Below are 503,207 nucleotides of genomic sequence, written 5' to 3'. Positions count from 1 at the left end.
GAGGTCCTCTCCCACGACCCACCCCGCCTGCTCCTCGTCCACCTCGTCCTCCTCCTCGTCCACCTGGTCCTCCTCCTCGTCCGGCTCCGACCACCTGGGGTAATACCTGGAATAGTACTGAATATTTTTAGTATGGGAACATATCAAAAATATTGTGTAAGGATTAATGTAATTAATCAATTGATTAATAATGTAATAAATTGTATAAGATTATTCATAGCTACTGAATATGTGCTTGCACGAAAAATGAATTGAAATAATTTATTGTAAACGTGACAAGTTTGTAATATTTCAGATGAAATATAATTACAATTGCCATCAAATATTATAAGAATATTAATTAATTAATTAATAATATAATAAATTGTATAAGATTATTCATAGCTACTGATTATGTGCTTGCACGAAAAATGAATTGAAATAATTTATTGTAAACGTGACAAGTTTGTAATATTTCAGATGAAATATAATTACAATTGCCATCAAATATTATAAGAATATTAATTAATTAATTAATAATATAATAAATTGTATAAGATTATTCATAGCTACTGAATATGTGCTTGCACGAAAAATGAATTGAAATAATTTATTGTAAACGTGACAAGTTTGTAATATTTCAGATGAAATATAATTACAATTGCCATCAAATATTATAAGAATATTAATTAATTAATTAATAATATAATAAATTGTATAAGATTATTCATAGCTACTGAATATGTGCTTGCACGAAAAATGAATTGAAATAATTTATTGTAAACGTGACAAGTTTGTAATATTTCAGATGAAATATAATTACAATTGCCATCAAATATTATAAGAATATTAATTAATAATTAATAATATAATAAATTGTATAAGATTATTCATAGCTACTGAATATGTGCTTGCACGAAAAATGAATTGAAATAATTTATTGTAAACGTGACAAGTTTGTAATATTTCAGATGAAATATAATTACAATTGCCATCAAATATTATAAGAATATGAATTAATTAATTAATAATATAATAAATTGTATAAGATTATTCATAGCTACTGATTATGTGCTTGCACGAAAAATGAATTGAAATAATTTATTGTAAACGTGACAAGTTTGTAATATTTCAGATGAAATATAATTACAATTGCCATCAAATATTATAAGAATATTAATTAATTAATTAATAATATAATAAATTGTATAAGATTATTCATAGCTACTGAATATGTGCTTGCACGAAAAATGAATTGAAATAATTTATTGTAAACGTGACAAGTTTGTAATATTTCAGATGAAATATAATTACAATTGCCATCAAATATTATAAGAATAATAATTAATTAATTAATAATATAATAAATTGTATAAGATTATTCATAGCTACTGAATATGTGCTTGCACGAAAAATGAATTGAAATAATTTATTGTAAACGTGACAAGTTTGTAATATTTCAGATGAAATATAATTACAATTGCCATCAAATATTATAAGAATAATAATTAATTAATTAATAATATAATAAATTGTATAAGATTATTCATAGCTACTGAATATGTGCTTGCACGAAAAATGAATTGAAATAATTTATTGTAAACGTGACAAGTTTGTAATATTTCAGATGAAATATAATTACAGTTGCCATCAAATATTATAAAAGTGTTTTACTCACCCAGCACAAATCCTCGCCCTCCTCGTCCTCCTCCTCGTCCACCTCCGACCACCTTCAACCACCTCAGGTTATACCTTGAATAGTAATAAATATTTTCAGTATAAGAACACATCGAAAATTTTGTGTAAGGATTAATATAATTGAGTTAATGATTAAATAATTAATTGATAATATAATAAATTGTATAAGATTATTCATAGCTACTAGATATGTGCTAGCACGAAAAATGAATTGAAATAATTTATTGTGAACGTGACAAGTTTGTAATATTCCAGATGAAATATAATTACAATTGCCATTAAATATTATAGGAATATTAATCAATTAATTAATAATATAATAAATTGTATAAGCTTATTCATAGCTACTGAAATTGTGCTTGCGCAAAAAATGAATTGAAATAATTCAATGTAAACATGAGAAGTTTGAAAAATTTCAGATAAAATATAATTACAATTGCCATGAAATATTATAAAAGTGTTTTACTCACCGAGCACAAATCCTCGTCCCCCTCCTCCTGAATCACCGAGATTACCCGCAACCACCCCTAACTACCTCCAACGAAAACCGCCAACCGCCTCGAGTTATACCTCGAATACTAATAAATATTTTCAGCGTGAGAACAAATCAAAAATAATGTGTAAGGTTTGATATAATTTTTTTAACGACATATTTTACCAAAAAGATTATGAGAAGATTGTAAAGTTATAGAAATATTATTAGCGCACCGACAGCTACTGAATTTGGGCGCGCGCGAAAAACGAATTGAAATAATTCATTGTAAACATGAACCAGGAACCACGGAGCGGTTATCCTGGAAGTCGAGAAATTTTATTAGCGCACCGACAGCTACTGAATTTGGGCGTGCGCGAAAAACGAATTGAAATAATTTATTGTAAACATGAACCAGGAACCACGGAGCGGTTATCCTGGAAGTCGAGAAATTTTATTAGCGGACCGACAGCTACTGAATTTCAGCTTGCGCGAAAAACGAATTGAAATAATTTATTGTAAACATGAACCAGGAACCACGGAGCGCTCATCCTGGAAGTCGAGAAATTTTATTAGCGCACCGACAGCTACTGAATTCGGGCGTGCGCGAAAAACGAATTGAAATAATTTATTGTAAACATGAACCAGGAACCACGGAGCGCTTATCCTGGAAGTCGAGAAATTTTATTAGCGCACCGACAGCTACTGAATTTCAGCTTGCGCGAAAAACGAATTGAAATAATTTATTGTAAACGTGAACCAGGAACCACGGAGCGCTCATCCTGGAAGTCGAGAAATTTTATTAGCGCACCGACAGCTACTGAATTTGGGCGTGCGCGAAAAACGAATTGAAATAATTTATTGTAAACATGAACCAGGAACCACGGAGCGGTTATCCTGGAAGTCGAGAAATTTTATTAGCGGACCGACAGCTACTGAATTTCAGCTTGCGCGAAAAACGAATTGAAATAATTTATTGTAAACATGAACCAGGAACCACGGAGCGCTCATCCTGGAAGTCGAGAAATTTTATTAGCGCACCGACAGCTACTGAATTTGGGCGTGCGCGAAAAACGAATTGAAATAATTTATTGTAAACATGAACCAGGAACCACGGAGCGGTTATCCTGGAAGTCGAGAAATTTTATTAGCGGACCGACAGCTACTGAATTTCAGCTTGCGCGAAAAACGAATTGAAATAATTTATTGTAAACATGAACCAGGAACCACGGAGCGCTTATCCTGGAAGTCGAGAAATTTTATTAGCGCACCGACAGCTACTGAATTTCAGCTTGCGCGAAAAACGAATTGAAATAATTTATTGTAAACGTGAACCAGGAACCACGGAGCGCTTATCCTGGAAGTCGAGAAATTTTATTAGCGGACTGACAGCTACTGAATTTCAGCTTGCGCGAAAAACGAATTGAAATAATTTATTGTAAACGTGAACCAGGAACCACGGAGCGCTCATCCTGGAAGTCGAGAAATTTTATTAGCGCACCGACAGCTACTGAATTTCAGCTTGCGCGAAAAACGAATTGAAATAATTTATTGTAAACGTGAACCAGGAACCACGGAGCGCTCATCCTGGAAGTCGAGAAATTTTATTAGCGCACCGACAGCTACTGAATTTGGGCGTGCGCGAAAAACGAATTGAAATAATTTATTGTAAACATGAACCAGGAACCACGGAGCGGTTATCCTGGAAGTCGAGAAATTTTATTAGCGGACCGACAGCTACTGAATTTCAGCTTGCGCGAAAAACGAATTGAAATAATTTATTGTAAACATGAACCAGGAACCACGGAGCGCTTATCCTGGAAGTCGAGAAATTTTATTAGCGCACCGACAGCTACTGAATTTCAGCTTGCGCGAAAAACGAATTGAAATAATTTATTGTAAACGTGAACCAGGAACCACGGAGCGCTTATCCTGGAAGTCGAGAAATTTTATTAGCGGACTGACAGCTACTGAATTTCAGCTTGCGCGAAAAACGAATTGAAATAATTTATTGTAAACGTGAACCAGGAACCACGGAGCGCTCATCCTGGAAGTCGAGAAATTTTATTAGCGCACCGACAGCTACTGAATTTGGGCGTGCGCGAAAAACGAATTGAAATAATTTATTGTAAACATGAACCAGGAACCACGGAGCGGTTATCCTGGAAGTCGAGAAATTTTATTAGCGGACCGACAGCTACTGAATTTCAGCTTGCGCGAAAAACGAATTGAAATAATTTATTGTAAACATGAACCAGGAACCACGGAGCGCTTATCCTGGAAGTCGAGAAATTTTATTAGCGCACCGACAGCTACTGAATTTGGGCGTGCGCGAAAAACGAATTGAAATAATTTATTGTAAACATGAACCAGGAACCACGGAGCGGTTATCCTGGAAGTCGAGAAATTTTATTAGCGGACCGACAGCTACTGAATTTCAGCTTGCGCGAAAAACGAATTGAAATAATTTATTGTAAACATGAACCAGGAACCACGGAGCGCTTATCCTGGAAGTCGAGAAATTTTATTAGCGCACCGACAGCTACTGAATTTGGGCGTGCGCGAAAAACGAATTGAAATAATTTATTGTAAACATGAACCAGGAACCACGGAGCGCTTATCCTGGAAGTCGAGAAATTTTATTAGCGCACCGACAGCTACTGAATTTCAGCTTGCGCGAAAAACGAATTGAAATAATTTATTGTAAACGTGAACCAGGAACCACGGAGCGCTTATCCTGGAAGTCGAGAAATTTTATTAGCGGACTGACAGCTACTGAATTTCAGCTTGCGCGAAAAACGAATTGAAATAATTTATTGTAAACGTGAACCAGGAACCACGGAGCGCTCATCCTGGAAGTCGAGAAATTTTATTAGCGCACCGACAGCTACTGAATTTCAGCTTGCGCGAAAAACGAATTGAAATAATTTATTGTAAACGTGAACCAGGAACCACGGAGCGGTTATCCTGGAAGTCGAGAAATTTTATTAGCGGACCGACAGCTACTGAATTTCAGCTTGCGCGAAAAACGAATTGAAATAATTTATTGTAAACATGAACCAGGAACCACGGAGCGCTTATCCTGGAAGTCGAGAAATTTTATTAGCGGACCGACAGCTACTGAATTTCAGCTTGCGCGAAAAACGAATTGAAATAATTTATTGTAAACATGAACCAGGAACCACGGAGCGGTTATCCTGGAAGTCGAGAAATTTTATTAGCGGACCGACAGCTACTGAATTTCAGCTTGCGCGAAAAACGAATTGAAATAATTTATTGTAAACATGAACCAGGAACCACGGAGCGCTTATCCTGGAAGTCGAGAAATTTTATTAGCGCACCGACAGCTACTGAATTTGGGCGTGCGCGAAAAACGAATTGAAATAATTTATTGTAAACGTGAACCAGGAACCACGGAGCGCTCATCCTGGAAGTCGAGAAATTTTATTAGCGCACCGACAGCTACTGAATTTGGGCGTGCGCGAAAAACGAATTGAAATAATTTATTGTAAACATGAACCAGGAACCACGGAGCGGTTATCCTGGAAGTCGAGAAATTTTATTAGCGCACCGACAGCTACTGAATTTCAGCTTGCGCGAAAAACGAATTGAAATAATTTATTGTAAACGTGAACCAGGAACCACGGAGCGCTTATCCTGGAAGTCGAGAAATTTTATTAGCGGACCGACAGCTACTGAATTTCAGCTTGCGTGAAAAACGAATTGAAATAATTTATTGTAAACATGAACCAGGAACCACGGAGCGCTTATCCTGGAAGTCGAGAAATTTTATTAGCGCACCGACAGCTACTGAATTTGGGCGTGCGCGAAAAACGAATTGAAATAATTTATTGTAAACATGAACCAGGAACCACGGAGCGGTTATCCTGGAAGTCGAGAAATTTTATTAGCGGACCGACAGCTACTGAATTTCAGCTTGCGCGAAAAACGAATTGAAATAATTTATTGTAAACATGAACCAGGAACCACGGAGCGCTTATCCTGGAAGTCGAGAAATTTTATTAGCGCACCGACAGCTACTGAATTTGGGCGTGCGCGAAAAACGAATTGAAATAATTTATTGTAAACGTGAACCAGGAACCACGGAGCGCTTATCCTGGAAGTCGAGAAATTTTATTAGCGCACCGACAGCTACTGAATTTCAGCTTGCGCGAAAAACGAATTGAAATAATTTATTGTAAACGTGAACCAGGAACCACGGAGCGCTTATCCTGGAAGTCGAGAAATTTTATTAGCGGACTGACAGCTACTGAATTTCAGCTTGCGCGAAAAACGAATTGAAATAATTTATTGTAAACGTGAACCAGGAACCACGGAGCGCTCATCCTGGAAGTCGAGAAATTTTATTAGCGCACCGACAGCTACTGAATTTCAGCTTGCGCGAAAAACGAATCGAAATAATTTATTGTAAACGTGAACCAGGAACCACGGAGCGCTTATCCTGGAAGTCGAGTTTCACCGCGTAGCGGACCCGAAGCGCGGGATCCGGGAGGTTGAGAACCCGGTACTCGAAGTTTGCGGAGCGCGACTCTCAACCGTCCGCTCTACTGCGCGGTTGTTACCAGACTGAGGAACTCGGCTAGCCGATTTTAGATTGGTGACGTCACTTTCCGAACATCCGAAAATTCAAACTTTGGTTTCGAACTGTAATACTAGGTATGATGATGTATGATGTATGATGTATGATGTATGATGTACGATGTATGATGTATGATGTATGATGATATGATATGATGTATAATGATTCTAGTGTTCACATTTCATACAAGAAATACACACCTTATCTGTCCTGCCGATTCCAGACTCAAGCGGCCAGGCCCTTCGATGGTCAGCCGTTGACTGAAGATATATCCTTTACTTAACGGGTCAGCCGATAACGCTGCCGTTCTGCGACAGTTGGATGATGAAAAATTTTGCTCGTATCTTTCAAATGTGTGTTAAAATACACTCGAAGTGTTAAGAAGCTTCGTTCTTTCTCTTCCTATCACCTTTTCAGGTCTTTAAATCACTACGCAGCGTTAAATACTATCTCATATACGAAGCATCCATTTCATCTCGTTCAAAATTAGCGCATCCGTGATGTATTACAGTTACTCTGAATTTTTTTCCATCCGAATACTTTTCGAAAAACAATTTTGCTTCTCTACCCAACGTAGATACTTCACTCTCGACTAGCTAGAACAGCGTTTTGGTTATATGCCTACGAAAATTCAAGATCGAGAGAGCAAATGAAAAGTTGTTGAAATAATTAGGAATACTAATGTTATGGAATACATCGAGCGCGCGTCGAATAGAATCCCATTTCGAAGTGAATAATTCTTCTCTTTTCATATAATAGCTAATCTAGTAATATAGGTAAATAGGATGGTTGGAGGTGTTCGGAAATGGTAGGACATTTCAAAAGTTAAGGCTGACACCCACTGCACCGCGGCGGACCGCGGCGGACCGCGGCGGACCGCGGCGCAGTTACCGTGAGATGCGCCCACTATAGTCGCGTGACCACCCGCCGATACTGTTTCTACGAAATAGAGATATTTATCAATTATCTGATGACCACGATTTGTCTCAGTCGTCATGGGCACACAATAAATAATCATGCATATTTGCCACTACTTTTTGATTACTCATTATGGATAGCTCGGATGAAGAAGTGTTTAACACGAAAAAAAATTACTAACAATTGTCCATCATAAATTCGATAAAAAGGAAAAAAGGATTAAAAATCAACCGACAATGCTCATCTTTCGCCAGAATTTTTGTTTCTACCTAAACTATTTCGGGTGTGGCTCGTTGGAAAATCGTAAATTTTTTTATTTTGAAACACCCTATTATACATATAATATATGTATAGTAAAAATGAAATAAATTTTAGCTCAAAATATACTCTCTCATTTCTTATGCATAAAAATTAATACGCAAAATAAAAAACAGTCTTCATGAAATCAGCATCATACCCGAACAATGAGAAAAAAATAAATTTTTTACATAAAATAATCCGTTGATCATAACTTGTTGTTCTAAAACTCACATTTACTTAAATTTCTTTAAAAATGAAGTAATTACTTGCGTAACATTTATTTAATATCCGTAGGATTTATTTAAGATGTAAAAATGAATACATTTATTTTTCGCAAGAATAGCGGAGAGAATGAAAAGAATCCTTGTAAACCATAACCATTTACATCAAAGTAACGCAGGTTTCCCTATTTTTATACTTGGGATGAATTTCGGCATCGGTCGGGTGTTCACACTAGACGACGGCGATGCGCGGCGATGCGCGGCGCACCGCCGAAATATTCCCAACCTGGAACTCGCGAAAAATTGCCGCGGTCCGCCGCGGTCCGCCGCCGTCTAGTGTGCACACCTATATGGATAACTGTATGAGCGAAAATTTCGCCGCCGTCCGCCGCCGTCCGCCGCGGTCTAGTCGGCGTCAGCCTTTAGTTGCACATTCGTCACGTGAGGTCCATATGTGATAGTTACAAATTTACCATTCGCGGTAAGAGCTCCTTAAGATCATTCCAAGGTATTCAGTAATAATCTCATGGCCCATATGGCATAACGGCATAAACGACACATACTGTTGTATCCTAGAGTATCCCGGTTGGTAGAATGAATTGTAGGAAAGATAAAAAGACTAAGGTTACAGCATGAGAATAGAAGTTAACGAGCGTCAATTACTGGGCTTCAGAGTTTATTATCAACTTCTTACTGCTAGTCTACAAAATGAGTACAAAACCTAATATATAATATGTTTCTACGCACAGCTGGGATCCATCGAGAATTCAGCTCGACGTAATCAGTCATCGCTTGTTCTATATCTGCTTTTACGTATACTTTTACCAGGCGTAGTTGACGTGATCGTTGGCGTTGCTGTAGCTCAAATGAGCGACTGCATTCGCCGGAGAATAAGCCACCCCAACTTGATGCCCGGCTACCTGGCCCCCATGGGCATAGTGAGCAGGGGCAGCATGGGCATAGTGAGCTGGGGCAGCATGGGCATAATGAGCTGGAGCAGCATGGGCATAGTGAGCAGGTTCAGCGTGGGCATAATGAGCTGGTTCAGCGTGAGCGTACACGGATTGAGCAACGGGGGTAGGTTGAGCATAGTGGATGGCTGGTGCTGGGACATGGTATGCCGCCTTGGCAATGACTGGACCAGGTGCCGAGGTGTAAACGGGACTGTTGTGAGCAGCTGGTGCATGAGCGTAGTGCTCAACTACTGGAGCTGGAGAATAGTGCTGGACCGCTGGAGCGGAATAATGCTGGATGGCTGGGCCGGAAGAATAATGGTGAACACTCGGTGCTGCGGACGCATAGTGGCCAAAGTGCGCTGGGCTGGCATAGACGGCTGGGTTAGACACGCGGATGTCGCTCTTGCTGGAGCTGGAGTACGGAGTCTCGATGGACTTGGACTGCGTGGAGATCTGGGCAAGATTTCCGTGGCTTCGGTACGTGTTGTCGGATGTGGATGTTATAGCCAGTCCAGCATTCACGGCTGCGATGCACGCGGCAAAGAAGAAGTACTACGGCGGGAAAATCACAAGTAGTCAGAAGTCAGCCGGTATCGACGTACGCAGGATGAAAGCGGTAGGCGTATTCACAACGAGTGCAAAGAAATATAGGTATGAGTGAAATCAGTCAGAGTTTTGCAAAGTCATCGCGAAAATATAACGAATCGTCACTCCCGATACATGTGCGAAATCCATTTTTAAATTATTCAGTCCACTTACGCTGCATTTTAAAATCGAAGCATATTCGTAAAAATGTCGAAGGTAGCAAAGAAATTGCACAAATTTTTTTTTGTGTAAAAAATCTAAAGTAAAACGCAAAAGCAGGTTTAGAGAATGAGAGTTTTACGAGGAATGTTCATGGTGTCCTCGTAACAATGGTTATGCGTTCTGAAGAATCAAAAGACTAGATAAGAACGGATGACAAATTCTCACTGTAAAGCCGTTTTCCCGGATAAATGGATTATGTATGATCTTTTTCTTTACCTTTAGTGCCATTGCTGAACGATGGAAGGTAACACTATACACGGAGCGAAGGTAGATATAGAAGAGAAAGAATTAGAGTAGATAGATCAACTGGTGGCTGGTTCCATTGAGTGTGCTTTTATATCCGGCCAAGCTTTCTTCTCTTCCCTCTCCCGCGCCCTCGTCCTATCTTCCTTCGAGTTCCCCTCTTTTTCTTACATGTAGCAGCACGACGGCAAATATCAAAACAAGGTCTGGACCGTATAAATTGGCCAATATATCGTGCCTGTATGCGTAAGTGAGATTGAAAACAAAATGAATGATAACTTTCTAAATTCTAATTACTGTCAACGCGTAATTATAATGTGAGCTATTTTATCGTTGCCGGCACAAGAAGTTCGCAATTCGAGTAACGAAATTGCTTCAATCATAAATGTAATCGGCATCATTAATATCTCTGCGCTAATTGTACAGACCGTTCGGAAATCTGCTGCGATCAGCCTGCTACATATCTTTGGATGCAAAGAATATATAAGATAGGCACGTACATACACGTCGTAACATTGTTATATCATGGTAATACAGAGATTGTACACGTTGTCGTGCGAGTTGCAAAGCGTTGTTGAGACAATGACGAGGGAAGTTAATTAATTTGTTAATCGTCACTTTCATCGAACAATCTATCACACGTGGGCTAACCAAGCCTTAGCACAGAACCCTGCGGCGAGGCAGATGATAAGAAAGTGTTGTTTTCAACTTTTTACCCCAGTATTACATCTCAAATGCGTGTATAAAAGTCCCTGGCTGCGCATAAAAAAATTAATGACAAAAAGTCGAATGAACTTCAGAGGATCATCGGTGCTTTAAGCAGTTTGTCGCATGTAACCACGTAAGCAACATTACGCGGCAGTTGTTACTTAACTTTCTGCCGTTCATTGCGATTAGGTTTAAGAAAAAATCAAGTCAAAATTTCCACACCAAGACTACGCATGGTTATTGCGCAACGTCAACTGGAATGGCCCCAGCCTCAGGCTATTGTCCACTCTTTGGCGGTTCCCGAGGTCTTATAACAGCTTACAATTAGTAAATTCAGAGTCAAAGTGCAGGTGGTGGCGGCAGGTATAGATTATAGGTAGGCAGGTAGGTTGGTAGGTTCTGCCTGGTGAAATTGGTTCTGCTTGTACATTTTTACCGGATACCAATCACATGTGTTTTCTAATTAAGGATCATCTGGAGTCATGTCAATATGATTAATTGAAACTGGCCAATATCTTCGGGACGTAATATCAATTTCTACTTGTGACAAGTCAAGATCAAAGAAATTGTAACATTATCCTCAGGACCACGAGAAAGTACACGCCCTATACAGTGGCTGTTCGTTATAAGCAATGCGTAGAAATTAGGCCACGAACGATCAGTTGCAGTTTGTCAGACTTGAGATAAGATATTACGAGATGCATGTTACGAAATTGCGTTGCAGCAGACACCGCGGGGTGACAATAAACGTCGGGGACGGCATGTATTGTATCTTTCATCGGACGGTAAAAATTTAAAGACAACAGATACCCAATTAAAGATACGAATCTTACTCTACCCTGTAATGTACAATGACAAATACATTGTAAATACAATGAGCTGCAAGTGATACGCGCAGCTGTGTCGTAACTGGAAATGTAACTTTCAAATTAAAAACCTCCAGATCCTTCTTCGCGTTGACTCCGATTTATCAACAGAATCAACTTTGATCGTTGAAGCTTGTTTTGGATATTTTGTTCCCCACGTCAATTTTATGAATATCGCGTAAATGCACCGCAATCTCTTATTCGTTATTCGGAAGAGCGACCACGGAAGGAAAATTCATCATGCATACGATCAAATGCCGGATATCCGATCGTTTATCAAAAAACGAAGCGATCAAGAAATCTGATGTCTATTTGTCTACACTCGGCATTTCGATTTGCTGAAAGGTGTTCAAACACACGACGCGGTTTGTCTGATCTCCTCAAAAGTACCATAGGTGTAAAAATTTGCCCCAAGTAAGGTAAAGTGGTACCAACCCAGTAAAAATTCTTTCTTCGTTTCAAACAGTGTCACTATGACTACTTACATGAAGATCACATTGATCGATCAAAAACATCCATATCTAAACTCATTGCTAACCCCAATATTATTCTTCCTCAATAAACAGATTTATAATCCAGTACGATTCAATTTATATGTATGTACTTTCTGATTTTCAAGATATTATCGGTAGAAAAAAATGAATCATACATTTAACAAAGACTTTTCGATGGTTTCGCGCTTTTTCTTATGCATCTGTATTATTTTTTTACCATAGGTATTTGGTGGGCAACTGTACAGAGTCTATTGATAAGTTTTATTTTTGACAACTTACCCAAGATAAAACGATATAGGTACGCCGTGCACTCGGAATTAGTCAATCAATCATTTAATTGTATGCTAAAAATATTAATCAATCATCCCCGAAGATCAATAAAATTTTTGTATTCGCTTCCTTAGTGTTCGCGAACCAACACCAGCTGGTTTGTTAATAGTCGGTTGTATTATAGAAACGTAACTACGATCAAAAAGACATTTATTCTATATTATATGTGTACATACATACATTGATAAGTTACATTTACGTAACACCCGTCGAGTCCGCCGCCCGTAACTTTTGGACTCGTTCGTTTACATACGTAATATCACATGTGTGTAAGTAAAATAGGGCAGTGACTTGTAACTGACATTTCATCCTGACGGGCGCACAGGGTAGGGAATAATACCGACGTTCTCACGGGTGACGTAATATGTCAAACGGTACGACGAATAAATGGTCACCCATTATGTGCAGTTTTATTTACACGGTTCATATCCTGTCCAAAAACGAACGAAATGGGGAGGGGAAAAGAAAAGCAACATCTAGGGAAACTAAAAAATGATAACAGAATTCGAATATTGGCTTTGATCAAGAATCTAATGAAATATAGTTGCATGTAATCATTTACCAGAAAACCGCTCGTAGGTGCGTAAGCCTCAAGCGGAGGGCGAAGCTTTTATGAATGAAAGTGAAGAGGATACATTCAATGGTAGATGTCTGTGCTTGTGAATGAATCAAACCTGTCGAAAGTAAAGCCACTCCACACTCTTGGTGAGAGAATGTTAAAACTTCACGGAATGTCCTTTGGCAGATCAGTGGCATAATGTATTGGTGCAATTTACCGATCACCGTTGAGTATTATTCTATCCTCTTGCAAGAGAAACACTATTTTCATAAAACCTTATGGACAAGTACTATGGTCGAATTATCCTGTGTTCCAAGAGCGAATGTCGGGTGAATCAAGATTGATGAGAACAGAACTCCGCTCTTAACGAGATCGGTTAGGTAAAGTTGCGAAATGGAGGACCGACCGATCTGTATTATATGTCATTTGAATGCCGTCACTCTGCAGCGAAATCTGACAGTAGGTATCTCGATACGTTACGTTCCGAAATTGACGTCATTTTGAACGTATAACATGCAATTATATGTTTAGTCTTACGCCTGGAATTTTTTTTCGCTTATTGTGCCTTACAAAATAGAATGAACAATAGTAGTGGGAATGGTCAATGCGAATGGACATTAATTTTAAATCAAGGATTCGAGATGATTTATTTATTCCGCATCATTTCAAAAGTGATGCATGATCAGCTGGTGTGAACCGAAATTGATCGGGTTTCATGAATATTTATGGCTGTGTACTATATTTGTTAGGCTTACCGAGGCCCATTCGCTGTGCCTGCCGGTTGGCTTATCGGTGAGAGTGAAAGTAAAATTTTAGACATCTCTTCTCCCTACGTTTGTATAAATTACCACGTAGAACCGCGCCCATCTCCTCGGGGTGTATTGCAAAACGCTTTGAGAAATGAGAATCAAACTAATTTCAGGAACTGTCTAAACCGAACTACGAACAATTAAGGACCTCTACATCGGGGCAGTGATGTGAAATTGTTCTTTTTATCGATTTAAACGTCGTTACTATTACAGGTATATACTTCAAATAAAATAAGTACATAATAAAAATAAAAAATTTGCACCGATTGAATGTCATACTTTGTTGATCTAACTGGGGCCTAGTTTTGTCATACTTATTTTGAACATAGTACTAGTTGCACCCTCGCTTCGATGGTATATAAAATTCAGAGCCAATGAATTTCAGTAGGGTGTGTAATCTATTCGAATATGGAATATCCCACGCAGGAAATGACATCACTCGTAATAATGGCCGTTAGGTCCATCTAGATACCTTCCTATATTCTTTCATTGTATACATTTCTTACATAAAAATCACAGTTTCTGGCACTTGACCTCATGAGATGTAGCCAAAAAGAGAAAGAAGAAGAATTGTAGTCTACTTTTCATATAGTATGAACATAAAAAAGGGTGCTGCAATATTTCCTTTTACTCGTTATTACTTTTCCAATCTTCAGTAGACTTTCTGATTTGGATAGTGCTGTTTAAAAGAATGATTTCAATACAGAGATCACACGATCGGTAAAGGTGCAACCACGATATTTGATCGAGAGTCAATAAATCGACCATTCGAAGGTTTACGGAACTTTAAATATTAGGTAGCCTGTCTTGCCGACGGACAACACGCCTGCAGGTTAAATACAAAATAGATTACCAAAGATCCTATTTGCAGATTACTTATAGCAGACGGAGATCAGAGCGGAGATCCAGCACACCACGTCTTATCCGTCGCGATCGAAATCCGTAGACTATATTTTACTCTGGGACAGCACATAATCATTCAATCGGAACAGGAATACATCTTTTGGCAATATTTGTCGCATAAAACACAATTTTTTTTTTTTTTTTTGTTGGTATTTGCATTCGGTATTGTTGCACTACTATGGAATTTTCACATCAGTGATCGTATAGGCTTTGGCAATAGTCCGAATAAGTGACAATCGGCGCGGTCGGTAAGGACTGACTAACAGCATCCTCTTACGGGTTCCCTGCTCTCTGTCGCTCCAAGGGCCTTTCCGCTATCCGTCTTTGTTTGGCTACTCGGGCCCAAGCGCCATAATTTTACAGGATAGGTAGTGCGGCGTGCGCTGCCAGGAATATGTGGTCCAAGTACGAAACAAACACCCCAACATGGCGCCGCGTAAGAAAGTTGTAAACGCTTCGCGTAAGCCGATTATAAGCGCTTACGACAAGGAGAATAACTATCTCCGAGGGCTGAGTGATTACCAGTGCAAAGTGCGAAGGCGTGACACACTGAGGAGTGCAAAAAGTCAGGCGGTAAGTCAACGTTCGAGTTAAATTTGTCTACAATTGTCCGCGTCTACCCCGATCGTCGGTGACGGAAGAGCAACGAACTATCGGTGCGACGGACGGCTTTGGGGTATTTTTTCGTGAAGTTCATAGGATTACTTGATGCATTACCGTGATTCGTGTGATATTTGTCTGATCACTTGTTTCTCTTTTGCATTTTTACGTCCAATTAATTATATTTGAATTGTTACAAAGCTACATAGCTTTTCAATTCGTTTTACGATTAGTTGGTGCATCCGTAAATCTGCTGCAGTTACGCCGCATCTAGGTACCATCATATTCCTTTTATGCAACAAAGTCTGTTCACTTCGATAATAGATATGTATTTGTTCTACGGAAATATGTAGAGGGGCATCCGTGATACTTGGCTCGTTACGATATGCGGGGGGTGTAACGGAGGTTTGATTAGCTGCGGAACGGCTACTGCAACTTGTTGCTCGACAGCCGGTTGGTTGGGATTTGAAGATTCAAATTCTACGTGCAACGGGCACTGTTTTGTAAACACTGCGACAAGTAGAGCCATCTGTGGTCGCTGCAATGCGCAGAATAAAGAGAACGTCGACTATCGACTTGCGGACAGCCGTGCCCATGGACTGATGGTAAAAAGAACACATTCATATGCATCGTGTTAGCCCCGCCGGTATCTTGGTTGTTATAGAATTAAGGGGATCTATCCTCGTTTTTAACCGGCTTCATTGCATGAAACAAGTTTTTGGATTACGTTCGAACGGAGTGATAAAATAGATATTTACTGTGATATTCAACAATTCAAAACCATTGGAATAGAGCTTGCTATAGAAATCGATCCAAATTTAAAAAGAACTCGCTTGCCCTAACGGTCAAGTGATGAAAAAGGGCAACCATTTGCAGATTCTCATCAATATGCATAACAAGCGTCATTCTACTACGATGAGTAAATTGTTGGATCGTGAAGGAAACTTGCATTTTCTGGTCTCTTTAAGAATAATGCAAAAACCTGCGAATTAATCCACTCGATTATAGCATCAGATTAACAAAATCACTGCCTCGAGCTCATCCCACTGTATGGTGTTAGAAAAATATCTTCGAGCAATTAGAATTCAAAGCTCGATTATCAATACTGTTGCAATTTTTCGAAATGAGTTTAATTTTTTTTTATATTATACAAACACAATACCTCCCTCTTCGATTCGGAATGCTCACAACTTTCTCAAGTTCAATACTCTGGTAAAAAGTAAGTCGTACGTCGACGCACGACACACTCTGAAATGGATAAACCTTGAAAATCCTGTAGTATTAGGTATACTTACTTTTTCTTGCACTTCATTTCAAGATTTTTAAACAATCTTGACTTTTACCGAGTAAGTTTAAACATCTGGTAAGGAGAACTATTTTTAGAAATTAACTTTCTGAAACCTTACAAATTTTCGTAGCTGATCGATATTTTTTATATTTTTCTAATGCTTATTACCATTTCTCTATTTCTGTTTTTATATTGGTTTTTTTTTATGTATACTTGAACTTTTAAATTTTCTAGATACTTTTTTACTTAGCTGGTTCACGTGAAACAATTTGATATTCGTCGTACGTCACCGATGATTTGTCTAATGTTCATTATAAGCGTTTTCTTGTTGATAATTTGTGTAATAGTGTAATCTAAACTTTATTAACTGATTAGAGTAACTGTCATAACTTGTGATCAAATAGGTATACCGTTCACTTGAATCTGGCTGTTACCGTCGTTATACAAAATGAATCCCTGTAACAGTTGACAGAATATGTTATTATTTTGTCATTCGTTCGTGTTCAATAATTTAATTAATCACAATTTCTGCCAACGCACATGATTCTTTAACTTTAGCTTAAAGTTAAAAAGGAAGCATATTCGCGACACATTTGCCATAAATGAATTTCTAATACTGAAACCAAGTACTGAAAGATAAAGAAAACGCAGCGAAATCAATGGTGACCAGAGTCAATTGCACGTCGAGTTGACATGTAAAGTGATTGAAAATCTAGGTTGTTGAATTCAAATTCTACAGTTCGTTTCGCATAATGCCCTTGTTATCAGTACTGTTCGCGAAAGATGTGCGCTTTTCATTTCACGTAAAAAAATCAGACGGAAAAGGCATACCAATAACAAACCTGTAACTTGTATTTCGATGTTTATACTACCTCGTGAATGAAAATTAAGAAAATCGTGCGAATTTTCTTAAATGCGGATTCTGAAAACATTTGAGGTTACTTTATCTTATCCGATGTAGACCGTCGTATAAATCAGTACAGTGTATAAAAATGACACTGGAAATTACATCCGTTTCCGACACTTATCAACGAGTGACGAGGAAGGGAAAAATCGGAGATTCCGAATCATCCAAAATGTCGATATCCATGAAATTTTTAATTCCAAACGAAAATTTAAAACAGTTCATAGAATTCTATTTACAAGTAGATCAAACCAGCTAACTTACCGAACTGTCACTGTCATTTAATTCCATTAATTCTCAAAATAATTAATCAATAGAATATCCACCCGACGATAAAGACCAAAGAACATAGAGGCCTTCGCGAGGATGTTAAAAAGTGTCATGCCGAACCGTTTCCACAGATATCCTACTCAATGCTATTCGAGGATAGAGCGAGCCTGCCTCGAAGACTATGAATTCAAAATACGTTACGTTAATTCAAAATACTCGAAGTGACTTTGAGTAAATCCACGTGACTTTGCTCCCCTCCAATGAACTAAAAACGACAAATTCACCTGATCGCGAGTTCCAAGACTTCACGAATCGAAATAAATTTATTTTCTCCTGCTCGCTCGACATAATTCCGCAAGCACGGCCAACCGATCGCCGTCGGCAGTGTTCGACCGCTCTTTCACAGGATCACAAAGATTCGACGAAACTTGGTTAGCGCACCGACCTCACGGTCCGCGGTCCATTCCTCGCAAGGTCGACCCTTCCTTCCCACCTCGCCGTTGAATCGTCCGAGTTTCTTGTTTACCTCCGGCAGGTCCGAATCGCAACAAGTACACGCCGCTTTTATTTACGCTTTTCCCCCACGGCGAGTGCAGCCTCCCAGCTCTTGCCCCGTGTACCTACCAAGTGCATGTCCTACCTACGCTCACCTGCTAATCGTTCGGCTATTCTCACACCCCGCGATCTCACCTTTTCTCACCCGCTGTACTGGAGTAAATCGAATGGAACGCGTGCGTTCGCATTCGACTCGCCGCTCCAATCAGTCTCGTTCCATCGGTTGTTCCGGATCGACCCGACGTTACGAGAACCACGTGGGCTTCGAGTACCGTCCTGCGTGTGTTTGTTCTGTGGTTTATACCTGTACCTACACCTATACCTATACCTACCTGCCTGCTTGTTCCGTTCTCATCCGCAACCCGCGATCGATGATTGTTGTCAGTCGCGGTGTTTCTCGCTCTCTGTAAACTTCGCTCGTGTTTACAGTAAAGTCGCGTTGAAAGTCTGCATGTGCGGTGTATGCAGCACGTCCGCAAGTGGGATGGCAATTGTTTGTGTTGTGATCGTTTTATCCAACGTCGTTCATCCATAAACAAGTAAGTACATCAGTTTTTTTTTTTTTTTGCTAGTTTTCTTAAGAGGTTGAAATTGGTGAAAATTTGGTAGTTAAATTACTGATTTTGCAATGCCGGATTGACTTGTATGATCTACCATTTTGGTACAACATAGGAATACATGTGCTGCTGATTAACGGTTTACCGATCGATTTCCGAGCAATCCTGAAATCGTTAAATAACGATTTCCCCTTAAAGATGCTCTTTTACATTCATGTCACAATTTTTATTCTCATGATTTTATTGTATCACGTGGAGTACTTTAATCTCGTGGTTAGGACGAGTGAAGGGCCATCCGATAGGAAGAATCGAGCATTTATTGGCGTTTGCTACTAGTTTCGTTGTAAGTTCAAGTTTGAATTACCTAGTGCGATGTTATATATTTCACAAAACCTTTCGTCGAATATTCGAGACTGTTCGTGGAGGTGTTCAAAGAGCAGTCGTGTAAATCAATTTAAATCGCATTAGCTCGTAGAATTGAACCGGCGTGAAAATTCGGAGAGAGAGTGCACGAGACCTGTGGAAATAAATTAAATAGTCTTCCTTATTTTCAAGACTACTTGAAAAAGATTCGGAGTTAGCCACGATGCCGTACATTTTTGTGAGAACAATAGCATCTCCTTAATACAGAGCCGTGATAAAACCCCCAAATTTCAATCACAAGGAACTTCAATTACCAATCTAAACAACTCACAGCGATAAATACACTATCGTAATATTTTCTTCACTCCGCAAGCATGTCGATTCTGCAATGTCGGTAGATTGTTATAACTCTCTACGTTCGTAAATTCAATATCTACAGATTGCATGACGTAGATTGTCGACGATTTAACAAAAGTTTAGCTTTTCATTAGGTATGCGGTAATTTACTTATTTTTAACCTATAATGATTTCATGTTCTGTTTTTCTCTGTATAAATCAAAAAACAGAAGCTAAATCTGTTGTAGATAATTCATGTAGAACGAACTACAGCCTAAAAATTACCAAAAATAATCGATTTTCGATAAGTATCAATTATTATCATTGTCGTAATTACTGAGTACCTATTTGATTTAATAACTGAAAGTTAAATGAATATTTTCACCTGAAATTGAAAAATATTTTGAATGAAATTAGAAATTATCTCTCAAATTACTAATGAGTGGGTTCAATTAGTTGATATTACGAGGTATAGAAATTTTTTTTTTTATTTTGCAGTTAGAAGATGCTTTAATTTAATTCAGTTGCACCTCACAAGCCTGTGTTTCTCCGTTACTTATTCCAAGACATTTCTATCCAGACGATCCCGGAAGTAAATTTTTTGATATCCTCTCGATTAAGTTACAATATCTTTTCGTACATCGCTTCGTAAGTTTTTCACTTCTTCTTTGTACACGTTTTCGACATGATTTTTGCTTGACTCGAATTGTCCAATTATTAGAATAATCGTTTTTTTCGCACCACGAAAGGCCTATTAAATTTGTAGGTACTATTACACATTTCACTATTTCAGTTTGGGGTGATTATTTCTGGAATAATCAGGAAACTAATCCAAGTTTTGACGACTACTTCTGATAGTATATTATTCGTAAATGCTCTGACGACTCTGATCTCTAGGATTTATTTATTTATTTCAGTCAAACTATCAAAGTATCAATAATATTCTCAAATATTCATCATGTTTGCCTTATTATTTGTCTAAAAAAAAGAAGAACCCATTCAGTTTGAAACAAATTTATTTGCGGTTGTAAATGCGGATAACAGGTATGTACGTATGTATGCGTATATTGAGGGATACTTATTTAGCAAACATCCGTATGTACAGTAGAACAATGCAAGTTGTATCCGTTGTTACGGTTTACCGATGGTTATTTCGAGCTCGCAATGCGGTTGTGTCCGACCTCGTGACATTACTGAATAGCTTCATGAGCAAGCTAGTCCGTTTATTTCAATCGTACATAGCTGGTTAGCCCCGCGTGATACGCATCAACTCACTCAGCAGCTGCTTGTGGCACTTTTTACACTCGCCGTTTATTTACCGTCAGAATAATAACATCGTGCGCTGATTTATCGCAGGTATAATAAGAACGAACGCCGTCTCACCATTTGCAATACAAAGAGTGCAATAAGCTTGTAGAGATCTTGTAACTCGGAGCAAATTTACTCGAAGTCGATAAAATCCATGGATAATGTCACCATGAGATTTTGTATTGTTTTCTATCCCGTGAAACGCGCGGTCCTTTTTGAAATGAAAAAACCCATTTTGAAAGGTCTGCGGAGTTCGATGTGTAAGGCTTGTTCTTGCAAAACACACAGCTCAGATCATCACTCTCGGTGTTTACATGAGCAGGGACGTAGACTCGTCTTTCTATTGTACACCAGTATTATCGGTCGCGAGTCGAGTCACGGTTTTCAGCCGAAGAGGTACTTCTACGAGAATAATCATAGGTCAGTTTCAAACACTCGTCTCACACGCCGTATATATCTAAACACGGTTGATAACCATTTCTAGACTTTCGAACCACATCGTTTCATGCTTCTTATTCTTGATTTGAGAGTTAATTTGAGAAAAGATGTTGTTTCGCTTAGCCGTCGAGATGGTGCAATCACTCCTATTTCAACAGTAAATTATCGAGGGGATATTCACTTGTTGAAATCGTAAATCATTTTAAAAAACAATGACTTTGAAATCGATTGACATCGATTGAAACGACTCGAAATCAGGTCTATAGGCGAGTAATCGCGTGAAATCGCACTTGCATTAACGTATTAAAATCACACGCCATTTTAAAATCGCGTGAAATTATTTGAAATCATTTAAAATCACTTGTAATCATTTCAAATTGCTCGTCACCCGATCTATGAGTGAATCACCTCTTGCAAATTATTTAATCTCAGGTCGTATCGTCAGTCCTGCAAAAAAATACTTCTTTTAACGCAAAATTTACGAAAACCATGGCAATATTAGCGAGTAGGCTGCAAACAGATGGTGCAAATTTTCAAGGTTGGCTCAAAAATGGCGGCTGGTGTGGTATAACAACGACGGGGGGGGGGCTACACCGTAATCTTGATAAACGAGTTTCGAAATATGAATAGTGCAAAAAAATGGTCGAGTTCTCATCAGCAATAAAAATACACCCTCTTGAAAACTCGTCTTTAAGGATGAATGGAACCTACAGGCTGACGCAAAAGTTAATAAAAGAGAAAAAAACCGTTTACAAATGCTATTGTTTTACTGTATTTACACCAACCTTTTGTCATCCTCTGTGGACACAACTATTCATGTATTTTTTGGACGATCTTTGTAGATCCCTATGTTGAACAGAATGTGACCAAAACATTACAATCGTATTAGAAACGCGAAAGTTTAATAATTTCAAACATGTTGATCAAACTTTTTATCCAGACTGTCAATCCCATCCATTTTTATTTCGCATAATAGCACGCGTACAATGATCCTGGAGTGTTTGTATATACCCATTCACCGGGTTGTAATTCGAGAACTATGGCGATGCGGTACGGCATGTTGGACAAAGGGCTCGACCCGATCCGCAGAAATAAAATCCGATAAAAGACAAAAAAAAAAAAATAATAATAAAAACAGCGAAAGAGAGGCCGCATCAGTGCGCCCCTATAGATAGGGCCGCACCACTCGAGTGACATCCCCGTAATCGGATGGCAGCCAATATACAATTAGCTCAGAACAGGTTTCCTGAAATCCTATATCCCGCTTAGTCGTGTGTGGCACGTCTCCAGTGTGCCAAACTCGTCGAATATCCAGAAAAAAACGTGTAAAATAGAACTGATTCGGTGATGTTTCAACGATGAACTCAACTTTCGAATAAAGATTTTATTTTTCGAAGCTTCTTTATGGCATGAATTTCTTTGCCGACGTATCGGGTCTTGTAGTTAACATGCTGACTGAAAATACGATCGGAAAAGAGCGTGCCAAATCAGTTGTGGAGAAAATAATTCAATCTTGTGATACCTTCGTTACCGTTTATGTTTTGAGGTGGCGTCTTTTTCAATCACGTTTTGAGACAGCGTTTTACGCTCCTGTCACGTAGATTTGTTATGTGATTCGTGATACTTGGAGTAAAACTACTAACGTTGCGCGTTTGAAACTTTAGATACTTTCGCAAGAGTCAAAAATTCATTTCTGTTCTAGTATAACAATATACAAACACTCGCTACGACAATTTTACAGTCAGTACTCCTGAAAAACTTATTATTTCATCTCTTCTGTTCGTATTCCGTTAGTATGGATTTATCATGAAAAAGCTTACACCAGTCCGTCACTCCAGAGTTCTTAGGATGTAAAATCTGTGCGAGACTATAAAGGTTGTTCCTCCACGTAGAACATTGAAAAACCTGGAAGAGTTGAGGATATTTGTATCACCAAAAAAAATCATTGACAACACAACGATACTTGACGAATATCTGTAAAAATGATATATTTCTTAACTCAAACGTCTGTACATCATTTCAAATGTTACAGTTTCGTCGAAATTTTTTATTTCAAATCGAATGAAAAATTGACGTATCTAAGCGAAGTACAAAGAGGTTGAAACAAATGATATGCAATTTCTAACACTCTATCAAATCTTTCAATCGTCGTTTGAATTTTAAAACATACACAAAGCCAACTGCAACATTGACGCAAGTAATCCTCTCGGATAGTTCAACCAGTTTGCAATTATCATACCGAACGCGGAGTATCTGTGCATTGGTTGGCATATATGCATATCATTTATAGGCACGTATTGGTAAACCCGTATTCGTGAATAATTATGCACGCGTGCAGTACAGAGAGTGCTTGCGGCGTGTCGTGCCTCTTGCGCAACGCGTTCGAAGAGTTACAGCGATCTGCTTGAGGAATGCGTTGGCTAGTCATGCGTAAGACAGTTGGGATGAGGGGTTGAACGACGGTAGCTGCGATTCGTGCGCGTGCTCGGTGTCAGAATTTTTTATTAACTTCAGGGATATTTACACAACTTGTTATACCTTGTACATTTTATCAAGAGTTATAACCGTCACTATCCACGACGTGTTAACCGCGAATTCCATATGTATAATATGTAAAACAATTTGATTTGATCCGAGATAAACGATGAAATATTTTTCGTTTTCCAAAAATTCGACTTCACTTAAATAAATGATAATTTTTTTCATCGCGCGGTATCTTCAAATTTTTTTTTTTCTTTTTAGTATATTTGTCCCGAGAGCTACTCATGTCAGTCAATTTCCAGCTCGAAATATTGAAAATTCAGTAAGTTATGATTTTTCGAGTGGAATGATCTATTTTCCCGTATTTTGTCGTTTTGTGAATTTTTTCTTTCTCGTTGAAAATTTCAATTTGTTGAAGATAACTAATTTGCATTGAAATATCATGGTTATAGAGTGTTCCAGAATTTTTTCACGTTATTTGAATCGATATCTCCGTTTCTACGCAATGATTTTTGAGCGACACCAGTTTTATACACATAAGGAGGCTGATGACCGAAAAATCGTGCCTTTTTATCAATTTTATTGCGAGATAGTCGCAGATTGAATACTTGTCGAAATAGCAACAGAGCTATTATACAAAGATCTCTTCAGAAATAGAAAAATCAAAAATACTGGAATTAAGAAAGAAAAATTTGCATATCCGATCGATCCTTTATTTTTTAATATAGCTTTGAAACGGTTAAAAATCTAGTACACTCGAATGGTTTGCTTTCAAAAACAGTTAATTCTACGATAGGTGTTTATGGGAAATTTTGATCATAGAATTAGATACGTTATCCGTTGTTAACTGTTAAGGTTTGGTGCGTTTTTGTATACCCTACTGCGTACACATGTTTTATTCGTATATCTGCAAAGGGAAAAAAAGTAGGAAAATAAAGGAAAAAGAAGGCGCAACAATTGACAGGAAGCAGCGAGAGTTTTCACTTGTACGGATACGGAGCGTGGAAACGCAGTCTGTATGCCGCAGCTGAAAGTGCGATGTGTGGTGTAACGTTATAACTATTATGGGTAGGTTAGGTATACCGTTTGTTACAGAATCAGGATGCGAGTGAAGTCGCGTAACGCGTGGAGGTAATATTTAAACGTAATTGTGCCCGAGGAATTATTCATAATACGGTTGATAAAAATTAATTTCTTTACAATAAATAACGGGAAATCGGATCGGAACTTTTATGGTAAATGCGGGAATGATACTCTAAAAATATAGGCGTTTTTATTCTCAAACGACAATCTCTGAAATGGATAAAAAAAAAGAGATCTGGAATTTCCAGGGTATATGGGATTACCATTCGTGACGAAAACCTTCCATTTTCAATTTGTTCCGACTTACGATTACTTGCATGCACACTTCTGGCGTAACGGGAAGTCGGATCGGACCAAGAATGAGAGGTTCCTGTCTTGTCTAGAAACCGAGAATATCCAGAAAAATACGTAACTCTGTTCTATACTCGTTTCCGAGGCAATCGAATTCTCCTGACGGACAGTTCCGACAACTTGATAGAGCGGCACCATACAAAAATGCTGTACATAAGTTTATAGAAGTTTCAAAAATGAAGATAGGTCGGAATTAGCAAAATTCTATCCCGCGTTTACCAGGCATTACAAACATTCCCTCACTCACTTCATTGATATCAAAGGTAGGCTCCGTCGATGGTTGTCTGTAATAGAACAAATCGTTTTACAACCTGAATTCCTTATCTTCCACATAAAATTACATAGGTTATACATTTTTGCGCATTTATTGCATAGATATATAGCCATTATATTGGTGTAGGATGCAGGCTGTAATTTTGAAAAACCCCTTACGTTTTTTACATTTTTCTCACGCGGTTTATGTACACGTGTATTTTACGTATCTACCTACATATTTCGTTATTCCATACTACATACAGTAGATTTCGATTGGAAAATAAATTACTAGAATGTAACGAATGATTCAAGTATACGCAATAAAGATTATTCATTTGCTTTCAGGGCCCATCAAGAGGAATAAAATCCATACCAGACTCTGCAAAATAACAAGCATGAATAAATATATACGTTAACCAATCTATTGTCACGATGTTTGAGTATTTCTAAAAAAAAAAAAATATTCTAAAAAATGTGTCTTTGCTTAAAACTCGGGATGAAGCTGGTCTTCGTTCAAGAGCGATAAATCAATTAAATACCGTACGAACTTTCAATAATTTTTAATACACGAACGAAGAGGGGCATAGAATTAATAATGGGATGATTATTTTTGTACAAGTTGTCAAGAATAGGAAGAAAAAATCGATGAATTAACGAAAGTGAGTGAAATTTCGTTCTCGTATCATATTTTGGACAGCAAAAAAATCAACTACCAAACTTAAATCAAATAAAATGCATAAAATACGACTTTACGTAGTTCCGGAGGTAGCGGAGGAGGAACCGGAAGATGTGGCTATCGATGACTTCGACTCACCAACCGAATTGCCCCCAGTTATGCAGCGGAGAAATTCCCGTCGTCCTACGGAACGTGCAGTCCGATTAAACGTTATCCAAAAAGATCGGAGAGCCGACTCCCTGGCCCCAAAGCTCAAGCATATACGTCAGCAAATTGGTAAAACCGATTGTCAAACCGATACCCTTACCCCGATCGTTTCCAAGCAGAATATGAATTTAAACAGCAACAACAACAACAATAAAAATAAAATCAACAACAACATTATCAATAATATAAGCAACATCAACAACGGTGATAAGAGTAATAACAACGGTTTGGAAAATCGTGAAAATGTAACGAAAATTGGCAAGATCACACCCCACATGGCCGCTTTGCCGAAGAAAAGCGTCTTCGCTTCGCCGAGGATCAAGGAACTGGCCATAAATCTTCAGGAGAAGATGGTGGAACGACAGCAAGCCAAATCGTTCAGAAACCGTTTGGGACACGCGGCGGATGGTGACGATGTGATTATCCATGACGGTGCACGTAATCAGGGAGTGAACGTCATCCCGTTGTCTGATTCGAACGTCAGGAACGGGGACGTCACTCCGCGAAAGATGATTAGAAACGATGCTCGTGCCTCAGAGACGTTGAGTTCCATCATCGAGGTTTCGTCCTCACCTAAAGCTACTCTCAAAAGCTATCCTCAAAATCCAACGGCACCGCCGAAAGTAGAGGTGATCTGTAACAACAGACGAATCATGGTGACGTCCAGGGGAGGAAACGCCGATATGCGTCGAGCTGTAATAGCGATTCCGAGTGGAAACACGGGACGCGTTACGAGTCCGAATAACGATTGTGAGGTTAATGATGCAGCGACGAAGAGAAACGATACTGGTATCATCGAAAATGGAAACAACTCGGTTATTTTGAGGAGAAATAATAAACTCAACAGATACAGGGTGAGTCTTGCGTGTCAGTTAGATCGAATTAACGAAATTCTTGTTTGTAATCGAATTTTATGTTACTTCACGCATGCGCGTGTACTGGAATAAAAAAAAAAAAAAGAAGTACAGATGGAGAGAGACAGCGAAAGACTGGAAGTTACGAGGTCGGAAAGTAACTCGAGCCTTTCCAACAATACGATTAAAAAGTGCACGTTTGCTGACGAAATATGCAACCATGCGCCAAAAATTTCCAATCCTTTTTACAGTCGTCACGCGAAACTCTTTTTTTTTTTTTTAAGAATTTTTCCTGTATTATTTTCAGTCATATATACCCTTTTCAAGAAAGCTCATGTATAAAACCATGCTTCAAAAGCTCAACCAACCCATATAATTCACTCAATCGAATAATTGACTTGTGGAAAAAATCAAGCAATCAATAAGGATAATAAAATTCTTACCTTCACAAAGGAACGTCATCACGCCACCACCAAAATTTGATAGATTCGTTGACATGTAGCAGTCATAACTTTTTTCACATCCTTTTGATTTGAAATCAATATGAAGCATTGTTATCATTAAATCAGACCATTTTTATCTACTTTCGAGTATCGTTAAAATGTATAGATATTTGACTTGGTATTCAAAATCAGCGTGAAAAATTCATGTCTAACAAGCAATCCCTATTGAACTAGTCACGCGAACATTTTACAAATCGAGCAAATTACATTACTTATTTGAATAAACATCCTTAACTTTCTTACCAAAGTCTCCAATTATTACTTAAAACACGATGCGTGCAGAGCAAAACGATCTTCGTTTCACCCGCGCGTTTACAAATTTTATCGAGTTCAACGAGTTTTGTTTTCTGCCTAAAATGCTCTCTCCATTGATAGATTTTTACATCGATAATGCGGAATTTGAAACCTGCCGTGAACTCAAACATACTAATCTCGGAATTTCTTTGGTATGCAAATACGTTACCCGTTTGAAATAATTCCTCTTCGTTTCGTATTTGCCATTCTCATATTTATAACCTCGACCTCACGATCATATGTAAATTTGAAATTAGTAATCTTGAATACTTTCACGATTAAACATGATCACACGATGCTGGAGCTATATCAACCAGACCTAGCAGCTGGAGAGCGGTTTCGTAACGTTCGTTTAAACTAGGAAGTGAAATCTAGCAATTAGAATTTTGTCCAATCTTATCGAAAGTCAACACTTTTATATACTACAGGCGTGTAAAATTTTATTACCACGTTATCCCATTACATTTTTTGAACTTGAGGAGAAATAAAAAACCTTACGACCATCCGATGCGAGGTGCAAAATGTACGGTGGTAAAATTCGTTTTATATATAATATATGTATCGATTAGACTGTTTCAAATTTGGGAAATATTTTTTGTTTTTGCTGGAACGAGGCCTAAACATTAATTTTTTCCAAATCATCCATATATACATATATCACTCTGGTAAATTTCGCGTTAGAAAAAAATATCAGCAGATCGCAGAGCGGTCGTGATCGAACATGCGGACATTATATTTAACCTTTATAGTACAGGTATAGATTGTAAAGAACGCGAAATGGCTTTCGTGACTGGAAGCGTCCGTGTGTTGGTTGTTCCAGGGGATACAATGCGCCGACAATCGACCACTGAGATCGCGAATAATGTATGGGTACGAAGAATAATTGTGTAGAAAGGTTGCGTCATTGAATGGGGTCCCGATCTACACGTACAACCACACGTCTGCAACAAGAATAACCATTGGCCTGTGCAAAGTCGTAGCACTTTGCTCCGTAAGACGCCGCGATCTGTAGCTCGGTCTATGGACCGATCCCAAGGACACGCGAGTCAGCCAATGAGACAGCCTCTCTTTTGCTTCGATCGACATCAACTCTTTTAATATCATATCTTTATTCGACCGACAACGAAAGTGGGAAGTCATTGCAATTCGATTTCTCACCCTTTCAGCGTTTCTCGAATTATTATTGGATCTTACTCGCACCTTCTTCTTCTTCTTCTTCTTCTTCTTCTTATCTCGGCAATATGTACTGCCGGGCTTTTTCTATTCTCCTTACCTTGATTCAGACGGTGAAATGAAAACAAAACTTTTTTCGTATCGGACTTTGAGTTTTTATAGGCTTCGATGACAATCGAAACAAGTGGCGTTTCACTCGGTCGGTAAAGAATCGTTACAGCATCCTCTTATAGATGGTCTCAGCCACCGCAAGGAAGAAGTCTTCTCCGCGATGCTTCGTCTCTTATTCACGCTGATGCATTACGTTATTTATTATCATATATGTCGGCTGACTACGTTGATCGGCGATGCTCACTTTCATTTGCGGTGGGATTCGCTTTCAGGCTGTAACAGGCGCATGTCACAACCTTATACCTGTGCTTCTCTACTGCACACGAATCACGACGACGCCTGTGAAGTGAAATTGTTGTATTAGTAAAATTTATGGCATCGTTGATGGGTCGGGTATAAGAGGTATTGGCTTCGTGGAGCCTGGAGGTTCGTTGGTAAAAAAAAATTGATCAAAATACAGATAAGGTGTTACTTTTGTATCGATAGACGGTTACCGGTTCGTATAAATCGCTGGCATAACTCCCAATTAAAAATGATCCATCCGGTATTGATCAAAACTCGAATCGGTTCAAGTTTTTTATATTCGATCTTCATTTTAAAACATTTAACGAATTTCTAGTCATACTTTTAGTACACGACGGTCATCCGAAGTGTTGTAAAGATTTCAAGCGGACTTGTGCATTGTTTTTGTTATTGCTTATTGCTTTTATCGTCGAAGCGTTGCGCTGTTATTTAATATTTTGCATTCACTCCGCGCGTTTCGCATGCCTAATGCGGCGGTGTCTGTGTGCACAATAAATCCGTGCCATGGACATGTCGAATAGTTGCGATAATACGGCAGTAATAAGTTATATACGTATAATATCGTATGCTGCGGTGTGTAAAGATCGTAAATCAATAATCTTCGTACACGCGTGTAATAATAATAAAATAAATACCTAACTATTCAGGTTAGTTGACCCTGTCATAAAACAACGTGCCGCACGCTTCGGCTCGCGTACACAAGTATAAAAGATTACGGAATGGGATTCGGGAACGAAAGGACACATCTTGATATCACGCGTTATTGCGTATGTACGCGTGTCGTGTGCTTGTAGGTACGGGCATGTAAGCATTGTACGTACATTAGTATGTATTTGTAGAAAGTTGGCCTCCACGATGGAGAGTCCCATAAGTTGACCTGCACAAGCATTCTGCGCACGTTGGTTGTACGAGGTTCGACACTCAGGGTTGTTTCAAGGAACGGAAGAAAAGTTAAAACGAAACTTGGTTAAATATCGATTAGACGCACAGTGTGAATCTAAAGTAGGGAAAGAGGAAAAACGCAACTTTGAAAGAATCTTCAGCAATGTGATTTGCGCCAATTACAGTAAATATGAATTAAACAACATCTCTACTATGTATGATGTGAAAATGAATGAATCTGCAAATAACAAAAGCTAGCATATATTTATAATTGATAAGTACAAAAAAGTTACGACAAGTCATTATTTCTACATCTTTTTCAGACGATCTTTGAAAATCTCTTGAGAAAATAATCCTAAAAACATAAAAATTTGCTTAAAAACAGCAATTTTCAATCATTTTAAACATTTTAATTACACATATTTTTCCAAAAACGCTGACACTTTAGCTTGCGCTATTCGAATTTGTTGAGATTGATTTTTATTACTTGGTAGAGATTTTATTTTCATCCATTTTTAATGTCATTGGTGCAAATCGTGTTGTGTTGGAAATTTTTGAATGGATTTTTCTCTTTTTTTTTTATAATTTTTTATTCAGTCCGCGTGTCCTATTCATCCTCAATGACACCAAAGAAACAAGTTGGATTTTGAAAATATAGATATTTCGGGCAAAAGTCCGTGCCAATTGCATCAACCTCCGACCTTGACCTCCTTGGATTCTATTTGTATACTTATTGTAATTTTTTTCTGAATCTCAAACACCGCAGTAATTTCGATCAGATTGTATTATTTTCTAAAAATTCCGATCCGCTCGGAGTATAAGAACAAAGTCAAAACGGTTTTATCGTGACAAGAATAACCGGTTCGTATCTTTCAGACCCGTTCCACATGGAATTAAAGCTGCGCAAATTCATTTACTACACCGAGGTATCAGTCCTTAATCCATATCAACAACCTTTCCTCGCATTTAATTTCTCAGAATGATATTCAACCATCGTCTAATCGGCTCAACATGTTCTATACATCCACTCAGGTTACGTGTAAATGTTTACTTTCATAGAGTCACTTTAATTCCGATAAAATGGAAGAAACAATCTTCATCTTCATGAAAGTTCGTATAAATTATTTGGAAAATTCTACTGCGTGCCGATGAAAGGCAAGCTCGTAGGAATTTTCTTACCAGTCTTTCAAGATCGTCGCTCTTTTGCAGAACTACGCGGAATCCGAGGAAATAAAAACCGGATTAGAACTTTCGATTTAAACTTTCGTTTACTATCGTGTATCTACGTGTCTGTTACAACCACACCGGCAAACATGGCTAAACCGAAGTGAACTGTCGACCAGACAAGTTTTTCTGTAGCACTAGCATATACATCTGTGTATGTATATATATAGTTAATCTCTTGTGTATATATATATTAAATCTCTTGTGTAAATAATACGTACCGTATAAGATACGAAAATTCTCCGCAGAGCACGACGGGCAACTTTTATAACCGGTTACCCTCCTCGCGCTCTATAATCGTTTGTGAACCGTACATTACGATTTCCTTGTATCTACTACAGAAGCCTCTTTTTTCCTACACTTTTCACTTTTCATTAGTGCGGTGAATTTTTCGGATTCATTATTGAGGATGATTATAGTGATGAGAAATTTCCATGTTTTACCAATTTCTTTGATTTTTCATCTTCGCATCGTGGATACGAGTGTTTCTCACCTGCGTAACGAAATATTAAGACAGAGGTTACTTCTAAGGTTTTTAATATACTTCTTAATTAATATTCGACGCGCGCTATCACCGACTGATCGTTAACGGTGGCCAAATTATCACATTCAGTAGGTAATTAAAACCTACACACCTTTTTTCTAATTGAGGATAATATAAAAGCAGACATATATCTCTTTTCACTGTTGAGATTTGTCGGTGTAATATATACTCGAAGCTACCTGGCGACGTCTCGCTAAGTTTAGAAAATAATATCGAAAATAAATTTGTATAAAATGCAACGGACATTTTTTTTTTTCAAGACTGTGAAACTTTTTCGCAATTGGCGCTGGTGGTCATATTCGCAAAACCAAGGCAGGTAAAAAAACTAAATCCAGATAAAAGCACATTTTAGAGAAGATTCAAAATTTAATAGCATGATCAGTTGCAACGCAAGCGTCGTTGAAGAAATTCTAATGGTAGCAATTTAGTTTGTACTGGAAAGATATTTTGCCGAATAAAACCTTTTATATTGCTATATACAGATAGGTCAGTAGGTAAAGGTATCCATATGTTGAAAAAAAAAAAAAAATCTTCACCAGACCGTTCACGAATTGACAATTCCAACGTTTCCGAATTCTCACTCACGTATTACAGAATCGAAGCAAAAAATGTCACCGTTATTCCGAGCGAGTGATTTCGTGCCTGGAATATAAATCGGCTGTCGAATCCGAAAGCAATTAAGAAAGTTAACGCTGCAGCTCGTATAACAAACTAATCGCTGTGTGCCGTCTAATGGTGTTTGAAAATCGAGATGCTGAAGATGTACCTCGCTATTAAAATCGAGTTATGAATCTAACGGGTTTCCAACGACGCAACAGAAAATAGAAAGTGAAAATAAAAATTCATGCAACGCGTATGCATGGGCACAAAATTTGTCTCGCAGGAGAAAAGGTTTGATAGAAATGGTTTGAAAAAAAAAATAGAAAAAACTGGATGCTTACAGTAAAATGCTAAACCTCTGGAGCACTTGATGTTTTTTTCGAAATTCGTTCTTTTCGTCTCCAGATATCGGGACCAGAGATACACGTACATGTGGGCGTCGTTTGGTCAATGCCCGTCGCATCTTGTTCAACTACGTCACAAATTGCGTTACCCAGATGTCGATTCGAATTAACAATGTCAACTTCGTAAAGTGCATCTATCTTCCGGTAGATGTAAACAAATATTGACTCTGTCCAAGCATTTTACACGGGTATATTTTAAAGTATCGTCAAAAATATGGGTACGAGTCAAGGTTCAGATAAGCCATTGGGAAGTTTCAGCATTCAGAGTTTTGATCATTCGATTTTTTGACCACTCAGTGTTTTCCGATCATTCGAATTCTGACCGTTCGCAGTTTTCACCATTCGGGATCTTTGAACATTCAGTGTAATATTTGTATTTTCATATTTTCCTAGTCGATCTTTCTTTTCACTTGAAGTACGCGCAACTCAGAATTGAAAGTATAACTATATCAGAAAAGATGATTCGTACGTATTTGACTTTATTTAGATTTGACCGTGACCGCTTTGATTTCTGTATTTTCGTAGAATATTTTTTACCGTTGACCAGAAAAAGTCACATTGATTTTCCGGCTTCTATCGAAATCTTGTTACTTAGATTCGAAACTTTAGAGAAACCTACCGACTACAGTTCTTCTCGTGTAAACAGAGGGAAAAATTGTGTACGAATCAACGTCACTACATAAATGTTCGGAACTCCATTAAATCTAAACGTATCCAAAAATTCGCAACAGAAAAAAACGGCACAGAATTAGTTATTGAAATGGAACCTTTATCTTTTTCACAGTTTCCACGCTTTATCTAGTCAAATATCTGGTATATTTGCAAGTATACCTGTACATAGGCACGTATACAGGTATGAGAACTGAAATTGTGTCAATGGAGCAAAATATGTGCCATTGTCCTCGGCTACGCGGAGACTGGAGATGATCTACATATTCCCGTTCGTCAGCTCTCTCGGTTTCCTCTTTTTGCCATAAACACGGAGATACGCGGCGGTAGAAGTTGTAGTATAATAATATAACCGGTGCCCGAGGCTTGACTGCTACGTGATTTTTACCAACTTCGCGGGAGGCATCGGTTCGTTGTGTATTCTACTGATATATATTGTCATTTAGTTCGTACTTCTTCTTCGCGATTCAATGGCGGAACGTGAAATTGTCTGTCCCCGATTCAAGGTCAGTTTAAAATGCACAATGGATCATGAAGCGACACGGTTTCAGAAATTAATCTTGATTCAACACCACGACGTAAGAAAATGGTAGGAAATGAATGAAGTATTGACGAAAGATGGACAAGACTACGTATAATATTGTGCTGACGTAAAAGAGATATAACTAAATGAGTGAAGAGATAACAAAAGTTGTTACAGTATTTTTTATCTTAGCAGTTGTTGGGTTCGCAATAATTAACGAGCCCTTGATTTACGATTACAAGCTTTTTGTTTCGATTTCCATTATTATAGCCGATTGTTGCTGTATAATTCGTTATCACTAGCCGAGAGATGAATTATTTAGCTACATTTAGAAATTGTTTTTACGATGTAGAGCGACGTCGAGTTATAGCTAAGATCCTATTTCCGGTTTTCTTGACAGTATTTTGCCGGATATTACGCAGCAAGCTGTTGGAATTAAGCCGTCGAGTTTCATTTAACAATGAACAAATGAAAGTATACAAAATTGTTCAGAATTGATGGATAAGGTTACAGCTGCATAATGAACGAAATAAAAATCGTTATTAAGTAGAAGTTATTTGTGAATTTGATAAGATATTCATGTACGAGATTTTTGTTTTCACGAATGACCGGAGCAACGGGAAATTTTGCAAGCCTGCTCATTTTTTATGCGTGTCCGAATTTCTGTAACCCCAACTTGTAAATCGTCGGCTTATTTCATCATTTACAAAATTCGAAAATTCTATCTCACGAACTCTTCGACTCAAATATGAAATTTTAAACATGTTGACAAACGTTTGGGATTTTCGTCGCAAATGAATTTCTCAAATTTGGTAGTATTACGGTTGACTAAATATTAAGTTGTATTACAATAGAGAATAACGAGTTTGTGAATTATCGAAGTATCATATCTTCTAAAATGATCACGTCCAATCCTTTTAATAATATTACTTCACTCTATGATGGTTCGTTTTACTTGAAAGACTATTATCTACAGATTTGTCGAAACACTTCGTTTTATCGTGCTGGCATGGTTAAATATGCAACTTGACAACATCGCATCGATATTAATCATGATCGACAATTGGCAATATTACATTGACTACGAAAAAAAAAAAATGTAGAGTGAAATCAAACGAATCTATCGGATGTTCAACAATTTTCGATCGATTTTAAACAAAGCATCGATATCTAAGCCTTTCGTACAATTGCAGTATTTTCTATTCCTGTATTTCAAAGATATCTTCGCTGTTCAGGATTATAACAATTTTTGTAAATAATCATCTTAAAACTATCTCGTAATAAAATCCATAAAAAGTATCGGATTTCGTACAACCAACAGCCTCTAAATGCCAACCATCTATAAACTGTCTCCTATTGATATTCGGGACTCGTTCGTTTCGTCTCAACTTTCCTCTTCAACTTCCGTATCCCGGTCACACGCATCAGCCCGCAAGGCGAAGATACGTAGATAAATTGTACAATTGCCACTTCCACATGTACCTACACAATGCCTCGCGGTCTTTGCTCTTTGCGCTTTGCTGTTTGCTCTCTGCTCCGGTCCCTAGTTTCGGATCTTCGGGTCTGGTCGCGCAGTGGTTTCTACGGTTTCTAGATCGCGCGGCCCCCCGATCCTCGAGCCAATTTCTTAGCGAGATTAAAATGCCCGGTTGCAACTGGCCTAGTTGAAACCAAGGTACTGTAGAGAAGCCGGTAAGTACCTGCGCACACAGGCATTCGCGTTAAACCTCGTAAAGTCGAGAATGCTTACGCGAGTTTTCTCTCGTTTGTATTATTATCCCCGAGTCTCGTCCCCTGTGCGTTTTACAGCACAATTTTGAAAATAATTACGGAATATTGTTCTACCGTTTAAAACTTTCAAATTTTTTTCTTTTCACCTTGCAACTGAGCGCCTAGCGCACCTACTCAATGACTTTAATGTCCCGCAGTGGCGATTCGTTGGTGGAAACTTGCTCTTAATACACGTGTGTGAGGCGGAGTCGTTGTTTGATTTGTGATTAGTCGAACGGAAAGTAGAGCTGCGCGGTGCAAATCGGTTACCTTCAATTAATGTTCCCGCATATTCGAATAGAAAGGCTTATACTTGCTGCTGTGCAGGCGGTGACATGGGTGTAAAGATAATACGGGGATGTGATTTGCCTTTGAAATTGCAACACTCGACGTCGAAAGACTCGCGCCTCTCCTGCGATTGTACAGCTGTATGTATGTGCATAACTGTAAGGACAGAATCTCCGCGCATCTCGTAACTCGCCTTATTTATTACACGCACGTCTTGGTATGGGTTGGAATTTCATCGTTTCGCTTGGCGTCAAAAGTTCACGTCGACTTGCTAAGGTCGGTAATTTTTATAATTGATAATTTTTTGTTGCATGACTAGTAGTAGGAGTTTATATGTCTTTCACTTCCATCCTGGACAGGAATTTTCTTCTTCGTTTGTCTGAAAAACTTAAACGGTTGAGTGGAACGGCAATAATTTCAAATGTCAAGCACATTTGGAGTATGCAGTTTCTACCGCGGGAAACGAAATACAACCGTGTAACAATTTTCATGAATTTTTCACAATTTATGATATCGAAGAGATTCGAGGGCAAAAAAGGGCATAAATCACGCTATACTTGATTTTTCAATCACCTTAACGTCATGAGGGTGTATCAGCATTTTGCAGACGTAAATTTCGTCAAACAGAAATTAGGAAGTCTTTAGCCTGCAAAACGGCGTAAAAATGTGATAATTATCATCTTAACGTGGTTAGACGGGCGTGTAATTTTTTTTATCGAATTTTTCTTACGGTTCGCCCTTCTGGCAATAAAGAGATGATCGTAATTGAATGAAAATCAACGTTCCTCATACCGCCAGATAAGAGCCATATTTTATTTTCAAATTCTTGTTTAACACGCTTTTCTGACGGTAAAACAGCAGTGGAATCTTGAAAAATTAAAGCCACTTTGATACTGCGAATAAAGCGTATCACACGAAAACTTCAAGTGATAGGGTGGAAAAAGAACTACAATTTTTTTCAAATGCTTGTGCCCGTGGGTAAGTAAGAAAGTTCAATTTTGATAGCCGGCAACTATTGGAATGTGACCAAAAATACCGTGGTTCAATCATTTTAAACATTGTAATTAAAAAACCGTTCGAATTTACTCCGATTGATTTCTCTCACGTGTAAATATTACTTCATTCGCGTTCATTATCGTTGGTTTAAATGACATTGCTCGACATTTTTCAAAAGACTTTGTCTTTCCTAACTTTTCACTCCGACTGTGGTTCCCTTTCGTCCTTAAAGCAGTATCCACTGTTTCTTGGGTGCTGCGTCTTTCTGGTCCTCGACTATCGGAGCATAGATTCTAAAACCAAATTTTCCTGGCTAACCGAATAGCGAGATAATAAATTCTAAGATCGTAACGTTATCGTGACGAAACGTTGGGCAAAAAGTCATGTTCTTCTAACTTTTACAACGACTTTGAAGAAACTAAGATTTCAAAATATGAGTAAATTTTCTTCTTTTTATCACGGTTTACCGTACGTCAGGATCAATTATTGAAATTACAGGAAAATATGATATTATTCCATAATCTCGAACGATTCCTCGAAATTCTTACCGGCGATCATTGCGAATATACCGCCCCGCTTAAAATAAGAGCTTGATACTTATCTGATACGGTTTACCGTTTCTCGGCAGATATATAGTAAGACTTGAATCGCGTCGCGTCGATCGGGGACAAGAATTGCCGGAAGAATTTGCTCGCACTCTCCGAGTGCATACGTAGCGTACAGGTACTCGTATATACACTTGGGCATGAATACCTGCTGCAAATTTGCGAGTAACAAGTAACCGGCAGGTGTCCTAATGCCTCGAGCAGACTGCTACTTGAACTGGCCTTACGGATGAAATAACCACCTATGGTATTTTTATATTCGCCATGTATTTATATGCCGCATGCCCGTGTGTACAAATGAAAAGAAAGCCAGCGACGATTCTATGCATCATTCAGGAGTTTGGAACTCGCGGTCGCTTTTATTATTACGATTTATTTACATATTTCAGATAATTAAATTTTAGCTAACGTGTACGCAAGATAAGAGGATATGTATTTTAGTTTTTTGTATCAAAGAATCGTAGCGGCTGTTTTCGAAATACAATTTTCAGCCGACTGACACGTACGCATATAAATATTCGCAACTGTTTCGTGCACAAGTTAACAGCTCACTTAGTATTCTGACTGAATTTGAGATACAAGGAATACTTTCGATCGAACTACAGTGTTATTTGTGAAAATTTCAGTTTGATTTTTCTGTCATTTGTTTGTTAATTTTTATCCTTTAAATTAAACTCGCATCGTCGAGTCATTTTTACATACATATCAGTATCCGAAAAGTGTGCAACATATGATGTGAAAACTCTAAAACGTTGAAACATCGGATTTTCTGTGGATAGAAAAAAAAAAAAAAAACTCGAGGTAGTAATAATAATAATAATAATAATAGTAATAATCGGAAATGTTAAAATAGTCAAAATGGAACGAATAATCATCACGAAGTACCAGAAGTATCAAAAATTAATTTTCATTTCACAATATCGCAGCAACCACTGAGTGCCAACTGTTAAAAATAATGACAAAGTGGTAAAAAGAATTCTGTTTTTTTTTTTTTTGGAATTTTTGAGCAAATCTTCGAACTTGTTAGATCCGTGAGTTAGTTTAAAATCTCTACCGCTCTCACAACCTACAAATGCCTGTGAAACTTACCAATGTCTCGATTACGGATTCTCGATGCATTCGCGGCGAACCGGAAATAGCGGTAAAGAAAAAACGAGAGCGCAAATCGTTGCTGCTGAATGGCTTTCCCGCGGTGCAGTTTTGTTTCGCACTAACTATTTACACGCACACTGAACCTACGCCAAAGAGTTGCGTCCATCTTTTTACGCGCAGTAGTAGACCAGTCATACCGCATACCGTTATTTAACGCTGCTGCCTCAGCTTCACCGCAAATCGGCATCCGACATGCAGTCGATAGAAGATACAGCTATGTGTCTTTATCTGCACGCGTGTATGTTGCGTTGCACGTAACCCGTAAGACCTTCGAAAGGGTTTACTGGAACAGGTGCCTCCGTGAATTAAAACGGAACATGATCGATTTGCAATAACAACGCTTACAAACTAATTTTCATTGAGGAAAATAGGAATTTTTCACAATGTTTCGTTTAATTTACGAATGTTAATTTTACCGCGGTTAGAGTTTCCTCGAAGAGATCGAAATATTACGAGGATGAAGTTAGTGACGTTACACCGACGATGAAGGTTTGGGAATAATCGTTACCTCGCACCTTTAGAAATGTCTGAAATGTAGTAAACCGCGATTAATAAAATATATTAATATTGTCATTCTAAAATTGCCAAGTGATGATTTTTTCCCTGATGTTTCGTTACGTTATCGGTATTAATTTCAGCCTCATGAAATATTGCACAATGAACCTTCTCTGCCGGAATCTTCAGCAGATGATAACTGTGTCGTCGTTGTATAAAACTGAACGATACAAATTAAAAAGATGAAAATTGAAGTTCGTCACAGATGTAAAGGTCAAATCTTTCTGATATACGATGACAAAAGAAAATGAATCGTTGCTCAAATTTAAAAATGCGTTATCGGCAGTTTCATGTTGTACAGTATAATCTCGCGCCATTCGTATGTTTTAAGTTTTAGTCAATCTCAAATAGTTCATCAAGACTTGAAAGGTCATGCTGATTTACCGAAGAAGTCTTGCTTAAAATACAACGACATAGTGACTGCAGTGAAAATGGAGAGTTTACATATTTTCTTGGAATGACTCATAAGAATATTAGACTATCGCATCAGAATAATTACAGTATTTGCAAATGATTATATTGAATTTTCTAACGGACTCGATTAACGAAAATTCGTACAGTGCTTTAGAAAGAGCGAAACAAAATCCTGCACGTTCGGTGTAAATGCATTGCAATTTTTCTTAACCAATATACGTCATATACTACACATCCATAAATCCAATCCACCAACTTTGCAACCTACATTTCGTTGAAACTGAAATAATCCGTAACGATGCTTGCCCGGAACTCTGGTTCTACGTCCATCTCCACCAAGTCATCGTCCAGCACAAGGAGACCGGTGTGACTTTTCCAAATCTCCATTCCACTTCTTTTTTTCACCCCTTACGACTTCGAACTTCCAGAATAAACGTACAACGCCTCGCGTCGTTAATCCATCACTCACTCGTCATTTCTACGTATAATCTTATATTGTTCACTCGACGAGACCCATCATGCCTACTCGTTCTATGCGTATGCAGGCGTCAAGATTGACAGATTGTGCAAGACTCGCGACTCACAATAGACCGTGATGCGCCGCGTGTGGGTGCATCTGCCGGGTAAATCTAACTTTTACAATTTACTATTTTTCTTCAACGCCCGTGCATCATTGCCAATCGTAAGTAGGCAGTTGGATAGATAGGTAGGTATCTAATAGGCGAGTTTACGATTCATTGCATTCACCCCTCGATCGAAGCTCTGTACGAGCCTGATCATTGCGCAAAGCATTCCTACCAGCATCAGTGCGACGACGATCCTTTCAACGATCCTCACGCACGCGTGTAAAATATCCGTGTAATTTATGCGGGTAGGCGTGTTCAATTATTTACCATTTATACGGCGATTTATCTGTTTTCTTCACCCAATTTATCACTTCTCTTTGTTCTCTCAAGTTGTGAACGGTGTCAAGGAGAAGCGATAACCCTCAAATGCAACCCTTAGATGATCCATAGTTGTCTAGGCTCAATTTTGTCACTGTCATTTTAATAGAAGCACGTTATTCAATTTGCAGATCCCTGCGCTAAGCGCTAAAGTAGTTCTACGGTATTAATTGTGGCCAGAAATTTATTGAATACGGAAAATATCAGGGGATGCGTGATAATGAATTTTCGGATTACGATAGAATATTTACAATTATTCAAAGATTTAATATAATCGTATACTGCGTGAACAATGTACCCATATTTATATTCTTATATTTTTATTTATGCATCGTGTAAAATTGTCGAATAATATGCATAAACGTGTTTGAAGAATTCAGTTGAAATCTTCGCCTCCATTTTCTCTGAACTGGCAGAACTCCGATGGTCGGTTTTTACAAGGGGCACTCGCCGTTGGTCCGGAGAGTGATTTCTACGTAAGAAAGTGTAAATATAATTAGAATAAATAATGGAAAGCTGAACGCGTTCCTCGAACATTTGAAGAGAATGAATTTTCTCATTTGTCTAAGCTGTATGCTACGCATACATAGGTATATATATATATGTATACCATGTCGCAGATTTCGTATTGAAAAAAAAAGTTTTTAATTTTTAAACTTGACTACGCGAAGCATCGACTAAAAGACAGATGAACCAAATCCACTGTACGCTGTACGTGAAACGTTTTTAAACCGAGCCAAGTGATCGTTTGAATTATATTAAAAATGTTACACATGTTTTTTTTTTTTTGAACAGTCATTGAGACCTGAACGGTTTCACGAACACTTTGACATACCGATTCGATAAATTTGGAATCTTTGAAATCAAGTAAAGTAATTGAAATAAAATGTATGTGTTCTAGATTTTCATGAAAATTTTCATAAACTTCTCGCTTCTTGATGATTCCTGAAAATTCTTTGGATACTGATTCTAAGCATTTCAACTATCTTATGGAAAGACATTTTTAAACTACAAGGGAATCATTTTTCGTTAAATTTCTTGGTAATTTTGGAATCTGTTTGGCAATCAGTCAGTCGGCGAATAATATCGATCGCTGACGAATTACTCACCCGCCCGATTCAGTTCGATCGCCTCGTCTCTGGCACACTCGAAATCGCATACATTGGCATAGGTGATTCCGTTGCTCGCGCAAACCGGGGTGTAGTCCAATGTGCATGCACAGACGGTTCGGCCGTCATTTACTTTCACACGTACGGCATTTGCAGTGACGCATAGGACCGCAAGGAGGAAAAGGGCGCTCTTAGCAAGGGTCATTTTGCTGTGATTTTACTGGAGAAGAGAAAAAAAAGATAGCTGTTACGCATGCGTTTGGGTTGTCGTTGAAATTACAGACATGGTTGAATTTAGATAGGTCAACTTCTGAATCACTTAGAGATGACTAAATAAAAACCTCTTTTAACCCTTTGAGTTGTCGATGTTATTGTGCTGAATCAACTTTCAGAACAAGATGCGTAGTATTATATCGTTTTCGGAATCGCTGATTACGAATCTGATATTAGATTTCAAACATTCAAGACGACGGATGCAATGTGGTGGATGAAAATTTCAAATTTCATCGATTACAGTCGAAAAACTCTATGCAGAGATTTTCGGGTCCGCTGATTGGATTTGCCATACTAAATTTTCAAAATACGATTTCAGATTCGTAATCAGCAACACCAAAAACGTACAAATTATGCAAAGCATGTTTATGCGTAGTGGGGTAAATTTATCGAAAATGAATTATTCTCTCAATTTTTAAAATTTTTTTTGAAATCATTTTGCTTCCAAAAATAATTTGCATTGAATCGCAATAATTACTCCCGAGTATTGAAAGCCTTGTAAAATATATATATTTCTTTTACCTTCTAATCTACATTTACAAGACACATACCGAAATAATTAAAATGAAAATCCCTAAAGCAAATTCTTTTTCTCCAAATTTTCACTAATATATCGTCCCCTTGAAGGAAATGAGATTCAAATTAAGTACAGTAGGCACAAACTACATCGTAGATAATACCGATCCTCTTGCCAAATTGTAATAAAGACACTGTTAGAAAATTTTAACTAAATATAATGTTTCAGCAGGTCCACTTTATATTTGTCACATTTCTGTTAATGAATATCAAACACATTTTTGTGATATCAACACTTGAATCGTCATATCAACATTTAATTTGTCATTTTTACATTTTTTTTCTTACTTTGCAATACATTAAAAATGGTTAATTCAACCCAAAAATTTTTGGTGGACCTCCTAGGGCATTTTATCTCTAATCGTGTATCCAGTAATTTCTCACAGTTACAATTTCTTCTATAAATAATCGTCAGGCGGAAGTTTGGAACGTAATTGTAACGACGCACACTTTACGAAAATCATTGCTTGGTGACTTTAAAATTATTCAAAACTCAGCAAACCATCTAAATAAAATTGATCTCAAGCTGCAAAATTTTGAATTTTTCTCCACTGTTTCATTATGGTAATATTGATCCGGCGATAAAATATTTACACTAGAAATTTATCTATTTTAAACGGCATTAGTCGATCCCCTTTGTGTTACGATATAAAATCGTGCATCGGTAAAGATTTTTATGCATTTCGGAACAGATTTGGGGACGATCCGGTAAAAATTCACCCAAACCTATTTGAAGGACCACCTTGACGTAAATGTACTCTTCTACATACGAATTCTGTTAACCGATTAAACGCAACGTGTAAACTTTAAAATCGTGGAATATTGTACTTACGAATTAATCAAACTGGGCTAGCGATTGGTAGGAATTTTCTTCGTACTAAGATTCTTGTCAAATGCTCTGGCAGGAGACGAGACGCTGAATTACAACCTCAGGGACAGACAGACTTAATCGCAGAAAAGAACCACGATCAAAGTATATCATTGTTTATCGATCATTGATAAGATTAAGCCGCGTGTTAATTTCTGATTTGCTCGTGTTTGCGTGCTCATCGTTGTTCCACCGTTGCCACACAAGATTCGAAAACAATTTGTTAAGCTTAGTCTGTTTTATCCCTGCAAGCTCATTTATCTTGATCGATACGATCCGCTCGGCGGTATTTTCATTGCGAATAAAACATGACTGCCTCATTGAAAGCTGACGTTCTTTTTCTCACCAGTATTTCGCAATCATAGCGATAGCCGGCCTCCTTTTCATTCCTCCGTGATTTCATTGGCATGTTTTTATAATGTACCGTGATGCGGAAATTTATTACTTCAATTGCAAGATCACGAACTCAGCGAGCCAATTTTTTCCTCACTGACGTTTATTTCCGACCGACGTTTTCGTTTGAATATTATTATTTTTGTTTTCATTCTTTCCGATACGAACCCCTACCTGTTGAAAAATCACAAAAGCATTTCCGATCGACACGTAAAAGTAGCACCAATAATATCGATAAACAGATTACGTATATTCTTTTATTTCAAGTTTACGTTTTCGCTTCATGAGTATCATATTCAATAATTTTCCGAGCGATTTTCGTCGAGTGTGATCGATTTCTGCGAGTATCCTCGAGATCCTGACAGACTCGGAAAATTCTGAAAAGATCGTAACTTACCTGCGATTGCTGGAGAAAGTTGCAGAACAAAGAATACTCACCTACCGGCGGTCGACAAAATACCGCAAAAACTTCTTACCGTCGTACAGCTTACGGTGTGTCGCCTGTTTTACCGACAGATCAAGGATCCATGTGAGAAATGAACATACGCATGATATTTTCATACATGCGAGTTGTACATACATACCTATGCAATTCTCACTTATATTCAATTTTTTATCACAACTGTAAAATATGGTTCTGGCTTTTGAAATAAACGTGAAGATTGTAGGTGGAACTCGAAAAATGAAATTGTATAATCTAATTTTCGTTAATTTGACATCGGTGAAACGATAAAAGTGTTACTCGGGACTTATTTCACTAAAAAAAAGATTTACTAAATTAAACAGAGCCATGTTTCAATTATCAAAAATCTTTAACGCACATCTCACACTTAGCTTGTCGACCAGACTATCGATTTTTCATCTCATTTCTGTTGCAAGAAAACTTGGTGCATCAAATCATCTGCGTTCTTGGCCGGAGCACCAGTTCGCTGATCGCCATTTCGCAATGATGCTCAGAGACCGTAGCTCGCTGGTTCTTGAGGCAGTGAGAATTTCTTCCACCGCGAATTCCCTCGTTGCAAAGTACCTCTTGAATTCACTCGACAGGCTCAAATTTATATTCCGAAATCCTTCACCACGCTGCCGTTATTCCGTGCGAAACTTTGCCTCGTTTCTCTCCTTGAAATGCCGTCTGGTGACGGCGGCTCGTGGCATTTGGTACTCCTACACTCGAGAGATTTGTGAAAAGGAAAACAAGATAAGATTACTGAAAAGCCTTAATTTCAAAAACTCGCTTTAGACACTCGTCGGCGTATCCTATTCGCGAAACTTTGATTGATCCCTAGCCAGCTAGTCCCTGGATTTTGGCTATTCGCTGAAAAATGCCCTAATTTATGCCGTATAAGATTCGGTAATCTTCCAACATCAAAACGACACGCTACAACATGTTTAATAATCAATGTCTCCAATCTTTCATGTCGTCGTGCACTGCTTGTTACTTTTCTGTCGTTATAAGTTTCAAACGTTTTCCGAGACACTCTTTTCCGTGGTCCAGACTTTTGTAGTTGCCGTGAAGAGAGCTGGACGTTCAATGTCGCGAGACAAGCTTCACAAGTACCCATCCATAAAGAGTCTTTCTTCCTTGTTAGAGACTTCAGGCTTGAGGCTTTCAGCGTCAAGTGCTCCAGACGTCCCTGACACCAACTTCCGTACTCAAGGCGATGAAACGAGACCGTCGATTTCATACATTTCCACGCATCTGTTTCGGTGTTTCGTCTCGCTTCTTCAACATTATTTTAACCGAGAAGTTTGATTTTCTTTTTAACAGCATCGCGTTTCGCTTCTCGTTTATTTCTCCTTACCGCAATTCTTGATTTACCTACATTTATTTAAAGTCCTCACTTCCTGTTTTATCTTGTTTTTCCGTTGTATGCTAATTACTACATGCTTGATTCTTAATTTCTAAAATTAACATTTGTATACAATTATCTTTCCATTTTTCACCCTCCCAAGTATCGAATTTCCTTTTGTTATTTTCACATTCCTTCGCAAAGTAACACGGTTTCCGATTTGAAAATAAATTTTTGTGCGTTGATATTCTTTAATTCGCCCAAGTAGAGCATATTTTCTGCTACTTTTCATCCATATCCGGGATTTTTATGCGATAATTTATTGAACTAACTGTTACTGCTTTCGACATGCAACAGTGATATCTTAATTCTTAGTAAATCTCTGCAGAAATCTCTTTTTTTTTTTAAAAATGTTTATCTTTTACTTTTCCACCTGTTTCAGGTAAGTTTCCAAAAATTCCGTACTGCATGGCAAAGGTCTAAAACAATCCCTGGTAAGTAGACTTACAGATTTTCCTCGCATGTATCTGTCTCTCGATGTACTGCTCCTCCACCGGAAGCGTACAGTTTTAGATACGTTATATGTTACGTATCGCGTCATCCGGCAGTTTCATTTATCGCTCACGTCGAGAGTTTATTTGAAAAATTTTACGTCTGTAATCGTTTTCAGAAACGACATTATACGAATGGTACGTGCGGCTCTCGGTGATGAAGTTGATTAGGAAAATTCGACATTGATGATCACGCGATACGTATAATTAACAAATATAAATGGCTTCCTTCTGTACGCACTAAATCGTCTAAATCCTAATACATCGACTGAAATTACCTTTTTTAAATTCACATTCTGTTCACAATTCGTTGTTAGAATCAGTCTTTATACGAGACCGAAGTTAGTCAAGTCAACGCAACGAAGCATTGGAAAAAAAGGTGTTTATACTACATAGTGACGTTACAGTTGTTGCATCTAAACGCATAAATACCTAGTAAAATATACCATTTTTGCCAGAGTTGTTGCGTATTAATATAAGTATGCATATGTCTGTTCTTTATTATAATATAGAATGTGTGAAACGAAAAGTAGCTATTGGCAGTTGGCATCAAGGTTGTGGCGAAAAACATTTCCATTCTTCTCGCGGTTCACCGTGAACCGCGATAAACGATAAGATTAACCGTAAACATAACATGCAAACCGCGTCTACTACATATAAACATATTTTTTATCAGCTCGCGATTAGTTTTGCACGGTTTGTTATAAAAAATTTTCTCGGTAAGTTATAAGAACGCTTCCGTTGTTGACAGCACCTTTCAAACTTCTTGTAATTTTTCCTTATATAAATATTACGGAAAACAAAAACCGTACTTGAAACTTGTTTTAAATCGGATCCAGAGTTTCGAACAAACTTGTGGAATTAAGATTCGGCGATTTCCGGCACAGGTAAAGAAATCTCCAATATTTGATGAAATTTAAAACATAAAACAATCCATTATATCTACCGTCATTTCCGTATCAATTTATTCATGATTATTTTTCACGTTTGTTGTTATAACACCTATGGAGGCCCATAGGTACAGATGAATGTATGATATACAATCCCTGTGTATAAATAACATTGCATGGACTGTAGCCTGGCATTCCGCGGCAAGTGATCTAAATATCAGTATACAGGCAAAAAAGGTACTAAGAATAGGTGATTGGTTGGAGCTTTAAATAGAGCCGTGCTTTAGCCGAGATCTCTGTGAGCCACTCGCTGCACTTCACACTGCGCCTCACTTTATTTATTTCACGATTCAAAAGTATTCGTTATAAGCAATTTCATATCAACAACTCATGCAGCCACTTTCGACCGATCGCTCTGTTCATTCGCTTCGCAATTGTACAGCTTGAATAAGCAGGTCCTTTGATATCAAGAATTCTTCTTACTTTGACTAAATTGTTACCAAGTCGGATTTTGTGCCACATGAAAAAGAATTTTTTAAATGAAATATTAACTTTTTCAGTGTTATTGGACTTGAAAATCTTTTTATTGGTAATGTTACGTTTGAGTTAAAGTTTAAAATAAACCAAAAATGGCTGTACAATTGTCAAGGTAAATTGTTACAAGGATTAATGTTGTTTTTATTTTTTGTTTTATTTTCAGAAAATTTATCGTTTTCACTAACTATATTTAGACTCTGTAATTTATGCAGTGATTTGGTATGAATTGGTATTTCTAAAAATTGAAATAAAAGTTTATGCTCTTGGCCAGGGTAATCGAGGCAGAAAATTTTACAATACGACAGCTGCGTATATTGTCTTTAACGTTTGAAAACACTAGAAAAACAATTAAATTATTATGTAAAAATTTGTCCGGACGAGTCTAATTCGAAAAAGATATAGAAAGATCGGGAATGTTACGCATAAAATAAATAGTGCAAAATGTGGAAAACCGAAAAAAGTCAGGCAACAAATTAATCCAGTCTTAGTATTATTTTTTTACATTTTATGGAACCGTTTATAGGCACGTTTTAAAATCTTCACCTGAGTAATTTTGTAAGCTGCTAAGATTTGCATTTTTACCAAGTATGAAAATGTGTGCATCAAAATTAAGAATCAATAGACGATTGTTTACAAAATTGAATAGCTCTGGTCTAAAAATAATCAGATTTAGTAATCTGAGATAAGCGAAAGGTTTTTTCCCCGGTTGTTGTTTACAAAGTTGTTTTCAAAATTGTTTTCTCATCAAACAACGCGCCGTTCAACTCCTCATAGCAATGGTTAAACTCTATCCAATGACTTACGATAAGCTATACCAAGAAATTTGTAAACGCACTTTTGGACTTGATGAATCTTATTTGCAATTCGTGTGACGAGCTCAGTTTCTCACGTAGCCCGTAAGGGTGGCAGGAAATTTTCCACGGTATGACCGAATGTGATCGCATGTCAACTTATTTTTCGCATTCAGCCACCACCCCGCAATGCTTTCCAAATTCCACGCGCCTTGTCGCGCGTTCTTCGTTATCATGCGCTCAGCAATGGTTTCGACTTTCATTAAAAAACTTGTTTCCCAACATCAACGCTTACAGTGATCACTCACGTTTTCCGGCAACGATTATACGCGTCTGTGAGTCTTTTTTAAACTTGGTGATTTCGGTTTTTCACCATCACCGCCACATGTACAGTGAACAAAATGTATCGGTACATCTTCGGAGGACTGTTTTACGTCGTATCAAAGGTAATTAAACTGTAACGATCATTGCTCGTCAGACGAGAAAAATTAACAATAGCAGGCCGATAATCGTTGAAGTTTTATCAACTGGAATGGTCTTCGAATCACCTTTTTCTTCTACCGAAGCACCGAAAGTTTCTACTTTTCTACGTGATAAATATTACTTCTTAGAATCGTTTACCGTTATTATCTAAACCTGTACAAATGCAAGGCCCGTGTGTTAATTTTTTACAAGTTGATTTTAAGAACGATCGCTTAGAAAAAAAGAAAATAAAAAAACAGTAGCGCTTATTTCATTGCACCGGTGTAAATGAGTGATTTATACTTGAAATTGCATCAGGGTGTAACATGCACTTTAATAAATTGTATAATTAAATTCGTTGATACACGTATATCACGCTGTATACTTCAGTTGCTATGCAGGAGCCATCAGAGGTCATCCCGAGTAATGAAATTATCTCCGTTTATCATATAGACAGCTACACTCCCATTCGTAGAAGGACAGAGTAATAATGCATGCGGCATCAGCGCTGCTAAAGCTTATTATATATATTAGAAATGAGGACTCTTGAAAGATGAGAAGAAGTATTTTTGGTATTGGGCTTTAATTTCCGACATTCGCGAAAGAAATATTGGAAAAGATTGGTAATTTTTCATATTTTCCAAAATGATGTTATCATTTTCTTTGGATAAGGTACGCGAGGAGAGTACGACACGTTGAAATCTCTTTACGTCGTTCGTGTACGTCAAAATTAACAAAATTAATTTTTTCTACAATACGAATACCAAATAATCTTCTTTCAACTATGAAGCGATGGGGAGTAAGAATAACATTTCACAATCACCGTTCGTGTCCCGATACTCAGCACACGCCGCAATCGGCGGATCTGACGCGAATCGCATGCATAAAACGTCGTTTGATTAGTTTCGTTTCATTCGAAATCCGGATGATGTCATCGCGACCCGACAATGAAACCTGTACCGATAGACAACAGGCAGAAAGTCATTCACAATCTGTAACAAATGATTACACACTCGCCCACACCCTTGACATTTTCAACAATGTTCGTGCAGGTTCTACAATGCACTTATTTTTCCTCACCGTGGAACTTATTTTCATGAATTCACTGCACCGAAAAATCACTTCTCTATACGCTGATTGAAGTTGTTTAAAATTTTGGGTAATGATAGCTTTTGCTATTGCGCTTGTAGGGTGGCTCGCGGATATTCGACAAACATTTATGTGTGAATACGGGAACATGGCCTCAAAGTTTGGAGTGAGAATCTGTTTTTCTACATTTTTTAAAACCCTTTTGGGCCAACACACAATTACGAATTCCAACGGTATCATTTCCTAAAGTTTTACAGCGATTTCGCTACCCTGAAAAAATTAAAATATGCTCACTTCCTCGGCACTTCGAGTCCCTCAACTCGGCTTGGAATTGGATATCGGGATCTCTTTAAACGAAGAAGAAGCTCTACGACATCGAATACTTGACTAATCTTTACGCTATCGCTGATAAGACATTCGACGTAGATAATGAATTAGTCGTCCTGCAATCGTCAACCGTACACCAATATCTGCGTGTCTACAGAGACTATCCGATGTTATACTCCTCGTACTCTTGTGAATGAGAGTCAGAGTGTGCAGCGAATCATTCTGATTCATTGCGCTGCGTAACTCGATGGAGATTTTTTAATTGCTCACACGCTGTCCTCGGGTAACACGAGTGATGTTGGGATAGGCAAGGGCGGAACAACCAATTATCACGTGCCCTTTTCAGACCACGTTTGATGCGGGGGGATTCTTCCCATGCGCGATGATGTGTCGACGGTGCTGCAGTTTTCCAAAATTTCCAGTGTTAGAAATGCGGTGTTGAATGTAACACTGAAAATATCCCATAGAAGTTTACACTGTTTTAGGGTTGATCCAAAGACCACTTGGTGTCAACAATCGAACGATTTACACCGATGATGTTTAATGTTACACTAATCGATGTGGACGTTTATTGACACCGTGAATTTTCTAACAGTCTCGGTTTGTTGTCCAGACAATTCGTGGAAATCTGATCAGAGTAAAGTAAGCTCAAAAATATTAAAATCGAATCAGAATTGCCAAAGTTTACGTTTTATAAAGTGTTAAAACCTTTTCTCAAAATGTCGATATCTCAGCTTGTGCTATTCGAATTTGCTCATATTGATTTCCGTCACGCGTAGTCTAGGAATGTTGTTTCATTCTTGTTAAATGATTATGCAATACGAGTATAAATGAATATGAGGAAAATAAATGAAAGAAGTGGCGACTGGTCGAGGTCCAGATCAGCTATTCGCTGTGTACTTACGACTGGTGGAACTGTAATGCTCCGTAAAGACACAAACACACGTATAATTAACTTCGCAATCCAGGTCGGTGAATACCGAGTGCTGTATAATAGGATATAAAAAACCACGATGAGCCAAAAAGAGGAGTACGTATCGAGGATAAAGAAGGAATTAAAAGGTAGAAAAAGGAACCGACGATCAGCTTATTCAGCCGATGCCTGGGTTGGCTGGCTATTCGTAATTAGAATCTTTCACCGCAACGACTCGCGCTGCAATTCCTTTTTTATAGATGAACGTTGGACGCGTGCGTTTGTGTACGTGACAATGCGCCTCACAGAGTAGGCATGCAGGCTGATCGTTAATTCTTTCGGTAAGCATTTAAGCAAGTCTTAACGGTAACCACAGAACCACTCTTCCTCCGTATTCGCCACCTAGGCTTCTACTTATATATACACAATATACACATGCTGTAAATCTCCACCTCCTTTCAACGAAGGTCCTGCAAGTTTATTTCGGAAACAGACCTGCAGACGAACGCATCTATTTATTTGGCTTACAGTCACCTTTAATTTAACAATACATCGACCTGAATTAATCACAATCATGTCAAAAAATATATTGACGTGTGTAACATTGCAGGTGGGAAATTAAAAAAAGACGTAATATATTTGTTCCCTTTCGTTTCAAGTGAAAATATAAACTTCACCTTGACAAAGTATAACTTAAACGTGCGCAAATTCGTTGAAAGGAAAGTCCATTTTTACATATATTTGAATCTATAATTTGACGTACTCCTCAAGATGTTTTTCTAAAAAAAAAAAAAAAAAAAAACCCGCCAAATATCACTCGCTAATTTTATTATTTTTTTTTTTCTGGATTTTCAATTCCATTACGTAGCAGTTGCCAACCCTTCGCTAGCAATCACGCAGTGACAGCAAACTTGTAGTTGGGCGTCGAAAGCTGCATAGACAATTACGCACTGCTTATATCTCGCTTGGGAAGATACATTAAGTTTCAATCATGCTTTTATTTTAAATTAACGGACATGTGCTTGGAAATAATACGTGAGTTGAATCATTTTTGATAAAGGATTGCATAAAGCGATTGAATGCATACATTTTTGATAAAGGAAGTTATTTTTGTGCCCAATGACCGAATTTAATATACTTGGCGAAAGGTTTTGCACCAGGGATGCTGTTTGAGGGGATGCATCGTGATACCATTGGTTCAGTTTTCTCCCCTCTGGCAGTAGCGCATATGGCTTGACGTATTTTAGAAGTCTGGTATGGGGTCGATACGATTCATTCGCCCTGCTCTCGCTCCTATCCCACAGCAGTTGCAAGCTGGCTGGTCGGGGGTTGAATCTCGTGAGGTCACATCCCGTTGCTCGTAGTTCCCCGCGGCACGAACATCCTGTTTCACTACGCTTCCTGCATGCGGATGTGCTACAAGGGACGCCGTCTAAGGGGTGTCAGCGTCCACTTTCGGACGCTTAGACCACAGCAAAGGGATGTTGTGAATCTGATACTCTCCGATGCGCCGAACACTTCGCAACTTCCAATAGAGCTGTTGAGTTTGGAAATAATACTTCAATTTTACCCCCACTTGAAAGATTTGCTGCGAAAATCAAGCGAATTATCATCCCGGAAGGATATTTATTAAGTCCAATTTTGATGGTTTGCTTTTGAAATTCGAAATTTTTTCAATCATAGTGGGACCGTCACAAAGAATTTTAAAGACTTCCTCCAAGTAATAATCGTCGTAACAACCTTGCTGTTGCGACGTGATTGCAAAATGTGTTTGGTTATACCCCGTACAAAGGTTTCAAGTACAAGATTCTGGACGTGCGCGTAAGCAAAGTATAAATTCGATGTTATATCACTCTGAACGCTTTGGCACGATATGTAACTATATACGTTTACATTGTTCCTCAGCTACCTATCGTATGCACGGACGAAGGCACTTGGGTTCGATTTTAAGAACCGGACGTTGTTACGAACGCCACGTGCTCCGTGCACGAACTCGACGCACGTATCAAATTCCATCCTTCGAACGATCCGAGGTCTTGACGATTTTTAATTGTGAGGTAGGTGCGTTTATTCGCATGTATGCGACATGCCCAACATACGTACCTAAAATAATCTTCCAATTTCGCAAGTTCGCTACGTTCTACACAGTTTTTATAATGGACGTGAGCCATGTTTTCTGCATTACCCAAATTCCATCATTTGATCAATATTTATTACGTAATTGATCACTGATCGTAAATATGACTCAGTGGAAATATTCTCATGTCTTTGAATGGTCATTGATTTTCTGCGGTTATGAATGCACCACTGATTTTTTCGTGATATTTACTGATATCAGCCAGTTTCCTCTGATTCGTATTTAAAAAGTGAAGCTTCCGTAGTCTGTGTCCTGTTATTTTAAAACTTGCCGTATGCTTGGTAAAATACGATAGCGCTGAAACGTTTCTCTGACTCAAACATCACTGCAGATATAATTTCAAGTCTGATAGTAATTATGTGGACTTTAATGAGTAAAAAAAAAAATACGCCTTCATAAGTACATCGTAAAATAATGAACTGTACATGATATTGTCTGATGGTTATATCTAATCACTTCCCCCGGTATTGTCAATTCTATTATTAATTCAGTCTCGCTTCCTGTCAGTAGAATATATTGTTTTCTCCAATCGGAATTTCTATTCCAGTTGCAATGAAACTTCAAAAGAATTCATTACTTCCGAAGTCTCGATGAAGATAATTTCATCGGCTAATACGAAAATTAGTCTTTCATTTAGATTCTATGGGGGCCATAGCGGAGCCCGGATATTATTCTAATCAATACATTTTTTAAATATCAAAAAGATGTAAATAATGCGTGTTGATCTAATTACTTATTTTGGAAAATTCAATGAAAGCCTATGCTTGAGAAAAACAACATTTAGTCTAATTGAAAAGAACTGTTTTTTGCATTTTGCCGAAACAAACACAACGGTTTTCACTTAGAACACATTTTCCCTTCATATTGAACGAAGGGGTTTGAAAATGTATTTCATTACATTAAATCATTGCTTTTTACGAGTATGACCAACTTTGTATTATCGGATTCCATCTCGAAATATTAAAACTTGTAAGTGATTGAGGTTATATTGAAGCATAAGATTAGAGCCTTATTAGTAAACCGAATAAGAACAGGTAAGAACACCAAATAGATTAACGCGACGTGAAATTAACAGTTGAACCGTAATGTTGTTAATGATCCAAGAAGATGAACTGATACCGACAAGGAGAGTATCGGACCTCCGGATTACAGATTCTAATGAAACTTCTAGAAATGTTCGGTATACAATATAGTATTCTCAGTCCATCACGTACACATTTTTATTATCATCACACTAAAAATCTATTTGTACAGATACTCTGCACAGTCGTGACTCTCGCTGTTTAGCAAACCGCTTGTTTGAAAAACTTTTGCCTGTTAGTTACGGTATAATTAGTTTCTGCGATAAATTTATTTACGTAATCACTACATTATCGTAAGCTGAATTCAGACAAACGTTTACTCATAAGTAGCGTAGCCATTGTATTTTTTCTAAACGAACCCGCAAAGCATAATCTATACAAGTTGTCAAAAAGGTGTAACCTCATTCGATTCGAAATGCCTGTTACTACGTTATTATCCGTCATTCACGCAGCCGCGTTGTCACTACTTCGAAGCATATCAACCAAAGTTCTACCTATTCGTCCGTTGTTCACGTCGACCTGCGTCACGCGCATATATGCTATACATAAAACATGAACCATTGACTACACCAAGAACAAATCGTACGATTCATCGTACACCTTCAATGTCTTTTCCACGGATCATATACCTACAGCTACACCCTGTCTTATAGTTATGCAACAAGCACTGGGTTCGCTTCGCGAAGGAAACCATTATGGGAAGATCCCCGGCTCTGCGGCAGGTTTCGAGATTCATCCGTTCGTCATTGTGCCGTTCAACAACAGAAAATCTAGCAGTGACTGGCAGCCGGTTTATACCTGAGATCCTCTCTGCCTGCCCCTACGAACTTCCTCCGTCGTTCTTCCTCTTCAACGTGCCTTCGAACCCCGCGAAACAAACGAGGTGTGAACGTTTGAATCCAAAACGTCGAAAGTTTGTTTGGAACTGCGGAAAGGATCAACGAGATGAAAATAATTGATACGATCTATTACGTGTACCGTGTACAATTGTACACTTGGGGACAACGAATCTGAGACGGCTAACTTTTTGCACTAGACAGTTATGTTGGCAACACTGAGAAACCAACAGCGCCACAGTCGGCCTAGCGCGAAACAAACTCAATCTCAATAAACACGACATAACCCATCACCGTCCAATCTAACCTCCTAACTGGATTGACAGGTCAACAAGTCATTATCCCCGCGGTATATTAAGATTAGATTCCATGCATAACCACCGGTCATTGGCTATGTTACGTTTATTCAGATTGAGTTTGTTCCGCGTTCAACCGACTATGGCTCGGTAGGTTTCCCTGTGTTCCCAACGTAACTGTCTAATGTAAAAAGTTAACCCTCTCAGATTCATTGTCCCCAAAGTGTACAATAAACACATATCCGAATGCCCAACCCGAGAAAACCTACGAGAATATTCTGCAGGGTAGATACAAATCGGTTGACAACCACTGCCGTGCTCATCGGCCGGCCGGCTGGTCCCTTTGTGGACGCACGTGCGTGTCCCCTTCCTCTTTCCTTATTTTTTTCCTTCACTCTCTCCCCTGTTCTCCCCGTTCCCTCCCCCCCCCCCCTCCCTCATTCTCGTCTCCTCTCGTTGATTTGCCTTCCTCCCCACCCGTGGATCTCTCTCTCTCTCTCTCTCTCTCGCTCTCTCGCTCTCTCGCCGGACTCCCTGACGGCAGCCAGGCGTCATTGAGACACAGAACTGGCAGTGTACAAGAACGGCGTGAACAGTGCTGTGTACCAGTGATGCTGCCGAGGCAAAACAAATTCGGGGTTTCGTCGAGGACTAATTAATCGGCTATGCAAGAGTAAAGAAAATTCGGCGCTAAATTTAAGTGCGATACGTGTAAAATTTTCTACAAACAATTCGTCGTTTAGTTTATTTTGTTTGTTTGTTTGTTTTTTTTTTGTTTTTTATTCGAAACGTCGGTTCGATCGGTTGCTTCGCTTCTCTACTGCGAAAAGGAAATTCTTGTAACGAATTAACAACCCCGAGGCAAGAAGCGGGGATACGAGAGTCGTTACCGCATCTAATTGGGCGTCGCGGAGGTAACTGAGGATTTAAATATCGAAGAACAACAATATCGGCAGCCAGGCTGGCGCGACTAGGGATTTCCTGAACGCGAGCCAACCTGCGTTTCGTCCCCCCTTTCAGCCAATCTCCCGTAGTAGTGGTGAACCACGCGATGTTGAATATCCCTCCCCGTAGTAAGGATGGTTTATAAATAAATCTACGTCTTGTTGTGGAGGCTGAACGCGTTCGCTGGCTCCCCTGCCTTTGTTGCCACTCGGTGACTCGCCTTCTTCTCATCCTCCACCCCCCCTCTTGCCACCCTTCGCACTTGCAATCGGCTCGGATCGCCCCTGAGGAGAAAAAAAATCTCCCTTTCGAACGGTGCAAAACTTGGACAATTGCGATTCCGATGTCACTGATGTTGGTGTAAAGTGTGAATTGGATTTAAAAAAAAAAAAAAAAAATTAACTTCAAGCAGTCCGATAAACTGTAATATTAATAGTAGTGATTGTTGAAAAGCTAAACGTTTGCGATTTGTCGAAGAGAGTAAGAGATCGAGACGTTGCCCACCTCGTACACCTGTGCTGATGTGAGTGTGTAGATTATATGTATTGACGGAATCTTGTTTGTCGGTTTAAATGGAAATAAGGTTACGTCATCGCTTTGATGTAGCCTCGCGCTTATCGCATTGTCACTTCATCTAGTTAACTGTGTTTTAAGAACAAGGAAAAAAGAGAACGTTCCGAACAGTGTCTTGTTATCGCATCAGTGTCGTGAACGAATTCAAATTGCACAGTTCACTTATACCTGACCGTCGTTTTTTTTTTTTTATTTTTTTTTTCTGTGCGAAACTTGGATCAAGTTTATTGTGATCGTGTCGATTGTTTCGATTCGGTGTTTTTGTGATTCTTGATCGAATATCGGTAAGTGATATGGACTCGTGCTTTCCACCTTTGGCCGCGCTGAGCCTGCGGGATCCAAAGAAAACTGGAGGGCAAACCTTGGCCAAGAATCGTCACAGCAGTGGCGATAATACTGCGAAGACGCCGGTTCCCGGAAGTCCGGGAAAGATCGAAATCCTTCAAGATCTGGACCTCTACTATATACGGCAAATTGCTCACAACCTCAAGGTAGACCCATACGTACAAGCATGCTGTAGTAGACGCGGAAATTCATTAACCGCAGTGATCCTCGGTAGCGAAGTCACGCCTTTGTTGTTTAACCTCCACAGGATGCTTCGTAATAACCATTTCAACTATCCCAGAAGGTTTCGTTGTTTGATAATTTCTTTTTTTTTTTAACGAAGATAACGAGTCCTAATTTTCCTCGATATATCACTTTTTCTATCCTCTGCCACCCCCGACTCCTTTTAGGGTCGACAACGTCACGGATACTCACAAACCACTCTGGAGTTGCTTAAAGAACACTCAACAAGATTTTCAATGTTTACGCTTTGTGTGACTGCGTTTAATAACGATTGTGCGAACTGAATTTCAGCCAGGACATGAGAACCACTGTTCCTGATCTGGGGTTCTGAATTTTCTGCTACCTATTTTGTTTATTTCTCTGCTAACTACCAATTTATTTAAATTGTTGCTATTTTTCGGGTAGGTTAGCAAATCACCAACGATTATACCGGTGAAGTATAATATGTATAGTTTAATTGTTATATTAATCTTTTGAATTCGAAAAATTGTCTGTAATTGTTTTTAAGGAGATATAGGACCTCCGTCTGATATGCCAATCGCATTTTATTAAAAAAAAAAATTTCCGGGTCATAAACTATCGTCAAACTTTGCGAAATGATAGCGATTATGGTTGCGTCTGTGGGTTGACTGACAAAAGTTCGAAAAATTGATGATAAGATATAGAAAGTTTGTGATTCAGTTACACTAGCGTACCCTAAATCGAGTGGAAACTGTAGCAGCAAATACTTCGGTGTTTCCATCAATTTTCCGAATTTTTCATTTAAATATTGCTGTTTTGAGTCATATATGAAAATGTCGATAAAATAAAGACCTGGAGCCAATTTCGAAAAACCGCAAGGGTCGTTGACATCAAATCTTACCAAGCTCACTCAAATATCAAAGGCAACAAAACCGTATTGTTAATACTGTATGAGAGCCGACAGGTGACACGGGGGGGGATTTCTACCCCACTTCCTCGCTTTTCGCCCCTTTTTCGGACTGATGGGATTAGGTTCATTGCTTCGCGTATTCTACATCTCGACGTTTCGAGCACTAAAACCTGCCGCACCGATCTTCAGAAGTTGTCGGTCCATTGATCCTTTCCGTATCAATAGCAGCTATTCAAAGTCAACTAGATATTGAAGTGCGGAAGAATCATGACCTGCCCCACGGCATACTTCGACAAAAAAAATTACTTTCAATTTCTTTGCAACTCGTGCGCAGTGTGTATCGAAAAGATTTCTCACTGGCACAATTTTATTGGGTACTTATTCCAACAACAGACAGTTGCAAATTCATTCTTCAACGATTATTGTAATCAACTAAATTACGAAGAGAGTAAAGATAAAAAAAAGCGAACGACCTACCAATTTAATTTAAAGTATAATTATCAATTCCAATAAACAATTCGAAAAGGTCAATAACCTTACTTTGCTAATCGCCGTATTAAAATACAAACCAACGATGATCATTGTTCATGTACATATTTTTATACCTTGATCTTCATTTTAGGTTATAAACATTTCGAACGTTTGGAAATTATATCCAAGATGTACGTGATTTTTTGTGCGGTATCTTTCAAACTTTGAACTCAATCTACGCGTCTCGACCAAAAAATCGTCAATTAAAACATAAATTATGCGCTTTCGCTGATTTGGAGAATTATTATGTTTGAATATTAGAACTAAGAATAGTATTGCTATAAATATATCCGATCCAGTTTAGTAACCCTGACCGTGCGCTTTACGTCATGAGCCATAGAAAAAGTCGGAGAGAAATAAATTATTGGTTTATTTATTTATTTATTAATTTATTCTTGTTATTTTGCGAACTTTTACCTGAAGTTCCGCTCTGCGCCGTAGTTCTTATTTTAAGCGTCCCGTAAGCTATAGTCGTAACTCGTAACTTGTGGCCTCTCTTAATGCCTACCAACAAGGACACAACAGAATTCTCAGCTTCCAGTTTACAATCGGCTCGAGGTTACTGGCTCTTGGTCATTCAGATACGATATGTTCGATGTAAATCGCGTACACCGTAGAATTGTTTATTTATCTCGAGGTCTTTCTCGTTTCTCAACTGCAAGATGTAGTAGTATAGGTTATCGAACGGTAACTTGGCGTATTGTTCTTACAATAAAGCAACCTGATGCCATTACCCTATGTAAAGGGCAACGCGTTATGTGTAGCAGTGATACTAAAAGTATCCCCAACGCTGCTCGGATGGAAAAAATAATCTTAGTTACTTATACCTAACGGCATATCGATTCCACTGGTGCCTACGACCATTAGCCCGCATCTATTAATCTACTCTCAACGGTTTCAATTTTCTCTGCAGGATGGCGATGATGCGCTGGCCATTACGGCTTTACACCAATAAACATCACATTTTAAGCTTTTTACATTATTTCCGATGTGTTTAAGTCCGAGTACGTGAATTTCGGATTCGTATTGTACTAATGGCATCGTAGAATATCCAAAAATTTATCGAATTTTACGAGTTCAACAATTATCGCAGTCTGTGTGTGTTAAATACAGCGAAGAATTATATCTGGAACACATCTGATAAATTGAAGCCTGTTGCTTTATTGTTAAATCACAAAGTCGTAAATCCTAAAAGAACTTTTTAGGGCGCTGCGTGTAGATTCGTAAATCAGAAAAGGCGTAAAAATCAAATGAATGTTTGAGGAGGTAAACAAAGTTTGTGATAGTAATTCTTATCCGCGCTATCTTAACGCACTTTACATTTTGCGTTATATCCTAAAGTGTCGATTGATCAAGCGTGTTTGATTTAAAATTTTCACCGATCTAAGAATAAACGCATATGGGTCAGTGCAATATTTCGCCTTGAGGTCGTCACGTCGTGTTTCCGGACCGCTTACCAAACTTCGTACATCCTAGAAGGATTTATTATCGGATCTTGGAAGTACGAACAACTCGCGATTTCGGTACAAGGCATGGTGGAATTTTTCTGTACGCTCAATGGATCGGCACTTTAGGTAAATCAACTTCCAGCCATGTGTGAAATCGATTTCCGAATTCGATTCGTTTCAAAATACCTGCGACTTACGCATATCTGTAAAAACGATTTTTCAATCAAATAACAGCGAAAACACTATTGTACATTCATTCCTGTATTATAGTTTGATTAATGTGTATTTATGTAGTGCCCCCATTTGGCGTGCGCAGGCAAGGCCTTGAAACGTTTGAACGAAGTCAATATTTAGTGTTAGAAACGGTCGACAGACGCGCGTTGCCGTCGATGTAAGACGATTCTGAATACGATATTGCGGTACGAGATGTCGAATCACGTTAATGAAGTTTAATGTGATACCGATTGTGCGTTATAAATTTTTACTCGTTGTACGGTGATCGAACCTACATGCATAGTCCAAGATGGGAAAGTGACATTGTCTCAAATTAAGTCCATGATTTACAATATCGAATGTAAATATCGATAAAAACTATCCAGTATTCCGGATCTTTGAATACTAGATCTCGGTTACGAAAAAACAGCGAAGTTCTCAGCATCAAAAAGTATATTAAATGAGGCTCAAAAAAGAAATGCTGACCCAATCGATTCATCATACATTTTCTGTGTTCAAAAGCTCCGCGTTCAACAGACTCTCAGGCAGGTGGAGTTTTCTTCTTGTAATATCTGCACTTGACTTGCAGGAGAAGCTAATGGATTTCCTGTATGCATAAGGATACTTACATACATCTTTCCCTTGCACAAGAGACAGAATGATCGAAATCTCATCTCAATCAATACATTCGCTAACTTGTTCCGTAGGTTCATTAGCCATCGATCGAAAAATCGCGTAACGTACTCAATCAAGAAATTGAAAATAATATTTATGCCAAGTTGGCAGAAATCATTTGAATTCTCTTGCATTAGTTTTGCATATTCACTTGACGTTTTTCCTGCCACCTTGTGTTCACTTCAAAAAACGGTAGGTAAGGAAAAGGAGTTCTTTACGATTGTTGATTTGGATTGGAACGAGTCCTCGATGATTGTTATCCTCAGGTTTTGCGATCGAATGGAAACTTGCTATAGTTTGCCGTATCAACATGGATCGGTCTCTAAACTTGATCTTCCTCCATAGTCTGGTGAACCGTAGCACCTTTCTCGTTAACATCTTAACTCCATCATTCAAGTGTAGAGTAAAACTAAGAATAATAATAATAATAAATAGAAATAAACTATAAAAAGAACTTTGAAAATTGAATCTAAGAACACGATTGTTGCTGAAAATATCCCACATCTTGACAATTGTTGTGGGAATAGCAATACGTAGCTCGGGATTAGTTCGATGAGAATCCGCGACTTCTAAAAATGAAAAAAAATCGGGCGCAGCGATGACCGATGGCTATTCAGCCTGCCCTGGATGTGCGAACCGGTGTTTGTGTCAGGTAGAATCCAGACTGACATCATCGTCGTTTATTGTTACGAACACACCCAATTATGAGTCAACGTTTTAGTTGTCCGTCGACGCCGGTGTATAATTCTTAAAACTCATTTCGAGTGCAGGATTACCGCTACTGCCGATCTTCACATGCCGATGTTACTTCTCTATTGGTCTCCGTTTTGTACTTTGGGTCTCCAAATGTCGATGACGTAAATGGCTCTTAATTCTATTGACGCATTAGCAAAGGATCATAGTTTTAGTGAATATACGCATCGAGACAACAAGTGCGTTTGATTGTTAATGTAAGTGTTTACTTTTCACCACTTTAGTGACGAAAAAAAGGATTTTCCTTGAGCGTAGAGTTTTTAAGTATATTAACTTGAAATTAAAATACGGAGTCGTATCGAAATATCGATTCGCTTGGCTGGAATCGAACTAACGAACTGTCCGTTAGATTAACTGAATTATCTCGAAAACGGCTGCAGATCATTTATAATTTTCAGGGTGTGTACTCTGTCACTTAAATGCAAGATTAAAACTTTGCACTTTAGACTTGATCCGACTTCTTGTTATTTATACAGCGGTAAATAATTTTTAACAAACAAATAATGAAAAGTTGCGGGCAATCATGTTTGCTACCTAAATTGACTCCAAAATCGTGAGACCTTTATTCTTTAATATCGTTGCATAATGATCAGCTGCTGGAGTGGATAACTTACAATTAGACGGGTAAACAATCGTACTTACCTGCGCTAAAAAAGTTTAGTGCAATTTGAAAAATTTCAATTTGGTGTAAAAATTTATTTTGTTTGGGTCAGTCTGCCCGCCCTCAAATCCGACACTGTTAGTGACAAAGTAAAAATATACGAGTTACGGGAAATCTTGTTTTGTTATTGAGAGTGGTGACGAATCTGACGTTCTGCATTGCAAATTCGAAGCGCGGAAAATGACATATAAGTTTTGCAATTGTTGCCAGACTTTCGATAGCACGCAGTCTATTAATCTGTCCAAACGACGATCGGAAATAGATTACTAAATTAAGAAAGAAAAGTGCAATATTTAATGTATTCGATCTCAGACTCGAACCCAAAACGTAAAACAATCTCAGGCCTTACCAACTTGCATGTGTATGAGAAATAAATTTAATCCTTCAGATTCTATCAAAATTTGGTAATAAAAAAACGTAGACTATTTAGTATTTCGATTTCGCCCTTCACGACAAGTTTTGCAAAATTCCAAAGAAACTTTGAAAGTTTACACAGACTTAATAAAAGTTCTCAACATCGAGTAAAAATTTGTGAAGTTGAAAGAAGTCACAAATATCGGAAACATTGCTCGGATCGAACTGTGCATTAATTTGTTTCGGTTGAAATTGAATTGCTTGTTGAGCTTATTATGGGAAGATAAGTGTGATAATTTTAATGCCTTGATGTACCGTCGTCCATTTCAGGCAAATGTTCTTTCTCGGTGTTTAATAAAAGTCGAGGAGCGAACGTCTGACGTCATATGTGTAGGGTTAGGTTGAGCATACAAACGTTAGCTGTTGAACCGTATCCCGTCATTTAACGTTTAATTAAACTTTGCCGGTCCTAAGCGTACATGCAAACAAGTGTGCGGAATATACGTCAACTAGTTATACACTGTGAGATATAACCCCGTAGGATGAAATAGTGAAAAAATATTTGCCTATGCGATATGCGACTCACGCTTTAAATTACAGGACCTAAGATTTGAACTATATTTTGAGCCTCGTTTGAAATATCTCAAATATTCTGTTCTCGAATTGTACATGCCGTCGAAAGATACCTAAAGCGACGTTTTTCTACCTCCAAACTCGATGTAGAAACGTAGCAACTTTTTTCAGCGAAAAACATTGAATAACGAACGATTCAATGTTCGTCAGAACGTTTACTACTACCGTACAAGTAAAAAGTCATGTTCCCGTTCGGAAACGTTCGGAAAGGATCACCTTGAAATCTTCGAGGTACCCACTGAAATTCACCCACGCGTCGCCCCGTTCCAGTAAGCCGTAGAGTTGTTGAAAGTTGTGCGTAAAGGATGAATGGGAAGAGAGAAAAAATTGTTTTCAGAATATCCAGCAATTTTATTTGCGGCTAATGATAAAGAACACGAATACTCGAAAACGAGTCAATAATTTGAGGGTACGTAGCCAGCGAGCAAATTGCTCAAATTCTTCAAATCTTAATTTATGTTAATTAAATTTTCTCAGATTCATATTGTGCGGAATATATGTCATAAAAAATGCTGTTTCATTCGTCTTCAATATCATCAGCGCAAATAATGTTACTGGAGATTTTTGAACCATTTTTTTTTCCCCCACTTTTCCTAACTTCTGATTCAGACTCCGTAAACTCCAAATTAGCTCCGCGAAGTTGGGCGGCTTATTTTTTTAATTGAAACATTTTCTCACGCAGCTTAATTGTTTGTACATTTTTTAGTTCACTTGTACTTTTCGAGTTACTCTTCGAAAAGAACTAAAGAACAAAAAAACACTACGGTATCATATTTCAGTTAACCGTGGCATTATTTCATTTGCCATAAAGTACACTGCCTACTAGCTACCAACTGCCGAAAATTATCGTTTAACCAAAATGTAAATACGAGTTTCAACAGCCGGCACCGTTGATGCGATCTCTGTTCTTATTCCCCTATCAAATATATCTTGAAAACACATTTTTTTTCCCTCAAATTCAGCCGCGTTTCGAAATTTTCCGTAGCTTTGTTTTTCACGTAAAATACGTTTATCTGACAACGAGTAATAATTTCTCACAAATAGAATTGTCAAACGTACGCAGACTTGACATAATTTTCAACTTTTATTCGCACGTATACGTATACTTTTCGTATCACTTTCTTTAACGTCATATGGGTGTGATCTTGCATAAATTCTTTTTTTTTTTCGGCAGTACGATCGCGTCGCTGGGTTTCGTTGCCGAGGTTTTTAGCGTGAATGATCCAGGTTAGGCAACTGTATATCTATACGTTGCAACATCGCACTATACGTATAATAGTTGTATTCACGCACACTCAACGCGAATAAACAGCGTAACTTGATCAATTCTGCACATGTTCTTTCATGACTCGTCGTAAGTATTGCTCGTTAGCAACTAACGTCACCGAATATAATTACATAATTATCTACCTTCTGTGTCTCGTCAACTCGCAAGCCAGACTATATACTTCACTTTATTAATACCTGTATATCATTATACGCATAACATACCTGAAGTTTGCTCTTACCGTCACTCACTTACTTATCGCGTGTCTACTCAACCTTATTTATTTACCGACAAATCGATACAAGCTACTTTTTCGTCAATGTATAATTATGAATGGGATATAAGTAATGAGAATAAAAAGAAACGTTGAAACGTTCGTGATACATCGGGAGAGAAGTAGGTAATATTTTATAAGAGTCTTGTACGCGTGTTGTATACCTATACATATGTGTGATTGCTGGGGCAACAATTTTTCTATGCATATGCATGTATGTAATATGTATATGAAACTGTTACAAAGAGACGGTGCTACAGGCGGTTTCTATGACAAAATTTAAGGCGCTGCGTCCGGCATTTTTCAATCGAACAATCGTCGCGCGTTTTATCGTCAGCAGATGAACCTCGATCACTTCCTCGGCACTTCTTTAGCGGTATAAAATCAAAGTTGTCTCACGATCAGCTGAAATAACTAATAGCATGATAACAATAGGTACGTAACTATATCCGTTATCTATCCATCTACGTACCACGCAAGAATTATCAATCAATCCGAAACTTTTTCGCGGATTATACGTATGTAAAGATACATCCATGACCGTCGATACATCAATTTCTTGATTAACGACGACCAATTCTACACGAATCGGTTGTACAAAAAGAAATATTGTATATGTGGTGGTTCTACATACTTTTTCATATGGGAGAAAAACGATTTTGCATGAATTCGACGCACAAATGAAAAGTTCTACAAGTTCAATTTGACATGTGGCGTGGGCGGTTCAACATGAGCAGGTTATGTGCTTGCCTCTGCTGGCTCGTTTCTATGCAACGATGACTGCTTGTAGGATACGGTCTACAAAGATTTTTAACCTTTTTTGTGACCTTTGTAAGCTGTGTCCTATAGGACAATCATTATTCTGTAGAAACGAATCCGTAAAATAGAAACGAACTTGTAGAACCGATTTATGTATAAACTATATCAATGAAATAAGCAATTCTCATACAGTAAAACTTTTCTTTATTTTCATGGTACCTCTTTGTGTTTATAAACTTCTCTTCGTTTTATTATTAATATCTATCTTATCACGCCCAACCTTGAAAATAAGAAAAAACTTAAAACGTCCAGATTTTGTAGTTCTACTTATAAAAATAGTTAGGGAAAATGTTGGATACGTGAAAACGTGCAATCTTCAAATTACAGTTAAATTGGAAGTAAATTGTGTTGTACTTGCAATACTTGCAACCGAATTACTTTTAACAAGTAATAATAATGAATACATCTGTCGGTAAAGATTTTATAGTGCAGCGAATTTCGAAAATCTAAACGGCCTTATACCACGTTATAAATTGATTTGCAAAATTTTTTCACCGTCCAAGACATTGACATCAATAATTAATTTTCTTTAAATTGCCAACAAGTTGCTATTGAATTTGTGTAAAAGTTTGAGGGAAAAACTTGTGTAGTATATATGAATACGTTTTCTTTTCCTCCTTGCAAGTTGTAGCAGAGTGAAAACTTGACACAATTATCGCACAGTAGGCTAAATAAATAGATATATAAAAATGTAGAAAAAAGAAAACCCGCTGTGAAAACACTGCTGAGATTATTCTACCTACGTATCGCGGTCTGCGGGTGCGGTTTCTTCGGTAAAGCGGTAGAAATTATTGTCAAATTTCACATGAAGTTTAGAAGAAAGCTGAAACGTTTATCTCGGCCCTTATACAACCGTCTCCTGTGTGTTTCGAATATTTATACCCACAGACCTCAACTTTCGCTGTTGAGATATTCGGATATTATAGTTCTGTCTTGAAATACACCAACGACGTTAAACCTACGCCCGGATTTTTAAGACTACATTTATATTATACAGGGCACACTGCATCTCGTGTATTAAAGTATAAAAGAGTGACATGGAAACTTATATCACATTCAATATATACAATATACAGAGAGATATTTGATATATGCTCCCTACTGCCTCAAATTGCGTCCGATTAGAAAGGCGCGAGTCCTGCTAAAAGAACTTTTTGACACGTGCGAAATGTAACGGAGGAGTGGGCGACAAATGGTGGGGCAATTCGCCGGTATAATAATAATAACACACTGTAAAAAAATTCCTTTTTTTTTACAAGTTGTAGATGTGTTTATTTGTCTTCCCTGTTGTATTTTTTTTCATCCGATCATTAATTTGTTTGATACCAAATCAATATGTTTCTCTCACAAGTAGGTAAATGTTGCCAAAAGACTGTTCAAATAATTAAACCGTTTTGAATCTCCAAAATATTTACTCGATTCAAATAAAAAAACTTTAAATCTGGTAAATTTTATTCGAATCAAAGCGTTCGTTTTCCGGATTCAAAGTATCTTAATTACTTTTAACATTCCGTAGCGAATATTTACTTATTTTTAAGAATAACAAAAATTGAATCGAAAGATGAGTAAATTTTTTTAGATTCTAGTACGTCGCGTTTGAATCACACAAACTATTAATCGATAACAACAAATTACGGATGAGTTGAAATATATTTACTTGTATGAAAGGAATTTTTTCCCGTATAATAAATAATAGCACGACGCTGAGACGAATTGTCAGGCGTAAAATATTATATGTTCGTGTACGTCAACGGGAAGTAAAAAATGTAGAGGGTGTCGATGATACCATGATTTTGAGGAATGTGAGGACGAGTTTGTGAAGGTTCATTTATTGTTAGTGGCGAATTGAGAGCGAGTGCATCGTATTGCAGGCAACTCGACGACCAGAGAGGTGCAGGATTCTATTCTGGATCTCCGATTGTCTATTTCTGGAGAATCGAGACTCTTCCGTTGAGTGTAACATGTCTTTCATGTACGATTCGACAAAATATACACAGGAATTTAAAATAATATAAAATTTTCAGTAATTATAATTTATTGAAAAATGTACGGTTGAAAATTGCTCAGACAACAATGGTACCAGTCATCGCAAAAGGGTTGTCCATATTCAATTCAATCAAATTTTTACCGAGTGAGGAATCTTTGAAAATCACTAAAAGTCGTGGAAAATTATTCGATGTCACACGAAGTTCGTCACAAATCACGTAACATTGAGTCACTTGGATTCACCTACTTTACGTCACGTAGATACAGTAAGCATTGATAGATGATGTCGTATGGATCGAATGTCTCGTAACCGAATTCCTGCAAGTCTGTAATTTTCAAGTAACAGTATTCATTGAGAAAAAGGTTGAAGTTCGTAACTTTGAGTAACAATTGAACTCATTGAAAAAAAATCAAAGGTTCGCGACTTTAGAAAGATTGCAGCTATAAAATGAGCATTCTTCGCTTCAGATGCACCACGATTTATGGTTTACTCAAACTTGCAAAATTAATTGCGACAGTCATGGAAATCATTTCAGTATGTTACGGTTATGAAGTTTAATCATGTTATTAAGGCCAAGTATACATAATCATTTTAAATCGCATATGGAAATAAAGTTATTTGAACCAACACACAGTTCGTGAAGTCGTGTAAAGTTTCTAAAATTCATAAGATGTTATACCTCTGTATAATAGTAACACATTTATTTGAAGAAATTTCTTATAAAACTAATACGATGCTGCTAACAGTAACAGCAATAACAATGATTTCAAGAATTATTATCGCAGCAAAATACCAGGAAGATGTGAAACAAGAAAGCAATGAAGAAGGTGAGAACGACTACTATAAGGAAAACGACAATGTTGACCAGTAACGACAGCAACATGGGTAGTGATAATTTTAGTATCCAACCGCAGACAGATCCGTGGCGTAACACGAGGAGAAAAATATACTGTGCAATTTTGTTGTTGTACTAATTTGTATAATTGCAGTACAGTGTTCTATGGTTAAGGATCTGGATCGAAATTAACGCGGGAAAAATGCTACGCGCTTTATGTAGATACGTATCTATAAGTGTAATATTTTTAGCAATGAATTGTTGGGTCACAATGACGAGGGAGGCCGCACTGCCACTTTCTCAGCATCAAGCACGAGCGATGAACATCCGCGCTGGTAGAGTTGATCTCTGACCTTAGAATAAGAGAGCTTAACAAGCGACTCATTGCAAGTTCCACGACGCTTTGTGAGAAGACTGTACCGCTGGCTTTGGTGTTGATCGTAATTAATGTTTGATGACTGGGAGATACCGTCTCGATTCATCAATATCATGGGACACTTGTTTGTCCACGCGGATTATTAACTGATAATAATTATTCCATTTCGAATTTTAAATGTACCGGGCATTCGCTGGGTATGAGCAATATTCGAGAGTTGATTCAATCAAACTCGGTGTCACAATTGACCGAAAGTCACGTGCGTATGTTGGGTATCGTTACCATGCATGCGATGTAAGTTGGACCGGTTGGCAGAATTGCCAAATTTTATTCAAGACGTTCCGCGGTCAATTTCGAATAAATTTTTACCGAACCTGGTGCAAATTTTTATTTGTTCTTGCGACAGTGGATGTAGCAAATCGATAGGTGTCATGTGTGCATGTATTCCACAGCACGGATGTGCCGTTATTGTAGCCTGGCATTTGGACAGAAAGTCTATCTTCCATGCCAATGTGAAACATGTATGATGTGGGTTGTAACAGGAGCTCAGCGACGATCAGTCTTGCGTAACAGAGACTCTCAAGGCAGAGTCTCCCATCAGCCTTCGACACGCTTGGCATTATGCTCAGTTTACTCAGGCTTTCGGCATTTTCAAACTGTCGATAGGTCTCCACGTACTGCCCACGCGACTTAGCGTAGCTTGAATTTCGTTACACTCAACTGAAATGACATTAAGATTCTCAGTTTGGGTAACACTCCGACAGTTTTGCACAAAGTTGACCAGCGAATGATAAAAAATCAATGAGTTAGAAATTGAATGTAACAAAGCCTTAATAATTTACTCGAAAATAATTTGCATCATCTCGAAGCACCAAGTTACGGTGTAAACACGTATAATAATCTTTTTTTAAAACTCAGTGTACGATTAACGTTACGTTTTTAGTTTTCGTCAGAGATTTTTTCTATGATGGTACAACCTGTGACATCCTCCTCCGCCAAAAAAATTCCATATTTGAGAACACCTCGTTTTCAGTCTAATCAAATTTAAATCCTTCTGGAAAACGTAGCTGCAACTGATTTTCAAAAATCACAAACAGAATTATTTGACTTTTGATTCGGAAAAATGTCACAGAAGCTTCCGAGATAATGTTACATTTTCCGGTATTTCTTTCATCAGATTTTTTATTTTCGCAATGATTTGGATTTTCAAAAACGGACATTGTACGATAGTAATTTTGCTATTTAAAATTAGAAAAACGTTAAAAAGTTTGTACAGAAATGATTTCACACACGAGAAATTAAATTCTTTTTACTGTTTCAACGTCAGGTAAAAATTATGGTAACAAATTTTCAACCATACGACGCAATGCATCGGTATAAAAATAGAAAACGATTCACTTTTATAACTGCATAATAATTAGCTGTTTTTGTGAAAATTTACCGGATGGACAATCAAATAATTCCATTTACGCGTTTTTCGAGAATCAATAGGGACGTTGTTGATAATGGATCAATATCCATCGGCTGAAAACGAGGAATTTTAAAAATTGTAATTTTTTCAGGAGTTTGCTTGTAATATCGTAAATAAAATTCCCAGCAAAAATGAAAAATCCGACCGCCATAAAAACCGTACAAAAAATTGCCGACAGTGTCAAATTGTATTTGTTTCGACCGACGGGCATTTTCCCCTGTGTATGCCAATTCCTCACTCGCCAATCACAAACTTCCATAGCTACGCCACTGCACGAAATCAGCCAATCGTTTTGAATCCTGCGCCTGTGGCACAGGGACAGTAAATAACTGCTTACTCGGTATTTCCGACACTATTACAACAACTGATAGCGGAACAATTAACCTTCACTTTTCTTCCACCAGGCGGAGGGATTTTTTTGATAAAAATATCTGTCTTTCCAGAATAAAACTGACCAATAATCGCGAGTCGACTCGTCAACGTTAGGGACAATTTTGGCCACTCGCGGCGCCACTCTCGCTTCCGCTCGGTCCGCGTTCCCAATGCGTTTATATGCATTTCGTACACCCGAGGCTCGGACGCCATGGCGCATAGACCCACGGATGCATCGCCATCGCGACGTGCGAAAGGATCGATATTTTACGGCGCCGCTGAGCCTCCCTCTCTTCCTCTCCCGACGGTCCTCCTTTTCGTTTCACTCTCCTCGTTCCCTTCTGACCCGCGGGCATGGGCACTCCGATAGCTCAGACATGTACCAACCCCACAGCCTACTTGCGCTAAAACCACCCCTGCCTAGCTGCACACCGCCTGTGGCGTCCCTGTCAGTCCAAGTCCGATAACCGCAGCTTTCGGGGTTCGATCCGGTCGCCCTGAGCTCTGAAAAGCTTTCTTTTCACTCCTGCTCTCTTACGCTCCTGCGATTTTTCCGTCGGTATTTTTCAAAGCCCTGCAGCGTTTCTCTCTCTGGAGTATAAATGTGAAAGAAAGGAAGAAAGGGGAAACCCCGTGGCATTCGTCACACTTTGTAGATAATCAAGTGTTCTGTAAAAATCGCGATTGAATGTATTGAATATGAATTTACTTTCATTTTGCGGTAAAATTTTTGTTGTAAAAGTCTTTTGTATACAGCAGAATTTAACGTAGGGATAAATGTTTGAAGGAATATCTTAAGTATTGATAAACAAATCGGGAACGCAAAGAAGTTTTACTTGTACTACTGTTTATTTGCTTTGAAAAATATGGAACGCCTTTCTTGCCTTCGATCGGGAAACACTTTAGGATATTACCTATCCTACTATATGTATATTCTTAGAATATTTATTCTGTCCGATGTATAAAATTGGAAGAGGTTCACGATCAGTCGATTCTGTAGTAAATCATACAAACCTACGATTATTATCCCTCCAAAATTAAAATTTTTACATCTGGTTCACACCTTTTTTCCAAAAATTTTGCCAAATTATTCATTCGTCGTTGTTAATTGTTATATCTAGTATTATTAAATTTCTGATTTCCTATCGTTCTCGAGATAATGTCTACTGATCTGCTCATCTCTAAGCCTGTTAACAAGGTAAAGATTAAACCACAGCTCGTTTCTGACAGTTGCACAATCCAAAAGCACCGACTCGTCAAAATTACACAGGCACGCTCCAGTTTTATCTTTATTTTCTTTTTTTTTTCTGTATTTTGCCTGCACTTGTATGTGGTACGTTGAAAAGACACGTTGCGAAATATTACTGTAATGTATAGGTAATATAGATATTTATAAAAATTATTTCAACAGATGGTTTGAGAGCCAGTATAATTGCTAGAGTAGCCTAACTTACCTAAAAATTAATGAATCAAGCACGAGAAATAGATGTAAGATGAAGCATTCGAGTAATAAATGTTTCCGCGATTGAAAATAACTTTACGTTCAACAATGAGTGAATTTTTTAATAATATTTTTTACTCCATTTTGTTTGAGTCGAATAAAAATCATACCGCTTTTCTAATTTCGATATTTACAAACAATATATCATACAGTGTATCCTATGGATGATCACTTTGTGTCAAGTGTTGGAAGAGAAAAAAATTATTCGCGATCTCAGGTACAACTGCATTGATTTGAACTAACGAATCATTTCTTTAACGAATTAAGTAGCAAAAAAAAAAAAATCAAAAAAATTTATTTCATGCAGGATGTTAAAAATTGTGCGTCACCACTTTATAGGGTGATGATCGTAAATTTTGCGCTTGAGAATGATCCGTTGAAGTGGAGACGCATGATTTTCGTATACACCCTACACTTATATACTACAGCTCTGTGTTTATTTATGCACTCGCTGTATGCCTGGGAAGTTATTCGCAATAAATTATTAGAACATTAATTTGACGTGGTAATTTGTTGTTACAATTCCCGGTCGAAGTACGTGTATGAGGGGTGAGTAATACCCGGTATTTCATTTGGCAAATCATTGTAATCAGCGATTCGCGTATTAATCATCGATGGGTTGTTTCTCGAATACGATCAGGCAAATAGGTACATATTCTTACCCGAATACCTCCAATTAGTATAATCACTGTAATAACGAGCCAATCACGCTCACTCTGCAATTCTCTATCCCATACTTATATCTGTTTGTATCTATAAATAGTAATCTAAATATCTAATTGATTATATTTCTTCGTCAAGTATATAATGAGGAACACTCTTTGATCTCGAGGTTTTCTTTTTTTTTTATTTCTTTTATTTTGTACTTGTACTTCGACAACGAGTTATTTATCTCGGTTTTGGTTTGTTTTATTCAAAATTATGTAGGTGAAGCTTCATTAACATTTTTTGTCTGGATTCAATTAACGGAAAACACTGTTATTGACAATAACGTCAATCATATCGTTTGGCGACATGTTTTTCGGTGTCCACGATATCTCAGAAACGGCTAAACCGATTCATGTACTTCAAAATTTTGTGGAAGTAGTCTTAGGTAATTTATCCTCTTTACCACGACGTCACTTATGTACAACTATTTTTTTACTTTTGATTTTCCTCTGAATCAAATGAACATAAGTCGTAAATGGGCGAAAAACCTAATTTCAATTCTAATCGGACGCCATTTCGTTAAGAAATTAAAAAAAAAAAAAAAAAAACGAATCTTGGTAAAGAAGATAAAGTATCCGAGAATGCTAACTCTAAATTTAAAGTACGGTTAAGCCGTTTTTGGGATATCGTAATAGTTGACGTTATTGTCAATGACATTTACTCAAATAAAAAAAAATACTAGACTCAACTTAGATCTACGTATTATACTTATGAATAAAATAAACCCCAACCGAATTGAATAATTTACATTCGAGTTGTGAAGTCCGGAAATTCACCCCTTTTTTCAGCCATCGCTATGACATTGTACTTGTATTATAAATTTAAATCGCGAAAAACTATAGTTAACGAATAAGAAATAATAGTCGATAAATCAAGTAAAATAAATAATAAACAGTTAGTCTAAAACTATGCATGTATCGGCGTAAGACATTTTTAGCACGGCTAAACTTATTGTACGTACTTTACCGTGCGACGTTTCGCATAATTTCACGAAATTTTTAAACTACTTTTGTTGCCAGATGCTGGATACGTCCCGTCAAATGTACCGAATAATTTCCGATACTGGCACCCAGCCAGCCATGGACAGTTGTGGCCGTGCTTCAGGTCTAATCTCGTATTTTACGTATATTTTATAGTCTTGTCGATTACTCCATTCATCTGTATCATCCGTCGATGCGATTTCTCGGCAAAAGAAATACAGATGCGTTCTCATGAATTGCCAAACAAGAGTGGTAAGATTTAAAAGACGGAAATATGATTCCTTACGAAAAATTATGAACACATTGTATCTATTATTTTAATTTTGAAAGTGAAAAATTCTATCCGGGTGCAAAAAAAAAAAAGCAAAAGATGAAAATCTTATTCGACGACAATTGCGTGGGTCAAGAATCGTATCGTTTATAATCAGATAAATCGTTATTTATTTAAGGATTTATTTTATTCATCTATTATCCATAAGCGATATTCCGTTCAGTGGCGATCTAGCCGCAGCTTATCGTTCTTTTTTCATCGCATGCATACACGCGTAACCATCATCGTAATATTAGTATTCCTCACACAGTTGCAGCACTTGCCGCTGTGCAGGATGTCGACGAATAGGAGAATTATTACCTGATCGGAATTTACATTACACGATGGGGTTAGAACCGCTCATCGAATTTAGCCGCCTTTCCCTGCAGCCAACCATGGCATAGGAATTATATCGCGCGTTATATTCGCTGCAGGGCTATGCAGAGAATGGTTTTAAAGAATATATTTTCAAAAACGTGGTTTTGATTTTCACCTTAACCGCTTAAATAAAACTTGTTTGATAAACTAATTTTTATATACGGGTAACTTAATTCAATTCTCATTCCTTCATTCGTCAACTCAACAAAACGATAAATTCCTTTTTTATCCCGAAATTCGGTCGGTTTATTTATATCCTAAAAACGATCGAATCACGTGTAATTTTCTATCACGGGTTTATAATCGCTCACCTAATTTCGAAATTAATAAGTTCTTTTTACGTTACGAGAGGTACACCGAAAATTAGAAAAAAAAAATAACCCGACTTCGATCACTCGCAAAATCGATCCCATTATTCAGACGTAACAAGGAGCAAAGAAATGTACAAATAATTCGAATATTATTGACGGAAAAAATTAACGAGGTACAAAAGTGTTCCAAGAATTTGGAGAGCGATTATAACGTTTATTAATTAGACTGCGTCACTGACGGAAAAATAAGAAAATAATTAATGATAGTAAAGAAGGCATGAAAACGAGGACATATAAAAGAGCGTCACGGGCCACATGCAAGAAATGCCACGACCGAGTGACATTGTATAAAACATGTCGCATAGCATGCATGCTATTTAGATACGGTTTAGTTCTTTATTGCCGAATACATGCGTAGATGCTTTCACAGCTGGGATTGATGCAGCCGATCCGAAAAGACTCGGCCGCGTTATCATTCCCGTTTTTACAGCTTGGACTAATCGTTAAAATTAAAGTGTGTCGCTTGAAAGAAAACGTGCATTCGGCGAAGCTCATTAAGGCCTGCCTCTGCACCATCAGCTTGCGTTTTAACGACTGTTTGCGCACTGCTTTAGAGTGGCTCTAACATTCATTGATTCGACACAGGGTGGTTGAGTTATGATGGAACAGATTTACGTGATAGATTCTTCGCCGAAACTTGGAACTATGAGGGGCTTGGTGTTTTTTAAGGATTTCGGGGAAGTGGTATACTTTTCAAGTAACGAAATTAATTTCTCTTACGGTGATAAAGCACGGCGGTGAACAAGCGTGTCAAGAAATTCGAATTAGCCGAAGATCCGTACGTCTAAAGCGTAAGATTCACCTTGAACATTTTTCTTTCGCTGTTCGATAAATTGAAACAATCATTGGACACAAGCGTATTCGAGAAGTTGGATTTTTTGGTACAATAATAATGAAACTTCATCCGACTGATGAAAGGATGCGCAAAATTGATTGTGACAATGAAAAAAAAATATACCGCTGTTCGTATACCACGGTATGGAGAAAGGAATTTATAGGTAATGGTTTTGCGCTTGACCTCCTTTTTTCGGGTCAATTGAAAAGTGGAATAATATTCATTTGCTGTTATTAGATCAGACAAATTTAATACATTTATTCCGGCAGACGTAGAAATGAATTATCCACCAATTTCGTAAGCTTGAAATTTCCATTAGGTCGTCAGTTAACAGACAGGAAGAACTTCGGTAAAATTATTATTGGTTACGGATAACGAAGTAATTTTTTCTTGAAATGTAATACATCGTTAAAATCGATTATAGGTAATTAGTATCAACTATTTATTCACGAAGAAAACGATCCGTATACAATTCATTAAAATCGTACAGACAATATGGTTTTAACATTTTTTTTAAATGTACAATGTATATCATAATCGATTGGTTCTGATACTTTGGTGAGTGCTAATGACAGACTTGATATATTTCCAATTGGAATTTCAGTTGGAAATCAACCTTGACGTTCCCGATTCATCGAAGTAAATTAAATACTTGATTATGAGAGTATTAACGAGTAATCTCTCATTGCTGATCGAAACCTGTTTTTTTTTTTTTTAAGGAAAAATAAGTAAGTTTGCTTATCGGTCAACGGCATAGCCATTTTCACGGTTGTAAATTTTTCCCCCACTTTCGTATCACACTCACAGTTTTATTAATAAATTAAAATAATTCGCGCCTCCGCAAGCGGCTTCGTATTCCAGGGGAGTGAAATTTGAATCGTCGCGTGCGTGGCATCACGCCACTTTGACTACGGTCAAATTGCTGATTCTTGATTAATTGCATAGGAATATATAAGTATAACCCCAAGCTCCCTGTCTTGCGAAATTCGAGCATTCTGCCTGCATGCAGCTAACGAATGGAACAGCCGCGAATGCTGCTGCAAAGAAATATTCTGCGAGCCTCCGGCATTGAATTTCCCCTTCGCAGTGTAGTTATAACACGCTGTAACCTGTACTGTACACCAGAAGCCAATAATATTCAAGGAAATATGGCATAATTATTCCGACCTTACGCCGGTGATAACACGACGAACGTGATAAACCTTGCAAGTATGATTTTATAAAACGAGACTAGAGAGGAAAGAAGAAAATGTGAATTTTCGATTACGTTTGTACGATCGGCACGCGATGTCCGGTGTCAAATAGTTTCTCTCTTCGGCAATAAATTTTGCCGTCACGATAAATATTTAAACAGATATAAAGCGTGGAAAGTCGCGCGGGCGTTGATCACGGTTATAAATAATTATTATAACGCGGGCCAAGAGGCCAATTGAAGATGAAATATAGATGCTCTTTTAGGAGTAGGGTATTCGTTGTAGGTATCATGTGCGCACGTATTATTATGGCAGATGTAGTTTTCTAATCGAACGTGAGAAGGAGCCGGCTCGCCGTAAGCTCTTTCTGTACAAGTTATTATTATAGGTACGAGAAGGGAAAGATCTCGTTTTGCACTCTATCAGCCAGGGATAAACTATAAAAATGTAGAGACGGTGTGTCAAAAAAAAAAAAAAAAGATCTTAATAACTGACAATATATTTAGAATATAACTGATTATGAATCCTGCAGGTGTTGTGTTGTATTTGATTGAACGCGTGAAATTCTTTTAAGCTTGACAATTTTTCTCTGATTTTTTCGTCAAACGAAAAATGTTTAGAGAAATGTTTTTGAAATTGAATTGAAAATCCTCCAACGGATAGCTTATCTATTTCCTACGAGTAGCACCATTTTGTTGAATGATTTGTGAGAAGCTTATACAAATGTGTGGAGAATTTTATTTCCACAGTTATTTTTCATGTTTTCGTTGCGGTTAAGAAAAAGCTGCAGTCAATCGATACCGACCGAGTAAAATATCATTCAGGTATTTCAACTATTGTCAAAGCCTGCGCAACACTGATGCGAAAAGTGTTTCATGCCAAAATAACGCCACGTAATATTGTATTCCTGTAATAAGTGCGGTAATTCAATTCGTAAAACAAAGCCCTTTTTTCTATCACTGAGTCGCGGGCTTTTGGATAATAGTAAAAATAAGTGACGATCAACACGGTTGGTAAACTCTTGAATAAAAGATCATTAATCCGTTGACAAGTTTCTCGATAAAGATATTATATCTAGTCGAGTACGTATCGGATATTAAGATAAAAATCTACATTCAATCGATAAAATCAAATTTCATATCCTTTCTATTCGAAAAACTTGACAGCTAATCCCATGGCGAAAAGATACCGCAGACATGTGCCAATTCGATGTCACCGGCCTTCTTTATTCGTGCCTTGATTGACCGTTGAATATAGATATACTGTTACATGTAACAAGTGAAGTTGCACAATTTCGATGCGCGACGGAAAAGAGAATCAGATTTTATTAAATCTTATCACGCGACGATTTTAGCAAAGTTATAAATAATTTGCCACACGGTTTATTTTAATTTTCGATTTTTCTCATTACACACATCGCGCATCGTACGACAGTGTGCAGCAATACCTACATTACCGAGACTTTGCATGCCCGGCGAAAAGTGCGTGCTGGACATTTTTATATAATTCAATTCTGAATAGTGTCGGATACTTCCCTCTTCCTCTTTCCTCTCTTTCATTCGTCTATAATTTCAAGCTATATACACTCCCGGCTCGTACGGCGGCGAGGCAAGAACCAGAGCAAACAGTTTGCCGCAGGAAGTCGATCGGATTAGTCAGAGTGCAACATCAGAGTGAATCCTCGACTTCGACGACGCCGCCGTTTCCGGACGATTACAAGAAGTCGAAAAGAATTTCCTTCTCTCCTCTTCTCTTTTATTACCACCAACATCGCTACTGTTATATTTTTCGGTCCGTTATCGCCACCGTCTCTCGTTTGCCTCGCAAGCTTAGGAAAATCACGCTCTGTACGTCCAGATATTTTTGGAATATCGAAGATGCGTCTTTTGGCTGCTGCTTTGAACCAGACGGTGAGCGTAATAATATTCTTGCACACACCGGCACATACGATATATCTTTCTCAGTTCTCTTCACACTCGGTTTAACTTGACTTTTCAACCGATTGAACGTTCGATCATCCGTTATAATTTATACGGTGCGATATAAATGATCTTAGGTTTATCGCCGAATTGTATAAGGGATTTTTCGTTGCCTGCAAATATTTTTCATTTAATTTAACAGATGCGAAAGTTTACAATAAATGACTTCTTTAAATTGAGATGTTATTCTTTTTCAACACAATTCGATTCCTGGAACACTAACGTGTCTGTAAAAAACCTGATTGCAACAAACAAAGTGTCACTAACACACTGTTTTCAGATTTTCTATCATTTTGACCAAACTGTGGCACAGATTCAAAGCTGAGAAATTTAGAGATTCATTCGTTACACTTTAATAGATATTACATAGGTTTTTTTCTCGAAATCTTTCGAGCCTTAGAATAATTACAGTAAATTTTCGCTTCAATCCAAAAATGTTGCAATATGTTAAATGATCTATTTGTTTGAATTTCAAAAAAAAATCCGGTACCCAATTTTATTTTCGATTTCGTGAAATTTGATTTCACGATTTGTTTTTTATTCCAGTATTATAGTCCAATGTCAAATTGAAACTAATTGAAGTCAGAATATCGGAATCGGTGAGGCAATTGAAAAAAAAAAAAAAATGTTTGTACGCCCACAAATTGAGATGAAGATTTTAATTAGACTGATGATAGGAAAAAAAAACATAGAGTCAGGCAGCAAGAGAAATCATTGTATAATAAAGTTTTTATCGAAGTAACCGTAAATGTTTACATCACGTTGGCATTTGTGCCTATTTAAATGTTTAGTTGTAAATCAAGTGTTAAATTGTTATAGATCACAGAATGGGTATAATAGTCATTGGCAAATATTTGAAACGCTTAATACAAATTGTTTGCATAGTTTTCTTGTTACTGACATTCGGACAATTCTACATATACTACAGAATACCTGACCATTAGTTTTACTTTAATGTTGCAAATTCCAAATTTTTTTTGTTTTTTCTATTCTAAAGATCTCAATATATTCTATTCCTGATATATCTTTAAATGCGAGAACGCAATCTGTTTAGAATCTTCCGTTCTATCCATTGGCAAAACTGTATTTTAATTGAAATATTCTTGTTCATAATTGTCATTAATATTATTTCTTTATTAATATTTTTTTTTTTCTCACATCTCCGTGTAGGAGACCTAGGTTTTTTAGTCTTGCAACGTTCTTTAAGCAAAAAAATCGTCAACTCAGTCCGCATGATTAATTAGAAGAAAAAATACATTCAATCGGGTTTTTCTGGCGGATTGTACAACGTAATTTTTAACTTTCCCGAGAATCGGAGATAATTCTCTTTATTCAACCTTTCGACGGATTTAGATAAATTTCATTCACTGCAGACGTATCCGACGACAAATTTTTGGTGAACATGCGCGGTAATGGAAGGCGATTGCGGTCGCGGTGCATCAGTCAAAGGGAAAACCCAGCAGATGCGCGAATGTGAGGAATTCGCGGTACATCTATATCTATACGTGTTTGGGCATGTAGGCATTGGCACGTGTTTAGCCGCGTGTCGACGGAGATTGCGACGCAGATCTAAATGTTTTCATCCTACCATCCGTGACGAAGTGTCTGGAAGACGATCCAAAAAAGCAATCGATGATTGCACGTGGATAAAAAAAAAAAACACAGTTCCCACTAATTTGTGGTGTGAAAATTGAAAGAAAGAAAAAAAAAAAAAAACGAACAATTAGTCTGGAACTCAGATTTTAACTTTTATACACCAATATCGATCTGTACTTAATGCAATGTATATAATTTGAAAAAACAGCATCATCTACAGTCTTCTTAAAAATTCTACACATAGTACCTAAAACATTCGGAATAAGAAATATTCTGCAATTCGCAAAAACCTTTCAATGTTTCTAATCGTGACCGATTTCAACTTGGACCAACTTGTATGAACTTTTCTTTATCTAATCCATGAACGTGGATAACTTTTTAAATTTTGAAGGTAACGTTGAGTATGCCCCAGCAATATGTAGAGATCGGTAGATGTGGTTTTTGGCTCACCTCTTTTAAAAGCTCTACTGTTTTTTGCCTAGAGCCTATATTCTTTCACCTTTAAGGAAGAGCCTAATAAACTTATGTATATGCATGCCGTATCCAGCTTACTATTTTTTCAAACATTCTTCTTTTTTCGTAGTTTCACTTAGTCGTTTTGGTAAGAAATTATTTGCCAATCAATGTTTGAACCGGATTAGTTTTACGAGACGAGTTATCTTTGTTTTTTGTGCCATTCAGAAATTCTGATACGTCATCTTGGACGAGGGATCTCTGATTTTTGCTTAACTCCTTACAGATATTTGCGTTATCGAGTTTAAAGAGGAAACAACGGATTATTTACATCGGTAAAGACGTGCAAGTTATTCTTTCCGGCTAACTCTTAACAGACCTTGTTAAAAAATGTTGACCACGGTAGTATTAAGATGTAGTATCAAGTTGAAAAATCCAGAAAAAAGTATAACCTACTCTCGAAATATTAATATTGGTGAAGTTAGTTGAACGTATACTATTGTAAAAATCAGTGTTTCAAAGCATATACTGTATTGGAAGACTTCATTTTCAGAAAAAAAAAACTTATATCAAAAAAGGTATGGAATCAAAATTGTGAAACTGTGGAATCTGGCGAATCTTAAAAAAATTTTCAACATGTATTCGATAAAATTGGCCCAATTTGCATTAAGAGTCCCGTATTACCGATACATCCAGAGTTAACCGGACAAAATGGGTCAGGGATCATTCGACACGGTTTTCCTAATCGGCTCGACCCAAATATCTTAATATTGTAATTTCGCACACGCGTTTTTGTCCTTATGTAATTGCGTACACTTTCACTATACTTCGAGTTACGCAATTATTGTAACATATCTTGAATACTCGATGCTTGAGTAATTCGGGCAATTTATTATTACTTTCGGTAAATATAACTTTATTCTTTTAACCATTGTTGCAGGAATATGATCTCGAGCAGAAGATCGAAGTCGAGATCAAAATGCGAGAAGGATCCGCAAGGCTTTTGGCAGCTGCTCGACATCGGGCTCAAAGTCTGGAAGCAGCCAGAGCCCTGCTCACCTCTAACGAACGCATGTCAGCCTACATGGCGGAGCTTCAGCGACGTAAAAAAGAATCGTCCAACAAACCGAGGTAAACATTTCGTTATAGACGATAATCTCACACTTCGTGTTATTATTTTCTTTTTCGATTATATTTTTCCAACGTTCGTGATTTCTGTGCTAAAAATCTGAAAATATTATTTGTCGGCCGACCCGAGTTGGTTCGTTTTCTTTTTAACTTTTTTTTTTTTATGCATCTATTTTGACGAAACTTAAATGAAATATACGTTAAAAATGATACTTTGCTAGACTTCACTACGAGTTTTGGTCCGAAGCATGAAAAGCTTTTAGTTCGAATGCTTGTACTCGAATCTTATATGAAGCGAAAAAAATTGTTTTAACATTTATAAACCGTTCATTGTTGTATATTTAATTACAATTGCCATAACGTAGAATACAATTAATGAAGGATGTTGCAGTATTATTATGCTATCTTTCTTCTAAAATTGTTTAATTGCTTCCAACAATTATTTTTTCTTCGTGTGCGAAATGCGAACGAGATCTCCGACGTAAGAAAAATTATGGTTAGAAAACTTGAATTAGGGTCTAAGAAAATCTTGAAACACATAACTACAACAACCTGCAAAGTGGAACACGTGGTTCACATGACCGTATACATATATGCTAAAAATAACCATGTTTCTTTTCCTTGTGAACACTTCGAATGATAGTATTCATTTTAATAATCTTCTCAAATGACCAAACCGTGAACTAAAATACGTTTGGCGGAAACTTTAATAATAAAAACCAGTGCTGTGCAATTAATCGATTAATAGTAAAAATAAATAATCGAAAGAGCCAATTAGTCGACTATTCCAAGAAACAATTAAACCGAAAGGCTAATTAACCTGGCTCACTAAAAATAAGCGCACAGGCTTCAGCCCTAATACGAACCTTGGAGTTTTATTACACCTATCGTTTCGCAATTTCATTTATGTAGCAATAAATGTATAGAATGATGACTCGACGCTGAACCCATTTGTGACATTGCCATTTACAGTTTACCCGTAAGTGCGGCAAGAGTCTCATTGTCGGACCTACGAATACCGTTAATGTGGAGGGATTCAGATCACTTCAAGAACCGGGGTGATTATCGACGATTCGCCGTGTTTTGCCTGGCCCGCGTCGGGACCGAAATCCACGACACGGCCTTGCTTTGTCCGGTGGACAGGGCGCTTACCGATGTGACCTTCCCCGATGTGCTTATCTTGTGAGTATATTTGCTTTTTTCTTCAATTCTATTGCGCGTGATATTTCCATAATTTTTAAGAGCGAAACCAATTTTTTGTAGCGACGTTCGTACAATATGTCGTTGACTGGATTTAATTCCTGTTTTACATTTCATTAGTAACAACGTGCCAGCGGAATTCGAAGTCACGCTGGAGATATACAGCCACATCTTGCAGGAGGATTTGAGCATCGCAAGCACGCCCCGTAGAATCAAACGATCCATTCACTCTTCCATTTCCCGAACAGTTGGAAAGAGACTCGCTGCCTCCCTTAGGGATGAATTAAACTCCGGTGAAATGTAAGTTTGATTGATGATCATTACATGAAACGCATTTAAAATAGTGCTACAGTCACTCTTTTTTACTATTATCAAAGCCTACGCATCACTGATGTGAAAATGCCGCAGTTTGTGCAATTATGCATGTTGCAATGGCAAACAGAAATATTCAAATACTTTTTTGGTTCATGCTAAAAGAAGGCCAGGAAATGAATTCGTAGAATAAGGTAATAGTCAAAATAAGTTACGTTCAACACGGTCGGCAAGAGCTGACATCCTCTTGATCTGATTTTTAGTACCCACGGCATAAACGATCGAAAAAATGCTGTCGAACTTTAAAAAAAATTTCGTTTTTTTTTGTGAACTTCTTAGGGCAGTGACGAGGTTTACATAATTCTGTGAATGTCCGAGACGTTAGCAGAACGAGAAAAATAAGAAGCTTTATTAAAAATCATAAAGTATAATTATTCACGAGTTTATCTGCACGTAATCAGCACGGATTGATAGTTTCGTGAAATACTACTAAAGAAAAATGTTTCCCTATTTCAGTGGACCACATTTTGAATTAATGGCATCTGCGAGATTGACTCTAGACGACACAGATGACAATATACACACACACGACCTAATCCTAAACAACTTAGGTAAGAAAATAGTAATCATTTTCGCCAATATACTATTACGGATTGTTATAATATGATGTGGTTTATGACGTTTCAACGAGTGTCAATGATTACAAAACTTGGAACACCTGTAATTAGGTTACTTCCCATTTAGTTGTCATCCCGCGATATGTATATTTTAGAAAATAAAAATCACTCACTGCCGCTCTTCGGGCACTTCTGCTGCCGGCTGGCTGCGCAACCAGAATGTGTTACCAAAGAAGCATGCAGTGGCAGCATCATCCTTGACGGACAAACCTGCTGGGCAAGAATCCAAAGATTTACACTTCAGGCTTGGGACTCGCGAAAACTCGCTGATGAGGAGCAGAGTCCATTCAGCATCTTGCCGATCAACAGGGTAGCTGAAATTAATTGAAAGATATCTTTAAAATGTGAAAACACCCAGAAGAAATCCTTATATGTCATTTTTCCCGCTCATTTAATCGTAATCCTCCAATGTTCCTCCAGGAAACATTAATTCAGCGATCAAAGTCTTCGTCGAGAGAGCTACGGATCAGCAACACGATTGAGGGGTCTGAAAAAATGACTACTATAAGATTGGAAACTGCTGACGAGGCACAGAAATGGTTGAGGCAACTCGTAGCTCATGCAAAGGATCATTTGAGGTGGAGGCACGCCGCTGAGACTATCCAAGATGTTCCGTCTATAGAAAGTGCTAGGAATTCATTCATCAGCAACAAGCGTCAAGGGTCTCTTTACGACGAAACGCCATTGATCGGTACGTTTGGTTTCGCCTGCTCACTGAAGACTTGAGCAAATGCTATATTAGTTTCCCATGATCCTCCGAAATTGAACTGAATATAGTAAGAAAATATATCTTCCTTGTGACATTTAACAATTTACAATTAATAATAAATCGCGCTTGCCATAACTTGCAATAACTTGCCTGCTAAGCCAGTTACACGGCGATCAAAATAATTAAACTTTTTACAGATTTTGATATTTATGTGGGCTATTTTGTGGAAATGTTCCATGGAGAATTTAACGTAAGGTAAATCTGCCTGCATTTATGCTATTCGGGGTACATTTTACCGATCAACGTTTGTTCATTTTTCACGATTGATCAAATTTCTCACACTCTCCAATCATTTACAGGTGTGTACCCTGAATTGCAGGAATGCAAGCTGATTTACGTATAGTAGGTATGTTAAATTGCTCATGCCACATCTCCGTGAAATAAAATAGTATTTTTTTACATTTGGGAAGTTGTGTGTTTGTGACAAAGAGTCGTGGATCCCATAAACAACTATTATTTTATCACTGCATTCAAAAATTATCCGAAAGCCTGCAATAATATTGGTTATTGGCTGGAGTATAGCATCGCCGTGAATTCCAAGTATGAACTTGTCTTTACATTTAAGAATGTACGGGTTTGTTTCTCCTCTTCCATAGAATCTGTTGAAACAGATTACGCAGCGACACGGCCAACTGTCCACGAGATTTTCGGGCTAACTCCTAGCACCAGTTTGAGTAGTTGCAGCTCAACAAGCAGCCCGCCAAGCCTTCGTTCTCGATCATTAAGTACCAGTGGGGCCAGGAAATCAGGCAGTGCAACCCTGCGATCGCATTGGCCGTTCTCAAACAAAAATCACGATTAATCACGTGATAACTGTGTCAACGCGTCAACTTTTTTACATTCGATTAACCGTGTAAAATAATCCTTCGCACTTTTTGCAATGAGGAATACTTAAAGCACGGAAGTCACGATGAGTTTAAAAAAATCGTTTGATTTCGGTCAAAGATATTTTTGCCCTGGTCTAGTTCACTGAAATTGACTTTTCCACAGAGACGCGAACCTTGTTCGTTTGTTCGTTCTGTATATCTTTCCCATTTGACTACGCGTAATGCGGATAAAAATCGAAAGAAATAATAAAAAGTTTTGTAGCATATCACGGCAATATAAGTCATTCATTTCGCAGCATTCAGAGTATTTGCTGTTGTGTTCAACACGTGGAAGACTGTAGTCAATTTTTGATTATCATAGACATTACACCTCCGAGATATATTGAAAGATATGATAACATTTCAAAACGTGAAAATAAATAATTAAAATGCACGTATTATTCGTCTGATCTTTAAAGATTTCGCAATCAATACTCAGTAACATTTCTTTAAAAAGAAGTACACAAAAATATCGAGATTATTAATATAAAAAATGTCTGAAAAGTACAGTATGATATTGTTTTCTACGTAGGTGTGTATAATGTGTGTGTGCATAATGTAGGTATATACATCTTTTTTACTTTTTCACTCCTCGTCTTCAGTTTCGCACAAATAAACTGCGCGTTTATTTGCATTGGGCGAGCATCGCGAAGAAGATATCAGCATTTGATCTAATAAACAATTAAGTTGTCATACAAGTAATTAATGTTTCAGTATGAATTGTAACTAAGTGGTCCAATTACGAAGTGCCCTTCAGAAAAAAAAATTTTCATCAATTTATAGCATGAATTTGACAAAAGATGAATGATGATGGTAAACTTTTTTCTGTTTCTTTTTTTTGGTTTCTCTTTGCTTTTTTTTTTTTTTCTTTCTTTTTGACAAATGAAATTGTTAGACATACAGGACAAAGTTTTGTACGCGCATCACCAAGTTGTGATGATTATGCAATAAGTTTCGTTAATTTTGTTGCCAAAGGAAGTACAGAGAAATATAGTTGAACATACTCATCGGTCATCTCTCACACAGAGCTGAAAGTCAGATTTACTTGGAAAAAAGTCTGGAATGGCATAGTCATCTCTTTTTTTAAAGATTTTTTCCACTACTTCACGACAATGTTTCTTGCTTACTGTTGCAAAATTATTTTTTAGAGCATTTCAATTTCAATCGTTCAATTACCGCGTAAAGTACTGTTTAGTAATGTATACGAAAAATGCAAGATCGGTTATTATATTCGTCCGTACAATTCACAATTCACTAGATTATAGTATATTATCTAATCGTATCAAGCTGCCATATTACACATCATACATGGAAAAGAACTCCGTTTTATTTTTGTCCCTTTTCTTAATCTTTTCTACAGTAAAATCATATACATAGATGTTTATTTTCACGATGTGTGCAAAAGATTGCAATAAATGGCATACCTATAACAGAAAAATAACGATTCATAAGTATGATTTTATGATACACTTGGAGGGGATTCGTTTTGCAATTTTTGAGATATAATAAAACAATATGGTTTTCGTTGAAATTTCTTTAAAAACTAGTAAGTAGATATTATAAAAGTTTTCTCAGATATTGCTACTAGGACCTTTTTGTACGTAATTTTTCATCACCATTACGGTAGTGTGTCTATAACGTAGAAAAGATTGCTATTAATTCAGAAAAACGCTGTATCACTATAATTATGATCTAAATAAAATTACATCTATGATTTAATAATATGTGTATAATGCAATTGTAATAAATCAGAGTATTTATAAATATTAGTTTTTATTAATTATCAATGAAATAATGCCAATAATTTTATTCAGCTGCCTCCTTGATATTAAAGACTTAAAAAATACATGTAATTACATATACAATATTCAAGGTGGATACTGAAATGCGAATCGAGTCTTCGACGGTGACAGTCAACCAACAAAAAATGTCCCTACAAATTTAAAGTCTGTTATAAACCTATGCACATGATATATACATACATAATACCTATACAAGTTTGAATATTGATTTACGCAAAGTAAAATCTATTTTATTTGTACAATATACGTAGCTTAAATAATAATTTGCAATTAGTAATTCCTCTCACGCTTGCAAAATATCATTACGAGTGTGTAAGTAATAAGACTCCTAAAAATGAATGGAGATTACAATTTTGACATCGCACAACTAACTCTGCACAGTATACAAGTCAGCAAGTCTATTTCCTGCTGGCGGCTGCACCCATCCCAAGCACAAATGCGACAACGGTTAAACCTTGGGCAACGACACGGGCTCTCATCATGTACTGTGACATCTCACGATTCCCTGTTTTAAAGGAGTAAAGCCCGTAGGATAGAGCTGCAGTTGTCAAGAAACAGCCTGAAAATGTCATTACCATTGAGAAATAACCCTGAAACTTACAAGGTACCTGTGAAATGATTACTAAAGTATGACAGTCAAATACCGATTGGTACCAAAGGATTCTCTCTGAATTTACGATTCAGCTTCTGCGTAAATGTCTCAGGCCCGCGAGCGACGTTGTCCATGTCTTCGCGAAGCTTCACCCAATCCAGATCGGCTAAACTATCATTTGGAACCGACATGATTATTCTTTCTGAAAATAGTCACACCTAATTCACACGTTCGGATAATTCTGACAACTCTTTTTCCTTAAATCAAAATACCAACATTGACTTTCACGTCCTCTGGTTTAGTGGTTTTAGGTTAGATTAGTTCCATCGCCACGGTATAAGATATAGGCAGAGATCGTCCTCCTCGATGCAATTTTAAATACCCTCAAGTATACGGTTCAAGCACGAAGAGATATACACGGAGCGCCACATTCGACTAGATTTTCACGGGCAGCAAAATGCCGTAGCAGCGGGCACCGCGAACCACTCATTTCTATATAATACTATAGTAGCGATCTGTATATGTATAATAATATAATGGAGATCAGTGGTGCGAACACTGCGACAGCTTGTGACAGTGAAGAACTGCCTGTGAAAAATATCACCGATGGACGCGTTGTGACGTCCCAACTGACACTTCTGGACGACTTAGAAGCTAGACTCTAAATTGAATCGCGGAAATGTATGTACTAATCAATGTGTATAGATTAACGATGGGATTATAAATTTGATTACCAATTGGAATGTAACACAATATGAAATTATATACGAAATTGTACTTCAAGGAGTGTGCCTCGAACGGAATGAATCTACTTTTGGGCTGAGAGACCCTTTACTAATTGAATTGATTGCTTTATATTTAATATTTTATATTTAAACCAAAATGATATTGTTTAATAAGAATTTTATCCTTCAACCAAATATTTCCCTTACGGCTTAGTAACTGCCAGTTGCAACGCACCATTTCTGAGGATATCAGCCGTTGCCACATAGCGTTACATACACGGAGTTTGTATAGATTTACATCGATACACTTTGCTCTCAAGGGGACAATACACCAATGACATTTTGGTAATTTCTCATACTTATAGTACGGAAAGGTGAGAACTCGAATAACAATTCCCCAAAGCCGTTCAACTCTACGGCTTATCTATAGTTTACGAGAAAATCGATTTTGAAATACTACTAGCGTGTTGTGTTAAACGGTAAGCACCCGACAACGAGGTCCGTGGCGCACCAATAACAATATTTGTGGTAAATTAAATGTTCATACATAGCATAACAATATTTGTGATAGATTAAATTTTCATACAAAATCTGCCAGCCGTCGTGAAATTCTGTAGAAATCGTCCGTGCAATTGTAACAGTGTCCCGCAGGTAAGTAATACTAGAAAATGGCCGGTCGGCTATTACTTATTTTTATTACCTACCTACGGACCTATTTTCATTACTTATCGGATATCTCATTTTTTTTAATTATTCGCGGAACTGTGGGCCCATAATGGGCCGACGGGCTATTTCCTAATATCACCTACCTGCGGTACACATCTACCAAACATGCGCCATAATCTAACCAACCCCCCACCCGTGGGCCCACTGCGATCCCTGGCAGAGGCGTGGCTTAAGAATTACACCTAGCGGTGAAAATATGCACTGTAAGTTACGCAGTATAAATTCTGACTCTTTGGCACGATGGCTCAGTACTACACTACACCTCAAGTTGTGCGGAAGTGAAACTACGAGCTCTTCAAATGGGACGTAGTCGAACCCCATCTCCAGGTAGACGGAGAGATCGGTCTCGCGAGAGAGACAGGGATCGTGACCGACGAAGAAGACGATCCAGGGACAGAAGGCGAAGGTAAATATTTCGATACCTATATTCAAAGAGATTTACCATTGTAACGTTAGTGCGAGTATTGAAAGCTTGCGGGTGGAAAAATAATGCAAACTAGTGTCCAAATAACGAATTGTTTACTCTTTTTTTCGCCATTTCAAAAAGAAGTCCATAGTGTAGGGGCTAAATTTTCTGCCTACATATCCCACTCCATTTTAACACATTGCAGATTGTTCTATAAAAAGTTCTCAGTTGTGTATAAAATAATGTGTTCTTTTTTTCATCATAGATCTGGCGATCGGGATAGAGTTAAGTCACGAGAACGTGATAGAGAGCGCGACAGGGAGCGCGACAGACATAGAAGATCTTACAGCAGATCCAGATCCAGGGACCGAGAAAGACCTAAACCAAAATTTAAGCCTCCTACTGCCGAACGTCCCATTATTACAGGTTGGTTGTTAGTTCAAGCAATTGTAGAGGCAATTTCAGTTAGTAGTTACCCTGAAAGATCCAGTTTGATCTACTTGTCAAATCTGTTAATGTTTGACTACTATCGCACCTCACAATCTAAATGTTCAAGAATTAATGGTTTCCTCAATAATATGTGTTTGCTTTAAGAAATCGATGGATAGGTTTAATAACTGAGGGGGAGACTGGAAAGATTTAAGGCTTTTACTTTGAAGTATTATGCTTAAACTCAGAAAAATAATTGATTTTTTTTTTTTATATTATATGTATAAAGTTTACTGCAAAACGTAACTGCATTTGCTAGAAATGTAAATTCAATTTTTAAGAATATTTTGACTATTATACAATTGGTGGAACTATATCAAGTTTGAATTGTTCGTAACTTAAAGATGGTAATGAAGAAATAAAAAAGTGGAGGGCCTCAGCGATGCTATAACCTCAAAAAGTGTCTACCAATTTGAAAATGCTGCAGTCAAAACCCCTTTAAACTTCGTCCATCTCATACTGTCAGAATCAGTGAGATGAATGTAGGAATTAAAAATGCTCATGCAATAAAAGTGTGCTCCAACGACGCAAAAAACAATTCATTATCATTTGCTAATTACAGAGGCTGATCTCCAAGGAAAAACTCCTGAGGAACAGGATATGATGCGTTTAATGGGATTCTGTGGATTTGACACAACGAAAGGTAAAAAAGTCGAAGGCAATGACATTGGAGCTGTCCACGTTATCCTTAAACGAAAATATAGACAATACATGAATCGCAAAGGTGGTTTTAATAGGCCACTCGATTTTGTTGCGTAAACAGCAATTTATTTATCACTTTTAAAAGTGTTTGTATTCCTGAGAGTGAAGAATACATTATTTTTTTTTACTTACCAAGTATAATGTATAGTTAATACATTAATGTATAATAGATATAATATTAATAATAATAATTAACGGACAAAGAAATTAAATGTCTATTTCTGTAACACATCGTTTATTGTAATTTCATCAAGAACTTGTTATTTAAATACAAAAATATAAAAATTTGTATTGATAAAAGCCTGACGCGCAGCATCTGTTTAACAATATAATATTGTATCAAACCTTATGTAAAATTTTTTCTGTGACCTCTTACAACTTCTGCGATTGACGTGTTGTCTTGGATTTTTTTAATGGCGGTTCAGGTGTGTTACCTTCTGCATCTGAATTTTCAGGGGATTGACCTGATTTTGAAGTACTGGTACTTGTGCCTTGAGTGGTTAGCTAATGACAATAGTAAACAAAAAAATAGCGGTTCAAACATATCATTAGTGGTGGATAAATAGAATTATGCAACTAGTTGAATTTTTGATCAAGTGTTTCAATTTATATTAATGATATTAGTTTACGCCCAATGTCTAAGCAAAGCTGCCTAGATGCTAAAGATTTAAAAGTTAAAAGAAATTCGATATGATATGAATCAAATAACTATATTGCGAATGTTTTAAGTAATTTGCGTTTTAGTTCAATTTTACTGGTCTCTTTAACCCACAATGAGGTCGTAACTAACCTACTAGTGTTATTGCCTTGTTTCGAGTGAAATATATAACGCTCGATGATTTCCAAGGGCTGTTGATAAATTGTCAAATGGAATAATTGCAATCATTCTTACTATTTCAGCCATTCAAACCGTTGAAAAAAATTCTAAAAATTCGGATTCATAAAAAATTATGAATTAATGGAATATTCGAATATTTGAGTGGACTTTTGACTTGAGTTTCGTTATTCAATTTGTTTCGATTCAACCATTTTTTGCATACCCCTGATTTAAACAGTACCTATGGCGCATGTAGCGAAATGAACTATTTCGTTTCCAATAGATCCAACTTTTTCGTCTACCTGATTTTAATACCAAATTTTAAATTTTCCCTCAAACCACTTTATAGAAAATTTGTTGCATAGAATAAAATGCACAAAAAGAATTAAATATGTCAAGAAATGTATCAATTATAAATGTAGATTAATGGATATAAAAAATTTGAAATGTAAGAGGATCTTATGAAACCATCATATTTCCATCGATAGTTTCGTATTGAATAACGAAAATGAAAGTACCGAATCTTTGCACAAAAGCTGGAACTCACCATACTAACATCCAATTCCTCCAGACCTTTCATGAGAACTGGATTTTTTATTCTAAAATCTCGTGTAATACTGTAATTAACGTATTCTTCCAAACCTGCCTGCAAGAATGGAAGTGAAAATTTATTTTTAATAGGCTGTAGTAGCATATTTTATCGAATCACTTTTTAGTTGAACTTTTCATGCTGCATCATTACCAGTTGTAATCTTACCTTAGTTTTTTTACTTAGCAGCAATACATTCTTTCCAAATTGCTCGATCTCGTATACTACTTTAGGTATGAGTTTGGTTTCCTTCAATACTTTGCTCCTTTGTGCGTATGAGTCTACTATTTTTGACTTGGATTTGATTCTTTGATTTTCCTTTTAGTAAGATAAGATGAAGGTTAAAAATATGATTCACTTGAAGTTCAACAATTACAATTTCCCTTACCTCAATGTGTGTTATAAGGCTGTATAATGTCTTAGCAAGTGGCTTTCCGGCTAGTTTTACCAGTGGGACAAACCTGGAAATTTTATGCATGTTCCATTTGATATAGTCAAAGATTAGATGTCCATAGCGTTTTTACTAGTTGGTATAACCATACAGTGAGTACAATTTTAGTACATCATTAGGCGTTGATTCTTGTGAAATTGCATATATTTTTCATAGTCGATCAGGACGATTCAAGGTGCAAACAGTAATGTGATTTTTCAAGCTTACTTGAGAAAGTAGAGCGAATAGTTTGGATATTCGAATACACAGGAGGTGCAGAAAGGCATGCACATAGAAAAAACTGGCTTAAAACTTGACTTGTTAGCAGGAAATCTTTCTTCTCCGAAGTCTATTTTTACTGTTTGAGTCGTATACTTTACTTTTTAGTTCAATAAATATGGAGTGATGTTCAAGAGTAGCGTCTGAATTTATAAAAAACAAGCCAGAACTAGTGATTGGTACTTCTTTGTAAAGATTCCTGCTCTTGCATAATTTAATTACGAGAGCTAAGGAGTCGAGTAGCCAAGAGGCTGAGAAAGATTTTTAACATCTTCATGCTTATCATCGTTATTCTCAATTTTATGACTGGTTTTTATTCTCGTTCGTGTTGTTTTCGATTTTTTCATACAATTCATTTCCAAATTTACCGACGCACTGACAGGAGATTTATATTTTGTTGTTTTCAATGTAAGATAGCAGTTCGAGAGCAAGCACTCTGTCACTTTTCTCATCACAACTCAGTTACTTGCGTAATGCCATATTTGTTTCTTCTGGACTCTATCCATATTTCCCACGGAAAATGCTTTGGAAATGCACTTTATTGCTTGCATATTGAAAAAATCAATCGCCTGAATGTTTGGTTCTTTCATTTTGTCCGAAATCAGTCGAAAATACCATTATATTTTACACGTAATAACGAGCCTCACCTAACGGCTTGGAAGACGGGATTTTGGGCTGTTGATTTGTTGTAAAAGTATCTCGTGTACATGCTAAGTGTACTGAATAGATTTTGCAAGTTCTTGAATACTGCATCCGCGTTGACTCCAGGTGATATTGAAATATTAGACAATGTCTTTAATGTCTGGACGATCAAGCACAACTGAGAGCTTAGTTTATGTTCTTTATCTCTGAGTGCATTTCGACCTATTATATCATGAAAATAAAAGTAAAAAATATTAATGATTAGTTTTAGGTCATTGTACTATGTCTCGAAAACATTTAACTACAAGTTTGGATACATACGTTCCTCTACACCTATTTCAGGCATTGTCGTGAGTACTTGCTCAGCTCTTAATCTACTTAAAAACCACGTCGTGTTATCCAGCTTTTGCTTTAGTACATTACAAATAAGGGAATGTACTTGAAGTGCAGACTGGTCATTCAGAATTTTAAACTGATCTTCTTCCTGCATTTGACTTTCTTCCTGTTGAATAATACGTAATCATTGATTATGCATTAAACTGTGCTTGAAGATGCGTAATTTAGTCGAAATAGCAGCTTCAAAAAAAATCAATATTGCAATTACCCAATCATTAAGATCACCTTACCTCGTCTACAGTCCCCAGTATTTGGCAGAGTTGATAGACTATCTTGTCAATACTATTTCCATAGTCTGTTATGTAATCTTCAATCTTTAGTATGAATTCAATTACTGCGACAGCCATACTTTGCTCCATTTCTCTTTCCATAGCAAGTTCATGTAGCCATTTGAGCATATTTGCAATTTTTTCCCCATGGCAGGGTAACTTCAATGTCAAGAGTGAAAGAATTTTCATTAGAATTGAAGGAATTCTTTTAGCGATTAATTCATTTTCATCGTCTTCCTCAAGAACATTTGTCAAAAGGTTTTTCACCGGTGATATGACGCTCATCAATTGCAATTCCAAGTCAGCGTTTGTGTCAACTTTTCCTGACAGATAATGTACAGTATACATTGAAAATTTAATGCATTACCTATTTATATGTATTTATTCACATGTGAATAGTAATAATGAGTTTAAAAAATATTTTTATAATGAAGTTTTTACCACATATCCTTAAAAAGTTCAGCAAATCTGATTGTGAGGATAGACTTGTGCATGCTAGGTTACACAGTTCTTTAAAACAGTCCAATCCAAGTACTGCAGTTTGCTGGTCGAAGTTACGTACATCATCCAATTGTAACACAATTTTCGTGTATATGATTCTGAAAGAAATGAATTATCACACCATGTATCCGTTCTGTACGACTTTAAATTTTTCTGATATACAGGATATAATGATCCTTACTCGCCAATTTCAAAACATTTCAATACATCCTGCCTCTTATGCTTTCGCAGGTCGTTGTTTTTTAACTGCTTCGTACGCTGCATAAGCTGAATGCAGGTCTGCAGTATATAGCGGTGAAACAATTCCTTTTCTTGCAATCTGCGTGATTCGATTTGAGATGACCAGGGCACAGCATCGCTACAATACGTCAAATGGATTGCATACTCAAGAGATTTCATGAAAAAGTATGTGAAATAATTGTTTGCGTCAAAATCCGACATTTTACTAAAATTAATAGATATGGTATTATTTTCGAGCAAGAAAATTACAGCATTAACCTAAACTGAATTTATTAAGGTGAAAAATGACCCAGGGTGTTTGATACCCACTATCCTCTCGCTTCATATCGCGTCGAGAATTTGTAGATCGTTTTAAACCTATTTACATATAATCTAAGTTATATTCGATGCTCCCAAATTTGCAAGAGATATACAGGTAACTCATATGCTTCCATTGCCTTATGAGATCGATGTAAATTTATATACAAGTGTGTTACATAAACATACTTACGAATATAGAAGAGTAACTATTTTGAGTACGGTTTCTAGATCTAGAATAGTTTGTGGTAGTTTAATGGCTACATTGCGCCCAGGTTTCTTGAAGGAGGCATCTGTAACATCCTTGTCTTTTTTCTTCTTACCCTCACCTTTCTTTACCTTCGGTGCAGGCTGAAATTGTTGGCATTATGATATCAAGATATTCAGCACATCGTTTTAGGCTACTACATTGACAGTAATTGTTACCTTTGTGCGGGTGATAAGTCGATTGTAGCCATCAAATAACGTGTAAATCTTGTGGGCAGGATTCGTAGAATCATTTGACCAAGTAACAATTCTGTATGCAATGAGAGCTTCATAAACTGTTATCATCTCTTTCAAGTTATGAAGTTTCTCTTGACATTCTGGTATATTGTCTAATAGATCAATATCATGATCCTGAAAATTACGGAATTGAAGCTAATACTGTGAATGTCAAAAATTTTTTCCTTTTTAAATCACTATTTTTTAACTTTATAATAACTTTGGCATAGTTGAGTTAATGAAACCTCAGTATGTAGTAGCGTATTACAGTTCAATGATCCTCAGGAAATTCCAAAAATAATGAATAAAAAAGATATGCAGCATAATATTAACGTTCCAAACTTTAACCTCGTTAAAAATTAACAAACCGATCTGTAAATGTGACTTTTTTACTTACCACTTGAAAATGCTCAAGTTCAGACTTGGACATTCTGTTGCAGAGGGATTCTAGTATGAATCCCAGCTTTTCAATTTCATTAGTCTCTTCAGAAGCTGCCTCGACATATATTCGTTGCATTACTAAAACCAAGTTCCCAATTGGTTCTTGTAAAACTGATTCTGCACCACGAATTGACGTGCATTTATCAAGTTTGAATGGTGGTAGAATGTTAGTGTTAGACTCGTAGTATTGTTCAAAATGTTCAAGTAACATTTCCACCAAGTATTTTGACAACTCAGGATTCATCACAATTGCATCAGATAATCCTGTAAAAATATATATTTCACAATTTAGTAAGTTGATACCAAAATAGTTAACAATATAAGAAACTGTTATGAATTTCCTTAAGTGAGCAGTACCTTTTCTATTCTGCAACTGAGCATTTTTCTATCTGAACATTGAAGGTTCTAATGCTATGATGGAAATCATTCAGAATTCTCTTATAATATATCATGTATAATTATCTTAGTATATACTATACAATGTACAATTTTCAACCAAATCGTAACTTTGACTTATAAAAAGCTGGCCGAAGGTTCGTAGAACAGCAAAAATTCGGTAATAAAATCACGTAATGACAAAAACCCCTTAATATTGAGCACAGGTAATTTAATGGTCTTGAAGTGCTGCTATTTCTGCTTTACAAATTGTAGTGATCATACCTTCATATAAGCATGATTTGACCTCTGCTTGTTGGGTAAAACACCTTTTGAGAATGCCCAGCACCTCGTAGCATAACAGCGTATTGAGTCGAGGGTTCTCTTCTACTTTTTTGGTGTGAACTTCCAGACTTGCCTGGAGAATTGGTAAAAACGATTATCCAGTGTTGTGATGTAGCGTAAATGAGCAATGCATGCATTTCATAGACCTCAGGCACCTAGGCAGTATGTCGGTACACTCAAGGCTTTTACTTCAGCCAGTTGGTAGAATAAAATCTAACTACCCAGATCTAGCAGAGATCATTTTATGTGCTTAGTGAAACAGATCAACTTGGTCTGTCTTCTACAGTACAAGGCAGCAGCACCGTTTTTAGCCACCCCACTATCTTTAGTGTTCAAATCTTTTATATGCTTGTAGTACTAACAATTCTAACATAGTAGTTATGAACATACACTATACTAAGGTGACCAAAAACGATACATCTATACTAGTTTCTGGAAAAATACAAGTTTTTTCCAACAATATATGAATTCGCCAATGACAATTATATTTGGTATGTATGGAAATTTGTCTAATGTAAGTATTTTTAAATTCAGATTGAAAATATGGTTCATTGCTCAGAGAACAATCATCGTGAATGAGAGCCGTAATTGCCCAAGTAGGTAATTTTAACCTGAATTAGTGGCTACTAGAACTAGGAACATGGGGTTGCGTTACTTCTGTAACACTATTGGCTTTTTTTTATAGGAGTATTATATATTCTGAAACAACAGAAGATTGACTTCGCAAATGATACTCAACATTATTATACCAATTTTTTGAGAAGTCTAAAATTAATATTTGGCACAAAGGGTAGCCCTTAACCCAGTTGATAGGCTCGACATTTGTCCCACAAATACAATTATTCACTGTAATGGAGCAGTGAGAAACTAATGATTTCTAATATTAAAGTACTTGTGTGTAAGTTGATGTGCTAGAAGCACTTGACGTGCCGCGGCTTGTTGACTGGCTGAGTGCACCTAGGGTGTGTAGTTTCAAGTTCTTCAGTAGTTGTAGAAATCCAGTCACAGCCATTTTACGAATTTGGGTTTCCCTGGAGTACAATGCTTTGCGCAATACCATGCTTAATGTGTCTCGTATTTCAGATTGTAATCGCACAATGGGAAGCACTGCGAAAATCACCTGCGTCGCAGCAGCTGCGTTTATTATTAGCAAATTCTCAAGCAACGTGATAATCCATACACGACACTCAAGCACAACTATAGGTACTTTTTGGCATATGTTTGCAAGGCAATCTAAAATAAAATTAATTTTCAAGATTTATCAATTAATTTTATCGTACTACAGGAACATTCTCCATCAGCTCAGCCACTCTTTTTCAGACCATCTGAGATATCATTTTAATACTATGTAAAAGTAGTCGCTGGGAATTCGAATTCGAAAACAGTAGTATGTTGTGTAACAAGGGATGAAAGTTGACGATTGCAGCGTGTCTGAAGTTTGCGTCTGAGCAAAGCGAGTGTGCTAAAAAATAATTTTACCCCTTAAAAGGGTTGAATTAAAATTCTAAGGAGAGCAACTTACAGGTGTATTGGGTAACACTAGCACCTCCACAGATTATTTTATCATTTAGTGTTTGCAGCACAGTTGGACCAATTTCTTGTCGTTTTTTTATTAGCTTTTGGATTATTTTGTTACCGATCTCCCATAACACTACAGCATGGGCTTCTTCACCCAGCTTTACTCCCATTGCCATCAGCACAAACGCTAAGTCAACTAACCCTTTAACTACCATGTGTCTATCTTTGATGCTGTAACAACAAGGAAACAGTTGTAAATGCTCTTGAAACTAATGTATGACATAAAATCTCTGCACTCTGTGAAGCATTGTACCTGTTTCCTATCACAGTATTTAATGTTGATGAAATGCTACAATCCTTGTCCAGAACTTCCCTGAGCCAAGAACTGTGTTTTTGTCGCTCGTTATCACGGATTATACGGCTTAGTGCACTTCTCAGAATGTCCAAAGTCTGTGAAAAGTTATGCGAAGTAGCAAAGAGTTAGCCAATTTATACCTAAATTTATTATTTGTATTCTGAGTATATTTTTAGAAATCCAAAATAAGCATGCATTTTGAGTAAAGCACGAATTGCAAAAAAAAATACGAAAAATCATGTGAACTTCCTAGATATTTCAAGGTTTGTTTGCTGGTTTTAGTTAATTCATGGAAAACTTTATGATTTAACAATGGTTACGACTGAATAGCGTAATGTTTGTAATATTTACGTCGTTTTCATATATGTCCGATACGTTCAACAGCAGTGTCATGATGAATGGATCAAGTACATATGCAGGAATATTTGTTGCATTGCGGACGGATTTTATGAAATCTTTCAAACTATTCTGGTTCACCTCTGTAGCATGGAATATGTGATAAAGAATTGTACTTTCCGCTTCTTGAATTTCTTTGACAGTCAAGACACCTGCAATTATTTGAAACTGAAAGAGTAAGGAACTTTTTCTGTCATAGCTAGATTACTGAATAGCTGATTAATGTTTACCAATGTTTTCAGAACACTCTTGCGAATCTTCTTCTAATGCATTTGCGTACTGCGTTTGAAAGTATTTGCAGAGAGCCATAATGACACACTCCGCGTCTTGCTGACGGCAAAAAGTTAGTAATTGATGCACCAAAGGAGGTAGCTCGTTGGGTTGCATGCTTGACAGCCTGTTGCACAGAATCCCAACCACCTTTCGGTGCTCTTCTTTGGACATTGATATTTCTCTAAAAAGATCAAAAACAATCGTTCATGTTGCATGGTCGAACAAACTATTAATAATAGTGGTATTTTGTTCTTCGAATCAGCCACCTAAACATCGTTGTGACAGATGGCAAAACTGCTGTGTCCCATTGGCCAGAGTACAAAGATTTGATGATAGTTTCTCTGTACTCTTTTCCCGACATCTCAGAACCATTATTGACTACGATTTTCCTGTCTTCCAGGACTTCTAATACTTGTGGGAGAATGTCTTTCCAACTGCAAGAATCAGAGACGTTTATATCATGACACATTACATTCATGTCTATGCTGTAACAGTTCTTTGGACAGATAACTTGTCTAATTGGAGTAAATGGAACTTTCAAATTACTAACTAAAAGTTGCAAAAGCCTATTGTTTATAAACTTATGATCTTATTAACATAGAAAAAATATTTCTAGAATTTATTAATTATGAAAGAAATAATTGAGAGCATCATCAATCTGCTATAAATTTTTAAAATTAACATAGACATAGTAGTTGGTCTATCAGTTTATCAGTTTGAAATAGTCTGTCTTACATATTTGTAAAATCTATTTTGAATTATTATGATATTGTATTCGTTTACTGCAGCGAAAGGATTCCCAATAATAACAGTCTGATGAGATATTTAATTTCTTAAGGCATTTTTAATGCAGTTGATCTAGCTGCAGTGCTATGCCATGCACACGCAGAAAATTATTCCACTTGATCGGTCTCTTTCAACGGTTATGGGGATTTTACTACTAATATTTGGAATGTTATCTATTAAGCATGTTAAAGTATACTTTTCATTTTAAATTGCCAATAAAAGTAATTCAGCCCTTATTGTTTTTGCACAAGGTTCTCGGGATTATTCTGACCTCATAAATTCATCATCATTTTTTCTGATCCGTTCCTGACAAAACTCGACTAGTTTGGTAAGATACGTAGATGAGTATTGAGGAAAGTCCATAATGATCCTACAGACTATCGTATTAGCTTGGCTGTTGGTGATATTTGCTGTTTGAAGTGCTGACAAAGTCGCTTCAACAACCTTGAGTCTTTTTGACTGGGAAGAAGCAGTGTCGTTGAAGCTCTCCAAAATGTTGCTCTGTAGTTTTGGGAAATCCATATGACAAATTTTGTTCTGGATCATCTCACATAGCTATAATAACAAAAGTAGAGACAGTTCACACTTTTGTTCTTTTTATACGGTTTATGTCTAAAACTGGGTACGTACTGAAAATGAAAAACAAAAAAATACTCACATCTTTCAAATCAACATTTTGGATGAACTTGGTAAGCTGACTTGGATTTTTTTTTCTAGCTAGGTCTTTGATCTTATCGTCCATTTTTACAAATATTTCTCCACTTCAGTTTTCGGCTCATTAGAAATCATGAAATCAAACGTGAGACGGCTATTTAACAAATTGTTTTCGTTTACAACCTGTTGCAATCATATACAAATCACACAAATCAATGCATTCGGTGTTCGAAACACGCTCAACTGTCAGCGCTTTCGGCGGCCAGCGTATGAACGACAAAACCAGGCAACAGAGGGAATATAGAGATCAGTGGGGAAACTTAATAGGTTCCATTCTACTGATGCGTTCATTCTGTGGTTCATTCTTCAGCCAACGTTAGCTAGTCCGTAGATATCGCCGGTCTCTGGGTGTCCGCAGATTGAATTTCATCTTTATTATGTATTGAAATGGAGAAGTTAAACAGATTGTGCAAGTTTGGAAATGCGCACATGAGTGCGTACCGCATGCTTTAATCTATATACTTATATGTATACGACCAGTGATTTGAAATAAATTTTCTAGTCAGCTTATATTGTACATTATTCCAAAAATTATCTATCCTGATATACACTGAATATAAATGTAAAGTGTGTAAAAATAAATGTAAATCCGAACTGGCAAATTTGCGTGAGTTAGAATCTGAGCTGCAAATGACCTATTAGTATAAATATTACTAAATATAATGACATGAGTTTGAAAAAATAAAGTGAAAAGATAGCTCGTTATACTTTGTGACGTCCCTAGAATAACCAAAATTGTACAACTTATAAAAAGAAGGCGTGCAATAGGATGGGTCTATTTCAACAAAAGAAAGAAATTGAGACTCTCATAAGCTAAAATAAAGAGACACATTCCTCGGGAAGATTCTTCCATCCCTCTGATGACTAATGATCGAGAGGTTTCAAGGCGAGGTAAGACGTTGGAAAGCTTGCAACCACCCTGAGCGATTTCTCGGAATTTAGGCTGACAAGTTTTTTGACTTCGCGTCGAGAAATCTGCGTCCAAATGGACCTGAAGGTCTACAAAAATTATCAGATGACAAGCATCCGGAGGATGGAGACGCGATTCGGACAACCAGTGGCTGTAGATGAGAATGGTACGTGCAGCGTTGTCTTGTCAGCTTGGGTAGTGAAAATGCTGTATGATGATGACATCCTATTCCGGAATGTGGTACAGGCTACTTGCGAGGATCGGCTGCTGAAGTATTGAGGTAGCCAAATGGACCAATTGGAAGTTCAAAATGCATCGACGCTTGAATAAGTTTCATCAAAAAACGAGAAAACTTAATCGTCTTCTTTTTTCTCATTATATATATTATATATAAGAATCAATTATGATAATTAACCTTTAGAAATATTATGAGAATGATGTAAATTTTCAAAATCGTATTTATTTGTCTTTACATCCTAAATGATTATTTATTGATGTTACACATGCATTTTTAAGTCCCCTAACAACGTATAGAAAGTAAGTTTCACCCATAAATGACGTTACAAGGAGCTTAGGCAACGCCAGAGCCATGGAATATAGGTTGTACGTACGTACCACTGTGCAACAAAGGATTAGAGTGATCTGAAACAAAAAAAAAAATCTAATTTTAGAAATTATTACTATTATTCAATGTCTACTGCGATAGAATTAATATTGATGATCTCTAATTTCTAAAAACAAGGTAAACATCGTGTGCAGTGCTTCCATTCTGGCATCTGGGTAGACTGGAATATCGACGAGGGTACAAGCAATGTCGACGAGACGGGGCAAGTCACAATCTAGCTGTGACAATTCAACCGAAGTATTTTCCAATCGTTCGTCTACGTCTGCAGACCATTGTTGCATGAGCGTATCAATGTCAACTGTTGGTTTTGAGAGATGTACTGTAAGCGGGTGCCTATTTGTGTGCAACTGGTTCATATCGTTAATCCACTTTTCAATAGACTTGGAATTTTTTTCCGGATCGTCAATGCGCTTGATCACTGCCTGTTTCACAGGTCCTGAACTTGTACTATGACTTCGCAATTGCAAATGCAGAACGGCAGGCTCCGATTGATTGGCGCAGGGCTCATCCAGAACGACTAGCCCTACTTTATCAGCGGTACCATCGGGTTTCGGAACTTTAATGAAAGCATCAATATCGCCGACTGCTGGAATGTAGTCGGGCACGAACGGAATGAGCTTGTAGTCAAGGTCAATTTTCTGCGGTGAGAATCTGTACATAAAATACAAGTAGTTGTTAATAGATGTTCGACACAATGGCTCGTCAAAAGACGAAAAGTTAAAAATTATACATTCAAGAGGTTCCGCAAATAGATCTCGTTCATGCTACCTCTTGGAAACGAATAATAATGTTATCCTAAGTACGTTATTTCAGTACAAGGAAATATTTGGCATTTCTTTTTTTACAGATGCCCACTGAAAAACATAGAAAGGCAAAAACCTGACCAACTCACCTTGTGATATTCTCGAAAAGTTCTTTGATTTCAGCTGATACGTGAAGATCTTCAAATTCCTTTGGATCATAAGTTTCAAAACCTTTGGTTGTTCCACCTTGTATATCATCGTCATCCGTCTCTTCACTATCAGAAGCATCATTCATGAGTGCGCTTGACTTGCCAAACGATGTGGGTTCAACGTGGTCCGTAAGCTTGTTCGAATATCTAGTGGAACAATTTTTGAATATTCCATATATGCTTATAGGATTTTAATGTACTTAACCGTCTACCGACACAAAAATTAAATAAGATGCCAAAGGAATGTATAAATATTATTCTTACTTTAATCTTTCAAACATTTACGGTGTTTCAAATCTATCTTTGAAAACAAAAGAAGACTGGATTCAACTTTAATAAACTAAAGCACGAAAGTTTTCCACCCTTGGGACAGTTGATAAGTGGTGATTACAGATGTCGCGTTGATTACAAAAACCCACAGAGCATGGATAAGATTAAAATACCTTGAAGGCTGTGGGGGACTGAGATTGCCTCGTAGACTTCCAACCCCAATCTTCAATGAGCTGTGGCTACCGGTATTTTTTGGACTTCGTTTCAATGTCGACATAGCTGTGTTCACAGGGCTCTTGATTTCTTCGGCGTTGCGTACCTCTATACTTTCATCAAATTGGCTAAATGCAGATATATTTTGTGCTTCTTCGTCCTCACTGCTATCCTTAATGTCCATTGTTTGTTCGGTTAGTGGGCTGGAAAATAAATGATACGCGATACTCCTGTGGATGTGCTTATTCTAAACGGCTGACAGCGGAGGGTAAGGATCAGCCACGGAGCAACCAACTGCCACTGGTAGATATTGTGGTATGTTGTTTACAAACGTTGCCATGGTGTTCTAGTTCTCTGCTATCCTCCAGACATTTGATCGAAAAAAAAAAAAATGTATTCGGGCTGGGAATGGTTAATTATTTTGGTTCAGCGTCCGCTAATTGAATCCAAAATTTATCAAATCTGGAGATACTTTTATTCGCTGACATTCATAATTGAAACAAAAACAATCCCAATTCTTGCACTCCTGGAAACATCGGTGCCAGCGGGGACAAGGATGCGATTGGCAACCACTTGCTCGATCGACCGAGTATATCTATATATACTCTGCGAGCGCGCCTAATTTCATGCCTGGCACACGATTGTGGGCCGCCTTCGGTGCATGGCCGCCTAGATGTCGCGTCGACGCTCCAACCTAGCTGGTATCACGAAAAGCCGAGCGTTAGAGATCTCCCTACTCATCTCTGGTGAGCGTGTCAGAAGTCTACTAGCGCCACGTAGAGGAACTGAAAAACGGGTACAAAACAAGAAGCTACGTCGGAAAGTGTCATTCAATTCTGATCTGGCGGTAAATATTTCGCCCCAAGAATCGACCATAAAAGCACGATGAACGGTTTGGCAGCGGAAAAAAGTTCGCAATCTCAACAGTCCAACAGCAAATATTCATTCTCATCGTTCGATAATCTCAACCTCGTACAGACGGTTTTATTTATCATCAGTTATCATTCCACATTATTGTCAGGCTTCTAGGTTCCGAACTGGGTCCGCGATTTTTTGCGACGCAAGATTCGCGGCCCGCCGTTCCGGCATCGCTGAGTTTGCAGAACATTTCTCAGAACGCGAACAGGTCTGGATGAGAATCAGGATGGTACGTCCTGACACAGACAGGTACGTCATTTCGCCTTCAGGTGACCTCCAAAATTTCGTTTGTTTTGCCGTATCTATCACCGTTCTCGAGATATTCGCGATTCAACTCAATCAACCCCCACTCCATGGGAAGAGTAACAAAGAGGGAGGGAGAATTATTATCTTCCGTCACTCAGAGAATTGATACAAGACTCTTCTGAGCGCCATGCGGCATCAGTCGTTTCCGAGCAATCGGGACGAAATCACGGGCTACCGGTATCAGCTCAACATTAAAACCGTGTTGATCAAGTTGTGTCGCGTTGTTCGATCAGTGTGTTTCGTGTCTCGTGTTTTCATTGTTTTGTATAACTTTAGATTTCAGTGAAGTCTACTTTTTTTTCGATGAGTCGTGTGTCAATTTTATTATTTCTTTGGCCGATTTTCGGCAAATGCGCAGTTGCATTGTTAGCAAGTTTATTCAGTCGGTCGAAACAGACAGCAACAGTACAAAAAGTGAGTGTAGAATCAAGTATTATTGCAGTGCGGATTTTTGGATTACAAGTGATGAGTGAAGATCTAAATGACGTGACAAGTGCGTCGCTTCACCAATAAACCTGAGATGCTACAACAACTACTACATGTAGTGTCGAGCAGCCCAGAGTCGAGGTAACAATACTTATTTTAATTATTGATTGATAATTCAAGGTGGTGAATTTAGTGCCGAACTTTTGTTCTTGTATAACATGCAATGCATAAATATGAAACTAGACAACAGTAATAATTAATTTGAAGTCTGAAAAGCCAATTTCCTCAATTAATTCAAGTGTTATATTTTGTTTTTCACAGATTTAGCCTGAGACTTCCGAGTAACTTTTCCCTTTCTCGGCAACGTTGGTGAGTTTGCATGTGTTAGGTTATGGGTATTTCCCTGGGATTCCTCTGTCACGTGGCGTGGCGGTAACAATTGTTACACAAATCTTCGATTTCTTAGCTGCATGGATAGGCTCATTCACGATCACAACGTGCTTCACTTGCAGTCCAATAATTTTTTTTCGCAATTTAATGTACCGTAGCTTACTCGAAGTTAGAAATTTTGCACGTTGCGAAAAGTGGAATGAGCATCGCGACAGGTAACCATCGCTTACTCGGCACTCGCGAGATCGAATTGTGTTTCGCAAATGATGTAATAATTTACGTTTGAATTTACCGATGATGTCGTTTAAGTGATGGGTTCACCTGAGGTTTGAACGTATTCAATTATTCACAATATTGATAAATCGATAAAATTCCAAAGTCTGGCATAACGTAACGTAGTGAAATTGCATCTTATATTATTATATATCATTTTCAACCCTTTAAAAGTCAACAAATATTGATCAACTGCAGGCTTAGCTCGCTTAGAAAAATGCTAATTGGCATACAGGATGTTTTTAATCTATTTTACAAAATGTTAATGTACCGATAGTCTGCCAACATTTACTAAAATAATACATACAACACTATAGTTGACGGGACATAACCGCGATACTGTATTCTGAGTAGGCAGACTATGATATAAAAACATTTTGCTCCCAACAGGTAACCAACGAAAATGTAAGTCAGCGACCACGGCGCGAATGATGAAGAATGATGTGTGTTGGAAAAAATGGCGAATCGTTTAGATCGAATATAGGTAACCGGGTAGGTAGGTGGACGTTTTGGGATCCGTCGCGGGGTTTATGCATGTGTGTGTGAGTCTCTCTTTTCCGTTGGGTGGTTCCGTTGGGGAACGGGTAAGGTTAGGAAGGTCGCGATATACCGTGATGTTACTGACTTTTGTAATCCACAGCGTCAAACGATCACATAAATCTTGCTCTCAAAAGACTCCGTATTCGAGTCTCTTGACCATTTCTAAGCATTTGAATAAGAACGAGATTGAATTTCTTATTTCCTGTAACTCTGCGACCATTTTTCAATTCCAACAACTGAAAAAGAATAGAAACGGAACTATTAGCAGAATTATGGATCCCGTTTCTTTAGGTTACCGAATTAAGCATGTTTTATTCCAATGAGAAACTGTGCGTTTTAATTTGTATCTTCGTTTATATTCGATTTTATCTGTTCTTTCCTATCCCGTCCGATCCGCGACAATGCCACCTCTTATAGCCTATTCATTTCAATTATTCATTTAGAATATGGGATTGCAATTTCCCGATTCTGTTCTTTCCATCCGAAGCCATTCGTTTCAAAAAATACACTTCATCCGAATCCGATTCGTATGCTTCCATATTCTTTGAAACGAATTGATTCGCATGGAAAGAACAGAATCGGATTAGAATTTGCAATCCCCCTATTCTAAATGAATAATTGAAACGAATAGGTTGTGAGAGGTGGCATTGTCGCGGATAGGACGGGATAGGAAAGAACAGATAAAATCGAATGTAAACGAATAAACAGATTAAAACGAACAGTTTCTCATTGGAATAAAACATGCTTAATTCGGTAACCTATAAAAACGGGATCCATAATTCTGCTAATAATTCCGTTTCTATTCTTTTTCAGTTGTTGGGCTCGTTATTCAATTCAATTATTAAGTCATTACCGATGATTATTCCATACAATTGATCTTTGTGATCGTCTGAATGGGCAAAACGCATCTCTGGACCATCTATCGCGTTCCGTGGTACGCTAGATGGGGAGAGATGCTGAGCTCGAAGACTTCGCGTCGAAGAGGACCGCCGACCGTCACGCCACACAATAATGCATGCCCTCCAACCTCCTTCCTCATTTCAAATTGATTTGTAATCTGAGAACAACAATCCGCATAGCAATGTATCTCATTCAAAAAGATACAGATGCGGATTGGGCTTCTACAGAATTTTTGGGACAAGTTCCACATAATACAAATTTTTTGACAGTTTAATCTGTCGCGCCTTTTTGCGCGTAGATTAATCACGAGAATTGGACGCAGCCTTTTGCGCGTAAATTAACCACGGGACTCGGACACGTTTTTACGCGCCGATTTTGCAAACGGTATATAGAAGAGTTACACACTCTCGATGTGTTAATCTTCCAACTCTTCGGTCAATTATTTACGAATAATAAAGTTTTCAAGTTCCACGGCGCCTTTGGCGCGTGGACTTGATACCTTTCAGTCATGAGAGAAAGCGCGTTATTTTACAACCGGAGCTCAACGCGCAGGTGTAGAAATCTCGGTAGTGTTCAGTGATAGTGGAGAATCTTGACGTAAGTATTTATAAAATATATATGAAACGTACAGAAACACTCGTTTAACTGATCGTATTATTTTCTGTTTCAGGGCAACAAAACCAATTTTTTAACAAATGCACTGAGAACTATAAAATTTTCAGTCGGAAAAGATATTCACTTCAATAACTCAATGCGGAAAAAGATATCGATTCAACACAAATTTTAAATGATTTTTATTCATCAATACAATTAATAATCGAAGCAACGAATATTAACGTGAATATCATGTTAGACTCGATCCATTTTTGGTCAATGTATGGACTTGTGTGATTGTGCTAACCATACCTTCGTTTGTTTCAGGTAATAAAACTTTTGCTTGTTTAAGATAATCACCCCTTTGTCCGATCGTACTAATCGAACCTTTATCTATTTCAGCTGATAAAACCTGTGTCTGTTTCAGCTAACCAAACTTTTTATCTGTTTCTGCTAATTAAACCTTTTGACTGTTTTAGGAAATCAAATTTTTCGTCTGTTTCAGCTAACCGAAACCTCTGTCTATTTCAGATAATAAAACTTTTTGACCGTTTCGCTAATCAAACCTTTTGTCTGTTTCAGCCAATCAAACTTTTTGTCTGTTTTAGCTAATCAAATCTTCTATCTGTTTCGAGTGAATAATTTGTCTCTTTTTTCGTTAATTTTATTTTTTATTTATCTAACTGTAAGTTAAGAATATTTTTGACTGTATCGACATATGTCACTAATTATATATTTCATCTGTTTCAGGTAACTGCATTTTATTGACTGTACAGAAAACTTATGATTCCTTTTCCTAGGCTTAGGTCTGGTTTAGGTCTAGTTCAGGGTCAGTGATCTTGTTTTCACCGATAGATAGATTTAGCGATGTAGGTCAGAATAATCATGATCACAAAGTGTGGTAAAAGTTATTCAGATGTTGTTTTTCTTAATGGTTTGACAGTATTTTGTTGCGATTGTTTTAGTGATTGAGTTGTTTGAGTGATTGAGTAGTGATTCCGGCAGGAATTTAAATGTTTTTCAGTGCTTTCCATAGGAATATAAAATTCGTTCCGTGATTCCAGCAGGAATTTAAATATTTTTCAGTGCTTTCCACAGGATTATGAAATTCGTTCAGTGATTCCAGCAGGAATTTAAATATTTTTCAGTGCTTTCCACAGGAATATAAAATTCATTCCGTGATTCCAGCAGGAATTTAAATATTTTTCAGTGCTTTCCACAGGAATATAAAATTCATTCCGTGATTCCAGTAGGAATTTAAATTCATTCTGTGATTCCAGTAGGAATTTAAATATTTTCCAGTGCCTTCCACAGGAATATAAAATTCATTCCGTGCTCCAGTAGGAATTTAAATATTTTTCAGTGCCTTCCACAGAAATATAAAATTCGTTCAGTGATTCCAGCAGGAATTCAAATGTTTTTCAGTGCTTTCCATAGGAATATAAAATTCGTTCAGTGATTCCGTGATTCCAGTAGGAATTTAAATATTTTTCAGTGCCTTCCACAGAAATATAAAATTCGTTCAGTGATTCCGTGATTCCAGTAGGAATTTAAATATTTTTCAGTGCCTTCCACAGGAATATAAAATTCGTTCAGTGATTCCAGTAGGAATTTAAATATTTTTCAGTGCCTTCCACAGGAATATAAAATTCATTCCGTGTTCCAGCAGGAATTTAAATATTTTTCAGTGCCTTCCACACGAATATAAAATTGATTCCGTGTTCCAGTAGGAATTTAAATATTTTCCAGTGCCTTCCACAGGAATATAAAATTCATTCCGTGTTCCAGTAGGAATTTAAATATTTTTCAGTGCCTTTCACAGGAATATAAAATTCATTCCGTGTTCCAGTAGGAATTTAAATATTTTTCAGTGCCTTCCACAGGAATATAAAATTCATTCCGTGTTCCAGTAGGAATTTAAATATTTTTCAGTGCCTTCCACAGGAATATAAAATTCATTCCGTGCTCCAGTAGGAATTTAAAAATTTTTCAGTGCCTTCCACAGAAATATAAAATTCGTTCAGTGATTCCAGCAGGAATTCAAATGTTTTTCAGTGCTTTCCATAGGAATATAAAATTCATTCCGTGATTCCAGTAGGAATTTAAATTCATTCTGTGATTCCAGTAGGAATTTAAATATTTTCCAGTGCCTTCCACAGGAATATAAAATTCATTCCGTGCTCCAGTAGGAATTTAAATATTTTTCAGTGCCTTCCACAGAAATATAAAATTCGTTCAGTGATTCCAGCAGGAATTCAAATGTTTTTCAGTGCTTTCCATAGGAATATAAAATTCGTTCAGTGATTCCGTGATTCCAGTAGGAATTTAAATATTTTTCAGTGCCTTCCACAGAAATATAAAATTCGTTCAGTGATTCCGTGATTCCAGTAGGAATTTAAATATTTTTCAGTGCCTTCCACAGGAATATAAAATTCGTTCAGTGATTCCAGTAGGAATTTAAATATTTTTCAGTGCCTTCCACAGGAATATAAAATTCATTCCGTGTTCCAGCAGGAATTTAAATATTTTTCAGTGCCTTCCACACGAATATAAAATTGATTCCGTGTTCCAGTAGGAATTTAAATATTTTTCAGTGCCTTCCACAGAAATATAAAATTCATTCCGTGATTCCGGTAGGAATTTAAATGTTTTTCAGTGCCTTCCACAGGAATATAAAATTCGTTCAGTGATTCCAGCAGGAATTTAAATGTTTTTCAGTGCCTTCCACAGGAATATAAAATTCATTCCGTGATTCCGGTAGGAATTTAAATGTTTTTCAGTGCCTTCCACAGGAATATAAAATTCGTTCAGTGATTCCAGCAGGAATTTAAATATTTTTCAGTGCCTTCCACAGGAATATAAAATTCATTCCGTGCTCCAGTAGGAATTTAAATATTTTTCAGTGCCTTCCACAGAAATATAAAATTCGTTCAGTGATTCCAGTAGGAATTTAAATTCATTCTGTGATTCCAGTAGGAATTTAAATATTTTCCAGTGCCTTCCACAGGAATATAAAATTCATTCCGTGTTCCAGTAGGAATTTAAATATTTTTCAGTGCCTTCCACAGAAATATAAAATTCGTTCAGTGATTCCAGCAGGAATTCAAATGTTTTTCAGTGCTTTCCATAGGAATATAAAATTCATTCCGTGATTCCAGTAGGAATTTAAATTCATTCAGTGATTCCAGCAGGAATTTAAATGTTTTTCAGTGCCTTCCACAGGAATATAAAATTCATTCCGTGATTCCGGTAGGAATTTAAATGTTTTTCAGTGCCTTCCACAGGAATATAAAATTCGTTCAGTGATTCCAGCAGGAATTTAAATATTTTTCAGTGCCTTCCACAGGAATATAATATTCATTCCGTGTTCCAGTAGGAATTTAAATATTTTTCAGTGCCTTCCACAGGAATATAAAATTCATTCCGTGTTCCAGTAGGAATTTAAATATTTTTCAGTGCCTTCCACAGGAATATAAAATTCATTCCGTGCTCCAGTAGGAATTTAAATATTTTTCAGTGCCTTCCACGGAAATATAAAATTCGTTCAGTGATTCCGTGATTCCAGTAGGAATTTGAATATTTTTCAGTGCCTTCCACAGGAATATAAAATTCGTTCAGTGATTCCAGTAGGAATTTAAATATTTTTCAGCGCCTTCCACAGGAATATAAAATTCATTCCGTGTTCCAGTAGGAATTTAAATATTTTTCAGTGCCTTCCACAGGAATATAAAATTCATGCCGTGTTCCAGTAGGAATTTAAATATTTTTCAGTGCCTTCCACGGAAATATAAAATTCGTTCAGTGATTCCAGCAGGAATTTAAATATTTTTCAGTGCCTTCCACAGGAATATAAAATTCATTCCGTGATTCCAGTAGGAATTTAAATTCATTCTGTGATTCCAGTAGGAATTTAAATATTTTTCAGTGCCTTCCACAGAAATATAAAATTCGTTCAGTGATTCCAGCAGGAATTTAAATATTTTTCGGTGCCTTCCACAGGAATATAAAATTCGTTCAGTGATTCGAGCAGGAATTTAAATATTTTTCAGTGCCTTCCACAGGAATATAAAATTCGTTCCGTGATTCCAGTAGGAATTTAAATTCATTCTGTGATTCCAGTTGGAATTTAAATATTTTTCAGTGCCTTCCGCAGGAATGTAAAATTCATTCCGCGTTCCAGTAGGAATTTAAATATTTTTCAGTGCCTTCCCCAGGAATATAAAATTCGTTCAGTGATTCCAGTAGGAATTTAAATTCATTCCGTGATTCCAGCAGGAATTTAAATATTCTTCAGTGCCTTCCACACGAATATAAAATTGATTCCGTGTTCCAGTAGGAATTTAAATATTTTTCAGTGCCTTCCACAGGAATATAAAATTCATTCCGTGTTCCAGTAGGAATTTAAATATTTTTCAGTGCCTTCCACAGAAATATAAAATTCGTTCAGTGATTCCAGCAGGAATTCAAATGTTTTTCAGTGCTTTCCATAGGAATATAAAATTCATTCCGTGATTCCAGTAGGAATTTAAATTCATTCTGTGATTCCAGTAGGAATTTAAATATTTTCCAGTGCCTTCCACAGGAATATAAAATTCATTCCGTGTTCCAGTAGGAATTTAAATATTTTTCAGTGCCTTCCACAGGAATATAAAATTCATTCCGTGTTCCAGTAGGAATTTAAATATTTTTCAGTGCCTTCCACAGGAATATAAAATTCATTCCGTGTTCCAGTAGGAATTTAAATATTTTTCAGTGCCTTCCACAGGAATATAAAATTGATTCCGTGTTCCAGTAGGAATTTAAATATTTTTCAGTGCCTTCCACAGGAATATAAAATTCATTCCGTGTTCCAGTAGGAATTTAAATATTTTTCAGTGCCTTCCACAGGAATATAAAATTGATTCCGTGTTCCAGTAGGAATTTAAATATTTTTCAGTGCCTTCCACAGGAATATAAAATTGATTCCGTGATTCCAGTAGGAATTTAAATTCATTCTGTGATTCCAGTAGGAATTTAAATATTTTTCAGTGCCTTCCACAGGAATATAAAATTCATTCCGTGATTCCAGTAGGAATTTAAATATTTTTCAGTGCCTTTCACAGGAATACAAAATTCGTTCAGTGATTCCAGCAGGAATTTAAATGTTTTTTGGTGCCTTCCGCAGGAATATAAAATTCGTTAAGTGATTCCAGCAGGAATTTAAATATTTTTTAGTGCCTTCCATAGGAATATAAAATTCATTCCGTGTTCCAGTAGGAATTTCAATATTTTTCAGTGCCTTCCACAGAAATATAAAATTCGTTCAGTGATTCCAGCAGGAATTTAAGTGTTTTTCAGTGCTTTCCACAGGAATATAAAATTCATTCCGTGATTCCAGTAGGAATTTAAATTCATTCTGTGATTCCAGTAGGAATTTAAATATTTTCCAGTGCCTTCCACAGGAATATAAAATTCATTCCGTGATTCCAGTAGGAATTTAAATATTTTTCAGTGCCTTCCACAGGAATATAAAATTCATTCAGTGATTCCAGCAGGAATTTAAATATTTTTCAGTGCCTTCCACGGGAATATAAAATTCATTCTGTGATTCCAGTAGGAATTTAAATATTATCCAGTGCCTTCCACAGGAATATAAAATTCATTCCGTGATTCCAGTAGGAATTTAAATTCATTCTGTGATTCCAGTAGGAATTTAAATATTTTTCAGTGCCTTCCCCAGGAATATAAAATTCGTTCAGTGATTCCAGCAGGAATTCAAATATTTTTCGGTGCCTTCCACAGGAATATAAAATTCATTCCGTGATTCCAGTAGGAATTTAAATTCATTCTGTGATTCCAGTAGGAATTTAAATTCATTCTGTGATTCCAGTAGGAATTTAAATATTTTTCAGTGCCTTCCCCAGGAATATAAAATTCGTTCAGTGATTCCAGCAGGAATTTAAATATTTTTCGGTGCCTTCCACAGGAATATAAAATTCGTTCAGTGATTCGAGCAGGGATTTAAATATTTTCCAGTGCCTTCCACAGGAATATAAAATTCATTCCGTGATTCCAGTAGGAATTTAAATATTTTTCAGTGCCTTCCACAGGAATATAAAATTCATTCAGTGATTCCAGCAGGAATTTAAATATTTTTCAGTGCCTTCCACGGGAATATAAAATTCATTCTGTGATTCCAGTAGGAATTTAAATATTTTCCAGTGCCTTCCACAGGAATATAAAATTCATTCCGTGTTCCAGTAGGAATTTAAATATTTTTCAGTGCCTTCCACGGAAATATAAAATTCGTTCAGTGATTCCAGCAGGAATTTAAATATTTTTCAGTGCCTTCCACAGGAATATAAAATTCATTCCGTGATTCCAGTAGGAATTTAAATTCATTCTGTGATTCCAGTAGGAATTTAAATATTTTTCAGTGCCTTCCACAGGAATATAAAATTCATTCCGTGATTCCAGTAGGAATTTAAATATTTTTCAGTGCCTTTCACAGGAATACAAAATTCGTTCAGTGATTCCAGCAGGAATTTAAATGTTTTTCGGTGCCTTCCGCAGGAATATAAAATTCGTTCAGTGATTCCAGCAGGAATTTAAATATTTTTTAGTGCCTTCCATAGGAATATAAAATTCATTCCGTGTTCCAGTAGGAATTTCAATATTTTTCAGTGCCTTCCACAGAAATATAAAATTCGTTCAGTGATTCCAGCAGGAATTTAAGTGTTTTTCAGTGCTTTCCACAGGAATATAAAATTCATTCCGTGATTCCAGTAGGAATTTAAATTCATTCTGTGATTCCAGTAGGAATTTAAATATTTTCCAGTGCCTTCCACAGGAATATAAAATTCATTCCGTGATTCCAGTAGGAATTTAAATATTTTTCAGTGCCTTCCACAGGAATATAAAATTCATTCAGTGATTCCAGCAGGAATTTAAATATTTTTCAGTGCCTTCCACGGGAATATAAAATTCATTCTGTGATTCCAGTAGGAATTCAAATATTTTCCAGTGCCTTTCACAGGAATATAAAATTCATTCTGTGATTCCAGTTGGAATTTAAATATTTTTCATGTACCTGGCATACAAATAAAAATCCAGTTTACATTCACAGTTATAACTTTTTTATTAAATTCGTCAAAAAGTATATTTTTCTATTCGTGGCGGGTGTAAGTTATTCAAAAAGTAGAGTCTGAGGTGATTGTGACAATGCAGCGTCAGGAAATCCAAACATGTTGAAGATGTGGAACAGCTGAACCGATCATTTTTTTTTACACAAGGTACACAAACAAAATGATTTTATAATTGTCATATATTCTTCAAATCATCAATCATTTCATTATTCTATTTTACTTATTGCATAAACAATGTGACTAAGTAATTTGTGTTGTTCATTTTTCAGTGTGGTCTTTGGTGGATTCATCTGGACAGGCAGTGCAAGGACCGCTTTCATGCCGTGGAGCTACGAAGCTACAAGGTAAAATTTCCCATACATGATAATCTACATTTTTCTAACATTTTTTATACATCTGTAAATTGAAAAACGACGGTACTCAGTTTTCTGTACAATGAATTTAAAAAACATCGCGCTATTGCATGTATGATACAACAGTTTTCTAAGCTTAACCGTTACTTCTATATTCATTTTAGCATTCAGCGGAGACATCCGAGTAACTTCTCCATTACTTGGCAACGTTGGTGAGTTTGCATGTGTTGGGTTATGGGTATTTCCCTGGGATTCCTCTGTCACGTGGCGTGGCGGTAACAATTGTTACACAAATCTTCGATTTCTTAGCTGCATGGATAGGCTCATTCACGATCACAACGTGCTTCACTTGCAGTCCAATAATTTTTTTTCGCAATTTAATGTACCGTAGCTTACTCGAAGTTAGAAATTTTGCACGTTGCGAAAAGTGGAATGAGCATCGCGACAGGTAACCATCGCTTACTCGGCACTCGCGAGATCGAATTGTGTTTCGCAAATGATGTAATAATTTACGTTTGAATTTACCGATGATGTCGTTTAAGTGATGGGTTCACCTGAGGTTTGAACGTATTCAATTATTCACAATATTGATAAATCGATAAAATTCCAAAGTCTGGCATAACGTAACGTAGTGAAATTGCATCTTATATTATTATATATCATTTTCAACCCTTTAAAAGTCAACAAATATTGATCAACTGCAGGCTTAGCTCGCTTAGAAAAATGCTAATTGGCATACAGGATGTTTTTAATCTATTTTACAAAATGTTAATGTACCGATAGTCTGCCAACATTTACTAAAATAATACATACAACACTATAGTTGACGGGACATAACCGCGATACTGTATTCTGAGTAGGCAGACTATGATATAAAAACATTTTGCTCCCAACAGGTAACCAACGAAAATGTAAGTCAGCGACCACGGCGCGAATGATGAAGAATGATGTGTGTTGGAAAAAATGGCGAATCGTTTAGATCGAATATAGGTAACCGGGTAGGTAGGTGGACGTTTTGGGATCCGTCGCGGGGTTTATGCATGTGTGTGTGAGTCTCTCTTTTCCGTTGGGTGGTTCCGTTGGGGAACGGGTAAGGTTAGGAAGGTCGCGATATACCGTGATGTTACTGACTTTTGTAATCCACAGCGTCAAACGATCACATAAATCTTGCTCTCAAAAGACTCCGTATTCGAGTCTCTTGACCATTTCTAAGCATTTGAATAAGAACGAGATTGAACTTCTTATTTCCTGTAACTCTGCGACCATTTTTCAATTCCAACAACTGAAAAAGAATAGAAACGGAACTATTAGCAGAATTATGGATCCCGTTTCTTTAGGTTACCGAATTAAGCATGTTTTATTCCAATGAGAAACTGTGCGTTTTAATTTGTATCTTCGTTTATATTCGATTTTATCTGTTCTTTCCTGTCCCGTCCGATCCGCGACAATGCCACCTCTTATAGCCTATTCATTTCAATTATTCATTTAGAATATGGGATTGCAATTTCCCGATTCTGTTCTTTCCATCCGAAGCCATTCGTTTCAAAAAATACACTTCATCCGAATCCGATTCGTATGCTTTCATATTCTTTGAAACGAATTGATTCGCATGGAAAGAACAGAATCGGATTAGAATTTGCAATCCCCCTATTCTAAATGAATAATTGAAACGAATAGGTTGTGAGAGGTGGCATTGTCGCGGATAGGACTGGATAGGAGAGAACAGATAAAATCGAATATAAACGAATAAACAGATTAAAACGAACAGTTTCTCATTGGAATAAAACATGCTTAATTCGGTAACCTATAAAAACGGGATCCATAATTCTGCTAATAATTCCGTTTCTATTCTTTTTCAGTTGTTGGGCTCGTTATTCAATTCAATTATTAAGTCATTACCGATGATTATTCCATACAATTGATCTTTGTGATCGTCTGAATGGGCAAAACGCATCTCTGGACCATCTATCGCGTTCCGTGGTACGCTAGATGGGGAGAGATGCTGAGCTCGAAGACTTCGCGTCGAAGAGGACCGCCGACCGTCACGCTACACAATAATGCATGCCCTCCAACCTCCTTCCTCATTTCAAATTGATTTGTAATCTGAGAACAACAATCCGCATAGCAATGTATCTCATTCAAAAAGATACAGATGCGGATTGGGCTTCTACAGAATTTTTGGGACAAGTTCCACATAATACAAATTTTTTGACAGTTTAATCTGTCGCGCCTTTTTGCGCGTAGATTAATCACGAGAATTGGACGCAGCCTTTTGCGCGTAAATTAACCACGGGACTCGGACACGTTTTTACGCGCCGATTTTGCAAACGGTATATCGAAGAGTTACACACTCTCGATGTGTTAATCTTCCAACTCTTCGGTCAATTATTTACGAATAATAAAGTTTTCAAGTTCCACGGCGCCTTTGGCGCGTGGACTTGATACCTTTCAGTCATGAGAGAAAGCGCGTTATTTTACAACCGGAGCTCAACGCGCAGGTGTAGAAATCTCGGTAGTGTTCAGTGATAGTGGAGAATCTTGACGTAAGTATTTATAAAATATATATGAAACGTACAGAAACACTCGTTTAACTGATCGTATTATTTTCTGTTTCAGGGCAACAAAACCAATTTTTTAACAAATGCACTGAGAACTATAGAATTTTCAGTCGAAAAAGATATTCACTTCAATAACTCAATGCAGAAAAAGATATCGATTCAACACAAATTTTGAATGATTTTTATTCATCAATACAATTAATAATCGAAGCAACGAATATTAACGTGAATATCATGTTAGACTCGACCCATTTTTGGTCAATGTATGGACTTGTGTGATTGTGCTAACCATACCTTCGTTTGTTTCAGGTAATAAAACTTTTGCTTGTTTAAGATAATCACCCCTTTGTCCGATCGTGCTAATCGAACCTTTATCTATTTCAGCTGATAAAACCTGTGTCTGTTTCAGCTAACCAAACTTTTTATCTGTTTCTGCTAATTAAACCTTTTGTCTGTTTTAGGAAATCAAATTTTTTGTCTGTTTCAGCTAACCGAAACCTCTGTCTATTTCAGATAATGAAACTTTTTGACCGTTTCGCTAATCAAACGTTTTGTCTGTTTCAGCCAATCAAACTTTTTGTCTGTTTTAGCTAATCAAATCTTCTATCTGTTTCGAGTGAATAATTTGTCTCTTTTTTCGTTAATTAAATTTTTTATTTATCTAACTGTAAGTTAAGAATATTTTTAACTGTATCGACATATGTCACTAATTATATATTTCATCTGTTTCAGGTAACTGCATTTTATTGACTGTACAGAAAACTTATCGTTCCTTTTCTTAGGCTTAGGTCTGGTTTAGGTCTAGTTCAGGGTCAGTGATCTTGTTTTCACCGGTAGATAGATTTAGCGATGAAGGTCAGAATCATCATGATCACAAAGTGTGGTAAAAGTTATTCAGATGTTGTTTTTCTTAATGGTTTTACAGTCTTTTATTGCGATTGTTTTAGTGATTGAGTTTTTTTTCTCGAGTGGCTCACAGGTCATGTTCGGTTTGTATTTTACTGTAGAATTATACAGCTCTGTCTTATTTTGGTGGTTACGCTGATTCTACTCTGATTTGTTTTCATTCCTTCAAAGATTTCTGCATCGTCTTCCGATAGGTAAATGCCAACGTCTTACAGCCATTCGTAATTTCGATCTTGGTTTAGGTATTGATTGTTTTACATATTCACCAGGTTCTCCATTTTATTGATTATCTCATACCTCATAAGAAAAATAACCCGTACGCGAACATCCAAAATCAATCGCTGTTCGCCTGTAGAATGAAAATAATCACCCTTCATGCATAATAAAACAACCATCTTTCATCCATAATTGAAACAGTCATCTTTCATCGATCATAAATAGTCAGCGAGTTATATGAACTGATAAGTTGCGAACCAACCGCGAATATACGCAAATACAAATCGATTGGGAAAAACAATTTACCATAATTAACATGTGAAAAAAAGTCACTTGCAATTTTTCGAAGAACGTAAGATCGATCTTGCTACTATTCTCTGTGGAGTAGGACCACTGGGGATACCACGTAAAAAAAAAACGCGCCGGGTGCTTACCGCTTGCGGTGGTGTGGAAAAAAGCATAAGAGAACTTATTTTCACTGGCCAAATACTAACATATTGTAATTTTTCAAATGACAATTTTATTCTGGCGTAAATATAACTCATTGTCAATAAAATTTATGCTTCGATAATGTATAACGCATGTGGAATCGTAATACCTTCGGATTTCTCTAGTTTAATCAGAGTGAATTCCACGTAAATACATTTTCAGGGTCCGTACGCACAGGGAAAACTCAGGAAAACGCAGGGAAAAGTCAGGGAAAAGTTAGGGAATTCCGAAATTAAGACTGGAATTTTAAGTTTCTTGAAGAAGTAAACTCGTTCTTATACGTACATTACTTGATATTAAACCTTCTTTCGTGTTTTTTTACCGAAAATCGCTGGCTGTTGTTTGTAAATTAGTAGTCGGACAGTAAATTAATTACTAGGTAATATCGGAGGTATTGGTATTAATATGCAAAAAAATTGTCATTAATGAGCAGCATATTTCTTGGAAGGTTACTGAAAAAAAATCCTATTTTCAAGCTGGAACACTTGGAAAAGTCAGGGAAATTCGGGTTCCAAAAAGCGTACAAACTCTGGTTTTACTTTTTGATAAATTTCTTAATTAAAATCAACAAGGTGCACATCTCTTTGGCAAGTTACAGTATGTATACTATAGTTGTCAACGGCAAAAAGGAAAACAGGAAAGTTAGAAAAATTTTAAAATCACTTTTGTAACAGAGTAGCAACCGCAGTATAATTTTTGTAATTTTGTGATGATTTCGGAAACTGAATAACGCGAATATCAGTAAGTAGAATGACGTTAAAAACCCTTGTATCCACAAAAATACTTCTTTATCGTGAAACCTATTAGAATAGCTACCCTCGAAAATTATTTCGTTGTTTAAAAAAAAAACTATCCGAATAGATATTGGCAAAAATTATTTTTACATGTACAAAAAATATTGAAATTAATTCTCAATACTGTCAAGTACATCATTCAAAGGTAACTTCATGTAGAGAGACATCCCTCTTCGGAAAAATGTGGAAATAAACGTAACAAATAAAAAGTTAGTTAGGTATAAATAAACACAATCTACTATTGTTTTTACTAACTCTGTATCGATCAATGCAGCTTTGTTCAGCTTAGACTGGTTTTGGTTTTTATTGGTTCTGTAGTTTTTTAACAGTTTAAATAAAGTCTAAAAAAATAAATAGCTAAATTACATTTTATTTAAATGATTTATGGAGGTAGTTCTTAGACTGGCCCCATCAAGGTCTGCCAAATTAACCATATGTTTAATTCTGTAATATTTCATAAAGCCGTAAAGGTTCATAGTTTGTAATTGCTTCGGTTGAGCGGGATAATGTGCGTTAACTAACGAATTACAAAGATTTTCAATGGAATCGGCATTCAGTGCTTCAATTCTTTTGCGAGTTCTGACTGTTTTTTTGATCGTGTTCACATCTATCCATTTAATTGCCGTTTCTGGATCTGTGGCATACAAGTATCAGCGGCTTCAAGAGCTTTACCTTCACGGTGATTCAACATTTGTAATAAACAATTCCAGAAACAACTATGTAGAGATTTTATGGAATTCTTAGATAACAACACGCGTGCAAATTTTATAGCAAAAAGACAGCAATGCTTACAAAGCATTGCTAGCAATATTAGGAACAGATGTATGCCCCAATTGCTATCAAAATCGAAGCTGATCATTCTAAGCAAAACTTGTCAGCAGATATCTGCTAAATGAAAACAAAACGCAACAATAATCGCCGCAAGCGAAGCAAACTTTTCGCATAAACGTAGACAAAGCTGACACCCACATCTATGAAGTTAGAATAAAATAAGGTAGTGAATTTGAAACATCAAAACGTACAAATATCATTAAAGAGCTATTCTACGTATGTCATACATTATTTCACTTCGAGAATTACAGGTTAAACACTGTTCAGCAAGGTCCTTATGTACGTTGCAAAAGTTTCGCGTGTCCAGCTATCAGCTCCAACGGCTAGTTTTTCATTCACATTATTTAGAACGTATACCTACCCCATGTACATTCAAAGAGAATAGTCTCCGCCCCACGGTCTTACATCACTCTCTTAATCGTACGTCAGAGAGAGAACCACCGCGGGACTAGCTCTGTCCTTTGGTCTCTGCTGCAGCTGATTCGTCACGTGACTGATCAGCGTTCTCCATTCGAATGTCATATTTTTTCAGTGGCAAACGTGCCTTGCCTGGTTGAGTCAGGCGTGATGCGAGGAAATGAAACCATAGGATCACTGATATACTACACGAAGGTTATCTTCTTTTTACCGCGTATGAATGTTGAATCACGCGGTGAAGTCCCTGCAATGACGCAATATGCTTTTGTCGGGGTTAGAGACTCGCACATTGCGTAGTTTCTTCTGTTTCCCTGTCAATCGCAAGCTGTATAACAGAACAGGTGTATAGATCGTGTGCTGTCAAATGAAGTGTCACCCACGTGATTTTTGAACAAATGTTGAACGTCGCTGTCAATAATGTGCCGCTTTACTGTTGTCGTAATTTCTTAATTTTTAAACTGGCAGAAAACGATCTCTAAAGAAAACCATGGAGCAAGACGAACCAACGGTCTCGAACGTAACCATAAACGATAGTGTTGACTTTTCGTCCGACGACTTTGATAAACTTTTAAAACCGCCTAGGAATAATTTTCATTCTTATTTAAACGAAGACGTCAGCGTCAGATTTCCGGTAAGAATCATGCAATTCTAATCCCTGCTGGCACGATTTTCATTCGCTTTTGTTTTCCACAGAGAACGAGGACCAACCATAATGCTACTTTATCCAGTGCCTCCGAATGCACAAATCACATGTCGTTTACAAGGCTTTCATCAGAGGCAATACTCCCTGGGGCTATGAACTACCTTTCGGCCAATTATGAGGTTACATAAAATTTTAATGTTTTCGTCTTATTCCTCACATTTCCATTAAACTATATTTTGTATTATTGTCAGTTAATCGTCATACCTAGCAACACGATCATGACTCAGCTAGAGTTGCGATAGTCATGCACTCTCACAGCGGAGGTTCGAATAAATTCAACCTGTATTATATTATCGCTAAGATTTTTAAGAATACTGCTACTCGCACGGATTCAAGAACAATGCTGCCTATGTTTTTCACCATTAGGAGTTTGCAATCATGAAACATCGCTATGTTCAAGTATTTTTTGAGTCACTAGCATGACAGGCAGCATGATTTCAGTACAGTGACTTTACCCTGTCGATAGATACAGCACATTTTAATTTGTTATATATCTGTACCATATGCATTATTCATCATTTCCTTGAAATGCCAGTAGAACGACCCATTTGTGATTTCCTTGAGGCCCTAAACTGTCGTCGTCTTTACTTAAATTATCATAGATTATACCTAAAGAAAGAGAGCAGTACATAGTCTGTAATGATTTTTAATTATTTTATAGGTATAAGTATGATATTAAAACTTTTCATTGTTCTTTCAGAGTCTTGATTATGACACCTGTGAAAATCAATTACTGTTGGATGAAGAAAGAAAAAAGGGATACAAATTTGTGGTCAAGAAAAATGTTGCACGATGGTTTATTTTCTTACTCATAGGAATTTTCACTGCTCTTATTGCATGCTTTGTCGACATATCTATTAGTGAGGCGTCAAAACTGAAGTATAACTCATTAAAAAAATGTATCCTTTATTGCAATATAGTAATAATCTACAAAATGTCCTGTAAGTGAGTCCTTCACACGATATCTTACTCTTGATCTTTCGTGTGTTCAAAAAATCAAATTACAAATCGTCCAGAACAGAATAAATCTTCTCAAATCATCAAGGCATTGACGCCAGGCTGCTTGTGTAATCATGGGATCATGGAGAGAATATCAGTGTTGTTGATGGGACGAGAATGCATGGGTTCTACTAATTAATATGTAACTTACACAGCAAGAGTAAAACCATTGAAATCAGCGGAAACATAGCTGGTCTCGAACATCATTGCGTAACCTGAGCGATGAGTAACACTTAACTACTAAGATCAGAGAGACATTTAACGAGAAATCCACTTGAGCTATATTATTCCTTGTTAACACATTTTTTTTATATCTAAGAAATAGAAATCTTTCTATTTAATTTTTTCCTTTTGGACATGTGGCTGTTTTTCAGCAAACGTATCCTATATTCTAATTTCCATTCACTGCGTGATCTGGAAATCTATACCATTATATTTTTGGCAGTTCCATTTGCATTGAAAAATGAATAGAACACTCGTAAGTGCTACAAATTTATATTATCATTTTTCAAACTTATATATTGACCTTGACTGCATTACAAAGGTATTGATCAATGCATTTCTCAAAACTGTTTATGGTTGCCATATCTCCTCTGGCTAGTCATGAACTTAGTACCAGTTTTAATAGGCTCTATCTTAGTGGCATATGTCGAACCTGTAGCAGCCGGCAGTGGGATTCCACAAATTAAATGCTACTTGAACGGAGTTAAAGTGCCAAGGGTTGTCCGAATCAAAACGTTAGTTGTAAAAATGATCGGGGTCATTTGCACTGTGGTTGGTGGCCTAGCTGGAGGAAAGGTAAAGTATTTCAATCATATAAGTGAAGTAAATACAATTTTGAAATATAAAAAGAAGCCCAGAAAATTTCATAGGACACTAGAAAATTTTGAAAATTCTCAATCCTGCAATTTATCGCACTTTTTTTCAACTTACCTTTGGATTCACTGATATTATAATTTTTGCGAAATGTGATGTTTTCTTTGAATGCAAATAATTTTCTTGAATTTCACAGCATTTTCCAAATTACATCCTAGGCAATACCCTAAATCTATTAGAGTTTATATAAAATCAATTATCTTTAATACATCAGGATAATAATGCTTACATTTTATAGGAGGGACCAATGATACATTCTGGAGCGGTTGTGGCGGCAGGCATTTCGCAAGGCAAAAGTACAACTTTCAAAAAAGATTTTGGAATTTTTAAGTATTTCCGAGAGGATCATGAGAAACGAGATTTTGTATCAGGAGGTGCAGCATCAGGTGTATCTGCAGCGTTTGGAGCACCAATCGGTTTGTTTTTATCTATCAACCACTTAGAACTTCATTTTAGTATAACATAAAAAAATTGTTGTGATTAGACTCAGCTGTATTGTAAATTAAGCTTTCTCACTGTTACATGTACAAAACTTTAGATGTTGCATTCTTAACAAAAGTATCAGACCGTCTCATACATGTAGATTTATTTGATCAATCTTTTGACAAATCAATTTGCCAACCAAACATCTTATCATAAGCATGATCATTTACTAACACACTGCCTCACATGATAAAAGTCTATTTCCAATGAAGCTATGAAGCATGTTCTCCAATAATTGTACTACATTTCTGCTTTCTACAGTTGAAGTAACATACTTATTGTGTTCTCAGAATTAATTAATTAATTCTATTGTGTGTTACTGTAGGTGGGGTGTTGTTTAGTATCGAAGAAGGTACCAGTTTTTTTAAGCAAAGTTTGACCTGGAGAACTTTTTTCGCTAGCATGATAACAACTTTTACGATGAACATAATTCTTAGTGCATATCATGGACATCCAGGTGAACTATCCTATCCAGGATTGATAAACTTGGGAAAATTTGATGAAATACCGTATCAATTCTATGAAATACCATTGTTCATGATAATTGGAACATTGGGGGGAGTTCTTGGAGCACTTTGGAATCACGTCAATTACAAAATTTCATGCTTTCGGCTGCGGTTTATAAAAACGAATTGGATAAAAGTGCTCGAAGCCTTGTTTATAGCAGTTCTGAGTGCCACCCTTGGATTCCTGATGATTTATTTTATTGATGATTGCAAGAGTACAGAAGAGTTCTCTATGGATTTTCCTATTCAAATGTATTGTGAGGATGGAAAATACAGTGCAGTTGCTGCTCTCTGGTTTCAAACTCCTGAAAGTAGCGTTAACTCACTGTTTCATGATTCCAAAGGTAAGCAAGACACAGTCAATACTTCTTAAACCCGCTTTTAACAGTTTGTATTGCATTGCGTGTTATTCGGGAATATTAAATAATGTGGCTTCTCAGCTCTGAATCTCAAGTAAAGTATCAGGACTACAGAACGAAATATTGCTTTTGGGATATCCCAGATTTCAAAATTCAGACCTAAAACCTAAGCCAGACAAGAAATTGAAAATTTGAAATGCATACCAAGCCTATTACAAAGCCTGCATGCAGCTTGAAAATTGAACTTGAATAACCATATACAACGATATTCTTAAAAAGTCTTACAAAAATAAGTAATAATATTACGCTCCAACTGTTCTGATTTTTATATTTTTACTTATACATTGATTTCAGGACATGTTTTAAAAATACTTACGCTGTTTGTGACAAAAAAAAATATTGAACTTACCTGCCATACTATTATTCATCCCCCATACAAAATTGCTTTTGTACTTTATAATACTCCATTGAGTATTAGAGTACGACTACAATGTTGTTTTGGTTGTTATTAGATATCTGTTCACCATAATAATGATGGGGTAGCGGTCGACAAGTGAGATTGCGTCCAGGGGTCTCAAAAATCCTAGAGTTCTATTTGTGTCCTGTAAATTCTCATAATTTAAAAAATAATAGTGTAACACGTATCGGGGAAAAAGAGGGATGATACCATTCAAGGCAACAATGGAAATTACAGAAACATAACACTGATCTAAACGCAAAACCTTGTGATATTGTTAGAAATTATTCCAAATATCTGGAGAAAATAAAAATTTTCCGGTACTCCACACTATTGGATATTAGGAATTTTTTTATGCAAAACGAAAAAATGTCAGCACTAATAAGGATTCAATATCAATATTGTCAATTTATCAAGTGGTTTTTTACTTTATTAATCGAAAGTATAACATCAAGTCCTATGCGAAGTTCAATTTTTCAGCCATACGATTTATAGTTTAAAATTGATCCATCACAGGTTCCCAAAATGATGAAACACTGGTTATCTTCGTAATCTTGTACTTTCTCTTGGCTGCTTGCACTTTCGGTCTTTCTATGTCGAGTGGTCTCTTCATCCCTTCACTTTTGATTGGCGCTGCCTGGGGTAGATTAGTTGGATCCGGCCTTTCCAAGTTGTGGCCCAACTGTGTAAGAAATTTCACATGATTATACTATACTCCGTATTTCAAACTGTCAAACTTCAACCACACCACTCTTTTTTTTTTTAGGAAATCTTTGATCCAAGAAAATATGCATTATTAGGTGCAGCTGCTCAGCTTGGCGGTGTAGTTAGAATGACAATCAGCTTGACCGTAATTCTTATAGAGGCAACTGATGGAATATTCTTTGGTCTTCCACTTATTATTGTACTCTTAATGGCCAAATGGGTTGGTGATTTCTTCAATGAGGTATGTACTTGTTAAATTGTGAGGGTTGAATACTATGGCAATTGAGTCAATTTCTACTATCAATACTAGTAATTGTATAGTCAAACTGTTGATAACTGAGGTAATTGAAATTAGTGTGTGCAATATTGTTACTGATATGAAATAACTTTTCATGAATCATATTAAACATTGTCACCAACAATAGGAACAATTTAAATATTTATCTAACTTTCTCATTTGAAATAAGATCAACACAGTTTTGAATATTGTAATGAAACAGCTTATGAACACAGGGTATCTACGATATTCACATACAAATGACCGGAGTACCCATATTACCATGGGAACCACCACCGTTATCAAACAATATTTATGCAAGTGAAATAATGAGTCATCCTGTGGTTACACTGAAAACTGTTGAAAACGTCGGCCATATAGTCGAGCTTCTGAAATGTGTTTCATTTAACGGATTTCCTGTTGTTGACCCACCAACGAGTGATCAGGTATGAAAAAAATCTTTTAACTAAATTTTTAGATCTCAATAGTGAACTGAAAATAAGTAATTCTCTAAAATTCTGTTTACAAAATTGTACATTTGAAGAATCAATCAGTTCTCAGATTTTTTTATTCTTCCATATCGATACGTCTTAGGCAGTTTATGGTTTTAAGCTAAAAATGAAAGAAACTTTGCTTTTACATTAAACTGTAGAAAATTAATTTTTAGCTGTTTACTCATTTTTCACATCAAATAGGATAAACTATGCTTAGAGCATCAATATTAACAGAATAAGAATCTTTTGAAAAACATGGGTGCACTACATTTGTATTGCGGATAACCCAATGAAATCTTAAAAAACTGAAGAATCATTTGGTAAAAAAATGTAAATCCCCAAGGCCTAATGAGATAAAAAAGTAAAAAATAACCCATTTTAGATTAGCCCATAACACGATTTTTAATTCTCTTAACCATTCTTGACGAAATCCTTGGATACAAATAATTCGAGCGTGCCAACAACCAATAACTTCGTAGTGAAAGGTAAACATGTTCAGATACTTGAGAAATCTGTTCGGCAGTGGTTGTTACGATGATATGTCTGATTTCTATGAAACAAAATCATAGAATCTCAAGCACATAATTGACACTATTTATAAACAAGTCTGAAGCTACTTCATTTTATTATATGTATGATATTTAAATGTGTATTTCAGGAAGAAATAAATTCCTACGGGCGGTTCAGAGGCTTGATTTTGCGATCTCAGCTAATTGTTTTACTACAGAATAAAATATACAATGAATACAGTGAATATTGGGATGAATTTCTGAACATCGAAATGTTCAGAAGCGAGTATCCTCGATATTCTACTATTGACCATGTCAACGTTACTGCAGACGAAAAAACCTACAATATGGATTTACGACCCTTTATGAATCCATCGCCGTATACAGTTCAACATGTAAGAATATTTTACGATTCGCTGATCCTAATCGTTTTGCATGCATCAAGGTGTATGCTGCAAGTACATACACATGCACACAGTGATTCTGAACGGCTTTGTTTTGGACAAGTTGGTTCCGTTAACAATGGAAAATCGGCCTACAGCGTTTTTTTTTTTAACCATTTAGGTAAACTTTTCCAAACTCTAGAAAATAATAGCCGAACACTACATCTATATCCTGCATGACTTCAACCGATATCTCATCACTTCAGTTTTTAGTAGCCAACCTTCTTAAAAAAAACCTGATATCAACTTGTTTTCCAAATTAACGGACGATATACATGACAAGTTGTGTTTTCCATTATTTATTTACTTTTGCTACTAATTCTAAAATTGAGATTGATCATAAATTGATTGCATTTAATCATTTGCTGTTGTTTTTATTATAATTGTTTTTGTCACTTTGAACATTAGTTGATGCTTCTATTCTTATTTTTATAAATAATAGTTACTGCTTATGATAACTACACCACTGCGTATAATTTGGACTAAGAACTGTATCAAGTAAAATAGATAATAACAACAATGTCAGTCAACAAAACATTCCAAATAAATGTTATCATTTCAGTCTGCCACTTTACCACGGGTATTCAGGCTCTTCAGGGCCTTGGGACTGCGCCACCTACCAATAGTCAATGATACAAATGAGGTAAGCCTACATATTATGTATATTCTGTAATCGAACACTCAAAGTTCTTGAAATGCTTTGCGAAAAATTGTCCATATGTTGGTAATGCCACATGTAACTAAAAAACTATACTTGGCCAATCAAGAACCACTACATAACGGGTGTGTGCATGAAAACAATTCGATGACTGGCATTTAAAAGTAAATGCGGAAAACAGGTAACTTGGTTGAAAACATCATTGTTATTTATATAATTTATTATGTTAAATTGGACTAAATAAAATATCGAACAAATGAAAAATTATCGTGAGTGGTAATTTTGGATTAATCAAGAGTACTCATGTAATGTGGTAATTGAATATCGAAATCATACGTTGGCGTGACTATGTATTTCAGGTGATTGGAATGGTGACCAGAAAGGACATCGCCCGATTTCGAATTTGGAGGCATCAGGGGCGAATGGGTTTAGATGAACTTTTAATATCAGATAAACTCTAATATTCTGACGAATATTATTGTGATACTGTTGTTCCACTATTCTGTTAAACTTTTAGATATGAGTTCGCACAAATTGAGTAGAAGGACCACATGTTTGTCAAAGGTTGCAGCCCACGAAACTCCATCATCTCAAACAATAGCTTATTAATAAAGGACTATATATACCAGGTCCAAAAAATATTACATCGAAGCTAGCGGGCAGAGTTAGCTGAATGCACTACCATCGTTCACAATGCGGCAGTGAGGATTAACAATCAAAATTTCAGCAAATGTCTGGGAAAAATAAGACAATCATAAAATGATGTGTGTTAAACTCTATCACATTATCCTATGTACCAAAAGTTCTGCATTTTTGGCTATTAACTCTACTCTGACTACTGGTTTCAGGTTTATCGAAGAAAACATGACAATTTTGTAGATTGCAGATTGGCAGGTAGATTTTCTGTAGCAAACACTATACTTTCATGTATGAGACCTTTCATCGTCAAGTTTAAGATACCTGAGAAATGTTTACCTGAATACACATGTGTTGAATTCTTCAGTTTAGTCAGATTCAGTGATCACTGATCACGAATTCAAATGGTTCCCTAGATTTTTTAGATTTTTTCACAGATGTGTACTGCGATAAATAGACATTAATGTTTTCCAATTTTCGCATACTAGTCTCGCATGTACGCGCCACGCGTGTCTTCTGCACATCGTCAAGAAAGAGCGCTTTTCTTGTTTGAAATTTAACCAATTTTGATACAGGCATACTTAATTGAAACATGAAACAGATTTTTTGACCGCAACAGGTAACATATCATCAATGCAAATCATACATACAAACTAAAACATAGACACAATTAGGAAATACTTTTTACAATAAGTCAAAAAAAATATACAACCATCATTATTGGTGATAGGGCTCTGGATACGAAGGTCAGAACTTAAGGGTAATATTAGAATAATATATAGAAAAGAGCAATCATTATAGCTTTATTATTTATTTGGATCTTCTACAACATTAATTATTGATAAATAATTCCCAGCCTAGCCAAGACCAAAGCTTAAAGAATAAGTGTACAGGTACAAGTACCAACAAGAGAAGAAAGTAGTATTCAAATGTTGTAACATACATTTTATCCACTTGTTTCACATTGATAGTTTATTATCATATAACTTGTATATGTTATATTTTTTACAACTGCATCATACTGAAGTTTAGATACGGCATGCAATTATTATAGAAAGAATTGGTCGTAAGATGCGTAGTTGATATTATCTGTAAAAAAGAAAGGCACAACTTCCATGAAATGTTGCTTAGCCATTTAACTTTAAGTACTAAACGTAAATAAAGTTATATTTTCAATTATTAACCTCTAAGCTGGTCCTGTTTAACTTTAGATAACGAGGTTATCTGCAATTATGTTGATCTTTGAACAAACGCGCGGATCTTTTCCTTCCATCTCATTCTTCCCAATAGGTTTTAGAATATGTACCTCACAATAATACTGAGTTCCGATGTGATAAATTTCTAAAAAATGACAAAATCTAGTTATCTGAGAGTTCATAATGATGAAATTATGGCATAGTATTGCATTATTACATCTTTTTATACACTATGTGTTATTTGAAATCTCTTAGATCAACATTGATTAATCGAAAATTCACGTGAATATATATGTTTGAATTGAATATTTCTCGGTAAAATCAAGTATCAGACAAATAAGATTCTCACATCAATCTTTTGTAGCAAGTGAAATCGTTGAGAGTATTTTGATTTTTTAGGTAAGAATGAATACTGAAACAAAATTCAATACAAAATGTTGGTTTAATTTTGGAGTTTCATGATAGTTTGACGTATTGCCCACCCTGTTCAATACTTATAGAACTGGATTTAGACAGTGGTGCTTGAAAATTTTTTTATGTAAATGAAATTAATTTTGTGTAGAATCATATTTTTTGCCATTAATTTGGGTGAATAGAAATGTGAATCTTTCACGGCAAATCTGAAATCTCAATAAAAATGAACTGTTTGATAGTTAAATTCATTTTACAGACATTATTTAACAATGAGCTGTAATATCTACAGTCAACAATGCGGACAATTCGAGTCCGAGAATTTCCGCGGAAAATCAACACATTCCCTCTGTCATCAAGTATTTGAAAACGCGATTGACCATTCACATTTTATGCGCGTACGGCCGAGCACGCTGACAATGACTTCGTAGATATTTTCATGTAAATTTACCCATCAAACCGATTTCTTGAACCTTCAGTACGTAGATAGCAAGTTATCAGAAATAAATTACAATACTCGTGAACACCGTTAAATCATATTAAAAATCGTACGAAATGAACCTGAACTGGCATTACTTTATTCTGAAATTGTCAATTTCTACGCCAGAGATTCGGAAATCGATTGCCCTAAGGTAAATATCACGGGGTGCCGGTAACAAAACGGCGACTATCTCCTTCTAATCTTCAATAAACGCAGCCTATCGAGACCTTATAATTTTTTGCGAAACTGTACTAGTATAAAAAGTGTCGAGTCAAATCTTTACGGCCAGTGGAATGTCTTACGCATTCATCTGCAAATTAGGTTGGGAAATAATTACCAAATTCCGATGAAACTATTCGGGAAATGGGTGACAAGATTCCCACTTGCTGTAATTCTAATACGAGAAGATAATAGAATCACCTCTTGCGGTAATCGTACGTGACTTGATTTCGACTACATGGCCTATAGCTGTCGGCCATTGTTACGATAAACGATTAGCAGATCAGTTGCTATCGCTACCGTACGCACAGTCCCGAGAGGGCTACGCATGCGCTACGCATCACATAGAAGAACCGGTAGGGTTCAAAATTTTAAATAAAACCTAGAATTAATGAATACGAAGTTACGACTGCAATGAACAGATACTTGAAACGCAAAAAAGTACTTAAGACAATGCCAAAGAAGAAAAACCAAAGTTTGAAAGTGAAAAGTGTTAGGTCAACTATACAAAGTAGCGGCAGACCAACACCACGACCTTATGAAACTGAAGAAGAAGCAATAATTCGACGTTTTCACGATGCTCAGCGAATGGCAAGATTTCGAGCTAAACGAAAAAAAGCCCTGGAACAGAGGGAGATTCTAAAATCATCGGGACTTGCAAGGATGACTGTTGTATCGGAGACGAAGAAGAGAAACTTAATATTGCAACTAACTGAACCTTTTATCATGGTTTCTAATTCGAAAACAATTCAATCTATGTCTGCAAAAAGGCTTGAACAAAGTCCGACAATACATTTACCTTTAGTTCCTGACGAAAGCAAGTACTCCCAACTTCTGAGTGTTATCGAAGAACTTGGAAAGGACATTCGACTGACTTATGCTGGAAGCCGCACTTCTGTTGAACGACTCAAGGTGGGCATCGTACGTGCCAAATTACTAGTCAGAGATTGCCTATTAGAGACTGAAGTGAATTCTAAATTATAATAGGTCAAGACTATCAATTTAGAAAAGTATATACCATAGTCTCTGTTCCTAATTTGATACAAAACCTCTGAGCGTGGATTGAATTTATAATCATTAAACCATTAAGAAGCACTGTGATGTTACGCAAATTTCCAATTATGCAGCATTTGAAATGTATTGAAGTTTAAGTCTGACTTTTCGATATCCTATTTTTAGAAATGAAAATGGTAGAACTACTAAATATTAATTAATTTCTAAGTTTGCAGTGAATAAAATCTTATAACTCATGTATGTTTTTAGTAATGTGACATTCCTTTTTAACACTTTGGGTCAGTGACCAAAACGACAGAAGATTATTATAGCCTTTTTGGCCATCAGAGAGGGACTCAATATAGCAGCTGTTGAAAAGATTTTTATTTACAAACTTCTTGAATTTTGTTTCGGTTGTTGGCGTATATACATATATTGTAATGAAAGTTCACGTTCGTCAAAACAAAAATCTTTTCTGTTTCGCCGTGTCCGCGAATACGCCCGGGAATAGTTGATTTCGTAATGGGCAGATAGTTGTGTCAACCAAAGTGTAAGAATTTAAATCGTTACATGGGACGCCTTAGTAAAACCGAAATAACAGCCGCCGTGTAAAAGTACTGTGATTCGAAGCCTCGCGGCTTCGTTGGAAACCGTGGAAACATCATAGAGAAACATGCCAAATGAAAATAATCTGGGATATTCCTCATGAACCGGTCTGTGCAATTGGTTGATCTAACGTATGGCTAGTAGCTAATTTTGGAACGCCCCCAAGGGCTCTAGTGGGTATAATCGATGCTTAAAATGAACGCAGCCACATCGCACGTAGCCATAGCTGTAGGAAGCCATTCATGCACGCATGCTATCAGTGAACTTAGTTGTCCTCTCTAAAAGTGTGGAGGCTGTATCAGGATATTACATGTTGTTCGCGAAGTCGCGATACTGAGCGTGTGTTATTCAGTGATCAGTTCATATTACGAAGATATTTTCCGTACCTAAGATCCGATCCGGTTCACCGATAGTACCTGACTTCAGCAAGGCACCCGATGTTGCGGTGAGGCTAAATTTTCAAAGTTCAAGAAATCGGCCGAATTTTGTCAGCCATTGTTGTGATTGAGGTGAAAACTTGATACACGTAAAGACATCATACCAGTACTAAATTGTTGTCGAGTTCGTGCGCATGCGCACATTACATTACGCAAAGAAATGTTGTTATTTGAAATGAAAAAATGAAACACTCTTCGGCGAATCGTTGCGGCATGATGTACCCTGTGTTGTACTCACTGGTAAGCAAAAATTTTACCTCGCGAAGGTAAAAGGATATTGCGTGCTTATCGAAGAAAGAAATTAATGTCAGAAGCAATCGAGGATCGAGCACTAAGGTTATACTCAACAGCTGATAGGATGAAGAATGCCAGGGCCAAAGAGACAGAAGAGCAGGCCGCTCTTAGAAGGATGCAAGAAGCACAGAGAATGGCCAGGCACCGTGCGAAGAAGAAGAGATGTCTTGACGAAAACTTAGCCAGAGAAATATCGAAAATTGCAGAGCTTTCAAAAATCCCAGACGCAGCGACCATTGCTCAGATGTCAGAGATGAATATGAATAAAATTTCGGCAGAATTGAAGCAGATGATGGAAAGGGGTAAAGTGCCGGAGCATATAGTTCAAATGGCTCAGCTTGCTGAATTTAGCAAAATGACAGAATTACATAAGATCTCAGCCGACATGGGAAAGCGGTACGAGATGGAGAAGATGGCAGAGTACGCCAAGACAGCGGAATACATGAAAATGCAGGAAATAGCTAAAATGAGCGAAATGGTGAAGCTGTCAGAGATGGCAAAGTATAACGATATGTCGAAAATGAATGAGATTGCTAAGATGAATGAATTGATGAAAATATCTCAGATGGCTAAAATCAACGAGGTTCAACGGATGAATGAGATAGCAAAGCTGAACGAAATGGTCAAAATGACTGAGATGGCGAAGTACAACAATGACATCGCCAAACTAACAGAAATAGCTCAGATTAATGAAGTTGCCAAGGAAATTGCCAAAATGAATGAGAAGACAAAAATGAATGAGATGATGAAGTTAGCTAATGTTCAGAATGACATTACAAAAATGCCCGAGTACTCTAAAATGGCAGAAATGGCCAAGCTCACTGAACTTGCCAAGCTCAACGAAATAACAATTACAAAATTGAATGACCCTATTCCACCTAAGATCCACGATATTCCTCGTATTCCGGAGCCTGTAATTAATGTACCTAACCCACGCAACCTGCAGAGTGTTCAAACTGTTCAAACCGCTCAAGCCAGCCCTTCGAGCACTATAAACTTTCCGTCGGTGCCTGGGCAAGGGAAGTATGCCCAGCTCTTGGTGATAATAGAAGAACTTGGACGAGACATCCGCCTATCGTATGCTGGGAGCCGCAGTGCCGCAGAACGGCTTAAAATGGGTATTCAACATGCACGGATTCTTGTTCGTGAATGCCTCCTTGAAACTGAGCACAATGCTAGACAATGATAAATTAAAATTCATAACCGATACCCGGTTCGTATTACTGTGCGATACCCGTGCTGTAATGCTTACAACAAATCAATTAAAATTCAATTTTACATTCTTTACTGTTTAGGTAAATATTATTTTTATCAGGGCCACAGGGGCGTTCCTTAATCCAGTTGAGTTGGCTTATCTAAATCTGCTATACTTGTGTTTGATTTTAATTCTGTGGGAACGTACCTTTATGTGAGCTATGGAACCAATTGTATACAATTTCACATCTACCCTTAAAATTTTCATTTATTATTCAGGGTGCCTTAGAATTGCGTACTATAAAGTATCATTCTCGAGTCAAAGATTAGCAAAAGAGGTTCTTACAAACTCAATCTTTAATTGTTCCAGGGTATATTCAGCATATTTAATTATCAAAAGCAACAAATGTTTGCATTCGGTGCACATGCGTAACTCCTCATCACAATTTCCTGTCGATAAACAATGTGTAGTAACAATCCCAAAAACATGAGCATTTGTGATAAATCGTAATACCTTTAACATCCAAATTTTTACAGTTTCGCGTATAACATTCAGTACTTGTCAATCTACAAAGATTTTCATTAGTAGAAAGTCTGCAAAAAATCGTGCACATGGACTGCAACCTTATAATATATATATATACGTATTACCCTTGGTAATTTATCCTGTAAATAAAAGGGGGTATTTATTTAGATCTGAGATGTCCAAAAGAAATATGTTGATCAATACCCTTCCAATAATACAGTTTAGTGGTGTGTTGAGGTATAATATTGAATGTTGCTGCCTAAGCTAGTGACAAAACAGCTTGGATCAACCACTCTTTAAATTTAAGTAATTTTCATCTTCAGTTGATTAGATGAAACGCCATTGCGAGTTGTACACAGATCCTTCTGATAAGCCAAGTTTCACTTGAAAAAACAATACTAGGTCAATAAATAAGTGAGCTTCACAAGTTTATAAAATCAGACACTGGTTATCTGAGTGATTATTTGGCGCATCAAAAGTTCTGTTGTCATCTGATCAAAGAGTGTTTTGTAAGCAATATTAGAAATTAATTCTTACATGATTACAGTTTAAGGGACTAACTGATTACGATAATAAAACATTGTTATTGCAGACTTGACTCAACGCACCTTAATTATTACAGATATATACCTTTTTCATAGGCGATGGATAATTTTTGTCAAATCTTGAAATAAAATATGGCTTAGTTGTTGCAGATATATTCCCCTTGAGTCATTTATGTAGTTTATAAAATATACAACTTAGGCATAGTTTAGGGAGATTTCGGGTCGTACAGCGGTGTTCAATTCCGTTGAAATAGGTTTTTGAAAGGTGAGCAAACCGTGAAATGTCATGGTTCTCATTATTCTCATGAAAATGACCTTAATTAGGTAACAATTATTTGTTTAAAGAATCGAGATCGGGTTCTTTACTGTCAGGCGCCAATCTTCTGTTGGGCCTTAATTCGACTGTAACTTTTTCTGAACGTCACCTGTAAAGTACGAAAAGTCTGAAAAGCGCGGGCTTATTTTCTTCTGCTAACTTCTGCTTCATTTATTCTTCACCATACTTCAACGTACCTTCCATACTTTACCTTCCGACAACTAAGCCATACCCAATTGCGAGGTTGGCCATGCTCATTTTCTCTACCTTCAACATGGCATTAGAGAATAAAATTATTCAATTACTAAGCCGGGAAAGTTTGTATCTGAAACAAAGCATGTAGAAGTATCTTGCCTTTTCTGAAATAGGGGGAGAGGATACAAAGAATGTTTATATAAGATATTAAAATATACCAATTGCTACTTCACTTGATAATAAATTTAATTTTACAATGTTTCTCATCCCGATTATTATCATGGTTTGTAGATGCAGTAACAGATAGTATAGTACTATTCGGTATTTTTCAAACTACCAAAGTTTATCCGCGATTGTTTAAGTTTGCGAGCAATCTTTTATTAATACAGTCTGTCTGATCTCAGGTTTTCGTATATTTTTGTAATCTGTGAAAATGTTAATTCTCATTATTTTTATCTCACGTAAGTATTGCACTAGAGAAGGGCAAGATCGCTTTATGACACAAATACATGCAATTACACGTAAATGAGCCAATCCATGAATCTTCAACCAGCTTTCTAGGGTAAAGATTTCGATTTAGCCGACATTTGGTTACGTTGTATGTGGTCATCCATAGTCATCGGTAACCGGGAAATGTGAGGGAATTTCAATCTTGGCCAGAGAAAAAGAGATGACCAAACATCTGATAAATGGCTGGAAAGAAAATTAAAAAATTCTCATGGTATTATTGAAAAAAAAAAAAAAAAAAAATTTGGGGCAACCAGACACGACAGAAGTGAAGCATACTATTTCCTAATCAACTTACATTGAAATGAAGAATTGAAGGTATTTCAATTGGTGATTCGAAGCACTAATGAAGACAATAACAACTTTGGTCAGGGAAAAGTGTGAGAATTTTTTTTTCCTAAAAAAGTGACCACCATGAGTGTACACTGAGATATGAAAATTTTCGGATCTTAGGTCTCCAAGCCTCAGCGTTTACGAAAGACACGCTGGTCAATTTTATCTATTTTTTCGAACTAGACCGTTGTCTTCGAATTTTTAGCCCTTCCTGTCGTCTGAAATATAATGAACTCATTTTTGGGTGAAAAAAGCAGATTTTTTCGTATCCAAGATTTATTTTAAGGTGGATCCTCCGAAAGGGCCAAAAATTTAGATTTATTTGAGATGTTGGTAATTGTATACCGATATACTCCAAAGTGTTTACTTTCTCACACGAAAAAATTAAAACAAAAATTGTTGATGAAAAACAATGTGAATTCCGTAAATTCAAGATCTCTTCCTATTTTCATCCTAAAAGTTCAAGTTATTCAAAAGTTTTAGGATGTTCTTAAATATGTCTACTTTCTGGAACAAACAAATTAGAATAATTTATTTTTCTGACCTTTGCATATGCATGACACAATATGTGAAAAAACGCTTATTTCGTATTTCTTGTGAATTATCTAAAAATAGATTTCAGATTCGTAAAGACCAAACTTTTCGATACACAAAATACATTACGTCATATCTTTTGCAATGAAAGGAAGTGCTAAAACTCGGGAACAAAGCTTCAATTTAAAACTGGTAAATTTGATGAACGTATTTCCCATCAATGGTAGGCCAATATACCAAAAAATTGAAGGATTTTTATACAATATACTAGAAGATATTCAAATTACAGAAAAATTCAAATTTTGAGCTCAGAAAGCTAGCCGGAGGTTCATGGATCGGTCTAAATATAATTACTCAAGATCCGGTCTCCCTATTCTGGACTTGAAAATATATATTTATACATGTATAAATGATTCAAAACAACTAAGAATATGTTTATGTAATATGCGACTGAACCTCACGTTAATCAAGTCCCTATAACAATAATTACTTTATTAATATGTAGTTGTAAAGGAGGTTTTCGAACTTGTCACACTCAATGTTCATTATCACAATTAACGCCTGATAAATTCCACTCGAATTTTATTCTCTCTAAAATTCCCACTGGCGTTTGGAAACCTGTAGAAGCATAACTTGTCTCCTACCATTACTCTCTGTAACACTTGAGACTATTGGAACTATTTTCCACTTATCTTCCACAAGTCCGAAGAATTTGTAGGGAGTTTATTGTAACCTTAACCCGTAGTAACCACACCTCCATTGAGGATACACACCAACCACTAGTATGATTTAGGATTTTGCATTTTCAGAGTACTACAACTCGTACAGATAATCCAAAAGTATTCAATAATCAATATTTCTTGGAATAAAAATTCCCCAAAAATCCAATACGAAATCTCAAATACAAAAAAATAATATTGTTATAGTGAAAATGCGTCGAAATCTAATCGAACTGGTTCAAAAATCATTTTTTGGCTGAAATGTACTTGACGAAAATAATATTTTATAAACATTACAGACCATCGAAGATTTTTAAGTGTGTTTGAACATAGCTACCCTATATTTTTTAAAAGGTAAAGAAATCAGTACATGGTTTATTTGTGATGACAAAACATGTTTCTTTATTTTTTTCTTTTTGTAGAAAATATTACAAAAATTGAAATGTTTCTGTTCGCTTGTAGGTATACCTTAATTTACATCATCAGCGCACTCGATGCAAAGTCCGCATCTGTGGCCGTCGGAAATGCGACCTGATTTCGACTAACAAAGTAGAAATTATAAAAATTTGCATATTTTCGTACTAGAAACTAAAAATTATGTTCAAATACTTACATTCAACATTTTTTCCGTAAAAATATACAATATTTTTGTTTTCATCGCGCGCCTACTTTTCAAACGCTGCTCCCACATTAGTGCTGATTTGTACTTCGTCGCACTTTTCACGCTGTTTGAGTCCGATTTTAAAACGAATGACACCAAGACATTGCGCAGGTGTCTGTCCAGCCCAGGGTGATAACATATTTGTCGTGATGGGGAAAGATCTTTATGGAAAGCCGTTAAAAAGAGCCACGAACAAGAAATTTTACGTAATGCGAATTTGCACTGGTGTAGTTACTACGGATTAAAACTTCTCAGTCGGTGAAAAAAGTTTAGTTTACAAAATGAAATTGGAACCATAAGTCGAACACAACACTGTCAGAATCTTCAAAAAATCGCCATCAACTGCTTACCGTAATGGAAAGTTTATACAAATAAAAATTTGTGATATTTAGAAAAGTGTTCTGCAAGTAAGCACACTTTGAAATTATCGTGCCGCAATTGAAGCAAGACCTCTTATACACATAGAATACTATATTTAAAACTACATCATTTCTAAACGAGCTTCCTAAATTCGTTGAAACGGTTGAAATGATTCTATAATACTGATATTTTGTACACATTTTCCGTTCAATTTTCTTTGCGAAATATTAAAACAATCACAGAAAACAGATATTAATTTCACACCATTTTACTTTTGAGCTCAATTACTTGAATTATACAGCCAGATTTATTCCTAAAATGATCTGCAAGGAGTGAACTGTTTTAATATGCTAACGTTACATGATAAAATAATCATGCCTACAATTTCTTATGTACTTTACCAAGTTTTTCACTCACACGCAGTTCCGGAACACCCTATTTGGGCTGATCAATAAATAGACATTGTCTTAGGTCTGTCTAATTGATCGATATTATGTATCCGTATGAAGTAGAAAGTTAAGCTATTCGTAAATAAACTTACCGATTTTCTACTATCCTCTTATCATTTCACACCTGTCAACGTGATTTTCATAAAACTAAAAGTTGGCATGTCTAATTTCTTTCAGAATTTTTTTCACGTCCGATCGATACACTTAAACGGAGAGTATCAGATCTCGGATCACAGATTCTGCGGAAACTTATGGAAATTTCTTAGGCCCGAATTATAGAGCCGTTGATGCGTAGTTACGTCCGTTTGGTCTTCCTTCGCATCGATTTACAATTCATCAGGTTGTTCAAAATTTTGTAGTAATGTATCAATAGAATTAGGCCACTCTTCTACCCCCGAACAATTCTAATACATCAGGTTCTCAAGAATTCGCAGCTTATAATTTACTATGGCTCTGAAATAATAATGTATCCGTTTACACTTGAAACTATGAGAACCTGTCGTCAAAACTTCAAGAGAGGACAATGAAAATTAATATTTCAGACATAAAATACACAACAGATTTCGATTATTTGGGCATTCCACTCGTTAAACTGCTAATACACTGAATTTTATTACAACGAATGAAACTGCACGTTAGAAGCTCTATATTTTAGGGCAAGGAAACACCTCTAGAAGTTTCGACAGGATCCGTGATCCAAAGGTCAGATAATCTCCTTACTAGGAGAGAATTCTAAACTGAGAACTTTTTTCCATGCAATTTATTCGATTTTAGTCGGTTGTTTCTTTGTTCGGCTGCCACGAAAGAACGAAGACTCATGCATAGGACATGAATACAGAAATATTCAAACGCCCTATAATATGTTCGGGATTTAATCGAGTTTCGTCCAACTTTTCGGCGCTAAATAAATTATTCAAGACGAAGGTATCATGTACTCGTTCGAGCAGTTCATCAGTTAAAAACAAAATATTTTATACCATCAAGTTTTTGTGCAGGTCCGAAAGAGTTGATTAAAATGAGACACCCTGTATATTGCGATCGTTTTTGGTAATTCATTAGGTGTAAATCTTTCCTCTCTACCTAGATGTAATGTAGGCATTTTAGTTCTTGAACAAAGAAATACGTAAGAAAAATAAATGTACGTTAATTATTAATACGTATATAAATTTAGCAGTTCAGCAGCACACTTCAATTTTGTACTAACCAAAATAGCCTGTACATGTGATTCGATTAAAAAAGGACACGGGTCTAGGTAAAATTATTAATACTAACTCAGGTAGATTTGTAGACCGTCTTTGTAACGTCTATTCATATTTTAATTATTACAAGTTGCTTATTTTTATAATTTTTTAACATTGCTGGTGTACAGTTCTATTACTTTACAAGGTGAGTCACATGAATTTTCTACAGATTAGGGAGTCTTTTGCTACTCGTAGAATAGACCACTTCTGCTAAGAGGAAGAGCTACTGGTTGTAGATATTGCGCATATACACAATGTATGGAATACCGCCAGTAGTGACTAAAACGTAAATACATTACTTAAGCCTTAATCGGCTGTTGACTTCTTCATGTACAATAAAATAGACCATTAGCATATTTAAACCACGAATTTGTTATTGATGATAAACAGAATGAAAACAATTTATTAACTCACTTGAAATTATTCTAATTCCTTTCAGACATTCACAATCAAAAATTGATTCATTATAACATTTTTTCAACTGAAAATGTTTCCATTCAGTTCAAACTTATCAATATACACCCATATACGATAACAAAATAACCGTACAAGAACAGGTTTAGAAGGGATCAAAACGATTTACACTTCTTATTGATTTATTTCCATTTACTGGAATATAGGATATTGGATTCAAGAGAATCGGGTGTCATTAAATTTATGACTCCATTTTTCCAACAATCTTCCATGTTTCTTCATTCTATATAATCTGAATGTAAAAAGAAAATATCCAGTAACATTACAGAGAAATATGATATTGCTTTCAAGTGACTAATGATGTAGGAATAAGGCTTTTCGAAGGGAATTTTGTATATTCAGATACACAGAAATACAATCGATCAGACAATCACCACAAGCTAAACAATTTGAAGTTTGAAATTATTATGAAACATTTTAGAAATTTCCAAGACTTTTTCGAATCCTGTGACCGCCGGACACTATAGTCTCATTAGTATAAAAGTTATTCTATGTAAGCTGGTACAATGTGAAACTTTTACAGAATTTCTACAATCTTTTAAAAATTTCCCAACTCTTCTAGATTTTTCAGGTGTATGACCAACCTGTGGTGTTTTTTTTCTCTTACTTGTCAATAATTATCTGCTTAGTATAAAATACTGAAATACAGTTTTGAAGTGAACATTTTGAAAGTATCAGCATTATATTGTTCCTTCAATTGTGTAAAAAACAGTTGACAATGGAAGCATAGTTACGGACTAGACACACTACTGCGAGTATTGGTAGATAGTTACTCCTTCATCATTTTCACTTTGCACATGAATTTAACAGCATAGACGGAAAATTGCGTTTCTTTGTTCAACAAATATCTAGATGTAACACTTGCCGTAGCTTCACCATGTAGTTGTGCAATTTTCAGCACTATTCTCAAGAAATGAGGCAAGGAAAACTTGATAATAGATATTTTCTACACCTTTTTGTTTATATTCATTTGTGCCCAGTTATCCGTGGTAACAACACAGAACACAAAGCAAAAATATATTTTATGCCTTATTTACCTGATGACTCGGTAGTGAGCCAGTAAGTCTTCATCAACTCTGTCTAATAACTTCATTGAAGTCAGGAATAAGGGGCCTTTTCCCAATGCTGTGTGGTCGTGGCTTACCATTAGTTTAAAGCCAGACGCTCAGATCTGTAGAGTCACGTGACTGCCCCCTCAATGCGCTTGGGATAATTTTTTTACAAAGTTAATTTATTTTAACACTTTTAATACATTGCAATATACTTGCAACACAGTGCAGTTCGTTACATGTTCTAAGTAAACCTCCCCCGTGGATCGTCCACGGCATTAAAAGTTTACATGTGATAACATTAACATAATTTATAAATATCAATTATTATGTATGCATCTGGGCAGATGATTTATACGAGTTCATCGCCACATATTTATATACGTTTTCTTATTTTGAAAATACAATAATCAGTACAGGTTGTCGACGTTATACTTAATAATATAATATGTATGTATATGTGTGTGCGCGCGCGTGTGTGTATGTGTGTGTGTGTGTGTGTGTATAAATTTAGAATTGTGCATAAAGTTAGAGCCATTAATTGCAGCTATAGCCATGGATGCAACGGGATGAATCATAGATTCTTATCGTTAATTCCTAAATGATTTATGTAAATGCTATATTATCAATAGATCGAATATTATAAGACTATCACTCACCTCTAAGGTTTTTATCGCCCGCTTGCTTAACATTAATTGGTGTAGCCGTTTGAGACTTAAGTTGAATTGATTCAATTTTACAAACGCCCACAATCATTGCATTGTTCGATTTTATTTCAGTTGAGTGATATTGAATTTTATTTTCAACGATGGAACTTGATGAAACCAGCAAATAATACGAGGTGGATCATCGTCCTCGTCCTCGTCCTCGGTTGAATAAAATTTCTATCATGTTAATAATTAGTTATTATTTTTATCATTTAAACAGACTTGGAAAGACTATTCTTACATTACTTCAGCCGTTCACCACCCGCCACTTCACTCGCTCTTTATAAGCCTATTTATTTTGAAAGTGTTTCATTACTTTATTATACCCAAGAGTCCCCGGCTGTTGCCACCGTTGTACTAGGAGGAATGCTCGCCGTTGTAGGTACCACTTGTTCTTGAATACCGACACCATCCCTCACCCACTGCGGATTTCCGGTTCCCCCCGCAACCGTCCCACCCTGAACCCCTTGACCACCCTGAACCTGACCCGCCCCCATCTCATACTGCCGTTTCTTTTTCTTCTCCAAGTTAACTTGCGCATAGAGCGGCTCACCGGGTTTTGGCTGCTGCAACACACACACAAGCCTACATTAGTACCGTGCAATTGCCACCCGAGTTTATATTTTCTCGTCTTTTCTTTCGCTAACATGTTTTTATCAACCATACTAGACTTTTTGCTGGTTTCAACAACGTTCCTAATGCGGTCGAAAAAGTATTTTACTGTCGATCGTCTTCAAATCGGATCAAAGGGATTGTCTTTTCCAATTCCGAAATTCATAAAATCAGAATCGGTCACAGCTCTACCACTCTGCGTTATGCTTTTCTTTATACGAAATAAATACACATCAAAGTCACAAAGTAAGCTAAAAGGTTGAAACACTGCACTTCACAAAAGCAAATCATTTGGTTTAGAATGCTCATGCCTCAATTGAATCTCAATTGGTCAAATGCATTCCACTGTACACACTGTCGATTTCGGAACGCTTTTTAGATATTTTGAACGAAGCTTTGTACCGTTTATACTTTTTCAATAAATATTTTATAAAATGGCAAATTTAAAACCGTCAAGAGTTCGAGATTTTTTTGGGTAGTTCGTACTTTCAGTTCCAAAATCAATAGACAACTTTCAATTCTACGCATTTATCAGTGTATTACATTTGTACTCCTTAAACATCTAAAATAGTGAGAACTCAAAGCACATATAACTATAAAATCGGGCTGGAAGAAATATTACTATAGTATTTTCTTCACAATTTTCGCTTCAGTTATTGTTTTAAAATATATGTAACATGGTTTTGAATCCAGCAGATTGGAACAGCGTGGTGAAAACTGCGACATATTAATATGTGTATGCAATTTCCATTTACATAATAAATTTCAGATAAATTGGTGGTATGGCAAAAGATGTCAATTCAAAAATAGAGTTTATTTCACAGGTATGTGTTGCCGTAATTAAAGCTCGAGTTCTTGAATAAGTGCACTATTGAAACAATTCTAATAATACAGCCAATTCTAAAATGTAAATCAACACAATTGTTCTTCTACGAATTTTCTCCCTTTAAAAGATGTTGGTTTCGTCATGCAAGATTAAAGATTTTAGTTTCATATTATAGACGATCATTGGCTGAGATGTATCTTACAGTATGTACGAAAAATTAGGATTGCTCATTAAGTAAGATTGGAGATATTGATTGATAATGTTGGAATATTTTGATATAGTATAATGGAAGACTTGAGTGATACAGTATGAAATTTGTTTATAGTAATGAAATGAACAATGACAAACATTCTCCACATATTGTTTGTTAAAGCAATTTGTCAATTTATATCGTTGATAAACAAGACAAGGAACTGACAAAATATCTTGCCATAATATTTCAACGACGAAATTAAATGGATGTTTGATAATCTCCATTTGATCGCATTTTACTTTCTCAGTGGTGTTATATTTGAAAATACATGAAGTGTTCAAGTATTTTTGAAACAAGGTATTACAGAATATTCTGTATACACAATTTTTTTTACGTATTATTGAAGACTGCTTTTTAAAATTCAATTGTCTAGAGAATTGCAAACTGATCTCTAAGCATTGTATAATTGTGCGCATACTTCTTCAAATCAACTCTAATATAGCCTTCCGAAATTTTAATGACAAAATGATTCGCGTTTCACGCACTATTAAAACAACTTTTGTTCTTCCACCGAATATTTTTCATATAATTATTTCCTATGATCCGAATTTGGAAAACATCGACTGTTATACTTTATAACCGCATATATAATTTCTTGTAGAAATGACTTCTTGACATCAATATGATGCAGGATAGGTTTCTTGAATATGAAGGTTATTAAACGTAAGCAAAACCTTTGATACGTTTAATGACCTTCATATCCAAGAAACCTGTCCTGTATATAATTTCTGTTTGGTGTATGATATTCATATGTGTAATTATTACCCAAATATTGTGGGAAAATGTGATGGTAAATAAAAAACAAGTGTTTGTTTAAGCAAACGTAGGCAGTAAAATATTGTAAAGATTGTTGGCATGTGTCTTAAGGGCATTAGAAATTCTTATGTTCAGCTTGGAGTTCGGCAACAAATCAATTATGCATTACTGCCATTACTCTGAAAAGAAGAAAATTATTGAAACAGAAAATAACTTAAAAAGATATACCTTGGTATCACACCTCCCACAGCTCCTAAAAATACTCCAAAGTCATTATTTTAAGTTGTCACAACTCTGAACTCCAAGAGATAAAAATTTACTTTCACAAGTACTTATTTTTATTAGGTCAATATATATATAAATATTCGATATACATATATTTGTAACTATATTCAATTATATGTACGAACATCCTTCACTATAGTTAGTGTATTAAAAAACCTTTTCCAAAATATAGTGAGAAATGAGAAGTATATTTTCAAAAGTGAGAATAAAATTTGTTAAATAGTAAAATAAAATATATTAATGAGAGGAAATACCTCTAAACGAACAAAATATTTCAATTTAAATATAAAAGAACAAACGGATCTTGTTATTAGCTTAGTTCTTTTTTTCCAATGTTATATTTATAAATATTACCTTCATAAATATCTTTAAACATACGTATGTAATTTATGATTAACTACTTGCTTCTGATATTGTGAACTATGCCTGCGCTACTAACTATTTCTTTTACTAATAAGCTTTCATTCAAAAACCTTTTCAGATGATCACCTCAATCATAATTCGAATAACTGATTCATAAAAATATACAGAACAATACTTTTACAAGGGATATCGCGCGATTTTGTTAAACAGCAATATCGCCTTTGGAAAAATATAAACAATTATACATGAATATTGATTGACCGGACTGCATGTTCAAATAAGCAAAGACATCGACAAATCATAGTAGACCTGATTCTGTTACACGTGATGATTGTTATTGCTGATAGAATTTTTGTCCATCATACGTTGCTCCGTGATATTATGCACCTATCGGTATAGGTGCAGTTAGGGTGAAATGGCTAATTGTAAATTCTATTGGTTGATTCGATTACTAACTATCAGTAGGATGAATCAAATGAGAGAGAGAAATACCTTATCAGCAATTTAGGAATGTAATAGCAACATCAGACTGCTTGGAATAGCAATCAAAAATGAAAAATAGTTGAGTATGATGTTTACTAGATGTTGTGAAAATGTTAGAGTATAAATCACATCGCATCAGTAAATGAGCCGTAATCTAGCAACCATTTGCCTTAGAATAAATAGTTGGATACGATGATTAAAATTTTTTTTAATCCTGTACTTATAATAGTAGGCCTAGTTGAAGAACAGGCAGTATAAACAAAACATTATGGGTACTTTATTTATATACGATTTATAGTATCACAGGCCTGGGCAGACACTATGAGAGGGGGTACCTTTAGAAAATTTCAACGTCTTAGGGAAATTTCTGAAATACATAGTCTTGTGAATAGTAGAAATTTCATATCTTATAAAATGTAGTCATGAAAATGTTACTCTGTAATTTTCTCTACTGAAAGTTGGTCCGTTAAGAAGATTCGTCGTCAACCGATGGAAAAGTTTCTGAATAATTAGAAAATAAGATAAGAAATCTGAGCAACGATTAATCTGAATTTTCATAACAATCGCTTTTTCTTTATTACTATCTTTCGTTCAGTAATAAGAGGCGATGTTTCATAGATTCAATAAATAGTGTCGGATCACATACAAGGCGTATTCTTAGGAACCATCGAGCTAAGCAGGCCCCTGTGTTTCCCTTCAGATTCAAATCTTGCTATATTGTTAAAAAAGCAATTGCTGACCTCTCAGATCAGAGGGGTAAAATTGTAAGAACACCGGTATTGTTTCAAGTGTTATTATTAATCGAATTAAGGGTTTCGCGAATATTAAAATCTATTCACACTAGTATGAACGAGCAGAAAAGATCCCCATAATGTTTGTACTTTAGGCCACAGGAGTTTTGAATCTGATATTACCAGATAGACATCACTTTTATACAAAAAAGTAATGAACAATGTAACTACAAAGTTTCGACCAAGCACTAGAGATATTATGTATCGTTGTGCACTTTTACTTCTCAGTTTGATTGCTTTCTCATCATATGTATTATGCGTGGATTTGTTTTACACTCTTAAAGCGAAATGGTGGGGATGAACGCAATGTTACGAGCATTTATTTGAGTGCTTCGCGATTTCTAAGGAAGCTTACGCTCAGCACTTCAGCGTACTGTACCTTGATCCGTTAAAAACACTCTATTTTGAGACACATGTACCTGTGAATGTATTGACTTTAGGTGATTCTGATAATTGTTATCCAAACACAAAAAAAAAGTTTGAAGTGACACATGTATGATTTATTTATCATTTACACTATGAACTAAATTCATAGAGAAAACAAAGTATTTCAATCATACAACTTCCCTATTGTGTCTGTTGAAAATTAATGATTGTTACCGAATCGTATTTATCATCGCTACCTGTTGATATGTGAAAAATTGGAGTTTTCTAAGTATAATTGGTGTTTTCTATTCCTTAGTTTTGAGTTTCTTTGCAAGCATTCAAAGTACATAGTGCCAAATTTATGCAATAAATTATGACGCTCCGTCAAATTAAGTTCTAACACGTTTTTGACTTTTGTGCCTCAAAAAGAATGTTGCCATGCACAAATTGAATTTACAGTTCAGAGGATTCAAGAATTTAGATCATTACTATCTTCAAACAAATTTTAATTTGTTAGCTCCTATTCGAAGTTTAGAAATCTCCAAACCGACCCAGAACTGATGAATTGAATCTAAACAGTAGCTGATGAAGTTTTACGTTTCATGACAAAATTGAAAATAAAAAACTGAAATTATCGTAACAAATAAATCAAATAATTGATCTTCTCTGCCTTTTTGTACAACTTTTGCTGGAGTGTTCTATAGTTTCATTTATCATCTTTAAACACGACCTTTAATACTGTTTAAAATTACTTGTAAGCATATTTAGTCGTTAAGTTGGCACAATATTTAGTTTGTTTTGAATGTTTAAAAAATAGATGTAGAAACGATGTGTGTGTATGTGTGCGTGTATAACTCAGTAATGTGGTCGAAAAATAATAGCCATTAATTAAATTGAACCCACCATCTGGTGATAATGATATTAACACACGTATAAAATTCTACGTTTATTTTGAGTGAGCTAACGTACGAGAGTGATGGAGAATTTTGTAAAATGCTAATTACTATTTGGTCCAGCAATAGCCGTCGTTTGTTCTTCAACAATGGCATGTATACTAATTAGACCCTGCGTTTGTTTTAGTGATTCATCTTTGAGATTATTATTGATTATTATATTACCCCTATCTATAATTTAAAAATGAGCTAAAAACACAATTGTTTCTTCGTTAGTTTATATTAGCGCTTTCAACTGCAGACAAAGAAAGAAATACAATAAAAGTATTTCAATAACATAAATTATATAGGCTGTTGGTTGAAAGTGAACTGTTATGAGTAAATATACATTTACTTATTGAACAGCTACAATTCGATTTGATACAGGAGAAATTGTGCCACTTATGAGTTATAGCAGCGATTCTCGGCAAAACAGAAAAAAAAAGTCGAAGGTCACAGGCAGCAGCGTATTATTATAACTAAACTCTATCCTGGTGAAAGTAGTTGAAATAAAATCTTCAGAAGCTATTTAAAAATGCATCTGACTATTAAATGTGTTCTTCGTGTAATAATGCGTCTGCCTTTGAAGAGCTAAAGTGCTAATTGGTATTACGTTTAATGTATTATTAATTGACTTAGTTTTCTTTTATATAATTCAAATTCATTCCAACGTTCTATAACCTACAACGTGCTACCAGACTTGGTTATTTTCCAAGTGATTAATAAATTCACGCTAGCATACAAATCTGATAATAATGATTTATAATGTTTTACTTGATACATTCCATCGTCAATTAATGGAAATTGTAATCACGAATTAGCCAGGGGGCCATTTAACAAATACGTTTGCTTTGGAGAGGGATGGGGGTTCCAGAAGAGTGTGATAATCAGTTTTTTTGCTCGTAAATTTTAGATCGTCCGCGGTCTGGGACAATTTTTTATTTATTTTTTTCAAATTTAGATTGGAGAATAAGAAAATGAATATTGTGTCAATGATTTTCAGAATTTTATCATAAATTCTCGATTGAAGTAAAATTTTGTATTTTCAGTACACAAATAATATCAATCACAGGATTTGTCAAAAATAGCATTATGGAAAAATAATAACTTTTGGTAGCCCCCCCCCGGATTTGTAGCGTATTATTTTAGAGTTTGAAAGAAACGAGCCAACCGTTAAAGGGACAGCGGTCTAAAATCTTCCAAAGCAAATGTACATGTTCAATGGCCCCTAGTATCATTATATATGTGTGTGTATATATATATATATTTAGTATTATAATTAATATTCATTTCTTTTTATTGCTAATCGAAAAGCTTTGATAAATTAACAAATTAATAAATTACTCTGTTTATAATTGGTCTAAGATCCAAATATATTGTGACTTGTAAATTGGGAAGAATTGATTAATTATTTGTAAAGTAGAAGAGACAGAGTAAAACAACACAAGTAATTCTTCAAGAATGCAAAAAATTCGAATAGACATTCAATTTCTATGTACTCACTTTTCCAATATAATCTTCCATAAAGTAGCCTATTTAAAGAAGTATTAAAATATAAAATGAAGTTTTACTTTTATAATACATAATATTGAAAAAGAAACAAAAAATAAAAACTAGGGCAAGAATAATTTTGATCATTTTCTTGGAAAAAAAGAGAAAAAAAGCTCCACACAGCTTTGAGATTACATTGGGCAACCAAAATTTAGAACCAATATCAAGCAGAGAAGGTAAAAGTGCAGAGTTTTTGTAAACGAAATTTTTATAATATTGTAAGAAAAAATAGGTGCATAACATAAATTTGATATCACTTACGCAGCAACTGTTTATACTGTATTCGACATATCTTAGAATGTAAATCATGTGTGCGTGTACAAAGGTGTGTTCAATTATTATTTTTTTTTGTGGAGGGTCATTTGTTTCAATCATCTAATGACTTACTGGTATCGAGGGAAATACGCAAACTCCTCCAGCTGGTGGGGCATGTCCAACACTCTGCTTAGGATACTGCATATCTGACATGGTCAGCTCTTCATTCTGCTAAATAAAACAAAAAAGATTCAGCCATGGCTATGACATTCGTCATACATACACAAACAACAAATAGAAAAATATTGTTTACAGATTAATGAGAAATACCACGGTGTAAAAAGTTTATCACGAATATGAAATGAGTAATTATTATATTGAATATCTGATAACACTGTAAAACAGTAATTTGTTCGGCAGAAATACAAATAATTAGTTATGTTAACTAGTAATAAAAGTCACGTCAATGTGGTAACATCGAAATTTATGAAATATAAGAGGTGTCATCTTTCATAAAATCACTTGATCTTAATTTAGTAGGTTTTGTACTGAATGTCTTTCTTGTACTACTCACGCAGGTGCTCAACTGAGCTCATACAATCTCAAATATCTGTGAGAAACTGAAAGTAGTCCACTTTTTTTTGTAACACGCACAATGAAAGTTCTCTTTTATGCATCGTCCACATAAAAGAATTTTTTAAACCTTAGTGCGACAAAAACTTTCTGCACCGCTAGCGATGAATAGCGTTGCAGAAAAGTTTTCAAGTTCCGGTGCACGGTGCATAATAAAACAGGACTTGACATTACAGATGTAATGAAAAATAGTGTTCAATACACGACCGAACAGTGCCAATTGCCACCTTTACGTTCTATCATCAAAAATACTATTGCATTATTCACAATATTTCCAGAGAAAACTCTACAGTCCGTTGAAATGTGTTGTAAGTAATCATGTCGAATATAGAAAAAACTCCGCTTACAAACAAATCCGTGGGCACAAGGTTCAAAAGTGCGTCACACGATAGGAAAACCACCCATGCATTTACAGTCATTTATTAAATACCGGCCACCCAATCTCGAGTAAGAAAAGAGCCGCTCAAGTGGGCTTCAGGTAAAATCTACTGCGCCGGTTGCACTTGTGACCATTATTTAATAAATGACCCTGTACACATAGCCAGTAAAACCGATTCTACCTAATGTTGGCTCACTCATCGCTTCACATTTTGAGTTGTCCACTTTTTGTTTACTAAATAGTAATTGATTGGATTGCATGTATCCATAAGGGTTAGTGGTGTGGAATGAAAAATAAATTAAGTTTAAATGACAATTACAAAACAAAGTTTTCATAAATAATACATGAACCACAGGTCAGAAACATAAAGCATTGTGAAATTGTTTTTGAAACTTTGCTTACCTGTTGATACATTGTAGGCCGTCCTACGTTGTTGGAATTTTGACTAGGCCTTTGCATGGTACGATCTTCGTATCGTGTGCTTCCTTGACTCGCCATTGGTCGATTCAGAGTACTGCAATCAAAGCTAAAATTTTATATAGAATCAGAAGGCTTTAAACTGGGATGGGACTCTGCAGTTTTTTTTTTTTTTTTTGTAATAAATACCAATACAATATCGTAAGTTGTTATAGAATAAAATTAAGCAGAGTCCCTAAACATAAAATAAGAACAACATAAAATGTTATCAGTAGCAAATAAAATCATGACTTATTTTATAATTATAATAAAGTATGTTCAAGACATGAAATGACGAGTATACGCGAGTAGTAAAATGTTTTTAGAACGGAATTACGGGGTACTTTGTTAACCGTCATGCTCTCAATGTAAATTGAACTGATTCTAATACCTGTTGGCATTATTAGGAGAATTCGGTCCAGAGTTTCTAGCTGCCACAGTTTTTGTGACAAAGTCTTGTTCCTTCCAGCCATGTTTCTTGTAAACATCTCTCAGTTCTTGATGCTGCCACATGGTAAACAAAACTTGTCCTGGTAAAAAACATAAAATTACCAAATTTTTTCCAGTGGCTGTTAATTTAATATTATTACAATTCAATCTTGTCGAATGCAAGAAATATAATAACAAATCATTTTTAGAGTTATAGGAATCATGAGGCTCAGTAATCACTATTATCACATCACTAGTTGACATGTAATGTGATAATTCAGTAACTGTTATGCTTCTGATAATCTTTTAGATGTAGAGGGAAGAAAAGAAATTCTATTTCAATAGAATATGATTGTAGTCTGTCGTAGTTATAATAATATAGATATGAATATTTCAGTACTAATTAAACATTCACTATACATGTCAAACTAGTATAATATCTCATGATTTCCTGTCTTTTTTTATTCAAGTTTGGATTCCAAAACGTAAAGTTCCTACATTTATTCATTTTCGTCAGAAAGAGAAAACTAGTGGAAGATGAATCAAAATATTCGAATTTGCAATGTCAATCTTTTTTAACAACACTTTTTCAGATACTATAGAATTCCATGGTATTTGATGATAAGATGTCATACACGTTGAATTTATCTTTAGACACAAGTACTAACCTGAGAACTTGAGAACACGAGGAGTGTATTTTTGTCTCTGTCTAGTGATATTCATAAGCCTCTCCACACCACCAGCATCAAGTAGTGATCTTGAAAACTCGGCATTTTTCTTTATAACTTCATTCAGTGTTGCCAAGACAGCAGCTATCGTATCGTCACTGGTACCTTGATCGTGTTGATTATTTCCTGATGGCAATTTTTGGATGAGATCTCTCATCGCATATTTTCCTATAAGCTCTTTATTTCGCTGGTCTATTGCCAGATTTCTTAGAGCCGTCGCGACCGCGCATACTACTCTGTCAACTTCCATTCGAAGGAGCTCTACCAAAATTGGAAGACCCTTTTCTTTTCTAACAGCTGCGCGCATCTCGATACTCGGTTGCCAATAGCAGGCTGCAAGATTTTGCAGAGCTCCTGCTGCTGCTTCAAGAGTTTCAGGGTTCGAACACGTTTGTAAGAGACTCAAATATGACTGAACTACTTCAGGTTGCCAAAGTAGTTCCATCCCCTTAACCGGTTCATTTCTAGGATTAGTTGTGCGGGAGGTCATTGCTTCTTTTTGAACCGGTTGACCATCTTTTTTCTTTTTACTACCACCAAAGCATCCCAGATTTTCTCCTATGGAATAAACCAAAAAAATAAGAACTCTTTTAACATTTTAATTCTGAAGGAGATTAAAAAGAGGAACTTATTTATTTCAATTGAGCAAAATGAAAATAAAATAAAAAATTATATATGCGGCGTATTATTTTTCTCTTTCTCTGTTGATCATATTCAATGCCTTAAGAGAAAAGAAAAACAAATATCAATTATTCTCCAAAATAATAAATGGCGTTTCATTTTGTTCACACCATTTGCAGTTGTAAAAATCCAGTTTTATATTAGAAAGCATATTAAAAATTCTTTAAAATTTGGCATGTATCAGCTCAGAAATGAAACAGTAATCACTAATGTTCACGCTGATTGGCTGTGGAAAGCTAGCGATGCATATATTCTGGGCAATATTCAACCCTAAGGGTTACAAATGTCTGGTCATTCATGGAAAGCAAAGAATCAACTTGAACACGTTGTACAAAATAAGCATTCGGCAATAACATTACAATGATATCTTACCTTGGCATAAACCGTATGCTAAAAAGATTGAAATTTTCTTTTTATCTGGTTCTAGTTACAAGGAAATTACCATATTATACTTCTATAACTCTACCACGTGAACATTTCTAATCATGTTTTGTTTTTCTGTGTGGCTTAAATTATTCTCAACACTTTTTAAAAATCAAATATCTCCAGTAGATTATTGTATTGATATAAAGTCAGATGAATAATAATATTGCTAACTATAAAATAGGCTTTTAGCAATCCCAGATAACAAATGTCTTAAAAATTATAGGTAACAGCAAAGATAAGATGACTCTGGACATGTATGATTTCAAAAACTGTGCATGGATTAAGTTTCCTGCAAGATAATATCTGAAGGTAAACTTTCCATGTCCTGACCTACTAACACTGTAGTACCTACTAGAAGTTATACTCTATGGACGTTCAACACAGTATTTACTTTGATTGAAGTATCAGATACTTGACGAGTCTATGCATTTTTTCACTTCTGTAAAATCGTGGTATCATTCCAAATAAAAAATGATGGTAACGTTTGCTAATGACTACTGATGTTTCTAACCCTATTTATGAATAGTGGAAAATGTGCTTCCCACCAAATCCAACATCATATGTTTTCTACTATTATTAAATTCATGTCAGCTTTTGTCATAGGAATATTTGATAAATTGATATTTGCCCACGAAAGTGTTAACAAATAAAAAGATCGACAACTAATGAACAGATAATACAAGACTTCTGATTGGACCTAACGTGAACATTTGTGATCTATGATTGACTTCTATGCAACAATTGATTGCTCATTCCATGACAGATTGATCAGAGACTGGAGGCCACCATCTCCAATTTCGATCACATTAGAGATGTTTGTGTCACCACCAATAGAGATGTGCAAAGGGGTCAATGGAAAAATTTATTCTCGCAGTGGAGTAAAGTTTCCGATCACACAAATTTATGTAGATGTTGATAGCGTACTTGTTTTAGTACGTGCATAGCAAATACTTCAATACTTCATTTATATATTGGTGGAACATTTTTAATAAGGGTTTAAATATTTGATTTTTGTATAATGCACTGTGTTTTAATTAAGGGATGAGAGTCGCATCATGAACGTTTCTTTATTTTCAAATCCATAACTCATCTCGATACTCAAAAATGATTAGTATATTTACCTTTGGCAGGTGCTGAGACTCTGTTTTGTACAGTGGACTGTATGGGATGTTTGTCATAGTTTGGATCTTCGACCTCTTGACATCTGTAGCTTAGATTCCTGAGAATGCAGACGCAATTTTCTACAATTTTATTTCCTATGTTTGATTTCTCAATAGCAGATCTAACGACGTATAGCAAGGCATCTACCAGACCCTCGCACTCTCTCAGTTTCTTTCTGGCATATTCACCAGCGCTAGACACATTCCTTAGTACACCTGATGCGTTTCTGAAGACAGTTGACCAGCACGTTTCTCCACTTGTAGAATTTGGATCCCAACCGCTATGCGGGATAATAATATTATTAACTACCATTGTTACTCCGTCATCGATTATTGATCGTTTCAAGTCCTAGAAAAATATACAAAGAATTAAGATTATTAATAAGTGGTTTCTAACCAACGATTAAATGAAACGTGTTGATGTAATTTCGAAAGTTTAACTTCCACTAAAGTGCTTACGTTTCTCAGTTCGATTACAATAAATCATGAGGACTTTGCTGAGTGGGTAAATAATATAAAAAATCAATTGGCAAATTAGATTTGGCAGCAGTTACATTTCATTCAAGTTGAGGTGGGTCAGTCAATAAGTGGATAATTTTGTAGAAAAAAGTAATTTTACAATAATAGTAAACAAATCATACTCAAAATTTTGATGACACCGATACATTGACTCATCGGTATAAGCTCTCTTTCAGAGTTTAAATTTCGACACGACTTGATTATAAATTTAACTTCAATATAGTTTAGGGAGTTATTACTAAAATATTTCTTATTAATATACAGACGGAGGTGGTAGAATGATGAACATCTTACTTCACAAGAAGATAAGTTCCATAAAACTCCAGTAACAAGTTCTTTAACATCAGCATCAGACGTTCTTCTGAGTAAATTAATAAGAGCAGGAACGCCACCAGCGTTCTTTATGGCTCGTTTATTTTCATCATTTTGTCTTCCATAAGAAAGATTTCTGAGAGCTCCGCAAGCATTTCTGTATACATCAGGACTATCGTGATTCAACAATTGAACCAATGGCGGTATTCCACCAAGGCTACGAGTCTTCTGTTTATTGGGATCGTCCATATAACATAAATGTTGCAAATAAGCTGCAGCATTTGCCTTAATCACATTGTTTGGATTACTTAGGAAGCCGATCACTTCCGATAAGTTCGGATCCCTCCATCGCGTTGATTTCTGATCATCGTCCAACGGACTTGCCATTCCTGGAACAGCGGGATGACGTGCTTGCAATCGTTGGATATGAACGTCATCCTCGAATATTCCAGGGGGCACACCACTCGACAAAGGTGCAGGATGACCTTCCTCGTAACCAACAGGCACCTCTCCCGGCACACCTACGGATCCCATGCCTACAACCCCGGGCCCATATCCTACTGGACCATATGGCGAAGGAGAGACATAACCATATGCAACTTTGGCTTCATCTAATGAAACAGGTCAATGTAAAATGATTCTTGTAAATAAGTGAAGACAAAAATACTTGGCAAATTTCGGGATGGCAGATCAACATCAATTTATTTTTCAACTTATTACTGTCAGAGAATTTCCATAAGACAGACTCACTTGTAATAACAGAGATAAAACATTGTATAAATATCTAAGGAATGTACGCAGTCATGAATTTTTTTCGTACAGAAAAAAGAGATGCGCAAGGAAAGTTTCTACTCAAATATATTCTCCTCAAATTTGAAAGGTATTTTACAATCAATCAACTTTCTCTGAAATTACTGATAAGAATAACGACTCGATTATCAAATTTAAATCCTGAATTGATGTATCCAAAAATTCATAATTCTATGTAAGAATTATGCCCGAAATTATTTCATGCAGTCTGGTTTCAATGTAAATTCACTTGCCGATAGTGACAATACCATAATTATTTATTACGGTGGCTATAGATTAGCTGATCCCAAATTCCTTAGATTTTCGAGTTCAAACGTTCAATCTTACTTGGTTTTACTTAGGTACACCATAAGGAACACAGGCTGACGTTTGCACATAGAAATTCAGAACCTACATTGTTTTTATTCTTATTGTATTTCTAAATGATATTCCAGTCATTCTGTCTGATGAACACTATCTTTTAATTTGAACGAATACATACTCATTGTTAAATCTTGATATTGCCTGACTGAGGGAATATGTGTTTTTTTATTTTGTGGATGAGCAAAATTGCTGCCATTTTTCAAACGGTAAAATTTTCCAACAAGTTCCAATTTTTGTGCTGAATAGATTGCATTGCAGTCTTATTCAATGTAGTTACTTGGATACGTTCAAGTTGAACATACCTATGTAAGCTGTCAGTCAAAGATTCAGTTTGTTTACAATAGTATAATGTAATATTTATAAACATGTAGTTACCATGTGGATGTTGAGAAGGTTCTCCAGAATCATCCATGTTCCATGAGTTACTGATTTGATCTAAAGGAAAATTATTTCTATGAATACAAGCACTGCTTATGATAATAGCAGAACAAACATGTGTAACAAGTTAAAGACAATATCTGTGCCCATGCCCATTAGTACTAATAGTTCTTAAAACGCGATTAAATAACATCGTCTGAAACGACGCGAAAATGAGCAAATTATTCACCATATTGGTCTCCAGGGCCTCCGGGACTAGGCGTGATACGATAATGATCTTGCAATCCCGAGTTCAAGCCTGGGTCCACATCATTATAGCCTGCTTCTAAGTAAGGAGCTGATTTTCGTAAATACTCTGTGACAGGAAATATATTCAACAGTGAAGTGGTTGTAAGAATTAATAAAAAGTGATTCATCGAGAATTGAAAATATATCCACTGCAGCAGAATTCGGTCTTCAAATAAAAAAGGAAAAACTCTTTTCCACTTATATTTATTATTATTATTATTATTTTATTAATCTTTATATTATTGATAAAATCAAGTAAACGGTGTTACCATGAGTCGGAGAAGCATGACTATGTTCGGACGGGCTGTGCGGACTATGAGGAGAATGAGGTCGTGGCATGTAAAGCCCATGAGGTCCAGGATATCCAGGTTGTGCGGGATAGCCCAAATATCCGTCGTAATGCTCAAATCCAACCATATAAGGGTCTGCTTGATATCGTGGATCAGCATGCTGGTAATCCTGTGGCAACAGTGGCACTGACATGTAGCTTACAGCACCCGTGTCTGGTTCCATGTGGGAGACTTCGCGCACAACCTTGGTAACTGTTGTGACCTGAAGTAGAATTATACCATTAACTATACAATACTGATAAGTGGTGTGAAACAGGCTGTGACTTTTTCACTTCCATAGGTGATGTTTGGTGAGTTTCCACCATAACTGAGTAAGTCTGAGGTTGCAGAATGTGAGAATATACCTGCTGAGATGTTTGCTGTTTGTGGGATCGCATGACCAATGGATCTTCTTGTACAGATAAATGTGAAGAGTGCAAGGAGTGTGTATCAGTCTGTCCATTGCTACCATGGTAATCGGTGTCATTTTGTCCTCTGTGGCACAAAATTGAGTCATAATTAAATTCTGCATATTAATGAAAAAGTCAATGAGGAACTAATTAATATCTCAAAGTACTTACGTATATTGAGGCATGTCTGGACCTTTTTCTTGAAGTACTCGTCTGAAAAAATGTGAAATATATTTTAGCCCTCTGCAGCTATAAAATTCAAAGGTAAAAACAAGCAAGAAAACAATTTTACTGCATGAAGTTTCTTCACTATTAGTTAACCTTTATCAATGTACAGAAGAATAATCTCGCGAAAAGAAATGAATAAAATAAGACTAGAAACATTAACTCTTGCATTCTTGTAATCGATCATGCAATCAGCAATAAAAAAATATTGTTGCTGCAGGTACAACAATAAAATCGACTTAGCGATGGTAGATTTGAGACACAAATATTGCTATTGCGTTTTTTAACCACTTTCCTTATTTGCAGTACAGCAGTGGTTGTTTATAAAAAGTTCAACTTAAAGGCTGCAAGAGCTCTGTCAGGAAAACTAAGTATGATTGGCATAGAACTGCAAACTTTTCTATCTCGACAAAACCATGTGTGACTTAGTTGAGCATCTGCAAAAGCCACTGACGAGGGAGTCAATGTGCACATGCTCATTCTTGTGCAGTTGCCTTGCCATGGGACCTTATTGGTGGTCAATCCTGACGCTAAGAGCTTCCTAAACGATTTTTGGGCACAAGCTTATAAGTGAAGTGCTCACAATATTGAAAATTGGAAGCAAAAATTCAAACAGAGTCTACTGTACATAATTAAATATGTTCAACGATGACTTGGACTGGTTATCTTACTTATTACAGTACAACCTCTCAATAGTGCCACTTCTCCTAATCCGTGCTCGGGTGCTTCCCGCACTACCGTAATACACTCTAGCGTTTTCTGCATTTTCTTTCGACAATACCGCCAGTGAAATGCATAAACACTTATTCCAGAGATTCAGTAGTATATATGTAAACGGAACACAAAGGTACGAAAGTTACACTTTTTAGCGCGGAGATTGCTCTGTAATTTTGTTTACATTTTACTATTTTTCAGTCGTTGACGAGCAAAAAATTTAATTGCAACTTAAAATTTAAGTGCAGCTTGGGTACAACATTAAGAATCAACGAATCCCACCTATTGAATTAAAAATTAAGAATAGAGGTGAAAAAAAAAATCAATTAATTATATTTGCACCAATGATAGTAAACATCTTGGTAAATATAAATGAAATGATATTCCTATGATGTAATCTTGACCTTTTAAACGCTACTTCAATGCAAAAAGTTTGTTGTACTTACAGAAAAAAAGACTATCGTAAGTTCAAATTTAATGTACTATAGTGACGGAAAACGTGTTGAAATGATGTTTATGTGCAGTATGTCGGTGCAGTAGTTGTCCAATTCAATTACAGAATTTTACTACTGAATTTTGATGGTAGGAATAGTACTAATCTAAATGTTTCTTACAACACATTGTCTCAATACAACAATAAAAAAAGCCTCACAGCTATACTGAACGTTAAGTTTGCCACGCGATTTACAGAAAACGTACAAACTGCGTGCAGATATTCTGGTTTTCAATCAATCGTGGCGCTAAAATACGAAAACTAGAAGGATAAAGTTAGCAACGTTACTGTAACGATGCATGTTTAAGAAAAATCGGTACTTTGCATCTATAAAAATGTTTAAAATTTAGTAAACCATGATAAATAAAATATACTTATGTTTCATAAAGCCGACTCCTTGAGTCATTCGAAAATTGCGCAATAATGACTTTTGCCCAGCTGTTTCGTTACGTTAATGTTATTAATTTCAGCCTTATCAAAAACGGCACTCAGTGCACGTTGTTTCTTTAAGTCGAACTCGCTATCACTGTATCACTTGTCGTTTAGGATTCTATGAAAGAAGTACATTTTCACGATCATAATTTTGTTAACAATATCAACGCGCAGTTTGACTAAATTTTGCAAACCAATTACAGTGCTTGGATGGTGGGAAATGTGAAAAGTGAAATTACAGAATCTGAACCCTGATTGGCCGAAACCACGTTTGTTACGTGATCGGTTAGTTAAGGGACAAATGAGGAGGGACAGACAGGATATCATCCTAATGTTTCCCTCTCGGGTTTCCTGTTTTTCGGCTAGAAGTCTCCCACTAGGTATTTACTACCTAATCTTTATTTCGTTTCTTTGCTTAAGGTCTTGTAATACTCCTAAATTTACTGACCGAGCAAATTCACCCTTTTAATTCCTATATTAAATAAACAAACGAATGGAAAGGGTTCAAATTTCGGCGGCGCATCGCTCTTTTATAGTAGAATTCACAAAAGTTACTCATATCTCGAAAATCGTCAAAAAAGTGTCGTTTTTTGACACGTCCTACTATTTCGACATTTCCATCTTTTATTTACGAAATTATTGTCATTCTTATTTCTCGTCTAGCGACCTCAATATTGCATGAAAACAGTTTAACGACAGCTCATTTTACTCCTTATTCTTTGCGGAATGGTGGAAAGTGTCTCAACTATGCACTTTTTGGCCCCTGAAATGCGGGAAATGTGGAAATAGTACCACGGGTCAAAAAACAGCACATTTTTGGGATGTGAGTAACTTTCCTGAATTCCGCTACAAAAGAGCGATGTGCCGTCGAAATTTGAACCCTTTTCCTTCGTTTATTTATTTAATATAGGAAGAAAAAGGGTGAGTTTGTTCGGTCGGTAAAGGTAGGAGTACTACATGGCCTGAATACTGCTTTCAATAGCTACAACACACGTGCTTGTAGCTCAGTGGTCGAATCAGAAGTGTCGGTTCGCGCAGGCGCGCGCGCTATCGTCATTATCGATTCGTTTCTTGGCTACAAGTGTGCTCGCTTCAGTGGCTCGCTCTCGTACAGTAACAACTCTAACGCGAATCTTCCGAACGAGTCTGAACCACTTAATCTCTTTACTCACTACCTCCTACTTACTACAATCATTCAGTAACCATATCCTACCAAAGAGAGCTTGCCGTGGACAATTTTTCCGTTAGATGCTAGTTGGTACTATTGTCAATTTGAGTGTTTGACGGTAAAATAAGATGTCAGTAGGTGTTTTGTCGGTAACGTTGGGTATTCAATCTTCGTCTAAAAAGTGGGATGGAAAATTAAATACCACAAAAATACCAATGTAAGACATTAATATTTACTGGATATTTTTTGAACTATCGGTAGATTACCATTTAAATTTGCGAACACGCCAACTCTCATAAGGCTGGCTATCTTTGGTCGAATATGGTTACACGATATTACCATGCACAAGTGTAATAGGTTTCCTCGTTCAAAGATGATAAAATAATTATTAAACCAATTTCAGTCACTAACGATTACCATGAAACGTCAAAATGAAATAAATTACTAAAATTTCAACACTATTGCAAAGTCTTGGTACAAAAAAATGTACAGAATGGTGGTGAGCTATTTATAATGCAGAGATAATTTGTGTCGTACTAAAAATATTCAAACAGAGCACAAGAAGAAGTATTGGCTCAAAATATCGTACCACTTTTATTACTTATTGAATTTATTAAATTTCATGCCTCGAAAGATCTGTACAATAACGTGTTTCAAAATAAGATTATTTATAGTATTTAGAAATGTCCAAGGCAATATTTGAAAGCCTTTTCCACTACAGGTTTTCAGTTACACAATTACACTGTACAAGTAGACTAAAACCGATACAGCTTATAATTTAAAAGAATAACAAAATACTGGATAGTGAGGGTAATTCATGCTACCTAGAGCTTTCAACATTGGTGCTAATCCGCAGTCTCATTAGCCCGAGTTACAGCGTGCTAAAACGTGCGATGCGTCAGCTAATTAGTCACCTCTGCGTAATTTCAGTGCGCGTTATGTTGTGCTCTTGTCTCTGCTCGATCCGCCGATTCACCAGCCTAGTTTACATTGTGTTCTTCATTTTAGAAAGTTCACTTTATTATGCAGAATATTGTATTAGAAATCATATATTAATTGCACCCACTTTCCAACTTGTTACAAAAATAATTCTATTCCCGATTCAACTATAATAGCAACTTTACTAACCTGATAAGCGGGGAAAAGTATATGAGGGAATTTGCGTGAAAAATAGTAGGTACATTATGTAACACGGGGATAAGACCAATTATTCTCTTGTTACATAATGTACTGTTTTCTTCCCAACTATACCGCGGATCAAGCAAGTTACTGTGAAATTCAATAGGAATTTGCAACGTCAATGTAACAAAAGTATAGGAATTAAATTCAGCGTGTGTAACTATTGATGGTTTATGAGATGAAAAAGAAATGAGCATAAAGTTTGTTACTGCGTGATTTATTTTCTTCAATCATTCCCTCAAAGTCTTCGAGAGTTAAAATAACTGAATTATTTGTGTCCAGTCCACTTTTTAGTAAGAGTGAAAAATACGACCGTTACGAAGATCCAGACATCGTCTGATCGGTTTAAGGAAAACCCTCATTTTCAAAATTTATTCTCTACTTATTTCTTATCTCCTTCTTGCTTCAATTACATTTTTTCTATCTCAAATAAGAGAAAATGTATCGGAAACCACATAAAGGTGTGTGTACAGAAAAATTTGCAAAATTTAGACTTACAGACAGGAGTCAACCAGCTGATTGTTTGACATAGCAGCTGATCACTGTTGCTTCCTCCCAGCTACGGGCTGCCTCACCTAAAACGATAATAATTTCTTAAATGAACTAGTATTCTCTGTGGAATAAACTGTAGAAACAACTATCATTGAATTTAAACTAGCTTTTTTACTCTTCCACACGAGCAGACTGATGTGAAATTACTCGGAGAATATAAATCTCAAGTTTATTGTACGTTATCTAGATAGTATTACCTAAGATAGTCATCGTAGATAAATTTTACGCATCTTCGTCTTATCTACTGTTTTTACGGTACAAAGATAAGAAAAACGCATGCTGAAACAAAAGTGACGCCATTCGGAGGCAAGACTCTGATATAGATTCCCGAAAATGATTGGGAATGAATTTGGAATTTATTCTTGGACCAAATCAAATCCTGTAAAGCGCGCTTCAAGTACTCCATTTCCGTATACTGCGGTAAAATAACGTTAGAGCATGCGCACAATCGAAGCGCTACACGTTTATGACATAGTAGGGCTATTTTTGGCACATGCACACTTTCGAATAATTCAATCTTACGCACAGTGCCATTCAGCGTAAGATCTTAAATGCTTTCAGTAGAACCTTGAATGATTCGCAAACCAAACTTTCCTTCACAGGTGTTGCATAAAATAAAGTAATCATACGACAATATCTGACAATATCGTGTGGTTGCTGTAACACTTGCCTACGGTTTATGCCGCAAACTTCACTCTCGTCAGAAATCAACCACGTTCTGCACTAGTAACACAATGTAATATTGTCGCTCAAACTAAATTTGACTTGATCTAACCAAATCTGTCGTTGTTACAGAAACGTACATTGTCTGGTTAACTCCGCCAATATTTCGTTGCCTTTCACAAAAAATAATTTGCAGCAACATGATTTTTTTTTTTTGCCTCGTGTAAAGAAATTTTGTGTGAAGTAAACAATTCTTTTTTCTCAGTATATTAGGAATTTTGTACTTTCATTGCTATGTTTTTGTTTATCTAGATGAAAATTAAGCTAATCTTACCGTTTAGAGATAGTTGCACGAGAAATCTTTCATTTTTTGTAGAGAATTTTTATTTTCATCTTATTAATATTTACATCTTATCTTTATCTAGATTAGAATACTCATTATCTTGTACAATTCTGCAAGTTACGTATTGTTGCATAATTCCGCATGCTTGTGGCTTTATCAGAGGAAAAATATCTCGGCCAAGGATTTTAAAAAGTTCAAAAAAATATAGCTACATCAAGTTTCCAAAAAAGTTCAAATGTGTTTCACATTGTAAAGGAATGATTTTTTAGTATTTAATTTGTAAATAAGTGTTCTGCCAAATGTACAAAATAGTTGTAATCACAAGCCGGTGGTGGCGCTGCGGGCTGACTCTACTGCCAAGGTAATCGGCACGGCCGAAAAATTCGCAGTTCTCGAACTACTGTCCCCGTGTGTACCTGGGAGATTTCCTTTAAATTGAGAATTGTTGTGAGTAGCTTTCTAAACATGAGATTCAAGTTCGCCAAGTTTAATTTGCCAATGCATTTTCATTGAAAAAATTGTTATTTTGCGACCTCAGAATTGTTTGAAATTACGTAAGCCGTAATAAAGCGCAAATCATGCTCAGATTTTGCAAAAACACTTCCTTCCAATGACTTCATTCGTATTTTGTACTAGTTGTTGCCTGCGGCTTCGTTCCCGGCATGCGTTGCAATGCCACTGAAAGAAAGTGTTTTGAAATCATACGAACTCTCCCTAAACCTTAGAGCATATACTGTACATGCTCTAAGCCCTAAGCTATATGAAATACATTCATTTGTTGATACGATTCGCGCGCCACCTATAGGAAAATGGTTGTACCGATTCGGAAACGTTTGCGGGCGTGCGCCACGAACTTAGTATTACTTCGTGGCGTGCGCAGAACTCACCAAAGTTTCACCGCAATAGGATGAATGATATAGGAGAAGGTATACGGTACAAAGAAAGAAACATTCATATAAGTATACGTGATGATAATACTTGTATACGTTTGTACACATCCGTATATTTACATAGGTAGCCGCATACAAGATATTTCAGATTTAATGCAGAAATTGTGCAAATTCACTGTATAAAATGTGAAGGGTGAACCATACCTGTATCGCCAATGTATGTCTCACCTGTCTACAAATTATTGTACAGAGTCTTGATTGTCAATCTTGTTTCTGTACATAGCTGGTGAGTATTCTTATCTAATTAGTATGCTCTATTTCTATCGTCTGTATATTTACATTTTGCTGTCTATTATCCTTTGTGATTTTTGCAACAACCGTATCGTCAGTATCGCTCAATCCCAGAATGCAGAATGAGGCGAATATCTCGAAGTGTAAACATTTCCATCTCCGAACAGATTCATTTTAAAAATTAAAAAATTGTAGTTGCAGAAGATAAAGATGTCAACTACATTTGTAAAAATTATAATCAAACCGAAATTGCTTGCTAATTACATGTGTAATTTGTACTTGATTCCGTCACACAATCAAACGTGAAAGTAAAAAGCAAATTTTTTCTCTAATTAGTAAATACAAATGGAATTGATATTTTAATTCACGCTCATTGTAAAATTCTTTAATCATATTGTAATTCATTCCATCTGCATGTGATTTACGATCGAAATGTAATTAAGTGTAAAATGAAATTACGAGATGTCTAATACCGATGACGTAAGATTGAAGGAAATATTTACTTCGGTTGGTTATTCTCCATTTTCATTGATCTTGTCTGTAAAATTGACTGTTGACGATCTTATATGATCCTGTAAATCATATACTAATTTCAGCCGACAGTTCCGCCGGTGGTTTAAAAACAGACGTAATAAATCGGGTAGCTCACTGGAATATAGGTACATAGAAAATCGTACAAAATTGAAGTTACTTCCGTTAACCTGAGTAAACATTACGAAAAAAAATCGTTACGTTGCAATTTTAGAATGAATTTGAAGGAGTTTGTTTTTCAAAATATGAGCGCCATTAGGGTTTTACAAATATTATATAATCTTAAAGTTGCGAAAAAACAGTTTTTCCTAAACCTGCATCGTGAAGTTAACGTTACTAACTTCAACGTAATAAAATCTGCTAATGCGGTGAAAATTCTTGCTTCGGCAGCAAAATTTCTTGCTGTCTCTGCACACAGAAAAAAGTCTGGTTGAACAAAATAGAATGGTGGAGGTTACGGGCGGACAAACATGGATTTTGTTACAACTAAAGATCTTGTAATATAATAGAATGTTTCGTTATCTCTTACATCTGCCACAAAATATTTTATTACATCAACTGAGTAATTATGGCAACCGGAAGATAATCTGAGTTTACTCACCAGTAATCGCCGTTTTGATTTTGGTTCAACCAATGCTTTTTTTCGGTGTATATTGACACTTAAATTTGCTGAACGAGCGTATTATTGTTTCCATGTAGGTCTGCTAAGAAATAAGCGGCTTTCTTATACAGGCCATGTGAGTGGAAATTATTACACAATTTTAGTTATCGATAGCACGTGAATAGCAAACAAATCTTGCACAACGGAGATCTCATTTCGATTAGATACCGAGGCAGCACTTCTCTTTTGGGCCGGAAGTGCGTTTTGATCAGAAGATCGTTATATAATTTAAAAAAAAAAGAAAAACAAATGACACCTGCTTATTTTCAAAGCACATAAATGCCACGTAATTCGACGAGGATGAAACTAGCAGCCATAATCAGCAGCTAAACGTTTCCAATGTTCATTCGAAGAAGGTAATGAAGTCCGAAAATCAAAATTTTCCGAAATACCTTGAACTCCCAATACTTTTATAGAATCGTGAGGATAAAACTGTACTGCATTAGCACATACAAAAGACTACTAATTTGTAGATGATGCGTTTTTCAATTTTGAATTGGTGGAGGTCGTAACTTAATTAATTGGTTTCCACAACAACGAAGGAGGCACAAAATATGATCGTATCATGATCTCTCAGTGTGCATAATCTCTCCAATCATTATTTAAAATGGCGTGCTCAATTTTTCGGAACTACTAAAATTACGGAGTAGAAGACTGTCGTGTATAGCCTGCCCCCCACCCCCCTCTTCTAAAAAAAGTAATTTTCATCTGGTTACCAAACTGATTGTGAGCGTAAAATTTTTCGATTGCGCGATTCAAAAACACAACATTTGACATTAGAAAACCAACTTTCGCACTAGTTCGAGAGGCAACTATTCGCTCATTCTGATTCTCCCTGAACAAAAAAAAGGGTACATTTTACGGGCAAACATTCGTTTTATGTTTTATGATTGGAGAAAGTAAAGAATTCAGCCAATTGCGAAAAGTGAACAAATGTCGATCGGTTAAATGTACCCTGATTAACATAAATGCAGGAGGAATTACCCTGTTAAATTGCCCATCAGACATTTAGACGAATTCTCGCAGTATAAATACCCAGCGTACATACTCATTGTCAGTATGTACCCGCGTCAAAAACAAAAGGTCTGAAGTGAATACCGACGGTTGTCACAATAAGTCAAGTGACGTACTACTTTGGCAATAACCTTATACAGGTATGTATGTATATTGTATACGTATATACATAGTTCGAGGTTCACCCGCCCACGTATCTACTCTGTTCATCACACTGCATCAGTTATTTAAATTCATCCGTTTATTTATTTTTATTCGCCGTCAAAACAACTGATCAACCGAACAATTTTATTATATAAGATATGTCACGCGATGTATTCTATTGTTTGTAATTTCTTGTGTGTTAGTTACTTTAATTTTTTTGTCAATTTGCAATGCCGACACATTGCGTTGGTTAGAAATCTGTTCTGAGTAATGAATACCCAAATAGAATTGTTAGAGGAACACCCCCCACGCCCTCCTCACCTGCCATCCGTGCATTCTACTCGTTCTGCTCACGCGCGTTTCTGTCACTAAAAAGTAGTTGCATTTGACTGATGGCCACTTACGGGGGGTGAGTGGAGCTAATGAAAGAGCCGGACTAAATTTTGGGTGGACGGCAGGGATCCGGGAGGGGGGAGGAGACTCCACCAATCGTCACCGCGACCCGAAAATGTTTACAAAAAGAAAGTATGTGTCATTGACAAGTGGCCGCCTCTGCAATTAGTGACAGATTGTCTGTAATACAGTTATATTGGAAAGCTTAATACCTGGAATATTTACGGAATTGAGTCAGCTAATACGATATAAACAGAAAAATCGGCTAACTGAACATTGTAGTACTGTGAAAGGATTTACCACAATTGTCAAGCAACCATTGAATGCAAGAAACGTAAAATAATAATTGACTCAGAGTGCCCGCTGCAGGCAGGTAATAATCATGCAGGGCCAAACTCTGCTCAGGGTAAAATAACGCGTAAACAAATTGCAACGTCGAGAAGATGTTACAATTTTTTTCACAAGTATAAAGACATGATAAATTCAACTTACCTGCGTGAAATGTCATGTGTGAACATGATGCGCGGCGACGGTTAAATTGGTTGAAATCTTTTATTTTTCGTAAAGATATATTATTATTCTTCTCATATAATTAAAATGACAACCGTGCGTCTGTGTTCACGGATGCAACGGTTCACGTCTTCGCTCGTTTCAGCTACTGTCACGCCGCGTCCCCCGGCGTTGCTTCGAGCTATTTTCTTCGAGGTTTTTGCCTTCCATAAATCTTTAATTCGTTCTAGACTCGAGAACTTTGATTGAGCTTGTATTAATTCTCGCGCTTTAGCCACGAGACACCATGTAAAACCTTTCAATTTACATCATATTATTGTTATGATAACTTGAATATTACATTGTAAAACTAGTATTACTACGATTTCGTGAAAAAAGTTTTCACATCATTTGTCACTTTTGTACTGCCACCATTCGTGTGATCTTTACACAAGTATCCCCGGTCGCAGAACACAATCTTCTGTTACGTGTTATCACTTCGGGAATAAGAATTTAACGTAATTAGTCGCAACTATAGTTCTTCCGCAAGAGGGATGGACTCGTAGCGAGTTCTAGTGAAAACGGAGTAAGAAAAAAAATTTAAAATTCATTCAAAACATAAACGGCCGCCGCACGAAACCAAACACCAGCCTCGCGTGCATTACTTTGGTCTGCTCAGGAATAGTTGGTTTCCATTGCAAGATACGTGGCTGGCTTCTATATTCCCTCTGCTGTTCGCTCCCACTGTTCACTTCACTGTCGTTTCACCATCGCATTGCGGTTCCGTCCATTGAAGAAGTTATTAAGACAATTCCACCGCGTAGTCATTCAACGAAAAACCGCTAACGAGCATCTATTTCGATCATACACGTGCAGAAGATTACGCGAAACGCCGTAATTCTTCACGGCATGTCACCCAGCTCGCTTTGCCAACGCCTACACACGGCAAGTAGTAACGACGCCCCACACATACTCACGCGCACGCGCTTAGTGCAGCGCATGCAAACAGCGGTGGAACGAGTGAGTACAAAGATCGGCGGCCATCTTGCCGGAAGACTCCGCCCTGATGGTATATACCGAAAAATCCTCAATGCATATTCCACGCCAGCCTACAATATATTGTGCACTGCACATGCTATATCGTTGGATAAGTTAAAAATTTTAAGAATATGTGTCATATCTACTCTGATAAACCATAGTAAGGTTGTATTGTTTTCCTTAAATACAATCTATGTGCAATTTCGCTTGACCGAAAATCTTTTTGAAAATCTTGCGGAGCTGTATATTCTTTGTTTTAAATAAATAGATCAGACTTGGTCCGTCAGTTGGAATCAGATTCCAATCAATTTATAATTTCTGATATATCTTGCTAAAAACATTGGTCTCGTCGTTTCTATTAGGTATGTCTATAACGTTGGGTCACCATTTCGCCTGCTAGTGTTGTCCACCCGAAATTTATTTCTGATGTCAGGGGATTGTTGTTTATTAGGTTTAGTGGGTTTAGTGGCACCCTTCGCAGGGGTTCTTGGGTAATTTGAAATTCTGAAAATAATACCGAAGACATTGTGCTTGGCACTTGATACACTGAAATGATCAACAATCAAATGTTTGCAGTGGAGAAATCATTTCTGATATGACGTCACTTTGTGTGACGTAGGTGAGCTTAAAGTAAAAGCATTTTTCACTGGATGCACTTTGGTGCTCTGAGTGTTATTTTCCTAGCTTGCAACCAATAGTAGAAGGGGAATTCTAGGAAGCTCGCAATCAGTGCGGACTTGGCCTTCAGTCGCGATCACGGTCTTATAGGTATACAGGTCTGGAAACTCCTATGCTGGGAGCCACGATTATTCGTGTCGCTTAGCGAGTGCAAATTTCGATTCTAGCGGCACCACCAGTTGTCACTGCGGTCTAGTTAGCAGGATAACAATAACCTCATAAATACGATGAGTGAGCGTGAGTGAGCGAATACCCATATACATATATGCGAATGCCACGGCTTGTCTGGACCCCCCCCCGGCCCCACCAAAGCTGTTGATAAGATCGCAACGAATCTAGTGGCGACTAATGAACACAAAAATTGCTTCAATAAGCGACATACCCCCTCTAATGGAGTTTCCAGACCTGTATATCAATATAAGACCGTGGTCGCGATGCTAAAATCTCGAAATATAATAACTACCCAGAACTTCGGATAGGTGGCGCATCGGACGAATTTTCCGAAGCAGATATAGGTATACATCATGGTCATCGCACACTCTGTGTACTCAGAGACACTCAGTGTATAGGAAATACGCAGCTATGCTCAAGTCTACGGTAACACATGATGACAGAAGGCAAGGTGTGATCTTGCGCATCGATCTCTAAAAACCAATCGTGTCCCGCACTATGCCCGCACCCAACCAAAGCCATCTTGGATGTTCAACCAATCGCATTCGGGATCATTCGGCGCTCCTTTTGAAGGTGGAAATCTCCACGCATAGAATTATGGTACATTTATTTTTCAAAGATGGCTTCCATTGGGTTCATAACCAAATATGGTTTGCGCAGAACAGATCGAAAATGCTTCGACCGGAGGAACACACCATATTTTTTTACATCATGGCTAAACCCACCCAGACCCGGTAAACTGTTACGAAAATCAACCCAGGGCAACAGTCTTTATAAATCTACAGTAAACGAAATCTGTGCTGGAAATATGCATCTAGAATCTATAAACCGATAAGCCTAGAAGTTTTTCCGTATTAAAAAAAAAAAATTTGTAAATATAGTGCGGGAGAAACTTCATCCATAATCTGTATGCTCGCCCACCTGTTCCACGAAAATAAAACAAATCGGAATTTTGACTTTTCAGAAACACATGAAGTTGCTATTTGTAACCTTATTTAAAATGAACTATGTCAGAACCACAGTGTCGACTGATCATTGTACGAACTGGCAATGGAATAACAGAAACACCTAATAAATTAAACACCTATGGAAACAATAATTAGTCATTGACGAACCAAGTGCAACATTACTTGTTTGGCTAGAACAAACCCCACTTTGAAAGATAATTACACGTACTAACAAGGAATCAAAGTAAACATAAACACTAATTAAATAGTCCCTGCATTATGATAAAAAAAAGGTGTTTTCAAAGGCCGATAACCATCCTTGATTTTCTCTTCTGACTTGTCGAAGAAATTATAACCCAATTAAAAATGTGATTAATTCGTCGAAAATACAGACGTGCTGACTACGCGAAAAATTTTGACGTTTCATAATCAATCGCGATGGTGTTTTTGCAAATTTTCTGTTTCTTCATAACCCTCCAACTGTCGTCAGCAGAAAATAGTAAGTATTGAGATATATACTCGAGCAATATTGGAACTTTTTTCAAGTTACTCCGCTAAAATATTTTTACGTTCTACAGATTCCAGTATGAAGGGTTACTGCGCACCTTACAATGGGAAAATTTGTAAAAAATATTTGACTGGTATAGGACAAGTTTGGTTCAATGATTCGGATGGAAATAATGGAGGCTGGCTGAATGAAAAGATTACGACTGGCTTATGGACAGATTTAATCAAAACACTTATTGAACCTTGTCGTTCGGCTGCAGAGGTTTAGTATATTCCTTAATATTTATAACATTTTATAAATTTTCCTTAGCATCTTTTGACGAGGCTAAATACAACTTTAAGCCAATTTATTTCATTTCTGTCATGCCTTGGACTTTTGAAACTCTGTAGTTTTCATTGTATATGAATGTCTGATCGATCTTTTTTGATACATAATGAAAAGATAAGTCACCGTAATATTCAGTCATAAGTTCATATTGTGTTCTCATAGCTAGATTAACAAGTTTTATTCATACCACAAGAGCTTGATATGGTAACACAGTATTATTAGTCATTTGAGATTTCGATCAAGCTTAATCGAGCAAAACTCCAGGCATCCAGTTTTTGATACGAAAAATTAATTTTGTTGTAAAATATTCATCAATTCCAAGCTCGTGAAATTCATTTATAAGAATAGATTATTATGCTTGTAAATAATGTGAACATTGTATTTAAATGAAATTAACATAGCAAGCAACTGCGAATTTTGTCACTGTCGATATCGAGGGCAAAAAGAATCCATTCCTTCATGAACTGGGACTGTTATATAATTCTGAAATGGAGAACAGATCATTCCAGAATAAATATTGACTGTATTACTTTCTGCAAAAACAACTTGTATGAAGATTGTGAAAGTGCAAGAATCACTCTTGCAATTCAACTTATCGCAGTTGAGTTTCTATATACAATTTAGTGTTGTTGGAAAGTCAGAGGAAACTTAAGAGATTTGGTCTTTATAGTGCAGTTGAAAGAGATGTTGACAACTGATAGTTTCCAATTTTGACTCTGAAATAAAAATGTTCAAGATCATGTTCCTTATTGGCTGAGCTTAAAATTGACTGCTACTGTGCAAAATTGAAAGTGACGTCTACTGTACGACAGGCAATACAGGAAAAATTCTATCAGGATGATGGCAGTATTTAAAACAAGCGAGAAAAACAGCTTATGATGCAAATTATACTGGTATCAGATACCCATTTAGGAGTTAGAAAAGCAAGAAGCATGGCAGAGAACGTTTTCATATTAAATCATGTAATAATTGAGTAGTATAGAATAATAAATGTAGTAAAGTCTAACATGCTGTGTTCCTGAAAAGAGGGAGAAAGGCAAAACAAGAGCTTAGATGTCGAAAAGAGAACATATAGAAGAAGTTAAGGATTTCAAATACTTAGGGTACACATAACATGCATTCTGATCGATTGTATCTACTTAACTAGTATGTATTGGTAGCAGACGATGGAGGCTACCTTGAGTCAGTCAGAATCCAGCACGTTATGTGTACCTGTTCAAGAGGAATAAGAAAGGGATTAGTCGTATCAGAGAATTGACGAGGAAAGGGAATGTATTGGTGTCCGAGGTTTGATACAGAGGTAATTTAAAGATAGCTACTGTAGAAGAAAGATGCTCTTTAAATACCCAGTCGTATTAGTAATAATGTATAGCGCAAAAGTATGGAGATTCAAGGGACAAAAGGGGATAGAGAAGGTCCAACTAAATCGTACAAAGTGGACACTAGGTCCGGGCTGTAGAAGATAAGAATACACATGAGAAAAAGAGTGATAAGATTCAAGAAGACAGCACAGAAAGCCGATAACAAGGAACTTTTAAATGAATGCATCACTTAAAGAGAAAATGCAGCAATGATGGGGGTGAGGGCAAGGGAGGAGTACTTAAATAGAAATGGCTGGACGCAAGAGGGTATAAGGCAAGGAGGGACAGTTGAAAGAGAAGTGTTAGAGAGAATCGAGAGGAAAGATGCAGACAAATAGTTGCAGCGGTAAAGTGGAAGAATAAATAAGTTAAGGTATGATAGGAAATATTGACACATAACGACGAAGGTAATGTCAGGCGGAATACCTTGGTAAATCAGTTACCAAAGATAACTTGAAGACTATGGTAAGATGGAGATGAGGGAATGAGGAAAAGGCTGAATATTTGAATAACGTTGAATATTTCATTTTAGAAACTACTATGCATGTATGCATTCCCACAATGTGTCGACTCCGTGGGTTTGCCGCTTTGTTACGAAGACTGCATGGCAGTACGGCAACAGTTTTGTTTGGTGAACTGGGCCATGATAGAAGAACATAAAAAAAGGGCAAGCTATATCAGGTCCAGAGGGCATTTCACCCTTCCAGACTGTGAGAGCTTACCCAGGATTAGCAAAGGTCCACAAACGTGTTCAAATGCCTCTTTAACAGACATGAATACTGAACTTATCACTCGTACGTTGAAGGATATATTTTTCATTCTGATTATATGCAGCTAGTTTCAAAATACATTCCACAACTGGTTCATTAAAGCTTGTTATTTGAAATTTCAATTTACGTTCAAAGAAAGTCTATAGACCCTTGTTTCGTAACTGCTCGGAAAAAGCATGCAATATATTTCTTGTGTGGTAAAATTCATTCATTCATAAGTGTATCGTCTATGTGTATTACTGCGCTACTTAGTATAATTGTGGTATCAGATTTCTTTTGCGAAAGTTTTAAAGCAGCTTTGTCTGATTGAAACGTTGAAATTTGGATTAGCTAGATTTTTATGAAGATACTAGTAACCATTTTTCAGGTGACTGCGTGATAGGTAATGGACGTTTTTACCTTGGATTTGTAAACAAGACAAAATCCGGACTAGATTGTCAATCATGGGCCATACAAGAGCCTCACAGTCACGATAGACCTCCGGATGTTTTTCCACAACTTCAAAATGCCGAAAACTATTGCAGAAATGCCGGCGGGGATGAACCGATGCCCTGGTGCTATACAATGGATCCAAATGTTCGCTGGGAGCTCTGCGATATACCGATTTGTGGTATGATATTTAAAAAAAGTAACAGTTAGATAATGTTAATCGAAAAACTTAGTGTCTACCAATATGTTAATCAGGCACCAAACCGACAAGTTGAGGCTTGAACTCGGTACAGCTACACCTTGTTAAGGTTTCCTGCAGTTATTTTTTTGCTTCTCTGGTAAATGCAGGTGTTTCTATTAAATATTTAAGATAGCTGCAGACGCATAATGATGGTCACCAAGCCATCCCCTCTGTTGTATGAGGATAAACGCTATTGGGAATGGCGGGTGTTAGGTAGTGATTACGATTATTGTTATCATAATGTTTCTCAATAGGTTTACGAATAGAAAGATAATTAAGGGTCATTTCCATATGGATTTGGCTAGTCCGAGCAATTGAAATTTAGAATGGGACATTTTTAAAATCTATTCATGTTTTAGCCAACTCCACAGAGGTTACAATGGAAATTGATCTCGAAGACTTGACGATGGAAGCGTTTTTCACACCAAGATTAATACTGATACTGTCGTCAATAGGATTCGTTTGTATTCTTGTACTTCTTCTATCGATACTACTGTGCCAAAGACTGCAGAAACAGCATCATGGCTATAATCCTACAGAAACACAGGTAACTATCAAACATTTGATATAGATAGCATGACGCCTTTACATTGAAACATTATGAAAAATATTCAGTTTGTTTGGTAAAGAACCATTGGTACAAAAAATTCAAATTCTATTTCTTAGAATTCACTTCAAAGTATTGAAAAAACTAATATGATCGGAGTAGCGTAAAATTTTTCACTATTTATACCATTTCGTCACTATTCAAGTAAAAATCACGTTACTTACATTAAGTTACTTATACCCGTGAAATGTGTTTGCTCTTATAATTGGCAGTTTAAAAAGACAGTTCAATTTAATGAGTGAACATTCCCAATCATCGCTTTGAAATGAAGAAACTTTGTAGGCGTGTGAAAAAGTACCAAATATAAAACACTTCTTTTTTTATATCGGCGAAATTTTGGTTTTACAATATTTTTCCCATTCAAAAGAAGACAAGGAGAAGTAATGGACCGAGTTCCACTAACCTCAAGAAGGCGGGGAAAGAGGGGCGCAGAGGGAGGAAGTAAGGACGTGGGCCCGTCTTTCCCCGCCACTTCCCAACTCCCAAACAATACTATACAAAATTTACCAATCCTATTAAATTTCGGAGTACATAGTTTGTAATATTATTCAGTAATTCATCCTTTCTCATTTCTTTTTCAATTTCTCGAGCTGTAATTAGAGTTAACTCTCATTCGATGTAATTGACCGCACCACAGCCTTGTTCAAGTATGGGTGTATTATCATGGATAGACAGTCTTGACAATGCGTTATATAATTGTGTGTTCGATGGAAAAAAGGGTCTTAAAATCGATTTGAAAAGCAACGACTACTATGATTTTTTTTAAATATCTACTATTTTATAAAGTTTTAACCGATTGCACTTGGTCTGCACACAGTGCAGATCCCATGCTTTATTGCCCTCGTTACTGGTCAAAGACTAACGATATTGCTTTTGGTGCAAACTGAGTGTTACCAATTTAAAAACGCTGTTGATGTTCCACGTCTATTCTGAAATAGCAACTTATATGAATTTGGCTAAGTGAGAAGAACGCCTGGTAAAAACTTTATTTTTTAATAATCGTTCACAACTACCTTAGTGAAACATTTCGAATAGAGTGTTTGACAGCTGACAGCTCATTCAGAAATGTATTTTTAATCTTAGGAAGTGAATATCGATCTGGACAAATTGCCGAGCAACGACGCTTATCATCACACAGGGGCACAGCTAAATCCGAAATTAGAGAAATTAGAATTTCCCAGGAACAATATTATATATGTCAGGGACTTGGGTCAGGGAGCATTTGGTCGTGTATTCCAAGCGAAAGCACCAGGACTTGTGTCCGAAGAAGAATTCACGAATGTAGCGGTGAAAATGTTGAAGGATGAAGCCTCGGATGATTTGTTGGTAGACTTCGAGCGAGAAGCTTGTTTGCTAGCGGAGTTTGACCACCCAAATATCGTCAAACTACTTGGAGTCTGTGCGATAGGGCGTCCAATGTGTTTGCTATTTGAGTACATGGGGAGAGGTGATCTGAATGAATTTTTAAGATCATGTTCCCCGGGAAATTACATAGTTAGAAGCATTGAAAACGACTCTTTTAGAGATATGAGATTGTCTCATATGAATCTTATTATGATAGCCATACAAGTTGCATCTGGCATGGTGTATTTGTCGGACAGAAAATTTGTGCATCGTGATCTAGCGACGAGAAATTGTTTGATCAATGATCAAATGGTTGTTAAAATAGCGGATTTTGGTTTATCGCAAAAGATTTATCTACAGGATTATTACAAGGGTGATGAACAAGATGCTATTCCTGTAAGATGGATGCCACTTGAGAGTATATTGTATAATAAATATACGATAGAGACTGATATTTGGGCTTTCGCTGTATGCTTGTGGGAGATTTTCAGTTTTGCTCTTCAACCTTACTACGGAATGACCCACGAGGAGGTGGTTAAATATATCAAAGACGGCCACGTACTTCAATGTCCGGATAACACACCTCAGCCAATTTATGAACTCATGAAACTTTGTTGGAATAAAAAACCTTCCGATAGACCAACATTTAGAATGATTTATCAAACACTGAGCGGTATAAAACATGATATGGAAATTCCGAACGACAAATGTGGCAGCAATTCGTTAGATAACAATGTTTGAAAATTTTACAATTTCAGTCAATCGATCAACACTCTCTTGTACATTCAACTGTAAGGTCAATTATATCGGAAAAAGTCACCAATAACAAAAAAATCGAGACGTTTTAAGTTTCCAAAAAAAAATCGAAACAACTCACAGCTTATTTCCTTCTTCTACAGTCCGTTCTGTTCGTACGGGCTTGTAAGCGTTTTCACTCGTTCAAAATATTTCATGCCAAGTACGTTTCAAGCAATGATGTAACTATGTATGAATTAATACTTTCGGATGCTGCCCTTAAATTTGTAAAGCAAAGAGGTTCGAGTAACAACTCATCTTTCTTTACTAACTAAACCAATTTCATTTACATCTTCTCGTTTAATACCAACCCTTTCGTAAATAATGGTTGGCTAAAGTTGGAATAAACCAACCTGTAAAAAGAAAGCGAAGACTCATTTTCTAATAACGTGACTGTTCTTGAATATATCTATACTGCAACGAATTTTTATACCATTGGTTAGCGATTTGATATAATTTTTCTCCAATAATATGTTGTAAACATGTGTCAGTTGAATTAAAAGTAAACAAGCTTCTGCTCAGATGCTAAACGAATCGGTTGTCGATTTTTCCAGCTTCGACTGCATAAAATAACCTTTGACCTTCATCAGATTTTTTCTTCAAGTCATTCAGATGTTGATTTTATCTGGGTCTTTATAACACAACATTTTGAAGTCCGGTATCTCAAATTAGGATTACTAAGTAAGGAAAGAGAAATTTTGTAATGTACAGCTTTGGTCAAAGTTTCTAACTTACATTAGGTCCAAAGTTACTGTCCAAAGAACTTTCAGATTTTCAAAGATTCACGAATAAAATCCCAAAGAAATTCTGGATGGTTATTTAACCAATTCGGCGAAGGTCGGGGCAAAAGCTTGTTCAATTTCGCTCGGACTGACCTACTTTCGTTTTATCGATCTGAATAGTAGTTTATTAGTGTATTGTTCTGGATGTATCGAGTAATTCTTACACTAGTCCTTGTTGAAAACTAAAATTTGTGCCTACGTATTATTCAAATTTCAAATTGGCTTTAAAAGTTTTCATTAGTTATAGTGGCCATCGGAATTATGAACCTATAATAAAAAGAAGTAACGATACCAACAAAAATTTTGCATTTTTTCTGGTGCGAGATGGAACTAAACAAGGTGCCGAAAGTCCTAGAAAACCGGGAATAGTCGGCGAATTTTAGATTTTTCTTTTTACGGGAAAAGTCACGATAAGGTCGGGAAATTTTATTTGAGTAAAATTGTTATCACCCCGTTGAATTCTATTACTATCTTCTGTTCCTCCAATCTACGAAGACTGAAAAACAGGATCTGTATTTAATACTATTTTTAATATATTTTTTCACTCGTTTTCAACCGTCTGCTCATTAAAATACTGCGTTATGAATTATGGAACATATACTAATGCTTTGTTTAATGATATGGCAATCTAATTGAATTTACCATGGTTTGTAACAATGTCGTGAAGTAATTACTTAACTTCGTAAAGTTCGTGTAAATCGAAATTTTTAGCCATGGATATGGTTAAAGAAAAGTGTTTAATATCATACAAAGGCCGTGGAGTCTCATTCCAGTCAAGTATGTTCAAAGAATTTTGAAAGAATTGAATTCAATACTGTGAGGTTTCGAATAACGAGTAGTATGGTGTACCTTAAAATATTGATTAAAATTACCAGTAAAGGTTGATCTATATTTTAACTTCATGAAACAGGACATATTGGGGATCAAATTTTGAAGTATAAAGTCACCTTCATTAAATGCAAGTTTTACTTATCCTCAGCACAATATCGTTACTGCTAATATTTGCTGTGTATAACTAGTTGAATATGGTACGGCAATTTATTTATTGTACAGGTTGCATCATTAGGTACGAAATCTCATTTTTTACATAGAAAATTCCGATTTAGAATTCTATTTCAGAATCTGTACTTGAAATTAGGACATTAATTGAAAGTTACAATGTTTTGAATCTCATTCGGATTCATTTTGATTATCTTAGTCACTCGAGTAGTGCGTAACTAGAGATTAATATTCAAAGTTTCACCGTAAACTAATGTAGATACAGAGAAGAAAAGCTTAGGCGAAGTTATATTTTCACAAGGTACGAAATATTAATGAAGAATGTTAGGGACCTTTAAATGGCAAAAATCTCGAGTTAGCCCTTGAAAATTATTCATGTACATTTCGACTGAATATTCAGAATTAATAAGCCTAGTTTGCAGCACTTGTTAACCAGAAGCTTATATGCTTTTGCATACATACTTGTACGAACTATACGTGACAATATTTTCAATCGCCACGTTCAGGCTATCTAGCGCATGTTCGCAGGAGTGCGAAATTGATTTCATTTGAGTCATCACCAATCCTTTTCAAGCATCACTATAATTTTAGAATTAAAAGAAAACGGGGTATTATTTAATTGTTGGTATGAATAGGTTAAAAGTAACATACTGTTTGTGATTTATGTATATTATTAACGTTGAGTAGCTATATTCTGTTAATTAAAGAGAGCCAATCACTAAGTAGAATTAGGGCGGATTCCCAACTCTTATTCTCAGCTCACCAAAAAAGTGGGACCAATTTCGTTCACGGAGTTGGGTAGTATTTAAATTTTCGTATTCAAATTGGCGCATGTGATTTTTAGGCAGGTAAATATTTCCAAAGTTATTGAACGGAATAATGTTCTTAAATTGCACGGATGTGTTCGAATACGACAGCATCATCCAGGCATACGAGGATCGAAGAGCGCCCGTGTAACAATTTATCTATTATTTACCTAGTTCGAATAATTAAGTTTCAGATTGTTACGAGTTCTATAAATTCCAAGGTTAAATTTTAGTACGTGAATCCTGCAGCTCCAATTAAATTAATTGTTATTGGGTCGTACGAACAATGCCAAGTATATCGGTTTGCTTCATTCATTCAATTGCTTCCTATTGAACGAGAGGACTTCGATTCGACAGAAATTAGTGTTAACGTTTAATAGTACTATAGAACCGTTTCTACGGAAAAATATCTTAAATATTCTGTAGATTTGTTTCAAATAACAAACTGAAACAACTACAACATTCACTATGTCAATTTCATTTTTTTGAATGGGTCCTCTCTCTTTTGAATGTGTTATCAAACAAGAGGTTTTCTTAATAAAGGGTCAATTGAAAGCTTTAATTCGTTCGGAATAATGGAGCAGAAGCAGTTGCTTCTTACACTCGTGAGTCCCATATTCGAACACTAGGGTGTTTCACATTCAAATAATTTTTGATCGAACCTATGAGCGCATGCAAAAAATGCTTATTTCTGATCTAAAAAGAAGCCCTAAAAAGACTGAGCACTGTAGGACCAGTTTCAGTGTGTGCGAGATTATTTTTCTGAAACAATGAAAAATGATATTACCACCCTTTTCTCATGTACTATCTCTTTTATAGTTTACCAAAAAATAATTATAGCTCAAAAAGATTACCGAAAGCGAATTACCGAGAAATGCTTATACAGAAGGGTTGCAGTAATGCATTTCTTTGTAAAACATGAAAGATAATATTATAAAAATAAAAATATAAAAAATTCTTTGCGGCCCTTTTACATCGGCACTTTTCTGTACTCCGCGTATCCGCATTCGCCGACGCACTCTACTGTCATAAAAATTGATACTTTGTGTACGGAAAACACGCATGAAAAAACGCGTGGAACATGCTCACGCTGTATAAAATCGTTCTCGCACTCCATGAAACTGGTTCTACAGTGCTCGGTCTTTTTGAAACTTTTTTGAGACCAGCGCCGGTAGAAAAATCGAAATTTCTTTGAACGTGAAACACCCTATTCGACACGTTGAATCAATATCAAAGTATCATTCCAAAGACTGTCCTATATTACCATTTCACAGTATTCTTTCGTTAACACGCACAATATATAGGTAATATAAATTATTCTAGATGTATCCGATGTTTAATGAATAGATTTTTACGTCTAGTGACAGAATTAATTTGGGAAAAGATAACAAGTAATATAAGGTTCATGTGTTATGTGTAAAATTTCCAATGTTGTTTAACTTACGTATATTTTAATGCACACATGTAAGTTGTTGGAAGTATACAGATGTACTAATACACCTATAAATTAGATTGAATTGATTGATTGACATTATAAAGGCCCATTTATTACGTGCATATGGGGAATTCCACATGAAGTCGGCCACCTCCTGATCTCGACACATTCGATTTTGATTCTCTTTTAGCATGAAATTTTGTTTTCTGTGTACGCATTTTTACTCTTTCGTCTGAAAACAGATCAGCGTGAAGTTGATAAACATAGTTGATAATTTGGACTTTGATGTTTTTTAAAAAATTTCGATTCTTTATCAAAAGAACCGTGAAAATGAGAATCCTGTTGTCGTTCCGGTTGACAAAATGCGAATAATTAAAAAAAAAAAAGATACGTGAAATATTTATTGCCAATTGCACCCTAATGTTTTTACATATTGTATATATGTGTCAGTTATACGAGCAACAAAATAGCATCACATGTGGGGCTGTCCACGTTAATCCATCCTATCTTCAGACCTCATCACCTATGATATTTTTCCCTTCAGGAACGTTTATGTACTGTGCTAAAAGACTGTGATTTCTTATGGATTATAATGTGTTCAAAATTTTTCACTTTCTTCTCAACCGTTATATCGCAGGAACTATATGCGCTCATCGTACAATGAAAAATCGAGTATAAAAACTTTGAAAATTGAATAAACTTTCTGATAGAAAATATTTCAATATTTTCAACAAATCCAAAACTCATATTCTTAAAAAATTGAAAATAAGATCATTTTTCTGCCAAAGTTGGTCCATTCTTACTTCTCATCTTTCACGCGGATTCCTTGATTCATCCGAAAAGTACAACAAAAAGTCGCTTTTTCTATTAAGTCGAATTAATTGCCTTGGAGAAAAAAAATTGGCGTCGTGCGTTTTTAAGTTATAACTCACACCTCACAATCCACACTAGTGATCCTACATAAAGCAAAATAAACTGACGTCAATACATCACAAAACATATGGATGTGGCTTGTAACATTTACATTCCGTAACAACCACGTTTGCCCAAACATATATTATGCACACGTATCCATGTAAAAGTTAATATACTTATACGGGATATTTCTCCAATCAGTAGCTCACAATCAGACCTCAAAAAATCATATTTGTAATTAATCAGATTAATCTGATGCACAAATTATTGCACGATTACGTTTGACTTTGAATAAAAAAAAAAAAAAAAACTGATTAGGTATAGCGTTTTGTTGTGTTCGAAAGCGTTTCTTTAACCGAATTCTCTACGGTTTACGGACAATAGAGTAATTTAATAATAAACACGTTAGAAACTCACAAGTTTTTCACAAATTTGAAACAACATACATGTGTTATGTAATATTTTACAATTACGGGTAAATCATAGCAATGTCAGAATTTTGAAATAACCAAAATGTTGAAATTTCTTTAGATGTTCGTAAAAGTTGGGAACAGATAAATGTTATAAATGACAGAAACTAAAACTAAATTTCATTAAGTTATTCGGTAATGTGATACAACCTCATATTTCGTTAGTTTCAAATCTGAACACAAAATATCAAGAGATTCTCAAATACGTTAAAATTTGAAAACCGGTGCGTTCTGTGAAGAAATATTTCATGAAACGAAATATGTCTTTAAACATTTATTCAACACTCGTAAGCCTTTGGAGTTCTTTCGAAAAGGTCACTTGGAAAACAGAACTACTTGATACTGGGGGGTGCGCGGTATTTCTGTATCTCTTTCCTAGAAATGTATCGGTATGGGAACCGGTTATCAACGGCGATACCGAAGTATCGAGATTCCGGTATATGCCATAATATCGTAAAATCGATAGATACCGACATATTGAAGGTTCGGTAAATCCCGCAATACAGCAAAACCGGTATATACGCAATATTGAGATTCGGTAGATAGTTGATGATGTATTATTGTAAATATATATATATATATATATATATATATATATATATATATATATATATATGTATGTATATATCCGCTGGATACGAATACCAAATACCGAAACTCAAAATCAAACCCTCGTACATGCTGGACCGTATAAACTCTACGAGACATAAGTTTGCAAAACGTAAAATTATAAGACGTAAGTTATGAACGTGAGAAAATATATAATACACGTTAAGGCTGCCAGCAAAATATTTGTGTTAATAGTTCAGGTTCTTTGTGACAACGAAGATAATTAATAGTTTGTTTTTTTTTGCATAAATTTGATTTATTTAATACTCCAGCCGTTCCATTTTCAACTCATAACACACTCTGTTTGTTTCGTTCGTGAGTATTTAGATTGTCAGTATTTAGTACAGTTTAATACAGATTTTTCTCAGTCTTTCCCAACAATATTTGTCGATTCGAGCTAGCCTACAGAAATATAGATCTTTCAGAATTAACCGAAATTTTTGATTCTTGGTATTTATCGAAATTTTGCTTATGGGATAATGCACCGAAATTTCGATGCTTCGGGATTTATGAAAATATCGGTACTCCGGTTAACCGAATACGAAATCCGTACCTAAATTCGATCAATAATTCTCAATACCGTGCACTCCTTGATACCGTACTCGATTATATTGCTACAACAGACTGTCCAACCAAGTACAATATTACTTATATTTTTTACGCTTCTTGTATTGAAAACTAAACAAATGCTCAACTATACCTTACATTGAATGATATATCCGAAATAATGTTACACTTTGATACTACGGTTGAAATCTGACAAGTATATTGATGTTTGAGATGTACTGTACATATGAAATTGATAGTTAAGGTATCAAAAATGGGCTGAGCTACGCTTGGAGATCGGTAATTTGAAGTACTAATCGATGATTTGCAACAATTTATACGAACAATAAATAATTGACCGTGTAATACTTGTGGTTTTCAAATTCTTACTGTACTCAATACATTGCAGTTAAGTAATGTTAGTGGCGATGCATTATTGCACTTTTTGCCAGCGACCAACGAGCCAATAATTCTGGATGTTGTATTACAATGTATTAATATTAACGGTTATGTAAGTCTATATATTATTATGAATGTAGTCTCTATACTGAATTTTATATATACCATTATCTCTTAATATGTAAAAATGTTGCGTGCTATTGCATTAATGACACAACGGATTATTGCTGTGTACAAGTTTTGTATGAAATAAAAATCAATTTCCTATTTTCGACATCTTTTTTTTCGCGGTAAACGGAGAAACGGTCAGCACTGAGTAAATTGTCGTGACATCCCAACGGGCTCGGCCCTACGGAAAACTGTTGTATTCTCTGTCATGTCGCCCACATTTTTACATACTCACATATATTTCAGTGAAGTATGTCTCAAAGCTGCTGTTCTTCTGCTGTGAACGCCAGTAATTAAGAAAACACTAAACGCCAATATTTTTATCAAACTTTATTGTTATCTCAAGGTTATTTGGAATTGGGATATAACAACGTAACAATGAAGTCATTCCATAAATATATTTCACTCCTTTTCAGCAAAGGAACCTGTAATTTTTTAAAGTATTTCATTCATAAACAGAAAATATTTTCATTATGACACAACTATAGCTAACATTTTTTACTAGCTCAGTTTTACACATTTCAATTTGTCAGTGGAGAATATAATACAAGTGATACTTTTATTACTTAAACCCAATCAACATATATCCGTAACGTCGTCATATAAGTAAATGTTTCACACCGTGACATGACTTAGCCGCAACTAGTTTACGTGCCGTCACATGTTAGTGTTACACGTTTTCTTTTATCAACCGTTCAGATATTTTGGAATTTCTCCTAACTAACAAATGAATCAAAATACTCGATACCATTAAGAATCTATGAATGAATAAAATATTAACTATGATGTATGAATTATAGAATTGCCGAGCGTCTTACTCTGCCAACAAAGTAATGCAGCAAGTTTATGTACTTTTTTAAAAAATTCTCACGTAAACTTCTCCACGGTTCAAAAACTCATTTGAAACCGTAACTACAATAGCAGAGTAAGGTGACTCAGCATACGCTGTTGCTTAGTACTTTAGGTAATACTATGTATTCATTTTAAACAAAATGTTTCAATCTTCGTATATTTTTATCAGCAGAGTAATTATTTTTGTCACGAAGCTACATTGTAGAAAAAATATTACCAAGTGATTGCATGTAATTGAAAATGAGGACAACTACAAAATTGTGCCTCCTTCTCTTTCTAAGCTATGTTTAGGAATTGATACCGTGGTAGTTGATATGAATTCAGTTTATACGATGCGTAAAAAAAATTTTGTTGAAGAAAGTCTGAACAATATTTACGAATGAAAAGAGTTACTTGCTATTAGATAAACATAAATAATAATAACGAAAAACGTTCAGATCTCATTTAATGTCACAATAATATTTCGTTATTATTAATATTATTATAACAATATTGAATGTTGCGTGATTGCTGCAACGTTAGACCACGTAAAAGCTTCACATTTACCTTCTTATTTGCTCAATTCCAAGATAATGTGAATTTCTTGGTCTTAGTCCGAAATTAATGTTTGTAAAATTTGTTCTAACATCCTCGCGAAAATGGTCGAATGTAGCCCACATTTGCTTCATAAAATCTACCCTAATGAATACAAATCTATATTCGGCATTAGCGTGAAACTGTAGGGGGTGAACGAAATGAAACTAGCTATTGGCAAGTTGAATGGTAAAAATGAAGGCAGGGTCGATTCGCTAATTCTACTCTGCCAGTTTCAGCGGCATGGGGGACATAGCGCTGTGCTGCTGGACCACGAATCTAACGGCAAGCTTTGATCCTTGCCTTTTTTACCATCCAGAAGATCCGGCGCTTTTCAACTCGACAATACCCGTAAATTCTTAAAAAATTACTTACTCGTCCTGTCAGTCTGCGATACTTGATCTATGAAAAACTGTTACATAGATATGATTAAGTCGGTGAGGAATGAATATTTTGAATAATTACTAAATGGCGATGAAATTTGTGGAAATATTAACGCTTTACGGATCACTTTAAAATGCATCTTTGATATTCTGGAATTGTCGTACAGCCAGGTCAACGGGTAGATCGAATTTAAAATTCGTAAGACGATCCAAAGAATGAAAGCCATCCTGAAAACCTAGGACACATGAAGCAAACAAGAATTAAAATACCTTAAGTAGTGGAATTTTACAATTCTTGAACACATCTGTATGCAGGGTGTTTGTGTTGATTCTGGACATACTGTTCCATTATGAGTGAAGTAAAACTACATTTACTACTAACAGCAAGATCACACTGGGAAATTGTTGACGATATTCATACATTTAATTTTATTTTATTTGATTATTCCGGTTAGCCTTTTATTTCTTAGTGTGTCGATTAAGTAAAATAAAGTAATCATGTTCAGTTACGCGATTCGTTTACTATTAAGGTTGTTACCGGCGAGAGTAAGATGAATGAAAGTTATATATAGTAGAAAAATTATGTGAGAGCTAAGTGTAAACACAACATCACCTATGTATTCAACGCCACGTTCGGCTAGCTGAAAGAGCTGACAGTATATAGTCAGTATTGCTCCGAACGTCGCGCTAGCAAGGTGTAAGTGCTGTAGGATAATGATGTGTCTATGCGTAAATACGCATGTAATGTGGTATTTTGATTGGGATAACTCGCGGAAAGACAGTAACTTGTGTGAAACGAGAGCCAGCCTGTGCGGAATACGGTTTTACGCCGGGATGGTTGACACGCCGGGAAACTGGTGCGAAAATTACAGTTCGTGCATCCGCAGTGGGACTAAAAACGGTATCGCGAGTTGAACCGTCTCGAGTGGATTCTCGCGACGGTTGTCACGCCAGTTAGATTTCAGTGAAACAAGAGAAAAGAAAGTGTGTGAGACTACCGATTGACGCTCTTGTTATTGGAATACAAAGGCCATTTGGAATATTTGATTGTGCAAGGAACACAGGTAAAGTGACTTCACCCTTAATTGAATGCTTAGTTATTAAGGACGTTGCCTACTCCCGGCGGAACTGCTGCTTGCAGACATTCACGCGATGCAAGTTTTCTCCGTCATTTATAAAGATATCGAACTTTCATTAGAAGCATTTTGAAGGCAAAGGAGCAATCTGTGTCGTGTATTTTTCCGAATTTCAATTTTTTTTTTTCAGAGTCGTAAAAAACAGAACTGAAAGTGAGCAAAGTTCCCGTCGTAATAAAACAAAAATGAATTTTTTTTTCACAATTCTACGAAATACACGACACAGATAGATCCTTCACCTTTGATTTAGGACTAAGAGCAATAAAATCGAACTCAAGAGTTGCGAGAAAACTTGCACGAGCTGAAGCATGAAACAGCGGATTTTCGCCGTGAAAAGCGATTGCTTGCTAGCTTAACACGTGCAAACCCGTAATTCAAACCGCGAGCCGTGAGCGTTATTCGGTGTGTTCTTCGTGAATAAATATTCGTAAAGTATCTAAAACTCCTTGATAAGTGTTCATCAGTCATTCGCTATGACTAAGATAAGGAAAGTGTTACGGAAAAGTAAGAAAAAGGGCCAGGGTTGCAAAAATTTGGCGGCTTATCAGCGGGAAAGGTTGAGGTAAATAGAATGGCATCAAGTTTGCTTACATAGACTTGATTGTTAGATAGAAAACGTAAAAGTTTTTTATTGACTTTACTGGTTAGATCCAAGGTTAAATTCAAAGGGAATTGAAGCAACTTACCAGTTTTTACTACGTAGCTCCATGAAGTGTAATAGTTCTCCAATAGGTACTGTGACTGCAGTATCAACTTTAGCCAGACAACTAATTTGTTTAGACTGTAAGAAAAAGCAAGTACAGTTTTTTATCGATCAAATGAGATCCCACGTTAAGTTAATCAGGTATATCACATTAAAATTTTTAGGATTGTCAACCATTCTAGAAACTAGAAAGATTCAGGGGGTTTTGGTTCAGAGAAAAGTTAAAAAAATTTAAGTTTCTTTGTATTGCTTTTTTGCCATTGAGCAAAGGATCAATCTCGATTTTGATTCATGAAGTAACGCACTGGAACTTCTTGGGGCAAATTGAGCATATATCGGTCGATTGAGTTTTCTAATGGTCTAGAACCTTTTTAATGTAACAAAATTAATAGAAGACAATAGGAATTAAAAGGAGACAATAATAGAAAATGTTGTATGGTTAGCATGGAAAAGTTCACATTGATGAATTGAAAAAGACTTACTTCAATGCTGCGCAAACGAAAGCTTTAAAGTGAGAATCGTAACTTCTTTTATATGGCGTATGCGATGCAACAATATTTCCAATAGTGGTTAACAGACTCTGAAACCCAATCAGAAATACAGAAATGTGATGATTACATCGAGCACTTCGTTATGAATCACTTATTGATCTACTCACTTGTTTTGAAGAAATTGTACTTCTGCCTGATAGATCCAGGTTAAAACTCTGTGAAAGTTTTTGAGCAGGACTGGAATTATACGTGTGACCATTCTTGATGTCGTAATACCTCAAAATCAATTCCCATATATGCATAGAATTTGTTGAAGAATTGTGTCGTTGAGGAAAACAGCCGACGAATGGAACAACACTTGATGCTTGGTTATCTAATGTTAGCCCGTGTTGCAGCAGATCTCGTATGCTTACAGTGAGATGCTTTCGAACTGCGAATGTTATTTTTGCGTTGGATTGGGTTGTCGGTGAGTCCGAATCCGAAGTATAATCATTGTCCTCAGCTGCGTCATTTTTTGCTTCTGCTATCTGTGCTAGAACATGCTCTACGGCAACGTCCAATCGTGTTCTCAAGTCCCTCCAATTTCGCGCAGCATTTTTTTTCATATTTTTTCTAGCTTGATCACTGCTACAGCCCAACTGTGACAAAGCGAACATGTGAAGTAAAGCCGCAGCTCTCCTTATCGTAAATAGAGTCTTAGACTGTATTTCCTCGTCTTCCGATCTGTTCTTGAATGATTTTCGCCCATATGACGATGATGCTGTTCCGTTTGTGTGTACGGGGCATGCACACGTGCAGGCTAAGCTCTCAGGGCTTACTTCACCTTGTAAATAATTAATAAAACGTTCCAGATCTGTGATCTGAGTTTTAAGTTGTGTCACAAGCTGTTCCTTCATTTTCAATGGGCTAACGATCTGTGATCGACAAAGGATAAGTACAAGTTTAGAGAATTTCATCCAGACAACTCACTTGCAGCAGGCTTCTGTGTATACTTACTTGACTAATTGCGCAATCAACTTGCCACCGTAAATCTTCTAGTGGTAGCTTGCATAGATCGTCAATGTTAAAGTTCAACTTTTCTTTAAGGTGATCTGGAATTGCAAACAGTGAAAATTGTAACTAATTTATTATTACAAAGAGGTGAATTGTTCCGGAAGATGTAATCTTACATTTGTATATATAAAATTTGAAAAAACATCTGTATTGAAAAAAATCGATCGTCAAAATCGAATTTTGGCATCTTAGACTGCAAAATGGTGTTTGAGAAGAAACACAGCATTTTCAGATTAATTCTGCGTGAGCACTGCAAGCAAGGATATTTTAACGTTGTGATTCTATTGATGGACAGAACTTTAAAAAAACAGTTCACTAAAATTGATGATGACCGGGTTTCAAGAGTGACGGAATTTTTCTAAAATCATTCTTTGCTACGTCTGGTGAGACATACACACGCACGAACAACGCAAAAGTGATTCACAATAATCTTTCGCATTTTAAGCAGAACATATGATTATCAATTCATACAAGCGATGGTCATACTTACTGATGATTAAATTTTGACGTTCCAATATAACACTCTGAGGTGGACCCGCACCGCCAGTTTCATAAGCGTACTTTTCTAGATCTTCCAGCTGCGACTTAAGCTGAACTATCAACTCGCGTTGTTTTGTCCGTTGCAGTGCCATTTTAGTTTCAACTTCACTGTCGCTTATTGAACTGATTGCCTATTAAATTCCGACAAAAACAGATTAAGATATTTGTGATCAAAAAGTCGTACAGCAATTCATAAATTATCTCAATCTTATTCGATATTCTCTCGATACCTGAATCATTTTCATTGTATATTATTCATCTGCAATGAAAGATTAATATGTGTAAAGTGAGAAGTAAAGGATACTTCACAACAGAGTAGTAATGAAAAAAACCCTGTTTGTCTGTTCAGATATTTCTTAATTGGACAGAGAATTCATCACATAGATTCAAAAGACAAGTAAAAAGTAATTTCAATTTAAAAATGTTTGATCACCGATACGAATTGTTCATCAGGTCAACAATTCTACGGCAAGTGAAACCTGGTATAAAAATTACATTTTAGCCTATCAGGTCAACGGAAGTTTTAAATTGTCTCGAAATTTATTATTGCAAAGACGTTGCATTATTTGAATGAGTTTTATTTCCTATGTGCGTCAGCAATCATTTTTTTTTTTTTTTGGATAATGTAAAAGATTTTCTATTACAAGCGTAAAGATCAAAATATGTTTTTTTTGTGAAGTTTTACGGGAATGTATAGAAATTAAGCAAGCAATCTTTGAATCTCGACCAATCTCGACTCACAATCAGCTCTCTTTAGCGAGTTGATCAACTAATTGTAAACTCTGAAGTTGGAGGGGTAGCCACTCAAAAAATCCGAAATTGAGTTTTTATGACCCTCTTATGATAACAAAATCATATATATTCAGCTCGAATCATGATCGAGTCAATTTAGAACAGTTTTTCGAAAAGGAGTGTTCTTGATTTAAACTGTGAACATTTTTCCTCTTTTGCCAGCATGTACATCGGGCGGTCCTGTCTAATCTCTTAATACCCCTTCCAATATCTAGATCTCCTGGTCCTTGCCTCTCAATCCTATTTCTGTTTGTCCCTATCTGTGCGTAATAATGCTCTATAGTTTTTCCCCCCTTGTCCCTTCTTCTTTCCAGTTCACTTGTCGACCATCCTCTCTTCCTTAGGAACTCTTCCCTCTCTGTCCCCCACTCTCCCTTTATCATGTCTTCTCTTCTACAAGCCAAGCTTCCTTATTAAATTTACTTTGCATTTCTCCATCTTTTCCTCAAATTTCAGTGCGCTTTTTCTGGCGCTTGTCGCCATGTTATTTATATAATTAATTTGGCAAACCTTGTATTTCAAAATTTTAACGTAAAGTAAAAGCTTAAGCATGACACATTAATTTTTTCGGATTTTTAGTAAGATGTTTTCCAGTCTTTTTAAGCATGGGGTCGATTTGACGTCCTCCTAGACTTAGGTGATACAAAAAAAAAAAAGACCTTCGGTAATTGAGTGGGAAGCTTATTGACTAATAATGAAAAAGTTGTATTTGAGATAGTAAGTCGAAACATAATGATACGGTAGTCATTAAGCAGAAAATGGAACCCGAGAGAAATCTTAATTTAAATGTTAATGAGCGAGAGAAGAAAGAAATCAAACATGTTAGTCGGTTAAAGTTAAAATGTAGTTGTTGGCAATTGAGACAGAGTCCACTAAAAAAGTAGTATCTGAGTGGATAGGGAGGAGTTTAATGTATTGAAATTAGTAACATTGTATTTGCGACTTACAATTAGGCCTCTCTACTTGTTTGATTAGAATCAGTCGGTAATTAACTTGTATAGAGTTGACACGTGACTTCAATAAGCTTATCTTTAAATATCATGAACTCACCACTATAATTTCCACATTGACATACGTTACACACTACAGCATATACAAATTTCAGTAAAATCAAAATTTTGAGCTTCAAAAACAGGCCGAAGCTTCGTGAATCTGCGCATATATATGATATGTTTTTGAATGTTACGGTTTACTTTGATGCCTGAGTTTGCTATTGCTTCGATAGGAAGTATTACTTGTATAATGTGGATGGGATAGACCTCAAATATTTGCTCTAATTATCTTACTATCGAAAAAGATTCGCACTTTCATCTCTAGGTTCTTCACTTTTATGCTACCAGAAGCTCACTTTATGTGGAATTCGATTTCATACTTTTGGTAAGCATTACTACCGAACTGACGAAAAAATCATATCTGTTTTTCTCTTACTATTATTTATGGGAGATTAGAAAACTAACAAATTCCTCACTTAGGTGGATTTGAACTGACGGCGAGTGGTACTAAACTCAAACTATAGAATTGGAATTTATGACAAAACATTATGTGTACATATAGTGGCGCAAAAAAGTACTTACAGTGTATGAGGCATTTGAGGTATCTAGACATCACATAATAAGGGTGCAAAAATTAAATAAGTACAGCCAACAATTTACAAAATTAGAACATATTTATTTAGTTACTAAAGCATAATATAAAAACCAAGTACAAAGCAAAGACTGGAAAATATAAATAAATATTTACACAAATCATAGAAACAACAATGAGATCAAATGCACCAATAATGAAGCAAATTTGAATAAATATTATTTATGCTTAAGTTTGCCAAAATAAGAAGAAAAAATGAGTCGAATAAGGTAATTGATCAAAGCTCATTTCATCATTGCTCACAGCCAATAATTTTCAAGTTTCAGTTCAATAAAATCTTAATGCAGCATAAATAAAAAATGAACCTAGTTGTATTTGTTATCACAGTAAAATTGATTCTGCACGTTCTCAGGACTCGATTTTGTGATGAAACTGACGAAAGCAATTTTTGTTATATGTCAAGATTGTCATGTTATCAATATTGTAAGCATCCAGAAAATGATAATAGATCTTTTCGTTGATTCGGCTATTTAATCATGGATTTAAAATTGTGTAATAGGAAACCATTTCCAAAATATTTATTTAACTCTGCTGCATTTTATAATCAGTTGTACATGCCTTTCAAAGTGAACTTTACTCTGCAGTCAAACGTAAACAGAATTTTTTCCGCAGTCTGAGAACGTGCAAAATTCATTTTCTTGTAATCTGGGGGCATATCTTTGATCAATACTGGAAATAATGGCCGTTCCTCGAAGAATTAGAGTGTTCGACAGCAAAGTCTAGACTTATATATGATTCAGGTACTAGTAGCTATGTACAATGAAGTACTACACATGTAAAACTACCCGTGTTGAGTTGAGGTAACAACATACACCCAACGCTATTCACATTTAATTTTAGTTCCTCAACTCATGATGTATACAGAATTTGGGACTGATACTTAAGACAAGATACTATAAGGTCCCGAATTATCTTTGGAATATTCTGGTAAATAATATTAAAATACAAACTAGCAAGGTGCTTGCCTAAAAATTTCTTTGAAATACATCAGTTCCTAAAAACTGCACTCAATATTTTCAAAACTCATCCCCCAAGGTATAAGCGTTGAAAAATAATATCAAGAAATAAAAAGACATCGATAATCAGATATAGCAGCACAGGAAACCGAAGGCAAGGTAATACTGGTACAATGTTACCATGGTTCGGCAGGACGAGGACGTATCAGATATACCTTCATCAGAGTATTTTGTGCGGCTTACGCTTTGATCGTGAGATGACATAACCGCAGAAGAAGGAGCTATGTGATTTTCTGCACACAAGTTACTTGGAACATCTGGTATTCCACGAAATGCAAACTCCTCCAGTTCTTTGAGTAGACTCTCTTTCTGTGCTGCTGGAGCATCGACGATTTGCCTCAACCTGAACTGAACCTGGAAACAAGTAACCGATTAGATTATAACAAATAATAAATAAAGATACAGTTCTTAGATTTAGGAAAAATGTAGTACTTATGAGATACCAATAGGTCGGAAGTTCAGAGTTGTCAAAAAAACATTAAGACGGTTTCTGAATAAGGGGGAAGGTGAGCTCGGTCAAAATGTTGTAAATATGCGAACACCATGACCGAAGTCACGATGGAACTTGTCGTGTATTGCTAGGTAGTAATGAGTTAGTTGTTCTAGCATTTTCATTGTATTTACACCTATTATAATGTAAAAATAAAAATTTCAATTCAGTATATAGCAATTTAGTGTAAAACTAAACTCTATACTATCTATCAGTTCACCAAAAGTTCTATTGTCACGTCGATCATGCAAATTGAAGAAGAAATTGAGAACTAAATTTGAATGATATTCGAACAGCATGATATAGTTTTACCAGCCCATAAATAACAAAGGCAATTTCATATCTAAATAATAACTGTGATGGTTTTAACAGAGATAACAATGCTGTATTTTTTGTTACAAATCCTTTTTGCTGCAGGCACGATTGCTGCACTGTCAAACATATCTAATATTTTCATTCAGGTGTAATTGTGAGGGGTCACAGGAAGTGATGTGGAATAATTCTCGTGGAAGTTCCTGATAATATTTTCAATCAATAAGCAGTTTATAGGATTGTCACAAAAGTATAAATTTTCAGTTCAAAGTAATATAACGATTGAATATCTAAAAAATGGTTTCAAAATCATGAATGCTACAGTTCGATTTCATGAATGAATAATAAGATTAAGGTTTTTACCTGGGCAAAATGTGTTGTTAATGCAATCAAAGAAGAGTTGAGCATTTCTTGTTCTTCTTCCAATATCTTGAGTCTTTCTGTATCACATGACAAGCTGTGGAAAGGTAATTAAGTACTTTACAATACAGATTCAAACACTCATGAACATGCAATAAATCAGTTTGGGAATTATAACTAAGGTTGAAAAATCGTGGTGTCTAGAGTCAGGAAATTTCTAGAAAATTAACAATATTAGGCATAAAATTAATGTCAAAACAGTAACACATATGCTAAATACACTTTTATGAACAGAGAAAATTGAATCACTGTCTCGGACTCATAAATGAATACGTCGTATGTATTTGTGTATTTTACATCTGATTCATGTTATGAAAAGGTGTCGTAGCATGCTATAGTACAAAATGTGTTGGAATTTGGTGTGCCTAATCGAATCACCAAGAGTCATAGTTGTTTGCAGTACTAACAGTGCACTAAATTCACAGTGGCTGCCATGTTCAAATTGGTTGTTGATTGTGACAAATAAGTATAAAGTTCATTGTATAGAACTCTCTGAGGGGCCTTTGCATGAAATAAATTTGGATACACAATAGGTTGTTTCGTGTGAAAGCAATACTTTTTTTAGCTGTTATCTGAAGAACATTGGAAAAAATAAATCCTCGCAGAAGCATACATCTCTTAAATCTAATCTTGAAAAGTCTCTTTTGGAACTCGAAGTCTTCCAGGTTTCAGAGATATCTTTCCTGCTATGTCCAAGTTTCTCAGGTAGAAGCAAAGAAAATATTCACTTTTAAGCAAAACATCTGAATACATAGATCTGACATTAAAAATTAAGTTGAAACAGTAATAAAATAAGTTTATCCCATAAGCCATTTGTTGTGGATATTCACATGGCAGAGTAATTGCATGCGAAGTACGCCAAAGTTATACATGTTGCACACATTTTGCAAACGGTCCCATGTAGGTTCACTGTGTAATGTGAATAGCATTTACAAAAATATATAGATATCAAAAGCTGAGGATATTAATTGGTTGAGGATTTATTAGGTATATTGGAACATATTATCTCACTGCAGAAACCAACAATTGTTTATCAGGCAAATTAATTAATGATTATTATGATTAAAAAAAAAATCTGAAGTTGTGAAAATAGTGATTAGATTCAGGAACATTTCTGTCATTGCCGTACCTTTCCATGCTATGGGTATATTTGTATCGCAATTCATCTCCAAAATCATCGTCGCCATCGTTAGCTCCGACTGGAGCCCATCTTTCACCAGCAGGTCTCTCATTTTCATCAGAATTCAGTTCGTCAATATCATTTTCAAATTTCTGAATTTTACTAGTCATTTTGTCGCGTTGTTCTCCGCCTTTTTCCGTTTCCCTTTTTCTACGGATAAGAATACGTTGATCGAGGTTCTTCAAATTTGTATAGATTTTTCCTTCTATTTCAAACGTGACGCGAAATTTTGAGGTTACGACAACAAAGCTCGTAAATAGAAGATTTTGATTTGATACTCATGTTTATTTTATATTATTACACGTATTGCGATTGCTTTCTAAGGAATTTTTGTGTTATCCACGAAGTAATACTAATGTTACGTTGTGTAATCTGAGAGATGGTGATGTCGATCAGTCAGTTACTTCGACCAGGGAAAAAATGTAGACTAGAGTGGACTATGAGAGAAGAGACTAATCGCAAAGTTGCTACGACCAGCTTTTCCTACGGTGTAATCGGGAAGGACGAGTGTAATATGAGAGTAATTCAACCGGTCTTCGATCTCAGTTCCGTATACTACTATCCCCTGGTTAATACCCGAGTGAGTTGATTTTTTGGAACGAAGTTCCTTATCGCTCGTTCACCGTAGGGGCTAGGCGGAAAAATTTTTTAATCGTTCTACTTGGTGGTTGGTGTGTGATGGTCTACAGGTCTGGAAACTCGCTTGGAGGGGGGTATGTCGCTTATTGAAGCAATTTTTGTGTTCACTAGTCGCCATTAGGTTCGTTGCGATCTTATAGCGATACGAATAATCGTGGCTCCCAGCATAGGAGTTTCCAGACCTGTATATAAGACCGCTATTATTAATGAAACAAATTCGACTAGGAAATTCAAAAGACGTCAGCCCCTCGTGATTGTATTTTGTGTCCCGCTTGTGGGGAATAGTTTGTTGGTGTTATCGGCGCTTGACCAGCCTTCAATAGTCTCCGGATTATCTGTAAAAATTGGGAAACCCCCCTCACCCCCCCCAAAAAAATGGAATGACTGTAGTTAGGCATTAGTCTTGGGAGCTTGTCTAAATTTGTTGCGAGCAAACAAATTGTCTTTTAAAAACATCAATCTGTATTTTTCTTCTCCATTTTCCTTAGTCTTCTTAATGAAGACAGGGATTACGTATACATTAAAACACTCCGCTCGGATCTGAAAAATTTCGCGGGATGTGGTACATCCACAACACGGAGTACAACTGGTGGGAAACTTACCATTCTCGAGGGACATTTACCGGTCCGTCTTTCCGTGATCCATGTTCCGTGTGCACGTGGGACCTCACCCTAAATTGCAATGTATTTAATTTCCTTTACCAGTAATCGTTTGTTGGTCATTTGCGGCAGGAAGTCTCTCTTACTTCCTGGTTTGCAGGTGTTTGATAACCCAATCAACCCGCTTTTATAAAGTTTAAAGATGGAATGCATTGTCACATAATTCGTATAAAAACGAAGTTACACTTCGTTTCGGACCAAAGACAGGTTAGCCAGAAAATTGAGGCATTTATGCACTTAAGACTTATTTTATAGGCAGCAAAAAATAGCAGCAATCACAATTCACTGAAAGTTACTAGCACTTTCGGCGTAAGTTTTTGCTACTTGAAGTTCATTCATCCGAACAGCGAAGTAGCAAATACAAGACATTTTATGACCAGCGATGCTGCTGCGGCAAGTCACTAGATAGACGCGGTAGTAACATCTAATGAGTTACTAAACTGCTGCTGCTATTTGCTGTCCATGAAATCTCACCTTCAACTAACAGTTAAAAGTGCTTTCCGAATCAGCTAGAAGCATTGGAAATTCTTTTAGACAAAGGTAGAGCTACTTGCGAACTCGGCAGCACAAAAGAGATGAAAGATTTTTGACAGTACGGAGAAGGTTTCCATTTACGAAATCAGTCAGAAGCGAAGTAATCAGTGAGCAGACTCGTGTGCCTGTGTTGGACAGCAGGGCAGCAGCTTGCAATAATCATGCCCGATTCTGCCGTAAAGTGCTGCCGAACCACTGAAATATAGTCATACTGGAGTGCTTGCCGTAACACGTTTAAAAAAAAAATGCAAAAAGTCCAAATCTTGATGCAGGGCAAAATAATCGACCGAAAGAAATGCAAACAATGAAAATTTCTTTTAGCCAATTATTTTACCCCAAACGTGGATTTTTAGTGTAATGTTTGGTTATATTATTAAAACATCATATAAAATCAAAATTTTATTTACAGCATATAACATCATAATTGTTCGCAATTTATTTTTAGACGACTCATTTTACCCCAATTTTTTGGCTTTTATACTTCGAAACAATGTACTGTATAGAATACATCGTAACTCTTGATTTATACCGAATAATTTAAATATAGTGAATAAATAATATAACAAATTTTAAAAATGTCAAATATTCCATACTTTCATCTTTCTTTACAAATTTATTAGCCACGTTAAATAACAAAATCGTTGAGCTTCTTCTAAACTTTTTTTTCCTACATTTTATGAAAAGTATGGACATCAAAATTATACATTGGAACATTTTTTATGTTAAATATTGAAAAAAATAAAATCAAAAAACATCGAAAAAACCGATGTAATTAGCATTTAAATTTCCAATTGCTCGGTGCCACATGTTAACGTCATCGGAAAAGGCGCAAACTCGGTAGAAATTTTTTGTTCTAGAATATGAACATATTTTTGGGGTGAGATAAAATAAATTCAGAATCGACCAAATTAAGGAACACTCTAGACCATACGTTGGGTAAACAACGGATAATAATAATAGTAAATAATAATAAGGTATACTCTATGCATTTTTTACAATTACACAAATATTAAGAACCCCCATATCGCACGATGTTTCGTGACAGCATTCTGGCAGTTTGGCAGTTTTCTTAAAATAACACCGCAATTTTTACTAGATGTATAATTATAGTCGCCTGCTGAGATGTTGTACGAATAGAGTATAGCGTAAAAGGGTGTAAAATCTATAAAAAAGTCGTACTGGACAAATTTTGTAATATTAGTTTGTACTTGAATGCGATACAATATTTTACTCTTTAACTTCTTTGAATAAGTTGATAAATGCACCTTGCATCACTCTTCCAGTTAGCAGTTCAACTCCTTATATCTCTATAATTATTTGCACCGACAACCAATTTTTGTATTGAGTGATATTTTTCAGTCAAATGCTTTTCTCCTTTTCCTGAAAACTGTAACATTGTTTACATCACTTTTCTCATTTCTCACTCGTTCCCACAAGTTAGAGATTAATTTAATTATTTTTTCTGTTTGAATATAATGGGAGAAGTCCCTCGTGAGCACATCAATATGTTCATATCAACCTGTGTAGCCTTGCTACGCATGTGCTTCCGGATGCTTATATTACATTGAATATCTTTGTGGCTGAGGGTTTTGTTCTTTGGTATTACGTTTTCATAGCTTCTACTATGTTCTTCTACCGTCAATATTTTCGCTAAAGAAATATCATTTGGTTCAGTTTTCACAATAACTGGAGGTAATTCAAGTTTATCTCCAATTAACGCTTCTCCAAGTACTTTTTCTTGGGAAGGCTCTCTTGGTTCATTCTTAACAATCCTTGAAAGTGGTTCATCTTTAATGTCAATATTATAATCATCCCTGTTTTTAGTACTAATAATGGTTCCACTATCTCTGTGGCCAGGTGACTCACTTGCCATCAATCTGTGGTATTCCTTATCTAATTTTTCAGCTTTGCACGGTGCATCTAGTAATGAAGTATTTTTATCACCGGTGTCTGAGATGCGTGGCAACACCCCAGCTTTCAGTTTAATACTTGTCCCCATTATCCTATACTTCAACCAGTTTTCAGCATCCTCTTCTAGCTATAAAAAATTAATATAATAAAAAATGATACATTTTTTAAGCTTTGAATTAAGTGAGTTGGTATTTGCTGTTGAGTATTGTTTACACTAGAAGCATGTTGTATGACACAAAAAAAAAAAAAATCGGATATCTAGAGAACCTGAAGTAACAAATTTTTCAGTGGTCAAGTCGTCAATCGATCACAATGATAATGAGCTTGGAATCAAGGTGACTTGGAGCAAGTGTGTGATAAGTCAAGAGTGATTTTAATTTTTTATATTTTGCAGTATAATGTAAATAGTAAAGCATGCGTATCACTCATATTCATATTTTCAAAACTATAAAAAGTAATAACCACATCATTTTGTCTCTGTCTAAGAATAACATTATTTTCGAACTCATAACCTCAATGATTATACAGCGGTGGTATGTTTATATAGTCTTTCTGTCGATATGGTAAAAAACAGATTTGGTTACTTGATGTTTACGCCTAATAGTTTAACTTACGTTAAAATGATCTCCACAACAATAGACACTGGATACATGATTGAAGTAAACATCTTTGCCTGTTCTACCGACTGCTTCGGCCCATTGTTTTCGGACAGCAGTTCCCTGTGGCAATTTAATGAATGCTTTCAAAGGCTGGTCAAAGCTATTTGACGAACATCCAGGTACAAAACACTTTTTATGCCATTTGCGTGAGCTCATTTTTGGATTATAGATCCCAAGTGTCCTAGCTCAGATACGTCTGTGCACGTAATCAATCACAACAATTTCGCCCAATTTTATGACTGACTTCATGGAGTATAATTCAGGTGGAAAGCGGAACTGTATGCATGTATACCTTATGCTCAGAGTGTATACATAATAGTTTACATACATACATGATACTTATATTTTTTCATCGGCTGCATTTGGTGCACACATTTCATGGGTAGCAAAAAGTAGCAGCAGCAGCAATTCACTAAAAGTTACCAGCACTTCTGGCGCAAGTTTTCGCTGCTTGAAGTGCATCATTTTATTTATGAGCACTGTTGCCGCTGCGTCAAATCATTAGACTGTGATAACGGCCGTGTTCGTAAATTGACTGACAGTACTGAAAATTCCCTAGGACAGAGTCAGAGCTATTCACGAACTTGGATGCGCAAAAGAGATGAAAGATTGCTGACAGTACTGTCAGTCAATTTTCGAACACTGCCAACATTTAGTAAGTTACTAAATTGCTGCTGCTTGTTGCTGTCATGGGTGCATTCGCGGAGCACGTTTTAAGCGCTTTAGGCATCTTTTGCCGTTTGACTTGTCGCTTACAGCTTCGCGTGCAGCTAGCGGAGAAATCGCGTACTGTTCGACTGTCAGATCCATCAACACGTAGACGTTGACGTCGAGTTGATCCTCCTTCTCTCTGCCCTCTATACTTTCGGTAGCACGTCGCACTTGTGTACTTCTTTATTAGTGGTGTAGTTGGCGTTTAACTGAAATTTAATGTAGCGCTTTAGTTTGGAAGGTTATGGATTAAAGCTTCAGGGTGTGGCATCAAATTGTGATTTACAAAACAATGAGAATTTATCAAACGTATTATGCTATGTATAATCACTAGCCGAGTACGACAATTACTGTCGACGACGTGCAACGGTGTTTTTTTTTCACGTTACAGTTTTGACACTTGATACAGTCCCACTCTTTCACCCAACTGACAATATTTCATCGAATATACATACGCATATACATAACATAATTACATTTCATAGAACTGGTCTCATCGCATTGTAAAAGTATAAGAAGCATCACTGGAGTATCATCAACTAGTTATAGAGTTGAGAAAATTTACATGATGTGCTAGGATAGCAAGTGGTCCACCAGAGTGGACGGTGGTTGTTCACGAGGTGTTGCATACAATCTTTCCTCGTAATGTCAAGTAAATAACTCTATGTGGGATGTTCTCCAGTTCTCCCACTCCGCACGAGTTCACCGAAATGTCTCGGTTGGCCGACTACTTTGTTGTCGTCGGTTACGATCACGAGAAAGAAAGTAAGTCACCATTTCAATATTATAAATAAATCTCATTTATCAATTGCTACAACCACCCTCTTATTTCAAACTCAAAGTTAAAATGCTGCACAAAAAATTGAGACCGAATGAATGTACGTATGTATAATATATTATAGCTTACTTCCATATTTGATCTATGCATGAATGAGTTGCTCAATGTGTATCTCAACTTATATCCTAAACAAATACTTTGTTTGTACAGCTATGAAAAATACTCTAAATTTATGTCAATAATTTTATATTATTGGTACAACTGTCATGCAAGTTTTGTTTCGAAAAGTATCGTAGAAGTATTTTCAGCTGTTTAATACCATATTTTTATTCAAACAGCAATTTAATTGTTGTCATTGACGATAATGAACTTGCACTTTGGTCTGTCGCAAGGTATTCAAATGCAAATAATATATTAGCATCTTGAAAATTCTTAGAATTACGTGACACATTTGTCATAAGTCCCTCATATTTGGTTGTAAAACATTTATGAAAGAACTTGTAGCACAGAGCATCTGTTATAATAATACTTGTACCAAAGAGTGATTCTAGTTTTAATGCAACAAATTGGCTTGTTTATGGTATATTTTTTATACATTATTATCGTGGTAAATGTTTATACTCAATATTCTTGTATATAATGTGAATATTTCCATAGGGAGTGGGATAAGCAATGGGATAATCCTGCAAAGGTTTCCCAAAAAAGACTGGCCAGATACACCTTTTATCGAAGGAATAGAATGGGTGAGAAGTTTCGTTAAAATCGCCAACCAACCTTTAATCATGTTGATACTTGAAATAAGTTCTTAGAAAGTGGAAGAATCCTAAAATATTCAAGTGATTTCTAACATATGTATAATAATTTATAGTTCCAGGCATACACTTTTGAATGTTCTAATTATTGTTAGATATGAAAATCACTGCCATACTTATAAGTCACTTTTCCTTATTATTTCAGTTTTGCCAACCACAAGGATGGGCACTGTCAACGGACAGACAGGAGCCTCGTTTTTTTGTATCCATTCTAACAGACATCGATGCAAATCGCCATTACTGTGCTTGTATGTGCTTCAATGAAACAGTTTCTATAACACCCAGTAAACCAGTCGATGAAGAGGAAGACCCTGTAGATGGAGACAACCGTACTTTAGCCCGGAGTATTCCTGCCATTACTCATCATAGTATTATGTACGCGCCAAAATGTCTGGTGCTGGTTTCCAGGCTTGATTACATCGAAACATTTAGAGTATGTCATTTGATGGACTTTTCACCAACTGTAATTTTTATTGCATCTGAACAGATTCCTCTAGAAATAATAATCGGATTATAGCTTATGATTTAAAAATTATGCATGTTGCATCTTTGAAACACCTTTAAAAATGTTGACCACAGAACTGCCTCGGAATCATATACACAGTGTACGTAGAAAATCTTGGTATACCATTGGAAACACTGGTTGGAAATATTCTTGGATGTATACAAGTACCTCCTGCGGGTGGACCGCAAGTTCGCTTTAGTATTGGTGCAGGGGACCGTCAGGCACTCCAACCACCCATCAGTCCTTCACTTCCAATCACTGACACGAGTGTCAATTTACTATTCCAACAACTTGGTAAATATCTAACTATAATCGTGAGAACTTATTTCACGTTGAGAAAAGGCTTAGTGCTTACCTAAGTCACTTGAACACTATTCATTTGCAGGTATTCGTAACGTGCTTGTGCTCTTTTGCGGAGTTATGACTGAACACAAAATTCTATTCCATTCGGCGAGCTATTCCCGGTTAACAGAGGGATGCCGAGCACTTACAGCATTAATGTACCCGTTTCGATATACCCATGTTTACATTCCACTGCTACCAGCTGCTTTGGTCGAGGTTTTAAGTACACCTACTCCATTTATAATGGGTGTTCACAGTTCGCTTAAGTACGAGGTTGCAGAGCTGGTAGGTAGTATTGCTAGTTAGAGATTTGAAATATGTTGTGTGAATTTCTTATAGTAATTGTTGTATAGTATCATATATTACAAGTTTGTAGGAAGTCAAGGCTAAGGGGTCCAATTACAGAAAACATTCTTTTCAGATGGACGTCATAGTGGCCGATTTGGATGGTGGCTCTATAACAGTACCTGATGGAGTATCCTTATCATTACTCCCAGAACCTCTTTTGTCGCAAACCCAAGATGCATTGTCACTTGTTCTTCAACCAGAATTGAGCTGTGCCGACTACGCTTTTCCCCCGTTAGCAACAAGAGCACCACATCCTCCGATGCTAGATAAAGAACTTCGAGCTGTATTTATGCGTACATTTGCTCAGCTTTTACAAGGCTATCGTAGTTGTCTGACTTTGATACGAATTCATCCAAAGCCTGTCATAACTTTTCACAAGGTATGGTATATTAGGACTAATATTTTTGTTATTATTTCTTTTTTGCACGAAGAAAAAAGTCAATTAATTTCCTCCTTGTTATCACTACACTTTCAAGTATAATTTCGGGCTGGTAGCAAGTCACATTTAAAAATTTTTTTCAGATACTTTCTACAATTTTAATGTATAAACTACTTTATTTTACTAAAAAATTCCATTCAACCTGTTCGTCTATGAACACGACTGAATCAATAGTTCTTTTACGTGATTTCCAGCCTGAAAAAAAATTTCTCCATAAGGGATAGGATTATTCAAATTTTGTGAGAAACAAAGTCATTGGATGCTGAAAAAAATCTTTGCTGTAATTGTCACAGATATAATCATGTTATTTTTGTCAACTGACATCCTTGGAAAAAATCTAGTACCAGTCGCTTCTAAATTGGTTTCTAAAACTGCAAGATTTGTGAAAGTGGTTTCATTTTTTATTAGACTAAAACTTTGATTGTAAAATTCCATTGAATAGTACAATGATAGTTTTTGTTTTTTTTTGCTAAAGTTTTGTTAGATGATAACAGCATCGAGTCGAAAATATTTAATCAGTTGTAACAGCGAACTTTTAAACTTTTTTTAATCAGTAATTTTTTTCTGGTGCTTTGATTTTCTTGTAACGATAGCTTCATGGCTATATCTCTCAACTTTTCTCCATAATAAAATGAATCTAATTTTTGCTAATAGGCTGCATTCTTGGGAGAACGAGGCCTAACTGATTGTGATTTCACAACAAGGGTTCTCGATTGCATGTTCTTCACGTCATTTATAGTTGAACGAGGGCCGCCATGGCGACCTTGCGATGTTTGGGATGAATTGCATAGTAACCTTAGTGATCACCTTAAACAAGAAGCACAGGATCATCGTAAGTATTCTTGTAATGTGATGGATGCTTTACTAGCAGCAAGGGTACTACGAAATTATTAGGGCCCAGTAGTTACTTTTTGCAAGAGAATCTTTGGTTTTAAAAAATATCTTATATTTTTCAGGATTGCTATTGACTCACATTCAAGAGTTGGCTCAGCAACTATACACAAATGAAAACCCAAATCCTCAACCCTATGTACAAAAGATTCTTAAGCCACCTGAAGGAGCATTTGCTAGAATTCACCAACCACCATTGCCACATATCAATTGTGATCAAGTACAGGCAATAATAGATGAAGGATTGGCTAAGAATAATCTCAAAGTTAGGTATGCCTTCCAATCCGAGTAACTATATTATGTAATATATTCATTGACATTTTTAAATTTATCTGCTTTTATTCTCAGAGCGCCGAAATAACGAGTAACGATTTTTTTTTGTTCTAGATTATCTTCATTGAGGCCAATTCAGCCACGTATAGTTCCTATGGGGCCTCATATCTCAATAATCCATGACACTAGACATTTAGTAAGTAACTCGGCACGAAGACTAGAAGTATTACGCAATTGTATAAACTGTATATTTGAGAACAAAATATCCGATGCAAGAAAAACGTTTCCTGCAGTATTAAGAGCTTTAAAAAGCAAGGCAGCCCGATTGGCGCTGTGTATGGAGTTGGCACAGCATGTCGTTGGCAATAAAGCAATGCTTGAGCATCAGCAATTCGATCTTGTGGTGCGGCTAATGAATTGCGCTCTACAAGACGATTCTTCAATGGATGAACACGGAGTAGCTGCGGCATTACTTCCTCTGGCAACAGCTTTCTGTAGGAAATTATGTACTGGAATAATACAATTCGCATATACTTGCATCCAAGAGCACGCGGTGTGGCAAAACCAGCAATTCTGGGAATCGGCATTTTACCTTGATGTTCAAAAAGATATCAAACGTTTGTATCTCCCTGGTGAAAACACAGGTCAAAGGTCATTCAACGATAACGTGCTCAGTCCTATCAGCCCTCGAGAAACCAAAGAGTTCCCATTTAAAGACCGATCATCGATGTACAGAGTCCAAGAACCTTCAGCTTTAGAAATAGCTGCTGAACAGATGAGGATCTGGTCAAATATAGATGCGGAAAAACAACGTGAATTAATAATTAGTGAGGAAAGCACCATGTACAGCCAAGCTATACACTATGCCAACAGAATGGTGTACCTATTAGTACCATTAGATATCGGAGCCAAAGCTCACAGACAAGATAATGTTTATGATGATGAACGTGCGAGCAATAGCATCACTAATAGGTATGCACTGTGAAAACCGATGTACATGAGCATACTTCGTCTTACAAAGATTTAATACTTGCTATTTTCTTGTCACAAAACTCAAGCTGTATAATAATAGCTATTGCTTACTTGGTCTATTCAATTAATTATCGCGTCATGTTTGATCAACAGTGTAGCTAGTGACAGCGGAGATGCTGAATCAGGTTTTGAAGAAGCCGACCCTCGTGAAACTGGCGTTGCGGTAATACGTATGGTTTCTCGGTTCGTAGACAGAGTATGTACTGAAGGTGGTGTCAGTGCTGAGCACGTCAGATGCCTTCATCAAATGGTACCAGGCGTCGTACACATGCATATCGAAACTCTTGAAGCTGTCCATCGAGAGAGTAAACGTTTACCTCCCATTCAAAAAGTAGGATATTTTCGAGCTAACAATTATTTATTCGAAACGTATGAATTTTTTCTTGATGACTTATCTGGGTTACAAAAAGAATTTACTAGTAGTTACTTTTCTTTCGATAAAATCATTTTGAGTTATATTCTTTGGGCTTTATAATTTTTTTAACATTTTTTTATCTCTCAGCTCAAAAATTCTTATCAGAGTTTCAGAATTAACTCAATTAAACTTTGGAAATGATAGAAACTCGTCTTTTTTTTAAACATAATTTTTATGACTAGTCATTTTCATTTCAAATTTGCGATCGAAGCATGTAGTTTGACAATCTATTTCTGTATGCAAAGAATTCCCTTTTATTTTACTTTTTCGATTTACGGTATCGCTGCCAATCCTGACCCAATCTGTACTCTACTTGCAGCCAAAGATCCTAACTCCCAATATGTTACCTGGAGAAGAAATAATAATGGATGGCTTACGAGTATATCTGTTACCTGATGGTAGAGAAGAGGGTTCCGCAGGTCTACCAAAAGCGCCGCCTCTCTTGCCAGCTGAAGGAGCTATATTTTTGACAAATTATCGCATAGTTTTTAAAGGAACCCCTTGTGATCCATTCGGTAAGTTATTTGTAATTCATAACATGATTTTATAAACATTTCTGTTGGGCAGTACACAATACCTTATAAAAAATTTTTATATCTGAATTGTGCAAAAAATTTAATACTGTATGTTTCGCACAATGGGGTGCAGCGATGTATATCCTCAACGCAATTGGAATCCTATTCTCAATATTGCTGGCTATGCATTCATTTACATTTATTTTGAAAAAATATGAATTATAAAAGTAATCGAAAATAAAACTGATGAACTCAGTTACTCATTAGAAAGTCGGTGATTTTAAATTTAATTTTACCCAGTATAACATTGTTCGTTTCCACAATCATGAATAAATATAAATTCACGGAAAATCGGGAATTCTTAAAAATATCTAGGAATTGCAGTTCGTTATGGAGATCAAAGAAATGCTAGTTAACGCATTGCTTAGGAAAAGTTACCCCATATTCAATTTAATAGAAAAGACGGACAAAAGCTAGGGAGTTTGGTTCAAGCCACAGAACTCACATTCAGATGTAGAGGCGATCATAAAGAATATTGTACTGAATATAAAAAGTAATTTTGGTTTCATTTGATCCATGAGGTTGAATTAAGTAGACGTTTTGTGTGATAGTGTACCTTACTTTCAATTCAGAAGCAATCACAGCATGTTTAAATTCTGGCAAAATATTTTCTGTTCATTTTATCATTAATCATGTTTCATCATGTGTTTGATTTGAAAAATCTCGGAAAAGCCAGGGAACTTTCAGTGTAATATTCGTTTCATGTAATCCTTTTTCGCGAGTCAAGAGAAGAGTAGGAAAGTACCTCTGTTAGAATGAGAAAATATCCAAGATAGGGTGAGTGAGGGGAATGTATGAGGTTTTTTTTGTATCTTGTGTTGAATCTAATAATACTTTGTATAAGTGGGATTTGTTTCCAAACTTCAGTTTGAGAGTGACGATTCTAATCACGTCTAGCTACCTAGTTTTCAGATGATCATGTACCAGGTTTGTTGATTGTCTGTAAGTATGAGCATGTAACCATGTTATGCTTGTCACTCTGATAGTTTTTGCAATTACTTGATGTTTTAATTTCAAAATTTATTTCCTTATTCCTCGGTTTTCCTGTGTATTGATTTATGTGAACAGAATTATCACAGGCGATTCCGTGTCCAATCTAGGTGGATTATCTCTATCTCTATTGAATAGTTTCGTTGGTGCTCATGCCTTTTCTGTTGGTGCAATTGTTTGATCTCTGTTTTACTAGCCTGTGAGCAGTTGGTGGTACGAGCTTTTCCGGTAACATCGTTGACAAAGGAGAAGAAAGTTACAGCTCCGCACTTGGCTCATTTAGACCAATGCCTCCAAGAAGGTTTGCAACTGCGCTCGTGTACTTTTCAACTGATAAAACTAGCTTTTGACGAAGAAGTGACTGCAGAAAATATCGATACATTTAAGAAACTGGTTCATAAAGAGCGGTATCCTCCACATATCTTTCATCACTTTGCGTTCAATGGGCAAGTTATGGTAACACAAACTACTCACCATAAGGGAAAAGAGAAAAATGCCACTCTCAAGTAAGTAGTGTTTCAACAAGTAGATTCTTGTCAAATCCTACTAAGTTACATAAAAATGAATGTTTTCCAATACTTTAGGGGCTTCGCGAAGAAAACACTTCTGAAAACTGCACGAAAGGCAGGATTCAAACCCAAGCCATCCTCTAAAAGGCAGAAATATGTTTTACCAAATATGAATTTGACAAGTAACAATAAATACATGACTTCACCTGGCAGAATGAGTCTCCCTGTTACAGATAATACGGATTTGAGCCACGACGATGATTTAAGCAGTGAGTAATATTAGTCTGATAAAAAATGAAACAAATGGGAAAGCTTTATACGTATAGCAGCTGCTTTTTTTTTTAAATAAAGAAATATTTTCATAATATTCATAAAGATTCTCAGCTCACTATCGTTATACCTAAAACATAATGGATATATGTACAGTGATGCAACATGGTATTAGCTTTTACACTGATTTATCCGAATCATCTAGCCCAATTGATCCCAAACAGATTTTCGAAATCTATTCAGGTGTGTCACAATATTTCGGAACATCATAGGTCTAAAGATAATAAGCCAGCGGTTTTGCCAAAATGTGATGAAGATTTATTCTGTTTAGATCAATGACAACTATATTTGAGAGGTTTTTCTATATCATTTCTAGAATGAATCATGAGACAACGCTAACTAGGTAGTTTTTAATGACATAAAGGTAGTTTTTAACATTACATCGATCTTAAATAGTGATTTTTAACTTCGCAGTTGATGAATTCGAGATTCCTGGAATCATGCCGCAACTCCCAACAGATGCAAAAACCCTGGAACGCCTGTCTGAACGAAGCTATGTCAGAGACTGGTATCGGCTGGGATTATGCCCGAGTAGTCCACAGAACAACCGACGAAATGAACCGTTTCGCTTGTCTTCTGTAAACTGTGCATACATGATGTGCAGGAGCTACCCGGCCCTCTTAATAGTTCCTAATAGCGTAACAGACGAAAGTATTCGGAGGTTCTGCCGCTTGTACAGACATAGTAGAGTTCCAGCTATTACGTGGCGACATCCCAGAACGAAAGCTCTGTTAATAAGAGGTGCAGGTTATCATGGCAAAGGTGTAATGGGAATGCTAAAGGCGCATCCATCATCAACTGGGAACATCAAAGGTCTGTATTCAGAATGTTAAATTTTTGACAAAATCATCAAAGAGTTTTACGCATAATCTCTTCAAGTTATTACAGTAATGAAATCAATCAATCAATCGATATGTACTTTTAAATAGCTACCTCTTCTGAAAGTACCTCGTCCTTGGAGCAAGAAAAGTATATGATGGCACTTGTCGCAGCAACTCCACTTTCTGTATTGCGACAAGGTTCTGCTTGGGGCATGTCTGATAGCTCCCTTAGCATCGATTCGTTGTTTTTGGCTGCTGAAGACCGTAATGCAACGCCTGAACAATCAAGACGGAATCCTTTCAATAAGGCCATTGGCACACTTGGGTATGTATCTCAGTACTCACTCTTTGATATCATGGATGGAAATGTTTGCACCAATCTCGTTGTGCACGATGTAGATGCACTTACACACACACACACATATTTGTTCATCCTCAGTTAATTCTCAGTTTATACACACGTTAGAATCTTCAAGGAAGATGCAATATCTTTTAGTAACATGGGATTGTTTATTCTAATTTTTGTTCATTCACAAATTATATTTACTTTTAAAGTATATTGAATAATTTATATTAAGTATCGCACATATCTAAATGCTGTGTTGTGCGCTAAGCATGTGCTTTGTATTTATTCTCATTGTCCGATTAGATGGTATTGCTTGCCTGATTCTGCGCTCTCTAACTTAGAATGTTCCCAAGATCATCGGGTGGCAAAGGGCCTAAAAACTTTGGACGTTGGGGTTCTCTTAAGGACAAAAGGCATAATTCTCAGGCTTCTCTTACGACGGTCAATCAGCGCGGTACCGTCCGACATTCTGCAGATTCAGACAGTGGAACTGAGTGTGTGCACACATTTCAACGTGCAGCGCTTTATATTCTTGGTGAAAAAGCTCACATGAAGGTAAAGTTTAAGTGCGTTTTATAAATAAAATGTAGATTATTCATGTGACTTTCATTTTTACGAGGATAGGAAAATTTATTCTTGCGTGGAGACCCATTTTCAGATTTAAATCAATTTTGCAAGTTCTTTATTTGTAAAATCTGCTCCGTCGATTCATCCTTGCGATTATGCAATGACTATATTATTTTCCATTGTCAATACTTCGTATTTTCCTAACATTAGAAGTGGTTTCTTCCACATTCATATTTCATATTAATGTGAGCTACATGTTTTACTAAAATTGTACAGTGAAAAAATATTAGGGTAATATGGTTATTGGTGAGTAGTCAAGGCGATATTTACTTTACGTAATTCAGTTGAACATGTTGAATTCTTCCAACTGTTTTGATGATATATATTTAAATACTTTTCACCTATTACAGGGCGTTAAGGCCGAATCTGCACCAAAAACAGACTTTATACCGGTCGAATATTTTGATGTGAGACATACGAAAGCTGCTTTCAAGAAACTGATGAGAGCCTGTGTGCCGAGTTCACTCAATCCAGAACCCGAGCAAAGCTTCTACAAGTAAGTAAAGTATAAACGAGGCCAAATCATTTTAGAATTCGATGGTTTTTGAAAATTGCATTGTGTTTCAGTAATTTTACACCATATCTACATTATAGCTGCATCAATACAAAAAATTTGAAGTGAAATGTTATTAATAGTCCTGTAAAACTGAAGTACATAAAACCTGCTTCTGTTTACAGGTTGATTGAAAGCTCGGAATGGTTGCAGCAATTACAGAGCACAATGCAACTGGCTGGTGCTGTAATAGATTTAATGGATGTACAAGGTTCTTCCGTAACTCTTTGCCTTGAAGATGGCTGGGATACGACAGCGACAGTTTGTTCGATAGCCCAAGTGTGTCTGGATCCTCACTATAGAACGATCGATGGGTTTAGAGTTTTGATAGAAAAAGAATGGCTTGGATTTGGTCATAGATTTGGGCATCGAAGTAATCTGGCAGTAAATTCGCAAACGACCAATTTCACACCTACGTTTCTTCAATTCTTGGACATCGTGCATCAGATACAAAAACAGTTTCCCCTAGCATTTGAGTTCAATGATTACTACCTTCGGTTTCTCGCTTATCATTCAGTATCTTGTCGTTTTAGAACATTTCTGTTAGATTGTGAATTTGATAGAGTAGAATGCGGTATTACTGCTGTCGAGGACAAACGGGGTTCATTAACTAGTCATCATAAAGGAGTTGACACCGGAAGCGATGACGAAACTGTGTATCCTGGTGGAAGGTTAGCAGGAACAAATACCGGCTCTAATCTTGGCCAGAGTATATTCGATTACATTGAAAAACAGCATGCCAGGTCACCATTGTTCTACAACTTTATGTATACCCCAAACACAGAACATCCAGTAAGTTGGTTTTTTTTCGTGGCTGAATACTGTAGTAAATGATTTCTCTTGAGAGGTACCAATTTTACATGAAAGACAAATCCGGATAAATTTTCATTCTTACCTTGTTTAGCAATCAACACATTGGATTGAGCATAACTTGTATAATAGAGTTTGCATCATGTGTAGGTTCTTCGACCAGCATCTCACCTACCCAGCCTAGAAATTTGGCAGTATTATTTAGATGAGGAACTGGCACATGGACCGGGATATGATCTTGAAGTCTTGCAGTTAGATTCTGAACAAGAAGAGGAGGCTGAAGCTGCGGATGGAATCGTGAAAAGTAATCGGAAAGTTGTCACTCTTGGGTAGGTATTGAAAAAAGTGATGACTAATTAACAGTAATTTTAAAGTAAGAAGTGAAACAGCCACATAATATTTAGCAACCTTATTTACTGTAAGGTGGACAATTGAAATAATTAGATATATTTTTTCGCGCTTATTTCGGAAATTTTAACGCTGCATGGTAATCAGTTTACGTTAACTCCAACTAATAACATTTGACATTGTTCTCTAGATACGATGGAATAAGTACTATGGTACCGGATCAGTTCTCACATTTATTAGAGGAAATCCATAAACTTGAGACCGAACTTGGGCACTTACCACAAAAGTGGAAAGTATTGTGGGACAAACTGGAGTTACCCAACACAGATTCTCTTACGGTAAGGGCTGATGATTTATTATTGATTTAGTGCATGGGTCCTCACTCTCAACTTTAGCACCATAGCGGAAGAATAGCAAGGGTCATCTATTTTCATACCGAGAATAGACAGTAGTTATTTCACGATTTAATAAGTGGAAACAACAGTGTTAATTTTCATAGGTATCAATATTTCATAGGCGGGCACTTGCGCGAGCCGAAGACAAATATTGAAAATACGCAAAGCCTAAAAGTCAGCAAGTTTTTTTATTGCAGAGCACAACAAAGAGCACTTTTTAGTAGTATTAGGACGTGAAAGTGTTCGTTTTTGTTCTGTTTGGAGCACAAACAAGTCCAAACAAAAGAAGATACGTAAACCATACTTTCCTTACATAAAATTGGTTATAGCAAAAATATTTAATTGCAGTGATGGTAGCACAAATTGTTTGTTTTTTCGATGTATTAATTTTCGAATTCACATACGCTGTTTAGCGAAATGTGATGTAAATTAGCATCAAGTTCGTTCACTACTTCTTTCTATGAACACAATCGAGCAACGTTTGGTTCTCGCGAAAGCCGATAACTGTGTAGAGACACGCATGAGCCATATCCTTAAAGTTCAACTAAATTTGACCCTATCACTTGTGCTTATTCCACTTTCGAATCGGTTTTCAAACTCACCTCTATTTCAGCGCCATGCATCATTTAGCACAGCCTTAGTGAGGTATCATGGTCGGTTAATCCACAAACGGTCCACTTTAGAACTTCTCTTAAGAGGAAAAATGGCTGGGGGTAACACAGCTGGAAATGAAAGTTCTGTGTACACTCATCCACACAGGTGAGAAAATGATTGCAGTGGAAACTTACTTATTCGACCTTCGGTTATTCAATCACAATTCCAGATTGTTCATTAATATTAATGGAGGATATTCGCTAAATATTGAAAATAAATTCAGACATATTTACCGATTTACATTTTTCTCCGTTACTAAACAGATTCGAGAGAATAGATTCGGCTATGCGTACTCATTGTGACTCGTGTGCTGGCGTTCTGTGGGGTCCGCTTAAAGCCGGAATGAGATGCGTTGATTGTGGCCAAGTATGTCACGATAAGTGTGCCGAATCCATGCCGAAAAACTGTACGAAGTATAATAAGGCAGTAGCAGAAAACTTACAATCTCACACACTGACAAGGAGTGGTGGAGATAACGGAAGTGTTAATTCGAGTAAGTGTAAATAATCGTTTACTCATATAGATGGTTAATTGAAGAATTGTTTAATTTTGAAAGCGAATGTGTCGGCTATAGGTGTCACGACAATTCAAACATCTTCGCAACAATATTATGAACAGTTCTCAAGTAATGTCGCTGAGAATCGAACTCACGAAGGATATCTTTACAAACGCGGTGTTGTACTAAAGGGATGGAAACAAAGATGGTTTGTTTTGGATTCTATAAAACATCAATTAAGGTATTATGACGCTATGGAAGATTCTCACTGTAAGGGATATATTGGTACGTTTACTTTATATTATCGAAATTCCAAGAAAATATGATTCCACGTATCGAAAACGACATTTGTTCATTTTACAGATCTGGCTGAAGTAGTGTCTGTTACACCAGCAGCACCGACTCCTGGTCCGCCAAAGAAAACGGACGATAAATCATTTTTTGATGTAAATATTGTTTTCATTTCAGTGGAGTGAGAAAGATAAAATTTTCTTTCTCTATCGTTCATAACTTAAAACCATGTTGACATTTCAGCTGCGTACTAATAGACGAACTTACAACTTTTGTGCCGGAGATGCAGCTACGGCGCAAGAATGGATCGAGAAAGTTCAAGCATGTTTGCAGTAGTGTCTCTGATAAATTATAGTTACAATTTAAATTGTGCAAGTGACTGATAGAATAATTGAAATTTTTATTTTGTTACATACCTTTGTATAGTGTAATCCTATGGCGTATGCGTTGTGTGGCTGCAGTATTTTTACTTTAGTTGTACTTTCCAAGTCAAAATTAACTGATGGTACGAGGTATTCAGCCACGCAGGAGGGAGACATCTCTCAACCAGCCCAATTAATAGAAATGACAACAAATGTAATATTGTATATTATTATGTTGAATTTGATTATATTATATTTCACATCAGATATGCAGCATAGCTGGAAGATAAATGATCATTAAAATTTATTATCTGTTAAGTTTTCCTTCAGTTGTCTTCGATTTTATACATTTTCAACAGAAAAATGTGAAAATATATATCATCTGTATAGATATAGTCGAATTAATTAGTAGATTATCTGTACATGTATATGTATCACGATATATTTCTTGATAAGATGTCTTGTCCTTGGGTAAAAACTTTTCCGATCGTTCATCTTCTTTAGGTACTTGAAGCGTATCAGGGTAGCGACATGCGGTAATTAACGCCCTAATTGCATTGGAATGCTTGTAATGTAATTAATGTGAAGTGTTTAAGCTATAACAGATTAAAAAGAATAATTATTATAATTGGTAATGCGGCGGAAATGTAGAAAAAAACAAAAAGGTCCAGACTCAGGGATGAAATATAACCAAAGTCCAGTGGACCAATTCAGTTATGGTATCTATAGATCTAAATTATCTCTGCCACTTTAACTAAACTATATCATTTCTCTGATATTATGTGAAAAGTAATAAAATTGTAAAAGTCATTCGCAAACTTTCTTCATTATAGGAGCCTTGACGTATCACTGTTTTAATTATGATGAGAGAAATTAGGCACATGTTAGAAAATTTACCTAATCATTTCAGACTATAGAACACTACCAAATTCGTAAGTGTCATTTAGTCGTATTAACTTAGATTAGTAAAAAATTTGTAACCATTGAAATTTAACTTTAGAACCCTTGTTAATATCGGCGTTAAAAAAAACACATTCAACTACTTTTCGAAAAGTTCATATAATTCGTCCGATTTTGGTGATTAGTATAAAATGTTTTATTCATTAATGAATATAATACAATTCATCTGAGACATTTTATTTTTTTTAGAACTCATCAGTTGGTTAAAAATAATTAGGTTTGTACAATCGTTATAATGTACTAGGGCTGTGCAGGTTCTCAAAATCTCGGGAAAAAAGTTTGGGTTCGGGACGGGTTTGTATCGGATCGGGTTTTTTAGCGATCCTGGAATAGTCGGGAAACCGGGAATCTTCGGAAAAGCAGAAATCTTTGAAAAACCCTAAACGTGGGCAACTTAACTTACCCCATGTTTATAATATTCGACATGTACTAAATAGCAAGTAGTATATCTAAATGATATCAATATTTTCAGTAAAAATAAAATCGGTCGATTGATGTGGATTTGTCGATGAAAAATGATATAGAATAATATTATTTCTCTGAAGTTGTTGATGCAATGAGGTCTCTTGAAATTTATCGTCTTAAAAAATTTACTTGTCTCACCGGGAAGTTTTCAATTTTAAGCATTTTTGTTTAAAACACGTTTTTGACCTGACCGTACGTTCAATACATCCTTAAAGCAACGTGTGTTTGATCACCTAACGATCTCTCTTACCTAACTCTCATATCTTCATTGTTAATTGTTTTTTCAATTAACGGAGAACAACGGATGCTCTCTTGTTATGCGATTTCTGGGAAAACTTCGGATTCGGCACCCCAAAGATCGGAATTACTTATCTATACCCCGGTCAAAGAAAAAAAGAAATTAGTAAATAGCAATTTGAATTTAATTGTATATGATGTTTGTCAAAATGATTTAGTCAAGCGAATTCGTCGATTCAACAAAAGCCTTTCTTGCCGCGATCGAGTGAAGTATTGATTCGAGTGAACCTTTCGATGTGTTTCCGAAATTGAGTCAACTAAATATCATTTCATTTGAAGAGTATGTATTGTTCCTCCAAGTCGCATGTACCTTGACACAAACAATCGGGTACTTCAAACAAAACAAGTACGTGGATATAGGCAACACAAAATTTACATCGATTGAATGCCACACTTTGTTAATCTAATCGGAGCTTGTTTGGCCTAAATGGTTGAATCAGTTGCATCAATTTGAAACAAGTTGACAATATCTTCATCGTAAACATCAGTTTACTAGTACTAAAAACGGCCACTAGGCGGTGAACTTTCTCGCCACTAAAGTAACCTCAGAGATACATAACTATGAATCCGGGTGATCGTTCCGTAAGCCGGATAGGCCTAACAGAAGATAAAGTGGTTGTCAGACCTTACAAGACCGAAATGAGCATAGTGCCAAGTTTCGAATCATCGCAACTGATATTGATTGCAAATAAACAAAAATTAGTGGTACATGTACAGTTTCTACTTGTACATGGAAATCTGTTTTCGGGTTTTATTCATTAAATATGTAGTGAATCCTAAGATAAATTGAAGTAAAAAAATCATGAATGATATCATTCGAAGAATACGTTTCGTGCGTCTGAATAACTCTAATGTTCGGTCAATTCAACAGATTTTTGTAACAACAAATTTCATTATCTGTTTCAACTGAACTCTTGATTCAACAAAACATGAATGAAAACAAGTTCAATTTGTTTTGATACAAAAATTACAAACATCATACAATCTGGTTTAAAATCCGCATTTTTTCGCGATTTCAATGAGAATAAACTTGACGAAATTTAAACGATAAAAATGGTTTCTAGTTTTCTTTAACACTATTTTTTACTTTATTCATGATACGATTTCCAAAATGATTCATTGTTCAAGGTAAATTCAAAAAACTGTATAACCATTAATGAATAAGTGGAAATTGTTCGGAAATAATATGTAATGGAGTAGACTTATTATAAATTCATTAAAATTATTATTAGAAAAATTAATCAGCCATACAAAAATTTGTATAAGATATAAAAAAACTTGAACATATTTTCTATTTTGAACAATGACTAAACCGCGAGACATAACTAAACAAGGAAGTTTCCTTCATTTAACGCCAGGACACTGAGTAGACGTATATGTACATAAACGTATGTTGAATTTGACGCGAGTGCGCCCTTAATAACATTCAAATATAAATACACATTATCGTGTACGAAAGTGTAACAAATGTTAGCTTGATAAACGTTATAATGTCCTGTACAAATTCATCGATTCGATCTGTTGCGAAAACAGTGCTTTATGTAATGCACATTACAAGTGTATAAGGTCACAAGCATGTTGGGGTTACCGCCACGTGAGTATATACTTTATACTAGCAATTAGAGAGTTTTTAAGACAGTGTTGCTAATTCTTTGACACACTAAGTCAATACTCGATCGAGGACGTAATATCATGTGAGACGTGCCTGAATATCCCATAGTTATCTTACTAATAACGCACCATACTTAATTTATGATGTTCCAATAAACTTAATGTAATGAATTTATATTTTTGTATTCAAAATCGAATTAATTTTCACGGCTTAGAATTTATGACAAGGTTTAAAACATACTTGTATTTTACGATCATTATAATTTTTGTTCTGACGAATTTCATTTATAATTTTCTGAAAATGGTTACCAATAATTTAAATCTCTGCACACTAAACACGTTGACTTGCCGGGTGCCGTGTTGGGATATTTTACCTTTGTTTGCAGTGGGATGTATACCGTTTGTGAACGTGGTCAAAAATAAAATCAAAATGGGAGCAGTATTATCGACATTTAAATCAATTAAAATCCTTATTCAGCAAGTTCCACATCATTCAACCAACTGTTAGTTATCTCGTGTAATGCAGTTGAAACATACTTGTGTTTTACGGTTACCAGCGCAATGGCGAGACTAATATTTTTCACATTCTATAATTCTGGTTGTACTTACATTTTCCAACGTCAGCTCTGTCAAATTCGAGATTCGAAATATTTTGGAGGATTTGTATAAACGAAACCGATTATGTCTACGTAGGAGACGTGTGACTTTTAATAACAAAATTTTTAAATAAATCTCTCATGTTTAATTAATGTGATATATGTATTTTATTTTAGTTCATCACCGATGATTTGGATGATATTCAAAGTAATACGTATTAGAAACAAATTATCTAATTAAAAAATTTGAATACAAATTATAAGTTAGAAAAGTTAGCAATTCGAAGCAATGCGTACGAACAATTAACCTCGTATATATACTTCCTGAATTATTCCGATGACTATTCCTTCAGTAGCATTTTCGACATTCTCGGGAAAAACTTTCATTGGAAACTTTTCTTTCCAAGACATTTGAATCACCAAAAATATTTCGAATGTCATATTTTTGTAAAAGAAATATCCGGAGAATACCAAACAAGTTTTTCACGGACCGTTGCGTTCGGAATACTTTTATCGGATAGTAATGAAAGGTATGCAGTCTATCTTCTATAGGCTCAACGAAGTTCAAAATACCCAGAAACATATACCAATGGTAAATTCTACGATCTATACTTAGTACGATCTGCGAAGAATTATACTTCTCGTAGGGACCCGAAATGTACAAATTTTATTTCCGATAAACCTGAAAAGAGTATATTTTTTTTAAACAGATATAATTAAAGACATAGGTAAAATGTGCATTTCTGTAATTTCTGCGTACATTTTTCTGGTCATCTTCTTTACAGAAATAAGAAACGAAACTTTTTTCAGACAGTGGATTTAAAGACTGAGAAAAAAAAAAAACATCGATTGATTGTGAGACTTTTTTACAATTGCCGGGATACGATTTGGGAAATAATAATGATTAATTGGAATATTTAATAGGTGAACCGATAGTATTCAGACTTTGTGACATATGCATGGTCGATGTTGAAAATTTACGTTTATAATGAAAGAAATCATCATCAGGAGTCACTGCATAAGTTTCACTCTACATCGAATAAAAGTGAATCAGCAATTAATGTCGATTACTTACCCGAACAAAATGAAATTTCATTACCTCATCTGTGCAATTAATAACACCCGATGACCTTTAATTACTCAATTGTTATTCCAACATCTTTTTACAGCGTTTATCAATATGAATTGTATGCAAGAAACTATCTCAATACGAATAATTTTAAATTTTTTATCTCGTGGCAACGCACTGCGCCTCACGATCACACGACTACATAATGCAACCCAGAATTCAGTTTGCTAGATCAGGTCACTCCACGCTTGAATATTTTAATTGCGTCGACTCACTGTGCGATGAAGAGAGAAAGGAATAACATATGACGTCATTTATGCCAGCGCAAGTTTTAATCACGAAATATGTAACTATACGAACTACGCATATTATTATAGACGTGCACTGCATCCTTTCGTACATACTTGATGTATTCATTATTTTTCAATATTCGTCTCGCACATCGAGTGAAATCGAATTTGCAGCAAAATGTCAAGTATCGCGTTCGCAAATAAGAAACAAAAAAAAAAATCTCTCCGGATCGTACGGATCATACAAATCCTACAATGATCTCAGTTATTCTTTCCTTTTCGAATTACAGGCAGGCTGCAGTATAATAAGATCAAGCACGAGTATATTATATAAACATTTTCAGTTAATAAAGAACATGTAAATAGCAAAGCAACAAGTGAATCGCGGTATCGTAACAGCCCTAGAACAGACCAAGAGTCGATATTGCTCTGGAATACTTTTACGAGGAGACTGAAAAATCGCCTCCCTCCCCCCCCCCCAAAAAAAAAAAAATAAAAAAAAATAACGGTGTCGATATTTTCCATTCCGTAAGACGAATGGTATGTATGCAGATAAATCCTTCAGCGAGAAGTTAAGATTGTCACCACAGCTGTCTTGCCGTCGTTTTATACGTTACATACCTATATTTCATTGGCGATAAGTGAGAGGCAAGTACGAATATCCGTGCTCTTTGACACGGTAGAGAGTATGTATTGGGATACGACCTGTCATAAGGTTCGCGGGGATATCTCTGTGCGTCCTGGTGTTTTTAAGCGTCGAAATATACCAATTGTAATCGTTACGTTTCGCGAAGTTCATTGAGCGGGACTGTTTCTTTTTTTTTTTTTTTTTCTTCTGCCATCAGAATTTTCCGACCAAACCAATCGACGAATCGTGGAGAGAAGTCAGAGAGGGAGTGATAGGACTGTTCCGGTCCCTCATCCTCCCACCCACCATTGCAAAAGACCTTCCTCCTAGGTCTTTCGCCGGTTACAAGTTCAGTCGAGACGCTTCGCTCCGGCGCAGCTCGAATAAACGCCGTACCGGCGATTGTTTGTTGCTTGTTTTTTTTTTTTTTTTTTTTTTTTTTTTTATTTTACATGTTTTCTTTTTCATTCCTCATTCTTTACTCAAGTGCTTCACCAAGATTTTTTAACCGATCTCTGTTCTGTTTCGATCGAAATTTTATCATTATTACAATCTGCCGGTTTGTTATTCTTTTTCGTCCCTGAAAATTTCTTATTCGAAGCATACGCATATCAAAGACATAGATTCACGAGGAGAAAACTAATCAGGATCTTTCTTTCATCGGTCATTCCAGAAAAGTTGGAGCTGTCTGACACCGAGTTATTTACGTTAACGTATAATTAATAAGTTTACCTTTGTTTATTGTACATAACGAAGAAATTGTGTGATTTGTATTCAAGAAGCGAGTGAAACAGGTAAGCGAATTTATTTTTCATTTTTTTCTTAGATTTCAATATTCAGTACTTTTGTCGATATACTTTCTACCGGACATTTCAGTTTACTTTAGACGTGTGCTGCAGTAACAGACTAAACGTTTACTCCTTACAAATTTTACCTGGGATATTGGTGGATTTTTCTGAAATTTCAATAAAGTTTGACTAATTCGTGCAGTGATTGTTCATACTCAGAACTGAAAGCGAATAACTTTAACATGTTTAAAACGAACCGGACGAAAGTTCGACATTGAAATAATTGAGTAAAAATTCGGGGCTAAAGAGATTTACATTATGATACATACCTATAGTTCGGTGGATGGTTGAGGTATAAAATGCGGTTAAACTGTATTAACGTAACAAAACAACACTAATTACGTATAATCTACTGAGTAAAATATGTATTCATTAGACCCAGACAACTTAGCACGAGACTGATAGTAAATCAACCGTATATATTTATAACAAAAGCGGTCTCTAATAGCTTGCAATGCACCTCATGAAAATTGCAGCGTAGTTAAGAAGAAACAACGCAACGAAACATGTAGTAAAAAAAAAAATACTCACAATAATTAGTCAAAGTTTTTCGTTCTTGTTCCATCATAAAAGAATATAAGGAACGTGTATTGAATACCCGATGTTTATTACAATTAAAATTGGATCATCAACGCATATCTATGCTCCAACAATCCTGCGATTCTTTACAGCACTGCACCGATGCAATCATGTATGTACGTTTTAAAGTGCAAATACGGACGCAGAATTATTTTCTTTTTTTTAACTAACAACAGGGTAATAATTTTGCCTCATTTCTTACGGTTTCCTATTCATTTCACGTAGGCGGTCGATTTACGTAAATTTCATAAAACGTACGTGATCGAATCGTTTTATCGTGTATTTTAAATGAACACTGAATAAACGTGTCAGTTAAAGCAATTTATTAAGCCATAGTCACTAATTCGATGTGATTTGGTAAACTTTGCGATGAACTTTTCTTTTCATTCATTATTTTCTTATCTGTGTACGTAACTGAAGCTGGGCGTGGGTAAAAGCTTCGAGTTGGATGTAGTAAAAATGCTTGCGCATCGTCAAACACTTGTATCGCGTACGTGTAAGACGTAACATACGTTGTATACGTGAATATTGGCAATGGCAAATAAGATTCATTTGGGTGCATAATTTACAACTGGAGGAGTTTTCAAGCCTGGCCACAACAATAAATTGTACATATCCGTTCATGCTTTGCTACTCGTGGAATAATGACAAAAAATATAACAACGACACGAATCATCCATATCAATTTACGGACATCTTGTGTATTAAAGACTTCAATTCATGCTGGCCAAGTGAATTCTTATTCAAATGAATCCATTTCGTCTATCCGTGATAATTAAAGAATGACTCATGAAGAATGAATTATTTCACGTGTTCACGTTCGAACATATATATATATATATATATATGTATATACGTTGACGTAAAAGATTTCGTTGAATTTATTAAATTTCCGATCTCAATAAATCCTGTTTTATTCAACGAAACATTGATCAGAACAATAATTTGGGTTATTGAGTGAAATCAGATTTATTGGTATTACCGAAACATTTTTTAAGGCAAAATGGATCGCCGTATTTGGTAAATTCAAGGTTTTTTTTCTTGAAAGGTACAACTTTTTTCGACTACGAGAGCACAGATTTTTATTGTACAGACCACGACAGCGTTTTTGGCGATTGAAACTGTCGACGAGAAATCTATCCTCCGAATTAAAAAATCGTCGACAAAGATGTTAAATCCAGGCTTATTTACAGCGGCGACACCGTTTTCGAGTTATTCTGAAAAAATTTGCATCCGTCGGTTGGATTGACGCATGGAGTTACTCGGCTACTGGTTCGTGGCTCGCTGGACGCTGGCTCAGTAAACAATTAGGCGTGTAAATTAATCTAATAGGACTGGCGATGTGTACCGAAGAGGTACGAGAGCGTTCCATATAAATGTTATCAATAGGTGATTGGTAATGTAATATTGCAGTATTTATTATTATTCATTTCGACTTATCTTCAGTTAATCAATTTTCATATACTATTATCATAAGTAGGTATATCGGTATAATTGCTTTACCTATACAAATTTTTTCCATTAATTTGCTGATGACTTTTCATCGAATTGATATTAATTACGTTTCGGGCTTTACTTTCTTTTTTTCGATCACAAAGGCAGCAACGGAAATCCGAGTGAAATAATTTATCATCGCATTCACGCATAAAGAATAAATTTTAGTGTCGGTAGTGTAATTGTCATGAATCTGGAAGGTACAATAAATGGCCTTTGTATAGGTCGGTCACGCGAATTTTTTAAAAATCTTCCAAGACGCCAGGAATGACGTTCGGTATTCATATGATAAATTAGCTTGAGAATGAAAATGTTTATGAGAATGAAACAAGCAAATGAGGTCTTGTAGAATTGTCTGAAAAATTGTGATCACAGGTATAATAACCAAATCTTGCCTTGAGATTTTCGACAATTATTACTTTTGAGGACGGCCTCGTCTATTCTAAGTTGGGGTTTAATTTATCCGAAGTACGTGGAATAAATGAAGTTCTATTATTACATCACATTTTATGCAATCACGAAAGAATCAATGATATTTCCGACAGTGAAATTCCTGCGTTTTTTCTTTAAATCAATGTCAGCTGTCGTTTTGCATTTCGGAATTTTTGGGTCAGGCAAATGTGGATCAAGGAATTTCAGAATTTTGATCTGCACTTATAAAACTTACTGCTTAACGAAGACGAAGTCTTACACGTAGAATTGATGCATAATTGTTAACACAGATTTCGATCAATTCGCGGCGCAGTTAACACATACATCCGATTATAATCTACATCGATCAAAGTCATTATTTACTTTGACGCGAAGCCCATGTCATGGAATCTCCGGGAATCGTTGCAAACAATTTCTGTGTACCTACAGTCGCAATGAGGATATGAAAAGAAAACTTCAGAGCTTCAAAGAAGCGAGACTGAAAGTTATCTATACTGATTTTTTCCGTCAATAGGTTGAACTTAGTGTTGAACCAAAGTTCCGCCCGAAGACATTACAGGCGTTTATAATTACGTCACACATAGTTTCATCACGAGATGACAAGACTTCTGCATATTATTATATATTATACGTATATTTATAGGCTTGAATCAGCGCTAACTCTAAAGCCTTAACTCTCCGTGATCGTAAAAAGCAATGTTCCATTGGTAAAAAAAACTTTTTTAGTCGATATACAAAATAAAAAATACTAGTTTGATGAAAATGTAAAACTATTTCACCAATGAAGAGATATATCAGGTGCCTCGTTGGCGTTGTTGTTATACCAGTTAAATGTAGGGAACACGTGGTTAATTGATCTTCAATTATAGAGTCTTTGTCGACTCAACATTCTACTGTGAAATGTCCAGCATTTAGTAGTTTTCCAGTCTATAGATAATCTGCACCGCTGATGATGTACGTTTCGATATTTTTTTAGCGTGGTAACAAAGAGTTGGCTACAGCAACGCGAGCAGAGCGAGTCATGTTTGTAATCTAGAATTACCAATTTGTTTTACATTTATTAGTGAATTGATTATCTCCGGTTGGAAACTTTCTGAGAACAAACACGACGGTCTCGGCTTCCAAAAAACAATATTTATATCAGTTTACTCCGATTTTTGGTGTTCTAGTTCATGATTTCGTGGAACTCAAGAGTGATCTTAACTGATTTTGTGTCATTTCATGCAGTGATTTCACTTGATTAGAAAGCACGTGATTTCCTGATGTATTTTCGAACGACTGATTATGCCGCTATCAGAAAATTTTATACAGTTTTGTGTTACAATATATCCACCGATGTCAACTAATTTTATAGTCACTGCACGTTAATTCGTTTGAATGAATCAATGCTTTGTTCTCTGTCATTTTCTTGTCCGCGATCATATAAAGTAATTAGCCAACCTCTTAAGCGATAATTCCAAACCCTACACCTAGCTAGTTCAAAATTTCCTTCAGAATTATCCGCGAGTTATTGGGTCAAAACTTGGAAGGGTCAATATTTCGACTGGCCGACATATCGAAATTTCAAACATGCGAAAATAAAATAACGAATGATTTCGAACAATTCATCTTTCGGCCATTCGAAATATTGACCCTTCCAAGTTTTGACCCCCACCCGAGTGATTAAAGTTTTTTTTTAGCGTCATTACTAATATAATATCGATACTGAGACATTAACTTTATGAACAATCGATCAGATCAGATACTATAGCTGAAACAAATAAATTCCTGTTGATTTTTAACGAACTTACAATTAGTTTTATTCAATCTACCTACTCTGAATCAGAGTCGGCCGATTACGTTATTTTTCCGGCCGACCAAAGTAAACATTTTTTCAAACAAATTGTCTGCAATTGACCCGATCAAATCGAATGAATAATTTTCAAAATAGAAGTGTGCCGTCAGTTTGAAGGAAAACTAAATCTGATAGGTAGAATGAAATATATCTGTCGTAGACGATTTTTAATTTACATAAAGCAATTTGAGATTATCGGCGTGATTGGTTCATAGTTGACTAATGATTTTATATGACTGATTTCGGAAACTGTCTTTTGAGTATAACTGAGTGATTTCGAGTAACATGACCATGATCTTCACCGATTGATCCAATAAGGCGTCCGAGAGTAACCTTAATTAACTTCGATCGGAATGTCATCGGACTCTGCGTTGTTTCACAAAAATTTCAACCAGCTTCTGTTAGTTATTTTTATCGAGAGTCAAGTGCAATATATTTCAAAATGGGCAACTCCATTACGCGTTTTGTTTAAGCTTGTAAGTTAAATGTCGAATTGACGTTACGCGAATTACCACCGTGAATATAGACAAGAATTATCCTGGAAAATTCTGTGCTTTATCTTCCCCCTAATTATGCTTGCGAACCATAAGTCATTACATGTTGACTTATTCGCATAGAATACGGTGTACAGGTGAACCTGTGTAAACAGGTCGCGTTGCAGCAAACATCGGTTACACCAACTGCGGAGCTATTATTAAAAATGGTGTTGAAAAGAGGAAGTTTACGAGGATAAAATAAAACATTAATCATCCTTTTTCTTCGACTATTTACTGACTCATTGTTGCCATATTCGAAGGTCGGATAAACGTGACAGGACCATAGGTTACATCGTCGCTTATGTGCATCAAATGCAAACTTTGCAAACAGGTGAACACGACAGAAATTGTGGTAACGCATTCCAATGATCAACAGTGTCGTCAGTGAGACGTAAAATCCATGTAGGAAATACAAACTAGTACGCATTTATCGTCAGAGGTGGTTTTAATTCTGAGTAATAATAATCTTCCCAACTCTCACAAACGTCGAACGGTTTTCATATCGTCACAGAGTGATGGTGTTACCAGTAAAGGAAACTTGCATGTCTTAATAAATAATACCAATAATAAGAACAACAAGTATTAAGGTCTTTCAATTTCGAGAATTGAGAAAAATACTTAGTCATGTTCTTTGTTTATTTGATATTTTTTATTAAAAAATTGGACGACACGTCGCGTAGTTTTGGACTCAGATTATTCTTCCTCAAAAACATGTGTATCGTATTTTTCGGGAAAATTGCACGGGTCTTCAATTTTTTAGTTTTGTTCATCCAGAAATAAACTACCTCACTTGTTCATCCGTACGTTTCAACCAACTTTACCACGTTTTCCGGTTTTTTTGCATCGAACCGGAAGCTTCCTCTGCGGTTGGAAAAACGTATTACGTAAGCCACGCGGCCACTGAATTTTAAAGGCAACTTCTCAGAATTCTTATTACATTTATCGGTATAAATATATGTACATAAATGCGCCTACAACGCGAGAGTTGCCTTATTATAGTTGATGCGATACATTCGTAGTAGCAGCTTAAGTACACCCGTGTATTATCAGCCTGAGGATGGTTAATTGAATATAAGAGGACCGTTTACGAGTTGTCTCAGAAATACAGTCTTTGTTGTTTGTTAAATTATATGTGTCGTTGCGTGTGTATAGTGACAATTTTTGTTTGTTTGTTCATTTAAATACCTGCAGTTGGAAAAATTTCGTGAATTCAAGTATACGAATAATTATTCCGAACCAATTATTTCAATCAAAGTAAGTGCTTGTTATCGATGTATACAATTAGTTTGATACTCGTTTGAAATTAATAATAATTCACTAAAAATAGGCGCGATCGTATTACTTAACAATCACTAGATTGAGGCGTGAAAAAAATGCGTTTCACTGTAAGAGTAAAAGGAAAGGAAAGAAAAAACGACCCGAACTTTCTGTTCAAAGTTATCGCGATCCAGGTGCAATTAAAACTAGGCACCAATTATCGAGGAGACTAGGTTTATCATTTTAAATGACTAACTACAAATTGCTTCTATTACGATTCTGTCGTACCGTCGATTTGTCTTCTTTTTTTTCTTCTATATTTCTTTCAAGCCACGTTCTCGTCGAGTTAACGTCACGTTTCACGAGCATTACTGCACGTGAACTGTACCGCAATGACGTTGCGAAAACAAGGGCGAGGGCATAGTGAATTATGTTAATTTCTCAAACACGGCCGTAAAAGGTTGTCCGAAATTGTTTGAGAGCGTCGCTTCGAGGGCGGACGCAAGCAATCTAGTTTTGAGCCGCAACGCAGCAATTCGCCTTCGCTTAAATTGGCTTGCAGTGTTTCCAGTTTACCTCTGCATGGTCTATGACACCATATTCAGAGTTAACAACAGGTCACTTTACGCTCTTGTATTGTCATTATATATATATATATTTATTTTGTTTGCACTGTCGTATTACGTCTGGAGATAAAAGATCTCAAGGATCACCCCCGCTAATGCCGCCTTCTTTATCTTCCTCTGATTTTCATACCAAAATTATTTCAGTCTCAAAATTGAAATTGGTCAGGCAAGGGCTTTCGTCAAGCGATCAATCGCAGATCCGTGTTGTCTTAGTGAATGAATGAATGAAATAACAAGCAATAACAACGACAAACAAATGAATATGAAGGGAAAATTTAAATCGATGATTTATATTTTGGTACGCAATTAAAAGAAATTTTAACGACGTAGATAAAATTTGAAATTTCATCAAACGTATAATTCTTAAAATTTTCGACGCTAATCAAGGTACTTTTGCTTTTGTTCCAGCTGCCTCTTCCAGAGAACTGATTGATCAAGTGAAGTGCTGTACAGGTTCCAGTGAATTCGAGACATCAGGTGAACTGACTGCCAACGGATTGTCAATAAATCCATACAATCTTCGCGATAAGGGTTGCAGAGCCAATTACGATCGGAAGATAATTGATATCAGTCTTGTTCAAAGCGTACAAAAAGAAAAGAAAGAAGGAAAAAAATATATCTTTTCAAACAAGTATAAAATAAAAGCTGAGATATAATACAACCAGGGAAAAATTTGTAGTGACGAGTGCCTGGAAGAGTGGTGGAAATATGGTTTCGTGACGATAGCTTTTTATTAGCCTCAAGTCGGTTCTTGCGAACGATATTTCAGCTGTCAAAGTTTTTGGTAGATTGACGAGGAACAGGTGCCTGCGAATAAAACATACGAAAATTCTGAGTGAGACTTGGAACATTGCTGAAAATGTCCAAACGACAATGGCTGGTTCTGCTCATGTTGTTCTTGATTTATTTGCTCCTGGGGGCTTTCATATTTTATCACATTGAGCACCCACTGGAGGTTGAAGAGGTTACGGAAGCCAGGAGAAGTCGCATTCAAATCAACGGTGAGTGTTTCATTTTTGATTGTACTGAAATCGCGCTCATCTCGAATATTCGCTTTTTTCGTCATCGATACGACAGTGCGAGCAATTCCATAAGTCTCGAGTCTTCGCAATTAGCAGAGAACATACTCATTATACGCATTAACTGCAATAAGGAATAGGTAACCTATAGCTACGGGCACGATAACCATGAGTGGCGAGTCCACTTGTTGCGAAAATTGGATACACGGATGTCAAGGTGTACGATTGCACGATTGTGCAGTTTGTGCTTCAGAATTTTATGTGCATGAATTGGTGCAAATTTTATCCGGTCAGATAGCGGCATCTACTCTGCTGTGAGACTGCACATCGGATAATTTTGACGAATTAAAAAACTTCGGATTTTTTTTTATTTCTATACATTAAAACTACTTGTTTGTAAAAGTTGTATTGAAACTTTTGGAAGGACGTATGGACTGCGTCTTGTTTCATGGGAAATTGTTTTTACAACTAGTGTCGCCGATTGAACCTTGAATCATCCAACAATAATTGTTCACGTGTTTGGCAGGTCGAGAATTTGACCTTCACTTTTACACTCAATGCTTAATCACGGTCAATTGTATTCCTGATAAAGTAAACCTGTATTTCTCTAATTTCCGGACAGTTGTCAAACTGCACAATGGTACTTTAAACGTAACGAACACTGCAGGAGTGGCTCGGCTCGATGCCGTCGAATCAAACGGCTATTTTTTCCATTTTGAATATTCTTATCAATGGTGAATTACCGTCATTGTCACACGTTCAACGTACCAAGCACAAACAATATCTTGTATCTTGACACAAGCCTATCACACAGAGAAATGTAAGAAAACAATTGTTCAGGCATTTTCTGGCTCGTTACTTCATGATCGAAAATACTCATAGATACAGTTGTTAACACATAAATGACAAACATTCGATCGTGCCCGGGAAAAAAGAAATTGGCAAGTACGCTTTTACATATTATTACGACGAACATCGATTGACGTAAAGAATATTTAACAAACCAGCTGCGAATCTATTTCGCAAATAAAACGAACAGTCTTCGGTTACATACCCCGAACATGAGAATTTGTCTGTTTTATTTCCTTCTCCGTCCAGGATTCAGGATTCCTCATAGATTCTTCGTCAGATGTATTTATCGTGTTTGCAGTAAATGCAGATGAATTAAGGTTATACGTTAACAATATGATTTACCGATTAACGCAAGTATCTTTAGAGGACGTAGACATATCATTGACGCTTACGGCATGACAAACAGCATCAATTCCGACGAACGATCATGAGGTCTTTCACTCATCGTCATTGCAGCGTAATGCCACGCGCAACCGGAACACTACATCTTGATCAGGAAAGTCACGTATCATCATTGCCGGCGTTTTCACTTGGCCACTGTACGACCTTGTCTCATGTCTTCGCACAAAATTACTTACTGTGGTCAATGGCCTCGTGGCCACCAGAGTTTTCGCAGAATAACGTTGATTTCCAAACAAAACATTCACACCTTGATATTTTCCGTACTCTATCATGTCACTGTAATTATACGACTTCGACGGTTCACTGGTGGTTTTGATCAGTGCGGACCTTCACATCTTTTTTCCGCTTCGGGGTCTTCAGTTGACGATATTGCGCATCGGAGTAAGGGGCGTGTGTGTAATCTCTGATTTCAATATTCATTATACCGGACACACACGTAGAATTGAATCACCGTGCAATACGTGGAGTAGTGCGTTAAGGGGATGTCGGACTTTCGTCAAATATGGCAAATCGTATTTTATAATGCTTGCTTTTCTCATGTAGTGCTTTTTTTCTTTTCAAACTTTGAGAAATGGTTACAGCACTTATGATTATACCGTAGCTAACTGTAAGTGATATACTTTTCATATTTTCTAGTCAAGTTTCCGAAAGTTTCTTAGACAATTCAAAAACGCAATCATAAGCCCTATCATTTACCAAAGTTTGTAGAGATTTCATTGCTCGGAAACTGTAAGAATTCCGAAACAGGATTTTTTGTATTTTACGGAAGCACAATATCCCTGTAACATAAGAGTGTCGATCGTAACAAAGTATTTACATTTTTGTAGCTGAAATAACAACATGTTTGACTGGAACTGACCTGCAAAAAAAGTTGTGAATTTTAATGAATAATTTCTTGGACTGTCGCCTCGATTGAAGCAAATAATTTTCTGATATTAGTAACTATGCATTAGTTGAAGTAACAATATTCATGCTTCGGTTCGAATGTCTCATATTTTTGAATTGTATATCGCACATTCCGTATCAGCTCGACCAGGTCTGGACCCTCATATTTTGTGTTTTTCTTGCAAAAACACCTAGATTAACATTTTTCTGAAATATCCCCTACGAACTCGAAAAGTCGTAAGAGAACTCAAAGATTGTAAAATTTGAAAACATTGGTACATTTTATCCCGGTTACTTTGGCGCAAGGTTCGTCATAGCAAACGAACTCCTTCCACGTGTTTCGAGACTTCAAAAGTCATACATAGACATACATAGTATTAAAGTTCGAAACCAAAGTTTGGATATCCGGATGTCAGAAAGTGACGTCACAAAAAAAAAATTTTTTTCTTTCGATGTCATCGATCTGTAGTAATGGTAACGACCAAAATCAGCTAGCCAAATTCCTCAGTCTGGAAACAACCGCGCAGTAGAGCGGATGTATGAAAATCGCGCTCCGTAGATTTCGAGTACCGGGTTCTCTCTCTATCTCTTGGATCCTGTGCTCCGGGTCCGCTTCCTGGTGCAACTCGACTTCCAGGATAAACGCTCCGTAGTTCCGACTGTCCAGGTCCTGGACCTGATGACTTTTGACCTTTCGGACTAATTTTCAAGTTTACAAGTTTGATTATTGGAAACGTCATGTTTTGTACTACCAAACCAATATGCATGCTTCAGATAACATTTTGAATCGGAAAAAAACCGAACGACCAGCATCAACAAATTGCAATTGGTGAATAGTTGGCATTGTGTACGTAGGAATACATGACAATAACGTCGTTCAATTAGAGCTAAAATTGCTGTGCGTCGTGTTTCAAATCTGTCAGCACTTAGCTGATTGTTCTGTGGTATTTTTTGAAGAAATTTATTGTCATAAAATCACAATACGTTATACTTACATTCATGTGTAATCGTGATTCGTAGTATTATATAGAAAAAATCTTACTGGCAGATTCGGTTTGCGTCACATGCAGAATGACAGTGTTCATTCTGTGTACTATGAAGCAAATACCAGAATTTTTTGGGAAGTCCATCGTGCCTCAATCTCCCCTACAACTATGTCATCTGGTAAAACACTGACAACGAGTATGCGAGCGCACGAACACAAAAACCAGTTACACTAGGCATCCGACCCCTAGCGAGTTTTAGCAAGCGAGGGTTTGAAACTAGTTTTTTATTATTTCAAAACGTTGCCATAAATGAATGTAGTCTCATAGTCAATGAGCACTTTTGGTCACATTTGGTCAGTTATAATTCAAAGGATATTAAAATGTGTTATATTTTTTATCCTAGCTTCCTATGGCTTCATTCGAAATCGTTAATTGCTTTCCACAACTAAAACGAACATCCCATACAGACACAGCGACACAAAGCTCCAACGCAAATGATTGTGACTTGCATTAAATGGGTTTAGGACTCGCATTCTTTGGTGGCTGTGGCCACGAGCGAATGATTCGTAACACTAAGAAAAATGCAAGGGGTTGAAGGTAGGTTCGAAAGTCGGAATGGAATTCGTGCTAATCTATCGTTGTACTTGCGGTGAAGTTTATCGTCCCGATTTCATTAGAATATCTGACTGCTTGAACAGTTCTTATAAACACGCACCAATCCCAAGCGACGAAGGTATTAATTTGATGGATAGATTTTTCATACTTTCAACACTTTTATACTTTGCAGAATGTTGTCAATGTTTTTATTCTAATGAATGAAAAAAAATCAAAATTTATGAATGCCCAGAAAAGTGGTGAATTTTTTTTGATTTCTCGTGATAATTGAAATTTGGCTGCGAGTTTTCAACCTTCTTTGGATTGACAAGCAGCGATCATCGTCAGACGACTCGTACACGATCTGAAAGAGTATTTTACCAAAAATAAAAAAATTTTATAACTCATGCTTTTCGGGAAGATATAGGAACAGTGATACGATAAAGCGATTTTTATACGCCAAATTAAACGGTATCCCTACTTTTTCTAGTGTAATATTATTGCATCCATAAAACGTAATATTCATCAGCCTTTCTCACGTATCTTTATTTATCATTTCTGTGAAAGATACAGTAACGCTGCGTAGCTGGAGTTGAATATTAATTTCGCCAAAATCCAGTTGTAAAAGAGCATTTTTTTTATAATGTTGATAAGTACGGGACGTGATAAACAGATTTTGCCGAAATTTCATACAGTGTTTCGTTTCGTCACAATGCGATTATCGTAGAGCGGGATTAGCTTGATACCAACCGTTGCATACGTCTCAACTTTACATCTAACCTGCAACGACGTATCTAATCATACGTGCAGCTAGACTCCGCAAACCGTGTAGGCGGTGTAAATTGTGAGAAATAATATCCAGACGTTCACTGGGGTGTTTGACTTCTGTGTAATGGTATATGGTCAGAATACAAGCTACATGGTAGGTTCAGAAACTAGGCACGTTACAATTTCTGCGAATATTAGATTATCGTGTTTATTTGGCTATCCTTCTTGGTATAAAAGACCTTAAAGGAGATCGTCAAGGAGATCGAACGACTATAGAGTTTACGCTCAGAGTAGTTGTGTGATGTATCAACACGTTTGTATAATCCCACGTTTTGTCATCAGTGTTAACCACACCGTCGTTACAGCCAATCTGATGAAGAATATGCGGTTAAGACATAGATCACTGATTGAGACTAGCTTCAGAATTCGTTGCTTCTGTATGAATCGTAGAGAAATTGGTAGTTTTTTTTTGTATAAAATTTTCCGATACTTGTTACGGTAGATAAAAAGCTAAAAAAAATTGTTTGCTTGTAATCCTTCACTCCTAAAGAACAGACGTTTCTCCACTCGCTCGATGGATATCTTGTAAGAGGTTTCTGTATGATTTCATTTATGATGGACACTATTTATCTTAATTGATATCAGACGGTGATTTAATTTATTGCCGATTATGTGCATTTCATTCTTACATCTGATATCCATCTGGCTGTTTATCGGAACATACCTAATTATCGGCACGTCAGATGTGTAGCAAAATCTGGACCTTGATTACGTACAATTATCTTTCAACTACGTAGAATACCATTATACAGGGTAGTCAGTTCTAATCGACCTAGGCGAATATTTTTTAAAACAAAAATAGATACGTGAAAAAGTTTTATCGAAAATCTGTAGGGTTGCAAGGGAGAAAAACGATACTGACATGTCCAAAGTACGTGTTCGCTATCTAAAATCATTACCATCGTCATATTTTTTCAGTCTTCTTTTCTTCACCTGAGCTTCTGCACGTGTCTATTAACCCTCACTCTTGTTGAAAAATTTTCTTGTGGATACAAAGTGTGTACGAGTTTGAACGTATATAATATTCTATATAATTTTTGTTTGGATCATGAATTATGATCACAAACTTTTTAGCGAGAGTAAGGGACAATGTAGAAGTACAGAAGTTAACGTAAGTGAAAAAGACGAAAAGAGGTAAAAAAAATTCGAAAAGTTCACGATACTTGCACGTTTTTGAATTCGTTTTTGATCTCGCTATCAGTTTTTTTTTGTGATCATACAACATCGCGGAAAGGAATTCGCATACCGTACGTAATTTTTTAATCATTCGTACATTTGAGTCTTGCGCATAATCAATTGTCTCTTAATCTGCGGAGGATACTTTATCTTGTTTAATAGGGCTATCCGCAGTAGGTCACTTACTTCCTATTATCTTATCAGTTGATATTTACCAGTCATATAATTGTTCATTTGCTCAATTATATCGCGGGACCGTAATGATTCGCATTGTGCGGTTGAATACAGAAGGTTTCAGCGCACGATGACCTTACCTTTACGGAACGACGCATATCCAAAGGAACCTTACACCTAGTAGGCATACCATCGTGATTCATGTCAGATTTAGTCGTAATTTTCACGCGGGCATTGTGAAGTAGATTGGTATTTTGAGCTGTGCTTCAATTCCTTGAATGTTTTTTTTTTCGGTCTTACAACGAACCCCGATAAACAATTACAAGCAATTTATCGCCGAGAAACGACATGTGTCGTATGAATTGTTCGGTTGAACTCTGTTTCTGGATAATTCTCAGTGCGTAAGATAAACGTCATTGTCGACCATCCGTGACAAGTAACGTAATTTACTGTCTTGGGGTACTACGTCGATTTGACTACCGTACGAAACTAGAGATCAGGAAAGCGGAAAAAATATTCTACATAGTAATGAGCTTCAAAATGAGCTCAATTTAATACCGCTTAAGAAGATAACCGCTATCGTAATTAGTTGTGCGGATTTTTGTTTACTTTTGTTTTTATTATATAGTGCAAACGTAATTCATCGCGTTAGGTGAATCAGTCAACACTGGGAATGAAAACCTTATTGCGTTGGACTTTTTTTAACGTAAGTTTCTCAATTTCATTATAGAACCGTCGACATTTTTTGATCTGTGTCTCCGTTTTTATTTCACAGTTTTATCTCCAAGACTGTGAAGTTTTCATCGTGATACAAAGAAATTTACTCTAAACAACTCCTACGTTGAAACGAAAAAGAGATTAGCCTTATTTTTATAATCATTGGAAAACAAAAGATGACTTGAAAATGAAGCAAAATTTGTTTTTTCAACAAAGAATTGACATTGAGCGACGACCTTTGGTACTTTCATCAAAAGTTTCGATATCTCCAGAATCGAATCGCAGTAAAAGAGATTTGACTTGTTCTTTCTACGTAGTGTTATATTTTTGGTAAATAATACATGTTTTATTTTCGCTCGTGTTCGTGAGATTATAATCGTTTTTATGAGCTGCAGTTTAGAGTCTAAATCCTAAAACATTTTTCGGCGCGCTTGCATTTATTATCAAATTTGTATTGGTTTGTACGTTACAAAAGAGGTGCAATAATTTAGCTGGGTCATAACTTAATCAACGTATATGATTACTAGGTCACTAATTGGTACAATTCTATTCTAAAGTTTGACGTGAGTTAGTACACAGAATACAATAGCCAAAATGTGATTCAGTTGTACACAAAGAACGTTAAACTCATATGTACGAGATGCGATATCTATTTTCGATGTCGTTCGTTTGACGTACAAGAGAATTCTTAAAACTGATGTGACGCAACAGGTTGTAAAGAAATAAAAGCCAGCTGTTATAATTTTCAAGTATTCCTTTGAGCCAACAGTTCCGAAGCATCATTGTGCACGTATAATAAGACCTGTTAAATTAAATACGATTGTTAGCGATCATATCTCTTCTTATCAAACCGCTTCAGGCGATTGTCGTTCGGTAATTGAGCCGACTGCCTGGTGATTCGTTGATGATGCAGCTTCGTATTGCGTTTCCATTGCAATCGTTTCTGGACGAGTGAATTAAGAAAGACAGGTTTTATTCTAGAAGATTTGGTTGAAGGGGTTTAGGCTGATGTTTTATTTGACGAAACTTATGATCCTAGATTTCAATGTGACCATTGTAACACGATAACTTAGAATTTGACTGAAATGTTAGAAAATTCTAATTGCGAAAACGTGTTTGACATGTGAGCAGAATATTGCACTAAGCAAACATAAGAGTTCTGAAAATAAGTGTACTGTCATTCGAAACAGAACATTGACATTTTCAAAGCACGTAAAACTCTTTATGGTATCAAGGTTTACTTTCATGGATATTTGCACCAAACTATAACCATTTCAATCTTCAAGGCAGACATTGAATGACACATGTATCTATATATTTATATTACGCATTTACAGCTATAAATAAACACACAATGAGTTTCGCACAATTTAGCGAGACTTAAAATACCAAACCACCTATTCTGTCGACGTAACTGAAATATCTCAATAACACAAAAGGTGTTTAATAATTGTTCGTAATATGAGAATAAATGGAAAGAATTTCATTCATCAATTGCGAAGACTTGTGACACTGTTTGTGGTGATGCTAATTGCTTACACTGTTAAAAATTTTTGACAGCACGAGGTCACCTCGTGGCAAGTTGAACGATCCGACCGGTACGAATTAGAAGGAGTTCATGATCGGCAAATGCCAATTGGTTTGTCAATACTGTTTGCAATATGGTTACCGATTCTTTTCACAGCACTTCTCCACGAGCACTACGTGCCGAACGAGGAACACGATCAAAATGAAATTTTCGAGAAACTCACCGCCTACTGCGGGAAGCCAGTTTCCAACTACACGGAGGGCGAAGTCGATCAGTATAAATGGGACTTTTACAACAGTTTTTACTTTGCATACACCGTCGTCAGTACTATTGGTAAGTAAAGAGAATGAAATATCATTGTATTGAAAATTTGCAGCTTCATTGCAAGTAGTCAGGCGGAAAGAAAAGAAAAACATACTAAACAATTTGGAATGAACATATTCTTATTAGATATATAAAAGTCATTCTTCTGAAGTAGTCATTTTCAGAGCGAAAAATGTATTGAACAAAAATTATTTATTCTGACTCGAAGTTAATTGAAAATGATTAGTCCGTGTCCAAGCTATTTTTCCATTTTAATGGTCCATGATTTTCTTGGACACTGAGAAAAAAAAAAAAACGCTCAGTGCGATTAAAGATGGAAAATCTGTTTTGATGAATGTGCGAAAATTTTAATAATTAACAATTTCCATAAAAAATCAATGGAATCATTGGAATTTGAAAAATGTAAGGCAATTTCGGTTAAAATGATTACTTCGGGAGAATCACTCATAAATCAATAATGGCGCGGTAATTATGTATACATGGCAAGTGCAATTTAGTTTTGCTCGGTTGACTTACAGAATTAGCATGTTATATGAGTAAATGAATTCCAACGTCGTTTATAATCGTTCGACTCAAGGCTCTGATCCCATTAAAAGAGCCGTTGGTTGTTTGCAGATCGTATGTAATGTGTACAGCGATCATTAGTAGATCTGGTCAGAATTTGAACGTGGTCTTCAGATTTATCGGTGCGAAATACTAAGTATAAAATTTTAGCGCTTTTAGCGGCTCGCTATTGTCAACAATTGTCGAAGTTATTACGATGTCTGGGTATCTATCGTCATTTTTATACCATCTCATTTTAGTTAATTGATCTGTTTAAACAGAAATAAACTTGAAAGTCACAAAATAGAACAGAAAGAGATAGAATACCACTTTAAAAAGTAGGATTCTTATACACCTCCAAACACGGACTGCGAGCGATTCAGGGCCACCAGTTTCGTCTGCTATGCAGGTTAAATAGATAGCAATAAATGTTACTGCAGGTGGCCAGTCAATCGGTCAGAATCCACTTCCATAGGTTTACATTGTCTCGTTATATCGTTACTGTTATACTATTATACTGTACCACCCTGGCAATATTTTCGATGACTACCGATGCTCAGATGCAATTGAAGTGAAGCAGTGTCAAAGTACAAACGACGCTGCTTGTAGAAACCCATTGGCAAAGACATTTTCAAAATAACTTAACTTCGAGCAGAGTTCATAATTTAGTATCAATGATGAACCAACATTTCGTATATTGTTTATTTGAACAGTACTGCATTTGCTCCCGGAATTGCGTGGTTTTTATATCAAACGAAGGTTTCCCACGAATCACCTACCTTGAAACTATACCAATGACCAAATTTACTTTGACCTGCACAGTCAATAATAAACAATGAGATGTCCCGTCTCATAAATCTTGACTTGGATCTAATAACACTTCAAAAGTTTATCGAATTGCCGTGATAACACTACGTTGTCAGATAGTTCTATTGACACTCACTGGTCTCTCAAACATCTGGCCGTATAATTACATTGTGAACCAGATATATCTCCTTAAGTTAACCTATAACTCATGTCATAGCAAACATACGTTACGCATCTGTTTCTAGGGTACGGAAATCTGGCACCAACGAATATGCTAGGACGAATTTTGATGATTTTTTACGCCCTCATCGGCATTCCAATGAATGGTATTCTGCTAACTCAACTTGGCGATTACTTTGGCAACGTGTTTATTCGAGCGCACCAGAAGTACAAATCGTATAAAAATGGGCCCTCCGATTCTCAAAAAAGACGGATTCCTCTGGAAACAGGACGGGCTGGTTTGATGGCTCAGATTCTAATGTATCTGGTACCGGGATTCGTCATGTTCATATTCTTTCCATCATTTTTGTTTTCGTACTGGGAGGGTTGGAAATACGACGAATCAGTCTACTATGCTTTTGTGACCCTCAGCACCATTGGTTTTGGCGATTACGTTGCAGGTAATTAGATTTTAGAATTCAAGTTTCTTATGATATGTACTATGGTAGAGATCGTAACAGGGATAAAGTGTAATTCAACAATAAACTGAAATTTAAAATTTTCAACATGCCTGCTTTAAGAGGATTGGAGGTGAGTGGAGGGTGACAAAATATATAATTTCGTTACTCGAAGTTGTTAAAATGACAGGGATGAACCGTAAGAATTTCGAATATCAAAAATTTATAAATTTTTAACAATCATATCACAGACGTGTACAATATCACTAATAGTAAAATCAATCGTGGCCGCAATTAATTACAGGACAGGACAACACCAAGGGAAGTGGTATTTTCTGGATGTTCTATAAGGCCTTTCTTATAATTTGGATATCCTTTGGATTGGGATACTTGGTCATGATTATGAGCTTTATATCACGAGGTATGCGAAGTAAGAGGATTACCAGGATAGAGCATAAGCTAGCTATGAACTTGAAACATACACAGAGCAAGATTTGGAACGAGGTCAACAAGGATGTCAATTACTTAAGGAGAGTCTTTAACGAGATCTACATGATGAAACTCAAGGTAAGGAACAAGAATGGGAACTTACTTATACATTTACCTATACTAACAATAAGTGAGCAATATTTTCCGTTAGAAATGCGAATGGGTTCTGAAAATGTTCCAATCTTTTTTTAGCCCGTGTATCGAGATGAGTACCAAAGTGAACTTCCGGAGTATAAATTCGCTCGAAGTCACAGTTTCCCGGATCTTCGTGAATTGGTGTATGGTGGCCGAGAAGTGGATGTTCCAGTTCATCCAAGACGACGTGCTAACAGTGAAGCTGCGCAAACTGTAAGTGTTACACGAGAGCAGTTTTCCATCAAATTTGACCTCACTTTTCCACAGCAACGTCTCTGATTTTGGTTACAAATTTCGACGGTATTGCGATGTCTTCTCGTTAAAGCTGTTCTATGTGTATACTCATTTTCCGAACAGTCGGTAAACAGTCTCGTACAAGATCTCAATTGTCCAGAAGTTAACCCAAAGTGATGAAAATGCGGCCCGTGAATAAACCTGGAATGAAAATGAATACCCATAGATGACTGCATCTTGTTTCAGATTCAATACGAGGCCGTAAATCGCGTACTGTCAGAAAGTGATCTCGAGAGGATAGACAAGAACGCGACATTTGCTTCTCATGCGATGGTCCAGCCCGCTGAACTGCTGGCTCGTCTTGTGACTGCCTTGGGCTCCATTCCGGCTCCTCCAGAACAATTCGATATATCCGATGAAGAGACCAACCAGCCAGAGCTGAAGGGAGTCGATGGCTTTAGCGACAAAGACATTTTGGCAAGCGAAAAATCTTGGGCAGGTTCCGGGTGGAGAATTGGCGGTGAGAAAGTGACACCTTCTCAACCTCGGATGAGAGCAGCGAGTGAGATCAGGCTACAGAAGGATGACAACGGTTATGGTGATCATGAGCAGAATACCGAATGGACCTGGTCCGGGCCGGCGGCGTCGAGTAAGATTCAGGAACTGATGAAAGCGCGGCAAAAAAGTGGAAATTCTACTCCTGTGAAGGGTTCCAAGTCCCGTCTGCCTTCCTTCTCTCTGTCATCGGTGCCAAAGACCATACGTCCTAGGTGGTTCAACCCATTCTCGAGCAAGAAGAACTCCGGCGAAGTGTCACGGCGGGAGTCCTTCCCAGGTTCCGATGTGGCCGACCAGCTGAAAGAGAATTACCTTTCCCACACTGGGAGTATGCGCCCTATGGCACAACCGGACCGTAGACAGTCCGCTGCTCCACATTATTTCACACACACAGGTGGAAACCTGCCGGATAGTCCAGAAGGGAATTTGCTCGAGGAAACGTCTTTGGCTGATTTCTTGCGTGCCCTAACTGCTTTGCACTCACGAGTGGGCGCCGTTCCCGACGAATTTGTTTCAAGACCTCAGCGAAAATTAGGCACTGCAAGTCTGACTCCACCAAAGCTTCCCAGTCTTTTAGCTCTCTTCTCACCTCCTTCACACTTGATACCGCAGAGCCAAAGTACACAGAGTACAGTTACAGCGGGTCAAATGGCTGAAAGGAGATTTTCTCTAAGACCGGTTGATGATTCTATCATGTCGACGCCCGGACTTCGTCGTAAAGCCAGCTTCCTACCCGGTGCTGGATCCCGGCGATTCTCTCTAAGACCAGAAGAAAGCACAGTTACGTCCACGCAAAGCTACGGACGCAAAGGTAGCATGATACCCGGGTCGGTGCCCAGAAGATTTTCTTTGAAATCAGAATTCACAAATGCAAGGACTTCGCCACACAATACACCACCTTACACTCCGGTAAGTTTGAATTAGCAATAACTTCATTTCGGATTATAAGGGTACCGAGATTTCAATCGAATCTCGAATTTGGCATGCGAAACTTGGCAGCAAATAGTTTGATAAGGAAGAACAGGATATACTGAGAGAAAAAATTTGCTGAATCAAACGAAATTGGTTTCTCATCTTATTTGGGTGATACGGTTTCCATATATATACTGTACATACCGGGTTATTTGCGCGATGCAACCCACAAAGATCACTAATTATATGCAAATCAGAGTACAAGTACAAGCTGAGCAGCTCCGAGTTTCCTTTGCATTGAGTTGATTTACCTACAATTAGGAGTCCGTATGGGGCGCATTATGGAAATAATCCGGATACGCGTGTAAACATACGTCATATAAGTTGCGCATGTGCTTTATTGAGCAATTATTGCCCGGTTGCTTGGATAAAAATTCACAGATTATTTCGGGACATTGATTTATTGGAATGCATAATCACTGCAGTATAACAATAGAAGCCATTAATTCCGATCTGATGAACCATAAGAATAGATCGCATGAAAAAATGTAGAACCGAAATCAACCATTTTGTATGGCTAATATATCGTGTGCTGTTATTCTTGCAGGACCTTGTCCCACTTCATATACGAGAGCGACAAAATCCTCCACCATACTCGGCCGATCCGTTCATATTCGAATGTCCAAAGGAACCCTTGGTTCCGGCAGAAGTCGGCCCAGCCCAGGATGGCATTTCGATTCCTACTCGTGCCAAACCTCGTCGCTTTTCTCTTCGCCCAGCCCAAATTGGAGTTCCGCCAGCTCCTGCCTCGCCGAAAACATCTCAAATGGGCAGACCGATACCGAGATGGAAGGGTGGAATGCTACAACGCCAAATCAGCGAGCTGAACCTCCAACGACGTGAAAGAGCGTTTAGTTTAGGGGACGTCAACTCTATCAGAAATGAACGGCCTGTCGGTCAGACGAGCCCGTTGGCTTTGCCTAATACCAATTTGAACTCACCAAGCCTGACTTCAAGTCGCTCATCGCTGACGGACAACATCGACAAGGCAAACTCACAAGCACTAGGCAAAGCAGTGAACACTTTGGTACCTAGCGTATTTCCAACAAGAACATCTCGTTATGCTAGACAGAGTAGTGCAGGCTTTACTGATCACTTATCAAGCGGACAGAGCTTGAAAAACGATAAAACAGAAATACTTTCACGATCTTTGCAGCCTGCGCAAGCGTTGCATGGACAAGGACTGGTAAGACAAGACCAGGGTGCTTTGAAACCTTCTGGCGTAGGTTCAACGCGTTTTAACGCAAGCGTACAAAGAGTTTCGCCAGAAGTCAACGCGGCACAGCTGGCATCGCAGAATTCTAACCCATTCAATCCCTACTGCCGTGTAGAACAATTTTCGGAAGCGCCAGAAGGATCTGGGCAAATCTCGACGGCCATTAAAATAGATGATCCAAAAAAGTCTTCTGCCACCGATCGCTATAGTTCTTTGGAATTACATTCAGTTTTGATTGACCAACCATCAAGCAAATCTCTTCAGCCGTCAGCAGAACAGTATGTATTCAAACCGGATTCGCTGACCGAAGTCAGAGTCGATTCCCCCTTGACTGCGGCGATGATGGCTGCACACAGTCACAGATTATCCGCGAGTGAATCGATACCGGATTACGATATGCATGCAGCGAGGAAGATTTCTGTTATATCGGAAAAAAGTACCGCATCAGCGGACGCTTCGAGTGATGTAGAAAAATCTGCAAGCAGAAAGACTTCAACAATGTCTCAACGAAGCCTCAATTCTGCATCTCTGTCTGAAAGCAGAAAGAATTCGACATCCAAATCGGCCGCGTCAAATAAGCCGAGGGTTTCAATAGAATCTTACAAACCGTTGGTCGAGTTGACGATTGAAAAACCGGCAACGAACCCTTTCGAACAGTACCAAGCAACGGTGAAGTGCAAGATGGAAAGACCGCGAGATAGGTCTCTTGACTCCAGCGAACCATCGACGAGCGTAAAAGATAGTCATCGTCACTCCCCCCCCGTTTCAGCGTCTGAGAAATTAGAATCCACGCAGTCTTCGGTAAAGAGTAAAAATACTTAGAAGCGGTTCGGTGGTTCACTGATTTTGAAGGAAATTGTTAACTCTTTGATCTAAAATACCTTAATTTCACGTACCTGAAAAACTCGGTAAAAGTATGGAGGGCGTGTTAAATGAAATGTATGTACTGTGCAACGGGACTGATTCGAAGACGGTTTTACGACTTTCACAATTTCTCAAAGGTAAAAAATAAGAAGTACCCAGAAGTGTTCATTGTCATATCGGGTTATTTCGTCGAGATGTTTCATGTGCTATTAACAAAGGGTGTACCGGTTATACCATTGTATATTACGTACTGTATGTACAAGAGTGAATTCCTCATAAGACTATACACCATGGGTGAGGTTAATGCGAGATATAAAACTGTTTACGTAAAAGCTTACGAAAATTAGTCACCGTTAATTTTCGAGTGATTCTATGTAAACAAAAGGGGCAAACACGTAATTAGCAAATTAAAAGTGCATAGTACAATAACTAAGGCATGTTGTAGTTTGCGTTTAGCTTTTGACATTTAATTTCTTCAGTTGAAAAAGATATACGTATATACCTATGTGTATACTGTACCTACATGTATCTTTTGCCAAACGCCAGTTCAAGGTCCATATATTTAACTTATTTTGTCACTAGAAGCAATGAATTTCAAATTAATAATTAGCATGTCAAGGTAAAAAAAATGAGGCCTCTTGTGTTAAGAATTGAATTTAGCAAAAAGCTGTGGCATTGAAATAAAAATGAGGGTGCCTCCTTGAAAATCATAGATACAGCAATATTGATGGTACGCTGCAAAAAAATGTTCTGTCACAGAGGTCTTTTACCGTCAGTATTATAGTTTCTTACCAAGATTACGGCCAGAATATGAGATGAAAAGGTACAAGAGTGCTAATGATTAATTAGAAAAAATATATTATTTATTCGTCAGACAAGGATGCGGCAGGATCGATTCCACTAATATTTTATAAGTAGATGCCATTCTAAAATAAGTCTATAAATAAGAATGTTATTTAATAACTGTGAGTACGTTAATTATTAAACGGGCGTATGTGATCGGCGCTGTGATTATGTATTTCAATATCGCGCAGGGAGAGAGGGCAAAAATATTAGGTCCTCTTAATTCCCTCCGAACGGCCAGTACAATTCTGCAATAAAAACAAAGAAACCATCATCTTATTTCCCTGACCTATGCTGATTTTTATTCGGTAATCGAGCAGCTGCTCTTGCACAAAATATCATTGTATTGAATATACATAATGTTGAATGGTTCGAAATTTATTCAATACAGTCAAATGTCCATTTGGGGATTTGTAATAAACTAAAAACAGTTATGCTGTCGAATCATAAGTGAATAAGTCTAATAACGTGAACATTAAATTTAATCTGTCAGTAATCTGGGAATATATTACGAAAGATTTGAACGAAAATCCTTCGCCAGCGAATTGAACATAAGCCTCTGACATAGAAGGTAAGTTTTTGCAAAGCCGTATAACGAATCAATTATTTTTACACAAACCCATACAAATTCAGTTGGATTTATTCCAATTTTTTATAAAGTGATATAGTTTACTAAAAATACTTTTTACTGGCCGTATAATGAAACAATGTCGGTTGTAGATCGAATAAGTGCCATAAGTAAAAAGGGCGTTAAAGCGAATTGTCGTATAGAGAGCGAACGTATAGAGAGGTGTACTTATGGGTATACTCATTTTTTAATTAAACATTGCAACAGATAAAACCAGCGCTACGAGCGACGCCGTAGGAGTAGGAGTAGGAGTAGGGGTAGGATCAGAGGTAGAAGTAGCCTTACTATTTCTTCATTTTTCGACCAAAAATTTTTAGTCTTAGATTCGATTTAAATGACCCTTATCTGACCAATTGAACCCCCAGGAACTCACAAAACGCAGCGAACAGAGCGTCGGATCAACAGGAGAGAAATACGAAGGAAAAAGCACCTGCTGAAATATGTCGAAAACGCTGGTTCTCGTTTTTTGGCTATAACTCATGATCCGTTTATCGCAGCGTATTGGGACTGCGCCCAATCGATTTCTCTCGCAAAATTACGTCGGAATAGTGCATGAAAGAATTTATTCCAGCTACCTGGTGCAACTCGACTTCAGGGACAAGTGCTCCGTAGTTTCTACGCTCCAGGTCCGCTACCTGATGAAACTCGACTCTCGGAGGACAAGGAAGACGAGGAGAACAAGGTGGACGAAGAGAACAAGGATTTCTGCACGGTGAGTATAACATTTTTCTACTATTCAATGGCAATTGTGATTTTATTCTATCCAAAATTTTTGAACTTGTTATGTTTGCAATAAATTATTTCAATTCATATTTCGCCCAAGTCGTAATTCAGTAGCTATCATCGTGCTAGTAAAATTTCTATAATTTTTTCTAATTTTCTCATAATCTTCTTGGTAAAATCTGTCCATAAAAAAATGATATTATTTGTTACATAATATTTTTGATGTGTTCTAATACTGAAAATATTTATTACTATTCCATGTATAACCCGAGGTCGTTATCGGTGGGTGTTCGAGGTGGTCTGAGGTGGACAAGAAGGAGGACGAGGAAGACGTGGAGAACAAGGTGGTGGAGGAGGATGAGGATTTATGCTCGGTGAGTAAAACATTTTTATAATATCTGATGGCAATTGTAATTATATTTCATCTAAAATATTTCAAACTTGTCATGTACACAGTGAATTATTTCAATTCATTTTTTGTGCAAGCACATATTTAGTAGCTCATGAAATTTATTACGTATTAATAGATTATTTAATTATATTAATCCTTACATAATACTTTTGATGTGTTCTTGTACTGAAAATATTTATTACTATTCCAGTTATAACCCGAAGTGGTTAGCAGTGGTCGTCGGGGGTGGTTGGCGGTGGTTGGAGGTGGTCGAGCTGGACGAGGTGGAGGACGAGGATTCGTGCTCGGTGAGTTTAACATTTTTACAATATTTGATGAAGTAGAATCAGCATCAGGAGTAGGATCAGGGGAAGATGTAGAAATAGGAGTTGGAGTGGGATTAGGAGTAGGAGTAGTCGGAGTAGGAATAGGAGTAGTCGTCGTAGTAGGAGTAGGAGTAGGAGCAGAAGTAGGTAGGGCGGGGTGGGTCGTGTGAGGGGAGGGGAGGGGTGGGAAGGGGATATTATCATATCAAGTTATCAGTAATAAGCAATTGCGGGTAAAATATTAGCTTACTTTTGTAAGTATTTATGAATATAGCCTCTATGAATATTCATTGTTGATATATAGGGTCTGGCAACGTACCTACTTTCTGTAAGAGATGTTGAAGATTTTTAACATAATTATGTTTCAGTTCTGTGCCCCACCTAGTGATCCACTAGTACATATCCTCCGACGTGACATCGCTGTGCTACGTGTAAAGAAGAAAAGATTGATTAAGATGCAATTGCTCCTCTCTTCTTGCCATTGTGCTTTCAGCCATTGTTGTGCCGTGTGTTTAAAATTTAGGACAGTATATAATATAGAATAACAGGTACAGCTACGAATATAATACTACAATAAATCTTATAGAAATGAGCTCTCATTGAGATTTCTCTGTATTTATAACTCGACGCGAGAAGACAAAAATCAATGTAATGCCATCTGTAAGGTAATTTGACTCGTGTTTGCAGCACGAGAACTCGTTGGGCATTTTGTGGTGAAATTTGAAAAATTATTGTACAAGAAATTAAATAACTATAAAAATGGAGAAATAATATTATCTCTAATAGTGAATGTAGCTAATACAGCTTTAACCGTATATTGATTATGTTAATGATCTATTGTGACAAGATCGGAATTAGATAAGCTCTCTAAATACTCTTTTCTAGACTATTAATTTATATCATGTATATGTCAATGTATATTTCTTCAGTTTATACAATCACTGCGCTAGGATTGCCCTTGCCACGTTTTATGGTGCGCTTGTGTAATTTGTATATTATTAACCTTACGTTTTACTCTATTTGCGACAAGTTGTGAGTGTTTCTGATTTCTTGGGAATTATTTATGTACATGCATGTGTATATATGTATATGTATACTTATGCATGTGTATATACATATGTACACATATTTAAAACTAGATTTTTACAATAAACACAGAGGTTTTAGTACATTCACATACGGATTTCTGTGTATAGGTATACTTGAACTGAAATATCCTTATCTCTAATACGGAGTACTTCGTAATTCGCATTTGTTCTTGTAACCCAATGTCCTACATACGATGGCAAAAATCGAGATCCAACTTAACTGAGTCTCAAAGCTCTGTTGACATAAAAGCAGCTATTTGATAGAAATTATAGTTTATAGTTTACACAGCCCATTGCATGATATTTCATTACAAATACATATGTTTCAATGTATTTAGGAATAATTTATCAAATAAACGATAAAATTGATGCACCGGATCATCGTCGACTTTAACTTTTGAAATGTCCTACCATTTCCGAACACCTCCAACCATCCTATTTACCTACATTACCAGATTAGCTATGATATGAAAAGAGAAGAATTATTCATTTCGAAATGGGATTCTATTCGACGCGCGCTCGACGTATTCCATGACATTAGTATTCATAATTATTCCAACAACTTTTCATTTGCTCTCTCGATCTTGAATTTTCATAGGCATAGAATCGAAACGTTGTTTTAGCTGGTCGCAAGTGAAGTATCTGCGTTGGGTGGAGGAGCAGAATTGTTTTTCGAAAAGTATTCGGATGGAAAAAAATTCAGAGTAACTGTAATACATCACGGATGCGCCAAGTTTGATTAAGATGAAACGGATGCTTCGTATATGAGACGGTATTTAACGCTGCGTAGTGATTTAAAGACCTAGAAAGGTGATAGGGAGAGAAAGAACGACGCTTCTTAACATTCCGAGTGTATTTTAACACACATTTGAAAGATACGAGCGAAATTTTTCATCATCCAACAAGCCGAGCCGATCACTGAAGAATATATCCTCAGTCAACGGCTGACCATCGAAGGGCCTGGCCGCTTGAGTCTGGAATCGGCAGGAGAGATGAAGTGCGTATTTCTTGTATGAAACGTGAAAACTAAAAGCATTATACATCATATCATATCATCATACATCGTACACCATACATCATACACCATGCATCATACATCATACATCGTACATCATACATCGTACATCATACCTAGTATCAAAGTTCGAAACCATAGTTTGGATGTCGGGCGTTCAGAAAGTGACGTCAGCAATTCAAAATCAGCTAGCCGAATTCCTCAGTCTGGAACGAACCGCGCAGTAGAGCGGACGGATGAGAGGCGCGCTCCGCAAATTTCGAGTACCGGGTTCTCAACCTCCCGGATCCCGCGCTTCGGGTCCGCTACGTATTTCGAGTACCGGGTTCTCAACCTCCCGGATCCCGCGCTTCGGGTCCGCTACGCGGTGAAACTCGACTTCCAGGATAAGCGCTCCGTGGTTCCTGGTTCACGTTTACAATAAATTATTTCAATTCGTTTTTCGCGCAACCCCAAATTCGGTAGCTGTCAGTCCGCTAATAAAATTTCTCGACTTCCAGGATAAGCGCTCCGTGGTTCCTGGTTCACGTTTACAATAAATTATTTCAATTCGTTTTTCGCGCAACCCCAAATTCGGTAGCTGTCAGTCCGCTAATAAAATTTCTCGACTTCCAGGATAAGCGCTCCGTGGTTCCTGGTTCACGTTTACAATAAATTATTTCAATTCGTTTTTCGCGCAACCCCAAATTCGGTAGCTGTCAGTCCGCTAATAAAATTTCTCGACTTCCAGGATAAGCGCTCCGTGGTTCCTGGTTCACGTTTACAATAAATTATTTCAATTCGTTTTTCGCGCAACCCCAAATTCGGTAGCTGTCAGTCCGCTAATAAAATTTCTCGACTTCCAGGATAAGCGCTCCGTGGTTCCTGGTTCACGTTTACAATAAATTATTTCAATTCGTTTTTCGCGCAACCCCAAATTCGGTAGCTGTCAGTCCGCTAATAAAATTTCTCGACTTCCAGGATAAGCGCTCCGTGGTTCCTGGTTCACGTTTACAATAAATTATTTCAATTCGTTTTTCGCGCAACCCCAAATTCGGTAGCTGTCAGTCCGCTAATAAAATTTCTCGACTTCCAGGATAAGCGCTCCGTGGTTCCTGGTTCACGTTTACAATAAATTATTTCAATTCGTTTTTCGCGCAACCCCAAATTCGGTAGCTGTCAGTCCGCTAATAAAATTTCTCGACTTCCAGGATAAGCGCTCCGTGGTTCCTGGTTCACGTTTACAATAAATTATTTCAATTCGTTTTTCGCGCAACCCCAAATTCGGTAGCTGTCAGTCCGCTAATAAAATTTCTCGACTTCCAGGATAAGCGCTCCGTGGTTCCTGGTTCACGTTTACAATAAATTATTTCAATTCGTTTTTCGCGCAACCCCAAATTCGGTAGCTGTCAGTCCGCTAATAAAATTTCTCGACTTCCAGGATAAGCGCTCCGTGGTTCCTGGTTCACGTTTACAATAAATTATTTCAATTCGTTTTTCGCGCAACCCCAAATTCGGTAGCTGTCAGTCCGCTAATAAAATTTCTCGACTTCCAGGATAAGCGCTCCGTGGTTCCTGGTTCACGTTTACAATAAATTATTTCAATTCGTTTTTCGCGCAACCCCACATTCGGTAGCTGTCAGTCCGCTAATAAAATTTCTCAACTTCCAGGATAAGGTTGCTGGGTGAGTAAAACACTTTTATAATATTTGATGGCAATTGTAATTATATTTCATCTGAAATATTACAAACTTGTCACATTTACAATAAATTATTTCAATTCATTTTTCGTGCAAGCACATATTCAGTAGCTATAAATAATCTTATACAATTTATTATATTATTAATTAATTAATATTCTTATAATATTTAATGGCAATTGTAATTATATTTCATCTGAAATATTACAAACTTGTCACGTTTACAATAAATTATTTCAATGCATTTTTCGTGCAAGCACATATTCAGTAGCTATGAATAATCTTGTACAATTTATTATATTATTAATTAATTGATTAATTACATTGATCCTTACACAATATTTTTGATGTGTTCCTATACTAAAAATATTCATTACTATTCCAGGTATTACCCGAGGTGGTCGGAGGTGGACGAGGAGGAGGACGAGCTGGACGAGGAGGAGGACCAGGTGGACGAGGAGGTGGACGAGGAGGAGGCGGGGTGGGTCGTGGGAGAGGACCTCTCCTCTCCTCAGAGGAGGGGAGGGGGAGGGGCAGGGAAGGGGGAGAGGTGGGCGGGGAGGGGGAAGGGAAGGGAAGGGGCGGGGAGGGGAGGGGAGGGGAGGGGAGGGGAGGGGAGGGCGGCGGGGAGGGGGCGGGAGGGAGGGGGGGGAGGGAGGGAGGGAGGGAGGGAGGGCGGGTGGGTGGGAGGGAGAGAGGGAGGGTGGGCGGGAGGGAGGGAGGGCGGGAGGGCGGGGGGAAGGAAGGAGGGGACGGATGTCAGTGCAAGCCCATTAGAGTTAATAGAGCAGAACACGCCCGCCCGCCCGCCCTCCCTCCCTCCCGCCCTCCCACCCTCCCGCCCTCCCGCCTCCCACCCCCCTCCCGCCCTCCCGCCTCCCACCCCCCTCCCCCCTTCCCCTCCCCTCCCCTCCCCTCCCCTCCCCTTCCCTTCCCTTCCCTTCCCTTCCCTTCCCTTCCCTTCCCTTCCCTTCCCATCCCTTCCCCCTCCCCGCCCACCTCTCCCCCTTCCCTGCCCCTCCCCCTCCCCTCCTCTGAGGAGAGGAGAGGTCCTCTCCCACGACCCACCCCGCCTCCTCCTCGTCCACCTCGTCCTCCTCCTCGTCCACCTGGTCCTCCTCCTCGTCCAGCTCGTCCTCCTCCTCGTCCACCTCCGACCACCTCGGGTAATACCTGGAATAGTAATGAATATTTTTAGTATAGGAACACATCAAAAATATTGTGTAAGGATCAATGTAATTAATCAATTAATTAATAATATAATAAATTGTACAAGATTATTTATAGCTACTGAATATGTGCTTGCACGAAAAATGAATTGAAATAATTTATTGTAAATGTGACAAGTTTGTAATATTTCAGATGAAATATAATTACAATTGCCATCAAATATTATAAAAGTGTTTTACTCACCCAGCAACCTTATCCTGGAAGTTGAGAAATTTTATTAGCGGACTGACAGCTACCGAATGTGGGGTTGCGCGAAAAACGAATTGAAATAATTTATTGTAAACGTGAACCAGGAACCACGGAGCGCTTATCCTGGAAGTCGAGAAATTTTATTAGCGGACTGACAGCTACCGAATTTGGGGTTGCGCGAAAAACGAATTGAAATAATTTATTGTAAACGTGAACAAGGAACCACGGAGCGCTTATCCTGGAAGTCGAGAAATTTTATTAGCGGACTGACAGCTACCGAATTTGGGGTTGCGCGAAAAACGAATTGAAATAATTTATTGTAAACGTGAACCAGGAACCACGGAGCGCTTATCCTGGAAGTCGAGAAATTTTATTAGCGGACTGACAGCTACCGAATTTGGGGTTGCGCGAAAAACGAATTGAAATAATTTATTGTAAACGTGAACCAGGAACCACGGAGCGCTTATCCTGGAAGTCGAGAAATTTTATTAGCGGACTGACAGCTACCGAATTTGGGGTTGCGCGAAAAACGAATTGAAATAATTTATTGTAAACGTGAACCAGGAACCACGGAGCGCTTATCCTGGAAGTCGAGAAATTTTATTAGCGGACTGACAGCTACCGAATTTGGGGTTGCGCGAAAAACGAATTGAAATAATTTATTGTAAACGTGAACCAGGAACCACGGAGCGCTTATCCTGGAAGTCGAGAAATTTTATTAGCGGACTGACAGCTACCGAATTTGGGGTTGCGCGAAAAACGAATTGAAATAATTTATTGTAAACGTGAACCAGGAACCACGGAGCGCTTATCCTGGAAGTCGAGAAATTTTATTAGCGGACTGACAGCTACCGAATTTGGGGTTGCGCGAAAAACGAATTGGAATAATTTATTGTAAACGTGAACCAGGAACCACGGAGCGCTTATCCTGGAAGTCGAGAAATTTTATTAGCGGACTGACAGCTACCGAATTTGGGGTTGCGCGAAAAACGAATTGAAATAATTTATTGTAAACGTGAACCAGGAACCACGGAGCGCTTATCCTGGAAGTCGAGAAATTTTATTAGCGGACTGACAGCTACCGAATTTGGGGTTGCGCGAAAAACGAATTGAAATAATTTATTGTAAACGTGAACCAGGAACCACGGAGCGCTTATCCTGGAAGTCGAGAAATTTTATTAGCGGACTGACAGCTACCGAATTTGGGGTTGCGCGAAAAACGAATTGAAATAATTTATTGTAAACGTGAACCAGGAACCACGGAGCGCTTATCCTGGAAGTCGAGAAATTTTATTAGCGGACTGACAGCTACCGAATTTGGGGTTGCGCGAAAAACGAATTGAAATAATTTATTGTAAACGTGAACCAGGAACCACGGAGCGCTTATCCTGGAAGTCGAGAAATTTTATTAGCGGACTGACAGCTACCGAATTTGGGGTTGCGCGAAAAACGAATTGAAATAATTTATTGTAAACGTGAACCAGGAACCACGGAGCGCTTATCCTGGAAGTCGAGAAATTTTATTAGCGGACTGACAGCTACCGAATTTGGGGTTGCGCGAAAAACGAATTGAAATAATTTATTGTAAACGTGAACCAGGAACCACGGAGCGCTTATCCTGGAAGTCGAGAAATTTTATTAGCGGACTGACAGCTACCGAATTTGGGGTTGCGCGAAAAACGAATTGAAATAATTTATTGTAAACGTGAACCAGGAACCACGGAGCGCTTATCCTGGAAGTCGAGTTTCACCGCGTAGCGGACCCGAAGCGCGGGATCCGGGAGGTTGAGAACCCGGTACTCGAAATACGTAGCGGACCCGAAGCGCGGGATCCGGGAGGTTGAGAACCCGGTACTCGAAATTTGCGGAGCGCGCCTCTCATCCGTCCGCTCTACTGCGCGGTTCGTTCCAGACTGAGGAATTCGGCTAGCTGATTTTGAATTGCTGACGTCACTTTCTGAACGCCCGACATCCAAACTATGGTTTCGAACTTTGATACTAGGTATGATGTACGATGTATGATGTACGATGTATGATGTATGATGCATGGTGTATGATGTATGGTGTACGATGTATGATGATATGATATGATGTATAATGCTTTTAGTTTTCACGTTTCATACAAGAAATACGCACTTCATCTCTCCTGCCGATTCCAGACTCAAGCGGCCAGGCCCTTCGATGGTCAGCCGTTGACTGAGGATATATTCTTCAGTGATCGGCTCGGCTTGTTGGATGATGAAAAATTTCGCTCGTATCTTTCAAATGTGTGTTAAAATACACTCGGAATGTTAAGAAGCGTCGTTCTTTCTCTCCCTATCACCTTTCTAGGTCTTTAAATCACTACGCAGCGTTAAATACCGTCTCATATACGAAGCATCCGTTTCATCTTAATCAAACTTGGCGCATCCGTGATGTATTACAGTTACTCTGAATTTTTTTCCATCCGAATACTTTTCGAAAAACAATTCTGCTCCTCCACCCAACGCAGATACTTCACTTGCGACCAGCTAAAACAACGTTTCGATTCTATGCCTATGAAAATTCAAGATCGAGAGAGCAAATGAAAAGTTGTTGGAATAATTATGAATACTAATGTCATGGAATACGTCGAGCGCGCGTCGAATAGAATCCCATTTCGAAATGAATAATTCTTCTCTTTTCATATCATAGCTAATCTGGTAATGTAGGTAAATAGGATGGTTGGAGGTGTTCGGAAATGGTAGGACATTTCAAAAGTTAAAGTCGACGATGATCCGGTGCATCAATTTTATCGTTTATTTGATAAATTATTCCTAAATACATTGAAACATATGTATTTGTAATGAAATATCATGCAATGGGCTGTGTAAACTATAAACTATAATTTCTATCAAATAGCTGCTTTTATGTCAACAGAGCTTTGAGACTCAGTTCAGTTCGTCCTCGTCCTCGTCCACCTCCGACCACCTCCAACAATCGCCAACCACCTCGAACAACCACCGATAGCCACCTCGGGTTGTACCTGGAATAGCAATAAATATTTTCAGTATCAGAACACATCAAAAATATTACGTGAGGATTAATATTTGAAAAGTGCTCGAATAAATTTTTTCTGGCACTATTCGGACGCAATTTTGCGAGACAAATCGATTAAGCGCAGTCCCGATACGCTGCGAGCAGCGGATAAAAAGTTACAGCCAAAAAACCAGAACCTCAGATTTCGACATTTTTAAGCAGGTGCATTTTCCTTCGTAACTTCTTTCCTGTTGGACCTACGCTCTTTTCGCTGCGATTTCTGAGTTCCTGAGGGTCCAATTGGTCAGATAAGGGTCATTTAAATCGAATCTGAGACCAAAAGTTTTTTGCCCCAAAGAAAAGTAAGGCTAATAATCCCTTTGCATATTTGGCAAAAATTTTCGCGATTTTCAAAAGTGCTGGAATAAATTAATTGTGGCACTGTTCCGACGTAATTTTGCGAGAGAAATCGATTGGGCGCAGTCCCAATACGCTGCGATCGACGCATCGAAAGTTACAGCCAAAAAACGATAACCTGTGTTTTCGACATTTTTCAGCAGGTGCTTTTTTCCTCGTATCTTCTCTCCCGTTGATCTCCCGTATAAGATCTCCCTATCAAAAAAAATAAATAAAAATCACCGGTAATCACCTGTTTAGGTCTTCAAATCAGGACACTGCGTTAAATACTGTCTCATATACGGAGCATCCATTTCATTTCGATCAAAATTAGCGCTTTCGTGATGTATTACAGTTACTCTGAATTTTTTTCCATACGAACACTTCTCGAAAAACAACTTTGCTTCTTTACCCAACGTAGATACTTCACTTGCGACTAGCTAAAACAGCGTTTCGATCCTATGCCTGCGAAAATTCAATATCGAGAGAGCAAATGAAAAGTTGTTGGAATAATTATGAATATTAATGTTATGGAATACATCTAGCGCGTGTCAAATAAAATTCTATTTCGAAATGAATAATTCTTCTGCTTTCGTATTATAGCCGATTATTGTAGATAATCTAGTTTGTCTCCCGGAAAATTATGTAATTTATGGTATGCATCATGTATTAATCGTAAATGGATCATATATATTAATATCGTACTAGGACAGCATATACATGTGTACTGTTTGGTCTCTGCATCATTATTACATCTGATATAAATATGTACACATTCTTCTCTCAGGTACCTATACTTTATTAAATCACTGTTTTGCTACGAATTTAGGAAGAAATTTATTCTCATTAATAATTTCTTGTATCGCTGACAAGTCGGTAAGTCCACAGAGGCTAAGTACTGGCTTGGGCTCACCGTTGCGAAGACTGTGTTAGTGGGAAGGTGAATGCAGCCAGCATCATGTCGAAATCGGTAACTCTCTGATGTTCTGCAATAAGTTCTCAACTCCACCGTTGGAACATCTCAGGGGGCGCAAGCGCACGACGATTTGCAGTCGTCACACCAAAGCCCATTAGGGCAACTGTCTTTACATTCTTTAGTCATCGCTCCTGTGGCGGACAGCGGCGCCAATCTATAGTACGCATTTGTACGCCAGGCTAGGACAACATTGGTGAATACCGCGTGGTCTACAATGGCTGACGAAATAAGAGCAAACCTTATGGAACAGATCAAGGATCAGGGCGAAGTTGTACGTAAATTGAAAACCACTAAGGCAGACAGTACGAAGGTACGTAATTTTGAGCTTTGGATCTGCAGTATGCAAGTAAGAAATTCGGGATCTGTTTCCACGACGTGTTGGACATATGGTTGTAAACTGTCCGATTTCAGGGTCTTTAACTTTCGCGACTTCGCTCCTGTACCAATTACTTTCCTTTAGATACGGAAACGTTTATCGCGTCCTTTGTTGACCTCATTAATCACCGCATGAGGTAGTTCCTTGGTGTATTTCATCAGACAGAAACATTTGCTTGGGAGCGTTCATAACCCAACAATAACATTGTTTCACCGACGTGAATCTCTAACACTCTTTACAGTCTTATCGAAATTTTGAAAACTTCGCTAATCGAAGTTTGAATGCTGTCACACAACGGTGTCATTTAATCCAAATAGAAATATGAATATGACTTGTTGAGGTGACTGTAAAATTTTGATGTCCTAGCATGTAGGAAATTATTTTTATTCAAATACTCGTCATGCTCACAATTCTTAATCTCAATTTGATTTTTACAGCATTTTGAGATTTAAAGTTCAGTAGCACATCCGTTATCTGAATCATGGATTACTGTATCCCAACGTTTTGTTGTCTGAACGAAACCCTGAAATATTGGAGTAAATAAACACAGTCTTATGAAAAATATATCGTAGAGGTCCATTTACAGTTTTATGTTAAATTTAACTTTCGATTAACTTCACTTATAAAGGTAATTAGAATAATTTGACGTATGTTAAAGTAAAAGTAGGTGTATAAAAATAATGTAAACATATGTGCGTATTGATCTAACTATCTTTATCGTGCAGTATCGTTTCATGTAATATTACTGTTCCATTATCCAAACTTTTGCTAATTCAAACTAGTCCCGGTCTCAATTGAATAAGATAATCGATGTTCTACTGCAGTCAATCTTTCAAACATGTAAGGTTACTCGTCATACAGAAATAAAATTTATTTAAACATTTTTTCATTCCTCACTGTGTTATCAACTTTAAAACTAAATATTTGGCAAAGTCCAAACATAAAACATCATGTTAGTAATTCTTGTCCCTCTGAGATGTATTTCGTTTCTCAGGGACTACCAGACTCGATAAATTTAAATTCTGAGCTAGCTGAGCTAAATGAAGAATTTGCAGACGTCAGCTACGTTTGTGGTTGGTGTCCGACATCAAAGGACGTCAAGCTTTTTACCATCTGTAAAAATTATCCGCATAGCAAGTTGTCTAACTTACCGCATTTGAAGAGATGGTTTGATAATATAAAGAGCTATTCCGATACCGAACGTATGGATTTTCCTTTACTTGATTTTACTACTCCTTTGGTGGAGAAAGTTGATCGCTTGACTTACTGCGGTAATAACGACAGCCTTAAAAACATTGATAAAAAGGTGAGACAGCTGTTGCACGCTTGCAAGGCTGCCACAGACTAGTTCTTATGAATCACATCTGAACGAGTAATAAATAATTTAAGAAATTTTGTCAAAGACAAACCTGCGTTGATTTTCTTTGAAGACTTATTGGGTATTTTCAACTGATCTGTAAGCTGAATCTCATTCAATCTAATTTACTTTCTCCCCTGATTCTTTGCGATTTTAATGCACTTGAATGCTCATACAACACCATCAGAGAGGAAAGTTTGGCGTAAAATGCTGACCAGTTACAAACAAGGGAAAGTAAAATTATTTCGTCAGACGAGGCTGAAGTTGCTAATGTTACTGTAACAAAACATCAGGAAGAAATTCATTATTTTTCAATTTTAGAATGATTATCAATCAATTTGCTTTTCAAAGATGTATAGTGTGTTTTGTTTACTGTGGTTCATTAAGGTGGTTCAGACAATCCTAAAATTATCAAGTAATGATTTTTTGTAAACACGCATCGTTACAGTCAATTTCTGTTCATCCATCTATTATCACTGGATATATTGTACAGAAGTTAATATACCTCCAAACTCTGCTTCATTTAACGTTATACTTTACAAAATAGCTCATTGAAATATCATAAAAGTCTATGATCTACTCTGTGGCAGTTTTATGCTGGCTGGCTAACTTGTATCTCGTGTTTCGGGTAATAGAGTAATCAACACTGAGGCGGACTTTTCTATTTCATTCTGGTTCTGGTTCCATCTCGTCTTGTGCCATGTTTCGTCTGACGCGCATCAATGTCATCCTTCCTATACGGCAATGTCGCTCAACGACCACGGTCAGTGCCCCGCAGGTACGTGACTGCTCCATCTTTCCCATTCTGCCTCAAGATTAGTTGAGCTAAATCAAGTAAAGAACATTCAATCTTTCGAAAATTAGAACATGTGCATAGATCGGTATCAGATCTCTTGAGCTACCACAGATCTAAAAGCCACAGTGTTGAACAATCGACCTGTTCTAAATCGATTTTCTGTAAACATTCTGACCAAATAATGTGCTTCGATATTTTCAGATAGCAGATGAGGTAGCCAAACTGTTAGAATTGAAGGCGCAGTTGGGTGTAGATAATGCAGGACCCCAGAAACTTATCCTTAAAACCCCCAAAGGCACCAGAGACTACAACCCGGAACAGATGGCTCTGCGGTTGGGAGTTTTAGAGAAAGTGGCCACAGTATTCAAGCGCCATGGAGCTCAGACTATCGACACTCCTATATTTGAATTAAAGGTAAATAAGAATACATGATTTACTATTTTTAGTTGATATGACGACGGTAGCAAACTGTCGCTTCACCCCAATTTCCTTACAAAAATTATTTGGTTCTAATTCGTTGCTTTATCATTCATTGATATAATAATAATACTGAAGTGATTTTGTTGTAGGAAGTGTTGACCGGAAAATATGGGGAAGATGCCAAACTCATCTATGACTTGAAAGATCAAGGAGGTGAAATCTTAGCTCTCAGGTACGATCTGACGGTTCCATTTGCCAGATATCTAGCTATGGGCAAAGTGTCGTCGATCAAGAGATACCACATCGCTAAAGTCTATCGTAGAGATAATCCAGCTATGACTAAGGGAAGATATAGGGAATTCTATCAGTGCGTAAGTATGCGAACAAGCTTATTAAACAAACTTTCACTCGAATAAGTACAGTCTGTATAATTCATTTTAAAAATAACGTTCATAAAATACAGAAATCTAGTTGATTTGAAAACGATTTTATTTTTAACAGTTAATTTGGTATTACTATTGTTGATAGGCAACAGTTGCACAATCTTGGAAAAATGATCATTTTAAAGAAACCAAAGTGATATGAAAGAGTCTCAGTTTAGATTCTTGAGAATAGTTATACAATTATTATATTAATATTATTATAAATAAGGCTCTGGTCAAGCATCTCTAGATACCAGGTTCGATTCCTGGCTCCGTCGTTAATTTTTCGAAATCACAAATTTTTCAAATTTATATCTCCCAGTTTAAAATATTCGTTGATAATTGAAATTTTTTGGTTCCACCCTTTACAGAAATATTATGCAAGTTTACGAAGTCATAAATTTGATAGATATTCAACGTGCGACTATCTCGTAATAAAATCAACAGCAAAAATTTTAATCTTGTCTAATCAACATCTTTTAATGAAAATGCAATTGCGTTCAGAATAGATAGTCGTAATAAAACGATGGAAATGCTCATACTTTTCCTAAAGTTCTGATTTCAAGGTCAAAAGTCGTTACGTGTCCTTTTAAACTTCAAATTACTCTTGAGACATGTGATAAATCTTTCTGTTTCAGGATTTTGATATAGCTGGACAATATGACCCAATGCTTCCAGATGCTGAATGTCTTCGAGTAATATCCGAGGCTTTAACATCCTTAGATTTAGGTCCTTATAAAATAAAGTTGAACCACCGTTCTCTGCTTGATGGTATATTTGCAGCATGTGGAGTGCCGCACGAAAAATTTCGTGCCATATGCTCAGCTGTAGATAAATTGGATAAGAGTCCTTGGGACGAAGTGCGGAAAGAAATGATTGAAGAAAAGCAATTAGATGGAGATATTGCCGACAAGATAGGTAGCTACGTGTCCCGGCAAGGTGGTAATGAATTAATTCATGAACTGAGAAAAGACGAAATATTAATGAAACAACCCGCCGCGGTCAGCGGCCTCGAAGCAATGGAACTGTTGCTAAAGTATTGTGACATCTATAAAATCACTGACAAAGTAGTCTTCGATTTAAGTTTAGCCAGAGGACTTGATTACTACACAGGCATTATTTATGAAGCAATCCTGACTGGTAAATAAATTAAGATATTCAGGATAGGCCTGTACAATTTATCCAGCTTAACTGGTCAAACCAAGTCATCCATTCAAAATTGCTGGAGAACCGGCAAACGAGTTATTCAATTTTTATTCAAAATTCTTTCAATCATTAATCGGTGGAACAGTTCAATCATTTCGGACGGCCAACCGATCTTGGCCGGTCAGCCTCTTCAAGGTTCATTAACCAGACTAACTGTCTTGTCTGGGTAAGCCATTTGAATTGTACAGTTCTCTTTCAAATTCTTATATGCCTATGTATGAATATTCATTAGAGTATAAGTAATTCAATGCCAAGATGAGATCTTCAATAGAGCAACTTTGCTTACCATTTTTTATTTTTTTTTTTTTATTCACAACTCTGGAAAAAATTCTACAGTGACGTTTCACTCACCTTACAATAAGGCTGTGATCCAACAAACCTCAATCTCATGTCCTCAAAATTTTCCTCATTTGATAGAAATTTTTTCATTTTCTACAATTTTTCTACATTTGTCTAAAGGTGATGGAGTCGGTGTCGGAAGTGTAGCTGGAGGCGGCCGTTACGACAACTTGGTCGGTATGTTTGATTCGAAGAACAAAGCAGTACCGTGTGTTGGAGTATCTCTTGGTGTTGAGAGAATTTTCAGCGTTATTGAAGCTAAGTTAGCTACTAAAGGAGAAAAGGTGCGCACTACAGAAGTCGAGGTTTACGTTGCTAGTGCACAAAAGAATCTGCATGAGGAGCGTATGCGAATCATATCAGATCTCTGGGAGGCTGGACTGAAAGCAGAGCAATCATATAAAAAGAGTCCTAAGTTATTAGCACAATTGCAACATTGCGAAGAGAACAGTATACCCTTGGTTGTGATACTTGGTGAAAGAGAACTTATGAATGGTGAAGTCACGCTGAGGGTAGTGAAAACACGTGAGGAGAGTCAAGTTCGGCGGGAAAATCTTGAAAAAGAAATTAGAAAATTATTAGGATATTAACCCGTACAGTTAAGATGTGTTATTTCACTAACTTTGTAACTAATGAATCGGGAACCAAACAATCACTACATTATTTCTTCAATTATCCTCACTGAACTTTACTTCTCACGATTCTTGACTCAACTATGTGTCTTAATTGCGCTGAAAGATTGCTGCAATCAATAAGATCGTAATGTGGACTGTTATACAGGGAAGGAAAAATCTGCTTCAATAATCGGTAATACTCAAATAATAATCGTCAGTGATCCCCCAGGTTTTTCGTAATTCTTCTACGAATTTTATCACAGAATATTACTCATTTTTCTTCAAATAATCCCGAACACGGGAAAAAATCAATAGTTTCTTCAAAATATCTGTTCCACTCTTATTTTGGTTCAAATAATTTCACTTTTGTCACACCATTCTGAACGTGAAACCTTCTCTATCACCGGTGACAGTATTTCCTAATCATGGGGTTGCTCTTGTATACGAAAGGAAATATTATACACGTAAAAAGTGTAAATAGCAATAGTAGCATTAGAGTCAAGAAGCGCTGTGAGGCAATAAATTTGTTGGCCTTGTTACTACTGTTAAACATTCTGAATTGGTCTAGGAAGCGCAATCGCTGCATACTTCACCTACTGCAGAAAGTGCAGAGAAATGTTGAAGCTGTGAAGAGACCTGAAACGTAACTACTCAATTCCTCGAACCCATGTTATGTACATTTATAGTTTTCTTCTTTCTCACATATTTCCAGTATATATCTCAAACCGGCAGAAACTTATTTGTACAAGTTGTCTCGATCCAGAAACCACCTATAATGCAAATATTTAATAATTTATTGCAACAAATGTTTTGGAATAAAATATAAAATACTATGAATGGAACTGTTGTCTGTATTTCTAACCCAATTGTCGCATCTTTGGTAATCCGTCGCATTTGTTAAGTTTGACCATCGTGGAGTTTTTGAACTAGGAATTTAATAGAAGTGATGAAACTTTGGAAGTTGAAGCAACAGTTACGAACCGAAATTTCCTTCGATAAGTGTATCAGTAGTAAGTATGTACTTAAAAAAGTCTAGGTGTATTAAGGCAATAATAAAAAACGGTCTAAATTAATCTCCAACAAATTTTTCAAAGACATTCAATTGATATACATGAAAAAATATTTTTAGTCTACTGACGCACTACGAAAAACGTAGAACAATTTTCCGGACAAATAACCGGAGTGTACGATAATGCCCACGCAATGGTTACTGTATAATAAGTTTATCAAAATATTTGAAGTACAAGATAAGCATAGAAAAACGTAAATTTATATTTCAAAACCAAAGACTCATCTATCCGCTTAATTTATTTACTTAATACCGAAGTTCGTAATTCGTCATCATAATAATTCCTTACGTTGTAGTAAAGGTGTAAGTCTGTTAACTTTTGCCTCTGTACCTGCAGTGCCACTCTTCTAAATTATACATACTGTACATTCTATTTCTTAATAATGATTTTCGGAATTTATGACGGAATGGTTGAAAAAAAAGATAAATTTTTTATAAGGGGAACGTGGTCATTAGACTGCATCAACAAAAAATGTTTACTTTTACGATTAAAAACTTTGTACGACGCGCTGATTCGAAGCAAATATATAAGTTGTACAATGCTACCATACAGAGTTCCGTTCTTGTATAAAACAATTATTATCTCCCCGCAGTCGTCAGAATTCGAGTTCTTACGTGTTAATTAGATGACCGATACAAAATCCCGATGCGGCAACGGTTAAAAAAAACCGCACGGCGATTTTCTTTCACAAAGTTCAATATCATGTTAAAAACTGATTTAATGAAATTATAGATCGAAAAAAATGTAGTTTTTTTTTGAAGCAGCTAGTGGTTGCCTTTCAGTGCTCGATTTTAGTAAGGTAAGTTTGAATAGATGTTATTCATAGGGTAAAGTTCGCCGATATCTGTTTGAAAGACACTAGTTTTATCATTACCTTGAACTTTGAAATTTGAAAAGTGGTGCATAAATCACGTACACAATAACATTTATCTTGTCAAGAGAACTAGACCGTCATAACTATTATTTGTGATTGGATATGCTGAATTCGAATCCGGTGTCAGAATTTGTCATTCACCCCGAGATTTTTTTCCCCGGTTGAAATTCCTCTATATTCTACTGAAAAGTTCGGGACGCTGAAAAAAAAAGGTAAGGCTAACCCCTTCGCTTTTTTGGCGAAAATTTGAACCGTTTTGAATTTCGAATAATTTCTTCGCTGTTGTTCCCACGCTATTTTCCCAAGGGTCCAATTAGTCCAGAAAACGTAGTAGAAACTGATTTTGAGATGAAAAGTTTTTTGCTCCGAAAATGACGAAAAAATTAATCCCAAGCCTTTTGGAATTTTCGTAAAAATTTTGTCGAATTTGTACATCGCTGGAATCCTTCCTTTGATACACTATATCAGGGATGGCTAACTCGGTCTGAATGCAATAGTTCCTCAGAGTCATGTAGTTTCCTCTGCCTGGTCGTGATCAACCGGTCGGCTATACCTGCCATGTGAAATCAAGTTAACCAGGTCAAAGTTTCATCGTAAGACGAATTTTCATCCAAAACTAGCTTCTTGGTTCCTGAAATCAATAATCGAATTAGTTTATTTTTTTGCTAAATACCGTCCACTGATTAACTACATCGGTGTACCAGCGAGATTCTCACATGGTATCATTCTAACGCAATAACTTTCATAAACGTAAAGAGCCTGATTCGCGGACAAGTTTCTACGAAGAGCGAGAAATAATAATTCGCAATGTATGTACATCTAGATAACTTTTATTAACCAATATAGTCATCGTTACAAACGTTGTGGATGCGACAACGTTATGTCAATCAACGAATACAATGAAACTTAACTTTATTAGATATTTTTAGTTTTATTACTACTGACTTATAAACTGGTTACTCGACGACACGTACTTATTTTGTTCACTTTTATCAATCGTGTTTCGTATAATGGTGGAGGATGTGTGTGTGTGTGTGTGTCTGTGTGTGTGTATGTGTATTATTTGTGCAAGTGTGTACAAACGTGAATTTTTCAAGGACATCAAAAACGCACCTACTACGATCATAGATCACTAATATCGTCATGTATTGATATCTAAAGGATACCAAAACTCACGTGTCACATCGATTATCAAGCCATTTCTCATCTAGTTACTGATCAAATGATCTGGCGAAGGTTGGACAAGAGTTCGTTTTATTTGGCTGCGCAACATTCAAGCGTTGCACAAGTCTATACTTACTCGTACATATTTACTTTATATATTTCTGTATACCTTAAAGACTTTTTTCGAATTTATCGTGGAATAAGGATTATCAACAAAATATCGATATCCAATAAATTTGAATCCATGACCAAAATGGCTATCGTAAGACTAGCGTTACATAAACCAGATTTTTTTTTATCCACGATGTATACAGGCAAAGTACAAACATTGCGTTGCCCGAGAATAATTACATACTGGGTAAAATGTACATGTATTTTTTAACTCTACAATGGTCGAAAATTTCAATACGATTTTTGGATGGGACTTGTATAGTGTGGTTTGGATTTATTTGTTTTATTGGAATGCTTAAATAGGGTTGGTTCATAAGAAAAACATTTTCCATGGTCTGATTTTTGGTTTTGCATTGGTTGGTCCGGTGTGGCAGTGTCTTGTCTTCTATTCTAATTATAATGAAATTCACTTTTATGAAGATACGAAAACGCGTACGCGTTTCTCTTTATCGTCAAAATGTAGCGCAGAGTATTGGCGAGACGTTTTGGCGGGGTGAGTTAGAAATATCCAATATACATACATAAAATAAAGAATGCCTATTAGAAACCGATTTTTTTACCGTTCACCGAAAGAGGAACCTGGATTACATTGGTCTGTGTATTTTACGTGGTACATCTAACCAAAGGTCGACCATAGAAGGACGCAGGAAATGACTTAATGATTTTCGGTAAAAACTCTGATCTGTGCGATTGGATATGAATCATTACATAAACACGATTACATCAACGTGTAGGTACACTTCGGTACTTGCTGGTTACAAAATGTCGTTTCACTACACGATCGGAAGTGATAGCATATATTTATATGATATAGTATGTATATCGAGTGATGAGTGTATATGCAAGTATGTAAAAAATGGTACGTTGTCTTGGTAGCTTCTTTTCAGTTTCGTCACTGCCATTCGTGTCGTCTATTCGACAATGAATGCAGTTACCCTATTCGTCGAAGACGATGATCGATAATAATGATTGCGATGAATAAATTAAACATTAAAAATAAATTAACAGATAAAATAAAGTATAAATCTGGTCTCTTCGCTTCACTAACACTCTGCTGAATAATTTACTGTTATTTACACCACATACAACATGTATCAATCTTACATTAAAAATTTTTAATTTTACACATCATATATATGCATGTATAGTGTATTAATAACGTCATCACGGGATGGTTGAAACAAAAAAAAAAAAAAAACAAACATGAATTCCAAAGGGACTAAAGTTACTTTTTATTTTGAAATCAACTTTTTGACCCGTCTCTTCCGCAAACAAAATCTTTTAATAACTCGGCCGTAAATTGAAAATACGGATTCAACGGCAGTACAACTAATTCGGTCTTCGAGACCAGTTCAAAATTACATTCATCGAAAAACAATGATCTGAAAATGACGAGTATGTTCTGTAAGATCTGACAGAACGGTGTAAAGAATCAGGGAAGAGATCCAAGACGGTCAAGATTATAAGTTTGTCGAGTTGGCATGAAATACCGATATATCGCTATGTGTATATAATTAATTGATGTAGTCGTATATAGACGTAATTGATGTGTGATGATACAATTTATTAATATTACCATTTACGTAAAATATGTAGACTCAATACCGAGTAGATGCTGATTTGACGGCTCGGAAGGGTTCGCGGGACATATGTCGGGAGACTTGATGTTTCGGGCGGAGAACGCGGGGCAAGGATCGGGTGTGAGATTTCTGACGAGAATTGATTTCCCAACGATCTTATACTCTATAATAATAAGGTAATGAATTTAAAATAGGATTAATTCCAAGTCTTAAATATTAATCAATAATTTATTTAATTTTTATTCTTCGTGAGTGAATCATTATGCAAGCTAACATCTAAGTCTAAGCCTGTCATCTACGTTACCAAAGTGTGGTTGTGTGTTTATTAATTTATTGTAATGACTTCATATTCTCAAAACACTTATGCGTCATGCGCTATACAAAGAAAAAAAAAAAAAAACATTCTCTATAACCTATCGGGTTATTTATTCGTTGCTGAATATGAATACGACCGACGTGGCTGTTCCAGCGACTTTCTCTCATCCGGTTCTCACATTCAACGAGGAATAAATGACCCTGTATACACATTGTGTCATTGTTACAATATCATCGAAGTATATGTATTATATTTATTTTGAGTTCGTGATTTTCATTTCATATAATATCTGATTCAATTTTTTTTTTTCTATCCTTTTTCTTCTTCCTTGCGTACACCGATAATGATATAGTGAACAGAATGTAGAGCTCTGATTTTTTACGCAAAAATATCCTAAAATAGAAACAATTTTGTACTTTACATATACGCAATTTAATGCAGATCTGGGGGTGAATAGCTGATGCTTTAAATACCAACAATGAAATATCAAATCGATCGTGACGATATTTAAAATCGCGTCTATCCCAAGGCGCACATTCCTTGATATTTTTATCATTACGGTCATTTTAACCATCCCCCGTTTCAATCTCTCGTTGTGTATCAACTGATCGTTAGGGCGGTAGTGAGGAGAACCTGAGTAGAATATAAATAGAAAAACTGCCAAACCCTGCATATAAATTCTGGGTTAATAAAAATTACTCGAAAAAGGACTAATCTTTAATATTAGATACGTCAGATGTACGAGTTATCGCTTTCACCCGGTGATTTTTATACATGATTAAAAATTGTACAGTGTACGTACGTGAGTGGCGGTCAAGTGATTACCTCTCCGCTTAATCTTACGCTGTTGTTAATCCAATTCTGCTCTAACTCTAGGCTAAAACAGCGAGGTGAGACTCACAGCTACGGAAAGACAGGCCTGCAGCTAAGTATGTGTGAGTTGTTTGAAATTTTATCAACTTGAAATGCAGTGTGGGTATAAAAGTAGAAAATCCGACAACAGTTTGCCGAAGTTTTTAAAGTATAAAAGAAACAGTGCATTCCCTGCATGTATTAAACTAACAGGAAATTTTTACTGCCGCAGTTGCACGCATTTTTAGATTTGGCAATATTCTCACATTCATTGGTTGTGATTTTTTTTTTTTTTTTTTTTTCGAACAAAATGAGACACCGTCGTCTCTTAATTCTTTCGTGTCACAGTGGAAAGTTGAGGAACAAAAAAATAAAAACAAAATGAACAAACAACGTTGCCAGAAAGGGTAAAGGCTCGGACCATCTATCTTCAGACGTATTGAAAGGGAATGAAATTTATTTTTCCACTATTCTATATGACACCCGAGATTCGAGCTTTAACGTATATTCGGAAATCATTTGATTTACAATTACACCTACCTACCGTGTATGGTAGACGTGACCGAACTCATCCTATCGACTTGACTTTTTTTTGCTGCATCAAAAAAATATGTCGCAGGACAAATGAATATATTTATAGGTACAGAGAAAGAGGTTGTCCTGATAGTGTCGTAAAATACGTTGTTTTTTGTCCGCAAAGATTCTCTGACGTTCCTACACTATATACGGTCGTTGTTGATTTATCGTTTTGTTTCACTTTATTATCCTTAAAATAATCTCCCCGTTATTTCGCTCGAGTTCAATTCTAATCGTTAGATTCAGAAAAGCTCCTCCGGGTAGCTGCAACGCGATTACGCTACTCGTCGTACGACGTTTTATGGCCGGCAATTGCAAAAAATTTTGTTACGGGTGTATAACCCACACATGTATATGTATATGTACGTATACGCGTACGTCGTACGTATCATTTCTCCAAGGTATATCTCCTCTCTACTATATTCATAACTCTCTTTCTGCATATATACGGGCACGCGGTGCCGCTGAGCTCAGTTAAATAATTGTGCGCGTTCTTTTGCATATTGAGCATTATTGCATAATTTCCCAATCAACTATCGCTCACATTACTCGAGACGAGCCTTGTAGCTTGTCTTCCATATCTCGGCGAGCGTAACCGCGCTATGGAACCTATGGAAGATGCAAAGAGGAAGCGTGACGCGTTGGACGATCGCCCATGCCAAGAATCCGTAGAAGTCCAACTGGACGGGGTTCGCGACCACCTTCTGAGTCTCGAAGGTGTAGATCACCCACATGGTCACGTTGCATATCAACAAGAATGTCACAACCTGGCGGCCCGGCTTGCTGCGATCGTGTTCCGGTAGGTGAACGCGCCTACGCGAGACGTCGGCGATAAAAAGCATCTGAAGAACTACTTGAGCCACGGAGAGAAGACCAGTTACCATAACGAGGAGATTCGCCTCGTGTGTAAAAGCTGCCAGGGATCCAGCGATCACGCTGAACACCGCGTAAACGAAAAGGCCGAAAGCCGAGACGCGGAGGAGGATGTCGTTCAAGTCGCTCTGTTCCTCAGCCTTGAACTTCAGACCTTGGACGCGTATGAAGCCGACGATTATGGCGATAATGGACAGTGCCATGAGGACGCAGTGCGAGACGTCGGCAAGGTAGATCGCGAGTAGCCCCAACTCCGGATGGTGTATCAATACGAAGAAGAGAATTAAGCAGATCAGCGACCCGACCAGTAAAAGTAGCCCGAAGAAAAGACCTTTGCTAGCACCAACGCAATCAACTCGGGCGTGTCCGGCGTGGGCAAGAGCAACCGCGCGACGGCTCAACATTGCCTCTAATCTGCGCTCAAGATCAACCTCGACACGGAGTGGCCATCGGGGATAACACCCTATGTGTTTCCACATCACGTATATCACCGCTGCGCCTATAAGACTGTACTCAATGATGAAAGGGAACAAGTAAGGCGCGGCGTCCTGGACAATGGTGCCCATGATGTTGACGCGTCCGCAAGAGTTCGACATGGTGCCGTCGTCGGTTAAAGCCTCCGCGTAATAGCCAAGATTTGGGCTGCTCCAGCTTGTGCTGGCGTTCGTCAAGTTACTCACGTCGAAGATCTGGTTAACCGGAGGGTTATTTTGCGGTGAATTCATGAAGTCCGTGAGAAACGGCATGAAGGGTGCAGCTGTGGTGGTCGTTGCTCTGACGGTTGTGGTCGGTAGAGTTGTCGTCGTAGTCGTCGTCGTTGTCGTCGTCGTCGTCGTGCGACTCAACGTCGTCAGCAAAGTTGTCAGGGTAGTTGCTCTGCTGCGAGTTATCGGTGGCACGTTAGTCGTGGTGGTTGTAGGTCTCATGGTAGTAGTGGTGGTGCTCATTGTTGTCCACGGCGTGAGCGTCGTTGCTGCAGTTGTGGTAAGAGCATTGGCTATGGCTTTTATGGTAGTGCGAAGAGTTCTGCCCATCGAAGGCAGTGTTGTACTTCCCAATGTCGTTGCTGTCGTTGACAAAACGGAGTCAAGTGGAGCCTCGCGAAGTTGAGCTAGATCGCGTGGTTCAGTGCCTAGAATAACCCCTGCATTGCGTTGAGAATGTTGTTTGATGGTGTCTAATAATAAGAAAGTTTAACGGGTTGTATATGTTGAGATGAAGTTTGTCATTTGGCCTACTTACTCACATTCATTGGCATGTTATATAATTTAATACCATTCACGATGTAGTCGATATCTTTATACTATCGGAAGATGAATGAGGAAATTGACAGAAATTTCATTACCTAAAACACTAATTTCTTCTTGTCCTATACGTTGATGGTACTGTGTAATTTCCTTTAAACTTTCCAATACTAGAGTGCGAATCCAAACGCAGAGGTTTGTGGCTACTACGTGCATCAGACCAAATCGGGCAACTACCTTGAATCGATGTATGTTGAGCTGAAATAATGACATGTTTATGCGATGGAAAAGTCGGTGCTCGATTCACGCAGCATGTAAACAATTTCACGTGATAAATCAACGTTATTTTACCGGAAATTAATACTTCGCGTAGCGTACGGCTAGTATCAAGTATCGACAGGTAAAACTAATTTAAACCATCAGTGTATTCTCACCCTAGAGTTCATGAAGATGAAGTACATTTGCATGAAGGTAAATATCATCTGCAGTACGGGATTAACACCTCTGAGAATCTGATAACAGGGTGATGTAGGTGGCACTTCGAAAAATGCGCCAAACTCCAAACCGTTGTACACCATTGTGCCCAATCCAAACGCTGAAAAACCCATGAAAAGCCTCGTATTCTCTAACTGAAGTTATTTAAGAGAGCCGATAACAGGGAATCAGAGCTCACTAGATTCGATTAGTTCTCGAAACATACCGATTGCTCCGATGCGAAGGAAGAAACTGCCGTGACTATGATCGTTCTGAGAAGTTTTACGTTTTCGCAAAGCTCGCGTAGCCACACCTGCTTCGACTTCTGCAGCATCCTGTAATTACGAAGAGAAAAGGGACATCTTATTAAACGGTGGTAAAAACTTGCTACGTAATCCAGAAGAATAAGAGTTTCGAACTCGAGTACACAAGCTGCGTTTTTTTAAGATTGTGAGTAAAAATGACAAAAATTTAAAATACGTTTCGTATGGATCGACACGCGGTCAGGGAGTCGGCAGATCATCTCTTCATTTGTTTGCTGCTTATATGTATAAAGCTCAACGTCTCTCTGTCTTTCCGTTTCAATGTTCGCTTACAACTCCAGAACTACCGAAACCATTTCGATTACTTTTTTTCTGCATACAGCTACAACGTCTGGCCAGGTTTTACGATATATTTTGTTACAAGTTCGCAATAGCATACGGCTAGATCTATTAGTTTTTTCACAAGAAGCATTTGAAAATATTCGTCGACGACGGCGCAACAGGCTGCGAGTTGAGAATAAACACAGTGTACAGCTGAAAGCGGTTTCAATTGCTCGCCATAAACTTCACCACAGGGATCAGCTGCGTCACTTATTCAACGAGCTTATTTATTAAAATCTTGTCAATGAACATGGATTGCATCATTCATAGTCAACGTTGAACCGATGGGTAAACACTCAGTGTTTAATTTGTGTGCAAACAATGCGCATAGAAATGTAAAAGGAGGTATAATATGATAATTAATAATACCTGGAATTCCTTCTTGCTTTTGCCAGACGCTTTTTGTTCTTTGTCCTTTTTCTTCTTCTTATCCTTTGTTTCCTTCGGCTCCTTCGGTGGTTTTGGCGGTCTTGGAGGTGGCGGCGGGGAATCCCCACCTCGGGAACAGCAGGCGCTCTCTTGCAGTAGGAAGCAGAATACGTATAGGAGGAAAAGAATGCTGGCTCCGTACAGATAAGTGAAGAACCCCTCGTAATAGTACAACGGTAACTTGTGCGTCACTACTTCGCTGATGACATAGGCGATGCAGACAACAACGAGCAGCTTCGCGTAGATGAAGCTCATGATAATGAACAGGGACGTTCTGAGAATAATAAAATTCAATTTAGTTGACTTTCGTCCGCTGCAATGGTGAGAAGAAAAAAAGCTCGTATTGTGTGTATTAATGCAGTGTTAAAGTTTCTTTCAAGTTCCGAACGTGTCATTTGGACGAAAATATAAATGGACTCGTACCACGCTACTTGTATTATAAAACTTCCGAACAATACGAATTAATAAGCACAGGATATAATTTATGTTAAAAAAGTGATCAGGTACCGACATTTCGTTGTGGCGGTAATTTTGATGTGTTCTCGGGTGTGTTAAGAAGATCCGCACAGTTTTAGACCTCTCGGCCTGACCGATTACGAGAAATACTTATAATGAATTCCAGTATGAATACGTCTGTTGCGTATAATGCCTGTGCGCATGCGCCAACGAATTTTACCGCACTCTTCGGAATTGGGGCACTTTACGCACGCTTCACAGGCTTCGTCAATTACCTAATCTCTTTGTTACGCGATGTCAGTGGCATATTCAATTTTTCTGAATTATCCTTTCCTTCACAGGTATTGTAAAAATGGCATACCATACGTGCGTATGGGCGATATCTAACTTTTGCAGTGGTTACAGCGCTCGCCTTGACTCATACTGCAAAACTTCACAATCGTTGTATGAAACGTCCACATTTCGCACCTGTCACCTGATATACTATTTTTTTACTAAACTAATATACCTTTCTTGATTATTTTTTGCTGGAAATGTATGCAAAAATGAATCTCTTTTCCGAAAGATAAAACTTTTTTGCATAACAAACACAATGGGTCATATTTCTTCCGGTAGAGGTAAGTATAAAAAATGTGAAGGAAAAAATTTCATAGAGAATGAAGGAGTGCGTTTTCCGTAAACATTCGGGGCCCATAGTGGTTCAAGATTTGGGGGATATTTCTATAAAAATTGCTAAGATATATAAATATTGATACCTAATGGCTTATACTTCCAATTGACGGAATTGCCTCATATCAATATTTTTTCACATGTTTTTATCAAGTCACGATTCTTGTCAACATTTCGCTGAAAGGATTCCCTTTCAGCCTAGACTGTTTATTCATATAATAAGGGCAGCTATGTTGAAGCTATTAGTGTTTTTAAGCGGCACGCCTGATGATCTGAAACCACCGAAGGAAAATATAAAAAAGAGGAAAATAAAAGAGTTGATGGTTAAAAATGTTTAAAACAAATTAAATATAAATATGTTGCAGATACGCGAGCAGGTTGTTGTTACTTTGTATGAGTTACAAATTTATTGTAATTTAACTGATTTAAATAAATAACAATAATTGAATAAATAAATATGTTTTGCACATTAGACACACACTCATTGAATTTCTCACCAGTTATCGAATGGCGTGGGTTTTTGGCTTAGCTAAAGATAACCGTTAAAAGGTTTAACCTATCAACACGACCAAAATAGACCTAATTTGACCAAATCTTACCCAGGCTTTTTATCAACCTTCCGCCTAGCAGCGCGTGGGTGTTCATCGCTTGTATGATTGTCGTTGTTCAAAAATGGACGTACTTCAAGCTCCATATTTACGTCAGCCATGACTAACTTTGATTGTGATTCAAACCCAATTCACTGTCACGGACACTTTTTTCTCTAAACTTTGACAACACCTCTACGTCAAATTCTAATGCATCATACATTCAGCTTTCAAATTATCCAAATTATTCCCGTTGCGAATATAAGACGCCACTCTTCGTTCGCCACTTCTGTCGAAGATCAATTAGCACGTACAGTAAGACGTTTAATTAGCTGACTGGAATCGCTCGGAGCCGCGTGCCGCATGACCCTCAGTCAGAGATTATTTACGAAAGTTGACTGTCGCCCGCTGATAGACGCCTAGACGCGCTGATCATTCACTAGGCTATATCCTCGAGGCAATATCCCGCGTGTGTGGGTACAGAGATGGAATATCGCGCGTTGAGTCTGACGGCAAGCTCCGAAACACACCACTGGATTTTTAAGTGATCGTAGGGACATTTTTCCAAGTCACTTTACACTTGTTCCAACGTGCCCCATCGGACGTTTAACAAAATCCCGCAGTCAATGAACTCTGCTGCACAGTTTTTCTCGCGGACTCGAGGATCCGATTACGTATTATCGACTTTTGCTGCAAGCCAGTCGGAGAGGGGGGAATCTCAGTCTCTCCTGTATGCACCGTGGGCACAATATTGTCTGGTGCATTTTCTGACGAGAGCTTAACGGACTCTTTGTGCTCCTGATATTTCAAGGGTCGTGGCGGCAGACTTCATTGTCTCTGATATATGGGGTTGGCAGACTCTACGTGTAAGGAAAAATACCCCATTGTTCACGTGGTGGGGTGCCACTATTTTCTCCTAATGAATAACGAACAAGAAGCGTATACATGCGCGATGGTTGTTAATAAAATAAAACGTCGATAGCAGGTTCCGTGCTGGGCGTTTATCTTCTTTGAAAATAATTACAATCGATTTACCAAAATTCAAGCTTTCTATCAATTTCTCTCGCTCTTTGTTACTCTTTTACCCCGTTTCTTTGAAAACGCGTCGCGGGTTCACATTCCGATACGATCGATCTCGCGAACTGGAGGTGATTTTCTACTATTTTTTTTTTTTATATCACACCACTTTTTCCAACCGATTATATAGGCAGAATCGTCGAACGAGTTAGACCAGTCGTTTACTCTTCATTGCATCGCGAAGCGCGAAGCACTGCACGAAGAGTTGCTCGTTGTGCACAGACTCTGGGCAGCAGGCTGACTGGCTGCAGAGCTCGTGGTCGATAAACCAAGAGTACCTATCGCCACACAGCGTTCTCTGCCCTTGCCAAATATCTCGTTTCTCTATCTCGTCCAAAGGATCCGTCGACTTTCGACTTGGGGCTTTATATTTTTTCCTTGCGGAAAGAACGAGAAGCGTTCCCATCAAATCTCACTTGTCCCTCAAGAATCTAGCTTAACTTGCCTGATAATAATAATAACGGCACTGAGGAGTTTCAAAGGTTGACCCTAGTTTGAGGACTTTCTTTTTTTCCTTTCAATCTTACAGGGCGAAAGCTACTCCAGTAGAGTTTTCTCTGCAAATATTTGAAGCGTAGTTTTCTTAAGAGATGTCGAGGCTTGAAATCTAAGTAGGCTCTTGGAAAGCTTGCAGAAGTTAGATGCTATCTGCAAGAGCCGAAATTAACAGCTTTCTACCACGTCGGCAAAATTTACAAATCAATCGCTTACGACTAAGCTTTTTTATCACGTACCTAATGCTAACGGATTGTATTCTTTGTCCAGTTTTTCAAGCTTTAAAGCCTCGGGCTTCATATATCAAATACTTTACTAACAAATTTATTATACATATAACAAAATCCGTAGCGCTGTAAGCGGTGGATTTTTACTGTCAGATACTACAACGTTACAATGATAATTAGTAATTAAGATACACCTTGAATACGGATAATTGATTCTACTCTGTGATTGAATCTTTTACCGTACAGCAAACATTCACTCTACGATGTCCCCAATGACGTTAACGTTCTGCTAGTATTTGTCTATTTTTTCAATTTGACTCTCAGCACTGTTGGATTATTCAGTAGCCGGGCCATCAGAAAGTTTAAAAATTTTGCGTTGAAATGCATTTTTTTTTTAATCCAGTTCAGATTTGTCTCGTGGAATTTACACGGTATTAAAATTAGACTGTTTTCGAAATTTAATTCCACGTGCAACGAGCTTGCGCGATGTGTATCCGATCGAACAAACGTCGTTAAATATAATAAATAAGGTTCCAAATCCAAAAGATATATAAAGCGGTTTCTTTTTTCCGATAATATAATAAAATAAAAAGTAACAGATTGCTTTACTGTGTTATTTCATTACTCCAAGCGCCTGTCATGGCACGTTGATAAGGTAACTCGATACCATCCTCACTTTGCGATTGACGAGATATATTTGTCGATAAAGCAACTCAACGTGATCTCGACCAAGACTCAATTACTTAAAACTTATTGAACTGTCAAATACTTTCGTTAAGGGGGTGCCCTGGTCGATATCGACGGTTGTATATATCTCGAATCATCCAAGACCACGTATGTATCTCAAACGGACAAAAAGTGCACAACAGCCCCATTCTACATGCAATTCCGAACAAAACGGCACGTAGAAAATGAACAGAGTTCACCCACTTGAAGCGTCGCGTTTTTTTGAGATCTGCTTAACGATTGGAGCTTTTCAAAAATCTGACGAGGATCAAACGGCAGGTGTTGGAACTATACTTAATCGAGTTGAAACATTTATAAAATATAATAAACAATAATACCTAGCATCCGGCGTTTCGTCGCATTGTCGCGCCATCGCGCAGGCAGGACTCTTGCTGTGAGGAATTCTGTATTTTTAGAATATCAGTTCACGAGGGTAAAGTTATTTTCGACTGATCAGTCTGTAACTCTACTCTTGTCGGTTGAACTGCAGGGATATAAATGGATGTGTCCAAAATTTCCAACAATATCGTGGCGATTAATTGACGGACGGAACTGCAAGCGCAGAGATCACAAAACGCGTATAATTAATCAGCGCCGAGTCGTGATAAGTATGATTTAATACAACGTGACAAGGGAAAGACACCGGCACGTTCACTCCGTGAGTTTCAATTGCGGAACTCGACTTCTGACCGTGTTCTTTCGTTCGTAGTCAGGTCTGAGATGCAATATTGCTCTGGTAATTCGAGCACCTAGTCTCAGGTGCAACCGTGTACGGTTATCGAATACTCTACCGGGTCTTCTTACGTCGCGAAGCGAGGTACGTGCATGTGCATGTCGAACAGAAATTTACTACATAGTTTGACATAACAAAGGTTCGTTTATGCCGCGAAAAGCGGAGCCAGCAGTCACAATGCACAATGTTGGGGAGGCGATGAGTCACGTTTGCCTTGTGCCTTCGGCAACAAATTGTTAAGAGAATTAATTACTCGCCGTGCCTTAAAGCTCTTCACATTGTACGAGTGAAAAATATCCGCTATATCTCGAGTATGAGTTATTCTAATCATCGTAATAGCCGCGAACTACCAGCATAACGCAACATAATTAATTATTTTTACCGATAAAGCGAGCCGAATTCGAAGGCAAATCGAGGGCGTTGTGATAGTGTGATACGCTTATTATTTTTTAATGATAAACTAGCGGGATCTTATCGAGAATAACACAAATTTCAATTCGAGATACGGCGAAGCGGAACGATCTGACGATATGTTTATTATCTGAGAATTTCAACTTTCGCGAGTAATTTGTATTCGTACTAATATTTCAAGTGTAAAAATATCAATTCCAGAGAGAGAAAAATGGCGTGTTAGAAAATAATATAAGATCAGCTGGCATAGCATAATATGCAGATATCATGTTTTCCACTTTGGTTACATTGTATGCTCATACATTCCGACGCTGTATACGTTTTAGCCATACGATTCATTGCATCTCACAGGGAGATCGGGTGAATCGCGACGTGGAACATAATCGTTACGCGTCGTGAGAAATTTACGGCATAGAATTATATTCCCATCGGGAATAATAAGTAGGTATGTGGTACGTACGGTATGAATGTACGTGTCGTGTAGAACTGAAAGCCGATTTAACATAAAAATAGAAATAAGTATGAGTGTTTGTCGGTGAGTTTGATAACAATAATCTTTTAATACTCCAGGATGAAGACAACGACGAAATAATGAACTTCTTATTCCGCCGAGTGGTACAACTCGTAAAGCTATTTCGTGTTCCGAGAAAGGTACTTGAATAACGTAAAATGAAAAACTTCGTTCGTTATATAGCGATGAAAAGTTACCGCTTCATATTTTTGGCTCATATGTTATGTACAAAAAAACATTTTCTAGGTATGTCTCAATAAAAATTGCACACATTTACTCTGATTCAATTTGAATTTCGCGCTGTTCGTTGCGGTTTCGTTAATTTTTCCTTACCATGCTCGCATAGTATGGAATAATCACTTCCTTGCTCGGAATAATAATAAAATCTGAACATAATTAGTTTTGATTTGTGCCATAATATTTGCAAAATGTTTTATACGAGTACCTAATAAATGTCTCTGCAATTGTTCATCCATTTACTGTTGTCTCGTGAATGGTGATCCGTCAAACGTAAAATAGTTTCAAAGAAAAAAAAAAAAAAGAAAGAAATTCACCATCGTTGTTGACATTTTTTCATACTCGTTCCCACCTTCTTGTCAAAATTGTCTCGTCTGTTCTTCTTCGGGTGAACGGAAGTGCTTCCCGGATGAACGAGGTTGTCGGCAGATATTTTGTTTACGTCACAACGACTACTCTACGTGTATGTTCGTGAGCTATAAGTTAGAGGCCGAATTGCGTCTTACTTTTCGTCAGGCTTAGGCTTGACGATCTTTAGCTCCATCCTCTTGTTCGCGGCGTTGTTACGCTCCGCGTTGTCCTGGGTGCTCGCAGGTGGCTGGGGGTTGAGGGGCCGCGTGACCGGAAGTGTGGCCGTGTTGTCGCCGGCGGCTGCGGCCTCCACCTCCACAGTTGCCACCTTACAGTCACCACCGCCCACCATCGCGAAGTCTTTCTGGATGCTGCCGCGCCGCGTCTCTTAACTCTGGATAAAGGAGCCACCCCAAGCTTACCGCGAGACTCGACGGGTTTGCCAACCAAAACTCGTCGCGACTCACGAACAACTCTCAAGTATCTATTTCCGACTGTTCAAAGCGCGGCAACTCCTATTTCACCATCCGAAATTCCCTCCCACCAATTTACAATGCAATATTCTGCTGAGAATCAGTTGTTCGATCGTTGCGACGAGCTTTGATTAACCGTCCGCATTTTCGTCTCGTCTTCTCTTCACTTCGTACTGGGTCCAGTCGTCACGGTCACCGGACTTTCTACTGGAAGGAGTGTATCAGGCACACGGTATACGCCGCGGTCAGAAATAACAACAATGAAAATTCAGATCGTAGTGATCGTAGGGAAGATACGCGGTGAGATGATTCTGAAGTTTGTCTCGGACTTGTCATTCATTCTCAAGAGTCTCCCTCTCGTCTGTAGCAACCGGAACTTTGATGACTGCAAACGCGTTTATAAAATGTCGGGCAAAAAATGAGCGGGCAAAATTGAGCGGGCAAAACGCAGGGGAACGTGACGCCGCGATCAGTCGATCCTCCTATCTCGCGTCGTCTGTTTACGCTGCCTTCCAGAAGGAAGACCAGTTTTGAAAAGCAACGAGCCGCTCACCGCTTCTGATGCCGCGCACTTGGTTCAACGGACACGATTATCCGTCCGTAACGCGTCCGAGCGAGGGGGTGACAACGTAAGCGAGCCCTCCACCAAAGGGTAGGCGCAGAACACTCGAAGTCGATGCGACACGGCGGGAAAGACGGGGCGATACGGGGGTTGGCAGATCTCAGGGTAAGAGAGATGAACCGTGGGCGGATGAATATGGGGAAGGCATTCCACTCTGTGACCCCAGCATCCCGGAGACTGAGGCTTGCCGGGACGTCTCTCCCGGGCCGGGCTCGGGACGCCCGCGCAGACGCCGCCGAGACCCGCGGGACTCAGGGACCAAGATTACGCAACTTCACACCGAATGCCCTGCCCCACGCTCAGCCGGAGCCTGCGACCCTTGCGAGGAAACATTTCAGCGGCGTTAGGAGCAAGCCGTCCTATAAGGGATGGTCTCCGATGATCTTCCTTGGAGCGTTAACCAGTCGAGCATACTTGGCGATTTGACAAGGAGGGATGACGGGGGTTGCTCGGTTGCAGTCTCCTGCGTTTCCAGCCTTGACCTGTCCTGTCGAGTAGGTCCGGGACAGCGGGTTTCGTCCTCGTTAGTCGTTCACCGGTCAGCTCAAGGTCGACGAGACTCTTGTTCCTCCTCCTTCTTTTACCTGGAAACCCTTTAACTCGGGGCACCGTTCGTCGGTCCGCCGGTACTGACACGGTTACTCCGCGAGGATGCTGCGGCCAGGGCGTGGAGTGGTGGTAGTTGGATGTATAGTGGTTGTTCCGCGACCCACTGACCCGCTCGATACCGCCACCACCCAGGTCACTGACCTTCCTCTTCTGAAAATGGAGTACCACCCTCTCCGCTCTCAAGCTTCCGTTCACCACGGTTAAGTCGATCGTTTGGTTACAGAGGTTGAGATTTCGGAGTTGAATTGAAAAATCTGGTGCAGCTAGCTTTTAGTTGGAAACAAATTGCTGGAGTGTGTCAAACGAGTGTGGGGTAAGCGTACTAGAGTGAGTTTCGTTCTAACTATGTAGGAAGCGACAACGTCAAAATCATTACCACTGTTTTTGACTCTTTACTTCCTTGACTCTCTCTTATTATTCCTCGTGTGATTATGAGGTCAGTCAAAACAGTGAATTTCGGATCTCTATCTATGATAGGTAAAAGTCTCTACGGAGCATCTTTCATTCGGTTCTTTTTTACTATGCATTTTTCCATCTTACATTACTTTGCGATGCAACATTAGAGATGAATTTAGAGTTTTCCTTTATCTGCGTAGCCGTTCCTACAGTGTCCGCACTGAAGGTGTACGTTGTGCGAAGAATTTTAAATTGTGTATTTTTTTTTTTTATCTTTCATCATAAAAACGTGCCGAGCTACCATCCCAACAATTAAGATCCAATTACTTTGTACATCGTCGTAAACATGATTCATATTTGTTCGTGGAGTTTAGAATCATTAGGATTTGAGATTCTAAATATTTTTCATTTCACTGAATTATGATCGGTATTCAAACAAATGCATTCACGTACTGGAGGTTTCTCTACTTGAAGCGTTGCTCAAAATTATTTTCAACAAATGAATAGAAAAAATAGAGTCATTAAGATAATACTTGCTACGTAGAATGCCGATTGTTAATATTTTTTTCTACTTAAGAATTTTCTTCGAACTGGTGAAAAATAGTCCACTTGACGGTATATAGGAAATGCTATACAGAAAAGTATCGGTTTTCTTTCCATCATTCTAATATCATTTACTCATTCTCATTACTTGTGCTAAATTAAAAATTCAATTCCATTCTAAATTCAGAATTATTCACCACATCCATTTCCATACCACAGATTATTTCTGAAATTATTGAAACGGGGTCACATTTATTGGGAACATTTACAGAAGAAGTAAGATTATTCCGAGCTATTCTAGCTGGTTGCGAGGTGCCGTCAATGTCTCTGCGGAATAAATCAGCATGCGAGCTGTGATTCCATTTATAGTCATATTGCGACTGGATCCTGGTACACTGACCGACTATTCATCGCATTCTCCGCTCTACTTGGACGAGATCGGAATTAAGGAAAGTATGTGGGGTAAATTCGGAGCGAAGTCTGATAGTTTTCGTCACGGTTTCGGGTCTGCATGTCACATTGTCCAGAGATGACAAAAAGCAATTGGAAAACGAAGTATTTTGGCACATCACCCAGTGCCGTTCTCCAGCCGCGAAGCATTTTAGGAGCATCGATTTATCTTCAGAACCTACGCATGCCAGCGTCACAGAGATTTGGAAAAAAGAATTAGCTGACGAAAAACTATTCTTCCAAATTCAAATAATGTGCATCTTCTACCAGCTACGGTATTGATTTTGGAGGAACAATCGGACGTGCTGCCGCGGATGTGGTGTTTTGCGAACTAGCACGCTTTCGATGAAATAGTTCAGGGGATTGCTGGTCGCAGACGCGTCCTGGAATCTCCAAGCGAACTGGTAAGAACGCAAATTGACCTGGTTCTAGATCCCCGGTTGCAGCACGTCGCTTCGAGCACTGATATTACCGAGCAGCTCATTGCGGATCTCATTAAACGCACATCACAAAACACAATTTTCCCCCGGTTTTTCGCAGAATTTATCTTTACACACGTTTCATGGATTATTGAAGATTGAGAAATTATTTAACGTCACTTTTGAGCATTACTGTACGTTTTTTATGTATTGTAGGCGTAAATTTTCGAAATTTCTATAGAATTGCAGAGTCAAATTGAGTGAAACGTTTTTTAAAATGATCAATTTACCGCTGTGTAGGTATTTGGGAACGTTTTAATAATTCGTCCAACCTTTTGTCGTAAAGGTTTTTGGAGGATATTTATTTTTGCATTAGAACTATGCTAATGGATGAAACTTTAAGATTCTGGATCTTTGATAAAATAGTTATCATTGGAGTAATTAATCGTTTTCTCAGCAAGTTGCTGCGTACGTTTTCATAAATATCCGTGAAACCGAATCGTTAAGGATGAGAAATGATCTTTGACATATCGAAGAAGCGATGTTATCGTAATATTTTCCACCTCAAGTATAATCATAACACAGAAGACCAATTTAGTCAATAAACGTCACACAATGCGTAACGCTTTCAACGTACTTATACCTTAATTACGAGCTTGGTTAAAGCGATAGAGGAAAAAAATCAGGTACGTCAATTATGTCGGATTAGTTTATGAATGCATCTTATTATTCTGTTAACTAATTCATGCCTTGAACTGTGCGATACCAGCCTGTCTCAATAGGTTTCATATAATTGATTTTCCAACTAATCTTCACCCGATATAATTGGCTTGTTTTCAAAAATATCAAAGCTTACTTCCGATTCTTGAACAATATCACAAAAATTTTGCGAAAATTCTCTCGATAACCTGGTTTCAGCTTATTTTTCTATTTTCTGTTTCATACATATTTTTATTCCTGTTTAAAAATACTAAATCTTTCTTCCCGCAACTTCATTCCCAAAGTCGTAATTTCTTTATACCTATACGTTATCGGTTATGTATCTGATCCGCTCGAACGAAGGGCTGATTCCACGTGTCCGCTTGCTTTGAGACGAAGACTGAAACACTACCGCTACTTCAATTTAGACAAGAGATTCCGTCGTCCAAACTTTGTAAAGCAGGCGTTTTACGTGCAGGCCTCATCTGGGCTTGGCAAGGAGATAATGGACTACGGATTTCCTGTTCAACGAACGCGAACCATGTAACGGATTTGATTGCGTGTCGACATCCAAATAAACGATCGCGAGGGAAAGCAGAAATTGCTTCGTCGCGTATACCTATAGGTATGTCGCTCGCTTAATGACGAGATCTACATACAAATTTTTTAATAAATGTATTTCTCCACTATGCAAACACATCTAAGGATAAGCTGACAATGAATGGTAACCTGAATTTAATTCTTTATACACTGACGAATATCAACGCTTGGATTGATTGAGCATGACATATACAACCATCGCAAAATGTGGAATACTTCGCGAATAAAGTTGAAGAAAGTAACCTGCAATAAGCGATTGAAACTGTCTTATGCTCGAAAATGTCAGAAGGTGATATATCAGAGTTGAATATTGACGCAAAAAACTGTGCACGAGAGGTTGTAAACGTTTGAATATAAATTATACCGATGTTAAGTTGAAATTTTAGGCAAATATAATCGAGAAAATGATTTTCACCTAACGACTAAGAAAATATTAGATATTATTCTAAAAAATATATGACGCTTAATTCAATTCAGGCTTTATTAACCTTACAGGGGGTCTGGAGTAGCGAATTGGTCACGTTGAGTGAACTGCCATTTCAAAGCTTCTAACTCTTAATTCAGAAGAAGGATTAGATCGTCGACGTTACAAATTTCAGAGATTTAACGAAGTTGCTATTTTTTCACCGACGGCAACTGGAAAAAATCCAGACGTTTACTTTATTATTCGTAATGAAGCTACAAAAAAATGTATCAAATGTTTATTCAATAGATCCTAATGCTGAACCGTCGATTTATCCATTGTTTCAACCTTATGGCACTCCTTAAAGACCCAAATTGATGCGAGTTAGTTAAAACAAAACCATTAATAAATGTATGAATAGGTACGATGAGCACCGAGGAAATATTTTACATCATAAAAAATATGTGGATGGATAGGGCTGAAATTACTGTTCGCTTTTTTAAAGCTACAAAAATTGTTACCAGATTTTATTGCCCGGCGAAAATTCTTTAGAGAAGTTGCACCGTCCGTTTATACATCCGAAAAAAGTATTAATCGGCAATTTTTGATGCACTAATTTTCTATATCACCAATTTTCTCGTTTATTTTTGTTTCGCATTAAATTTGGCGTAGTAAAAAGCCCTTGTAACTATCTAGAAAGAAAATATCTACTTTGCGGTCCCTAATTCGGTTGATTTAACCATTCCATTATATTCTGTTTTGAATTGACATATCGATAAAATCATGTTAACCTCACGGAACTTTTGTGTATAAATACAAAACAATGGTATATTTTTGTGAAAATATTTATGCCAATTAAGCCGTTCTCTCGAAACCAACTAAAGTCGACTTGAGTGGTTTTTTTTAAAGAATATTCATCTTGACATTCCATACATCTTCAGCTATCTAGCTAGTGTTGTTATTGTTATTGTTTTCATAATTTAATAACGAATTTAATGTAAGAATAAAGACTGTTTCTGAAAATATTTCAACGATATATCATTTTTATTATGTAGGCGAAGGTACGGCTGACAAGAACGAGAAAAAAAGCAACATCACTATGGAAAGTTGGAATATTATTATAAAAATTATATTATATTAGTATGTTAGTATAGATATAGTTGTTTTTCGAGAGAAGGGCTTAAATATACATGTTTGTTGAAAGCTGGTGTATATTGCACGCAAATTCATCCTCAGTCCCGATAATTAATTATACGCAAGCTTCGATTGAATAATCGCAAAGACAAGGTAAATCAGAGGCAGCGTAGGCAGTCTACTTTATCATACATTTCAAAATATAACGGTTGGGTAAGCTTGCCGTCGAAGAAACGTTCATTGTTCTCTAATGAACGGCATGTTTTGTTATTGTAGGGGTATCAACCAGTCGGCTTCGAATTTGCCAAGGTAATGGGTTATTGATTTTATGTTTCTGACGCATAACGAACCGGTTATTATTATCAGCAGTCAATTCAATTGGAATTTCGATTGTACAAAATTAATTAATTTAATTTTGATCGAAGGATTAATAAGGATTCCGACGAAATATGCAATCGACAAGTCAAATTACATCTATTCCTGACGTATGACGAACCCGAGTCTATGAGAGTAAATCACGCGTTCATAGATTTCTCTCTTCAAAATGAAAGAGCCTGCTTCAGGTGAGCAAAAAACGAAGCTGCTTATTTTTTTCATTCGCACAAATTTCTGCCAAGTTTCAGAAACTTTCAGACCGCCATAGTTTTTCAAATTATTTGTCGCTGTCAAAATGACGAACTTGGTTGTGGTAAATTGCTTAGAACATTGTAAAAATCATTCGCATTTAGTTATACGTACTCACAAACTCCGTGTCTAGATATGTAGCTTTCCCTTGGCCTCAGGAAAGACTGATCGTTTGATGATCGAAACTTCGTCTCACAGTGATATTGATCAACCTTATAATAAAAGGTGCTACTTACTTGGCATTTTTCGGCAGTACTCCGCTGGCTGGCGTGTGAGTTGGAGTTAAGCATGCAGGTGGTGTGTGCGACACTTGGGGAACCAAAGGTTGCCTCGCGTGTGCTGGTGAAGTGTGGGATCCGTATCCGTCAGCGTTTAACTGTGACAGACGAAAATACGGCCAATCAAAACAATTTTTCACGTTCGTTTTTACGAACAAATTAAGTCCACGGCTGTCGTCCACATAGGAAAATAGAAGGGGTCATTCACTTTTTGAAATCGCAAACCACTTTGGACAGCAGTGTGGTACTTAAAAGTCGCATGAAATGACGGTTGAAATCGCACGAAAGCAGGGAAATCATTGCAATTGCTTGTCACCCGATCTATGAACGAATACCCCCTCGGGAAAATACGTCTCTTCTTGTATTCATACGAATCCCCTGGTTACATGAATAATTTATTCACTTTAATTTTTATATACTGCTTAGGGGAAAGTAAACTATATCGTACCATCGCATAAATTGTACTAACCTATATGAAATACATTTCTTACCCTATTATTTTCTCTAGAGTGGTACGATTTATCTCGTGGTACTATATAGCCTACTTTTGCATATGATAACAAAATTTTTTTTTAGACTTTCAAACTATCCTTTCAATTTTTAAAAAAATAGAACATTTTTGAAATCTGTTTCGTAAGACCACTTTTCAATGCCTGTGAAATACTCCCGTTACGCACGGGAATTACGATAAAAAAAAAGCTTACTTTCCGCACGCTGTTATAAAAATTATTATCACACATCCTTAACGTACGAATGTATATTTTTTACCACCGTATGAATGTAGTCTATTACATTCAATACTATGTTATTTTCTATGTACAGCTATGAAATATAATCTATCTATAATCAAACGTCGTCCGATTGGAAGTTTCGTCGTAGTGCGGAAATGCGTAAAGTAGTATAATCCGCGAATAATGGACATACGAGGAGAACTATTTCCCGAAAAATAGCTAGTTGTTCGGAATGGAACGCATCGCAGATGAGTAGAGCGTATAACTCTACAATTGGCGTTGAAATAGAATTAAGCACGAAGCTCGAAAGCGTAATGATCGTAAATCCAATACTTTTCCATATGATAAAATTTACGGTATTGTGTTATTACCTATATTCTAGTGGTCTTTTTCACATTTAACATTGCAGCTACTACATTTCTTTCACTTTATTCTATACATAAGGACAAGCCTGTTGGTGAAATTAGTGTGATTCCTAAAAGTAATAGTAATCAGTTACTAATTTGCTCTATCAAGAAATGTTGCTCAAATGTCAGTGTTTTGCTTGCAGAAAAAAAAAAAAAAAAAACCGGAGAAACACCTAACATGACGAATATATGAATCCTGGATCAAATGGAAATTCAATGCCATTATCCCTTGTGTGAAACCACATGAAACCTACGCGCTACGGTCTGGTTCCAAGAGAATGCTGCAGTCAGTCGCAGCCCTTATTGACCGAGGAAAATGCCACATATTTCGACTATATCAGAAGCTATGTGTACCGTGGACTCGAAAAAGTCACATCAAAAGCAATTCCACGAGCAATGCGGAGCATAAAATACGTTTGTAAACAATATTTGTTTTACGCATAAACAATGCAGAAATAAGTATTTTTGTATGGAACAAATAGTTGGATATTTCTTTTCGGTAAGCATCGCATACGGAACTACTTTAACTGTAACATTTTTCACGCGATAGTTACGCGCGGGCTCTGATAATTGTCGAAATAAGTAACATTTCGCTTACAATCAGTCGTCAGACTGACTATAGCATCCTTTTGAAATTAAAGTCTCTTGACTTTCACCCTGTGTATACCTGCATTTCTATTTTTATAGTAACAAAATAAAAATCTCTACCGAATAAACTTTGTCTGTATATTACAGTCATGCCCTACTGTGAAAATCCCGTGAGTTTTTGATCAGTTGGTGGCAAGGTATTCCTACACATATGTAGCACAGCCACGATTCCCTCCTCGATAACGAGCATGCTGACGGACAATAAGTTCCTGGCTGAAACCCAACCTTCCTATCAAATTTATGCCGGTATCGGAGATCGAGCATGTCTCGACAAATAGGTTTACGTACTTCATGGCTGTGGCGTTGTTAAATTTCATTAAAGCTGCGACATAGCTTCGGGGTTTAAAATGTCATTCGAAGTTTGAAATTAGATAAAAATCGTAATTTGGCAAAACGACGGTGCAGATTGGTTAGTCGGGGAAGAGCTGGGTCACCTTGACAACGGTACCGATGAGAGAATCTGGCGGCATTTCCGGAGGGTCAGGAATTACCCCGGGGTTTATGTGCGCTGCGTACTCGTTGTGGTGTTTCGGCTCTTTGACGGGGGTCCCGCCGTCCAGTCTCTCCATGTCCAGGCTGTCTGCAGGCGTAGGCTGAGAGAGTAGTCTCTCCTTCATCTCATGAAGATACGGGCACCGTTGCATCTCCCTGGATCCACTTTTCCGCCCTGATTCTGGAACAATGATAAATACCGATTCTCATTAGCCAGGATGTACATGCTACGCGTGTTTTCATTTCTTGTATCGCATTTCACAGTCGTACCTCTTTCGCCATAATTATTAAGTTTGTCTACTTGGCTCAGTCGCACCCTACGTCATAAAAGTGACGTTCCCCCAGAAGATAAATTTGCATTTAGAAGCTTTGGGTTTGCTGCTTATTTGAATGTATCAAGTCCGTTGTTTTCTGCATGATATTGTTAACACAGGCCTGCGAAATATAACTTTTCATTTCCTCTCCCCTTCTCAAGTAATAATGATTTTTTAAGGTATTTAGGTACGTTAAATTAAAATGTAGCGCTAGTTCTTTTTACAACACATTAAGAATTATTTTTATGTATTTTTGTATTATTTTTATGGAAAAAAAAAATGATAAATATGGCGTCCGAGCGTCGCCTCCTGTTATACCTTGCTCTGTGGCGGTAGCGTGCTAAACTGTACAGAACGATGGAATCAGAGTTGAAATCCGCACGCGTGAAAATGAGGAACTGAGCCGCGACTCGCAAGAATTCAAACACCTGTTACGTTGTTCAGGCGCTGAATCGGCAAAAGCTGAGGCTTGAACTCGCTTTGGTTACACCTGAGCAAGGATTTCTGCAGCTTTACACGCCCCGCGTGTAAATGCGGGAACTTCCATTGAACATCTTAAGATGGCTTCAGACGCATAATGATGGTTGCATAATGACGGAGAGCATAAATTAGGAACAGAGCTTAAAGTCGTCAAAAAGACGTCTAAATGATGTCTTATGCGCCATTTTTTGACGCTTTAAAGATATTCTTAGGGTCTTTTATAGATGTCAGAAAATGGCGTATAAAACATCTTTTATACATCTTTTTGACAACTTACACGTTTGGGTTGTCTGAGTCGGATTAGATATAATTATCACTACTGTTATTATTATTATAAGCACGTTGCCTAGTTAGCGTTAGCTTTTACCATGACGATTTAGACCATCTTTGGTGAGATCTATCTTCTAACTTTTGTCTAAATTTCGGAAAACAGTGTTAAAAAATCTGAGAATTGTGAAATTCAGAATTCAGTGAAATTTCACAACAATTGAGAAAATGTTTGAGAACCATGTGAATCCGAAGTATATGGTCATTTTGAGAAAACTTAAATATATCCGCAGGCATAACTTAAAAATTGTTAAACGTCCCGCGATAATCTACGAATTTCACTGTCACACCGAATGTTTATTTTTCAGAAAAACTTGCGAGATGATTTTATCTTGAATTCTTATGAAAATATAAGAGGATCGACGCTGATCCATTTAGCGTGAAATGAAGTGATTTATCAATTGGCTTATTCACTCAAATTTTCTCTTAACTAGAATCAACTCCGCACAGCCACACAGATGTACGAGGGAATGCGAAACTGCAGAGCCATTGTCGATTTCAAAGGACTATACCGGAAATAACTTTCCTTCCTGTGTATATCGACTTCACTCACAGCAAAAGGTACCTGTGATGTATTTACACAGCAAACACTGGACACGTCCAGACGACGCGGTTTATTTCCTGGAGGGACTTCTCGATGATACTAAACTGATGATGATGAACAGCTCGTTCTAATTTCTGCGGTATACGGTAAAGCTACTCTCCATCAAATCAGCTGGGGCAACAAAGGCGTCTCTTGACATCACACTTGCGGAACAAGAGGAGAAGGCGATAAACCTTTTCGCAACCATGGGTATGCTATTCGAACAAGGTTGAAAAAATGTCATCTCAACCATGAAAGTAGTGGAAGAGTGCCATGCTTCGGCTCAAATCAACCATAAAATAGGGTTGAGCATGCAGGCGATCATGCAGAATATTTTGAGCACGTTTTTTTTCGTGTTAAGAGCGTACAAGGCCATAGCCTATTTTCGCATAACCCGAACAACTAATGGTTTTAACAATGGGTCCGGTTGAATTACATGCATTTACATGTACGTAAGTAAATTCAATTAAGGTGTGTCTCCCATTTCGATTAATAACACGGCAATATCTTGCGAGAATCAGATTTTACGTAATGATTTACAAAAGTTTTACAATATCGAGGAGGACACTTCACGGTAACATTTCAAAAATTTTGTATCAATATTCTCACGAAATCTGGAAGCAATTTTTACCTGCAGCTTTCATCTTATACAAAAATAATTAGTCTTGAGAGGAATACAACGTAAAAACGAATTGATCTGTTTACCTTCAAATACACGGAAGTCAAGGCACTTCGAAGTTCTCAATGTAGTGCAAGTACTCCATGACCTCTATGGGTGGCAAGGAATTGAAGTGCTTAAATCTGAACCCGCACTTAAACCCAAAATACCCCACTCAAAACATGTCGCCCGAAAAACGACGAAAAACAGTACTGGCAAAAGTAATTCCACCAACGAAGAAGTAACGCCTCTAGAAGTTTGGCGTACCCTTGACTTCAGGACTTTAAAAGACTTCAACCGACTTGGCTTAGCTACCCCGGCAAGGCCAGCTCACGCGGCTACGCCAATTTTGTGTGATTCGTTATTTATTTTCAAGTGTTCTTGATCCGCGGACTGTAATAACCACGTTGATTTCCCAACGTGTCAACCACCCCGGGTCCAACCCTCAATTATGAGGCCCCGGGAAGGCCAGCGCGAGAATCCCCAACCGGCTCTACCCATTTATGTTTTCGCATATAATTACTCGATCACAAGTACATTAGGAACACGATCCAACGTCAATTAATAATAAAATCGATTGTTATGAGCCTCGATTCGTCGAGTTGATAGCCCCACGTTCACACAGTTCACTGAATCACTCTCGCACACATAACGAGCTACTGTCAACAAAGACTCACGTGTTATCTCTTCCGAGTTTCGACTAATACTGATCCGATTTTGGATTCTTCTCCAAATTTTCGTCTCGCTCCCTCTGACGGGAATTTTGAGAACTTTGGACTGTAATGTCTTGTTGACCACTCGCCGTAGTGTGCGTAAGATTAGCGTACTTGGATCCAATCACACACACGTCGCAGTATTATGATACATTCTGTCCCTTTGCTAATATCTAGCTGATCTATAGCGATCGTTCACCCCCTCGCCTTGCCATACCTCTCTGTTACATATGGTTTCAAGTAATGTTCGTCCAAACTGTAGTGCTATCGAGTACACTTCTTAATTTTTTACACGTTCTCAGGTTGACATCGCGTTAAACGTCAGATTATAACTTAATAATCGCATGGGGCAATAATGGTGTGTGGCAACGGCCGATTACGAAATTATAGGTCATAAAGCACTAGTTTCACCTGTTGTTTTTTGTCTATAGGCGGGGTGTGCGTCACCAACAATCACCATTGCTCGCACAATTTTTTATTTTCAAAATCCCACATTCAAAACGATGTAGAACAGTGTGTCGAAAGCATGAATTAGGCCATTGGTGTGGAAAAATCATCACGATATAACTTATGTCACCAAAAACTTTTTCGATTTGAAATTAATTTTGATTAAGAGATAAATCGATTTTCAACTAAGCTCAATTTTTTAAAGTAGCTGTATGGTATAACTTGGTAAACAATGCAAAAAATGTTTTATAAATTATAGCTTACAGAGATCGTGAGATGATTGAGCTTTCGTTTTTCAACGGTACTTTTTTAAAGTTTAACACCGGAGGTTTTACAATCCGTTGTTAATGTGCGAAATTGCAAACGATTGCACGACGTCTGTATTGCATACTGCTATCTAAATTAAAATACTATTGTAGTATCAATTGTATAACGATGTTTAGTTTTGGAGATGTTGGAGCAATATTTCCATCGAGAAATAAATTTGCAAGAAGTAGGAACTGCTTGAATATTCAATAATTATATTATTGTAATAATATAACTTAACATAACGTATCGACATAACGCAAAGGATAATCCAACTAAATCCACAAAAATTAATTGCAATTAATTGAGGTGCAATATTGCTGATAGAAATACTATATTTATTGAATAAAAAAGAAGTTTCAGACTGCTTGTATAATTGTACATCATGGAACTTGATTGTGATTGAAAGTCATATTCTGCCACGAGAATTGATTTATCTGTTTTCTAACGGTTTTTTATCAGCCAGTCAGATTCTTATGATCTAGCGACATTATTTTGGAATTTTTTGTACCTTTTCAAAGATTAGTCGTAACTCTCTTGATTGCAAGTAATGGTATACCTTTTTTCAATCGAGGCAGATTAAATATAACGAAAGCGAGTACATTTATGTAACTGATAAATCAAATTATAAAGAAATGCTAGTCTCTGACCTGCAGATCATTCTATAGAAATGTTATCTTGAGCACGCCCACATCCTATTTCATCAAGGGGAACTTGAACTGATTGTTTGGTTTGAATTCAAGTTATTCAAATTTATAATCTAGAATTATGAATTATTTTAATTCATTCCAGCGGTGATCGCCCACTTCCATTTCATGAAAATTTCAATAGCTGTAAATATTATCCTATAAAAAATATTTTAACAAATTTTTATAAGTTGCAGCAATGATGTAGAATACATACTCGGTGCAAAAAAAAAAAAAAAAACAGTCATTTTACGTTTCTAAAAATTTGAACTGTGTAGAGAAAGTTTCTTCAGCAATCTTTCATGCCAAATTTAGGTAAATGAGCGATATGTACTATCTTAGATCCAGACTTTCCAGATACGCAATGTAAACTTAAAACTATGACTAATATGAAACATCCGTTGTAACACAGCTGTGCAATTGCGTATAAATAAACAACGATAACAAAAATTATTTTTAAGTAACCCCAGAAGCAACTTTGTACCGTCAGTTCGGCGAAAAAAAATTCTGGATTATATGTACGAGATACCCGAGCTATACTCCACATCGAGGGATTGAGATCTCTGTGCCTAATTAACAGCGTTCAACAGCTGGGGTGTTTTGATATCGATATATTCACACAGATTTGCGTCGTATTTTACAGTTCACACGAAGAGGAATGGAAGAAAAGCAGGGGTTACGTTCTTACGGAAGATTTATTCTTAATCCTCGGAAGAGGAACGAGGCGAAGAAGATGTTCCGAAAACGAGCCGAGGTGGGGTACTCGTCAGATGACCTGCACAAACGCGGCCACAAAATTCATGGGATAAACACAATCACGAAATCACAACACGGATGCCGGAAGTTGGCGGAATCGATGCGCAGTCGGTCAGAGACCTCGGCAATCGAGCTGCACGACAGGGGCTCGAAGACCAGACTGCGTGGCGACCACCTGTGAGCGTCCCGGCGCCGGCGTCGCCGTTCGCGTCGGCGTTCCTCCATCATCGACCCGCGCGTTTTACCATCGGTGTATGGCCCCTGAAAACTGACGGTGCGACGTGCGTCACTTCGGGTCAGAATTATCCTCGAGATCCAGGGCGTAGCGCGGGGTCGATGTGCAGAGAAAGAAAACGAGGTTTAAGCGCTGTCGTAAGCCACGATTAGGTTTGTCTCACGTTAGGTGAAATTGGCTGGTTCGGTCGAAATAGGTGATCCGAAACATAAGCGCATTTTTTTACGATCTGTGGCAGGTTACGGTGAGAGAGCTGGTTTTTATCCTGTTACAATTTACGGTGAATTGAAAATTTTCGAGGTGGAGCGGCTTTTATAAATTACACGAACTCGCGTGAGCGTATATGCTTTTCTGGTTGCAAAAATTGTACGTTTGAGACCAAGTCACTTATTCGCATAAAGTCGGGGGAAGTAATTTGAATTTCGATTGAAGTCTTTCGACTTCGTGAAGTTACTCGAAGCGCGCAAAATCACTAGAAGTGCGGCGATTTCACATGGAGTCACTTTTAAGACCTGTAGGATCTTCATATGACTTCAAATAACTTCAATTCAACTTCGTGTCAATTCACGCGACTTGAAGTCATATAACCTACAAGTTTTAAAAGTAAGCTGTAATAGTCAATGTAGTGTATCACGAAGAAACGTTTTGCTCGGTAAATATATAATGCAGTCGCTTGGCAGTCGGCCATGACACTTGTAGCATCTTTAGTGTGTCATGATATATCCTTCCAGATTTTATGGTGGTTCAGTTTATAAATATTTATACCGTTTGTTGAATTCTAACATTATACTACGTAAACCTGAAAATCGTATTCAACAACTCAGGAAACAGGGTTTCGTAAAAAGCAATAGATTCTTTGGTTGTTAATCCATCTGTCTGACAAGCAGTTTGAGTAGAATAACTCCAACATTAAAATTAGAAAAATTAATACCACCATAAAAACAATCCAAGTCAATTATTGTTGAATTGAAGAAACAATGTCTCCTTTGAGCTAACCTCATTGGATTTACTTTAAAGGTGTGAAATTATACCTGATTGCTTACCTTCATGTTTACGTAAGAAGTGCCCATAAAATTATTGTCATCCGAATAACCCGCAGATCACAAGCGCTGGTGTCTCTGTGATTGCCACGAAGAAATTAGATCAGATCGCTTTGTATCATGCGTATATTTTGTCAATTCCACGGAAGGTAAGACAGATAGAACGGGCTTGTCAATGATACTCAGGCTTCCGGCTGTTAGTTAAGTGTTAGTTATCGCAAATAAACGGTCCATCGCGTTTCTCGTGATTTTCGACCGTCAGTGAATATGTGCTGAAATTTTCTATAAAATTCCCGTGCAATCACGGTTATTCCTCCTTATTCCTTCATCGTTGTTTCACTGCAAACATCACGTATACCCAGGACTTGGATTAAAAATGAATTGACCAAATATCAATAGCCCATCGAGATCCCGAACGTCCTACAGTGTCTATCAACGATCGGGGCTCAAACGTTCGAACATTTGGCTCCAAAAACGATGCCTCGCTTCCGATCTCTACGTCCACTACATAAACGACGCACAGTACTCCAAGTAACACGGTTTAACCGGTATAACGAACGGCGATGTTGAAGCGCGGGCGAAAAGACTAAAACTAGCGAGTGAATAAACGGCATCGCTTTATGAACGCGATTCTCATACAGTGTCAGCGGTCCGGTCTGGCCGTCCCTTCACTCTGCCCCCCAACGAAACGTTACAGTAGCACCATCCGCGCTTTGGTAGGTACGATGTGCACACGGATATCCAAGGTACAAGACGCAGGTGTAAACGGCGATGCGAATCCCGTGAAGTGCATGCACCGTTCACCGTAGCTGATAGGAGCCCAGGTCGAAGTGTGGGTATCGTACCGTTTGGGTTTCCAATGGATGGCGCGAAGCTGCTGCGAGCGCATGGATCCTCGTATTTCGCGTCACCCTGGCAACCCTGCAGAGCCAACGACGCCCCACGCGAGCTGTAGTTCAATGCCACGGACTAGCGAACGGGCCGAGAGAGGCACATCGTCGTCGACGATAAATAAATCGGATCTGGTTCACTTTTACTTATTCACCGTAGGACCTTGGCTTATTTTTTAACCTACACTTTAAACGCGATCGCTGCATCTTTGCGCGCCGATCGCGATAACGCCCCAAAGCAAACCGATTCATTCGTTGTCGGGTTGTTATTCTTGGGATGTTGTTGGGTAGTTTAGGTTCATTTGTTCACCAGCATTGAATGAAGTATAGACACAGTGCAAATGGGTATGTCAGTAGACCTGTAAAGAAGTGGAGATTCGGTGTTTGACATACCGAGGACGTATCGTAGACGCTACGGAGTTGTACGATTTTGAAATGAGATTTTCTGCTTTTTCATCATGAGAGTATATGAGGAAACGTGGGACCTTTGGAAATACAGGATTCACTTTCAATATGCTTCGAGGTCTATTGTTGTTTTTCAATTGCAATTGCAATTAGTGAGCTCTTTGCCACGCTCGTGACGCGGATGACGGCACTTTAACAGTACCTCCGATGAATATTCCGATTCGATATTTATGGAAGTTAGAGCACGTGAATTAATGAAGTTAGATCAACTTAAACGATTCGAGCTTCTCTTGCGATCTTGTCTGAGTTCAGGATACCTTTCGTCTGTTCAAAGGTCTATAGAAGTTTGTTAAATGACATTCATTCGAATCAGTGTTACTCTGGCGAGACTCGTGCTGCCGAAGATCATTGGCTCGGTGAAAAATATGCGTCACCGACGCATTCTGATTGGTTCGGCATTGAATGTACTAAAATTCTTCAGACATACCGTGCAATGTGACAAAATGTTTGTTGTACAATCATCTGACACTTCCTTCGTGCTAATGAAATCGATATAGTCCCTGCCACCCTAATACAACATACGAATGAACAAGGCGTAAAATGCTCTGTACAAACTCATAGAAGAACTTTGAATCCGTTGCGCAGAATTACTCCTTATTGATAACGAATTGCATGAGATCTGCTCGCAAGGGCATAAAACCAACCCAAAAATACTACACTCGGAAGTATGCCCTGGCTGCAACGAGTATCAATCCACTATTTTGAACGAGTCAGGACACACCAGCCCGACGCATTTCCAATTCCCTCTTTTTCTGGGGCGGACCTTACCCTCCAAGATCTCATCCTTGACTCTGGACTCGCCCACGTGACTTCCGCCCCGACCCTCTTCCCTCTTTACCTCTTTTCGCGCGCAAATCTGCCTCAACTCTTCAGATGCTAATACGATCGATCCACCCGCTGATTGCCGTTATCTCCGTACACCACGGCTCTCAAAATTGTCGAGACATTATTTAGATCCATGTTATCGGTACTTACTCGGGCGCAAAGCGACGTCGAAGGCGTCGGTTGTCGGTTGGGTCCAACGCTGAACCCTGGGGCAAGGTGACGCGAGTACCTTCCTCGCTCCGTTTCTCCGGCTCTCCGTTCCTGTCCTCTTCTCCTCTCGTTTTTGCTTCTTCCTCGCGGTCGGTAGACGGGTTGACAATTTTTATTTTATATGCGAAGGGGTGCGTAACCCGCGGCTTAAAACGCGCGGCAACGCGGCGGGTTCACGTCCCGATGTAAACAACGGCTCGACGCATGTGCGCGAGTGACCGCCAAACCTTCCTTCAGCGCTCCCCTGCGCTCTGTGTGCGTCGCGTTGTGGCGCCCCGGTGTCTGTGCCTTAATTTATATACGTACGATACGTACACAAGCCGTGAGGGTGAATTACGGGGGTGGCAGCTACGCCATGACACAGCCACCACCAGTCGCCCCGTGCAACGCGGAGGGTACCTCGATCAATACGGGGCACAATCGCTCCTCCGTTCCCGCGGGGGTGGTGAGAAATTTTCACCCTTAGTCGTGCCGGGTTTGAACGGCTCGCGAACGCGTTCAACGTTCTATCCCTTCGCTTTTGCAGACGCTCGTCCCGATTTTTTTTTTCTACAAGTGGTAATACCCGCGGTTTTTTAACCGCGTCTAATCCGGCGTTACTTTTCCTACGATGAGCGATTATGGTATCCGTATAAAAGGCGCGGCGAATGAGCTTGTTAGGTCTCGAATTCACCGTCAGCTTACATTCTAGGTACGCACTGTGATTAGATTCGTTCAATTTGCCGAAAGCCTGGACAGCGCCGTTGGGATATGGAAGATCGTACGGTAGATTTACTTTACAATTACCGGAGCACACGCGAACTAATTACTTGAAACTACAAGTTGACTAATGGTCGTAGATCGTTACCACACCGATGAATGAGTCAGACCCGCTGGCATTTCGATCAGAGCATTGGACACATTTCGACTATATGCTTGCCGTTACAGACTCCGTAGTTTTACACTTTTTTTATTTCTTCCGGCAACATCGTTCCAGCTTCGTTGGATCACCTTTCTTCGGCAGGATCTTGTGTGAAATAAAAACTATTTTTTAACGATATTATTAAAATTTTGTTGCGTTTCTTTGAAGTTTTTTTTTTTTTTTTCTGCAAGACAATTTGGAAGTTAGTACATGTATATATTTCCTTCGACATCATAATGCTTATTTGAAACTGAAGTATAATAATTATGGTTTATTGAAATTTAATATTAAGGTAGAATATCTATGGGAGAGTTGATCAAGCAGCTCTGGTACATAATCAAGGCTTGTTCTGGATACAAATTTTTTTACCGACATTTTGCCGACACTCAGCCAAGATACAAACCTTCTAGGTACTAGAATTTCGACTTTGGGGGATGGTTGACTTAATTGATCATCGGATCATTTAGTTGATCGACGTTATCGATCATCCGATTGGCGTTATTATATCATGAGTATTGATTTGCTCTTCTAAAGTACGTACGCTGCAACGGTGGGTAAAATTCAAAGGGTCATAGCGTCTGCAGTGTGGGTAAAACGGTTCGTTAAACACGACGCTGGAAACTCTATTCGTTCGCCCTCGACTCCGTGCAACGCGTAACCCTCGGGATGAGATTTTCGATGGAAGAGAATCCACAAAGAGTAAAGCTGCAATCAGCCACTAGACACTCAGGCGACGACTCTGAGGCCCCCTCCACACTTAACAATTACAGTGCGCGACGTTACTACAAAAAATAATCCCATACAGAATTCATATTGCTAGGGTGCAACTCTATTATATAACGCCTCGTCAAGGTTCTAAACTGAGGTTGCCAAACTCTGATCATCCTGCATTGGTTTCAGAGAGCAAAATTCTTCAAACGGTAAAAGTTAATAATTCAATGGGGAATTCACTAAATGTTAGGTTGATTATTTTGATACAATAGTTTCAAGTTGCCAATTAAGAATGATAACTTATGGTGGAACGTGAAAAAAGTATTGTAACAAAGATTCGGAAAATGTGACTGAAATTATTATATAGGTGATTAGAATAGGGAGCTTCCATAAATTACGTAACGCGGTCGTGGGGGGTCAAGGAATTCGTTACGCTTTGTTACGTGGAGGGAGAGAAGGTCTTAATATCGTCGTTACGTAACGATATTTCTTCGTTGAACAATACATTTCATCTTTTATTAATATAATTAACTTTAATTTTTTTTTGAATAAAGGGGAGCATTGATGGAAAGTGTTATGTCATTCGAACTTTCGCCTTACGTAACTTATGGAAGCTCTCTTAGCTACATGTAAGTAGGTAAAGTGCCCTTTGTTATACACTGAATTTTAACTGCAAACACATCTTTTCACGAACATCAGAGAAAATACGTTATTGTACCGCTTGTATTACAGGAAAATTGGAAGCATCTTTTAGTCAGATGTAACAATCAATTAATTTCAGTCAGAATTTTTGAACTTTCGTTTTGTCAATTTCGTGTTTCGGGTACATTTGTGTTTTGACCTGTCTGTATGACCAATATATCTTTATCAGATTCAAAAAACTGACTATTTCTGCAATGGATAGTAGTAGATAGATGTTAAAATATCTTTCTTTTGCAGAATAGATACGTAATGTGATATTTTTTATGCAGCAACTGAAGTGTCAGTGTAGTAATTATTTTGTGAGGGATTACAGATTATACGTTCGAAGCGTAGTTTGACATTCACCCACGAGTTCTTCTGTATCGTGGGAACGGCGCACAGTGGTCGCATATCGATTTTAGCCGGCCAAAATTCTCAACTTCTTCAAATATTCATATTCCATATACTCTACGTTTATGTCGAGGTTATAGATATTTTATCATGAGAATAATCTCGACAATTTAAAAGTGAAATCTGTCAAAGAACTTCCGAAAATATATTTTGAACATTTTATCGTGAATGAATAAAATATGAAATGAAGTTGAGAATTTTGGCCGGCTAAAATCGATTTGCGGTCACTGTGCGGCGAATGAAAGATATTATATGTTACTCTGAACTATAGCTAATGATAACGGTGTGCATAGCCTTTCACGTTCGTATTCAGATAACCAACGGCGTAATTCTAGCTTCAAGATCATTTTCTGGTGGTAAGTTGTCTCTGAGAGCGTTGCAAATGAGAGAAGTTTCACACTGAGGGACGGAAATGTGCCAGTTCTTGTCTATTATGGTCGAGGCCACGATATGGAAGCATTCCGAACAGTTGCTCATAATTTATAGTAACAGGATTAATAAATCGAAGGATGTCGATAACCCAGCACTGTTTCATTATCCTCGAAGAAATTATCATGACAGATTTATTCGAAAGTCATTGCTACTGCGTATTGGAGTATTAAATATTGTCAAAACGGTCAGATAAAGACCGAAATGAGAATACATCGATGGACCAGCTTTCTGTTTATTTTAAATTCAGCTACAGTAATTGTCTTGTGAAAAAGATAGTTCAGTATATGTGTATGTAGCTGTGAAGACGATTAAATTTGTTTTTATACAGTAATTTGTATTTTTCTTACCATGATTAGTCTTGCACCCGTCACGGGTAAAGGAACACACTAACCGGTCGACATATCGCCAGCTGTAGCAGGCATTCTCCAGGATATGACTCTGCCAAAAATATACCAGGAGCAAGGAAGTCAAGTCTGTTTTCTAACGCGTTCCCACCATCAGTCGCATTCAGATTCAAGATTTGCGGGATGATTAATGGATACGTACAGAATTGTTACTACAATTCTGAAAAAAATCAAGACCTTCAAATATGACTTCAACGTGTATTCATGCTGGTAGTTTGAAAACTGAGTAGAATTTCTGGTCAATCATTGGTAAAACAGTTTCGGAGATATTAAACGTCAGAGTTAATGCAAATTGATGAAAAAAGTCTACTTCTTGTTTGCCCAATTGACGCCTTGGGTTACGGGTATGGATTTGGATGGCTCGGGAGTTCATCGCTTTCAACGCTGGATTGAATTCTAATAGCAGGAGTAGATAATAATATACTGGCGAACAGCAAAGTAAGAGGATGTACACTTAGTTTTTCAACAAGAACTGATTCTGGCTTCAATACGGTTTTTACAGTTTCACGGCAGAGATTGTCTACAAGTTTTGCATTATAAGATAATTGTGGTACTTGGCGGTTTTTTTTTTTTTCTACACTAGAAAACGTTTTAGTTGCACATCATTTTAACTAAATTGAAATAAACCGTAACAGTAACGAGGCACCCCTTGGCGATAAGTTTGTGTTTATTCTGTGAAGATTTGGGGCACGTTCAATGTTTGAGTATACAAATTTGAGAGGGATTGGATTAAATTTGGGGGTCAGTCTCCGGGTGGCCCTGGCCTCTAGAACACCCGGAGGACGGCTTTGACGGCCAACGAGTTACCAAACGTAATTACGTACGCGATAGCTGGGGTCTTTATGAAACCACCTTTCCGTTGGTTGATCGCAGAAGCCCCACCAGAGCGAAGTTGGGAACGATTCGAGGTATGTAGGTCACCGTCTCCGCTGGCACGGTGTCCCCGGAGGTCTAACAGCTCTTTTTCTTTCCCAATTAATTCCCAACTTCGAACTTTCTGCGATTGCTTACGTTACACGTATATCGGTCACTCAATCGTTGCAAGAAGATTAAAATATGCGGCGTGACGCTTGAGCTATTAAACTATATTCGCGTCTTTCAAGGATCGGCGATGCTTGAATAAGCGAATGCGGTTAGTTGAGCGGTTGCTTTTTCAACAACAATTTAATCAACTATCGACCGTACTGCACGCTCTGATCAGTTCGTGATGTATGCGTTGCATATGTCAGGACCGATTCTTTGTAGATCGAGATAATCATCGATCATCGGTATTAGATTAGATTCGATTTTCTTGTCAGTGATTTCAACCTCAAGCCCAAATCCCTCGGATAAAGACAATTTATATTTTGATCCATCCAGTTAACTACATGCCGACTCTTACAAATGTGCCGTGATTCTAATTTCACTTGGGGTGTCATGTGATAGCGAATGATGGTACACTACTTGTACAAAAATTTATTTACAATTATTTGAATCGTCACAAAACAGTCGAACGAGAATATGCGATTTGAACACTTTATGACGCCGTGACGAATGTTGACTGTTTTGGCCTTTTTATTGCGAGACATGTATGTCACTTTTGACTGTATTTACCATTTCAGAGAAACTGATTTGCAAATCGGGGTTTTCTTAAAAAATTGTTGTCAATTTTCGTTAAAAAAATTCGTATAACCCGTAAGCGGCTTTTCGCTGAGTTAATGACAAGGCATAGATAATAACTGAGTTAAAAACTTACAAATCTTAAGCGATGATTAGTCACTTTGTGATCGAAGATCATGGCCTCGGCGACTACTTTCCTGACAATCAGTTGTCGAAAGCTTTAATACCATTTGAGGGATGAGAACGAAGCCATTGCAGTATAGAAGATGAAACGTTTGTAGACTCGAGTTGTTCCTGTAAGATCACGTAGATACACGCAGAGTTAAATCCTTGCAATTAGCAGTAACTGCGAGCTCGAGTCACGCGAGTGTTTATAAATGTAAGTGGTCCGTATAACGTCGGTCGAATTGATAGCGTGTCTCTTCGTAAACAAAAGTTTCACTTTAACAACGCTTGAAGTTTGGACAAGAAGAACGTGAAATTGATTTCTCCCGTCTTTTGACGCTAGTTCGCAATTTTAACGTTGCGTTATTTGCGTGCTTCTTTTCAGGTGATTGTTAAGATGTTATTGCTAGTTACATCGAGTAGCCGCATAACAATGGCGAGTCACAGCTATAAAGACATGGGGTATTGGAATACGATCACGATGTTATTGCGGACGACTGAGTGTATTGCGTCGCAAGGTACAAATAGTGTACAAAGAGTATAAGAGTACAAACATTGCGTACGCATAGGAACTACAGTATGTGACATAGAAAATTATAGCATAGAGATATTACTCGTCATTCGTACAATTCATGGCGATCGATATTATATTCATGCGGCGTGAATTCGACGTAGTTATCCGTGCCGAATGAGGGTCTAATCGTGCCGTATTTTAGGAATCCCTTAATTCACTTATTTCTTTACAATAAGTAAGGGCTAGAGTTATATAGCAATAGGTTAGGTAGTTATACATTTTTGTCTTTAATCTATGCGTAAAATTTCTTGCGACGATCGTTACTGTCGGCAAGAATAATACCCATCTTCATAATTTTTCAATTTATAACTACAATTATGAAAGCGATTAAAATTTATCGGAAAACGTGATCAAAGCTGTAAGTATATATAATTCAAAGATCGTAATTGAGGCATAATTTGTACTTTAATTCAAATATATTTGTTTGATTGATTTCACGGTACTTATAGTGATCTGGCATTTCAAAATTTCCTGAAGGTTTCGGATTTTTCGAGCGAAAGCTTTGCTTTGCTGCTGCGGCATCAAACGCGGTTTGTGGTCAACTTGTCGAAGAAATACATTTTTTTTTTTTTTGGGCCCTTCTTACCGAACAAATTTCATTTCAATGAGATGTAATTGAAAATTTGAAAGCGTTTGAACATTGTTTTTCTCCAATTATAGACGACGAAGTTTCGTCGTAGGTTGTACGGTGCATAGATCAAATCTAATGTTAAAAAAACTTGGTATTCTTTAGTTAGTGTGAAATTATATTATACCTAGATCATATTTGCTATGATTGAAATCATTGACCACTGGCATGCTCGTAAATGCGAACTACGCTACTACGGTCGGTCTACAGGTCAAAAATGTCCCAGAAGCGTTTTTGCTTTGATTAGTCATCAAAATAAAAGATTGTCCACCAGATTTTAACCCTCTAATGTTATTAGTACATTCATTAGTTGTTCAATTATTTGTACATAATTATACAAGGAGAGTTCGATGTAATCGCTTACTGTGATATGGTGAGGGAGAGATCTGAGTTGACACTCTTTTTTCTATTCAGTTTATTTTTGAGGCATTATTGACTGATAAATAGACTTTGTTAATAATGCCTACAACACTATCAGGTACTTTTCATTTTTTTAGTCTGTGTTTAAAATAGCTGTTACGTTGTGGTGAAGATGTTATCAAAATACTTCCGAGGACAAATAATTGATTACATTTAAAAATGACTGATTTTGTATTTACTTTTTCTCTTTAAGGGGTTCGAACTTGGTGAAAATTTTTATTTCGACGGCCAGTATATTGCTCTATCTGCGCATCAAAAAGCTTCTGAGTCATTTTCGACATTTTTATAGACCTTTTTAAAAGCGTGAAAACGGATCTTTGTTTTAGATTTGAGTTAAAAGTTAAGATTGTTCAAAATTTTTGAGTTTACCAGGTTGCCAGACACTATTAATTAATCATCGACCCTTAATCGCATTCGTTCCTAGGTACAGATTGTTCCACGAATATAGTCCTGGTGTTGCTAGTGGTTACGAAACTGAGGTTGCAAAAACCAAAAGAATATTTAAAAAATCTAATTTTCATTATAAATTAGACTGTTTGTTGACCGAATAGAAATAATATGGCTTGCGTCAAGCATTCATGATTTTTGATTATTATTGCTGTATATTATTTAAAAAAAAAAAGGAAATAAAAAAGCAATTTAATATAATTTGTTCAACACTTTAAGCTCCCCGAACATTATTTACCTCTCGAAACCGCAGGAACATGTTACCGAGAACCAGAATAATAGAAGAAATAAAATACAATGCAACATTCCACACAAACAAAAAATATTCCTTTCCTGCGACATTTTTTTTCACTTAACAATGCACTGCGTCAAGATGTTTGAAAAATCAAAGTATCCATTAATAGGTGTACTTCTTTCGAAACGGACAAACCCAGACATGTTTAATTTTTTTTTTTTTGTTAGGGAGACCACAAGTGAGTTTACCATCGAAATAATTCTACGGATAGTGACTTTAGAAATCAGTTGCCATGTACAGTTAACGATGTTTCATCTGATCATGAGGAACTGCGAAATTGCCTCTCTGATTAAAAAAAAAAAAAAAAAAAAAAGAATGGTATGACCACCTACGTCGAACACCTTGTACGTCTATCTACGATTCTTGCTCTATATATTATAGCGCTGTCTGGATTAACTTTTACACAGTACAGCAAACTGTGTTTTCAAATACTTTTAAGCCTATCCGAAGGCTGCGACAGACGCTCTAAGTATAGAATAAAGACAAGTCAAAAAAGAAACGTCTACCAACAGTGTACACGGTCAATTTGATTCCAATCATTGACACGGTATGCGAGGCTTTCCAAATACAGTGCGATATGATTGCGCAGAGGTAGAATACAGCTATATGGTATGGATCGTGTAATAATAATACAATAAATATTATAATAGAACAACACAATATTAACGTATCGTAACATATCGTAGATATAGAAACATGGTCGACACGACTATTCTAAACATTTAGAGTTTCTTATTCCTTTCTTCTGTTCTCGCCGTATTTACAAAAATCTTAAGCTTATTATCAATGAGATATTTTACATTTTATATATGTATGAACGTTGCCACGGATCTATTGACCGGTATCAATTTTATCGTACGTTCGTTATTAGGGTAATCCATTCGAAATCAGCCGCGTTTTGGAGTCAATTGGTTGAAAAATCATTACACGATATTCTACTGCGGTTTCAATAAACAGAAGCCTCTACCCGGAGTTCTGTACTTTCCAAATTTTTAAAGTTGCGGTTTCTCAAAAATTCCCAACTTAAAATATGTCACGAACAAAGACTTATTTGAAAAACGAAAATATCCGAATAAACGAAAATAGGAAAAATGATGATGATAATATTTTTAATAATAATGATGATGATAAATAGTCGTTTCTTTTTTTAATTTGACACCTATACTTTTTCCCAATGAAATTACCATCAATTCCGAGTAGTTCCGTTTTATTCTTCAAATTCGTATCCTAAATGTAGGTACTTGGAACTATGAATTTTTGTTTAAATAAATAGCTAAATTGAAACAAGTGTTTCTAGATTACGATGGTTTGGCGGTACCGTGACTCTTTAAAGTGTGACTGAAATCAAACGGATAACTCCTATTACACATAATTCATTGCAACCGTCGCTAAGCTAGTATAGATATATTATTTCTATTGTCCTTACTTAAATTCTTAAACTATTGTTTATCGGTATATAATACTATTATTTTTTACGCAAGAACGCGTAAGGAGACACTTACATGTGTAGCTAACGGCAAATCTCTCTCTCTATATATATAATAGCGTTGTGTCTCTAACATATGTTTTATTTGAGCATAAAATTTGAGTATTATTCATTCATAAAATTTAAATTCATTTCATTTTATTTATATCTCAAGTTGATCCCCTTCGCGGACAGTGATACGAATTTTGATTACAAGGTAGGTACTACATCGTATATTGTATATGATATGAATGATTACGGACTATTGTACTATGGTTACTTTACTTGTAATTTTTATTCCCTTCGCCTATTTCAATTTTTACATGTGGATTCAAAAAGTTGACGTGAACAAATTTTACGTTTCGTTCGGCCCGTGCTTCGAAAACTAGTCTATCTACCTCTGCAGACTACCAGAACATTGTACACGTCTCCGGGACAAGGTATACTCAAGAGTTGCATGAGTATGATTGAAACTGAATTCGAATAATTGTTGGTGATTTTAAGATGAATACCTTTTATTGTCCAATGACACCAAGTGCCGTTTTCACATGATAATGATAAACATAACGCGAACGGGAAAATTGGATCAGTTATGCCTATGTATATATAGCACGATATTTGTATTAAACGATTATAATTTCTGGCTTTCAATAGGCTGGCATATTTGTGCAATATTTTTGAATTATTATTTTAAAGATTGTGAAGGTTTTTTAGTTTGTACCACAATGGAAGACGGAAGTTCACGGTAGAATTTTTGGATGGTATAATCGAACGGGTACATTCTGTGTGTTTGGATTAAAAAGTTTTGTCGTAACATTATTCAGGACTCATGTGTGGTGCATTCGCTTACGAACGCGGTGAAAAACAGGAATCATTTAACGGTGTAGATTGGTGCCGCATTTCGGTTGTCAACTGGTGAGTCACGTGGGTACGTCGAAACGAACGACATAACACACAACAGTAAAAACCAAAGAAACAAGTAGTGCAATTTTTCGAGAGAAGTCTAGACTCGTTAAAGGGTTCCTTCTCAACTACAGGGAACTCCGGCATTCGGCTCTTAGATAAAATACGCCGCATCGTTTTCAGCAATGGCGTCGAGATTGATGGGGAGATTTTTAGGGCGCTTGGCGAACGTGCTTGCAGCACCCTGAGTGTCCCTAGGTCACATGTAAGTCGGCTTCACTTTGTAAGCCCTTTTCCACACCTCGCAGAGGCATACGGTACTGTGGAATCGATAAAAGATAGCCAGCGGCATAGAGACGTGAGTGATGATGGTCCAGGCCCACAAACCGTAGAAATTGAGCTGAACAGGATGGGACTCGGCACGGGATTTTTCCAGGGTGTTTATCGCCCACATCGCGAGGTTTGTTACCAGGAGAAAAGTAACGATTTCTCGGCCCGGTTTCCGCCGTATCTGGCCCGGAGTTGCGACCGATCGCCTCGAGGCGTCAAGGATGAAGATGGTCTGGCACGTAGTCTGGACGACGCTCGCCAGCGCTGTGATCAGGACCAACACCGTGTGCTTTTCGATGGTAAAGTGACCCCCGATTATGGTGAACGTCGAGTAAATAAACATCCCCGTTTGAGCCGCAACGAGCAGGATGTTGTCCAATTCGAGGTTTCGCCCTCCGTCGTAGCGCAGCTTCCGCATTTGAAACATCCCGACCAAAGTGGCCATCGTCGACATCCCGTAGAGGGTCAACTCGCAGACGTTCACTTCCGTCACGGCAAGACTCACAAGTTCGGGCCGTGATATTAGAACGAAGAATAGGATCAGCGAGATGATCGTCAGTACGAGTATCAGGATACCAACGAAGAGACCCTTGTGTGCTCCGGCACAATCCACGCTGTAGTGATGGGGTGACCTTCTGCAAGAAGATAGTTCGACGGTTAAACACTCTGCTGAACCATAAAGGAACTTTACTTAGATCGCTTAAAACAGACTTCTGATAATAATGATATATTTTGAAATAAAGCGTTGACTTACAATTAGTACGTAAAATCTGTACCTAATTATTTTACATGTTAAGTTTAAGGTTAAGTGATTTCTTGACGATCCCGCTAAACCAAATGATAGAAAAAGTTGTTGATAGCTTAGTCCATTCTTTTTCGCATCTGCATATTGCGAAGACGATTTTTTTTCAATGTAATTCAACTTGATGCCGCAGTTGCACCTGTTCAGTTTTCATTTTATAATTTTTCCCCTGCTTATTGTTTTGACTGGACTGTACACCGAATGCATCCTCGATCGGAAAAGTCTGCAGATTAAGTAGCGAGCTGTTTTCTTTCATGGCAGTACAATTCCTATATAACAGCTATGAATGTTACGATTAATTTGATGAAGGATGTACCTATAAGCGTGCTGTGCGTGGTGTCGAGATCCAGGAGGAGTTGTGGGCTGCGTAATACCAGCTTTTGATATGTTTTTCCACATGACGTATAAAATAGCCGCGCAAATAAGGCTGTACTCTATGGTGCAGGGGAATAAAAAGGGACTAGCGTCCTGCACCAGGGATCCCATAATATTGGTACGCCTGCACTCGAACATGTGGTGAGGACCTTTCAGTCCTCGCGGAATTCTCGTGTGTTCGTTTGCGTGGAGGTCTTGGTGATGTCTACCGTGGCCGTGTCCATGATTATAGCCGGAATGATGAAGACCGCCTTTGCTACCTACAGATAAGCCCGAATTAAAGTTATGCAATGCGGATACGGAAAGGCTACAAAACTCACTTTTTTCATATCTCATGAAGGACCATTGTCTACAATGAGTAGGCAACTCTGAGAGTGCTTACCAAGTCGGTGCGATATTCGAAGCGAATTGTTTTCCGGGTCGTAAAATGTAAGGATCTCATGTTTTGTCTCTTGAACCAGTACGTTAAGCCAGACCGAAAGATTCGTGCCAATCATATGCATGAGACCGAATCGGGCGACGATGCGGTGTCGGTAGACCTTCATTTGCTAGAAGCCCCAGACATTCGGGTCGTCGTATTATTATGCATTGGTAACAACAAGCATGCGGGGAAAGGTTTCTCAATCTCTCGCGAGTGCAACGAATTCGTTTCAGCCCTGCGGTGATGGTGAAAATTCTAAATATTTGCGATTGAAAAATGAGGAGGATTATCCGATTACAATCGAAGAACCACAAAATTCTGTACGAGTTGTGCACGCAGATGCACGAATCTGTGTAAAATTCGTCAACCGATTCATTCTGTCTCATTAATTCCTGCCGTTTTCCTCATCCCTGCGACGCGTGGACCCCACCACAAATTATCTCTTCCAGCAGAACACCGAGCAACATCCGCTTCCGGAGTTCCCTCTACTTTTACCCTTCGCGATAGAGTGTCCGCCACTTTCATCCCTTCGTAGTCGTTAATAATCCTCTCTGCAGACCCCAATTTTCATCGCCAGGAACCGTTACGCGCAGGGGTCGAAAAAGTTACTCGAAACTACGTTATTTCAAGCACGATTCTACGGTTCGGGAAATCGATACAGGCACGTCGGTATGGTCTTTAAATTACTATCCGAAACAGGAACGATGTTAGTTTATGTTTTGCGAGCTTGATTATGCCATTTTTTATGACCAGGCAGACCTAATAATTGTGGGGTTCATACTCAGTGTTCTCAATTAAGAGTATTCCATTTATTGGAACATCTCGCGTTGAAGGAAAGTATGGATTTCTAAAATATATCGATTGATGATATGATTTAGCGGATAGGTTGAGGTTATTCGCATGACCAAAGATGATGAATGTACATCGTAAATCCAATTTTCTCCACTTTGGATGTTGAATGGGTTGGATGGTCGCTTACCTCGTTGTTGAGAAAGATGAAGTACATTTGGATGAAGATGAACGCCATCCTAGTGGCAGGAGTCAAGGCCAGCATAATGTTGTGGCACTTGGTGTCTCTCTCAAGTTCAAAGTACTGGCCAAACTCTAACCCGGAATAAATCATGGACCCTATACCAAAAGCCACGGCACCCATCCTCAAGTAAAAGCTACCGTAGTGTTGGCTTGGCTTAACAACCGCCACGTGAGGACATCCCGTGTCCTGTATATCACAGCCTCCTCCAGCGCCACTTGAAGATTGTGAGCTATCCAAATCGCAGTCGTCCTTCTGCTGTTTTTCTGTATTGATAAAGAATTATGGAACTTGGAAAAATTTCTCTTCTGGACACGTTTGGAAAATTATGATTATTTGCAGGGGATTCCGTACGCACTTGGTTTTGGTTTATTGTCCCTCAACAACATGGCGTACATGTACAGCAAGAAGACCATACTGCCGAAGTATAGGTAAAGGTAGAAAGCTTCGTAAAAAGATGGCGGAATGTAGGTGGAGATCACCTCCGCCATAGGAAAGGCAATACCCATAACCACAAGCAGCTTCCCGTAGAGCGCACTCAAGGTGGTCGCCAAAGCATCGCTGTGACATCATAAACAAGATCATCAAACGCACACATCCACTGGAATTCAGGCTCTGACCATGGAATCTTATCATTACGGATTACGCGATGAGTCGAACTTGACACGTATTGGGATCAACGAGTCATGGAAACAAATTTATAATTTACAATATGGATTTCGAAAATCCCATGCTTACTCATGGCAAGTGAAACATTAATAATAGTTCTCGCAAACTGTAAGTGGTCACGGTCAACTGAAGTAGGATTAAGCTTCATTCTAACGTTCGTTAGGCTAGATTATCATGGTGCATATTAGAAGTATCATTCCGTCGCATTTGCTGTTATTCATCGCAGTATTAACTGTGAAATGCATAAGTCGAAATAAAATTCTTTTACAGTTTTGACCAAACTTGAGACAGTCTTTTGTACTCTACGTATACCTAGAGGAGTAACACCTAGAAACAAACGGAATTCGGAGCACCTAAATCCGCTCGACAATCACACACGTAAAATATGTTTTACTCACGCGCCGAGGTGCTTCCAATTTTTGTCATCACTGACTTCTAGGTAAGCCGGGCCCGGGTAACAAACAGCAGCAATGGGTTCTCTGGGACAGGGGATGGCCAGGGCGAATTGTTGTGGCCGATGAACTCGGGAAGGTGAGCTACTGCTGTGACGTGACAGGGTCTCCGGGGAGACGATCACTGCTGACGGAGACGCGGGCGACGGCAAAGCCGCAGGAAGTCCGGGCCAGCTGGATGGACAGAGAATTTCACACTATCAAACTTTGAACAAATTGAATTGAATTCATTGTTTCGTTTTTTTATATCCTAAAAAGAAAGGTCTTCTGGTGGCCGCCGACGATTTTGTTAATTATTTAATACGCTTGTCTTCATAAAAATCTAAGAGATACCTACGTATTTTTTATGGGTGAAAAAAAGTTTGTAGTGGGTCAAACTGGGGACATTAAATGTTTAAAGGAGGTAAAGGAGTTCTTGTTACTCAAATTTCATACATTTGCAGTTGAAGAAATCAAATGTATTCAAATATAGCGCGATCTTTGTTATGAATAATGAAAAAATACATTTGGTCTTATTATCACATGTATGTTTCAATGATTTTCATAAGTTTTCATCGGATCAATTGTAATTTGAAGAGCGAAAAACATGCTGAACACGTGCTTATCAGTTTTTTTTTGAAAAAATCAAATCTGAGGGATGAGATATCTCTACACATCTATACACTAATAATTGGTGTTAATTCGCTATTTTTTTTTTGGGTTCTTCCTAGTTTATTTGTATATTTACGATTTTGAATAGTTCAAAACCAAAATCAATTTAATAACGTTTCATTGATTTTTGCCAAAAAATTCCTCCGCTAATCTTTGTAGAAACAATTCTTCCCACACTTTACTATACCACTGAGATTCAGATTTTGAGAGTGTTTAGAACGCTGACTATCTTTTTTATTACCCTATTCTGTTAATGTGCCGCACTTGGAATAACATTTTTGTGGGATTCACCTGCAAATATAAGCTCCAACATTATACAATGAAAATCAATTAAAATAATGCTATACACTCTAAAAACATGAATATCAATGATTTTTAGAAGTATCGGAAAAACTGTTACAAATAAATTAAATCTTATTTGAATAATTTTGGTATTAAATCATAAAAAATATACGTCTGAGAATAAATAAGACAAACAACAAAAGTAGATCACAATAGCATATAAATGGTGTAAAGATGTGTAGGGGCATTTCGCTTCATAATTACAATTTTTGAAAAAACTGAATGTCACGTTTTTAGTATTTCTTAAGCTCTGTAAATCGCAGTTGGTCTGATGAAAATTTGTGAGATAGTTTTTTTTTGTAATAGCAGTTTTGTACCTTCTATGAATTGGCTGAAACAAATTTTCTTGTCTCATCAGTTGTCAATTCAATTCTGAATCAGCGGTAGTTACAAATTTTTTAGCAATCACGATGAATCAGAGCTGTTTCCAAATAAAATTGGTAGGACATGCGGTTCTTCAAAATAAACCTAATGTTCCAAAAATAGCACTTCTTTTACAATTATTCATACCGAACTGATTCTTTTCATATTAACAATAAACCAGGAAACATTTAGAACAACCTCTCGTTCAGGATTCTCGCGATAAAAGTTTTTGGTATATTGAAGAAAAAATTTTTTTTTTTGTTCTAATGGAGTTAGTTTCCTCTTGAGTTAGAAATTAAAAAAACATGAAAAGATGTGAATCGGTGTTAAAAAAAAAAAAAAAAAAATAAAGAGCGAAACAAGGATAACAGAAATAACTTTTGTTGCTTACTCGATTTTTCTACGCCGTTTCATTACCACAATTTCACCGTAGTGCACTTAAACCGAAGTGTCGTTACAAGGGATCGTCTCTGTTAACTCGAGAACCGTTTTCCAAGGTAGTTCTTACTCGGTGGACACTTGGCCGTAAACTAAGCTCTTCGGATATCTCCGTAGGGGATTTGTCACGCTTTGCTATAATGTTCTCCCTAATTTCGGGGGATTGTTCTACACAACTATATTGTACTAAAACCACGTTATAAATACAGGCGAACGAGTGAAACTCCATTTAAGCAAACCGCGAAGCGTTTGAAGTTTAATTTGAAGTAATCGATAGCCACTGCCATGCCGTGAGGGTCGGATCGTTGCCGTTTACGACACAACACCCGGAAAATGCTGTTCAACTAATTCGCAATATTGCGAAAACTGATCGTCAGAATTAAGGAAACAGCTCGCGTGTTCCTGAGGCAACGATACACGCGTCTGACAAGGCTCACCTTTGTTTGGATAAACAGTATCGCGACTCAGCTCTTCGTTTCTTCCCTTTCGCATTATCCTCATTAGGGGGAGACATTTTATGAAGCTACTACATGGAAGCAGTCAGCCCAGAGTGACTTCAATTTCGTGAAACATCCATTTGCTTAATTATTTTTTTCAACCTTCGTTCCATATTGTTTCGCACATCGCGCGTCGACTCGTGTGAGCGATAATTTTCAGACGAAGAAAACGCCGAAGGCAGTTCAGTAGCAGACTTTTAATTGATTTTACTCGTTAAATTAATTTTCTGATTAAAACTTGCTTTCATCTCACTTGGATATTTCACATTCAATTTTTATGTATCGTAACACGCTATGCTATACTAAATTGCAACAGGGCATTGACAATTATGTAGTGATCTTGTCAGCTTTTATTTTGGTGACGGCATAATAAAAAAATATTCAATGTTAGCTTGCAATCCAGGTCGTTAAAGTCAACGAGGTGTTCCGAAATGGATACTTTCCAAATTAACACTTGTCCATTGTACTTCCTATTTTACCCAAACGAGCACGGTGTTCATGTTTAGTGTACAATGCCCAATTGGCACTATTAATCAAACACAACGGTACTCGTTTCATTAGCATTTAACACGATCCACGGAAAGGCGAGAATGCTGTGCAGTAGGTACGGCTTGTTTTTTTTCCTTCAATAAAAAAGGATTGAATCCTGGAAAAAGACATAACCACGAAACAAAAACGTACTATTTGGTTCAGTTTGAAAGTCGTACAATTTGTTATTAATTGCTATTTTTCTGGGTATAATTTTCTTCGACAACATAAATATACACGGATAATAATTCTCGCTCAAATTAAAAGGGTTTTAAATTTGAATCTCAGTTTCGATTCAAAAATCTTTCTTGACTTACTTTGATCAAAGCAAAACTATATCCCAAAGCGTTTTTTTTCAAATATATTTATATAAATGCTGGAATGGATCTAACGATAATATTTTTATTATATATCGATAATACCCTAGCATTTTTTCCACAAAATTACTAGAATAAATCATTTACGGGAATTTAATAACGTGTTTGATTCAAATCCATATTTCATTCACAATTACAAATTTCGAAGGAACGAGATAATTGTTTCGCCACCCGCGATTAGGATATTTTTTATCACAAAAAAAAAAAATTGGCCTACTCAAATAATCATCTGTCTCAGTGATATGCTGTCGTCAAAAACAAATGATATTTAAAGAATCAAATTAACATGTATTTTTTACTTTTTCAACTAATTTTATGAAATGTTATTACGGTAATCTTATTGAAATCATGTGTCCCTGTCACAGCACCATAGTGCTTTACCACTGTTTAATTACATTGCTGTACGAAACTTTTTACTGTTGCTAAGAATCAAAGTACATTTTCACAATTCCGGCTTGAGTCATTCGATTCTAACAGTGGATGAAAGGATAATGGGTGGATGATGGAAACAAGTACTTGCTTAGTCATTAACTTCCAACTATCCGATCTGGCTTTAATAGGCTAGTACCAGGTTCAATTTAAAATCATCTGCAGACCAACTTACACACTGAAACCTCACTGACAAACGGCTACAGGAAGAGACCTACTAGAGTTCTGATTGATTTGTGAGCGTCAAGTGTCAAGCCTGGATATCTATGATTTACTCAATATTTATAGGTGATCGTTATCTCCGACATTTTCGACGATGCATGTTAATCAAGTTCGAGAAACATGAGCGCTAGTAGACGAATCAATAGACTTACGATCAGCAAAGTTTCGCCCCAACTGAAGTAATAAATTGAAAAAATGAGCACTCTAGATAGAAAAAACCTTAAAAATTTTAATACTCACATGTATTCAATTTTCATGTTGTGAATAATAGTTCAGAGATGACGATATTTTTTAGAACAAGCAATTCAAGAGCTTCGATGAGTTTAAATTTATTCCACAAATATGGATAGATAATTCGTAATCATAGGATCGTCAAATGAGTTGCACCTATTCTTTACTAACAGACCTACATTTAAATTTTCTAAACAAACTATTATTACAATAGTTCTCTGTATAATCATTATGTTACTTGTTTGTCTACGGTTTTAAAATTCTTATACGTGTTTGATATTCTTTGGAGAAAACAGTAAACCAAATTAGAACTAATTTGAGGTACTAATGATGTTTAGAATTCGTGTAATGAAAAATTTCTGATTTTGAAAACTACGTTGAACATTATTCTATCACAGAAACACTATACGGAAAAATGTGCAAGTGCTACTTTACTTCCAAACACGTTTAATTTCGAGAGTTTTGTGTCCTTAGTTGTTTGGTAGAATCTTTTGATGTCGTTGTTATCGATTGTCTAGAAGGCGATTAAATTATTTATCGTCGTACATAATACAGTGTACTCCACGAAATTACCAACTAATCTCCAATCATACTTTCAATCAACATTGGAAGAGTGAATCTCTTTTATCGTGGTTTGACCTATTGTTATCAAAATAATTGGCAGTTATACAATTATACTCGACATATTTTAATATAATTATCGGTAATGTGAGTTATAAAAGAAAGCGACTCTAAATCATGAAAGAAATTCGCGTAATAATTCAAAAACAGTAGCTGGAAAAAAAATCTAACTTGAATAAAATCGAAAATCAATTGAATCGAGGCAATATTTTAAAACTAGTAACAAGAATATAACAAAGCGCGGAAATATAAAGATATTCATCGAAAATTTGATATCAAGAAACTATTTTTCTAATGAAAATTATCATAGCTAAATCAAGACCGGCAATTGAGGTTTAGGGAAAACATTGTTTTTACAATATTTGTCTGGTGGATTCAACCTTTGGAAACCATTCAGAGGATCTCCAGCAATGTTATTAGAACGGATGATTGTTAACAGGAGTAAAATAATACTCCTAATATATACAAAAATGAATTTCTTCAAATTCGAATAACTATAATAATTTAGGACAAGGTTTTAGAATTAGACCAAATTGTTTTGGAATCATTTTGTTCACGGACTAGTATTCGCAAATTATTTTTAAAAAATCCAAGAAACTTTACGTTATCTTATAATTATATTGCGCAAATTTAATCGATGTTGTACCGTGCTTACAGAAATTTATTTGCACCCACTCTGAAAATAACTAATCGGAAAACCTAATTCAACGAAAACAAGTTGTAATTTTTTTAGTCGAAAATAAATCGAAAAACACTAGAATTACACAAAAAAGAAAACCGTTTCATACAGTTTATTCATTTTGAGTGATCCAATTATAAAACCTTTTCTTCGTTTCTCTTTCAAATTTTCACAGCTTCATTTTTGTCACGTATTACGGACGATGTTTCAAACAGGTTAGCCACCATTATCGCAAATAACGTTATCGAAGCTTATTCACAAGGTTGTCCATCCTTTTCCCAACTTTATATCAAAAGTGTCAGACCGAATTTCTCGAAGATTCGTCGGAATCTCAGCGCCTGCAGCGACTCCCCCGTGCACAATGTCCCAATGCCACATGTACAATTTATGAAGAGTTATCTACATGTGGGTGTTATTTGTGTAATGTAGGCTCAGATGCGAGGGGATCCGGTCCGCACAATCAGCTGCCTAGAGGGGAACGCCGAGTTACGAAGTGGGCTTGATCCCTGGCTACCTAGTCGAGAACCTCGACGCAAGTCGAGCTTTCCAAAATAATCACGTGTAGCGTTTGCCTTCGCTTCATCTTCATCCCGCCTAGAGGTAGATCCTCTGCACGTACGCACGCACCTACGTCGCGTGCAATATTGTTCCAGGTCCAGAGACACGAGACAGGCGTAGAGGGCCGAGTGGCACTTGGAGAGAACCATTGTTCACCCTTGCGCGCAGGAACGTCTCGTCCCTGCAGGTCCTTGTGTCCTTTAGAGGGCGCGGCACCTTCTCCTCTTTCCCTTCAATCTCGCCCCTTGCCTTGCTCTGCGCCCTTTACCACCGACTCGAAGGCAAACAATTTTTTTCTCCACCAGGGTTTCACATTGTTTGACCAAAGCTTCCGGGGAATGATGTGATTTATAATATTCATAGAAGTGGTTCAGTCATGTTGGCTCTTTTTCTACTTACTTTAACTTTTTTTCCATCTCGTTCGGAAGGGAGTCGTTAATATTTAACCAGGTTTTTCACGGAAGTACGCAACCTTTTGTGGGGAAATGCAAGTAAAATCTGACAATTTTCTGTACGGTTTAATGGGACTTTGGATAATTTGTCTTTGAGCTTTAAAGTCGGAATGATCAATTCGAAAACAAGCAAAAAGTTTGTTCGGGTTATTGATAACTTTGCGAAGCATCCGAGTTTTGTTACTTGAAACATGATTTGTACATTTTTTTTCACGTTCCAAAACTCGAATAAAAGCAAGTAGCCGAATGCCAATAACGTTCTTCCTGTACAGCATTTATTCAACTGTTTCATAATGTTTGATAATGTGTTACTCTCGTTTCGTTTATCCATAAATGCCAAATTTTGTTCGGAATACGCAAAAAAAAAAAAAAAAACCGAAACGAAAAGTTACGCCAAGTACAAAAACTTGTGCAAAATTCTTTTAGTTAATTGTTTTTTCAACTTAAAATAATGATGTCAACCTTTTCCAAGAATCGTGTTCGGGATTAAAATGTCGTTTATTCAAATCCCGAGAAACAATCAAATGGCTAGTTGTCTCGTGCTTTTCTGTATACTTATAAATACGAATTGACTATCTAGCTTCAACTATTACAATGTTAACAAATGGGCCTCACGTAGAATTGAACCGTACAATTGAGTATCGGTAAAATATTTCTCACTCAAATTGATAAAGTCGAAGGCTTTGAGAAAAGCACAACCATCCTGATTGCCCGGGTTAATTCGAAAAGTAGCGGGCACTGTTCCAAGCTCGATTTTTGCAAATTATTCTCGATAATGGATAATGGGCGAGTTGATGAGAATAAGCCAAAAACGGCTAGAGGCAATCAGCTCGCCAATTGTCGTGTTAAGTTTCGAGGCTTGTATCGGGGGGCATGGAAGGGCGAAAAGGCCGTCTCACTCATCGTCATCGTACATCCACGAGTCCTAGTCGGCGAAGCTGTATGAATGAAGCGCAAATTGCGAGGAGACGCGCTATTTTATTTACATCCGAGTCCAGACGTCATGAGATGCTTTCCGAGCACTTCTCAAACCCATTTTAATGACGTTTCAATCCCCGATCATCACCTAGGCACGTTCAGAGTGATGATTTCAGCACACGATGTTGAAATACATTTTTTTTTTTTTTATAGAAAAATTTATTGATTCTAACAAGAGAAATTTATGTCACTGCAATAACCGATACGTTCGTCAAATCAGCGAAGTTGAATTTAGCACGCACTTTATATCCATTGATCAGTAAAAATATTTTGCAAATAACGTACATCATTTTTCGAAAAATTTCTAAGATCTCGATGATATGTATTATTAAGCATCGACTGTGTACGATGATTGTGAATATAGTTATATTAGACTATTTTGAATAAGGGCAATATTTTTACTTTTTTTTTACTTCTGGATCAAGGTCTAAACGTTTACAGTTTCTGCCGAATTAAAAATCTCAATTCTAAGAGATGCCTTTTGCCAATTGATTAATTCCCAATTAAATGACCTGTAAACAGTATATTGTATTCCAGTTTCTTTATCAAGTTTTCAAAAATAATCGTGTAGTTCGATTTGACAGTTGAACTGGCTTCATTTTAATATAAACAATTAAGTGTTTGTTTCCCCCGGAAGGAGAACCTTGGAAGATTGATTTCAGTCCGAAATTTTGAAAAAAGGTACAAAAAGTTCTGATTTGTCTAATACCTGTTTTCTTGTCACCGTGGCGTTAAAGAAGGCTAATTTGAATACTCGAGGGATTTATTGCGCAAAAAAAACCTAAAGCTTAAACCCAGCACCAGCAAAGGAAGGAAAACAAAATTTCTATCTAATGGAAACACTCTTGTAGATACATTATAATATTTGCAAGATATTGCTGCGATTTTTTTGCTGATTTTTAATTTGTACTTGCAATTGTACGTTGGAGGGCGATGGATGGAGAAGCGTGGAAGAACAACGCAGATTTTTTCACGATCTTTTTACCTCGCGAGACGATTGTTAAGATGTAATTAGTCCTTTGAGTGATTTACGGATTTTACAATAACTTGAATACTGCGACAGCAAAGTGTCGGTCGGTTTTGGCCTACCTCAACGAGGTTTCCTTGATGAGCATTGCCGTCAGTCGGATCGTCGTCCACCAATGGATAACACAACCACGGCCCTTCTGGCCAACTTCCACTCTCCGTTGTCACATAGTAGACTGGCAAGAGCGATTCGTGACGTACGCGGGTATAAATTCTCTCCGTCCTATATCGTTCCCCGGTGTAGTTTAAATCGTTCCGTGATCAATTTGCTTCCAGCTAGGTAGTGCGTTTAAGTTTTGCCAATCTTTTTAACCTGGAATACTTCCTCCATGCAGGCATTGAGAATATTATGAGTGCTTGTATCTATTCGCAGAGGCGTGCGTACTTACGTCCTGCAGCAGGTACGACACGATATTTGTTGACCATTTAACCTAGTGCATGGTATTCTACAAAGGTGAAGTATTAGTGATTTTACTTTAATTTCCATCGCTTATGTAAGAGAAAATAATTTTTTTTTTTTTTTATCCGTAATAGTGTCAGATATCGGAAAAAGTAATCATTTTTATGGGGGATTTCTTACCGAGCTATATTATTACTCCATTGATTTTTCTATACAGTGTATCCGGTAAGGAGATGAAATTTTTGATTTTTGTAAAAAGTTTATTATTGTGAATGTTTCTATGATTTGATAATATTCGTATATGGAACTCATATCTAACTTTTTTTACAAAATATAATTTGCGCTGAAAAACTTCAAGAAAATTATTTGTTCTGCAGCTCGACGTTACAAAAAAATTTTCTTGTCATGATTATAAAGATTAATATTCTTTGGTACTTCTAGTTCGCTTGTAGAGAAAAACGAAGTTCGCAAAATAGAAAGAGTCGCATAAAATGTGTTCTCTTTACACGTACTATCAGTGTACGACTGATCGGCTTATAATGTGTGTTTCAATTTTTGATTAATGACCTAAAAATGTTACCCAGCGCAACTGTTTCCTTATTCAAACGAACCTGCCTTCGGTTAAAATCAATAATAAAGTGAGAAACAAGGGTTTCAATTGGTGAATAAAACTGCCCAGTCAGTTAATCCCTGTCCACCAGATGTCACTTTTGTTCATAATAAAATACACTTCTCAATTAGTAGAACGCCACATCCGATATAATGTTTGAATTCTTTACCTGCAACGATCAATTTTGAAACATATATTTTCCCATCGGTAAATAATAACGATTGATGAAAAAATGAGAATGACTCTCCCTGTTTGTTTCGTTAACTCTTAAAGTCGCCAAAATTTGTTTGAAACAACCTTGTATTAGGCACTCGGAAGTTAGGAAGGTTTGACCGTCGCTTTGGTCGCATGATATTTCCCTTGAGAGTTACATGAAAAAATTTGATCCGTAGAAAAGATTGCCGTGCGTAGTATAGGTGTATGCTTGCTTCGTAGAACGTGAACGAAGAATTTGGACTTGAATATGACGAAGTGCTGTATTTTGTAATTTGTTTGTTACTTTCAACAATTCACATAGTAGAGGAGATTAACGAATTTCAAAATTCGAATTCCAAACTGTTTCACAGAAAAGTAATATTGAAGTCGGAAATGGTGCTGATTTTTCAATTCTTCAAAAATGTATCAAAGTTCATCATAAAACTAAAAAATATATGACGTTCTGAACTGTACACCATAGTCGTAGTCGCTATACAGTTTTTAATTATTTTCATTTATTACTATATCCTGAAAATGTTGAATATATAGTTTGACAAGTATAATCACAGTAAATTGTTAATTGTACCACATTTACTTACGATTCCATCCATATTTGAACCCATATTTTGACAATCTTCATTTTACCAGAATGGATAAACAATGAAAAAAAAAAGTGACGATAAATAGTTTTCTGGGATCATTCTATACTAATTATATCAAAATTTTAAATATTTTATCTGAACATATAGTGGAGAATTTTTCATTTTGCAGTTTGGCCTGATTTCGCGCAACAACTCGAGTGTATACTCTCTAAATTTTGTGGAGTAAAAACCGAGCCACTTCGGCAAGAGTGAAATTTTACGACAGAAAATCTGGACAAAAATATTTATAAAATCAAAGTGCTCTCTAATAAAGTTTCTCGAACAAAATTTCACCGCTGTCCAGAAAATTTTGGAATCTTTTTCAGAGAACAAAGAGTACTCCAAATTTTCTTAGGTAAAATCTTACTCCGGTCAAAGTATCTCGGTTTTTACTCTACGAGAGTGACATTTTACTTCTCCACGATGTTCGGCATTTTTCACGCGCTTTGCCCTCCGACATCATCGACTTCGGGAGGCATGCATCTCACTAGGGGTGGTGGAAAAAGGGCAACAAAATGAAACGGTAATATCGGGAGGGTAGACTACCGTTTCGCATTCAATATCCGGCGGAAATAATCAGGTGCGGTGGAAGGTGCAGAGTGGGGGTTGCTGCTCATCGTGACTGTCTCGATACGAAGCTAGAAAGACGGAATAATTGAGGATTCCAAAACCGATGCTGAATCTGCGAGAGTATCGTTTACTCGCCATTTACAGCGTTCGATAAACAAACTCAAGAAGTTGATGCAGGCAAGTATATAAAGCATCTTATCGAAGGAAGCAGAGGTGTTCCATTCCGTCGGAGGCTTTTTTCAGGGAAATTCATCGCACGAACTTAACTCCTACTCATTATAAAAGTTCACACGATAGATTTTTACGTGCAAACATTTTTGTATTGTTATGCAGAAAAAGTTTCGGTAAAATCCTTAATTTTCTACAGAAATCTAAATTTGTTCAGGTACATTTACCTTTTTATGCTACGATATTGTTCTTCGCAAATTTCTTATACATACCTTCCCCTTATGCTCTGGTTCTCGCTCTCTAAAATACTCGGAATTATTTTTAATTTTTCATTTTTCTGTTGCTTTTTATTAAAGTTTTACCGTTTTTCCCAAATTTGTATTCCTGTACTCATCTAAAGTATTATTTTACCGAAATCTCTTCCGAATTTCATGCACAGTTTTTGTACAACCTTCCGACGTTGTATGTATTCAAATTTCATCAACTCAAGCATTCCTACACCTGCGCTCTAAACTGCGTATTTATCGATTGCTTGTGAACTTTAGTTAATGTACCAAAGAATCGTTTGGTTTTATCCAAAGTATCTGTTGCCTGTACAAATTTGTATTCATACAAATCAAATGAGTATACTTAGCAGTCAACGGTCAAACGAAAGTAATACTTTGATTCATAGGTTGAAAGGTAAAACAAAGCGATATTCAGAAACGAATAGGAATTGTAAATATTTTCAGAGAAATGTGAAGTTTATCAGAATTTCTCTGCCATTTTTCTCCACAGTGAAAGTTTATCGATTTACGATCGTTGGAAGAACTTTAGTATTTTGTAGACTAATTGATCGAATCTCGCGGAAAAGATTTCTAACAGAGAAATATGTGTTGCTCATAGAGACCAGGTGCTGAATTCTAGCAATACCGTGTTACCATGTTTTCCAAAAATTCATCGACGAGGCAGGAAGGAGAGACAGGATTTTCGCAAGAAATAGATGCATCGGCAGATGTCCGCATGCGAAACGGTGCGGAAGAAATGGAAAGCCGAGATTTGATCAAGACGAGTTTTCACGTCTCGTTAGATGATCCGCGATTCAAATATGGATACGAAAATCAGTTCAAGCCTCAGGCTGTTCGCAATTACAGACTGAGTTGTAATCAAAATCGGGAAATCACTGCGAGACTCTTGGGTTTCTCTGGTAAGCCGAGAACCCCGCGCAGATGTAATCAAGAATCGGGCTGCTCATCAAGAACGCATTTCGTTTACAGCTACAAGACGAAGTTTTACTCAATTCGCATAATTCTTATTCTTGATCACAGCCATAATCGATTTGTGGCTTACGAAGATAATAATTTGCTGAATACTCAATGCGCGACTAACTCGTAATAAAAACAATAAATAGTATCGTCTTTTGATTAACTATGCCGACCATCGTTCGTGTCGTTTTGGTGTAAATCTCCAAGATTCGCGATACGCCAACCTTATCGTATTTTTGTTTTTATAATACGCGCATTGGGACTTTGCATTTTACCGTTTGTGAGATATGTAAAATATTTCCAAACTCGTTTCGCTAGTTCGGCAGGTTGTAAATACATTATTTATTCGCTCCTGCACACATCGAGGAGAAATATTCCGTCATTCGAGTTTGGCAAAGTTTGTTTCAGGTTTCGTTGCACAATTTTCTAAGTTCAATTCTAAGGAAAGCGCTGCGCGAATCAACCCTAAGCACTTGATTTAAATGGAAAGTGAAATGAAAATTCGAATAATGAATAAAGTGACGAAAAACTCACTCCCTCGGCTTTTCAGGATCTCCTTCGTGCGGCGTTTCATCATCTCCGTCGTTCTGCTCGGCTAATATCTCTTCCGAAACTTCTTCAGGAATGGTTGTAATGTCCTCGATTGGTGGCAGATCGTTACCATTCTCTTCGATCTGGCTGTCGGGAAGCCGATCTGAGGAATCTGCGGGGCGGGCGACTTCCTCGATGTCCGAGTCAATCCCCTGAGGAAGACAATAAGATTGTCAAGGAGAGGGTGTGAATGCCTTTTCAAACTGGAATTATCTCTACCTATTCAGCTTTGATAACCTATTGTCTGAAATTCTCAACTTTGCGTGCATAAGGGATCCGTGTAGCAATCAAAGCCTTCTATCAGCCGATCGAGACACAAGACTTCAAGATTTCCTTCGTCTCTGTCTATGACGTAAAGAGTCAGAATTATAGTTACAACGAAAAAAGTCAAAACAAAGTTATACACCCGGTCCTTGAATCCTCGGAAATATATTATACATCTACTTAAAAAAATCTTGCCGAGCATGTTCAAATTTCTTCCCGAGCAATGTCACATTTTCGGAAACGATTTTCCCATACCTCGAACCCTGATGAATATGGAGAGTACAAAAGGATGAAATTGCCGCCACTGCCTTTATTGCACATACCTGAGCAAAATCCATGTAGAAACAGTCGCGGGAATCCGAGCTACCCCGGCGAAGGCGGAGGCTTAGATCAGGAGAGCTTTCACCCATTATTCTGCAGGTACTTTTGCCCGTCGTTCACCCTCTTCGTTCTTCTACGCCACGGCGGCTTTATCTTCGTCTTCTCCTCTCTTGCACTCGGATTCCCTTATCTTCTTCCCTTTGTCTTTCGTCTCTTTGTCTCCGACTGCTACTCGATCCTCTTATCAGAGGGATTTTCTGAAGAGAGACACGAGTTTTTAAGATACGCGCGCACGGAAGCAGCAGCCCGATTCACATATGCGTATGCAGTTTTTAGAATTCACTCATCCATACTTTAATACTGGTTTCCTAACTTAATTAATTCGAAACAGTTGATCGGAGGAAAAAATTTTAACGCCATCATCGTTCTGTCAACTAAATTAGTTTTACGCAATCACCGTGCAGCGACTTAATTACGATAATTACCATTCAGAGTGGTAAGATCAATCGACCTGAGGAATTCAACTACGGAATTTAAATGTAAGAAAATATTACCATGCAATTTATTTATTTTAATGATCAAGTATTTAGGGGATCCGAGAAAGAAAAAAAGTACATTCTTACTCAAACTGTTGACTTTTAGTCCAGTCAAATTGAAGAAAATAGGAAAAAATCTGGTAAAGAGTTGTAACTTCAAACATGGTATTTAAGGACCTGCATGTAAACATACTAAAAGTCCTGATCCTAATCTTTGACGGTTGTGCCGGCATCTTGAGAAAAAGTTGCTCGATTTCAGTTTTCCACAGATATCTCGGTAACCGGTCATATTATCAAAATGATTGTCAGCATAAAAAAGATAGGTAATCAAATTTCCTATAAAAAATGTCGAAGAGAATAAATAACTGCTTTTCGTGCGATCGGAGTTATAGAAATTTTAAATTTGCGGTTTAACTTCGGAATCAAATATAACGATTTCTGTCCTGGATATCACAATGAATTATTTCTCTGAGCGATGGTTTTTGCTCCACCTCAATATCTTTGATGGTTCTCGAGATATATCAGACTTTGTCGCGCAACCGCGATTTACATAGCGTCAAATCTACGTGATCTTTGAACGCTTGAAGCTTTGAATGCTTATGTCTCGAAAGTGTTTTATGATGTCAAGATCGGACAAAAATGATCATTTAGTGCAGAAAATTTTTTATGGTATCCGTCGCCAATTTTTTTATACTTAACTTCGAAGGTCTTTTCAATCCGTGCTAAAGAAAACAAAAACTTGGTTACAAATTTCAAATTTCCGCATGCTTCTACCGAAAAAGATTTAAATTCGCAAAACTTGAAGCACACTGACAAAGCTTATACGACGTCGATTCAAAGTATCATACAAATTATTATAAAACGAATGTAACGACAGAAATTTTTTTTATGAAAAATAAAGAAACCATGTTACAAAAAAAAAGAGAGTATTGTCGGCGAAAGATTTTGATCATACATAATGGTACTTTCAGTGATTGAAATGGTATTAAAGCGATAAAACGTACCACGAAAAATACTGTTTTTAAGAAGGTATCCTGATCGATTTCTACTTTGACGTGCATATTTCCAAATATCATAGTCCACGTACCACTTTTTGATCTTAATGATAAGTTCGTAGAATTCATACAATTTCTTTATTTCTGCCTCAAATGAAAATATGTGGAAATGTACTTATTCAGAATTGTGTACAGTTTGGGGCTGTTAAGATTTTTTTCGCGTTTGAGATGCGTGGACTTCGATATTTGAAGATGTGTACGTGAACCTCGAAATCGACCAGGGCACCTCCTTAAGGCTTGTTTCTCACTCACCCACAATCCTTAGCACGGAAGTCTGATAAAGCTACGATAGAATCTAGTATCTAATAACACGAATATCTTCATTGAATATTTCTAGTCAGAAGCTAGGCAATAAATTCTCACTCATTGATCCTGACTATATATTTTCATAGTAACCGCTTAAGCTTATCATGTGCACGTTATGTACACCTAACGACGTTAATTCTGCTGCAAAAAGGGTGTACTTTTATTTTCTAAGCAGAAGGGAGAATTCAAACCATCAACAGCAGAACGAACCCCGGGAGTGTACGTTTAATAAGCAGTTCTACACACCTCGGTCGACGTTCATGTCTAGGCGTAGTTCTGTGCCGGTTCATTGTCGTATCGATGTCGCGCTGCGTTATGCTTTCGGTGGCAGGGACACACGATGCAGGTTGTAACGCGAATGCATCAAACTGTTCAGAGCCATGTCCACAAGCTGGTTTCAGCTGACAGAAGGTTCCTTCCTTCGCAAAAGCTCAATCGCGGAATTAGGCTAATGCTAAACACGACCAAGTCCAATAAATTGGAGAATCCAAGGGCGTGATCATTACGATCGTACAATTTTAAAAACGCCGCGAGAGCTTTTTCAAGCTTTCTTTGAAAAATTGGACCAAATTTTAAGTCACGCGATTTTTCCATTTGTTTATTTATCAAATCTACTTCTACGATCTTCTCCACGGTTGACACAAGTTCAGTTCGTCGGGTAGAAGTTTATCACTTTATATGTAAACACACTGACTCTACGTTAGTTCTGGATATTTGAAGAAAGCTCGAAACAACCCGCAACGTTATTAAACTGATTTCCGATTCGAAACCATTATTTTATCTACAACAATATACGTCCTGATTTTCATCTTAATAACTCGTGCTTTCAATTACGATTAACTTGTTTATGCTTTATACAACCTTGACACAGCAGTTGCAAGTAATTCTTGCGTTAAATATCGCAGTTTACATATTTTTATTCGTCCTCGAGCGACCGTGTCCCGGTATCGAAGGGATGAGATCCGTCCGCGATACGTGCTTTGCAAACGACTGTAAACACACTGACGTTTACACGAGCGTAAAAACGCGCGGCTACAACGTAGTTTATAGATTTACACGTGTGCGTTCTCAGTCAATGAAGCTGCGTGTCGGCGGTCCACCGTAAATCCCGTAAATCGTACCAGGTCTACCAATTATACCGTGTAAAATGCGGCAGGTTGAAAATATCCGGTATCGTACTTTTACCGCCCTCGTAATTCCTCGTTCGGACGAATCTCCGGCAACGCAACGAAATCTACGACTATTCGGGTTAAACTTGTTGATGATCGGAGCGAGGCGAGATAATCTAACGGGTAGCGCGCAGCCAGCCTCGAATCCCGATTATTTTTGCACCCCGAAGGGCGCGCGTCGCCGGCATCGACATGCGAGAAGCGAGGGTGGAATGGCCCGGGTGTTGCGACACTAGCGCCTCGACGTTCCGCCCGACCCGCCCTTCATCCCCGATGCATCAACCCCCTCAGTAACGTAGTAACGTAGTAACGTAGTAACGTAGAAACGAATGTCCCCCGTGTCCTATCAGCCTCGTATTTTCTTACTTCGGGCCCTAATACCTCGTTATTTGTCAAGTTTGTTCAGACGTCAGATGTACCGGAAATTTCTTGCCCAATATTTACGATCGTTTCACTGAGAGAAGTTTTTAGTTTTTCTTACCGCTCGGTCCTTGACTATTTTCATTTTTTACCACGAGGGAAAAATATAGTTCTAGGTAGAAAATGAAAATTAGTTTTATAGCCGTTACCGGAAAGTCTAGTATCTCTTACTATTCTTTTTCATTACGATTACGCTGTTGCTACATTTTCTAGCAACTGTTGCGAATATTTAATGCTCGTGCAAGAATAAATTGACGTTAAGGCCTAAAGTTAATAACGCACGACGTTTTTACCCAATTGTTGTGTTCGTAAGCTGCGAAGGTCTGATAAGAATATGAACATAGGAAAAATTGGAATTTTGAATTAAAGCTTCGATATCGATGCTTCGTTTTAAATGTAGTAGATTCAATTTATTTGGGAGACTAGGTTCTAAAATTTTACTTGAACACTTTTTTTCATTATCTCTACATCGTTAAATATTAAATTTCTCCGATAATGGCGATATCGAAGCGACTACTAAAAAGAAAACCTGCTGCGGTGACTGTAGAAAACAGTCTTCTCAACGAAACGACCCATTATAGAGTGAAATCAAACGAAACTATTAAATTTTTTATCATATTGATGCAATTTGAAATGAAACACCGATATCCATGCTTTTATTCATAATTCCAGGTTCTTCTATTTCTACTTATACCTTTTCAACAGACGTTTATGGCTTACGAATGCAGTGATCAGGTAAATAATTCATTTACGATTATCCCTTGACGGAACTATAAATAATACAGATTCATGACCAATGAACCTTCTCGAATCGCAGCTACGTACTTGATTTGTCTTGAAAAATTCTCCACTACTATTTTAACTTCAATCCATCACAATTAATTCTTTTGTATACGAGCAAGGAATAGAGTAATGAAGAAAAAATTCTTATTCTTCAAGGGGTATAAATTGCGCCTAGTAACTTTGTAAACGTAGTCATGATCGGGTTGCGTTTAGGTGCAGGTTTCGCGAACCAGTTTCATCCGGGTAGCTGAAGAGACGCCCGAACGAGGTGGGAAAAAATCAGTAAAGAATCCGCAAATGTGATCTGCAGGCATTCGGCTATCCACAGTTCCGTAACCATGGCAACTGCGGGCTTCTCGATTCCGCGCCCGTGTAAGACGACATCGTCTCACGGGATGTCCAATTGCTCCAACTTGGAAGGAAGTTCGGGCTTTCCCGACTTCTACCGAGATCCGCGAGATGAGGGTGAAAATACAATATATTCAGTCGCCATAATCCGTACAGGTATCGTCTGGCTTTCGAGACCGACAGACTCGGAATCTTACAAACGACCGATAAAGGGTTGTGACCAATCACCGTTAACAATGCCTCGTCATTCACGGAAGTCAGTTTCAACCCGTTAATCACGGGCCGTTATTAACAAGATATTCCGTTCTTAATATCTCCTTGCAAAATTTATCGAACATTTATTACCACCACGAGCTCGTGCACGCTTTATACGTTACTTAAAATTTTTCATTCGTATTGTTGTTTACTCTTTACATTTCGTTTGAGAAAATCCTGCAGTCCAGATTCATTTTGAGGTGATAGAGTGACTGGTCAGCCCGTCCGCAAGCTTCGTTTTCGGATCGAATCTTGTGGCTCGGGGTTTTCTAGAGCCGATCCTGACTCGAGCTGGCTGCATTCAGGCATGCGCCTCGGAGATGTTGAAGTCTGCAAGCAGCAAGGGTGGCTGCTCCGTTGCCGCGTTCGGCGGAAAAAGAAAAGGGCAAAAGAAAATGCGTTTAATGGTGCGGAACAGCTCGCGCAAACGGTAAATTGTGAGGATAGATTAGGTACCTGACAGCCCGGCATGGCAGGGCAAAAGCAGCGCGGATTTGCGATTCTAGTTTCAGGTCGATAAATTGACGCCGCTGCACCAGAGATAAGGCCAATGATCACATTCTCGTACCGCGACAAGCATCTACGTATCTGTATGAAATTTACTATAAATTTTATATATTTAATATATTTGTACATCACCCGCACAGTAAACGAATAAAATATACGATACGCTACACTCGACAAGTGTAACGTGTGACGTCTTTTAGGAAATTTTTGACGTTCGTTATTGGATGAAATGTATTGTTTCACCTCTATTCACCTCTACTCTATTCCTTAATGTATTGTTTCACCTCGACAGTCTGAAGTTGATTATTCCAATGCACAAACGTCAATGAAGATTCGAAGCTCGGAAATCATTTCGAAACTTTTCCTTTTAAATCGTGATACACCATGAGAAGGATCAAATTGATCTCGTGTGCTGTCCTGTGGGTATATTTACGTTCATGGTACACAGTTGTTAACAGAAACATAACATTGAGGAATTAACATACCGTGGTATCGCTTCCAGAGCTTGGAGCTTCCTTAAAGCTCAACAAGTCGTAAATGCGTGCATCGATTTTCAAACCTGCGCGATACCGATACTACCGGAAGGCTTATTGTAAGCTCATTTTTACCTACGAATAATTTTACAACACAGTGCTTGAGTATTCAGGACAAAAGATCTTGACAACAATATTGTCCTGCAACAATGCATTCAGGTTTATAGTGAAACTGAGAATGCTATTTTCGCTCGAACATTTTTCAAGAAATGGTGTAAATGATAGGGTGATAAACAATGTATCGATAGTTGGATTTATAGTAGGTTTAGCTATTTCATAGAACAGAGCAATTCGATGCAACAAAAGCAAAATACGAGCCAAATTCAAGTAATCACGGTATATAAAATTCTGCAATCCCAATTGCTTGTTATGTTATTGTTGCATACCGAAAGTTGATGGTGAATGTCACCGTGAGGTGGTACTCCAGCCATTTCTGATACAATACAATACAATATCAATTTATGCGATTAAAGTATCAATTATCATCATTGTCTTATTTACTGAGTTCCTACTTGATATAATAAGTGAGAGATTAATGAGTATTTTTACCTGAAATTGATAAATTTTTTGAATGAAATTATAAATTATCAAGAAACTTTTCCGCTATTAAGACGACATACTGAAATTTACGAAATTTTGATTTCACATGCTCACTTTAAAATAAAAAAAAAAAACGAAAAACAATCGATTGATTTTTACGGATTCAATCGGGCCGTGTTCCGTAACCGTATAAGAATAATCACCGTCGTATCAATAATAACAGAGAATTAAAATTTATTTATTGAAACATGTATTGGACAAAATTTAATCTCCAACATAACTCGATCTAAGTTTATAACTTTACCAATATGGAACAATGTCAGGCAGAAAAATCCAATATCTCGAAGCCAACAGACTGAAGCAAAATTAGAATATGACCTAAGACCGGACTATTACTCACGATTTCTTTTCGTTCTTTAACTGAATCTTCGCAAGTAATTGAGAAATTTTCATCGCCTATTACGGCTGCTACCTTTTTCACCGTTTATGTCAGTTTTCTGGAACATGGCAATAGGCTTAGTTTCAACAGAAGTGATAGATAATGTCATTGTGTGTGAGTTTATAACAAAAAATTGCGATAATTTTTTATAGCGTACTTATAGTAAGTTCCTCCGCGATGATGTTTTAGGTATGCACGTATTTATTTATTTATATGAGAAATACTGATTCATTTCAAATTATTGTTTTTCATTTCTATTTTTTGTCCCCAACAATTCCACAGAAAATTTCAATAACTTTTGATCATTACGACGGTATATGTGGGATCAATTTTGGGATTCGTTAACCAAAGTTATACGTTCGAAAGAGCGACGACAAGTTCTGTGTAATGACGAATAATATTTTTATTACGATTCATTTGAGAGTATAATGCAGCGGAGTAGTCAAATATAATTTAGGTGGGTACACATGGTGGTCAGTTTTTGCAGTGAGGGTTGAGGGTCAATGAATACGCACGGAAGATGAGGTGAAAAAAGGGAGAAAATACGGCAAAAAAAATTTCGCGTCCTTAAATTCGTGTTTGATCTTGGTATCAGCTGCTTATATCCAAAATACCTATTGCTTAACCAAAATCAGACGTTATTTTCAAAACCTAAAAAATGATACAATCCTCAAATCCCGGCCTATATCAGCATCGTCTTTATCTCTTGAAACGCTACAAGTCTTGTATGAAACTTTTTTTTGTATCTCTTTTCCTTTCCGAGATATTCGCACGGGGTATTTGAAACCGACCACCCTGTACTACGTGAAATATAGCTTAAAATAATGTTTATACAGGCTGTAGTTACTTATGTTTGAGCATATATGCTTATGATATGATAATCACAGTAGTAAAATAATTCGAAGTTAACAAAATCAGTTATTACCTACAGGTATGTACATTACATGATAATATGCCTTTATTGCCCCACTTTGTAAAAGGGAACAAGTATCCAGTTCATTTCTTCCGTTCAACTTTTTATTCCACTTTACTATCTATTAACAATTGTTGAAAGAGATAAATTCACGGTTACTCAAATTTCTTACTATTTAGAAACAAAATAAATGGTTGTTATATCACAATAAGTCTAGAATCTTGTGGCCAATGATCGAAACGTAATGCTTTTGAACTTTTACGACGATATTATTCAGCATCCGTCTTAACAGTATGCAATAACGATATAGAAGAAAAAACAAATAAAAATAAAAAAAATAAAGATGATAAACAATATATAAAGGTATTTTTATTGATTGAATTTATAAATTAGTTCAATACCAAATATCGCTCTCCTCCCATCCTTCCTCCTTCCTTCTACCTTACCGTGTGCCATGATTTGAAAACATTTCCATCAAAAAACAGTGCAACAGATTCATTGTTTGAGTACCTTAAATAATTTGGCCAATGTCTGCGAAAACGCTTAACATGTTCATTCATTGGTCAAGGATACCGGCACTGATTTCATACAATCCAAATTTAGAATTGTCTAAAATATCTTCAATTACCGACACACTTCTGCCATGCAAGACCTCCACAAGCCATTGCCACAACAAAGTATATTACAACCTGGAATAAAAAAAATAATAAATACATACTGCTATAATCATTCAATTCAAATAAAATGCAGGGAATTTCATCAATCATAAAAATAACGACCCGGCATCAAAAAATTGATTTTACTGTATCTATTAAAATTTATCATAATTATTTAAGCAGAGTAATATACCTCCGACTTGGGAAAAATTACGGCGTTAAATTTTAGTTTGTATCCGATGATAAAGTTTTGTTCTACTTTTCGATAAACATTTTACGTTTGATTTTACGAAGGAAACAAACGATGGATAGGCAAAATTTTGGTTCTTTTAAGTGTAAATCTGAATTTCTTAATTCTCTTACTTTATTTATCAACATTTGTAACTTTGCAAGATATAAAATTTGTAACGTGGGTTCATGAACAAAGCAAAACTTCACGATCCTTGGATATGACCTAAGTCAAAGGCTCCAACGATCCATAGCTCAAGGGTTTCTCATAGGTAAAGTTTTGGGTAAAGCATGATGAACTGTTTGAATAAGAGCAGAATATACTTTTTATGTGTATGATTGGTAGAATTCCTTGTGACACATTAGACGCCTAATTGTTGAGATTTATACGTACGATCAAAACAAGAGCCACTATCACATAAAGCTTTATGTTCTTCCAAAAAAGGGAACGAGCCAGATTTCTGCTTGTTTTCCTGAACGTCACAGACTGCAAGATTAGTCAATTAGTCATTAGTGCAAATTTTACTTTTTTAATAAAAACTATCTATGGAGAGGAACAATTTGTAGAATACTGAAAAAATAAAAATTTTCTGTAATGGTTTACTTGGTGGCGCTGCCAATTCTTGTATGATTTTTTAAAGATTTTCGTGGGAATGATGAAGATGATATGCATATATAAATCTATCAAACTAAACAAAGTCGATAGTTCAGTTTTCAATGGCAATTACTTCTCAAGAATGACATTTCTGCAACAAGATATTGCATGTTATGAAATTCGGTTGAAACTCGGCTTTTTAATCATACCTTCCAGAAGAATTGCCCTATAGATAACTTATAAGAGTAGGGATTGAAACTTACACTAGCAGTCAAATTCTCAGTTTTGTTTATGAGCAATTCTAGTCTTTCCCCTCGTGCCGCAACGTTATCGATATTCTTCACCATAATGTCTTTAAGTTCATCAAGTTCCCCATGCACTTTGGATAGTGTATCGATATCTGTGGACTCGCTGTAGTGTTTCTGTTTAATGTTAAGAAAATGAACTGTTTTAATGAGCGTTGTCGCAGGTAATGAAAGTAGATTTTAAAAAAGTAGCATATTCACTAAAAAATTTATAACAAGTTGAGAACTAAGATTTATTGATGTCAAACTTAGTGTTTTCTGTTTTTTTCTACACCTTTTTCAATTGACAGTAAGAAACAAAGTTCTTTCAATTTTTGCACCGAAATTTTGTCATAGTTATTGGTATGTGCATAAAAACCACAATCTTTCAGAGAAGCTGAATCGCTGCTGTGATCTCAAAAATTTTCTCCACGGGACTCGAAAACTTATAACTTACCATTTCATTGGCCAGCACCCTCGAAAACTCAGAGTTCATTGCATAGGCTAGAGCAGTTTGAGCTCCATGTCCATAAGCTGCTTCAAATCGTCTCTTAATTTCATTCAAGTATAAGAAGGCACGCGACCGTTGAAATTCCTGAAATTCAAAGTCACCAATCAGTTAATCAACAGAAACATTTGCATTTGTACTAAGATTGGTAAATGTCGTATTATCCAGACAATACCATCTGTTGATTGTAGATAACTGATGCTTATAAAATAATTACCCATGAAATTACGAGCAATATCAAGTTTCACTGCTTTTATTATGACGACAATTGTGAAATTTGTAATAGTTTGTCCAAGGAAAATGATTAAAAAACAGTTTTCTTCAAGAGTATTAAAAACCATTTTGAGAAATGTATCGAATATTATCAGTCCAAGCGAAACAGATTTTTGACTCTGAAAATTTGATATTGAAGACTTTTGATTTGCTGATTGCTCTACATTTTTGCCCCCACCCACCTTGTAATTTACTCTTCTTTTTCTGTGTCATTTTTTAAGATTCCAGAAGAGATGAAGCAACTAATTTTAGGTGCATCCTCGCATATTTAACTTTGTCCATATCAAAGTACGAAACGTTCTCATTTGACCAAATATTCATGCAACTTACACTATAAAAGTTTTTTGGCAAACTTTTCTTCTAAGTTCAGTTACGTATCTATGTAGTTGAACTAATTTTAGAGAAAACCGGTGTGCACAGAGCAAAACTTCAAGTAAATTATTTTGTGATTACATATAGCCTGAGAACATATAACGTGGCCATGAGCTGATACATATGGGTCATTCTCAGTCATTCTTATTTTTCTGTAAAATCGGCATTTGTTTACCGACTTGCGGCAATTGAAGACCTTGAACGAACGTCGTTGAGTTTATAGTTTGTAATCAGCGCCACTCGAACTAGGTGCGCAGTCATTTTGTCATTTATTTCATTACTGACACTCTGTGGATACAGTTGAGAACGAGTGAATGGAGTCTCTGCACTGGTAAGTTTTATTTTAAAAATATTCGTCTAAAAATTTTAATTCATTTGTATATTCACTTCTTGTAGTGTATAGATTCTAAGTTTTCTTGGTTAATCGCGTACAATAAATACATTTGTCATTATTTCTGTTTTTGTTACTAAAAAGTATCTCCCTTGTTTATATCTCCCCTGTTTATATCTCCCCTGTCTTGTTAAGGGCCAGGGGAAAGACACGATATCCAGGGGGGATATGAAAACTTCAAACTATAATTTTTTATACTGAATTTTTTATACAGAATAAAGTTAATACTCAAAAGAAAAGTTGTTTTCTTTCATAAAATAACATTAAAATCCTTTCCCTGTTCACAAAGTATCCTACTCTGTATATCAAGTCTCTCCCCTGGTTTCTTATAAAACAAGATAAAATTAATAAATTGACTGACTGCCTTGCAGACACGTTTAGAATGATTGTTTTGATCGAAACATTATAAAATTTAATTAAATTTTCAAAAATTTTACCGTGCCGCGTTTTATCAATAAGCAATTTACCTCTTAAGTGAGAATGACCTATATGCAAACGTCATCTGTTGATGTAAACAAAAGTGGAAACAAAATATATGATATTCTAGGTACGTTTTATATATTCTGGTTCATTTATACTTGTAACAATCGGTTATTAAAAACAGAATTGAAAGAAACGCAGAGAAAGCTAGAATTGACATTCCCAGATCTCAAGGAATTACATTACAGAGGTGATACCAGCTTTGTTTCTTTGTTTCTAAATTTTTAAACAATTGCGCAGCTTTGGATAAAACCCCTTTCCCGATTGACTCGTATTTCGTGTTAGTAAAAGTTATTTTTGTCACAAGTAGTGGGTACTGGGCGCTATGTCAAAGTTCTTGGAAATACTCATTACGCACGTCATCCGTGATGCACATGTATACAATCCTGTTATCGCACATGTAGTGGAAGAGGTACGGCCCTTGGGTATAAGTTAGCTTGTCATTGTGCGGTGGTATTTTAGCCAAAATCCGTTCGGTCACTTCGGCAAAGTTTCCAGTGCGCGCCGCATGCTTGGCGAGCACGGTTGGCCCACGTGCCACGACACTGTATAGAATAGGCATTCTTTCTCTGTAAATTGATAAGAAAACTTGTCGTCAATTGGATAAGACATCGGTATTCTTAACCTGCATTAATCCGATGTACTTTTCATTTCCTTGAATCATGGCTCGCCGATCTATCGGTCAGCCTGGGAAAACAATATAGTCAACTTCATTGTCGCCACGAAAATCGCACAGCAATTCTGACTCACTCGCATCGTTAGTGAGGAATTCTCAGAGAGGTTCAATATCAACTCTGCCTGCTGTGAAAGTTAGTGACAAGTCGCTGGCACGTCTAACCAGAGACAGTGGCAATGACCTACCTTAATTTGTGAATGCGGAAATTCTCGAGGATATTTCCTCGCCTGGCAGCTCTCTACTCCGTAAATGACCACACCAAAGACAATGTGCGCACTTGTTGCTGACCGCGAGTTATAGATTGCATCGGTTTACGGTGATGGTTAATCACTCGATAACGACGAAAATTTACGTCAAAGTTCAAATGAGTCAAAACACACTCATCCACCTACAAAACGAACAAAGCACCAAGCATGCCAAGCACTGTCAGCAGGCATTCAAGGAGGAAAACTCACGTCACCCGCTTTGTTTTCTGGCCACAAGAGTGCGCGCTATCGACGCGTCATTCACCAGTTACGGTGATTTCGCCCGCATATAGGCAATTAAGGGTACATGCATTACGCGACGTATCCGCCTGCATACAGGCAATTCGATGTACTCTTTATTCTTAAACTTCAGTCTCGAGCTGTTGCTCTGTCATACAGGCGGAATCACCCTGTGTTAAATGTCCCACGGTACGCACATTTGGAAATACGTTATATATTGGAAGGTTCGGTGTTATCACCGACGATGACTAATCGTGTAGTTTGCTATATGTATATATCTATGTTTTTTATAGGCAAACATAAATATTCTTTCAGACCTAGCGAAAGGCTGCTCAGGGCGAAAAATAAATGGATTAAAATTTTGTACAATATTTAATCAGTTCTATAAGGAATCAGAACGCTTTTTCTGACACTGTAGCACAATCATTTTACAGAAACTCCTGAAATCAGACCCTCGTAAATACACTTCAAATCCTCTGTGCAATATTTATAAGTTGTGAAGTTCGATACTTTTACAGTAATATATATCAGAGAGTGAAATGTCGATCTAATAGTTCCAAGTTTCCCAACTGAATTTTGTCCCAAACTACATCAAATGTTTCAGGAATATTAGAGAAGTTTTTGACTAATGATTCAATTTTAAATGTAACTGAAATATTTCTAAATATTGTGTAAAATATTTCTAATACAGCTCTGACAGAATTTTTTTTGCGTAATACTGCATTCATATTGTAGAAATACTGGAATGTTTTTAAGGAATGTATGAACTGCAGTAACGTGCATACATTTGTTGTTTTGAGGACGTTAAGTCGAGGGCTGAACTCGATTTCCAGTACAATGTTTGCAGCGACGTAGGTGTAGAAAGTTATAAACTTGGATTGACTGTATCCTTAGAATATAGCATCATTTTCAGCCATTAGATAGGTAAGTTACTTCGGTTCAAAGCATCATGGGAGGATGGAAAATTAGAAATTTGAAACATTACCTTATTTCAACTAGTGATTTTAGTTCTTGTAATCCTTGCAGACCTTGGATCGATAATTTATTCACGTCAGCAATAATTTTTAAATATTTCGACAAGTTTGTGAGCTGCTAAGAAATTGATAGAAATATCTTTTGAGTCATACGTCGCGGGTTTTGTCGTTTTGGCTTTCTATTAGAGTAAGGATTAATATTTGTACTTCTGCCTAAACGCAAATATTTGCATCGCTGCGTCTTGACAAAATGTCACGAATCATGTGTTTTTATTGGTGGATCGCTTCGATAAGAAACACGATATATGCCATCCTGAATACTGCGCGTTCTAGACGTTTTTTAATTTGACCTGTACCGACGACCAGGCAGAGTTCTACATGCAAAACTAGAGCAAAAGTCATCACAACGAAGTTTAAAATCATTCATGCGATACATTATACCCAGCGTCCATAAAATAATTTAATGCGCGCAGATAATATATAACTTGCATTAATCCATTTCATCAGGTTTTTGCCTCAATCAAAAAAATTACGGTACTCGGTTGTATATATTTTTTTTTTTTTCAAATTAACACCGATCTATTTCTTTTAAAATGGTATATCCCTCACGTGTCTGGATTTCACGAAATTTTCACCTCTGGAAGATACTTCGCAACGCGTGTCTATGTCTGCGGTTAAGTTATGTAGCACGCAGCGATGTTTTGCTCTTGGTAAGAACAGGGAGCGCCGTAAATAAGCGCAGTGCGTCAGATAGCGCATATATCGAGATAACGGTGCCGCGAGTCTTTCAGGCCGGCCCGCGGCGTAAACTCGTGTAGATCTACATTTTTCCCACCGCCAGTAACTGTAGGCGCGTGCTATTAAGCCGACCGAAACTTGAGGAGTCCCTCGGCGCCGCGTAAAATTACGCTAGCCAGTTCGCAAAGTCACATGCGCCGCTTGTAACTCGTTAGTCACATTCATGCAAGCCCGTTGTTTCGTCCACCGCCGATAGTGCAGTGCCGTGCTCCTCCTTAACCCGGCTTCACACCTCGGGGTGTGGATGTTTGGATTTTGACGTCTCCGGTGAAGACTGACATCCTCGTTTGAATGGGTAAGTCAGAATACGTCCATTTGAATTTTCGTTCCTTGCAGACGTGACAGATCAATGAAAAAAATGTCGAATCCCAGATCACAACACTTGTACCAGGCTCACATGTCGTCGAGAGGTTTTATTTCTACGCTGCAAACTGCAGATAAAAATGGTTTACATTATTTTTTACATGAAACACATTGACGTTATCAATACGATAGTTTGTGATCGTATTATGGATGATTGTTTGAAGAAAATACCCGAGCTTATCTTCAGTAAAATAAACACGAGTGACTCCTGCACAGATAATGAAGTATCATTCGTGAATTATATTATGCACGGTGTTTCTACATCTTTAATAAGATAAAATTATAGCCTCGACACTTAACATTTATTATGTCTGCTAACTTGAATTATTATCAAGCTCCAATAATTCAAGTCAAAAGACACAAACGCTCGTTGAGTCGGAAATTTGTAGAATTTTAAGACACGTGTTTCGTAATACACGTGTTCACGATCGTCTCTTGGACTCATCATCATACCTGCAACAATTAAATCACGTACTTGAAAAGTACAGAAATTGTGATTGTGATGTGTATGCTGTCTCGTTATTATTTTATTAGGCTGCATACGATTTTTTCCCAGCAAGTAGGCTCACGAACTGCTCGATTCGCGAAGTATTGATTTTGCTCAGGTCCTAGGTATCCTTGCCCATGGCGACGGAAATGGAAATGCAGCCGAGTGTAACATCGTACATATTTACTCGAATCATGCAACGTAGCGTTCCATCCTTTCTTCACGTGTTCATCGGTTATCATGACGTTCATTCTATGCAAAGTACAACAGATGTTCGAAACCCGGAAGAACCAGCGAAGCGTCGATAAAATCAAGAGAAAAAGAAAACGAACCAAAGAATGCCAAGAACTTTATGATCACGGATAGAAGATTACTGAAGCATATCGTGGTTCTTAAACATAATATTGAATTCTACGTACAGTTGAACACTCGCACTATTTTAAATCGAACCGCATGCGAATAAACAGTTAAGATTGGTTATTTGTTTCCTCTGAGTAAACGAAGTTATCATACCCAGACGGTTTTAAATTAAGAGGGTAATTTCCTATGTATATAGTTCATGTACTGTAAAAACTATTATTCAACGTACTGCTATTTCCACTGCAGAAGAATTATGCAGATCAAGTAATTCAGTTAAAACGGGTGCTATCTGATCATTGTTCGTATTAAAAAGAAACTTGAAAAAAAAACTTTCTTTTAAGCGTTTAAATGATATTTATACCACGTGTTACGATAACCTACACATGATTATTTCTCGCACCACTACTGCAACTGGCATATTATACTACTAACGTTACTGGTACAGTGTTACAATATTGTCGAAAAATTATAATACCATGTTTTAATTTTGCGTGAATTTCATTCGAATTTAGTCCAAGTAAATACAATTATAGCCGTCGAAAATGAAATTGTCTGGTATATTTAGGATTTCAATATGCAATAGCCAGTTTCATTTCAGGAAGTTGTAATTAAGAAACCAACGACAAATCAATAAAAAATCACTCCATATTAAATTAGTGCCAATTTTTTTTTCAGTTTAGTTTATCTTTAGACCAAGGTAAAAACTAAAAATCTTCGGAGAGTTTTTTATTAGAACGAGTCATGTTTGAGAAAAAATTATTCAACTTGTAATTCTTCGAAAGATTTGATAATTGATTAGTCAAAACTAAAAGTTTAAAAAAGCAAAACTCTTTCGGATATAGTTTCAGGAGAAACGTAAATCAAAAAAAACTCTCGAGTCGGATTTAAGGTTAAACATACCGAACCCTTTCGACTTGAGTGAGAATTGCTCGTATGCATATTTTCACCAGCAAAAGAATGTCTACAATTTACCGTCCTTTTCTCTTAACCGAAATAATTAACGTTTGCTGATAGTTCACGAGTAATGAATATTTCACTTAATAAGTAGTTGCAGAATGATATTATACAGTTATCCCGTTTAACCGTGCGTGGAAGATGAAAGTGTAGACGTACGCTCTACTTGTTGAGAATTTAGGGTACAAATAATACGGGAACATGGATAACGTTGCAGTAGGACGTCCGATAATGAGAATGACATACATCTCATTTCTCATCACATTCCTGGCAAGAGTTATTCATTTCTAATGCTATCCCAGACCCGCTTCACATACACCTGAGAAACATTTTTTTCAACATCTAAGCGTGAAGTTATACGTACTGTTATTCAAAGTCGCCGATCAAGAACCGTGGTTTAAATTAATTGTTAATCGAATAAACTCGTCCAGCGTAACGTATGCAATAAATAAACCGGGGAAACATGAATTGATGCTATCAAAAAAGGAAAAGTTTCAGATTGTTGTTGTTGATCAGATCTTTCAAAATTCAACCACTTGTACCCATCATTGGTAAAATAGAAATTCAGAAACAGGTATCCATTTTCGGAAACTAAAAAATGCATTTTTAACGCAATAGTATGATGCTCCAAAATGTTTTCTTTTAATTTCAATTTCTAAATATGCATCTTTTTCTCGATCAAATAAGGCCCGTATAATAATCTTTTTTAATTGTCAGTGTACAAGCGAAACGACGAGCTCTTGAAATGGATAAATGGGGCATATCTCAGATTTGCAAGAGCGTTAAACAGCATCTCATTTAATACTTTAGCGTTAATTATTTTCTCATTAAAGAGAGATCGAGGTTGGCCTACGCAACGGCGGTCATAGTCGGCGCTGGGACAGCCGTCGCTTTGGCATGGTGGTTTTGGACTCGTCGCCAAAAGGAACAGCCTCCGAAGAAATGGCGGAAGGTCGGCGAACTGAGCGACCTCATCGTCTTCCCTGTAAAGTCTTTAGGTGCCGTACGCTTGAATACCATGGAATGTACGCCTCTGGGTCTCAGAGACGGCTGGCTCAGGGATCGGACTCTCATGGTCATCGACATGGACGGTCATTTTGTCACGGGAAGACAACTGCCGCGAATGGTCCAGGTACATCACAGTAATGGAAAAATGTCCCTGGGATATTAAACACAAAGATCTTATCAACAAGGTTTTTCAAAAATGTTTCTAAATAGTAGGTAATTTCAGATTAGGCTAGCATTTTTTCTTTGCTAGAGAAAGGTCAACACGTTAGTTTTTATCGAATTCAATATCTTCCTGAGGGACAGGACTTTTAGCTTAAGTGTAAAAGGGATCACACGCCATGTCACTTGAGGGGATGTCGGACTTTCGTCAAATACAGCAAACGTATTTTCCAATTCTTTCTTTTGACGAGTAATGAAATCTCTTTAAACTTTGGGAAATGATACGGATTATTACTATGCTTGTGGGTTGACTAAAAAGAATTTGGAAAATTTCCGGAAACACTAAAGTATTTGGTCATGGTACGCTACTGTACTTGTATTACATACTTTTTGTATTCTATCATCAATTTGCCGATTCATGGTACGGTTGAAGAAAAGTAGGTGGAAAAAGTGTTAATTGAGAGGTCCGATTAATCACCTAATAGAAAAAACGATTAATTAGAAAAGGCGATTGATCGATTGATCAATTAATCGGAAGAACGATTATCTGAGAATAAGGACTAGTTGATTTATCGGGAAAACGATTATAGAATTCCTGATTGATCGATTAATCATACAATCGTTTATGGTGGAACACGGAAGTATATCATTCTAGGTTTGATTCCAAGTGAAAGTTTGTGGAATTATACATATGAATTATGTATGCAACAATGCGAAAAGTAATTACTCACACACCTTTAACGAACTTTCGTTGAGCATAATCAAGAAGCCGAACACAAGGTGCCCCATATTGAAAAGTTTTGAAAAACACGGGATATTTCTCTTGACATGAGCAGATTTCATCGTGGCGGAAACAGCTATTCCATCAACGATAGAAACTTGACTGTTCCGCTGCTTCTTATCAGTACCTAGCTACATTAAACGCTTCTCTGTCGTCACTTAGAAAGTACACGTACAAGCCCACTTTTGTTTCTATTGTTCTATACCGGCCGAGATAAGATTGACCGATGCGCAACTTAATTACCAACATCTTTTATGCTATACTGTGCATAATTATCTAATCCTACGGTAGTTGGAACCCTGTTGCTCAATAATTATAATTTGTGAAAATCTTCATGATCCGTTGACATTGTAAAAATATCTACGCATGCATTGCACAACGTGTTTAAGAAACAAACAAATTATCACATTATTTAAAAATACTCTCCCACGAAAAACTAATCTATGACAGGGAAAATGATCGATTCGGAAAAATCAGTTTTTCGCAATAGCGCGCAGTAATAACGCAAGCGTGTTTTACGCGTTTTTTCTTTCTTGTGCTCGGCACGTAAAGTAAATGTTTCAGCGATGATGAGATTAAGTGACGACTGGGCAGGCGCGGCGTACAATAAAAATCAAGTTTGAATTCTAGGAGTGAAAAGTGGTGTTTTCTGCACTCTGCTCATGCGCAATCGCAAAAAAATCTGACATTACGCGATACTAGCCTCGATTTCATGTTTCGTGAAAAAGACCGAGTTTGTATGTACCTACTATTGCTCAGTGATGTTTGCGAGTTGGGTCTTGATATTAGCCGGACTAGGTCCATTGCTTCTTCTAGTCTTCATCGCAACTTTTCGGGCGCTCCGATTTTCAGGAGATGGCGATTGGGCGACCGCCACGTACCGAATGAGATGTTCCGGATAGTTGACTTGTATTGATATCCGTACGAGGCGCCATCTGGTGGTTAGTTTTGTTATTAACCGTGTTCACCAGATTCGTCACCTCTTCTACAATTAAGAAAAGCCATAGTTACACGAGTTCTACATGCGACTGCCTCTCTGCGGTGTTTGCTTAGGCAATACAGGCTCTTACCTTAATCTTACAATTAGCCAGGCCTGCGTTTGGTTCTTTGAACAGAACACTCCTGTTGTTCCAATGAAAGCGACGTTCATGCTCCCATGCTTGGTCTGCCAGACTGGGCTTGGATCTTTCATTAATTACACAGAACACTATCTACCATTATATTTTTAGCAACGATAGTGGTCAGAGTAATAATTATTGAAACCCTCGCGCAGGTTTCGCCGAGCATTTCAGGATCCACGCTGACTCTCAGGGCGCCTGGGATGATGGCGGTTTCGGTTGACCTGGCTGGCCTTAGAGGTAAAGGATTCCGAGCGGCTGTATGGGGCCAGCCAGTTCCAGCCCGAGATTGTGGCGAGGAAGCGGCTCGCTGGCTGTCCAGATTCCTTCTCCAGGAAGATACCGGTCTCAGACTTGTCTATTATCCGTTAGACCGACCGACTAGAGATGTGCGAACGAAAAACAAGCCGTTCCCACTGGTCGTCAGCGAAGATACGGTAAGTTGATATTACAGACACACAAGCGGTGATAATCGACTTCTATCCGGGATGCTGCAGAGGCATTCATAACGGCGCACTTAAATGTCCAGCACGTTTGATAATATTTATTCCTCGTCAAACGGTCGATAATCTGTGCACTTCTTTTACACGTTATCCAAACTACGCGACATCCTGGAAAATGATGGAACTGTTTTTTTTTCATATAGTAAATAAATTTTTCAATGATTTGACCATTTAGATACATTGAGGTATTGATTGTGAAAATAGAATCAATCAAACCGTTTCGTTGACTCGATTCAACCAGTAAATTTTTAATTCAAGCAACTGATTACAGACAGTTTTGAGTATGGGATGATCCAATAAAACTAATGCATTTAATTTAACTCTTTCAGTCACAATAGTGGCATATTTTTTTCTTACGTTTTGTCGTTTTTCTTATATTCCATAAAATAGTCTGACTTTTTTTGCATTTTCAGGTAACCGAATTGCGTGACTGAAAGGATTAAAGCATCAAGCTAGATCCGTTTAAGTAAAAAAAGCAAACTAGAATTAATTCTCATTCTTTTTCTCTGTCTATTATTACTCTGAAATCCATATAATATGTCCAAGATATATAATTTCCTCTTTTCTCTCTATTTGATTTTCTTTCTTCCGTTCATCATTTTATCTTTCCATTTTGATTTCTCTATTCGAAAATATGTCTATCCATCAAGATACAATGCCTGATATTTATATCTCATCGAATATACAATTATTTGTGATTTGTATTCTGTTTAACACTTGTGCGATTTCGAAGGGATTGCACGTTAACGTTAAATGAATTAATTGTTAGATCTATCTATGTTTCCTTTTTTTGATGCCAACACTTACGTTAGCTTATATCATCGGACAGTACCCACCCTTTATGTTACAGGGGGCGTATCCAGATGCGACGAGTTACACCTTGATGAACGAGGCCTCGATTGCGGACCTGAACACTCGTCTTGAGGACCCAGTGACACCGCAGCATTTTAGGCCAAACTTTGTGGTGAAAGGGGCACGAGTTTTAGAGGAAGATTCTTGGGACTGGGTGAAAATCGGGAACGTCGTCTTTAGAAACGTGAAACCATGCACGCGATGCATATTCACCACCGTCGACCCGGAAACAGGAATGAAAAGTCCCAAAGTGGAACCACTGAAGACTCTTAAAGGGTTCGTATCGATGTAGACTATTAATCAGCTTAGGGCATTAGCATATGATAACAGTTTTGGAGAAGTTTCGTCGATCAAAAATCAGTGTTTTCTATAGAAAGAAATTGATATATCAATGTTATTAGGACTTGACAGCAAATCACGTGCAACTCTTTGTATGAAATGAAGATATTCGAGTCATTGGGTACCTACTTAGCCGACAATATACCGTGAAAAGGAACTTCCAGTTTTGGTCTCCTTATTTTGTAACTCGTTAGTTGCGAACTATTCGATGAACTATAACAGTGGTTCTTCTTACAGTTACCGACAAATCAAGGACCCTGAGCTGAGACCGTTTACCGGCGATAGTCCTGTGATGGGAATACACCTGGGCTTGCGGTCTAACAACGGAAATGTCCGGCTCGGAGACGGTGTTTTTGTCGGTGTTCCAGAAGAAGAAGAGCCGTTCTACTCCCCTCCGCTATTGCATCGGTGGAGCTCTTGCGAACACGATGTTTTTCCGATTGAGGAAAAAATGTCAAAGGCTGACATAGATTATCCGGATTCATCATCGAGCTTCTTTGGGAGTGCCGCGAACATAATTGCCAGCTTATCTAACCTCGAGTGAGAAGAAAATATACAATGTTCAGTAAACAAAAGGTCTCGTACAGATATTTGACAAGGTTGGAGTTAGTAACGTTAAGGTGATGAAACATTGAAGAAAAAATCATTATTTGGCAACTTTAGATTGGCTTTTAAATAGTCAAGATGGTTAACTATGAGTATGTTTTGCTTTATTACGATTTATTGGATTTCAGAGAATGCCAATGTCGTTGAATAATGGTTTCTTTCTTTCTTTTTTTTTTGTTTATCTTTTATATTTCATTATTGCGTCAAGGGGATGTCGGATTTCCGTCAAATACGGCGAATCGTATTTGACAATTGTCAGTTTTTTCTTATAATTAAAATCTGTTTATACTTTGGCAAATGACAGGGATTATGAGTGATTGGGAGCTTGTCAACCGACTAGACAAGACTAGGAAAATTGAGATTACAAAAAATATGTGATTCAACTGCAGTGGCGTACGCTATAAATTGAAAAATCACGATACATACAGTGTCGTCATTTTTGATGATCTGTGCTTACGACGAAAACTAAGTGAAGTTCATTGTTCGTACAAAATGATGTGCGTGCAGAGTGTTATTTATTATAAGGATTTTTTATTGTAAGAGAATTTTGTAGATCTTTTGAATGAGAAAATTTCAATATTGTATGGCTATCGGAAACTTGGTTACAGTTGGATGGTATTTTTTCATGTATTTTCAAAAATATAAATGAATTTAAGTACCTGGTTGACAGAATTTGTCTATTGTATAGTGATTCAGGTGACTAGTTGTTTTTTGCTTCAAATACCAACGGAAAGTCTCCCTGAAGAGTAGCATTCTACGCAAAAATAATACAATAAATAAATGAATGAGTAAATCAGTTGAAGAGTTTCAATGAATAGATTAACCATGTTGACAGGTGTGTTATATATTTTTTCAGATATGGGTCAGTGTGAAAATTTTCGTTCATTCGACTAATATTATTCATATGTATGTTAAGTAGTAATTGAACCTTTCGATGTCTTCCTGCGTTGTAAATACAACCGTGCTAACCTTACTTGTTTTTTTTTTTTTTTTTAATTCTATTATGTGCTATCCAAGTACGAAGATTATTTCTTTTAAAATATTTTTAATTTTATGCATTTTAATTTTAATTGATATACAATGTGCGACTTTCAATACATTTTTTTATTTTATCATCTGCCTCAAAAATAGAAACGTAATAATAAGGTGGTAGAGTTTGATTATTCGATGGTCTAAAACAGGGTATGACCATGCATAATTTTCAAAGTATTTAGAAATCATGCAAGTGATACACGGAAAATGAAAGTCTCATTTTGAAATTATGTCTATCGAAGATGAAATTAATTGGAAGTGTCAACGGTTTGATATTAAGAAAAAATAAAACCCCGCTCATTTCCTAAGAAAACAATACCATATTTTATTATTACAATAATATTTATTTACACTACACAATAACAGGGGAGGATTTATATAAGTTGGTAATTAGCCTAGTTATGAATAATATTACGGTAGATTATTAAATTTCAAACGTGTCTTTAGGCTCGACACATCAAGGCAAATTTTCTTTCTTTCACTTTCGTTTCTAAAGTGGAAAGTTAAAAAAGACATTGCGTCGTGTCGTAAAGTGGATATTTACCAAACAAAAAGGGGGCAGAAAAAACAAATTAACAAAATTAGAGTAATAACGGCGATGGAAAACAGTGCCGATGAATGTCTTGCCGATCTTCCGTATACATCGTCACATCAAAACTGACTCATCTCATACACTTATCCCACGTTTCCGCAGTCTAATTAATACAGTAGGAATAAATCAGCACTGTTCCAGCATTACCTGTCTAGGTTTCGGGTAGCTCGATAAAAATTCGAATACCCGATAGTAAATAGATTCGGTAGTAACATAGTTACATAAATGAGCACTCTGTGTGGCAATGCGTCGATGGGACTATGTACAAGTCGTTTCTGTCTTTCTTCGTCTTCTTCTTCTTTTTTTTTTTTCTTTTTCTTACGGACGTAACAACAGTTTCTCCTATCTTTCACGTACATTTCGTGATTGTCCGGTCGTTTTGCGCAAAACACAAAATAAAATAAAATATAAAAAAATTGATCAAGGTATAATAGATGAAAAGAAAAACATTAAAAAAAAAAAACATATATATATATAATAATAGTAATATTCCTTTCATATAATTTAGAAGTCTTGGAAGGGCCAATTGAGGGTCGAAGGGTATTTGTTTATAGTCGAAGTGATCCGCGGGGACAAGAGGCAACTATTCGCTGTGTAGTGTTTCAGTATAAATCTCTCTTAAAATTCTTAATTATTAAAACAGCTTCGTTGCCAGATCGGTCCCACGGCTCAAAGTAGTGAACTCGGCAGCCGAAATCAGGTGGTCACCATTTTTGGTCCAGCTAACGTCGCGCTGCTCCGCGATGCGTTCTAGATGATGGAAGTGATGAGTCGCGCCTTGAAGTTAACAATTCGTTCGCTGGTCGCTGCCAAACGCTGAAAGTAAGAAAAAAAGATTTGTGAAAGTTACAATTGCCGAGTATTCTCCTGCAAATTTCGCTCGCATGCGCCGAGCATTACGATACAATTGGCCGCAAATAGGCGCGTGCCACGAGAAAAATAAGTCCGGCATAGACCGAAGGGAAGAAGAAAATAAAACTGAAAATATCGCAAGCAGTTGTAAACATGTAATCGATGTGAAGAAACCGATCACTTGTTGTGCCATTTACGTAACCAACGTAATCGCCAGAAATCAATTACGCGTTATTTATCTGGTGGTCGGTGATGTTCGAGGGATTTTGTTTCACCGAAAGCGTTGCGAAATTTAGAATTATAAACTTAGTATGGATCAAGTTTGGACATTGAAATTTTTAATTTGCTCCACAAGTTTTTATATGACATTGATGGTCGAAAAATAGAACCTAGTTGTTTTTTTTTTTTCTTTTTACTGCTTTTTAACCAACCCTATACGAGCTCATTTTCTACAATTTGGCAAGATTTAGAAAAACTTACTGAGATACAAAAAAATTTCCGAGCCATTGTCAAAAACGAAGCGTTTACAACGGTACCGGGAAGGGAATGTTAAAAAAATTTGGAAAATAACGGGGCTGTATGCTTCGACTAGTGCTTTAGCGTGAAAAATTTTGGGGAAAATCTAAAATGTCAATTTCTAATCTTGATCGATGCCGCATTTTTGGCGTAACGTATCTCTGAGAATATAGTTACAAAATCATACTCATGCGTGTCCTATTGCCTGCGCTAATTGCGTTCAGAGTTACATTGCCTAATTAATTAAGATCTTGCGAAGTTAAAAAAAAAGCAGACTCAAAACCATAAAAATATAATGTGAAACTCGCGAGTGCCCCTCGAATACCAGACGTTAGTAACTTTCGAATAAAATATGCATATGATATAGAAATACAGCAAGTTCGTTACACTCGTCAAATTAACGCCTGTGATTATTTGAAATAACGCGGTTAACACCGTCTTTCACATTCTTGCCTGAATTGTTATTCACGGACGTCTAAGATTATTAAACATAACTTAATCGGTGCCCTGGAGCTTTGAACGGATGCAGTTAGAAAAAAAAGGAGGAAAAGAAACTGGCGTATCGATTCAAGTGGTTAGAGTTCTGTTTTCGATTTCTATCCTGCACCTTGCACAGTTTCGACACGATGTTTTTTCGTTCGTTTTTAGTGCTTCTTTTTCTCTCTTCAATCACTCCGACGAATTCTTTAGCTGGTTACCGTTCCTGACTTTCGTCTCCTCGCCTATTCAAGGCTAGCTTAACGCAATAATTTGGCACTTAAATAACAAGAACCCGTCACCCGATCTTACACACCGATACCCGTGGCATACCGATTCCCCAGCTGTACCAGGCAACGGTCATCGTCGACGTCGGTTGTTGGGAGATCGACGACGACGACGACGACGACGACGACGACGCTACGCTTGCAAGCAAGGAAGGCTTGCGTAACTTTGCAGTCGGCGAACGTGTTACCTGCATCTATCTAGAGCTATTTCGTAGAGAAAGTTCGCGCGCACATTTTTGCTTTCCATTGATTTGTGAGTTGTTGCATAACCGATTCGTCATATCTGGAACGTTGGTCGGTCTTTATGTGATCGTTGGGTCAGCAGTAATGTCTCAATTTTTCAACGTTTTTTTTTTTTTTTTTTTACTTTTTAACAGCGTATAAATTTCTACACACAGGCGTATGTGCCCCGTTAGAAACGTGTTGTACCAAACCTCTTATTGAAATCTGTATCCTTTTTTTTCCTTTTTTTTTTTTTTCACTACAAATATCGATTTACCACATCAGTTCTCGTTCGTGTTTCTAATCCGGTCTGAAATTGGTCGCGTATGCGTATTTCTGAGGGTAATTAAAAATTACGAAACTCGATGTATGGAGATTTAAAAAAAAACTTGTCATCGGTAATGCTGCGGTCGCTGGCTGGTAATGTCCGATAAAAAGCAAGATGTTACGCAACAGTTACAACGACGCGGAGTAAAAAATGAATTAGCTGTTAAGTCATACGAGAGTTTCGTGCAATACGTGGTGACGAGATTAAGCAGGCTTACGGTTGACAGATTAATATGTAGTTGAATAAGGAAAAATGTATTCTCTTATTGTGTCACGTAACATCCGATGCTTGCAATAGGCTATCATTCGTTGTAATTACTCGAAACGCGATACGGTGAAACAATTCAACCGGCATTCGTGCGACGAAAGTGACATTGATTCGTGATAACAATAAGTTCAATCATTACTAAGCTCGAAACCTTTTACGTAAATTGCCACATTTTGGCCAAGCGGAGCATTGATGGTTATACTTGTTGAAAAATTTATACGCTATGCAATGAAGCAATATGTTCTGAGAATTTACGTATCTTGAGTGATTTTTGTCTTATTGTGCAATACGTTCAATAATTCACATGAAATATATATGATTATGTCAGAGCAAATTAATCAATTATACACTGAATAAACACTTGCCCGTTGTTCAAATGCGTGTGCAGATTCGTCTGACGAGTTGAAAAATTTTCTCTTCTAAATTACTTACTAATGAGTTGAGTTTTTTTTTTTTAATTTTTTTTTTTTAAATAATGTCAACACCTTTAATGTCATGGATCTAACAGTCTACATTGTATGTTAGAAGGTCGGAGAAAGTGGTACGCTTTCTGTAGGAAAGTTTGAAAAGTGCATGGCATGGCAAGTGCAAAGGGAAAAAAGAAAAAAAATTTTCATACCACACATTAAAAAGCCAATTATAATGTGGTAAATGCAGAAAAACGATAAAAAAAAATTTATCACATCTTTTGCGGTTTTATACGTGCTGAAAGGTCATATGTCAGGTGCACGCGAGTTTATACCGTTACTGAACATGATTCTTATTACATACACAACAATGAATAAAAGCACTGAGGGAAACTTCATTTGATTTAGTTATGTTGTAGAAAATTCGGATAAAATGAGTATCGTTACAATAATTATTCAAAGATTCGAAAATGCGTTACCACTAGTAACTGTATTTAATGTGATTATTGTTGTTGATGCTATATTTTCTGGTTATACCAACATTAAATATGCTAGTATAGTTTGATATATTTTTTCAGTTGAACAGAGCTTTTACGACAACTTATTATTGCACGAAAATGAAATTATTGCAATAGTATCAAGAAAATGGAGTTAACACGTACTAGGTCTTCCGATGACAGTTAGAAAACTCATTTTCATTTTCCGCTCCGAACTGTATTTCTGATCGTTCAGTCATAGTAATAATGTAAAATAGCTCAGGACCGAGCATAAGTAACCACAGCAATAATTTTCCCTCGTTGAGGGTATAATAGCTAGTACTTACGCTCTTTATTCAGCTAATGGGTCAATTTCTCAACCACAAACTTTTCGAACGTTACACGTTCCATGCATTTCGTTTAAATACAGTGAGAAAAATTTCATTTGTCACAGTAACTAGAAAAATTCAGTAAAACAGATATCGTTAAAAAAACTGTTTGAATATTGTTCGAATTACGAAAAACGGGGTACACGTAATCATTTTGCGCTATTGTCGATCCTTTTTTGGTAATTGCAACGAAAAATCAGTTTGTTCTGTTTACTCTACTTTTTTAGTTAAACAAGGCTTTAACATCAATTTATTCTTGCACGAGCATCAAAATTTCGCAACAGTTGCAAGAAAATCTAGTAACAGTGATCGTAACGAGAAAGAATAGTAACGGATAATCGACTTTCCGGCAACAGCTATAAAACTAATTTTCATTTCGTACCTAGAACTATATTTTTCGATTGTGGTAAAAAATGAAAATAGTTAAGGACCGAGCGGTAGCCGGAACTAAAAATTTCTGTCGGTGTAGAAAAAGAAAATGTAACACATCACGCACCCTTTCATTCTTTAAACGCACCAACGGCCATGCGAAAGACGAAAGGAAAATTGTAAAGGGCGACTTACAAGAATGAGGTCTTGGACGAGGTTGGAGATGCCTCGGTTGGCGATGACGAAGAGTCTGGTAATGGGCCCCGGCACTGCTTCTTGGGCCCCGGCAGCGGCTCTGGACGGATCGACCGGGGCATTGGCTGCGGCATCGCCCTGTTCCGTGCTTCCGCTACCAGCCACCAGCTGTAAATGCAACGACGTAAAGTTAGTCAGGGTCAAGGTCAAGGGTTCTCAGAGGCCGGGAATCGGGATACGAGGAGACGCAGGCTCCGTGTAGGTACTGGTCCAGCGCTCCCGACACTACGTGCTTTTCCCCCTGCTATAAACGTGACCCTGGACAAGGTGTAAACTCCTAGGGTGAGCTAATCATCTATTCATTACGGGATGTAGTGGCGGATGTAGGGAAGTATGCGGACATTTTTACAAACCACGCTCAAATTCAGGCCCTTCGCCTAGTGAAAGGCGAGGGAAAAATTCTCACTGCGGGACTACTCTGGCATACTTTTTGTACGACCGCCACAAGTTGCACAATACACCAGATCACACTAAACTATGGACACGATGAAAAGGGCAGACTTTCGGGCCATTTTTTTTTTTTTTTTTTTTCCAATCCAAACTGGTTCCGCAAATCTTTGCGATTTGAAAAACAATATCTTGTGTTTCGTTTGTTGCTCATCACTTCCCGAGGTTCGAATTTAAACGTTTCTCCAAGTTATTTCAGAGCGTTCCTGACGCGAACGGTAAAAGAAAGAATGTTGACAAAAACAAATACAAAAAAAAAATGGCTTTTCCAGTCTTCCCGCGAAATCGTGCGATACATTACATATAATTATACAAACAATACAGTGCAGATGATATTACAGTAGACAAAAAATTGACAAAATTTCATAACAACAATATTATACATTGGAGATTTAAAAACATCGTAAACAATTCGATGATCGTCAGTTGCCCGTGCTGACTCGCCGAAAGTCTTTAGTCAGGATGTCTGCGTCGCGTCGGGACCGTTGGAGGTAGCCAGAGGCTCTGGGTTCGGGGTAAATTTGACAGAGGGGATGGGAAAGGGTGGAAGAGGACGTGGGGGGTTGTTAATCGTTTGGTCGAACGAGAAGTAGGTGAGGTTAGCATGTAGCATGCGGAAACATTCGATATCACACATCAAGATGACCGGCTAAGTGTTTTGATTTTTGGCTTGTTAAACGAGCTGTTTCTTATCTTTATTCGATATTTACGACGGGTATGGTACATACATATAAGCTGACTGATAAAAATAATATTAAAATAAAGTAAGAGGAGAAAAAAATAGAGACCAACTATTTCCGATGTGACCGAAACGAAAGAAGGGACAGAACAATGCTTACGCAGCCGAAATTAAATCTTGATATGTAATTATTCAACATGCGTGTCAGGAAGAACAGACAAAGAGACTTGTACACGTATACAGACACACAGAACAGGCAGACACAGGCAGAAGAGAAAGAGGAAGGTTATTGTAAGAGACGATCTTTTTCGCAGTGGAAAGAGACTGATACTCGAACCAGATTACAAGTTAATCGTAGGTTGAGAGGATTAGGAACGGTCTTGAGTACAGTCGATAGTAAGTTATAAGAAAATTAATCAAGTTTCGAAGGTGCCAAAGAAGCAGCTGGTGCGTGTTGTGCCTTATAGAAAATTACAGTGCAATGCGTGCGATGAATACAACGGCGCGTTACATGCGTGTGACGTTCAAGTATGATTACAAAGAGTTGAGTTGAGTTGAGTTGAGTCGAGTTTCCAGCCTCGGTTAATCATTGCGTGCGTGAGCAGGCGAACACGGATTCTGCCTTACGAAAAGACGTCGTATCCGTGCACGCGTGACAATTGCAACACGTTGAATTGGAAAAGACGTGCGAGTTTTCAGTTCATTTTTCTCGACAACGTTACAACGTTCAATAACAATTATGGCTGGATGTGAAATTGAGATCGTTATCACAAAGACGTTTCGTACTGACCGAGTGCATTTCGTGTTTTATTCTACAGATTCAGCAGTGCATGAAAATCGGTTAGAGAAACTCGACGCTGTCATGTCTTAGCGTGAAATTCACCGAATACTGGGTATGCTCCATAGGTTTATTATTACCGAGAATCGGGTTACAGGTTGGTTGGCGTTAATTGTTATTGGAAATAATTGACTCGCGTTGCAGTTACATGGTGATCAACACGCTTTACGATTCTTTGCGAAGATGTAATGATCTGTGAGTGGTTGATTGGCGTATGGACGTTGTTCGCAAATTACGTCTTGAATTTTTTTCATTCTCATTACGTAACGGTTTGCGTGGTCCTTTAACTTTGTTTCTTTGCTCGGACACTGAACTATGCAGGTCCTCACACGTACTTTCCATCATCACTTGATAAGAAGTAGCACTAGTTTGATGAATGTTAATTTTGAACTACGACCGAGCACTTCAATTATTGCTGACATACAAAGTCTCATTCCGAGACGTAATGCGTAGACAGTAATTTATTCTCTAACAAGATAAATTTCAGCTCCTTGCTTGCGCACCAGGCGAAACATTGTACAAAGTATTATTATAACCCAAGTATGCAAGTTGACTAGAAAGTTTCGTGCTGTATTAAAATATAAAAATTTACCAACAATCCACACACGTATAGTTCGCTGGATTTCAACTTGGAAACACAATTTGATCAGGCAAGGCGTGAAACAAGTTCGGTACAGCGGAGAGTGCCATAGTTTAGCAACCGAAGAAAAAGTGGAAGAATAAGAATAAGAATAAGAAGAAGATGATGAAGAAATAAAATAAGAAAGAAAAAAAGACGAATAAAAAAGCGGAGAGGGAAAATACAGAGAAAGTAAGAGAGAAAGATAAAGTACGTGTCAGTGAGTGTCAGTAATGTGGTCGACAGGATTGGCGTACCCCGGGACCGGCGGTTGGATTGCCGGCTGGCGCTGCCGAAGAAGCGGGTCCTGGGGCTGAAGGACTTGGCGGGGCAGGCATCCCCATACCCATACCCATGCCCATGCCCATACCCATGGGTGCCGGGGCAGCGGGTATCGGGGCGATGTCTCGTGACGCGCTAAGACCAAGCCCAAGGCTTTGGGTACCTGCAACGACACGGTACACGGTACCAGCCGCGCGAGCCGCCGAATCCGCAGTTTGCTAAAGGCAGATAGAATAGTCTTATCGTTAAATTGATCAAAACGAGGCTCAGCTTGCGGTCCGCGGCGCGTTTTCCACGGCACAAGTATCGCTCAGCACTTCTCCTCGGCCGTTTGAGCATTCTCTGCGAGATGCGAGTTACGACGCTCCGGTATGACGGCCATCCTGAAAAAGATTCACAGCATCCGTTCGGACGTTTTATACGCTGGTTCTTACCACATGGTTAGACAATGAATCGCCCATAGTCGTCGATCTCTGAAAATGTGGAGTATATACGGAGAGAAGTTCACGGCAACGCGGTTTTTCACAGCGTGTGTTCTTTGAAACTTTCGTTTGAAAGTCAGTGCAAAGGTTGCGGTGTGGCGGGGATTCGATTGCATCCATGATTCTTTGATAAATCTTTGACTGTTTTATTATCATCGGACAGTTAGAGGATAATTTTTTTGGTCTCGAATATTTATTTGAAAGAAATGTCGAACCTGGTTTATTTCGAGGTGAAAATCTGTCGCTTGGCTATCACTCAAATACATTTCACTTTTTGCAACAACGAACCGGTGCGAATTTTCTTGTCTGTTCTGGACTGTGTTGGTTGATTTCTCCGCAAAACGGCGCAGCACTCGCGTAAACAAGGCAGTTGCGACAAACTTTATAAAATGAAAGCATGACTCGGAAGTTTTCCAACCTTGTCGTTGTATTTTTTTGTTCTTTCTTTTTTTTCGTTATTCCGCTGACTCGTCTGTCAGAGGTTACGCGAAGTCTTACGCCAGAGTTTTTACATCTTTATTACAATTAGTCAACACAGGTTTCGAACGAATGCTGTTTCAAGTCTCAAGCATTACAAGACAACTTTTTGAGTTCAAACTACTACGTTCTTGGAAACTACTTCTCCTCTTAGTATGCTGTATCGTTTTCTGCACGTCACACATGCCCTGGACTTTGAGTTGGCTTCCAGCTGTTACACGTGTTTCTTACTTTCAAACGATATATCTAGCTCCTTACGTTAGGCTGTTATTTTGATTATGTAGTTTCACGATTGGCGGTAACATTCATAAAATCCTGAAGTTCACACTACTGGTGCCAAAGAGTCCGGTCAACTATGGAAATAATGATTGGCATTTGATTTCTTCGTGCTATTAAAAATATAGACTTTCAAGATGACTCTTCTCGACACGGATATGTCTCAGTATTGATCCGAAGTGGGCCTTTCAGCTGTTTGAAATTACTTTGCAGCATGTATTATCCAAGTGAAAGGCCCGCTTCGAGACACCCTTTCTAGAATGTATTCAACGAGCAGCATTTCTTACGAATACCAGTGATATTCATTACCGGTTTTTCGCAGGAGTAAGTATCGGTCAGTGCAAAAACTAGTATTTCCATGTGTGACAGTTAGATTGAATCATTTTAAAACGACGTGTAATTAGGACGAAGTATTTATATAAACCCTCTGGCGCGGCGTAATTTCGTAATAACAATTGCGATAATGCATATAATACTGGATCGGCGTGGTTTTCAACAAGTACTTTCAAAAGTCTAACCCTTACTGCCAAGTTCTCGATTCGATACGCTACCACAGTTGCGACCGTTATAAATATTATAATTGTTCAAAGAATTTAAAGTAGCGTATAACTCTGAATCACATTAAATCGCTGCTGATTCAGATACCATGCAACTGACTTTCACTGTCTACACCAGGTGCCCTTGCGGCTGACTTGCCGTAGTTGTTGCCTCTTAACGCAGTGCGATTGTCCCAGCGGAAAAATCCACCTCGGAATCATATCGCTGTGGAAATTACACACATCCAATGACCGAAGGTTGTACGGTTCAACCTTCAGCCTCCGGCAAATAATCCTTTTTTGCACGATGCATCGCAAGTGTTCTAATTACCAGTGATCAGAACGACCTTGATTATGATATATTAATTTCATTTTTTGCCACGCATCGTATGTTATACGTATAGCTCGTTGGCAAAACAGGCAGCTATAATTTGTATGAAATTTGAAACCTACCCGGATGATGTCAAAGAGGAAGTTGCCAGAGCCGCCTCCGCTACCGCCGTTTCCGGTATCAAAGTTGAGGAACCTTTTGTTTCGGTTTTCGTCTGCCACCTCCACGTCATCCAATGGCGCAAGTTCTGGCGCCACAGCCTCGTTAGCGGCAGCTCCAGCTTGATCGTCGGCAAACTGTACTCGCACTTCGTTGTTCTGTGATTCAGCGACTATTTGATTTTCGGCTTCCGGGTTCACGTCCTGCGCAACAAACGACTGGTTTCAGCTTTTATATTACGTTTTTTTTTTTTTTACGAGAGGAGTGAATGTAAATAAATAAAAGGTTAAGAAAATTGCAGTGGAAATGATGTGTCGCAGATTTATTAAACCTGCGAGAAGAATTATAAACGTGTATGTGCAAGCGGAAAAAAATCTCCCTTGTTGAAATTGCGCCGACACTTGAGAGGCGCTGTGTTTTTTGTATAACATGTTTTTTCACACCAATCATTGCCACGTCGGACAAATATTGTGGTAAATAAATTGCAGTAGATCATTCCACACATCGAACGGTAAAGCTCAACTTCATTCGCGAGGTAAGCTCGGTTTTCGCAGCTGTCGAGGATAACAGGGGCTTGAAGAATGTCAGGCATAAACGGGGTGCTTGGTTCTTTCCGATCAGAAAAAACGTGAAATCATATCGAGTATTACTCTGTGATTTAGTACGTATTCGATTTTCTTTTTGTAGTATCCTTAACACAATAAACTCGTAAACGATAATCTATAGTCGGTCTTAAAAAATTGCCGTATGTTCCAGTCTGATAGCAATGCGATTTTGAAATGAGATATTTTCAGGTTGAATGCCAACGGTACAGTTGATGCAAATTGTTTTTTTGCTATCTGTCGCAACGGTAATTGTGTCCGTCAGGGTAATTTCTACGGTGCAAGGTTACTATTTTTTACAAGGAATTTATAATACAAGAAAAACCAGTGAATTCTAAGGTCGTACTAATACAGTTCTCACATATACCACATCGGTGATTCTTACTCCAATAAATTTACCACAACACAACCGTACGACTAATTGTACGGATTAACAAACTACTAAACAAATTACCAATGAGTGTACTTAAATCAATTAAAAGAAGAATTTTCAAATCAAAAAAAGAAGAAAACAAGAAGAAGGTTATTTGACTGGGGAATTTTTTTCCGTGTACGGTTAGTGTTAGAAAAGATCTACAGATTGGCTCTCATACCGTCTTAGATTTATGGAGCCGAATCATATACATGTAATAAAGGACTTTTACAATCTTTCAACTATAATACAATCAGCCAATGCCATGTAAAAGTCCCTGTTTTATGGTAATGTTGCAACGCTTCTCCATTGCTTGATACAATTTTTCTGGATAGACGATACGGATGTTACAAGGTTGAAGGTAGACCTAGGCGTCGTATCTAGGCATATTAATACGAATGTTGGTGTGTCACGTCGTATCAACGCTGGTAACTACACTACGCAACAACTAGTGGTCCCATTCAGTCTGGATGGGATGTACCGTGCCGGTGGTCAATAACGTTTGCACGGTATTTGGATGGTGATGAGTTAATGTGAACCAAATATGACGAGAGAAACTACGATGTCGAGGAGATCTACGAGTATGGAAGAATTGAGGTAACCCTCGTAAAGTGGGTACCTGATTACGCTGCACGTAGCGTCAATTCTACGGAGCGATGAAAGAATAATGAATATCGAGGATAAGCGAACGCTGCACAAATGCTTCACGTGAGTGCATAACGAACGATGAAAACATGAGGACAAACATGTAGAGAAGAAAGATGTTAAGAGGAGATGCGAAAAGTATCAGAGACTTCGAGATACTCAGGTGAAACCCGCGCAGTAGTCCCATAATGAAGAGGTTGTCGGAGGATATTTGCAGTCGGTCATGGCAACTGCGTTTGCGCCGTTTGGGTATCGGTTAACGGTGAGTCGGAGGACTCCGTATTATCGTCGGCTTCCTGATCAGGAGGAAATGTGGGCAGAGTTAAGGAGACTCGTGAGCCGTCACGACTATCCGAAACTACTTCATTGGCACTGTCGGATACGTCGCTTTCCTCGTCATCGTCGCCAAAAGGAGATGGCGCTTCTACGGTGGTTCCAGCATTTGACTTCTTTTCTCCCATTCCGTTGCCATTCGTGTTTCGCAATGCATTGCGGAGCAAAATGGGACCAACGACACGAATCAGTTCGCCGGTAATCATGTTCACCTTTTGTTCGACTATCTAGAAAACAAGCGGGCTTAGATCCTCTCTTTCTTTGTGCATTATGAGAGTCGAAACATGCTTGCATTTGATGAAGTCAAGCCGGGTAACAAACGGTGATTATTAGGTGTGACTTTATCACGCCGACAGTGGCTATCAGTCAATTTTCGTCGAGACCATAAGAACTTCTACGATGTGTTATGTCTACTTCGAATTATTGTCTGATTACGATGAAAGAGAAAATAAATAAAACGTGTAACTGGAATGGACCCGATTTTCTAATTTTTCTGACGATAATCGCACGAATAAAATATCGCCCATCCGCTCCTGTGACACGCGCTATTTTTTTCAACACCTGTGAAGGAAAGTTTGATTCTTAAAATTGATTTACACGACAGTGCGCATTCGCCAAAGAAAGCTCTAGGGTGTTAAATGGAGCATTTCAATTGCGCGCATGCGCCAACATCGTTTTACCGCACCAGAAAATGAAACTATCGAACCAAACGTTGGAAAAAACAAATTCCGGACTTTCACTAATTGGGACCGTAAAGACGAATTTACAGCCGTCTACAAATGGTTGACGCAGCTCAGTAAATACGAAATGAAAACTTTGGCCACAACAATATAATTATACACATTACATGTACAATTTGTTACGTCATTTTATGACAAAACCAGACATCTGTTTGACAGCTTGTGCTAATTGCACAGGTCTCAGGATTTATTTCCTGATTTTCGCGATGTTCCACCGCGACAGTTGTTAAACGTACACTGTGATAATGACGCGTGGTGTACAATAACGCAGCGTTCTTTGGTCTCGAACAAAATGAGTGAATGACTTTCTCGGGAGGAATGTCGATTAAGGCTGGGTTCGGCCCACACATGTTAAATATGTGAACGTAGCGATATATCGGTACAGCACAAGGGCACCCTAAGCTTTGGACGGAAGCTTTTGATGCACTACTCGGGGGTTGTGGGGGGCAGATTCGACCAGCCTTTAGTCGAGTCGGGTGTACATAACAAGCAGGACCAGAGTGCTGAATACCAAGAGAAGGCGAAGGTCCCGAGAATCGGGTAGTTCCGAACTGTGTCAAGGAGATCTTCCCCGTCAAGTTTCATCCGTGAATTGATCAACGTTTAAACTTTATCTGCATCGATCAACGCGACTACTTCGAAGTTAACGACACACGATTACGTCGGCACGTAAGCGTAACTCTCAATGAATTTTTGTTCACAGGTGGTATATTCGTTGTGATACTTGAGCGTCGGTTTTTTTTAACGCAATCGAATAATCTTACGGATGTTCAAATCCCGATTGTTTTTAATCAAAACTATTACACACGTTCCGATTCAACGGAAAGTTTATGCGGTGTCGTATAGGTTCGGCTGATGAATCGGTAACTGGTATCTGGATCAAAGTAGCTGAATGACAAACAGGTGGTAAAATTCATCATTTAAGCATACGGTATTTTTTTCTATTCCTAATGGTAGTCATTGATTATTATTCTTATTTGTTAGAATTGCCATTCGGAATGTTACGGGATTTAGTTGGATGTTCAGCACTTAGGTGGTTGCCCTTTAACCTCGGCGACCGACGGCGTGCTCACCTGTGACAAACCGGGAAACAGCTGTCTCAGCAATCCGATTGTCCTTTTACTCCTCAGCGCAGCTTCGTTGTCAGCTTCGACAACCATCAATCTGTCGAGATCCTGAAAAATACTCAACGATTGTTTTCTCGTCTTCGAAATGTCGCAACGTCGTTTAAGAAGGTTGCACGGTTAAATATCGATACTTGTTTGATAATCTCATTACTGTCGCACGTCGAGCATTTCTTTAATAATTACATTCGTAAGGTACGGTGCTTCGTTCAATAATGCGAAAAAGAACAGACTAAAACTAACGGACTAATTATTTCAGACTGTTTGGTAGACTTGTTTGATTTCAATTTGCCACGAGACATTTCACACGGAAAGTTATTCCGTACATTATCATGACAATTTTTATTTAATCGTTAGTACCGTTGAATATTTAAGTTTTCAAGACTGCACAGATATAGATTTCGATCAAAAAATGGCAATTATAACTGAAAAGATCGCTGAGAGAAAAAAGATGTGTTTAGGTGAATTCGTGAAAAACGGTTTTCCAAACAAAATCACCCATTGTGACGTGAAATTGAACGATTCAACCAAATTGTTCACCGTTTTAAAACAGTTCCAAGTCAATATCGAAGCTTTTGTTCGTAAGTTTTACAGTCTCTTTTTCTAGATTTCCACGACAAATACCACAGTTTGCGAATTTAACAATTTGACAAGCACTTGACGAGCGACCATCTTGTAATAAATTTGAAAAAAGTATTAATTTTCAACCGCACAACCTCTTAAAGTACTCGGTCAACTCTCTTCGCGGGTCAGCTGGCGTCCAGTATTCAGTTCGAGCAAGCAACTATCCGAGAATCTACTCGTTCATTACGTCGCAGTCGCATAGAAATTGATTCATCTAAGTACCGACGGAGTTGATCACTTTTCAATTATTCGAAGGACCCAACCGAGCCACTTCGCATCGCCGTTCACTCGCTCTTCCACCTTCGGGCTCGGTAATGATTACTCATTCCAGGCTTATAGGCCGCGCGATTATATTAAAAATAAAAAACAGCGTATCGCGTGACCTTCAAATGCATCTAATTAAATTTTGCGTTGTGTATAATTATTGGGCAATCAGAAAATTTATTCGGCTGTTATATGCGTGTGTTTGAGGTCAGGGATCCTCGTCTAGATGTCTAGAAAAGCGTTTATGGGATACTACTGATTGAATGCTAAAGCCTCAACCTGTTCTTCACCGCCGTATCGAGTAGGCTTTGAATTACGTGACTACTTAACCTGCAGCGTTGCATTGCCTGCATTTTAACTTTGCCCTGTAACGTATCGATTTAGCAATTTCATTCAATTTCAGCCGTCGTCGATCGAATTTCACGGGGGTGATGATAAGTTACGATTGGTCAACTAGTGGCTGTTGTGCAGTCAATGCTTTGGTCCTTATCACGGAAATTCAATAGGGTTAAAATAAATAAAATTAGGTCATTAGGTCGGCTAAAAAAAAAAGTGTATTTCGGTGTCACGATTTTTTTCACTTCGAAAATACTAGCTTGAGTTTCGTAAAATACTTTAACGGCCAAGTATTTACAATCGAAAAACTATAAATCAGATTCTAGTGAAAAATGTTTATGTGCCTACGATATGTATTGAGGCACGTGTCTGAACTATCTGGAAAAATTACTAATTCTTGGTCCTTGAGTTAAATCGATGAGCTCTTCACAATCTTGTGCAATTATTGATACAGGAGTAAAAAATTTGGGTTGACAGTTATTCACGAATTTAATGGAAAGAACGCAGTCAAATTGAGCAATGCAGAATATTGTGTGGATAAAAAATGATTCCACTCACAAGACGAGCACTGGTAAGTGGGTAAAATTCAATTAGTGTAACGTGTAATTAACAAATTGAGCCAAGTGTGATTTCTCGTCGATTTCTCGTCCACAAAAATAATAAACGAGAAACGAAGAAATAAATGGTTAGCATTAATTAAATTCGGATTGTACTAAATTCCACTTCGATTTGATTGGCTGACCAGTGATGACGATACTGTTATTCATCACTGACGCCTGTCTGGTTGATAGACTGAAAATATTCGCTTTATGGCTTACAAGCTTACGGTGGAAGCCGAGAGGCGATTTTTCAAGAAGAAATAGCGACTTTGTTAATTCGCTGCAGCAGCTGCGTTGACTATAGGAGCCAATGTTACTCAACCGCCAAGATATTGTTCTACTTTCCCTCAAAACTTGTTCCTCGAGTAGTTCGAGCGGTCACGTAGTCGTATATTATAAGTGTTTAGCATATTTTAACGAAGCTTGGAAGTTATCAAATTCACGCAATGCCGAAAGTCGAAATCAACACGTTTTCCCCGTTACGTAAAGCGTGAAAAATCATTTATTTTGATAACCTGACGAATGACTTGAGACGCGAATAAATATTTAGAAAATATCTCGTCTATCCAGGAATCTCAGTTTTCTACTCTTACGTAGGTACACGTGGTACAACCACTCGCGACACGATTAGGTGATGATAAAACGTTGGCAATATTAGCATAAGAGAATTGGTGAGTAAAATTATTCAAAGTGAGAGTGTGTTGTTTTTTCTTTCTTACTTTTTCTTCGCCTATACATTTAACCACTCCAACCAAGAATTAAGTATGGCCAAGTGTAAAATTGATTTACGAGACTCAGAGAGCCGGTCGATCCCATGACTCAGACCGCAAAAGTTTCTCCGGATGATCGATTTGGATTGCTTGGTCCGATCTTCGACTCAAAACTATGCAAACATTTAATTCGTGCTTTGGTCGACCTCTTCGCCATTAGTCTTGTCAGATTCGCGTCTGCCCGTCCATCGTAACGGTTCAAGAATGTTTACCGGTAACCCGTGTCTTCCGATGCTTCTGTCCGGACCTCTACTTTCCATTGAACGCCGATCAACCGAAGAAAGTGTCCGACGACGGTTGCCCCGTTGGCGTCGGGTGAAAGTCTCGAGTCTTCTGGCATCGAGGAGCGTTGAGATTACAAGCAATAGTTACACCGTCTCTCCGCTTTATTCATGAAATTCAACCCAAGCGATTGTTTTTTACTTTTTCTTTCGCCTCTTTGGCGTTGATTTTGAAATGAAAACCAATTTCTGGACCCGAACGCTTCCACCTTAGAACTTGTCTTTGAGCCTCGTGTAAATTGTGTAAATAATTCCTAATTACCCTCGATTATAGCGTATCAGTCCATTTTCGTTGTACTGTAGCGAAATTTTCTAATTAGCCAGATAATTATGTACAGTTTTCGGTAAAGGCGAACCACGAACAATTTAGTTACAGGGTCGTCCGGCAATGATAATCCGAGGTTAATTCTAGACAGGGAATTTACCTAATTCAGATATTTAGAAAGCGTCTTGGGTGGAGAGGATCGATGAAATTTCGGGCCTTGAAAGTGGCAGCAATTGTGCGTGGTGGAAGTTGCGTAGCGGCGCATCCGCAGCTCCACCGGACGTGCGGATCAAACGGGTTTTGCGTGCCGGAGTTCGATCGTCTTGGAAATTGTAATTAGGTATGATTGTCGCACGAATAGTGGTCATTTCCGAAAACTGTTGATTCTCACGATGACACCGGAAGTTTCACCTACGCGAGCTGAGAGGCGGACAGTTGCAAAGACAACGGCATGTTTCACAATCGGACCGGAATCGTTTGAATCGTTGTAAAAATTTACGTTCAGACAGAAAGTTTCTAACGCGAATTATGCGTGGATCATCCCACTACCGAAGTGAAGAATGTAGTTAAACATATCGATGCAACAACATCTCAAAAATTGGTTAAACCGTTCGCTTTTTTCTACACTATGGTGTAAAAACTTGCCTTTCATCTTTTGAAACGTAAAATACATGAAATAAAGATAAAATTTCCTGACAAATCGATCGCCGCTATATATTTTGTACAGTTATTCTCACATTGCGAGAAAAATGCAAATTTTGAAAATAACCTTAATTTCTGAAACACGTCTAAAACATCGCAAAATCGTCCAAAAAGTTTTCGACTCGAAATTTTTATTTTAACGTGAACGTAATTATTCAGTTGCAATATGTTTTCTGGGTTTGAGGTAAACCGCACCTACTACTGTTATTAATTATTTCCAAGGCAAATTTTTATCTTTTCTTACACTGAGACTATGCAGGAATATTTTGATCGATTCGATTTCAAAACAAAAGAAACTGACTGTGACCGTACGATGAGAAACGAGAGCTCGAAGCTCACTCTGGTGAATTTTATTCAATAAGAAAATGCCTTGATCACAGAATGTTTACTCTTCAAATTTACCGTACACTGATATTGTGTCATTCGAATTTCGTGATGCAATTTCCGAACCTACATTTCCACCATTGGCCCGCACTGTTCATGGTAATAAACATACATCAATATACGCATGTAACGTTGTTGCTACACTATATTATAACAAATACGCATTACTGCAGACAAATTACTAGTCCAGACATGCTTGAAATGAGCTAAATGGCGCGTACTGCGCGTTTCGCATGGGAAGAACTTCAAATAACTGAATTGAGGAAAACTTCTGAAATTCAAAATATACGTATTGACGTGTTGACGAATGGTATCGCAATAATACGGTATAACTTTGAAAGCGATTTAACCCAGGTCAAGTAGTTCGTGCACCCAAGTCTTATACTGAAAATTACGCATGCCGGGTACGTTTCATTTTACGCTTCTGAATAATTCAGAAATACGTCGATGCAGCGCATGCGTTTATAATAATAATAATAATAATAATAATATATATATATACTTGGCAGCTGATGCAGATTCAATATTTTGACGGATTGTTTCGTTCTCTCAGAATACTCATTCAAATAAACTCACGTACGTTGAGAGAAAGTGGCGTGTTTCGCTAATTAATCGACTGACGTATGAAAGTTAAAAATTTTACAAATAAAGACACCCGGCACTTTGGCGTATTTATATGAAACCTTTTCATAACAATGCGGTCTCTTAATTCTACGAAGGATAGAGGACAACGAAATCCATGAATTTATTTTTGAAAGTCATCAGACCGGTCACGACGCACTTGAAAAATGCAAATTTCACAATTCGTAGCCATTTTAGAGTTTCCGCGAACTGCTTCGTGAGCGTGAAATACTTTGCGCGAGGTAATCAAGCAAACCCGGAATCGTTCTGACCCATTTTCCAATTCTTCTCAGCGGGAATGAGCCGAGTCCTCAATCGCTTGGACTACACATTTCCATTTTTACTCAACTAATTTCAACCGTCTTTTCGTAATATCGTAATAATTTTATTCACAAACACACCTGTCCTGCTGGCACCAGGCTTTCCGGCTGCTGAACCGGAAGCGAATGGACCACCGCGACGCAGAGTGTCGCCATCGCCGTTATCATCACTCTCGAACACCTCATCTTGTTTGCGGACTAATTCTGAAAATAAATAAAGTCAATTTAAAAATTGAATTTCGGCCTCTTCGCGCAAGTCCGAATCCGTTGATTTTCACTGTCGATTGGTTTGATCGGTTGACTCTTGGTCAAAACGGTAAATACTACTAACATGACACGTCACGAGGATATGCTGATAACGTTTTTAATATTTATTGACAATCTAGGTCTGACGGTTAGTTGAATTCACTAGCTTACAGTGGTGGGTAACTGTTAACCGGCGGTTAAATAATTTTCGGTAAGAAAGACGAGCTAAAGAGAATAAATGGATGACTTTTGTTTCGCACCTTGGACGGTGGTTACTTTCTTAATACTATATTTCTCAAGGATAATCTCACGGAACAAAGATGTCGCGAAACATTTGAAATCTTTCGGACAATGTAAACGGGCTCATCTGATCTCACGGGGTAATTTTATGGGTGAAGGGTGAACAATGTTTGTGCCCTAGGTGTTCCACCAGAAGAAGTATAATTCCTCTTCAATGATTCGAGATAAAAAATATTATTTTCACGCGAATGAAGTCAGTTCAAAGGCACAAATCTAACACCGATTCTACGCGGTTAAAACAATCGAGACTCGACGTTGATAAAAGTTCGCTGAAACTCTTTCCAAGCAACTATTCTCGTTGAATAATGAAGTTAATCGTAACCGAAATCGCAACTTACACTGGAATAAAAATTTTCATTTACAATTTGTAAGACAATTTAACTTTTGACACCAAAAAAAAAAACGCTTGTCAAAATTTTCAGAAATTATTCGAAGGTAAAGAATGGCGAAATCACCGATTGTTTCGATAATAATCGCACCTAATTGAGAAACGAGCGCCTTAATAGCCGATTCGATAGGCTAGTCAGATCTCGGTTAGGTGGGCAACCAGACAAGTATAACTCCTTTCTACTACCACACAGATCAGCTCTCGTGACTATCACTTTCAATATACGAATCGAAAGTGGCCGCACATGTTCGTTCGCCTCAAGATCCCTGCTCCCCGACGAACAGCTTATATACTCTTTCGAACCGCACGGGAAATATTCGGGAGAAAATGCCTCGGGGTGAAGATGAAATCGAATTATCGTTAATGCGACAACTTGAACGATGGGTTTTTTCTCGGCCCGAGGCCAAAGGTATGGCTGGGATACGTTTTAAAGACATAATAGACGATTAATTATTGATTTAGGAAAATATGGCCGTTCGAATGTCTACCTTTCCGTTCTCGAGCGCCGAATGACAGTCTTAATAATAATGCAACGACGACTGCGACGTCGGAACAATAACGATTCAAAGCACATGTTCCTCGGATGGAGGCCACCCGTTGCAACACTACCAGGTCGTTTAGATTCTTGTTACAAGCGCGATTATCAAGCGTGTAAGATATCGCGTACGGTATCACAGACCAATTGTGCAATTGTCTAATTCAAATTCATTCGAGACGTAACTTTGCGCGGGTTTCTTTGACGCAGCTGGCCTATAATAAATATTGTGAAAAATTTCTACTTTCATTTCTCGCCAATTTCACCCGTGTAACGTTATCCGACCGAACTCTATACCGGAATCCGATGTACCTAGTAAGAATAGCGAATTATTAACAGCTACAAACAGTTTCCGTTGTCCGTACGTTCGATGAAAGAAAGAAAGAAAGTGGGAAAGAATAAAAAAGCTTCCGTCCGATCCTTCGTTAACCAAAGCTCAGTGCCAACAACACTTTGATTTCTCACAGACGACGCGAAAGGGCGCGCTTTTTCCCATGCTCTAAAACCAACCACCTTAGAAACGTCCGTCCAACTCGTCCCTCACTAGGCGTACAACGCATTCACGAACGGCGTAATCCTATCCGTGTCGATAAATTTTGCGATAAGAAGTCGAATCGGAAACGATACGCGGACAATGCAGTTTACGGAAACTCACCACACACAGTTCCGTCACTCTCGTAAAACTCAACTCAAACTCCGACTTGGCTTGAGCTGCCGGTTGCTTGCTCGTCTGGCAGACTTTCTGTGACTGTCTGTGTGACTACGGTCAGTGAGCGGTTTATATTAGCGGGTGGGGCTGCTGCCGCCACCTCTACCTTCTACTCGTTATACCAACCGACCACCATGCACTCCACGGGGAAAAAAGGGGGAGTCGCCAGCGAGATCAGACGAACAGCGCCGGCAGCGAGATGCGATCGCCTAATATGTGTAACATTTCCACCTAGTTCTCCGGACTTTTCGCAAATCCGCAGGACGGCGTCGCTCAATTAAGCATCGTCGTCGGTCCTCGGTCACGAACGAGTTCCAGGAAAGTCCGGCCGACGGAGAAGGTGTCCGTGTCACAATTATTAGCCTGTAATTCTGGGAGAGCGGAGGAGGATTGCTTCTACACTTCCGGGTGCAGAGCATAACGCTTGGTGATTAGGAGACTCCGCAAGGTTTTTATTGGCCGGTTGCTCGGTCAGATATTTCGGCAAAACATCCGTCGTGAGTCTTTATGACTCAATCGACGTCGCGCCTTGGATATACCGAATTTTTGTCGACTTAATTCAATTCTTTCCTTTCCTTAGGCATTTTTTCCGGTTTTCTTTTTTCCCGGTCTCACACGTCGAAAGCCTGATACCGGATTTCGTTGCAAAAACTGGTATTTTATGATTTTACACAGTCTTCCTGGAATCCATAATTATCCTGAAGAGGGGCACGTAAACCATCGGGTTCTACGAAACGGAAAGAGAAGTGAAAAGGTATACATAAGTTGAAAATATTTTCTGACGAGTCTACGAGAATAGAATTATATATTTGACGCTGCAAATTTTGTATATCGAAAAGCCTCGAGGGCCGGATGATCGTTGCGTAGTTATCTGAAGTTACATGAGTTGTTTTCGTTCCGTTTACAGCATTACCGATCAATGCGAGTGGGATTTTTGTAGAAATTCATTTTTCATGCCTGCAGTCAGTCTTTCAATTGTGCATGCTGATGCGGCCCGAAGGCTAAAAGATCGTTACGCAGTTCTCCAAAGCTACATGAGTTGTTTTCGTTCCGTTTATAGTATTACCGATCGATGCGAGTGGGATTTTTGTCGAAATTCATTGTTCTTGCCTGCAGTCAGTCACATTCGCTCTACGCCTCACCAGGTTCAAAACGGCTTTCAGTATACCGATCAAATTTGAAAGATCATGGACGAGAACATGGTCAATGCAGAGTAAAAAAGCTTTGTGGGATCGCAAAGTAATTATTCACAAGTCAAGTGAGCCGACTTGTAACTGTACAAATATTAATTACAATCGATATATCACTTGATACTTAGTTTCGCTGACTGAGTTAGGATATAGTGCTTCTACCGGAGCTCTGAACAGACTTACAGATATGCGTCATGACGACATTTAGGATAAAATTCAAGGCTGCTGTTGTAAGGAATAAAAAAATTATTTTCTGAAAATTGAATTGTATTAGTTATAATTCGTACCCGAACATTTTACTTTTAATAATTCTTATTGACTATGGCATAATGAACTTTGACGAAACTTTGAATTTTTTCATGATTGTTTGCTTCTGCAGATATTGGAGATGATAGAATAAGTATAATCACATATTAGAATGGTCAGACTGAACTTGAACAAAATTTGTATTATCATTGTTACACGTGTTACGTGTTCGGACGCGCTGAGAGACTTTAACGCTGGCATAGGAAGTGTCACTTTCATTTTCAGAGAAGAAAGATTACAGAAATGATTAACAGTCTGCTAACTTATATTTTACTGACTGTAATCGCTTACCGTTTTTGGCTGTTTATTGATTTAAGTTGTAAAGATGACGATACGAAACCTGTGATGCTGCAAGTCTGACGAATGCCAGAATTTTTGTCATCCGGTTTGCTGTGATCATCGAAATCAGCACAGTTAAAAATTTCTGGATAGAACTTTCTACACTGTATTCAATTTACAAATATAATAAATTTACCGCGCACTTTAGTAAATTGAATTTACTTTTTTGTGTTTTTTTAAAAATAATTTTAGTAAAGTCAAACAGTTTTATAGTAAATTTAAGGCAAATACATAGTGATTCACGTCGCTACATCAGGTATATAAATTTGTAACCTGATTTCGTAATTGGACAAATCTCTTTTATAGTACATATATACTAAATTCCGAATAATTTTTAACACTGAAGACTCTGCATATAATTGTTGAATATTTAAAGCGGAGGCGAGTGGCTGTTAAAATAGCAGATCAAAACTGTGCTAATGAAATTCGTTGATCTAATGGATGTAGAAACATTCCAATGCGTTTAACAATCTTTCGTACGTTGTTGCGTAATTCTCCAAAGTTCTACCTGCGTTTGCATTACCTGTTAATTTATACTTTCTTTATGTACACGTAGCGCAGTGCTAAGTGTAGATTTAATATCACCAAATAAAATTTTTCATTCCGTTAATAAGGCTGGAAGCAGTATTACAAAATAAACTTTAAAAGCCACCTGCTGATCCACAAGATGAATTTTTTAATACGTAGTAGCCGCGACTCGGCAAACACGTTGTCATTAAATGCAGGTAATTCGCAAATGGTCGTTAATTACGTTCTCAGACATTCCGGGGTTTGATAAAAAGTAAAAAAGGTAAATAATACAAAAAGAAAAAGAAACATGCATTTATCGTTCTGATTTCTTTCCAAACAACGGTTAGTACAATATTCATTGAAGGTGAAATTACCAATTTTCTCTTTTACTGTTCGGGCGTTATTCACAGGGGCTTGGCTGGTGGAAGAATAGATTGATTGACTGTGAAAAAACGGTTTGTGAAATACCGTGCAGGTTTCTAATATATATCCACGCCAACGAAACGAGAAATATTTAGTGGGTGGTGGTCCATGTGTTTATTCGAGAACTATCTTACACGCTTTCGTCGACCTCCAAATTTAACAAACGTCGCCGAATCAGGGCTGCATATACAGCTGATTTAACGGGTCCGCATGTGCAGCAAATGTTGCTTCATAGAAAACGGATAGATTGGTTACACAAACATGACTTTAATGTCTAGTGGAAAATATACTCGCTAGAAAGGAATAACAATTGTAGATACACGTCATTTAATCAAAACAAAGTGCGTAACCCGAACTGGAAAATACAAGTTGGGTAAGCTATTTGTGTAACCATGTGAATCCTATATACAATAATAATTACATGCAGTATATGTATATTCTGTAAATAGCAATTCAATTAAAAGTAAACACTCGGTTTATCTCATCACTATCGTTGCACTGGATAATTGCACATTTTACAGTTTACAGTGATAAGTTTTTCCACAACTTCATCTTACGAATGTCCGCTAATCATTTTTCTCTAATTGTAAGTACTGTCTCTTTACCAGTCGATCTAGCAATTTTTCACACAGTTACGAGTTATTGTAACAATAAAGAATCTTTGAATTCAGACTTGTCTACTGCCTTAAAGTCATTGACAGCTCATTAATGTTGGTTTTTTTTTCCACCCATGCGTTCTCCAACGGTTTGGTAAAAAGCGTTGCGCAAAATTGGCACGAAGGTTGTTTCTGAAAAGCGTGAAAATATCCATTGGAGACTATTATCGGCTGTCAAACATAATCTGGGCTGCGAGAATGCGACTCTTTGTAATATATAAGTCCAATGACTTTTCGAAAGGTTCATGTCGAGATTGGGAGGAAAAAACACGAAAGCACCCGTTTACCGTAGATCAATTAATTATCGAGTGATTTTTACATCTTTTCCTGCTTGGATCACGTGAGATACTTAGAATTAGATGTTATTGAGTTGAGGAATACGAGGTAAGTTTGGACTTATCCTTAAAAATTCGATACAACGATCGTCTACGTGACTATAAATATTTTTTTCATCAATTTCTCGTATTCCGCTGATTTCCGATAATTACGTTGATTCCTTGAAAAGTCTCAAACGATAAATTGGACGGAAATCCTAAGATATCAACATACCGTTACGTTTTTGAGAATTTTATGTCTTGTTATTTTGTTCATTGTGCCTTCTTCTGACAGTACAAGTAGTTCGAGAATCGCTTACGAGTCTTTTCGACTCGGGCCAAAAAATCAGTCTGCACTTCACCGTCGCTGAGAGATTGGCACTGAGTATTTGATTATTTTTTTTGTGCTTTCAGTATGAAAGTAAATAAATTATTGTCAATAAATATGTATTGAAATCCAATCATAATTTGTCTCTTAAGGTGGAATTATATTTCAAACTAGCATAATTTAACATTGTTATTATACGCATCCTTCGACGCATAATTTTTGTTGTAGATAACCAACGAACTCCGGCAATTTCAGCAGGAAGATTAATTCTACTCAAAGCAGTATCAAATTGGCATAGCAAGATTTAAGCTACGTATGATTTTTCTTTAACGAAAGAATAATGAACTTGTAACGATATTTCAACATATTTCATTAGTCAAAATTTTATAGAAACATGTGCGTGTGTTGAGTTAACATAGAAATCCGAGCGAACCTTTGGCGGCACTAAAAAGTGTTGAAATTATCATATTTTTCCAACAGTATACGCCGCAGGCTGCGCATATATTTATATTATTACACACTTGGCTATAAAGGTTGCAAAATGATTCAGAAGGCGAAATAAATGATTAACACTGAGCTGTGTGCATCGATTATGTTGTACAAAACGAGAAACGAATAATGTAAAACAGTATGCATATAAATATATATACATGTATAATATATATTAAAGAATATTTATGTCAGGTTCACAGAAACTAAATTTTGCTGGTTGGTGCGTCATCTATGAAACTTCAAGTAAAGGCGCTGTAAGAAATAGCCACAAGTAATTACAGTGTTTCTAAAATATCACGTACAGGCTAATAAAATTAAATATTAGAATTTCATTAACATTAACGAGGCGGTTGTAGATTCATTTATTATCGAATTACAATAATTTATAATTGGGTTTTTCGAAATCCACCTCTGGTTTTTTTTTTTTTTTTTTTTTTACATAGCAACATCAATAAGGATTATCCTTGAAGATGAACATAGTGTACTGACTATTAGTAAGTGAATTCAGGTTCTATGGAAACTTATTTCGTAGACTAGTTGACTGACTGGAATATTATACGCCAATATCCTCCACCTTATAACGTTTATATGGTGATCTGAATTCTGAATTCTGAAATTGTTCAATAATAAAAAATTGCAAAGAAATTTTGAAACCATTTACAGAAGCTTAGATAACGATGCTTCATTTCCAATTGTTTCGAAATGGTGGAAGCACTAGTAGATTCGTTTGATTTCACTCAACGATTGCTTATTTCATTCAGAAGAACTTTTTTCTCTAAAGTCATTGAAACCGATTGTCCATTTTTCCAGTAGATAGTCCGATTTTGTTATTTGTTGATTACAATCAATATCAGTCCACCGTTAAAAAATTTAATATTTTGAATTTGTTGAAAATAGTCTTCTGAATAAAAAGAGGCATCGTAGGGTCAAATCGAACGAATCGACAACCATTTTTAAACATTCGAAATAAAGCATCAATGTCCAAGCTTTTATTCATTATAGTATGCTTTATTTTTGTATTTCTGAAGAAATCAGAATCATCTCAGTATACGAATATAATTATTTCATAAATACTCGACGTACGATTATTTCGTAATAAAATCAAAACAGATGCTTTTCCCATGGGATGATTTACTTCAATTTTGGGTGTGCAAGTGACTTTCGACTTCCAAATACTTGCAAAAACTACCAAAGATTTCCGAGACCAGCGTATATAGGACTTCCCAAGCGAATAATACCTCGGATTTTTCACCGGTTGTGAAACAAAATTGTCGCAATTTTTGGAAAAGCTTCTTCAAATTGTTTCAAGTTTGCATTTGGGTAGTTATGGGCATGACAGGCCCCTTTTGTCATGCAAATCTTGGAATTACCGATTTTTATTTTTATTCAAACACGTAGGTATTTTCAAGCATTTGTGCGAGAAAACCATGTTTGATACAAGATATGGCTGAAAAAAATGATATAATAATAATAAAAAAAAAAAAAATATAAAAACAGAATACCAGACAAACATAACTTTATCAAAACAGACGCAAAAATGAGTGATTGAGAATTGTTCTTTGATAGTATTTTTTTGAAAATACAAGGAATTTTTCAAAAATGTCATCGCACATTTTGATTTTCTAAATTTTGAATTCCGATTGGTCAACAGTGCACTTAAGAATTACATTCATGCCTTGGAGACTGCAGACGTTATTTCGTAGTTCGGGAACTCTTACGGCCGCCAATTAAAAACTAGTACTGTGGTTGGTTCCTTTGCATCACATCCAATATATCCCATGGGGTGAAAGTAAGTACGTCATACGGTTAATTATTCTTGAAAACAATTGTCGATGACAAAATGTTCATGAAAATATAATGACCGGATTTCTGTCCATATTACGTTCGTCGCCGAATGATGCAAGAGACGGCCTTGAGTGTTAAAATGATTGTTACGTAAATGCAGGGTCAATGAAGTCATTCAAGTCAGAATTTTCCGCCCTCGTTGCACGCAGATGTAAGTGCAAGGACTGTGGTTCTAGTCTCGGAAGAACTTGATTGACGGGACAAAAGAAATGGAGATTCGGTTCATATCCATGCGGAGGTGACTGGCAGGTGAAGGGCTTCTTCATACACGATAATGCGACGACGAAGCGATTCAAATGTAAGTAATTGGGAAGCCAAGAATTCCTCACTGTCATATTTATAGAGAATCATTTCTCATCGCAAGTTATAATTATTTCATGATAATTGCGGTCGATGTACGTCTCCTTACAGCTGTCCTCTTCACGAGTGCAGTTAACTTTGTAATACGAAGGACGGTGCACGGCCGTGTAAAACACGAATGGAGTATTTCACATGAACTCGCAGGTCATCGTAATTACCACGTTATGTAGTCACGGAATTTTACAATATTTATTCTCTCCCCGGGCTTGGGTTACCTCACGTACAAAGTTTCAATGCCGGACGATTGCTTTTCCCCAAAAATTGTTTCCCATGTTATTTCATTATTGTGACACCTTGGTCAAAACGATGCGTTCAGCAGTTACGCGCCTGATGATAGCTCAGAGATTTTATTCCTCCTATGCGATTCGGTAAGAGTATTCTCTTCGTTAGTATTTGGTATTAGTCCCAGATGTATAAGAATTAGACACCAAAAGATCGTCAGTGAAAACGAGAGTATTCAAAATATTTACTATTGTTCTCGTAAAAACATCAATTACCTCAGCGAGATCGGAAGATTTGGACAGGGTGTGGTGTAACCTTTCAGTCTTACACTTTGGTCTACCATCTTCATAATAAAAAAGTACCTGATAGCTTTGAGATGAGAATGCAGATAAGTATGAGCATCAATAAACAACATCAGACTCCGTATACCATACTTTTGTAATAACTATTATTACTCTTTATGCAGCAAACATCGCAGCTGCAGCCAACATATGACGCAATACCTTGATTGACCCATTTATTCAAGGAATAATCAACCACGACGTGAAAATACATACGATACACGTGTGACGAGTAAAAAATACATTTCTTTTCAACGTCTCGTTGAAAAGTTCGATTTTTCAATGCCAGAAACATCCGTACGAATAGTTGGGTATTTTAACTTTTGAGACGGAAAGGGCACGTTTCGTCAGAGGCGAGATGAGAGAGCTAATTTCTGAGTTTCAGCGGAATCGAATGCCAATTTTTGAGATGAAACTTGTCATACATTGACAAGGACTGCTCTTTTTATGCTGAGACACAATTTCGTCATTGTAAAAATGTTTGACATTTTTTGAATATTATCTTGTCCGAAAATTAGATTTTAATTTTTGCAACTTGGCTTCTTGACTTCCAAAAAATCTCATTCGGCGTTCCAAAGTTATTGCCAATAGAAAATAGGTTATATGTTTATCAGTGAAAATGGTCAAGCTTGGCAAAGTAGGTTCTGTAAAATGATGAATTTCTTCAATTTGGTTAGCGTATAAGTCAGTAACATTAAATTGACATTCGACTGATTGAAATGAATAAGATGATTGAATGAATAGAACAATATTGAACAATGACTTGTCAGATCGTCAAGTAAACACAATCAGTGGATTCGTGTTACGAGCGCAATATTTGAGTACTTGAATTACTGTGTATTGGTTAGTTAACAATAAATTATTCCAAAAATCTTGAGCTTTTTCAATCGCAACATTTTCATTCTTTCGAAAAAGCTCAAGATCTGTTTTTTTTTTTTCAACTCAGCTGCAGGGCTCTCCTTCCACAGGAATTCGTTTTAGCACACAAATCGATGTTTCAATGTTTCAAATTCACCTTAGTATTTATTAGTATACAGCTCGAGTATAATTTAGTACTTGGACAACAACAAGATCTCCTTGTTGGGTCTCATTCAAGAGACGAACATCGCCTCAGCGATGATGGTAATTTTGTGTGACTGACTTATGCAGTTTTTTCGCAGGTGACACTTGGTGTCCAATTATTTTTCAGTATTTTTGGCCTAACGTCCAAATCGAAAATTATCTTGAAATCATGAGTCGTTAGGTTACGTCCAATTTCAATGCTGGCTGGGTGTTGTTTAATTTAATTTAAAAACAATTTTTTTGTTGAACTCAACACCTACTCGAATCATCTGACCATAAATGAGAATTGACTTTCTACCCTACCTATGACTCAGAAGAACTGCATTATTTTGCCGTGCCGCGCAGTTTCTACAGTCGCATCGTCTCGTCTTTTAAATGCGTGGCTCTTACGATCAATCATTTGAAATTCCGTATATAGTATAATAACCACGATACACGTGTGAAATTCCTTGACGGTGAAGAGTTACAAAACGGATTGTCGAAACGGATTATTAATATGAACGAATATTAATAAATCGCTGACGAAAATAGTTGCACACGAGTGACACCCAAAATATTTGGCAAATAATTATCATTCACTTTGGGAATTTTCCGCGTGTTGTATTTCTACATAAAATGTTCCTCAAAAAACTCGTTCCTAAATTACTTGCGAATTTGCATTTATATCACCTGAATGAAAATTTTATCCGGACTCACCAGATTCACTGGATACCTCTCTGCTAACTTCACAACGTTATTCGGTAGCATATTTAATTTGCTTTATATCACCATTTATATCACTTCATCCTTGATTCGGTTCATAGATCAGCTAGGACACATTTGGCATATTAGTTTCAGCAGCAGAGTTCTGTGACATTCCGTTAATGTTAGGTGGAAATACAAATGTGGTGAGGAGTACGTACAGTTCTTCCCAGAGCGCTGGGAATAAATCGTGGGTGTTCCAAACATCCTGGGCTAGGTAAATCAGCTGGAACAAGGCAATCAAGATTATCTACGATGAGAAGAAAATATTAATTTATTCAGTTAACGAACAGGATTATGAAACGGATTATATGTACATTTATTGGAGTGATTATGCTGGTTGTTTAGTAACGAGCATAATTTTAAGTGGGGTAAGGTGTACAGGGTGTAAAAACATTATTAGTCGTCATTTTACACGATGATTCTCCGAAGTCAAGATCGGTGAAGATTCTGAAATATCTCCAGCAATATCGATCTTCATCTCGAAATTGAAAATCGACGTTGCATCGAATTGTTAAAATAATCAGTGAATTCTCGTCATCTGTCAGTTTGATAAGCGGATTTTGGAGTATTCGGTTCACGAGTTACGACTTTACTGGTACAAAAAGTGTCTTTGAGACTAACAGAAAAGAAAAACATACCAACGCGACAAATATTAGCACCAACATCGCTGACGGGCATGAGTATTCAAACGATCTTGACATTTTAGTACCAGTGAAATATAATTTGATAATGAAGAAGAACCCTAAATGTACAGAGAATAGATTGCACATGTGATAATTGATAGAGAGTGGTCACGATATCTGAGTGCGAGAGTCGATTAAGGGTGTGGACGTGACTTCGATGTATTATTTGTAATGACACGTTGATTTGCTTACTAGACGACAGTGTGCCTGTCAGTCACACTCGGTGCAACGAAGATTGCAGAGTACTGCTTTACCATGCGATCGCGATCGCTTCGTCGATCTTTGAATAAAAAAGTAAATAATTTAACAAGCCGATTTCTGGCCAGCTTGTCAATAATTGTCAACAAAGACGCATGGCTTCATCATACATTCGATTGACGTGTCAAGCCGCATGATACAAATAAATTCTATGTCGCAGAAACCTTGCAGAAATACATATAATTAGCGCTCAAAGCGTTAGTCGGTAATTACATAAGTTTATAATGAGTGATTGATTTTTGCAGCTGGGTTTGCCACAAAATGTTTATGGTTAGTTGACACGGAGAAAGTCGTGATGAAGATCTGAGACAGAAAATTTCTATTTGCGTAAAGTGATATCCCATCTATACATAATCCTTCTGCCAAAATGGAGGATCCACGTATCGGGGTGAGATCAGAATGTCACCAAATTGACATCACAGCTTTGAACAACTTCCCGTACTATTCTTTGAAAATTACTTATCCTGCATTTTTTATTCTTCGCATGTTTACTAGAAATCATGAGATCATACATAAATATACTTCTGACATGATTTTGGTGAACATTCATCAATTGTTTACGACGAACGGGATGGCAAAAAAAATTTATACACTCGCAATACATGGCGGTAAAATTTGGCGGATGAAATATTTTGTCAATGGTAATAAATACGATTTCATTTGATGACTCAAATTGTTGCTTTAGTCACTTTTTTGTTCGATCTAATGACATTACAGATAATTTAAAAAAATAAAAAGATTTTCATCTCTACATTTTTTGTGTCATATTTAGTAAAGTTAATAAATCTCTTTCTGCACGAGCATTGCATATTAAGAATTAGGAATTAGAAAAATCTCTATTCTCCGATTATACAATTATTCACCGGATTACACGAGTAATTAAATTTATTGAGAATAAGAGAAATTCGGTAATTTCTCCAAGCATTCTTGATGCAAATTTAATTTAAAAGTTTCACTTTAAAATATGGAATTTCTTGTTCCCGCTGGAAAAATGATGGGCAAAAATTAATTCCAATCTAAATAATGTTCAAAGATTCATTTTCGAAGATTATTTTAAAGAATTACGTCCGGCGGCACGAAGTTGGCTCGTTAGACACGCTAGGCCTTCTCTGATCTCTCTGAATCTTTGATTAAATTAAAACTGAAATGCAATAGGCAAATTGCTTCGGTATCCACCAATGCGTCGGTACCTTTTCATGAGAAATGCTTCACGCAATATCAATCTCGCGGCACATGCGGTTAGTTAGGAGCCGAAAAAGATCGCGACGAATGGTTTGACGCCGGTTCAACGTTGTGACAGCGTAGAATGTTTCATATTTTCTTCAATACTCATATCATGAACGTACATCTTGCGTAACTGGTCACGATTAGTTTGAGCCTTCACCCGGTCTCTCCTTCTTTGCTTTACCGCCGGCCCGAGACTTCACCCACGTAATTTGCTAATTACAATTATTATCAAGTGTGAATAGCTTCTTGTGAGGTCATATAACAATGGTCTTGGTATTCAGAAACTTTCATGTCTGTCAAACTTTCTTCCCTTAATTTTTGACAAACGAATCAACGCTACTGTTTAAACGCGACTCAATTTCGGTGTAAAAACTTCACCAAACCGCTAATATTCGTCAACTTGCACATTGTGTTAATAAGTTGTCCGTAAAAATAAAATCAAATCTTGTCTGAAAAATAATTTACAGTCGAGCAGTCACGTTTGACGGTATGGTTGAATTATGACTTACCGTCCCTGTTTGCACGTCACTTTGTAGTTAATATTCTCTTTGCTATGCCATAAATTCCGCAGGCATAGTATAAGAATGTACCAAAGCCACCTGGCAAACAGTTTTACCTAAATTTCGGGACCTCGAAATTCACTAAAATTTACATTTATAAACGTTAGCTCAGTTTCTTGACCATCGAAGGCAACGTCCTCGCAGAGATTGTATCCCCCTATCAGCATGAACTAAAAATCGAAAGCTATTGGAATGGCCTTGAGATTGTACTTTCGTTATTTTATGTGTAAGATTTCGCACACGATGAACACTGCTAATAAAATAATAAAAATATCGTTGAATCGTACACGCAGACCGAGAATTTCGTAGAAAAGGTAGTACGTGCACAGCGCTTATTAAACTTGTATTGAAAGGATATAATGTTGTTACAAAACTGCATTGTAAGAAGGCTTCATTTTTTCACGTTAATGCTTCGGATCGTTGACCAGACGTATTTAGTTCACTATGAGCATGTTTGAGGTTGGGAATTCACCACCGTGAATTATTCACGTCAGCTAGTTGCAAATATTCACTATTGTTGTATAACATATACCGCTCTACAACTTTATGCGGTTTCACTTGACGCTCTAATGCAGTATGAGAAAAAGGTTCGGGTTTTCGTGATCTTCAGGATTTAAATGCACCGAGAACAGTTGCTAGTAGTGAAAGCAAGTAAAAAGTTCCTTGACAGTTTTAAAAATGCTGGATTATTTAATTACACTTCATTTAATCCAATTTTTCTCCTCAATCTGTATAAAAATATTCGCTAGTTTTGTGGTGAAACCGCATCCGAAAGTTTTGCATACATTCTAGTGGTTGACTGCCTTCCATATTTACATGGCGTCATATCCCGTTCTTGTAATGGTCGATGGCAGAAATTTTGTGCAACCAATTCGGAGATAAATGATGTTCAACGATTTCGTGAAAAATATCAAAACCAAGCAAGTTTCAAAGCTGATTTTTGATTACACTTGATGGTACTCCCTGTGATTGAATTGATTCGTAAAGTGATGAAAAGTACCGCAAAGAATACGATATTTTTACGGCTTGCTCATCATTCCCTTAATACAGAATTGTGATGAAATATGACTTACTTAGCCCTCGCACTCTGAGGCAAGGGATTCGCATTACGAACAAACAACTGCGTTAAAGTAATTGAGATATTTGGTTCCCAGTCGCGGGTAATTATTGATTACTTCATTTCTATTTTTAATTTCTACTAACACTTATATCAGGTGGTATTCAGATGAATGAAAAATTTGCAAATTCAGATACGTGCATGTATGAGTAAATATACATATATATTCTATTGATGCAGTTACATAGCTTGTGAGTTTAAGGGAATTCCAACGCCGTGGATGAAGATAGGTGACGAAAGAAAGCGCATTGGTCTCGGAGAAAGCGCAGGTGATGCTTAAAAAGACGTATACATACCTATGCGATACATTGGTATATATCATGAAATTCTGATTGGGACAGAAATTCAGATGGAGAAGAAATCGCAGATGCTTTCTCTGTACTATAAATAAATTGAATACTATCTTTTAGAATTATAATATTAACCTTGAAGGCTGATTTGGAAATGCGTTTTGTCAGAAAAATATTTGATTACCAATGAAAATGATCACTCCTTATATAACTGGATATACTGTGGTGGGTTTATCAATTGAGTATCTGTGATCTTATTAAAACAAATTCTCAGGTCGATATTAGCCAATAGTTTGATACTCGTGACTGTGTTTAAATTCATAATATCGACATTTAACTTACGTGAATGTTGTTCACCTTCTAAATGGTCCGTTGGTGTTATACCTGCCTACGTTACGGAGCTCGGACAACCGAAAGATTTTTATATATTCGCTCCCTGATGATTTTCAATTCCCACCTGGTTGGGAATCACCAAGGCTTGAATCGTTGATAAAGACCTTGATATTCAGGTGCAAGATACGTAACTCGTATAATATTTCAGACCGAGGTAATTTGCTTGCGGGTTAAACCGTTGAGATATTAAGAATGCATATAATTCAAGACATACATTTTTTGAAAGGCAAAAGATTCGAGATCAGAAATCGTCGTCCTCTAGATCATTGCGCAAGTTTAGCGTCAGAACAGCAAATGCTGATCGACGCATGTGCGATTTTGTCAGATTTTGCCAGTTTTATTTCAGACTCCTCATTGCCCGTACTTTTAATCAAACGATCGGGAAAAAGAAAGAAAAAGAAAAAAAAAGAAAACGGGTTAAATCGTCGGCGGTGATATTCCGTAACTATTATCGTATCATCTGATCTAAGATTTTTCTGACCCGTTATAGATTAGCTCAAATTGAAATGCATTTAGCATTCGTTGAGCCTGGAGGGCAGATTTCTCGCCATGGAGGAGCTCGGGCCGAAAGCCAGCTCTGAGACAAGTCGAGGTTTCACAGAGTGGCGTTTGCTCCTGAGCCGCGTGTAACGATCCTGGCTGTGCGATCGATTTCGAGCGATGTTGCAAAGGAAGAACATCGCTTCGATAATTTTATTTAAGACACACGAGTCGTAAGACCACGTTGTCGTACGTGTTCTAGCCTTTTTACCGACAGCCCTGCCAGGCTTTACTCCAAAGCAATCTTCGGCAGCTGATAACTTTGATAAACAATCACTAGACGGCGACACTTGCAGGAGGAAGACAATTTAACATAATCCCTCTCTCCTTGTTCTCCATTACACCCGAGCGCTTTTGCCGTTGCCGTCAAATCCAGCGGCTTACTTATCGACGTTATTTCGCATCAAAGATACTCGTTGAAAATGCATTCGTGGATTTTGTTTACGGATTTTACTTTTTTCCCCTCACATATGTATATATATATATATATATACATTGTTGTACTTTCTCGGGCAGGGTCCGCTGAATTCGAGGATTTAGAAAACTGATCTCAAGAATAGTTGTTGAGGTAAAATAGTTGAATTGTATAAACGAAACGAAACGATACGTGATTAAAAATTATATTCTTACCTAACGCTTTGCTTTTCAATCGGTGAATATCGTCGCTTTTGCCCATTGATTCGTGATACGTAACGCTTGCCTACTCTCAGTGCACACGGTAATAATATTGCAGCAATAAACACGTATGACATTACGTAAAGGAAACGATTAGGCGTTTGTGTTTCCAGATAATCGTAAAAAGATAATAAAAATGTATAAGAAAAGCCCCGAATTGGCTAAATATCGCGCATCAAATACAATTACAGCCATATTATTGATATCAATAAAACCGGAAAGTCGGAAGTAATCATGATCCAAGCCTTAGCTCTGTATCTCTACTTTCTCAAATAGTCATTAATTCCCACACATGACTGAATCAAACTTTCCAGTTATTCCTCTTTGATTTCAATTAAACTTTACGTGTTTTGCGGGTACCAACACATGAACAATGCAAGAACTTACAGCCGCCCGGAATAACCTTTATGGGGAAAAAATCTCCGTCACACGTATAGTTGCGTACTAACATACTTTGGAAAGCGACGCCCCCTCTTACAAATAAATTCAATGGTAATTGTGTTTACTGATTAGCAAAATGAGCCACAGTCATCTGAGACTTCGGTAAAATTGGGTAAGAACTGATATTCGCACGTGAATACTTCGTATGAAAAGATGGCGAATTTTATTATTTACATGAAGATAAGATTATACGTACACAAATTCATCGAGATGAGGCAAAATATAGTTTCTCATGCAATTATTTCGATGACAAACAAACTTGTCCTAATTTTCATCTAGATAATCAAAAAGATAACGATAAAAACAGAACATTTTTATCATACTGAGAAAAAAGAACGGCTGATTTCATAATATATTATTTTTCATCGCCCGTTACTAATTTAATATTATCGACAATTTAGACGGTATTTTTTATCATTTTAATAACGGTTCTGACTAGGATATTTTCAATTTTTAAAAGCCAAAGGACCTGTAAAACTCTTTTTTAATTATGTTAGAAATTAAAGAACTAAACAAATTGTTTGTTTTTTTTTCAACAGCTGTTTTCTTTCTTTTATCGCATCTAATCCACTTGATTGATTCCAATAAAATTCAACACCAAATGGAGAAATACAGCGAATAGAACGTTTTCGTCTCTTGAGCACCCGATGTAAGAATGTATGCAGCTGAATGTTTACATGTTGAAATCTTACGCTTCCGATAGGAAGCCACGCGAGACGGGTGAAATACAGCATTGAGTAATTATTGACAAAAAAAAAAATGGCCAACTTAAAAGGTTACGTATCTACTCGATGGGTAGCGTATTAAAAAGGTTGTTCAGTGTTCGAACATTAAAAAAAAATGACACTGGAAACACAACGTTCCACGCGTACGCCGCACATGTTATACGCACCTGTAAAATAGACTTCTAGATCAGCAGGAACGAGAGAGGGATAGCCCAGTTTACTGATAATTGCCTCCGGCATCTTACGCAATGGAAAGTCTGCAGATTAGTATAGTATGCCTGCGTGTAGACGCGCAGCTCTGTCAACCTTTGATGCATATAATAATTTGAAGTCTCCGCCTATGTTGGAGCACAATTTATCAACCCACCGTAAGTCATGCCTTGGTCATAATTTATACTGTGGAACTTTTTTCTTCGTTAATTACTTTTTTTGCTGCGGTTTTCACGCGTTCATAGATTTCATGCTCTTTACTTTATCCTAGAGTTCAGCCGTACCGATGATTTCATCTCATGTCAGAGTGAACGGCTATCCGCGTTACTGGCGACCACCTTTTGCGGAATGATCTCGAACAAGTAAATGTATCACGTGTGCTGTACGTGCTGGGCCAATCTTAAGCATCGGTGGTTAGGTCTAATGTTAGCTAGTGGACAAATTCTGCATTATAATTGTCGGAGAAATAGGTCGGCAGTAACTTCACTCCAAAACCGTTGGTGCTGTAAACAGTAAAAATGATAAAAGCAAATTTGTAGTGAATAAAAAATCCAACCAATTGCAACATTCACTTCGCTATAGCTGTTAAAGTATTAATTTGAGAAAAAACAGCGCAAAATCCGACAAGATTTGTAGGAAATTTATTCTCTACAAATTTGGTTCTGCCATTTTCACTGCTTGATTAATTGGTGAAGAGATACTTAGCAAAAAACCTGATTGTAAAACTTTGACGGACTGTAACTGAAAAACTATGATGCAACATTCCCCCTGCTGTAGCAACTTGAATTTACACTCAGAAAGCACTCCCAAACATTTTCGAAAAATGAAATATCTTTCGCAGAATTGGGTAGAAATAACGAACTCTTAACTCCTCGTTTCCTGGCACACAGTCGATAATCCAAAGACAACATCACGAATACCGTAAAGTGAAAAAACTCGAGTAGAAAAACGTGGTTGAATTGATTCCGAACTCATTCTTGTAATTTGTAAAGTAATTCAGACGTCCTAGCGCCCAAGCGATGAAATGATCGAAAGGCCGTTCAAGCGGCTTGGAATCTGTCTGGCCTTCGTTTTTGAGGTTGTTGCCCGTTGGGCGACTCGCCACAGAGAATCATTTATCTTACCAATCGCCCGAGGTCAGTATTCCTAACGGTGTGATTTGTGCTCGCGTAAGGTGAATCAGGTAGTCAAAGCTGCACCAAGTAAATCCGCGACGATTCCACGCGAGGACGCTCGGAAGTGACGAGTGATTCACTGATGTGTCGGTAACTGCTGTTCACTGCCATCGTCAGTACGTCAATTATGCAAAGTATAGCTCTCTGACAGACTTGAACAAGCATTGTTTAATTGATCGTTTGATGTTCGCGGCTGATCAAAATTCATTAATTCGGACCGGTGACGAGTTCCTCGGTTATAAACAGGCTCTTCTATTCGCGGCTTTGTGAAGTTCAAGGCGAAATTGAAGTGAAGGCTGCTAGAATAGTCCTGAGAATAGTTTTTTTTTTAAGCAACTCGTTGTTACGCGGTGAACGAGGAATCATTATCTTAACTGCAGCTTAGAGATGTAGCGAGTAAACAAGAAAATGCATTATTATTTCTAAACACTAGAAAGATTCGAATGCAGTTGGCGTCAGCTTTGCTTTGTCTCTGGGAAAAGAGATTAATTTCCATTCTTCGTGTTTCTTAACCTCTCCGAGAGTTCATTGTTGCTTGAGAAATGTCAGGATCACGATCGTGACCACGACCACGACCGTGTTGTCAGCGCTCTGATTCCATTGCTTGATTAGAAAATTCAATTGTAACTATTGTTTCCTGTTGTCGCAAGAACCCTGCAATTGACACCGAAATTATTGTACCAACGTATTTCATTGAAACTTACTTCTTGTGATGCTTTAGATTGTTTGGTTAATTTCACCCAATTGACAATAGAATTCTACTTCCAAAGATATTACATTAAACATAATCACGGAACAGAGGTTCCACCTAGGTACTTATGCAAAGTGCCTTCAATTCGTATTAAGACTTTTATCTGGAGGTTTCATCCAGCAGAAGTACGAGAACACAAAGGTCATGTTTTGATCATCAACATACCAGACCGGATGATTATTAGAAACTCTTAGTGTAATAGGTCCGCGACTGTGGTCTTGCAGGAGTCATACAAAGTCGAACAAAGTAATCAGGAATCTCTCCAATTGTAAGATCAGCACGAATGGAGCACTGTTACTATTGTTAGAGTGGCTAAAAAGTGAAGTTTTTTTTCTTCAGCTTTCATAAGAGCTGAACCATTGAATCTTGACTTGAGCAATGAATTAAGAAATAGCTTTAAAAAAACGAGAGAAGTGTGATGTTTGAATTGATTTGGGAAAACCGTGGCACTTCAGTGACGTCGCGGACGCTGTGCTAAATGCTGATGGAATATCACAACCGTCTCACAGAAGCACTTTCATTTCGAGTATTATACATATCAAACGTATTTACTACCTGGATATAAAGCATCTCGTTTCTTTAGAAATGCAACCATTTTTAATCAAGTAAATTTGAAATCCTGTTGATTTCAGATTAAAACTGTGGCACCCAGAATGTACATAGTCTGATGGTGACCTCCGATGGGTGGTAGCTGATATCTTCCGTATTTGTGGAGGAAATACTAAAAAAAAAAAATGAGGATACTTACTTGAATATATGTATAAAATGATCTCAAAGATTCAATAAATTATACATATACATTCGTTTCTTGCCAAAAAAAATTCATGAAAATCGTTAAAAAAACATAGTCCTGAACCTATTTCCCGCCTTAATTGTGGGACTGCACAACGAGGGCTCATTTTTCAAATAAGTCAAGCATTGTATAATCTCCACGTACGAACCACTGTGCTCTCTTTAGTTTACTAACGTGCGAAGTTTGAAGTTCAGCGCGACTCATAATGTGATAAGTTCGATCAATCCAAGAATCTCACCAACATAAAGTATGAGATTTTCCAATATGCATAGACATAACTTCAGATTTTTTATAACTTACCGCAAAACAGCGAAGTTATTTCACTACCCCGTACACGAATGGTGCATCTTCAGCGATAATTTTATGCGAAGAATAATGAGAAAGATACTTGAACGTGAGCTACAAATGATACGGATGACCGTGCAATTTCCGGGTGCAAAATAAATTGCGCATGGATAGACGGATGGCGGTCTATCTAGAAAGTAGATTCAATTCTAGCTATCTCTTGCAATAGAAAATTCATGTTTCGTAGTTAGTATTTGTGTGACTACTCTACTCATATCGGCTTACAATTGGGATCAGATGTCGAGGCACGAATCAAAATGTCTGTTTAGAAAAGTTTCAACGTCAGAATAGTTCGCAGATGGTTATTTAGACGCGTATGCTGGAATTGCGTCCTGCGTGCAAACGTTACAGCTGGTCAAGTGCTTGCGAAAGGGAGAGTTAAGTTTCTGTCGTTACCCCTGGATGTATTGGAATCGCCAGCTGAGTGTTCTAGTATCAGAGCATGAGGATGATGAAATTACGATTGTTAATGATATTGTAGAGCTCACGCTACCGATGAGGTGCATGCATTCGTGACAACCTGCACCTCTGGTCTGGACTGTCGATGCCAAATGCATAAACCTAGCGATGAAAAGAACACGCAAGTTTCTGCATTCGCGGGAAGGGGTTATAGAAAACCAATAATTAGCCTGGGTATATACCAGAGATCTGAAAATGTCGTTGACCAGTACTTTTAAATCCGTGCAAAGCGTAGCTCGTGCGGTTGATGGTTGTTCGATGTGATTTTCGCGAGATTAGGCACCGTACGAATATTCATATGGAAATATGAATCCGCAGGTTTTCGCTTGTTACCGGAAAACAAATTGAGAAGATTGTACAGATTGCCGCACAGTCGTTAAGCCCGTGCTCAAGAGCTGTTTTATAGCCCCTGAAGTCATCACGCCACGTAGTTCCGTAAATTGTAAGACGACTTCCACCAGGAAGTAGCATCACTACAGAGCACATCATCATTAAAGCATTTGTATACCTTGGTCGGATACTGTTGCAAAAACATTTTCCGCGGCTCAAATATACCGAAGAAATGGTTAAACTAACTTTTTACCTTTACCTCTATGTCGTTGGGTTGTGCCTTGTCGATTTATCCAACGGAAAACCACTGGCTAGAGTTCAACGGTCGAAACATCCCAAAGTGAACTCGATAAAAACACCCAGGGCGATCATCACCAGGGATGAGTTGGTAGCATTGGCCCAATATGCCATGCGAATGATGGCTTCGAGGATAAACATCACTCTTCAACCGACGACAATTTCTAGTGATTCTCCGGAACGTCCAGACCATCCCCGTGTCACTTCTGGCATCGATAGGCCTGCGATCACAACGGCACCGCCACCAAGTGTTCCGGGGATTCGTGAAAATGTGGAGCAAACATATCAAGAATTCAATGAATATGTGAATCGGAAATCACAAGATCCTCGTCAAAGAGCTGAAGGAGCGAAGAACTTCGCTGTGTTGTCGCAAAATCCTCTGAAATTCTCGATTGGCCATCGTGTCCAATTGCCAACTGAAAATCGGCCCCTGAAAAGTGAACTATTTACCGCATCTTCGGAAAGTGATGTAGATACTTTTTTAAAAGAATACAATCTCGAATTTTTACCACAACTGGCGTATATTCCGCGAACAGAGACGAGTACTGGAGTCATATCGTCCGTGGAACACCAAATTATTCCAAACAATCAACTGCTGCCATTATCGAAATATGTTGTACTAGCAGATGGGAATAAAAATTTGGGTTCGTCGAGCATTCGAGTAAAAAATCTTACTATAGAAAACATTGCCCCATCGGAACGGGGAAGTGCCGTCATGTCAGTTCCCTTTGAGGCAATAATAACTTTCACTAGACAAAAGCCAGCACCGTCACCCAAGCTGGACGTTGATGTTATTCCAACACGAGACCCTCCCGATGATTTCCCTCCATATTTTGGAACGATTTTGCCGGTGGAAAGAAAGACCAGTAATTCTAGAAGTGGCTCGTTGATTTCCAGACAAGAAAATAATCTCAATCCGGCAGAAGACACTACGAACGAAGTGAACGCTGACAAGATGGACGGAGACTTCAAGCCCATGCTGAAACGACAGGCACAAAGAAAGGGTGTTTTATTGGAAATGCTTGGTGTCCCTATGAAAAATTCAGAAGAAAATCGAAACGGCGGTGAAAAGATGACGACACCGTCGCCTCCTGATATCAATACCTCTGGGATCATGAATGTTGTTGAGTCTTCAAGTGCCCAACTAAAGAAGGTAGGACTTCGAAGATAGCTAATTAGAGTTCTTCTTTACTTTCGGAACAATGTAGCAGAGACGGATTTTGAGTTGAATACATGGCGATGGTGGATTTTTGCTAGCCACAAGCAGAGATAAATCATAGATAAAAACGTCTTGGAATAAACATCAGCACTGTAGCAATAATCATTGTAGATGCTAAGGTATTGTTACATGAATCAGCCAGACACATTTCATTGTTTTTATAGGCAATTATGAGATAAGGCAAGCGGGAGGATGAGTTTGTACACATTGCTAAATTAAGTGTTGCTCAACCAAGCTCAGTCTAAATACCGCCAATCTTTCTCATGTTAACCTGTTTTTTCATTACGATGACATGTTGCATAAATTTACTGTCGGTTTCAGTAACTGTTGAATTGTATTTCTGGATTGAATAGTTGATCGGATAGTCCGTGAGTACAGTATTTGCATATGCATATCAATATAATATTCTTCTTTCTAATTATGGCTATATGTCATGAGGGTAAGTGCGAGAACCAATATATCTTGGATTTTTTGAAGTAAGGTAGACAAACATCGCTAATCTCGTGGAAGTCATAAATTATTGAGCATTCGTCTCACAAAATACGGCTTGGCTAATATACCTACGTGTTATTTGTTTATTTGAATATTTCGACAAGGCCAGTGCAACCAGTTGTATTCATAGCATGGTCATATTCAATATTTGTGGGTGACAAGTTTTCGAGAAATTCCAAGTTTTGGTCAAGAGCTATTTACGCGGTGATAATTGCATTTTCTTACAATCGACGCGTCTTTTGATATTTTGTTAGTAGAATTGGATACAGACATAAAACTTGTTGCTTGACGAAATCTTATCAACGTATCCACGGTTTAAGTGATGCTTAAAACATTGGATCCGTATACCTTTTGTAGAGTCGTTGAACGTTAAATAAGACATTTCGTGATTTGGCAATCGCGTGCTTACTTATAATTATAAGGTAACTTGTGTCAGCTCGTCCGTAAAGATCTGAAGGAAGCCACAATTGGCTTGACTTTGAACCGCGAAATAATAACTCTTCCTTTAACTGAGGTACTGTATTAAGTGAAATGTAAATGTTAGTTGCAGTAATTTGACAGTGAAATAACGAGGCTGCGTGGTAGTGTGGTACACACGGTAATGGTAAACACATCGTGGAAATACCATTGTCCGAATCAGACGTAAGCGTATTTATTAGCAAGGTCATTTACTTACGCAGTAGTTGAGCAAGCATGGCATGTTACTTGATACAGCTGCGTGCTTTGACGATAGACCAAAGTTTACCACAAGGCAAAATCAGCTCGCGAGTTATTCCACATCACTTTGATTACAAACGAGACATTAACGCTCTTCTACATTAACGAATTTCTAAGTAAAAATGTTCCGAGGATGCAGACTTTTGATGTGAAACATCTATAGCCGCACGTAAAACAGATTTCAGGCGTGGCGACCCAAGCCGTGGCGACGCGTCGCCGCGCGTGTTTTGTTTTTGTTTACTACAGTACACATAACCTGTGTTTAACTTGAAAACAAATTATTCTGATAATAAAATGTCTGACAGTAATAATTTAGAGAGTGAAAGTGATCAGCCTCCTGCAAAAAAAGCAAAATCACCCGATGACACACTATCAAGTCATCAGTAAGTTAATTATATTTTTATAATTAAAGTGTGCATTTATCTGTGCATTAAGCACGCGTATATTTGGTGTGTTTTAACGCCAGTAAATGTAAAATTATACTGATTTTTATTTTAATGGATTATTAATTTTAATTAATTTTAATTTTTTTGAATTGATTATTAATTATAATTAATTTTAACTTTACAAAATAATGTCGATGTTTCACATCTGCCAGGCGTCCCGTGATGGCTCATTTTTTTTTTCATCATTTGCATGTCAAAATGAGATTATCTAAAATTTGCTTGCAAATCCGAAATTCGGACGTCTGATCTTCGACTAACATTTGTCACATACTATGACGACACGGAAAAAAGGTCCCGTTATCCATTTTCTCACTTCATGTAAAAAAAAAAAAACTTCCCACAGGGCAACACAGTGTCGCCTGAAACCGGTCCGATGTCGCAGAGACAAGAAATCGAGGAAGAAGAGGTAATGAAACAGTTTAATTACAGAAATATCCAAGCTTTCGTCAATCTGTAATTCATAACATTACGTCATGTAGATCAAACACATTTCCTATAAATACAGCAGTTTGTTACAACTTACACTCGTAACGGTCACAACTTTCATTTACTTCACGTGACTGGATTGACGCGTTTCAGATTAATTATTAGAAATATCGGTACAGGATGCCTTTTCTCTTTCATACAACGACCACTGTTTGCTTCAATTTATCGTAACAGTAATTTCCGCCCATGAAGAGTTTAATGCTTTGCAGGAAGACGAAGGATCACTTGGGTCTCTTGCTGACCTGCTACCACTCGTTACGCCCATCCTGGAGGACCTTAGTGACGTAAGTCCGAACCACTTAAAATGCTGCTTAACATTCGTTGAATGTGACCAAATTTATAAAATAATTATTCACAATTTTCAGCCCAATACGGAAACTGATCTCGTCGAACTTCTTGAAGCCGGTATACCTTTGATAGAGGGCTTGTCGCAAGTAAGCATATCACGTGACCCACCAATTTTTATAGGAAACAATGTTGTTACATCGTGCAATAATGTCGATCGTGTCGCTCGTTGATATGTTTAGCCATATTTACGATATCTCAAAAACGGCTCAACCGATTTCCTTCTAATTTGGAAGATAGATTTCTTAGACATTCTATCCTTTTTCCACGGTCAGAAATTTTTTAATATGTTCTTTTTTTTTCTCTAAATAAACCGGTGACTATTTGTAGTTGAAAGTCGATTTTTCATCCATTTCCGACTGTTTTATTGAATGAGTAAAAGTGATATACTTATACGTCACGTCTATAAAAATTTGAGAGCGTGGGATCGGATCGACTTGTTGGTTATGGAGAGACAAATATCAAAATTTACTAACTTTTTGAGCCATTCACTCGAACTCATTTGTTCATTACTAGGATTTCTCTTCATCGATATCGATTAATCAATACCTCAGACACATGCATTTCACTACCCCGTTGTTTTCACTGTATTTATAGTAACCAATAAAAGCTCCTACCTTCCAATAACAATAATTATTTGCATTATTCTTTCAAGGGTGACGAAGATGGCGAAGGCGCGATTGACCTGGTCGGGATTGTGTCACCTGTCATAGCAAGCTTAAGCGGGGTGCGCAGAAATCAATTATAATTACTCGCAGTTAGTTTCACATTAATAAAACCGTGCGTTGACGTTTTTCCCCACACTTTTAGCCATATCAAAATGGTAATGGAACCATTTTCCAAGCAATCCTGCCACTGATCCTTCCGCTGATCAGTCCGTTCATCGGTCCCATTGTGGGGCCCATAATTCAGGGAAGCAGCAACGTAAGTTTGCGACTCGAGTGATGCAATGTGCCAGCTTCAGAATAAATTTCAGAGAATTAAACTACTCCGATAACGATATTTTTCAGCCTGATCAACAGAGTGGCTCATCAATCACACCATTGATTCAAGCCATCGCGGGACCACTCAGCCTGGTAAGTTGCAAATCGAGTATAAGAATAAAAGATCACCGATCGCTTCCTTGATCTTGGATTTCAGCCGACACAACCCGGAGGCATTTCCATAGCGTCGAGCCTGATTGCTGGAATCATTGCTAGCCTGAGCAAGGTGGGTACGGATGAAAGTTTACGCGGATCCGTTAAGTCGACGGTCTTCTCTTAAAATAATGCGAAAAACCACAACGTGGGCTGTTCGTTATTCAGGATTTGAAAGCTGGCGCGCAAGGCGGATCTGACATCAGTGCGGCAATAAGTACACTGGTTTCAGGAGTAATCGCTGGTGGAAGTGCTGGGCTCAGTGCAGGACACATGAAGCAACCGAGACCAACGCGGACGCATCACGGATACGGAACCTACGGCCAGGTACAACTTGCCTTGTCCTATAGTTTCGACCTGCGAAACCCGTTTATTATCCTTATTTTGAAAAGGAGGTCACAGATTCTCGTAGTTAAATTTAACGGAACGACGTTACGCGGTGGAGAGATATTTTTCACGGTCGATAACCGGACATTGGATTCGGATGTATTGCACATGCCAATTTTTTATGGAATTACGAAACGATGAATCATATAACTCGCTCTATCTATGGGGATGCCTGGAAATGTATCCACGTGTGTGTTCGTTGAATCCATGTTCATCAGGATCATTATTCGTGCCGTTCAAAAAAAGAGAGTATTATTTCCGGTTTCAATATCCGGTTTATCGGATGGGCGAAAGTCTGTATCCTTTCTAGAACGTCCCGGGGGCATAAAACTCATTTATTTTAATACGATTACGTGGGAAAGATGAGGCCTCGCTTCTCGCAGATCGGTGCACAGAACATTTCCACTGCGATAACGTTCGTGAACGTTGTGCAAGCGATTATTTAGGTGTGTGCATTTGAAAGAATCGGAAAAGGACTTCGACACGTTCCCCCTGAGGGCCCTAATTTCTTTACACGCACTTCGCGCACTCCATTCCTTTTCTTCTTCTTCTTCTCTCATTCATCTCACAGACTGGTGTCCCGGCAGGGTCCAGTTCCCGCTAGCAGCGTCGACACCCTGGATCTGGTAGGCTCCTCGATCAAAGACACTCTGGGCTTGTCACTGCAGCTGGTCAAGTCCGTCATCTCTTCGGTGACAGAAATCTTGGGTGCCTCATCAGCGGAACATCATCGACCCGTTTACGGGCCTCCGAAAGCTGATCATCGTGTAACGTAACTTTGAACTTGGCCATTCGAAATTATCATGTTAGGTACGTGTTGTGTTGTAGTTATCACTTTGCGAGAGATTCATCGCTGCTTTGAATCCGAATCACTCATTTTAGCAGGTAACGCTAGGTTTACTAACACGATTGGAAAGATTTATTACTCACAGCTGATGCTGGATAAAACGTTCGTTCTTCACTCGCTCATTCGTTGTCGCGTATAATTTACCGGAAACATCCGATTGCTTGTATTATTCACCAAATTCTCAAGCTGCAATCGGAAGTGAGCAAATTTTCAAGTTGCACAAATACCGTGTAACCCTCTTATCGGAACGATATATAACTAATTGCAGTTATAGAATGTGATCAAATGTCGAAGTCGAGGTTCAAGTAACAGATCGTTTGAAAATCAAACTAACTAAACTCGATTTAAAATTTATTAGTGATTGAAATTTTTATTGAATATTGTTAAATAAAAAGGCTTCTGTATCGCATCAATCATAAACGAGTCTGTTTCTTATTTTTGTAAGCTACTACTACAAAACTCACTGTTATAATGATCTTTCGATCATATTGGCAAGATGAACCCCCTGATGTTCAGTTTTCTTCACCGTACTTTATCACAACGTGAAAATAACTTGACGTCATCGTGCACATGTCACGTGACAGATAAATTAACCCTTGCGCTGTACATCTTTTTTGTATAACACTGGTGTCACCCTGGGGTCGCTGAAGACCCCAGATAAAAAATCATTTCGTAGAAATCGAGATATCCGGTATATTCTTCAGTTTTGACATATCAACGCAAATTAGTTACATTTAGGAAAATGAAATTTTTTATGTCAAAAAAACAAAAATAAAAATATATATATATATATCTAGAAACAAAATACCGGGAAATGGATTACTCTACTTCAAAAATCATAACTTACTGAACTTTCAATATTTTGATCTGAAAATTGACTGAGTATTTCTGAAGATACAGATTTTGAAGAAAAAATATACGGAGATACCGCACGATGAAAAAAAGGCACCCATCTTAGTGAGTGAGTTGTAATTTTTCAAAAATGAACGTTTAACGAGTTTCACGATATTGCATTGTTTACATTGCTTCGAATCAGATTATTTATGCATGTTTTTCGTACGAAATTAACGGCGAGCATGCCGTGCGGTAATTTTACCCCGGTAAAGTACGTCTCATTCGCAGTATCAAAAAGAGGTATCGCGAAGTCAAAGATCAAAGAGACAACGGTTCGCGTCACGGTATCAAATTTTTCATTCGGTTATGAACGCTTCTACGTTTCGATATTACGAACCAATCGAGCCTGCCGCATAATCTCACTTGCACTCGTTGGCTTCTCTCTTTCTCCCGGTACTTCCGCATGGCTCTCGGTGACTCAAGGAAGTATCGATTCTCCGGTTACGCACTCAACTCGGTACACGCATATGACGTGCTTCGTTACGCATGGCGCGAATGCGTTTCTATGTTTGAGTAATTCTGGTTAACAGGCACAATGCTTACGTATGAATTGGTATGTGAGCCAACCGGTGTATTACTCGGAAGAAATCATTCACCGAAGAAAACTGGTCGCGATTATGCTTATACGCGTTCGCTGATAATAATTTACGTACCTACGTGGCGCACTTTCTAGGGTTATTGAAATTTTCCTCACCGCAGAACAGTGAAATTACCAACGATTCAACGTTTGACATCTCGATTGCAATTAGTTGATTGTTACGATCGAGTAACATGGTTCGAATCATCGAGATAAGGTATCGTGCTTAGAAATCCTCTGATGCGAGCCGGATAAACATTTTCCATGTTCATTGGTGAATATGTTTACTTGCGTACTCCGACTTGATTTATTCGATAAACTATTTGTTTGGTTTGAAAAAAAGATACCGGAATTTAAGAAAATTTACAAGAACAAAGATATTTATTTTTTTAATGCAATTCTTAAAGTACCTACTTCGAGAAACTAAATACCACACTCTTTTTCAAAATATTCAACCATTACGAATAAAATCTACATTCGAGTGAAATTTAATGGAATTAAAAGAAATATTTTCGCCAATCAATCATCCTTAATTATTCGAAACAGTTTTTATACGATATATTAATTTGTTGGTCTGCGGTAAAGGAATATCGAATCGTGGTGAAAAATTTCTCACAAAATTTACTGAAGTATATTAAAACTGGATGACATAGAAAACCAAAAAATTATAAATTAATCGGAAAGAAGTGTGGTAAAAGCTTCTTAAAGCTAACAATAAGAGAAATATAAAATTGTTGTTAATTAAATGCTCACAGTGAAAGTCTTTTGTCTTACGTTAAAAAACGTTGCTGGTAAGTTTTACTTCTTACATTGAACGTCAACAAGTCTTTAATAAAATGATTGGTTAAAATTTATCTACAACGGTTTCAATATGATATCAACGTCGGATGCTTTTAATGACTGCAGAAAATTATACGTTGCGGAGAAGTATAATATAATTGAAATATTTAGGCGCAAATGCAAAGCAATCTTGCCGTAATAAATAATAAAATAAACGGCGGTTTGTCTGTGGGGAAATGTCAGAAGTACTGCTTTAAGTACTGCTCTTGACTTGTAAGACCTCGTGGCACCCGATAGTCACCTTGGAACTACTTTCTTTAACCTGCTGATTCACTCTGCCATTTACGCCATATTAGTAGCCGCACATTTCGTTACATTGCAGTCCTTTCAATAAAAATTGAGAGTAAAAAGAAAACGTTCGATACTTAAGAGCCGATAAGAAATTTTCAAAATCGATTAGTCAAATACAGTGATCGAAGAAACGGTATTAGAATTGAAGCTTATCTTTTTTTTCACAAAAGAAAAGATCGCACGGTATTAGTTTGCTGAAATTTTTGCCGATAGAGAAATGAACTAACTTCATCAGCCGTTATTATTATTGACGTAACAGACCGTTAACATCACTTGGTGTGTTTCAGAAAGTGGTACAATTATTTTCAGAATGATCACAATTTTGTACAATGTTAACGCGGTATACACGAGAGAGAATTTTTTCGAATTAACAAACCGTCGAAATTTATTACAATTTACCAGTTACATACAAATCCTGTTGCATTCTCGATTCCTTCATGAATAAAGATCTAGTTATTTCGAATCCACATGTACGTATGAACGGAAAATAATTTTACAGAAAGAGTGATGCTGTTTTTGGAAAAACAATCACCTGTAATTTTAATGAAAAATATACGGTTCGCCAAAGAGAAATATTCTTTAAAAAGCGTTTGCGCGTTTCACTGAATTATTTTCACCCAAGAGTGAACCGAGATACTTTCACCAAGTGCAGTTGCTTTAATTGCGAACCGGAGTTTTAATTAATCTGATATGCTCCTTTGTTAGAAGTTTCTCGTCCAATGTCACGTTAAGGCCAAACGGATAGAGGCAATGCGTCTCTGCTGAATCCATACGCAGTCTTGCACGAAGAACGAAACGCCCGCGTCGCTCTCTCCTCGAGCGATATCTTTTTCTCGTGCAAACGCGACAATGCGAAGCGGCTGGATGATTTGTCAAAGATAGAAAAGGACCTTTAAAAAATGCTACATGCTGTACAGCGTTCGAATGCGATATAATAAAAGCGTTGAACTCGTGTGTCGCGAGTGAGAAGTGCGTACTTTCACCGTCGTCCTGAAAAAAACATCTACCTAAGAATTGCAGACTCCGAAGTGTCAATGTACCCGTAGAAGTGGTTGAAATTCTCATGTTACAGAATCGCAGGTAAGCATAGCTTCAAAGAGTTGATAATCTACCATCTGGCTTATTTGAGTTACGTAAGCTCGGGCCGTTCGTATAATTGTAAGCGAATATTCAGCGGCGAAAATACGAGGGTGACAAAAACGTGGAGGAGTATCAAGTTACGGGACGATCAGAAACAGAAAGGAACAAAGGTAGGTAACGCTGCTTAGATTATTGTGACGTTAAAAACAAACGGTATCGCATTATGTATCATCAAATAGACATTTGGTAAACGGTAAAAAATGCCTTTCTCCCAGTGATGTGGATCCCTTTTCTTCACAGGAACCTCGAGATTACGTAATTTACACGCCACGCAGCGGTTTGCAAAACGTTAAAATTATTTTGTCATTGAGTTGAATCTCGCGTAGATAGTTCTTGAACATAATTAAATTATCGCTTTGGTCACTAATATAATCACATTTCATCCGATATGAAGTCTCACTTACAACATTGCGTCATTTTTTTTCACGGCAATAAAAATAATTATTCAGTGAGAACAATGCATCGTAGGCGTGGGCACGTCGCACAATTACAATCGCTAAATTATACGGTCGCCAACTTTCCGAGTTTATTTAATACACGTAACGTTAATTAGCCCTTGAACTGTTGTGTAAACGGCAGAATTTCTGCGGAGCTGTTGGACGAATATTTGAGTTCGCTGAATTTGTACATCAATCGTAACTAGTCTTGAGTAGAATGGCAAAAAAGTTGTAGTATAGCTTTCTTTCGAATTGACGCGTGTCTAAAAAAAATCATACAGCGTTGAGCAATGAAATTAATTTACCTTAGCACTGTACCATGAAAACCGTCGTGTCACACAACGTATGATACATTTGTTCTGTCTACGATTTACATTTACGAATACGTAGTAACTTTATACAACTTTATTTCGCAACTTTTCTGCGTAAATCGATGAAACTTGATAAAGTAATTGCCATTCTCCCGAAAAAACAGTAATGCGATCGCATTGATTTTCGCCCTCTTATATTATTTTGGTATTTCATATTTATAGAAAGTGATTGTATTAGCTGTAGTGTATTTCAATTACACGCCTCAGACAGTTCTACCTGACTGGTATTCCGAGCTTTTGGATTTGTCATCAAAATATTTACAATGCTAAATAAAATTTCACTTCTTAACGGTATTGACAACAGAAGTTCTGTTGTATCTACCAGTCGAGAATCAACACTGAGTTCTTTGTCAAGAATACTTTGTTCACCAAATATTATTGAAGTAAAATCAATAGCGTGATTGCTGTTTGTCATAAACACTAAATTTGACAGCTTCCATTTGTTGATTCACAAGATATTCTAGACAAAATCAATAAGCAACGCGTACAAACACGCTTAAAAGTCAATTTTTCTCAGGGGCTGATGAGCAATTTAGCAAAAAGAGCTCGGTGACCCTTTTACAGTAGCTCTTCGTGATCGTCGGCAATTAATTAAGTCATACCATGGACAGTGTCGGTTTGAAAAAGTGGACCCATTATTGAGTCAATGTTGCGGTGTTTGTCGGAACCCGATGTCATCAAACTGAGAGTAGCAGTGAAAGCACATTAAATTTTTTTTTTCTTTTCAAGACGAGGGGTTCAACAGGTTCTCTGCATGCATTACTGCTCGAATCTTGTCTACTTGTTTTGACTAGTAAGCTGCTACGTGCCAAAAACTTGATGGTTGTTAAGATTATACATATAATAATATACGATCGGAATACGAAATCGAACCTCGTGAAAGTTTCAGCATGCAATAAGTATTCATCATACGAATCCTTCGTCAACTCGAGATTCGCTAATTTATTTGCATTTGTTTTCGCAAAAATTAGACGGTCAGTTACCTCTCAACTAATTATATTACGGAGATCTGCACGCACCTTGAATGTCGCCGAGTTTTCGGAACTGTAGTAATTACTCGTCGTACGTAGCTATTATAACCACAGTCAGAGTAAAAATAATTTCCACTCTCTGAATGTGAATCAGTTACCTATAAGTATAATTAGTGTATATGCGCTGATTTTTAAGTAGTATCAAAATAATTAGCTGCATGCAGAGTACAAAGGAAACTGCATGTAGTAACAATAAATTTGGTGAGATGTTTTGGCTCAAATAATCTTCAACAATCCAGGAAGTGGAAGGTTTGCTAAAACGCTGCGAATGTATGCCGATTAATGTCTTACCTTATACGTTTATATTGGCTGAATCGTTGTGAAATAAAAATCATAGATTCCTGTCAGATAATTGTCCTGCTATAATATGCAACTGCTACGACTGACAGACTTCTTTAAATCCATTTTGAGTGGATCAATGCGGAAATTGGAAAACAGGAGAGCGAAGATGTGATAGGGTGAAAATGTGGAAGAGAATATGAACGGTGGGAATGTGATTAGATGAAAAGGTGGTTCAAGGATGCGTTATGTTAATAAAACTTGCGAAGCTTACTTAAACCTGCGTTCATTGATTGATCACTCACTCAGTACCCTCCGACCTAAAAGTCCTTTAATAATCTCAAGTCAATGCAATCGAGCTGATCTTTAGAACTGACGATGTGATCGACTGGCTGGATAATTAAGTTACAAGATTCTCCCGTACTGCGAATACTCCTGGAAATAATTTTTATACTGAAAAACCGAAGTTAGTTGAGTGTGAAATGAATGGGTAACCATTGAGATATCGCCGATCTTGTCGTATTGCGATGTAGTTCTGTTAGAGCAGGTTGCAAGATAAGAAAAGTGAGCATATCGTGTTATCATGATTTTCTAAGACCGATCGACCAGGTGGAGATTATTTATTGGCGCAATGCGACCGCGGGGATTTAGAGAGATGAACAAAAAACACTTGGCTCTGCGTCAGGAAATGTTGCAGACATGTTACATGAGGTGGAATTCTCAAGTGAGTGGCAAATCGACGAAAATGAAGGATCGCGAATCGTGGATAAGATGCCCGGGGCCCTCGCTAAGGCCATTCACTTTCCAATCCTAAAGAAAGCGCGATTCTCAACAAACTTGAGGTCGGTGTATGACCTCGGATATTCTCGGTCGATCTTCTCTTTCACCGGCGACTCCGAGGTTGCTGAGCGCCTCGACGCTTCCTGGACGTTTGTCATCGAAGATGCTCACCGAGGTAGCGTTGATTGATCTGTAACGAAGTTGAGAAAAGGAGAAAAATTGAGAAATTAATATACAGTCAAGGGAAATGTCGCCGTTGTCAGCATGAGCACACGAGCTTTCTAAATACTTTTGTAACGTAGGTATATCGGTTAAAACAAATCTGTTGAATTACAGATTTACTCTCCCTTACGCACGATCGTACGCGTTACGTGTTCCCCGTTACGTTCGCAAATGTTATTCATAACTCGTTATTACCAAGGAAAAAGTCTAAGGTATAAGCCGTCATAATACTTGCACGCAAGTTTCACGTCTCAGGAAAGTCACGAAGCTACACGCTAACCGATCATGATTGTGGGTGAATCATTTGGTCGCCGAATAATTTTAGACGTGTGCATGCGAATTAGATTCTATATCTAATTTGACGCCAACGCCGTGCGGACAAACTCGCTTGAAAAAATATATTTCGTAATGGGACAAAGAACGCCGTGTGATTTTGATCCCACCGGTTATAAGAGCCGACCGCAAAGGAATCCTACACTCACCTCTTTTTTTTCAGAAATCGTACCGATTCCGGCTCCTCGTAGAGCACTTTCGATTTGGTCAAATATCAATTTTCGAACGAGCGAGGGAGAGAGATAGAGAGAGAAAAAGTGAAAGTTATGCGCGGTGGTTCAGCACTGTTCGTTCTTTCGGCATTTAAAACAAGTTTTCAAATATTGAGGTGATTCGCTATCAGATTTCTTGCAATTTCATTTTCTCACAACTCTCACTACGTAAAATTTATGCGACATCCTCGAAGATTATTTTCATGGCATATCTATTTGATACTTCCCGTATATTTCTCGAGATTCGATCTTGAGAGATTTGAACGATAGTCGTCCTGTACTTTTAATTATTGGCCGCGATATGTCGTCCGAAAAAAATCATCTTCCATCATTTGAGCTCCAGATTGACTCCGTTTACGGTATAATTTTTCATTAAACTTATTACGCCCTAAGGCATCGTGTGATATAAATGGCGATGCAGATTCACACTTACGAAACAATTCTCTGCTCTGATCTATCCTTGCGCATCGTTGCGCAAGTTTTTCATCTAGTCTAGAGCCGGACTGTTAAAGTTTTGAAATAACGTATCGCAAGCGTTTTGCTTTATTGCACCGAAGAGACAGACTCCAACCGCATTCTCAGCGACGAGCTAGCTAGCATCGTTTTACATTTCAGTGGTCAGAGGCCATATTCTCCATAATTTATAAGAGGCCAACAATTTCTCTGACGCATGCGCAGGCGCGCGGAACCTTAATGCTAAATGCAATAATTGCGATTCAATAATTAATTAAATACTTTGACAACCCTTCATCTTCGATATTTCATAACGTTTCACCAAACGGTAGAGTCAAAATAAGAGAACTTTTGTTTATAACGTTCCTCAAGCGAATCAAGCTCATCCCTGTGGCCTGAAAAAATTATAATTGCAGCGAAAAGGCGGAAGTTAGCGTTGAAAAGAGTTGGGCCAGAGTTCGCGCGTGTAAGCGTTGGGTCCAGTCGATACTTAGATATTCAGTCGGCTTGCAAAACTTGCCCTCGAAGGAGCGCTGGCTCGGGCAAGATGTGCACATCCATGAATTATTTACGTAATCATGCGGCAATCACTGTGGCTTCGCTCTATGACCCCTAAAGCAGACTTTCTAACTGCATTCTGGGTGTACGCTCGTACAACGAGGAGTACAGCCTTGTGTCGTTGCGGTGATTGCGAAACGATTTTAGGGGTTAAAGAGAAGCCGATTGTCTTAAATAGACTATAAGATAAACAGTGTCATCTTTGTCACAAAGCAGAGTAATAATCCCAATTAATAGGCGCAACATTTTTAACTACTGATCTGAAAAGTTTGATATCTTCTGTAGAAATTCCTCAAGTAACATCTTGATGAATGATTGTATTTAGTTAGAATCACGATTTTGCAAGCTATTGAGATTCATAAAATCATTATCTTTGATAAATTCAAGTAAAGTTTTCTGGTTCAACTGCTATAGGAAATTTTTACAGAGCTTCCCATAAAGCATTAAATGTACCGTCGGTTGCCTAAATAAAGTTTCAAAAGATAAATGCGATTTGATAAGAATGAAATAGACTCAAATGACGACGTTCTCATGTTTCACATACGTACTTGCTCATAAATTAATAGGATTAGCTCCTAATAAGGGACGCCGCTTACCACTGATAACATCTCAAGTGTTACATTTTTCGAACAATCATTTTTCACTGATATGATGGTATATGGAAACGAGACTTACTTTTTAGTCTCCAAGCGACTCCACATAATTCCGCATCAGCCGAACGATTTAATATGGTTACATTTTTTTTTTTTTTTGTAGAACAGACCAACGTAAAACTTCCACCTTCGTTCTTTCTCGATCTACGCGGAAGTGTGAAGTTGCAGATGGAGTATACTAAGTCATGAGAAGGAAAGTGGAAGGTGGCATTTTAAATGATAGGTTACAATGTAATGAGGCTAACGCCGATTTCTCAAGTGTCAATTTTCTCTGAGACGAGAGCTGCAGAATAATACCTTGGACTTTTCTGGTGATCAGTAATCAGAGGTTACGTCTGCTGATCCGTGCGTGTTGTAACTGCTATAAACGTGTTTCGCTAATAGCTTTTGCTCCTATTTCAAACTACTTGTCGATTCCTCGCAGACACACGTCTGGGTTATAAATGACAAATGGTTACCGATATCGAGAGAGCGTAATCGGTGATCGAGTGAGAAGAAGGTATATGTATATAATTAATGAAACGTATGCTAATGATGGTGCATGACCATTCTGCAATTCTGTCATGGAAAAATTACTTCAAGGAAAAGGAAAGAAAAAATTTCAATTGGTTCTTAGGTTTTGCTACATCGACTGATGAGTTTGTTACTTGTTGTTATTTCGAAACGATAATTAGTTCAGTCATGGCCGGTGTACGGTAATTGCAACCCTTTGCAAATGGCGTGAAATAATGCAATGTACACCTGAATCGATTCGTCAAGCTACCCGAGAATCATTTACCGTTCCGTCTATAATTCGTTTTAATTTTCCCTACGTATCCAACTGAAGGAGGAGATGAATAAATGGCTGTGTAATGAAACTGCACCTGTGACTGTATGAAATTTTGATTCGTACCTTCACAAATCATTCTTCGTAAATGTAAAAATAATTTTGCATGAATTCTAATTAATTATGATACATCGATTAGTGTACTGAATATTTCACAGCAACGCTAAGGGAAGAAAGTTTCACACGAAATGTCGATGAATTATCATCTTGCTCGCTAACTACGCAAGGTGTATCATATTTATGTAGATAAAGGAATATTTTTTCTCGCTTTCTTCGAATACAAAATGAGTTCCAACTATGCGAGAGTAGTCAATTTTTTGAAAATTAAAACATGGGATTTTGTATGCTCGTTTCAATTATAGCGCTGTAACGTTCGTCAAAACTTTATTCTTTGATAAATTGTAAGAACTACGTAATCCAGAAACTAATTCACCAACTTTCATTGCGCGGGTTAAAAAGAAGGGACGTTTCAGCACTCGCATGTTACGATTATGGAATTCAAACGCAATCTCATAATCATCAGCTTGAAATAGCATGGCAGGTTCACACACAAGTCGAGGCCTTATAACTCACAATTATAGATGAGCAGAGGAGTAAAAGTAGTTTTGGTTGAGTATAGGCCGCGATCAAAGTCTGTACTAATTCGATATTGATATAGGTGTATTTTATCCACGTACTTTCTATATAAATTTAAATCATCATATGTATTTTAACTTGCGATTAGTGTTAGTAAACATGCGGATGAATGGTTTTTTTTAATTTTTTTTTCTGTTGCATAATTCGCGAGAAGCTTCCCGAATCACGTATAGTAATGCAGATATGAAATGCTGAATTAGTCAAATATTGTACATTTTATACCCAGTAACAATAGGGCACCAATTCCGACTTTTACTTCATGGTACTGTACGGGTTGGTCGATTTTAATCGCCCTAGACGAATAACTCAGAGACGAGAAGGGATATAATAAAAGATTTCATACAAAGTTGAAGGGCTTCGAGGGGGAAAATTAATCTTAAGATTTGTAGTTTATGCCATTTTTCAGTTTTTGCATGTAATACCTGATTTTAGATGGTGAACACGTATTGCAGATATGAAGTAATTAATAGCAAGATCAATGAAGAATTGAGAAACTTAAGAACGAGAAAAAATATTGATTCTAAAAAAATAAGCGGCTGGCTTTTGATTGGACGTGAGCCATGCAGCTTCCGAGTCCATAGAAAAAAATAATAACATCCAATTCGAATTTCGAACTACAAATTTCGATTCGCGGTTAACGATTTAAAAGCTCTAGGTACCATATTATGTAGAAATATGAGGTTTTTTTGATTTTGAAACACTTTAATGGGTCCACCATTATAAATTTTTGAAGTTTTATTTTAGATTCGTTATCGGTGAACCAAAAACCGTTCGCCTACTAATTTGTACGGAAATTGGAATGTTTTCAGGATTTTTTCCACTGTATTGGATTTGCCATTTTGGATTTCGCAAAACTGATCTCATTTCGTGGTCAGCCACCTGACAAACCTTTGACTACCAATTTTCATAAAAATCTAAATGCTTGTAGGTTTTTTCAACATATTGAATACGCCAAACTTAAATTTCGCGAATCTGACTTTAAATTCGTGATAAGCAATTCAAAAACTTTACGGTACCAATTTTCAATCAAATCCATTTATGCATTCTCATGAGGTCATTATTTTCATTTTATTACTCAAATTTTGTCATTCAAATAATTCAAAAAGTACTCATCCGATCAAAGTCAAAATCTAATTAGTTCTAAGTTTGGAAAAGTCCCGTGGATTAGGAAAAAATCCTTGAAATCCGGTAATTCGTTCTCGAGATATCGGCGGACAAAAAAATTGGTCACACCTATCATACGCAAATGCATACATACGCAGACACAGCGTCCATTCGAAAATGATCGGAGGTGATTCTCTAGATCTCGAAGCGTCGAGATCTAGCGAATACTCAGCCTTTAATTTTTGGGGTGATTACAACAACTGCTTCTTGTCTTAGAAATCAGAGAAACGGGAAGTTGAAAATTAATAAGAAACAAAAATGTTCGTATACACTTTTGAATTTGTCTTTGATCTCGCTATTTTGTGTAAAACTTATTTCCGTATCTCTCTCAGTTTTCGAGGTACAGGTACGGGGCGATTAAGACCGCCAACCCATTACAAGAAAAATTGTAGCCAGTCCCAACGAATTAGAGTCATAAAAAAATCAATCCCGGCTGAAGGTCAAGGCCTTTTGGATGCTTCAGAAATGGCAAGTGAGATTGCATCGTCTGTAATCAGCTAATGTCATCAAAAAATCATCCGAAGCGAGGTAACAGTTATATTCAAACGCGCGGTACGTATATTTGTCCATTTCGCATGAAAAGAAAGTTCCGCTAACCTCGCGTTCTTCGACCACATAATTCGGTGCTCTTTTTTATCTGTCAATGTATTTTGCACACATACTTCCTTTATTAGCGCTTTGAAACCGAGCGTCAATAATCGAGAAGCCTGCAGTCGTGTCGATTCAAATCGTTATCACGATTACTCTCTCATTAGATACATCCTCACTAACTTCAACGTTTTCGACATTAAATTCCGACGATATTGACCGTTTTGTTTAGCTATTACCCAATCGATTTCTACCAATAAAGGCAAGGGCGCCGTCTACGCTCACATTACGCCACTGGTACCGGGCGTTTCTTTTCAACATCCGGTACACCATTCATTTCTCTGCTTTCTTTGTTTCAATTGCGCGTGGCAAAAGGCACGCGAGCAAGCCAGCTTACTTACAGAGTCAAGTCGCGAGGCACCAAGAGAAATTAGTCCTCACAGTGGGCGTGTTGGTTCCCAGCAGGCTTTTACGCCTAGCAGTCTAACAGTGAGTGTCATCTGCGGCACAGGTAAACGACTGAAAGAGACGCAAACGATATCGAGAAACAGTCGACGGACCAAGAAGTTATTGCTGCCGGATCGTCTACCAATCCTCGGCATTCTGGTGGCCGAGACGTAGGTCAGTGAAATGCTCGTCTGAAAAGGACCCGAGCCAAGGAGAGACGGTCCGGTGAGGTGGTGCAGTACCGTGCTGATTGCGAGTCGCCAAAGGTAAGCCGAGGTGTCCGCCGATCTCTGCGCGAGGTGTTTGAAAGTGATTTAATCGCCTCCGACATCGCTCTCGTGATTTAAACCAAAGTGTAGACGGTGTCAAGTAGAGTGGAGTGGAGTAGAGTGGAGTGGTGGCACGGTAGCCAGAAGCAAAGATCCTATCGGGAAACGTGTTTATGGTTGGAGGAGTGGGAGGGAAGCTCACCGACCCAAACTCGGTGAGCATGCGACCTTTTATTGCCCTTGTTATCCATCCAGAGCACAAATACCGTTACAATTGTTCCTGATTGACGTTTTTGGTTCCTGTCATTACCCCTTGATGATCGTATACTCCTGGCGGTGAGACGGCTTTAGGGCATGTAAGACTTGCAAATGAGCTGTTCAATTATGCAAAATGATGATCACTTTCTCTGTCTATAATATACTAGGAGACGAAATTGAGTCGATAGTTCGAACAGGTTTCGGAGGATGGAATTAGGTCGCGCCGATCCTTTCTCCGGGTGAAAACTTATTCGGGCGAGACAGTGACGATTGTCAATCGGCTGCTCCATCTCACGCGTGATAGAATAAATTGGATCCTGACTGTTACGGCAGAAGCATATTACAGGTATATCTTCGTACATGGCATGTGCGTGGAATAGTTGATAAAAAGTATGGAATGTCGCATGCATACGCGTTTGCACGTTTCTTATTTGTACCTTGGATATTTCAATATGTATACGGCAATGTTCCACTTTGCGATTTGTTATTTGTCTGCAAAAAATACCTCTGCTTGGATCCGAAGCATAAGTGCTCTGAGCGTTAATGCATTATACATATAATATTGACTTATATATGTGAGGATCGGAACTTGAATGCTGAATCGATAGTTGCTTAGGTACTTGATTGCTACGGATTATGAGAATCATTATCTGCACAAAGTACCAAAATATCGGTTTGTTGGTCTCAGAATTATTTTTTGCAAACTTTGAACATTACTCGGTAAACGGTGTTTACGATATTTCTTTACGGACCCTGTTAGAATCGACTTACACACTCTTTGGTGGTGCTACGTATTCATATTCAGTTATTATACCTACATGGCCTGATATCAGTTTTCCGTTTACACTTAAACAGAATAGTGAGATATATTTTCCTTCTAAAATAGCGCCTGCTATAGAAATCGATGGATACTCGATAATGCTTGTTTACTCTATCGGTAAAGCGCCGTTGCAAAGCATATAAATTATTAATTAGTAAGAGCAAATTCTATATCATTGCTTCGTTGAAGAATAATTCGAAAACCTGTAATGACGGGTAATTCACTCAAGTATATAAGCATAATAATCAACATAAATGCCATCCTCACACTTCACGATTTAAAACGCGTCAATGTTTCTTGATTTCAGTGAATTTTCGGTGGTAGCTAGAATTTACTCATCATAAATGGAACGAATTAATCAATTTCGGAGTGATTCGAAAGATTTCGCGCAATTATATCTTGGATAGACTGACTATAGAATCCTCTAAACGAAGCACTGACAAGACCTGGCACGTTAAAATTTAAAACCTTCAGTCTTGAATCCAAGAAACTTAATTTTTTAAATCATTGAATCAAGACGATTCGGAAAGTACGAGGATGATCGAGGCATGCTTTTGTAAATCATTTGATAATACATTTTCTAACTCTACGATGAAGAGAAAACTTTACTCACGATCAGAGCAACAAAATACTTCAGTACATTTGCTTTTCTTCCATAACTCTACGAGCTGACGATTATTTCATTTCAACAGTGCGCACTTTACAAGAAATGAAGCTGGTGTGGTGGTGAATGGTTTCGAAATGTCAAAAATGTACCGTGTATTGATAATTAGACTCGAATACCGATTGAACAAATGAAATACTTGGTTAATCCGGTTTCTGTGTTAAAATACTGCAAATTCCCCATTTCACCGCTGTGACACTCAACATTAATCAGCTACCCGATACTATGACCGATTGCTTTAGGTTATAAATCAATTTCCGTAGTATTTCACACTCGAATGATGAGTTGAAGGAACTCGTAAAAAAATTGCCTAACCAGTCTTTACTGTATATTTCCATACGCCCATTTACTACGAAAATATAGTCGCCCATTACGACATCTATTGCATACATAATAATTAGGAAAGCAAATGTCTTTTCATCGAGTTGGATGTACCCGAATAGTTGAAGAAATTCCGCAACCCAATGATTTAACGTACAATATTCTTTATAATAGTCTAAGCTTACTACATACGTTTAGTTTACCAATTGCAGAATTACTAAATTTTTATTATTAAGCAATTTGGACATACTCTTGACATGGTTCCTCGTTTAATGGCAGATAATTAGCTGAAGCTTAAGTTCTACACAGCAATGTTTTTGTGGCATAAATAACTAAAAATTTGCCTAAAAAATTGAAGTTCAACCCTCCTAAAAACATTTCCAACGCGCATATCTCACACGAAACAGGATATATGTTCTGAGACAAAAATTGTATGGTTGCACAAGGCATGTATCAAAATCGGTCATTCCGCCGAAAACGATGTGAAAGTTACAAAATTTCTGTAGGAATTACCAATGATTCATTTTTATTCATTTTCGCTCATGATATAGGTGACATAATTTCTTGAAACCAGTATAAATTAGTGAACACAACACTTGAAGAGTGTAGTTTTCTCGAGGGCAATCAAATTTATATTTTTTCTGGAGTTGCATGTGATTGGCTAATTGTACAGTTGACAAAATTAAAATTTGATTTTCAAAATTTCGGTCAGACAGTGAAATATTGGAAGAACGGTGCGGTGGAAGTCTTTTGACACGCAATCATCCGTTCGGTAATCGAAACGGTGTAACAACGGATCCTGACTCTGCTTTGGATTTCAGCATCCAAGACACTTGTATAAAGCAGGTACCTAGTTTGTATTCCAACCTAATGTGGTGCTTACTCAGAAACACCCTTCGAATTATTATTCGACCGTACGAAACGAGCTCAACTCGCTAACTCAAGTTAACCCGATCATGCACAGGCTGTGAAATATTTCATAGAACACGTCGAAACTTGTTTGCGAAATATTCAATTTTATTTCAACAAGCGTACCGCGCTTTGAGCCAAAATTAAATTGATGCGTGGCTCAATATCAGCGATAAAATTAGAAGGCAGTTTCTCGAGTTAAAGACTGTATCGAGGGACGGTTAGATTTTGTGGACTCTTGGACGTTGTCCTCGAAGGTCAACGTAGACTTTCAATAATAGGTTTACTTTCAAAACATCGTTTGCCGCAAAATTTTTTTGCTTAGGGCAGTAGTGTTGCAATACAGTATCTGGTTTCCGATCTCAAACGTGTAATTTCATCAGACGGAAACTCCATCGCAGGTGTTTTACTGCAGGATGAATATTTGGGCATGGCTAATCTGGCCCAGTTTTCAGTTTACTGCTCTAGGGATTTACTAACGTAGGTTTTAAACAGCGGTACAATATAATTACTATGAACTGGATCAACGCTTGGTATAGAATTATTTCGGTCACGAGTCTTTGATGAAACTTGCGCTGGTTAAGTTTCGAGGCTAACTGAGTGCATCCGCTGTTGTATCTACGATCTTGTTTATAGTCTATTCTCACGGAGACTTTCTTCGCCTTTCTCTCTTAGAACAAGCATCATTGAACATTCTCATCGTTATGTGCGGGATGCTCTTTTTCTGATGTCACGTATCATCGTACGGATTTCCTCTAGTTTGAAAAGCTCTCGTCTGTGTTGGCGCGCGTCTCAGAGAAGCTGGAGTGAAAATATTTCGGAATTCTTTGCTTTCGACATTATTTTACCCATTGCATCACGCGTGGAAATCTAAGAAAGTGCTAAACTGTAGAATTATGTAAATCCTACAGCGGTCTGTTCTCATTTCGTGAATATTCATTAGCTCCACATTTTTTGTTTTAATTGAACTCGCATGTTTGGGCCAGCATTAGTCCGAATTTACTTTTACCGTCGAACATACAATTACAGTGGCTAGTGGAGTTGGGCCAATATTGAGCGTGTTTATTAGAAGGTGTGAATCAGAGGATTGTGGGAATTTGAAGATCCGACGAACCGAATAGGTTCTATTTCAAGCTTTTGTCTCGTAGAAATAATGGAATCGTTTCAAACTTTGGTAAATGATGGAGGTTAAATATGCGCTTATGTGCTCATAAAAGTTACAAAATGAGCTGTAACGATGGAAGAAATTTTGCTGAAAACACGATGGCGTTAAGAATACGTTTCTCGACATTGCATAAAATTTGATTTAGAGTGTTGGGAATTGTGTCCATATAAGAAAGATTTCTCATTATAATTGGATCTCACGATGGCCGGATTCTAATCAATCGGTGAATTATTTATTATGGCCTTCACCATTGTGACGTTCCTATACTCGGAGAGAAAACTTTTTGCTTTTTAAAAAAAATTAATTTTTAAGCACTTTTATAGAAAACTTTGTCGTGGGAGCACCAAATTTTGTTGTAAATGCAAAAATTATCGAAATAATTGTTTCAAAATCACAAGAAAATTGAATCGAATTAAATATACTTCCGAAATCTTTATTTCAATTGAGTCAATTTAATGAAATGATACGTTTTTCATGGTACTATCAAAATATTGAATGTCCTATAGTAGCTTCAACTAAATCGCTTCATACAGTTCACTAAATCTATTTGGTCGATGAAGATTAGTCAATTTACGAAATCATGAGAGCTACTAATTGATTACCGCTAGCAAATAACACGTTACACCTTAAGACTACAACATTTTTTGTCTAAGTGGCAAATTGCTTTCTGTATCGCGTTAAAAATCCTTTCGCCAAGAGGAGTAATGCGGGCAGTTATTAGGAGAGGCTCCAGGCATCTTTCTAGTATAATCAGCAGAACTAAATCATTCGTGGTCTAATGTCATTAAATCAGCCTTTCAATTCACAATGGCATATTTCTTTGTTGTTGTTTGATGTGGCACTTCATTTATGTGATATAAATTACAAACAAACGATAACTTTTCAGCTACAACAATGAAACAAAAATTTTTCAATCCTTAAAAAATAATTTCAATGTGTAAATCTGATTTTGCAATCGCAACAGAATCTATGGGATTATGGTGCCAAACCTTTTATTAGGTATTGCTAAGCCCTTTCGTTTTCCGCGCACTATAAAATCAACTAGTGTTCTTATTTGTGTGAAAATATTGTTAGGTCGGATGTATTTTAACCTTGAAATTCGGTTTCCGGGACTGAATTTTGGTCATTAAGACCAATTTTTTTCCGAGTGTAACCTAATTAGTAGTGTGAGAAAAAAAAGTGTAAAATGTGATTTGTTCACTTTGTAGAAACTCCGACATCCCCTTAACTTTAAAAAATTCAGATGACTATTCACACGCCAATAATAATGCAGTCTTCATTTTGTTTTCTCATTAATCACCTCATTGTGTTAAAATTGCATACAATCATAAAAATTACGGCACGTAATTTGAACACGATAATTTCTCTGCTCGTGAATTTCGCAAGGATTTCGGATCTTAACACACTCAAATACAGGTTGGATTTGTCGGTGAGGAATGAGGAGCTTCAATTCTCATTTAGTAACATTTTATTCCCGTATAACCGTTGAAAGATTATAACGATTAGATCGAAATTTCATTTCAGCTGTGAATTTCTATACAGTCTCTTCACTTGAACATTTTCCTCGTGACGATGGGAAAATCGACCGGTGGGTAATTCTCTAATTACTCACATCTCTTAAATCAATTCAAGTTTTCAGCTGAACTAGATAAATACTTAATTGTGTATCTTGCTTCTGCCACTCAACATGATAATCCAGACCGAAAATGTAGTAAGAGCGGCTTGAAATCTCCATTGCATGTACTGACCATAACTACGTAATCCATACGATTATTGAAACCTCATCTCTTTTTGGAACCTATGCGGCGATCGTCTCTCTTTGACAGTTTCCAAAAATATATCCTCTATTCCGATTGTGTTTTTTTCCTAGCGGATAGCTCGAGTTTCGCTAATACGATTGCCTCGTAAAATGCAAACCGTCTCAAATCGAAAAACGTGTAGCAGGGAAAGCAGGATGAGTCTTAAGGAGACGAGTGGATATAAATCGTTATAACAAGCACGTTTCTCCGGTCATCATTTATTTCCATCTATAAATTTGATCCGGAGAAACGACCGCCGCTATGAAACATCACGTGTGCGTATGTTAAAGAAGGAAAAGAAAGAAACAACCTCCAGACGGCGGATATGAATTATTAATTTCTCGAAAAACAATATATCGTTGTGAGATTCGAGAATTTTTATTGTGCGCACATCTTGGTAACAGCAACCCATGCGAAATGAGACGGATTTTGAATCACGAAGGGGTTTTATAATTGTGTAACGTGGTCCTAGAAGAAAGTGAAGCCAATCCTGTTCACTATTCATTCGTTACGGTAGTTTACTGAATCTAGCTTCCACACCTGCAAAGCCGCACATTCTTGCATAACGTGAGATGTGTTTCAAGTTTCTAGAGATCATCGCATTTCAAGAGAGTTATGAGAAGTATATTATATACGTTTATTCACGTGGCTTCGCGTTCCGAAAAGAGCATCGCGAAAGCTTCTCGTTAAGGATGAATCCATCGTACAGTCAGATGAGAAATCTCGATAGAAAAACGAGTAATAACAATGTGTTGATAATTGTAGACAATTTCGCGCCAGCTGCAAAAAAATATTTTAAACCGAAAATTCGAAGGCAGTGATTTAATATTTAATGTCGTTATTAAATGACTTTTTTTTACAACGCTGGCGACTCTCGATAGATAATCACCAACCACTCTATGTTAGAAAATTGTTTCTAACTATAACTGATAAATCTATTTTCGACACAGTTAAAAATCGCAATGTCAAAAAAATTCGTTGGGCATTCACTCACAAAATAAGCATCAATATCTGACTATTTAAAATTTGCCAAAGATTACGATTTGAATTTGAAAAAAATTAAAATAATGGTGTGTTTTTTCCGAAGCCAACGAGTGAATTATTTTCTTTACATTCAGATATTTCAATTTTGTTTTCATATCGTTATAAAGGAGAAATTCTTCTATCAGAGTCGATTCGATTCTCTTCAAATTCAAGTTTTGAACCGTGGATTTGACTTTGCTTGTGTTTCATCAGTTTTTTGACTGGATTGTACAACTTGAGTACGCGAAACTTCCCCACGAGGCGCCACCTCGCACAACCACATCCGGCACGCTGACTACATGCGGTTTATATTTATTTCTCAATCGGTCCAACCGATGCACGTACTTCCCACAACGAATCAACTTTCGAAAAAAATTCACACCGTGAGCATTCAATTCGTCCGAAAATTTGTAACTCCTGAAAACCCACGAGTTTTCACGTTTTGTTTCGATGAAGTCTCATCGTTCCAAAATTAATCCAATACGAGTATGATTGTCATTAGAAATCGATCAAGTATTTCTTCATTTTGTAACCACATCTACGTTTATTAAAATACCAGCTGGTATATGAAACATCAGATTTGATTCGAGTGACTAATTTGTAATTTTTATTTTTTACAAAATCAAATTTTCTATCGACCAGAAATAATTTCAAGTACATTCAAATGTCTAAAAATAAAATGCACATTAGCTGTATTTACAGAAAATATTTACACGTTCACGCGACGGTACAACAATCGGTAATTGACTAAAATTATAAATATGAAGAAATGCTATGCGACTGATTGTATAAGTAACAGACGTGTAAAAACATATTTATTTTATTGTTATACTACATACTGATGATTATCAAGCTTCGCTATGTTATCGGTGAGGATATCGATTGGCTCTTACCAAAATCCACACTAACGGAACTGGGATGTTTTTACTTTACGGCGAGTGATGACGTAGCGAATGCGTTGGCTGCACGAACGTTGATTGATTCAAAAACACGTTGCTTAACTCGGATTGTAGAAGGAAAAAAAAAAAATGACCATGAGAAATAAAAGCTAAGTACTTTCACTAAAAGGTATACGCATGTTATTACAAATATTAAATTCATTCTAGATTCGCTTCAACGATCGTTTCGCTGACTAATTCTTCACTAAACGAATGAATCGAGCTTGCAAGCAGCGTGGACCGGCGATTGTGCACAAAAATATATGGATTCGCATTTAATGCCGTAGTATTATTATAAGTGTCATTGTTCGAGACGTGCGAAAATGCTCAATCACCGAAGAAACGAACTGACTTTTCATTATTCCACATCAGGGACAATGCGCGATTACGAGTTTGGCGTCATGACGGTGACCGAATCTCATATGAAGCAATTTGTATTCGCAAGCACGTCTTCGAACCGACGCACTGCTACAAGTCCCGTTTATTCGTATGAATAAAGATGAAAACACGTCGGTTTTCTTCGTTTTTTTTTTCTCTCTTTTTTAGTCATTATTATTACTGTTGTTACGATTCGTTGAATATACGAGTATCATGGCCGGTATCCTATAAATCTTAAAAACATAACTAGAATAGAGGCACGTTCACCGGTTTGAATTCATAAGGTTTTCTAGCTTTGCTAGCAACCATGTGCAGAATCACTGTAAGCTGCAAGTTACGTAAAACTGAATCCTGTCTACCGATTTGGAGAGATTTACCGTTGCGTAAGAGAGAGGTGATAATTAGAGCCAGTGATATGAATCTACGGATCTGCGACTGTTATTTATTTGCAATTAAAATAACTCTCGATTTATAAAACGTGATACGCACAACGCGTTTCGAAGGATTCCAACATTTTTCATTCCTCTCAAGCGTAAAGTTGTAGCCTGCGTTACAAGGGAATGATGAAATTAAAAATCCATTCGTCTCCCTTTTGCGCTATGTTTTTACTTCGATCCAGGCCATTTTTTACCTTTTACACAAACCATCCCTATCGCCCAATAAATAATATCTGTACGTTCCTCGGCAAAGCCATTCCGCGACCAAATAAACTAACCACACTAGATGTAAGGATTGTTTGGATCAACAACGGCTTTTTTGCGGGTGATGAAAAAGTATTTCACTGCAAATACTAAGCATTTGTCACAGCAAAGAAAACGTTTTTTCAGTTAACGAAAATTTGGTTGTCCAAGTGATAATATATTGTGTTACAAGTGCGGAAATTGGGCGATTTTTAACGAATGGAAACTTCGCAGTGAATGCTTGATTGGCAAACGAGTACTCTTGGTATTGAAAAAAATCTAGTCAGATTGTTTGCTCTAAAGTGATCGATAACGGAGTTTTAGTCGATTGAAATTCATGAGTTTTACATCATTTCTTCAACGTTATTTTTCATTCGGTGAATAAAATTTACCCTCCTTGACTCCAATCACGTTATTTTCGGTATAACTGTATTTAGAAAAATTTTTAATTCGACCGTACACCCGATATAAAATCTTTATAACATACCGATCGCCAAAGTATGGTGCTCTTAACAATTGTTCGAGACTAATTTGTCAGTGACGTCGACGCAAACTCTGTGAAATATCGACACAGTTTCTATGCATATTGCATGCAGGCATTAAAATTGCTCGATATATCTTTTGCTTCGTTAGATTTTGCTGGCGTATTCGCACGTATTTTTTGTTTCTTTCCTACCCGCACACTCCAATCAAATAGCAAGAGTAAACCTAATGTTGAACTCTTCGAATTTGCAAACTTGGTATAATTTATGCGGACCGGTTAAACGCACTACGTTTACAAGATTGCTAAACATTTAATTATGAAACCGCATAGTGAGTAATTGTAACGGAGTGATGTAGAATGGTTCGATGTCCGAAATATGAGTTTGGGCAATAGTTCTGGCATGCAGTGATATATCGATACACACAACCGGAATCATCAATAAGCGGCACTCGTTCGGATCGAAATGAGATCAATTACACCGGCGAAAAATAGATCTTCGCACGATATTCAAACGAATACCGCGTAGGTTACGTCGGACATTAAGAACGTGCTTCTGGAACGAATTAAAAAGACCTAAAAAAAAAAAAGAAAAAAAAAAAATAGAAATCGGTGAGAATAATTTGAAGAATTTACTGCTACGTGACAGCGTAAATCGTATTTTTAATTTTTATCGCAATCTTTCCGGCATGCTTCTCGTGTCTGCGCCCACTCGGCTCGTGTCAGATCCTGTCGAATTGTCCGGCTAAGATAACGCCGAGCAGCGAGTGACGTTCGTGCCAGGTATTGTGAAATGTTTTTGGCGGACAAATTTTTACGGGATTAGGTTGTACTTTAGAGTTGGGCAAGAAAAACGAGGGATTTGGGAACTCGGGCTAATCACCGCGGCGCATTATTCAATTCCTCCGGGCATACGTGCCGCCTAAAACAACGACATTAGCGCTTGTCTGCGTTGGGCAGCCTCTAGTGCGAATATTGCTTATAGTGGCATAGGATATAAGAGGTGCTGCAGTCGAAAGCACCCCACCTACGAAGCGACCGACTCTAGCAAGACCCATACGTACATTCGCTGACCGCAAGACATCGAAGTCGCCTCTCTGGAGTCTCTCAAACGAGGCTTATACGCCGCCTGGAACACATCTCGAAAACACGCAGGCATCCCCTCGGCCGACCGACACGGTAAGTCACTACTAACCCGCCTATGGCAGCAGGGCTAATTTACCTCAAGGTTAACACTCCGACAGCCATCTCAACACTATCTGCCCGAATAACTTCGCGTAAAGAATAATCCTAGAGTGGCAGCGTTTGAATTTGTGAAAGAAAATAAATATTTGCAGTGAGTTTCCGAGTGTATTCTTCTTTCGCTTTCTTTTTGAAATTCGTTTGATAACGCTACGTACTTTGAAAATTTCGCTGCGTTCTTGTTTATACAGAAATTGTTTTCTTTTTAGCTTTTTTCTCTTTTACCTTTCTGTCGAGAACGTGAATGGATTCTTCAATTCCGACAGGATCTCACGTGATTTCTGTTTTCATATATCCGCAGTCCAGTATCCGGATCCTCTCTTGACCCACCTTTGAATAATTTCACGATTTCTCTTCGGCTGTGTGCAATAAATGTAAAATTAATTTGACGAGTTCAGTGCCACGTTTTTAACCAGTCGGAAAGCTTTGGGAATCCTTTCACTGCTCGGATGTAGTTGCGGTTATTGCTAAATGAATTTCATAGTTGAAGTAGGCGTGAGCGCATTTGCCCTGTTATTGCCCTAAACCGTTGAATAATCGCAGTCTTTGTCTTTCAGGTAAACCTTAATTTATTATCAATCCAATAAAATGAAACTAGCGTGTACGTTGTGTGGGCTGTTCGTGGCAGTGGCCGTTGTCAACGCCGGTCCCGTCAAGAGACAAGCTGTGGATGATCTGAATCCCCTCAACGAAGTGAGTATTCCTAACGTTCCATAACATATCCAATCACCGAGCTTTCAAATATCGTAGTCGATGTTGGAAACACCGTACAACCCGTCAGATTGCAATTCAGTCACAGTCTGACAACGAGTCGAAGTTTCAAGTTCAGGCACTCTGAACCGAGCGTACCAACAACGTAATATAATAAAATCCCCAAGTCTCAGTTCTTGATGATTAAATGTCGCCGTGATTGCGTTGAGTTTTTTTTCGTCTTATATTCAACCGGCGATTAGCCAAAAGACTTTTCGCAACGATTATCAAAAGAGCCTAGCCTGATCAATTTTGCTTCCACCGTCGTAAGTTTCTGTGAATCCTTTCACTCCAGCTAATAGTACAAATTTAAATAAAAAGATTTTACACGCAACCGATTTCCGAACAATTTTACAGTTGAGTACAGAAATTATAGCGACAATAAATGGAAGTGAGGAACGTATTATCGAGGAGGTTTTTCACGGTAATTATTTGCCCGTAGAGATTTGCTAACTTTGGAGGAAACCTTAAGCCGACGCGACCGTTGACGGTAACCGAGTAAGTTCGATAGTGAAAGTAGTCGAAGGAACGGTCCAGCCGATAAGCACAGAGAAACAGTCGGACAAGCAGACGTGCATGTGTGTGTCGGCACACATGGATCACGCGAATGTCGACGTATGAATTAAAATTTTACACATATCACCGGCAAGCACGCGTCACCCTCGTCAAGTCCGAGTCAAATTATTTCCCATGCTTGACACTCGTGTGTGCGAAAGGAATCGTACATATTCGTGTGTGTTAATTCTTACGCAATGATTCGGCAGCGGTTGCTCTACGATTTCTCATTTATCGTTAGACGGCGGCATTTCTCCATTGAATGTTTCAAAATTAAAGACGTAATAATATTATTTATTCTCATTGACGGGTTAGTTCACGTAACTTTATAACACTGAAAATTTTATCTTCGACGCTCGATTTACCGGTAGAAAAATTAATTCGATGATGTAACAAGCGACGAACTGTTTTCTTTTTCTGTAACATTGCGGTTTTTCGCTAATTGTACTTCGTTTTCCGACTTTTTTGCACTTTAGTACACAGGGTAAGTTATAATAATGACGATTAATATAACGTCAGTCGTGAAACAATTTTTGTATCGCAACGCTAGTCTCAACATTTTTAATGAAGTTAAACTTCGCTACCGATCTGTTAAGATTTTTGTTGGAAACGAAAGCGTTTAGTTACGAATTCTCATAGAACATAAAATTGCATATTTTTGCATGCGTAATGTCTTCCTGACGCATACCGATGACTTTTATCTCCTTAAATACGGACTTCGATATTCCAAGCTTCCCACTGAAATTAATAAATTTCTAGGAATTGATCACCGAAAACTTTCTTGACTAGTCGAATTTACAAGTTTGAGGACATGCAGTTACGCCACTCGCGTCCAGTTGCTATTCGAGCGAATGAAAGTTACACAAGAGAGCCGGACCTACTGGCCGAAATGTTGTCCGCTGAATTCTTATAGCTCTTAAGAAGAATTTCATGAATTATTTGCCTCGCGTTGCGTATTAATTCATTTGGCTCTAGCAGTTGGGTTCTTTAGATTTTGCAAGAGGCAAGGACACTCGCATAATTGTAACGTAAGCTTATCTCTTTAAACTCACATAAGAATATCGCGGTGCTAAGGCCAAAAGGGCTTGTATACTTATTTATACGCCCTTCTGCCTTTGGAGAGTTAACCAAACGGGCGTTTAATTTTTTTTTATCTCATTAACAATCTTTCCGTTGACTTATTTTCAAGCTAACTATTGAAAAAAAAAATATATACGCCCCTTTGACTTGAGATTTTTTTTCAATATTTAGTTTGAAAATAAGACTACGGAAGGATTGACCATGAAAAAAATAATTTTATACTCTGTTGGCATTAACTCTGTGATATGCGTCACTCAACTTGAAATTACAGTTGTAAACATTATAAGGTGAATTGAAAACATTCGGACAAGCTTAAGGCAAGCTTGTGAATGCTTAAAGCTCTACAGTTTATCTTGAATTTGAATCTCATTCGCACGCATTATTTGTGATATTCTAACCAAACCGTGAACCCTTTTTGACTAGTTTGTTTGTTTTTAATTATTTCAATTTTGTCACGATTATTATTAGCGGCTTTAAACGCTTTCGTTGATAGATCCGTTTTGTTCAAGCAACGTGAACGTAATCTTTTGTTAACATCACTTAAAACTTGTAGCTCAAAAAACCATATGCTAGACGAAACAATTCCTCAAATAACCGTTAGAGTGTATACCTCGTTCTTCTTCATCTTGACATGAGCATTGTGTCACGGCAGGTATATGTGGTCGAGGCTGACGGAGATGCTGCCACTGACAATGAGAGGGGAGACAGGGATAAGAGGAAAATTGGCATCATCAAACTGGGTGCCACAAATGGGATCATCAACTTCGTCTTCGGGGTAAAAAATATTCCAAATTATTATTGTCACTAACCTTTCAGAGAGCGCCGATTTATATCTTGGTTTTATAACCAACGAAATATTTCCGGGTGACTTCCATTTACATCTGCATAACCGCTCTACGCAGTTAATCTATGTTCTGCAGGGGTGAAGGCCACTTTCTAAGCAGGACTAATCGAGTGACTATAAACCGACGTTCGGCGACTCGCAGCATCGGTATAATCACTCGCTTCTGATAACATTTGTCACGATGTGTGCATGAAGTATTGACGTAGTTCGGACCTATAATATACTTCAATAATAAATTTTTGAGATGTGCTTTTTTCTTTCTAGAAACTAGACTCCTTCTTAGACGCGAAGACGAACGCACTTGCCGCGTTAGAGGAAGGAAACAAAGCCAAGAACGCGGCATTTGGCATTGACAATACTCAATCAGCTACCAGCCAATTCATCAGTAATCTGATATCTCAGAAAATCCAAGCCGGCACTGCGAGCATCGGCCCTCTAATATCCGGTGCCACTTCCTTCATTTCAACCGCCAGCAGCGGAATCGGAAATGCGGTTGCATCAAAAATCGCCCCCCTTAGCTCCTTGTCAGGTGGACTCTCAGGAGGTAGCAGCGATGGTCGGTATACTTGACTGTACATTTTTAATCCACGACATTACGTCCAATCCTTTAACCCTCCGTGTGAACACTGGGAATATCAGGGCCCAGTCGTTTTCTGAATATCAATTTTTACGAATAATACTTTGAAACTCTTTTGAGTCTGCCAAGTTTTGGATCGTGCAGTTAACACTTTGAGAAGAAGGACTCAATTTTTCCGAATCCTTGAGAGCCTGGAACACTTGAAGAAAGCGTGCAGACAAAAGATGTAAAAAATAATTGTTCGCACGGAGGGTTGATGTCGCGGTTTATAATTGCAAAACGGACGGCACTTAATCTTGATATTTACAAAGGTAGTGAAATAATTATTGTATGTGGAAATCGTACCCCGAGCTTGATGCAAGATCGTGAAAAAAAATGATTCAAGTAGATAAGTTTCAAAACTGAATTCGCCGGAACAGGCTTACAGTTTTTACGTCACGATTATCTTCATCGAAATTTTAGTCGACTGGTGATTCAGTCTACTCTCTCACCCAAAAGTGAGAGTCCAAAGTTCAAGCCTAAAGTTACAAACATGCCTAAGAGCAATCTTTGCCATGGAATCGACAACAGCCATCAAGCATAACGCTGATTGCGTGTCTCCGACTGTTTCATAACACCTCCGAACCTCGCGGTTCTTACTTGGGAATTGTCCGTTGACTGTGAACCGTTTGACTAAAAATTTAGGCTCGGCTGGAGGTGGACTCCTTGGTGGCCTCAGTGGTGGCCTAGGAGGAATCTTGTCCTCAAAAATCCAGACGATTTCCAGTCTCAGCAGCGGAAGCGGCGGTCTGGGAGGTCTTCTAGGCGGCCTTAGCGGCGGAAGTGGAGATACTGGAGGATCCGTCGGTGGCTCGACTGATTTTGGCACTGGATCCAGTAGCGGTGAGGCAGGCGCAGGAGCAGGACTCAGCCTAGGCGGTTCAACCGGTGGCGGCGTGAACCTCGGCGCCTTCGCCAACCTTAACGGCGGGGTAGGAGGACCATACTGAGTTATTCGAACGATTTGAAACTGCAGTCGGCTTTAACCCCGCTTCGTGGTTAACCTCTAGTTATCATTCGTCGACGGCGCAGGCGTATTTCGTGGAATCAAACTAATGGAATAACAAAACGCTTGTATCGGCGTGTAAGATCCACGTCTAATTGTTCGTCCCGGAGATGCGATTATAATTTATACTTCTTATTGTTATAGCTGTATCTACTTGTTGAGTACATACTTTTACATATTTTTCTACTTTGATTTCGGTTGTAATTTTTTTTTTTTTTTTTTTTCAACTCTTTGTTCTTCGTTTTATACTTCGTTACGCAATTAGGATTTTCAGAATACAATTTTCTAATGTATATCCTACTCGTGTTCTTTAATTGAACGGGTACATCATGACGCGGCTGTTGGTTGATATACGGTGGAAATAATCATTTTTGGGTGCACACGATGACGCTTAACCAAAGTGGAGCAGCCGTGAAATACCTTTACTTTGATCACATAGAGTTTCATTTGACCGAATACCTGATAGCCTCACGTTTGATAATCAACCGTGTCATTCATCTTCGGAAAGCGGGTTCATAATATTGATAATGCGAATATTTTACTCAAATTAATTATCACACTGCCCTATAAGGTGAGAAATTTTTTATTTTTTTATTTTTTTTTTTACCCAATTAACTTTGTAATTCCTTAACTTTTCGAGTTCAAGGTTAGTTACTTGTTTCGCTCGAAACATACCGCAGCTGACGATTATAACTAATGTTGTGGTGGTTGAAATGTAACCGTGGGTACAATAGGTTACACATACACAGCGTGCACGGCAGGCTTGCTTGACATCCAAGGGAATGCGGTTTTTCAAAATTTTGTAAAAATAAATGCAATCACTTAGGAAAGTGGTTGTACTTGTTCAATTTTTTATTCTATTGTTTGAAATTGGTTTTTTTTTTAGCTCGGCAGATAAAGCAGCCCTTCACTATAAATCGCCCACCACTCCCAATCTGGCCATTTCTGTCTAGTTTATAATCAAATACTACCGAACCTTAAGAGACTTGTAAATATTAAGTCCTGATACGCAAGGCTCCAAGGTCGCTTTGCGTATCCTGTAAATGATGTAAATAGCGTTGTTAGACGCTCAAGAATAATAAAATCACATTCGATATTTTTGTCTACATATGAATTTCATTTCTCATCACCCTGGCCTACTTGATACGGATAATGTGCTCTCTTTCCCCAATCCTACAAATCCATTTTTTGATCCTTCGGTACTGTACTGAAATCATAGTTTATTGTCGCACTGAACTTTTCATTTTTTTTTTTTTTCTCACCAAATAGAAACTTCTACTATTCAATGTTACCAGATACCGTAACTAAATGAACTTAAAAAAAAAAATTACTTTCGTGATATACTCATCTTGTTATGTTGTGAAAATTTGTCGGAAAAAGTAGCTTCAAATTTTTACATACATTCGTTTGACGTCATTAAAGAATCGAGTCAGTTCCTTATCGTGGCGTAAGATCACTCCTGACGAAATGCGACAAATTCCTGTTTGTCACACTTTCTGCACACCCAGTTTGATGCTACAAGCATATTTCAAAACAAGTGGCTAAACTGGCTTCGCAGCGCAGAAGCAAATTTCTGCATTAGGCAAATGATAGCGGGTTGTTAATCGAGTCGGACAACTTGGACGGTTAACGAGTTCCAATCCACCACATTAATGTGCATTTCGAGTCACGCTTGGCTATCAAACGTAAAACCTGATAGCTGAAGGTTGCATTCCTAATAGTTGCACTGCCTGCGAACCAGTTTTCCATCGACGAAGGCCAGACGGATGAAATTCATATTTAGAAACGTTTCTTCTCTCATTTCTGTCGCTTTGACCAAATCCAATCCATCTAATCGCATTTATTCATTTTCTATCTGGAACCAGACCATCGCAACGACGACCGAGGATATTCCTGAATTTGACAGGGTTCACGTCTCTCTGGATGTTCCACCGCCTGTGTTCGGCAACGGATTCACTCTCATCACCAACGTCAGCAAGGTGTTGAGCAGCGTAATAACGGTGAATAGCTCAATTAATGTACCGATTACATATTTTCTTGTGGTTTTAATCGAGAACGCAGTTTGCCAATATGTCAGCGTCCCTTCACTTATCATTGCGAAACCCGGCATCGAATAGCCTGTATACAAGCACCTAGATTACACACCTATTGCATCCACGTATGGCGCAGAGGTCGGATGCTGCGCTCAGAAATTCTACATACCGCAGGCTATTATCGATACGTTTGAATTTTTCACCCGACAATCCAGCTCAAATTTACAATTCATCTGCTATTCGGAAATCTTATCCTACGCGATGTGAGGTCCGTGATCTTTAAGATATTCGACGGTCAATTACACTGAAAATAATTACCAGGGCTTTGTTTGGCGTATGCGCACTTTCGAATAACTCAATTTTACGCCGTGTATCACTGCCCGTAAGTCACCTAACTCCAATTTTACGCGCTGTCAGCCGCACCTTCACTGCTTTTCAAAACAAACTTGCCTTGACTGGTGTTGGAAAAAAAAGCGTGTGTTCCGTGCGCGGACAGCCGTTATCTATGATTACATCGCTCGCCGCAGCTGGTGCGGTAAATTTCACACTCGTCGAAAATCGCTCACTTTCTGCACTAGTAATACAATATGCTATTTACTGAAACGCGAAATTTTCAGGGGTAAAAATTATTCCAATGGTGAAACTGATGTTTTTTCGAGAAGTTTGGGCTTTTCGACACCTGTAAATCTGAAATGTCATGGAACAAAGTCCAAGTTTCTATGCATAGAATGAAGAATAATTTTTATCTCGACGATCGGTAGAGTCAAGGGTTTGATCTTCTACAGATCTCTTATTACACGGAATAAAGTTTGAGAGTTGCAGACTAATCGAAAATTTGGTCCAAGATTGGTAGGTGAAGAATTGTCGATTGCGCGATATGTTCATATTTGGTTCGTTCCATCATCATCCTTAATAAAATGAGCGTTGAATTCAATAGTATATCGGCTTGGTTTGCGTGTTCAGTTACTCAGAGCATGTGAGTCACTGAATTATGGAAAGCGTTCAATTCGTTACTAACTCAAGGACGTGAAAAGGATATATATTGCACCACTATCCTGATCAAATTAATTACGGTTCGCGGAATATTCCAAGGGGTCTTGCAATCCGCTTTCCATATAAGTGTCTTCGTCGCGCATTGCTAGTAATTTTTACATAAAATCATCCAAGTTCATACATAACACATCTGATTGTGAGATTCAATAAATCATGTCAATGTAAATTGCGATTTTTTTGGATCTACTTTTTTCCATGCCTATAATCAATAATCAGACATTCGTGACTTATTTTCACAGAATTCAGCCCGCAGAACACAGAACGTTTTGGAAGTATTCAAGCCCTTCTTCCGCGGAGCTTTTGCAATCAAAGGCCTACCTTCCGACAATCCGAAATAGAAGAAAATAATCGAGATGACGAACCCAAAGGATCTGAAGAGTTAACTCAACTGATCGAAGACTTCGAAGAGCAACAATCAACGCTACTAGAAAATGCTCAGAAGCGGTTCAAAATGTACTATATTTCTCACAATCCTATTTACTATTTATTTTTTCAAGTGTCAGGCGATCGTAACATTATTTTGAAAAATTAGTCAAATCGGCACACGGCACCAAATTATACAATTTTTCAGCAATGTGAAATAATCATATTTACATGCTATCACGGCTAGTTTTTCGCACAAGGGACAGGACCGTTGCTAATCTTAGCCTTCGAATAGTCGGTAATACATAGATAAATCAGTAAATGAATATCGTCCCTGTACCTTTTAATTTTTCAACTCCAGTGGTATTCTTACACGACGCGATGATCTGGAAATGCACAATTGATCATAAAATAACAATCTTCTGCTACAAGACCGAGAATCATCGATTTTAAAATCATTGCTACGGTGCCATTACAAATATATTTAATTTATAATTCAAAGAAAGCAAAATTCCCCGGTGCTATTTTTATATTTATCAATTGGTGCCTGAGCTATTCCCAAAGTAATTGAATATAAGTAAAAAAAAAAAAAATGATTATAAAATGCTTACGTTTTCTACGTACTTTGCCTATTTATAAATTACACAACCAGGATCTCTATCGTTTAGTATGAAATGCGTGCAAATACACTAATTGCGCCGCGTGAACAGTGATTAGGTGTAATGATAAAATCGGAAGACGTAACGTGATCTATTTACCAACCTTACGTTATGCCACGTTACGGGTTATACAATTAATTCCTGCTTATACCTGTCTCGGGAAAGCAGTAAACGATTAATAAACTCTTAGCCATTCATCTACCTGCATAAATCGATGTGTGTTACAGACATATTGCAAGTACGTGGTAAATATAGAGTCTAGTTTTTTTTTAGATTGTTTTGATACGTAGAAACATTATATTGCGCTATAGTGTATAAGTTAGCTCCTTTGTATTATAGGCAGCATATGCAGCTGCTGTATATTTTTGTACATGTGTGTCTATATGTATATATAATATATATAATAAAACTGGTTGTAGAGTTGACTTTAATTTTTCTCAACATTGTTCCGGGTCATGCAAAGTGTCCGGGGAAAGCGAGGCAATCATTACGTGAATGTATCATAGCTGAGGATGCTTCCGCAATGCAAGCGAAATCAATTTCTAGCGAGTACTAGGCCGTAGTTACGGGTAAGTGGTTGATTTTTTCGGATAAATTTTCATATCTGGAATTAAAAATATCTGTCCAAGAGTTGATCCTTTCGTTTCGAATTTGAAGGAATTTTTAATAATTGAAAAATCTACATCGCTGATCCTATATTGAAAATAATTGAATGCTAATTCCACCATATTCTTTTGTAAGTAAATATTCTTAGGATTTTTGAATTACTTCCGTCAGCCCAAGTATCAGCATCCTTGTGCGATTTCCGTCTCATGATCGGAGAGTAGTAGATAAACGTTAGTTTGCGTACTCGCCACGTGACAAATTTTTATTTGAAGTATTGCAGATTTTAAGAAAGTATAATATATTTTCAGGTTACAACACTTGTCTTTCTTCTTTGGAAGAGACTGATTTTTTGCCGATCGATCGCATTGTAGTTACATAAACCGTAACTCGTAAAACCAAAGATCCAAAAAGAAAGTATAAAAATTCGAACATGACTAATATGGAAAGATTGCTAAATATTTCAATTACAAGAGGCTCGACTGAATCTATGTAGTCGTAGTTATAGCTGTAAATTATATTTGTAGTTCTCTGATGACAGAATTTTTTCTTTCTTTTAAATCATAAATAATTGCGGCAATTTCCTGTCGAGATAAAATTGCCACAATAGCTAGAATTTATTATTTTTCGCAACATTATATCATACCAAATCTCAATATTAATCGATTTGGCACTTGGTACTTAAACTGTAAAAAATCTTGGCCCCTTACTGCTTTGAAATCTTATTGGCATCTGATAAATAGATTAGAATTTTTCTGCTTTGAACTTGAAAGCACAAGAACGACACAAGAAGTTATACATCGCATACATGTACAGGCATGATTTTCAATAACCGAGTATGGGATGCTTTGGGATTCTGTAATTTTTCTCTTTTCTGCGAGGTACGCAGTCATAGTATGATTGAAAATTATTCATTACCTAATAAAGTACTGTTTAAATAAAGTATGAGCGAAATATTGGAGAGCAAAATGATGCCTATTTCGAAAGGATCGGTCTTTTGAAAATAGTCACTTGAGAAGTTCGATGAGAGATAGCTTTTACAGGATGTTACTTCATAAGCGCCGCGGTATGTCAGGTTGCCTATCAGCCTGGCTCGCACCGCATCTCGATTTCATGCAGAGCAACATGATCATCGTGTGTAGAGTGATTTTTACCTCGCGAATATTCTGCTGTATTGTGATTGAAATTAAGTGAGAAATGAGGAAATCGATTTTCACTTACAACCGTGTTTGCAAATTTCCTCCCCCTTGTAAAAATTCTGATGTTGGATTTTCATGAGATTTTTTTCTTTCATTATTTTAAAGCGAAACAGTGATTTGCGTGATAATATTCGTTCAACAACAGTAAGACTACGTTTCATAGTAGTGACACTTCGACACTATATACGCCTCGGATTGAAATTCCTCAGGCTAATACCACTACATAAGTTTTGAAAATTGGAAGACTCAAAAATTGAATAGCTAGAATTTGTCAATGGGGTATGTTCTGAGATCCTACGCAAGAATTGACATGGGATTTGACGAACTTCCAGATGGCTACCTCAATATATCATAAGAATGTATTTCGTAAAGTGGTTTCCGTATTTCATGTTGTAAGTTTGCCCGACAGTCTTAAATGATTTTTGAGCATGTAAGGTAATTACGTGAGAGAATCAGTCTATCAGTAGAATGTCTCGAGTAAAATTTCATATGGTTCAAAATTCCAACCGAAACCTCTTTCTGAGTGAATCTTTAATTCTAATAGCATGCCACACACGCGGCGATGTCGATCTCTTGGAAATAATAGCGATTTTTTCATGGGATTTGTTGTATCAGATCTACAAATGAGTTTCGATGAATTCGAAAACAGATTGCAAATTATCGTCATCGTTATATGCGCTGTAATATAGACAGAATATAAAATGACCCAACATAGAATCGGTTACCGAGGAAGCTTACATTTGTTTTTGCGTAATACGACGACATTTTTATTCTTTCTTGAGCTGCCTAGTGTAGTTTTCAATTAGTAATTCTTGACGATTATAACTGCGCACGATCGTGTCTTGTTCTGATAACAAGAGAATTTCTGAATCAACCACTTTCGAAAATGTCACCATATTTTTACCTTCTTGAAGAATTGATGTACATTTCTCATCATTGTTCATAAATTAATCTATCTCATAAATGACATCGTAAAAAAGTGATTGCAACTCAATTGGACGATCTTCTATTTTTACCAGATTCTCAACAATCGCCCATAATGTTAGTTTTCTTGATCCAGGCTTCGAAAACTAATTTCTGCTTATTTAACTTCAAATATGTATGTCTGATACAGTTTCTTAAAAAAACAAAAAAAATTTGTGCGCAACGCAAACTTGGCAAAATAAAAGTTTGAAAAATTGTTATAGAAAATATTCTAGTTACGTTTAACTAACAATAAGAGACTCCGGGTGATATTGGAATTGATTTCGAAACAATAAGTCTCAAATGCACTGAACTTAAAAAAATGTTTGTATAACGCGGGCATGTTTTTTATGCTAAATATTCGATGAATACTTTTTTATTTACAGAAATTCAGCTCACGAAAATCGCGCACGTGAGTGTAATGCATGATGCATTGCGGAGAGAAACAGGCACAATTGGCTCGTAAATAGAAATTTTCAAGTTCCAATGATGGAACCTGTATTAGACTTATGTGTTTCGTAATTTATCCTTTCATTAATATTATGCTAATCGGAAGCACAAAAGAAGATAATAATTAGCTAGCTTGAGTAACTAATTATAAGAGTTCAGATATGCTGAAAACCCTTAGTAATTGTACAGGTGTAAATGGTCGTTAAAAAAAGTGGTGAAAAAATTCGAAAGTCCTTCGCCCCAGTATTTTTCAAGTTTTTGCTGCTCATTTACGCACTATTAATCACATGAATATCTTTTAGTTTCTTTACCGTTTAGTAGCAGAGCGCAGAGAGTGTATATTGTATTAATTAAAATTTGACTTCACAACAACGGAAATGTGGTAACGGATTTATTTATATCTTTTATCTTGATCTTACGTTCAGTCCGGATACTTAATATGCACTATAGGAATTTCGAAGTCAGCCAAGAAGAAAACAACGATAATTCAAGAACAGCGTGAGTGCGATTTTCGAAAATACTGGGAACCAAAAATAGAAGTAATAAATTACAAACTGTCATGTGTTTTGAAATTGGATATTCTTAACCGCCCTTGAGCTTGCTTGTAGTATGTTTCTTGGTGTCATAGGTCGGTAAAAAATTGATAATCAACCCTTTGCAGACGATATTTAATGCGAGCATTTTTCAGAAGTTATAGTTAACATATTCACTGTTGTGTAACCTTGAGATTGTATCAAAAAGTTAATAAAATAAGACTTCTCATTCAAGAAACAAAGTAATTTACATCCTCGATAAGAGTGTGTTGATTGAAAACACAGTTAAAATAAGGTTTCATATCAGTACACAAAATTAAATTTCGCAAGCAGTTTTTTAACTTCCACTTTACATTTCGATCTTACCGATCATTTATGGATTAATTAATTAAAAATTACAGAGATAAATTCTACACTTCGTTTACATTCCCTCCACGATTGTGAAGATACATCTGAATAAATTGAAACTTTTTGTCCGTACACCGTTCACTCAAAATCAAACGAGTAAATCGACTTTTCATCTGTATGGAATCTGATAGAAGATGTAACGAAATATTGCGTTTTTAATCGAAAATAATGAGTTACAAAAATAAAAGTTGAAAAAGAAACTATTGTCATTAAAGCATAGATATTCAAATGGTCGCACGGTAAACTTTAAACGGTTTTTTTGCATCGTGCCGGATTATTCAACACAAATTGAAGCAAATCAGGTAGTTTTATGGATTTTTGCAGAGTGATTCTTTTTTTTCAAAAGCGAATGCATTGATACTCTTTTTCTGTCGTATAATGCTTATTACCGGAAAATTATACACACGCAGACAAAAAATATCTAATGTGAAATGTATGTAATACGAATAAGATTTGTAGAATTCTCAACATCAACGGACGTAACTTGAAATTCGAAAATTGAAAAAAAATTTGATTTGTACAAGTTCTAGTCGATCTATCACATATTTTCAGGCTGAATCAAAGTGGGATGATAATTCAAAGATTATTGTAAATTCGTAGAACCTATTATTTTGTCAGTTAAAAATCAATAAATGAATTTCTCACATCATTTTATTGCCAGTATTTTGAGACTGCCTAACAAAAAAAAAAAATACTAGAACGTTGTTTAACGATAAAATCACCTTGTAAAGACAACAAAAATGTGATAGCAAATTTTCTTAAAATTTATTATCTTCACTACTTACACAATCATTGTGAAATAATTCACCGTAAGTATTCTCAGCTCGTCCGATAAATTCCACGTAACGTAAAAAAGTAACCGACTTCGCAGAGAATGCTTTAAACATACAAACAAAGCTAAGGTTTTCCCGTTAGAAAATTCTTTGGGTGTAAATCTTTCTCTTGTAGACGTTGGTGATTCGACTGTCGTTACATTCGGCGTCATGGACAAATCTCTTTCGGCAAGATCCGTTTGTTGCACAGCCGCAGCTTAGCCTGGCTCCGGATACGAAGCAGAGGAATGACGGTGACTCGAGTGTCGTAAAAATCCAACCGACCTTGATGGCTGGTCGGAGACTTTGGAGCTGGGACTTGGACTCACATCACTTCAGTTCTGGGCAATCTGTGGTTCGACAAGATGCGTTCCGCGGTATATAGCAAAGCCCTGCAGTCAAATCCCGGCTTGTCTCAAAGAGAACTTCGGGTTGGTAGGTTATACGAGTTGTGCAACACGTTTCGTGTCTCGATGCGTGTTTCTTGAATCAAAGTGCATCGCGAGGAATCACACTGGATGTTGTAACGCGATAATCACGCGGAGAGGATCGAAATTCTACGACTAGCCGACGCTCGGCTGAAAAAATTACCAGGAAATCTCCCTACCGAAGGTTGGTTCGTACGAAATAAATTTAAGAGGAGAATTAAATTAAAGCCTGCAAGTGGAGTTTTTTTTCAGAAACAACTCTATGAACGATTTCAAGCGATAAGCGAAGAAAAAATGGGTTTTCTCCTCTTTTTGAAATTTTTTGCTGCGGATCTTACAATTTTTTTAAACTCTTATCTTCAGTTTATGAAGACTAACCAATTTGAAGAGAGCTTTTTCTATTTGCATCTAGAAAAAAAATGTTTATTGGATGGATGAGTAGCCTCCTGTTATATCTTTGTTGTCTGAAATATGCAATTTTTTTTATGTACAAGTCCGATTGTGTAATCGTTAATCACAACAGAGAGGGTTAATTAATTTTAAAAAATATATCCCAGTATTGTTCACAGATAAACTGTCCGTAATCAAATACTTGTTTATAACAATAAAAATAATTTGATCGCAAATTTTTCTCACCGTAAACGAAAGAGAATTATTCTAAACTCTCAAATATGCAACAAGTATCGATGTACCGAATAATATATTTTTCTTTGGTATTTTTTTCATGAATGATTCAATGTTCAGAAACAAGATTGACATAACCCCTCACAAACGTTGAAAAAGAAATAAGGAACTCATTTTTTATTTTTTGAAATTTCTACCAAAACTGTACCGAACTGTGTGATCCGACAAATTTCATGTCGCATAGTTTGAAAAAATTTCACATTTCACAACGGATTTGGTTATAGATTATTATTTTATTTTTATTATTTTTTACCCAACAATTTTTCCTCTCGTCAAGTATCGACGTATAAATAAAATTGAAAATTATGCGCGAGTGAAAGATGTTGGTTTCTTGTGTTTCACAACGCCGCTATCGCGAGCCTTGATTTTGTGAATGTTCTCAAATCTACTAGTGAAGCAGACGGTCCGCGACTCTTCAGACGAGTAAAAAATTGCGATTACAAGTTGCAAAATATTGTTAAACGACGTAATCGTTGCTAAGCCAAATCGTCGACACATATTTTACAATTCGACGCGTGTCTGTTGGAGTTCAGAATTACAATCGTTTATTTCCTTTCTTATACCATGGCTATCGGATTTCAAGATCTCAGTTTATTTTCATATTCCTCGGTTTATTACCGAACATCTTACGTACATATTTTGCAGTCCGAGGGACCAGCCGAGAGTCTCGTTGGGATTTCACCGGTCCGAGAAAGTCATTAAACTCTGGCAAAAGTATTGAGGTGGGCAGCTAATACATAATCAGGCTCGCTTCGAAAACTTCTTAAATTCCATGTCAACGATCATTTATAACCCATATCCACATGAGTTACGTTGATCAAACAATAACTGGTTTCACGTGTAATACCAAAAAGCTTATCGCGAACCGAATTCACCTCACCTAGCAATACCAACAGTTGGGAACGTTCGTATTTTCAATGTCGGCGTCTAATCCACGTGTACAGAGTGTGAATTAAAGGTTAGCAAAATTCTGCAGAGGTAAGTTATTCGACAGAGCGAATATCCGAATTGTCTTCGTCTGGAGTGCGTTGGCCTTTCACCCTGACGCAACAAAATTTCAATCCCAAAAATGAGAATCCATTCGACCTAAATACTAATGATTAGTATCAAGCATTTTTCAAAACAAATCTCACAGAATGATAATAAAAATTTAACAGACGGAATATTTGTCGTGACGTAAGCGAAGTGTAACTTCAAATCAGGTAATTTATAAGTGGGAAAGATTTTATTCCTACACGTTTTCGAAAGTCAACTTCTTCGTCGACAATTGTGAGTGTAAAATTTAACGTCCGTCAATAACGTGGCGACAATGTCCATCTGACTACAACTTACAAAGCCACAAAGGTTAGCCTATCAATTAACGCCGAAAGACTATCACCGCGAGTTTTTTGATGCATAAGAATTACAGCACGGTTTTTAAGCCGTGGCCAATGAATCGAGCCGCAAGAAAACAGCTGTTATGTAACTCGGAAGGGGGACTCGTCGAGTTCAGATCCATGGACCGAAAGAGAATGGGAGAGAAGATCGGAGGAAAACAGTGTTGAGAATGGAATCGCGTCCGGCCAGCCTTAAAGCCATCGGCCTCGTTCATGGCACCCGCTGGAAAGACGCCATTGGCCAAATCACGCTTATTTAGTGAGGTCCCAATTCGCGCCGAGTCGACTTCTTGAAAAACGCGACGAGTCTTGAAAATCGAAATATCAGCAGTGCGATGAGCCGGGATATAGAATGGCTGGTTTCTGTTCGAGGTAAAACGTGCCGTGCGTGTTTCGAAGGTCTTTTATCGCGAGTGAGTTTGCGGCTGAACGGCTGAAATGTAAGAGCTCAATTGCTCCGCGGAACCGCAAGAACTTTGACCATTCGTGAAAAAAACGACGATACAAGCCGTACTGCGCCACAAGCAAAGCGAGTGAACAGTGTCCGACCTTCCATTCATCCTTTTTCTTTCCAAGTGTTAAGGCATCGGCTCCGAGCCTTGGTCAATTCTACTTGGTTGAAGTTTGTTGAATGTTCACATCTTAGCCCAGCTGATAATTGACCGAGAGGCTCGAACGCTGGGATCTTACGATTAGTCAATCTGGCCAACCCGCTACCGCGTACTCGATAATAAAGGTAACTTGAGCCGTGAGTTGAAACATCCTTCATATTTTTACCCAGTGACCCGTATTCCACTGTGACTTAATAAGTTATTCCAGTGTTTCGATACCAATTCCAGTTTACAAGCACACGAGCCAGATCGCCGATTCTAATATACCGACTTATTGTTCTCATAGAAGCTAAAAGACGTTTCTCTTGGTTTTTAGTCACAGCATCTTAAAGACGTGAAAGACAATATATGCAATAAAACGAGTGTGTCTAATTGGGTTAAATTTAAATTTGACACTTGCTAATCATGACGTTGTTTTGCATTTAGACTGTCTATTGTTACGATGGTTCACACTTGCGTGTCTTAGCCTTGGCCAAATTGATTGTGTCCAAGATGTATTAGAGACTGTTTTAGAGACGTCTGAAAAACAGTTCGCGATGCTTGAAGGTTGAAGAAATGCGCTATTTGGACAAGTTTTGACATCAACATTGCGCGTAGCGCGTTTTACGCATCACATAAAATATCTAGCTAGCTGTGAGATTTTATTATTGGTAATAAAAAGCTTCGGTCAACGATTAGTGTGATGTCATCATTGCGCAGCCTTATGTAAAACCACATAGCTATGAATCCTGTACAGATGCTTAGAAAAGAAGTGATCGGATGTACCTCAATTTTGGTTACCAAACTTTTCCACACTGTGAAGATATCGTTGTATTGTTGAGGTGATTAGTAATGGCAAATATTACGCGTGCATACAACTTAGTTCTGCCAAACTTCCTGGAACACTTCCTTTCTTATTTTTCCTTTATTATTACGAGCTTAGCACACATTGACACAGTTCGTATCTGCTTTCTACGAATTGAACACTGGGGTTATATCGGAAAAAGTACACAAGAAATAAAATTATTTGTAATTCGTTCAGGATTTCACAAAATCACACTTTATGAACTGATTATCCTTGTCCTGCTTTATATTGCTGTCTGATGTGAACTAATACTAGCTGGCAGTTGAGTTCGGGGTGGCATTGAATTGAAAGAATCGGGTTAACTGAACGTTCAATCAAACTTAGAAGCACGGTCAAGAACAAATTTTTACCGTCGCAAGGAATAACACTGCTAGTAAATCATTGATCACTAGATTTTAAGTCGTTACCAAGATTCATGCGATAAAGGCACATCTGGACGAATGGCCTTTGTTCATACGGCAGATAGTAGAGTTAGGAAGCAATTAATACTGAAGAGAATTGAAAAAAACACGTTTCAATTGTCGATGACTGATGTTAAAGAACATACTTATTTTTCTTGGACTGCTTACCTTCAATATTTACTTAAACTACTTTATTACCGTCACGATACATTCAACTTTTGCTTTTTGAGCTTTCAGCGGGTACGCTCAAGTTATCTTACTTTCCATCGTTTCACAACAGCTAATTCATGCGTTATTAATAATTCAGGACATGTAATAGCAAAAAACAAAATAAAAAAAAACAAAAAAAAACGAACACGAGCAGGTGGGCAAAGTTCTGCTGACTCAATTGACTGGCCATGGTCACCAGATTCTAGAACATTATTATATGCGTTTTGTGGTCAGAGATCATTCTATGGATAATTGAGGGGTAAAGTGTTACAAGGATTTCTACCGATTGCATTTATGACGCTTGCGTTCCAGCTATCCGTGCGTATATATTACATTTATCCACACAACCTCAGCTAGTGAAATAATCTCATCGGCAAATATTATCATGTGTGCTATGACGGAGCACGAAACAAGACGGAATGTTTACTTTGATTAACATATTTCGTAAGATTTGCGATTGAGTAATGCGATGTATGAAAATATTCTTGAAATCAGATGAAATGCGGCTGTGACATTCTGTCGAATACAACTCAATCCTTGACCTGTTTAGACGGTTTGCATGCATGAAAAATTTTGCAATTCCAAGTATTCATACATATGTATACGTACGAGATGTCACTGCGAATGTGAATCCAACAGTATTTCGACCAATAAGTTCACGAAAGTTTCATTTGTTATATTCATATTCTTTAAAATCGTTTGTAACTGAGAAATATCATGAAAATTTCACTAGTTTATGGAAAAATGATTTTGTCGCATTTTTTGGTTTTTCAACAACAGTTTGACAGAAGGTACTTGTGCGACGTCACTCATGCTAAAGTATATCCACATAACTGAAAAACAGTGGAATTGAATTGTATATAAATTTTGCAATCATCATTTTGAACAAAAATTAAAAAATACATGACCAAATTATTTTTTAAATACTCTACTTTACGCAGACATGGAAGGTGGAAGATAATTTTTATGAAATTTCCCTTGTTATTTCAAGGCCGTGATTTTGTCTTGAGAATCTGTTAATGGATGGTCTACAGGGAGTAATGACCCGCAGTTCAACATCAGCACAAATCTCTCGCAATATTCGAATGTTAATCGCCCGTCATCCAAACATCTTTCATATAGTTGATAAACGGCTTTTCGTCACGGGAGTTTGTCGAGGCATTCGAAGAGGGGATGCTTGTGTAAACGTGCTAAAAAGTAAAGTCAACTCACACATTCTCGTATTCGTAGATCACGATAAATGCTGATTCTTTCACATGATCTTTGTTTTGAAAATGAATGGTCCACGGCTATTTTTAGAAGAGTTAGTTAAAATCGTTAATAGCCGTTGGCAAAAATATATGAAATATAAGTTTTCCACGGTATTTTACATCGTCAAGACCATCCAAGAATTTGATTGTCACGCTTCAGTTTTAGTTCAATCAAAAAATGAAAAAGTTTTTAGCTTCTTCGCTCCTAATGAAAAAAACCGAAGGCTACTAATTGCGAGCCTCGATCGATTACGACTGGGCATTGCTCGAGGAATGGGTTTGAGGAAACGTTGATTATACAATCGCACGCAATATAACACGAAATGGCGGTTGTCCACCACGTGGTCAATTCGACGGAGAGTGAAAGTAAGGCGCGTCTTCTGTATTATCGAATCCTCCACGTGGTCGCGGTCGTTGATGGTAAGACACTCCGGCTACGTGCTAACTGGACACCTGAAGATTCGAGCCCGTGCTTTGTGCGTGAAAAACATTAACCATATTCTTCGATCTCGGCTGTTGAATTATCACTTCGGAATGGGCTCGGATAATTCCGAACTGTGATACGATTATTCAAGCTGTACAATTATCAGGGCGAAACGCTATGGATTGTTGCCGCGTAACAGTGAAATGATTTGGACCAGTGAAGGGGCAGCGAACGTTTTAACGGTATGTGCGCGTCATTCTGTAGATCAGTTTTTTCATTATTTCAATCAACTCTCGGGGATCGCGTAATGAGAATTAAATGGATATTGAGATAAAATTCAAATTTGTGTCGAACCAGTGTTATTATATTAATACGACATCAATAGTCGTTGGTAATCGACTGATGGTGTTATGGTTTTTGTCATATTCAAATCCAATCTGTTTTTTGGTTTCATCTGCAGGAGCAGAACTTTAATAATACAATGTGATTCAATTGACTTTTAAATAACCAGAGTTACTTTTACCGTCCAACTTAATTTGCCGGTTACTTTTAAACGCGAAAAGTTTTTACGTCGATGTGGTTTCAACTATGCATGGATTGTTTTGACAATTTAATTTCCATGTGGAAGATCTCGTCGGAGATATCAGTTTGGTTATTCGACCAACTTGAAGATAGGACACATCGTGCGGTGAAGAGGTTTTTTGTAACGGTGTCATTACTCTGATAGAATTCGATCCGGTTTGAATCACTACAATTTGAAGTCCATGATACTGAGTAATTTAGAAAAAAAGTAAATTTTCTGCGATGAAAATGTAGACGCCGGATATATTTTGAAGATTTCCCTTGCAGGCTGTGGTAGAAAATTTCTTGTACTCGCGAAGTCATCGCAGAAGATTTCTTTTTCAAATATCTAGCACCATTTTCGTCACTTTTCAGTCATAAATCTGATTTTTATAAGTTATTATTTGGCCAAATTTCATTTCAATGTAATATTGAGTATAATTATTACCGTGAACTTTAACACATTCATAAAAATATTTAAAAATGTCTTCTATGTTGACAATTTATGCGCAGGAAACGTTCTGGAAAAGACTATCGTAGAAAATAAAAGTGGCATACTTTTCGATGCATCAAAACAATTGAGGTAAAACGCAAATAAAGAAATATTTCAACCTTCTTACCACTTTTAACTTGAAATCATTTAGATATAAGTCAATTGCATTGATTGGGAATTTTTCGTCCAAGCAAACGTTAACATGGAATGGGCAATAATCTACATTTGAATAGTTGTTGTAGATGGATGAGATATTTCGTAGATAGTTACTTTGGTACTTTTGTAAACGAATGAAAATTTTTTGCTAGTAATCACAACTTTAACGTACTTAGCGAAAGGCTTTTCCATCTGAGGTTATTTGGGAGAGATGATATTTTAGCGATAATGTAAGAGTATGAGAGAATGAGACAATTCCTTGGAAGTTGAAACTTCAAGAACATTACGCTCCTCGAATCTTGTGCAAACCTTTCGCATAAATTGATGTCGATATCCATGTAACAATTTTACAGTCACGATATCAGAGTATAACAAACTAGGATGTTAGACGTTCAAGTAATTAACCACATCGAATGAAGGAAAATTCAAATGAATTGATATTTATTCCAACATTAAATAATTTCGATAAAAAAATGTCAGTAACGTACACCTCTAACACCAAGCTTCCCATTGAGAATTCAGCGAACTTGTTTTGGAGTTTCATAAGCCAGGATTGCCTTGGAATAACATTCAATGCACGTGGAGCGGGCCATCACGTAGTCGAAATATAGTGTCGAAAATAATGTTACGTCAGAAGTGAACCCCAGCACCTATTATGCACACCATGTCAACCAGCGATCTCTGCGAACCATCGCGACTGTCAGTTTTAGTTTTACGTCGTCTGATGTTAGATAATGTCAGAGAAACTGGATCGATCGTAAGTGATTGATACATTTTAAATTTATGTGAAATTATTTACAGTGAGATTTAATAATTAGGATCTGAGTGCCTAAATTCACCATTCGTTATTTGTAATCAATTTACCCACGGGTTTGTGCAGGCCAGTGTTTAGTGAAACTGAATTCCCATAGATTTAGGCGCTTCGATCACGTGTGTGATGAAGTTAACGCTGAAAAGAAAATAAGAAATCGAAAGACACGAGTAAACAAAAAATTAATAGGCTTAAAAAAATTTGGGCGACCACTGTTTTGTGCAAGCATAAATTAATAAATTCTAAATAAGGTTGTGCAGTTTAAATATTACGTGTAATAAAAAAACTTCATTCAGAAGTTAAACGTAACGTAAACCTGCAATTGCGTCAAATGCTGAATTGCGTGGTAAATCGGCGGGCAGAGATGTAGCAAGAAAAAAATTTTTTAGACATACAAAAAGATTGAGCTTTCGTATTCGTCCCGCTTCAGTCGTCAAAATGTTCAGAAATCTTCTAAAGCGTAAAATAATTTCAACAATTTTTGCAATTTCTGAAAATCACAGAAGTGTCTTTAAAAATCGCTGAAGCTTTTCTCGAAGTAGGTCATCCTTATTGTTAGTCACTGATTGCATGAAACCACAGAATATCAAATCAATAAAAATCTAGGACTAATGGGAACTTTTCTTTGTTCAACTTGAATCGAAATCGATCTACTTGCAATATTGACGATGCTTTCGGTATTGTGAGTTCATAATTGGAAAACCAAACGAATTACGTATAGTTTGTTGAATGGATCACGGGTACGCTAATATTTGAAACGGGCAGCCGAAAAATATGCAGTCATCTTTGATGAACTGCTAATAACTAGAATATAACCATTGTATGCTTGAGGTGAAGCTTTTTCGCGATATTGGATATTTTATGCAACACGATTAGTTTCGAGTATGACGCGAAAGCCATGAAACATTCTTGCACAATCGCAGTAGAGCTGTATTAGTATGTGCACCAGAGCAAAGCCAATTCGTTGAAAGTAATTCGTGTTGAAACTGACAATGAGCAATAAGCCGAGTAGTTGAGTGACGTTAACAAGAATCTACAGTATTCCCATTTTCCCAGTTTTATCCTCTTCAGAGTTTTCGTTTTATAACCTACTTAAGTACGTATACAAAGAACAGAACCCGATCTGTATGTGAAAAGTGAAAATTCAATGCTTTATTCAAATCGGAAAAAAGAACTCAAATCGAGACCATAGAATTTATTTATGTGCTTAAGTGCCAACTGCTTAATTTTTAGGGTGCATCTCGAAGTTTGAGCGATAATATAAATATTGCTATACTTTTCACATTTTGACTATGTAAACTTTTTTTATTGCAAGTTGACTTTGTTTGCGGCTTGTACTTGTAACGCATCATTTCAGCTCCAAATCAAGGTGTGTCAATAAAGTTACGAAACAGGTGTCGACGTGTAGGGGTAATTACAGTGTTAAGCGTCAAGAAAGCATCTTGATTCCCTTTTACGTCAGCTGTTATTAGCATAAGGAAACTTATCGCGGGTGACTTAACAACACTACCTCGAATAATCCAGAGAACCTTACAGGAAAAGTGATATTCACGCAACTCTAATTTATTAATTATGTTTTATAACATATGCGAGGCTCACTCGCCTGCGATAAATGATTCTGAAAAATTCGTCATCATTCGTTATTGCGCTTATATCCATATTATATAAACGTCAGAACGACGATGGTAATTTGCGTATAAACTCTTCGGTAAACAATCGTTACGTAACGGTGATTATCGCAATAGGTTTTCCCGTAGGAATTCGATGGGGATTTCCCGTACTTTCTCCGTATCCCCATGACCACGCATGTGCTTTCAGGCCGAAATGTTTTTTCTCGCATGAAAATGATATGTTATTGTAATTTCTACACCTGAAACTATTGTAATTATCAACACGCGATTTGTTGCGAGGTGATAGTAATCGATGAATAATCGTGGGAGAGAGGAAAAGCGTTGCGAAATCGAAACCATACTACTTTTTCATTATGGGAACTGCTTCCTGTTCCTGTATAGCTTATACCGTGTAAAGTCATACTTTCGAGTGCCATTATTCTTGCGCAACAGATAGGTCAAAATTCGTTTATATGCAGAAAAAAATATACTAAATAAGTATGACGCAAATGTGTAACATCGGTGATACAAATCAATTACCGTGGATTTATTTGAGGTGGTTTTTTTTTGAGGTAAAACAAAGTTGAAAACAGATGAATCTCAACTGGAAAAAGTTAATTCACCATTTATTTTCTGAGTAACTACATTATAGTATGATTTTTGGAATGCCAAAAGTGTAACGTTTGCCAAATTTTCTTCAATTACTGTCTATTTTATGCAGTGAATCAAATCTTACAAGTCATTCGAGACGAATTTCTTCTCGATCTTCTAAATCAGTCACAAAAATTTTGCATCAAAGATATTCTTTGAGTTACAGTACCTTATTCTCTGTGAAACAACATGTCAACGTTACTTAAAATTGGTACTTCGTGACCCGTGTAGAATCCATTTGCAAATAAAAGCAGAAACGATTTATGAAGTTGAACGAAAAATACGATTTTGACATTAAGAAAACGAAATAATAACGCGATATCACCAAAAATATTAGTGACTGTCATTATTCCATTTGCAATTGCAGTGAATTATTTTCCACGTTGCAGGGACATTTTCCAAATAAATGAGAATGTTACTAAATTATGTGCACCAATTTCACAGCGTGCATCTCATCAAATTGTAAAGCCAACCGTTGAATAGAACGTATCGTATATTAAGTTACAAGAGACCCACTGGAAATTCTGAAATATTCAATTACAGATGCACCAGGCAGTGATAGAAACCTGGGCCGTGAGCTGTCTACTGGCAATTTATATCGGACCTCTTAGCGGAAGTCCTGTCAGGACGTATTGGACTCCACAACAAGCGGGAAAAGTTGTCAAATACCCACAGACCGGAAAGGACTACCCCGCACACATTAATTACGGGGCCGAATACCGAGGTTCATTAAAGTCCCAATTTGAAAGTAACGATCCATTCCAGCTAGAGCAGTGGCGGCAGTCGCGAAATCATCCAGCTCAATCTAAGGTGAGTTTATTTCTGGTTCCAAAAGTCTTTAAAAACAATACCCTTTTACGCATGAAGGTCAATTGAGATCATTGAATCGAACAAAGTCATGTGAATTGACAAAAATTCAAGATTTTAACAAGGAATGTATACCAGGTCGATCTCTCCGATTTTATTTCTTTTGTAATATGTTATAGTAGACTAAAAACTAAGAGATGAGTATTTTCTTTCATTTGCCGTCGAGCAGTTTAAGGGGGTGAAACCACCCTCGAAAGTAACTCGAGTTTTTTTTTTTTTTTAATTGAGAAAATTACATTTTTCAGTTCTCGGTGTTACAAAAATTTTCCAGTTGGATTGGTTAAAAAATATTATGTTCTTGTCGGTGAGACTGCCAAATCACCCCTTGATATGCCTTATTTTGGAGGGTGGCTTCACTTTTTTGAAGCGTTTAATAGCAGATAAAAAAAAATACGCGTCGCTTAGTTTTTAGTCTACTACACATGTTACAAAAGAAATCGAATCGGAAAGATCGACCTGGGATACCTTCCTTGCAAGTCGCATCTTATGATCAACCTCGAATAGAACCACGTTGATAGAACATTTCAGTGCAAAAGGCATCAGAGTCTGACACAAATGAGAAAATTCAGAGAGTTATTTTCGAAACTATCGGTAAATTTCAACTAATTTTGATACATTTTTTAACCAGGAATATGACTATGGAGATAAGTACTCAAACTGGTTTCGAAAAGATCAGAAATCATACTATCAGAGCCTATCGCAAGTGACCGAAAATCCTTCGGGAAAAGTTCAAGACGAGGAAAGGTTCTCTGCCCTGCCGGGAACACATAGTTACTACCAAGACTATCTTCCTCTCGACGTTGAAGAAGCGGATCCCGACTCGAAGGAATATGACACGAAGAAGATAATTGGTGAAGTCGATCCTTCGAATGTTCAGGATGAAATCGACAGGAAAGTGAAAAATTCTACTACTGAAAAGATCGCATCACTTATTACAAAGATGTTGTTGAAAGAGGATTCCTACGTACCAAGTCTGAGTGAATTGGATATCCTGAATTCTTTGGAGGGTAAAATAATTGCAAAGACTACCGATCGCGAAGAAATTAAACGCGGGGTCAGACAGGTATCAAGTCAGCAGAAGCCAGGAGTCGTCTTGACGTTGGCCAGGTTGGCTTTTGAGGTTGGTTTTCTATTTTGTGACACTTGAGAAACTTCAGAAATGCTTACTTGAAATTTTGTAATTCAGAACATTGCGACAGTTTTGATAGTAATATTCTTGAGCTGCCTACGAACACTAGTAACCAATTCCATTTCCATTTCCATAAATTGGTATCGTAACGTCCTGTCAGGATGTTTAAACATCGGTTAAAACATTTATTGTGAACCAAATGTTTCAATTTATGTCTAACAGGACATGAAAAGTATGAAAAATGCATGGTACCACCATTACGAAACGTACTCTCGCAGGGCTGTTCCTTGAACATTGACATTTCACATCTCGAGTTTAGTGATAAAAAAAATCTATTTTATCGAACAAACTATTTTCAAATTCTTCAAAAGTTTCTAATTTGTAGTTACCAGTCAAACTGTAAGGTGTGGAATTAATTTTCTTCTCGTTAGCTATAAGCGTTACGGATCCGATCTCAAATTACAAAAAGGTCCCGTCATAGAATAAGATCACAACTGATTGTTTATATAGTAATATTATACTCTCAAAGCGTAGAGAGGAAGAAGCTGCGAACTTTTTACAAGCGCACCAACGCTTATCGAATTAGGTATTAAACTTACAATTACCTGTAAGTTTTTATGCGCAACACTTGGAAAAAAAAAATTCAAAAAGCTAGATCAAATAATCGCGGCATGTATCCCGATACCCTGCTTTATTTGTTATTGTGGTTAACCTGACAGGTTATTTGTCAACGGTTGTCGTCTGCGGTGTTTTGCAGATGGTGTCATGTAGCCGATTTGAGACTTTATACGAGAATCCGTTTCATTTCTTCGTCAATAATTGATTCATTTTCAATTTTTTCGCGATACGATTGTTTCTGTGTTAGGAATTGCGCTCTAGTCAGCTAGAACCAATAAATTACCATAGGAATTAAGAATCGCATAATTTGCAGCATATAATCTCAAAGCCTCTCTCGCAGCGAAATATAGAAATATACGGATGGTAAATCTGTAAAAAATTTATTCAACTCTGGCTGGCCAGAACGCATTTTTCGAGAATAGCACGATCATTTTACAAGGAAATCTAAATAAATCGAAGAATTAGATAGATTCTCGTAAAAACTCTTGAATCGGTCGCGTTACACCACGCTCGAAACACTTTAATATCAAAATCAGTTATTCCCGAGACGCGGAAAAAGTAAAATATACTTTTCAGTCAGTCTGAGAACAAATTTACTGATTACCGCAATGAACTCGACAGTAAACATTACGTAACCTCAATGATTATGACACACAGATAGCGAAAAATAACGTGGACGCGAGGGTGAAATAATTTAGTTGGACACCGTACGTTTCAGCACAGATTCATATCATTCGCCAAATCTATCGATCGAAAGCACAAGTGCGCTCACCCGAAATCCGCATTGTCGGGTTCCAGTTGTTCCGTCTCTCCGGAATCTCGTCGTGGAACTTATACGCGAATTAGAGTACTATTACATTGTAGCGACAGTTGAGTTTGCAATGAAAATAGCGTCCCGCGATTGGCTGCGCGGAAAATATCCCCACCAAACTGATGATCTCGAGCCAATTAGGAACGATAACGCGATGGTTGAACTCAATGTTTAATATTCCTTAAATGAAAGCTCTTTGAACCCACGTTTTGAGACAAGTCACTGAATCTCAGAAATATTGCTGAACTGGAGAAAATGAGGATATTACTACCATGTAGAGTGTTGAGCTTTGGTTGCCGGTATATAAAATTGTAATTTGAACAAAAAATTTCCTTTAACGTACTCGGTTCGAAATTCTACAGGATTTCCGTATACGTCAATGAATTTATTTTGTACTGCACCAGACTTCTTATGCCGTACGAAAAAGCCTAAGGCTAAAACAAAGAACCAGGGAGGCGAGATTTACGTTTTAGAAAATTAATGAACCGTCGTAACGGCGGCGATATCGATATTAATGTACGTCACGGTGACATTTACGTGTCACGTCAATGAAGGTATACGCAACGACAAGGCGATTAGCTGGACATGCAAAGGAGAAAGTTTGTTTTATCGACGAAGTTATGGGTGTAGATGATATATGTATGTATGATTATTGGATTACGTTCACGTAACGGCTTAAGAATCTTATGCATGGTTTTGGCCTTTTGGAGCACCATTTAATCGGATCGTGTTTTATTTCGATTTTTCATATTCGAAGTAAAATACTTCCAAACCTTGATATCTGAAGCGTCTTGGCTGTATCACGATATAAAATCGTTTATCATCCTTATCGAAATGTTTAAAAACATTTTCCAGTTGCCAAAACTCTTTTCACCGTATCGCAATGACGAAGTTGGATTACCATGAAAAAGATAGTCAGCTATCGCTATTATTTTCAAAAGAGCGAAAAAACGCCTAGTACACGAAAAATGTAATGGCAGCGTTCTGTGTACAAACTCATTTTTTATATTGCAACGTAATTCAAATCTTTCCGAACCGCTCCTCTCACCGTTGCACTAAGTTTTCAATGGCTTCATTCTTCTGGCAGATTTGGGCAATTTTTTAATCAATTGCTTGTTGAAATAAAGACGGTTTGAAATATCTGGACACCTGCTACAGGCTATGCATCTACAGGAGATAATTTAACGGTGGGAATATTTATTTATCCTCTGTCGGTATAACCTTCTATACCATGTTTCAGAAAGTGAACGACACTAAATCAGCGGTCAACCAGATTGGTGCCATAGTTAACAGCAATCTTTCACCCGATGTTTCGTCCACCTCGCGCCCCTCGACTACCTCCAGTGCTACAACTAGTGTGACCGGTACTTTGATAGATGCAAATACAACTATGACAACGACCACAACCGAAGCTCCTTTCGTGCTAACCAGATCTGAATTGCTGGGAATTATCAGAAGAAATCTCAGAGGATTGGTCAGGCTGTTTAACATTGAGTGGCGCGAAGCGTTGAGCGTAAGATTTTGGAATGTGACATTTTTTAACCATGATTTTTAATTATGATAGTCTGTAGACTATCTGCATCTGGGTTACAAGTAGAAAAGATTAATTTTGAAAGTTAATTTCAAAGTTTTCAAAGTACGGACGAGTAATAGTCGTAAGAGCATTCGCGTCAAGTCGCGGTCATGTACTCATTTAATGGATTGTTTCAAATTATTTCACAGCAATCCCAAGTGTCGGTGAGAGACTTTCAACGGGATCTTGGAAACCAAATTCGACCCTACCTCGAAGACAATCCTAATGTAAACTAATTATTTGGTGAGAAACTGAAGCAGCCATCCGTAGGATAGTTTTACATTTATTCCGTATTTAGGATCGCATTATTGTCAATTGTTTGTATTTTATGAGTTCAATTTAAAAATGACCAAAGACTGGATTTGTCATAAGTGAAATACTTGAGTGGATTAGTTCGACTACTGCCTAAACCTAAGTATTGTAATTTATTTCTATTTATTATTTGAACTGTTGATTTGTTCAGTTATTTCTCAAGCATAAGTATACTTCTCCTGTAATTTATTGTACATAGTACTGTTTGGGACCAAGGCGTAACATAATATCTGTAGTGATTTTTGTACGATTTCTTCAATAATGAATTAAAGCACATTAAAATGTTGGCAGCTTGAATTTATTGCAGTAGATGTAATGTAAGATTGTTTCTCAAATATGCATCTATTCGTAAAGCGTAAGCGAATATTCACGTCGAGGAATTTGAGTATACACCAATGCTACAGATCGATCGTACATAAAATTATGCTACACAATATTATCCCATGCAAAGTCATACGACTCAAAATGAATCGATTAAAGATACTATATTCTATTACAAGTGTGAAAAGTGGAAATTTTTAGTCTAGTGTGAAGTTTGAAAGAAGCTCTTTAGTCTACAAATTCGAGCACTTCATTTATGCGCATGAACCGACGTCGTTTTAACGCACTATTTGAAAATGGGACACTTAATCCTTGATCTACAAGCAAGTGTCGGAAATTACTCCATTTGTTCTTTTGAAAATTCACCGTTTCGCGCATGTAAAACGGATGCAAGAAGATATCGCGGGTGCAAGGTTGTATAATCGGCCGCTTCACATATGCGGAAAGGGTTGTTTTCAAGGGGCATCGCACAGAAAATATAGAAAATTTTCGTTCCTAGAACGTAAAAATTTACACCCGAATGCGATCCTCCCTTTGGATTGTTGGTGAAAATTTTGACCATTTTGGATGATGTTTGTACGAATTCTCTGATGCACTATATCGACGTAATTTTGTGAGCGGAATCGATTGCGCGCAGTCTGAACACGCTGTAAGCATCGGATCGAAAATTACGCCCGGAATAAATAAAATACGGAACGCACGGAATTTTCACAGAAGTTGGGCAAAAATTAAATAGTCATAGACACAGAGCTTTAGACTCAATCAAGTACAGTTTATTCGATATCCCTTAATTCTAGTACGTGTTTGAGTCTCAGTGTGTAGCGATACAACATGTTGACGAATAGAATTAAAGTGGCAGACAAAAATAAATGCAAAAATGTGACGTGTAGTTACGCGTATACGACAAGTCCGTCTAGTTTGGAACTAATTCACTACCTATCAAAACAAAAATGGAATTACAAATTGATTAAGTTTTTTATTCATCTATTCACAAATTCACCAATTTCGCAGGCTAAAAGTCTTTTCCACAAGAAAAGTACAAACACCCGGAAAAAAGTTTTGCTACAACAACAAACAAATTATTGCACCATGAGGATTGTTTGGTATTATTTAAACAAAAATTTCGGTTCATTGTTTCGTAGTAATCATCCATTTGTTTTGTATGGACAACATGAAAATCAAGTAGTTGTTACAAAATCGATATGGTAAAATAATTTGGTCGAGACAACAAACAGAAATATCAACAAACATTTTGTTGAACCAACAAAATGAATTGTCGCCAGCTCCGCTTCGATTTTTCAAACAAACAAAAGGAAGTGTTGCCAGCTCCGCTTTAGTTTGATGGACCAACAATAGAAATTGTTCCCAGTGAACGAAAACGAATTGAGCGTGAGAAAACGGAATTAACACGAGTTAACAGAATTAAAAAGACCTGTGTGTGAATTCCTTTGTAATTGCAAAGAATTTACACACGTAAAATCTCCACTCCAACTTCTTCAACTAAAGTTATAATCAGTATTTTTCCAGTTCTCGTTCTTGCTTTGCGTCTTAGAGAACTTTTGACGTTGAACCCGTTTCAGGCGACGACTAAACTAGATATGCGGCATGCTCAGCGACGTTTTGCGAATTCGCATCACTGCGCAAAGTTCACGCGCAAGTTACGGTACTGACAACCAAAACGTTTGGTTGCCGATACACAAAAAATTTGGCACCGACGTTGGATTTGAATTTTCACGAATGCGCGATGTTTGCGTGCAGGTTATAGTACTCGATCACCAAAACATTTGGTTGATCGTACAACAATAATTCAAGTCACGCTTCGCGACAAAGTCATTTTGTTGAAAAAACTAAATATAAACAACAAAACAAATCTGTGTCATTTCATTGGGTCAACAAAATGAAGAGTTATGCTGAGAATATTTTTCGTTACGAAGACTAAAAATTGCCAAGAAAACGATTTTGCTGCCATGACGGGATTATATTTCTGGGTGGATTAGCATTGATAGGGAAAAAAGCCAGTACCTACCTAGATACGGAAGTGAAGTATCATTTCTGAATTGTTTATTTCTGGATTCAAAAAATTTGGTAGGTGATTTGTTTCGTACTCCAAGAAATCGAAGAAGGAATCACGTTTATTTTTCAGATTTATTCTTTATTCGTGAATTCGAAAAATTAATATCGGAATTTGTTGCATAATTCGAAACATTGAATAAAGAATCAGTTCTTCATTTTCATAATCAGAAAAGTGTAATTCGGAATTAATTTTCATTCTTCAACGAGCAAACATCTCATTGTTATTATTGTATCGACATATCATTTGGCAACGGTAATAAACTCGTAACTCTCATGATTTCGTAAATTCTGACTAATCTTTATCCACCGAATAAATGACGAGTTTTACAGTTCCGAAAAGTTCGACTAAACGTAATCTTGCTGTGTCGAAAAAAGGAAACGTCTCAATTTATTCGACGAATTTATTTCGTTTAGCAACATTACAAGCATACCTGTTTTAAATTGTGCAAGAAATCAGCCAGCGTTTTTTCCGACCGACTCGTTTCGGGCAAAAACATCCCTGAGATCTTCGCTGATAGGCATGCCTATCGTACGGGAATTCGTAATTTTCCAACCACGCATTGTTTCACCCATAAAAGACTGGCAAGCGGTGCAACGCCAGGCGTGAGCGACATCATCTCTGCAAAAATATTAGCAGAACAGGTCCCTGAGTCGTCCAGTGTTCGGTTTCGTAATAGAGAGTTGAACTCGGCAAATGTTGCCTACGCCTTTCTGCGCTGAAAAAATGAGACGAAAAAATGAAGCCAACACATTGCGAAAGCATAGAAAGCATTCCGTCAGAGATGCGGAGACCATATCGGCACAGGGGCCTGGGGGCCTCTCTGATTGGCCGACGTTCACGCCGTGGGCCCGATGTCCTGGTGGCGGTTTCCCTTATAGGCAGGGTCGTCGTCGCGCGCGCCAATCTTCGAATCGCAATCGCCTCGTTCGGACACACGAATGTCAAGTCCTGCTGATCCTGAGAAGATGCCGGGAATAATTGACCTCGTTATTGTGACCATCGCACTTGGAGCCACTCTCCGTGTAACCGAAGCGGTTAGTGAACCCATTTATTTACCTCCGGTTCCTCGTGTTTTCATTCGCATGGAAAAATCTTCCTTTCATTTGATCTTAAACATGTCAACATCTTGTTAGCAGCATACAGGTAAATAATAATTGTATAGAACCGTCGTGTCTAATATACGTACCATACATGACATATTATACTGTTCCGGCAAAGTTACTTGATATTTTCATTGTTTGCATTTTTACCATTTTTTAAGTTTTCCCCCGTATGCAGAGTTGTGGTTAAATTTTATTTTTTTTTTCCATAAATCACAACTACGTCAGATTCACCTAAGCTATCTATAATTTAATTGTTTATAATGTCGTCGTATTTCACACAACGCACCTTTCGAATGTTGAGAATGTACAATAACGTAAGTTCAATTGGGTATTCTACGTAGATTATGAATACTAACATGAGTGAAAACTTAACGACGATTGTTTACCGTGTAACTTATCTTAATAGAGTTGTAAAAATTCTTTACAGCCTCTGAATAATAGTTTTGCTTTATGACCTCATTCTTTTTTGTTCCTCATCTGAGACCAGTTTCGCAGCGTTCGTTGTGGAAGAACGTAGAAATTTCTCCAACGAAAGAAAATTTATGATTGAAAACTAAGGAATGAAACGAAGAAGTCAGATTCATTACACTCGTCAACTTTGCGATTTATCGACTAACGTACTCGGTACCAGTCGCTTCGCCTTAAATTGATCATTTTAACTGTATTCTAAACAGTTGAACAGTTCAAATACTTACAATAGTTGTGTTGCTACATGACCGTAAATTTTTTCATATGCTTTTACAACTACCGGGCACCTGCTGATTTCGAATCAGAAGTTATTAGACTTGACACGTTAGGCACGAAACAAAAGTTGAGAAATTATTCATCGCAGCACAGTCGTTTTCTGACCGAGAATAAGCATTCAAATTGTGAGCAAGCTTTGTACGTGCAATTTCTTTGTTTTTTCTTCGTCAAGCACTTCTTAAGAAAGCGATACTTTCCAAGTACGTGCGTGCGCAAAATAGTCATATTCGCGCAGCTATGTAGATCTCAAGTGAAAGTAAATGTTCCTACGCACATCGCGCTATAGTTCACAGAATGGAGGATCAAGTATCGAGGAAATGAGAACATCTTCGTCGCGTCAATGTGTTTATTGCCCATTTTGGATCACCATGGTTATTTCAATAGGCATTTTACTGTTTTTTTTTTTTGTGTACAGCTACTACTTTTGGAAAGTAGTCCTTTTGAGTTCAGACATTTTAGAAATTTCTAGCTGCTGCATGACTCACTTCGGTATATAAGACTAGAATTTATTGACTGAACTTATAATATGGAGCACAGAGTATCTGTTCGATGTAGAACATTCGATCGACGGCACGAAAATAATGCAACTAGGAACTTTATCTACTTTTGATGTTATTATGTTAAATTGCTGTACGAAACTCTAATCATTGATAAAATGATAAAAACCACTGATAAATATTGCATAGATCATTCGATCGAACCGCCTTTCTCCTACCGTTTTGGAGAAATACTGCGCGAATTTCAGTAAAAAAACTCATGTTTTTCCAAGGCGACTTTGTTATTGAACTTTAATCTTATTCATTTGAAATACGTTTTCTTATATTTCGTGTCATGGTTCAAATATCGATTTTGTGATGCTCCTGGATAACATTGCAAAATCGAATACCAAGTTTCAAGGACGTGTGCTGATTTTCTCTAGAACAAAACACAACAATTTATGTTAACACGATGTAAAACATAAGCGTGGGCTTCTCGGCTATTAAATATTACGCAATTAAGTTGATGACATATTAACAGATTGGCCTCCTTAAATATTTTCTCGAGTTTGATTACTTTGCAGGATGAAATATTACGATATAAGACTGATATTCAAAAAACAATATTTCATCTTCTAAGCCTTGAGATTTTCTTAATTTAGTTAAACTTACGAAATTGCATCACTTGCTCAACAGGTACTTATATCTCATTGTCGCTGCGATCAGTATTCGTTTGTCCAACCTCAATCTTTGACGGTAAATAGAACGTTATATGGAGTAAATACACAAGTGCGAGTTTATAACTTCCACCTTCCGCGGTATTGTTCGTCTACAGCTAACGTATATTCATTGTTGCAAATCGAAAAGTAGGTTAAGCAGCATGGTACTAAAGCATTAGCCCAATATTGTAAGGATATGTCAAGCCGACCAATTTAACGAATCGTATTTTACACTATTTTTTTAGCGATAGAATCGCTTGGAACTTTGGGTTTGAGCGATAGCATAAATGTCAATAAAATCGGAAACCCCGAGATATGCTCAAAGGAGAACTTCTATCAGATTCTGAAATCATTGAATCTTCTCACTAATACAGGGCTTTTTTAATACTTTCAGCGCCTCAAACTTGTTAGGAGAAATATCCGTAATTCACTATTCATTTTTCAGTGTTTTCATAGCGTAGAACAAATACCAAAAGTGTCTATGCAATGCTAAAAATGTTCTGTGATTTTACCATCGTACAGGAATACCCTTAGAATCACAGATTGAAAGTCGAAAAACAAAATTGCCTTCAACACTGAGATAGGTTACTATCTGGAGCAATTTCAGGAATTAAGTGCCGTTCCACTGACTTTAGATGCATAACGAACTTTGGAAAGTCCCCGCTTACTTTTCTTTATGCAATGAGATCGCGGCTCAATCGATCTTCCATTAGTGAATCACCCGTATTATTGTTTGAGACCCAAAATGACCGTGAGATATTTCCGAAAACTTTATTATTAGCTAGTAATATTGTGGACTTCAAATCCAATGAGATTCAACATCCTGTTCATAGAACTAATCAGATAGATTAATTTAATGTTTTGTTCGTTGTATAATTTCACACGGTAATACGCTTACAAAAAATGAAGTGGCAGATGTCATATAGTCAGTTTTCATAAAGGCGTTATTGCAGTTTAACAACAAGCGCAATATTAAGCAACGTAAACGGCAGAAATTTATCCATATTGCCATAATCTACAACCTTGCTCATTGAATAAATTGAAATATACATTCTCATTTTTAAAGCTGCTGTCATATTTTCAAGTTAATGACATTTTACAGCTGGAAATTAAGAATATGGTATTCCCAGTGATACATCATTATCTCTGGGCACTTGCCTTTGTACCAACTTGTTGCCAACCAACATTACCAAGATTTTTATCAATATCACAGTAGTTATCGTTGAAGTTTGGATTTTGATTTGTTCTTACACGTTTTCTACGGTTAGTAAAACCATTAAGATTGAAAAGATTCTGTACAATAGGTACGATACCTATCTTCTTCGTCGAGCTTCACGGACGTAGTTTTACGAATCACTAGAATAAAAGACAGCTCATCTTATATCACCGAAAAAAGCATGCAACAAGATTTAAAAATATATAAATGCGTACAAAAATTGCGGAACATAAATTTTATGTTTAATTCTGCCATCATTCTAACCGAGGGTTATTTTTAAGCGGAATTAGTAGCACTTATGGTAATTAGTCATGGATATAAGATGTAGGCTAATGCGCGATCGGCCGATTATTTATTGTGATCTGTGTGCGAATTATTTTTGATTCATGGGCCTTGATCAACTCGGGTCAATGTAACTGTTTTCCAATTGTGACGCAGCGGTTTCAGCCTGCAGACTTGGCGCGTGGAATTAATTCTCCCTTTCTTTTTAAAATTACTTACAGAATGTTCTCAACCGAGTTAGACGCCAATCCCAGAGCACGGACGGAGAGGTCATCGATAACATATTCAACGTGAGTGTTTGTTCTTACTTATCTGAAGATCTTTCACAAATTTCTGTTAGCGTAAAACATTAATGCAATATGGTCTGAAATACGCAATACTTAATTTCACTTTCCGACAATGCAACGTTTGCAAATCATGATATAATTGAGATTTCCACAACGACTGGGCCGCAAAATATATTCGAAAATCGACAATGCCCGAGATACAATCCAGTATGACTCAAAAATTAAGAATCATGTAAAATAAAGGGATTCAAAAAGTTTCAGTGACGAATAAATTTTAAAATCGTGACATGCAAAATAATACGGTTGCAGCTGAAAGTTTGTACAAATTTAAAATACCTTAGATTTCAGATTTATCGAAAACCATACTTTTTCGGAAAAATTCTAAAGAATAGCCCTCTATTAGTAAAAAAAACCTGTATAAATTTTATTATTTCAATTAAGAAGCTACGATTTTTTCATTAATTGATTAAACAGCAAATGATAATAATAATCATTTAAACGTGAAAAAATAATTATCAGGCCGGCTTTGTAAGTCATTCCAAAATTTTTGATTATGCAGTTTATCTTCTGTGAGTTCGCAGAGTGATCCTTATGTGTTGAATGATTTTTAAGAAAGAGTGGCCTTGTGAACTGAATTGCGTCCCATAATAAAATTCACACAAGCTTTCTTCCACTACCAAAGAAATATTCTCTATAATTGTCAGGAAGAAACGTGTGGTTTTCGATAAATATGAAAAGTTATAGTATTTTTAATTTTTCATCAACTCTCAGGGGCCGCTAGGCATTTTTGCGTGATATACGTTCGAAGTTAATCTCAAACTGAAAGCCTTTTATTCCGAAAATTTTTTTCTGTGATCTACAGATTTTAAAAATTACTAAGTCGAAACTCGAACGTTATTGAGTCTTAAATATGTTTTGTAGATTGCTGACGTCTGAACATCTTCCGACAAAAATCTACAAAAAACCCGCATACTTTCCTCAATGAACGAAAACATTTTACAAATTTTTAACCGGTTCTGGAAGGATGAGGGTTTCGGTCTGGTTGATTACATGTGGAATACCGTATATATTCACTTATTGTAATGCATATGATATTCGATCATCTTTGAAATGAGCTAAGTGTACGTAATAACTTATCGAAGCCAGGGAGGATGAAACACGAGTCTCAACTCAAAGCGGATCTGTCAGTAAAAAGTGGCCCCGATTTCGGTAACCGGTCAGATAGTATCAAGTTTTGCCGCTCAAAGTGTTCTCATCGATGTAACACATCCCGAACTTCGTATACCGACTTCTGTGCCCGCCTAGCGTATCTTAAAAGAATGCTACAGTCAGTCCTTACCAATTGCGTTAAAAGTCACTTAATTTGACCGTTTGACTTTCAAAGTCTACGTATGACTGATGTAAAAATACTGCAGTCAACGCAAATTTACATGCAGCGCTGAATGGAAGTATCAAAAAAAAAGTCCTAGGAACCAGGTAATAACACAGGTCCAGATTCACCAAACAGCAATTGGAAAGAACTATAGTATTGGGTTGGCAAATAAGTTCGTTTCCTTTTTTGCTGTGACAGAGCGAAGCAAAAACCGAACGAGTATTGCCTTTCCTAACAAGTTCGTTCAGTTTTTGGTAGACCAAAGCAAGAACATAACGATCTCACTTGCCAACCTCATCTATACAGCTTTTAACACAACGTTATGCATGCTTGTTTCGAAGAATACGTTTCCAAACTACAAATTTAAAGAGCGTGACTCCATATAAGCTTCAAACCACTGAATAATTATTTCTTACCTGACAAAACAGTTTTATTTGCACACGCCGCGTCTCAGTCAGAGGATTCTCTGGATGTAGTACTCGTAAAACTTGCGGAAGAACAACGTTTTCTGCATGCATACACCTGGAATGCTCCGTTTTCTTCACCAGGCTTTTTTTCGTACCCCAAGTCACAATCGTTCAGATATAGCCTATTTTCCGCACCTGTTATACAATATACTAATGATTCTTCTTTTTGTTTCTTTCCCTTGCAGATTCCAATTACAGCCATCCAGCAGACTTCAATGGCTGCCCAAAATCTATATCCAGATGGTAGCTCCGGCATAGACAGTGTTTTCAATGTACGTTAACATAAAATTAATCACAATAATACACAGTTGAACAAATTTCCTTCTCTATATCGATCACGTCAAAATATCTAAAATTATTCATGTAATTCGTAAATTGTTTTTCAAGTGTCTTAAATCATTTTCCACTCATTTATAGAGCGTGACGTTTTATAAAGAAAATCATTGAAAGTCTGGTATAAACTTGTAAGCCTAATTATGATACTCAAAACTGAAGTTTCATTACCTAGATACCAGTTGCAACATTGGAGGCCATAAGTAACCTCATAAAGAACCGGAACACACTGTCCCAGCGACGACCAGCGGATGCCTCTGCCGATATTCAAAAACGTCGCAAGGAGAAACGGGATCGGATCCATGCTCACCGTCAAGAACAGAGGTTACAACATAAAGATCCACTTGGTCTGAATGCCTTTACCGACCTCCTGGTTGGGAATCACGGCTTATTTAGTGGTCACGGGTTGTGGGGTGGTCATCATGGCTCACTTGGTGGTCATCTCAGTAGTCACTTAAGTAGTCACTTTGGTGGTCACGGAAGTTCGCACGGTGATGGTGACGGTGATGATCAGGATAGTTTTGCAGGTAATGCCTGTCGACATACAACTCCACCTGACAAACGAACGCGAAATCCACATCATACGCATACGACACATTCATTCGCAACAACCGATCATCGGTCGTATAGATCGTAGCTGAAAAACATTTTCTTACAGTCTCGGACCTCTCATTCTAACCATATCTCGGGTCTTAGTGCAGAATACTTGGAACGCCCAACGGACTAAAACTGAAGTTAAGAACGAGACACGTCAAATCTTGTTAGAACTTTTTGGACGACTGTAATTGCAGTTTAGTTCGTCGTCACGGCATGGCATTCCAGTATTTATACGTGGGTTGAAAACTGTGAAATGTTACTATCATTTCGTGGGTAATCGCGATTTAACCGAAAGCGGAATCGCACCAGAATTGCATCGCCTTGATGAGCCGAGTCGGATGCTCTACCGGTTGGTTGTGTATATGTGGTTGTACCTACAACCATGTAACTATTTTTCACTATACCGGGACAATATCTTGAAACATGAAAATCAACCGCGTATGCGCCAAATAATTCAATCTCATTGGTCGGCGAAATCTTCCCGTAGCGATATTTTTGTTTGTAACGCAGGGGGCCAACGTACGCAAAATGTACGTTAAATTCCAACCGTTCTTTGAATAATCAACTTTCTGTTCCAATAAAAAAAATGCTTCCCAAACCTTTCCGAGTCACTACCAGTCGGTTATTTGAGATTCTAACCTCGAAAATTCACATCAACTATATCGTTGCAAGAAACAGTTTGACAACTGAAACTCGGGATGGCCAGCCTGCACGAACAGCCGATAAAACTCGCGAATACGCGGTTGATTTTCAAGTTTCAAGATATTGTCCCGGTGCGGTATACCGAGTAGAGTAGAACTGTCAAAGTTTTGTTGCTATGGTTTGAGGCTGCTTTTGTGTTCCAAGGGTTGAGGGACAGCGGAGACTTTATTCTTCAATGAATATTTACAGAGCAATACCTTGCCATTTTCATAATTTTGAGTCATATTTAGTATTTACGAAGCTTGGAATGGTATTGCAGTTCACGATATTAATTCACTATGTATCCACGGAAAAGACGATTTTTTCTGTATTCTTTTATGTATCTATCGCTTCACTGCACGATTGCTTGTTACGTACATGCATTCATTGGGAATTGTAACGATTCAATGGCTAGGAATCCGAGTCTAATCCTCCTGCTCATACGGTAACATATTTTTTTCTCCATGTTCGTCAATTTTAGACAATCAGGACGATTCCGCGATCGCGATCTCGAGCAGCAGTAACGACGCTAACGACAATGTATACGAGGTGACAGAAGAGGTGGACGAGGATAAATCGGGATCGGGTGGATGGTTCGATTTCACTAGCTGGCTAGGAGGTCACAAGACGTCATCGCCACAGAGAAATCGAAACAAAATCGCCCCGCGTCCCGACAGGCGGAAGTACGGGAGATACGACGACGAACAAGATGCACCTCTGGAGAATAAGATAGCTCCAAAATTCGACAGAAATAATCGTTACAGAAATCAGTACCCTAACAGACCTTTGGAGAACAAAATTGCGCCAAGAGAAGACAGAACATATAATCGAAGAAATTATGCAGATCTACCGTTGGAAAACAGGGTTGCTCCAAGACGCGAAGGACGTAGCAGAATTGTGTTTGAGCCTCGAAGTTATTAACTTTGACGACTGATCGTATCAACCATTTTCCTATCAATTGTATAAAAATTTCAACATTGTCTCACAATGCAAATTGCTCAGTGAGTATATGCCGTAAGACGATATAAAATGGTCACTTCCTATGCTAGTAGATGCACATATTTTCCCATCCAGCACAGCTATATGCACTTTCATTGATAAATATTTCATAATTAGTGGTAATTAATTCACAATATTTATGTGTACAACGTATAAATTAATGATGTCTGGAAATTATTAGAGAGCATTCGTAGAAGCTCGATGGCAAAAAAATGTACATATTTATAGGTATTAAAATAAATATCTATTATGAATAATAAAACGTCATGCTACCAAGTCTGAAATGTATATTGTAATTACGGTATATTGTGTTACAAGTAGAAAATGTGAGATTTTTATATTGCTACGAACTTGTTCCGTCTTTTTTTCAAGCAGGCATGAATGAGTTCTTCCCGAAAGTAAATAACGATTGACTATAAACGGAAGAAACAACAACATTTACTTACAAAATTCAAAACTCACCGGGTGGACGACCTGGAGCCCAGGAAGTCGGAGCGCGAGTCCTGGAAGTCGAAATTCACCAGGTAGAGAACCTGGTACGCAGTACCCAAGAGTTAGAGGAACCGGCACTTGAAATTCGCGAAGCCCGATTTTCGTACGTCCTCTCAGCTGCGCGTTTAAGTCCGAACTGAGAGATTCTGCTGACTGATTCTCGCCGTCGGATATAAACGAGAAAAAAAAAAATTTTGGTGACGTCAGCTTCTAGATAGCCGGACAGACGTACATCCGAAATTTGGTTTCGAACTGTGATACCATGTATGATGATGATGATATGATATTTGAATATAGAATTATACTAAGATACTCTTGCGCACTGTGTATTTATCGGATTATAATCGATGTAAACAAACGCGGTGCTTAGGAGCGAAGGCGACGCTCGGATTACTAACATCGAGTACAAAAGGCCGCATCAGCTTGTCTTTGTGAACCAATACCACTTTTATCAGATCTTATCGCGAACTTACCGCAACTTGTGTCAAAAAATAGTACACGTAACTCGTGCGGGCAGGTATCACCTACTTCCCGCACTTGTCACGTAATGTACTATTCTCTGATGGTTATTTTTTCTCAAACCAAAGACTGCGACGCTGTTCGATTTGTTTCCATTCGGCTGGCTTGTATGAATTTCTACATAATATTATTGTATGACGTTGACGTATACTTCTAACTCTCGCGCGAAATTTCAAGTTATAGTCATGGTTTCTTAGGTTGACAGAAATCCGACTTAGTTCCCCATACTGCTTAGGTATTACATTACTTTTGTTTGATAATCAGTGTCGAAAGTGAACTCGTGAAGAAATGAAAAAACTATAAGGATCCGTAGTTTGTCGGCTAAATGTTCGTCTGCAAGCAAAACAGCATATTTAAAAATGATAGATCGTAAATGCAACTAGAAACATCTATCGTCATTGTATATTGGTATACATATATATGATACGCTACTGGAAATCTACTAAGAATAAATTAAGATTAAAGTCAACACTTTTACGATATACGTTTTCATCGATTGACATGGCTGACGAATTTCACAATTATTAAAAAGAACGTGGCAAAAAGTGTCCAAGATTTCCCAATTAAAATCCCATTAAAATATCATTACCAACTCACAGGCAAGGCCCCGCTGTTTCACATAAGCCTCGTAAGAGAGAACAATTTGTGTAGATTGAAATTATTCTTTCAGATTTCTTCAGGTTTTGTTAAAAAATTCTCTGACGTAGTATTCTATACGTACGTGTACTTTACGAAATCCGAATGATGACGAATATTTTTCGTCGAATGAATTTAGAATTGATTTAATTTGATGTTGTTTTTTATTGACCCGATAGTCACATTTAATGGGTTCAATTCACATGCCACATTTTAATAAACCGATAGTGCAGATAGATTGCTTACAAATTCGTACCAGCGTATAATTTTTTTCTAATTAACACATTTTTTCGTATAAAACGGTGTATTGATTTACCAAAATTAGTGCCCTCAAGCCAATTTCGTGAATTTCTAAGCTTACGTCTGTTGGGTGAGCCTAATCAGGTGTAATAACCAGTTTCACGAATTCATGCATAATCACTACCGATAACTGCGTAATCAACTGTCTTAACTGGTCGCAATGGAATTATTCGAAATAGGTAATAGATTGTGGTAGCCAAAGACTTCCAGATTGGAAATTTCCAAAAGGTTTAATTTTCACGTGTAAATTTTCAACAAACCTTTTGACTCTTTCAAAGCATAATCAAAGATTCAGAAGTCGAATAATTCATGTAGAAGTATTATCCCTATGATTTGATAATTATTGTACAACTTGTGATCCGGTGTATTTGGAACAAAAAATATTTTTATGCTACGCAATTCTGGTTTACGCGTCTTATTTACTAGATGCGTTCCGTACTTAAAGCAATCATTATTGCGACAGTGTACAAAAACTTGCAAACCATACTTTTACGTTACACAAAGTATCGTGTGCACCTTGGAGACAAAGTCTCTACACCTCGCGTATTCGCCGCGTAGAAAGACTTGTTTTACTCCTTTGATGCGCAATCTGTAATTACGAATCTACCATTATTCGTCGGAATAATGATTCCATTTAAAAATTCAACTCGCTTATCGAGTCATAAATTTTCGAAATTGTGAAAATACGTGGGTGATGACTGTATCGTTTTATATGGAATATCCGAAACCTCGCATACGTTGCTTTAAATGTAATTTGTATTCCGAATTCGCTGATACTCGTTCAGTAGGCTTTACTTTACGAATTGATAGGTTATGAGAATAAGTTTTTCGTGACCGCGTTACAGTGTTCCTTCTTTAAATTTTCCGATTCGGATAATTATAAAAGACACGCGTGCGACCGTTTCTAAAATGTTCGTATGCTATTTGATTCGTAAACTAACCGTGATTTCAAGTAAGCGATAAGTCATCTGAACATAATATGATTTTTTAATAATAATAGGAATATAAAATTGATTGAATATTAATCCGAAATCTATAAAAGAAACAGATATAAGGTAATGAATTGTACGACACTTGCGAAAGGTTTCTAAAGTTCGATGAATAAATTTACAAATATTATATATCTTTTACTTTTTACAGTCCTTGATAGCAAAACCTAGGAAGTCTCTGCGTTCTAAGGTAATATCTTCATTCCAGGATCGGGGACAGGACGATGAAATAGTCTTGCCGACACCAGCGGAGGGAAATGGATAAAAAGTTTTTGGGTTGATTGAATATAAGGATTGATCATCTAAGATTGGCACCTGATAAAATCTATCACTTTATTCGTTGAGAACCGGATAATGAAGGCATGCACAGTGTGCGCATACGGAAATAGTCGTGCAAGGCATGCGGGATGAAAAAATCACAAAAAAATTAAGTATAAACGAATTGAAACTGTGAAAACAGCATTTGAGATTGCAAAGAAAATTATCCGTCCACACTCGCAATATTGTTCAAAATTTACTCTTGCGACAAATTTTCGCTAGGTGGTAAATTTTGGTGATTGCTTGACTTGTAGATAAGATTCAATCTTTTCAAGAATCAATAATATTTTCTTAGCTCAAAAACACTACGTGGTTATCGCTCGATGTTAACTCAGCTTTAAGATACAACTGAGTTTTGAATTCTGGAACACGTATGAACCGCACATAATGTTATGTATGTAAATACTAAAAATTCATAAGCAAGATTACTTACAGTCGCGTTGAACAGTTAGAGAGCTTTGCCTAATCATGCCTACCGACAAAAATTTTTTCAATTTTTTTTTTCCTCTCTTTACATTTCTCAATTATCGTCAATAAATAGCAAATTCGTTATATCATTCTAAGCATAGCCTGTCAAATCACGAAGCTCAGATTTTTTGTGCATCAAATGAACCTGTAAGACCGGACAATAATAATTATAAGCCAGTAGCGCGTCATCGCTGGCAAGTAAAATATTCTGGGTATTTCCAACAATAACTCTATAACTCTGTTGACGAAGTTTCTGGACTACTTGAGAAGGAAATAAGAATAATAAAAAAAAAACTTGATCAACAATAACGAACACCGACGAGACCATAATCATTACAAGTTCCCGATTACGAACTACAAATAAACAATTTAGTATTTACTTTGCGGATGATTTATTGAAGCTTATCTGTGATTGGTAGTGAAATTTTTTCCATAATTATCAATAAATCGCGCAGCGTTCAACGTTAACGAGGAATGGGTAGTGTGAGTGAGGGTCAGAAATTCTACGGAAATCCCCGAATAATTGAAACAAGGCAAGTAGGCAGCCGTGGCCAAAGAGCGGAAGAAAAAAAAATCTAGCCACCAAAAAAATATAGGCAATTAAGCCAATTTACAGGTGCCTAGTAAATTTAATAACATCACAGTGATCGCCCCACTCTCTCGCCTTAGAACCATTAATGCACGGCATCATGTAGGTGCAGAGTTTCTACGAGGACATGGACCTTGACTTCGAGTGTGCTCACACTTGGTTTTTATTCCAAGATTGACGCAGTCGTCTGGGAGCTCTCCGATTGGTGAACCCCTTCTCCTTGAACGCGGGGTGTATGGTGGTATTTTCGTAATTCACCCAAGCTAAAAGCAACAACTGTCCAGCCACACGAGTTAGTTGAAAGAAAGATGAGCATGCGGAAGGTGGAAGTCGTGTTACTGGCCGTTTTCGGTTTGTTGGTCGTCACCGGCGCGAAACCGCAAGGTTTGGTAAGTTTACAACCACACAGTATCAATTTTTCAAATCAAACAAGTGCTGACTTACAGACGTCGTATTGCAATAATTGAGAACATATTCTTCATGTAACGCGACTCTTCCACAGTGGACGTATTTATTTTTTTTATAAAAGATCGGTGCAATGACTAATCTAGTTTCAGCACTCACCTTACGATTAGTTGATCATCGGTGTAACTGTCATGAATTTTCGTACTCGATCAATTCCAAGCTTCAGGACAATCACTCGTGCCACAAAAGTGTAGTTCCTTTGATGAGACGGGATTTTATTCAGTGGAATAATTTTACTCAGTGGTAACCTTGGACTTTGACGATCCATAATTAATATTGTTCAATGTCATGCTGGGATGGAACGAATGATTGACGATCGATGCGTCAGCTTGATAGATCGATTTGAGTTTAAGAGTCTGAAATTGCTAGACGGCTGCGAAGTTTGATATAGTTTCCGGGATTACTGCAACGTTTTGAGAATCCATATACAGTTGCTCTACATGTTGTCTCGCTCGATATTCGCCTGCCGACACTGCTCTTGAATCTGGTTTTCCTTGAAGCAGCTTAATGACTTTGGATCCAATGATATCGATCACCCCAGGCAATCCCATTGACGTATTTTAACCAAGAAACCAGTTATCACATTCTCATGCACATTAGTTGCGTTCATTCGGTTATGATTTACCCGAGCTCAGTCCTACGTGACTAATTGTCTTCATAGCAGGAAGTGGAAATATGAAACAAAGAAATCTTGATCGAAGTTGAAAACAATTTCAGCTTAGCTACGTTGTTGCGCGTTTGGGAAATACTTAATCGCACGGCGAGAGCAATCGTAAGAGGCAAGTAAAAAAATACCACTGGTGAAGGTCATCTCAGTTACGCGTCTGAATTATGTAGGTATCTCTAATAGCAACGTGTATAGGATTACGGTTTGAAAGTGCAAATATGGTCAAGGAATCATTGAACACCTGCCATCAATGCTGGAGGAAAAAAGTAATTGTTATTGGATAAGCACAGAAATAATTGACACTTAGTTTTGATACGAAGAATATTGCAACTTGTTCAAATATCTGGATTTTTCCTTCATTTGTACTTCCATGAAACGGCAGCCATGGCACTTAAATTAATTTACGTAACCAATGCCTTTCGACATATACATTTTGTCACCGGTTGGTAAATACAGGCCCTAGGCTAGAGGAAAACAAAAAATTCGTAAGACCGACGAGTACTTCAGCTCATCAAATCTTCTCTTATGTAATTAATACATCACTTGACTACGACAATTATATTGCAATAAAAATTCTACACTGTTGTAACAGAATCATACGAGTTTACAACAAAAATTCTAAATTCGCTAGAGATCCAGCTGACCAAAACTCTCAAAGACTATGCAGTACAAACATCTCGATAAGATTTGTAAGAAAAGATCAAAGAAACTTTTGTTTTCTGATAATACATCGGTTGTACTGAGACGAGAATCTAACGTGTTATGTACATACGGATGAATGTGCAAGAGCACGCCATTTCGTGAAAAAAATTAAAAGTTGCAGACTGTCTGTATGGGCGATTTGCATAATTAATCACTAATTGAATTTTGTTCGTCTGAAATCTGCATTATAGTCTTTTTCTCATTAACCTTAGATACGTGATGATCGCCAAGAAAAAAAAAAAAAAAAACATCTCAAACGGTTGCCCGTAAATATAATAAGTCAAGTCTCAATCATTGAACTCCTAATCTGCATGTTAACAGAACAAAATTTTGCATGACGAAATCTTAGATAAATATTTGGACACGGCAAGAATTTCAGACGATCATTGATAGAGTAGATACAAGCTTCTCGAGTTACTTAGCACCAAATCTGTTTGACCGTGGCTTCGACAATATTTGTCAATTACGTCGAGAATTTTTGTACAATATTGGAAGACCATTGGACATCCAGCTTACTGGTTCAAGAAATCCTACAGCCTTCGTAAATGATTTTCAATTTCCAGGGGCAATTTTTGACGTTCAAAGATGGCAACGTCGGCGTGAATTTCGGCGGATATCACGCTGAGGCAGGTTTGGGAGGTTTGCTGGGCGGTGGACGGACTTCTGGCGGACTTCACGCGAGTGCTGGAACGCCTTCAGGCGCCAATGCTCAGGCAGGTCTAGGAGGTCTTCTAGACGGTAATGGTTATACCGGTGAGCGAATACCACTTGATAACATCGTCACATTTCAAATTCATGCGCCGCCGCGCCGGTACCGCTAAGTCTGTAATACTTTTTGTACGGCATGAATTTGCATACTTGAATTCCTCAGAGTGAGAATCACGTCTTAATATTACCAATCGGTTTGGCCAAAGAGCTTTGATTCTTTGTGCGATGCGTAACTGCGCGCGGTAGCGGCGACGTTCATTCAGTATTTTATTTTCCATCCTGATTTGAGCTGATTCGGTTCAGTGATTCGTCTGAAATTTCGGCAACAAAAAACTTTTACACGAACTCACGTAATGAAAAATGATGGAATAATTCCTAAAAACGTATTTCATTCGCACGAAGTTTGATTTCAAAGTTCGATAAATTGTTCGAAAGAATGCGAAAATTAAGAATCTTCAAAAGTTTTAACGTTCAACATTTTGGAACCGTTACTGGGCCGGATATTCCGTCCAGATCTCAGCTAAATCGTTCGAGCATGGTTTGTTTGATATTATCGTGACGACAAAAGCACGACACACATCCAACCGTTGTCGAAATCACTTGCAAACCATCTTGCAGATGATAGAAATACGTGTTTCCTACGTGGTTTCAGATTTCTATCTAAAACTAACATTTTTTAATGGTCACGTCAAACGCTACGGAACCATCGCGAGACTTTTGACCAACCATAAACGCGTTTCCAGGCGGAGGTCTTCACGCCAGCGCCGGACTCGGTGGTAGCACAAAGGCTGCTGCCAACATCGGAGGAGAACTAAGCGGCCAGGGAATTGCTCAGGGAGGATATTTCGCCGGAGCAACGGCTGGCGGAAGTGCGGCGGCTGTTGAAAAACAGTCCTACGGTGTGGTGCAGCAGCCCGTAATTGTCGAGCATGAGGTCAAGGTTCCGCAATCGGTACCCGACGTCCAAGTGGAGAACACCTTCGACGCTCACGTTTCCCAATCCGTACCAAACATCGCTAGTAAATCAACGGAGACCCAGGTCTTTCAGTCAGTTCCCACCGTGACTAAAACCGTACAGACTGAAACGGTTGTACCCGACAAGTCTGATCTCGTCCAATACGAACACGTTCAGAAAATCAAGACCAGAGTTACACCAAAGAAGCTGAAGGTACAATCTTCTTTTTACTAAAGGGTCTCTCAGTGCCGATAGAGATTGCAAGAAATTGGATGGTTTTCGGAACACATGCCACGTTTGAAAATTGTTGATCGGCTGATTCGGAGTTTTTTATTTTTTTTTTTTTTTATTTTTCATTATTACTTTTTTTTTTTTTTGCGTTTCTTAAAAAAAAAAAAGCTAGACGTCGTACCTCTACTGATTTAATTTTATTCCTCTTGTAAATTTTCACAAATTTGCACGACGTAACCTAAAATTTTATCTTTGGTATTTGATATTTTTTTGAAAACTTTCCATTGATTCAAGATTTTTTGCTATCGTTTAGTATCATTTCAATCTATCACATATTGGGCTCGTTTTGTTGGCGAATCCAAATTGTTTGCGATTAAAATTTTTATTTACAACGCTCCGGAAGTAAGTCTTCAGGCATTAGTTTAGGCGCTGAAAATTTGAATTTTGAAAGCGTTTTTCTTCATTATTTCTCCTGAAAATGATTCTGAACTTTAGCATGTATAAAGATGGATACTTCAACTCTGGTATATATTTGAAATTGAGACATTTCTTTTAATGTTGACGACCGCAAAAAATCACCTTAGAACCGTCTTGATGGGTCGAACGAGCTGAATAATAATTCATCATATTTCTTGCTTTCTGCTACCTTGGTAAAACTAATATAGATCACAGAAGCACTCTGATTTACAAAAATGCAAGTTCAAATTAATATAACATTTAATCTAAAGGTCGTCAAGTAGTACTCAATTTTGATGAGACAATGTCTTATCAAAAATGTTACCTAATAAACTGCCAATCCTTTAAACGCTACATAAGTTTCACTTTCAAGGCTTGAAATTTAAAATTTTTTGGTTAGTGTAAAAATATTGTAAGTAATTATGAATCCGTACAAAACAGTTATTAATATCCGTTGTAAAAGGCAATAAGCTGCCGTATATTCTCATGTAGAAGCGCTTCCGTATCTGTGTTCATAAGTTGAACTCTTAGTGATGTAAAATTGGATAAAAACACAGGGTCAACGAAACAACGATTAATTGTAAGACTAATTCAACTTAAAAGTGTAATTACGCGAGTATATACAGTTGTTTAGACCCCGGTATAATTGGGTTCAGATAAAATCTCCCGGAAATGAAACGAACAGTCAAGCACGGTCCAAAATTAACGTAACAATATACCGACAGTAGATTAAAAGGTTCGATAATTGTAACCACAAAATACAACTTTTAACTGTTTAGACCAGAGTGTCAACTTTCGTCAAGAGCAGAGTGCGTCCAAGCATCCAATCCGGCGTGTTTGTAGAGAAGGCAATTTACCCAGCAACAAGCTGGAACATTGAAAAATCCATTCAAACGCAAACCAATGCCGGCCAACAGGTTCCTTACTCGAATGCAGCCTCCGCCGGTGTTTCGGCATCGGCTGGTCTTAGCGCAGGAGCTTACGGAAGTGGCTTCGGGGGTGCGTATGGAGGCGGTTGGGGAGGCGGGTACGGAGGCGCAAATTTCGGAGGAGCAGGTTTCGAAGACGCGAGTTATGGAAGTAGATACTACGTCAAGTCCCAGCCGAACTCTCAGCTATTTGACGATATTTTTAACGTGAGTTACGTAGTTGATACATATCATTGATTACGATCACTTTTTCAGACCTTATTGTTAGTGAAATTAACTTGCAGAGACCCGAAAATCCCTTGTTATCTATAAAGGAGCGAAACGAAAAATATCTTCACATACGTGTAAACTGTGTGGAGCGATGTTTCGATTCAACCCTTTTGACTAATAAAATTCATATCTTTGAATTTTCATCAGAACTTCAATGGTGTTTGATCCGACTATTTGGTTTCTAAATATCACCATTTTTCAAATCAGTTTTACCATTTAAATAGTACAGGTAGCAGGCTATAATTGTTTGAAATTTTAGATGCCAGATAAATTATTATCCGTGTACCGAAAAGTGCCCCGATTGAAATTGACCGTTGCTTTCAAATTAAACTCAAACCTAACACTGCGCACAATAAATAATGCTTTCAGCCGATTAAAAATATCGTAGTCACTCGCTAAAAATTGATGATCATTCGAGTATCTTGGAAAGTAAATGTTTGATTTCCGCCAATAATTTTATGCGCATATTTTATGGCCTGATATAAAAAATACAGGCGCGAGTAAGGAAGCTCACCGACGGTAGGAATTTTTTATAATTCGTTGATGTTTGTAAAAATAGTTGGCTGAAGTTAGTGTAGGTACAAATAAATAAATGTCATCGTATCTGATTTTACATTCTTACGAGCATCTCGTGCAAATATTACGATAAAAATTTAAAAGCAAAACAACGAACAACGAATAGGACGTATAAATATTCTTCGCACGTTCCGACTATGTGGAAATAACGTGTACGGTATGCTATACGATGTATACTGACTGTAAGATTCAAACGAGTGACTGTTATGAAATATTCTGGTAAAATCACAACGGTCTGAAACGATGAATTATGAGAACTTGTTCTGTGCATTAGCCGGCTGCCTCTAGCAACGAAACGGAATCTACAAAGCCAATTATCAGACTCTCACTAAAAATTACGCATGTTATACCAGGTGTTACATCAGAGGGATCATTGTATACGTTGTTTCTACATTGAACGTAAAAATTTTTTAAAGTTTTTTAAGAGTCTACAGTAAAATCGAATCTAAATTTTTGGATAACTTGACGTCCATCGCAGGATATATCTTACGGGATCTGTGAATATATAATATGAATAACGCCATTCACACAAAGTGGGCGAACTATGGTTATTAATGCTTTGCAATACCTTGAAATTGTAGATAAATTCCACGTTCGAATCTACCTTTAATTTTTTATACAAGAAATTGATGTGATTATTTTTTTACTATCTTAGACCGAGGATTAACGTTTTGATATGGTAATTGTATGCAGATATTTCCGAGTGATTGTCGCGATTCATTGTGATAGTTATGGTGCGATAACCATATATGTATACTTAATCAGGCCATCGCAACTATAATATTGTTGTAAATTTATAACGTTCTGGATCGTGCAGAGAATTTAGTATCAGAATTGAATTCAGGATAATATTTTTCTACACGGCTATCGGAAACAGGTGGGGTTTGTCAATATACGTTTGTTGACGCCTCGTTATTATTCCTGTCGGTTACTTAATGGATTTCCTTGAGCAGTTTAACTCATAACTAACTACATGGGAAAAAATGCCAATGTTCCAACGCGAGGAGGCAACCAATGTGAATTTTTTGACATATCCTCAATCAGACAAACATCCGTGCAAATTTTTTTGCAATTTTGAATTCAACCACAGACTTGTGCGTCGCATATGCATATATGTGTATAGTGGAATTGGCATTCTTGGCGTTGGAAAAAAGTTGTGTAAACGTTATTTGTCATCTCAGGCTAGCGAGTTAACAGGAAAAACTTTCAAATTTCAGATCCCAATTTCCACATTGACGGCGGTCAACCAGCTTCTCAGAAATAAAGGAAAATGATCTGTCAGAGAAACGTTGCGCTTAATTTTTTCGAATTTGAAAACCAAATTTGAGGAAATTGTACCGCGTACAAGGAAGGAAGTGCATTACATGTGTGAATTGCAGTTTTTAAATATTCTTCGAATTAGATAAATATTTTAGACTGTTACGGTATTTTGATCGTATAATGTAAGACTGCCTCGCGGAACACGGCGTGTTATTTATCTACCCGAAAAATTAGTATAATAAACACATTATTATTATTATTACATGTACGTGTTTACATCTTGTACCGATTTACATTTATTGTTCTTTGTTTGCCACTTTTGAACTTCAATAAAACGATTTGTACCTAAGGCACGTTTTTCATCACGAATGACTCGCCGCGAATCGACTCAACCCACTGTCCTTCATCCACCAGCGATGTTTCAATAAAGGAAACTCAAGCTCGAACTGATATCGGCTTGCGAACACTGTTAGGCGTTATTGTTACCTTTTTATAACAAAATACATGTCTTATTTTCAATTCATCCGAAGTCACAATCAATTACAAAATACACTTTTCAGTCGTACTGCAGTATCAGGATCTAATGAGGACCGATTTTTAAAAATTATTGCTGTAACCTTTATTTGGTCTCAATAATTAGGTATTATATATTCTGATATAATTGACGACTTGACTCGATAAGATTATAATTTTTAAATAACCCTGGCGTAATACATGTATAGCATTAGCTCGGATGAAAGTTTTATCCACAAATGATTATTTATATTATTTAGTATTTCTCCATCAAGTTCCGTCAAAAACTGTATTTCCTTCATTACGAAGTTGCGAATGTTATACTTTATCGTATAAATTCGCAATTATGTAGAAAAGTTTGCAAGCAAGAGACATGCGTATATTTTTCTTTGAAATTATCTATTTTCGGAATAACATATAAAATCTCGTTCATTTCTACTAAAGCCCGTTAAAAATTATTTCCCTCTTTCCTTCCGAGTTTTTTAAACTTTAGTAATTATCACCTCTGAATTTCCGTCAGAATCAGTACTTTCATAAACTGAAAACAATTATGATCGTGAAAATATTTCCATCAGTTATAGATATATTCTTTTAACCGCGTCAATTTCATACGCTCAGAGAGTCGTCATACAAGTTTCTAATTCTACGATCCATCACGCTCGATTGCGTAAGCTCGTTCTTTACGATTTATCAAAGTTTCTTGGAAAGAGCAACTAAATCGTTATTAACGACAAGGTACATTAGTATTATTCCAATCGACTGTTGAGGTGTCGGTTTTTTTCCAAACGCGATCGACGCAACGCTCTTCTCTCTTTCGTGGTAGGACAAGGAATCCATGCTCGAGTGGTCAGCTAGCACGGGGCCTTTGGTCCGGTGACTGCGTCACTGAAAATGCAGAACACAGTTCGCCGGGCATCGAGCATCGGCCATTCGTTAGTCGAAGAGTGCACCGAGGAGAAGTCGCAAGTACTTGTTGCAGGTCGAATATTTCAACGTGAAAGACACTTGCCTACCTTCAGATAGTCATCCAACCAACCCGGTAAGTACTTAGGCGATTAAATGCACGGCAGATTAAGTCCGATGGAATGAATAACGGTTAGTTGGTTAACGATATGTCCCGCCGATGGTAGGATTACGTCGTTCGGCGTATAACTGGAATTTTCCCAACATACGTACGCTTACGGTTCCAACGGGTTGGAGAACATTTTACCAAGTACTCACGATTCGGATCCAAAATTGCGATGATTCTATCAGCTGTAATAATTCGAGATATTGTTACTTTATGCAAGAAACACTTTCTCTCAGTTCCGGGAACTGAAAGTCGGATTCAAAGTGCATATAGTTTTTTTCAAGCGGACGTCAATGATCGGATAGAATGTGGCTTGAGTGGAGAGCCCGTGCGTTTGACGCGAGATCCGACATAACGTCGAACAACTTTTGACGTAGCTTATACTTTTTCCACCTTTCTCTCTAGTCAGCTAATCGTCGGCAGTATACGGTAATAATATTGCCTAATCCTCGTCCAATTGGCACTGGGATGGTAATGTACCGGTGGTAACTGTTAAGTCTTCTTCTGATTTAAGAGTATGCAATTTTTCAAAGGTTAATAGACAGGTATGCAGCAGTAGTAATGCTCTTCTGTATCTTTTCTCATTTACAAGCAATACGGCGTAGAATTCGATCATATTGCGTAACTATTTAATGATTAAGAATAAACGTTAGCGTTCGGATTTGTGTAGCTGATTGAGTTGGTAGAAACTTTCCTGAGCACTGGTTCGTGTAAAAAAAAGTATAAAAGGGGTAGGAATACAAAATATTCCTCATTCAAGCAAAAATTTGGCGTTTTTAATTAAAAGAAAATAATTTAAAAAAAAAAAAAAAACAATACGTGGTTTCTTTGTTTCAACTGAACTTTCGTACTCATTTATTGTCTGGCTCACCCTCACACTCTGTGTATTAGCTCTTATTGAACACTAAATTTCGTTATTCGTATAGGTTGAATTTCCATATTTTCAACCGTTCAATTTTCTTCTAAGAGTGAACCTCGATATTTATCCATTACGTTTCGCTACAAACAAAGTTTCTCCGATATTCTCACCGATATTGTTCGTTTCTTAATGTTTTTCTCCATGGATATCTAAGAGATGCCTAATCTTTTATCGGCGGAAACATGTCCTTAAGGGGTGAAATCGTCCATAAAACTGTAAAGACTAAAAAAGTGTTTTTCACGTTTCACATATTCACAATTGAAAAATCAAATGAAAATATCGAATCGATACAACACCCAGGAAAAGATTTACTTTAATTCATTCAATTTTCATATTTTTAAAATGTTTATTTAAAGGAAAAAAATTCTTACTTGTTTGAAATAAATGACTACTAAGAATGGTATATTATATATGCTGTAAAGTTTTTTCTAGTAAATGAGATACGCCATGTTATGCTTACCGATTTATTTCACACATGCATTATTATGCTTGACATGCAACGGCAGTTAATTCATGTCCGGTCACTGATGTGACTCTTATTGGATACATTAGCATTTCACTGCATGAAAATTATCCTGAAAATATATTGTACTTCAAGCACAAATATTGAAATGCAGAAGACTGCAATTTTGAAGATTCTTACCAGACGCTGCTTATTAATAGAATACTGTGTAAAATGTTCTGATTCTTTTTGATAATTGAAAAACGAGAGACTTCGGGGAGACATATTGGATATCCATGCATGCAATATGTTCATGATACTTATCAAAATAGGAAATAGAAAATTAATGTTTGAATTTATCCGATAATGAAATAAAAACTGCAAAATACCGGTTCGCCTTTTAATTGCATATCCGAAATGAGGCTATTTATAATATTATCCAGCCCTGATAACGTAGTCAACTAACTACAAATATACCTTCCACACCTCTTACGATTATCAAATTTGAGATGGTTTATCAGGCTTGTTCAAGTTCAATTATACATTTACATTTTAATTTCCTCGCGTTTGCACCTATCAATTTTCATCGCCCGGGCAATTCGCCTCAGCAAATATGTATCGTCCAATGTGTCACATTTCCGATACTTGACTCCGAGGTGTATGTGTGTACTCTCCACTATAGATAATGGGAAATTGACATGGGCTTGTCGAACCGTCATCGCTAACCGATGGTGCAAACTTAACGGGAGTAGCGAATGCCTCATAACCGAACGTTTCCCTCAACGGGATCCATTCTTAGCGTAGAAGTCCACCTGACTGGTCGAAACTCTCTTCTTGGCCGCAGCTCTTCGTTTAATATTTTCAATTCTTTCAAAATAGACCTTTTCGATCGAAAATGAAGGGACCTACCGTTGCTGTGACGATCCTGGCCTTTGCCGTTACCTGTTTGGCTGTACCTCGAAACAAGAGACAGGTGAGAAAACTACATCATAAAATAGTTGATTAAATGGTCTCTTTGAAGGAGACAAGATTGTATTTTAGTCTTTAGTTTTGCGGTTTCAAGACCAAAGTCTGTTCACGATCGAATACATTTGCTGATTATTCTCAAAAATATGCGTACCTAGCTTATTTACGCGACGGAATGCAGTCACGCGTGAAATTTCAGTAAAAAGATCACCGTCACTGGTTCAACTGTTTTATGAAAGCGGAATCCAAGACAGGTTAGACAAGTGTCGGTGATCGCGATAGAACTACGAATTCGTAACATAATCGCAAGATATTTCTGTAATTGGGGAAGTAACTTCTATTCGTACGGTTTGAAAAGTGTTTGAAAATTTTTTACAAATGCAGACTATTTCGATGATTATCGAAATTGAAATTGCTTACGGACTTCATACATCACGCGTCACGAAAAATCTACACGAGAGCAGCATTTTGTTCGACCACAAACTTACAAATTTCACAGAAACAAAAATGCCGTCTAATGTTTAACCTCCGGGAATGGATAAAACGTCAAATTATTCAATCGATTAAGGTTACACATCGGGCTTAATTTTCTGGACTGCTCAGATGAACGCATGTATGACGTTGAAGCGGATATGATAAATCAGGCGCAAGTTACACGCGTAATATTGACGCGTCGCCGTTACTTTCCCAGAGAAAGTTTCTTCCTTGGGTTTTATTAATCGTATTGGATCTCCGGTCGGTGCCTGTTCAGGTTTGGTTATATCGAGCAAACTCTGCATTTCGGCGTCCCACGAATCTGACATATTATCACCAGAGACTGTGATATTATAGAGTGAAGTTCTGCTCGAAGATATAATTTTATGTTAAATTTTCGAAACATTTTTTAGCGTTTCTTCGTTTACTACGGAATTTTAAAGACGAAAACACTGACATTGTGCGAAGTACTTTCGAAATGACTCGCACCTTGTAATTCCCCCTTGCTTTCTCCAGTTCTTCGTACTTCACGCGTGACCTTTGACTCTCGATGCAAACTGGCTTTTAAAGGAATTTCACTCGCACACGTTACACCAAAATCATACGAGAATTGTCAACGAAAAATGAAAACTGAGTGGAACAATAAAACTTATACCGTGTTACTTTTCAGGCATTTGATGAGCCTCGTATCAGTAACGAGGTGATTCCAGGATCGATCGAGGTGGTGGATGAAACGTCGCAGGTCCTTATTACTACGCCAGTAACTAACCCAGCACCAGTCGAAACCACGAAGTATCCGGAACTCGATGACGCACCGACTGTAAAACCAGGAAATAAGAAAAAGCCAAACTCTGCTTCGCGTCCTGCCTCGGACACATTTTCCAGAGTTATTGACGACATATTCAACGTGAGTGTTTCGAAACCGTCTGTCGATGCATTTATTTTCCACCGAGAACGAAATGTCAGTCATGAATGTAAATTCCGATACGATATATTTCTCCGTTCTAGTCTGCAGAGATTTTTTTACGGTAAATTAACCCTTTCAGATTCCTATATCGGTTCTTCGGGCGGTGAACACTTTGCTCAGTAATGCTTTTGGAACCAAGCAAGGAACACCAACAGCACCGACAGCCGCTGAACCCTCGCCGACAGCAGCTTAACCAAAATTAAGGAACTTGGGCGTTTAAACTATAGATATTATACTTCGATTGTAAAAATATTGCACCCGATTATCACGTGGATCGATTATTTTTTATCGGAAATTTCAACTAGCCAGAAATTAAGTTCCAACAAAAAAGGAGAGAGTGATTGAATTTCACCCCAACGATCGAGCGCGGACTCGGTAATTAGTGTTCATGGTAAAATAAAAAAGGGCGAGATTTTTTTGCATTCTTGCAACGAAACATGGAGAAGACTGGATTTCAATTTTTCAAATCGTTCGTTCTGGTTTCAGTTAAACTTTCAGAGGATCAAAATGACTCGCGAAAAACATTGGTCCAAGTGAAAACACGGTGCGTATGATATATAAATACAATACCCGTATATCTATAATATACAATACTCTAAGTGTTTATTACTTGTTTTTTACCGTTAATTTATAATTCGTAACGACGATTCAGTATTCCCAACTTGATATGATACTGATGTATAATTGTGTAAACGGCAATTGAAAATGTACTGAGATTACTACTACTAGATTGTGGAATGTCTATTTATTTTAATTGTTTTAATAAAAATTCATCGAACGCTACCTTTCTCAAAATGGTCGCTAGTCCAATTAGATGTACAGGAATTTCACCGAGTTCTATTCAGACAAGATCCGGAAATTTCTTTGCTTGAAAATTCAGTGTCCGATAAAACATCCTAAAGTTTATCAATGAAATTTATAAAAAATTGTAAATGCTCCACCTTCACGTTATTCTTTTGAATATGCGTTTTAGAGGAAAAATTTTTAAACAGAAGTTTTGTTACATACTATCCTCTGTAAAATGGATCTCATATCAAACTCGCTTAGTATATTGTTAGTTTAACAGTAAATTGCAAAAACTCGAAGTACCCAACAGTTTGAATTATTGCGTTTAATTCACTGAATTAACAACGGACTGTTTTGAAATTCACGGTAAGTGTAGTTCAAAGTGTGGAAAAATGATGCTTCTAGTTTCCGGTGGCTGCATTGAGAATATAACATAATTAGCTAAAACAAAAAAAATTATTTTTGTTACACAAATTGTGCGTTTTTCGAGGAAGTAAAATTTTCGATTATAAACAAATGAAAATAGTTCAGTTAATTTTCTAGTTATCTGAAATGTTTTTTCACATACTAATCGGCTTACTCAAATTGATTTTTTTTTCTTTTACAACTACATTTATAATCAATCAGTATGGTTCTGATTAACATTTTCGGTCGAATGAAGTTTTGAAGAATTTGCAGTTTCCGCCTGATGGTTATCGTTTCAGGTACGAGTATTCCTTGAATATCTAATACTTTTTTGAATAGATTGGAAGTATCCAATATTTGTGAAACGTTATATTTGTGATTTTGTATTAAGTTATTAGTGGTTTCTTGATGAGACATTTTGATAATAAGATTTGGAAAATTGATCAATGGTAGAGCAAAATATTTAACCGATTCGAATTGTTAGAACCACTGACATCAAGCCTGACTATAAGGTAGAATGATTTGATTGAAATATTGAAACCATATGGTTATTAAAACTAATGAAAGATAACCCTGCAGCGTATGGAAATATGATACTTGAACGTCGTATGTACAGCATCACGTAGGCACAGAACAAATACTTTCTACTGCCAATGCAACATGTAAAACCGAACGGTATTGCACAACTGATTGATTATTCGTAACGTAATTATATAGGTTCAATGTGATCCGGTATTCGTGTTCCGACTTTAATTTGTCGGAAAATAATCACTTCGTGTGATCATCACGTAGAAAACGTCCGTTAGAGAATGAGTGAAGACAATTTTTAATAGCAAAGAAAAATTTGAATATCCAAAATAATACCTGAAATTCAATACCTGTTTACAAACTTCGCGAAAACTGCCTATTTTCCAAGATCACTGCATCGAAAAACCGATTTATTCAAATATGAACCTATTCATTGTAGTTTATAATTACTAACGGTCAAATTTTCACTCATTGCAAATGAAATTTACTCGAAATGAATACGAGTAAGAAAAATTTTAAGTTTAAAAAAATTGATTACTTACCGCATGCATTAAGCTGTAGCAATACTAATTTTTCTTTATTTTTCATTTGGGATTGAAGGAATTTATTCTTCAGCAACGAAATCATTTAATATCTTAGATGTTCAATGTATTATATCTTTCTGTGTATCCCCGATATGAATCCAGTATCAAATCAAACCTTGCATCGACATGACATGACATTTCTTGCATATCGCGTGTCCAATGACACGATGTCACAGAATGCCATTAGAAAATCGATTGTAATTTTAAAAAAACAAAAGACCATTAATACACTGTATTTCTTCTCCTTATTGACACGAAAACCCCGATGACACAACGTAAAACAGCGTTGGAACGTAATGATTGATCAGTCAAAAGCCCAAGGTTGAAAAATCAGTCAACCTGTGTTGCTTTCAGCTTTTAGAATAATTATTTTCGATTAATCGGTGCGTTTTTCTGCCATACTGCTTAATTTCCGGTGCTGTATATTCCGCGATTGGTCTCAATTAGACATTGAACTTCGGAACAATTTCTCCGGGCGTCGGTTTACTGGACAAGGAGGCTGATCGTTGCGTAGCGTTGCGTCTTCGGGCAGGTAACGAAATGTAGGAGAAAGCTGAGGATGTCGCAAGTCGAAGTGGTAAGCTCGTGGCATCGGCCAGTTGTGATCAGTTGGTTATCGACTTCTCGCGACGTACGCTCAACATCCATTGGTGAGTTCGAATAATCAATCTTTACATAATATAATTAAATCCATCGTCCGATCAGATAGTTTTACGTATCAACTCCGATCAGATGTGTGTCGAAAAAATTCGTTGTACGAAGAAGCTTACATTTACTTCGAGAGAAATTTATGTGTTTGTGTTGTTTTGTTTAGAAAAATGTATTTGAATCGTACACTTTAATGCACTTTCTTACGAAGTCTTGAATTTTGAAAGCTCGATAACGACTTGCGGCAAAAAATGTCTACCATTTTGACATGCTGATGAAAAAGAAAGAGAATGAACGTGGAATTACATCGGCGTCCAAAGGCCATAAGCATTCCTTTCACAACCGTGACGAGGAGAGGCTTATGTAGTGGATCTGATTAGAGCCAGTCACTTTTCCGCGTGTTGTAATTTTTTGAAGGCCGTTTCTACAGCGTTCGTGTGGAAAATGGGCAAAGCAATTTGTTTCACGATGTTTAAAGTTATATACGTACCAAGAAGAATGATATGATCACTTCCTGCAAGAAATTTGTGACCAAATTACCGATCCTCATGCTGGAAATCTTTTTGTTGTCTCGTTTAGCCAACGTTTCGACTTCAGTACGAGAGTCAAGATGTTCAAACTCGGACTAACGCTTCTTACAATTAGTGTAGGAACCACATTGAGTAGACCAAGTGAACAGCCGACGAAATTTGATTTGGCACTGGCTCAAGATGCTGTTGCAGAAACTGTCAGTGATGCCACTATTTCAACACTACAGCGTGGACAGGTAAACATTGCATTGCCTTTTCTTGCTTCATCTCAACGTGTCCCTCGGATTAAAATTCGAAATCGCATATTGCATTTGTGGTTTTTTGCATAAAAACTGTCAATTGAAATTTGAGCTGTGACTTGTAAGAGAAACCGGTGATTCAACTATGCGAATGAAAAAAAAATTATTTATATTCTACCGAATAGGTGTGAAACAGTGATTGCAGAATCATAGATGTTGCTGAAAATTCATTTGCTCGCAGACGAATTTTGAATTCACTAAAAATTCTGCAGATTCTACAGAAAGTATAGTCTCGTTTGAAAAGAAACATTTTTTTGTCATCGCATTTATTTGACCGATTTCACCCGACAGCTTTTTCGAGTACACCGATAGCGATAAAAGAGGATGATAAATGTTACGGAATTAAATTATCGTTCTTCATGCAACGAAAGTTGATTTGATCCGAATTGTTTTTATATTTCAATAGTGACATGGAACAATGATTATTGCTTTATAAAATGGCTTATTTACTTATTCAGCACTAAGCAATTTTTCATACGAAGTCCGCCACTAATTAGGTTCATTAAATTTCAGCTTGAATCAAGCTACGATTTCTTGTATTGAACAAGATTGTATTTTTAAACAATATGATAGAAGATACGGGTATTCGCCATTACTTTCTATATATCGACATGAAGATATTTTTCGAAGAAACAGAGAAAATATATTGACTTGTACGTATTTGAGCAATCGATCAAAATTAGTCTTCAATACTGTGTTAATACTGATTCCGAATAATAAAAGAAGATTGGATGCCTGCGCATATTATTAGCAGACTTTATACGTACCTATTTATGATTCATGCATAGTTTGGCGTTATAGTTTCACCAGTCATTTATATCGTCAGAATGAAAATTCAGGGACCAAAAATCTGGCAATACGTGTCAAGAAGTGATCTCGAATGATTAGCAGGTTCAAAGTGTAGATGTTTTAACTTTTCTATTTTTTCACTTTATACATTTCGGAATTCTAGGAATAAATTTTCACGCCTTCGAAAATTCGATTTTGTGGCTTTCAATTGTACAACAATTCTACTTTTTGTCCGCGAATAAACGATTCGTTCGAATACTTTGAATAAAACACTTTTATTTTCGGTATCGAAACACAGCTGCTGGATTCTAAAATATAAAAAACAAATAACTCGTCGGCTTGGTTGTTTTTTTTTTTTTTTTTTTTTTTTTAACAACGAGTCGCATAAAACGTCACAGGAGATGGAAGATAGCGGAAAACACGAATCAGATTCAACGTTTGCGATAAATATCTGTAGTTCAACATCAATTAGAATATGAAGTTTCGGTTTTAAAGAATCACGATAATAAACCTGAGAGTCTGATTGAAAAATTCATTCTACTGTGATTATTTAAAGCTTCATAGACCGCGATCGTAAAAATAAATCCAAAGGCATTTGTGATCAAACCTACACCTTGAATGTGCCTGGATACTGCTATCGGTGATTTGTGAATATTTGTATCGATTTTGTAGGAATTCGTAGAACAGGTTGCCGACGCGATCAGATTTGGGAGAGGAAGATTAGTCCATTCCGCGACAATGGCGAGAAACATCATTGCCTCAATGGCGGAGGTAATTCATTCAATCAGAAGAACAAAACGCACAAACGTCGAGTCACAAGGCGGTGGCTTTCTACGTACAGTCATGCTAACTTTTCTTTTCAACATATCTAATCGGTATGCATGACAGGGAATTTGAAGCCGCATAATTGGTTCGTGTGCGTGAATCGCTGCATTCACACCTGCAGCCGACGTAATTACACATTACGAATAATAATCGGCGACTGCAAGACACTCGAGTTGCGCAAGTAATGGCATGAACAATTGCCAGGAATGTGATTAACGTGTAAACCACTAAACATTGAAGATTTTTCGCGGGAAAAGCTATAAACATAATTAACGCATTAACGAATTATGTGATTGAAAAATATGTTAACCGGACTCACGTGTCTTACACCTATATGCATTATTGATGTTAATAATTTATGTGTCAGTGTTGTGACCACTAATTGTACGGGTAAATGATTAAACAATTTTGAATTAACTCGTCTTACAAAACAATCGCCAGAAGCGAAGGAAATCGAAAGTAACAAGTCTAAAACACCAACTATACTTCCGGGCGCTGATAACACGTCACAAACGCTTCGCTGCGTTAACCTGATGTAAATAATTTTGTACAGGGGAAGAAATTGATCATGTTAATTGTTTGTAGCAATTCGCCAGCGAAGCTGAGAACAACGTGGCGTCAGCGATAGCAGCGAAAGGGGATCTGATAGCGGAAGGACGCAGCATACTGGAGTCACTTCCAAAGGACTCTCCAGTCTTCTTCAATATCCTTCCGCCGACAGTAAGAGAGACGGTTCGTTTGGAAAGCGAAAATGGGCAGGGATTTTTGGAGAAACCAAAAATGAGCTACATTGAAGGAGTTTTGGAAAATTTTTTGAGACCGACGCCACTGGTCGATGGCATAAAGGAGAGTGAGAAGTACGGAAATTCGGGAGACAGGTTCACAGGAATCGGAAGAGCCATCGTTGGCGGATACGAAGGGTTCAGCAACTTCTTGAACGCCGTTGTTGATGTGAGTATTCTCAGTTCTTCGTGTTATAAGAAGTATAAGTTTGAAGGATAATTTATCTATTCGATTTGGTTGCATCTATTGCAAGGATGATTGGCTGATTTGAAATTCAAAATATCACGGTAAAGACATTGAACTTGTCGATGCACTCGGATAAGTACCTTATCGGATGTTTTTAAACAAGAATTTGCTTTCGATCTGATGTCACTTTTTGCGACGTATAGGATACGACTCGATAAAATAGATAACCTGTACTCTAGGGCATGACAAAAAAAAAAAAAAAAAATAGAAAAAAAATTTTTTTTTTCTTGGCAACAGGTTCAAAAGAATTTTCAAAATCAAAAGGGGTACAAACGATTTGTCCCGTGTTATTCTTACGGAAAATAAAAATGTGTTATGCGCAACCTCTTAATGTTACTCTTAACAGCTTGAATTTTATCAGTTGTATTTTTACACCTAAATGAAACTTTTGACTCTGTGTCCGAAAAAAAAGACATTTTTTTTACACCTCCTACTGTGCTGATATTTCGCCAGGTTTGTTTTTTTTTTTTTTTTTTTGCAATGAAGCTTCCGCAACTCAAATGCAAATCGTTTGAACCTATTCGGCTTAACGAACTGCCTTTTGATTCCGTTATTTCTGTTAAGGATATTGCACCAGGCATACAGTTTAGTTAGAAATAGTCGAAAGTAAATAATTACGAAATAAAGACTCGACGTGTACGACTACAAGGTTGATCGAATTGAATTTGATGAAGTTAATATTCTCGCAATTTCAGTCTAACTTTTTTGTTGGAATTGTTGCCTCATAACAAATCTATAGTTTTATAATTTTTCGGTTCAATTCCGAATATTGCGTCTAACGATAAAAATACTGTAGTTGCGTACAGAACTATTTCTTAGTTTCTAAGCAAATGCCGATTTGGTTTTATATTATTTGCCCTTGAGAGCGACAATTTTTATGCGAAAGCAGAAAAAGTGTTTTTCACAAGGTAACCGAAGTTAAATATCAGAGAAATATTTCATTTTCGACTGTGTAAAAATTGGAAGATCCATATTGTGTACCAAATTTCTGTGGAACCGATTTTCGCACAAGTGAGATAGATAAACAACTTTCAAAAACGATTTTTTTTATCAATGTGTAAATTAGAACGGATCCTGTGTAACAATATCGACCATTATTGATTATCAATATAATATTGATTTCAATAGTATTAAATTGGCTGAGGTCACGTGTGACGCAGGATCTTCGACAAAATCTATATCACGTCAATTTTTATTGACCGTCCACATTCAACAATTTAGTTTACGAATATTATTCATAGTACAATCCAATCAACGCAATTTACACGTTTCAGTTTCCTGTCGATGCAGCCAAGAAGACTTCGCGTAAGTTGACAGAAACTCTGAACCAATTTGGAGCTCGCTTGATCGGCCTTGCGTAGTACGAAACCAAATATAGTTGTTACATTATTGTAATCAAATGTGTAAATAAATCATTATTTCTAATTTATCACTTTAATTTCAATATATTTCAGTTTATATAAATCCCATAAAGGGCAAACTAGTTTGGAGCATTCGTCCCAATATATGGATGTATTTTCTTCTCAGATATACATGTTTCATAATATACCGGGATTTTTCGGTCAAGGATCCCAACGCGAACGATGTTTAGACTCTTCGTCGAAAACTCTCGGTACACTTGATACGATCTAGGCAGACGGACTTTTCCCCGTATAACGACGAAATACATATTCATGTACACTTTCATAAATATATATGGCATTTGAATTGTTATCTTCTTGAAAGCATAAGAAAGTCAGCCCCGGAAACATTCCTTGCTTGCCACTTCAGGCGGCCAAATGGGCTAAATGTTCGTCCGTAATTTACACAAATAGCAGTGTTTTTCGGTAAGCGAACGTATTGCTGTGGTGTACGGTCGGTAACAGTAGATTCACTGGAACGTTGATGTCGGTAAGCCACCATTCAATTTTTGTTGCAGACGAATCCCTTAAGGGCTGGCTTTCTTTAATAAAATATTGTCAAAGAGACGACTTAATGGCGACTGTCTTAGATAATAAAAATTTGCGTAATGATTGTAGACTTGAACAGCCATTTCAATTATTTTAACATCTCATATCAAATACCTACGCATAACTTACCCACATGGGTCAGCGATGTCCCATCGACATCAAAATCAGGTTACAGAAGACCAATATCAGGTTTTCAAGAATTGTCAATTCTCCTAATTGTCATTTTTACGTAATTTGCGAAACCAGAAGATACCCATCCGACTATTATAGAACTAATGAATATGATGGTTCTGTAGATCTGATGATATCTATTAATTAAACTTCACGTTCCATGTGGGTATAACAAATAAGAATTAGTTATACAATAGATGTTACAAAAACCGCATTCGCAATACGATGTATGTGAAATGCTGGTAGGTGTAATCGTAACGTAGTAGTTAACTCGAGCGAATCACGTAAGAAATACACGAAATTTCCTTAAAACATTTACAATAAATACTACAAAATGAAGCCAGTACTGATTACATCATGTATTTAGCGATAGAATTTGAGTTTTAAATACGATTAGATACGGAATGGTATTCGAGCTTTATGCTATAATTACAAAACAAATTAGGAAACGCGAAAATTTGTCCACTCTCAGATTCGGCAGAGAAATCCACGCTTTTTATCTGCGTTCAAACGTAACACAATCCGGAGTTAGGCGCCTCTGAGTCACAAAAATGATCACCGGTTAATTTAATATTAATAATTTCATCTGTACAATAAAACACACGACCGGCTTATATGCGAGAATTCATATCCTAAGATCCTCGAATTTATCTCTAACACTATCAATGGTTTGCCCACATTGAGCTTAGGAAGACCACACCTTTGTACCTTCCGGCTGCCTTTGGTTCGTGAAAAAATTGGAATTAAATTCAACCGCATCCGATTTGACAACTTCTTCCCACAGGTATATAAAAATTGGATGCAATTCTTCATGGACAAGAATTTTGGTCGATCGGCGAGAGAATGAAATGAAACTAAATTCATATGAAATGAATAAAATGCAGCCGGAGGTTGGGCTTCTGACACAGATCATTTACGCACTTGACGTTGTGACTAGGTCGCTGTGTCGTAGCTCTTGTAGGTGTGCGAAGATCTCTTATGTCTCACCGTGCAAAACAGTATCATGCTGGCGACCAGGCCGAATAATTGCAGAAATGCAACGACCAGACCGACCGTTCCTACCACGTGAAGACGCGTTACAAGCCACATCTGAATCGCCGATGCGCAGCCCTCTTTGTACCAGGATTCCTTATTTTTTCCCTCCGTGTCCAACTCCCCGCAGTATCGGGTCCTCTTTATGCAGCAAGAGTCTGGGACCCGGTCCTCCAGGGGCCAAGCGCTTATTCGAAACCAATCCGTGTAATCCCTCACGCCGCAACAGTGAAACTGGGATCAACAAATGATTCGTTCAATGTGAAAACATTCGACTAAAGCATTCCTACAGGTCAATACAGGTACGTACCATGTACGAAAACGATCTATTTGAATAGGTGTAACAGGAGTTTCCATCATCGCTATGAGATCTTTCCGATTGAAATCTCTTCGGATATTTATTTTAAGAAGTAAGCCTAACATCTTACCCAAGATTTGAAAATATCGGTAAGGCTGCTCGTGCCTAGTGAATTTGTATACTTCACCAAACCAACCTCAGTATGAATGTGATCCCAGACGACAGGAAGAGTTCCCGGCTCTGTAGAGGCGTTGTAGTGTTTCTCTATACCGAATTGCAGCTCGTCTTTGAAGCTTTTGCTTAAATGTTCACGAAATACGAAGGCCAATGTCCCCATCATGAACTCCGCGAGGAACATCAAGATAACCAAGCTGAAATACTGCAAAGGAGGAGAAAAAAACACACATTTGCATTCCAAGTGACGTAGAACGCGACGCAATCGAATGAATCTAACTTTAAGGACCATTTGCTTGTTTTGACATTTTTACATGCTTCACTTATGGTTTGGATTTTTGAGATCATATCAGGGATCTGCTGAGCTCCTTACGGTGATGAGCATGCATCTCGACTGGAACCATGCTCCGCAGCATCCGAAAAAGGCAACCACAAAGGTGACACAACCAGCGGCGAGCAGGATGGAATCGGCAGATGCGAAACTGTACTGAGGGACGAGCGTTGCGTATCCAGAGTAGGCCAGTCTGAGCCAAATACCTGCGCCTAGGATGCCACAGGCGCAAAGCTGCGAATAAAACGTTAAACTGTGAATAATTTCAGGTCAAGTATCATAGCTTACGATTAACCGAGGCGTAAGTGGCACGGTGATCTCCGGAATGAATAAAATAATGGAGGGAATCAGCTAGAGCTTTCAATTAGCAGATGCTATAGCGATGCCAAGTTGAATTGAAATTTGAATTCAACAATTGTATCACGGGATGTTCTGTTGTTGTGCTCCGCAGGCCACATATACTGATCAGGATTATCGAAATGTTGAGATGATTGTCATAAGATTGGTATCAAAGTGTCAGTCACACTTGAATCAAGTCCATTCGCGGGAATGCACCAAAGTAGGAAGTTACTTTGGAAACGGATACCTTCTTTAGTTCAGCGTACGTACACGCGAGCGTTTATTCATCCAAAGAGGGGCAAAAAATGGAGGCAAGAGATCACAACATACGATGTCGGGTTGAAACCATTTCGTGAAAACTGACCCAATGGATATCGACTACATATCCTCAATTTAGAAAGGAATCGGTGAGTGTGAGGTCGGATTTCGATTAAATCGTGAACATGGAACTACGGATCTTGCGCATGAGTTGGCACTAAAAAGAATGTCATGTTTATGTTTCCTTTTTGACCATTCGTCGCACGCCAAAAGCCCACTTTCTACTATCACCAATGACACAATCCACAGCATTGTTTCTGTGCAGAGGTTAAGCCTACGTAAAAAACAGTTAGTGACCCGTGAGAAATGGATGAGAAAGTGTGCAAATTTGGAGCACCAATGACCATTGTCTCCTAGAGGTTGTTGGTGGTCTTGCAGGTACTTAAATATTCCTTAATTTTCATCCGACACACGCAATTATGCACGAACTAGGTAAAAAAAAAAAATGAGAAACCACTTCGCTTCGAGGAGAGCTGAGGCAAGTCAGTAGGTTACCAGGTACGTCACGATCGTCTAGGATATTGACCCCACGATTCGGTATCAAGTGACTAACCGTTGCTCCAGCAAAGTGGTAGCTGGCGACTGGCAAGTAATGGATACTTCGCCAACACGCGGAGGTATGAGTACGCATCGGTGCCTGATAAACAAGCATGGAACTAGCTCACTGGGTATTGTTGGTGAATGCAACTCGCAACGGCGCGTAAATTATAACGTGTTATGTTACACGAATAACAATCGAGCATAAAAATAAACGAGGATTAAAACCGCGAAACTTGACTGTCGTTATAGAGGCCAACAAATTGGCGTGTGTTCCTGCAATATGCCTGCAACCATGCTGTTCGTGGCATTCAATCATGCCTGAGACAGATTGGCAATGACCTTGATGGCTTCTATTTTTAATTTTCGCCTTAGCCTATCGTGATACATTCGTTCAAGTAATATGAACGCATCTATTTTTGGCTCTTGCCTGCAGACGCACTTAATTCATTTTCCTTTCTCACTCAAAGATCGTAAAGCTATTATGGGGAACCATAACACATTTTCTCGCGAGGTTAACATTACGTGCTGGAATCGATGTAGAAATATATTATTTTTCAATAGTTTTTCAATCATGTTCATCAAAAATAGTGTACAAACATTGAATCTACCAGGTTCGCCTTCGCAGAGAGCAAAACCTTCATATATTTCTCGGGTAATTTTAGTTGAAAAAAATTATAAAGCGGGGGAATAATAGTTTGGAAAACTCACCCAAATAAGGACATTCAGCGAGCAGAAGACGTGTCTGATGCACGTGTACCCGGTTCGGCCCATGACGAGTCTATTGGCGGGTCCTGGACCCCACAGCGATCACTGCGCGACTCTGCTGCTTGCTGAAAGCGACAAAATAAACCACTTGAAGTCATTTGATCGAACGATATCGGTGAATCAAGCATGTTTGTTTATAGCCTGTTAAAGTTTGAGGTAATCGAGCATTGTGCTGGTAGAATTATAGTAAAAATATTCTACTAAATTTATTGTGCAGCGTCTTTATTTCAGTTTAACATTTAATTGGACTTTGACCGAACCTAATGACTCGAACATAAACGAATATCGCTTTACATATGATTAAAGTGAACCTAAATTTGAACTTGGTTTCGGCACTATTTAACCCAAGGTTATTACATTGTGTTACACTGTTATGTTGGATATCGTTCAGACGTGAATCTCACGGAGGCTAAACGAAAGGAAAAGTGAAGAAACTTTCGAAGAATCTGGCAACGGAAGTGATACGAATTCACGAGATGCAATGAAATGATAGAAAATTAAAAATTCATCGTGTAATTTCATCGAAAGTTTCGGATGATTCGAAAGGCAGAGAGATGCAGTTCGGCACGACTGCCTCGTTTGAAACACGCAATACAACGTTACTTACGCACTTCCCTCGCGTAAACTCTATTCAAACGCACATTAGCAGCCGGAAGTAATTCATCGTACAAATTAGTGACGCCTTCGATCAATAGATACACAAATAGCGATTACATTACACGGTTCGTACGCATTATTCGTTGCGGCCGTGTCCGATTATATGCTTACACAAAAATGAGCGACTCGGCCTTTGTCGTGGTTCACCGCAGTCACGGTGGATATCTTCCGGCGCATTGAAAACACGACGAACGAACTTGAACTGTCAAGAATTATAGCTGGGCCAGCTGGGCCCCACTCGCGGGCCTTGTAGGTCCTCTAACGGGACATCTCTGCGTTTGTCCTCGTCGCGCACTCTCGTCACTCTGGAAGCAAGAGTGAGTCGGAGAAGGGAGAACCACGAGGAATCACTTACACGTAGTGTGAAATACGTCTTCGTGGGTGCATCGGACCTTCGAATCCCAAAGAAGCAAAGAGTTGGCTCGAAGAAATTGAACCGTTCGTTCATTGTCAAGCATTCACTTCACGTTAGACTCGTCGACTGATTGTGAGAATCGTTGCCGAGTCTTTTGTGCCCTGTACTTCAACAACTGTGCACTTGACGTGTTAGATTTTTTCTTTCTCTAAATTTATGAACATAAATAGGCATCTGAGAATATTGGATTTGCTATTAATCACTTGAGTCTTTCAAGAGTCGAGGACCAATGTTTTAAGCAGGATAGGAAAGAATTGAAAATTATTCAGGAACGATTTTGAGGTGTGTGACTGAACAGACAACGTGTACTCTTTTTTGCTCTATCGTATAATCATTTATTGTCCACTTAGCTTGACGACTTTGGAAAGTGCCTCGGGAAACTGGACTGATTCAATAATGAAGCCGTTGTATTTTAGTCTTTGAAGCCTGTAGACGTATTAACTATTCAACGAGTCCCATTTATTATGATAAGAGCGACGCGACGTACGTTACTACTCATGGACAGCTGTTTAGAAGCACTTCTCGGAGTTAGAAGCGAACCGTTGTTTCTAGTCAAGTATAGTTCAAGCTCAAAGACGTGAGTTGTTTCGATATTTTTCAGTCAAGATGGAGGGCGATTTATCTCAATTCCGAAATTCTTGTTCTGTTCGCACAAGTAGATTAAATTAAAATTAAGTCTGTTGGAAGATTATTTATCGTAAAACGTTGCGTCTCAAAATTCCGACGATAATTAATTGAGACGATATTATCGGCTTGCGGTTGGGATTTAAAGTAAACGATGGTTTTCATCACCAACTTTCCGTGTGCTACCGGTACTGGATTTTAGTTTTACCCATTCGTCACGTTTACGTGAACCAATTAAACTTTGATTGCTGTTGAAAAAGTGTTTGTACCAGTATCAGGGCGGAAATCTGAATTCTACCGACAAAAGTAGAACGCTTTTTGGGTCACGTTCTTTAACACCTGAAACTGTTTGTAGCCACTACACAACAAAGAACCTCGGAAAAAGGCTCTCATTCGGGAAAACCAATTCACAGCTTATGCAACTGAAGCATTTATACTGTCTTTACTTTTTAGCGTGCGCGGAACACATGGGCTAAGTGAAATTCTATTTGCATCCTACACTCGATTCTAAAAGATAGGTATAATTCAAGCTGTGAAGAGTGCAGGCAGAAGAAGGAAGATGAACGAGATGATAAAGGCTACTACATTTTCGGAGAAACAATCCGATTCACGGCTGCCAACAGAAATGCATCAGAATATTTTTAGATATTTAGTGAAGATATCGTTACGTTTTGATATTGTGAATTATTATCACGAAAATGGCAAGATCAAAGGAATGAAAAGTAGAACTGAATTCGATGGAGTTGAGTTTTGTTGAAATCACCTCTAGTTTTGATGTAGGAAAATTGAATAAAGATCAAGTGATTTGAATAGGTAAAAAAAGTTCAGTTGCAGTTGATAACTTCGGAAAGGTGGCATCCTTGTTCTGTTTTTCAATATCAAATTATATGCATAATTTTTCCAATTTCTAAAACTTGGGACTTATATCATTTCCGAATGATTTATCCGTAAATAGGTATGAATAAAATTTCAAGAACGTACATTAATACGTTTTGTTACTAGAATAAAAGTTTGGTCACCATGACCTGTAATGATTTTGTAGAGATTTTCAGCAGATAAATTGAAGAAGTTATTTACCGGTAGCAAATTTGCGAAAATTCATGTACGATTAGACAAATGATCAGCCAGCATGAATTGAAATTAAACGAAAGGTACGTTTTTGATATTAAAGATAACACGATGTCGTCATTTCTCTAAAACTGTTAACGATCAGAGTTTCTTTGCTAAAATTTCGGGTTTAAGATTTTTCGTATTTATGAAGTTATTTTGTTCGTAATCTACATTCTCTAGAATAAAAAAATAGAGACCACTGTAATTTTGAAGTTTTCACTGCAGCTTACATCTCAAACTTACATTTCCCCGCCATTAAAAGGTTAAATTGTTTGCAAATATGACAGTTTAGTTCGATTTCAATCTACGATGCCTCATTTTATTTGGTAAACTACTTTCTACAAATTAACCGAAACACGTTTCCGATTACGTTAGTATCATTAAATGTATCGTAATCATCGATATTGATTATGATCAATAAACGGCAATACTGAATCGAGTACTAAAAAAATGTAAAAACTGTGTCGGTGACTTTGATAGCAGGTAGTCTTGTGGAAAATATTAGCCACCATGACGTGAAACGAAACAAATCTACTAAATTTCTAATCATTTTGAATCGATTTGAAATGAAGCATCGGTATCCAAACTTTTGTTTGTAGGTCTAAAATTGTAATTTTTCTACTTTCAAATAAGAGACCTTCGTGCCTGACGAATAAAATCATTTGATCAATGTTCAATGCAGGACAGTCTTGTACTAAAATTGATAAAAAGTATCGGATCCTGGCCCACCAATTTCGTAAAAGTTCTCTCGCTCATCTTCAACGGACGGATTCGCCGCACCCTCGAAGACAACCCTTCCGAGTCGAAATTGCTCGCACGATGTAACGCGAAACGTGGCGTACATTTTAATAAAAAGTCGTGCACTTAACGAAGGCTGAAAGCTGAGGCCTCGGAGGGAGCCATTGCTTGCCCCCCAGCTTCCTGCCAATTGCGCTCAATTTGCAATCATCTATGATCCCCACGCGTCCCTTAGCCGAGACGGACTCACGCCTGCGTGTAAGTTGAACATCATGGCACGAAATTTCACGCGGCTCTGTTTGTTTATTTGTTTATTTACTTAGACGTATTTAGCTTGAGCGCGTCGCAGTGGATGCCCGCATCACTGTTCAAACATGCTTTCGATGTCAATCGAATAACCGCTTTAGGATGACAGCATAGCAACAATTACGTGTTGACGATCGATTATTTTTAGACCTTAAGTAAGAGCTCAGTTGTATGCAAAATAGGTGATTCGAAGATGCGATGACGGCACTCGATGAAGTCACACAAGCCACTGTAATATTTTATATGGAAAACAAAATGCAGTAACGGTCTTATAATCAACTTCCTGCGAAGAAGGAGATCTGAGGTAGATGTAAAGTATATTATACGACAAATTTTTTGTGGCTCGGTAGCCTTGCAAAAATATCACTAGTTTCACTGCGTAAAGTCAGTTATTCTCTCGGTGAGCAAAGTAGACGATTACTGTGCAAAATAAACTACGTGGAAAAAATCATACAGGTACAAGTATCAATTAACTGGATAAGATTTACCTAAGAAACAACGTAAAATGGCAGATAAAACTATATTTTCTATGCACTTTTTTACGATACATCGGCATAATTTTAATTACCGCAACTTTTCTCCACTGTAAAAGTTAACGAAAACTCAGATTTGTCACATTATTTGATTTTTATCAAATCAGACTTACTTTCTGATTCTTATTTATAACGTTGTAGTGAGCGATGCGGGGTTTTGGCCTAGTAACAGCCGCTATTAGAGCGAGTCGGCTGAATGTACAAATCCTAATTCACTCGACACATCCGGCTCCGGCCCAAATACATCTGAGCATTGCCTTAACTTCCGGCGATAACCGGTAACAAATATATGAATAGTATAGAGAATAAGTTGTTTCCAAGCGATTCTAGTTGAGCAAACATATGCGTGAAAAGGTTTTCAAACATTTCATTTACACCTAAACATTTCAATTACAAATAAAACGGAATTACTTGTCAACTATCAAAGGTTTCTATTACTTGCTTTGAAGCATGCGATGATATAATTTTTACTGTAAATCGAATCAAAATTCAAAACCCATTTAAGGCTTAGAAACTGAATCGCGGAAACAGGGAACAGAGGAAAAAAATTCGTTTGATGTAGTTTGTACGCCAGCGACGCAGACTATTTTTACCTCAAAAATTAACCGAAAGCTGTTATCTCGTTAACGGAAAAAGGTGTGAGAAGTTTGGACATGTTATTTTCACATTATTTCGCAAAGCGTAAAAATTATAATAAATTGTGTGCGCGTGAACTATTCTCGGAAGATCTAGCCACCAGCAGGACAACGTCCCTGCAGATGAAATCATATCATTTTACGCTGGGAGCAGACACCGTTTCAGAATCATCAACACTGTGGCTCAAATTGTCTAACTAAGCTGACTGCTGAAGTACTCACATTTCGTTGGGAAGAATTCTGGTGAAAGAGTACACCTTTATAGTAAGTTCTGAAAACGAAAAATTTTCGGACTAGGCGTGCCATTTAGGAGAACGGATGTATTTTATCGTACACGCTTATCGAACCGTTGGAATGTACTGGATTTAAGTATACAATTAAGTGAAACGTTCGCCGTATTCTGAGCTGGAGAGCCGAAAAATCCGAAATTTTATTAATTTTCTAAAGACGAAGCAAAAAAAAAAAATTAGACGACGCCATCAAAATATTTTGTCGCACCAACCAAACATGTCAAACCTATAATATTTCTAACAAAGCAAATGCGAATCGTAGAACCTGTATTTTTTGTTCGGAGTAAGAAAACTGCTGTTAAAAAAAATTGTTTAGTGAATTTTTTCATATTATGACTTTTTTTTCTGCTCCAATTATGCATAAGTCGTCTAATGTGTATCGTATATATTTGACTTAACGTAATACCACTTTATATAATATAGTTTGTGGTGTAAGGAAATATCCGTAATCAATCTTCCTTGTTTCTTATATTTCTTCGTTCTGTTTTGCAGATCGTTATAATATACAAATATTTGATAACGTAATACCACTTCACATAATGTAGTTTGTGGTGTAAGAAAATATCCGTAATCAATCTATCTTTTTTCTACTTTTTCTTCGTCTTGTTTAGCAGATTGTTATGAAATACAACTTGTATTTGTAGTTAATCTGATTCAAACTTGATATCGGTTAACTTTATAAAAATATGCGTTTAATTATATCTCACAGTTTTGAAGTATGCATTTTGCAACTCGTTCGTGAGTTCTGGAGCTACAAAATTTATCCCTCACTTTTCCCTACAAATACTGATATTAGTGTTTGATAATATTTTGAATTGTGTAGATGAAACCGTTTTCACGATCCGAAAAATGTCGATCTTCTATCATTTTAGAACAGAAAAAATGGATGCCACTCACGGTATATCCAAACAAAGTTTTTGACTTTGAATTCCATTTGTTCATGTAGTTGTTTTACTCTTTTCCTTTGAAAATTTTAAAGCACCTTTTCCCTCCACGATTTAAATTGGAAAAAAACTTTCATTTGAAACACCGCGAATCGAGTTTGAAAGGCATTCGTCCAATCCATTGACGTTGAAACGTTGACAAAAATGATCACGATATCCGAAGCAATCGATGAATTTTTCAAACCAGATCTAAATTCGGACTCAGGGCTCTGCAGCAACGATTTACTTGAGGTCGGCAATTCAAATTAGCCTCACAATTACTAGATTAGGGTATTTCGTAATAAGCGTTGCGCAACCGTCATCGTGCGGCATTCTCGCCCAAAGTATTGCGTAAGAAGCGTGGCCGGCACCCACGTACGGACCTCAAGTAAAGAACGGCAGAGAAAGAAAAAAAGCATCAAAGGCAAAGAACTCCAGAGAACGGAAATCGGTTATGTGAGCTGATGCCCACGTAAGAATAAACGACGTTGCCGTCGCTCAGAAGCTCAACTTACTTTCATGCACACAATGCAGGACTTGGAGGTATACCTGCGCGTATCCTTCCATATTTCAAACACCCCGGCGGGAAAACATGATACCTGAAAAGAGCCGGCTAACAGAGGCCGATTTCAACCGTCTGATATCACGCATCTGTCACAACATATCAGACGAGTCGTTTCGAGGCCGGATTCAGGTTTCTAGTTTTACGAATTTCACTACTTCGAGTAGATTTTTTCATGTACCAGACTACAACCGGTGTCGTGATTACGCGCGATTCGGTGAGAATACATACCGCTGGTGGTAAACAGAGAGTTCAACAATGTTGTAATGCGATTAAACAATGAAGTTTGTACCAACAGTTACAATTCTCGTGCCAAATGACCTGTCAAATTACGAACCGATGTTCTAAAATTCTAAAATTGAATAATATTAAATATTATTGCTGAACGTTTGTAGTGAGTCGAAACTACTGCAAGTCTTCAATAATCTACATGAAGGATATGTTACAATTTGATCTGTTCAACGTTTCAACTAAGTTTTGACTACTGTCGTACGGCCGGAATTCTTTTTAATGATCTATTGCAAATATCGTTTGGCCGAAGAAGAACGGAAACAAAAAATTATGAATAAAAGGTTTGAACGGTGTAACTCCGGCTAATGATGCCGAATTCAATTTAATAACAACCCTTTGTAACCCAACAAATTTTGAAAACACGAACGCCGACTGATAAAGCTGTATTATTAACAACCGTATTTTTAGCGTCGAAATAATACTATCTGTATACTGCTTTATAAATTATAAGAGTTTTTCTCTTACATTGTGAGAATTTATTTCTGAACGAAATAATTCAAAATTTTTCATGAAAATAGCACTAACGTACCATGTAAGCTTCGCTGGCAAAGTTGTCAACAATTTGGTAGTGACACTGAAAAGTTACGACAGACAATTTGTTAACTGTCAAAGAGCGATGTTTCGACCAAATTTACACTCATCAACTTCAAAAATTCCATCTTTCGACATTTCTTTTATAATTTCTTGTATCGACAGTTTTTGAAAAAAAAAGATCATAGTTACAATATCTCCTTAAACACACTAGCAAGTATGAATTCGGATGAAAATATCGAAATAAAATTGACAGTAGGAGAGTAATTATAATATTATCATTGTAGAACATTTAATTATTTCTAAGCCGCCTATTGATACAAAATAATGAAATAAATACTGTAACATCCTTGCGACTCTTCACCTTTTGAATAGTTTTGTTGCCATACTATCCTGTTCCATTTATATAACGAGGTAGTAGTGGTAATCGATGTGAAACCTTGGATTCCTCGAGATTGTATTAATTCTATCAGCAATACCGACTACTCAATATTCTGCACAAGAATCGTGGCGTCTATTCTGAACCGGATTTTGCATTACTGCATT

General features: G+C 37.3%; 29 protein-coding genes and 3 long non-coding RNA genes across 101 annotated transcripts in view; 17 read left to right on the top strand and 15 right to left on the bottom strand.

Annotated features, from left to right (window-relative positions):
- Window positions 1-8,847: 8,847 nt before the first annotated feature.
- Window positions 8,848-10,324, bottom strand: LOC107224441 (pupal cuticle protein C1B). The gene is made up of 2 exons (XM_015664494.2): window positions 10,168-10,324; window positions 8,848-9,696 (listed from the first exon to the last, which is right to left on the bottom strand). Exons 1-2 carry the CDS (start codon window positions 10,177-10,179, stop codon window positions 9,010-9,012), a joined length of 699 nt encoding a protein of 232 aa, XP_015519980.2. The 5' UTR covers window positions 10,180-10,324; the 3' UTR covers window positions 8,848-9,009.
- A 4,965-nt stretch (window positions 10,325-15,289) lies between these two features.
- On the top strand, window positions 15,290-88,908 carry LOC107224442 (rhotekin). Of its 5 annotated transcripts, XM_015664496.2 has the most exons (9): window positions 18,717-19,019; window positions 25,998-27,389; window positions 83,133-83,323; window positions 84,293-84,502; window positions 84,641-84,820; window positions 85,349-85,443; window positions 85,605-85,819; window positions 85,930-86,200; window positions 86,875-88,908. In XM_015664496.2, the coding sequence occupies exons 2-9, from the start codon at window positions 26,385-26,387 to the stop codon at window positions 87,078-87,080; spliced, it is 2,373 nt and encodes a 790-aa protein (XP_015519982.2). In that variant the 5' UTR covers window positions 18,717-19,019; window positions 25,998-26,384; the 3' UTR covers window positions 87,081-88,908. The 5 variants fall into 5 exon arrangements, with proteins under 5 accessions (XP_046592641.1, XP_015519982.2, XP_015519981.1 ...); XM_046736685.1 differs by lacking the exons at window positions 18,717-19,019; window positions 25,998-27,389 and adding an exon at window positions 15,290-15,436; XM_015664495.2 differs by lacking the exons at window positions 18,717-19,019; window positions 25,998-27,389 and adding an exon at window positions 57,048-58,272.
- Window positions 88,909-88,931: 23 nt separating this feature from the next.
- LOC107224439 (HIG1 domain family member 2A, mitochondrial) lies at window positions 88,932-89,914 on the bottom strand. The gene is made up of 2 exons (XM_015664491.2): window positions 89,591-89,914; window positions 88,932-89,505 (listed from the first exon to the last, which is right to left on the bottom strand). The coding sequence occupies exons 1-2, from the start codon at window positions 89,727-89,729 to the stop codon at window positions 89,345-89,347; spliced, it is 300 nt and encodes a 99-aa protein (XP_015519977.1). The 5' UTR covers window positions 89,730-89,914; the 3' UTR covers window positions 88,932-89,344.
- Window positions 89,915-91,229: 1,315 nt separating this feature from the next.
- LOC107224445 (U4/U6.U5 small nuclear ribonucleoprotein 27 kDa protein) lies at window positions 91,230-99,244 on the top strand. Of its 4 annotated transcripts, none has more exons than XM_046737755.1 (4): window positions 91,239-91,395; window positions 91,661-91,821; window positions 92,447-92,527; window positions 99,225-99,244. In XM_046737755.1, exons 1-4 carry the CDS (start codon window positions 91,289-91,291, stop codon window positions 99,227-99,229), a joined length of 354 nt encoding a protein of 117 aa, XP_046593711.1. In that variant the 5' UTR covers window positions 91,239-91,288; the 3' UTR covers window positions 99,230-99,244. The 4 variants fall into 4 exon arrangements, with proteins under 4 accessions (XP_015519986.1, XP_046593711.1, XP_015519988.1 ...); XM_015664502.2 differs by lacking the exon at window positions 99,225-99,244 and adding an exon at window positions 96,741-96,874; XM_046737754.1 differs by lacking the exon at window positions 99,225-99,244 and adding an exon at window positions 93,042-93,306.
- Window positions 92,945-102,817, bottom strand: LOC107224444 (Fanconi anemia group I protein). The gene is made up of 21 exons (XM_015664499.2): window positions 102,677-102,817; window positions 102,290-102,573; window positions 101,499-101,666; window positions 101,190-101,413; window positions 100,915-101,111; window positions 100,522-100,658; window positions 100,213-100,439; window positions 99,583-99,923; window positions 98,631-98,763; window positions 97,927-98,234; window positions 97,473-97,664; window positions 97,240-97,397; window positions 96,691-96,867; window positions 96,450-96,607; window positions 95,970-96,331; window positions 95,665-95,845; window positions 95,349-95,565; window positions 94,381-94,453; window positions 94,161-94,310; window positions 93,951-94,049; window positions 92,945-93,090 (listed from the first exon to the last, which is right to left on the bottom strand). Exons 1-21 carry the CDS (start codon window positions 102,758-102,760, stop codon window positions 92,959-92,961), a joined length of 4,002 nt encoding a protein of 1,333 aa, XP_015519985.1. The 5' UTR covers window positions 102,761-102,817; the 3' UTR covers window positions 92,945-92,958.
- Window positions 102,818-102,908: 91 nt separating this feature from the next.
- Window positions 102,909-105,463, top strand: LOC124294056. The gene is made up of 4 exons (XR_006903948.1): window positions 102,909-103,922; window positions 104,385-104,617; window positions 104,701-104,910; window positions 105,115-105,463. It is a non-coding gene; the product is annotated as an uncharacterized LOC124294056 (long non-coding RNA).
- Window positions 104,083-106,443, bottom strand: LOC107224440 (intraflagellar transport protein 46 homolog). The gene is made up of 3 exons (XM_015664492.2): window positions 105,663-106,443; window positions 105,160-105,366; window positions 104,083-104,918 (listed from the first exon to the last, which is right to left on the bottom strand). Exons 1-3 carry the CDS (start codon window positions 105,884-105,886, stop codon window positions 104,351-104,353), a joined length of 999 nt encoding a protein of 332 aa, XP_015519978.2. The 5' UTR covers window positions 105,887-106,443; the 3' UTR covers window positions 104,083-104,350.
- A 17,386-nt stretch (window positions 106,444-123,829) lies between these two features.
- LOC107224832 (H(+)/Cl(-) exchange transporter 7) lies at window positions 123,830-133,025 on the top strand. Of its 2 annotated transcripts, XM_015665041.2 has the most exons (13): window positions 123,830-123,932; window positions 124,203-124,368; window positions 124,431-124,559; window positions 125,141-125,339; window positions 125,984-126,237; window positions 126,554-126,731; window positions 127,124-127,648; window positions 128,637-128,806; window positions 128,887-129,066; window positions 129,339-129,548; window positions 130,255-130,500; window positions 131,111-131,191; window positions 131,566-133,025. In XM_015665041.2, the coding sequence occupies exons 2-13, from the start codon at window positions 124,225-124,227 to the stop codon at window positions 131,665-131,667; spliced, it is 2,418 nt and encodes an 805-aa protein (XP_015520527.2). In that variant the 5' UTR covers window positions 123,830-123,932; window positions 124,203-124,224; the 3' UTR covers window positions 131,668-133,025. The 2 variants fall into 2 exon arrangements, with proteins under 2 accessions (XP_015520527.2, XP_046593708.1); XM_046737752.1 differs by lacking the exons at window positions 123,830-123,932; window positions 131,111-131,191; window positions 131,566-133,025 and having other exon boundaries at window positions 123,948-124,368; window positions 129,979-130,325.
- On the bottom strand, window positions 132,460-132,787 carry LOC124294055 (phosphatidylinositol N-acetylglucosaminyltransferase subunit Y). The gene has a single exon (XM_046737756.1). It carries the CDS (start codon window positions 132,785-132,787, stop codon window positions 132,674-132,676), a length of 114 nt encoding a protein of 37 aa, XP_046593712.1. The 3' UTR covers window positions 132,460-132,673.
- A 2,928-nt stretch (window positions 133,026-135,953) lies between the features above and the next one.
- Window positions 135,954-142,920, top strand: LOC107224834. Its single transcript, XM_046737753.1, has one exon. The coding sequence runs from the start codon at window positions 136,490-136,492 to the stop codon at window positions 137,663-137,665; it is 1,176 nt and encodes a 391-aa protein (XP_046593709.1). The 5' UTR covers window positions 135,954-136,489; the 3' UTR covers window positions 137,666-142,920.
- A 1,175-nt stretch (window positions 142,921-144,095) lies between these two features.
- LOC107224836 (catenin delta-2) lies at window positions 144,096-173,246 on the bottom strand. Of its 14 annotated transcripts, none has more exons than XM_046737743.1 (16): window positions 172,249-173,243; window positions 166,773-166,849; window positions 166,010-166,075; window positions 162,235-162,276; window positions 162,019-162,148; window positions 161,594-161,876; window positions 161,266-161,391; window positions 161,034-161,093; window positions 159,468-160,096; window positions 158,616-159,003; window positions 156,328-156,945; window positions 155,622-155,760; window positions 155,177-155,300; window positions 153,895-153,993; window positions 146,606-146,855; window positions 144,096-146,466 (listed from the first exon to the last, which is right to left on the bottom strand). In XM_046737743.1, exons 2-15 carry the CDS (start codon window positions 166,802-166,804, stop codon window positions 146,610-146,612), a joined length of 2,982 nt encoding a protein of 993 aa, XP_046593699.1. In that variant the 5' UTR covers window positions 166,805-166,849; window positions 172,249-173,243; the 3' UTR covers window positions 144,096-146,466; window positions 146,606-146,609. The 14 variants fall into 14 exon arrangements, with proteins under 14 accessions (XP_046593699.1, XP_046593697.1, XP_046593702.1 ...); XM_046737741.1 differs by having other exon boundaries at window positions 144,096-146,855; window positions 172,249-172,817; window positions 172,911-173,243; XM_046737746.1 differs by having other exon boundaries at window positions 144,096-146,852; window positions 153,895-153,990; window positions 172,249-173,246.
- A 1,036-nt stretch (window positions 173,247-174,282) lies between these two features.
- On the top strand, window positions 174,283-188,684 carry LOC107224829 (tyrosine-protein kinase transmembrane receptor Ror2). 6 transcript variants are annotated; one of them, XM_046738395.1, is made up of 7 exons: window positions 174,283-174,705; window positions 174,798-175,578; window positions 175,658-175,848; window positions 177,808-178,069; window positions 178,413-178,655; window positions 179,075-179,262; window positions 180,406-188,684. In XM_046738395.1, exons 2-7 carry the CDS (start codon window positions 175,518-175,520, stop codon window positions 181,405-181,407), a joined length of 1,947 nt encoding a protein of 648 aa, XP_046594351.1. In that variant the 5' UTR covers window positions 174,283-174,705; window positions 174,798-175,517; the 3' UTR covers window positions 181,408-188,684. The 6 variants fall into 6 exon arrangements, with proteins under 6 accessions (XP_046594351.1, XP_046594349.1, XP_046594352.1 ...); XM_046738393.1 differs by having other exon boundaries at window positions 174,793-175,578; XM_046738396.1 differs by having other exon boundaries at window positions 174,283-174,732; window positions 175,097-175,578.
- A 221-nt stretch (window positions 188,685-188,905) lies between these two features.
- LOC107224837 (RUN domain-containing protein 1) lies at window positions 188,906-200,707 on the bottom strand. Of its 2 annotated transcripts, XM_015665049.2 has the most exons (9): window positions 200,125-200,706; window positions 198,939-199,032; window positions 197,957-198,127; window positions 194,272-194,452; window positions 193,725-193,819; window positions 192,896-193,642; window positions 192,720-192,817; window positions 192,221-192,315; window positions 188,906-190,634 (listed from the first exon to the last, which is right to left on the bottom strand). In XM_015665049.2, the coding sequence occupies exons 1-9, from the start codon at window positions 200,283-200,285 to the stop codon at window positions 190,528-190,530; spliced, it is 1,749 nt and encodes a 582-aa protein (XP_015520535.1). In that variant the 5' UTR covers window positions 200,286-200,706; the 3' UTR covers window positions 188,906-190,527. The 2 variants fall into 2 exon arrangements, with proteins under 2 accessions (XP_015520535.1, XP_046594354.1); XM_046738398.1 differs by lacking the exon at window positions 192,720-192,817 and having other exon boundaries at window positions 200,125-200,707.
- Window positions 200,708-202,393: 1,686 nt separating this feature from the next.
- On the bottom strand, window positions 202,394-205,402 carry LOC107224831. Of its 4 annotated transcripts, none has more exons than XM_046738399.1 (3): window positions 205,334-205,402; window positions 204,533-204,637; window positions 202,394-204,045 (listed from the first exon to the last, which is right to left on the bottom strand). In XM_046738399.1, exons 1-3 carry the CDS (start codon window positions 205,385-205,387, stop codon window positions 203,461-203,463), a joined length of 744 nt encoding a protein of 247 aa, XP_046594355.1. In that variant the 5' UTR covers window positions 205,388-205,402; the 3' UTR covers window positions 202,394-203,460. The 4 variants fall into 4 exon arrangements, with proteins under 4 accessions (XP_046594355.1, XP_046594356.1, XP_046594357.1 ...); XM_046738400.1 differs by lacking the exon at window positions 205,334-205,402 and adding an exon at window positions 204,910-205,065; XM_046738401.1 differs by lacking the exon at window positions 205,334-205,402 and adding an exon at window positions 204,906-205,060.
- Window positions 205,403-205,448: 46 nt separating this feature from the next.
- On the top strand, window positions 205,449-220,040 carry LOC107220849 (myotubularin-related protein 13). Of its 5 annotated transcripts, none has more exons than XM_046738385.1 (26): window positions 205,451-206,053; window positions 206,131-206,166; window positions 206,724-206,809; window positions 207,024-207,311; window positions 207,458-207,677; window positions 207,769-208,010; window positions 208,147-208,452; window positions 209,167-209,344; window positions 209,469-209,673; window positions 209,791-210,648; window positions 210,802-211,039; window positions 211,443-211,638; window positions 212,885-213,194; window positions 213,273-213,466; window positions 213,942-214,340; window positions 214,457-214,673; window positions 215,048-215,249; window positions 215,672-215,817; window positions 216,000-216,666; window positions 216,835-217,013; window positions 217,223-217,370; window positions 218,041-218,186; window positions 218,345-218,574; window positions 218,656-218,862; window positions 218,941-219,023; window positions 219,112-220,040. In XM_046738385.1, the coding sequence occupies exons 1-26, from the start codon at window positions 205,960-205,962 to the stop codon at window positions 219,202-219,204; spliced, it is 6,168 nt and encodes a 2,055-aa protein (XP_046594341.1). In that variant the 5' UTR covers window positions 205,451-205,959; the 3' UTR covers window positions 219,205-220,040. The 5 variants fall into 5 exon arrangements, with proteins under 5 accessions (XP_046594344.1, XP_046594341.1, XP_046594340.1 ...); XM_046738384.1 differs by having other exon boundaries at window positions 215,036-215,249; XM_046738387.1 differs by lacking the exon at window positions 206,131-206,166.
- Window positions 220,041-225,590: 5,550 nt separating this feature from the next.
- Window positions 225,591-249,803, top strand: LOC107220858 (open rectifier potassium channel protein 1). 4 transcript variants are annotated; one of them, XM_046738390.1, is made up of 9 exons: window positions 225,609-225,705; window positions 225,820-225,940; window positions 233,161-233,753; window positions 242,070-242,246; window positions 243,833-244,207; window positions 244,509-244,771; window positions 244,886-245,041; window positions 245,309-246,529; window positions 247,140-249,803. In XM_046738390.1, the coding sequence occupies exons 3-9, from the start codon at window positions 233,612-233,614 to the stop codon at window positions 248,628-248,630; spliced, it is 3,825 nt and encodes a 1,274-aa protein (XP_046594346.1). In that variant the 5' UTR covers window positions 225,609-225,705; window positions 225,820-225,940; window positions 233,161-233,611; the 3' UTR covers window positions 248,631-249,803. The 4 variants fall into 4 exon arrangements, with proteins under 4 accessions (XP_046594345.1, XP_046594346.1, XP_046594347.1 ...); XM_046738389.1 differs by having other exon boundaries at window positions 225,591-225,940; XM_046738391.1 differs by lacking the exons at window positions 225,609-225,705; window positions 225,820-225,940 and adding an exon at window positions 231,787-232,123.
- An 11,460-nt stretch (window positions 249,804-261,263) lies between these two features.
- Window positions 261,264-267,525, top strand: LOC107221786 (histidine--tRNA ligase, cytoplasmic). 5 transcript variants are annotated; one of them, XM_015660914.2, is made up of 6 exons: window positions 261,264-261,463; window positions 262,524-262,835; window positions 263,884-264,096; window positions 264,252-264,473; window positions 265,163-265,664; window positions 266,190-267,525. In XM_015660914.2, exons 1-6 carry the CDS (start codon window positions 261,368-261,370, stop codon window positions 266,657-266,659), a joined length of 1,815 nt encoding a protein of 604 aa, XP_015516400.1. In that variant the 5' UTR covers window positions 261,264-261,367; the 3' UTR covers window positions 266,660-267,525. The 5 variants fall into 5 exon arrangements, with proteins under 5 accessions (XP_015516400.1, XP_015516408.1, XP_046593744.1 ...); XM_046737788.1 differs by lacking the exon at window positions 262,524-262,835 and adding an exon at window positions 263,522-263,664 and having other exon boundaries at window positions 261,308-261,463; XM_046737789.1 differs by lacking the exon at window positions 261,264-261,463 and adding an exon at window positions 263,522-263,664 and having other exon boundaries at window positions 262,697-262,835.
- Window positions 267,526-269,441: 1,916 nt separating this feature from the next.
- Window positions 269,442-302,137, bottom strand: LOC107221809 (proton channel OtopLc). 10 transcript variants are annotated; one of them, XM_046737778.1, is made up of 8 exons: window positions 301,834-302,137; window positions 292,901-293,139; window positions 290,639-290,778; window positions 276,891-277,224; window positions 276,104-276,212; window positions 275,838-275,998; window positions 275,505-275,661; window positions 269,442-275,336 (listed from the first exon to the last, which is right to left on the bottom strand). In XM_046737778.1, the coding sequence occupies exons 2-8, from the start codon at window positions 293,108-293,110 to the stop codon at window positions 273,832-273,834; spliced, it is 2,616 nt and encodes an 871-aa protein (XP_046593734.1). In that variant the 5' UTR covers window positions 293,111-293,139; window positions 301,834-302,137; the 3' UTR covers window positions 269,442-273,831. The 10 variants fall into 10 exon arrangements, with proteins under 10 accessions (XP_046593734.1, XP_046593736.1, XP_046593737.1 ...); XM_046737780.1 differs by lacking the exon at window positions 301,834-302,137 and adding an exon at window positions 299,507-300,171 and having other exon boundaries at window positions 269,442-275,303; XM_046737781.1 differs by lacking the exon at window positions 301,834-302,137 and adding an exon at window positions 299,507-300,171 and having other exon boundaries at window positions 269,442-275,291.
- On the top strand, window positions 294,774-352,338 carry LOC107219037 (mitochondrial amidoxime reducing component 2). 2 transcript variants are annotated; one of them, XM_046737792.1, is made up of 5 exons: window positions 294,774-294,872; window positions 346,926-347,224; window positions 349,314-349,595; window positions 350,512-350,789; window positions 351,090-352,338. In XM_046737792.1, the coding sequence occupies exons 1-5, from the start codon at window positions 294,869-294,871 to the stop codon at window positions 351,394-351,396; spliced, it is 1,170 nt and encodes a 389-aa protein (XP_046593748.1). In that variant the 5' UTR covers window positions 294,774-294,868; the 3' UTR covers window positions 351,397-352,338. The 2 variants fall into 2 exon arrangements, with proteins under 2 accessions (XP_046593748.1, XP_046593747.1); XM_046737791.1 differs by lacking the exon at window positions 294,774-294,872 and adding an exon at window positions 343,943-344,223.
- Window positions 307,682-335,724, bottom strand: LOC107226561 (proton channel OtopLc). 4 transcript variants are annotated; one of them, XM_046737785.1, is made up of 11 exons: window positions 334,733-335,724; window positions 334,436-334,625; window positions 331,548-331,755; window positions 329,407-329,661; window positions 328,763-328,971; window positions 315,955-316,182; window positions 315,246-315,448; window positions 314,837-315,153; window positions 313,819-313,984; window positions 313,378-313,696; window positions 307,682-312,894 (listed from the first exon to the last, which is right to left on the bottom strand). In XM_046737785.1, exons 4-11 carry the CDS (start codon window positions 329,491-329,493, stop codon window positions 312,189-312,191), a joined length of 2,235 nt encoding a protein of 744 aa, XP_046593741.1. In that variant the 5' UTR covers window positions 329,494-329,661; window positions 331,548-331,755; window positions 334,436-334,625; window positions 334,733-335,724; the 3' UTR covers window positions 307,682-312,188. The 4 variants fall into 4 exon arrangements, with proteins under 4 accessions (XP_046593741.1, XP_046593742.1, XP_046593743.1 ...); XM_046737786.1 differs by having other exon boundaries at window positions 334,436-335,026; window positions 335,068-335,724; XM_046737787.1 differs by having other exon boundaries at window positions 334,436-334,864; window positions 335,068-335,724.
- On the bottom strand, window positions 336,674-342,130 carry LOC107226562 (vesicle-associated membrane protein 7). 3 transcript variants are annotated; one of them, XM_046737793.1, is made up of 7 exons: window positions 341,857-342,127; window positions 341,640-341,682; window positions 341,354-341,564; window positions 339,429-339,566; window positions 338,951-339,109; window positions 338,487-338,579; window positions 336,674-337,897 (listed from the first exon to the last, which is right to left on the bottom strand). In XM_046737793.1, exons 2-7 carry the CDS (start codon window positions 341,657-341,659, stop codon window positions 337,829-337,831), a joined length of 690 nt encoding a protein of 229 aa, XP_046593749.1. In that variant the 5' UTR covers window positions 341,660-341,682; window positions 341,857-342,127; the 3' UTR covers window positions 336,674-337,828. The 3 variants fall into 3 exon arrangements, with proteins under 3 accessions (XP_046593749.1, XP_046593750.1, XP_015522899.1); XM_046737794.1 differs by lacking the exon at window positions 338,487-338,579 and having other exon boundaries at window positions 341,857-342,130; XM_015667413.2 differs by lacking the exon at window positions 341,640-341,682 and having other exon boundaries at window positions 341,857-342,126.
- Window positions 344,417-349,175, bottom strand: LOC124294060. Of its 2 annotated transcripts, XR_006903952.1 has the most exons (4): window positions 349,111-349,175; window positions 348,790-349,025; window positions 344,835-347,251; window positions 344,417-344,744 (listed from the first exon to the last, which is right to left on the bottom strand). It is a non-coding gene; the product is annotated as an uncharacterized LOC124294060 (long non-coding RNA). The 2 variants fall into 2 exon arrangements; XR_006903951.1 differs by having other exon boundaries at window positions 348,790-349,128.
- Window positions 352,339-353,317: 979 nt separating the features above from the next.
- Window positions 353,318-374,349, bottom strand: LOC107218445. Its single transcript, XM_046737956.1, has 8 exons — window positions 374,200-374,349; window positions 372,157-372,279; window positions 366,859-366,960; window positions 364,937-365,272; window positions 363,017-363,256; window positions 360,768-361,010; window positions 357,868-358,035; window positions 353,318-353,898 (listed from the first exon to the last, which is right to left on the bottom strand). The coding sequence occupies exons 2-8, from the start codon at window positions 372,259-372,261 to the stop codon at window positions 353,833-353,835; spliced, it is 1,260 nt and encodes a 419-aa protein (XP_046593912.1). The 5' UTR covers window positions 372,262-372,279; window positions 374,200-374,349; the 3' UTR covers window positions 353,318-353,832.
- Window positions 374,350-394,273: 19,924 nt separating this feature from the next.
- LOC124294018 lies at window positions 394,274-401,439 on the top strand. Of its 2 annotated transcripts, none has more exons than XM_046737483.1 (10): window positions 394,274-395,807; window positions 397,872-397,934; window positions 398,224-398,298; window positions 398,380-398,448; window positions 399,015-399,086; window positions 399,170-399,283; window positions 399,370-399,435; window positions 399,500-399,568; window positions 399,664-399,822; window positions 400,470-401,439. In XM_046737483.1, exons 1-10 carry the CDS (start codon window positions 394,590-394,592, stop codon window positions 400,656-400,658), a joined length of 2,094 nt encoding a protein of 697 aa, XP_046593439.1. In that variant the 5' UTR covers window positions 394,274-394,589; the 3' UTR covers window positions 400,659-401,439. The 2 variants fall into 2 exon arrangements, with proteins under 2 accessions (XP_046593439.1, XP_046593440.1); XM_046737484.1 differs by having other exon boundaries at window positions 400,454-400,622.
- Window positions 401,440-406,481: 5,042 nt separating this feature from the next.
- Window positions 406,482-466,436, bottom strand: LOC124294239. Of its 2 annotated transcripts, none has more exons than XR_006904184.1 (4): window positions 466,289-466,436; window positions 463,721-464,083; window positions 463,166-463,351; window positions 406,482-407,559 (listed from the first exon to the last, which is right to left on the bottom strand). It is a non-coding gene; the product is annotated as an uncharacterized LOC124294239 (long non-coding RNA). The 2 variants fall into 2 exon arrangements; XR_006904185.1 differs by lacking the exon at window positions 406,482-407,559 and adding an exon at window positions 455,186-457,265.
- Window positions 413,766-433,779, top strand: LOC107226210 (putative lysozyme-like protein). Its single transcript, XM_015666942.2, has 8 exons — window positions 413,766-413,945; window positions 424,152-424,345; window positions 424,966-425,101; window positions 427,446-427,568; window positions 427,902-428,193; window positions 428,899-429,185; window positions 431,125-431,259; window positions 432,585-433,779. Exons 3-8 carry the CDS (start codon window positions 424,997-424,999, stop codon window positions 432,681-432,683), a joined length of 1,041 nt encoding a protein of 346 aa, XP_015522428.1. The 5' UTR covers window positions 413,766-413,945; window positions 424,152-424,345; window positions 424,966-424,996; the 3' UTR covers window positions 432,684-433,779.
- LOC107216737 (probable H/ACA ribonucleoprotein complex subunit 1) lies at window positions 438,589-477,705 on the top strand. 3 transcript variants are annotated; one of them, XM_046739057.1, is made up of 7 exons: window positions 438,589-438,600; window positions 452,036-452,038; window positions 459,295-459,304; window positions 472,509-472,724; window positions 473,423-473,847; window positions 475,101-475,457; window positions 477,314-477,705. In XM_046739057.1, the coding sequence occupies exons 4-7, from the start codon at window positions 472,517-472,519 to the stop codon at window positions 477,368-477,370; spliced, it is 1,047 nt and encodes a 348-aa protein (XP_046595013.1). In that variant the 5' UTR covers window positions 438,589-438,600; window positions 452,036-452,038; window positions 459,295-459,304; window positions 472,509-472,516; the 3' UTR covers window positions 477,371-477,705. The 3 variants fall into 3 exon arrangements, with proteins under 3 accessions (XP_046595013.1, XP_015509501.1, XP_015509500.1); XM_015654015.2 differs by lacking the exons at window positions 438,589-438,600; window positions 452,036-452,038; window positions 459,295-459,304 and adding an exon at window positions 470,371-470,526 and having other exon boundaries at window positions 472,535-472,724; window positions 475,239-475,457; XM_015654014.2 differs by lacking the exons at window positions 438,589-438,600; window positions 452,036-452,038; window positions 459,295-459,304 and adding an exon at window positions 470,371-470,526 and having other exon boundaries at window positions 472,535-472,724.
- Window positions 438,685-454,441, top strand: LOC107226209. 4 transcript variants are annotated; one of them, XM_046739054.1, is made up of 5 exons: window positions 438,685-438,947; window positions 449,389-449,655; window positions 450,341-450,832; window positions 453,511-453,783; window positions 453,993-454,441. In XM_046739054.1, the coding sequence occupies exons 2-5, from the start codon at window positions 449,389-449,391 to the stop codon at window positions 454,077-454,079; spliced, it is 1,119 nt and encodes a 372-aa protein (XP_046595010.1). In that variant the 5' UTR covers window positions 438,685-438,947; the 3' UTR covers window positions 454,080-454,441. The 4 variants fall into 4 exon arrangements, with proteins under 4 accessions (XP_046595010.1, XP_046595012.1, XP_046595011.1 ...); XM_046739056.1 differs by lacking the exon at window positions 438,685-438,947 and adding an exon at window positions 440,966-441,571; XM_046739055.1 differs by lacking the exon at window positions 438,685-438,947 and adding an exon at window positions 440,967-441,559.
- Window positions 457,435-466,029, top strand: LOC107219056. Of its 2 annotated transcripts, XM_046739059.1 has the most exons (5): window positions 457,435-457,584; window positions 461,312-461,380; window positions 463,402-463,488; window positions 463,725-463,873; window positions 465,309-466,029. In XM_046739059.1, exons 1-5 carry the CDS (start codon window positions 457,489-457,491, stop codon window positions 465,349-465,351), a joined length of 444 nt encoding a protein of 147 aa, XP_046595015.1. In that variant the 5' UTR covers window positions 457,435-457,488; the 3' UTR covers window positions 465,352-466,029. The 2 variants fall into 2 exon arrangements, with proteins under 2 accessions (XP_046595015.1, XP_046595014.1); XM_046739058.1 differs by lacking the exons at window positions 457,435-457,584; window positions 461,312-461,380; window positions 463,402-463,488 and having other exon boundaries at window positions 463,837-463,873.
- A 1,048-nt stretch (window positions 477,706-478,753) lies between the features above and the next one.
- Window positions 478,754-483,434, top strand: LOC107216735. 2 transcript variants are annotated; one of them, XM_015654013.2, is made up of 4 exons: window positions 478,754-478,908; window positions 481,179-481,272; window positions 482,410-482,646; window positions 482,786-483,434. In XM_015654013.2, the coding sequence occupies exons 2-4, from the start codon at window positions 481,195-481,197 to the stop codon at window positions 482,897-482,899; spliced, it is 429 nt and encodes a 142-aa protein (XP_015509499.2). In that variant the 5' UTR covers window positions 478,754-478,908; window positions 481,179-481,194; the 3' UTR covers window positions 482,900-483,434. The 2 variants fall into 2 exon arrangements, with proteins under 2 accessions (XP_015509499.2, XP_046592137.1); XM_046736181.1 differs by having other exon boundaries at window positions 478,764-478,908; window positions 480,982-481,272.
- A 2,090-nt stretch (window positions 483,435-485,524) lies between these two features.
- Window positions 485,525-491,786, top strand: LOC107227080. Of its 2 annotated transcripts, XM_015668122.2 has the most exons (5): window positions 485,525-485,659; window positions 486,237-486,423; window positions 487,948-488,046; window positions 488,686-489,051; window positions 490,404-491,786. In XM_015668122.2, the coding sequence occupies exons 2-5, from the start codon at window positions 486,268-486,270 to the stop codon at window positions 490,488-490,490; spliced, it is 708 nt and encodes a 235-aa protein (XP_015523608.1). In that variant the 5' UTR covers window positions 485,525-485,659; window positions 486,237-486,267; the 3' UTR covers window positions 490,491-491,786. The 2 variants fall into 2 exon arrangements, with proteins under 2 accessions (XP_015523608.1, XP_046592136.1); XM_046736180.1 differs by lacking the exon at window positions 487,948-488,046.
- LOC107227079 (tetraspanin-9) overlaps window positions 490,548-503,207 on the bottom strand; it is a 16,834-nt gene continuing 4,174 nt past the window's right edge. The window contains exons 2-6 of one of the 3 annotated variants that reach the window (XM_046736177.1): window positions 495,815-496,008; window positions 494,990-495,111; window positions 493,127-493,318; window positions 492,776-492,958; window positions 490,548-492,515 (exon numbers count right to left, since the gene is read on the bottom strand). In XM_046736177.1, the coding sequence (XP_046592133.1) occupies window positions 492,183-492,515; window positions 492,776-492,958; window positions 493,127-493,318; window positions 494,990-495,052 (771 nt within the window). In that variant the 5' untranslated portion in view covers window positions 495,053-495,111; window positions 495,815-496,008 and the 3' untranslated portion in view covers window positions 490,548-492,182. Of the gene's footprint in view, window positions 492,516-492,775; window positions 492,959-493,126; window positions 493,319-494,989; window positions 495,112-495,653; window positions 495,673-495,814; window positions 496,009-503,207 lie in introns of those variants that run through there. The other 2 variants (XM_046736178.1, XM_015668121.2) reach the window with 2 other exon arrangements.

The sequence above is a fragment of the Neodiprion lecontei genome, chromosome 4 (genome assembly GCF_021901455.1).
Source record: "Neodiprion lecontei isolate iyNeoLeco1 chromosome 4, iyNeoLeco1.1, whole genome shotgun sequence".
In the NCBI taxonomy this organism is placed as follows: domain Eukaryota; kingdom Metazoa; phylum Arthropoda; class Insecta; order Hymenoptera; family Diprionidae; genus Neodiprion; species Neodiprion lecontei.
The sequence above is the reverse complement of the archived record's forward strand: the minus strand, read 5'-3'. Positions and strand labels throughout refer to the sequence as shown.

Coding starts and splice junctions, on each gene's coding strand:
- LOC107224442 (XM_015664496.2), top strand. CDS start 26,385: ATGCATAAAATACGACTTTACGTAGTTCCGGAGGTAGCGGAGGAGGAA. Junction 27,390..83,132: donor ATAAACTCAACAGATACAGG/GTGAGTCTTGCG, acceptor CCATTGTTGCAG/GAATATGATCTCGAGCAGAA. Junction 85,820..85,929: donor GCATCTTGCCGATCAACAGG/GTAGCTGAAATT, acceptor ATGTTCCTCCAG/GAAACATTAATTCAGCGATC.
- LOC107224439 (XM_015664491.2), bottom strand. CDS start 89,729: ATGTCGGTTCCAAATGATAGTTTAGCCGATCTGGATTGGGTGAAGCTT. Junction 89,506..89,590: donor GAATCCTTTGGTACCAATCG/GTATTTGACTGT, acceptor TGACATTTTCAG/GCTGTTTCTTGACAACTGCA.
- LOC107224445 (XM_015664500.2), top strand. CDS start 91,289: ATGGGACGTAGTCGAACCCCATCTCCAGGTAGACGGAGAGATCGGTCT. Junction 91,396..91,660: donor TCCAGGGACAGAAGGCGAAG/GTAAATATTTCG, acceptor TTTTCATCATAG/ATCTGGCGATCGGGATAGAG. Junction 91,822..92,446: donor CGAACGTCCCATTATTACAG/GTTGGTTGTTAG, acceptor TGCTAATTACAG/AGGCTGATCTCCAAGGAAAA.
- LOC107224444 (XM_015664499.2), bottom strand. CDS start 102,760: ATGGACGATAAGATCAAAGACCTAGCTAGAAAAAAAAATCCAAGTCAG. Junction 100,440..100,521: donor AATACTGTGATAGGAAACAG/GTACAATGCTTC, acceptor TTGTTGTTACAG/CATCAAAGATAGACACATGG. Junction 94,454..95,348: donor CCCGTCTTCCAAGCCGTTAG/GTGAGGCTCGTT, acceptor TAAAATTTCCAG/GTTTGTCCCACTGGTAAAAC.
- LOC107224440 (XM_015664492.2), bottom strand. CDS start 105,886: ATGGACATTAAGGATAGCAGTGAGGACGAAGAAGCACAAAATATATCT. Junction 105,367..105,662: donor AGTCCCCCACAGCCTTCAAG/GTATTTTAATCT, acceptor TTGTTCCACTAG/ATATTCGAACAAGCTTACGG. Junction 104,919..105,159: donor CTTTTCGAGAATATCACAAG/GTGAGTTGGTCA, acceptor TTTTATGTACAG/ATTCTCACCGCAGAAAATTG.
- LOC107224832 (XM_015665041.2), top strand. CDS start 124,225: ATGGAGCAAGACGAACCAACGGTCTCGAACGTAACCATAAACGATAGT. Junction 126,732..127,123: donor AGCGTTTGGAGCACCAATCG/GTTTGTTTTTAT, acceptor GTGTTACTGTAG/GTGGGGTGTTGTTTAGTATC. Junction 129,549..130,254: donor ACCCACCAACGAGTGATCAG/GTATGAAAAAAA, acceptor TGTGTATTTCAG/GAAGAAATAAATTCCTACGG.
- LOC124294055 (XM_046737756.1), bottom strand. CDS start 132,787: ATGTATGTTACAACATTTGAATACTACTTTCTTCTCTTGTTGGTACTT.
- LOC107224834 (XM_046737753.1), top strand. CDS start 136,490: ATGTCAGAAGCAATCGAGGATCGAGCACTAAGGTTATACTCAACAGCT.
- LOC107224836 (XM_015665046.2), bottom strand. CDS start 166,804: ATGTCAAACAATCAGCTGGTTGACTCCTGTCT. Junction 162,149..162,234: donor CCAGACATGCCTCAATATAC/GTAAGTACTTTG, acceptor TTTGTGCCACAG/AGGACAAAATGACACCGATT. Junction 160,097..161,033: donor ACCTTCTCAACATCCACATG/GTAACTACATGT, acceptor CTGTTTCATTAG/ATGAAGCCAAAGTTGCATAT.
- LOC107224829 (XM_046738395.1), top strand. CDS start 175,518: ATGGTGTTTTTGCAAATTTTCTGTTTCTTCATAACCCTCCAACTGTCG. Junction 175,579..175,657: donor ACTGTCGTCAGCAGAAAATA/GTAAGTATTGAG, acceptor TACGTTCTACAG/ATTCCAGTATGAAGGGTTAC. Junction 179,263..180,405: donor ATAATCCTACAGAAACACAG/GTAACTATCAAA, acceptor TTTTAATCTTAG/GAAGTGAATATCGATCTGGA.
- LOC107224837 (XM_015665049.2), bottom strand. CDS start 200,285: ATGACTAGTAAAATTCAGAAATTTGAAAATGATATTGACGAACTGAAT. Junction 193,820..194,271: donor ACGTCAAAATTTAATCATCA/GTAAGTATGACC, acceptor TTGCAATTCCAG/ATCACCTTAAAGAAAAGTTG. Junction 190,635..192,220: donor GAGCTACGTAGTAAAAACTG/GTAAGTTGCTTC, acceptor CATGTGTCCTAG/GTTTTCAGGATGGCTTTCAT.
- LOC107224831 (XM_015665040.2), bottom strand. CDS start 204,733: ATGAGCTCACGCAAATGGCATAAAAAGTGTTTTGTACCTGGATGTTCG. Junction 204,046..204,532: donor GTTGTGGAGATCATTTTAAC/GTAAGTTAAACT, acceptor AATTTTTTATAG/CTAGAAGAGGATGCTGAAAA.
- LOC107220849 (XM_046738384.1), top strand. CDS start 205,960: ATGTTCTCCAGTTCTCCCACTCCGCACGAGTTCACCGAAATGTCTCGG. Junction 210,649..210,801: donor AGCAATAGCATCACTAATAG/GTATGCACTGTG, acceptor TTTGATCAACAG/TGTAGCTAGTGACAGCGGAG. Junction 214,341..214,456: donor ATCAACTGGGAACATCAAAG/GTCTGTATTCAG, acceptor ACTTTTAAATAG/CTACCTCTTCTGAAAGTACC.
- LOC107220858 (XM_046738389.1), top strand. CDS start 233,612: ATGTCCAAACGACAATGGCTGGTTCTGCTCATGTTGTTCTTGATTTAT. Junction 242,247..243,832: donor CACCGTCGTCAGTACTATTG/GTAAGTAAAGAG, acceptor ATCTGTTTCTAG/GGTACGGAAATCTGGCACCA. Junction 244,772..244,885: donor TCTACATGATGAAACTCAAG/GTAAGGAACAAG, acceptor ATCTTTTTTTAG/CCCGTGTATCGAGATGAGTA.
- LOC107221786 (XM_015660914.2), top strand. CDS start 261,368: ATGGCTGACGAAATAAGAGCAAACCTTATGGAACAGATCAAGGATCAG. Junction 262,836..263,883: donor TTAAAAACATTGATAAAAAG/GTGAGACAGCTG, acceptor CGATATTTTCAG/ATAGCAGATGAGGTAGCCAA. Junction 264,097..264,251: donor CTCCTATATTTGAATTAAAG/GTAAATAAGAAT, acceptor ATTTTGTTGTAG/GAAGTGTTGACCGGAAAATA.
- LOC107221809 (XM_046737778.1), bottom strand. CDS start 293,110: ATGCAACGGTGCCCGTATCTTCATGAGATGAAGGAGAGACTACTCTCT. Junction 275,999..276,103: donor CCTTCGCATCGGAGCAATCG/GTATGTTTCGAG, acceptor TGGGTTTTTCAG/CGTTTGGATTGGGCACAATG. Junction 275,337..275,504: donor AGAAGAAATTAGTGTTTTAG/GTAATGAAATTT, acceptor TCTTATTATTAG/ACACCATCAAACAACATTCT.
- LOC107219037 (XM_046737792.1), top strand. Junction 347,225..349,313: donor AACTGCCGCGAATGGTCCAG/GTACATCACAGT, acceptor ACCCTCGCGCAG/GTTTCGCCGAGCATTTCAGG. Junction 350,790..351,089: donor CCACTGAAGACTCTTAAAGG/GTTCGTATCGAT, acceptor TTCTTCTTACAG/TTACCGACAAATCAAGGACC.
- LOC107226561 (XM_046737785.1), bottom strand. CDS start 329,493: ATGGGTGAAAGCTCTCCTGATCTAAGCCTCCGCCTTCGCCGGGGTAGC. Junction 328,972..329,406: donor TCTACATGGATTTTGCTCAG/GTATGTGCAATA, acceptor TGTCTTCCTCAG/GGGATTGACTCGGACATCGA. Junction 315,449..315,954: donor AATTGGAAGCACCTCGGCGC/GTGAGTAAAACA, acceptor ATGATGTCACAG/CGATGCTTTGGCGACCACCT.
- LOC107226562 (XM_046737793.1), bottom strand. CDS start 341,659: ATGATTCAAGGAAATGAAAA. Junction 341,565..341,639: donor ATGATTCAAGGAAATGAAAA/GTACATCGGATT, acceptor ATCAATTTACAG/AGAAAGAATGCCTATTCTAT. Junction 337,898..338,486: donor TAGTGGCTCTTGTTTTGATC/GTACGTATAAAT, acceptor TTTTTATTCCAG/GTTGTAATATACTTTGTTGT.
- LOC107218445 (XM_046737956.1), bottom strand. CDS start 372,261: ATGAGGTGTTCGAGAGTGATGATAACGGCGATGGCGACACTCTGCGTC. Junction 366,961..372,156: donor GCCTGGTGCCAGCAGGACAG/GTGTGTTTGTGA, acceptor AGTATTTTTCAG/GATCTCGACAGATTGATGGT. Junction 361,011..363,016: donor TCCTCTTTGACATCATCCGG/GTAGGTTTCAAA, acceptor ATCTGCCTTTAG/CAAACTGCGGATTCGGCGGC.
- LOC124294018 (XM_046737483.1), top strand. CDS start 394,590: ATGGTTAAACTAACTTTTTACCTTTACCTCTATGTCGTTGGGTTGTGC. Junction 398,449..399,014: donor TGATAGAGGGCTTGTCGCAA/GTAAGCATATCA, acceptor TATTCTTTCAAG/GGTGACGAAGATGGCGAAGG. Junction 399,087..399,169: donor TCATAGCAAGCTTAAGCGGG/GTGCGCAGAAAT, acceptor CCACACTTTTAG/CCATATCAAAATGGTAATGG.
- LOC107226210 (XM_015666942.2), top strand. CDS start 424,997: ATGAAACTAGCGTGTACGTTGTGTGGGCTGTTCGTGGCAGTGGCCGTT. Junction 425,102..427,445: donor ATCTGAATCCCCTCAACGAA/GTGAGTATTCCT, acceptor GTGTCACGGCAG/GTATATGTGGTCGAGGCTGA. Junction 428,194..428,898: donor CTCAGGAGGTAGCAGCGATG/GTCGGTATACTT, acceptor CTAAAAATTTAG/GCTCGGCTGGAGGTGGACTC.
- LOC107226209 (XM_046739053.1), top strand. CDS start 444,767: ATGATTTGGACCAGTGAAGGGGCAGCGAACGTTTTAACG. Junction 449,656..450,340: donor ATCATCCAGCTCAATCTAAG/GTGAGTTTATTT, acceptor TTTTTTAACCAG/GAATATGACTATGGAGATAA. Junction 450,833..453,510: donor TGGCCAGGTTGGCTTTTGAG/GTTGGTTTTCTA, acceptor ACCATGTTTCAG/AAAGTGAACGACACTAAATC.
- LOC107219056 (XM_046739058.1), top strand. CDS start 463,852: ATGCTCACCGTCAAGAACAGAG. Junction 463,874..465,308: donor GCTCACCGTCAAGAACAGAG/GTTACAACATAA, acceptor CGTCAATTTTAG/ACAATCAGGACGATTCCGCG.
- LOC107216737 (XM_015654014.2), top strand. CDS start 470,446: ATGAGCATGCGGAAGGTGGAAGTCGTGTTACTGGCCGTTTTCGGTTTG. Junction 472,725..473,422: donor AGACGGTAATGGTTATACCG/GTGAGCGAATAC, acceptor ACGCGTTTCCAG/GCGGAGGTCTTCACGCCAGC. Junction 473,848..475,100: donor TTACACCAAAGAAGCTGAAG/GTACAATCTTCT, acceptor TTAACTGTTTAG/ACCAGAGTGTCAACTTTCGT.
- LOC107216735 (XM_015654013.2), top strand. CDS start 481,195: ATGAAGGGACCTACCGTTGCTGTGACGATCCTGGCCTTTGCCGTTACC. Junction 481,273..482,409: donor TACCTCGAAACAAGAGACAG/GTGAGAAAACTA, acceptor GTTACTTTTCAG/GCATTTGATGAGCCTCGTAT. Junction 482,647..482,785: donor TTATTGACGACATATTCAAC/GTGAGTGTTTCG, acceptor TAACCCTTTCAG/ATTCCTATATCGGTTCTTCG.
- LOC107227080 (XM_015668122.2), top strand. CDS start 486,268: ATGTTCAAACTCGGACTAACGCTTCTTACAATTAGTGTAGGAACCACA. Junction 486,424..487,947: donor CAACACTACAGCGTGGACAG/GTAAACATTGCA, acceptor TCGATTTTGTAG/GAATTCGTAGAACAGGTTGC. Junction 488,047..488,685: donor TCATTGCCTCAATGGCGGAG/GTAATTCATTCA, acceptor AATTGTTTGTAG/CAATTCGCCAGCGAAGCTGA.